General features: G+C 37.7%; 7 protein-coding genes and 1 pseudogene across 11 annotated transcripts; 4 read left to right on the top strand and 4 right to left on the bottom strand.

Annotated features, from left to right (window-relative positions):
- Positions 1-15,375: 15,375 nt before the first annotated feature.
- Positions 15,376-16,287, bottom strand: LOC149831018 (putative CCR4-associated factor 1 homolog 7). The gene has a single exon (XM_090012913.1). The coding sequence runs from the start codon at positions 16,285-16,287 to the stop codon at positions 15,376-15,378; it is 912 nt and encodes a 303-aa protein (XP_089869039.1).
- Positions 16,288-52,922: 36,635 nt separating this feature from the next.
- LOC149831017 (RAF-like serine/threonine-protein kinase 24) lies at positions 52,923-59,606 on the top strand (annotated as a pseudogene).
- Positions 59,607-114,856: 55,250 nt separating this feature from the next.
- Positions 114,857-141,381, bottom strand: LOC149831016 (putative E3 ubiquitin-protein ligase RING1a). 2 transcript variants are annotated; one of them, XM_090013610.1, is made up of 10 exons: positions 141,072-141,381; positions 140,929-140,971; positions 121,995-122,053; positions 117,643-117,724; positions 116,872-116,992; positions 116,725-116,766; positions 116,067-116,630; positions 115,775-115,882; positions 115,440-115,667; positions 114,857-115,353 (listed from the first exon to the last, which is right to left on the bottom strand). In XM_090013610.1, the coding sequence occupies exons 1-10, from the start codon at positions 141,241-141,243 to the stop codon at positions 115,306-115,308; spliced, it is 1,467 nt and encodes a 488-aa protein (XP_089869736.1). In that variant the 5' UTR covers positions 141,244-141,381; the 3' UTR covers positions 114,857-115,305. The 2 variants fall into 2 exon arrangements, with proteins under 2 accessions (XP_089869736.1, XP_089869738.1); XM_090013612.1 differs by lacking the exons at positions 114,857-115,353; positions 115,775-115,882 and having other exon boundaries at positions 115,483-115,705.
- Positions 141,382-151,382: 10,001 nt separating this feature from the next.
- LOC149831015 (uncharacterized) lies at positions 151,383-263,835 on the top strand. Its single transcript, XM_090013609.1, has 11 exons — positions 151,383-151,968; positions 152,058-152,143; positions 154,204-154,303; positions 154,463-154,585; positions 255,051-255,137; positions 255,243-255,287; positions 255,451-255,546; positions 255,684-255,785; positions 263,195-263,281; positions 263,355-263,422; positions 263,548-263,835. Exons 1-11 carry the CDS (start codon positions 151,696-151,698, stop codon positions 263,630-263,632), a joined length of 1,152 nt encoding a protein of 383 aa, XP_089869735.1. The 5' UTR covers positions 151,383-151,695; the 3' UTR covers positions 263,633-263,835.
- A 1,281-nt stretch (positions 263,836-265,116) lies between these two features.
- On the bottom strand, positions 265,117-301,857 carry LOC149831014 (eukaryotic translation initiation factor 4E-2-like). Its single transcript, XM_090012912.1, is given in 8 exon segments — positions 265,117-265,412; positions 282,464-282,529; positions 286,893-287,018; positions 287,110-287,210; positions 287,213-287,274; positions 287,693-287,943; positions 292,151-292,350; positions 301,698-301,857. Coding segments are annotated over 8 exon segments (1,017 nt in total). The 3' UTR covers positions 265,117-265,361.
- A 5,879-nt stretch (positions 301,858-307,736) lies between these two features.
- On the top strand, positions 307,737-344,247 carry LOC149831013 (mitochondrial inner membrane protein OXA1-like). 2 transcript variants are annotated; one of them, XM_090011955.1, is made up of 9 exons: positions 307,737-308,299; positions 315,905-315,995; positions 317,552-317,596; positions 317,740-317,798; positions 335,026-335,101; positions 335,370-335,501; positions 336,375-336,482; positions 343,549-343,603; positions 343,727-344,247. In XM_090011955.1, the coding sequence occupies exons 1-9, from the start codon at positions 307,827-307,829 to the stop codon at positions 343,969-343,971; spliced, it is 1,284 nt and encodes a 427-aa protein (XP_089868081.1). In that variant the 5' UTR covers positions 307,737-307,826; the 3' UTR covers positions 343,972-344,247. The 2 variants fall into 2 exon arrangements, with proteins under 2 accessions (XP_089868081.1, XP_089868082.1); XM_090011956.1 differs by lacking the exon at positions 343,549-343,603.
- A 12,746-nt stretch (positions 344,248-356,993) lies between these two features.
- LOC149831012 (phospholipid-transporting ATPase 2-like) lies at positions 356,994-517,621 on the top strand. 3 transcript variants are annotated; one of them, XM_090013608.1, is made up of 26 exons: positions 356,994-357,229; positions 361,779-362,039; positions 363,176-363,389; positions 368,599-368,715; positions 383,561-383,653; positions 383,746-383,920; positions 385,061-385,227; positions 408,829-408,933; positions 423,954-424,051; positions 424,212-424,354; positions 426,512-426,608; positions 426,712-426,821; positions 426,921-427,085; positions 455,595-455,749; positions 455,911-455,991; positions 456,118-456,238; positions 473,980-474,086; positions 489,050-489,181; positions 491,608-491,761; positions 492,405-492,522; positions 492,730-492,903; positions 493,059-493,110; positions 514,324-514,451; positions 516,291-516,441; positions 516,533-516,548; positions 517,365-517,621. In XM_090013608.1, the coding sequence occupies exons 2-26, from the start codon at positions 361,915-361,917 to the stop codon at positions 517,487-517,489; spliced, it is 3,123 nt and encodes a 1,040-aa protein (XP_089869734.1). In that variant the 5' UTR covers positions 356,994-357,229; positions 361,779-361,914; the 3' UTR covers positions 517,490-517,621. The 3 variants fall into 3 exon arrangements, with proteins under 3 accessions (XP_089869734.1, XP_089869732.1, XP_089869733.1); XM_090013606.1 differs by lacking the exon at positions 517,365-517,621 and having other exon boundaries at positions 516,533-516,943; XM_090013607.1 differs by lacking the exons at positions 489,050-489,181; positions 517,365-517,621 and having other exon boundaries at positions 516,533-516,943.
- Positions 517,622-534,556: 16,935 nt separating this feature from the next.
- On the bottom strand, positions 534,557-536,526 carry LOC149831011 (protein RICE SALT SENSITIVE 3-like). The gene is made up of 7 exons (XM_090012911.1): positions 536,405-536,526; positions 536,239-536,289; positions 535,990-536,118; positions 535,742-535,847; positions 535,591-535,632; positions 535,449-535,505; positions 534,557-535,348 (listed from the first exon to the last, which is right to left on the bottom strand). Exons 1-7 carry the CDS (start codon positions 536,524-536,526, stop codon positions 534,557-534,559), a joined length of 1,299 nt encoding a protein of 432 aa, XP_089869037.1.
- Between the last annotated feature and the right edge of the window lie 19,876 nt (positions 536,527-556,402).

Raw genomic sequence — 556,402 nt, 5'->3', positions numbered from 1 at the left:
TTTATTCATCTTTATTTATGCAGGATCCACCTTATCCGAGGAATAATTTAAAGGGATCATCATTGACTTTAAGGCATTGATCATCATATATGCACATTGTTCAAAGTGATGAAGAGATTTCTTAAAATTCCTCAGGGACTCTTCATGGGCAGCCATAAAAAATAAGGCATCATTCGCAAACAAGAGAGGTCATCGGTTTCATTCTTGTGTGAATTTTAGAGTGAAAATATGCCCTTGCTCAATATCAAACTGAAATTTTCAAGACATTCCATAGTCACAAGGAAAATATGAGGAAATAATGAGTTCTCTTGTCTTATGCGCTAACTACTATGAAAGTAATATTTTGATCCACATATCATAACTATAAAGGAGGCCAATCTCACACATAACATGACACGACTTGCCCAAATATGATGAAAGTCTAACACAAAAAGTCCTAATTCCAAAAAATCCCATTTAACTCGATCATAAGCTTTCTCTATATCCACTTTAAGATTAAAGGGTGAGCCATTATGGAATTAATCATCTAATGGGCTCACAATATACTCTCATGGATTCTTTGTCATTATAAAAAAGCCTCCTGATTGATTGATATTATGTGACTTAAAATTTCATGCATAAGATTAAGTATAACTTGAGTAATGCACTTACATAAAACATTTCATGATGCAATAGGTCTAAATTGTGTCATATAAGTAGCTCCCCCAGTCTTAGGAATAAGAACATGATGCGCTGGATTAATCTTCCTCACAAGTACCAGCGAGACCCTGCCTTGTTTAGTAGGAGCTATTAGTGCACGTCACTATGTGTTGGGACATTGCAAGTTCAAAACCCAATGATATGTTGTGTAACCGGTGTAGGTCTGCCTAACCCTAGCTTGCTTTTCAAAAAAAAAAATCTGCTTCACAAGCTTTTCTTATAAGAAGAATTCTTTTGCATGCTTACAGTCCTCTCACCCAATATTATCCTAATACTTGTGAAAAAAATATGCAAAAACCCATTCAGCTGCCTTGAGGATTTATCCCTACTGAATATGAAAGATTGTGGTCTTTATTTCATTATCACTCAGCAGAGCAATTAAAGTGTCATTTTCTTCATTAAACACCACTAGGCCCCTAGCTAACCACCTCCTCATACATGCTACATCTATTGTCCTCACTAGACAGCAACCATCTGAATTCAGGAGAAGGACTGAAGATATCTGCCCTCATGTTCCAAGTTAAGAATTGTGTTTTTTTTATTCTCCCTCTCACCATCACATGAAAATAGAAAGAATTTGAATCCCCATTATGAAGCCAAAACACCTTCGAGTTTTGTTTGCAATATGCCTCTTTATCAACTAAAACCTTATTTAAATCTCCCTCAACAAGAAATTTGTAACACCCCAAACCAAGACCTTTAAAGTCTAGGTCTGGTTGGTATTACTTCCGAGAGGGAAAGTATACAGAGTTTGACAGAGAAAACATTGCTAATTTTTTCTTTAATAGACTCAAATTCTTTAACAAGGTTCATCGTTCATAAGATACATAAATAAATATTACATGAATATTCAATGATAAGAAATAAAACTAACCAATATCTCTACTGCACAATCGAAGTAGCTAATCATGTACTACTTTCGCTCATATACCTGAAACCTACAGTTGTAATTATTCAAGAGGGTGAGTCTACAACTCAGTAAAGAATATTTATAAGCAATAAATAACTTTAACTTATAACTGTAGTGGGCTTTAAATCACTAATCTGAGTTTAGTTTTGATACACCACACAAGGTTTATATATTTTTTATTTCTCCATTAACTCTCTCAATCTAACATTTTGCTTACAATAGATTATAACACCAAATCAGTTATACCGGTCATAGTCGTCTATGGGCATAGCAACTCGTGTAGAATACCTCAATTCTATATTATTCGCTAGACTGGGAACCATATGCTTTTAGTGATTCTCAGATCATCAGGCATTGTAGTGAAACAACAAGGGAGACCCCACCTGTAGCTACTCGAGAGGTCAGGCTCAAACTCACAATGGTTCATGCTATATCGTAACCATAAATGACTTTCAACCATCTATGATTGTCTAGAGTCTGAGATATTGTGTAAATATAAAATCCTAAGTCATATTTTAAGTTCATTACCTTGAACCTTACTTTCAAACTCATGTTTCATTCATTCTCACACGAGTGCCATTATGAAAAAATCATTATGAGTCTCTTTCTGAATCTCAAAATTGTACTAGGGTTCACATTTTGTATCATACTAAGTATGCAATGAAGTAAAGTCTCCACATCATTAAATCACTAGCAACCAACTCTCCATAGTGGCAGCACTCTAGCAACGAACCAAGTAGCCCTTTTTACAAGTCATCACTTTCTAAATTTAAGTGATTAAGCATGCTAATCTCAATTTAAATTCAGATAACTTGACTAAACTCAAGAAACTCAAGGCTAATCACAATTTTCATTATCATGCATGTTATTAAAAAAGTATAACATATATATGGTGTAAGAAGACAATTGTTCTTTCTAGCATGCATAACATATCACAATTGGCATATGCATACATTCATCTCATTGCAATTAACTCTTGCATGGTCATTCTATGTATATTATGCTCACACTCAAGAGATACATTTTTAAACATACTAACATACACTAAACAATGATAATATGCAATGCAACATGATTTATTCACAACTAAGTTTACTTATAATATCCCTAACCTCGAATGTGAATGTTGCACTCTAGTCACAATCAAGTCTCAAGTTGCTATAACAATACAATATGATCATCATACGAGCATGCTCATATTAATACACAGACCTTATTTATATTCTAACCAAATTATCAAAATACTCCTGTTGTGGTAATTTGTCAGACCTCAATTTTTGTGCCCTTTGTTTGGTCATAATCATAGGACAAAAATATTTCTGTCTGTGATACAAATACAACACACCAAACCTCACTCAAATCTGAGTTTGGGGTGCGAAGTTATGCCCATTTTATTTAATTGGATATTGGGTATACAAAGGGTAATTTGGTCGATTCAACTCTATGATTTGATCTGACTCATCTTAGGTCAAAACAGGTTTGGTTTAAGTTTAGAACACAAGGTTTACTAAACCTAGTCCAAACCCAACTTTATTTGGGTTCAAACTCAATTGAATTCTCAAAAATCTATAATGGATCTGCATACTAACAGGTGCAGATCCACATCCAGTTTGGTGTAACAGGACTGAACCCAACTAGATCCAGTTATGTCTCAATTAGGGATAGACTGGATTAATTCAATTATGTCCAAGTCAGGAATAGATTGGACTAGATCCAATTCAATTTCAAACTAGATCCATAATAAATTATAAACTAAGTCTAGATTCAATTCTGATATGGATCCAAAACTGTCTAACTGGACTCAGATCCAATTCTGATCTGCATCCAAAATTGATTCATTCAGCTATGCACTGGATTCAGATCTAGTAATATACTGGATCTAAAATTGATTTGAATAGTCTCAGAATGGATCCAGATCTAATTTTGATCTAAATTCAGGATTGATCCATTCAACTCTATACTAGATCAAGACCCAGTTCTGTTTAGATCTGGTTTAACTTGGATTGGACCAAGTCAACTTGACCCAGACCCGATCTAGTCTAGTTCAAGCCAGATCCAAACATGGAACCGAGACCCTATCAGACTTGACTCGATCAGGTTTGATCGACCAAGTTAAGCTCAAGACTCGTTGACCAGACTCGATCTGGACTAATGAGGACCGAGTTGGTCTGGTTCTCTTGGCCGAGACCTTTTTTGTTTTCTTCTTAGTTGGTCTGGGTCTCACCCAGACTCTCTCCCCTTCTTTGAAATCTCTCTCTCTCTCTCTCTCCCAAAATCAATAATCAAGATGGAAGCAAGTTTTTTTTTTTGGGGGGGGGGGGGGGGGTAATAAAGATTGAAACAAGTTGAAAAATTTATGATCACTGTTCTAGAGGCAACCAAAAAGGGGCACCTCTTATTTTTATAATTGAGACAAAGATTAGCATGACCTAGTCTTGTGCTTGACCCGACACTGGACACTAGAGAACCCTTTTTCCATCTTCATGGGGCCTACATTGCGGCCAACTTTCTCAAGTTTCAAAGAGAAAAATAAAGAAAAATTAGAAAGGACAAACCATTATGGATGCAAAATTAGGTTTTCTTAGTGGGCATTTAATTGGAGGGATAAATAGTCAATGACACTTTGTAAAAGCATTCCGGTTATCACGGGCTTACTTCTTCAATAAGCCAGTGCATAGCGATGGTCCTTCTTTACCGCAACAAGCCTTCTGGTTGCTCGCTTGCCATTGTGGAAGCTTTAATCATAGAGAGTGCAAGAGAGTGAGAGAGAAGAGAGGTCCGTGACAAGTGGTATCAGAGCAAAAAGATTCATGAAGACCTTGTTGTTCATTATGTGCGACACTGAAGAGAATAATGATGGTTTATCTTGGTTATGCAAAATTATATAGCTGAATCATTATTGACCAAGAACAGAAGCAAGGTGTTGGTAGGATGGTATGAGATATCTTGACCATGGTAAGCAAGACTTTAAGGTTGATATTCAGTTGACTAAAGAAATGTAGACAAGTCAAAGAATCCTACCAACTATGCATTAGGTTCATAGGTGGAGCATGACATTTGCCATGTGCATGCAGAGAATGCACGTTGGATTCGGTTGGATGAATTTTCACCTTTGAGTTTGAGAGATTCAACTAAACTTTTGTATACTCTCCCAAGATTATGGGTTAACAGAGTGCCCATATTTATAAGGATGCTCATTGTTTTGGTCTCTTGAGTTGGTAGTTCCTCTGAGAATTGCGTATGTGAAAAAAGTTGTTCATGGCTTGTCGATTCCTACGAGAACATTTTGCTGACTCTAGATGAGAGTTACAACATGTTGGCTTTGGGAAGAGAGTTACAACGTTGAGGTAAAGTGCTCTTATGAGGATGAGTGCCCAGAAATACACTTTGAAGGACCGTATTTGGGTGATATGCAAAGAGGTGTCCCCCACTTGAGAACTAAGTTTGGACCGTTGGAAAACCGCAAGTTGGTGCTTAAGAAAATTGATATCCATGCAGCACACGTTGGTGGTCATCTTTGTCTACAAAGACCATGAAGGGCTTGAAATTGTTCTTGCTGGTGTTGAAAGGTACCTCAGCCATGAGCATGAAGATGACAAGTTTGTTGTACGGGCGATGATGACCTGCTTGTATATAGGATTACACTGAGTCCCACGAGCAAAAAATATTCAATGTTGATGGAATGAAAGACTGATGTCTAAGTGATCAGAGGAGCGTTAAAGTATGAGACTTGGCATGTTAAAGGTTACAACGATAATAAATGAAAACCAGAACAAGTTAAGTATGATGAAGAAAATAAAAAGACCAAACATAAGTGCAAAATCAAACTAGCATATCAAGTTAGACTATGTTCTTATCTTCCCCAACATTGTCGAGGATGAATAATGGTTTGGGTGGGGGAGAATGTCTCGGGCTGATCGTTTGGAATGGGGCATGCGCAGTGCAGAGCTCTACTAAGTAGAAAATACATCGAGTATGAGAACATGCAGTATGTGTCGACTTGATTGATGACGTACGGTGGTAGCATGGCACGTGATAGGTAACAATATCGTCGTTAGTACATCATTGTGTGGTGACACAGACATAGAGTGTTGTTTGGTTAAGCAGTGCCAACAGACCAGAGGATATTGCCCTTAGAGATTTGGTTAAGGACCTCTTGGCTTGCAAGATGTGCCTCGCATAGCGGTTGGTCGTACCAGGGTGCATGTGGGTTAGGGTTAATTTTCTGAGGGATCACATTAGGTGATTCCAACCAAGTATGGTGACTCGGGACTAGGTGAGAGAATGCCTATGCGTCGGTGAATGAGTCTGGGTGGTGCTCTTCGCTATAATATCCAATCATCAACCGATCTTCGGACTGGGGGTCGCAAGGTCTTGATCCTTCAGTGACAAGATTTGGTGTAGCATGTGCACGAAGTCACAATATGCTCTACGGTATGCAAGGCTAAGGCAAAGTTTGCTTTCCTTTCAGAAGTGATAGTTGGTATGAGATAGCTATGCACTAAGAGGCATGAAATACATAGAATATGCATTTGGAGACGCGCTTCGTCAACTTCCGCTAGGCAGCTGCGCACGAGGTAGTGTATAGTTCCAATGAAATGATTCAACATATTTAAAAATGTTGGTATGTGGCCTTTGGCCATTAGGCTGGGCAGCTTAGCACATCGCAGGTTTGTGAAATATTCTATGCTCGTGAGCGATTGGAAGGCTTGCGGTAGTAAGGAAGGATTGTCGTTTCGCGCTGGCTTGTTGGAGAAAATAGGCTGAAGACACTGGTTGCCACCACCTTGTAGACCTCATGATTTCGGGTATCTTTATTTGCTTTCCATTTATTGCTTTTACGACATTTTGAAGAAGTTGAAGGCCATCAATCATAGCATATTTGTATTGATCAGTGAGATGTAAAGTAAAAAAAATTGTCAGCTACAATAATAGAAAGGCTGTTAATTCCATAGGGCCTTTTATCAACGTCTCTCTCTCTCTCTCTCTCTCTCTCTCTCTCTCTCTCTCTCTCTCTCTCTATATATATATATATATATATATATATTCTGGTTTTTAAAATCATAGTATTTTAAGCTTTTTCACATCTAACACCATGTGATCTATAGGTTTTGTTTAGTGCAAACAGGTGTTTGAATCATTGGAATATGACATGTATGCACAGGTCTTCCGTTGATCCAAAATCAATGGCTATGAAGGCATCAATTTTTTCAGCTCATAAAAAAATATTTTTTCATCCAAAAATATAATCAAAGAGTCGATTTCCACTAAGTCAAGAATGCTAAACACATCTAACGGTTCTGAACTATCATAAAACACCTCAAACTATGGAGCCCAAAGGGCAAAACAAGAAAAGAGGGTGTGTGTATATATATATATATTACAACCAAGCCACTTGTTCATATTGGGATGTAGACAAGATGGGTCAAGTTTGGATGATCCTGATCAATTTTGAAAAAAACTATTTGCTTGAATGCCTTCAAAGATCGGGCGTACTTTTTTTTTTTGAGGCAGATAGAGCCTACTTCATGTTCCATAAATATTTAATAGGCTTTATCTTGTTTAAGAATTTTTTGTTTTGATTTTTTATAGGCAAGCTACCCCACCAGCTTTTACATCACACAAATGGGATTTGAACTTGCAACTTCCCAACACATGGTGACGTACGTGCACTAACATTCATTAACTCAATTCCGCAGAAAAGTCATGTGAGAAACTATTTTCAAGAAACTATTTTGTCGAAATTAGCAAAAAATTGGCAGAAACTATTTTGAAGAAATTTATTTTGTCGATTTATTTTTTTAATTAATTTTATTGGTGAATAAAACATGAGAAAAATAAAAAGTTCAATTTCTCAAAAAAAAAAAAAAAGTCTTGGCGTTATTATCCCATTCTAAGCTTTTTGTCACCATGTATACAACACACTTGGTAGGTAGTGGTGGGGCCATGCTCATGGAATCGGGTCTGACATAATGGTAAAGTGAAGCAAGAGAAAACAAGTGCAAGAAAGACAAGGAAAGCTTCTTGCGCTTTGCCTTTAAATCATGAAATTATCCGGCCAATGCTCAAAGCCCCTACATGCCATGCTGCCAGTAATACGAAATCTGCATGCTTGCAACTAATTTCAAAGAGTGGATGAGATTAGGGATGTCAATGGGTCGGATTTACCCAATGTCTGACCTGAATTCGAATCCGATTAAAAATCAGATTCGGATTTGGTATCGATTTTGCATTGAAATCCAAATCTAAAGTCAGAAACCTATTAAGTGTAAATATTGTGTTTTTGGCTAGTCGGATCCAGATTCAGTTTCATCTTTTTTTCATCCAATTCTGAATCCAATATGGTCAGATCCAATTAAGTCGGATTCGGTATAGTTTTTTCATTGAAATCCAAATCTGAATCCTACTAAAACTGAAACCGATTAAATGTAAATATTGTGTTTTAGGCTGGTAGGATCCGGATTCAGTTTTATCTATTTTTCATCGGATTCTAAATTCAATTAGATCAGATCCAATTAAGTCAGATTCAGTAATGCCTAAATCCGATCCGTTGACAACCCTAAATGAGATTTTTAGATGGGGCAAAATATAAGCAAGCAACTATGATATAAAAAAGCTCACTCAAGAGAAATGAACTAAAAGTAAGGCAAGACCCCACAATATCAAAGAGCATAGTAAAGGAAAGCCTCAAACTCAAGACAATTAAGATTTCTTTTATTCAAAGCAACCAAGACAGCTCATAAAGCAAGAATCATTCATTCAAAGAAATTGAAGACACTGTTATTGCAAATGTTGCCAACTTATGGCCCTCAAATAAGGAAATGAAAAATATGCCCAAGGCAATCCTACGTGTTCTTCATGCTGACAGAAACAAAAAAGGAAGACCTGCATATTTAAAAAAAAAAGACTAATCAAGGACTATCATCCTCCTCTCTTTGTAAATCGTTTGATTCTCATCTTGCTAAATTCAACTTATTCAGCCTGTATAAAATATGTGAGAGAACAAATAAAAAACCAATGTACACCGTGAATGTGTTAGATTTAAGCATGCGGGTCTAACCCCAAAGTTGGGGTATATGTGACAAATATCTTCATTTTTCGCTCAAAAAATTACAAAAAAAAAAGCAATCTTTACCTTATCCCAATAAAAAGGCAAAAATTGGCAGAAACTATTTTCAAGAAATTTATTTTATCAAAAAAAAATATTTTTAATTAATTTTATTGGTGAATGAAACATGAGAAAAAAAAAAAGTTGAAAAAATATTGATGTTATTATCCCATTCTAAGCTTTTGTCACCGTGGATGCAACCCACTTTAACTTCAATTTGGTAGGTCCCATGCTCTTTGACTTTTGGAAGCAGCATTGGCTTTTAGAAGAACCTGTAAAGGCAAAAAGAGCGATGGGCCAAAGTAACGTGCAAGCTGCAAACGGAAGCATATCAGGTCATGCTGAAACATGCGTCTTCTACGGGTCTGACATAATGGGTTGGATTAACCGGATGTCTGACCCGAATTCGAATCTGATAAGTCAGATTTGGTAGCCAAATCCAGATGAGATTCAATTTTGCATTGAAATCCAAATCTAAATCTTAGTAAAATCAGAAACCGATTAAGTGTAAATACAAGTCGTCATGTAGAAAGTTGTTAAGATCACATGACAAGCCACGGTCAACTTGGAGAGGACAATGTAATCGTAGTCGATTGCCTTTTGTTTTCCTTCTGGGTGATTTTATATCGTTCACCTTTTTGATGTGCTTAATTCTTCTTTCGCTAGTTTATCCAAAAAAAAAAAAAGCAGGCAGGGAAATTGAAATTGGTGTTCATATACCAGCAGACGAAGGAACCAGCAAGCACATTCAGGCTCATTACACTGTATTGACAGTAGAGGCTTACAAGAAAAAAAGATAGTGAACTTTAAGCTTTGTTTGGGAACTGCCTCTTAGAGATGAAAAAATGGATTCCGTAATACTCATGGATTTAACAAATCTTTAATGTGGTTTGGGAGCACTCTTTCAAATCCATTGAAGATTCCTCACTTCCATAGGCATGATATTTAGGATGTAGCTTTTACCTTCATAAATAAACTGAGACGGTCACCAAAAGGCCATTTAGAAGTGTCACTGGTGTAGCATTTGGTAATTACCACCTCACCCTGGTGGTAGCTATAAAATGAGGAATTGGAGCCAACAAAGGTCATGTCAGTTCCTACTTTTTCTATTTTTCCTTGCTTCCAAACAGCTTCGCAAGTGGGGATTTCACACTTACCACTCTCGCGACCTTCGATGGTGGTCGGTTTCCAAAGGAAACCTTAACTTGGTTGGCAAATACCTTCTATCTACCAACAAATTGAGAAGACTCTCATTGCAAACAAGAAACTGGAATAGGTAAATTTTGAACTTGGAGCATTTTTTTCTTTTTCTTTTTTTTTCATTTCATTTTAGAGCAATAAAATAAGGAATGCTGATCTAACACCAGATTTGAATACAACCAGCTTGACAAATACCATGTTTCTTTCAGAAGAGGAAAATGTGTTTTTTACGTTACCAATAGAAAGTCAAATATTGGCAGAAACTATTTTTACGAAATTTATTTTTTCATATAAAATAGTTCTTGTTGTTAGTTGATTTTGTTGGGGTATGAAAGGTGAAAAAAATAAAGAACTCAATTTCTCATGAGAAAAGAAAAAATTGGTGTTGCTTTCCTGCTCAAATCTTTTGTCACCGTCGTGGACACAACCCACTTCACTTCTAACTAGCACCAGTGGTGGGGGGCAGGCTTCTTGACTTTTCATGGCTGCATTAGTTTATAAAACAAAAATGGGCAAGGGAAAGACCGTGCGGGGGGGTCTGGAAAGACGTTTTCTTCTAGTCTGACGTCATAAGAAAGCGAAGCAAGAGAAAACAAAACCCAGGGAAGCTTCCTCGCGCTTTCCTTTCAATCATGAAAGAAACAAATGAATTAATAGAAGATGGTGAGAGGCTTTCTGGTTGTGTTACCTCTCGGCTATAAAGGGATGGTAGAGGTTGGACTAAACCCGGCAGATTGCAACTCCCGTTTAATAGCTTCTCTGTATCGAAGAAGAAACGACCATCGCGTAGCTTGTGTGAGCAGAAGAGGAAGTGTATGGAGGAAAAGTGCTATCAAAGCATGAGGGGTTTGAGTTTGATAGGGAAGGACACCCACAAGGGCTTCACGGGTCACCTCTACAAAGAACTGGATTGGCGTGGCATAAAAGCCTTCATAGACAGTGAGGACTTGCCAAAGGACCAAAGAATCGATGAACTGTTGATGCACATCGAGGGATCAAAGATTTTTGTGCCCATCTCCTACAAAAACTACTCAAACTCTAAGTGGTGCTTAATGGAGATAGCCAAGATGATGGAGATTAACGAAAAGGCTGAGAAAGAGAGGCCATATCATTCCCGTGTTCTTTGATGTTTATCCTACTGATGTCAAGCATCAGAGAGAGTCATTAGAAAAGCTTTTGACAACCACCAAAAGAAACAAACCATGTTACAAAAACCTAATTAGTTGTTATAATGACATGATTCAAAACAAGTTTACTATTAAACAAACCATGTTACAAAAAAGTCAGAAATAATTTTTAAAGAAAAAAGTGATTTCTACTCATTAGTTTTTGTCCTTCGTTAGTAGCAAATATATATATATATATATATATATATATATATATATATATATATATATATATATATATATATATATATATAATATGCTCTTCTTCTTTCCCATTAGGCCCATTCAAAAATCACACTTTTTAGTGTTTTTTCTCCCATCTAATACCATAGATGTGATATATAGGTTTTGTTTAGTGGGATCCTATTTTTGGATCATAGGAATTCAACTTGTATACAGGTTTTTTCTTTGATCCAAAATCAATGGCTACGAAGGCATCAATTTTCTCAGCTCCTAAAAATACATTTTTTCATCAAAAAAAAGGATCCAAGAATCAATTCCCACTAAATCAAGCATGCCAAACACATCTAATGGTTCAGATCCATTATAAAACACTTCAAACTATGTTGTGCTTAACAGGACATAATGAGAAAAAAGGCCTATATATATATATATATATATATATATATATATATATATATATATATATATATATATATATATATATATATATATATATATATATGTGTGTGTGTGTGTGTGTGTGTGTGTGTGTGAAAAAACCGACAAAATAAGGTCGGTGCTAAATGAAACATGCCATTGGATTTTTGGGGTTTTTTCAAAATGCTGAGAACAGACTTGATGATGTGATCTATATGCTTGTTTTTGTAGAAATCACTTCTTGGAACATTTGATCCCAATACATGGATAGGTTTTTATAAGGTTTGAAAAAATCAACTGCTTATAATTTTCATAAATTTTTTAGACTCTAAATACTGTTTTTTTATCCAAAATGCATGACCTAAGTGTATTTTTTAGTAAATTTTTGAGACTCTATATCCCAAAGGGGTTTGTCGTAGTGGAACGGGGCCAAGGCCACTAGGTAGGCATTCTAGGCTCAAATCTCATCAGCATCTCTCTTTGCACAAGCGAAAGCGTGGCTATTCCCTAGGGGCAAGCGGGTAAGCCCACAGAGCTTTACGCTACAAGGACAGTCACCACAAGGATGACAGGCAGAGCAAGTGCAGCTAGGTCTTTGTTCCTAAGGGTGGTTTCTTTGTGTAAATATAAAAAAATCATGCTAAACACATCCATGGGATCAGAATTTGAAACAAACACTGAAACTCCAATAACATGTTTCCTTTAGCACTGTGTCCATTTTATTGGTTTTTAATTTATTTTATTTTATTATTATTATATATATATATATATGAGATAGCATTTGCTACACTCCTAGAATCTCAGTTTTTGGAATAAAGATGTGTCTTTTTGAGGTTTGAAAATTTGATACAATGTTGGTTGTTGATCTTTCAACCTCCATAAAATCCTATATATGTCAGAAAAACATGAGACAAAGGCTAATTTTTGCTAAACTTGATATGTAGTCACATATGGAGGGCCAGATGTGCAACAAAACTAAAAAAGTAAAAAAAAAAGTTACATTTTTTTCACTTACAGTTTCCACCTATGAGGGTAGCAAACATTATCCCTATATCTCAGTATATACATATAGGGCACATCTATGGAGGTATTGTACCAGCTTATGGTGGTACACCCTTGATTTGGAGAGATCTACATGTTTAATATATTTTATTTATTATTTTTATGTATTAAAGTTGACTAAAATATGATGTTTTATATTATTTATAAACCACTTTTACTTTCATGAATTATGAGTCATTGATTTTCATGGTCTAAAAAGAGGATAGCATACACATCCAAAAACATGAAGGTGATGATATTCAGGGAACCGGTTTAGAAGAAGTTCGAAGGAAATTTTGTGATGAAGTACTTGAGTGGATAAACGGTTGATGAGGTAGACCGCAGTGTGAAAAACATCAGTCCAAAAGGCATAGGGTAGAAATGCATGGCTTAAGAGATTGAGACCCGTTTCCACAACATGCCAGTGCTTTTGCTCAATCGATCTATTTTTTCCAAGCGTGTGAGGACAGAAAAAGTGACGAAAAACACCACTGTTTTGCAGATAAGTCTCGAACTCCCTATTTGTGAACTCGCCACCATTGTCGGATTGAAAGGATTTGATGAGAAACTCAACTTGACTTTCAACAATAGATTTGAAACCTTTGAAACAGTCAAATACTTGAGATCTGGTTGTTAGTGAAAAGATCCATATTAAAATAAACTAAAATTGACAATCGTCTAGTGAGTATCAGTCGGTTGATGCATATATTGGCATACTTTGTTGACAACAAAGGCAAAGTCAGAGAGAGCAAGAGAGAGATATTGCAGAGCACCAACGATGCTAAGATAGAGTGTAGGATCCTGAAACAGGGGTGAGTTGTCTTTGGAGAGCTAGGAGGTGGAGCTCATAGCGGTAGAGACGGGATTGGCATCAGCCATGCGGGCTTGCTGAAGTAAAGTGAGAGTGCATAGCCATTGAGAAAAAGTCACACCCAAAGGAAAATAGAACACCTCAATGCCAAGAAAATAACTTAGTCGCCCAAGATTCTTGATAGAGAAGGCCACACCAAGACACGAAATAGGATGAGTGATTTTGCAGATGAGTTGCTTGTGATTGACGATGCCGTCCATATCGACTAAGATATAAATAATCAGATTGTCTTGCTAAAAAATAAAAAGTGAAGCATCTAATTAAGAGATAATAAAACCATGAGAAACCAAGTAAGAGATAAAGCGCTGGTATTAGGCCCGCAGAGCCTGCTTGATACCATAGTTAGCGCGATCAAGTTTATAAACATGATGAGCAAACGTGAGATGCACAAAGACAAACGATTGGCTCATATAGATGTTTTTATCCAAAAACCCATTAAGAAAGGCATTATTGAAATCCAGTTGATGAGTGTGACACTTGAAAGAGGCTTCAATAGATAGAACCATGCGAATGGTGGTTGGCTTAACAACAGGATTGTAGGTTTTAAAGAAATCAATACCTTCTTCCTGATTAAACTCTTTAGCGACAAGATGGACGTTATAACGAGCAATAAAGTCATCGGCATGCCTTTTGATGTGATATACTCACTTAGAGCCTACCACGTTCAATTACGGTTGTGGTGGAACAAGATGCCAGGTATGATTTTGTAAGAGAGTAACATATTCATCTTTCATGGCAGAGCGCCAGTGTGGATGCTTTATAGCTTGATTATAGGTGGTGGGCTCAGGCTCAAGAAGGTGTGCACTAAAAGCAGTGTAAGCAATAGGGTGCAAAGACACAAAGAAAGATTTGAGTTTAAGCGAACCTGTTATGAAACGAGTGACCATGAGATGAATATGAACAGTAGGACGAGCAATGGGCTGAACAGGGATTGACGGGACTGGTGCAGGAGAATTGGCCACAAGATCAAGAGAGTCGGAATCGGCTAAGTTGGAATCGGGTGATCAGGATGTAGGGGAAGAAGCGAAATTAGGCCGGTCAGGGGGTAGATGAAATAGGTACAAGATTATAAAAGGGTGAGGGATTAACTAACACCACCATGGGAGAAACGCCTATTGTGAAAGAGCAAACGTAATAGAGATAGGAGAGGAAAGACTGGGAGGAGCAAAGTGAGACTCATCAAAGAGTACATGACGAGAAATAAAAATACGAGAGGTAGAGGAATGAAAGCAAATGTATCCCTTATGATGAGGAGGGTAACCAAGAAAGATGCAGGATTTGGTTTCCAGTTGAAATACTCTAACAAATATATACTGAACCCATGAACTTATATGGGTCCGTAATTCTCAGTTGTACCAAAACCTGGATCCTGCCCCAAATTAGATTGGGTGGGAATTGCGGTTAACTTTTAGATCTGATTTGGATTCAGATCTGATAAAACCAGACTCCAAACCGACCCAGTTACACCCCTACTGTCGAGTGAATGGACTGACTCGAAGAGCTTCTCTCCTCATCCACCTTCCTTGAGCTGCCTTTGGAGATGAAGAAAAGATCTTTGATTCGTATCAAGAGTGCACGCAAGATCAACCTCCACACCGGACAACATAAACTAAATCCAAAGATAGAACATAAGTCTAAACCGTCAATCTTTGCATATGCATTCAACATATTTACAAGAAACAAGAAATGACGAAAGCTCAATTAATATATTCACGTAAAAACTAATAAAAGATTGTGCCAAGACCACCACCAGCGTCACCATCGATGCCGTCCAAGAAGTTCAAATCAAACCAGAAACAGAAGAAACACCTACAACTGAAGGGAAAGAGCCCAAGACCAATATCAAGATCAAACCGTACCAACTTGCACTACACAGATAAGAGAAAAAAGGACGCATGACGATCAAAGGTTCTCTCCTGGCTTGGTGATCATCGAGTCCAAAGAGTGTGTTGGCGTGAACGTGAGACAAGCCGGCTTTGAAGAGTTCCCGCTGCATCTTAAAGAACACGCATAAGGCCAGCAGGCTATCCGATGCCGCTTTGCAGGGCTCGTCGTCCCTCGCCACACCCACCGCCTCTGCCACTCGATCCATCGTCCCGTCCTTAGCAAGGCACAACATCTCCGCCAAGTGCATGACGTCATAGAACTTCCAAAAGTAGGGTCTCACCCAACTGAAGATGAATTCCTCGCGCTTCTGAGGGAGTTCCCTCCATCGGACCAACTTCAAGAGGCTGCCAAAATCGAGCCCGCCTTTGAACACGATCCAAGTAACTTCTTCCCTCATGAACCAGCCGGTCCACATCAGGGCGATGCTAAAATCAACGGGAATGATCCCTGTTCTCCTGTATTTCTCCGCCAGCCCCTCGATGCCAGGTTGTGGGTCGAGCATACTAAGAGAGAACACCCACATGCGGGGCTGCCACCTTTCTGGCCATCTCCACAGGTTGCCGGGATCATCTGAGAGGGTGATGGCCACCTGCAGGATCAAGAAGTTGGATAAGGTCTGCCGGAGATATTCATAATTGGCATCTGGGTCGCCCCAAGAAGCCACTGTCGGGATTCTGCCTTGGTAATCCACCAGTGTGGTGGTGACGGAGATGAATGGATGAGAGGGAATGATGCGTTCGATGATGCACATCTCCTTGTAAAAATTCTTTCGCCCTACATGAGTGACGTACACCGAGGACCTCATCTTGAAAGGTAGCCAAAAAGGCAAAGGCAAGATAGAGAGAGATGTCTGAGTATCTCAGTCACTCGGTTTCTCAATTTTTGAATTTCGTATTGTGGGTGATGGACCTTTTTATTTATTTATATATATATATATATATATATATATATATATATATATATATATATATATATATATATATATATATATAGAGAGAGAGAGAGAGAGAGAGAGAGAGAGAGAGAGAGAGAGATGGGTTCGTACTAAATCAAACATGCTAAATGGGTTTTTCTGTACTTTGGGTTTTTTTTTCATTTTCGATCCCATAAATATGTTGGGCATGATTGATTTAAGAAGAAATCACACCTTCATCTTGTGTTTTTTATGACAAAAATGATATTTTGAGCTTAAAATTTTACAAAAATTTTGGACCATTGATTTTTCAAACGTTTTGAAAACCCATCCATGTGTTCCAATAGAACGATTCAAGCGTTGATCTCTATAAAATTAAGTACATAGATCACATCTATATGGTTAAAATTTAAAAATAAAATGAAAAACACTTAAAAACTCATTTAGCATATGTACCTACTCTCTCTCTCTCTCTCTCTCTCTCTCTCTCTCTCTCTCTCTCTCTCTCTCTCTCTCTCTATATATATATATATATATATATATATATATATATATATATATATATATATATATATAGAGAGAGAGAGAGAGAGAGAGAAAGAGAGAGATTGTGATGCTTCAAGCCCGAATCATATGATATGCCAAAACACAATTTCTTTGGATTTTTTACATCTTCACCATCCAAGACATTCATCTTTACCGTTCATTTCATAAATGGTAGGGCCAACCCATGATGTCATCACCAGGATGAACGGTAGAGATTGCCAAAACATGGAGGAAATTTCCATGTGTTTTCACGGTTGAGCCTGTTCTTTACTGCTTGCATGTTTGTCTGTGCCATGAGAGCAGATAAAGTAATGTTGTGCATATTTAAAAAAAAAATATGGTTCTATATATTCCATCATCGCCACACATCTCACATTTGGAACGTAAAATCATACGATATCCCTTGATTGCTGTTATCTTCCTTGTACACATTACATTGATATACTATAGATATCTTTGATTGTTGAGATCTCAATCCCGTGTACAGTTCTCTTGTTTATCGATACCTTTGAGTGTTGATATCCCAATCCCTTGATTACGTGTAAAGTTCTCTTGTTTATCGATACAGTAAAATCTCTTGATTACCTGTATAGTAAAATATACACATAAGATGTGAATCTTTTACTCCCCCTCAATTTAGAGTGTGCGGATTGAGTACGCCCAACTTGGATTTGAGACCAGAGAAATGTTTGGTGCCAAGTGCCTTGGAGAAAAGGTCCACGTACTGGGAATGTGTGAAAATGAATCACGTTTGGATTAGACCACTTTGAATTTTCTCCCACACGATATGACAATCAATCTTGATATGTTTGTTATGCTCGTGGAACACTGGATTAGCGGCAATGTGAAGAGCTACTTGGTTATCACAATGTAGCGTCATGGGCTAGGAATGATTAATGTTGAAGTCCAATAGAAGGTACTTGATCCATATGAGTTCACAACATGCTAAGGCCATAGATCGATATTTGGCTTTGGCCGATGACCGTGACACCATAAATAGATTTATTGACTTTCAAGAAATAGGGTTGTTCCCAATCATGACGCAATAACCGAAGGTGGATCGACTGGTCATTGGAAGGGAAACTTAATCTAAATCACAGTAACCGACTATGTGATTCTTGCTGATGGATGACATTAGAATTTCTTGTCCTGAGGAACTCTTATTGTATTAAAGGACCTGCATGGCAACGTCCATATGAGGCTATCGTGACTAGCTACTGCATTGACTTAGAATATAAATCGTAAAAACGATATTGGGTTGGGTTATGGTAAGATATAACAATCGTCTCACTAGGCGCCTGTACGATCCTGAGTTCAACAAATATCCATCTTTAGTTCTGAGTTTGATATGTAGTTTCATGAAAAATTGACTTGGCTTGGCTCCAAGATAACCCATATTCTGTAGGATATCGAGAGCATACTTTTGTTGCGATAAGAAAATGCTACTTTTAGATCTTGCAACTTCAATGCCGAGAAAGTATTTTAGTCATCTAAGGTCCGTTAATCAAAATTTTTGATTGATGTAAGACTTAAGTTGCTCGATATATGTAATATCATCTCCTACAATGATAAAGTTATCCACATAAACTAGAACAAAAATGTATGTCACATTAATAGTTTTTGAAAAAAAGAACGAATAATCAGCTTTAGACTATGTGAATCCTTCTTAAAGTAGATAGTGACAGAGTTTAGCAAACTAGTTTTTGGAAGATTGTTTGAATTCATACAGAGATTTGTGAAACTTGCAAACTTTACGCTCTCATTAAACAAAAAAATCTAATGATAAGTTGATATATACTTCTTCATCAAGATCCTTGTGAAGAAAGGTATTGTTAATATCTAATTGATACATATGTCAATTCTTTATTGTTGCAATAGCTATCAAGCATCACACTATTACCAACTTAACAATAAGGCAAAAGTCTCATTATAATCTAATCTTTCAATTTAGGTATAGCCCTTGGCCACATCGAGCTTTATATCTTTTAATGAAGCCATCAGAGCGATGTTTAGTTTTATATACCCATTTGCAACCAACAGGGTGTTTGTCCATAGGTAAATTCACAATCAACTAACTATTGTTCTCTCCCAATACCCTAATATCTAAAGTCATAGCATCGTACCAACATTGAAACTTCATGGCATGGGCAAAGGTTTTGGGTTTAATTTGAGTGTTAGAAAAATGACACTTAGGAAAACATGTTCTTTGGAACAGTGATCATAACCTATGACTTTAAGTAACTCATGATCCGTGTTGTGAACCTCCTCTCTTGTGTCAGTCGATTAGAGCATGAAAGCAACCATGTAGCAGATGTAATCTTTGAGATGCGGTGGTAGTTGACGAGTTCTTTCAAACTTTCAGAGATGGACTTAAGTTGGTTCCAGGGTTCTATGATTGGGACAATCAAGATTTGGATCATGATGACAAGGGTTAGGGGTGTCATTAACTTGAATATCACGAGGTTCTTGGATCGCATAGAGTTGAGACTCGAATATGAATATGGGTAGGATATGCTCCTTCCTTTTATCTGATTGTTATGATCTTGAAAGAGAAAAATGTTTTAATAAAACTTTGCATCCCTACTAATAAAAACCTTTTTTAATTCAAAATCATATACATGATAACCGACTTGACCATATGGATACCCTATAAAAAAACCTTTGCATGAGCGATTATCAAATTTATGAGAGTGATGTATGTTGTGGGCATAACACAGACATTCAAAAACACAAAAATGATCATAAGCAGGGTTCTTCTCATTAAGTAACTCATAAGGTGTTTTGCTCATTAAATGTTTGGAAGAAATGCGATTAATGATGTATACAACTATTAAAACACATTCTCCCCAAAATTTAATGGGTAAAGAGGCTTGAAATATCAAGGCTCTCGCAACATTGAGAAGATATCTATGTTTGTGCTCGACCACGCCGTTTTATTGGGAGGTCGCAATGCAACTATGTTGGTGTTTCTTTTAAGAAATTTTCTCTGCCATTTGAGAAAAATTTAGTTTCATTGTCAGATCTGATACTCAAAATCTTGCCATTGAATTGATTTTCAATAAGTAAAAAGAAAATTTTGAACTGGACTATGGTTTCTGATTTATGCAGCATGAGATGAACCCATGTGGTTTTGAAATAACCATCCACTATAGTCAAGAAATATTGTGCTTTAGATAACGAGGTGGTTTGGTATCCTACCCATATGTCACAATGGATTAGTTAGAAAGGTTTTAACGAATAAATTGACCCACTGAAAAAAGAATGATGAGCTTGCTTGGCCATATGATAGATGTCACAATGATAGTGAGGAACACAACCATGTAATTTATTATCATTTATAAGAGTTACAATCTAGTATTTGAAATGTGTCCAAGTCTTAAGTGGCAGATATTGAAATCAATAGATGAACTACTCAAGGAAAAGTTTTTACTGATCTCAAAAACATAAAGCCCACCATGTCGCTTATCCGCTCTAATCTTGTTTGAGAGTGATGATCATAAAAAATACGATGCTCATGATAAAATAAAATGTGACACTTAAAGATCTTGGATTAATTTACTCACAGAAATAAGATTAAATCTAAATTCTGGAACAAAAAGTACATTTGAGAGAGGAAATTTTGACATCAATCGACACTACCCATGTGAGTCGCATGTGTAGATGATATGTTTGGTAATCCAATAGGGAAGGGGGGAATTGTGGGACTTGAAAGCATAAGACTTGACAAGAAATTAACAATATGGTCTGTTGTGCCAGTTTCTATGATCCAGTTTTCAGATACAAACAAAAGAAGTATCAAGATTACATGTTAGGTTGACCGCATGTACTAGTTTGGGATTACCTAAATTTATCGAGCTAGTATTTTGTCAAGTTGTTATTGGGTAAGTCGTTAGGAGCTTTGAACAAAGACTAATTTGTTACCTTTGGAAGACGTAGAGCTGGCACTAACCTGACTCCATTGATAGGCATTGGAGGGTCTACCAAATCGATTTGGAAACCTATAGAGATAAAAACATTTTGCCATCACATGACCGAGTTTTTTTGTAATGATCACATTTTGGACGAACATGATTTTGCCAATTTTTATTTGGATCTGTGCTGATCTAAGTGTTGGATCCACTTGTGATTGCCGCCACCAGCTCTTGATTAGCCGTAATCCTAAGATCATGTTGTCTTTCTTCTTGCACAAGTAGTGTGAAGACTAGATATATTCAGCAATAGTGTCATCAAGAGCAATTGGCTCCTTATGGCATTGTAGCTCTTATCCAACCCTATTAAGAATTGCGTAAGACTCTCTAGATTTTGTTGCTCATGGATGACCTTTATTGTTCTGCATGTGCATATTATGTATGTGGATAACTCATTTCATAGGCTCTTTATTTTAGTGTAATAGGCTACCACAAAGGCTTGCATCTGTTTGAGATTTATGATTTCTTGTTGAATTTGATATATGTGTGGAGCATTCAATTAAGACAATCACTCGTAGAGTTCGGCCTATACTTCAGCAATAATTTCAACATAGATAACACTCGAGGATAGATCTGGATGCAATAAGTTGAGAAGCCATGACAGGATCATATTGTTGTATCATTTCTAAGCAGCAACAAATTTTGTGGGAGAAGTCAGATTTTTTATGGATCCATCTACGAATCCAAACTTGTTTTTCATAAATAGTGTCATAATCATAGCATGACACCATTTGGTATAGTTGTTACTGGTTAATGGTTGCAATACTAGCGTCATACTAGGGTTGTCCGACTGATGAAAAAAAAATGAGCTCTCCATTTCTTCAAGATTGTGGCTTGATATGCTTTCATTTCTACTATCCATCATCTCGGGATATCACCTGAGTGCTCTGATACTATAAAAGAAAATTGAAATTGAGAATGCAGGGAGAGTAATATTTTGTTTTCTCTTAAAAAACTAACTAAAAACTAGGAGAGGACCATGCCCAATATATATATATATATATATATATATATATATATATATATATATATATATATATATATATATATATATATATATATTAGGTACTAGTACATTTACAATAACCGAAACATATTGTGATCCTTGATAGTCGATGGTAATTGATGTTATCTCCTTGATTATAGAGTTTGACCCCTTGAATATAGTAACAAGCCTAACACAATCCCTTGATTCTTGATATGTGCCTTGTATATGTTGCCTTGATTATTGATATGCTATCAATGTACCTTTGAATGTCGTTATTTTTCTTGTACACATTGTCTTGATATACTATCGATTTCCTTGATTATTGATATCTCAATCCCGTGTATAGTTCCTTTGTTTATCGATATCCTTGATTGTTGAGTTCTCAATCCCTTGATTATGAGTTCAGTTCCCTTGTTTATCGATACAGTAAATTCCCTTGATTACGTGTATAGTAAAATATACACTTGACATAAAATTTACAGTCATTAACAACAACCAACAAAACAGTTGAAACCAAAATGTTGAAGCAGAAACACCAGGAGTTGGATCAAAACATGCGAGAAGACCAACATGTAAGATGCACCAGAAATCAGGCCTTGCCATGCATAAGAGACGTGCTAAGAAAAGAGCCATTCACGGTGGTATTCCGTTGTCATCCCTCAGCTTACTGAGACCAAACAGCCTGTTGACGCCAATCTCCCTTATGCCGCCTTGAAAATTCTCCTGCTTCATCTTGCAGAACATGTGCAGTGCCAACAGGCTATCAGATGTCGTTCTATGGGAAGAAACTCATTCTAACATCAATTTGTAGTATTGTCGGGCCTTCCTACAGCAATTTGTAGTGTTTTTGGGTCTTCAACGATCCCCACAGTGATTTATAGTGTTATCAGGTCTTCTAACAGAGATTTATAGTACTGTTGGGCCTTCTTACAGCGATTTGTACTGTTTTCTGGTCTTCAACGAGCCCCACAGTGATTTATAGTGTTATCCGGTCTTTCAACAGCGATTTATAGTATTATCGGGCCTTCCTATAGCGATTTGTAGTGTTTTTGGGTCTTCAACGAGCCCCATAGCAATTTATAGTGTTATCTGGTCTTCCTACAACAATTTGTAGTATTATCGGGTCTTTTAACATCGATTTGTAGTGTTTTCGGGTCTACAACGAGCCTCACAGCAATTTATAGTGGTATCCAGTCTTCCAACAGTGATTTATAGTGTCTTTCGCAAATCACTATTGCGATTTGTAGTGCTTTTGGGTCTCCAACGAGCCCCACAGCGATTTGATGGATCTCACTATAGCCAAAACACTATAAATCGTTGTGAGGCTCGTTGAAGACCCAAAAACACTATAAATCGCTATAGTGATTTGCGAAAGATACTACAAATCGTTGTTAGAAGACTGGATAACACTATAAATCGCTGTGAGGCCCGTTGGAGACCCAAAAATACTACAAATCGTTGTAGAAAGGCCCGATAATACTACAAATCATTGTTGGAAGACCAGATAACACTATAAATTGTTGTGGGGCTCGTTGAAGACCCGAAAACACTACAAATCGCTGTAGGAAGGCTTGATAATACTACAAATTGTTGTTGGAAGACCGAATAACACTATAAATCGTTGTGGGGCTCGTTGAAGACCCGAAAATACTAGAAAGGCCTGACAATACTACAAATTATTGTTAGAAGACCGGATAACACTATAAATCGTTGTGGGGCTCATTGAAGACCCAAAAACACTACAAATCATTGTATAAAGGCCCGATAATACTAGAAATTGTTGTTGGAAGACCGGATAACACTATAAATCGTTGTAGGACTTGTTGGAGACCCGAAAACACTACAAATCGTTATAGGAAGGCTCGATAATACTACAAATTGTTGTTGGAAGACCGGATAACACCTTAAACCCTAAACCCTAAAACCCTAAACCCTAAAACCCTAAAACCCTAAACCCTAAAACCCTAAACCCTAAACTTTAAACCCTAAAACCCTATACCCTACAGCGATTTTAGTGTTTTTGGGTCTTCAACGAGCCTCATAATGATTTATAGTGTTATTCAGTCTTCCAACAGCGATTTGTAGTATCTTTCGCAAATCACTATAGCGATTTGTAGTGTTTTTGGGTCTCCAACGAGCCCCACAGCGATTTGATGGATCTCACTATAGCCAAAAGACTATAAATCGTTGTGCGGCTCGTTGGAGACCCAAAACCACTATAAATCGCTATAGTGATTTGCGGAAGACACTATAAATCATTGTTGGAAGACTGGATAACACTATAAATCGCTGTGAGGCTTGTTAGAGACCCAAAAACATTACAAATCGCTGTAGGAAGGCCCGATAATACTATAAATCGTTGTTGGAAGACCGGATAACACTATAAATCATTGTGGGGCGCGTTGAAGACCCAAAAATACTACAAATCGTTGTAAGAGGGCCCGATAATACTACAAATTACTGTTGGAAGACCGGATAACACTATAAATCGTTGTGCAGCTCGTTGAAGATCCAAAAACACTACAAATTGTTGTAAGGGGGCCCAATAATACTACAAATCGTTGTTGGAAGACCGGATAACACTATAAATCGTTGTGCAGCTCGTTGAAGACCCGAAAACACTACAAATCATTGTAGGAAGGACTGATAATACAATAAATTATTGTTGGAAGACCGAATAACACTATAAATCGCTGTGAGGCTCGTTGGAGACCCGAAAACACTACAAATTGATGTAGGAAGGCCTGATAATACTATAAATCTTTGTTGGAAGATTGGATAACACTATAAATCGCTGTGGAGCTCGTTGGAGACCCAAAAATACTACAAATCGCTGTAGGAAGGCCCGATAATACTATAAATCATTATTGGAAGACCGGATAACACTATAAATCATTGTGGGGCTCATTGGAGAAGCCAAAACTCTACAAATCATTGTAGGAAAGCCCGATAATACTATAAATTGTTGTTGGAAGACCGAATAACACTATAAATCGTTGTGGGGCTCGTTGGAGACCCGAAAACACTATAAATCGCTGTAGAAAGGCCTGATAATACTACAAATCGTTGTTGGAAGACCGGATAACACTATAAATTGCTATGGGGCTTGTTGGAGACCCAAAAATACTACAAATTGATGTAGGAAGGTACGATAATACTACAAAACGTTGTTGGAAGATCGGATAACACTATAAATCATTGTGGGGCTCGTTGGAGACCCGAAAACACTACAAATCATTGTACAAAGGCCCGATGATACTACAAATCATTGTTCGAAGGCCAGATAACACTATAAATCATTGTGGGGCTCGTTGGAGACCCGATAACACTACAAATCATTGTAGGAAGGTCCGACAATACTACAAATCATTGTTAGAAGACCAAACAACACTATAAATCGTTGTGAGGCTCGTTGAAGACCCGACAATACTAAAAATCACTTATAGGGAGTCGTTGAAAAAATCATGAGAAAGAAACAGAAAAAGAAAAATAGAAAAATAGAAAAATTGTGGGAAGGGGTGTTACGAAAACCTCAAGCAAGAAACAACTGAAGGAAACATGAGCCCCACGATTAAACAAAATGCTTTATTGTTCTTTTTCGATGGTTAGAAGAGGGAAAGAAAATAAAAAAAATTATACAAGGCCCCAAAAAAATTTGGTCCAGGGGGCGCTGTCAGCCGAGCCCCCCACCAGGGGCGGCCCCCCCTGACCCCCGCCCGCTGATCATGGAGCAGGACCCGCGCCAGGGGGAGCCCCCCAGACCCCCCTCCTGTAAGGGCAAAAACTCTAAATCAGGCTCCACAACTCATCAAGTTGAATGATGCTACCCACGCTGAGAGGATCCCCCAAACCCCCTTTTGTAAGGGCAAAAACTATGAATCAGGCTCCACAACTCATCATGTTGAACGATGCTACCCACGGTGGGAGGAGCCCCCAAACCCCCCTCCTGTAAGGGAAAAAACTCTAAATCAGGCTCCACAACTCATCAAGTTGAATGATACTATTCACGCTGGGAGGAGCCCCCAAACCCTTCTCCTGTAAGGGCAAAAACTCTAAATCAAACTCTACAACTCATCAAGTTGAATGATGCTACCCACGCTGGGAAGAGCCCTCAAACCCCCTTTCTGTAAGGGTAAAAACTTTGAATCAGGCTCCACAACTCTTCAAGTTGAAAGATGCTACCCACGTTGGGAGAAGCCCCCAGATCCTTCTCTTGTAAGGGTAAAAACTCTGAATCAGGATCAACAACTCATTTAGTTGAATGATGCTACCCACGCTGAGAGGGGGCCCCAAACCCTCCTCTTGTAAGGGTAAAAACTCTGAATCAGGCTCCACAACAGTCAATGTACAGGTCAGTCGGTGCTTGATGGAGCAATGTAGAATCTTTTGTTGGATGTGCACAGAAGCAGAAAGAGAAGGGAGAGAGAGTGAGAGGGTTGATGTTCATGGCCTCCTCCATGAGAGATTTCTTTCTCGGATAATTCTGCAGTGCAGAGACTGAGTCTTAAATAATCATCTTCGGGGCACTTAAGTCTTTACAACCACTCCTTTTCTAGAATCGTCATTTTTTTTTGCACCAATGGAGGAAAGGGTACTTAAGTCTTTGCAATCGCATCAAACTCCAACACTAATTAATGCTGACAAACATGGGGATACGAGATGCACATGTTTAAATACGTGGTGCTTTTTGGGACCCCCGAACATGAGATGTAGCTACCTGCCCTGTTCGGGGGGGGACATATAACCTGCTTCACGTTTAGACTGAGTCTCGACGTTATCGGCTGGTTGGGGATCGAGCACCCTGATATTGAACTCACACGCGTAGGGCACTCCTGTTACTTGGCATTTTGGGAGGTTTTCAGCGTCCTTCGAGAGGGAGAGGCCCACGTGAAGGATCAAGAATTTGGAGACAGTGTGCCGAAGAAGGGCGTAGTTCGGCATCTGGCGAATCCTTTTTCGGTAATCAGTGAGTTTGGTCTATTGTTGATCTGTTGTACACGATATTACCTGATATGTTCTTGTGTTGAGCGTGGTTGAGGGTCATCGACCTTTCTTGGATGATATATATATATATATATATATATATATATATATATATATATATATATATATAGATAGATAGATAGATAGAGAGAGAGAGAGATTCAGTTTTGTGCAATTACATTTTACCTTGCAATCCGAAATATTAAACTGTTTAATAACGCAGTTGTCATAATTTAGTTTTTAGGGGAAGATTGATACTGAACTTATTTAAAAAGATAAACCGAAGTAGGCCTGGTAAATACGCCGAAAGAGCCGAGCTTGGGCCGTTTGGGTTAGGCTCGTTAAGGGTATCCGAGCCAAGTCCGAGCTTATTACGAGCTGTAATTTATGAGCCAAACACAAGTTGGCTATATATATATATATATATATATATATATATATATATATATATATATATATATATAACACAAGCGTCTATGAGCCGAATCGAGATGAGCTTGCCTTATTCATGCTCTCGGCTCATTTACCTAAATGAGCTTGCTCATAGCTCAGCTTGCGAGCTCAACTTCTGAGTTGAATGATGAGTTGCTCGTCTCGTTTCTCAGCAGTAAACTGAAGACGATCATTACAAGTAGTGGCATTAACAGGTTGGGCCTTGGCCAGCCCCTGGTGGGTGTGGACCTGGATCCAACTCTGGGTGCCTGTACTGAGTCAACCAGACCTACTAAAGTCAAGATCATTCCTACGTCTCATAAGGGGAATACAAACCTGGCACAGACCAGACATGACAAAGTGCTATGTTTTTGTATATTTCTTACATGAAAAATACAGATCGTAATTGGGACTAAGGTTAGGCCTGGGTTTGCTATGAAATTTCATGAACCATAACCATCTCTGTATGTTAATCAGGCTTTATGGATCCCACTCAGATAATTAATCACAACCCTTTCTTTGTTACCAAAACCTGATCCCAATATATATATATATATATATATATATATATATATATATATATATATGTGTGTGTGTGTAAGAGCAGATTAGGTCATGTTGTATACTATTGATCCATCCTTTATATTCAATCCTCACCATACATCTCATATAACAGTTGCCTGATTGAGTATAATCTACAATATGACCTGATCTTCTCTCAAAAAATCAAACCAGGCTTTAATATGAACACACTGTTAAATTTAAATCGAATGCCCTTATCATAAGAACAAACTAATGTGTCAACCACAATTTTTATGAATTTTTTTTTCTTTCCTCTTGAATCTAACTATCCGGGTGTGATCTACATGCTTGGTGTCATAAGAACACACTCTTGAATCATTCGATTTTGATGCATAAATAAGAATTTTTTAAGGCCTTAAAATCAATGGCTCATATTCTTCATAAATATTCAAGCATTCAAAAATCATATTTTTTCATCAAAAATACATGATCCAGTGGTTGATTTCTAGTAAATATTTTTGGATCATGTTTTTTGGACAAAAAAACATATTTTTATGAGCCAGAAAAAATGGTAACTTTAAAGCCATTGATTTTGAATCACCGAAAAAACCTGTATACAAGTCAGATTCTGGCAATCCTAAAGCCGGTTCCACTAATTAAAACCTAAAGATCGCATCTTTGGTGTTAGATTTGAGAACAATTACTTAAAAATATTATTTTTGAAGGGTCCCAATGAGATCTAACGAAAAAGAGGGTTTAAGGAACACATTACTCACATATATGAGAACTGGACGTATTAGCTCCCATTTTTCCTTCTGCCTCATAGTTTTGAAATGTTTTATGATAGATCTGGACCATTAGATGTGTTTAGCAAGATCGATTTAGTAGGAATGGACTCTTGGATTATGCTTTTTCGACGAAAAAAATTAAAACATGTTTTTATGAGCTAAAAAATGGGTACCTTCATCGCCATTGATTTTGGATCACCTAAAAAAAAACAGTATACAAATCAGATTTTGGTGATCCAAAAACCGATTCCCACAAACCTACAGATTACATCTATGGTGTTAGATGTGAGAAAAAATACCAAAAACGATGAGTTTTGAGTGGCCAGAATAGGGCAGAACGAGAAGTGGGCAGGAGCGCATTACTCTCTCTCTCTCTCTCTCTCTCTCTCTCTCTCTCTCTCTCTATATATATATATATATATATATATATATAGTGTGTGTGTGTGTGTTAGCAGCACAATATCACAATCCTTAGCTGTGCAGCTACCTGCCCAACTCTGGGTGACGTCCATCATGTCTGTGATGGATGGCCACAAAAAAATGGAAAATGCACATATTTTTTGCTTTTTTTTAGAGGCGGTTTCTGACTGCTGCTGAGTCAGCTAAAGACCCCAGCGAAAACTGCCCAGTTTTCATTGTGACCTTTAGCAGTGGACGAAAACCGTAAAAGGAAAAAATGCGCAAAAATATGAATTTTTGTGTCAGTCATCCATCAAGGCCGCAATTTACGCAGTATCTGTTTGCGCTTGTAGCTGTGCATCTAACGCTTGTGTAACTACCGCAATATATATATATATATATATATATATATATATATATATATATATATATATATATATATATATATATATTGCGAGAGAGAGAGAGAGAGCACTTTGGAACTTTAAAGTGAATCTACCGGTATAATCGATTCTACCAGCAATTACCTCCAAGAGGGTGTAACCGGGTTGGGTCTAGGTTCGGGTCGAGTCTTATCATACCTGATTCTCAATCAGGTCTAAAAGCAAGACTCAAACCTGACCTAATCTAATTTGGGCTTAGGTTCGTGTTCGGGTACAATTAAAAACTATAGATCCATATGAGTTTACGTGTTTGGGTATATATTGGGTTGAGTATAAATGGGTCAGGTCTTTAATAGACCCATTTTAATTTGGGTCAAGTTCGGGTCTGGCTATGGCGGAAAAAAGTGGAACCATATAGGTTAACAGGTTTGGGTATTAATGGGTTTGGTTTCAGCTCGGTTTTTAATATGATTGTTGACCTAATTGCTTTTAAAAATATTGGAAATTAATGTAATCAACTGTTTATTAAAAAGATTATATCCTAAAAAAATAGAAGCTTGATAACTATTCTAAATACTAGAAAATTTTGAATATAAAAAAAATATCCATGCCAACCAAACATTTTAAGTTAAAAAAATTGATATATCATGTCCCAAATGTATCAAATTCTATGAGTTCTCTGGTACTATTATAGAAATCACTTCAATCCTACAATTTTCACACAAAAGGGCAATAGGAAGTATATCAAAAAATGAATTAAAGTTTAGATTACTAAAATGCAATGCATATTCATTTTAAGTTTATCAACATATTTAAATGTTTAATTGAATATATAATATTTACCAATTAGAAACTTTTAGATGGATCGGGTATGAATTGCATATTCAAGTACAGCTTAATTTAGGTATATAGTTGGGTTATAGGTATGGGTCGGTTCTTGTTTGGGTGTATAATCGATTCGGGTATAAAGTGACTTCAGGTCCGGTTCAGGACAATTCAATTTTGAAATATGGAGAACCATTTGGGTTTGAGTTCGGGTTTGGGTCTTTATTTATAATGCCTAAGACCCGACTCATTTTTACTACAGGTCAATATTTTGTACCTGACGCAAACCCAGGGGTCTATTAATAACAATTCAGGTATGGTATAATTGGTTCGAGACATTGGGTCAGGTCGGGTATACCTAACTCAGTTACATCCTTATTTGTAACTATAAAAGATTGCTGGAAGTGCACCCAGTTTTCGAAACTACCTTTGTGCAGTCACCTTAGAGCATCGAATCAAATGACCAGATGGTTAAAAAAGTACTGTGGACACAAGTTTTGGATCATGTACATGTTGATGCATAAAAAATATTAAATATTATATCTACAACAGGTCCTATAAGTCTCTTCTCTAAGATATATCTATTATTTTAAACAATATTTTTTTTGTTTCTCAAATCAATAACAATCTTATCTCAGTAACATATGATAATAAATGTATATTTAAGTTTCACCCAATGTGCTTCTACGTTGAGGATTTGAAAAATAGGGCTACACTCTTAAAGGGACAAAGTGAATGAAGATTATATCTTTGCAGCAAAGGAGAGAAGAAGCCGAGCAAAGGATTAGAAGCGTGGCTGGCGCAGAGAATTATCTTATCAGAGACCTGGCACTGTAGGTTTGGGTATCTTACTTAAGGTGTTATGAATATTTTTAGTATTAGACAGTTTTTTTATCTTCTGTTGATAATTTGTACTAAATTGATTTATGTTCTAATTGTGTGATTGGGAAGACACATAAATTACATTTTAAATTTTCTAAAACTATTTTTAGTCATCGTCAAGTCTTGTATGTTTTTTGTGAGATCTTGCACTTGTCTTCTCCAAAGAAGGGCATAGATATAATTTATTGATTGTGAATGATTTCTCAGGGTTTTCTTGTTTTTTTTTTTTTGGTTAAAAAGTCAAATGCATTGAATTGTTTGAGATATTCAAAAAAATTATTGAAAAACAAATCAAATTTTCAATTAAAGATTTTTATAGTGATGGTGGTGGAGAATTTACGAGTGTTGTTTTTTTAAATTTTTTAAATTAGCATGACATCTAGTGATGAATTTTGTGTCTTCACACTCTTCAATAGAATGAGATTGTTGAAAGAAAACATAGACAAGTTGTGGAGACTCAAATGAGTGTAATTTCTTTATGCCTCTTTCACTACAAGGCGCGCCTCAAGCCAAAGCGTATATGCCTTGAATTTTTTAATCAAATGAGGGTCAAAGTTCTCATTTGACCAAAAGTTAGGGTTTTTTTACGCAGTTTTAACTAAGCTGCTAGTAAAAAATCGGGTATGATCCATAAGAAACCAAGTCTCAAACATAGGTCCAAGAAAAAAATAGACCCGCATCGAGGGAAACCCCCAGACCCCCTCCTATAATGAAAAAAACTCTGAATCAGGCTCCACAACTCATCATGTGTCCTCTAATGGGCACAACTTTGACCGAGTCTTATTATTGTTATATATATATATATATATATATATATATATATATATATATATATATATATATTTTAAAAAATTCAGTTGGTTAATTGGTGTGACATGTCAGTTTAATTTGTGGTGTCTAAGTAAGGTGCTTCTCCATAAGCATAGGGTCTAATATACTAAGTTTAGTGTTTTATTTCTCACTATATTTTTCACTTGCAGATGTTCAATGGAAAATTCTATTTGAATTCTGAATGTAGAAAACTAACTACTATTTGATTGTTGTAAATTTCAATGAAAATTTTTGAATTGTGTTTACAGATCACATACCCACAAAAAAATGAGTTAATGGCACACAAACCAAACAAATTTAGTGAATGTTTGATTTTTATAAAGTACATCAACCACATCCACCATAGAGAAAACGCTTTGATATCGGGAGTTTAAAAGGATTGAAAATATATAAATAATAAGAAAAAAGATAAAAAAAATAGTTTTGCATGATTTTTCTTGTAAAAATAAAAGGAAACAAGTTTTAGAAGATTTTAAAATATAAAAGAAACAAAAAATATAGAAAATATATGCTTAAAATATTTAAAAAATAAGATTTTTCCATACTATGCTATTTTTTTGGATATTTTTCAGTACAGAATCCAGCCAGTAACCTACATATAACCGCTTGAGGAACAAAATTATATATGATGCAAGAACTTCACAATGAATTTATACCAGGCACTATCTTCTCCTTCTAAACACTCAAACAATACCATTTGAGAGTTTGAAAGTAACATTTCAAATCAATAGAATACTGAGATACATTGATTACTTAGACCAAGATCACATGAGAGCTGATCTGAATAGAATATGTTCCCCTTCCAAACACTCAAACAATACCATGATTACTTAGACCAAGATCACATGAGAGTTGCAAAACAAGTGATGCAGAAAATTAATATTTTACATTGACATATGTACACAAAGTTATGTCATTACAAGAAATGAATATCTCCTCCTACCACTGATTTAAAAATATCCATATTCATATCTTGTCAGAAATATTTATTCTTTTGAACATATTTTATAAGGGCTACATCTTTCAATATTTCTCAATGACAATAAGAGGTATATGATATTTGTCAACTTGGAAGCCTTATGCCTTTCCAAAGTTCTACACAATTCATCCAATCTTAGACGATGAGATTTGATCATTCACTCAAATGTGCTTGAAAAAAATTATAAGGGAAAAAAAGAAAGAGAATATCTAAAGTTTTCCTTCTTTCTTTATGTGTGTGTGTGTGCATCCATGTGCATGCACATCATATTCCAACATACCTTTTCATCTTATGTTCCATAAGCTTGTGCTAAATTTCCAACTGAAGTTTTTTCTAGTTGTAACGAAATATTCAACTTAAGTTGTTTGACTCCATTACCATCTTCATTTCCTTTTCCATTTTCTAGCTCAGACTGGGCTACCAGTTTGTCATTTGTCTGTTGCAGAATTGGAGCTTATTAGGAATCTGTACATGGAACTTTGAAATATACAGAATTTGTATTGAAGAAGAGACCAAGCATGATGAAACAGAAAGGTGACTAACCATAGTACAAAGAGAAAAAATCTTGGTTGATTACCTGAACTTCTCTTATCTTGAATAAAGTTTCATTTTGCCAACTCTATTCTTCTGCATTTCCTTCAGAAATGCCGGAATCTTTATATCTAAGATTGTCAGGAATAGATCGTGGTGATGCCAGATTATCCTCTAGTTTTCCATAAATTTCAGAATAGCTGAGATCATTAATAATAGGAATACTAACAGGACCATGCTGAAAACTGGTTTTATTGTGAGGACTTGTCTTTGAAAAGTCACAACATATTTCATTTGATAGTGAATTAAAACTATGAGTTGTCACTGGAATCTGCAGCTCATCATCTGAGATTTCTCCTTCTTCAAGCTCTATCATTTGTACAAAAATAGTAGAATCATTTAGTGGCTTGTTGGTAATCAGTTTATCCACCTTCTCTGTGCTAGAAGAAAATGGGTTTGCATCAGAAGAAACAAGTTTATTATATTTGTGATCTTAGTGTTCCCTTTCAGTGCCATCATATAGAGAGACATCTGGAAGCCGTAAATATTTATCATCATTCCTATCAACATCTTCAATCTCTTCAGCAGGTGCTAACTGATTCCTATTTGCATCTCCAGTATAAAAGTTCTCTATTTCTGTGACAGCATTCCTCCAAAGACATCACTTTGGATTTCAATAACCTTCCCTCAAATTTTGAGCATTCTTGAAAATCCTTCGTATCTATAGAACCTGCAAGAACACCTAGAGTTTTTATAGATCCACCCTGCACTCTATGTTTTAATAAAGAAGGTAGAAAGCTATCATCTTCTCAACAAGGGATCCTATAAATCCAGAAAAAATCTGAATAGACTAAAAGAAAAGAAGAGAGTGAATTACCATCTTGCAAATTTGAAAAGTCTAAGAAAAGAAAAAGGAGAGAATCAATAATATGCAGCTAACCATGCTTGTCAGCCTTCTTCTAAGAGGATAATGATCATGATCACAAAGTCTAACCAAAGAATCATTTTCTAAAGCCAATGAAAGCACTAGCAGCTTCATCAAAGACAAATCACAAGCATAAACCCTTTCATGGTTCTTCTTTCTCATAGAACAAAAACATTGTCAGAAGACTCAACACTCATCAAGCCCAAGCCAAAAGAATTCATCTATAGCAAACACCAAAAAACAACAACAAATGATGGTTTTTTACCATTACCTGCATTCTGATCTCCATTGCATGGACTCCCGTCTGTGTCCAAAGAAGCAAGACCCTTTCTGCAAATGCATCAAGGAGTCTTGGGAGGGCAAGGATGATGATTCAGAGGTGAGTTGCTCGAAGCCGAGAACAATCGGCCAGAGAAGAGATTCAAGGCTCTTGGGCATTTTACGAAAGACGTCTCGAAATTGATCGGAGCCCATTTCTAATTAAATCCATAGGTTGGAGAGTTCTCGAAGTGAAGACCACCATCATTACCGAGAGAAAGAAGGTTGGTGACATAATCAAGAAAGGGGCTTCTTAGACAAACTTCGGTTGTTGGCATTGGCTTTCCAATGCCTATGGTGGTCGACACTCTTGTTGTCAGTTTCTCACCAAAACCCACCATAAAATCAACAAAATATGTTCAACAGAAATAAATTTTGAAGTTTGATCTGAAACACTTTTACGACAGAAATAAAATTTTGCGCCTATTTTTTTATCGAAAAGTAACGACGGATTCGTGACACAAAAAAATTGTCTCAAAATCCGTCGCTAATTTAGCGACGGATTTTGAGACAATTTTTTTGTCGCTAATTAGCGATGGATTTTGAGACAATTTTTTGATTGCTAATTCTGCAGCTAATTTTAATTTTAGGGATGGATAGTCTTTAGTTAATCTGTCGCAAATTTACAACAAAAATAATCCGTCACAATTTTTTGTCGCTAATTAACATTTTTCTTGTAGTGTTTGGGTACTAGGTTTTGGGTAGATGCATTTAAGAGTGTTGTATATCTCTTAAAGAGACATCCTAATCTTACTCTCGGTAGCAAGTCTTCTTATGAGTTGCTTTAAGAAAATTTTAAACTATTTTTTTTTTAAGATTTTTTTTTAATGTACTTATTATCCTTACCTGTCATGGAGACCAAAGCTTGTGTATTTGTTGGTTATGATTATAACTATAAACATTATTTGTTCATTGATCTTGTATTGAACAAGATTTATATATCAAGGCATGTGATATTCGATGAGTCTAAATTTCTTTACTCAAGTGTAAATCCTCTTCTCTTCCGCAAATATGTATCTAATTGGTTGCAATGACAATAAGCTCTTAAAACATTTGTAGCTAGACAAGATAACCTCATAACCCCTAGGATTACACTCAACTCCCAAGTATTTCCCAAGTTCCAAACACGTGCAACCATGTCTTACCTAATTTGCCACCTAACTCACTCATATCTAGCTCACCTATTGTATTTGAATCCAAACCCACCACTCCCTTTTTCAGTGATTCGGTTGAATCTAAGACTGTGCCTTGTGCCAAACCGAGCAAATCTTTAACTGAGACTTATTTTCTCACCGGGGATAAATCTGGTGGTTGATATCACACCTCATGAGAAAGTGCAATAGCTTAGTAGAACACATCTCATGGTTACTTGATCTCAAGATTGTACTTTAAAGCTTAGGTTGTTCTTGTCCACCAAAAATTCTTTAATGTTTGCCCTCATAAGTGAGTAATACCGCCGCCTACGTGGTCGATTGGGTGGTTGTGAGGGTGTTGAGATGAAAGCGTCAGATCAAACCCCACTGTGTGTTCATAAATTTTAGAGGTGGGCCACATAAGGCCAGGTGGTCGTGGGGGCTCACCCGGAGTTTTCCTTACTTGAGCAAGGGTTCCTCGTCATTTAAAAAAAAAGATAATTTGAGAATATGATGATACTTTTACATTTTGTCAGACTTTAGAAGAAACCCGTGAACCTATATGGGTCCATAATTCCCAACTATACATTCTACGGTTGAGTAATCACTTTATAAGGTGAGCTTGAACCAGTGTTTGGGCAGAACACCTTCTAACCAGTGGGCACGTAGTGGCTGGTCCTACTATTACAAGGGAGTGACCCACTTATTAAAACGGGTCGGATCAGGTTTAATCGGAATACACAAATGCACTGTGATGTCGCACATGATCACCCTCCATCTGTTGTTGTACAACCTGCCAAAGTAGGGCCAACAACAGACCAAAGGTGATCTAGCGCTGCAGTACATTGCATTCATGCAATGCAATTGCACCTTATCTCAATTGTAGATTCATCTTGCATGCCTTGACTGGAGTCCCTCATTGATACTAATGAAAGAGTTAGTGGTTAATCAATAAAAATTAGTGGGGAAGGGGTTACGTTAATGTGAAAGGGTTCACATTTTTCTTCCGCTGTAAACAGAGGCATGGCTTCTTGATGAGTGTAGCCAAATTTCTACTCAATAGTTTCATACATTCGCTAGTAAAATATATAATTTACTTCTAGATTTTTTGAATTTTAAATGATCATTTGTTTAAATAGATTGATTCACAATGATTTGTATCAATTCGATTCTTACTGATTCTGGTTTTTCTTGTTTTTTGGAAAACCATTTGGATTCAGAAACTGATTCCGACAACATTGGCAAAAACGTTAGTTCATATTCTGTTTTCTTCTCTATGAAACCAGCCTCTATGTTTAGAATCGGTTCCTACCTATAGAGACCTCTAATTTGTCAGAAGCAGATACGTCAGCTAAAAGGCAAGACCCCAGCCACATTCCTCAATATAAATTAAAGAGAAACAAAGAAGAATAGAAAGAAAACATCGTGGGCTGGATCTTTCTTTCCCAGTAGCTTCTTAGCTCATCACTTATTAGCATGTTAATTAAGGTAATAGTCTTTAGGGATGCAGGCCCCAACCCACCCTGTTTGGACCGGGGATGGAGGTTAAAATCAAGACTCGTGCGGGATGGAGGCGGGGATGGACTTAGGCTTTTCCCTGACTCGCCTTGCCCCATCCCCAATCTCTGTTAGTAAAATGCTAAAATTCTATTTAGGGATGACAAGAAAAACAAGTCCTCGCCTCGCCCCATTTGAACCGAGGATCAAGGTTAAAATTAAAACCCGTGCAGGGATGAAAGGCAAAATTTTGAGACAGGGCGAGGGTGGAGACCTAGTCCCCTGCCCGAGTCCACTATCATCCCTAATAGTCTTTAACGATAGCTACATATTTTAGAGGTTTTGGATTTCTTGTGGTTTTGTGTGGGACACAAATGTGATACAAGGGTTAGTGCACCAATGTTGTCAGTATTGGTGTGTATTGGCCGATAAGTATCATATCGGCAGAAAATCCAAGTGATACTGACTTGAATTGGCTATTTTTTAATAAATATAAAAAATACTTAAAATAAATTTTTAATATTATTTTAATGGTTTTAACACTTGCCATATCCTGATTAACATGAAATATTTTTTAGCTGATTCAGAAGGATTCACTTGAGAATCGGTATCGGCCAATTCACCTGAATAGTTGGCCAAACTCTTCAGGGCCGATACCGATACTGACAACATTGCACTTTACTCCTGAATGTACGCAACTTTGCTTCACATTCTTCTGATAAATAGGTAGTTTTACCAAACAATGGGCTAATCTATATCTTTCCAATCCTAAAATAGTTTCACTCACAAAAATATGAGCATGACCTGACGTGCAAATTAAAAAGAAAAAGATTTGAAAAGTAGGATACAACGACATGCATTTTTAATCAATGAAAATTACTTTTTATATTATTTTTATTATAATATATTATTAAAATGTTAAAATAATGTTTATACATGTCAGAGTCGTGTCAGCATGTCATTGTGCATGCAATTCTTTTTGCAGTCGTACATTTGAAAGCAACAGATCTCAGATGATCAGATCTGTATGTTGAGTTTCCAGGATTTATGGTAATTAAATGTAAATCTAAAATCCTTTCCATGGGAATTAAAATTAGGTTATTTACACAAACATACTCGGTTCTTTTTTATATTTCAGATATGAATACCCAGAAAAAAAATACAAAGCTAGAGATGTAAACAGAACAGATATGAGTATGGTCAAGCTCAACTGGAGACTAATTAAATTCAGATTTCAAAGTAGGTTGGGTTTTACATCTAAATTTGTCATACGAGAATGCTAGATAGAAATGTGGTATGATAACTTTTGGTATTGGATCTGGCAAAAAATGAGTCAAATTATATTGATTTTCATGTGGAAAATGTAAAACAGGTTAGGTAAGACTCATTCCCAACATAGTTCGGTACATATTTATTTACCTGGTTCTAACAAGTATTCAGCTCGACCCAAGTACGTTTTGTTCCAATATGACTCAATATTTTGTAATATATTATCCGGCTCTGATAATATACTCCCACCCATTTGCATCCCTACCAATACCACGTCTCAAATCCTAGAACAAGATTGATCGTTAACAGATTCACAACACCACTTAAAGATTTGAGATAGATCCATATCTAAATCTGGATCCACTCTCTAAAAGCATGAGAGAGAGGAAGAGTGAATCATGGGCTGGTAGAGAGAGAGATTAATGAGGTAAACGGATAAAGAGAAGAGATAATAATGAGAGTAAAAGGCGATACTCGTGGGTTGTTGGTAATTAAGGGAGAGAGAGAGAGATTAATGAGGGTAAAACGGATAAAGGGAAGAGATACTAATGAGGGTAAAACGGGTACACGTTAGAATTTATTGATTATTAACTATAACTAAGGGAACATAGATAACATAGGTATTCATTTGAACAACTAAGGATAAAAGTATGTATTTGAATTATCGACCCAAGAATATGAAATATCACAAAATACTGAGGATATTTTTTCTAAATAACCGGTTTAAAATTCATATCATAAATAATATAAAAGCATAAAGAGGCGTAGTCCATTCAAAACTTTAATTTTAGATATTTTTTTAAATGACATTTCTGATGGGTGTTTTAGGAATGCAATTATAAATTTGTTTGAGCATTGCATTCAAAACTAACTCTTACTTACGTGGCATGCTTATAATTTGTAAAATCTCTCTCTCTCTCTCTCTCTCTCTCTCTCTCTCTCTCTCTCTCTCTCTCTCTCTCTCTCTCTCTCTCACACACACACACACACACATTAGTCACTTTTGGAGAGTTACCATTGAGATTAATGTATATTTGGTGCATTAATTTAATGTATTTATTCATTTTCTCGTAAAAATAAAATTTTTACTGTATCTAAAGCCCAGTTATTTTTTTGAGAGAGGAAAATCCCAGCTATATTAATGGAGTGTAAAACTTTGTTGGTTTCAGTAAAGATTCATGCATCTTTAGCCTAGGGGGAGCCCTCAGGCTACAAATGCTTGTCTCTAATACACAGGTCTCAAATCCAAGTTTAGTATTCTAGCATTCAAGCAAACCCTAACTAAGGGTTCAATCATTCTTATTCATTGACCACTAAGAATCGAGTGGAACTAAACCTACACAACATTGGACCACGTCCTCGAGGTTGCCTTTAACTGGTGGGCTCCATAAGGGCTTCGGTGTCGGTGACCCCACCCGGGGGTTTACCTCGCAGAGGGGCTAATGAACAGTTCGGTTCTCAGTGAGGGTTTCTAGTCATCAAAAAAACATCAACATAGTGTGTGTTGGCTCAAAAAGGTACCCCAATGTCATTGCAAAAGAACATCAGTTCAATAGTTTGAATCATAAAATGTGCAAATGGATCAATTCTTTTAGAGGATAAATATTATCTTATCAATTAGTATAATCTATAGTTGATTTGGAACAATAAATTAAAGTGTCCACGCTTCATTTAAAAGATACCAAATTGTTATATGTAATATTGATTGACACTTTTTATCATAAATAACATAATAGAAGTGTACGGGTCTTTTCTCGTTTTCGGTTTTTCCCTATTAAGTAATGTTGCTGAGGTAATATTTTTTGTGTATTTTGCAAACTGAATATGTCAAATTGGTACTCATAAAAAATGCTCAATTGGTGTAAGGGCAAACTTGCTTGTGGTTTGCTTGTATAGAATTCTATGCAAGTTTATTTGAAAAGAATGGCAATAATTAAGTAACTTGGACCATAACATGAAGTAGGATACAATTATGAAAAGAAAATATGTAGAAAGCAATACGAAGTGTAAATAAGAAATGATATGAATACAAATATAAAACGATATAAAACAAACATGCAAGCTTGTTGTAAAAAATTATAATTGTCTAATATGAAAAATGTAGGAAGCGAGGGGAAAGTGGCAATAAGTGAGAGGAAAACTTTAAGGAAGCAAAAGGGGATTAATTTGGGAAACAAAGAAGAAGCAGACTTCTCATAAAGAGAATCGAGTTTCCAAATAAGTGGGTTTTTCAAAGCTTTTCCTTTTTTTAAAAGAAGCGAGGAGTTTCCCACTTTTGAAGCGAGCTTTCGGGGAAACAAGCTCTCCGTGTAGCCAGAAGCTTCCGGTAAATATGATGTAGACTATGACATTGCAATTATTTTATACCTAGGTCTTAAATGCTAGAATATGAATAAAGTTTAACAAATACCATTTCATTTGGAAATAATGATGCTTTTTTTTTTCCTGCAGTAGATAGAGAGGCCAACCATACGCTAAGTCTATATTTCTTTTCTTGGCATGTCACATTTAATTTCTTAACGCATAAACAAAAAGCTTATTTGGCATGGACCCCTTACTTGAATATATCAAACTCGGTTCATAGACCCTCATAACCTTAAACACATGAATATTTAGCTGAAGAACAGGACAGAGATCCTTGTATTTGAGATCAGATCTCATATCACCTCACCTTTGAGATGAAAGGCAATAAAATAGACCATAAATTTTAAAGTACAACCAAAAACTAGGGGTGAAAATGGGCCAGATTCACATCAGATCTTTCCAATCTGAATCCAAATCACGAGCTAAGGTTGAATCTGAATCCAAAATGCATGCAGTAATATTGGATTGAAAAAAATAGAACAATAAGAAGTTATTTACATGTGAAAAATGCAATTTGTATCTTTTTTTTTATTCGGATCAACTCTAGATTCAACTCAAAATGCAGATCCTGATCTGATGCATATTTGGATTTTTACTTAAAGGATCCACATTCGGAAATAACATGTTGAACTCGTATTGAATATCAGACCATATTCAATCTGTTTGCATCCCTAGGGCACATTTGGAAGAGAGAGAAACTCTCATAGGAAAAGAAAGTTTTGCCTATGAGAGTTATTGATATGAGAAGTTTTCCAAAAGAAAGTTTTTCGCTTGTTTGTGTAGCATGAGAAAAACAAAGAGGGGAAATATGAAAAAATGAGAGAGAAGAGGAGGGTGGTGGTGACGGTGGTGAGATGGATGGATGGTGGTGGTGATGGTGAGATGGGCGGTGGGGAGTAAAAAAAAATTCTCTTGGTAGGAAACATTCTTCTACCCCCATGGAGGAATGTTTCTTATCAAAGTGTATATTTTTAGGAAAAACTCTCTCGATGAAAAAGTCACTCATTTACAAGGGCTGAAAAATCTCTAGGGATTTTCCATTTTGCATCACATTTTTCTACATCTTTCTCGCTTCCAAATGTGCTCTAATTACAACCAGCATTTAGAGGGGGCATGTGCCACATCCTAAGCACTAAAAACATGAAACATCTAAAATTGGCATACCTTGTAAGACTTGGAAAATTTCAAGAATTTTAATGAAAAGTTTTGGTAATCGGTGCAAAAAAAAAAAATTTCTCCTGTTTAATTGACTTGTGTAAATGATTGTTGTTAAATTTCTAAGTTCTGAGTTTAACTTAGGTATTGTTGATAATTAATAACTAATTAATAATTAAATTATGAAATTTAATTAATTAATAATTTAATATAGTTATTAATTTATTATGAAAAAATTAAGTTGGTGGTTAATTACTTTTCTTAAATTATAATTAACTATGCAAGTTAATTAAGCCATAGTTAGTGAAAAATTAATGTTAAGTATTGAATAAATAAAATTAATTAGACTTGGATCAGATTTTATTGGATTCGGATCAGATCTAATTGGATTTAGATCAGATCTAATTAGACTTAGATCATATCCAATTAAATGTGGATTAGACCCAATTGGATTGGATCCAATTGAGGATCCAAGGTATAGTTGACTTTGTGTGAGAGTTTTAAAAATAAATCAATATTAAAAATTTTAGTTTGGATTTTATTGGATTTGAACCAACTAGCTCACAAGGGGGTTGGGGTAATTTTTCATGAGGATGCCCCTTGAAAAACGTATGAGAGGGATGGAACCCAAGGATCCTTTTCTCATTAGGATCCCAATGTAGTTTTAGAAGGATCTCTCTCATTCTCCAAGGCTAAACAAAAAATGAAAACCATTTTAAGGCTTTTTGCAATGTTTCGAATTTGGTGAAATTTAGAAAAAGATATTTTTAGTTTTGGAGAAAGGAAGGCATCTTTGAACAAAATATTTTTTGAGATGAGGGCTTGACCTGCCATCTCCTCCTTCAATCACTCTCAACAATTCATCCCACTTTAACCCTAATTTGCTCTATAAATAATCTTAAAAAAGGTGAAGAGGAGTTATAATCTTACTTATTTTTAAAAAACAATTTCTCCCTCCCCTCCAACGATTTTCACTTTGGAGAATTGTTGCTTAGTTTGCTTTTCCACCTCTTACCATTGTAAGATACCTATAGGGACTTCACTCTACACAATTTTGAGGAAGAGGTTTCTCATTTGTTCTTGTGTTTTCTTTGTGTTGGCCCACATGGCACTCTTATATATGGTCCATGCATGCCTCAAACATAGAAAGTAAGAAGAAATTTTAAGAAATTAATGAAAAATTTGTTAAACTTCGAAAATACAATTCTTTGAACTTCTTCTAATTAAAACTTCTGGCATTTTGTCTTGCTAAAATGTTCAAAATGCCTCAATGCCGTGTCACTTGATTTTCCAAAAATGTTGGAGTCTCATTTTTTGCAGAAACAATGCTGTATCGCATAATTTCTTGACCACAAGTGCACTTCCATGTCATGTGACTATTTACAATATATGATTGCATGCATGCCATAATAAAAGGTTTCCTTTTGTGGTGTCATCCAAAAATATATTTTACAGAAAAAAGGGCTAACAGATAGCTTCGACTAACAAATCAGAAAAAGTAAAAACAACTTCCAGAGAGCCGAGTACTAGAGAACAGGGTCTGAGAAATTGGGTTCAACGGAAAAAGAGATGCCATCCAGAAAACTTCCTAGGCCTTTGAAGTGTGGGTTGCGCTTAGGATGGATTTAGACATCTTTTGTGCCCTATATCCAACAGACCTTGTCCTAATTATTCTCAATGAGAATGAAACCTTTCTTCTTCCAAGTTGTGCTCACATAACATGGTATATAGCCAAAAAAAAATGGTAGAATTGATTCTTGGTAGCTAGCCTTTTTTTTATTTCTTTTTCCATTAATTCATATGTGGAAGTATGTCCTGTGTATCTATATACTTGCTCCAGCATTATGTGTGCAACTGTTGATATTCACACTGTCAAATTCTTGCATAAAAGGTCAAAGGGAATGTAACCATCTTTCCTTAAGATGGGAAGTTGTACAAGAAGGAAGCCTAGGGCCATCATCTTTAATTATCCTGCATGCAACAAGCATTACTCAGTATCATCATCTTGTTGGCATCAGAAGGCATTCAAATGTGGCCAAAGATGGAAAAGTGTCATGTTTAGAGGATTGTTTTGTTCTATACCTATGATTGCACTATGGTGGTTGTGATATTATAGTATTTCATTTTCAAAGCCAACATAAATATACTATTTTCAATGTTATTAGGAACACAATAGGATGCAGTTTGCGGATGCTGATGCTAGCATAACTTAGATTTGGATTTACTTGGATGTTCATCTCTGTATGCATATTATGTCTCTTTTGTCTGCCGTTTTTGGGACTTGCAAGCTTAGTTTAGATAAAATGTTTCAAAATTTAAATGAGAATTATTTCTGTTTTACTTGCCAGTAAATTGTCATGAAATGGCATTGAATCTGAGACACACAAAAAGCAGATAAAAATGATAACAAATCCAAACATATTAACATGATACATTTGGCTAAATCCAACAAACTCTACATGATAAAGAAGGAAAACAAGAGGTAAATAATAAATATTTTATTAATAAAAAATATAGACATGAATGTCAAGGTAACCTTACTACAATCACTCACACACAGCTAACTGTCCATCACTCTCTCACCCTTATGCATACAGACACCCTTTTATAAAGGGACTAGCCTAACGGCTAGTATGGTCTAACGACTAGTATGTCTAAAGGCCAACGCAGTCACAAAACCAAAAATCAAATAAATGACAATTAAAGCCAAACCAAGTGCCAACACTACACTCACAAACTGATAATTTAAATTGACACAACAATGAGGTGCACACAAGTGACCTCATAAAAAGGCCAAAAGAAATGATAAATGCAATAAAAAAATAAATACTGTGACGAATTAAGCCAAAGCCAAAAAGCCTAAAGAATATCGATGCCTTGAAAAGACCATTTCTAAATCAAGATAGAAAACATGATACAAATGATTAGCAATTTTCAAATCAAGTTAATAGTTTTGAAAAGGATCTTTCAAAAACTTCAAATAGGCAAATTCATGTAGAAAATAGCCCTCAAGAGGGGAAAAGCCCACAAACCCACTAAGGGCAAACAAATAAGAGCACAAATGAGATACACACACATTTATCAAAAAGCTCAAGAAAAATAAGGCAACAAAGACCTTAACAACACACAAAGGCTTCACAAATATCAAATTATAAAAACATAACAAAGGCTTCACAAAATCCAAGGCACCCTAACATAAGCCTAAATAAAATTTATCTAAACAACGACATCACAGATATTCATTGAGCTCTCTCTCTCTCTCATTTTACTGTAAGACTCTGTTGGGAGAAGGGTATGGGAGGAGTTGGGAGGGTGTAGAAGACAGTTACATAGCGGGGCAGGGTCTAAACGGATTTGGAGTGTGTTTGGGAGAAAGGAGTGGAGGGAAGCGTAAATGTCTGTTGGGAGTTAGCCAACTCCAAATACCAAAAAAATTGAATTTCAACTCCTTTAATAAAGATGAGGTTTTTACAACTCCTTGAATCACAAATATTTTGATGAGTCAGTAAATTTCCTAGGGTTCAAATTTTTTACCCCATTTTACCGTAGTAAATCTTATATTCACTTATTTTACACCATTATTAACTGTACTAATGGTGCAGATAAGATGCTAACAACTAGAGATGGGCAATGGGCCGACCCAATCTACCTGGCCCTTTAATAGACCGGGCCATTGACCCAACCGGTCTGGTCAAAGCCTATCCCATAAATTGATGGGCTGCGCTAACAGCCTGCGTCGTGCCAGCTCATTGGGAAAACCTCAACCCATGGCTGCCCGTGAGCTTAGGGTCGGGTTGGGCCCAGCTTATTATATTATATATATATAATATATATTATATTATATATATAATATATATTATATTATATATAAAATATATATTTTATGTTATATATACATAATATATGTGTGTATATACACATAATATACATATATATTATAGCAAATATATATACATACGGGCTGAGCTTGAGCTTAATTTATAGGCCCAGACCGGTTGGGTCAATGCCCACCTCTACTCACAACTATACTCATCTACAGCTAAACATAGTTAAAAATTAAGAAAAGTTGAAAACCTGAATTCATAAAGGAATTACATGCTTTCAAACAATAAAGGGAATTCACAACTCCTTTAAAGCTCTGTTCGGAATCTAGGAACTAGGATATGAGTTAATGCATTTGGCAAAAAGTTGGTCAAACTACCACCTGGTGGTTGTTTGGAAACGGGTAGCAGGGATGGCAGTCGATGCATTTGGGATGGGAAGTGGCATTGTATTTACACCAAATCCAGGATTTGGCAGCTGGCACTTCTGAAATGTCACTTCCCATACCAGCTACTAGTTTTCAAACATGCCCTAAAATCCATTTTCCTTGAAGTCTAGTTTTTGTATTTATCCTTACTCCTTGCAAATCCCTCCACCACTGGTTCCCAAACAGGCCTAACATTTTAATGGAAATGTGAAATAGTTTCCTTTTAAAAAAATGAAAATGTGAAATAGTTCAGATTCTGTTTACTTTTTCAGTAGAACCAACCTCTACCCGTAGAATCAGTGGCGTTTCATTTGGCACAAAGCAAATAGATGGTCAACAAAGCGCACGCCCAAGGGGTCCCACATATCCTTTCTCTATCCAGATGCCTCACAGAAAAGCATCATGAGGAGGAACTTTCCTTCCTAGCTGTTTCTTAGCTCATTAATTAATTGGAAAGTATTTGCTACTGGGTAAAGGAACACCTTAGTTAGAACTCAGAGTGCCATTCTTTTGACCAATTCTAACCCCATGACTGCATTCAATGTGGTCAAAACAGTAAGAATCTACATTTGGATCATATTTTTTTAACATAAAAATATTTTTTTCGGTTGAAAATTCGGTATATTTTAAGCCATTGATTCTTTAGTCCCTTGAAAATCTGACATGTTAGAAAAACATTATATAGAGAACAATTTATAATAAACCAAATCTGTAGATCACATTTGGAGGGCTATATATATATATATATATATATATATATATATATATATATATATATATATATATATATATATATATATATATATAGAGAGAGAGAGAGAGAGAGAGAGAGAGAGAGAGAGAGAGAGAGAGAGAACAATTTATAATAAACCAAATCTGTAGATCACATTTGGAGGGCTACATATATATATATATATATATATATATATATATATATATATATATATATATATATATATATATATATATATATATATATATGGTTTTTCACTATACGGTTCATTACCCATGGTATCAAACATTACTCCCTTGCTAATTGGCATGTTAGTTAAGTGCCTTAGATGCTAGAGGCAAATGTGCACTTTGTCAAGTGCTCTTGATTTAGATAATACCAATTATCTAAATCAAGGTTATCAGCATGGGTATAGGCCATGAATCGTTTGGCCACCGATTCAGATGCATCTGATACTCGACTGAATCGTTCTGTATCGGCCCAATAATAATAATAAATTATTATGTGTCATTCATAACACGACACATGTTAAAACCATTAAAATAATTCTAAAATAATATTAAAATTTTGATTTTGGTAATTTTATATTTATTAAAAATAGCCTATTCAGGATTGCAGCGTATCAAATTTCTGCTGATACGATACCACATACAGGCCGATACACACCGATACTGATAACATTGATCTAAATAAACAGCTATGAACATCATCTAAGGTTACAGAGCTTGTTCATCAAGGTGCAAATTAAACATGGCAGGGGAAACACAAATAAGATACACCAACTGCAAAAAGGTACTTCACTCTCCAACATATTTAACTTGGCTTCCCATTCTGCTAATTAATGTGCACTTATGCCCAAACGATGGGGCTAATCCTTCCTTCTCATCCTAAAATAGTTTCAACCTATGTCACAAAGATAAATATTTTGAAAAAATAGGACATGAAGATACATATTTTTTAATGTACTAATCTTTAATAATATTTGTGTTAAACTATAACTTAAAATAATTACATTTATTTTAATATATTAAAATAATGTCCATACATGTTAGAGTCTGTAGCATGTGATATTGTGTTCAACTCTGTCACCCATGACACACTCTATGTGACGTGTTATTGTGATTTTTCAAGTTCAAACATTTGTATTTCATATTTTGTTTTTTTATTTATTACATGGAGAACTCTCGCCCGGTAGCAAGCAAGTAAAGCTCAGAGGTAAAACTCCGTGGTTAGGACCCTCTCCCCCAGGGCCTATGCTAGGAGTCAAACCCCAGCTTACACAGGAAGAGTATCGCCTGCAGGAGTCAAACCCAGTCTGCCCGTCTAACAGCCGAGGCCCTCTCCAACTGCTCTAACCCCTTTGGGGCACCCTTATGGTCATACATTTGAATGCAACATATCTCAAATTAGTATATTGAATTTGGCTTGGTTATTGGCTCCATGCCATGATTCATGGTAAATAGTGAATTTAAAACCCTTTCCTCAAAAATGGAGAACTAAAATTGATGTATCTATGACCTAATTGTAGGAGGGGAAGCAGTCAGGATACAAAGAAGTGTATCTCTAATACTCAGATCTCAAACCCGTTTAATATCCTAACATTTAAAGTAACCCTAAAGGTTCAATCTTGTTTATTCAAAGACCGGTTAATGGTTGCTATAATCTTTTGTACGTGCAAAGAACTTACCAACTTATATATATATAACCAATGGGGGCTAAGTGCGGTTGGTAAGAGCTGTCAGTGCACCAGTGAAAGTAGTAAATCTTTGATTTTTTTTCTGGCGGAAAAATTAGTATGCACTGGCGTATTTTACATGCGCCAGAAAAATAAATTTTACTGGCACATAATTGGTCGGGGAAATTGCGTGTTTTCACTGGTGCTAAATAAAATAGTGCCAGTGAAAAAACCTTTGCTGGGGCTCCAGGAATATGCGCCAGTAAAACCCCACTTGTTTTTAGTGGTGGTGCGACGTTGTAGGTTCAATCCCTAGTGATAAGTTGAATAATAATTGGTGGAAGTCTGCATAACCCCAGGTTGCTTTTAAAGTATATATTGGCCAAACTAATCCATGGATTGATCTACTTGTTTGTTTTTGCTGGAAATCGGCTTTTGAATCGCCGAATTTGACCTGTATACAGGCTTTTCCAGTGATGCGAAAAATCAATGGTTTTGATTTCACTAATTTTTTTCTGACTCAAAAATATGTGTTTCATAAAAAAAACATGATCCAAGGGTCATTTTTCCACTAATTCTATCATGATAAATACATCTACGTGGTTAGATTGGATCAAAACAACTTGCATAGTGAGAGTCCAACTAGATTGTACCTATATTGTTTCTATTAAATATAAACCCTTCAATGACCACTAAGAATCAAAGAGAAGTAACTGAGCATGCAAAAGATTGGACCGTTATCCACATAAAAGACAAGGATTGTGACTTAGGGATGTTAACAGATCGGATCTTATTTGATATTCCACTGAATCTGACTTTATTTAGTTGGACTCAGTAAGCCAAAACCATATCCTATTATAATCATATTTGGATTTAGTTTGGCATTTTTGCTACTAAATCCAAGGGGTATCCGGATTTGATGGATATATAATTTTAATTACATGTGAAAAACAAGATCCAGTATGAGTTTTCTCCATCTGAATTTGAATCTGTTTAGCCACTATCCAATTAGTCAGATCTGGTATTGACTATATCTAACCAAAACCAAATCGTTTGCATCTCTATAGTATGATTATTAAGTAGGGGTGTCAACAGGTCATGTTTGGTTCGGACTCAGGTGAAACCAGGTCTCAATTTTTGGGTATGGTATCGGGTTCAGACCCGAATCTAATTGGACCCATCATAAGAGAAACCATACCCAAACCCGATAAGAACTACATGAACCAGACCAGGACCATACCCAGTAAAATAATATATTTTTATCATTTTTACATTGAAAATTTGCAGGTCTTATTCGGGTCGGGCCGGGGTCTGGTATAAAATTTCACAAACTATACCCGAATCTATGTATTAATCGAACCTTCGGATCTAGACCCGGGTCTTAATCGGGTCTTCTTATTTATCACCATACTCGGACCTTATAGGGTTTGACAGGAGTCGGGTCTGGGTTAACTCGTTGACACACACACACACTACTTTCAAGTACAGTCTAGACTAAACTGACCATGTCAACAGCCAGACGTCACCATAGTCTGCTGACTCAAAAGGGTGCCCTATAGTATACCATTGCTGTCCTTTCTTCAACTTGAAGCCTTTTTGTATCTTTCTTCTATTTTGGTTTTTCTCGGTAAGTAATGCCTGACAAACAACCTTTTGTGTCTTTTACAAATTAAATATATCCAATCGGCACTCACCAAAAAAACTAAACGGAAAAATTTGAAAGCCAAACATGTGGTTTGCTTTCTATGCAAGTTTATTTGAAAGGGATGGCAATAAGCGACCTAGACTAGGTCCATGGCAATTTTTTATACCTAAATTGTCGATGAGTTTGACAAACACCATTTGATTTGGAAATAATAAAAATAAAGTTTTTTTTGCAGTGTATTGAGAAGCCCCAACTATACGCTACGCCTATATTGCTTTCTGTCATTTCACATACAATTTCTTAATAACTTACGAACAAGAAGCTGATGTAGCATGGATCCCACGCTAGATTATTTTTTTTGGATTTATAACCCAAAGAAACCGCACCCTGCATGAAGACCTGGTTGCGCTTACTCACCCTGCCATACCTAAGATCGTTGTGTCGGCAGCGCAAAACTTCAAGGCTTGGACCCCTGCCCTCGGGGCCTATGCTATGTGGTGGCTTGCGCAGAGGGGCGACACCCAATGGGAATCGAACCTTGACTGCCCGTCTAGCAGCCAAGGCCCCACTCCACTATGCCAACCCCCTTTGCAGCAACACGCAAGTTCCTTGGTTTTGCAAATAAATTATCTCAAACCACAAATTTATGTCCTCAAAAACATAAATAGCTGAATCTTTGGCTTTGGGGAGGCAATTAAACACACCTTAAGTTTTAAATTGCAACCAAATATAACCAACGGTTGGAGAGGCATGGGGCACATTTTATGCCCTAAAAAAGTGAACATATATATCCAAAAAAAAATGTGCCATACCTACCATGAGTAAGAAAGTTCCGTGACATAGTTTGGCAATTTCATAGGCAAGAACTAAATGTGTTGCCACCAACTTGGTGAAAATTTTTAAGACTTTTGGGTTGCTTGCACGCACCCACTTTTCCATATTAAGGGCAAAAGTTGGCTCCTAGATAAAATTTTCCCTCCAACAACACGAAAAACATACTGGATCTATTTATTTCATAACATAAATGTGCGAGCAGGTGAGACCAGAGCAAACCAAGTATCCAGTCCGCTTGGGTCAATTGGTGTCTGCAGCTTATCTTAAGGCCCACCTCGAAGTTGGGCCCCTCAACACAATAATTATCATCTTAAAAAATGGTGGCTTTAAAAATTTATATCCAGATAGAAATCAAGTTTCGCAATCTTTAAATATGTACTAACTAAACCTGAATAAACCATGGGGAGGATCAGATGAATGTGATTGCACACTTTTAGTATGCTGCTGCACAGGATAACTCATCATCTATGAGATACAGCCAATCAGTTGCTACAACCCAACAGAAGATGATGGGTGATTATATACAGCAGCATACTTAAAGTGTACTTGCACCTGATCATAATCCGATGAAACACGAAGGTCCCACACGAAGATCGGGTGATTATATACAGCAGCATACTTGAAGTGCACCATAATTCGATGAAACACGAAGGTCCCACACGAAGCTTGGGCGATTATATAGAGCAGCATACTTGAAGTGCACCATAATTCGATGAAACACGTCAACCCCACAAGAAAGTTTGGCAATTCCCATGCAACCAAGAACGTTTTCTTTATTTGGAGCCGAAAGCAACGTTTGAAGAAATGCAAGAAGAAGAAGAGGCTGTTTTGAAACTTGGGGGGCGAAGAAATGACGCGGTGAAGGCCTTCCATCTCTAGCTGTCTGGAAGTTTCTCCTCTTTCGCTGGCTAGTCAGATTGGAATCTCATATTTTAATGGTTTTCAGAGAGCTCTAGTTGGTGCTGCTTCATCTCGTCAATTCCATACGGTCGATACTTTCTCTAGTCTCACTTCTTCAACTCCAACTGCAACTCCAAGGGAGTCCCCGTTTGTTCAAAGGTGAGCTCCCCTCATTCAATCTGATTATAGAAATCGCTATCGTCAACAACTGTACACAGTTATGTCAACCCTTTTCTGATTTTGGTTGGTTCTTTTTATTTTTTACTTACTGGTTTTGTTGGTTTGATTTACAGTGATTTATATCCATTTAGCACTACCATTTTCATGACCATGAATTTTTTGTACATCTTCTTTTCCTCCTTGAATGATGCTCTTGATTCAATGTAGAGATCCCAAGAACTCATAATTCAGAATTTCTAGACTGAATCAGCAGCATTATTCACAAATTATAATTCAGGTGGAGATTGTATTTGTGTTGTCATGAAATTAAATCAGCACTACCACTTTCATGACCATGATTCTTTATACTTTGTTTTTTCTCCTGTATTTCTTGAATGGTGGTGTTGATTCATCCAAGAACTGATAATTCAAGTTGAGGCTGTATTGACTTCTGTCATTAAATCGGTTATTCTAGTAGCAATTGGAGAAAAAATGGGAGGTTTGGGCAAACTCTGTAGGGAATTTTGTTGTTTGAAGGGTGGATTGTGTGCATATTGTACATGAGGGATATGGGCTGGTTGTTTTGGGGCTAGTCTCCTTGTGTGGCTGGAAAAATGGAGAGGAAGTACGAAGGTGCGAAGGAACAGTCGAATAGCTTCTCGCTGCTCCGACACGAAGCCATAGATAGCAGGAACGAGGAGTTGACTGCTGGCTTGGTTAATTCGAATCTAAGGCAGCCTGAGTTTGCCTTGTTTGGTGCTGGAAGGCCAGCAAATATCTCTATTCAGACGGGTGAGGAATTCGCTCTGGAATTCGTACAGGAGCGCAGGATGTTACATGAACCCTTTGCACCACTGGCGTCAAACAGTCATATTGAAACCAATGTGGCTGGCACTAGCAATCCCTTTGCTCCTTATGAAGACATCATGGCTATGCTTCGTATTCCCCGCGTGGGATCTGAAAGCGGGTCTAAGGCTTCCCTGATTTCAGGTGAAGGGATGCACCGTGAGTTACGGAACAAAGGCTATCCTGGTTTCAGCAACAATGGGTATGAGGAGCCTGCAGGAAATGTGTTGTGTAGTTCCTTAGCTGAGGGCAGTGATAGCAATCAGGGCCTGATTCGTGTTGAAATTCCTTCTGGGGTTGGTGACCATGGTTATGTCTCTTCTAGCGCTTTTGATGGTTCATCTTCAGGAAAGATGAAGCTTCTGTGCAGCTATGGGGGTAAAATGTTTCCGAGGCCTAGTGATGGAAAACTTAGATATGTTGGAGGCGAGACCCGAATCATCAAGATAAAAAGGAAAATTTCGTTTCAGGAATTCATGCAGCAAATGTTGGCAGTGAATGAGCAAATCTGTCTGATCAAATATGAGTTGCCGGGCGAGGATGCCCTTGTTTCTGTCACTAGTGATGAAGATCTTCAGAACATGATGGAGGAATGGGACGATTCAGAAGGGGAAGATGACTCTCACAAACTGAAGGTTTTTCTTTTCACCCGGAGTGACCTAGAATACACTAATGGAAATGTTGGATGCTTCGAGTTTGATGGCATGTATCATTACCTAGTTTCTATTAATGGATTTGCCGATCCTGGATCTAGAAAGAGCTCAATTGGACAAGGTTTAGTTTCCACATCAGGACCCCATTTGGATGGAGTAATCAGTGTAAATGCTGGAGGTGAGAGGAGTGTCAGAGTCGAAGCACAGCATATTGCTTCTGCTACTTCTCCATTAACTGATATGCTTCTGCCTACATCAAGTGAATTCTTTCATGCCACACCTGCTGTAAGTGCTCCCATTGCTGCAAATGTTGCAACATTTTCCCGGGACATTCAATATGGTGTGTTGAATCGACACCATTCAACTGTACAATTTTATCACGAAAATTCACCTCGTTTTGGGGTTGGTGAGCTTCAACCAATCTTCTATATGGAACCTCTTGACACCAGCCACCACACAGAAAACAGAAAGACTGCACCCGTGGCACCGGTGAACAAATATGGGCAAGGTTCCTACTATGCACAGTTGGAAGAAGGTCTGCCTATCAGACCTTCTAAGAGGCTACTCCCTCCACAGGTTTCTGATTTTCCTGCAGCATCACCTGATACTGGCTTTAGATTACAACAACCACAGGTCAAGAGGAAAGATATGGAAATAAAAGGCGGACCAATTGTGGCTCAGCGGGACAATATGGATACAAGTGTTTGGGACCCAGTGAATGATACTCGCAATCTGAATCAGCGGCTTAGTGCTATTCCACTTGAAAGCTATAATGCTGAGTACATTGATCCTCACCTAAATAATCACTTGGGAGGCTTTCTTATTTCAATCTATCAAGAAGCTCGTCAAGTTACATTTGCTGCTTCTGCTCATGAAGGAGGCTCCAGTTCTCCGCCTCCAAAGTGCTCTGCAGAATACCTGAAGACTGGACCTGATTCTCGGCCACCTGGTTCACTTCATGTTGGTCGATCTAATGAAACTAACAGTGATGGTATTGATAATGATCACTGTCTCTCATATAGAGGGGTTATTCCTCCACAAGCAGATAATGAGACAGAGCATGGTTATTTCGAACAGCCTATGTTTCCAAAGCAAATATATCATTCTGGGAGGATTCCTTGTGAGCCATTTCTTGATGATTCTGTCAATTCCCATTTCTTGATGTGTTTGAAGCAGGGGATGCAGCAGCCAAACCCTATCACAGAACTCATCAATGGCATGGTGCATGGAGAAATGTTGGCTGCGCAGGCACCTCCTTCGTATTTGAGTCCTACCCTTGAAGTTGGAGTCATGCAATTTCAACAATATAAAGATTTTGCTGAGCCAATCACTCAAAAGGCAAACTTGCTTGACAATCACGAGAGGTTGGAGGCCTCCAGTTTTCCACAGCATGTTGAGGTCCCAGGTGTGAAGGAACCCATGTTCGGCGGCAACTTACATGACCATGAAGAATCTGGTATAAATCATGTTGTACAAACAGCACATGATCAAACTAAAGAAAGAGGTGATGAGAACAGGTCAGTGGTGGACTATGTTGAAAAATCCCTGCTAGGACATATGATAGTGTATGTCAGCAGTGAAAATGACCTTGTGAACAAGGAGCAAGTTCACCAAGATACTGTTACATGTGGTCAGCCAGAAATAGTGCTTAGTGATGACCATAACATTTCCAAGGAAGGAAAGCCAGGAAGGCATGAAGATAACATTTCCAATGAAGAGAAGGCTGGAAGGCATGAGGCTAGGGATCAGCCACCAGAGGTGAAGGAGAAAAGGGGTCCACCTTCTCCATATAATCTGGAAGCGTCAGAGGATGTTCAGCTTAAAGCACAGTCACCTGTCAAACAGATGGTTCAGACGTCTCATTTTATAGACGTTGGATCTGGGACTACTAATGCACCGCTGGTGGATTCTATTTCCAACTTGCCTGAGATATTGCATGGTTTGAAATGGAGAGAGAAAGAAATAGTTGCTGGATATTCGCCTGCTTTTGCATGGAAAGTGGGATCTGCTGAAGCCAGTTCTCAGGTGCAATATCCTGTTGATGATTTAAAGGAAAGGAAAGTTTATCTTATAAATATCAATGACCGGATTTCTCTAGACCTTTTGTCCGATTTATTTTCCAAGGATTCTGGAGAGGCATCAGGAATAAATCCAATGTGCAATGATGAAGTTGGACTAAGCTTGACAACGCAGAACCATGAACCACTGAGCTGGTCGTTTTTCCAAAAACTGGCACAGGATGAATTCGTCAGGCAGGATGTGTCACTTCTTGATCAGGATATTTCGGGTTATCCTTCTGCTGCCATGGGTGATAGTGAAGTGAACACCAGGCCTTACTATTTTATGCCATTTAAGGCTGATGGGCTTCCAATGGTCAATCATATTCAAAATCATGATGAGACGATCCTGAAACATTCACCTGATTCTCTGAGGAATGAGACCCCCAACTCGATTCAGGACTTCCATCCTTCTACAATTGCCTCCTCAACGGACGTCGTGGATACAGATACTGAATGTGTAATGGATGAAGATGTTACCTGCTATTCAAATGTGACAGATGGTGAGATCTTACCAAGCCTGGATTCAGAGTATGAGGTATCCCTTCCTGTTCCACAGATTTCTTTATTGCTTTTACTATAGAGATGGTGCATTGATCTTTTGTTGGTTTCAGGATGGTAGATCAGAGAAGAATGATGGTGGGCCTCTCTTCAACCGTTCTTTGGATGGCTTTGACATACCTGATTTGCAGGCAAGATGGGTTGCACTAAATTTGCAAACTCTTTTCAGTATCATTTTTAGTTTATTATCGACTTAGAGATCCATTTTATCAACTGTTTGTAAAAGCCTTTATCATTGCACACTTTTCATAAAGAAAACATATAACAGAAATTACTGAATGTCACTCTTCTGTCGTGCATTTTGGATTCTTCTTAATGTTTAAGGCAGTTAAAAAATATCAGAGAAACTGCTGTTACATTTCTCCTTCAGCAAAAAAAGAGAAAAAAAGTTGTGCTTGGGATTCTGAACTTATATAGAATTGCAGCTTAGCCCTTGAGAACACTTCAGTAATCAATCCTACAAAGCTTAGGATTTGTCCTGCTAAAAAATGACCAAAATGCCTCAATACTGTATCATTTGGTTTTCCAGACATGTTGGGAATCTCATTTTTCCAGAAACAATGCTGTATCACTTATTTTCTTGCTCGGAAGTGCTCTTTCATGTCATGTCCGTGTTTGGCTATTTGCACTGTACATTTGTATGCATGCCATAATAAAACGTTTCATTGTTTGATGTTTTAAAAAATATTTTACGTAAAACAGAGCTCATAGATAGCGTGTGAAAAGGGAATTGAGAGTAAAAACGACTTCCAGAGAGCTGAGTTCTAGAGAACAGGGTCTGATGGATTCGATTCAAGTAAAAAACATAAAAATGCCATCCAAAAAATTCCCTAGGCCTTTGATGTGTGCATCATGCTTACAAGGGATTTAGATCATTTTTGTCCCCTATATATATATATATATATATATATATATATTTTCTTCTTCTTCCAAGTTGTGCTCGTATAACATGGTATAACTGGTAAATTTTTTATAGAATTAATTTTTTCTCCACTGACTTTTTATCTCTTCTTCCATTAGCTCGTAAGTGGTAGTCTATGTCACAGGGATTCAGCTAGCAGGGTGCCGCACCCACGTCGGCGCAACGCGATGCGGGTGCGGTCAACCCCACCTTGGGTGCGATCAACGCACCCAGGGTCATTTTGGTCCAATTTTTCGGACTTAAAAAAAATCCAAGAAATTTTTTTTTGCCCTATATGTCACAGGGATTCTCCAACTAGGTGCCGCATCCTCACCCGCACCCGATGCGGTCAACCTGACCCTGGGTGCAGTCAACGCACCCAGGGTCATTTATGTCCAACTTTTGGACTTTATATATATATATATATATATATATATATATATATATATATATATATAATTTTTTATATTTTTGCCGCACTCCCGCCCACGGGTTTTTTGGAAGTGCCGCATCCCCGCACCCGCCACCCATGTGACATAGGTGGTAGTATGTCCTGTGCATCTGCATACTTGCTCCAGCTTTATGTTGGCAGCTGTTGATATTCAAACTCACATTCATGCATAAATGATCAAAGGGATTGTAACCATCTTTCCTTAAGAGGGAAAGGTGTAAAGGAAGAAAGCCTAGGGTCATCATCTTTCTATAAGACGGACAGTTAGCATGACTTTAAATTTAGTTTTCTTTGGACGTTATATCTGTATTATATTATGTTTCTCTTTTGTCTGTGTTATTGGGACTTGCAAGCTTGGGTTAGATCAAATGTTTAAAAATGAGAATGTTTATGTTCTACTTGCAAGTAAAAAACTTATTGCCATTGAACAGATTATAAAGAATGCTGACCTTGAAGAGCTGCGGGAACTGGGATCTGGCACATTCGGCACTGTTTATCATGGAAAATGGAAAGGTACTGATGTTGCCATTAAACGAATTAAGAAGAGTTATTTCACTGGGAGATCATCTCAGCAATCGCACTTGGTCAGATCTTCTTTCCAATCTGCCTCCCCTTCGTTTCTGCTTTTATTTCTTTAACCTAATTGCAAATGATGAGCTCATGTTCAGATCCATGATTTCTGGAGAGAAGCAGCAATTCTTTCAAATCTCCACCATCCAAATGTCGTGACATTTTATGGCATTGTGAAAGATGGGCCTGGGGGAACATTGGCCACAGTAACAGAGTTCATGTTGAAGGGTTCTCTTAGGAATGTTTTACAGCGTGGAGAAAGGTGACCCTGATCTGTACTTAAGTTTATGATCCTGTTCATTATCTATTCATATTGTGTAACTAAGAATATTTTACTTGGATTTTGTTGCAAGAATCCTTGATCAACGTAAAAAGCTCACGCTTGCCATGCAAGCAGCTTTTGGTATGGAGTATTTGCATTAAAAAAGTATTGTTCATTTTGATCTCAAGAGTGATAACTTGCTGGTCAACATGAGAGTTTGCAAGGTAAAAACCATTGGTTCATTTCCAGTAAAGCGTGCCAATTTCAATTCATTCTCTTCTAGTTTTGTGCTCTGCCTACTTTTTGCTTTTGATCTGTTCCAAGGAATAGGCCTTTTTTGATAAATTGATCACAGTTCGGTAGATGACCAGTTAATAGTATTATTGAAATGTTAGTGTTGTTTATAACTAGGTTGGTGACCTTGGATTGTCAAAAATAAAAGAAAATACATTGGTTTCTGGTGGTGTGACGGGAACTCTTCCATGGATGGCCCCAGAACTATTTAATGGAATCAACAGTAAGGTCTCTGAGAAGGTACTCTCCTTTTTTATTTTTCATCGACTTGCACTTTCTGAGTACAATGTGGAAAAGATATATATATTAGGTTGCATCGCTGTCTTTCATCTTGTCAGGTTGATGTATTCTCTTTTGGCATTATCATGTGGGAAATTCTAACATGTGAGGAGCCTTATGCTAATATGCACTGTGGTGCAATTATTGGTATGCTTCTTGATAAATCACTCATGGTCGAAAGAGTTCTCGTATGTTGACAGCTGCACTTTGTTGTCAATGGTGGTAAAACATCTTTATGCAATCATTTGCAGGTGGGATTGTAAATGATATGCTACGGCCACCTGTGCCAGACTCTTGTGACACCGAATGGAGAGAACTAATGGAACAGTGCTGGTCACAAGATCCTGCTGCTCGTCCATCCTTCACAGAAATTGCTAGACGTCTACGCTTGATGGGTGAAAAGACGAGGATTCAGGGCAAATAGGTTGATGGATTGAAACTTTATGCAGTTGGCTTCCATCTGTTGTCTTCTCTGACTTTCTGCAGCCCATGTCTGTGGTTGGTTATTTACTCATGTATTGTAAAATCACACGTGCATGACTGGACTTGCTCACTCCTATCCAGCCCTTATGGTAATATTGTTGATTGTGTAGTACTTAAGATTTTTTATATAATAAAGCTAGGTATTACCCCTTTCCATTGGTATAAACTCTAATGACACAATTTACTTGATTCATTGGCACACTTAGGCAGTGCATGGCATCCCCATTGACAGTGGAAACATGTAAATTTGGCATAAGTTGATATGGATTTGAATACATGATAGTGCAGTTGCCGGCAATTTTTTTGATGAATCTGCCAATATTCGAGTTAGGCCTCACTCTTCCTTCACGTGCCTCTTTCACAGCTGCACAACAGCATTTGCTGTTGGTGTGAATGCAGAAGCTCTGATCTCTCGTAGCCTCCTTGTGAAGAATATTAATTGTTCTTCAAGTGCAGGAGATTCGGGAAAAATAATGTCGATGCCTATCTTATAACCAGCATCAAGGCCATCACCCTCATCATTTCTTGTAGGAAAACAGCTCCTGCTATGTTTGACTGTAGGTGGAGCCCATGCTCGCAGAAAGAGACCACCTTACTCTATATGCTGAACATGTAGTAATCATGTTTGTCCACTTCATTTTCTTGAAGTTTTTTGTACAGTTATGACAAATCCATCTCTTAATTACATTCAAATCAACTTGCATACCTTCATAAAGAACAAAGTTCGTGAATTTAGGAAGTTCACATGACCTCACGGAAAACCATATCCCAGCAGGCTTGAACACATTTCCAACCGAAAGTTCTTGAAAACTACCACTTAAATTATTTAATGAGTGATTGATGCGGTGATCTTCAGTTATATAATGTCTGCTGATCCCCTGTTTCATTGTCCTTTTAACAATTATGCAATCTGTTGAGGATAGGGCTGGTAAACGAGCTGAACGAACAGAACTGAGGATGTTCAAGCTCAGCTCCTCCTTGTGGCAAGCGGAGCCACGCGCTGCGAGTTCAAGTAAAATAAGCTGAACTCGAGCTGGTTCGTTTATAAAAATACATTTTTCAAAATTGAAAATAATAAAGTTAGGACTCTAAACCTACTTATCGAAGCTCAAATTCACTTGTTCAGAAAATAAATACATTGTTTCAAAGCTGTAAGCAGTAAGATCTGAACATCTGAACTAAATGCTTGCAAGCCAAACACTTCAACCATGTATATTCTATGATACAAAATTTATGTAAAATATATTTGTTACTAAGGAGCCTATACGAGCTGAGCCAACCGTAGGTTGGCAGGATTGACCACCAGGGCAAGGTCGCTTAATGTGGAGATGGTTTTCTCAGGTTCCCAAGCCGAACCATGACTGGATTGTCCTGTTACAATTTACAGCTAGGAAGATAAACTACGCAGCACTAGGAACATGGCCTTGACATCAAACATTCACTCTCCATTATTCTTCTGAGTGTTGGATTTCAACCCATCTCACAGGTCCCTTATAGATAACATACTTGTTCTCTTTCCCCTTCACATTTGAATTTTCAGGAAACAGGATTAGAAATTAGAAGATTGCAGCATATTAATAGGGATGTAAACGGATAGGATTGATGTCCAACCAATCCGAAACTGTTTGGTTGGATCCGGTAGCTGAACAGAATCCAATTAATAATCGGATCTGAAGTCGCTATCTAGTTGGCATCCGAATTCAAGTCCAAATCCTACTAATATCCAAGTCTGAATACACGGATTTTAAGCAAGTCAGATCGCGATTCAGTTTTGGCTGATCTCCATCCAACTGCGAACCTGAATCCTACTAAGATCCAAGTCCGAATACATGTAAATGTTGGACATTAAGCAAATCCAATCCAGATTCAGTTTTGGCTGATCTCCATCCGTCTTTGTACCTGAATCTGGATCAGATTATGTCGGACTTGGTAATTCCCAGATCCTGCCATGTCCGACCCATTTATGTCCCCACTGCATATCAATTATCATGTATAAGTGAACTGCAAGCTTCTAGGTGTTGATACTGGCCCGTTTACTAATTGGGCTGGGTCAGGCCTGACACTTACCGGGTTTGAGGCCGCACGAGGCAGACCAAACCCGACCCCATGTCCACTACTATTTAGGGCTGTCAATGGGTCGGGTACTCGACCCATGATGTACCTTAATCCACCCATATAACAAGTGGTTGGCTTTGGGTTTTGTTGGGTCACAAAAATGAAATCTCAGACCCGGACCCACATAATTTCATGAATTTATTTGTATTAAAATACATATAAAATACTTGGGTCGGGTACCCAAAAAACATGATCCAAACCCGACCCATTGACAGCTCGCTATTCGCGCGCTTCCTTTTAAAACGGAAACCTCCAAACGAGCGCCAAAAGTCCCCCAATGGCGTTCTCGTAGAGAGAGACAGAGAGAGTTGAGCTCCATCGATCTTGATAGATCCGTTCTCCGGCCGACGGAAATGGGGATCCCCGGCCTCCTTCCGCTGTTGAAGTCGACGATGGCGCCCACCCACATCAAGGAGTTCTCCGGCCACTACATCGCCGTCGACACGTACTCCTGGCTCCACAAGGGCACGCTGGCCTGCAGCATGGAGCTCTGCAAGGGCCAGAAGGCTTCCAGGTAACGCGAATTCTGGCCCTCCTCCCCAAGACTATGATCGCAGATGGTTCCGATTGTTCTTTTCAGCACTAAATTTGTGCTTTTCTTCTGCGATTTTTAGTGAAAATATTTTCGGAGAAAGAACCCTAAAATGTACAGTATGTATAAAAGCTTCTTTCATTTCGGTTTCTTTTTTAGCTCCACAGTTTCCAAGATTTAATGAAGAAACATGAAGTAATGTACGTGGTGAATCGATGTGGTAAATTTCGTCTTGGGCATGGCAGGCCTGCAATGGAATTTGGTAGTGAATTACTCTTGTTGGTCTTCTTCTTATTGAATTTTTGTTCCTTATATTGCGACAAAGGATGTAAATCATATAATTGCATATGGTGCCCTCCCACCTTTTACTTCGAAGAGAAAATGCGAGCAAACCAAGCACAGGATCCATTGACCCATCGAATCATGAAAAGAACTCCAAGAATTTTGGAACGGGGAATCAACATTCTGTTAGAATTGATGGTGATGGCTTCAATGCTATCAAGGTTCCAAACACCTGCAGGGAAATGATTGCCTTTGTATCTCAAGTAATTCTCAGAGTCAGCCGCATCCATTCTTCTGTTGCGATGCATGTGCGTGCGTGTGTGAGCCAGTGTGTGCGTGTGTTTGGGGGGGATTGTGCATATGTAAGTGCTACCTACGTATGTAGGTAATCATACATGTACATGTACATGAATATGTGCATCCATGAAGGTATGTACCTCTACACACGTATGTTCACATTTATGTGAAGGTAAAGAATTACGGCTTGGAAGTCCATTGCAAAATCCAACATCAACTAGTATTTAGTCATGCTTGGTCATTTCTCCTTGTGACATAGATGGTTTAAAGCACATGTCCTTTCTCTGGGATTTTCCATTTTATGCTTCTTTGTACTTTAAACTCTATTCTCATGACAGTGGAAATAGTTGGATGTATGGATTTTGAATTTTAACAAGGATACATGTGATAGCTGAGCTATTGAAGTTCTTGTTTGCTTTTTAGGATTTATATTGTTTGCTCATACTCACGAACCATGACTTATCGTCATGATTGATTCGTAAATTGTAGATCTAGCTTTTTGTTCAAGCAATATTGGTGATGACATGATTATCTAGTGGAAACATCTAAAATTTATACACACACTCTTTATTATTACTTAGCTTTTATTAATTCATATAAATGCATGATTATTTATAGAAAATTTACAACTTTTCCAAAGTTTGATTCTATTATTATTCCTGTTGTTGCGCTTGCTTAGCACTTCCATGTGGTCTAGGGCATTACCTGGTGCTTTTCATCACATTAGGCTTATATTTACATCTTTGAATGGTAATGAACATATTTTATAGAACAAAGACATATTGATTCGGTCCTATTTTGTTACTGCAGGTTTTCTTCTTGGTTGTATCATTATCTTGCTAAGCTTAAGTTTTACCATCTGTTTGTACTCTCAGGCATATTGATTACTGCATGCATAGAGTTAATCTTTTGAGGCATAATGGTGTTAAACCTATTCTTGTATTTGATGGCGGTCTTCTACCAATGAAAGCTGAGCAGGAGTCCAAGCGTTTGAAGTATGGTTAGCAATACAGAATGAAATCTTTATTCTTCCTTTTTTTAATATTGTGCATGTAGTGAAGATATAACATAATTACTTGCAAATAATGTTTAAAGATTTTTCTGAAGGCCATGGTGGTTACTTTATAAGGTCTGTCCTTTAGTTCTTGAGTTTTCCTGAAAAAGACTTTTCATGATTATATAAGATTATATCCTTGCTCCACCTACATGGTGCTTTCAATACCTTTACGAAAGATTTTCTCAAGTTCTTTTTTGCTTTCTAAACCTTAACAGAAGACAACTTAGCTATACTAGTTCCTGGAGTGTTTGATTACTGGTGCTGCATCCTTGACGATATCTAACATGCCAAATATGATACCATTTTTAGATTCACTTGGATTTATGTGCAGTTTTGAAAAGTCTGATTTTCTCACCTATTTTATAGCAATTATGTGTTTTATAATTCAATACAAAATTGAGAACAATCGTCTATTTCATACCATGGTGATTTTATGAGGTTTAACTCCGCCTGTGTAGTTATACACTGCCGGTCCCAAGCCCGGATAAAGGAGGAGGGTTGCGGTAGGCCTGTGACAGCCAGCATAAAAACTTTGTCATATCCTATGAAAATGAACCAATATGAGAATTTCGTTGGGGCGTTCCCTACTGAGCGACGCGCTGTACTCTCTAGGCCCGGAGGCAGTGATAAATGTGCAAGGGTTGCTAGGTCGTCGCCCAGAAGCGACGCGTCACACCGGCGCCCGGGTGTGGTGTCAAATAGGCAAGGGTTCCCTCACTTTGTTGGACGGGTGGGGGTAAAGAAGTTAGTCCAAGACCATAAAATTAGGTTAGCCACTTGGAATATAGGGTCTTTAACTGGTAAGTTGGTAGAGTTAGTAGATGTTATGTGTAGGAGAAATATTGATATTTTATGTCTTCAAGAGACCAAATGGGTAGGTGAGAAAGCTAAAGTGATAGAACCTTGGGGATATAAGATTTGGTATACAGGAATAAATAGGAATAGGAATGGAGTAGGGATTGTTATGAGTCGTCAGTTTATAGATAATGTAGTTGAGGTCCGTAGGAAGGGTGATAGAATTTTACTTATTAAATTAGTATTAGGTACGGATATTATTAATATTATTAGTGTTTATGCACCTCAAGTAGGTTTAGATGATTCCATTAAGCATCAATTTTGGGAAGATTTAGATGAAGTAGTACAAGAGACATCTTATGGAGAAAAGCTTTTCATCGGCGGTGACCTTAATGGACATGTAGGCATTAGTAGGGATGGATTTGAGAATATCCATGGAGGCTATGGTATAGGAGAAAGAAATGAAAGTGGAGAAAGGATTTTAGATTTTTGTTTGTCCTATGATATGATCTTAGCAAACACTTGGTTTAGGAAGAGGGAGTCTCACCTAGTAACATTTAAAAGTGGGGTTAATACGAGTCAGATAGATTTTTTCCTACTTAGAAAGAGAGATAGGGGTTGTTGCATCGATTGTAAGGTTATACCAGGAGAAAGTGTAGCTACACAACATAGAGTCTTAATTTTAGATCTTAGAATTAGACAATGCCGCAAAAGGGATAGACATAGGATAGATCCTAGAATTAAGTGATGGGCACTGAAAGGAGCTAAACAAGGAATGTTTGTAGAGCAGGTAGTTAAGGAAGTTGATTGGTGTCTCGAGGAGGATTCAGAATCAATGTGGAATAAGATAGCGGGTGGTATGAGAAAAGTAGCTAAGGAGGTATTGGGTGAGTCTAAAGGCGGTGCACCACTAGGTAAGGATACATCATGGTGGAACGAGGATGTCAAATTAGCTATTAAGGTTAAAAGAGAGTGTTATAGAAATCTAAGTAAGAGTCGTGATAATGAGAATTTGGAGAAGTATATGATAGCAAAGAAGGAAGCTAAAAAAGTTGTTCGAAACGCGAGGGCTAAGGTATATAAGGAGGTTTATGACAAGTTGGATACCAAAGAAGGCGAGAAGGATATTTATAGGCTTGCAAAGATGAGAGATAGGAAATCGAAGGATTTGGGTATGGTTAGATGTATCAAAGATGAAACGCAAAGGGTTTTAGTCAAAGATGAGGAGATTAAGGAGAGATGGAAAGATTATTTTGATAAGTTATTTAATGATAGTCATGCTCAAGATCTTGGAGACTTCTCCATTCCTTTTCATGAGATAAATCGTGACTTCATGCGCAAGATTCAAAAGAAAGAAATTGCAGAGGCTTTGAAGAAAATGAAGTCAAGAAGGGCAGTTGGCCCAGATGGTATACCTATCGAGGCTTGGAAATGCTTGGGAGAGAAAGGTTTAGAATGGTTGACAAATCTTTTTAACTTGATTTGGCGAACAAATAAGATGCCTAATGAGTGGAGGAAGAGTACTTTGGTGCCTTTATATAAGAATAAGGGTGATATACAAGATTGCACAAACTATCGTGGTATAAAACTCATGAGTCATACTATGAAACTTTGGGAGAGGGTGATTGAGTCTAGGTTGAGGAAGGTTGTCATGATATCGGAGAATCAATTTGGTTTTATGCCTGGAAGATCAACTATGGAAGCTATACATCTTCTTAGACAACTTATTGAAAGATATAGAGAGAGGAACAAAGATTTGCATATGGTTTTTATTGATTTAGAGAAGGCATACGATAGAGTACCTAGGGACGTTCTCTGGTGGACAATGATGAAGAAAGGTGTTTCTCTCAAGTACATTAGTATAATTAAAGATATGTATGAAGGAGTAGTAACCAATGTCCGCACTTGTGGAGGGGTGACAACCAATTTTCCGATAACGGTTGGGTTACATCAAGGATCTGCTTTAAGCCCTTTCCTATTTGCGATAGTGATGGATGAGCTTACGAGATCAATTCAAGAAAATGTACCGTGGTGTATGTTGTTTGCTGATGATATTGTTTTGATTGATGAGTCTAGAGCTGGGGTTAATGCTAAGTTAGAATTATGGAGACAGACATTGGAAGCTAGAGGTTTTAAGTTGAGTAAGAGTAAGACTGAATATATGGAATGTCGGTTTAGTAAGCAACGAAGTAGTGATGGGAGTGTAGTGAAGCTTGGTGAGCAAGATATACCGGTGAATGATTATTTCAAATATTTGGGATCCATCATTCAAAAGTATGGAGAAATTGATGGAGATGTAAATCATAGGATAAAGGTTGGGTGGATGAAATGGAAAAGTGCTACTGGAGTGCTGTGCGATCGTAGAATGCCATTGCGGTTGAAGGGAAAGTTTTATAGGACGACTATTAGACCCGCTTTACTATATGGTACGGAATGTTGGGCTGCCAAGAGACATCATATTCAAAAAATGAGTGTAGCTGAGATGCGGATGCTTAGATGGATGTGTGGAAATACAATAAAAGATAAGATTCGGAACGAAGAGATACGTAAGAAGGTAGGTGTTGCACCCATTGAGAATAAGATGCGAGAGAATCGTTTACGGTGGTTTGGACATATTCGGCGAAGGCCTAATGATGCTCCAGTTAGAAGGTTGGAGAAATGGGAAAATATATTAGTTAAAAGAGGTAGGGGTAGGCCTAGGAAGACTTGGATGGAGATGATAGGAAAGGATATGAATGCTTTGAACCTCACCGAGGACATGGCGTTGGATAGAAATGATTGGAGGAAAAGGATTCATGTGGAAGACCCAAAATGAATTTCTTTTTTGGTTCATATCGCTGACCCCAATTGTTTTGGGATGAAGGCGTAGTTGTTGTTGTTGTTGTTGGTGATTTTATGAGGTTTATTTTTATGCCAATGGAAAGCTAAGATAAAGTGATGGATTTTTTCAAATGATTTACTAATTGCTTGTTGCCCACGCACACATACAAATATAAATGCATGTGTGTATGCATAATGTTCTTAACATCTACAACCTTTAGCAGATGTTAACGTTAAAATATTTTAGGGGCAACATAAAGGCTTGTATATGATAAATTTGCTATGAGCTGCATGCTAAAAACACTATATATGTATATATTTTATTTGTCTGTCATGCTGACCAGTATTGGTATCACGGGCTAATTTTTTGTGAGCCCGTGCAGCGCCAAATGAACCCAATCGGGCCAGCCTAAAGGCCCAAGGCTCCACACATCACCCATGTGTGACTACCGAACGATCATTGGCATTGTGCATTACCCCATGCCCAACTACCTAGACTGATGTTCAGCCCTATGCACCACCTCATGCACAACGACCTTAGCCCAAGACAGGGCTCCATGCACATTCTTATGTGCGGGACCACAATGCTTTTCAGCGAATGTACGAAAGCAGTTATCGTTTTAGTTCTGAAGAGGGGGTGACGCTCACACCCCTCCAAACCAACAACCCAATTCAACAGCAATGTTGCGCCACCAAGGCCACGATGTGGTCTCCTGAAAGTGTCACCCAAGAGAATTGCAGGTACTTTACGGTTGGCGGAAGGTCATTTTCAACCCCCGGCCTTGCGACCAATTGATAGCTATATGTCATTAGTGAGCAACGTTACTCACTGATGCCTAGGCATTCACTAGCCCAACCTCTTGTCACCATACATGGTTGAAACCACCTAATGTGATTCGTTGGGGAATTAGCCCTAACCCACACACACCCCCTTACGTATGAAATGCTACGTGTGATAATCTTGTCTGAGTTGAGAGGTACTTAACCAAATCTTTAAGGGCATCATCCTCTAGTCCGTTCGCCCAACTCAATGTAGAACAACGCACCACATCTTTGTTATCACATATCGTTGCAACGACACCAATACCATTGCGCATCTTATGGCATGCTACGATCGTACGTCACCGATAGCTCAATGCATACTGCCCGCTGCCACGCCCTATGCCATCGCACACTATCACACCAACGTTGATACTATTAGAATATGGAATATGGATTGGGTATGGATCTGATAAAGGATCCATATCCAATCATGTGTTTTACTTCCTTTGTATTCTAATGTAACATGTGTTACTAATGAGGGGCACTTTTGTCCTTGTAAAAGATTATTGCAACCCTATTAAAACTAATGTAGCATTACTGCAACAACAAGAGTTAATTGTGGCTGCTGATTTTTCTACTGTGCATCTCCCTCTCTCTTTCTTTTTCCCTCTTCCAGCTGAAATGCATTTGTGGTGTTCCACACGAATCTGATATACCTTTTCTTACATGGTATCAAAGCGGGATTAATCATGTTCGTGAAGAAGATCTGAAAGTTGGCAAATCACGTGTCTGGTCAGCGTGAACAGCAGATCCCTTTTCAGCGTGAAAATCTGAAATCCCTTTTCAGCGTGAACAGCAGATCCAGCGTGGACTTGGCAGATCACGTGCCTGCTCAGCGTGAACAACAGCCCCCTTTTTCAGCGTGAACAGGTCCCAGCGTGGACAGTTCCAGCGTGAACAGCAGATCTGAAATCTCATCTTCTGAAAGTTGGTACCTTTTCTCTTTTCCTTTCAGCGTGAAAGTTGGTACTCATCCTTCCTTTCTTTTCTGTACCTATTTCTTTCCTTCTATTATTTTTTGCAGATCTGCTATGTCATAAATCTGAAATATCTTCAGATTTAACATCGTCTCTCTCTATCTCTGTCGCAAATCTGAAAACGTACTCATCCTTCTTTTCTTTTTTGTACCTATTTCTTTCTTCTATTATTTTTGCAGATCTGCTATGTCGTAAATCTGAAATATCTTCAGATTTAACATCGTCTCTCTCTCTCCCTGTCGCAAATCTGAAAGCTGCGACAGACTTGCGACAGTTTCTTCTATTACTCGCAGATCTGAAATCCCTTCAGATCTACTATTCTGTCTTTGTCACAGCCTTTAGTGATCACTTTGTCTGTCGTAGATCTGAAAATAATTTCAGATCTACTATCAGTCTTTTTTCAGCCCTCAAATCTGTCTGACTCACCTACTTATTTTGCCTTTGTCTTAATTCTTTGTCAGTCCTTCATTTTCTGTTCCAGCCACTAGTTTCTTTCCGCTGTCAAATAGTCTATCAATGGATTCTTCAGGTAATTCAGGTCTCTCTTCTAGTTTCCTGGGGCAGTTAGTTGCAGAAAAGTTAACTATCAATAACTATTTGACTTGGAAAAGGCAAATTGTCCCTTTTATTCAAAGTCAAGATCTTTTAGGCCACTTAGATGGATCGACTCTAATGCCTCCAGAATTTATCACCACCGAAGCCAAAGAGGATGGAGGATTGTCGAATACTATTCGCAACCCTGCATTTGTTACTTGGATGAAGCGTGATCAGGCACTCGTCGCATACATCACTTTCACGTTGTCACAAGAAGTCTTGATTTTCATTCTTGATGATTGCACATCTAAAGTTTTGTGGGGTGCTTTAGCTCAGACCTATTCTCAAATATCAGAGGCTAAAGTGTTGTTTCTTAAACGCGAATTTCAGATGTTGAAAAAGGGTGCAATGAGCATTGTTGAATTCTTAAATCAAGTCAAAAGCATCACAGATCAATTTAACCATGGTTGGATGTCCAGTCTCAGATAAAGAAAAGGTGCAGCAAACACTGAATGCCATGGGATCAGAATATCATGTTCTTGTTACATCCTTATTATGCTTGCCTACGTTGCTCTCCTTTGAGGAATTATGCGCCAAACTTTTTCAGTATGAGATGGCACTGAAAAGCAAGTCTGAAGCTTCAACAGGACAATCATCTACGCATGAGGTCCTTGCCACAGGGGTGATAGTTGATCGTGCACGAGGAGGACGTGGCAGAGGCAAGGGAAGTCCAATCCAGGGTGGACGCGGGTTGCTACCTACACCAACTTCCAATGTCAGTTTTTCAAAGAATGTTCCCACATGCTATCAGTGTAACAAACGAGGTCATATCAAGGCCAACTGTTGGTTCAACCCACAAAATCGGAATAGAATGCAAAACAATAGAAATGTTGGTATATCAGGCACTTTCCACCCCATCTCACAATTTGTTTCAGAAGTTAACCATGGGGCATCTATGAAGAATTTTATTTCAGCTCTGTCTACCTCTTCTGTTCCGCTTCATCACAGTCAAGCTCTACTCGACTCCAAATGGATGTAGGCTATGCGTGATGAGATAGATGCCCTATGGTCTTGAGGCACTTGGGACTTGGTTGATCCTCCCACTGATGCAGATATTATAGGTTGCAAATGGGTATACACCATTAAATATAAATCTGATGGGTCAATTGAACGGTACAAAGCTCGGTTGGTTGCAAAAGGCTATACTCAGACTTATGGGGTTGACTTTTTTGAAACTTTTTCCCCAGTTGCTCGTCTTGGCACTATTCGTCTCGTTCTTTCTGTTGTTGTGCACCATGGATGGCCCCTGTTTCAGTTGGATGTCAAGAATGCCTTTTTGTATGGGGATTTGCATGAAACTGTCTACATGCAACAACCCCCAAGCTTCGAGGTTCAGGGGGAGTGTCAGAAGGTGTTCAAGTTGAAGAAGGCTATTTATGGCCTGAAGCAGAGCCCTCGAGCATGGTTTCACAAATTATTTGAGGTAATGTCGAAGCTTGGATTTGTCAGGTCAACTTCAGATCACTCCTTGTTTATCAAGAAAACCAATGCTGGAATTGTTGTTATGGTGGTATATGTCGATGACATCATATTAACAGGGAGCAGTGCCCAAGATATTTCTGCAACAAAGGATCATCTTCAAAAACACTTTGTTACTAAAGATCTTGGTCACTTTCGATACTTTCTGGGTATCGAGGTTGCAAGAAACAAAGAGGGCTTAGTTTTGTCGCAAAGAAAGTATGTGTTGGATTTATTAAAAGAGACTGGAATGCTAGGAGCTAAGCCAACTAACATTCCAATGGATCCCAAAACTCACATGTTCAATGAGAAGTCTGACTATGTGGATAGTACCAGCTTTAGATCCTTGGTGGGTAAGTTGTTATATGTGACTGCTACTAGACTTGACATTTCATTAGCCGTGAGTAAAATCAATCAGTTCATGGACAAACCTACCAAAGTTCACTTGGATGCAACTATGATGGTTCTCAGGTACTTAAAGTCATCTCTTGGTAAAGGTCTGTTGTTTAAACGAAATCCCTCCTTGGACGTTGTTGCTTACACTGACGCAGATTATGCGGGGTCTGTTGAAGATAGGAAGTCAACATCTGGATTTTGTGTGTTTGTGGGAGGAAATCTTGTTTCCTGCAGGAGTAAGAAACAAACCGTTGTGGCCAGGTCAAGTGCTGAATCTGAATACCGAGCGATGGCCCAAACCGTAGCTGAGATTATATGGGTAAAATCAGTTTTGACCGAGCTTCAGGTAAAAGTATCCCTATCTATGTTGATGATGTGTGACAATAGGGCTGCTACATATATTGCCAACAACACAGTGTTTCATGAAAGGACTAAACATATTGAAGTTGATTGTCACTATGTTCGCGACTTGGTTCAGGCTGGGTATACACCGATCATGTATCTTCCGAAGATCAAGTAGCTGATGTCTTTACCAAGGCTCTGGTGAGGCCGAGTTTCTCTCACTGTTGTGACAAGCTGAGCATGATTGATATCTATGCTCCAGCTTGAGGGGGAGTGTTGAGACATGCTATAAGGGCATTTTGGGTTTACGTGTTATTATATATTGTGTGAGGGTTATTTTTGTAATTTGGTGCTCTTGTTTAATCCCTATTTAAGTAGAGATTAAACCCTAATAGAATATTGACTTTCCCTCTCTCTCTCTCTCTCTCTCTCTCTCTCTCTCTGCCTCGATTCCTGCGTACTCAATCGTGGTTTCAACATTTTAGTTATTATGTAAAGTGTTTAATTAGCTATGATTTACATAAGATTCAATTTTTCAAGATGGTGAAAAATTGATGGCTTGCAATTCATGAAGATAAGAATGATTTAAAGTCAGCCCAGAGTTACTAGAAGTGCCATACAATATGGAGGAGTGTGAAACATGGCGCTTCTGAAATGTGAGAGGAAGCATCAAAAAAATTGGGAAGCGTGCTTCCCATTTAGGGGAAGCACACTTTCCATTTAAGGGAAGCTTGCTTCCCATTTAGGGGAAGCTCGCTTCCCCTTATTTTTTTATTTTTTTGTGTTTTTTTTTCTTACTTTTTTTGCTTCCCCCTCGCTTCATATGTCGCTTCTTAGGTCACTTATGGTTCGCTTCCAAGACGATTCCTGGTTCGCTTCTAAGTCGTCCCGCGTTTCCCGCTTCCTAAAATTTTGCAAGTGCCTCGCTTCCCGCATCGTTTCCTGCTCCCGCTTCCCCGACTGGCAACTCTGAGTCTGCCTAAGAAAACGTCATGTTGGCGACAACCTTACCACATGAAAATAGCGAGTAAAACATGCTGACCATGTTAGTTTTTGCTTTTGAAAGTCAGATCAAAGTGACGAGTGTATCGCCACTAGTTATGGTAGCTCACTACCATGATCATAGATCCGCTCTTGTGTGTGTGTTTGTGTGAGCACACATAAAAACTAGAAAATAATTCACTACAATGATACATGCACTTGTGTGTGTGTGTGTGCGCGCGCTTGCACGCGACTGGAGAATAGTTTGCTAGCTACCACGATATAAGTTGTTCATATGTTAACATTATGTACACACATCTTGTTCCATATGTGTTTCTTGCACATGGTAAGGTATATATGTATGGCTGGTCTATGCCATTGTGGAAATTTCTATTGAATATGTTGTTGCCTAACCTATTAAATCATGATATTATTTCTCAAAACACTATTTTATGGAACATACATTTTGTTCTTTAAAATTGTTGGAAGTATATTCACTTAGTGCCCTCATTTTTTCCCTTTACTGTGGCTAGAATGGTTCAAACTCCAAACAGAGAAAATATCTAATGGGTTTTGCTGCTTATTGTTAATATTCCATGTTTTCCTTACATCATGTTGATTTCCCTGACACCAATACTCTTTTTGAGTTTTTCTTAGATCACGTTGTTTTCCCTGACACTGATTGTTAATGCTGCATTCATGTTTTCTTACATCACGTTGATTTCCCTGGCACATTTCAGAGAGTAAACTTAAATTCAAAGCACTGGAGCCTAGAAGCATCTAGTTATCTTTCACATACTGAGGTGCTAATTCCTAGCTGAAAATTATATGATGTCAACATCCTTGTGAAGTAAGATTGGCTGAAACATCAACATATTCATCATGTCTTTGCAACTCCAATTATGTATGTTAGATTAAGAGCCATAGGATAGGTTCCTAATGTAAGGTCCATAGATTTAAGAATCCTGTTATCTGTATTCTTTGTACATCAGTGCCCACGATATGCAGGCCAAACGAAGTTTTCAACATCTCCAGATATTACTGCCTGAAAAAACACATATTTGTGTATCCTTTCATGCTTGTGCAAATCAGTAGATAGATTACCTCCATTTTTCTTTGATCCCTGATTTTGAGCAGGTGGTGAATAAAAAATCTTTAAATTATTTATTGAATGCCATTCTTTTGGTGATTGATTGACTATGATGTATATTTGAACTATACCTACTGCTAAAGAATAGCTCTTTCACTTTTTTATCCTTTACAGATTATTAAGCACTTGAGGTACAGTGCTATTTCAGTTCCGCCTCTCTATGAAGAAACCTTCAAAAAAGCAATTTGGACATTTCAACATCAACGTGTCTATGATCCTGTTTCTGAAGACATAGTACACTTGTCTGAACCACCTGCAGACCTTGATTGCGAACTGGAGTTTTTAGGATCATATCCTTGATCAGAGCTTCATATTCTTATAATGACAAATAGTTTATTGTGAAGTCTTTTATTGATGATGCTGTTTTGTTTTTGTTCTTAACTATATAAACTGTAATGCCCCAGAACATAGCCAAGGGCATAGCAAAAGGTAAACTTGATCCATTTACCAAAATGCCATTTCAGGTATTCCATCTCATGTTTTATACTCCAGTTTGTGACTTTCTTCATGTTTCAGCTGTTGGTTCATAAGTTCACGTCTTTCATGCTTTGTGAATTGGCAAGCTTCAAATGTTGTTATGACTCTCAAGGCCTGTGATTGTTAAGTACGCCATTGCATACATGATGTGTTAAGGAATGTAATATATGTATCACTGTTATGTGTGCTACCCCTCCTTGTACATATTATTGTTTATTGGGGTATTCTTGTACTTATCCAAGGGTTGATGTAAAGTCAATTCTTTTGTTCTTTTAGTGAGCCAAAGTGGTCGGCTCTCATTTATTGTTGTATCCTTCTAATAGTTCTTCAGTGAAGCCTGTGTTATATACTTCTTAGGGGCATCCAATCCAAACAGGAAAAGAGAGGTAGAAACATGAGTAAAACTGCATTTTTGTTTTTCTGTTGCCACCCAATGCTGATGTCTCTTATTATGAACTGTTCTTTGGTGGGTTGCAGATTCTTGATTCTTGCAAGTTTTTGTCAAGTTTTGGCATTCTGAAAAATAATAAAAAGTACAATATAGAAATTTTGGTTTGTTTCTGCAGTTGCAGTTTAGTTTTTGAGCATCTTATGGAATTTTCAATTGTCATGATTATCCCACAAAAGTTTTTCTTGATGACCTTCCATAATCAGTGTGATGTTGCGCTCTCTGTATTTTCCTTTGCATATTGATAGAAAAAAGTTGTAGATTCATCAATGTCTTCCACATTTTGTATGGGTTAGCAAGTACTGAATCTAAAAGGCTTCCAAGAATTGAAAACTAATATACCCTCTAATAAGTTTTTTTTAATAACCATCCAATAAGCTTGTTAAATGCATGCCTTTCATAGTCGCATACATGCCATGTTGGCAATTTGTTAGACTAATTATTGAGATATTCACACATGGCACTGATTCAGTGGTGACAGCTGTATTAAGACATGAATACTATTAAGTTGTTCACCTGTATGTTCATCCACTGCTTCTTCTATTTATGTTCATGAAAACTAATCAATATAGATTGAGAAAAAAATACAACAGAAATGAAACAAATATGCTAGAGTATTAAGACAGACAACCTGTTCTTGTAAGAAAGGTTATGGGGCTATAAACCTTCCAGCTTGTGACTTTTATACAGTAAGAGAATTTAAAGGACAATCTGTTCTTGTAAGGAGTGGTTGCTTACTCTTTTAACAACTCTACTCTGTTAGCTTCATTTTTTGACCATTTTATTATGCTATTTGTCACATTTTCCTTCTTGGTATTTTCTCTATTGATGCATCTCTCTGCTAGTGATATTGGTGGCCGCCTTTCTCCTTTATTTTCTATACTGAATTAGTACCTTGGAGGACAGTTTTTTATGAATGTCTTTAACCCAGTTGAGACACAATGTTAGCATTCCTCTAAGTTCTTTTTAACCTTTGACATTTTTTATCCCAACAAAGAATCACCACTCTCTTCCAATCATTGTCTTTTGCAATCATTTACATGGACTACTCAAAAGTTTAGATCTAGTACATCTTCCTGATATGCTAGATTATGAAATTGCATTGCTACATGTGATACATTTTTGTTCTTTTACTTAAATAGTTAAATGAATTGCCATCTTAGTGCATATATGTTCTTGCTCAACTTTTCACTTGAAAAACTAACCATCTTCTGTGTACAAATCTGGACGATTTAAATATAGAAATGACTTTTGTTGTCTTCCTTTTACCATGCTTACTTATTGGTCTGCAGGCAGAAGTGAGGCATGTCGGTGAAATGTACCAAGTTAAAGCATTTCAGCCTCAACCAAAGAAACAGATGGATTTGCCTGTGCAGAAAAATGTCATGACAAATTATTTCTGTATCCTCTGAAAATAGCTTTTCATGTTCACTGTTGTTTCCTGTACTAAGAAAGCACTTATGGATGTACATGTGATGAGATGTTTGATCTTTCTTTCAGCTGATGAGACTTTCTACTCTTGAATTATTTTGAAATTACATAGGCACAGGGTAACAACAAGGGACTTTATTCTTGGATCTGTTTAGTTGGCTTCAGGATAATGTATAAAGATGGTTGCAATATATTATGAATGCAATTCCTGTAAGTTGACGATGAGACTGATGCAAGCATAAACAATTGTTAAGAGTAGGATATAAGGTTATAGCTCAGACCACTTCAAAGGTCATCTAGTGTTGATGGTTCCCCCTTAGAGATATGCCTGTTGTTTGTTGTTACAATGTATGCATATATATATATATAGTTGTAAAATGGTATAAGGAGAGATGGAAAGATTATTTTGATAAACTATTTAATGAAAGTCATGCTCAGGATCTTGGAGACTTTTCCATTCCTTTTCATGAGATGAATCGTGACTTCATGCGCAAGATTCAAAAGAAAGAAATTGCAGAGGCTTTGAAGAAAATGAAATCAAGAAGGGCAGTTGGCCCAGATGGTATACCTATCGAGGCTTGGAAATGCTTGGGAGAGAAAGGTTTAGAATGGTTGACAAATCTTTTTAACAAGATTTGGCGGACAAATAAGATGCCTAATGAGTGGAGGAAGAGTACTTTGGTGTTTCTATATAAGAATAAGGGTGATATACAAGATTGCACAAACTATCGTGGTATAAAACTCATGAGTCATACTATGAAACTTTGGGAGAGGGTGATTGAGTCTAGGTTGAGGAAGGTTGTCATGATATCGGAGAATCAATTTGGTTTTATGCCTGGAAGATCAACTATGGAAGCTATACATCTTCTTAGACAACTTATTGAGAGAAATAGAGAGATGAGCAAAGATTTGCATATGGTTTTTATTGATTTGGAGAAGGCATACAATAGAGTACCTAGGGAAGTTCTCTGAGAAAAACCATGATGAAGAAAGGTGTTTCTCTCAAGTACATTAGTATAATTAAAGATATGTATGAAGGAGTAGTAACCAATGTCCGCACTTGTGGAGGGGTGACAACCAATTTTCCTATAACGGTTGGGTTACATCAAGGATCTGCTTTAAGCCCTTTCCTATTTGCTATAGTGATGGATGAGCTTACGTGATCAATTCAAGAAAATGTACCGTGGTGTATGTTGTTTGCTGATGATATTGTTTTGATTGATGAGTCTAGAGCTGGGGTTAATGCTAAGTTAGAATTATGGAGACAGACATTGGAAGCAAGAGGTTTTAAGTTGAGTAAGAGTAAGACAGAATACATGGAATGTCAGTTTAGTAAGCAACGAAGTAGTGATGGAAGTGTAGTGAAGCTTGGTGAAGCTTGGTGAGCAAGAAATACCGGTGGATGATTCTTTCAAATATTTGGGATCTATCATTCAAAAGTATGGAGAAATTGATGGAGATGTAAATCATAATATAAAGGTTGGGTGGATGAAATGGAAGAGTGCAACTGGAGTGTTGTGCGATCGTAGAATGCCATTGCGGTTGAAGGAAAAGTTTTATAGGACGACTATTAGGCCCGCTTTACTACATAGTACGGAATGTTGGGTTGCCAAGAGACATCATATTCAAAAAATGAGTGTAGTTGAGATGCGTATGCTGAGATGGATGTGTGGAAATACAATAAAAGATAAGATTCAGAACGAGGAGATACGTAAGAAGGTAGGTGTTGCACCCATTGAAAAAAAGATGAGAGAGAATCGTTTACGGTGGTTTGGACATATTCGACGAAGGCCTAATGATGCTCCAGTTAGATGGATGGAGAAATGGGAAAATATATTAGTTAAAAGAGGTCGGGGTAGGCCTAGGAAGACATGGATGGAGGTGATAGGAAAGGATATGAATGCTTTGAACCTCACCGAGGACATGGCATTGGATAGAAATGAATGGAGGAGAAGGATTCATGTGGAAGACCCAGAATGATTTTCTTTGTTGGTTCATATCGCCGACCCCAATTGTTTTGGGATGAAGGCGTAGTTGTTGTTGTTGTTGTTGTAAAATGGTATAACCCTCAGGGGTATTTTCATCTTTTTGTCATGTAATTAGCACAGTCCACTAGGGACTTTTTTATTTTTCTTTTCTTTATGTCTTTGACCAAGGACTTTTTTGTCCTCTTCATAGAGCTGTTGGGATCCCCCCAAATGTGACCGTTGGGGAGCTCCCCTTTGGTCCTCTTTGGTGTATAAATAGGGGACTTTGTCCCCTCTCCATTCTTATGCTTTTTAGCATTCTTTAATAATAATTGTCATTTATTGTTTTATGTTCTTTGTGCTCTTGTGCTTAAGCACTTTGTGGTTCTATGTATCTTGCCCATTAGTGGCCTTATTATTGTGTGATTAGAGATACTTGTGATCTCACATTTCATTACATTTGTTTCTCTCTTGGCTTCTCTACTTCAACAATTAGAGTTACATTTGGCCAATAAATGTTGTCAGATGAATCTCGACATTCAGAATTTTTTTTTTTTTTGGGATAGTCCAAGGGAAATAAGCCTGTGGTTGGTAAAAACCCTTGAGGTTCCCTCTGCCCACCGGGGAGTGCACCCAGCTTCGACCTTGCAGCAAGGGATACCAGGTGTAGGTTTTGAACTCGTGACGTCCTATCAACTTGGTGGCATTCACAAGTCACCCCTACCAAATGAGTGAAGCCCTTGTGGGCCTCAACATTCGAAATTACTTAATAGAAGTTGCAAGAAATTGTCATTGCAGGAGTGTAACAAGACAGCACTATCAAAATTACTTTTGTAAATTAATTCTTTAAAAAAAGGTTACCTAGTTTTTTAAATACATTGAGCTTCATAAATGGAAGCCTATTTTACATAAGATTACAGAAGTGATTTTACTAGTGCTACCAAGTCAAAGTACCACTGTAGACTTTTGAAACTTTATAGGGTTAATAAAAATTGGCGAACTTGTTAATCTCCAATAAGTCATGCATGATGTATACATTCATAACCGTGGGTTGATTGACATCTTGTTTAAACTTTAAAGACATGTACAGGTCGTGCAAATGTTAATTAGTGGTTCATAATATCTCATCACTTTGAGCCTCAAAGCATTTCTTATATAGGTTTCTGCATGAATATGAGCCTAAATTTGCTTAATTAGAAGTGTTTTTGCTTGGGTAACCTTTCATTGAGGATGAGTCCAAAGGATAAACTGTAAAATGGCTTTAGACCTAGTTCTTAAAATCTTGTTGGTAAATAACACTAGGATTATTTTTGTCACTTCTTCTATTGACTGTTCTTGTGGCTGTAATTGTTGATTAGGGCAATAACGTGTGTTCTGCTATTAATCCCTTGATTTGTATTGGTAACACATGAAGGTCATCTCTCTCTCTCTCTCTCTCTCTCTCTCTCTCTCTCTCTCTCTCTCTCTCTCTCTCTCTCTCTCTCTCTCTCTCTCTCTCTCTCTCCATGCTGCTTCTTTGTTTCTCCATTCATTCTATTCTTGGTGAATGTTGTAATCTGAACAGATATAAAGTGTTTTGCAGATGAAATTTTCTGTAGAGAGAATTTACCCCATGAATTTCCTTTGTCTGCTAGTTTTGCTACTTTGTATCATTATTTCAAGTCTGGTATGTTGCCCACATGAACTGCCATCTTGTGAACTCTGTAAATCTGTTGATGTGTTAATGAAGAGTAAGTTTGATAACTACTTGCAGTTTCTGGTAAAGAGGGCATGAAAAGGAGCTCTTGTGGTTGTGTTCTGCCCTTGTATAACTAAATCAAAGGACTCATTCTGCTGACAGATTTATGTCAAATGTATATGTGCAAGTTGCCATACTCATGTTTTGAAATGTTAACTGATGGATGTTCACATGACTGAAGCAGCTCTCTATGTTGTCTAGAGGATGCTTCAGTAACTTGTTTGCATAATTGAGCAAAGCAAAGCCAATACACAATGTTACACTGTTGAGTTTTATTGGTTTGAATTCTTTATGGAATAGGTGCAAAATATCGGGTATTGCAATAACAGGGTAAAAGAAAAAAAGTAGACCAGTTGTCCAAGTTTATTTTATTGCATTAATTCCAAACATGTTTATGTGCACTTCTTTAACTTCCCAAGGTTTAGCATCAGTTGAAGCAAAAAGGAAATTCAGGGATTCAAGCAGTCTGAGCCGCTGGAAGAATCTTCTATAAGCACTGATGATTGTGTGTCTAACACTTCTGGTCTAGCTAGGGAGTCCCCGAGCTGTGTCAGCAGTAGCTTTGAACAGTCTTTAGTTGGATCTGAAAGCATTGAAAGCGGAGGGCGCTCTAATTACTTTGTGTTTACACCAAGGGTAATAACGTAGGTTTTGTTTTGTTCTCAGCCTTGCATATTTAAGTGAAGATCCAATTGTTTCTAGTTGTTCTTATAGCCTATTATAATGCAACTGAACTCAGATAAATTTTAAAAAAGTTAATATTAATAAAAAAATTTGTATCTAGCAGATAGAAGATTCTGTTGGTGCTAGAAATGCTGAAAAATTGGATCTTCCAGGAACAGGTATGGTTGTATGAGTTTCCAAGGAACTGTACAGTGCAGCTTGAGTCTTAATGTGCCCATCTCTCCTATGCATTTCAATGTAGGGAATAAGAAAGAAGGGAACAATACGGTTGACATATTAAATAGTCCAGACTCTAATATGTCAGTGCAACCCAGTGTTGTCTGTATCGGTGCATATCAGCCGATACGTATCATATCGCCAGAAAATCGATATGATACTGACCTGAATCGGTTATTTTTTAATAAATGTAAAAAATAGTTTAAACTTATTATTATTATTATTTTAATGGCTTTGACATGTGTCACTTTCGGATTGACACAATATTTTTTAATTATTTTTTGGCCGATTCAGAATGATTCACTTGAGAATCAGTATAGGCCGATTCACCTGAATCATTGGCCTAACAATACAGGTCTGATTCCGTTACTGACAACATTGGTGCAACTGCTCCTCAAGTCAAGATTTAGTGTGCCTCCTACATCTGAAGAGGCAAACTTACCCTGTGTGTCAGATGAATTTATGGTTAAAGAAAGACCATTAAAGAGGAAAGCCATCACGAGGAGCTCTTATTTCCCCCCTAAATTATCAGACGAGAACAACTGTGACAATATGAAAACAAGGCATAATACAGATGGAGAATATGACAAGGATATGATAAAGCCTACCCATCCATACAAAATTCCGAATGTATGTCTTATTTCTGATCTTATCAAAATCAATTATCCATATCCATTTGCTTTCATCTCTGTTTTTGTGTGTAATGTTACTTATTTTCTTCCCAAGGGCATAGCAAGGGACAGATTCAGACAAACCGATTATTCTCTGAACACAGCATGTATGATCCAATATCCCTCTTTTTTCTTCAAAGCAATTTTGTCTAATTATTTGATTTCTGATATTTGAACTTATTGAATAACTGATGTAGGTTTATGTGACATTAAAATTTTCTTGTGCTAATAATCTGACAATTTCATTTTTGTTTCATAGCTAGGACTAGAGTGGAGGTGTCCAGCAGAAAGTGGAATACATGAATTTGCTTGAGACTGACCATGCAATATTGTAGATAAATGCATTTTTGTTGTTTTCCCTTTTTTAGTAAATTCTAGTGCAAGGTGGGAAACCTGTAGCATTGGAACACCTTCCCTCCACTGTTCTGTAATGAAACGAAAAAAAGAATGCAAGAGAATGCCTCTTATGGGCTAACAAGAACACAGTATCAAAGAACACCAAGGTCACTTATGGGTCAACACAAAAACACATGCACATAGGCCACTTAAGGGCCAAGAACACATTAAAAAAATAGGATTTTATATATCAAGATGCTTGAGAAAGCATTGAATTTACAAGGGGAATACCCCTATTTATACACAACCAAGGCCACATAGAGCCCTTGGCACACTCCCCAACGGCTAGAAATAGAACCATTGGGGAGGTACCAATGACTCTATGCATGAATTACATAGATGCCCTAAAAAACAAACTAAAATCCTAGTTTGTACAAAAAAGAAATAAATGACTATTGTGCCCCTAATGGGCACGCCCTATTACAAACTAGTAAAAAGACAAAAATACCCCTAATGGATATTTACCTATTACAATGATAAAGTGTATATATACATTATGTATATTATATATATTATATACATACATATATATGACATAATTTAGAGTGCTAAATCTTAACATGTTCTTTGTCCCCCAGCACTGAGATGATTCTGGAAAAGAAAAGCACTACACAATTTAGAGTGTTATGGCACTGTCCATTAGTTTTTTTATCATAAAATTGACAAATTTCAAGTTTCAGATTATCTTGGTATTCTGCACCTAAAAAAAAAATCACCGTTGTTCCCTATTTCATATGCTAATATCTCTGATTAGCTGTCCTTATGGCTCCATGCAATACTGCCCTTCTAGCTGTCGATGTAACAGGTAAAGGGACAAGAAAGACTACTAAAGATCTGCCGAGCTTGATCCCACCAGATCAAGAGCCCAGGTTGATTAATACCCAAGCCTGGATGTCATAACTGGATCCAACCATACATATATACATACATATGCATGTGTATGTGTATATCTATGAATCCACCCCTTATTTTAGTTGGACTGAGTCTATCGAATCAGAACTGACCTGGACAAGGATAAAACCATATGTTCTAGCTTAGTAGGAGTTGTAACCGAATGTGAATCTACCCAGGTCTAACCTATTTGTGGCACTGCTATATTGGAGCCATACTTCACAATCTGGCCCACATGGGTTGGTTCTGAAGCAAACCCTTCACGAGGCATCTGTAGTGGTGTGTCCACAAACCCTTCAACAAGTACGGATATATTCTGACCAAATTTAAGTTCTTGAATTGGTCAAATGTTAGAAATAAAACTGAAAAGAAGAATTTATTGTTGTTGAATATTTCTTGATTTAGTTCTATAATAATTTCTAAGCATCTCGGTGCGCTTTGGTGAAATGTTCAAGATAATTGATAATGACCAATAATTGGGTCACTCAGATTTATATTTTATCCGTTGATCCAGGTCCAAGTTCGATTTTTTTGTTTTACCACCTCACAATTTTTTGTGTCGGCCGAGCACATCTGAAAACATTATAGACCCAGCCAAACTGACCTGAGTAGCCCAGAGACTTGGCCGATGTATGAAAGCGACAGCTCATCAGAAAAGGCATGTCTACAGAAATGGTGTCAGAATCATGTGTGCCTAGGATCATGCTTTTCGTTAGTGATGTGTTTCATGTTGAAAGTTCTGAAATATAAGATACAGTAGCTACCTGCATGCACAACATACTGTAAATGCACTTCTGTAGTCAGTATAAAATTCTTCCAAAGTAGGAGTACAGGGCTGTGACATGTGCTTGGAGGAGGGTAGAGAAGCATTTCATGATGATCAAAGATATAGTAAATTTAGACGTTGGTTATGTTATATCTACAAACTGAATCAAGGGTCAACATGTTCAGGATGAAGCTGTTATGCCATTAGCAGCATTGTTAATGCAGTAACTTTCTTACTCCTTTACATTAAAATGGAAATAATGTGATGTTATTTTTCATCCATAGGTAATCGGAATCTTCATTTCGGCAATGATGTAATGGAGAGAGTTTCATGTAACACAAACCTACCATGCTATATTTCTCATTTGGATGAATATTCTAGCATAGCGACAAAATCAATGGAAAGATTTGTTTCAATTATGTCTTCCTTCATAGGCATGTCATCAGGTTCACGTGCTAGTGGCCTTCGTCCACCCCTTAAAGATGTGAAAAATGCTTGTAATTTCTAATATCAATTTCTAAGCTATCAATAGAAATTTCCATATCGATTTGTAAGATATTTTATCATCAATTTGCAGATATTGATTCCTACATTGTGGCGATCGTCTGAGCATTGGGTCTTATACGTGATGGATTTACGAAAACAACAATTATGGTGCTACAACTCATTGGACTTTCATACTGGTATAGAACGTGATATTATGTGTTTGGTAAGTTTCTATTTATAAGTGTATTGTATCTTGTACGGTGGCCTGGTATTTACTTGCTTCTGCATTAACCACAGGTGAGATTCCTCAAAAACATCTTGGATGTCGACATTAGCGAGTGAAGGTTTCACTGCGCACTCGATGCTCCTTTATAAAATAATGGCATCGATTGTGGCATATTTGTAATGAAGTATATTGAAACAATATACAATGGACAAGAACCTCATTTTGATACTGTATGTTCTACACTTAAACATGTTTATTATCTTATATTATTGGAGACTCAATTTTTATATTGGTCTCACATTACCCTTTTGTTGCAGAATGATATACCTGAATTTCGCACAGAACTATGCAAAAAATTGATGGAGTTTCTAATTGTGAGAGAGAGAGAAACTTTAGCAGATTTGCACAGAACCCTAGACATTCACTTAAATATCACGTGAATGAATGACATACTTGAATTAAAGAAAGAGGTCCACAAACAAAAAGAGATGCACAGTTATTTTGTGCATACCTGCTGACATTCACACTAAAACCTTACGAAGAAAATGCTCATAGGTATTAAAACATTATATGCACAACATCTAACATCAGCTGAAACAAGTTGTATATCTCTTAAGAGAGATGAACACTAAATATACACTGATCGACATACTCAAATTAAAGAATGAGATTATGCATGTTTGTAAAGGTTATTTACATTTACTTTGCCCGTACCTACTGACATTCACACTAGTACCTTACGAAGAAGAGTGTTGCAAGTACTAAAATATTATTTGCACAATATCTAACATCAATTGAAACAAGCTGTGAATCTCATAGGAGAGATGTGCACTAAACATATGCTGACCTCCAAACATTTGCTAGTATTCCTCGTAAAAGTGTGAATCCACTTTGCGTAGGAGATACGTAATATTATTTTACGAATATCATAGGTTTGCGCAAAAGACCTGTGAAGAGTAAAATGGTTCAAGAAAAGTCAAGAATCGGCATTTTTGGATAGGTAGAGAATTTGGTGAATTAGTAGGTATTTGAATGAACACACCGAATTTCATAGATAGTACAATCATTTTCTGTATTTTAATTTGGAGAAGACTGACCTTAAGATATATATATATTATATGCCTTAATATCCGTTATTCTATTTTAACATGAGTCCATCCCTTAATAAAAATACCATACCATCCTTATCCAATAAAAAATCTTATTCAATTCTATTTGGTTCTCCAGCTCATCTCTCTCTCGATGAAAGAAAAAGGAATGACTTCTTTCCCTTAGGTGTGTTTGTATCACATGGAAACTTATGGTTTATGTGGAAATGTGAGAAGAACAAGGTATTTTTGTGCCCCCCACCAAAGCAAGACGAATGCAGCTCCGAAAATCCCTCAAATATTCTTTGATCATACAAACACCTCAAAATTACAAGTTGGTTTAAAGGGTGACCTTTATCCAACCCAACATTGTATTATGCCAAAAAAAATGTCAAATATTTCCTCATATTTTGAATTTTTTAGTGCCCCATGCTACCTAATGTATTAGACTAGGTCATGGAGAAGATACTACAAAGTACAAGCAAATTCAACCCGATTAAAATTCATATTAATCCTAATCTAACTCAAATTTAATTCAAGTCCTTTTTCTTTCTTTCCTTTTTTGGTATGCTCACGTTGGTCTACTGAGATTAATGTATGGTTAGATATGCACGTTAGATTAAACATACTGAAGCACCCCATTTATGAGTTTCATGAAGATTTGCAGGTTCTTTTTCATTTTTCTCCATTAGTAGTTGAGCAGCAAAAAACTTCCTCTCAAATATGAGAATTTGTGAATTTCCTCCCAAATATGCAAATTTTCTCACAAATATGTGGATTTTCTCTCAAATATGAGAATATACAATTTTTTACAGAGATTCGCACATGTGTGAAGACATTCTCAAATATGGGAATATTTAGTAAAAAGAGGTCTGCACATTTTGGAGACATTTGCAAACAGCTATTAAACGTGTAGCTAAGGAGATTTGCATCTATTAATCATGGATGTGATTGTTTTCTCATAGGAGGTTAGAGAAATCATTGAATTATTCTTAATTCACACACACGTTCATAGGAGGTTAGCAGTTATTAAACACAGCTAAAGAGATGCATATCTATTAGTCTCGAATGTGATTAATTTTACATAGGAGGTTAGCATAATTATTGGATCATTATGAATTCACTTACTAGTTCATAGGTATTTAGCAACTATTAAATGTGTACTTTAGAAGATCTGCATCTATTAGTCTCGAATGTGATGGTATTTAATAGTTTAGCTCCCAAAATAAAACTTCCATTTTAATATGAATTTGAACCCCTATATCTATTACTCTCAGATGTGATGGCATGTAATCAGTTAGCTCCCAAAATGAAACTTTCATTTTAATATGAATTTGAACCTAAAATTCAAGCAATAGATTTGAATTCAGAGTCATATTCAAGGAGGTGGTTATATTGAATCTAGAAAAAAATGAGAACAAAAGAAGCTATTTACATGTAAAAAATGCATTCAGGTCGGATATTGATTTGGACCAACCCCAAACCCCATATCCAACTTAAAATTTGAAAGTCATCTGATGAACATATCTGAATCAAACCTGAATCCACATTCGTATTTTACATAAAGAAACCATATCCAAAAAAAAAAAGTCAGACTCGGATCCGAATGCACGTTAGGATTTTAATAAAAGAAACTACATCTTAAAAGAATCCACATTTGTAGTTCTTCTTTCTTTATGTATCAGGCTAAAAAATCTAATCCTAACTATTGTTGTTCTCCCCCTTGTACCTGCGACCCTTCATGGGTGAGTATTCTTTTTTCAGATGATGGTGCAAGAACTTTGGATATTAGGCCAAATTTTGCCTATGCTAAAATAACCCTAGTGGCCATTACTTTTCCCTACAATGACCTTGGAACCATTACTTTGCCTCCAGAAATTCAATGTAAATGGTGAGTCCATATGTTATGTTTCATTTTTTTATTTGTTGATTCTTTTGATTATTTGTGCTTAGTTGAGGACCTTTATGAAATGTTCTTTGTTTTTTTTCTTTGTGTTGAATAAATGCAATAAATCATAAATCATTTGGATGAAAGGGGTCATGCAAGATTTCATAAGTGAGAGTGTCTGAGGCGTTTGTGTGGCTAGTGTAGTCCATTGATAATGGACTTTGAAAGGGTTAAAGTATATTACTGTTTCGAGAATGCGCTTGCATGGAGGTCTATAATGATACCTAAAAATAGTAAGTTTAGTGAATTTACAACAATGATGTCTTGCAAAACTAGGTACCCCAAAGAGCATATGGGCTTCCAGTATAACTATTCTGAAGATATAGGAAGTAAAAAAAAACAAGATTGACACTCATTCTGAATGATGATGATGTGGATCCCATGTATTATGGTGGAGATGTTTACTTAATTGTCTCAGTTGTGGAAAATGAGTTTCCAAGACAACGAAGATTTTAGTAATGTAGAGTTGAGAAATGTCCACAATAACGTGTAATTTCATAGTCAAACACTGTTGTAGATAATCCTCTCATACGGGAGAAGATTGTGCAATTGTCTCAATATTTTAGTGGCATAGATGTTGGGTGTAATCATGCGCAGCGCAAGAAGAACATTCATAGTACAAACTGTGATTCAGCTGAAGATACACAAAGCATGAAGTATATTTGTTTGGACCATGAGCTGAATTCTTGATCTATTAGTGCTCTTCATGTGGTTATTCACTATGATGAAAATACTAAGTGTAGCGAGAGTCTACAAGCAAACAATGAGCTAAACACTATATTTAATAATATGGTTTGGTCATCTAAATAGCCACATAATGGTAGTTGTGATTCAAAAGATAAGGATGAAAATGACAGTGACTATGTAGTTGAGGATGAACAATCTCTGAAACAACAGGACATTTAAAAGGCATGGATGATTATGTATTTGTAGTGCCAGAAGAAGATAGCTCAACACTTATAGTTGAAAATCTGGGTCCATGGTATGTTAAGGTATATGAGCAATTATGTGACATGAAACTTGACCCCTAACATTGTTTTATACATTTGTTTGCATAGGTTCTCATTCACCAACTTCTAAAATGAAGATGAGTTGAAAAACATATAAGCAAAAGCATGCAAATCATTTTTAAACAGTTGCAAACTGAACTAATTAACAACTGGAAAGCTTTTCAATGGTTAACAATACACTCTAATGATGTAGGTATCAGTGTTGGTCAAAGGATTAATGATGTCAATTATTGTCATAAATTTTTAAAAAATCACATATTCAGAAATAACTAATAGATAAAATATGTGAGGAGCAACAACCAGAGAGTGACGATTGTATGCATGAGGAAATTGAAACAGTGAGAAGGATTGCTCATGGAAGATCCATTGTACCAGGGTTCATAGATCTCCTTTTAATTAAAAATGTAAGTGATCATACTTATGGCAGTTCGTCAAGCAACCATCTAGCGGAGAACATCTCTTCTATGTGGATCTCAGGTGTCATTCATGATAGGTTGCATGATAACCCAAATATGACTCTTAGATAAATCATTAATGACAATCAATCTGAGAAAGATGTGAAGGTTATTTACAAACAAACATAGCATGGAAGGGAGTGTGCAAAGGAAACATTGTATGGTACATTCGAAGAATCCTTCACGAAGCTTCCTACTTATTTAGATCACTTGATGAGAGTGAACTATGAAACTCTACAGGTCATCGAGAGGGATAGGCAATGATCATTTAAGTACATTTTCTTATCTTTATGTTTTCTACAAGGGTGTCTCCTTATTCTTATGATAAAAAAACATTTTTTCAAGATAAATATATGAGAGTATTATTGTTTGCAATTGCTAAGGATTCAAGCGGTGAGTTGTTTCTTGTAGGCTTTACAGTGGTAGATAAAGAGTCAAGATTCATGAGAATGGTTTTTGGCTTGTGTGAAGGAAGAACTTGCCCACTTTGACTCTTTTCACACGAGAAAAGAGTTGACAATGATATCAGGCAGGCATCCAAGGTTGTTGTATATTGTTCTCACTGTGTGTCAAGGTGTGTGTCACATCGATATTGCATGAAGCACCTGACATGTAACTTTGGTAAAAAAATTGGTTCGCCTATGACCACCACTTTGGTGGAGCACAACATGAGCGATGATGAAAGAACAATGTCTATACTTTCTTGAGAAGGTAAGAGAATAAAATCAAACCGCATATGATTACATTGCCACATACATGGATCTAAAGTATTGGGCGAACTCATATTTCTCAGAAAACAAATATGGTTGCTTAACATCTAATGCAGTGAAGTCCTTCAATGCATGGATTCTACTCTTACATGACAAGCATATAATTTCTACAATAGAAAGGCTTTATCTCATGTTGATGACATTGTTTTAAAAATGAAAGGAGACCGAGCAAAAAATGGCAGGCATTGTTGTGCCTGATGTGAAAAAATGTAGATAAACTAAAAACAGACGCACAACGAATGTGTGTCAATGTCATACATTGCCTTCGTTGTTAGTACGAGGCTTGCGACCAGAATCATGGTTATAGTGCTGATCTTAAGAAGCATACATGGAGTGGCAAGTCAATGGGATTTCATGCGCGCTTGCAATTGCATGCATTAGTATGAGAGGAAGATGCCAAAAGATTTCTATGATGAATACTATAAGGTTGAATCATATAGAGTTGTGTATAATATATTATCATTTGTCGATGGCAGATAATGCTCCACACATCCTTGCAATACCTCTTTTTTCACTTCTTTCACTAAAAGTGGCATGTGAACCATGACATCCTAAGGTCAAGAGAAGAAAGACAACACCAAAAAAGTTATGCCATACAAGTGTAGCACATGTGGTGAGGTTGGACACATGCATCATAATCAAAAGTATGTATTGGTACTATTACATTGTTGATATAGAGATGGTATAAGAAAGCATTAACTTATTTTTTATGTTTTTATACAACTATGTAATTATGCATTTGGCTTTATGCAGTGAGTGAGATTTATTGTGTAAGACATAATGGGAGCAGGGCAGAAAGACACCCAAAAGACTAAATCTTCAACACAACATCAAAATAAGAAGAAACAAGTTGTGGTAAGTTGTACTTCATGGTGACAATGTTTATGCATTGGTAATGTTTCATAATAACAAGTGGAGGAAGAGAAGCCAGATGTGGATACAAATTCATCTGTATTCCCGATTAACAATGAGTCTAAGTTGATGAGTGGTGTAAGAGTTGGATTTTTTTGTTTGTTTGTTTGTAAGTTACGATGTATTAATTTAGTTCAACCTTAATGGACATGTCAATGATGAAGCATTTGAACTGCTATATGAGTAAATAGAGAGAAGAGCATAAACAGTACATAGCCTCAGGCAAACCTATGCCCAAGTGCAATTTCATCCACATATGGTTTTTAGTATGACCTTACTGTGCACTTACTCCCTTCCCACCCCTTACTGATTTCGATTGTTTGCTCTTTAGGTTTAACCACAACAAATGTTGCAATGAGACCAATATAGTTCTACTCATGGTTTCATGGAGAATAAGAACTTGCCCCACACACAACACGAGTATGACAAGGTTTGTGCCTCATGTGTAGTTGCAATTACTTATGCAATACTAACCATGCATCCATGTTTCATTGTTACATGTATTTTGAATTTTTTCATATGTTGATTTCATTCAACCGGGATAACAAACATTGGGTTCTCTATGAGATGGATATGAGGAAAAAGTTTTTTAGGTTGTATAATTTTGCCCCTTATGCAGCTCAATGTTAAAACATATGTAATAATACCATAATACCCGATAGGGGTATTATGGTCATTTCACAAAGTACCCCATAGGGGTACTTATTTTGTTTCTTTTATTTCACCATTTTTTTCTTTTTATTTTTATTTTTGTATTTTTTGGATACCGAAAAGGGGCCCCACAATGGAGTCGTTGGGGCCCCCAACGGTCACATATGTGACCGTTGGGGGCTCCCAACGACTCTATTGGGAGCCCCTTTGGTCTCCTTTTCTTATAAATAGGAGGAACCCCCCATGTATGGTGTATTGCTCTTGTGAGCTCCTCTTCAATAATAGTGATATTATTTTTCATGTGTGTAGACTTTTTATAAGGCCCTTTGTATATCCCTTAGTGGATTTTCTCTCTTGTGCTTGTTGCACTTGTCCGTGTGGGACATAGTGAATGCTTTAGCATTCTTTGTTTCTTCCGCTTATTTCATTACATGGTATCAGAGCCATAAGATCTACTAAAGGTAAAATCTTGTCTCTCTCTACTTCTTTTCTTTCTCACATCTTCATTGTGTAGCTATGGAAGTCAAGATCGATCTATCATTCAAACTCAATGGAAAAAATTACATGATGTGGGCATCCGCAATGGAGAATAATCTCAAAGGCAAGAAGCTTTGGGGTTATGTAATGGGAACCGTTCCGGAACCCCAACTTAAGCTCACAAAGATGGAAGGAGATCAAGAGAAAGCACTTGAAGGCGATGCTCGTCTCAAGGCCATTGAAGATTATAATCATCAAATGGAAGATTGGGAGAGCAACCATGCAAAAATCCTAGCATGGTTTATGAATAATGTCGAACTTAAGGTATGTGCAAATATTGCTAAATTCCGCCGGGCAAATGAAGCTTGGTTTTTTATGAAGGGTATGTTTACCCAAAAGGATCTTGCAAGAGCTTATTTCTTGCAAGAAAAAGTAAAAACCACAAAACAAGGAGACACGAGCATACAAGATTACTATAGTGCTCTAAATCCTTTGTGGGATGAATTGGCTCTTTTAGAGCCTAAATGGGTATCTATGGAGGATGTGGTTCTAAGACAAAAACAAATGGAACAAGATAGATTGTTTCAATTTTTATTTGGGCTTCGTCCCGAATTTGAACAAGTGAGATCCTCAGTTCTCCATAGATCCACGTTTCCTCCCTTAGAAGAAGCTATTGCCGAGATTACTCAAGAAGATACTAGGCATAGCATGGGTAAAAGCATAGAGGAAGTTCTTGCCGTTTCTAAACCCGACAATCATGTTAAAACATACAAACCACCTCATTTTGGTAAGCAAGGGAGTGGTGGAAGAAAAATGATTATATGTCACCATTGTTATGAGTCGGGACATATTAAACCCGTTTGCCCAAAGCTAAATGGAGCATTCAAGCCAAAGGTGGCTTCCGTTGAAGAATCCACCACCAAAGAAGATGACGGCAAGAACGGGGATCTCAAAGATACTCTTGGACAAATCTCCTTGGCTCTTCAACAAATTTTAAAGGTCACTTCTTCCACCTCCGGTGCCGCCATTGCCTCATCATCACCTCCCGGTATGTACTCTTGGATTTTAGATTCCGGAGCTTCTTTTCACATGACCCCTCATGAAAATGCATTAACCAATGTGCACACCAATTCAAAAATGTCTTGTGTCTCTACGGCCGATGGAACTTTTCTCAAAATAAATGGTGTTGGAACTCTTGATTCTAAAAATGTTCAAAATTTCCTTGTTCCAAAAGTTAGAATAGTTCCAAAATTAAATCTTAACCTCTTTTCCGTTTCTCAAATAGCCGACCATGGATGTGAAATATCTTTCTCATCCCAAGGGTGCTTTGTGCAGGATCTCCGGTCCGAGAAGCGGATTGGGCAAGGCCATAGGAAGGGAGACCTTTATTTTATGGATAATTTAATGCTTCCAAATACCTCATTTTGTACTTATGTCCAAGACAAAAATATTGAAACTTGGCATAAAAGGCTTGGACATCCAAGTTACTCTAAAATGTATCTTTTTCCTTTTGGACACAAGTTTTGTGAAGAAAAAGATATCAATTGCAAAGATTGCATTTTTGGCAAAATGAAGTCTACTCTTTTTCCTATTAGATCCTTTGTGACAACAAGACCTTTTGAATTGGTGCATTCCGATGTTTGGGGGCCATCTCCGGTTCTATCTAAAGGTGGTTATTCATATTATGTTACTTTTATTGATGATTATACTAGATATGTATGGATTTATTTTCTTAACTTTAAATCGAAAGTTTTTAACTTCTTTAAAGAGTTCCATGCAAAAATTCAAAATCAATTTCAAAGTCAAATATCCATTCTTAGATCCGATTCGGGTGGAGCTTATCAAATGATTTTCAATCATATCTAAAACAACATGGCATTTGTCATCAAAAATCTTGCCCAAGAACTCCTCAACAAAACGGTCTAGCGGAAAGAAAACATAGGCATATTTTGGAAACCACTAGATCCTTATTTCTAAAAATATTCCTAAAAATTTTTGGGCCGAAGCCGTGTTAACCTCCACCTATTTAATCAATAGGATGCCATCTTCAAAATTGAATAATATCTCTCCTTATGAAAAACTTTTTAATATGACACCCGACTACAATCGTCTTCGGATTTTTGGGTGTAAATGCTTTGTTCTTTTACATAAAAGAGATAAATTGTCACCTAAAGCAATAGAATGTGTATTTTTAGGATATGGTGAAAATCAAAAAGGCTATAGATGCTTTGATCATAAAAACAATAAGTTATTTGTCTCCAAAGATGTAACCTTTTTAGAAGATGAAAATGGATTTGACATATTGGAAAAATCAAATGAAATTGATTATATGTTTATCAATGATCTTTTAGAAGATTCAAATGATGACTCTTTGAGTCATCCGGAAATTTTGGAAAATACTCATGATTCTCATGATAATGATGTATCACCAACTAATGGTGACAATCTCCAAGTATACACTCGGCGTGAGGAAGCCCAACCTATTAGTGCTTTAGAAAAATTCTTGCGGCTTAATGAACCCCTAGAAGAAACCTCCCTTAGGCGTTCTTCTAGAGAATCCATTCCACCTAATAGGTTTGTCTCATATGAAACTCTTTCACCTAAATATAGAGCTTGTCTAATAGCCTTGCATTCTTACTATGAACCCTCCCATTATAATCAAGCAAAAAGTATACCACATTGGGTTGAAGCAATGAAAGTTGAACTAGATGCTTTAAATAAAGTTAAAACCTGGGAAATAGTTCACCTTCCTCCAAATAAGAAAGCTATAGGATGTCGATGGGTCTACAAAGTCAAAACAAAAAGTGATGGTTCCCTAGAGCGTTATAAAGCTAGATTAGTTGCTAAGGGATACTCACAAGAATATGGCATCGATTTTGAGGAAACTTTTGCTCCCGTTGCTCGCATGACAAGCGTTAGAACTTTAATTGCGGTAGCATCATCTAAGAAATGGCCTATATTCCAATTAGATGTTAAAAATGCCTTTCTTAATGGTCAGTTGAATAAAGAAGTATATATGGACCCTCCGCCGAGAATCAGTGTTAACCAAGGTCAAACCCTTTGGTTATTAAAAGCCTTATATGGTCTTAAACAAGCCCCTAAGGCTTGGTATGATAGATTTAGTGCTATCATGTTACAATTGGGATTTCGCTCCTGTTATACTGACACTGCTCTTTTTGTTAAACATGCAGGTAATAGTATCATCATCCTTCTGCTTTATGTTGATGATATGATCATCACTGGCAATGATGAAAGCGGTATTCTTAAAGTTAAAAATATGTTAAAACATAATTTTGATATGTCTGATCTGGGTTTTCTCAGGTACTTTCTTGGTATAGAAGTTGCATACTCTCCTCGAGGGTATATATTGTCACAGATGAAGCTTGCTGCAGACATATGTTCCAAATCTGGGATTTCAGATGATAAAAAGGTGGAAACTCCCGAGGTTATCAATGCTAAACTACGACTGGAGGATGCAGTTCTGCTGGATGATCCTACGCCCTACAGGCAACTCATAGGCTCCCTCACCTATCTGACTATCACCAGGCCCGATATTGCTCATGTTGTGCACTCTGCAAGCCAATTTCAGCATGCTCCTACATCTGTGCATATGAGTGCTGTGCTCCGGATCATTCGATATATTAAAAATACTTTGACTAAAGGGCTATTCCTATCCTCACTCTCTTCCTTAGATTTACTAGCTTATACTGATGCTGACTGGGGAGGAAACCCAAATGATCGAATCTCAACTACTGGCTTTTGTGTGTTCCTAGGAGATTCGCTAATTGCTTGGAGGTGCAAGAAACAGCAGAAAGTCTTATTGTCTTCTACTGAAGCAGAATACAGGGCTATGGCAACTACTACAATGGAGCTGGTGTGGCTTCGAAGTCTTCTTCAAGATATGGGAGTCGAAATTACTGGGGCTTCAAAGCTTTGTTGCGATAACAAAAGTGTCATCTACATTGCCAGCAACCACACTTTCCATGAGAGGACGAAACATATTGAAACGGACTGTCATTATGTACGTGATGAATATCTTCGTGGGACAGTAACATTGCCATATGTCACTTCAGAATATCAACTTGCCGATTTCTTCACCAAAGCCCTGCCTGCTCCTCGCTTTTTGTTCCTCCTTGGCAAACTTTCGGTCATTCCCCCGTAAAGTTTGAGGGGGGGTGTTAAAACATATGTAATAATACCATAATACCCGATAGGAGTATTATGGTCATTTCACAAAGTACCCCATAGGGGTACTTATTTTGTTTCTTTTATTTCACCATTTTTTATTTTTCTTTTTATTTTTATTTTTGTATTTTTTGGATACCGAAAAGGGGCCCCACAATGGAGTCGTTGGGGCCCCCAACGGTCACATATGTGACCGTTGGGGGCTCCCAATGACTCTATTGGGAGCCCCTTTGGTCTCCTTTTCTTATAAATAGGGGGAACCCCCCATGTATGGTGTATTGCTCTTGTGAGCTCCTCTTCAATAATAGTGATATTATTTTTCATGTGTGTAGCCTTTTTATAAGGCCCTTTGTATATCCCTTAGTGGATTTTCTCTCTTGTGCTTGTTGCACTTGTCCGTGTGGGACATAGTGAATGCTTTAGCATTCTTGGTTTCTTCCGCTTATTTCATTACACTCAAATGGACAAAGACATGGAAATCATTGAGTCATTCTAAATTCACACTCATTCATAGAAGGTTAGCAACTATTAAATGTGTAGTTGAAATGTGCATCTATTAGTCTCAGATGTGATGGTATTTAATGAGGTTATTGGATTCATTGGATCATTCTGAATTCACTCACTCATTTATAGGAGGTTAGCATATACTAAACGTATAGCTAAGGAGATAATGCATCTATTAGTCCAAATGTGATAGTATTTAATAAGAGGTTAACATAATCATTTGATCATTCTAACTTTACGCACTCATTCATAAGAGTTTAGCAGCTAAAAACACATGCATAGTTTCATGGAATCTACTTACAAATCATCATTTACATATCCAGCATTTGCATATCGAGGTTTATATATAGATTTACACACATCATAAATCAAATGGTGTCATGTCATCTATGGTATGGGACTCTTGGGGATGCTGCAACGTAGACAAGCGTGTGCAAAGTTGTTAGATTGTTTGCTCATGTTGTTGGATGATTTGCTCAAGTACATCTATGAGGCCCTTCTTAGTAGGCAAAATTTGTTCGTTCTTCATGAGTATTTTCTCTTTCACCTCTTGATCTGCTTGTAGCTCTCAACACTCTACTTTAGCTTTTTGGGTCTCTACATTAGCAACTGCTAATTGCACTTGTAACTTAATTGATGCAGCTCCCAAGTCGGTCCTCTGTTGGTCTATTTCATGTAATGTAACATGTTCAATCCAAATTTCATATAAACAAAACCACATTTTCAATGGCTTTACAAAGTGAGTAGGATGCATTATCATTTCACTCAGCATTGCCTCTTTGAAACTGACAGTGAACTATTGCTTAATAGCTTTTTATATCCTAGCACAAACTTGATTTGTTCACTGTATTCGATCTTATCTCTACCATGGCTCTAGTTCTAAAGTTCTTTCTTAAAAGCAATGAAAAAAAATACTTTGATTGGTCGTTTACATTGTAGCTACTAGCTATAGGTCTGGCTCACACAATGAGGGGGTTTGGGTGCTAACTGGCCTTTCCCCAACTACCAGATGACATGGCTCGCCATTTATCACTCAACCTCATTTATGTTATACATCCATATGTCCTTCTCGATTAGCTCTCTTATAGGATCAACCATGTCATGTTCCTCGTCTCCGTAGGGCCTCCACATGACATAAAAAATACAGTTTCAACACTTAAGACACAATATATGATCATAAACATACACTAAACCGTTTCGTACACTACATATATTCTCATTTGACCATCGGTAAGATCACGTAAGAGACCAAAGCAATGTCTTATGTCCCTTTATTGTGTCATGCCACGTCTATAAAATGTTTGATGCTTACCCTTTGGTAGTGGGATGTATCTTCCTCCACCATCCCCTCTACCTCCTCTTCTTCAGGTGACATTACCCATAATGTCATGTGTGAAAATTTATGCATTTCATCATGTTTGCATTATCTCATGATGAGAAGGTGCTCACATATTCAAACATGTTAATTCAATGAGTTGTCAACATTGGTTACCACCTACTCATAGAAGATCAATAAAAGTTTAAAGACTACATAAACAAAATAGAAACTCAGTTATAGTCACCTATCATACATGCAACACCACCAACAACCCAGTCAATTTTGTTGCCTTTAGTTTTCAATTGGAATAGACTTGCATACAATTATGCAAGCCTAGCTGCTCCCATGCATAGTCACCGACTATGTCTAGATTAACCAAAAATATGATGTATGGCACATTAATCATCTTGTCATTGATGTCGATGAACAAATAATTTTCCAAAAAATAGAGCAAGAATGCCCTTAATTCCATTTCTTCACTTACACCACTTTCAATTATTGGTTTCCTCATTGCAGTTGCACCCATCTCCACACCTCTCTGAATTCATATCTCTCCATCGATCATATCAGCTTGATCTTATTACCCTTAAATACATCGTCGGTTGTTTTCAACGTAATTCAACACGTGTTGAAAATTACCAAACCTTTATGGCTTCCCGTGACATTAATCCTACTATGTGTGTAACATCCTCTAGAGCCAGGATGAGCTCAAATCCAAAAAATCGGAAGGTGTTGATGGCCATATTCTAGAGATGTCCAATGGCATGGGTGATCCTCAATGACTGTTAAAAATGATCCAAAGTGCATGGCATCCAATCAAATTGTTTGATTCCCACTCAAATTTTGATACAAATCGTGGACACCAGTCCAGTAGAACCGATATACCAATGCTTTTGATTCCTCTCCACAAACATGCTTTCTTGAACCAGGGGGTCTTTTTCAATTCTTCTAACCTTTTATACATTTGTGTGCATTGAAGTTTCCTCATGTTGAGTATAGACACCAACTGTAACGACCCCAACTCATACCCTTTGAAAACATGGAATTTTTTTTATAAGTACGGAAACAATCCCAGAAATCCAAAGGCTTTACAGTTCCACTCTTAATTGGATAAAACAACAAACCACAATAGAGCTTACAATTATCATCCATGTCAAATCAAACCTTTATTGAATAATAGGTGATAAGTCTCGAGACAATTGTATAAATGAAACTCAGAGTGCATAAAAAACCAAATGTAAAACGAAAAATAAAGAAGACTGAGCCACGATGTCCTTCTGTGAACTGTCCAGCAAAAACATGACACTCGTAGCTCTACCAGAAGCTAGTCACTTCACTAGTCTTCTGCGGGTACGAAAAACCATAAATAGAGGGTGTCAGAAATCCAAAGAATTCTGTGTACGAATCTCTCTAATGAAATAATTGAGCATAAAGAACACAGATAAGATGTCATGCAATAGTTCAGAGGAATGAAATTAAGGCAACTACATAATTCAATTTAGCATTCATGCAACATGGAGCATTTATTAAGCATGAAAGAACATTAATCAATATCAGGGATCACAATTTAAGTAAGCAAGACATTTAATATACATTAGAACTTAAACATCATGCATCCACCAACATGTAATAATTAAAGAAACAAGTAAAATGCGCATGATCTAATGCATAGCAGGAATATGCATGATTTATGTACAATGCATGAACACTTTATTATCTTCCCTTAAGATTTTTCTTTGCATATGCATGCCCTATTAAATGCACATAATTTAAATTTCTTCTTTTTAATTACCATTGCCCACGGACACACCAAACGGGTAAAATCCCTGAGGTCAAGTTAGGTTCCCAGGATAACTTAGCACACAATTTGTATTTTATTACTAGGTTCCAAACATAGTCATCGACCGATATCAGGAAACAACACCATACATTAGAACATTAGAAAACATCTAATGTCGAGGACACCAGGGACATCAACATCCACAAGTGTCACTTTTCTTGGTATACCAAAACAACATCTGTGTTTACACACCACTCCCAAGTAAAGTGATGGATTCTCCCTAAAACTGTGGCCAGGAGAAAGAATCTCAATATTGGGTTCAAGGGTAAACATTAGTGCACACGGAGTCTTTTCTTTGTATCCCTGTGGTCCCCTAAAACTGAATTTCTAAGATTCTCATTCTTTCGATGAGAGATCTCATAACGTATATTATATTGTTCTTATTCATTATCTTTTTATTAAAAGTCAACTATTGAGTTTTGCAAATCAGCATACAAAAGCTCGCATCTACCCCTGCGAGAACCATCACGGGACTCCTGCCCGTAGAAATACATAGAACTGTACAAGAAAAATAAATATGATTTTTTCGATGCATTTAAAATACATAAAGAAAGAGCAAACCAAAGCTCGAAGCCCACCAAGCCCATGATGATTCATTTCGAAAATCGATGCATCGTATGCAAAAATCATAACAATATGCAATTTATGCAATGATACCAACATGATTCCAAATGCACATTCATCCATACCAACTTAACAATGTGCATGAGCTACCACAGTCATATGCATGTGTTCACCATCCATGTGAAATTGCTTTCATGTAAACACTTAACACGCATCTATTCATTCATGATTCATAAGTACATGAGAACATTTATGCAGGATTGTACATGTCAAATACACATTGATTTCATGTATGCACATGCACTTGAAACTGATTCATAAATGCACGATAATTAAACATATCCCATAAATGTAGGCATATACAACTTTTCATGCATAACATGTATTAATATCCACACACATGAACATAACCTGAATCTAGAAATTGAATTTCAGGGCTGCACACTGTTAAAATATATGTATTATCGTCATTTGTAATCTCGTATATATTTATATTCATATATATATATATATAGATACATATACATATATATATATATATATATGTATATCTATATCTATATATATATATATGAATATAAATATATATTCTTTATTCACCCAAAAGGGTATTTCTGTAAATTCCTGTTTTGCGCATATTCCACTTTGGAATATTGCTTGTAATTTTCCATTTTTATTTTTTATTTTTCTTCTTTTTTCCCTTTTTAATTTTCGGCTTTTGTGCCACATAGGGAGGCTCCCCAAAGAGTCGTTGGGGAGCCTCCAACGGTCACATATGTGACCGTTGGGGGCTCCCAACGACTCTCTTGGGAGCCCCCTTTGTGGCTCCTTTTCTTGCTTATAAATAGGGGCTCTCCCCTTTGTATTGAGTAACTTCTTGAGGGAGCTTATGCTCCATTGTAATGGGGTTTTTACCCCTTGTCCATTGTTTCTTCAATGATATGCAACTTATGACTTTATGTCATATTTTTCCCTTTTTATGGGTTTTATGGGTTAGCACATTATGTGCTTGTGTTGTTTCCCTTTAAATGGGTATATTTGCACTTCACGTGCATAAGTATGGGTTCATTATTGAACCCAATGTATTCCAACTCACTTTCTAACATGGTATCAGAGCAAGGTCACGATGGGGTTGTCCTTGGGTGCAACGGAAAGCGTGTCGCTCAAGAAATGGTGAAGTATTCATTGCTCTTCCTTTTTGTTTTGAAGTTATTCGGTATGTATCCTTTTTCTTAAAGTATTATGCATTTGAAAATATGTTTCTTGCATATAGTTTGTTCGTTTAATGGTTATGATAGTTGAATTATGTCTTTTCACATTTCGTATGCTCGTATATTTTAAAAAAAAAAAATATCTCCCTCAAATTTGGTGAACTCATTTGTTGTTCAAATATATAATTTGCGTTTATCGAACTACTCATCGCATATAATAGCAATTTATGTTTTTTAAAATTACCTTCAATTATGTGAGATTTATAATTCTTACATAAGTATCTCATGATTGACCTATAAGTTAATTTTTAAAATTACATATATGATTTCTTGCTAAAGTAACGATCTTTGCTTAAAATTTCTTAACTCTCATATGAACCCTAAATTTGATTTGAGTTCCTCTTTTTTATTATGAATTTTAGTGCATTTTTTGAAAAAAATGATATAATCCTTATATGAAAATCTCTCACCTCTAAAATCTTTATTGAATCCTAAAGTAGTTCTTGTTAATGATAACTTATAAGAACTCCTAAAAGTTTTTCAATGTTTCTTTTTTGAAAAATTGTTTATGATAAACCATTAGGAAAGATTTTTTTTAAAAAGGAATTTCTCACACTACATAGAGTGCATAGTTCATCTATTGCATCCTTTTGGTATAAATGATTTCATTTTTCATCTTTATAAACTTGTTGGTTTGTATTTTTCATAAGGTTTCGAAACCTCTTAATAATATCTTTTAAAAATGCCTACATTGGCCATAATATGGTTTTCTTTGTCCTCAATTGCAATTGTTAAAGTTTGAGAATTTCAAGCATTGCTCTTTTTATAAAGTGCATACTTGCTCACTTTTGTATATTTTTGTATTTTATGCACATTTGTTTCTCAAATATTTGCGCTTGTATGCCTTCCCTCGTTTTTATGAAATACATAGTGCATGTTTGTTTACACCTTGGTGTGTATTTGTTCAAGTTTTGTATGAGTGCCTTCGTGCACATCTTTTATAAAGCCTTTTGTGCTTACATGTGTATTGTCTCTTCGTAGACATTTTTTGCATTATGGAGCCTTTATGCACATTTCTTTTTGTGAAAAATATAATGAATTTAGATATTGAGTCCTTTTTAAATCATTGTAAGTGCTTTTAGCACTTTGTATGTTTCTGCATATCTCATCACAATCAAAGGATTTTTTAAAAATTGTTGTATGGGACTTAATCCCTAAATCTATAAATTTTCAAGTGTTTTAAATATTCTTTCCTTGAGTATTGTGTTAAAGCCTTCTTTGTGAACTATTACGGTTCTTATGATTTCTTTGATTAAAAGCTTGATTGTCTTGATGAATTCTTTATGTTGTTGTGTTTATTGCTTAATAAGTCTTTTTTGGTATAAATGACTTGTTTGAAGATTAAGCATAATTTGTGTTTATGCAAAATTGTTTATATAAAGCACATTATTGATTATTGGACCTTTTTTAATCGGTCCTCTTTTCTTTGAAAAATGATTCCTAAAGTGTTTATTGCCTTTTTGTGGCATTTATATTTGTCCATCACATGTTATTTAATGCATCATTGTTTTGGCCTTATTATTGTTTTATTAGAGATGTTTGTCGAGGTGAGTTATGGGCACCTCGTGTTATATCATTTTAGTTTGTCCACCTTCCATATTATAGATGGTTGTTGAGGTGAGTTATGGTTACCTTGGGACTCTAAAATGATTTGTTATATGATCTCTAATTATGAGTATGTCACTCATTTTGCTTCTTTTGGGGCCATTGATATTATGGATGCTTCTATGTAAAGGTGATGGACATATGGTGTTTGAAACCTTAAATGTTTTAAGGTACTTTAAAATCAAGGTGTTTTGGGATTATAGCCCAACCTTTTATTTGTTTATGAATCTTATGAGTGCATTTACACATTTTTCATTCTGTATGTTGTGCTTGTTATGCACATGTGTTTTTGTGTTTTTTCACAAGTGTTCTTGGTGTGTGTATGTTCACACATTTGTTCTAAAGAATATTATTTTATCAATTGTAGTATCTTGTTGAAGATACTCTTTACATGCATTTATTCCAAAATGTTATTATTATGAGTATTCATTTTTAAAAGGAATAGTGTTTTATTCATATGTTGTCATTACAAGTTTTATTACTTCAAAAGTCTTTTTCCTTTTATGCCCATTATCTAAGTGTCATCATATGTAGACAAGAATTTTATTACACCTTCGTGTGTTTTTAGCTCTTTGTTGGCTTTTGCTCTCTTGGTCTAGTAGCTGAACACACTTGACTTGAGTGTTTTTATATGTAGACAAGGCACGTTGATTCACACCATGGTGTGTGATTTTTTAGCCTATGTTGGCGTTTGTGTCCTTGTTCTAGTTGCTTAGATGTATGCCCATGGTTGGCTTATTTCACTCATTTCAAGTGACATCTTATGTAGACAAGATATGCATTGTGTTTTAGCCCATGGTTGGCTTATTACTCTTGTTCTAGTAGCTAAACATACTTGGTTTTAAGTGTATTTTTTACTTAGACAAGAGATACTTTTTAGTCCATGGTTGGCTTATTACTCTTGTTCTTGTCGTAGATGCACTTATTTCAAGTATTATTATATGTAGACAAGAGGTTCTTTTACACACCTTTGAGTGTGTCTTTGGCCTTTAATGGCTTTATATTCTTGATCTAGTAGCTTATACACTTGATTTATGGGTTTTGGAGGACTAATGAGGAAGTTGTTTGTAATGGATAAACTATTGTTGAAATTTGCAAAATTTCATTCATGACTTGTGTTTTTCAAGTAACTCATATTTTTTGATATGGATATCAAGTTGATTTCTTAGCATTTAACTTATATATTAAGTGCTTATGGTTTTTGCCACCCTTATATGCAAAATGTGGATTTTGTCAATTAAGTATGACTTTCATAAATGATTTTAAAACCTTGAAAACTCTTGGGTTTATTTTGCCTATAGTATGCTTGGAGACTTCGTTTCTCTTGTTTGGGACTTCATTACATGTTTTAAGCATGATCATTAATGAGTTCTTTGAGTATTAATTCATTTAATAATAAGTATATGCATATGCTCTTTATGGCCTTTTTGGGGATCTCATTCAATAAAGCATAGGTATTTTATGCCTCTTCGTAGGCTTCTTGTGGTATCCCTTTGTGAATCATTTTGTTATTCCCCATTATGGGGTTATATTTGTCCAATGTTGGACTTTATGAATGCATTATGCATTCTTGCAATTTATTTTTGCATAATTTCTAACATAGGTCATCCATGATTATGCTAGTTAGAAATGGTCCATTTGAGTAAAAGTACAAAGATATGTTTTACTTGTTTCTTTGTTGATTCTCTACAGGATCGCTAAAGATGTGGAACATTAGATGCATCATGGATTCGATCGATGGGGAGTTGGACTTGAAGACCTAGCTCAAACTGTCATGAAGATGGAGTTTTTTCTTAAAGACTTTTGAAGAATTGGACTTCGTCTCAAGACTTCCCTTTGTTTTTCCAAACTTTCGGGTTTTTCCCCGCAAAGTTTGAGGGGGGATGTTAAAATATGTGTATTATCGTCATTTGTAATCTCGTATATATTTATATTCATATATATATAGATACATATACATATATATATATATATGTATATGTATATCTATATATATATGAATATAAATATATATTCTTTATTCACCCAAAAGGGTATTTCTATAAATTCCTGTTTTGCGCATATTCCACTTTGGAATATTGCTTGTAATTTTCCATTTTTATTTTTTATTTTTCTTCTTTTTTCCCTTTTTAATTTTCGGCTTTTGTGCCACATAGGGAGGCTCCCCAAAGAGTCGTTGGGGAGCCTCCAACGGTCACATATGTGACCGTTGGGGGCTCCCAACGACTCTCTTGGGAGCCCCCTTTGTGGCTCCTTTTCTTGCTTATAAATAGGGGCTCTCCCCTTTGTATTGAGTAACTTCTTGAGGGAGCTTATGCTCCATTGTAATGGGGTTTTTACCCCTTGTCCATTGTTTCTTCAATGATATGCAACTTATGACTTTATGTCATATTTTTCCCTTTTTATGGGTTTTATGGGTTAGCACATTATGTGCTTGTGTTGTTTCCCTTTAAATGGGTATATTTGCACTTCACGTGCATAAGTATGGGTTCATTATTGAACCCAATGTATTCCAACTCACTTTCTAACATGGTATCAGAGCAAGGTCACGATGGGGTTGTCCTTGGGTGCAACGGAAAGCGTGTCGCTCAAGAAATGGTGAAGTATTCATTGCTCTTCCTTTTTGTTTTGAAGTTATTCGGTATGTATCCTTTTTCTTAAAGTATTATGCATTTGAAAATATGTTTCTTGCATATAGTTTGTTCGTTTAATGGTTATGATAGTTGAATTATGTCTTTTCACATTTCGTATGCTCGTATATTTTAAAAAAAAAAAATATCTCCCTCAAATTTGGTGAACTCATTTGTTGTTCAAATATATAATTTGCGTTTATCGAACTACTCATCGCATATAATAGCAATTTATGTTTTTTAAAATTACCTTCAATTATGTGAGATTTATAATTCTTACATAAGTATCTCATGATTGACCTATAAGTTAATTTTTAAAATTACATATATGATTTCTTGCTAAAGTAACGATCTTTGCTTAAAATTTCTTAACTCTCATATGAACCCTAAATTTGATTTGAGTTCCTCTTTTTTATTATGAATTTTAGTGCATTTTTTGAAAAAAATGATATAATCCTTATATGAAAATCTCTCACCTCTAAAATCTTTATTGAATCCTAAAGTAGTTCTTGTTAATGATAACTTATAAGAACTCCTAAAAGTTTTTCAATGTTTCTTTTTTGAAAAATTGTTTATGATAAACCATTAGGAAAGATTTTTTTTAAAAAGGAATTTCTCACACTACATAGAGTGCATAGTTCATCTATTGCATCCTTTTGGTATAAATGATTTCATTTTTCATCTTTATAAACTTGTTGGTTTGTATTTTTCATAAGGTTTCGAAACCTCTTAATAATATCTTTTAAAAATGCCTACATTGGCCATAATATGGTTTTCTTTGTCCTCAATTGCAATTGTTAAAGTTTGAGAATTTCAAGCATTGCTCTTTTTATAAAGTGCATACTTGCTCACTTTTGTATATTTTTGTATTTTATGCACATTTGTTTCTCAAATATTTGCGCTTGTATGCCTTCCCTCGTTTTTATGAAATACATAGTGCATGTTTGTTTACACCTTGGTGTGTATTTGTTCAAGTTTTGTATGAGTGCCTTCGTGCACATCTTTTATAAAGCCTTTTGTGCTTACATGTGTATTGTCTCTTCGTAGACATTTTTTGCATTATGGAGCCTTTATGCACATTTCTTTTTGTGAAAAATATAATGAATTTAGATATTGAGTCATTTTTAAATCATTGTAAGTGCTTTTAGCACTTTGTATGTTTCTGCATATCTCATCACAATCAAAGGATTTTTTAAAAATTGTTGTATGGGACTTAATCCCTAAATCTATAAATTTTCAAGTGTTTTAAATATTCTTTCCTTGAGTATTGTGTTAAAGCCTTCTTTGTGAACTATTACGGTTCTTATGATTTCTTTGATTAAAAGCTTGATTGTCTTGATGAATTCTTTATGTTGTTGTGTTTATTGCTTAATAAGTCTTTTTTGGTATAAATGACTTGTTTGAAGATTAAGCATAATTTGTGTTTATGCAAAATTGTTTATATAAAGCACATTATTGATTATTGGACCTTTTTTAATCGGTCCTCTTTTCTTTGAAAAATGATTCCTAAAGTGTTTATTGCCTTTTTGTGGCATTTATATTTGTCCATCACATGTTATTTAATGCATCATTGTTTTGGCCTTATTATTGTTTTATTAGAGATGTTTGTCGAGGTGAGTTATGGGCACCTCGTGTTATATCATTTTAGTTTGTCCACCTTCCATATTATAGATGGTTGTTGAGGTGAGTTATGGTTACCTTGGGACTCTAAAATGATTTGTTATATGATCTCTAATTATGAGTATGTCACTCATTTTGCTTCTTTTGGGGCCATTGATATTATGGATGCTTCTATGTAAAGGTGATGGACATATGGTGTTTGAAACCTTAAATGTTTTAAGGTACTTTAAAATCAAGGTGTTTTGGGATTATAGCCCAACCTTTTATTTGTTTATGAATCTTATGAGTGCATTTACACATTTTTCATTCTGTATGTTGTGCTTGTTATGCACATGTGTTTTTGTGTTTTTTCACAAGTGTTCTTGGTGTGTGTATGTTCACACATTTGTTCTAAAGAATATTATTTTATCAATTGTAGTATCTTGTTGAAGATACTCTTTACATGCATTTATTCCAAAATGTTATTATTATGAGTATTCATTTTTAAAAGGAATAGTGTTTTATTCATATGTTGTCATTACAAGTTTTATTACTTCAAAAGTCTTTTTCCTTTTATGCCCATTATCTAAGTGTCATCATATGTAGACAAGAATTTTATTACACCTTCGTGTGTTTTTAGCTCTTTGTTGGCTTTTGCTCTCTTGGTCTAGTAGCTGAACACACTTGACTTGAGTGTTTTTATATGTAGACAAGGCACGTTGATTCACACCATGGTGTGTGATTTTTTAGCCTATGTTGGCGTTTGTGTCCTTGTTCTAGTTGCTTAGATGTATGCCCATGGTTGGCTTATTTCACTCATTTCAAGTGACATCTTATGTAGACAAGATATGCATTGTGTTTTAGCCCATGGTTGGCTTATTACTCTTGTTCTAGTAGCTAAACATACTTGGTTTTAAGTGTATTTTTTACTTAGACAAGAGATACTTTTTAGTCCATGGTTGGCTTATTACTCTTGTTCTTGTCGTAGATGCACTTATTTCAAGTATTATTATATGTAGACAAGAGGTTCTTTTACACACCTTTGAGTGTGTCTTTGGCCTTTAATGGCTTTATATTCTTGATCTAGTAGTTATACACTTGATTTATGGGTTTTGGAGGACTAATGAGGAAGTTGTTTGTAATGGATAAACTATTGTTGAAATTTGCAAAATTTCATTCATGACTTGTGTTTTTCAAGTAACTCATATTTTTTGATATGGATATCAAGTTGATTTCTTAGCATTTAACTTATATATTAAGTGCTTATGGTTTTTGCCACCCTTATATGCAAAATGTGGATTTTGTCAATTAAGTATGACTTTCATAAATGATTTTAAAACCTTGAAAACTCTTGGGTTTATTTTGCCTATAGTATGCTTGGAGACTTCGTTTCTCTTGTTTGGGACTTCATTACATGTTTTAAGCATGATCATTAATGAGTTCTTTGAGTATTAATTCATTTAATAATAAGTATATGCATATGCTCTTTATGGCCTTTTTGGGGATCTCATTCAATAAAGCATAGGTATTTTATGCCTCTTCGTAGGCTTCTTGTGGTATCCCTTTGTGAATCATTTTGTTATTCCCCATTATGGGGTTATATTTGTCCAATGTTGGACTTTATGAATGCATTATGCATTCTTGCAATTTATTTTTGCATAATTTCTAACATAGGTCATCCATGATTATGCTAGTTAGAAATGGTCCATTTGAGTAAAAGTACAAAGATATGTTTTACTTGTTTCTTTGTTGATTCTCTACAGGATCGCTAAAGATGTGGAACATTAGATGCATCATGGATTCGATCGATGGGGAGTTGGACTTGAAGACCTAGCTCAAACTGTCATGAAGATGGAGTTTTTTCTTAAAGACTTTTGAAGAATTGGACTTCGTCTCAAGACTTCCCTTTGTTTTTCCAAACTTTCGGGTTTTTCCCCGCAAAGTTTGAGGGGGGATGTTAAAATATGTGTATTATCGTCATTTGTAATCTCGTATATATTTATATTCATATATATATAGATACATATACATATATATATATATATGTATATGTATATCTATATATATATGAATATAAATATATATTCTTTATTCACCCAAAAGGGTATTTCTATAAATTCCTGTTTTGCGCATATTCCACTTTGGAATATTGCTTGTAATTTTCCATTTTTATTTTTTATTTTTTATTTTTCTTCTTTTTTCTCTTTTTAATTTTCGGCTTTTGTGCCACATAGGGAGGCTCCCCAAAGAGTCGTTGGGGAGCCTCCAACGGTCACATATGTGACCGTTGGGGGCTCCCAACGACTCTCTTGGGAGCCCCCTTTGTGGCTCCTTTTCTTGCTTATAAATAGGGGCTCTCCCCTTTGTATTGAGTAACTTCTTGAGGGAGCTTATGCTCCATTGTAATGGGGTTTTTACCCCTTGTCCATTGTTTCTTCAATGATATGCAACTTATGACTTTATGTCATATTTTTCCCTTTTTATGGGTTTTATGGGTTAGCACATTATGTGCTTGTGTTGTTTCCCTTTAAATGGGTATATTTGCACTTCACGTGCATAAGTATGGGTTCATTATTGAACCCAATGTATTCCAACTCACTTTCTAACACACACATTCATATCATATATGCACCTGTACCAAAACAAACTTTGCAATAACATGTTAACATGCATGCATTCCTATCCAACATGCTAAATTCAAACTAAAGCATAAGAAGAACTCCATTAATCAGATTAAGTCCACCATACTAAGCAAAAATTCTGAAAAATAATCACATGACTTGGCAAGCCTCCATTAAAAAAACATATAGTAAATATTTTTTGGATTATGCGTACATGTAGTTACAAATTAGGGGCTCAAATATGCAAGTTTAAATATATATTCATATTCACATATGACTGTCAACCAATCAAGTTATATGTGCATGATAAAAAATCTAACGTGAACCTTAAACCTATTTGTAGATACCTATTCAACAATGCCTATTCATCCAATGTTTTCAATAAGCATATCATTACATATATGTTTTCTAAAAAATATATGCATATAACATTATTTCCACACCTATATGCATGCATATACACAGCCCATATCAAAATCCACCATTGGAAATCGATATTTAGCATAGGGGTCCCTCATAGGACCACTCATTTCATGAATAAAAATTCTGTTATACATGGACAAAATTTTTACTTCATGAAAAGAGGTAAAAATACGCAAAAAATCCAGCCATGGAGGACGATCCATGGATCATCTTTCATGCATTCAAAGAAAAACATGCATGTATATGTTTTCCCCATAGATTTTATCCAAGATATTACATGAAATAGAACAGGCGTTCGATTTCTCACTTATTTTCAAAAGAGGAGACCTATACCTTTGATAAAAATCGAAAAATAGGGAAAAACAATGGTGAAAAAGGTGGTCGAACCGTTGGAGAAGAAGGCATTCCTTCTTCTTCTTCCTTTTTCCTCTCCTTCCCTTTCTCTCTCTCTCTTCTTTTTCCTACCTCAGGAGGTTGCATCGTCGCGCACGCGTACTACTGTAGGCGATGTAGGACACAGACTGCGGGGCACGAGTGAGATCCGTCATGCGAACTGCAAACAATAAAAAGTGCTTATTAAAATACAGAGAGCGTTGATCGAGTTAGGGTCGATCCTCCGCAGTGGAAGTTGGCGGCGGCATGTGTGGGCTCGGCAACCTGGCCAGTCCAGACCTACCCGCCTAACCCGAAGGTTGGGGTTAAGCAAACCCTTACTAGCTATACGACCATACCATTTAAGGTTCGAACTTGCAACGTCCCAACACAAGGAGACGTGCTCTAACCACTCCTGGCAAAGAAGCGGAGACCTCGTTGGCTGACAAAAGCAGGAAAAGGCAGGGGCTTCGCCCTACCTGCCTGCCGAAGAACAAACAAGCAGAGGCATCACCCCTGCCGAAAACAGGAGCGGGCTTGACCCCTTTCTTTCCAAAAGAGGGCGCCAGTGCCAAAACAGGGAGACAAGGAGGGCGGTCTAAGTCGGCAGGGTTTGACCCCTGTCGGCTCAGCAGAAGGTGCGACAGGAATAAGCCCCTAATGCTCCACGGATGGTCGAGGAGGTGGCAGGGGATTAGTCCCTGCCAACCTACCTAGACAAACAAGGAGGCGACAAGGCTCGGCCCGACCCTGTCGACTCACTCGAAAAGCCCAAGGTGGTGGCAGAGGCTTGGCCTCTACTGACCAACCAGAACACAAGAAGACAGTAGGGGTTGGCCCCTGCCCACCCATTCGAACACAGAGAGGTGGAAGGGGCTCGACCCCTGCCCACCCAATCGAGAAAAAGGAGAGGGAGACGGCGACAGGGCTTAGCCCATGTCATCGTTCCCAGACTCAGGGAGGTGGCGGGGGCTCGGCCCTTGTTGACCTGCCTGAACAAGAGGTAGGTAGGGGGGCCTTGCCACCCTGCCAACCAAGGCACAAGGGCCACCCGAGAGCCCTCCCCCAGGAGCCCTCTGCTAGACAGAGGGGGCGACGTAGGCGGCAGCTCTGTCGCCTGCCAAAAGGAAAAGGGGGAGACGACTGACCGGGGTTGAGTACCCGGTCAGCGTCGCCTGCAGTCGAAGACCGACGGCCCAACGAGAGAAGAGGGGAAGAGAGAACGAGGGGAGGTGCTCAGCACCTCCCTCCCTGGCAGACCCATAGAGAGGGGAAAGCGCGGAAGGAGGTCGTCGGCCTCCTGCCGACCTCCCATCAAACCAAAATGAGAGAGAGGATGGGCACGATGCTTACCTGCTAGATCTTCGGTGACGGCGGCTGTCGGGGAAGGCTCATGTGCAGGGGCTCATCGGAGATGCAGCAGAGAGGGGAACGAGAGAGAAAGCAAAGGAGGAGGAGAGGGGCTGCGAGGTGAGGGCCCCTCTCACCTTGCGTGTTTTTAAAACACAGGGGGGGGATGCATTTCGGGAAACCCTCAAAGGGTTTCCCTTTTTTTTAGTAAAGGGGGAGTGTAGCACACAGGTGGAGAAGAGGGTTTAAAAGAACCCTTGCCCCTCTGTGCTTTAACCCTAACGGTCGGGTCCAGGTCCAAAAAAAAAAATCTCCAAAAAATGTGGGTTTTACACCAACCAATGCTTCCTCAAGCACAAGGGCACCAAACAGTGACTCCAACCATGTCTTCAACTTCAACTCTATTATACAATTGTTCTTGTTTAGCTACTTCCCTCTTCTCATATGGTCGCTCAACATTCCCCAACACCTCAGAAGCACAACTTGTGTCTCCACTTGCTGCCATCGGAAGATGATCCTCAAGGTTCATATTCATTGAGGCCTGAACATTAAAATGCACCTTGAAAGCTTTAACTAAGCTACTATCCCTCCCCTCCCCTCCCCTCCTTGGAACCTTCCCTCACAAGAGTCGACTTCTTTGTGCTTGATCTTAGAACTCTTTGCATTTGTTTAAAGTAGCTACATTTATTGTGCAGTAGATCAGACATTCATGCTTATGGTCATGGCATAGTTGGCCTTTCAATCCACCCAGTCAATTTCATATGATTTATCAGCCAATCATTTGCAAATGAAAATTGTGTTTGCAATGCTCATGTGTTCGCTTGTTATCTCGTGAAGAACATTAAATATGAAAACAATAAAATAACAACATAATAATAACCTGGCAGATACATTAGATGGAGCAACTGGGGTTTTTGTTTAATTCTTCTTTCTCACATACATCTAAGCCTTTTTCTCGCAATTTTTTAACCAACTAAGGTTAGGAAACCTGGGTTGAAGGGCATCATTGTGGAAGAAGTGGTGCAAGAAATGATGATTCACATTCTATTCAAACAAAATCTGTTAAAAAATATGTGAACAGAAAACACTAACCAGAGTGCTGAAAGAGGGACAAATGCTGCACCGGAATGTGAACGATAGGGATTGGGAGAATCAACACTGATAAATCAAGTTGACCACTAGACATCCGTTGGTATTTCTCGTAAAAGTGTGAATCCACTTTGGGTAGGAGATACACAACATTTTGTTGTGAATGTCAGAGGTCTATGCAAAACACCTGTGAAGGGTAAAACAGTACAAGAAAGGTTGAGAATCTGTGTTTTTGGATGGGTAGAAAGTTGTGGTGAATTAGTAGGTATTTGAATGAATGCGAAATTTTTCTTATTAAAATATCATCCTTCTATCTCTATGTGTGTGTGTCACACAAGCTCATTTTTGCTTGGGGGCCTTTGGCAGCACATTACTAGTTAATAGATGTGAAGGTATATCTAAGTTGCCATTAAGCTTGCCCAAAACGGCTAAGGCAACTCTCAAGATTATTCATTTTTCGGTTCATAATCAACACTTAACAATTGATAGTATCCTGACCCAAATAGTAGAGGTGTTTTGGATCTGAATATCTCTGTTAGATAAATGGGTCTACTGATTCATTTGGATGAAGATGGAAATTCGGGTTAAAATAAAGGATTGACCAATCAACTGCAAATAAAAGGAAAAAAAGGTTATGCAGGGACAGAAATGACACATTTTCATGCTTGTCGAGTTCTTAGGGGCAAATGTGTCAATTTTTCATTTGTATCTGATTAAAAGAGTACTTTGAGAGATTCATTTTACTTTTCTTGGCTTACAGGAAGAAGATTAAGCTTCTTAGGATTCTTGCCTAAGGAGATCACCCCCTACTCATGTTTCCCTCTCACGCACCACTTTCTCTCCCTCCCCTCTCATGCATCTCCTTCCCTCCCCCTCTCCACACCGTTGCTGCCCCTGCAAGCTGTGGCCTCTAATTTGAGTGTGTAGCCCACATCATGTCTGTATCAACAATGAGTGATTTTCCTAACAAAAATTAATCACTTGCTCTTTCCGATTTTCAGTCTAATCATGTCAGGGTTTAAGGTTTTTGTCGTAGGATATGTTTTTTTCATATAATGACATGTCAAGTTTTTTTCATGCAGATGGTGAAACCAACCCAAAGTGGTGTAAACCCGGTGAACCACTCAACCCCAAGAGTCCCCAGCTTCAGCTTATGCAAGGAGGATAATGCCTCTGGGAATCGAACCCCAACTACTCATCTCAGTCGAGGCCCTCGTTCTAACTACTTGGGACTTCCCAATTGAATGATAAAAGGTATGACCAACTTCACAGGCATGAGCCCACGACTAGTGAATGCAAATCTAACTATCAAAAAATCTATCCACAGACAGGAGAGCCTCATATTACAAGAAATTGCCCACGAACCACTTGTATTCCAGCACACATAAAGTTCTAGCCACATCCAATCTCCAGCAAGATGCAATTGTAATTCATCATATCTGTTCAAGGAAAACTTGGGAACACGCTTCTTCGACTGTGGCAGATCCAACATGCAAGTTATAAATGTTCAGGGTCAATCTAAAAGCGGATGTTACCCCCACAGAATATGGATCTCTTTTACTCTTGCATGCTTATACAAGGAATCCAAAACAAATTACTTGAAAAAGTTTTCACATGTTTCTTTCTTTTCCTATGATTCCCGAATTTCATACTTTGGAACATTAGTATAGGATCGAAGTACATGCACATTTAGGGTGTTTCCCTTCAACAGAAAAAAAAACTAGTAAAAAGCTCAGTGAAGCATCCTATAGCCTTAATCAGCAACACCCTGCATTTTCCAAAATTTATCTTGTGCTGAATTCTCCTTATAGTTTAGAACCTTTCTACAAGAGTGGGCAACAACTGGAGGGCTGCATAAGATATCCTTCTTTTTGAAGGCTATGTACAAATCTGACTAATGAGTGCACTTGATCAATAGGCAAACGAACAGGTTCATCACTGCATCATGGTCTGTTATCGAGAACTGATTGTTTCTGCCGATACACCAATACCTACCAATAAGAAAAGTGGAACTATCACCATAGAGCCAATATTAAAACAAAAGGCAGATGAATAGAAAGTTTGATGAAGATTTTACCATGTCGCCCTGAGTGCTGGCATAATTAGCATAAATCCCTGCTAGAGTTTCTTGACTTCCCAAAGATTCTAGCTTGTCCTCTGAAAAGTCAAGTTTGGGTTTGAAGTGTTGATCAGTTGATGTTGATGGATCAAGTCGTGATCCCAACTGATTAATAATCTTATTTCCAGATTTACTAATCATGATCTCAAGATCTTCTGCTTGCACAGGAACCTGGAGGGCAATGAACTATACACATGCATACGACCACCTTCAGAGAAGGGCCCCTGTCATATAATCCAATAGAATAGAAAGAAGAAAACAGTAAAAAGCCTAGCATAGAATTGAACTTTCACCTGGTACAAGTGGTTCACAGACAATGTTGGTCGGCAACAAAGGTATGGTTGCTGCAAATTGGGAACGCACTCTTCATCCCATGATATGAGTAAGAAATGTATATAGAACTGCATGAGCATAAGACCCCTTTATCATGATGACAAAAGAATACATGCATGCATGTATGTCCATGGGTGTGTATGTATATACAAGCATGAGAGAGAGAGAGCATCAATGTGGAGAGAGAGAGCATCAATGTGTCATTTTCCATAAATCAAAGCTTCATAAGTAGCTTCAAGTGCATATATATACCTCATCATCATTTTCCTCTGAGCTTTTGTTGAGAAGGTAATCTACAAGTTTTGACATGCGACTGCATCTGGAAAACTTGCCATTTGATCCACTCACACTACCATATCGAGTATGACTTCTGATACCACCCCCTCCCCAGACAAGAACTTCTGGATTCCCACCTAATCCAGGAGAAGCACCAGTGCTTTCTCTGCTCACTTCTAACTCGTCATTTTCATCACCTGCAGCATCTGCATTACCAGTTCTAGCAGGTGAAGAACGAGACTGTGAGGTCCACCGCTTGAACCTTTTTTGCCTGAAATCAGGAGAGGGATCATCTGCAGAGGATGAATCTTTAGCACCTTCATTCCCATTTGCATCATCGTCATCATCATCGTCAGAGGCTGCTGCATTCCCAGTTTCACGGTTACTCCTGCCCTTCCCTCTCAAGTAGCTGTTTTGACCACTGCGATAATTTCCATGAGCTTTCCTTGCAAAAGCTGCTGCTGTCGCTTTTGCTGTATTACGTCTTCTAACAAGCGCCTCTGATTGTCGACGAAGTGTCTGAGCAATAGATGCTTGAATCTGCCCAAAAGAAACAATATTGAGTGCGCAATGTTCCATAATATTTTGAATGAGTCACCTGATGTTGCCACAATCGTGCTACCCATTATACAACCTGCTTATTACGGCTCTTTTCCTCTTCATGGAAGGCTAGTTCCTGCAATTATTATCATCATAGGGTTTCCATGAATAAAAAAAAGAGTTAAAGTCAAATGAAAAGAAAAACAAAAGCTAACACTGATTAATCCATGGACTTAAGTACCTCCTCCTCATACTTATCAATATCTGGATATATGGCTGCTATAAGGGCATCATAATTTGGATCATCTCTCAAAGAACGACGACTTGCACAATGTGTACGGCATGCAGGACACTCATTATTTCTGCGGCAATTTTCATGTTTCAATCAATGTCCCATTCAAGGTTGCCAGACTGGGAAGCGAAAACGGAAAACGATACGGAAAGCAGAAGAGAGAAGTGATGTATTTTAAAATGTACATGAAGTAGAAAGCGAGGAATAAAAAAACAATATATGAATTGAATGGGAATCTAAATGGAACACAAATAAAAACTAAAATAAAAGAGACTTCTTAAATTTCATGATTTTTTAGTGTAAGAATTAAATTTTTAACAAAATCTAAAAATGCTGACTGCCAATTTAGAGAAAGCACATGGAAGTGAGTGATGCATGAGAGAACACATAAAAAACATGAAAAGTATAGTGAGAGAACATATAAGACGAATAGATGAAGTGTGTGGAAAGCATATGAGAAGCGTTGTAGAATCGAGATTCTCATCAAGTTTCAGATGTGAGAAGTATCGCACTTCCGAAGCGAGCTTCCGAGAAGCGGGCTTCCCACCTATCTAAGAAGTTCTGGTAACTCTGGTCCCACTTAACCATGTAAGCAAAATACAAAATATTCACATATCTTACTATTCAATAGTGTAACTGGAATGCCTAATTACGAAAAGCAAATCAGAGAGGCACATCAAAATAAATCCAATACTCAAAAATATTAGTACATGAGCATACCCAAGTCTCATTGATTTGTCAATGCATTCCCTGCAAAAGCGATGCAGGCACTCCATTACAGTTCTTGTCTTCCTTATGATCCCTGGGAGAGAAAAGGTCATTATACTACAAGTTTCTTGTATCTGGCACTAACTCTCAAGAAAGAAAATAAATCTCATGACAGATAGAATAGATAAGAAAAAGCAGTAGCAGGCATCAGAACCGCCGGATTTACTCAGAATTTCTTAAAGTTGATTCCCCAAGCAATGAGCTGCTTCTTTTCTATCTGACTAACACAAATAAGTTGAAATCCAGTTACCATGAGGAATGGAATAAGGTACATCCACATCTGATGTAATGCAGGTGAGGCCAAAAAGAAGCGAAAACAAAAACCACATTTTCATATGCTGGTATATCATGCATATCTTGACTGCTTCATTAAGGTTAGTGGAATCCCGATGAATGAAGCTTATACTGGGGAACATCATAAAACATTTAATACATCTCAGCAACTTTCACAGAGGGCATAAAGTTTAATCCACGTTGCAGCAGCACTCCCACCACTGGAGACTGAGCAACTACTCCAGAATCTTTGCAAAACCTTATTGGAAAAGAAGTTTAACATTGAATACCAGAATTTTCTCAAAGTTATAGGAATTCTTGGTCATGGTGAATTTTATTTACAAGAAACAGCAATGTAGTGTTCATTGTGAGAACTGCAGACGTTAAAGGATCATTCAACATTCATCTGAAATCATGTCCTTTTTATTTGTGTGATTCGATAAAATAACTTGTGATATTTTAAAGTTACTAAAATACATTGTTCGGTATCAGCACATAATATTGAAATAGTAGAAGACAGTACACTTATCAGTCACTGGTATTACTCATAATCCTGATGTGGCTGGCAATGTGTCAGACCAGAGCAACCCTAGTCCAAACCAACAAACTGTAGTAGGGTTTGGTTTCACGTATTAAATAGGGTCAATTGTGTCAATAAATCGATAAGTTGACTTAAATACTGAAAGAAAACAACTTCCAAAGTAAGACTCACATAGACACCCTACCTCCTCAGTATTACTGATCAATCATGGGAGAGGATTGGATACTCCATTATCATAAGTTTCCTGTACATGTCTACAAATCTGAGGGTGATAGGAAAGTCTTCAAAAGTTACATCAAGATGGAAAGAATGAAAATGTTCCAACAAAGTACGTCTTCAAACAGGAATACATATTAGAAACAATATCATATATATAGCATATGTAATGAAGGTTCAAACAGTAAGCAAGTTCGACATCACACCAAAATATAACATATTCAACACTTGCATGATTAAAACATGCTGGAGTAACATGAATTAATTATCAAAGTTTCGGTTATAATGATTACAAAAATTATCAAAGCACCATCAGTATATTCCAGTTTTATACCAAAAAAAACATAGCAAGAAAGTGCAATATAGTGGTTTTAAAGTTAAACAGTGAGCTATATCCAACAGACACTTCACTTGTCGACATGACACGACTCTATACACACCAGGACACTTCATGGACATAGTCAAACCTGCATCAGACATGGTCAACATCATGTCCCTAACTTCATCCATTTCTTTTTATGATCTTAATCTATATCACACGGACTCGCCAAAGAGCCTGCCTGCGGGTGCGGTCAATAAACCCTGGGTTTGGTCCACTGTTTCTTAAATGGGGGGGGGGGGGGGGGGGGGGGGGGGGTTACTCCTCCTCTTCCGACGGTGGCGGCGACAGCAGCGACGATGGCGGCAACAACGACGACAGTAAGTCTCTCTCTCTCTTCTTCTTCTTCTTCTTCTTCCTTCTCCTCCTCTTCCTTTCTTCTTCTTCCTTCTCCTCCTTCCATAGCCTCCTCTCTTTCTTTTTTCTTCTTTCTTCTTTCTTCTTTCTTCTTCCTTCTCCTCCTCCTCCCGTCTTTCTTCTTCCTTCTCCTCCTCCTCTCTTTCTTCTTCCTTCTCTTTCCCTCCTCCCCTCGTTGGTGCAAGGACCGAACTTAGCAGGCCTAGGTTTGGTTTTGTTGAACCCAAGTCTGTTGGGTTCAATTCTAGTGAACCTAGGCCTGTTAAGTTCAATTTTGGTGAACCCAGGACTAGGTCGGTTCTGTTGAACCCAAGCCTGGGTTCAGCAGAACCCAACCCAACCTTGGGTTGGGTTCTAAGTTTGGCCAGTTTTTTTATGAATTTTATTTTTTTGGTTTTAAGAACAAAAATTGTGAATTTATGCATGATGAATGGTAGATTGTTAATTTGATTTATTGCATGAATTTATGCAATACTGAATTGATGATATGATAATTGTTTTTATTTTATTAGTGTTAACTTGAAACTGTTCAAAATTATTTGTATACCTTTCCCGCACCCAAATTTTTTTAAAGTGTCGCATCGTCGCACTGTATTTGCACCCGCATCCGTACCGGCACCTATGTGACATAGATCTTAATTATTTAATTTATATTTATTTTCATGTTTTTTATTTTAATTTTTGTCAAATTAAATTACATTTTGAATTTCAACTTTTATTTATTATTTAATGTTTATAATCAAAGTGATTTGGTATTTTGTTTAATAATTTGCACTTCCGGAAGCTATTCATGATGTATTGCTTTAGACTAAGAACTTTGCAAGTGTGTGGGGTGGGGGGGAATATATTCACTACAATTGTTTGTATATTAGGATTTCATGATGCAAGTCATTTTCACACAATTTGACATAGTAGACATGTTCAGAATGGTTGATTTGTTAGGAATGAAACCTTGGATCATGTTTTTCTGAAAAAAAAAAATTTTTTTGAGTCGAGAAATTTTAAAGCGTTTATTGCTGTCATTTTTTGAATTTGGAATCCGGTGATCGAAATGTCGATTCTCACAAAACAGATCATGTAGATCATATACACGGGTCGGATTGGCACAAAAAAAAGGGATTTGCTAACTGTTTGTGCATACAAAAGATTGTAGCAAATCTTTTCATTTATATATATACACTCACTAGAATATGAGAACTAGAAATATGGGCATTTCCAACGCTTCTTTTGCAAATCCAACCATGTAGATGTGTTCAGCAGCATGGTAAATTTGCTAGGAATCAACTGTTGGATCCTGTATTTTTTAATAAAAAAATGTGATTTTTTAATGCTTGAATATTTATGAAGATTATGAGCCATTGATTTTAAAGCCTTGGAAAAATATCGTTTATGCATCATAATTGGATGATTCAAGAGCTGGTCCTTATAAAACAAATCATGCAGATCACATCCATACAGTTAGATTTACGAGAAAAGAACAAAAAATCCATGAAATTTGTGGTGCATACGGTAGTTCTCATATTCAAGTGACTATATATATATATATATATATCGAGAGAGAGAGAGAGAGAGAGTGTGTGTGTGTGTGTGCACCTACACCTACCTAGAAGAAACCATAATTTTTTATTTTTTTTAAGCCTTTGTTGGAATATGTATGAGAATGTAGGAGGGAGAACTGAAAAGCCTTAGGGCAATTAAGGGCACAGCACCCTCTTTTGTGAGTCCTTGCAGTTTATACTCCTCTTAACAACAGTTACAATCTGCAAAAACTACAAGTATTCCACTGTCTCATAGAGGTAGAACATAAATGACAGAATTAGCCTTTATGTCACAAATAAGCACAAACAACAAAACAAATATGTGACATCTTCACTCTATAAAATAAAACAATGACAGCAACTCATTCTAACAATACAATCTAGATACATTTCTTAGTAGAAAACAAGATTTGGATCATGTTCTCCTGATGTGCACGTATGTTTTTAAAATCCTCAAAAACGAATGGCCCACAATTAGGGATGCCAATGGGTCGGGTTTGACCCATACCAAACCCTATAGGGTCAGAGTTTGATGATAAAGAAAGAAGTCTGATTAAAAACAGGGTCGGACCAAAAGGGTCCGATTAGTATATGGAGCCGGGTATGGTTTGTGAAATTTCATGCCAGACCCGAGTCCAACCGGAGTTTCAGTTAAGACCCATGATTTTTCAGTATAAAAAAAATAAAATATATTATTTTACCGGGTATGGACCAGGTCTGGTTCATGTAATCCTTATAGAAACTGGGTATGGTTTTTCTTACTGTGGACCCCAGAGGAGCTAGGTCTGGACCTGTTACTAGCACTTCAAAGTCAGATCCATGTTTGGAATCAATGTACCAAAATTTCATTGACTTGAAAATTTGTATTGTCCAAAAAACATGATCCAAGCCTACATTTGTGATTTCTAGCTAGGTGGTGGATGTAGGCCTACCCAAATTTAGTATATTCTGCCTAAAAAACAAGTAAAAAAGAAAAGTTCTTTTGCTAATTTATTTGTACCTAGACAAATGGGGCATTGCACTTCCTTCCGTATGTCTGACAACTTTACAAGGACAAATCTGCATGAAAGCACAAAATAACAAACAAAAATAAATTCAAAATACGTATAAAATAAAAAATTTAATAGTTGAGCACAGAGATTAAACATAAAAGTGAAAATGAACAGATCCAACTATGAACTTTGTTTCAGGATTATTAATTCAAGAGAATAGTTCAATGAGAATTCACATGTAGGCATACACAAAAGGCAACACAAACTTAAACTTGTTTTTTCCCATTTCTTCAAGAAAAAAAAACATAAACTTGCTTTAAGAAATGTTAAATATTTGTCCACCAAAACCAGTGGGAGGATACTGAAACAAATGAAAATGAGGAAAATATTACAACTGAATAAGGTATGACAGTCGCTTCATGAAATGGAATGAGTACAAGGTGCAAATTTACATTCATAAATCAAAGGAGTCAACATTAACTACCACTAACAAATTATGTAAATGTCATAATGTCAAAAACAATAGAAAGAATTCTATCCAAACTCAACATATGTAGATTTTGTTCCCAACTCCAACAACCCTAAATCTCATAGTCAATGAGGAGAAAAAGCTGAAAACAAGATTGTGATAAGAAATGGCGTGACAGTCTATCTCGACGTGCTTTTTGTCACCAGGAAACTCCAGCAGCTAGATGCACCAAAAATTAGCCACAGCATAAAGGTGTAGGATCAGTCAAAAAAAGTGTCAGTGCATAAAAACCAGAAGTTGCACGACCACAATGGTTGCATGAAGCATGAAACAATAAACAAGATAAGAAAGTCCACCAATATGTAATAGAACCTGGTAATCAAATATCCTATGTAGTTAAAAAAACTAGGCAATGCGCAAGACTAGTCGGACTAGTCTGTACCCCAATTAAAATATAAAAAAGTATACAAAATATACATAAAAATATGTTTCAATTCTTTTATTAATAAGATGTTTTCATCACACAAGTACAAAATTACACATTCTTTCACAAAATATATTAGCATACATAGCCATAATATACATATATATAACTGTACACACACACACACACACACACACACACACACACACACACACACACACACATATATATATATATATATATATATATATATATATATATATATATATATATGTATGTATATATATATATATACATATATTCAATTATTCATAACATATTCAGTATAATCAACAAAATGTGATTTCAGCCTTTCACAAAAGCACAATGACACATACATATATAAAAAACATATTATATAACCCATAATACTAAACATGCTTTCAGGATTTTATGCAAAAAATCATTAGAAACAAAGTAACATACACATATATAAAAAAATAATCAATTAAAATTAACTGTGCATGCTTTCATTGTTTTATAGAAAAATCCCAAAAACAAGGGAATATATATATATTCCCATATATATATATATATATATTCCCATATATATATATATATATATATATATATATATATATATATATATCACAGTCACAAATATCAGTATTGGCTATATCTCGGCAAGGCTATTTCTTGCAACATTATAGGTTTGGTGATAAATATCGGGAAAATATCAGGGCTTAAAAAATATAAAAAATAACAAAAATAAGTAAAACATATCATGTTTAGACAAAAATACATAAATAATAAAAAATAAGTACAAAATGCAAAAGAAATAAGAAAACATATTTGAAATGTAAAACATAAATAAAAACAGTAAAACTAATTGATAATATCACGAGAATATCGTGATATTCTCATGATAATATCATGATATTATCAAATTGGTGATATTTTACCTATATTATTGTTTGCTGATTTTACAGGTTTAAAATTGCAATATTTTGAAAACATGGCCGATATCTGTGACTATATATATATAACATAATCAATATATATAATTAACTAAGCATATTTTCATCATTTCACAAAACAAATCATACACACAACAACAACAACAACAACAACAACTACGCCTTCATCCCAAAACAATTGGGGTCAGCGATATGAACCAAAAAAGAAATTCATTTTGGGTCTTCCACATGAATCCTTTTCCTCCAATCATTTCTATCCAACGCCATGTCCTCGGTGAGGTTCAAAGCATTCATATCCTTTCCTATCATCTCCATCCAAGTCTTCCTAGGCCTACCCCGACCTCTTTTAACTAATATATTTTCCCATTTCTCCAACCTTCTAACTGGAGCATCATTAGGCCTTCGCCGAATATGTCCAAACCACCGTAAACGATTCTCTCGCATCTTATTTTCAATGGGTGCAACACCTACCTTCTTACGTATCTCTTCGTTCTGAATCTTATCTTTTATTGTATTTCCACACATCCATCTAAGCATCCGCATCTCAGCTACACTCATTTTTTGAATATGATGTCTCTTGGCAGCCCAACATTCCGTACCATATAGTAAAGCGGGTCTAATAGTCGTCCTATAAAACTTTCCCTTCAACCGCAATGGCATTCTACGATCGCACAGCACTCCAGTAGCACTTTTCCATTTCATCCACCCAACCTTTATCCTATGATTTACATCTCCATCAATTTCTCCATACTTTTGAATGATGGATCCCAAATATTTGAAATAATCATTCACCGGTATATCTTGCTCACCAAGCTTCACTACACTCCCATCACTACTTCGTTGCTTACTAAACCGACATTCCATATATTCAGTCTTACTCTTACTCAACTTAAAACCTCTAGCTTCCAATGTCTGTCTCCATAATTCTAACTTAGCATTAACCCCAGCTCTAGACTCATCAATCAAAACAATATCATCAGCAAACAACATACACCACGGTACATTTTCTTGAATTGATCTCGTAAGCTCATCCATCACTATCGCAAATAGGAAAGGGCTTAAAGCAGATCCTTGATGTAACCCAACCGTTATCGGAAAATTGGTTGTCACCCCTCCACATATGTATATAATTATATATACAAAAAAATAACATAATATATGTAATAATAAATGACTAAATTTCCCTTGTGCCAAGGCGGGGGCAGCTTAGAGTCCGACTAGGCGCTCTAGCCAGTGCCTAGTTGGCAAAATTGGTACCTTTTAAGGTACTCACCTAGAAATTGCAAAGGCTAAAAGTTTTACCTACACCTAGGCCAACTAAGCGGACTAGTCGGCGCTTTTGACTACACATCAAATATCTTTACACCATATCACTAGTCCTATCACCATTATTACGTGCATGTGATCTTGAATCAAAGCTAGAAAGTTAGAATAATACTTCATAAATGGAGCCTTAGCTTATAGAAAATAATATGATCATGCTGTCAAAGAAGGAGATTTGGGTGCAAGTAAAAATGACTTGAGATGTTTACTATACAAATAGTATGTCGTTAAGAAAAAGAAATAAGATGGCCAACCAACTGAACATAACAAGGCTTAAGGATTCAGCAAGTCATGACTTGGGTTGCCGACCTTCTGGGTTGGTCCTAAACTTGGCTAGACTAGCCCAAGCGCAAGCCATTATGTGGTGCAATTGACAAATAAACAAAAACCTATCTTTTTCATATTAGGTCTTTAACTTTAAGAGAAAGAGGGAAATGAATTTCTTAGGGTTTCCCTCTCATACTCTCTCATCTCAATGCACTTCATTACTGACCACATTTTCAGTGAAGATATTTTATATCCCTTCACCCTCCCTCTCTCCACAACCCAACTTCTAGATGAGCTTCCAAATGAGTGATGGGTCCCTTTCATTCTACACACCCCAAATTCCCAATGAGTTTGGGTATGGACTGAGTCTATTCAATTTTGCCCCCATCTTGGCTGAACCCTAGAACCATCATGAAACCAAAGCATTGAGCTGCCCTTTTTAACAGATTTTTGAGACTCAAAACATTATTCCACAGCATTAAAAAAGAAATGCTGCTTCATCATTTCTTTACTTAGTTTCTTTGTCTTTTTATGGTAAATCATCAAATGCACTTGATTATTGATTAATTTAATATTAATTACTGATATCATAGACATCAGGTGCTATTGTTATACATAATTTTCTACTTATATGACATCACATTGTTTTATATAGAATAAAAGTTAACGATACTCATCGAATAACTGAGTTGACTCACCTGAATCTTCATTAGAGAATAAACAAAATTGAGTCATGAATCACTGAATTTCATACCTTGTATTATAAGGCATACGATCATCCTAAACACTCATAATATTACCTATTATTTCACACTGTCCTGACAAGAGAGACCAGCTGCCACAGCCCCCGAGTCGGGCTAATCCAATAATTTATACAATAAAAAAAGTTGCCTTAATTGTGGATTCTGGCTATCCCATTTTCATGGAAGAGGTCGACCTGCCCACCATTCTTTGCTGAATGATGGCATTAGGATTTCTCCTGTCTAAGAAATTGTTCTTATCTGAGATCAAAAATTGGTTGAATCTTGTTGAAGGGCCTACGTGATGGAGTCTTGAAGCTCCAGAGAAAGCAAAATTGGTAAACATGCAATTGGAAAGAAACCAAAAGTCCCCCCATCCTGATCCATTTGGGTGCTCTCTGAATACTCACTTGAAACTAGAAAGGGGAATCTACTAACTGTGATTTCTCAATTATTGGTCTTTATTGTCCAATTTTTCCTTGATTATCCTCAAATATTGCTTGTCATTTCTAAAGTTCGAGAGTGGTACTCATTCATGAGCCTTCATCCACTATGTTACAAGCTCTTTAAATTACTTTGGATGCAAATTGTCATGTAACAAGCGGAAGTACAAAACAAGAGCCACTAAGGGCATACAATAGCACAAACACAAAGTGCACAAGCACGAGTCCACTATGGGACAATACAAAGAGCCAACAATGGCTAATACAAGAGAGAGCACAAATAAAAAATATAAGTATTTATTGATAAAATGCTTGGGAAAAGCATTAGAATAAATGGGGACAAATAGTCCCTATATATACACAAAAATGCAAAGGCATAAAGCCATTGGTAGCTCCCATAGAGTCGTTGTCATTGCTCCCAATGACTATGGTTATTGACCATAGAGTCCCCATAAAAAAGACAAAAATGTAAAAAACCAAAATAAAAGACAAAATTGTTCTTATTGGATAGACTCTATGTCACATGGGTGTGGGTGCGGGTGTGGGTGTGGGTGCGGTTGCGGGTGCGACGCATTTTCAAAAATTTTGGACACGGGGACTCGGCTATATATATGTATATATATTTTTAAATATATATATGTATATATATTTTTAAATATATATATAACAATAATAAGACTCGGTCAAAGTTGTGCTCATTAGGGGACACGGCTATATATATATATATATATATATATATATATATATATATATATATATATATATATATATATATATATACATAAGACGCAGCTATATATATTTTAAAAAATATATATATAAAATTATTTTTTTGTTTTGTTTTTGCCCTAAAAAATAGACTCTGTCAAAGTTGACCGCATCCAAAATGAGGACGGACTCGGCCCCGATGCATTGACCGAGTCTGACACTTGGTTGACCGTGTCCGAAGCCGCACCCGTGTCAGAGCGTGTCAACGTGGGTGCGTCAACCCCCTAGCCGAGTCTGTGTGACATAGGATAGACCTAATCACAAATATAAAAAGACAAAAATGCTCTTGATGGGCATTACCCATTACAATGTGTTAATATATATATATATATATATATATATATATATATATATATATATATATATATATATATATATATACTTTAACACCCCTCCTCAAACTTACGATGCAATCACCAAAAGTATGTTAAGGCGAAAGATAAACTGAAGTGCAGAAAGAGCTTTAGTGAATAAATCTACAAGTTGATACTACGATGTAACATACGGCAACTCGATAGTTCATCTCAGATATTCGTTACGTACATAATGACAATTCATCTCAATGTGTTCTGTTAGCTCATGGAAGGTATGGTTGCTCGCAATGTAAATTGTACCCATATTATTGCAACACATCTTCGAAGGTTTTGAGATGACCGCTCCCATGTCTTTGAGAAGATTCTTTAGCCACATAAGTTCTACTATTGTCGTAGTCATCGCACAATATTCAGCTTCAGTGAAAGACAATGATACTTTTTTTGCTTCTTGCATCTCTAAGAAATTAAAAAATCTCCTAAAAATACACAAAAATCAGTTTTTTAGATTCTATCATTGGGATTTTCTCCCCAATCAGCATCAGTATAAGCAAGTAAATCTAAAAAGGAAGATGAGGATAAGAAAATCCCTTTAGTGGGTAGATTCTTAATGTATCTGGCAATCCTCAACATTGCACTCGTGTAAAGTAGTTGGGGTATGTTGAAATTGACCGGCAGCATAAACCACATGGGCTATATCAAGTGTGGTGATGGACAATTAGGTAAGGGATTTGATTAACTGTCGATATGGTACAGAATCTTCAAGTAATGTTCCATCTTCGAGTCTCAATCTTGCATTGAGAACCTCAGGAGTTTCCACCTTTTCATCTGAAATCCCAGACTTGACACAAATATCAGCAATAAGTTTCATTTGTGACAGAACATTGTGAAGAGCCTAACATGCAATGAAGTTTCCAACTAACTTGATACTCCAGACATTCATAAGCATATGATAGCACAAAGTAGCATTCAAGTATTCACATCACACACGTGAACAAAGTGCTTTAAATGCACTATTTTATTAACGAATATAAGGGAGTAAAAACCCTTTTCACAAGTGGAGTTTAAAATGGGCTGAAGCCCTTATTTATAGAGGAAGCCAATAGAGAGGTAGTCGTTGAGTACAGTCCCAATGACTAAAATTCATTAGTAGACTGTGCAGCTGACAGACTAACGTCTCTAATGCTTCAGCAGACTGTGCAGCTGCACAGTCTGTCTTTAGCAGACTGTCAGTTTATCATGACAGAAAATACAAAGTAAAACAAAAAAGAAAAAAATAAAGTAAAAAAGAAAAAAGATTACAAATATATACGTATTGATATATGTACTATTTTCTAACACTCTCCTTCAAACTTATGGTGAAATCACTGAAAGTTTGTCAAGTAAAAAGTTGAATCTTGGTGAGCACAGTGCCTTGGTGAAGAAATCCGCAAGTTGATATTTTGATGTTACATAAGGAAGATCAATAGTCTTCTTTAAATATTCTTCACGAACAAAATGACAATCTATCTCTATATGCTTAGTTCTTTCATGAAATGTATGGTTTTGAGCAATGTATATGGAGCTCTTGTTATCACAGCATAATCTTGTAGGATTCTGAAGGTGAATTCCCATATCTGAAATTAGTTGTTTGAGCCACACGATTTCCATAGTAGTAGTTGTCATTGCTCTATATTTCGCTTTTGTAGATGATAGTGATACCTTTTGTTGTTTCTTGCATCTCCATGAAATCAATTATTCACCTAGAAACACACAAAAACCAGTTGTTGAGCGTCTATTATTTGGATCTCCTCCCCAATCAGCATCAGAGTATACAATAAGATCTGAGGAAGAAGAAGATAGAAAAACACCCTTATTTATTGTACTTCTGACATATTTAATGATTCTCATGACTGCACTCATATGAGCTGATGTTGGAGCATGTTGAAATTGGCTGGCTATATATACAGCATGAGCTATGTCAAGTCTTGTAATACTTAGATACATAAGAGATCCCACGAGTTGTCTGAAGGGAGTTGGGTTGTCCAAGGGAACTCCATCATCGGCTCGTATCTTCATTCCAACAGTCTCTGGGGTGTCAACAACTTTATCATCTGATAGTCCTGACCTGTCAATAATATCTGAAGCAAACTTTGTTTGTGACAATATGTATCCTCTGTTAGAGTAAGATACTTTTATACCAAGAAAGTATGTTAGAAACCCAAGATCTATCATTTCAAAGGATTTTTTCAAAAGTGTTTTACTTTCTTATTTCTTCTTTATCACTACCTGTAATCAACATATCATCAACATACAAAAGTAAAATTATAATCCCTACAGGGAAATTCTTAGTAAATAAAGTGGTATCAGTATAGCATGGTTTAAAACCATATCTTGTAATAACATTGTTAAAAGTATCAAACCAAGATTTAGGTGCTTGTTTGAGACTATACAGTGCCTTTTTAAATTTAAACACTTTTCCTGAAGGAATTATCAATCATGGTGGAACATCCATGTATACTTCCTCATTAAGATTTTCATTCAAAAAGCGTTTTTAACATCCATTTAAAATATATTCCAATTTTTAATAGTTGAAATAGCTACAAGCATTCGAACTGTGGTCATCCTGGTAATAAGAGCAAAAGTTTATTCGTAATCAACTCTGTATTCTTGAGAATATCCTTTGGCAACTAGTCTGGCTTTATGTCTTTCCAATGATCTATCACTTTTGGTTTTTACCTTAAAAACCCATCTATAACTTATGGTCTTCTTTCTCATGGGTAAATTTAGAATTTCCCAAGTATTAGCTTCTTTAAGAGCATCCAATTTTATAGAGGAAGCCAATAGAGAGGTAGTCGTTGGGTACAGTCCCAACGGATCAAATTCATTAGTAGACTGTGCAGTTGCACAGTCTGTCATTAACTGACAGAAAATACAAAGTAAAAAGAAACAAAAAAATAAAGTAAGTAAAAAATAAATAAAAAAGAAAAAGGATTACAAATATATATGTATGTACTTTAAATACGTATTTATATATATACATATATGTACTATTTTTTAACAAACATACCCTCTGGGTGAGTAGGCCACTTCAATACCTAGAAAATACCTCAAGAAACCCAAATCAGACATATCAAAATTTCTCTTTAAAATATTTTTTATTACATTCTCTCTTTTTGTCATTTTTGGTGGTTATCATATCATCTACATATAGCAAAAATATAACATTAGTACATGTATTCTTGACAAAAAGAATAGTGTCAATATAACAAGAACGAAAGTTCAAACTAATCATAACAGTGATAAATCTATCATAACAAGCCTTAGGGGTTTGTTTAAGACCAATATGAAGTCTTTCTTAGTTTTAAAGTTTAATTTTTTTCAATATCAAATCTAGGCGGGGGATCCAATGTAGACTTCTTCACAAAGTTCTTCATTCATGAAAGTATTTTTGACATCTAGTTGATAAAAGGGTCATTTTTTATGGAGGCAATAGCTATTAAGGTTCGAACCAGAGTTACCGGAAGCGCCTAAGTAAAGGGGGAAGTGCGCTTCCCCGAAGCGCGCTTCGGAAGCTCGAAACATCGTGCTTCCGAAGCGTGAGGGGAAGCGTCCCCTTTTTTTGAGAAGCACGCTTCCCTTTTATGGGAAGCACGCTTCCCTTTTATGGGAAGCGCGCTTCCCCCACTCTTCCCTTCGTTTTCCCATTTTTTCATTTTTTTTGCTTCCCCCTAGATTCCGGTTCGCTTCCTAGGTCACTTTCGAGACGGCTCAGAATTTTCTTCTCAGTGGTCCCACGCTTCCCCGCTTCCTAAATTTTTGAAAGTGCCTCGCTTCCCGCTCCCGCTTCCCGTATCGCTTCCCGCTCCCGCTTCCTCGATTGGTAACTCTGGTTCTAACACTAGTCATCTTAGCTATGGGCGCAAAGGTCTCATAATCAATCACATACTCCTGAGAGTATACTTTAGCAGCTAACCTAGATCTATACCTTTCTAGCAGTTTTCATGATATGTCTAAGCTTTCCTTTCACAAACCCATTTTTGTTTAGTTCTAGGACAAGATCTTTGGAGACAAATTTTATTTTGTTTTAAATAATTTTAAAAATTATTTGACATATACTCTCCCACCCAAATGGGACCTAAGTATGAAAATATTACTTTGGAATTGATTTTTAACCATCATGTGAAATTCTTTAAAAAATGAGAAAACATCTAATTTAAAGTTAAGGAAGTAGACCCATGCATATCCAAAGTCATCAATGAACATAATATAAAATAGCCACCTTTTGGTATGACTAGAGAAGGACCCCATATATCTGAATGCACCAACTCAAACGGTCTTTTTAAAAGAAAAGATCTATGTAAAAAGAAAATAGATTTCGTTTTTCCAAGAATACAATCTTTACAAGCAATATTTTTTTCATTCTAAAAAGTTTTCACAAAAGGGAAAAGATACATCTCTGAGAAACTTGGATGTTCATGTCTTTTATGCCAAGTTTTAATGTTTTGTCTTGAACAAAATTACAAAAAATATTGAGATGGAAGAGACAAAAAAAAACATGTAGTAAAGATCTCTCCTTCTATGGCCTTACCCAATCAGCTTTCTGGACCGAAGATCATGCGTGAAGCAACCCTTAGATAAGAAGGAAATCAATTTGGAAAACTAACAAAAGATTTAGGTTTAATTTAGGGATTACTCTAATTTTTTAAACTAAAAATTTTGAAAGTTTTGAGAATCTGAAGTTCCAATACTTTTGATTTTTAAAGAGGTCCCATCAGCGGTTGAAACATAGGATAAATTTAAGTTGGTGCATACATTAGAAAGAGTATTCTCATGTGGAGTCATATGAAAAAAAACTCCTGAGTCAAGAATCCAAGAGCACGTACCTGGAGAAGAGGAAGAAGCAATGGTGACACCCGATGTAGAAGATGATGATTTGAGAATTTGTTGAATGTCTCTGTTAGTTGAAAAATGGAGTGTTTAAGATCTCCATCTTTGCTTTCACCTTCCTTTTTAGGTGTGGATTCTCCAACGGAAGCCACCTTGTATTTAAGCTTTGGACATGCCAGTTTAATGTGACCTGATTCGTTGCAAAAGTAGCAAATAATCTTCCTTGACCCTCTATAGTAGAGGCAATAGAGAAGATCTATGGAGTGATGATTTAATTTGTTCATATTCCGAGCTTAGACCATGCAAGAATTGGAAAAAGTGCTCTTTCATTTGTTCACGCCAAAGTTCCACAGCCTCCATGGCAAACCACTTAGGTTCAAGAAGTGTTAACTTATCCCATAGAAGGGATAAGGCACTAAAGTAATTCAGGACACTCATATCCCTTTGCTTAGTAGTTTTATCTTATCTTGCAAAAAGTATTGTTTTACAATATCTTTTTTAGTATACATGTCCTTCATAAACAACCATGCATCATTTGTCTTTTCTAAATTTGGCAATGTTATCACATATTTTGATATCAACATTGTTCATAAACCATGCAAGAATCAAGAATCTTAACATGATTACTCTCTCAATCTTTAACTTTTGATTGATGCTCAATGGTGGCTTTTGTTCGATCATCTCCTTCAAAAGTTTTTTCTTTGCCTTCTTGAAGTTTGATGAGCTTTAGTTGAGGTTCGAGAATAGTGTCCATCACATATCCCCAAAGCTTCTTTCCCTTGAGGTTGTTTTTCATTCTAAAGGCCCGCATCGTGTAGTTGGTACCATTGAGTTTGAAGGAGAGATCTATCTTAGCTTCATGCTCCATATTGAAGTAGAGTAAATGAGAGAGAGAAGATAGAGAGAAAGATAGATAAGGTGGTCAAAAACACGTCCACCACAATCATTATCAGCACACAGTCCCTTGATCATCGCGAACAAGTTGCTCCAAGGTTTGTCGGCTCTGATACCACGTAATGAAACAAGTGGAAGTACAAAATAAGAGCCTTAGACAAACACAGTGTCCAAGCACAAGTCAAATATGGGACAATACAAAGAGCCAACAATGGCTAATACAAGAGAGAGCACAAATAAAAAATATAAATCTTTATTGATAAAATGCTTGGAAAAAGCATTAGAATAAATGGGGATAAATAGTGATATATATACACAAAAATGCAAAGGCATAAAGCCATTGGGAGATCCCATAGAGTCGTTGGGAGCTCCCAATGGCTAGAATTATAGCCGTTGGGATTACTCCCAACGACTCTACTGTTATTGACCATAAAGTCCCTATTAAAAAGAGAAAAATATAGAAATGTGAAAAACAAAATAAAAGACAAAACTGTCCTACAAATATAAAAAGACAAAAATGCCCCTGATGGGTATTGCCTATTACAATGTGTTAATATATATATATATATATATATATATATATATATATATATATATATACACTTTAACACAAATCTGTCCAGAGACTTTTAGAAGTTTGTTTTCTCCAGAAAATGTCAGGAGAACACATGAATAATTAGGAAAAATGAGAAAGAAAATATGCAAAAAAATTAACTTAAATTGTGTATATCCTATGTCTATCAATTTTATTATTGTGATATTACAGTCATCATATCAAGATAGTTGGGGGACATCCTTGATTTGGAAACTCATAAAAAATTGTAGAACAGGTTGATTCAATTCCATGCTCAAAAGTTTATACCAAATTGACTTCACCACAAGGCCGGGCAAAAGGGTGACAAAAGGGTAGTAGTTAAATGTCCTTGTCGCAATCTGGATCCACTCTATGTTACAACTCATAATTTCTTAAAAACACTTTGGAAGCAGACATATCAAGAGGCTTTTAGAAAGTTCGTTTTTCTCAAAACAAAAATCAGGAAATCTCACAAAAAATTAGGAAAAAACAAAAATAAGAAAAAAATTTAATTTGATGTTTTGTGTTTACTAGTTATATTGTATTGATAACATCAGAATAACTTTGGGACATCCTTGTTTAAAACATGTGAAAACATCATGACGTTTTCAACACACAAGAGATATTTGTAACCAAAATCACACATGCAATAAGAGCAAAAGGGGTGGCTTATACTCCGAAGTCCACAGGCAAGCTCCACAAGACTAATTGCATCAACCATGCTAAACTACTTCCCATTTTCCATGTAACAAGCAACCAAAACTTCAAAGGTTTTACCAACTGGAGGCCTGCCAATCAGCTCAGTGATGGGGGCATTTACCTTGGCCTAGGGAAAAAAAGAAGCTAAAAACTGAACTAAATCAGTCCCATCATCAGGCACAGCTAATAGTCAAATCACGTTGCCAAAGCAGCAGCACACAGCATAATTTGTTGGACATTGAATGTCCATAGCTTTGCAAGTTTCCAAATGAAAGGGTTTCACACAAGAAACTTGACATGGAAAAACTGATTGTGTCAAGCTTTTAGCTCTCAGCTTCAACCTGTCAACCTCGCTTTCTTTATTCCTTTCTAGAACTAATGACAACGTACATATATATATATAGGGAAAGTGATAGCTGCCTACCACTTTTCAGGCCTACCGCGAGTGAATGGGTGTTTTCGAGTTGTTTTTCACAAATCTGACCCTGCAAATGTGTTCAACACAGTCTATTTGCTAGGAAACGACAATTGGATACTATGTTTTAATAAAAAAATATGATTTTTTAAGCCTTGAATATTTATGAAAATCTTCGAACGTCGATTTTTAGACCTTATAAAAACCTAGTTGTGCAGCAGAATCGGACGATCCAAGTGTCAATTCCTATAAAATTAAGCATGCTGAACATATTTGTATGGTCAGATTTAAGGCAAACAGAGAAAAAACCATCAAAAGCTTGGTAGGCTGGCGGTAGGCTAGAAAAGGGGTAGGTAGCTACTACCTAATATATATATATATATATGGGAGTGGAGAGTAGGTGCCTACCAAAGTTAGGAGCCTACCATGAGCAAACAGGAATTTTTAGGGTGTTTTCGCAAATATGAACCCACAAATGTGTTTGGCATGGTCGATTTGCTAGAAAACGATACTCCAATCATGTTTTTTCGGTGAAAAAATGTGAAATTTTCAGCTTGAATATTTGTGAAAATTGTAGGCATCGATTTTTTAACCTCATAAAAACCTACCCACATGTCAGAATCGGATGATCTAAGAGTTCATTCCGATAAAATCAAGCATGTGGAACACATTTGTAGGTCAGATTTGAAAGGGAAAAAAAACGAAACAGAGTAGGCTGCTACCACACACACACACACACACACACACACACACACACACATATATATATATATATATATATATATATGTGTGTGTGTGTGTGCGTGTGTGTGTGTGTATGTTTCACCTCCTTTAAGGCTACTAGGTACAAAAAATTAGCAATAAGAACTACATGGGAACGATTGCTGTACACATGGTTAAAGTTGGATAACTTCAAGGATATACCAACAATTGACATCACAACCACAAATGTCATAGGCATATTGAACTTTTCATTTTCATGACTCATATAACAATACAATACCCTGAAAGAACAAAAAGATAGATTCAATTTATCACCGTTAACCTATTTATCACAATGTTATAACATCACTACTTTGCAACAAAAAATTTTAAAAGTTATCCTAGCCTTTTAGCCCCAATCAGGTTTGCTCCAACCAAATTAAAAGAAGTAAATACACATTAAAAGTAGTGTCCACTTCGCATTGGCATTACCAACAAGCTATTGATGATGCGAAAAGAGAGGGGGAAGCCACTTATAGTTGACAAAGTGATCCTTCTCTCCTTGATATGGGATTATTCCCCCTCATTCATTATACACAAAAGAAGATCTCTCTCTCTCTCTCTCAATTAGAGACAAACTAGATTTTATATTTCTTAATTTAATCAGATGTTTATTGAGATTTTTTCAACAAAAACATGTGATATCCTGAGATGTTCCCTTGATAAGAACGCCCCAAGAATGATATTTGTGAATCTGATAGTCATTTGCAATCGTTTTAGATAAGGTAACTGCTGCTACACAGGAGAAGATCTAAAAACACATACATTTGCCTAATAGAAAGTTAAATATAGAGATTTGAGGCTAGTAGCACAAAACAAAATATACAAAAAGCAATTTCCAAATGTGAATGCATTTGGAAATTATGGATGAATTAGAACTCACAGGTCTGTAGTACATAGGCTCCAGTATTTCAGCTATACTATGAACCAAGATGGTGAGTTTTATTATGCAACAGGTGCAATATGATTATGGCAACTGTTATCACATTGTATAAAATGGAATAAAGGGCAATAAAGAGGCACTGAACGTGGCTAAGATATGTGGTGCAAAAGTAGATGTGCAAATTGAAATAAATTAGTAAATGAATAGAAATTTTAATAGCCCAAATTACGTGAGAAAATCAAGCACTATTACCTAAGATGGCACAAGAATGCCCTATAGAGACCCAAAATAGCCATGATGATTTGGTATGAGGATCAGAAAGCTTTGGAGGGAGGCACTGAGAAATGACACAATGGGATTTTACATTAGTGATGATTCAACCTTTGAAATGAATCTAGAAGTAGGACTTTCCAATCCCTGATTATTTAGATGTGCAATGGGCATGGCAGCATCATGATGAAAAGGACTATATGTGTCCATGTGTGAGTCTCCTCATATATATAATATATTTATATATGGTTGGTGGGCATCAAGCTAGGTTGCCCCTAAACCAGCCTGTATGGTTCACTTTTTGTCCAATATTTTGAAGCCCAGAGGCATAGACCAAGCTTAGGCCTGCTGTTAAAAGCCAGGGCCACTAAATCCTGCACAGTAATAGATCAGCCCAGATCACGGACCAGTGACCACCCTCCTCCAATAAAGCAGTCAGCTTGCAGGCCATGCCCCCTTCAATATGACAAGTTTGACCGAACTGTGGCCAGATTATGGTCCGGTAGGCCTGTACACAAGCTGCATTGAGCCAGCCCATTGCCAGCCTTAATATTTACCAAGTTTTGATCAAGAAGCAAATAATAGGAAGTATACACCTAGACTCACGATATTGCATAGCACAAAAGGAGGATCATGGAATCACAATCATTAGCCAGAGTAGGAAACCACCACGAAGCACCTTGGTGATAACAACATTTAGAAAATGAAATCTCAAAGACATGCAATTACACAGATACTCAACTATTTCATACTTAAAACTCTCTTCAGTGGGAATGGTTTGAACCATAGTCGCCTATATCGTTCAAGGTAATATCTCAGCGGTGGTTTTTCTCAGAGACAACAACAACAACTACGCCTTCATCCCAAAACAATTGGGGTCGGTGATATGAACCAAAAAAGAAAATCATTCTGGGTCTTCCACATGAATCCTTCTCCTCCAATCATTTCTACCCAATGCCATGTCCTCGGTGAGGATCAAAGCATTCATATCCTTTCCTATCACCTCCATCCATGTCTTCCTAGGCCTACCCCGACCTCTTTTAACTAATATATTTTCCCATTTCTCCATCCTTCTAACTGGAGCATCATTAGGCCTTCGCCGAATATGTCCAAACCACCGTAAACGATTCTCTCTCATCTTATTTTCAATGGGTGCAATGCCTACCTTCTTACGTATCTCCTCGTTCTGAATCTTATCTTTTATTGCATTTCCACACATCCATCTCAGCATACGCATCTCAGCTACACTCATTTTTTGAACATGATGTCACTTGGCAGCCCAACATTCCGTACCATATAGTAAAGCGGGCCTAATAGTCGTCCTATAAAACTTTCCCTTCAACCGCAATGGCATTCTACGATCACACAACACTCCAGTTGCACTTTTCTATTTCATCCACCCAACCTTTATCCTATGATTTACATCTCCATCAATTTCTCCATACTTTTGAATGATAGATCCCAAATATTTGAAACAATCATCCACCGGTATTTCTTGCTCATCAAGCTTCACTACACTCCCATCACTACTTCGTTGCTTACTAAACTGACATTCCATGTATTCTATCTTACTCTTACTCAACTTAAAACCTCTTGCTTCCAATGTTTGTCTCCATAATTCTAACTTAGCATTAACCCCAGCTCTAGACTCATCAATCAAAACAATATCATCAGCAACCAACATACACCACGGCACATTTTCTTGAATTGATCTCGTAAGCTCATCCATCACTATAGCAAATAGGAAAGGGCTTAAAGCAGATCCTTGATGTAACCCAACCGTTATAGGAAAATTGGTTGTCACCCCTCCACAAGTGCGGACATTGGTTACTACTCCTTCATACATATCTTTAATTATACTAATGTACTTGAGAGAAACACCTTTCTTCATCATGGTTTTTCTCAGAGAGATTTTCAAAAACTGGTTTTTCTTGGGTAAATCTTGAGAGTTTTAGAAATTAAAAAATAATAAGAAAGATAAGAAAATAAAAGATTTTGTATCAATTTTTTTCTTACAAAATATAAGAAAATAAGTTTGAAAAGTATTTAAAATACAAAAGAAACAAAAAATACAAACAGTGGCTTAAAATATATAAAATAAGAAAAAAACATAAATATCATTATATTATCACGATAATTTCATTTTGGCGATATTTTGAAAATATATCCAATATCGGTGACTATGGTTTGATTGAACACTTAGATGTTAGCTCTTCAAATGCGTAAATAGATGATAGTAACACTAAATTATAATAAAGAAACTAGACCAGATGATGGCCATAAAACAAGAAATAAAATGGAAGAAGATATGAAGCAAGTATGCAACAAATTCCAATCAAAGAATTCAGCCACTAGGCATTCAAGTTTCAAAAAGGGTTCTGATATAAATATTAAAAAAAAACTTCTGATATAAAGCAAATATCGCCATGAAACACATTGAAAATCTCCACTCATACAACAAAAAGCACCAAACCACCTTTTCATTGGGAATGCATCCAACACTTCAAAGAACAAACAAGGCTTATCAAAGTTAGATTCTAAAAAGTATTAGCAGCAGCAAAACATACACACACCACCATTACCAAGCATAGTTGATTCCGAATAATTGATGTAGGAAGCATATAAACAGCAAACACTTGCAGCAAACGAAACTAAACTTTAAGATCTTTAAAAAAAAAAAACAGGAAGGCCTTCAAAGATAGCAAGGTACCCACATGCTAGGGAGGTCAGAGAACAGTTTAAAAGCCAGAATTTAACCTATTAAAAGGAACATCTGCATTATATAAGAATGCACCTTGAAATGCCTAAACACCATGGGTATTTCATATAGCAGTCATAGTAAACTTAGGAGTACATGCCACAAGGATTATCATTAGAAGAAGAAAAAGGAGAAAGTAACCACAAGCAGCAGTGCTTGTGAAATCATGGAATACCATACATCAGACTTGACATGAAAAAAAAATAGTTGTATGATAAATGACGTTGGCAACAGCATATGACGCATGATAGTAATCTTATATAAATAAAAGAAGGTATGTATCTGAGGTGCAGGCACCAATATGAGGTGCAGGCACCGATCTGAGGGATCAGCATCCGAAGTGCAGGATCTGACTTAGCGAAGAGAACCTAGCTCGTACATGGGTATTAAAGACGACCATGTCACTGTAGCTCCATCCCATCACATTCATTCATCACTAAGTACACTGCATGCCAAAAGCCTGACCACTCCTTTCTCATGCCTTAAATTACTCCTTTTATTCCCTATAAAAAAACATGGACAAGGCACAGCATAGTGCCAATTTAAGAAAGGAAGATCAAAGAGTACCAAATCAGGAAAGGTGACTCTTCTTGATACGAGAAGCTGCAAATCCACCGCAAAGTTCTCCAACTCAAAACCTAGCAATCCTTCTAAGAAGACGCATACCCACATTGCTACAACAACAAAAACATGCCAAACAGTTCGCTATATGGTGACCATCCAGCTCAGAACCAACGACCACACGGTAAAATTAAAATGTTGGGTGTTGTTCCCGATCAATGAAGCAGATCCCAGCAACTTCGATGATCCAATGCATCACCACCAGAGAAGCATCAAATTCACGAGAGACCAACAACACAGAGAAAAACACCACGAGCACGACCATAAACACAAAGCACTACAACTCAAAGGCAGGACTCCGACGACGATACGTTGAAAGAAGGGTGAGAAAAAAAACTTGCTACCCAATTCAAGATTCGAAGTACCCATCTAAAAAATACAACGTAGAATGTCAATGCATAACATAAACCAGTAACAAGGCAGACGGGCAAGAGAAAGAAAGCGAGGACTCAGGAGAGGAAGAAGAAGGAGGAGGAGGGGGAAGAGAAGAACGTACTCATCCTTCTCGCCGCTGCTGGATGAAGGGCTACCTTCCGAATCTGATGCACCAACAAAGGAGAAAGAGATGAAGGTGGCAGCATGGTCAATAAAGGGTGGCTTTAGACAGAAAAATCAAATGGTTGGTAGCGTGGGGGTTACCGTGGCGCTCTGCTTCTTTATCTTCTGCTTCTTCCTCCGGCTCTGCCTCTGCGCCTGCTTCTGCTTCCGGCTCTCCTCCTTCTGCTGCTCCTTCTTCATCTTCTTCTTCCTTTACGGAAGGAGAGGCAGGAGGGGAGTCGTCTTCGTCTGAAGCGCGCTTCTGAGCAGGCATCTCTCTCTCTCTCTACGATACGAATTGGGTGTCGAGAAATGGCTCCGGACGACGCTCTCTCTCTCAAAGCTCTATTTTGCGTGTGCTGTCTATGATAGTTCGGCTGCTTCGGCAATGAGACCGACGACGACTCGGCACGGATTGCTCCCTCTCTCTCTCTCTTACATAAATAAAAGTACATAAAGTTGTAAATTAGTACAGACGATTTTTTTATTATCGTTGACTTCATGTTCATTTTGAAAAATAAGCTCCGTGTTATGTGTTGCCATGTGTAACGTGATAGCAGTTTTTTTACCAAAATGCCCTATTATTTTTATTGATCCCAGTGGTGCCATTGATCTTGTTCAACTGGGAGCACACAACCGAGTTTGCTTTCATGGCGAGCCTCAAAGGCGTTAGATTTTTATCCATTTTTTAGCCCAGCCCTGACTGCAGCTAATAGTTTGATTTGTCCATATGAAATAGATTTTTATTAATAATTGTAGTCATTTTTATTTTATCACGTCACCTTGTGTTGGGACGTTGCAAGTTCAAATCCCAATGGTATGATGTATAACTGGTGGGGGTCTGCAAGCTTTCTACTAGTAGAACATTAGCCAGGTCACGTGCAGCTCATCTCATTTCCCGCCTGAGTAACTGACTCCGGGCTGAAACAAAATGAACCTGGGTCCAGGATCCATTTATAGATCAATTTTGCTGTTTTTCTTTTTCTTTTTTTGGATTTCAGTTAGGATTTCTATCTACCTTAGATCCATATTAGATTAAAGTTTTGGCTTTCGCCTGTATATTGATGTAAAGGCTTTTATTTTCATAAATAGATTAATGATTACATGAGTATTTTCTTTAATTTTTGCATATTTTTCATTAGATCTTTAACTTCCCCTAGCGTAATGTAGGAGTAATTTCGTAAATCGTAGAGTTCTTTGTGATCATTATGATGGATTTGCATCAGTATCCCATTAGACCCAAGAGATCACCAACATAGTTTAGGGCCTGTGGATAGCGAGGTCTTCCCTCGAGTTCAAGTTCCTGTGTGGACTCCTCTTCTACAATGCAAGACTCCTTAGAATTGAAGGGGGATGCCCACAATGTTTTATGCGGCGAGGATGGCAACTGTGGGTATAGCAGGGTAAGACCGGCATGGCTAGATCTTTGATCTAGGGTGCGTTTTTTTGTGCAATAAATAAATAAATAGAGCAATTATAGATAAATTTGTGTCTTGTATGATTTTTTTCCAAAGATAAAAGTGAATATACAATCCCTTAAGGAAATAACTTATAATAAGATATTATATTTTTTATTATCTAGATTTTTAAAAAATGTAATATATGATACACAAGTGATGTTCTCAGTACTTCACAATGTTCCATGGTTTTTAGCGCTTATGCATATCTTGTAGTACTATCACAAGATGTTCATTGACATCTATTGCATACATCTTAGTTTTCGCAGATGGGTCCAATGGGTGGTTTAGGGGTGTCAACAGGTCGGTTTTACATGGACCAAACCCTATAGGGTCTGGGTATTGTGACAAATAAGAAAACCTGATTAAGACTCAGGTCCAGACCCAAAGGTCCTATTAATATATGGACCCATGTATAGTTTGTGAAAATTTATACCAAACCTGGGCCTTACCCAAGTTTCGATGAAGACCCACAATTTTCAATGTAAAATGATAAAAATATTATTTTACTAGGTCTGGTTCGTGTAGTTCTTATTGGGTCCAGGTATGGTTTCTCTTGTAGTAGACCTGAGTTTGGACCCAATACCATACCTGGAAATCTGGTCCAAGTTTGGTTCCACCTAGGTTCGATCCAAACCCGACCCGTTGACACCCCTAGGTGGTTTCAATATTTGTGTGAGCTACTAGCAAGGGTTCTAAATTTTTTATCAAATTGGAAATAAAGCTTAATCTAGCTTAACATGACCTAGAATGAATCCAAAATTGATAGAGTATGTGCATGTTTTCCTTTAAAAAATTATATAGGATGCACACGTTTGTGTATGTGAGTGTAGTGGATAAGAACTTTAAAAGTGTTTGCTAACGAGTTTTAGCTGGTGAAATAGTTTTAAGAAGGGGCTGACCAACTTAGAGATTTTGTTTTTAAACTTAATATGTTACATTCTTACCATTTTTGTTGTTGACTTCTATCCTCTCTTTTTTTCAATTGGTATTGATAAAATTTTAAATAATTATTTTATCTTGAGAATCAGCTTTTTATTTCTTATTCTTCTTCTCTCCCAATTTCATTATTATAATCATGGCTTGTTTCAAATAAGATACTTAAACATACTATGTAAAAGTGGTTGGGGAAATTAGAAAATTCATTCTCTTTGTTTGGAAGTATCCAGTAGTTCCAACAAAACCGGGTTTTGACTCACTGAATGGTTATGAGATTTCAATATTTGTTTGGGATAATTCATTAATTTCAACAATGATCCTAGTTATTGATTCTTTAAATGGTTAATTAGGATTTTTGTTAAGGATAATATATTGTTAAATGTGATTTAGGTTCAAATACTTGTCATGAATAAAAAAGCACTTGTTGAGTCTAATCAAATTAAACTTTTTCTCTAATATTTTGCTTATAGCAAATCTTATATATTAATCAACTTAATTATGATCCAAGATTTGGATGAGATTTTAGGAACATTAATGACTTCTTCTTATAGTTATGAAAATATAGCAATACAACATTTGTATATAGACCATTTATAATATTATAAATCTTAAGTAATTAAATATAGCTCGACCAAATTTAGGTTCCAAATGCATTTGAGCATAAGTGGGAGAGTCTTTTATAGACCTAAGACTAGTGTATTTATTTTTGTATTTTGATGTGTGAATATGTACGCTAGTATGAATCACATTGTGGTACATCATAAAATGTAATATGTTGAGAAGAAACAAAAAATCGAATAGAGATTGCAAAAGTATGTAGGGTTGGAATGCCAAGTGTATCATCTGGTTATAAAAATATGAAGATAATGTAAGACAAGTTAAGAACTAAATATAAGTGTAACTGTAAGTGTAAGTATTTAAATGTTTATATGTATTAATAATATGTAAAAATAATTCTAATCTAAGTTGAGATCTTAAGAAAAAAAAATTGGTTATTTCATTATCTGATTTTTTTAAAAGAATGAACATATTTAACTTCAAAATGACATATATAAATATTATTATACTACATTAATAGCATTTAAACATGAAATTTAAATGAAAACTCAGTTTATTATGTATTTTCACATATATAAAAGCCCTATAATGGTGTATCTCATTCTTACTACTCCTTAACAATGGATAAAAGACACCGATGCACATATTTATAAGGCTTTTATAAAATTTTCTATATGACACCAAATGTAGTAGTGCCTTATGTCATATTTCAATTTGTTTACAAAGGCAAAAAAAATTATTGTCATCTCTCACAAAGAACAACATAAAATTTTAGAATATTATCTTTGTAAATTGAAATTGTTGCCCTCCATCTATTTTTGTGTAAGTGGCTTGCACAACCTTTATTTGATTGTTGTCACAACATAGTTTCTCTTTAGGAACTAAAGATGAATAAAGTATGAGTGGTCAATGTTAGATTGATACAATGGTAGGATGTCTTCTATGGCCGGCTCAAGTATTTGCTGTTGTGTTTTAAAAGTTTTTTTAGATGGCCTAAATGCTATAGAATTAGAAAATACATCAAACAATGTAGTAAATTAGAGAACCGGATTGAAGGAGGTTGTATGCAATGAACATAACATCGATCCAATATAAAAGTGCTTATATGAGCACTTACATTCTTGTTTAATTTGTTATTTGATTCTTTTATTTATATTTGAGTATGTTTGTGCAATTATTTGTTTGTAGAATATTTTTACTTTTGCTTGGTCAATCAAAGAATAAGGAGGAAGGTCATAGAAAAAAGAAAAAAGGATGAAAAAAGTCTTGTTTTTGTGAGAAAGATGATGTGTTGTTTTATCTTTCAAATTCATTATAACAAAATAACAAAGCAAACATGTTTTACTTCATGTTTAGGAATAATAATGAGAAGAGTTTCACTTACTAAATTGTTTTCTTATTAACTTCATGCGCATAATCCATTTTTTCATTCAATATATTCAGTATGTAGAACCTATAAGCTATTTGTTTAACATTTTATTTTATATACGTGAATGCTTATTGTGAATTTGCAAACAATCTTAAGGTTATATGCATTAACATAGAACATAATCGTTTATGACTCTAAAGATAATGATTTATATTCTAAAATATGGTTTGAGGCTGGTATTATTTTACTATCAAAAGTGGTGTGATATTGTTTTATTGCCAAATTTTTGTTTAGCTCGTTCACAACAAAAACTAATGTATATTTTGCTTTTGTTACTTATCCACCCATGAGATCCTATGAAAACATTTTTCACCTTTGAATTATACAACTTTGTGGTATAGTATTTAAGTAATATTTTGTTGTTGCATGGGTATCCATATCAGGTGCATGGGATTATGCATAAGTGAAGTATTTCACTTTGTCATATGTGTATGGGCATTATCTATGGCAAAAAAATTTGTTAGTATAAAAAATATAAAAAAAACAGATATAATTGTGCATATTAATATAAGACACAATAATCTCATATGTTTCCTTATTATAAATATATGTTTTGTTTATTGATCTAGCCAACCATACAAAACTCATTATGAACCTCTACGAAAATATTAGTAGTTATTGTTAATGTATTTGTAACTTCGCACCAACAAAATTTAGCATGCTTCAATTATCTTTAATGTTAACATCTACGTTAAATATAATTAGCTCAAATCATTTTTAGACTAAAAATTAATTTACAAAAGGTCAAATATATTCATATCCCTTATCTTGGCAAAATTAATTGGTTATTGGCATTTAAGCCTATTTGTATACATGACCTATGCTTTATAGACTTGTAGTACAACTTAAAATTTATAAGTAAAGGGGACAGAACAATGACCAATTTTTATTCATATTGGGAAAATAAAATAGGATAGAAGATCCAATTCGAAAAACCAAAACTTGTAAAAAAGAGAAGATAAGGAATGCAAATATCCAAGACATTGATGAACTTCTTCGAATGAGAGCTTCATCAAAATATGCTTAAGTACTCACTATCCTCAATAGAACAACCCTACTTTACATGTGGAATATCTATATGTTACATCAGTTGTTGACAATAACTACAAGAGTTACACTGGTGGATATTATCGTTTTTATATTATAAATAAGTTAAATATTGCTTAACCATTTTATAATAAAGTATAGAGTTTTGTTATAAACAATGCATATTGATTTTCTTACCATGTTACTTTTATTTATTTTAAAATCAATTATAAAGCATATACATAATGGTGAAAGATTTTTGACATATGTTGATTGGATTTATAAAAAATGATTACCCTTAATCTTATATTTAAATTGATCATGGAGATCATACATTGTAGTTGCTTAGTATATAAAGTAATGATTGATCAATCCAATTGTTTCATAAAAAATGGCAATGAACATTTTTTCTTCTAATGGTTAGTCATCAATTAGTAAAGAATATGCCAAGTTTCAATAGACACAAAAGGTTTAGTAATTTAACTTTATTGGGGGTTATATCCTAAAATTGTTTGTATTATTATTATAGTGTGCATGTATTTGGTGACAAACAGTTGATTGAATGATATTTTTACCATTAATGTTTTAATTTTGGATTTTGAAGTTCCCTTCTCTATTTATTATGGTTAATAGTATTATTATTATTTTTTTACAAGAGCATTTACCAAATTAATAAATGTTTATTTTCTTCTTTTATATGTAGGTGTATGCATCCATGTATATTAACCTCTCATTTTTTCCATCATCAAGGATTAAACCATCTTCTAATAACTTTTTTTTATATATTTACATAGAAAAAGCACCCCCAAGAATAGAGACCTAGTTGTGCTAGCTTTACCTGTTCGTACGACCATTGTCCTGACAGCACAAAACTTTCTGGCTTACCCCTTGCCCCTAGAGAGTCACCACACTTGGTCTTGTGAAAGGGGTGATGTCTATGGTATTTGGACCTAGATCGTCTACCTAACGATCCAGGTCCCATCCCACTACACCAAGCCCCTTTGGGGCATCTTTTAATAACTTGTAATATTTATATATAAACTTAGAGAAATGATCTCCATTTTCCAGTAAATAGCCATGCCAAACATGTAAATTTTGATACTTATATTTATAATAATGAGAGATTTTGAAAACACACTTAATGTTTGAGCAATAATAAATGATCAACTTAACTTTTGAAGATTGTTAAAAACATGAATATCTATTTGCACTATTATTTGGAGTCAAATTTGCATTCTATTAGCATGGGTTATCACTAATCCACATTAACTTGTCGAGTCAAATGTATGCATTTACCTTTGAAGTTTTTTTTTCTTTTTTTTTGTTATCACCTCACAATCTTTTTTTCTTCTCTCACCCATACAATACACAACAAAAGATCCTAAGTTTATTTGTGAATCAATATAGCTTATGCCAAATTAGTTGTAGTCAAGTTTTGTAAATATGTTATAAATGTCTTGTATATAAACATAAACATCTTCTTAACCATTTTTTATCTAGATACTTATCCATATTGTCAAACTCATGTTGTCAAGTCACCCTAAAAGTAGTTGAATTGGTTCAAGTCAACGTTTGATATAATCTTGTTTTTACATTTATAGAACTTTTAACCCAAAAATTAAGGTTTTAGTTATTGAACTTGAAAGACATATTAAAGTTCAAGAGTTATGCAAAGATGATATTTAAAATGAAAACTAACGAGCTTCATAAGTTAAAATGTCAAAACAAGTTCATATTGTGACTAAGTTTGATACCCAAAAAATTGAAATTCCACAAATATATCTTAATTAAATCACAAAAGGCTTAATACATTCATTTTCCTTTTCTATATGGCTATGACCCATCTTGACAATTGTATTTTTATCAAAAATCAATTTAACGAGGGAGATGAAAATTAATAGAAACTCATAATTATATTCATAAATAGGCATCCCAATGAAATCTATAAATAGGGATGCTCCATAACAATTAAATCCACTTAAGATTATCTAAAGGAATTATTCATGAGAACTCATTGTGACAATGTGTTATCCTTACATGAAATTTCCATTTTATTTAATAATCAATAGTTGATCTTACATAAAAGCAGTGTCAAGAGCATACTGGATTGCCTATCTCATAAAAAAGGTTATATCCAGCTAAAACAAATAGACAAAAGAACTAAGAAGAAGACTATATAGTAAGTTCAAAAATGGTGCTTCTCGAGTTTGATAATAATTTATTTAGGTTTTTTCCTAATTCATTAATTATTGTGGGCTCTTTAACATGTATATATTATACTTTTAATGTTTTCCCTACATAAAATACTTGGTTTCTTTAGAGTTCTACTTCGTTAATCTATATTTCACTTAGAGTATATCCTAATTTGAAGAAACAAAACTTGTTTCATATTTACATGTTAAAGGATAATGGTTCAAGTTCATATTGTATCCCACGTCTTTTTATTTAAAAAATATTTTTTTGCAAATAAATGATTATTATATTTTTTTGCAATAACTAAAAAAATAGTTATTGATCTTTTGTATGTTGTAAGATACAATAAATTTACATTGCCTATTCATAGTATTTGTCAAACAAAAGCTGAAGTTCTCCTGACCATAAATGAGCACATCTAATTTTGGTCTTGTATAAACAGGTGCACACTTTGAGTTTTGAATCTTATGCTCATGCTGCTCCTTCAACTTGGGATGTTGTAACCCACCCCCTTAGCCGGATGAGTGGAGCCTCTCATGGGCCATCTTATAAAAAATATTGGTATATAATTAAGATGTAAATGGGGCATCTAACGCCACTTTCATTTGAACCAGCAAACTAGACCTATAGTCGAACCACGAAGTCACTTAAGTTTGATTCTTTTGAATAAACCATTTATTTATATCCCAATAGGGTCATTGGATTTGAGTATACATCCATATATAAGATGGTCACAAATTATCCCAATATATATAAGTACATAGGTCACAAATTAGATTGAGTTCAACGTATAATTGGGTTCTGCTAATAAAATTCACACAAAGAACTATTTCATGCATATTAAGATCACGCATATGTTGTCTATAAATAATTTGCATTCAGTTATCTAAATAAAACATATTAAGATCACGCCTAATCAGGACATGTCATTTGACTTGTCCTCGTGTCATATCCCTTAAACACATGACTCTATATTGCATGTTCCTATGACATATGGGTCAAGTGACCCCCCAAAGTTATAATCGTTCAAAAACACATTGTGTTTGTGAATGAAAATTAGGATTCAATCTTGTCTGCGTTTAATTTTCTTGTGTACTTGACCTGGTTGTACACAAATGTAAAATGTATACTATTCGAACTTCTACCGGTCTAGGAAAGGTAGGCTTATATATGTTTGTATACATATCCTTGTGAAAAAACGTAATGCATGAGTCTATCAAAATTGAATCAAGCTCAATCAGGTCAATTCCTAAGTGAAGTCTAATTACATGGATTCTAAATCCCTCCTAAGTATGTAAAAAACATAGTCTAATTTACATATTTAACACAAACCTAAACTGTATGCAACCTTTTGCCCTTTTTTTCTCCTCACTAATATACTGTGTCTAGCCAAGGGGACGACTTATCCACAATATGAACTGATTCGACTTTTTTTATATTACCAATAAAGTAGTATTGAAAATTTGAAAGCTAAGATAGTCGAGTTTGGCATGCTAAATTTCTAATAAGAGAAAATATAAATGAAATAATTCGAATAACCCCTTTAGAAGCACATGTTTGTTTCTTAAAAGTAGCTAAGACCATTGTTGTTAGCTGTTTGCATATTCATTGGACTAGATTTTACTATCTAAAAGCTCACATACTATGTATTTGTCTATAAAAAAAACACTAGATCAAACGGAAAGTAATAAATTATCATATAGAAAGAAGGACAAAATTCAATTGTAAATCTCTTATTCTTTTAGAAAATTAGACACAAACTCACAATGGTGAGTTAAGGAAATTTTACATGACAAAAAACTCATCCAGGAGTAGGGGTTGTGTACAGTTTTTAGAAACCAAGTTTTAGATTAGGTATTTGAAGGCCCAAGCTTTTATAAAAACTAGGTTAGCTACTTAGCTTAGCTAAGAACTATGTAAATTGAAGCAAGAATACTTCAATTAGTCACTAAAATATGGGGACTATAGTGTGAATTGAGCATTTTTTACACTTTTTTCGCAAATCCAACAATGTAGATGCATTCCATATGGTGACTTTGCTAAGAACAAATTGTTGGATAATGTATTTTTGATAAAAAAAATATAATTTTTGGATGCTTGTATATTTTATAAAAATCATGGACCCTTGATTTTAAAGCCTTAAAAAATATTGTTTATGAATCATAATTGGATGATTGAAAATTTGATACTTATAAAACCAAACTTATAGATTGCATCCGTACCCTTAGATTTAAGATAAAATGATGAAAAATTATGAAAATCATGGTCACTTGGTAGCTCTCATATTTCCAGTTCTCATTACAGTGACTCCAATTTATGCCCAAGTGTTCTTACCCTCTGTTTGGGAACTTGTGTTGGAGGGAGTTGCAAGGAGTGGGAGAGAGTAGAACTAGGAAATTCAAGAAAAATAGATTTCAGAGGAGTTTTGGACTCTCTTGTTTGGAAGCATAACAACTCCTTCAAGGATTCGAGCTTGTAATTGCTCTTGATTCCTCACCATGTTTGGGAACCCATAGCATGGTATTTGGGCTGGGCTCAGTCTTATAAATTAAGTCTTAGCTTGACTTATATATATATGAATGAATAAAAAATTTATTGAGGTAAATATGATAAAAATCTTGAACCATCAGAAATTTAGGAACCCACCGGAAATTCTTGTGATTTAAAAAGTTTCAAATACCTCCTCTTAAAATCTTTTGAAGAGGAGTTCAAATGGGAATTTTGAACCGGCTGATTCTCAAACTAAAATATAGACTCCCTCCGACTCCTCCTTCCAGTCGGCAGCCAAATCCATGCGATAAGTGCCACCGGCCGATGAGAAAAACCGGCTGGCCATGATTCAGCCCATAGTGTGGTGGAGGAGGGACCCACTGTTTGAGAAAGAGAGCGGCCGCCTACGCTACTACCAGCCCCAGCCAAGCGCTTGCCGGGAAACCCTAACATTTCTCTATTTGGCAGCTAGCACTCCTGGTCTTGGGCTTTATCTTCCTTCTTCCTTCTCTCATTCCTCCCCTCGCTCTTTTTCCTTTCCTCATTCCTCCCCTCGCTCTTTCTCCGAGTGTGTGAGCAAGCAAGCGGTAGAACCTGAAGTCGTTCAAGCCCAACCGATCTGAATCGCCACAGGATGTCGACGTCCTTACGCCCTCTCCCTCCCGCGATCTCCTCTCCCCACTCGGCCGCCCTCAGGAGGGCCGCTGGATTCTTCCTGCCAGCGGCGGCGAGGAGGAGCGTGGTGAGGATGGGGCTCAGGGAGGACGGCCCTTCTCTGGCGGTCGTCGGCGTCACCGGCGCTGTCGGCCAGGAGTTCCTCCAGGTCCTCTCCGACAGGGACTTCCCCTACCGATCCGTCTCCATGCTCGCCAGCAAGCGATCAGCCGGAAAGAAGATCCCTTTCGAGGTTTGTCGTCGCGATCGTTGATCGTTTCCTCCAATGCCGCCTTTCGTTTTGCTGATTCTTTGGTTTGTTTTGTTGGGTTTGGGTTTTAGGGAAGGGAGTACGTCGTCGAGGAGCTCACTGAGGATAGCTTTAAGGGAGTCGACATTGCTCTGTTCAGCGCCGGTGGATCCATAAGGTCGGTCTCCTTCGCCCTCTACTCCCTTCGTTCTTCTCTTTCGTTTTTGTCCCATCATTTCCTCTTCTTTGTGATTGTGATTGCCTTTTTTTCATATGGGATGGAGTTTGAGGTTGGATCTTTGGTTTTTTGGATTTTGAAAAGAGAAATGAGATTGAATCTGATTGTTTGGGGAAGAATGTTTGTGGTTTTCTGGTTTTCGATTAACATGATGAAATTTCGTTCCTTTTGGATGAGAATGGCGGGGACCTAGTAAACTGCGTTAAAAACGGGTATATAACGTTGTTTTTGTTGGTTTTCTAATTCTAAGCCTCTGTTCGTTGAAGCAAAAGAATCGCGCTATGGAAATTTTACGTCGGGAAGAAAATAGAGTTGATTTTCACTTTCCCCTCTTTATTCAACAGAAGAGGTGTGTGTTTTCCGAGGTGATGCTTGACGAGGCATTTTCACCAAAGACTAAAAAGTGCAGTGGCCGGTCGGAGTATGGTTTGGGTCGGTTCGTGTCAGGATCGAGATCCAACTTAGATGACCCATACTGGGTCCAATTTGAAGTTCTGAACCCATTCAGGTCCAGACTTGAATCCAACTAGGAATCATGGGTGGGTTTCATCCTGCTTACTTGGAACCAGTTCATATCCAAAAACCATGTAGGGCCTAGCACGAATCCAACCTTGAACCGAATTAGGTCCTAGTCCAGGTACGATTGGACCCAGCTTAGGTTGGACCAGTCCATGTCTAATTTGCATGCGCAAATCCAACCCTTATTTTTTGAAATGAGATTCGTATGATAGTGATGGATATTAATGAGGTCTCAGTAGAAGCCTGTTTGGGTCAATTTGAATCCAGGCCAATTAACTTGTCACGTTTATGTGGATCCGAGCCCAATTAGGTTTGCATCAGATTGTGCTCGGGGTGGGCAACAGTGAACAGGCCAGCCTGGCCTGCCCTGTCAACGGGTCGTGGCCCATCCATTTGGACGGGCCAGACCGGGGCTTAACAACTTAACTGGTTTTTGGGGATCCATCCTCGCCCATCAATGGGTTGGGCAACCCAGTCCAAAATGGACCATAGGTCAGGTTAGCCCGCCCTTTGCAAAAAGGCTTGTCGGTCCACAGACCACCTTTGGTATGGAGGGCTGTCAACGGGTCGGGTTTGTATCCGGTACCCGACCTGATAGGAACCCAAATTCATGGTTATCCGATCAATATTCCGCCCAGGTTTGGGTCATGGTTTTTGCTGGGTACTCGACCCGACCCGTTTTTTGCTGGGTACCCGACCCGACCCGTTTTTTGCCGGGTACTTGACCCCACCCAAGTATTTTATATGTATTTTTCATAAAAAAAATTATGAAATTATGCAAGATCTGGCTCTGGGATTCCATTTCCGTGACCCGAGAAAACCCGAAACCGAACCCGGAGTGGGTTCAGATATACCCTAATGGGTTGGGTACCCGACCTGTTGACAGCCCTGTAACGGCCCAGATGAGCCAGAAATCCTGTTGCTAAAACATGATCTACACTTGGATGAGCTCAAACAGAAGCAGTAAACCATGCTACCCAATTAACTATATGAATGATTCATGCCCCATCAACAACCTCTTAAATCCATTACTTTGTTTCTTAAGCTCATGATGGACTATAGCTAGTTCCATGCACCTGCAATGTGAATTGAATTTGTTCATATAGTCTTTTGGATGTAGAATGAATACGTGCCAATAGCTTTTAGATAAGAAGTGTCAAGGTATAACAAAAGCATATAATTGTTCATTAACATAGTAACAGCCATTTAGATTATAGGGTGAAGGATACTTTTCCTTCAGAAAATTCCGACTGAAGAGAGCTGCTGTAGTATTGTTCTGCATTGATGTGAAATAAGAGTTTTTTTTTCTTTTGCAATTGTGCATGTCAAGCTGTTATTTCCTAGTTTGGGCATCATAGGAGTTAAATATTGGTTTCTTTGTGTAATTTAGAATTGCTTGGTTGGTAAATTTTGCACCAACAAGGTTTGCTGTTAGCCTTTTTTTTTTTCACCTTCTAAGAGCTTTCAACTGGTTTTTGTAGTAAAAAGTTTGGGCCTATAGCTGTCTCTCAAGGATCAATTGTAGTTGATAATAGCTCTGCTTTCCGAATGGATGAGGGAGTTCCACTTGTCATCCCTGAGGTGCTTGTTTCTTTTATCTGTATATCTTATTGGCAAGTTTGTTCAAGTTTCATTTGTTTGTTTCACGTATGACATGCATGATCACTTTTTTGGTCTTGTGAATTTAAACTGAGGTTGCTTATTGTTTTCTAAATTATGTTTTTCCCTTGTATTATCTAGGTTAACCCAGAAGCAATGGCTCATATAAAGCTTTCTTCAGGAAAAGGTGCACTTATTTCAAATCCTAATTGTTCAACAATAATATGCTTGATGGCCGCAACTCCTCTTCATCGGCATTCTAAGGTTACAAACTTTCTTTAGTTGCTTTCTGCTTCAATTTTGAAGTACCAATATTTATAGCCTGTTACTTTCAAATGCTTTTCGCCTTGCCTTTCCAGATTTTCTGTTTTCAGATTAGTGCTCTTTAAGTTTCGATTCGTCATGAAATATGGATGATCAGTTGGATCTTTTTTATGTCTAAAAAATTATTACTAAAGAATACTAGTCCTCAGTTTTAACCTTCTTTTGGAGTGCCTGCTGCGCATAAAAAACCTGTTTTTTTACTTAGAGTTTTTACTTTTTACCCTTTAGCAGAACAGGCTAAATGAATTCTATTGGAAAACATCCCTTTACAAAATGCATTTTTATGTGTTATGCATACTTTGGTTACTTGTAGAAAAGAAGGCATTTATTTGAGTTGTTGCAATTGTTGGGTATGAATTTGAATTATGGCCAAAATCTGGGTATGTTTCTCCAAATAACCCTTTCCCATAATGTTACAGTTCATTATGATACTGATTGCCCATTGTCGTTGGAGTTATCATGAGTTTTGAACTTGTGACTGTTGAAGATTTGCTTCAATCATTGATTATGTGCTACCTAATCTCCTTACTATCATTCAACAAAAAAAAACTATGTGCTGCATATTGTTTGTCATACTGGTAGGTAGTTATAAACTTTGATTTGCTTTAATTCTACTAATAGTTCATTCTTGCAAATATGTGCATGTTTTTATGTGCTTAATTGCTTATTAATTATTTTAGTTTTTAGGTTTAAAACCATCAAATATATTATCATAAATCTTATGGCATGGCATGACATGGTCCATCAAATCTGTACCTTGAACTTTCCTATATACATGTTACAATATACCTTTTGCAGCACTGCTTAATATGTCTTCTAAATGTGTAAGTTTTGACAGTTTAACAAATAATGACAAGTAAACAAATAATTGTGAACATCCAATCAAAATACAATTGGATGAAAAAATTGAAATCTTTATAAAGTTACAAAATTTTGTATAATAATTTCGGAAACATTAAATTTGCCTCTTGCTTTTAATAAGAAACAATGTGTCCAACATTGTGGAATTATTGCTTAGTAAATTAAGAACTTTTTAATCAATTCCACAATTCTGAGCCAATAAATTATCTGGGGTCAACTTAACCTTAGTTTTTGGAAAGTTTATGTTTCTGAATTCCATGATAGTCAAGTTTTGTCATTGAGAAATAAGCATGCTTTAGCAAATCTCAATTGCTCTGAGAGTATTAAGGTCCAGTTGAAGACTGTACTAAAACTGGTCTCTGATGCCAATCTGAGAAAAATATGAAGATCCAGTTAAAGGCTTTTTGACTTCATAACAAATCCATGGTCCCAAATTACCCTTATCCAATTAGATTTTTCAGCACTATAATGGTTCCAAATTCTCCAGATCTAATAAAGACTTTTCAGTATTATTATGGACCTAAACTATCCAAATGGATAGATCTGGTTAAAGGCTTTGCAGCACTATAACCAGTCTATGTTAGAGTTATTCTAGATCTGGTACAATCATTGAGATCCAATGTAAATCAAATAAAGGAGGGTTCTATCTGTTGAAAAACAGCTGCAAGTATGATACTGCCACAAGCAATATGACCAGAATAAGTCTAAATAATGTCTGTAGGTGTTGGAAGGGTCTAACATCTGATGTTGGAGAGAAGATGTGATGCAGGGAGAAAGAAGGAAGGAGGAAGGAAGAAAAGGAAAAGCAAGGAAAGAAAAGAAAAAAGATAGGGGAGAAAGGAAGGAAGAAAAGAAGGGAGGAAAGAAAAGAGCAAGAAGAAAAGATAGCAAGGTAGTCATAATCCCTCCGGGACAGGTCGGATTGGGTTCGACTCGGGCCCATATCTAGAAACATTTTCTTTTAAGTTCCAACTTTTGACTTGGTCAAACTATCAAGGGATGGGACCCTGCCCTAACTAAAACCACAAGAACAAACCCCTGCCCCTCCTAGTGATGAGCCAATGACCATGGCCACTGCTAGAAGAAGAAAAATAAAAAGAATAAGAAAGAAGTAGGAGGATGGAGGAGGACAAGTGTAAGAAGGTAGGAGCAGGGAAAAGAAAGTGGCAGAAGAAGATGTGAGAGAGAGAGAGCTTCATTTCATTCCCCCGCTTCCTTTACACACTCTTTCTTTATTTAATGAAAAATTATTAAGCTTACTATTTCTAAAAAAAAATTTCTTTCTTTTTGCCCCTTCTAGTCTTCTAAATATTGTTCTTGCCCCCCCTTTTATTAAGAATAACATATGTGGATCTTAACCTGATCCAACCCCATGAAATAAATAAATAAATGCATATATATAGCCATACCCGCATACCTGCATTTAAAAAAAGTTGTCATCATATCCTCCATACCCGTTTCTATGTGACATAGCCCTCCATCTCATGGTGAAAGGGGAACACCTTGAATCTCATCCATTTATAGTGATAACCTATTAGTATTTTTGACAAATGTCCATACATTTGATATTAACTACAAACACACCATTAGGGGTTGTTGCAAAATTCTATGTAATTTAATATTACTGATACATATATATCCAAATACTGAAGGAATCAGTTAGATATTGTAATACCCATAAAAATTCGATGGGTAGTTTTATCCATATTGGACCCGGGATCCGTTACCCGGATCCAAAAAGGGAATATATATATATATATATAATTATATATGTGTGTAATAACAATATTTAATAAATAAATAAAAGTACTTTTAAGAGAATAAAATTAGTATAATTTTTTTTAATTATTTGGGGTTGGATCCATGGTTGGACCTAAATGGATCCAACATATGGATCCAGAATCCGTTACGGATCCACATTCATTGTGGATCTAGCACTAAAGGGGCTAACCTGGATCCACGCTAAACGTGGATCCAGCATAGCGGGTCGCGTGGCTCAGACCCAAACCCGACACCTTTTTTTTTCGTTTAAAGGGGACTCGATTTCAGGAATCGTGCCTAGGGCACGATTCTCGCAGGAGCTCAAGAAGGGAAGGGGAGGAGGTTACAGAGGAGAGAGGAGGGATTCACCTCTCGTTAAAAGGTGGGGGAAACACAGATCTCTCCCCTCTCCGCTCTCTTCCTCTCGGATTTCATCTCCCCCACACTCTCTGTCTCCTCTCTCACTTTCTTGCTCTCCCTCTCCTCTGCCCCTCATCACCCTCTCGACCGGCATCGCGGCTGTGGAAACAACAGGCCGACCATCAACAACAGCCTCCCGATCGCGCCCCTTCACGCCGGCAGGAGCTCCGTCGTCGGCAAGCCTCCCGGCCACCTGTTGCCGCCATCACCTGCCACCAGAATCGCCGACGACCTTCTTGCAGAAGCGTCAGCCACCTCCTCCTCCAATCGCCAGGAACAGGTAGGTTTTCTGTGCTTTTAGTTGTTGGTATTGATTGTTATCGGTATATGTTGGGTCGGTCGAGCAAGAAAACCGCTTTCTTTTGCAAATCCGGTGGTTCCGGATGGGGGTTTCGTGGCTACCGGAAAACCCTCGTCCATGAAATTGGCATTTCCTGTAATCACGGCAGTCGAGCGTGAGATCCATGGATAGATTTCTTACCTGGTTGATAATGGGTCGAGCATATGGGGGATGGTCCGAAAAAAACCCCAAATCAATTGATTTGGGGATATCGGTTGCCAGAGTAGAAAGACTAAATCCAGCTAGGGAATATGGGGTTTATCTGTTGATCTTTACATTAAAGAGGGTAGGAAAAGTTGTGTTCTCACTGTATATCCATGTTGTTCCAATTATTTTTTTGTATTTGATTAAGGCATGGGGTTTCTTTTTCAATTCGTATGAGAAGTATTATGTATAAACTAATTTAAGCATGAATATAGATGGGGAGGAAATAGAAATCCGATTTCAAAAGCTATATAAATACCTACACTTATTATTCATGAGTATTAATTTCCCTGTCGTCATCCAATCCGATTACCTATTACTTTGTTCTTTGAACTGTAAACAAATTTGATTTCTATGAGATGTGTTCTGTCATCAAACCAGGGTTTTCATTATTATGATGACTATATGTCAGTGTACTGACTATATCAAATCTGTTCCTATGCTGGTTTATTAAATGATATCAAGTCTGATTACATGTGATCATGTATTGTCTTACACAGTTGTATATCATTAAAGCATGAATACTTTAAGAATAATTTCCTGGTAATCACATGAATGATCAAGGTCTGAAACCTTAAGGTGTTCGGTAGACACTGGATTTGGGTTTCCCATGAGTAGTTGGTTTTGGAATTGTAATGGAATCATTCGAGGATTGATGCATGTTTAGTTTTCTGTGTATGCGTTCATTCTTATTGCGTCAGATCAGCCTGATGAATAGGTTGTGATGTATCATAAACTGTTCAGCAACATCTACTCTTATTGTTAGCATTGATTGAACTGCAATATATTACTTACTGATCAACAAGAGTTGGTTTAGAGACAGATTAAGCTTTCATTGTGTTGTGCATAAAATTGATACTGGTATAAACCAGTTATAACACCATTGGGATTATATGGTATGATTTCAAGTGAACCATTTGGGTTTTTACCTAACACATAAGTACCAATGGGGGTACTTGAGTCCGATGATTTGTAGACAATGGAAATTGGGTATGTCAAGAAAACTTAAACTAAAGAGAGGTGTGCTTAACTGCTTTTTGAAGGTATGTTTTGAATTGCTTGTATGCAACATGTTAACTGTGTTTGAGGAATTGGGTTATATTGGTTCCAAACATATGATGGTGTACTTAGTGACACATGGACATGTGCCTTCCCGCGAGGCAGGCACTTGGAAAAACCTTGCCTAATGAGCTATATTGGATTGAATACCCGACGAAGGTACTTGGGTGGTTAACTTGTGCGCAATAGCAATAAAACTGATAGAAAACTTAAACTTAAATGTTGTATGCCTGACTGGTTTAAAGGTGTTAGGGCATCAATGTTTGTGTTGTAGAGTTGGTAACACGTGAGAATATTTGATTTTTGTTAATATGTTATTGCTTTGGTATAGGTGCATACACGATATGAATGTGTGCAGCCTTGAACATTTAATTTTTATGTCCAGGTAATGTTCATGTGTGTGGCTGTGAATACATGAAAAGTTTCATGTACCTACATTTATGAGACATGTTTAATTATCATGCATTTATGAATTGGTTTCAAGTGCATGTGCATACATGAAATCAATGTGTGTTTGACATGTACAATCATGTATACATGTTCTCATGTACTTGTGAATTATGGATGAATGCATGTGTGTTAAGTGATTTCATGAAAGCACTTGCACATGGACAGTGAACACATGCATATGATTGTGGTAACTCATGCACATTGTTAAATTGATTTGAATGGATGTGCATTTGGAGGCATGCTGACTTCATTGCATAAATTGCAAGTTGTTATGATTTTTGCAAATGATGCATTGATGGTCTAAATGAATCATCACAAGCCTGGAGATGCTTGAGCTTGAATTTTCTCTTTCTTTAATTGTTTAAATGCATCACAATAATCATATTTACATGATGGTTTTAATTGTGTTGTTCTATGGTTGCCACGGGTGGTAGGCCGTGAAGAGCTACGCTTTGGTGATTTGTGAGCTTATGTTTGCATGTTGATTTGCAAGTCTATGATTAACTTTGCATGTTGATTTGCAAACGTGATTCTGTTGTTCTATATTGCACTGTTCGATGTGTTTTCACGGGCTGGAGTCTCGTGATGGTTCTCACAGGGGTAGATGCGAGCTTTTGCCTTGTTTTTGCATGCCGAATTGCAAAACTCAATAATTGGCTTTTAATAAAAAGATAATGAATAAGAACAGTGTAATATACGTTCTGGGATATCTCATCTTGAGTATGAGAATCTTAGAGAACCGGTCTTGGGGAGACTGTGAGGATACAAAAACTCCGTGTGATGAAATCTTGTCCTCTGAACTCGATATTGAGGTTCCTTCTCCTGGCTACGGTTTTAGGAAGAGTCCGCCACTTTACTCGGGAGTGGTGTGTTGGTCACAACTGTGAGTTTGTTTTGGTATCAAGGAAGTGACATTTGTGGGCGTCAGGTGTCCCTTGTGTCCCCGACATTAGATGTGGAGGTCTAATGTTCCGATGGTAATTCGGTCGAGGGCTAAATTGAAACCCAGTAATAAAATACAAATTATGTGTTAAGCTACTCTGGGAACCTACTTGACCTCGGAGATTATACCCGTTTGGTGTATCCGCGGGCAACGGTAATTAAAAAGAGAAACTTAAATTGTATGCATTTAATAGGGGCATGCATATGGAAAAGGAAACTTAGGGAAAGATAATAAGAGGATTCATGCATTACACATAAGTCATATATTTTTTCTGCTATGCATTAGAACATGCATATGTTATATGTTTTCTTAATTGTTATATATTTGGTGGATGCGTGATGTTTAACTTTCAATGTATGTTAAATGTCTTATTGTACTAAAAATTGTGCATCATGGTATGGTTTAATGTTTCTTTATGCATAATGGATGTACCTTGTGTTATGAATGCGTACTTGAATTATGAATTGTCATAATTGCATTTCTTTGAAAAATTATGGGTATTCATATTGTGGTTGTGTGATATATAAATGCTGCTATTAATGTTACCTGCCAGTTAACTTCTGATAAATTGTTGACGGTCATAACATAGATCTTTACTTATTCTTGTATATGCTAAAAATCATACATGACACCCATATCACATACTGGATTCATGATGTACCATATTAAAAGTTACAGATTTTCTACTTAGACAGTTGTAGTCTAATTCCTATAATTTTTCAGGTGAAGAGTTGGAGTTAGGAGCGGGTGCGGGATGAGGCTTTGATCAAGATTTTGGATTTACTGTTCCAGGGATAATGTGAGAAACTCTGATCTTAATTTTCATTGATATTGAAATGAAAAGAATGTTTTGGTCTTGCTACACCTGTAATGTTTCAGAATGCTTAGCCCTATGGTATGACTGGTTTCTGCTGTATAAAAAAAATTTCCTCAAAAATTCGGGTTAAGATTTCAGGGCGTTACAGATATGATGCAAAATAAACCTTGTTCTATCATTGATCAAAGATTTCTATATGTAAAATACGAATTAGGGTTTGATAAACGGGAAGGAGAAAAGTAAATAGATAAAATAGAGGAGAGAGAAGCTTGCTAGGGTTTTTTGCCCTGGGGATTCATGTCGGTTGATGTTCGTGAGATTGTTGGCCTTTGGTTGAACGGTCTGATTCTGACTTTGTTGGATCCTCTTAGATCGTCCCTCTCCCACCCGGGTACTGGTGTGTCCAACAAGGTGGTGCGAGGTCTCATGGCTCGTCGATTTTCTGTTCTTCTTGCAACTAGCTTCGCTAGGGGTGGTTGAGGTACGAAATCAACTGTCACCTAGGTACGAGTATAGAGGGTAAGACAACAATTTCAAAAAAATAAGTGGACAGGGTCACGACTATATATATATATATATATATATATATAGAGAGAGAGAGAGAGAGAGAGAGAGAGAGAGAGAGAGAAAGAGAGAGAGAGAGAGAGAGAGAGAGAGAGAGAGAGAGAGAGAAAGAGAGAGAGAGAGAGAGGACCTAGATCTGGACCCAAACTCCCCTTTTCTCTCTTATTAACCCCGCCCCACTGCCTCTCTCTCTCTCTTCCTGTAACGCCTCGAAATCTTAACCCAAATTTTGAAGAATTTTTTTTCTTTCTTTTTGAAACAACGAAAACAAGTACTACCATAAGGTTAAGCATTCTTGAACATTACAGGGGAGCAAGACCAAAACATTCATTTCATTATCAGTGAAAATTAACATCTGAGTTTCTCAAACTATCCCTGGAACAGTAAGTCTAAAATCTCGATCCGATGCCTCATCCCGCAACCGCTCATGTACTTTATTCATTACATGAAAAATGGTAAAATTATAGGAATTAGACTACAACTGTCTAAGTAGGAATTAATGTAACTTTTAATGCATATATATCATGAATCTAGTATGTGATGTGGGTGTCAAGTATTATTTTCAGCATATATGAGAATAAGTAATGATCTACGCTACGACAGTCAACAATTTATCAAAAGCTAACTGACAGGTAACACCAATAACAACATTTAAAATATCTCATAACCACATATACGAATTCATGTAACAATTCAGAGGAATGCAATTATGACAATTACGTAATTCAGGTAAGCATTCATACAACATGGTGCATCTATTAGACACCAAAGAACATTAATCACTACCACGAATTACAGTTCAAGTAGAATTGGACATTTAACATGCATTAGAAGTTAAACATTACGCATCCACGAAACATATAACAATTAAGAGAACCGATAACATATGCATGTTCTAATGCATAGCATGAATATGCATAATTTATGTGTAATGCATGAACATTTTATTATCTTTCATTAAAATTTTCCTTTCCATATGTATGCCCTATTAAATGCATACAATTTAAGTTCATCTTTTTAATTACCATCGCCCGCGGATACACCAAACGGGTATAATCCCCGATGTCAAGTTAGGTTCCCAAGGTAGCTTAACACACAATTTGTAATTTATTACTAGGTTCCAAACTTAGCCCTCGATCGAATCACTTTCGGAATATTAGACATCCACATTTAATGTCGGGGACACAAGGGACATCCAACGCCCACAAGTGCCACTTTCTTGGTACCAAAACAATCACAGTTGTGACAAACCCACCACTTCCAGGTAAAGTGACAGACTCTTCCTTAAACCGTGGTAAGGATAATGAACCTCAATATCGGGTTTAGGGAACCAAATTTCAGCACACAGAGTTTTTGTATCCTCACAGTCTCCCCAAGACCGGATCTCTAAGATCCCCATTCTCTAGATGGGAGATCACAGAACGTATATTACACTGTTCTTAATTATTATATTTTATTAAAAATCAATTCTTTATGTTTTGTAACACCATATGCAAAAGTAAAGGTACAAGCTCCAATCCAGCCCTACGAGGACCCTTACGGGACTCCAACCCGCGGAAACACAGAACAATGCAATATAGTGCAATAAAATAAATGTGATTTTTGCGATGCATTTAAACAATTAAAGAAAGAGCAAATCAAAGCTCAAGGCTCTTCAGGCCTGTGATGATTCATATAGACCATCGATGCATTGTATGCAAAAATCATAATAATATGCAATTTATGCAATGATACCAACATAATTTCAAATGCACATTCATTCATGCCAATTTAACAATGTGCATGAGCTACCACATTAATATGCATGTGTTCACCATCCATGTGCAAGTGCTTTCTTGTAATCACTTAGCACACATGCGTTCATCCAAAATTCATAAGTACATAAGGACATTTATGTATGATTGTACATGCTAAACACACATCGATTTCATGTATGCAGATGCACTTGAAACCAATCCATAAATGCACGATAAATAAACATGTCCTATAAATGTAGGCACATGAAACTTTTCATTCATAACATGTATTAACATCCACACACATGAACATAACTCGGATCTAGAAATTGAATTTCAAGGCTGCACACATTCATATCATGTATGCACCTGCACCAAAACAAACTTTGCAATAACATGTTAACAGACATGCATTCTTATCCATCAGATTAAATCCAAACTAAAGCATCAGGAGAACTACATCCCTCAGATTAAGTCCACCATCATGTGTTTGAAACCTATATAACAACCTCATTCCTCAAACATGATTAACATGTTGCATACAAGCAAGTCAAATCATACATTTTCTAACAAAAAGCAGTTAAGCACATATTCCTTTAGTTTAAGTTTTCTTGACATACATAATTTCCATTGTCCACAAGTCATCGGACTCAAGTACCCCCATCGGTACTTATGTGTTAGGTAAAAACCCAAATGGTTCACTTGGAATCAGACCATATAATCCCAATGGTGTTATAACTGGTTTATACCCGTGTCAGTTTTATACACAACATACAAAATAAATTCAATGAAAGCTTAATCTGTCTCTAAACCAAGTGTTGTTGATCAGTAAGTAATATATTGCAGCCTAATCAATGCTAACAGTAACAGTAGATGTTGCTGAGCAGTTTATGATACATTGCAGCCTATTCATCAAGCTGATCTGACACTGTAAATGTATCTTCAACAAGATACTTTAGTCGATAACACAACAACCTTAAGAATAAATGTGTGAACATACACACCCAAGAATACTTGTGCACAACAAACACAACACACCGAATCACAAATGTGCACTTGCACCCATAAGTTTCATAAACACTAGAGAGGTTGGGCTATAATCCCAAAACCCTTAAAGAAATACAAGAGGAGCTGCCCATATATATAGGGCTTTGGAGGAGGCCTTGGGAGGGGCGCCACATAGTCGTTGGAGCCCTTCCAACGGTCACAAATGTGACCGTTGGAGGGGTCCAACGACTAGTGGGTTGGGCCCCTCCCAATGCATGTACAATGCATTAAATGAAAAAGCAAAAATAAATAAAGAAAAAAGAAAAAAGGAAAATACAAAAAAACATATTCTTGAAAAAGAATATGTGCAAAATTCCTAAACTACCCTTACTATGACTATATATATTTTATATATATAATTGGTAAATACATATACATATATTATATATATGTATATGTATTACCTTATATATATAAAATATATATACGAAATTACAAGTTTGATTACATAATTTAACACCCCACTCAAACTTAGGGCAAGATGACCGATAGTTTGCCAAGAAGGAAGTTGAACCGCGGAGCGCACAAGGCTTTAGTAAAGAAATCTGCCAACTGATATTCGGACGTGACATACGGAAGATCGATAACTCCTCGGAGATATGCTTCACGAACATAGTGACAGTCCATTTCGATGTGTTTTGTCCGTTCATGAAAGGTGTGGTTCTTTGCAATGTAGATTGCACTTTTGTTGTCGCAGCATAGCTTGGTGGGTCCTTCAATTTTGATCCCCATGTCTTCTAGCAGTTGGTGAATCCAAACAATCTCCATAGTAGTAGTGGCCATGGCACGATATTCAGCTTCAGTTGAGGAGAGCGACACCTTTTGTTGCTTCTTGCATCTCCACGAAATTAGTGAGTCTCCTAAGAACACACAAAAACCAGTGGTGGAGTGACGGTTATTTGGATCACCTCCCCAATCAGAGTCAGTATAAGCAATCAATTTTAAGTCAGAGGAAGAGGACAGAAAAACTCTCTTATTTAGAGTACCCTTTATGTATCTTACGACCCGTAAGATGGCACTCATGTGAACGGATGTAGGCGCATGCTGAAACTGACTTGCAGTATGGACTGCATGGGATATATCTGGTCTGGTAATACTCAGATACATCAGAGATCCTACAAGCTGTCTGTAGGGTGTAGGATCCAACAGGGGAATTCCATCATCAATTTTCATCTTTGCTCCTACAACCGCAGGAGTTTCACACAGCTTCTCATCTGTAATACCTGACCTGTCAATGATCTCAGAAGCAAGCTTAGTTTGAGATAAGAAATATCCTCTAAGAGAGTATGCCACTTCAATTCCCAAAAAATAAGTTAAAAAACCCAAGTCAGACATTTCAAATTTATCTTTTAAGATAGATTTTATACTTTTAACCCCGTTAGAATCACCCCCAGTGATGAGCATGTCATCAACATACAGAAGTAGAATTACAATCCCTGCATTGGATTTTCTAACAAATAGAGCAGTGTCAGTAAAACAAGAGGAAAAACCATTCTCAATCATAACAGAGTTAAATCTGTCATACCAAGCCTTGGGAGCTTGTTTTAGGCCATAGAGTGCTTTCTGAAGATGAAGCACCTTTCCCTTAGGAGTCTCCATTCCAGGAGGAGCATCCATGTAGACTTCTTCGCTTAAATCGCCATTTAAAAAGGCATTTTTCACATCCATTTGATAGATGTTCCATTTGTTGATAGAGGCAACGATTATAAGACATCGAACAGTGACCATACGAGCTACAGGAGCAAAAGTTTCTTCATAGTCAATACCATATTCTTGACTATATCCTTTTGCAACCAAGCGAGCTTTATACCTTTCAAGGGATCCATCACTTTTAGTTTTTACTTTGAAAACCCATCTGCACCCTATTGTTTTCTTGCCTTTAGGAAGATTTTGGAATTCCCAGGTTTTGGCTCTTCTCAGAGCCTCAAGTTCATTGTTCATGGCATTAATCCATTCAGGGCATTTACGTGCTTCTTCAAAATTTCTAGGTTCTATATAAGAGTGGATGGCACTAAGGCAGGCTCTATATCTTGGGGAGAAAGAGTCATAGGAAATGAACCTAGAAGGAGGCCTTCTACTTCTCTCAGTTCTACGAGAGATCACTTCATTCTGAGAGGCACTGGGACTGGCATCATTATATCTGTCAAGAGCACTCCTAAAGTTGTTTTGATCTCTATGAGAGTAGGTGATAGGGTCTCTAGGTAATTCAATAGGTTGATGTGACGAAGGAGACAAGGAGATGTTTTCCTCGGTTTCAAGTTCATTTGGGTTACTTTGATCTGACTCATTATCACTAGTATCATCGTCTTTATTCAATAAATCAAATAAAAAAGAATAATCCATATTTTCATTATGGGGGTCACAACGTTCAAATCCACTAACATTTTCCAAAAAACTCACGTTCCTGGAAACATACAATTTATCACTTTTGATATCATAACAACGAAACCCCTTTTGGGTTTCAGAATAGCCAAGAAAGGCACAAGGAATGGCTTTTGGAGAAAGTTTGTCATTCTTATCAGTAAGAACAAAACACTTACACCCAAAGACCCTTAACCTGCTATAATCAGGTTCCTTATCATACAGTTTTTCAAAGGGAGAAATTTTGTTTAAATTTTTTGATGGAAGTCGGTTTATAAGATAGACAGAGGTAAGGGCTGCCTCAGCCCAAAGATTTTTTGGAATGTTTTGAGAAATGAGCAAAGTCCTAGTTGTTTCAATGATGTGCCAGTGTTTTCGTTCGGCTAACCCATTTTGTTGAGGGGTTTTCGGACATGATTTTTGGTGAAGAATTCCAAAATTTTCAAGATAACTCTTAAATTCATTTGAGAGATATTCTCCTCCAGAGTCAGACCTAAAGATTTTTAAACATCCATTGAATTGATTTGAAATCATCATGTGAAAACTTTTAAAGGTTGAAAAAACTTCATGTTTATGTTTAAGGAAATAGATCCAACAAAACCTAGTATAGTCATCCACAAAGATCACATAATATGAAAAACCTCCTTTTGACATTATCGGAGCTGGTCCCCATACATCGGAATGGACAATTTCAAATGGTTTTGTCGTAAACATGGATCTTTGAGGAAAAGGCAAACATTTCATTTTCCCAAGAATGCATTCATTACACAAAAAGTCACTTTTACAAAGATGTTTAACAAAAGGCAAATACGAGATTTTAACAATATTGGGATGACCCAATCTCTTATGCCATACATGAATGTCTTTGTTTTGGACGACGTTGCAAAATTGACTCTTGGGAACTTGAAGAAAATCTACGTAGTAGAGGTCTCCTCTTCTAGAGCCTTCCCTAATCAATCTCCCGGACTGGCGATCCTGTATCCAACATTTATTAGAAGAAAATTTTATATCGCAACCATGGTCCGAGAGTTGGGAAACTGAAAGAAGATTTAGGTTAAGGTTTGGGATAAAACGAATTTTTGGAACAAAGAAGTCTTGTTTTTCAAAATTACCTATTCCTTTAATCTCAAGAGATGTACCGTCCGCGGTTGATACAAAGGATGAAAAAGCACTTTTAGAAAAATTGGAAAGAGTGCAATAACTAGGGGTCATGTGAAAGGATGCCCCGGAATCTAAAAGCCAAGATGTCTTACCGGGGGAAGAGGATGACATAGCGGCTCCGGAAGTACCTCCCTTGAGAAGAGGTTGTAGGGCTTCCACGATTTGTTGAAGAGAAAGAGACTCACTTGATAAAGAGGGTCGTTCTTCAACTTGAGATGCCATAGCCGTTGCAATCAATTTCTTCCATTTAGGACACAAGGATTTGATATGTTCGGGTTCTTTACAATGATAGCAAGTTACTTTGCTATAGTCTCTTTTGCCATACCGATCATTTCCTCCTTGACCTTGATTCTTGAAATGAGGAGGTCTATAGGTCCTCATGTTATTTCCCGGTCTTGACACGGCTTTAGCCATTTCACCATCTTTTTGAGTAGAAGAAGTAATAAGAATGCTAGGGTTATTTTTGCCAATCCCCATACGGGTTTCTTCACCACTTAGCTTGGTGATAACATCTTCGAGTGAGGGGGATGTGAAGGCGGAGAGAAGAGAGGACCGAACTTGTTCAAATTCGGGTCTGAGGCCATTTAAAAAATTGAAGAACCGGTCTTCTTCAAGTTGTTTGTGCCTTAATTCGATAGCCTCACCACTCCATTTAGGTTCAAGGATTGCGAGCTCGTCCCAAATAGAGGATAATTCGGCAAAGTACTCCCGAATGGTCATGTCATTTTGTTGGAGAGTCAAAGCCCTCTTTTGGAGAAAGTACTTGTGGGATAGATCTCTTGAGGTGTACATTTTCTCAAGATATACCCAAGCTTCGGAAGCCCTTTTAAATTTGATGATATTGGCGTTTATCTTGGTCTCAACGGATGAAAAAATCCAAGATAAGATCTTGAAGTTCTTCATTTCCCAATCATCATGTTTCTTAGAATACTCTTCAAGGGCCTTTTGTCTTTCATCTCCTTCAAGGATCTTAATATCCCCTCCTTCAATAATTGTAATTTTGGGTTCCGGTTCCGGTATGGATCCATGAACGTAACCCCAAAGCCCCTTTCCTTTAATATGGGCTTCCATATTACCGGCCCAAACATGATAGTTTGAGCCATTAAGCTTAAACCCAAGAGAGAAATGAGAGTCTTTTTCGCCCATTAGAGAGGAAAGAATGCAAGAGATAGTATGTACCTTAATTACTTTTTGCGTCTTTCTTGACAAAAAGAGCTCCTAAAATATTGCTCGAAGAAGATGATCCTCTTTGATTTCAAAAAACTTGAAGGCACGCTTCCCGAGGAATGCAAAAGAAGGCGAGTCGCAATTCTTCTTCTTCAACGAGGCTTTGATACCATGTAAAGGTATCTTCAACAAGATACTTTAGTCGATAACACAACAACCTTAAGAATAAATGTGTGAACATACACACCCAAGAACACTTGTGCACAACAAACACAACACACCGAATCACAAATGTGCACTTGCACCCATAAGTTTCATAAACACTAAAGAGGTTGGGATATAATCCCAAAACCCTTAAAGAAATACAAGAGGAGCTGCCCATATATATAGGGCTTTGGAGGAGGCCTTGGGAGGGGCTCCACATAGTCGTTGGAGCCCCTCCAACGGTCACAAATGTGACCGTTGGAGGGGTCCAACGACTAGTGGGTTGGGCCCCTCCCAATGCATGTACAATGCATTAAATGAAAAAGCAAAAATAAATAAAGAAAAAAGAAAAAAAGGAAAATACAAAAAAACATATTCTTGAAAAAGAATATGTGCAAAATTCCTAAACTACCCTTACTATGACTATATATATTTTATATATATAATTGGTAAATACATATACATATATTATATATATGTATATGTATTACCTTATATATATAAAATATATATACGAAATTACAAGTTTGATTACATAATTTAACAGACACAATAAAAAGAAATGCATACACAGAAAATTAAACATGCATCAGTCCTCAAATGATTCTGTTACAGTTTCAAACAACTACTCATGGGAAACCCAAATTTTAGTGTATACCGAACACCCTGACGGTTCAGACATTGATAATTCATATGATTATCAAGAAATTATACTTAAAGTATTAATGCTTTAATCAATGATATACAACTACGAAGATTTCACAGAATGGTATCATGAGATTTCAGGGACTACCCAAATTCTGAATCATAAACCTTAAAGAATATACACGGAAATCAGTCACAATATTCAGGACCAATAATATATATGAATTCAGTATTTGCGAAGCCAATCCTTAGTGTTAACCACCTTGCATTCATTTACGAAGGAACAAGAATATACAGGTGTCATTTACCCCTTCTGTAACATAACCCTATACTTGATGTAACTAGAGAAACAAAACCATAGGAAATCAGCAAACCCCCCTCTGTAGTTAACTCCAAATCAGAATCCAAGTTAAGAAACCTTCCCAATTCTGTGAATATTGGGGATTTCCTTTCAGTCGAATTCACAGGTTTCAGGCCATCTGAAAAATCATTCAGTACAAATGAGATTTCCGACAGTCATGATAGAACAATAACACCATACATGTAAACAATATGTCAATATACCAATTGAACTCAGATCAAGAAAACGCAAGTTCAATATATCAATTCTAACAAAAACCACAAACTTTATTTATATTTGTTTCAGTAGAGATTCGGGTTTAAGGCCTATCAAAATCAAATCAACGAAATGGGTACATGAATAAGCACATAATCAGTTTTGTATATACAATTCTCAAACACCTATCCAAAAACATCGATTCACATGGAACCAACAATGCATGTGAATCATCACAAATCGATCGATGACTAGCATGAACCAACAAATATGTCACCCAACACCAAGAATCAGATTCCCCTCTTCAAAAATCTGGGTTTATCGGCTCCTAAATAGGAAACCCCCAAATCGGGGGTTATCAAATCTAAGAAATCGAAACCCCACGGCTGGGCTAACCAATGCTTCAACCGAAATCCCAAATCGGTTTGATTTGGGATTTTCCAAGTTAGGGTTAAGCAATAAAACCCTCAAATCGAAAATCACGACTACCGAAAACCCCAACTCACAGACCTGCATTTTTTGGTAGCCAAGAATCTCATCAGAACACTCGGAAAATGAGAAAGATCAGGTTCCCTGCCCTTGACAGACCCAATCACACATCGATGTCAGTCGATACCTACAAAAGAGGCACAGAATCCTGCCTGTCCGACGTTCTGAAGGTGGCTGTCGCGATTTGGATGCAGTCGCGCACCCTTTGTCACTGCGAGAGGAGGCCGACATCGTCAGTGCCGCCGCACGCAGAGGAGAGGTTGAAGAGGAGGAGACAAAGGATGTACCAGAGAGAGTGTGAGTTGATGCGGCGCTGGCGCAGTCGCACGCAGGGAGGGCAGAGCCGAGAGGGAGCCGAGAGAGGTGGAACAAGAGAAAGAGAGCGTGGGAGGGGACTAAATAGGGAGGGTGGCCCCGAAACGAAAGGACCCCCCCCGGCGTCTGCTCATCCCTCCTCCTCCAACCTCCTCTCTCATCGCGTTAGGGTTCAGAAATGAACCCTTACGCTTGTTTTATCGGGTGTGAGGGATTTTGTTGTTTTTTTCTTCATGACTTCATTTTAACGTACCAACGGGTACGGGTTTGGTTTGACCGAACCCGTGACCCATTTCGGTTTGGGTCCATTCTTAGCCTATCCGGATCCATGGATGGATCCGGATCTTCTTTTAGATTTTTAGGGTGTTAATATTTATAATTTTGAATAGGGATCCAAATTGAATTACTATGGGTCCAATTAAGCAAATCCGGATCCACCCCAGGATCCGAAACATTATAAAATTTATGGTACGATTTCGAATAGAGTACCATGGATCCAAAAGTAAATATTTACTTGGGCATTATGGTTTCCAATGTGCCATCTCCATTAAAATTTCAAAATATCCAGTCCGAGATCCAATTAGAATTTTAATTGGGCCCTTACCATAATTAAATCTCTAAAGTCCAGGATCCAAACGAAGTAGTGTGGATCCAAACATCGCATAGGCTAATACGGATCCCTATAAGGTGTTATAGGTCCGATATAGAAGTTTTCTTATTAAGAATCTGATTAAAACTTCTTTGATCCGCTCCATTCATTTTGGGTCCAATATCAAATTTGATCGTGATAATGAGGATCCAATAGCACAAATCCAATTCATTTGACCAAAATTTATTATTAAATATTCAAATTAAGGTTCGTGATCCGATATCCAAATCCAAAAGGGAATATAAAAAATCCAAACATGATATTATGAATCCGATGTTGAAGATCCAAACAACATATCCAATATCCGAATACAAATAACACCTACAACAAATAAAAATATTCTTGTACCAATTCAAGGACATAAATTTAAAGTTTATTTATCGGATAAAATTCATGGGTCTTACACTTCCTAACCCCCACTCCACCGCCTCTCTTCCTAACCTCCACTCCACATCTCTCTCTCTCTCTCTAACCCTCACCCACCGCCCCTCTTCTCTCTCTCTCTCTAACCCTCACCCCTCACTCCACATCTCTCTCTCTCACCTATGGGGAGGAGGCTTCTGGTTTATTGTTGGGTTCGGGAAAGAAACCCGACTCTCACGCTGATGCAAGAAGTGTTGTGGCTTTCCTTCTTGCAGCAAGTCTAGTCTTAGAAAGTTTGAAGACACAACTTGTGATGTCTTCTTCTGTTGGGTGCTCTTCAATGGCGTTGGGCCTGTTACCTAAAGGATTGTTCTTCCTTCTAGATTGTGATGCGATGATCAACAGAACAGACAACTGTTCTTGGTGATCTTGGGGTGCAGTTAGGAGAAATTGAGATGATGCCATGCAAGAACGCATGTTGCCAAGATTGGAAGCAGCACCGCACTTACATAAGGCGAGCAAAGGTTGGAAGCAGCACCGCACGGGTTCGAGCGTCCCGGGCCCAGCAGCAACAAGATGTCTCGGGTCCAGGACCGGACCGGAAACCCGGACCCAGTTGACGTCTTTATAAACCCTATTCTAGGGTTGCGTGCAGCAGAGAATATTGAAGATGGCAGCAGCCTTTTGTTTCTGAATTGTTTTCTTCCAGCAGATTTTTTCCCTTTGCTCTTTTCTCCTTTCTATTGCTTGTTCCTGTTTATTTGAAGTTTATTCCATTGTTCGGTTGAAGACTATATTGAAAATTATAAACAAGTGCCATCATTTCGGTGGTCGTTCTTATTATTACTGTGCATCACACGACCGTGAGGGTCGTGCCCTCATCTGCCGAAGCTAAGAACGTGAACATCGGTTCCTCCTTACTGCATCAGAAATTCCAAAGCTTTAGGCAAGGTGATCCTATTTCTCTGTATTTGTTTTTTATTGTAATGTAACGATTGTCTAAGAGAATGAATTTGAGCCTCTTTCAAATCAGTTAGAAGCTATTAAGTTCCCTCATTATGGAAACCATATTTCCCATCTTTTCTTCAATGACGATGTTCTCTTTTGTTAGCCAGGTGATGGCCAACTTCATGTCATTAAGCATGTGTTGAAGGAATTTGAAAATGCAGCTGGTATGAAAATAAATGATAAAAAATCAGTCATGATCCCATTCAATATAGATTAGTCACATGCTTCTCGGTTATCTCATCTTGTGGATTGGAGCATTCATGATCTTCATATTAAGTATCTAGGCCTTCCTTCATGTGTTGGTAAGTTGTTTGTTAATTTATGTCAACATGTGCTGACTAAAGTACAGCATGCCGAAAGCTGGAACACTAAATTTTTATCTTGTGCGGGGTGTATGTTATTGATTCATAATACGTTATCTAGCATCCTTATCTTCTGGTTGCTCTCTTTCAAGGTACCTAAAAAATTTATTAACCAGTTAGAAACGATGTTTAAGAATTTTTTATGGCATGACTGACTCTGGGAGACATCCTCACCTTGTGTCATGGGATGTATTATGTAAACCTTAGAGAGAAGTTGGTGTTGGCTTTAAAAGAATTAAGGAATTGAATGTTGCCTATCTCACTAAGCTTGCCATTGATGTTTACTTCAGAGATTCCTTGTAGGCTGATTTTTTTAGAGTGAAATACCTATGGAACAAAAGTTATTGGGGGATAAATACACATTGCGTGTAACATCGCGTATTTTTATACTTAGTTAAATTTGATTTTTGTCGAAAATTTGGCAAAGTCTGGAAGAAAAATCGTTTGACGCTCGATTTTTAGACTGAAGTCTTTGAGTCTAGGCTTGATCCAGGTCTCATCGACAAGGTCAAGGCGAGCCAAACGAAGCGTGAGAAAGAGTTTTATTTTTTACTTTTAATATCAAGCGAAATTCAGGTTATTTTTGGGCGAAGTTTGGAATTTGATATTTGTGTAATATATCGTTGGATGTGTCTCACAATTTTGAGTGCAACGGTGTTTTACCTTTCTCAATTCGGGTCCGGGTTTGCCTGAAAATTTAGCAGTTTGGCGTACTGGTCCGAAACTGGATCGGATTGGATCCAAGGCATATGATCCGAATTATTATGAATTTGGATCTTATTTAAGACCTACTTTAATCTGGGTTAATCCAGATTTTGATCCAATTTAGTTTTGGATATGGATTTGGATTTTTAGATCCGTATCTGGATCCAAATCTATGTCAAAAAACAATTTAGCTTTAAATTCAATTTAAAACTTTAAAATAAAGTTAGTTAGTTTTTTTTAAAAAAAGACTCCTAGAGTAATTAAACTAACTTTGAAAATTCAAAATTTATTTATTTAATTATTAATTGATTATTAAATTAATTTTATTAATTCCGAAAATATAGTTTAGGGCTGAGTAGGACCCCTTATTCTTACTTAAGAGAGGTTATGAGAGTTTTAAAAGAATTGGTAAATTAAAAATAAATAAATATACCAAATATGAAAAAAAGTCAACATGTGAAGTTTCTAAAAATTTGGAAACTAGGGCAGAGCTCATATTGAGAACTCTCCAGCCCTTTTAGAAAGGGCTGGAGAAGGGAGAACGTCACCCCCCTCTCCCTCACTTTGTAAAAGAGAAAAAAGGCGGAAAGGGAAGTAGAAAGAGAGGAAATAAAGAAAAGAGAGAGAGAGAAGAAAGAGGTAGAGAGAGAGGAGAGAAAAGAAGAGAGAAAGAGAGGAGGAAGAAGAAGGAGATCTCCTCATCTCCAGCTGTCCGGTGCTTGCAACCATCCTTTTTCGTCTTTCTTTCGGTCTTCGGTTAAGGTACGGGTTCCTCTTTTTATCTCGAATGAGAAAAGGAGTACATATTCGTTTTTATGCAATAGTTTAGTGAATCCAGTGGGAAGAGGGTAAATTTTAATAGTCACCCTAATGATCCATGATTGAAATTAACATTTTTTTTAACACTTTTTCAAAATAAAACCGCATATGGGTGTAATTGCATCCCTGTTCCCTATGTTCTGGAAAGATTTCAATGTTGTGATTAATGTACCACATCGTCTTGACTCCAAATTCTGAAAAAGGAAAACTAGATAAAGAAGCTTTCATATTCTCATATTTTCTTGTGTCTCAAATCTTGAGTTGATATATCCTGTGTGAATCATCTGAACACATGTATTCAACTTATTAATCTTCCAAATACGTGTAAGTTTCAAGGAATAAAAGATATAGGCCTCTGTTAAATTCTTATATTTTTATTATGTTCTTGTATGAACTTTATGTCATTTGCATTAAAACTATCAGGCATGGCACCGATATAATATATATTGCTAAGGTGCTGTTTTTGAATAACAGCAAGGACAAGAAGATCATTTTGTCAATCCGATGATACTTGGAAAAGTTCGCTGGAACATGGGGGCTGCCATTACTTTTAACATGGTTGGGGCATGTAAGGCTGGGTGGGTTTGTCTTTGGGTTTTCACAGTTCTTGCCGTTTGCTTGTAATGCACTGCTCCTGTGGTATGCAGCTTTATCTGTAAGACGTGGTCATGTTGGTCTGATGACTGTTATGAAGGAATACATGCTTTTCTTCTTTGCAAATAAAAAAAAACAGCAGGCTTATGTAGCCTGGCTGGGGTCTGCAAACCCCCAGCCAGCTACCAGCTTTTGGATGGACAGCTGGGCGCTGCACCCTGCTGAGCACAGCGGATGCAGCCTGCCCTGTTAAGTAGGATGGGCAGCAGCTGCTGCACCTGTTTAGGTGCAGCAGGCTGGGTTCAACCGAACCAGCGTGCATGCCAAAGGCATTCTGGGTACTGTTTGGGTTTAGCCCCAGCCGCCTGGGTCATAGTTGTTATATATATATATATATATATATATATATATAAGTGCATTCAGTCGTGTTTTTTTAATTTCCAGACTTAGCGTGCTAATTTAGTTGACTGCTAGATGCAAAGGAATGATACTCTACAAGCCTGCACTTAGTTACACATGTACATGGGTAATAGTATGCACAGGCCAGACATGTTATGTTATGCTTGAACAACGTAATCTTTCATAATTGTCTCATTGTACAGGTGCCTACTTAAGTCAATTTGGGTACAATGCTCTTATAAAAAAAAGAGAGAGAGAGAGAGGGCGCAGTAGGCCTGGGCAGCTTTGATAGGCCGCAGGCCCAGCTGAATCCATTCAGCTGATCCCGGTCTGTCATACCGGTGGTGCCCAGCCGAGTGGCTCGGCTGGACAACGAAAAAAAAGAAATTTGTTATATATTTAATACTGGGTGTTGTGTGAATCAGAAATTTTCCTTAAATTTGTATGAAGGTTTCCAGATTTTGTTAAGAGCATGAGTTTTGATTCTAATATATGTGATGAGTAGAATTTTTCCCACATACCATGATTTGATATGACATACTTGAGTAATAGGTTGTTTTGAGGTTGTTTCAAGTACACTTGCATACTTAAACGGAGTGTGAGCATGCAATGACATTGCATAGGTAGTTATGTATACACTATGAACTTTTATATATATATATATATATATATATATATATATATATATATAAAGAAACATGCATTGACAGGGTATGTACACTTAAGAAAGTTATGCTTTGATGTGAGTATGCGTCGGCTTGTATTTGTCATTAGCATATGAAAAGAATTAAAACATGCTTATGAATATTTTGGAATGTGCATTGGGAAGGCATGTAATTTGTGTCATAAGTGGCATATTTGCTTTGGCTTTTGCTTATGGTGCATCGATGATACAAGTGGATCATCGCAGGCGTAGAGAGCCTTGAGCTCTAGATGCTTCTTTATTTATTATTAAATGCATCACAAAAACTGTATTTATTTTCATTGCATTGTATTGCACTGTTCTATGTGTTTCCACGGGCGGGAGTCTCTTGATGGCTCTCGAGGGGTAGATGCGAGTTGTTGCTTTTGTTTGCATGCTGAATTATAAATTAAAGAAATAAGATAATAATAATCTAATAAAAATAAAAGAATAGTATAATGTACTTTCTAAAATGTCTCGCCGAGAGTACGAGACTCTTGGAGTTGCGGTTTTGGGGAAACTAAAAGGATACAAAACTTTGTGTGCATTGTTGTTGCCTCTGAACCCGGTATTGAGGTTCTTTCTTCTGACCACAGTTTTAGGGAGTGTCTGCCACTTTGTCTGGAGGTGGTATGTAAACACAACTGTTATTTTGGTATACCAAGAAAGTTGCGCTAGTGGATGTTGATTTTCATGGTGTCTTTGATATTGGATGCTGATTTCCAATGTTTCGATGGATGGTGTTGGTTCCTAATATTGATCAAGGGCTAAGTTTGAAACCCTATAATAAAATACAAATTGTGTGCTAAGGTACCCTGCGAACCTAACTTGATCTCGGAGTTTTTACCCGTTTGGTGTATTTACGGGCAACAATAATTAAAAAAGAGGAACTTAAATTGTGTGTATTTAATAGGGCATGTATATGAAAAAAAAACTTTAAGGAAAAATAATAAAGTGCTCATGCATTGCAAATAAATCATGCATATTCCTATTATGCATTAGATCATGCATGTTTACCTGTTCTCTTAATTGTTAAGTGTTGGTAAATGCATAATATTGTTTCCTAAAATATATTAAATGATTGTATTGCTAAATTTGTGATCCATGATTTTTATTAAATGTTCCTTCAATACATAATAATTGTTCTCTATTGCATGAATGCTTAATTGAATTATGAATTTGTCATAATTGTATTCCTCTAAATTATTGCATGAATTCTTATTTGTATTCTTTATATTCATTTATTTCATTAGAGAGATTCGTACGTAGAATTCTTCGGATTTCTGACACCCTTTATTTGTGTTTTTTGTAGCTGCATGAGACCAGTGAAGCGACTAACTTTTGGGAGAGCTTCGGGTGTCACGTTTTGCTAGACAGTTCACAAGGAGACAACGTGACTCAGTTTTCTTTATTTTTCTTTTATATTTGGTTGTCTATGCACTCTGAATTTCATTTATGCAATTGTCTCGAGGCTTATAACTTATTTTTCAATAAATGTTTGGTTTGGTTTGATATGGATGATAATTGTAAGATCCCTTGTGGTTGGTTGGGTTATCCAATGGTGAGTGGAACTGTAAAGGCCCCACATTTTTAAGGAGTATGAGTTGGGGTCGTTACATTGCGGTTCATGTGCATGAAAGAGTATTCTATGAGGTTGTTTATAACGACCCCAACTCATACCCTTAAAAAGTGCGGATTTTTTTTAAACCAATTGCGAAAATATTTTAAGAGACCCGGGGCCTTTACAATTTCACTCACCATTGGATAACTCAACCAACCACAAGTGATCTTACGCTTATCATCCAAACCATAACAAACAAAATTTTATTAATTAAGAAATAGTAATTTCGAAACAATTGCATAAAAAGAATCAGAGTGCATGAACAATTAAATGTAAATAAAAAGTAAGGAAAAGTAGAGCCGTGCTGTCTATCTGTAAAGTTGTCTAACAAACGTGTAACACTCGTAGTTCTCCCAGAAGCGAGTCGCTTAACTGATCCGCTGATGTTGTAAAAAACAACAAAAGTAGGGTATCAGAAATTCAATGAATTTTGCGTACAAATTCATCTAATGAACCAAATGAGTATAAAGAATACATATAAGAATTCATGCAATAAATTAGATGAAATGTAATTACTACAAATGCATAATGCAATTAAGTATTCATGCAATAGAGACAATTGTTAAGCATGAGAGAACATTTAATAAATAACAGAGATCACAATTTAAGCAATACAACCACTTAACATACATTTAAGAACAACATTATGCAATCATCAACATTTAGCTGTTAAGGGAACATGTAAACACGCATGATGTAGTGCATAACAGGAATATGCATGACTTCAATGCAATGCATGAGTAAATTATTACCTATTATTAGAAAAAAAAATTATATGCATGTCCCCTATTAAATGCTAAGAATTTAAGTTTCTCATTTTAATTATCGTTGCTCGCGGATACACCAAACGGGTAAAATCCCCGAGGTTAAGTTAGGTTCCCAAGGTAGCTTATCACACAATTTGTATTTTATTACTGGGTTACAAACTTAACCCTCGATCGAATCACCTTCGGAACATTAAACTTCTACATCTAATGTCGGGACACTAAGGACCTCCACATCCAATAATGTCACTTTCTTCATATACCAAAACAACAACTGTGTCTAACACCACCCCAAGCCAAGTGACAGACTCTCCCTAAAACTGTGACTAGGAGAAAAAACCTCAATATCGGTTTCAAGGGTAATCAATAAAGCACACGGAATTTTTGTATCCTCGTGGTTTTCCCCAAAACCGAAATCTAAGATTCTCATTCTTCCGATAGGAGATCTCAGAACGTATATTAACTGTTCTTTTCATTGTCTTTTTATTAAAAGCAATTACTAAGTTTTGTAATTCAACATGCAAAATCAAAGGCAAAAGCTTGCATCTTCCCCTTCGAGAACCATCACAGGACTCTTGCCTGTTGAAACACATAGAAAAGTGCAATACATTGCAATAAAAATAACTATGATTTTTGCGATGCATTTAAAAGTAAATAAAGAAGGAGCATCCAGTGCTCGAGGCTTTTCAGGCCTGCGATGATTCACTTGGATCGTTCATGCTTAATCACGAGTAACATGTCACTATACATACATCTTAAATGCTTCTCGATGTATATTTATTTATGCCAACTTAAAGATATACATGAACAACAATAATACTCATATGCATGCACATGAATTCATATATTCATGTTAAGTACACGCTTTTATTCAAGTCATATGTTCATATCAAATGCATGCTTTCATTCTTGAATCACTTAGCTTAAAACATTTGAATGTTTATACAATTATAGCATGCAAAACATATCTTTTTCATGTATACACACACATAGGAAACAACCATGTATTACCACTTTAACTCAACATAGACTATGCAGTTTAAACATGAAAATAGCTTATACGACGGCAACCAAGAACGATTACATGTTTAGCTAAATCATCATATCACTCGTAACATTTCTGTCATGTTGATTACATTGATGCATGCCTTACAACTTTACATGACATGTGCATTTTGATCACATTGTAAATAGGCATGACAGGATGCATAAACGATGATATGTATGCAGCTAAAAAAAAATCAACATATATGAAATCAATTAAACACTTAAACATGAGTATATATATGTATAGAAATTTTCTTCTTTTTTCAGAAAATAATATTTGAAAGCAACCTGCTGCCCAACAGGTTTGCCGACAGCAGGCCACAGTCTGGCCTAAGCTGGCCAGACTACTGGTTATTACAAAAACAAGGTTTCCTCTTTTTTTTTGTAAAGCATGGTCAGCACCCAGCCAATCGGCTGGGGCTCGGCTCCCGCCCAGGCTCTGACTAGGCTCCCACGCACTTGTACTAACATAATCAGCAAAATGTTGGCTAACAGTCTGTCAGACCACAGACAGAACAGGCTGAAAGCAAAAATCAACTTAACCAACTCAGAGTACCGTGCACATAAACCCAATGCTTCTTTTCATAATTTAACCTAGCACATCACATGAGGTGGAATCCCATTAAATTTGCCCTTGTTGAATGGCTTCCACATGTAATTAACGTGATGATACATCACACAATGTAACTTCTATTCACATACAATGATTACTTCAGTAGGATAGAATGACCAAATCACCCTTATACACTTGCTTTAGATTTAGGATCATACACTATAAGATGAAATACAATTACATTTCCTAACACATGAATATTGTATGCTAGGCACTGGAAGTGATTAGTTCCCACAAAAATTGTACATGGAAAATGACAAGCTTGGAAACTCTTTAAGACAAGCTTGTTAACTTGGAAACTCTTTAAAATACTGTATTAGTGAGGATATATATGTGCTCGGCCTGCCATCAGTATAATATAAAATGCATTCTCAAAAGAAAAGTAAATACGATAGGGAATGAATCAGCCTGTAATGTTTGACATAAAAAAACAAATCCAACATAATGACAATTAAACCAGAGTATGCTTAAAAGGAACAAAATTCCACTGTGAGAAAAAGGCTTATCGACTGATAATACAAAATCTGACAAAACTTTCAATCTGTTTCATAAAAAGAACAGAACGAGTATACACAACAATTAAATTGCAAAGGTACAAGAAACTATCCATTCTCGCACCCCCATTACGAAAAATATACCCAAATCAGGAAGAGGTTCTCGGTGCTGATACATCGGGTGTATCAGCACCTGTCCGAAGAAGCCATTTCATGTACTGACGTTCATCAAGTGGATCGTCAATTCATTCAGCCCGATAGCTACCAAGACTTGCGAAGAAGCAATCTTCGCTTCATTCATATTGGCTTGGCACAAGTACGGCTTCAAATTCTGCATCGGATGGATGAGGGCACACAAGCCCTAATTGTATTCAGAGATACAAGGTGGCAGAATGATCAATCGATCTTTGCCACAATGGAAGTGGATCTTTCCAGAGGTCGCCAAATTTTTTTATTGTGCCAGACACAATAATGACCTTGCGGGATTTTTACCAGCACTTCCAAATCTCTGTCAGAACCAGGGGTTATCAAAACTGGCGGAATGGTGAGGCCAACCTCATCATCACTCGCGGTCTAATTGGGAGATTGTCAAACACTCCTAACATGGCGTTCGCTTATCAGATCAGTCATGTGACTGACTATTTAAACAGCCACGGAGTCACTGCTCTTCCCGGCCGAAGGCTCACGAATCAAAATTCACAAAGCCTTGATTGGATCATTGCTGATTCAACGGTACTGCCGCCACCTTCTACCCCCAATGAAGCATCGACATCTAATTTAATAGATGGTCGAGTATCAGTCAGGTTTGGGGATTACTCTCAGGAACCTGAAAATGATGAAACAGAGCATGTACTGGCGTTCTTCTCGGAAGAAGATGATGATGACTTCGAAAGTTATCACAACTATCTAGCAGCTCAGTGCAATGTTCAGGAAAGCGAAGGGCCAAAGTGGGACTCATACGGCGACGAAGATGATTTTATCAATCCTTTTGCCGGTGAGAAAACGTTTGCCCTCGAAGAGGAGATGGACTACCCGTCCTTCTCTCATTTAAGAAAGGCTGTAGCCGCAGCCACCATAACCGAAGGTTCGTCCGCATATGATCCTGCTATGCAGGATTCAATTATTAACCAACCTGGTTATACCCCTGCTACCGGTCAGACTCCTCCTATCATTCCCCATTTCGAAGGAGCCTCAAGTAGCAAGACGAAGTTCAAGAGGGGATCAAACAATGAGATGTGGGATTTGCCCTCCGCCAAACAAACCCAAGGTGCCATCTTTGTGATTCCACAACAGATAGGCATGTTCCATGACGTATTCTCCAGATGGGAGTCTATCACCAGAAACCTCGTTGCTGATAAAGGTTTCACAGACGCCCGAGACAAAGCAGATTTCATTGAGAATCTGCTCGGAGAAATTGAAAAGTTGATATGGGTACAGTGGCGAATGAAATATCAAACGGAGTATGAACATCTCATCACGACTGCGGATGGAAGGGAAGGGACCAATAATATATTGGCCCAGATGAGACTTGTCTTTACGCTTGAAGACCCTTCACAGGGTACAACGGGGATTCAAGATCAAGCGTATAGAGATTTAGAGAAACTCTCTTGCAACAATATCAAATTCATCGTTCAGTACATGAACGATTATCTTCATTTAGCTGCAAAAACAGGTAGAGTTTGGATCTCTGATGAAATTTCAGAGAAGTTCTGGATGAAGATGCCGGGTGATCTAGGAAGCCGCATCAAAAGAGGATTTGATGAGCGATATCCGACTGTTAAAATCGGATTAGTTCCTAGAATACTATATGCATATCAATATTTGGAACAGGAATGCAAGGATGCTGCATTCAAGAGATCGTTGAAGAATTTATCCTTCTGTTCGCAAATTCCAATCCCGGGATACTACAAAGAATCCAGAGAGAAGAAGAAATACGGGTACAGGAAGTCTTCCACATATAAAGGGAAGCCTCATCCTACCCACGCCAGAATAGAGAAGAAAAAGCATTTGCTGCGTACCAGAAGATGCAAATGCTATCTTTGTGGCGAAGAGGGGCATTTCGCAAGGGAATGCCAAATGAGAAAAGAAACATCAGGAGAACAGCAATCTTTGAAGGATTGGAACTCCCTGATGATTATGAGATTGTATCAGTAGATGAAGGCGAAGCTGTTAGTGATGCCATATTTTCCGTATCGGAAAATGAAGACAACGATGAATCGTTGGAGCATCAGCTTCAGACTCTCAGTCTGAACATGATCCGACGTCTTGGTGAAGACAAGGTGGACAGCTACAGGCCTAGTATACTGCTCAAGCCAGAGCAGATGCACTGCAACCATGACTGGCAACATAACAAGGTAGTAGAAAATCCAATTTGTTGCTGTTGCAGGATTAAAACAATGAAGAGAGCAAGAATCAATTGCTCTAATTGTGGAATTGTAGCCTGCGGACTATGCGGTCCGCACTACTTCAACAGAAACGTGCCGGTTGAACCTATTCAACAAACGCCGGAGGAACCCACAAAGTTCCGAAATATTATCAAGGCACAGGTGGAGTATATCCAATGGCTGGAAACTGAAAACCAGCGGCTACAAAAAGAAGTACAGTATCTGAAGGATCAGCTACTTATCCAAGACCTGGAAAAAGATTTCAAAGAACTTGGTCTGCAGGATAAAGGAAAAGAAATAGCTGAAGCTGAAGATTCAGATGATGTGTTTGTTCTTTCTACAGAACACACATTCGCAGCGGAGTGTGGTGGATTCAAGCCAGGCGGTAAAACAGTTCGAAACCGTCTCTATAATTTGAGTGTTAGCTTTGAAATCCTGGGCACTCCAGTTTTTACTGTCAAGGCGATCCTTGACACAGGCGCTACTACATGTTGTATAGATGAAAAATCTATACCAGCTTCAGCCTTGGAAGACAATACTTTTACTGTGCAGTTTACAGGTGTCAATTCCAAGCAGAGCGCCAACAAGAAGTTGAAATATGGGAAAATGATCATCGGAGACAATAGTTTCCGAATCCCATATACATATGCATTCCCCATGCAGCTTGGTGGGGAAATTCAAATGATAATTGGGTGCAACTTCATCAGAGCCATGCAAGGTGGCTTGAGGATAGAAGGTGATATAATCACTTTCTACAGAAATGTCACGACTATACAGACGCAACAAACTGCCCAGATCTCTGCGTTTGTTCAAGAAGTGGATGAAGTTGAGTACATTCAACTGCAGGAGGCAGTCATGTACAATTCAGGACCAACACCAGAGAACTTTCAGAAAAAGTTCTCTCCAATTATACAAAAACTAACGGATGCTGGTTTTATAGGTGAAGATCCGTTAAAACATTGGTCCAGGAATCAGATTACCTGCAAAATCATTCTGAAGAATCCTGACTTCTTAATTGAAGACAGGCCATTAAAGCAGGTCACCCCGCAAATGAAGGAATCATTTGCAAAGCATGTAGCAGCTCTTCTACAGCTTGGAGTCATTCGGCCTTCCCAAAGCCAACATAGAACAACAGCTATCATTGTACATTCGGGAACTACTCAGGACCCGAAAACAGGCGTTGTTAAGAAGGGAAAGGAGCGCATGGTATTCAACTACAAGCGCCTGAATGACAATACTGAAAATGATCAGTATTCGCTGCCTGGGATTAACTCCATCATTAAAAAGGTTGCAGGCAGCAAAATATATTCAAAATTTGACCTGAAGAGTGGTTTTCATCAAGTGATGATGGATTCATCATCAATCCCATTAACCGCTTTCTGGGTACCACAGGGACTGTATGAATGGCTGGTAATGCCATTCGGTTTAAAGAACGCACCTGCCGTCTTTCAAAGAAAGATGGATAATTGCTTCAAAGGTACTGAGGAATTCATTGCTGTCTACATTGACGACATTTTGGTGTTTTCACACTCTGAAGACGCCCATGCTAAACACCTCAGAATCCTTCTGGAGAGATGCCAGCAGCACGGATTAGTTCTTAGTCCAACCAAAATGACGATTGGACAAAAGAAAATGGAGTTCTTAGGCGCAATCATCGGAGAAGGTGATATCTTTCTACCGCCTAATATCATTAAAAAGATTCTTGAAAAAACAGATGAAGAACTCACAACAAAAGCTGGTATGCGTTCATGGTTGGGAATTCTGAACTATGCCCGGAATTTTATTCCCAACCTGGGTAAATTGTTGTCTCCCCTGTACGGCAAAACAAGCCCTACAGGAGAAAGAAGAATGAACGAACAAGACTGGGCTCTTGTTCGAAAAATCAAGCAGCAGGTTCAGAACAAAGTGGGTCGTTTTCGCCTGCGTGCGAATATTTTACTTTTTGTCGTATTCGCATTATTGCGAATAACTTTGTCGGCCGCATTATTGCGGACCCACTTTGTCGTCGAGCTGCATTATTGTCCTGCTGCTTGATTTTTCGAACAAGAGCCCAGTCTTGTTCGTTCATTCTTCTTTCTCCTGTAGGGCTTGTTTTGCCGTACAGGGGAGACAACAATTTACCCAGGTTGGGAATAAAATTCCGGGCATAGTTCAGAATTCCCAACCATGAACGCATACCAGCTTTTGTTGTGACTTCTTCATCTGTTTTTTCAAGAATCTTTTTGATGATGTTAGGCTGTAGAAAGATATCACCTTCTCCGATGATTGCGCCTAAAAACTCCATTTTCTTTTGTCCAATCGTCATTTTGGTTGGACTAAGAACTAATCCGTGCTGCTGGCATCTCTCCAGAAGGATTCTGAGGTGTTTAGCATGGGCGTCTTCAGACTGTGAAAACACCAAAATGTCGTCAATGTAGACAGCAATGAATTCCTCAGTACCTTTGAAGCAATTATCCATCTTTCTTTGAAAGACGGCAGGTGCGTTCTTTAAACCGAATGGCATTACCAGCCATTCATACAGTCCCTGTGGTACCCAGAAAGCGGTTAATGGGATTGATGATGAATCCATCATCACTTGATGAAAACCACTCTTCAGGTCAAATTTTGAATATATTTTGCTGCCTGCAACCTTTTTAATGATGGAGTTAATCCCAGGCAGCGAATACTGATCCTTTTCAGTATTGTCATTCAGGCGCTTGTAGTTGAATACCATGCGCTCCTTTCCCTTCTTAACAACGCCTGTTTTCGGGTCCTGAGTAGTTCCCGAATGTACAATGATAGCTGTTGTTCTATGTTGGCTTTGGGAAGGCCGAATGACTCCAAGCTGTAGCAGAGCTGCTACATGCTTTGCAAATGACTCCTTCATTTGCGGGGTGACCTGCTTTAATGGCCTGTCTTCAATTAAGAAGTCAGGATTCTTCAGAATGATTTTGCAGGTAATCTGATTCCTGGACCAATGTTTTAACGGATCTTCACCTATAAAACCAGCATCCGTTAGTTTTTGTATAATTGGAGAGAACTTTTTCTGAAAGTTCTCTGGTGTTGGTCCTGAATTGTACATGACTGCCTCCTGCAGTTGAATGTACTCAACTTCATCCACTTCTTGAACAAACGCAGAGATCTGGGCAGTTTGTTGCGTCTGTATAGTCGTGACATTTCTGTAGAAAGTGATTATATCACCTTCTATCCTCAAGCCACCTTGCATGGCTCTGATGAAGTTGCACCCAATTATCATTTGAATTTCCCCACCAAGCTGCATGGGGAATGCATATGTATATGGGATTCGGAAACTATTGTCTCCGATGATCATTTTCCCATATTTCAACTTCTTGTTGGCGCTCTGCTTGGAATTGACACCTGTAAACTGCACAGTAAAAGTATTGTCTTCCAAGGCTGAAGCTGGTATAGATTTTTCATCTATACAACATGTAGTAGCGCCTGTGTCAAGGATCGCCTTGACAGTAAAAACTGGAGTGCCCAGGATTTCAAAGCTAACACTCAAATTATAGAGACGGTTTCGAACTGTTTTACCGCCTGGCTTGAATCCACCACACTCCGCTGCGAATGTGTGTTCTGTAGAAAGAACAAACACATCATCTGAATCTTCAGCTTTAGCTATTTCTTTTCCTTTATCCTGCAGACCAAGTTCTTTGAAATCTTTTTCCAGGTCTTGGATAAGTAGCTGATCCTTCAGATACTGTACTTCTTTTTGTAGCCGCTGGTTTTCAGTTTCCAGCCATTGGATATACTCCACCTGTGCCTTGATAATATTTCGGAACTTTGTGGGTTCCTCCGGCGTTTGTTGAATAGGTTCAACCGGCACGTTTCTGTTGAAGTAGTGCGGACCGCATAGTCCGCAGGCTACAATTCCACAATTAGAGCAATTGATTCTTGCTCTCTTCATTGTTTTAATCCTGCAACAGCAACAAATTGGATTTTCTACTACCTTGTTATGTTGCCAGTCATGGTTGCAGTGCATCTGCTCTGGCTTGAGCAGTATACTAGGCCTGTAGCTGTCCACCTTGTCTTCACCAAGACGTCGGATCATGTTCAGACTGAGAGTCTGAAGCTGATGCTCCAACGATTCATCGTTGTCTTTATTTTCCGATACGGAAAATATGGCATCACTAACAGCTTCGCCTTCATCTACTGATACAATCTCATAATCATCAGGGAGTTCCAATCCTTCAAAGATTGCTGTTCTCCTGATGTTTCTTTTCTCATTTGGGCATTCCCTTGCGAAATGCCCCTCTTCGCCACAAAAATAGCATTTGCATCTTCTGGTACGCAGCAAATGCTTTTTCTTCTCTATTCTGGCGTGGGTAGGATGAGGCTTCCCTTTATATGTGGAAGACTTCCTGTACCCGTATTTCTTCTTCTTTCTGGATTCTTTGTAGTATCCCGGGATTGGAATTTGAGAACAGAAGGATAAATTCTTCAACGATCTCTTGAATGCAGCATCCTTGCATTCCTGTTCCAAATATTGATATGCATATAGTATTCTAGGAACTAATCCGATTTTAACAGTCGGATATCGCTCATCAAATCCTCTTTTGATGCGGCTTCCTAGATCACCCGGCATCTTCATCCAGAACTTCTCTGAAATTTCATCAGAGATCCAAACTCTACCTGTTTTTGCAGCTAAATGAAGATAATCGTTCATGTACTGAACGATGAATTTGATATTGCTGCAAGAGAGTTTCTCTAAATCTCTATACGCTTGATCTTGAATCCCCGTTGTACCCTGTGAAGGGTCTTCAAGCGTAAAGACAAGTCTCATCTGGGCCAATATATTATTGGTCCCTTCCCTTCCATCCGCAGTCGTGATGAGATGTTCATACTCCGTTTGATATTTCATTCGCCACTGTACCCATATCAACTTTTCAATTTCTCCGAGCAGATTCTCAATGAAATCTGCTTTGTCTCGGGCGTCTGTGAAACCTTTATCAGCAACGAGGTTTCTGGTGATAGACTCCCATCTGGAGAATACGTCATGGAACATGCCTATCTGTTGTGGAATCACAAAGATGGCACCTTGGGTTTGTTTGGCGGAGGGCAAATCCCACATCTCATTGTTTGATCCGCTCTTGAACTTCGTCTTGCTACTTGAGGCTCCTTCGAAATGGGGAATGATAGGAGGAGTCTGACCGGTAGCAGGGGTATAACCAGGTTGGTTAATAATTGAATCCTGCATAGCAGGATCATATGCGGACGAACCTTCGGTTATGGTGGCTGCGGCTACAGCCTTTCTTAAATGTGAGAAGGACGGGTAGTCCATCTCCTTTTCGAGGGCAAACGTTTTCTCACCGGCAAAAGGATTGATAAAATCATCTTCGTCGCCGTATGAGTCCCACTTTGGCCCTTCGCTTTCCTGAACATTGCACTGAGCTGCTAGATAGTTGTGATAACTTTCGAAGTCATCATCATCTTCTTCCGAGAAGAACGCCAGTACATGCTCTGTTTCATCATTTTCAGGTTCCTGAGAGTAATCCCCAAACCTGACTGATACTCGACCATCTATTAAATTAGATGTCGATGCTTCATTGGGGGTAGAAGGTGGCGGCAGTACCGTTGAATCAGCAATGATCCAATCAAGGCTTTGTGAATTTTGATTCGTGAGCCTTCGGCCGGGAAGAGCAGTGACTCCGTGGCTGTTTAAATAGTCAGTCACATGACTGATCTGATAAGCGAACGCCATGTTAGGAGTGTTTGACAATCTCCCAATTAGACCGCGAGTGATGTTGAGGTTGGCCTCACCATTCCGCCAGTTTTGATAACCCCTGGTTCTGACAGAGATTTGGAAGTGCTGGTAAAAATCCCGCAAGGTCATTATTGTGTCTGGCACAATAAAAACAATTTGGCGACCTCTGGAAAGATCCACTTCCATTGTGGCAAAGATCGATTGATCATTCTGCCACCTTGTATCTCTGAATACAATTAGGGCTTGTGTGCCCTCATCCATCCGATGCAGAATTTGAAGCCTTACTTGTGCCAAGCCAATATGAATGAAGCGAAGATTGCTTCTTCGCAACTCTTGGTAGCTATCGGGCTGAATGAATTGACGATCCACTTGATGACCGTCAGTACATGAAATGGCTTCTTCGGACAGGTGCTGATACACCCGATGTTGGGTTGTATCCTGTCGGGAGTTGTACAGTACCTCTGCAGGTACCATATTAGCACGTTCACGTAATGAACGATGCAACTGCTGCTCCGGTTGGAGTTGAGACTCCAGAATTTCTAAATGAGGCCGGCGATGCAGTATTCGGTTAACTCCCCTCTGAAGATTATGTAACCTTCTTTGACCAGTTCTGTAATCTCGAATCTGGTCTTCAAACTCAGTTGTTGTTGAAGTAGAAGTTGATGGAGCGTTAGAGATGGCAGCAGGCCTTCGGTCCATCACGGCTTTACTTTCTTTACTTCGTCACTGAGGATTGTATACGGATCTTTGAACACCTTGAACTTTCCTTTCTTTTCAGAAATAGAAAGCCCTTTGAACTTTTCCGAAAGTTCCTTGATGATCACGTCTTCCTTAGACTCTGCTTGAGTACTAAGTGCTTTCAACTCAGCAACTGAGGATGCTAATACGACTTGATTAGCGATCACTTGAGTTAACAACTGGATGATCGAGTTTCCTTGCTTTGCAAGGGATACGAGAGCGGTTCCTGTATCTTTCAATCCGCTAGGAGGGATATAGGCTACAGCAGGGGGGTCTATAACACTAGTTTCAGATACTGCTTTCTTAATAGCAGGGTTATCAGACAGACTAGAAGGTATAGAACTTGACGAATTACCGCTCATTAAAGGAGCAGAGCAACTAGAACAACCTTTCGGTAAGAGGATAGTCTCAGAAATTACAGACTGGAGACACTAACAGCACCGGCTTCACGAGACTCCTTTCTCTACGCCTTAGCTTCTGGAATCCAATAGGTAATTTCTTAACTCTCAATACCGGACGGGTCGTACTACTCGCTCTGATACCCCAAAAAAAAGGAAACGGAACCGAAAAGTTCGGAAACCGGGCGGTAGACGGACGGAAGCAAACTTAAAAACAGAGAACAGAGCACACACATAAAACTTGAAATTTATTTCCCATAAGGTTGTAAACTTACACGGACTGAAGACTGACTGACGAAGAACTGGACGAAGGACTGGAAGACTTGGAAGATCAGGAAGAGGTTCTCGGTCTGAGCTCTCTCGATGATTGCGCCTAAGAACTCCATTTTCTTTTGTCCAATCGTCATTTTGGTTGGACTAAGAACTAATCCGTGCTGCTGGCATCTCTCCAGAAGGATTCTGAGGTGTTTAGCATGGGCGTCTTCAGACTGTGAAAACACCAAAATGTCGTCAATGTAGACAGCAATGAATTCCTCAGTACCTTTGAAGCAATTATCCATCTTTCTTTGAAAGACGGCAGGTGCGTTCTTTAAACCGAATGGCATTACCAGCCATTCATACAGTCCCTGTGGTACCCAGAAAGCGGTTAATGGGATTGATGATGAATCCATCATCACTTGATGAAAACCACTCTTCAGGTCAAATTTTGAATATATTTTGCTGCCTGCAACCTTTTTAATGATGGAGTTAATCCCAGGCAGCGAATACTGATCCTTTTCAGTATTGTCATTCAGGCGCTTGTAGTTGAATACCATGCGCTCCTTTCCCTTCTTAACAACGCCTGTTTTCGGGTCCTGAGTAGTTCCCGAATGTACAATGATAGCTGTTGTTCTATGTTGGCTTTGGGAAGGCCGAATGACTCCAAGCTGTAGCAGAGCTGCTACATGCTTTGCAAATGACTCCTTCATTTGCGGGGTGACCTGCTTTAATGGCCTGTCTTCAATTAAGAAGTCAGGATTCTTCAGAATGATTTTGCAGGTAATCTGATTCCTGGACCAATGTTTTAACGGATCTTCACCTATAAAACCAGCATCCGTTAGTTTTTGTATAATTGGAGAGAACTTTTTCTGAAAGTTCTCTGGTGTTGGTCCTGAATTGTACATGACTGCCTCCTGCAGTTGAATGTACTCAACTTCATCCACTTCTTGAACAAACGCAGAGATCTGGGCAGTTTGTTGCGTCTGTATAGTCGTGACATTTCTGTAGAAAGTGATTATATCACCTTCTATCCTCAAGCCACCTTGCATGGCTCTGATGAAGTTGCACCCAATTATCATTTGAATTTCCCCACCAAGCTGCATGGGGAATGCATATGTATATGGGATTCGGAAACTATTGTCTCCGATGATCATTTTCCCATATTTCAACTTCTTGTTGGCGCTCTGCTTGGAATTGACACCTGTAAACTGCACAGTAAAAGTATTGTCTTCCAAGGCTGAAGCTGGTATAGATTTTTCATCTATACAACATGTAGTAGCGCCTGTGTCAAGGATCGCCTTGACAGTAAAAACTGGAGTGCCCAGGATTTCAAAGCTAACACTCAAATTATAGAGACGGTTTCGAACTGTTTTACCGCCTGGCTTGAATCCACCACACTCCGCTGCGAATGTGTGTTCTGTAGAAAGAACAAACACATCATCTGAATCTTCAGCTTCAGCTATTTCTTTTCCTTTATTCTGCAGACCAAGTTCTTTGAAATCTTTTTCCAGGTCTTGGATAAGTAGCTGATCCTTCAGATACTGTACTTCTTTTTGTAGCCGCTGGTTTTCAGTTTCCAGCCATTGGATATACTCCACCTGTGCCTTGATAATATTTCGGAACTTTGTGGGTTCCTCCGGCGTTTGTTGAATAGGTTCAACCGGCACGTTTCTGTTGAAGTAGTGCGGACCGCATAGTCCGCAGGCTACAATTCCACAATTAGAGCAATTGATTCTTGCTCTCTTCATTGTTTTAATCCTGCAACAGCAACAAATTGGATTTTCTACTACCTTGTTATGTTGCCAGTCATGGTTGCAGTGCATCTGCTCTGGCTTGAGCAGTATACTAGGCCTGTAGCTGTCCACCTTGTCTTCACCAAGACGTCGGATCATGTTCAGACTGAGAGTCTGAAGCTGATGCTCCAACGATTCATCGTTGTCTTCATTTTCCGATACGGAAAATATGGCATCACTAACAGCTTCGCCTTCATCTACTGATACAATCTCATAATCATCAGGGAGTTCCAATCCTTCAAAGATTGCTGTTCTCCTGATGTTTCTTTTCTCATTTGGGCATTCCCTTGCGAAATGCCCGTCTTCGCCACAAAGATAGCATTTGCATCTTCTGGTACGCAGCAAATGCTTTTTCTTCTCTATTCTGGCGTGGGTAGGATGAGGCTTCCCTTTATATGTGGAAGACTTCCTGTACCCGTATTTCTTCTTCTTTCTGGATTCTTTGTAGTATCCCGGGATTGGAATTTGAGAACAGAAGGATAAATTCTTCAACGATCTCTTGAATGCAGCATCCTTGCATTCCTGTTCCAAATATTGATATGCATATAGTATTCTAGGAACTAATCCGATTTTAACTGTCGGATATCGCTCATCAAATCCTCTTTTGATGCGGCTTCCTAGATCACCCGGCATCTTCATCCAGAACTTCTCTGAAATTTCATCAGAGATCCAAACTCTACCTGTTTTTGCAGCTAAATGAAGATAATCGTTCATGTACTGAACAATGAATTTGATATTGCTGCAAGAGAGTTTCTCTAAATCTCTATACGCTTGATCTTGAATCCCCGTTGTACCTTGTGAAGGGTCTTCAAGCGTAAAGACAAGTCTCATCTGGGCCAATATATTATTGGTCCCTTCCCTTCCATCCGCAGTCGTGATGAGATGTTCATACTCCGTTTGATATTTCATTCGCCACTGTACCCATATCAACTTTTCAATTTCTCCGAGCAGATTCTCAATGAAATCTGCTTTGTCTCGGGCGTCTGTGAAACCTTTATCAGCAACGAGGTTTCTGGTGATAGACTCCCATCTGGAGAATACGTCATGGAACATGCCTATCTGTTGTGGAATCACAAAGATGGCACCTTGGGTTTGTTTGGCGGAGGGCAAATCCCACATCTCATTGTTTGATCCCCTCTTGAACTTCGTCTTGCTACTTGAGGCTCCTTCGAAATGGGGAATGATAGGAGGAGTCTGACCGGTAGCAGGGGTATAACCAGGTTGGTTAATAATTGAATCCTGCATAGCAGGATCATATGCGGACGAACCTTCGGTTATGGTGACTGCGGCTACAGCCTTTCTTAAATGAGAGAAGGACGGGTAGTCCATCTCCTCTTCGAGGGCAAACGTTTTCTCACCGGCAAAAGGATTGATAAAATCATCTTCGTCGCCGTATGAGTCCCACTTTGGCCCTTCGCTTTCCTGAACATTGCACTGAGCTGCTAGATAGTTGTGATAACTTTCGAAGTCATCATCATCTTCTTCCGAGAAGAACGCCAGTACATGCTCTGTTTCATCATTTTCAGGTTCCTGAGAGTAATCCCCGAACCTGACTGATACTCGACCATCTATTAAATTAGATGTCGATGCTTCATTGGGGGTAGAAGGTGGCGGCAGTACCGTTGAATCAGCAATGATCCAATCAAGGCTTTGTGAATTTTGATTCGTGAGCCTTCGGCCGGGAAGAGCAGTGACTCCGTGGCTGTTTAAATAGTCAGTCACATGACTGATCTGATAAGCGAACGCCATGTTAGGAGTGTTTGACAATCTCCCAATTAGACCGCGAGTGATGATGAGGTTGGCCTCACCATTCCGCCAGTTTTGATAACCCCTGGTTCTGACAGAGATTTGGAAGTGCTGGTAAAAATCCCGCAAGGTCATTATTGTGTCTGGCACAATAAAAACAATTTGGCGACCTCTGGAAAGATCCACTTCCATTGTGGCAAATATCGATTGATCATTCTGCCACCTTGTATCTCTGAATACAATTAGGGCTTGTGTGCCCTCAACCATCCGATGCAGAATTTGAAGCCGTACTTGTGCCAAGCCAATATGAATGAAGCGAAGATTGCTTCTTCGCAACTCTTGGTAGCTATTGGGCTGAATGAATTGACGATCCACTTGATGACCGTCAGTACATGAAATGGCTTCTTCGGACAGGTGCTGATACACCCGATATTGGGTTGTATCCTGTCGGGAGTTGTACAGTACCTCTGCAGGTACCATATTAGCACGTTCACGTAATGAACGCTGCAACTGCTGCTCCGGTTGGAGTTGAGACTCCAGAATTTCTAAATGAGGCCGGCGATGCAGTATTCGGTTAACTCCCCTCTGAAGGTTATGTAACCTTCTTTGACCAGTTCTGTAATCTCGAATCTGGTCTTCAAACTCAGTTGTTGTTGGAGTAGAAGTTGATGGAGCGTTAGAGATGGCAGCAGGCCTTCGGTCCATCACGGCTTTACTTTCTTTACTTCGTCACTGAGGATTGTATACGGATCTTTGAACACCTTGAACTTTTCTTTCTTTTCAGAAATAGAAAGCCCTTTGAACTTTTCCGAAAGTTCCTTGATGATCACGTCTTCCTTAGACTCTGCTTGAGTACTAAGTGCTTTCAACTCAGCAACTGAGGATGCTAATACGACTTGATTAGCGATCACTTGAGTTAACAACTGGATGATCGAGTTTCCTTGCTTTGCAAGGGATACGAGAGCGGTTCCTGTATCTTTCAATCCGCTAGGAGGGATATAGGCTACAGCAGGGGGGTCTATAACACTAGTTTCAGATACTGCTTTCTTAATAGCAGGGTTATCAGACAGACTAGAAGGTATAGAACTTGACGAATTACCGCTCATTAAAGGAGCAGAGCAACTAGAACAACCATTCGGTAACTGATACCAAAAAGGAAACGGAACCGAAAAGATCGGAAACCGGGAGGTAGACGGACGGAAGCAAACTTAAAAACAGAGAACAGAGCACACACATAAAACTTGAAATTTATTTCCCATAAGGTTGTAAACTTACACGGACTGAAGACTGACTGACGAAGAACTGGACGAAGGACTGGAAGACTTGGAAAATCAGGAAGAGGTTCTCGGTCTGAGCTCTCTCGATGATTTTCTAAGGCAGACTGAGGAGGTATTTATAACCTCTAGAGGCCTGCAATAATGCGAGGGAATCGCAATAATGCAGTGCCTTTACAGCTGGCTGCAATAATGCGAGGGAATCGCAATAATGCAGCTGCCTTTACAGCTGGCTGCAATAATGCAGCTCGACGACAAAGTGGGTCTGCAATAATGCGGCCGACAAAGTTATTCGCAATAATGCGAATACGACAAAAAGTAAAATATTCGCACGCAGGCGAAAAACGACAAAAACTAAAAAGATTCGCACGCAGGCGAATTATTACAAGACGACAATCATAAAACGACAAACTGAAAAAGCAGATTCGCTCGCAGGCGAATTATTACAAGACGACAACTACAATACGACAAAATAAAAGTTTTGCCCGTAGGTAGTGGCCCCCAACAGTTTTTATATCATGACTTTTTCATTTCTTGCGAGAATTTTTAGTAAAGTCAAGGTTATTTCTTTTACTTTTGATAATGACTGCTGAATTATTTCTCTGATGTCGCCCCAGTAATTATCTCTTGTTGAACTGTTAATACAGGTTTGTAATTTTATTTCCTGTATTTCAATTATAGTCCTTAGGGCTTCTTCAGCATGTTTATGGGCGATATTTTCTAAGTCGCGTAGAATACCGCTGAGTCGACTGCACTCCTCCATGGATTGTCCTTCATTGAAGATTCCGAACCGGAAAGGAGGGTGAAGTCTTTCAATTGTGGCCTTGTATTCTGCAACAAGGTCACTACCTGAGCGCCCAGCAATTGGGCCTCCTTCTGCATTTGCTGAGATGGAGATGCTTTGGATCTCCATTCCTGCGAAAAATCATAAAATTTGTTAATAATTGACAATTTTTCATTAGGAAAATTCCCCTTTTCTTGGATGATTACTGTAATCATCCTGGATAACGTGTCAGCTAACACGTTCTCTTTTCCCTCAATGTGCTCGAAGATGATGTTGATGCCCAATCCTGTGATGAAATCCACAAATGCAATCCATCGAACCCTTGATGGCTTGTTTACATTTGTTTTGTTGAAGAAGCTTATAATCGCCTGGCAGTCTGTTCTGATCAACAATTCCTTCTGCTCAAGATAATATAGCTTCAAACTTTCCAAACTGTTCATCACCGCATGTATTTCAGCATCGATTGATGATTTTGGGGGATTGAACTTGCCACTTGCATAAGCGCAAGGTTTCTCCATAGTTTTAGGGTCATATTTTCGAGGCTTCCATTTTATGACCCCTCCCCAGCCTTCCATACACCCGTCCACTTCTAGAACCAAGTATGCATCTTGTGGGGGTATGGATAATGGTGGCAGGTTCTGAACCTGCTGCTTGATTTTTCGAACAAGTGCCCAGTCTTGTTCGTTCATTCTTCTTTCTCCTGTAGGGCTTGTTTTGCCGTACAGGGGAGACACCAATTTACCCAGGTTGGGAATAAAATTCCGGGCATAGTTCAGAATTCCCAAACATGAACGCATACCAGCTTTTGTTGTGAGTTCTTCATCTGTTTTTTCAAGAATCTTTTTGATGATGTTAGGCTGTAGAAAGATATCACCTTCTCCGATGATTGCGCCTAAGAACTCCATTTTCTTTTGTCCAATCGTCATTTTGGTTGGACTAAGAAGTAATCCGTGCTGCTGGCATCTCTCCAGAAGGATTCTGAGGTGTTTAGCATGGGCGTCTTCAGACTGTGAAAACACCAAAATGTCGTCAATGTAGACAGCAATGAATGCCTCAGTACCTTTGAAGCAATTATCCATCTTTCTTTGAAAGACGGCATGTGCGTTCTTTAAACCGAATGGCATTACCAGCCATTCATACAGTCCCTGTGGTACCCAGAACGCGGTTAATGGGATTGATGATGAATCCATCATCACTTGATGAAAACCACTCTTCAGGTCAAATTTTGAATATATTTTGCTGCCTGCAACCTTTTTAATGATGGAGTTAATCCCAGGCAGCGAATACTGATCCTTTTCAGTATTGTCATTCAGGCGCTTGTAGTTGAATACCATGCGCTCCTTTCCCTTCTTAACAACGCCTGTTTTCGGGTCCTGAGTAGTTCCCGAATGTACAATGATAGCTGTTGTTCTATGTTGGCTTTGGGAAGGCCGAATGACTCCAAGCTGTAGCAGAGCTGCTACATGCTTTGCAAATGATTCCTTCATTTGCGGGGTGACCTGCTTTAATGGCCTGTCTTCAATTAAGAAGTCAGGATTCTTCAGAATGATTTTGCAGGTAATCTGATTCCTGGACCAATGTTTTAACGGATCTTCACCTATAAAACCAGCATCCGTTAGTTTTTGTATAATTGGAGAGAACTTTTTCTGAAAGTTCTCTGGTGTTGGTCCTGAATTGTACATGACTGCCTCCTGCAGTTGAATGTACTCAACTTCATCCACTTCTTGAACAAACGCAGAGATCTGGGCAGTTTGTTGCGTCTGTATAGTCGTGACATTTCTGTAGAAAGTGATTATATCACCTTCTATCCTCAAGCCACCTTGCATGGCTCTGATGAAGTTGCACCCAATTATCATTTGAATTTCCCCACCAAGCTGCATGGGGAATGCATATGTATATGGGATTCGGAAACTATTGTCTCCGATGATCATTTTCCCATATTTCAACTTCTTGTTGGCGCTCTGCTTGGAATTGACACCTGTAAACTGCACAGTAAAAGTATTGTCTTCCAAGGCTGAAGCTGGTATAGATTTTTCATCTATACAACATGTAGTAGCGCCTGTGTCAAGGATCGCCTTGACAGTAAAAACTGGAGTGCCCAGGATTTTAAAGCTAACACTCAAATTATAGAGACGGTTTCGAACTGTTTTACCGCCTGGCTTGAATCCACCACACTCCGCTGCGAATGTGTGTTCTGTAGAAAGAATAAACACATCATCTGAATCTTCAGCTTCAGCTATACCAAAAAGGAAACGGAACCGAAAAGATCGGAAACCGGGAGGTAGACGGACGGAAGCAAACTTAAAAACAGAGAACAGAGCACACATATAAAACTTGAAATTTATTTCCCATAAGGTTGTAAACTTACACGGACTGAAGACTGACTGACGAAGAACTGGACGAAGGACTGGAAGACTTGGAAAATCAGGAAGAGGTTCTCGGTCTGAGCTCTCTCGATCAACTGAGTTTGAAGACCAGATTCGAGATTACAGAACTGGTCAAAGAAGGTTACATAACCTTCAGAGGGGAGTTAACCGAATACTGCATCGCCGGCCTCATTTAGAAATTCTGGAGTCTCAACTCCAACCGGAGCAGCAGTTGCAGCGTTCATTACGTGAACGTGCTAATATGGTACCTGCAGAGGTACTATACAACTCCCGACAGGATACAACCCAACATCGGGTGTATCAGCACCTGTCCGAAGAAGCCATTTCATGTACTGACGGTCATCAAGTGGATCGTCAATTCATTCAGCCCGATAGCTACCAAGAGTTGCGAAGAAGCAATCTTCGCTTCATTCATATTGGCTTGGCACAAGTAAGGCTTCAAATTCTGCATCGGATGGATGAGGGCACACAAGCCCTAATTGTATTCAGAGATACAAGGTGGCAGAATGATCAATCGATCTTTGCCACAATGGAAGTGGATCTTTCCAGAGGTCGCCAAATTGTTTTTATTGTGCCAGACACAATAATGACCTTGCGGGATTTTTACCAGCACTTCCAAATCTCTGTCAGAACCAGGGGTTATCAAAACTGGCGGAATGGTGAGGCCAACCTCATCATCACTCGCGGTCTAATTGGGAGATTGTCAAACACTCCTAACATGGCGTTCGCTTATCAGATCAGTCATGTGACTGACTATTTAAACAGCCACGGAGTCACTGCTCTTCCCGGCCGAAGGCTCACGAATCAAAATTCACAAAGCCTTGATTGGATCATTGCTGATTCAACGGTACTGCCGCCACCTTCTACCCCCAATGAAGCATTGACATCTAATTTAATAGATGGTCGAGTATCAGTCAGGTTTGGGGATTACTCTCAGGAACCTGAAAATGATGAAACAGAGCATGTACTGGCGTTCTTCTCGGAAGAAGATGATAATGACTTCGAAAGTTATCACAACTATCTAGCAGCTCAGTGCAATGTTCAGGAAAGCGAAGGGCCAAAGTGGGACTCATACGGCGACGAAGATGATTTTATCAATCCTTTTGCCGGTGAGAAAACGTTTGCCCTCGAAGAGGAGATGGACTACCCGTCCTTCTCTCATTTAAGAAAGGCTGTAGCCGCAGCCACCATAACCGAAGGTTCGTCCGCATATGATCCTGCTATGCAGGATTCAATTATTAACCAACCTGGTTATACCCCTGCTACCGGTCAGACTCCTCCTATCATTCCTCATTTCGAAGGAGCCTCAAGTAGCAAGACGAAGTTCAAGAGGGGATCAAACAATGAGATGTGGGATTTGCCCTCCGCCAAACAAACCCAAGGTGCCATCTTTGTGATTCCACAACAGATAGGCATGTTCCATGACGTATTCTCCAGATGGGAGTCTATCACCAGAAACCTCGTTGCTGATAAAGGTTTCACAGACGCCCGAGACAAAGCAGATTTCATTGAGAATCTGCTCGGAGAAATTGAAAAGTTGATATGGGTACAGTGGCGAATGAAATATCAAACGGAGTATGAACATCTCATCACGACTGCGGATGGAAGGGAAGGGACCAATAATATATTGGCCCAGATGAGACTTGTCTTTACGCTTGAAGACCCTTCACAGGGTACAACGGGGATTCAAGATCAAGCGTATACAGATTTAGAGAAACTCTCTTGCAGCAATATCAAATTCATCGTTCAGTACATGAACGATTATCTTCATTTAGCTGCAAAAACAGGTAGAGTTTGGATCTCTTATGAAATTTCAGAGAAGTTCTGGATGAAGATGCCGGGTGATCTAGGAAGCCGCATCAAAAGAGGATTTGATGAGCGATATCCGACTGTTAAAATCGGATTAGTTCCTAGAATACTATATGCATATCAATATTTGGAACAGGAATGCAAGGATGCTGCATTCAAGAGATCGTTGAAGAATTTATCCTTCTGTTCTCAAATTCCAATCCCGGGATACTACAAAGAATCCAGAGAGAAGAAGAAATACGGGTACAGGAAGTCTTCCACAAATAAAGGGAAGCCTCATCCTACCCACGCCAGAATAGAGAAGAAAAAGCATTTGCTGCGTACCAGAAGATGCAAATGCTATCTTTGTGGCGAAGAGGGGCATTTCGCAAGGGAATGCCCAAATGAGAAAAGAAACATCAGGAGAACAACAATCTTTGAAGGATTGGAACTCCCTGATGATTATGAGATTGTATCAGTAGATGAAGGCGAAGCTGTTAGTGATGCCATATTTTCCGTATCGGAAAATGAAGACAACGATGAATCGTTGGAGCATCAGCTTCAGACTCTCAGTCTGAACATGATCCGACGTCTTGGTGAAGACAAGGTGGACAGCTACAGGCCTAGTATACTGCTCAAGCCAGAGCAGATGCACTGCAACCATGACTGGCAACATAACAAGGTAGTAGAAAATCCAATTTGTTGCTGTTGCAGGATTAAAACAATGAAGAGAGCAAGAATCAATTGCTCTAATTGTGGAATTGTAGCCTGCGGACTATGCGGTCCGCACTACTTCAACAGAAACGTGCCTGTTGAACCTATTCAACAAACGCCGGAGGAACCCACAAAGTTCCGAAATATTATCAAGGCACAGGTGGAGTATATCCAATGGCTGGAAACTGAAAACCAGCGGCTACAAAAAGAAGTACAGTATCTGAAGGATCAGCTACTTATCCAAGACCTGGAAAAAGATTTCAAAGAACTTGGTCTGCAGGATAAAGGAAAAGAAATAGCTGAAGCTGAAGATTCAGATGATGTGTTTGTTCTTTCTACAGAACACACATTCGCAGCGGAGTGTGGTGGATTCAAGCCAGGCGGTAAAACAGTTCGAAACCGTCTCTATAATTTGAGTGTTAGCTTTGAAATCCTGGGCACTCCAGTTTTTACTGTCAAGGCGATCCTTGACACAGGCGCTACTACATGTTGTATAGATGAAAAATCTATACCAGCTTCAGCCTTGGAAGACAATACTTTTACTGTGCAGTTTACAGGTGTCAATTCCAAGCAGAGCGCCAACAAGAAGTTGAAATATGGGAAAATGATCATCGGAGACAATAGTTTCCGAATCCCATATACATATGCATTCCCCATGCAGCTTGGTGGGGAAATTCAAATGATAATTGGGTGCAACTTCATCAGAGCCATGCAAGGTGGCTTGAGGATAGAAGGTGATATAATCACTTTCTACAGAAATGTCACGACTATACAGACGCAACAAACTGCCCAGATCTCTGCGTTTGTTCAAGAAGTGGATGAAGTTGAGTACATTCAACTGCAGGAGGCAGTCATGTACAATTCAGGACCAACACCAGAGAACTTTCAGAAAAAGTTCTCTCCAATTATACAAAAACTAACGGATGCTGGTTTTATAGGTGAAGATCCGTTAAAACATTGGTCCAGGAATCAGATTACCTGCAAAATCATTCTGAAGAATCCTGACTTCTTAATTGAAGACAGGCCATTAAAGCAGGTCACCCCGCAAATGAAGGAGTCATTTGCAAAGCATGTAGCAGCTCTGCTACAGCTTGGAGTCATTCGGCCTTCCCAAAGCCAACATAGAACAACAGCTATCATTGTACATTCGGGAACTACTCAGGACCCGAAAACAGGCGTTGTTAAGAAGGGAAAGGAGCGCATGGTATTCAACTACAAGCGCCTGAATGACAATACTGAAAAGGATCAGTATTCGCTGCCTGGGATTAACTCCATCATTAAAAAGGTTGCAGGCAGCAAAATATATTCAAAATTTGACCTGAAGAGTGGTTTTCATCAAGTGATGATGGATTCATCATCAATCCCATTAACCGCTTTCTGGGTACCACAGGGACTGTATGAATGGCTGGTAATGCCATTCGGTTTAAAGAACGCACCTGCCGTCTTTCAAAGAAAGATGGATAATTGCTTCAAAGGTACTGAGGAATTCATTGCTGTCTACATTGACGACATTTTGGTGTTTTCACAGTCTGAAGACGCCCATGCTAAACACCTCAGAATCCTTCTGGAGAGATGCCAGCAGCACGGATTAGTTCTTAGTCCAACCAAAATGACGATTGGACAAAAGAAAATGGAGTTCTTAGGCGCAATCATCGAGAGAGCTCAGACCGAGAACCTCTTCCTGATCTTCCAAGTCTTCCAGTCCTTCGTCCAGTTCTTCGTCAGTCAGTCTTCAGTCCGTGTAAGTTTACAACCTTATGGGAAATAAATTTCAAGTTTTATGTGTGTGCTCTGTTCTCTGTTTTTAAGTTTGCTTCCGTCCGTCTACCTCCCGGTTTCCGAACTTTTCGGTTCCGTTTCCTTTTTTTTGGGGTATCAGAGCGAGTAGTACGACCCGTCCGGTATTGAGAGTTAAGAAATTACCTATTGGATTCCAGAAGCTAAGGCGTAGAGAAAGGAGTCTCGTGAAGCCGGTGCTGTTAGTGTCTCCAGTCTGTAATTTCTGAGACTATCCTCTTACCGAATGGTTGTTCTAGTTGCTCTGCTCCTTTAATGAGCGGTAATTCGTCAAGTTCTATACCTTCTAGTCTGTCTGATAACCCTGCTATTAAGAAAGCAGTATCTGAAACTAGTGTTATAGACCCCCCTGCTGTAGCCTATATCCCTCCTAGCGGATTGAAAGATACAGGAACCGCTCTCGTATCCCTTGCAAAGCAAGGAAACTCGATCATCCAGTTGTTAACTCAAGTGATCGCTAATCAAGTCGTATTAGCATCCTCAGTTGCTGAGTTGAAAGCACTTAGTACTCAAGCAGAGTCTAAGGAAGACGTGATCATCAAGGAACTTTCGGAAAAGTTCAAAGGGCTTTCTATTTCTGAAAAGAAAGGAAAGTTCAAGGTGTTCAAAGATCCGTATACAATCCTCAGTGACGAAGTAAAGAAAGTAAAGCCGTGATGGACCGAAGGCCTGCTGCCATCTCTAACGCTCCATCAACTTCTACTTCAACAACAACTGAGTTTGAAGACCAGATTCGAGATTACAGAACTGGTCAAAGAAGGTTACATAATCTTCAGAGGGGAGTTAACCGAATACTGCATCGCCGGCCTCATTTAGAAATTCTGGAGTCTCAACTCCAACCGGAGCAGCAGTTGCATCGTTCATTACGTGAACGTGCTAATATGGTACCTGCAGAGGTACTGTACAACTCCCGACAGGATACAACCCAACATCGGGTGTATCAGCACCTGTCCGAAGAAGCCATTTCATGTACTGACGGTCATCAAGTGGATCGTCAATTCATTCAGCCCGATAGCTACCAAGAGTTGCGAAGAAGCAATCTTCGCTTCATTCATATTGGCTTGGCACAAGTAAGGCTTCAAATTCTGCATCGGATGGATGAGGGCACACAAGCCCTAATTGTATTCAGAGATACAAGGTGGCAGAATGATCAATCGATCTTTGCCACAATGGAAGTGGATCTTTCCAGAGGTCGCCAAATTGTTTTTATTGTGCCAGACACAATAATGACCTTGCGGGATTTTTACCAGCACTTCCAAATCTCTGTCAGAACCAGGGGTTATCAAAACTGGCGGAATGGTGAGGCCAACCTCATCATCACTCGCGGTCTAATTGGGAGATTGTCAAACACTCCTAACATGGCGTTCGCTTATCAGATCAGTCATGTGACTGACTATTTAAACAGCCACGGAGTCACTGCTCTTCCCGGCCGAAGGCTCACGAATCAAAATTCACAAAGTCTTGATTGGATCATTGCTGATTCAACGGTACTGCCGCCACCTTCTACCCCCAATGAAGCATCGACATCTAATTTAATAGATGGTCGAGTATCAGTCAGGTTTGGGGATTACTCTCAGGAACCTGAAAATGATGAAACAGAGCATGTACTGGCGTTCTTCTCGGAAGAAGATGATGATGACTTCGAAAGTTATCACAACTATCTAGCAGCTCAGTGCAATGTTCAGGAAAGCGAAGGGCCAAAGTGGGACTCATACGGCGACGAAGATGATTTTATCAATCCTTTTGCCGGTGAGAAAACGTTTGCCCTCGAAAAGGAGATGGACTACCCGTCCTTCTCACATTTAAGAAAGGCTGTAGCCGCAGCCACCATAACCGAAGGTTCGTCCGCATATGATCCTGCTATGCAGGATTCAATTATTAACCAACCTGGTTATACCCCTGCTACCGGTCAGACTCCTCCTATCATTCCCCATTTCGAAGGAGCCTCAAGTAGCAAGACGAAGTTCAAGAGCGGATCAAACAATGAGATGTGGGATTTGCCCTCCGCCAAACAAACCCAAGGTGCCATCTTTGTGATTCCACAACAGATAGGCATGTTCCATGACGTATTCTCCAGATGGGAGTCTATCACCAGAAACCTCGTTGCTGATAAAGGTTTCACAGACGCCCGAGACAAAGCAGATTTCATTGAGAATCTGCTCGGAGAAATTGAAAAGTTGATATGGGTACAGTGGCGAATGAAATATCAAACGGAGTATGAACATCTCATCACGACTGCGGATGGAAGGGAAGGGACCAATAATATATTGGCCCAGATGAGACTTGTCTTTACGCTTGAAGACCCTTCACAGGGTACAACGGGGATTCAAGATCAAGCGTATAGAGATTTAGAGAAACTCTCTTGCAGCAATATCAAATTCATCGTTCAGTACATGAATGATTATCTTCATTTAGCTGCAAAAACAGGTAGAGTTTGGATCTCTGATGAAATTTCAGAGAAGTTCTGGATGAAGATGCCGGGTGATCTAGGAAGCCGCATCAAAAGAGGATTTGATGAGCGATATCCGACTGTTAAAATCGGATTAGTTCCTAGAATACTATATGCATATCAATATTTGGAACAGGAATGCAAGGATGCTGCATTCAAGAGATCGTTGAAGAATTTATCCTTCTGTTCTCAAATTCCAATCCCGGGATACTACAAAGAATCCAGAGAGAAGAAGAAATACGGGTACAGGAAGTCTTCCACATATAAAGGGAAGCCTCATCCTACCCACGCCAGAATAGAGAAGAAAAAGCATTTGCTGCGTACCAGAAGATGCAAATGCTATCTTTGTGGCGAAGAGGGGCATTTCGCAAGGGAATGCCCAAATGAGAAAAGAAACATCAGGAGAACAGCAATCTTTGAAGGATTGGAACTCCCTGATGATTATGAGATTGTATCAGTAGATGAAGGCGAAGCTGTTAGTGATGCCATATTTTCCGTATCGGAAAATGAAGACAACGATGAATCGTTGCAGCATCAGCTTCAGACTCTCAGTCTGAACATGATCCGACGTCTTGGTGAAGACAAGGTGGACAGCTACAGGCCTAGTATACTGCTCAAGCCAGAGCAGATGCACTGCAACCATGACTGGCAACATAACAAAGTAGTAGAAAATCCAATTTGTTGCTGTAGCAGGATTAAAAAAAGGAAACGGAACCGAAAAGATCGGAAACCGGGAGGTAGACGGACGGAAGCAAACTTAAAAACAGAGAACAGAGCACAAACATAAAACTTGAAATTTATTTCCCATAAGGTTGTAAACTTACACGGACTGAAGACTGACTGACGAAGAACTGGACGAAGGACTGGAAGACCTGGAAAATCAGGAAGAGGTTCTCGGTCTGAGCTCTCTCGATGATTTTCTAAGGCAGACTGAGGAGGTATTTATAACCTCCAGAGGCCTGCAATAATGCGAGGGAATCGCAATAATGCAGTGCCTTTACAGCTGGCTGCAATAATGCGAGGGAATCGCAATAATGCAGCTGCCTTTACAGCTGGCTGCAATAATGCAGCTCGACGATAATGCGGCCGACAAAGTTATTCGCAATAATGCGAATACGACAAAAAGTAAAATATTCGCACGCAGGCGAAAAATGACAAAAACTAAAAAGATTCGCACGCAGGCGAATTATTACAAGACGACAATCACAAAACGACAAACTGAAAAAGCAGATTCGCTCGCAGGCGAATTATTACAAGACGACAAATACGACAAAATAAAAGTTTTGCCCCCCCAGCAGTTTTTATATCATGACTTTTACATTTCTTGCGAGAATTTTTAGTAAAGTCAAGGTTATTTCTTTTACTTTGGATAATGACTGCTGAATTATTGCTCTGATGTCGCCCCAGTAATTATCTCTTGTTGAACTGTTAATACAGGTTTGTAATTTTATTTCCTGTATTTCAATTATAGTCCTTAGGGCTTCTTCAGCATGTTTATGGGCGATATTTTCTAAGTCGCGTAGAATACCGCTGAGTCGACTGCACTCCATGGATTGTCCTTCATTGAAGATTCCGAACCGGAAAGGAGGGTGAAGTCTTTCAATTGTGGCCCTGTATTCTGCAACAAGGTCACTACCTGAGCGCCCAGCAATTGGTCCTCCTTCTGCATTTGCTGAGATGGGGATGCTTTGGATCTCCATTCCTGCGAAAAATCATAAAATTTGTTAATAATTGACAATTTTTCATCAGGAAAATTCCCCTTTTCTTGGATGATTACTGTAATCATCCTGGATAACGTGTCAGCTAACACGTTCTCTTTTCCCTCAATGTGCTCGAAAATGATGTTGATGCCCAATCCTGTGATGAAATCCACAAATGCAATCCATCGAACCCTTGATGGCTTGTTTACATTTGTTTTGTTGAAGAAGCTTATAATCGCCTGGCAGTCTGTTCTGATCAACAATTCCTTCTGCTCAAGATAATATAGCTTCAAACTTTCCAAACTGTTCATCACCGCATGTATTTCAGCATCGATTGATGATTTTGGGGGATTGAACTTGCCACTTGCATAAGCGCAAGGTTTCTCCATAGTTTTAGGGTCATATTTTCGAGGCTTCCATTTTATGACTCCTCCCCAGCCTTCCATACACCCGTCCACTTCTAGAACCAAGTATGCATCTTGTGGGGGTATGGATAATGGTGGCAGGTTCTGAACCTGCTGCTTGATTTTTCGAACAAGAGCCCAGTCTTGTTCGTTCATTCTTCTTTCTCCTGTAGGGCTTGTTTTGCCGTACAGGGGAGACAACAATTTACCCAGGTTGGGAATAAAATTCCGGGCATAGTTCAGAATTCCCAACCATGAACGCATACCAGCTTTTGTTGTGAGTTCTTCATCTGTTTTTTCAAGAATCTTTTTGATGATGTTAGGCTGTAGAAAGATATCACCTTCTTCGATGATTGCGCCTAAGAACTCCATTTTCTTTTGTCCAATCGTCATTTTGGTTGGACTAAGAACTAATCCGTGCTGCTGGCATCTCTCCAGAAGGATTCTGAGGTGTTTAGCATGGGCGTCTTCAGACTGTGAAAACACCAAAATGTCGTCAATGTAGACAGCAATGAATTCCTCAGTACCTTTGAAGCAATTATCCATCTTTCTTTGAAAGACGGCAGGTGCGTTCTTTAAACCGAATGGCATTACCAGCCATTCATACAGTCCCTGTGGTACCTAGAAAGCGGTTAATGGGATTGATGATGAATCCATCATCACTTGATGAAAACCACTCTTCAGGTCAAATTTTGAATATATTTTGCTGCCTGCAACCTTTTTAATGATGGAGTTAATCCCAGGCAGCGAATACTGATCCTTTTCAGTATTGTCATTCAGGCGCTTGTAGTTGAATACCATGCGCTCCTTTCCCTTCTTAACAACGCCTGTTTTCGGGTCCTGAGTAGTTCCCGAATGTACAATGATAGCTGTTGTTCTATGTTGGCTTTGGGAAGGCCGAATGACTCCAAGCTGTAGCAGAGCTGCTACATGCTTTGCAAATGACTCCTTCATTTGCGGGGTGACCTGCTTTAATGGCCTGTCTTCAATTAAGAAGTCAGGATTCTTCAGAATGATTTTGCAGGTAATCTGATTCCTGGACCAATGTTTTAACGGATCTTCACCTATAAAACCAGCATCCGTTAGTTTTTGTATAATTGGAGAGAACTTTTTCTGAAAGTTCTCTGGTGTTGGTCCTGAATTGTACATGACTGCCTCCTGCAGTTGAATGTACTCAACTTCATCCACTTCTTGAACAAACGCAGAGATCTGGGCAGTTTGTTGCGTCTGTATAGTCGTGACATTTCTGTAGAAAGTGATTATATCACCTTCTATCCTCAAGCCACCTTGCATGGCTCTGATGAAGTTGCACCCAATTATCATTTGAATTTCCCCACCAAGCTGCATGGGGAATGCATATGTATATGGGATTCGGAAACTATTGTCTCCGATGATCATTTTCCCATATTTCAACTTCTTGTTGGCGCTCTGCTTGGAATTGACACCTGTAAACTGCACAGTAAAAGTATTGTCTTCCAAGGCTGAAGCTGGTATAGATTTTTCATCTATACAACATGTAGTAGCGCCTGTGTCAAGGATCGCCTTGACAGTAAAAACTGGAGTGCCCAGGATTTCAAAGCTAACACTCAAATTATAGAGACGGTTTCGAACTGTTTTACCGCCTGGCTTGAATCCACCACACTCCGCTGCGAATGTGTGTTCTGTAGAAAGAACAAACACATCATCTGAATCTTCAGCTTCAGCTATTTCTTTTCCTTTATCCTGCAGACCAAGTTCTTTGAAATCTTTTTCCAGGTCTTGGATAAGTAGCTGATCCTTCAGATACTGTACTTCTTTTTGTAGCCGCTGGTTTTCAGTTTCCAGCCATTGGATATACTCCACCTGTGCCTTGATAATATTTCGGAACTTTGTGGGTTCCTCCGGCGTTTGTTGAATAGGTTCAACAGGCACGTTTCTGTTGAAGTAGTGCGGACCGCATAGTCCGCAGGCTACAATTCCACAATTAGAGCAATTGATTCTTGCTCTCTTCATTGTTTTAATCTATACAACATGTAGTAGCGCCTGTGTCAAGGATCGCCTTGACAGTAAAAACTGGAGTGCCCAGGATTTCAAAGCTAACACTCAAATTATAGAGACGGTTTCGAACTGTTTTACCGCCTGGCTTGAATCCACCACACTCCGCTGCGAATGTGTGTTCTGTAGAAAGAACAAACACATCATCTGAATCTTCAGCTTTAGCTATTTCTTTTCCTTTATCCTGCAGACCAAGTTCTATACCTTCTAGTCTGTCTGATAACCCTGCTATTAAGAAAGCAGTATCTGAAACTAGTGTTATAGACCCCCCTGCTGTAGCCTATATCCCTCCTAGCGGATTGAAAGATACAGGAACCGCTCTCGTATCCCTTGCAAAGCAAGGAAACTCGATCATCCAGTTGTTAACTCAAGTGATCGCTAATCAAGTCGTATTAGCATCCTCAGTTGCTGAGTTGAAAGCACTTAGTACTCAAGCAGAGTCTAAGGAAGACGTGATCATCAAGGAACTTTCGGAAAAGTTCAAAGGGCTTTCTATTTCTGAAAAGAAAGGAAAGTTCAAGGTGTTCAAAGATCCGTATACAATCCTCAGTGACGAAGTAAAGAAAGTAAAGCCGTGATGGACCGAAGGCCTGCTGCCATCTCTAACGCTCCATCAACTTCTACTCCAACAACAACTGAGTTTGAAGACCAGATTCGAGATTACAGAACTGGTCAAAGAAGGTTACATAACCTTCAGAGGGGAGTTAACCGAATACTGCATCGCCGGCCTCATTTAGAAATTCTGGAGTCTCAACTCCAACCGGAGCAGCAGTTGCAGCGTTCATTACGTGAACGTGCTAATATGGTACCTGCAGAGGTAGTATACAACTCCCGACAGGATACAACCCAACATCGGGTGTATCAGCACCTGTCCGAAGAAGCCATTTCATGTACTGACGGTCATCAAGTGGATCGTCAATTCATTCAGCCCGATAGCTACCAAGAGTTGCGAAGAAGCAATCTTCGCTTCATTCATATTGGCCTGGCACAAGTACGGCTTCAAATTCTGCATCGGATGGATGAGGGCACACAAGCCCTAATTGTATTCAGAGATACAAGGTGGCAGAATGATCAATCGATCTTTGCCACAATGGAAGTGGATCTTTCCAGAGGTCGCCAAATTGTTTTTATTGTGCCAGACACAATAATGACCTTGCGGGATTTTTACCAGCACTTCCAAATCTCTGTCAGAACCAGGGGTTATCAAAACTGGCGGAATGGTGAGGCCAACCTCATCATCACTCGCGGTCTAATTGGGAGATTGTCAAACACTCCTAACATGGCGTTCGCTTATCAGATCAGTCATGTGACTGACTATTTAAACAGCCACGGAGTCACTGCTCTTCCCGGCCGAAGGCTCACGAATCAAAATTCACAAAGCCTTGATTGGATCATTGCTGATTCAACGGTACTGCCGCCACCTTCTACCCCCAATGAAGCATCGACATCTAATTTAATAGATGGTCGAGTATCAGTCAGGTTCGGGGATTACTCTCAGGAACCTGAAAATGATGAAACAGAGCATGTACTGGCATTCTTCTCGGAAGAAGATGATGATGACTTCGAAAGTTATCACAACTATCTAGCAGCTCAGTGCAATGTTCAGGAAAGCGAAGGGCCAAAGTGGGACTCATACGGCGACGAAGATGATTTTATCAATCCTTTTGCCGGTGAGAAAACGTTTGCCCTCGAAGAGGAGATGGACTACCCGTCCTTCTCTCATTTAAGAAAGGCTGTAGCCGCAGCCACCATAACCGAAGGTTCGTCCGCATATGATCCTGCTATGCAGGATTCAATTATTAACCAACCTGGTTATACCCCTGCTACCGGTCAGACTCCTCCTATCATTCCCCATTTCGAAGGAGCCTCAAGTAGCAAGACGAAGTTCAAGAGGGGATCAAACAATGAGATGTGGGATTTGCCCTCCGCCAAACAAACCCAAGGTGCCATCTTTGTGATTCCACAACAGATAGGCATGTTCCATGACGTATTCTCCAGATGGGAGTCTATCACCAGAAACCTCGTTGCTGATAAAGGTTTCACAGACGCCCGAGACAAAGCAGATTTCATTGAGAATCTGCTCGGAGAAATTGAAAAGTTGATATGGGTACAGTGGCGAATGAAATATCAAACGGAGTATGAACATCTCATCACGACTGCGGATGGAAGGGAAGGGACCAATAATATATTGGCCCAGATGAGACTTGTCTTTACGCTTGAAGACCCTTCACAGGGTACAACGGGGATTCAAGATCAAGCGTATAGAGATTTAGAGAAACTCTCTTGCAGCAATATCAAATTCATCGTTCAGTACATGAACGATTATCTTCATTTAGCTGCAAAAACAGGTAGAGTTTGGATCTCTGATGAAATTTCAGAGAAGTTCTGGATGAAGATGCCGGGTGATCTAGGAAGCCGCATCAAAAGAGGATTTGATGAGCGATATCCGACTGTTAAAATCGGATTAGTTCCTAGAATACTATATGCATATCAATATTTGGAACAGGAATGCAAGGATGCTGCATTCAAGAGATCGTTGAAGAATTTATCCTTCTGTTCTCAAATTCCAATCCCGGGATACTACAAAGAATCCAGAGAGAAGAAGAAATACGGGTACAGGAAGTCTTCCACATATAAAGGGAAGCCTCATCCTACCCACGCCAGAATAGAGAAGAAAAAGCATTTGCTGCGTACCAGAAGATGCAAATGCTATCTTTGTGGCGAAGAGGGGCATTTCGCAAGGGAATGCCAAATGAGAAAAGAAACATCAGGAGAACAGCAATCTTTGAAGGATTGGAACTCCCTGATGATTATGAGATTGTATCAGTAGATGAAGGCGAAGCTGTTAGTGATGCCATATTTTCCGTATCGGAAAATGAAGACAACGATGAATCGTTGGAGCATCAGCTTCAGACTCTCAGTCTGAACATGATCCGACGTCTTGGTGAAGACAAGGTGGACAGCTACAGGCCTAGTATACTGCTCAAGCCAGAGCAGATGCACTGCAACCATGACTGGCAACATAACAAGGTAGTAGAAAATCCAATTTGTTGCTGTTGCAGGATTAAAACAATGAAGAGAGCAAGAATCAATTGCTCTAATTGTGGAATTGTAGCCTGCGGACTATGCGGTCCGCACTACTTCAACAGAAACGTGCCGGTTGAACCTATTCAACAAACGCCGGAGGAACCCACAAAGTTCCGAAATATTATCAAGGCACAGGTGGAGTATATCCAATGGCTGGAAACTGAAAACCAGCGGCTACAAAAAGAAGTACAGTATCTGAAGGATCAGCTACTTATCCAAGACCTGGAAAAAGATTTCAAAGAACTTGGTCTGCAGGATAAAGGAAAAGAAATAGCTGAAGCTGAAGATTCAGATGATGTGTTTGTTCTTTCTACAGAACACACATTCGCAGCGGAGTGTGGTGGATTCAAGCCAGGCGGTAAAACAGTTCGAAACCGTCTCTATAATTTGAGTGTTAGCTTTGAAATCCTGGGCACTCCAGTTTTTACTGTCAAGGCGATCCTTGACACAGGCGCTACTACATGTTGTATAGATGAAAAATCTATACCAGCTTCAGCCTTGGAAGACAATACTTTTACTGTGCAGTTTACAGGTGTCAATTCCAAGCAGAGCGCCAACAAGAAGTTGAAATATGGGAAAATGATCATCGGAGACAATAGTTTCCGAATCCCATATACATATGCATTCCCCATGCAGCTTGGTGGGGAAATTCAAATGATAATTGGGTGCAACTTCATCAGAGCCATGCAAGGTGGCTTGAGGATAGAAGGTGATATAATCACTTTCTACAGAAATGTCACGACTATACAGACGCAACAAACTGCCCAGATCTCTGCGTTTGTTCAAGAAGTGGATGAAGTTGAGTACATTCAACTGCAGGAGGCAGTCATGTACAATTCAGGACCAACACCAGAGAACTTTCAGAAAAAGTTCTCTCCAATTATACAAAAACTAACGGATGCTGGTTTTATAGGTGAAGATCCGTTAAAACATTGGTCCAGGAATCAGATTACCTGCAAAATCATTCTGAAGAATCCTGACTTCTTAATTGAAGACAGGCCATTAAAGCAGGTCACCCCGCAAATGAAGGAGTCATTTGCAAAGCATGTAGCAGCTCTGCTACAGCTTGGAGTCATTCGGCCTTCCCAAAGCCAACATAGAACAACAGCTATCATTGTACATTCGGGAACTACTCAGGACCCGAAAACAGGCGTTGTTAAGAAGGGAAAGGAGCGCATGGTATTCAACTACAAGCGCCTGAATGACAATACTGAAAAGGATCAGTATTCGCTGCCTGGGATTAACTCCATCATTAAAAAGGTTGCAGGCAGCAAAATATATTCAAAATTTGACCTGAAGAGTGGTTTTCATCAAGTGATGATGGATTCATCATCAATCCCATTAACCGCTTTCTAGGTACCACAGGGACTGTATGAATGGCTGGTAATGCCATTCGGTTTAAAGAACGCACCTGCCGTCTTTCAAAGAAAGATGGATAATTGCTTCAAAGGTACTGAGGAATTCATTGCTGTCTACATTGACGACATTTTGGTGTTTTCACAGTCTGAAGACGCCCATGCTAAACACCTCAGAATCCTTCTGGAGAGATGCCAGCAGCACGGATTAGTTCTTAGTCCAACCAAAATGACGATTGGACAAAAGAAAATGGAGTTCTTAGGCGCAATCATCGGAGAAGGTGATATCTTTCTACAGCCTAACATCATCAAAAAGATTCTTGAAAAAACAGATGAAGAACTCACAACAAAAGCTGGTATGCGTTCATGGTTGGGAATTCTGAACTATGCCCGGAATTTTATTCCCAACCTGGGTAAATTGTTGTCTCCCCTGTACGGCAAAACAAGCCCTACAGGAGAAAGAAGAATGAACGAACAAGACTGGGCTCTTGTTCGAAAAATCAAGCAGCAGGTTCAGAACCTGCCACCATTATCCATACCCCCACAAGATGCATACTTGGTTCTAGAAGTGGACGGGTGTATGGAAGGCTGGGGAGGGGTCATAAAATGGAAGCCTCGAAAATATGACCCTAAAACTATGGAGAAACCTTGCGCTTATGCAAGTGGCAAGTTCAATCCCCCAAAATCATCAATCGATGCTGAAATACATGCGGTGATGAACAGTTTGGAAAGTTTGAAGCTATATTATCTTGAGCAGAAGGAATTGTTGATCAGAACAGACTGCCAGGCGATTATAAGCTTCTTCAACAAAACAAATGTAAACAAGCCATCAAGGGTTCGATGGATTGCATTTGTGGATTTCATCACAGGATTGGGCATCAACATCATTTTCGAGCACATTGAGGGAAAAGAGAACGTGTTAGCTGACACGTTATCCAGGATGATTACAGTAATCATCCAAGAAAAGGGGAATTTTCCTGATGAAAAATTGTCAATTATTAACAAATTTTATGATTTTTCGCAGGAATGGAGATCCAAAGCATCCCCATCTCAGCAAATGCAGAAGGTGGCCCAATTGCTGGGCGCTCAGGTAGTGACCTTGTTGCAGAATACAAGGCCACAATTGAAAGACTTCACCCTCCTTTCCGGTTCGGAATCTTCAATGAAGGACAATCCATGGAGGAGTGCAGTCGACTCAGCGGTATTCTACGCGACTTAGAAAATATCGCCCATAAACATGCTGAAGAAGCCCTAAGGACTATAATTGAAATACAGGAAATAAAATTACAAACCTGTATTAACAGTTCAACAAGAGATAATTACTGGGGCGACATCAGAGCAATAATTCAGCAGTCATTATCAAAAGTAAAAGAAATAACCTTGACTTTACTAAAAATTCTCGCAAGAAATGAAAAAGTCATGATATAAAAACTGCTGGGGGGGCAAAACTTTTATTTTGTCGTATTTGTCGTCTTGTAATAATTCGCCTGCGAGCGAATCTGCTTTTTCAGTTTGTCGTTTTGTGATTGTCGTCTTGTAATAATTCGCCTGCGTGCGAATCTTTTTAGTTTTTGTCGTTTTTCGCCTGCGTGCGAATATTTTACTTTTTGTCGTATTCGCATTATTGCGAATAACTTTGTCGGCCGCATTATCGTCGAGCTGCATTATTGCAGCCAGCTGTAAAGGCAGCTGCATTATTGCGATTCCCTCGCATTATTGCAGCCAGCTGTAAAGGCACTGCATTATTGTGATTCCCTCGCATTATTGCAGGCCTCTGGAGGTTATAAATACCTCCTCAGTCTGCCTTAGAAAATCATCGAGAGAGCTCAGACCGAGAACCTCTTCCTGATTTTCCAAGTCTTCCAGTCCTTCGTCCAGTTCTTCGTCAGTTAGTCTTCAGTCCGTGTAAGTTTACAACCTTATGGGAAATAAATTTCAAGTTTTATGTGTGTGCTCTGTTCTCTGTTTTTAAGTTTGCTTCCGTCCGTCTACCTCCCGGTTTCCGATCTTTTCGGTTCCGTTTCCTTTTTGGGTCCCTGTGGTACCCAGAAAGCGGTTAATGGGATTGATGATGAATCCATCATCACTGTTAGTGATGCCATATTTTCCGTATCGGAAAATGAAGACAACGATGAATCGTTGGAGCATCAGCTTCAGACTCTCAGTCTGAACATGATCCGACGTCTTGGAATCCAATAGGCGAATTATAGGATATAGGCTACAGCAGGGGGGTTAACCGAATACTGCATCGCCGGCCTCATTTAGAAATTCTGGAGTCTCAACTCCAACCGGAGCAGCAGTTGCAGCGTTCATTACGTGAACGTGCTAATATGGTACCTGCAGAGGTAGTATACAACTCCCGACAGGATACAACCCAACATCGGGTGTATCAGCACCTGTCCGAAGAAGCCATTTCATGTACTGACGGTCATCAAGTGGATCGTCAATTCATTCAGCCCGATAGCTACCAAGAGTTGCGAAGAAGCAATCTTCGCTTCATTCATATTGGCCTGGCACAAGTACGGCTTCAAATTCTGCATCGGATGGATGAGGGCACACAAGCCCTAATTGTATTCAGAGATACAAGGTGGCAGAATGATCAATCGATCTTTGCCACAATGGAAGTGGATCTTTCCAGAGGTCGCCAAATTGTTTTTATTGTGCCAGACACAATAATGACCTTGCGGGATTTTTACCAGCACTTCCAAATCTCTGTCAGAACCAGGGGTTATCAAAACTGGCGGAATGGTGAGGCCAACCTCATCATCACTCGCGGTCTAATTGGGAGATTGTCAAACACTCCTAACATGGCGTTCGCTTATCAGATCAGTCATGTGACTGACTATTTAAACAGCCACGGAGTCACTGCTCTTCCCGGCCGAAGGCTCACGAATCAAAATTCACAAAGCCTTGATTGGATCATTGCTGATTCAACGGTACTGCCGCCACCTTCTACCCCCAATGAAGCATCGACATCTAATTTAATAGATGGTCGAGTATCAGTCAGGTTCGGGGATTACTCTCAGGAACCTGAAAATGATGAAACAGAGCATGTACTGGCATTCTTCTCGGAAGAAGATGATGATGACTTCGAAAGTTATCACAACTATCTAGCAGCTCAGTGCAATGTTCAGGAAAGCGAAGGGCCAAAGTGGGACTCATACGGCGACGAAGATGATTTTATCAATCCTTTTGCCGGTGAGAAAACGTTTGCCCTCGAAGAGGAGATGGACTACCCGTCCTTCTCTCATTTAAGAAAGGCTGTAGCCGCAGCCACCATAACCGAAGGTTCGTCCGCATATGATCCTGCTATGCAGGATTCAATTATTAACCAACCTGGTTATACCCCTGCTACCGGTCAGACTCCTCCTATCATTCCCCATTTCGAAGGAGCCTCAAGTAGCAAGACGAAGTTCAAGAGGGGATCAAACAATGAGATGTGGGATTTGCCCTCCGCCAAACAAACCCAAGGTGCCATCTTTGTGATTCCACAACAGATAGGCATGTTCCATGACGTATTCTCCAGATGGGAGTCTATCACCAGAAACCTCGTTGCTGATAAAGGTTTCACAGACGCCCGAGACAAAGCAGATTTCATTGAGAATCTGCTCGGAGAAATTGAAAAGTTGATATGGGTACAGTGGCGAATGAAATATCAAACGGAGTATGAACATCTCATCACGACTGCGGATGGAAGGGAAGGGACCAATAATATATTGGCCCAGATGAGACTTGTCTTTACGCTTGAAGACCCTTCACAGGGTACAACGGGGATTCAAGATCAAGCGTATAGAGATTTAGAGAAACTCTCTTGCAGCAATATCAAATTCATCGTTCAGTACATGAACGATTATCTTCATTTAGCTGCAAAAACAGGTAGAGTTTGGATCTCTGATGAAATTTCAGAGAAGTTCTGGATGAAGATGCCGGGTGATCTAGGAAGCCGCATCAAAAGAGGATTTGATGAGCGATATCCGACTGTTAAAATCGGATTAGTTCCTAGAATACTATATGCATATCAATATTTGGAACAGGAATGCAAGGATGCTGCATTCAAGAGATCGTTGAAGAATTTATCCTTCTGTTCTCAAATTCCAATCCCGGGATACTACAAAGAATCCAGAGAGAAGAAGAAATACGGGTACAGGAAGTCTTCCACATATAAAGGGAAGCCTCATCCTACCCACGCCAGAATAGAGAAGAAAAAGCATTTGCTGCGTACCAGAAGATGCAAATGCTATCTTTGTGGCGAAGAGGGGCATTTCGCAAGGGAATGCCAAATGAGAAAAGAAACATCAGGAGAACAGCAATCTTTGAAGGATTGGAACTCCCTGATGATTATGAGATTGTATCAGTAGATGAAGGCGAAGCTGTTAGTGATGCCATATTTTCCGTATCGGAAAATGAAGACAACGATGAATCGTTGGAGCATCAGCTTCAGACTCTCAGTCTGAACATGATCCGACGTCTTGGTGAAGACAAGGTGGACAGCTACAGGCCTAGTATACTGCTCAAGCCAGAGCAGATGCACTGCAACCATGACTGGCAACATAACAAGGTAGTAGAAAATCCAATTTGTTGCTGTTGCAGGATTAAAACAATGAAGAGAGCAAGAATCAATTGCTCTAATTGTGGAATTGTAGCCTGCGGACTATGCGGTCCGCACTACTTCAACAGAAACGTGCCGGTTGAACCTATTCAACAAACGCCGGAGGAACCCACAAAGTTCCGAAATATTATCAAGGCACAGGTGGAGTATATCCAATGGCTGGAAACTGAAAACCAGCGGCTACAAAAAGAAGTACAGTATCTGAAGGATCAGCTACTTATCCAAGACCTGGAAAAAGATTTCAAAGAACTTGGTCTGCAGGATAAAGGAAAAGAAATAGCTGAAGCTGAAGATTCAGATGATGTGTTTGTTCTTTCTACAGAACACACATTCGCAGCGGAGTGTGGTGGATTCAAGCCAGGCGGTAAAACAGTTCGAAACCGTCTCTATAATTTGAGTGTTAGCTTTGAAATCCTGGGCACTCCAGTTTTTACTGTCAAGGCGATCCTTGACACAGGCGCTACTACATGTTGTATAGATGAAAAATCTATACCAGCTTCAGCCTTGGAAGACAATACTTTTACTGTGCAGTTTACAGGTGTCAATTCCAAGCAGAGCGCCAACAAGAAGTTGAAATATGGGAAAATGATCATCGGAGACAATAGTTTCCGAATCCCATATACATATGCATTCCCCATGCAGCTTGGTGGGGAAATTCAAATGATAATTGGGTGCAACTTCATCAGAGCCATGCAAGGTGGCTTGAGGATAGAAGGTGATATAATCACTTTCTACAGAAATGTCACGACTATACAGACGCAACAAACTGCCCAGATCTCTGCGTTTGTTCAAGAAGTGGATGAAGTTGAGTACATTCAACTGCAGGAGGCAGTCATGTACAATTCAGGACCAACACCAGAGAACTTTCAGAAAAAGTTCTCTCCAATTATACAAAAACTAACGGATGCTGGTTTTATAGGTGAAGATCCGTTAAAACATTGGTCCAGGAATCAGATTACCTGCAAAATCATTCTGAAGAATCCTGACTTCTTAATTGAAGACAGGCCATTAAAGCAGGTCACCCCGCAAATGAAGGAGTCATTTGCAAAGCATGTAGCAGCTCTGCTACAGCTTGGAGTCATTCGGCCTTCCCAAAGCCAACATAGAACAACAGCTATCATTGTACATTCGGGAACTACTCAGGACCCGAAAACAGGCGTTGTTAAGAAGGGAAAGGAGCGCATGGTATTCAACTACAAGCGCCTGAATGACAATACTGAAAAGGATCAGTATTCGCTGCCTGGGATTAACTCCATCATTAAAAAGGTTGCAGGCAGCAAAATATATTCAAAATTTGACCTGAAGAGTGGTTTTCATCAAGTGATGATGGATTCATCATCAATCCCATTAACCGCTTTCTGGGTACCACAGGGACTGTATGAATGGCTGGTAATGCCATTCGGTTTAAAGAACGCACCTGCCGTCTTTCAAAGAAAGATGGATAATTGCTTCAAAGGTACTGAGGAATTCATTGCTGTCTACATTGACGACATTTTGGTGTTTTCACAGTCTGAAGACGCCCATGCTAAACACCTCAGAATCCTTCTGGAGAGATGCCAGCAGCACGGATTAGTTCTTAGTCCAACCAAAATGACGATTGGACAAAAGAAAATGGAGTTCTTAGGCGCAATCATCGGAGAAGGTGATATCTTTCTACAGCCTAACATCATCAAAAAGATTCTTGAAAAAACAGATGAAGAACTCACAACAAAAGCTGGTATGCGTTCATGGTTGGGAATTCTGAACTATGCCCGGAATTTTATTCCCAACCTGGGTAAATTGTTGTCTCCCCTGTACGGCAAAACAAGCCCTACAGGAGAAAGAAGAATGAACGAACAAGACTGGGCTCTTGTTCGAAAAATCAAGCAGCAGGTTCAGAACCTGCCACCATTATCCATACCCCCACAAGATGCATACTTGGTTCTAGAAGTGGACGGGTGTATGGAAGGCTGGGGAGGGGTCATAAAATGGAAGCCTCGAAAATATGACCCTAAAACTATGGAGAAACCTTGCGCTTATGCAAGTGGCAAGTTCAATCCCCCAAAATCATCAATCGATGCTGAAATACATGCGGTGATGAACAGTTTGGAAAGTTTGAAGCTATATTATCTTGAGCAGAAGGAATTGTTGATCAGAACAGACTGCCAGGCGATTATAAGCTTCTTCAACAAAACAAATGTAAACAAGCCATCAAGGGTTCGATGGATTGCATTTGTGGATTTCATCACAGGATTGGGCATCAACATCATTTTCGAGCACATTGAGGGAAAAGAGAACGTGTTAGCTGACACGTTATCCAGGATGATTACAGTAATCATCCAAGAAAAGGGGAATTTTCCTGATGAAAAATTGTCAATTATTAACAAATTTTATGATTTTTCGCAGGAATGGAGATCCAAAGCATCCCCATCTCAGCAAATGCAGAAGGTGGCCCAATTGCTGGGCGCTCAGGTAGTGACCTTGTTGCAGAATACAAGGCCACAATTGAAAGACTTCACCCTCCTTTCCGGTTCGGAATCTTCAATGAAGGACAATCCATGGAGGAGTGCAGTCGACTCAGCGGTATTCTACGCGACTTAGAAAATATCGCCCATAAACATGCTGAAGAAGCCCTAAGGACTATAATTGAAATACAGGAAATAAAATTACAAACCTGTATTAACAGTTCAACAAGAGATAATTACTGGGGCGACATCAGAGCAATAATTCAGCAGTCATTATCAAAAGTAAAAGAAATAACCTTGACTTTACTAAAAATTCTCGCAAGAAATGAAAAAGTCATGATATAAAAACTGCTGGGGGGGCAAAACTTTTATTTTGTCGTATTTGTCGTCTTGTAATAATTCGCCTGCGAGCGAATCTGCTTTTTCAGTTTGTCGTTTTGTGATTGTCGTCTTGTAATAATTCGCCTGCGTGCGAATCTTTTTAGTTTTTGTCGTTTTTCGCCTGCGTGCGAATATTTTACTTTTTGTCGTATTCGCATTATTGCGAATAACTTTGTCGGCCGCATTATCGTCGAGCTGCATTATTGCAGCCAGCTGTAAAGGCAGCTGCATTATTGCGATTCCCTCGCATTATTGCAGCCAGCTGTAAAGGCACTGCATTATTGTGATTCCCTCGCATTATTGCAGGCCTCTGGAGGTTATAAATACCTCCTCAGTCTGCCTTAGAAAATCATCGAGAGAGCTCAGACCGAGAACCTCTTCCTGATTTTCCAAGTCTTCCAGTCCTTCGTCCAGTTCTTCGTCAGTTAGTCTTCAGTCCGTGTAAGTTTACAACCTTATGGGAAATAAATTTCAAGTTTTATGTGTGTGCTCTGTTCTCTGTTTTTAAGTTTGCTTCCGTCCGTCTACCTCCCGGTTTCCGATCTTTTCGGTTCCGTTTCCTTTTTGGGTCCCTGTGGTACCCAGAAAGCGGTTAATGGGATTGATGATGAATCCATCATCACTGTTAGTGATGCCATATTTTCCGTATCGGAAAATGAAGACAACGATGAATCGTTGGAGCATCAGCTTCAGACTCTCAGTCTGAACATGATCCGACGTCTTGGAATCCAATAGGCGAATTATAGGATATAGGCTACAGCAGGGGGGTTAACCGAATACTGCATCGCCGGCCTCATTTAGAAATTCTGGAGTCTCAACTCCAACCGGAGCAGCAGTTGCAGCGTTCATTACGTGAACGTGCTAATATGGTACCTGCAGAGGTAGTATACAACTCCCGACAGGATACAACCCAACATCGGGTGTATCAGCACCTGTCCGAAGAAGCCATTTCATGTACTGACGGTCATCAAGTGGATCGTCAATTCATTCAGCCCGATAGCTACCAAGAGTTGCGAAGAAGCAATCTTCGCTTCATTCATATTGGCCTGGCACAAGTACGGCTTCAAATTCTGCATCGGATGGATGAGGGCACACAAGCCCTAATTGTATTCAGAGATACAAGGTGGCAGAATGATCAATCGATCTTTGCCACAATGGAAGTGGATCTTTCCAGAGGTCGCCAAATTGTTTTTATTGTGCCAGACACAATAATGACCTTGCGGGATTTTTACCAGCACTTCCAAATCTCTGTCAGAACCAGGGGTTATCAAAACTGGCGGAATGGTGAGGCCAACCTCATCATCACTCGCGGTCTAATTGGGAGATTGTCAAACACTCCTAACATGGCGTTCGCTTATCAGATCAGTCATGTGACTGACTATTTAAACAGCCACGGAGTCACTGCTCTTCCCGGCCGAAGGCTCACGAATCAAAATTCACAAAGCCTTGATTGGATCATTGCTGATTCAACGGTACTGCCGCCACCTTCTACCCCCAATGAAGCATCGACATCTAATTTAATAGATGGTCGAGTATCAGTCAGGTTCGGGGATTACTCTCAGGAACCTGAAAATGATGAAACAGAGCATGTACTGGCATTCTTCTCGGAAGAAGATGATGATGACTTCGAAAGTTATCACAACTATCTAGCAGCTCAGTGCAATGTTCAGGAAAGCGAAGGGCCAAAGTGGGACTCATACGGCGACGAAGATGATTTTATCAATCCTTTTGCCGGTGAGAAAACGTTTGCCCTCGAAGAGGAGATGGACTACCCGTCCTTCTCTCATTTAAGAAAGGCTGTAGCCGCAGCCACCATAACCGAAGGTTCGTCCGCATATGATCCTGCTATGCAGGATTCAATTATTAACCAACCTGGTTATACCCCTGCTACCGGTCAGACTCCTCCTATCATTCCCCATTTCGAAGGAGCCTCAAGTAGCAAGACGAAGTTCAAGAGGGGATCAAACAATGAGATGTGGGATTTGCCCTCCGCCAAACAAACCCAAGGTGCCATCTTTGTGATTCCACAACAGATAGGCATGTTCCATGACGTATTCTCCAGATGGGAGTCTATCACCAGAAACCTCGTTGCTGATAAAGGTTTCACAGACGCCCGAGACAAAGCAGATTTCATTGAGAATCTGCTCGGAGAAATTGAAAAGTTGATATGGGTACAGTGGCGAATGAAATATCAAACGGAGTATGAACATCTCATCACGACTGCGGATGGAAGGGAAGGGACCAATAATATATTGGCCCAGATGAGACTTGTCTTTACGCTTGAAGACCCTTCACAGGGTACAACGGGGATTCAAGATCAAGCGTATAGAGATTTAGAGAAACTCTCTTGCAGCAATATCAAATTCATCGTTCAGTACATGAACGATTATCTTCATTTAGCTGCAAAAACAGGTAGAGTTTGGATCTCTGATGAAATTTCAGAGAAGTTCTGGATGAAGATGCCGGGTGATCTAGGAAGCCGCATCAAAAGAGGATTTGATGAGCGATATCCGACTGTTAAAATCGGATTAGTTCCTAGAATACTATATGCATATCAATATTTGGAACAGGAATGCAAGGATGCTGCATTCAAGAGATCGTTGAAGAATTTATCCTTCTGTTCTCAAATTCCAATCCCGGGATACTACAAAGAATCCAGAGAGAAGAAGAAATACGGGTACAGGAAGTCTTCCACATATAAAGGGAAGCCTCATCCTACCCACGCCAGAATAGAGAAGAAAAAGCATTTGCTGCGTACCAGAAGATGCAAATGCTATCTTTGTGGCGAAGAGGGGCATTTCGCAAGGGAATGCCAAATGAGAAAAGAAACATCAGGAGAACAGCAATCTTTGAAGGATTGGAACTCCCTGATGATTATGAGATTGTATCAGTAGATGAAGGCGAAGCTGTTAGTGATGCCATATTTTCCGTATCGGAAAATGAAGACAACGATGAATCGTTGGAGCATCAGCTTCAGACTCTCAGTCTGAACATGATCCGACGTCTTGGTGAAGACAAGGTGGACAGCTACAGGCCTAGTATACTGCTCAAGCCAGAGCAGATGCACTGCAACCATGACTGGCAACATAACAAGGTAGTAGAAAATCCAATTTGTTGCTGTTGCAGGATTAAAACAATGAAGAGAGCAAGAATCAATTGCTCTAATTGTGGAATTGTAGCCTGCGGACTATGCGGTCCGCACTACTTCAACAGAAACGTGCCGGTTGAACCTATTCAACAAACGCCGGAGGAACCCATAAAGTTCCGAAATATTATCAAGGCACAGGTGGAGTATATCCAATGGCTGGAAACTGAAAACCAGCGGCTACAAAAAGAAGTACAGTATCTGAAGGATCAGCTACTTATCCAAGACCTGGAAAAAGATTTCAAAGAACTTGGTCTGCAGGATAAAGGAAAAGAAATAGCTGAAGCTGAAGATTCAGATGATGTGTTTGTTCTTTCTACAGAACACACATTCGCAGCGGAGTGTGGTGGATTCAAGCCAGGCGGTAAAACAGTTCGAAACCGTCTCTATAATTTGAGTGTTAGCTTTGAAATCCTGGGCACTCCAGTTTTTACTGTCAAGGCGATCCTTGACACAGGCGCTACTACATGTTGTATAGATGAAAAATTTATACCAGCTTCAGCCTTGGAAGACAATACTTTTACTGTGCAGTTTACAGGTGTCAATTCCAAGCAGAGCGCCAACAAGAAGTTGAAATATGGGAAAATGATCATCGGAGACAATAGTTTCCGAATCCCATATACATATGCATTCCCCATGCAGCTTGGTGGGGAAATTCAAATGATAATTGGGTGCAACTTCATCAGAGCCATGCAAGGTGGCTTGAGGATAGAAGGTGATATAATCACTTTCTACAGAAATGTCACGACTATACAGACGCAACAAACTGCCCAGATCTCTGCGTTTGTTCAAGAAGTGGATGAAGTTGAGTACATTCAACTGCAGGAGGCAGTCATGTACAATTCAGGACCAACACCAGAGAACTTTCAGAAAAAGTTCTCTCCAATTATACAAAAACTAACGGATGCTGGTTTTATAGGTGAAGATCCGTTAAAACATTGGTCCAGGAATCAGATTACCTGCAAAATCATTCTGAAGAATCCTGACTTCTTAATTGAAGACAGGCCATTAAAGCAGGTCACCCCGCAAATGAAGGAGTCATTTGCAAAGCATGTAGCAGCTCTGCTACAGCTTGGAGTCATTCGGCCTTCCCAAAGCCAACATAGAACAACAGCTATCATTGTACATTCGGGAACTACTCAGGACCCGAAAACAGGCGTTGTTAAGAAGGGAAAGGAGCGCATGGTATTCAACTACAAGCGCCTGAATGACAATACTGAAAAGGATCAGTATTCGCTGCCTGGGATTAACTCCATCATTAAAAAGGTTGCAGGCAGCAAAATATATTCAAAATTTGACCTGAAGAGTGGTTTTCATCAAGTGATGATGGATTCATCATCAATCCCATTAACCGCTTTCTGGGTACCACAGGGACTGTATGAATGGCTGGTAATGCCATTCGGTTTAAAGAACGCACCTGCCGTCTTTCAAAGAAAGATGGATAATTGCTTCAAAGGTACTGAGGAATTCATTGCTGTCTACATTGACGACATTTTGGTGTTTTTACAGTCTGAAGACGCCCATGCTAAACACCTCAGAATCCTTCTGGAGAGATGCCAGCAGCACGGATTAGTTCTTAGTCCAACCAAAATGACGATTGGACAAAAGAAAATGGAGTTCTTAGGCGCAATCATCGGAGAAGGTGATATCTTTCTACAGCCTAACATCATCAAAAAGATTCTTGAAAAAACAGATGAAGAACTCACAACAAAAGCTGGTATGCGTTCATGGTTGGGAATTCTGAACTATGCCCGGAATTTTATTCCCAACCTGGGTAAATTGTTGTCTCCCCTGTACGGCAAAACAAGCCCTACAGGAGAAAGAAGAATGAACGAACAAGACTGGGCTCTTGTTCGAAAAATCAAGCAGCAGGTTCAGAACCTGCCACCATTATCCATACCCCCACAAGATGCATACTTGGTTCTAGAAGTGGACGGGTGTATGGAAGGCTGGGGAGGGGTCATAAAATGGAAGCCTCGAAAATATGACCCTAAAACTATGGAGAAACCTTGCGCTTATGCAAGTGGCAAGTTCAATCCCCCAAAATCATCAATCGATGCTGAAATACATGCGGTGATGAACAGTTTGGAAAGTTTGAAGCTATATTATCTTGAGCAGAAGGAATTGTTGATCAGAACAGACTGCCAGGCGATTATAAGCTTCTTCAACAAAACAAATGTAAACAAGCCATCAAGGGTTCGATGGATTGCATTTGTGGATTTCATCACAGGATTAGGCATCAACATCATTTTCGAGCACATTGAGGGAAAAGAGAACGTGTTAGCTGACACGTTATCCAGGATGATTACAGTAATCATCCAAGAAAAGGGGAATTTTCCTGATGAAAAATTGTCAATTATTAACAAATTTTATGATTTTTCGCAGGAATGGAGATCCAAAGCATCCCCATCTCAGCAAATGCAGAAGGAGGCCCAATTGCTGGGCGCTCAGGTAGTGACCTTGTTGCAGAATACAAGGCCACAATTGAAAGACTTCACCCTCCTTTCCGGTTCGGAATCTTCAATGAAGGACAATCCATGGAGGAGTGCAGTCGACTCAGCGGTATTCTACGCGACTTAGAAAATATCGCCCATAAACATGCTGAAGAAGCCCTAAGGACTATAATTGAAATACAGGAAATAAAATTACAAACCTGTATTAACAGTTCAACAAGAGATAATTACTGGGGCGACATCAGAGCAATAATTCAGCAGTCATTATCAAAAGTAAAAGAAATAACCTTGACTTTACTAAAAATTCTCGCAAGAAATGAAAAAGTCATGATATAAAAACTGCTGGGGGCCACTACCTACGGGCAAAACTTTTATTTTGTCGTATTGTAGTTGTCGTCTTGTAATAATTCGCCTGCGAGCGAATCTGCTTTTTCAGTTTGTCGTTTTGTGATTGTCGTTTTGTAATAATTCGCCTGCGTGCGAATCTTTTTAGTTTTTGTCGTTTTTCGCCTGCGTGCGAATATTTTACTTTTTGTCGTATTCGCATTATTGCGAATAACTTTGTCGGCCGCATTATTGCGGACCCACTTTGTCGTCGAGCTGCATTATTGCAGCCAGCTGTAAAGGCAGCTGCATTATTGCGATTCCCTCGCATTATTGCAACCAGCTGTAAAGGCACTGCATTATTGCGATTCCCTCGCATTATTGCAGGCCTCTGGAGGGTATAAATACCTCCTCAGTCTGCCTTAGAAAATCATCGAGAGAGCTCAGACCGAGAACCTCTTCCTGATCTTCCAAGTCTTCCAGTCCTTCGTCTAGTTCTTCGTCAGTCAGTCTTCAGTCCGTGTAAGTTTACAACCTTATGGGAAATAAATTTCAAGTTTTATGTGTGTGCTCTGTTCTCTGTTTTTAAGTTTGCTTCCGTCCGTCTACCTCCCGGTTTCCGATCTTTTCGGTTCCGTTTCCTTTTTTTGGGGGTATCAGAGCGAGTAGTACGACCCGTCCGGTATTGAGAGTTAAGAAATTACCTATTGGATTCCAGAAGCTAAGGCGTAGAGAAAGGAGTCTCGTGAAGCCGGTGCTGTTAGTGTCTTCAGTCTGTAATTTCTGAGACTATCCTCTTACCGAATGGTTGTTCTAGTTGCTCTGCTCCTTTAATGAGCGGTAATTCGTCAAGTTCTATACCTTCTAGTCTGTCTGATAACCCTGCTATTAAGAAAGCAGTATCTGAAACTAGTGTTATAGACCCCCCTGCTGTAGCCTATATCCCTCCTAGCGGATTGAAAGATACAGGAACCGCTCTCGTATCCCTTGCAAAGCAAGGAAACTCGATCATCCAGTTGTTAACTCAAGTGATCGCTAATCAAGTCGTATTAGCATCCTCAGTTGCTGAGTTGAAAGCACTTAGTACTCAAGCAGAGTCTAAGGAAGACGTGATCATCAAGGAACTTTCGGAAAAGTTCAAAGGGCTTTCTATTTCTGAAAAGAAAGGAAAGTTCAAGGTGTTCAAAGATCCGTATACAATCCTCAGTGACGAAGTAAAGAAAGTAAAGCCGTGATGGACCGAAGGCCTGCTGCCATCTCTAACGCTCCATCAACTTCTACTTCAACAACAACTGAGTTTGAAGACCAGATTCGAGATTACAGAACTGGTCAAAGAAGGTTACATAACCTTCAGAGGGGAGTTAACCGAATACTGCATCGCCGGCCTCATTTAGAAATTCTGGAGTCTCAACTCCAACCGGAGCAGCAGTTGCAGCGCTCATTACGTGAACGTGCTAATATGGTACCTGCAGAGGTACTGTACAACTCCCGACAGGATACAACCCAACATCGGGTGTATCAGCACCTGTCCGAAGAAGCCATTTCATGTACTGACGGTCATCAAGTGGATCGTCAATTCATTCAGCCCAATAGCTACCAAGAGTTGCGAAGAAGCAATCTTCGCTTCATTCATATTGGCTTGGCACAAGTACGGCTTCAAATTCTGCATCGGATGGATGAGGGCACACAAGCCCTAATTGTATTCAGAGATACAAGGTGGCAGAATGATCAATCGATATTTGCCACAATGGAAGTGGATCTTTCCAGAGGTCGCCAAATTGTTTTTATTGTGCCAGACACAATAATGACCTTGCGGGATTTTTACCAGCACTTCCAAATCTCTGTCAGAACCAGGGGTTATCAAAACTGGCGGAATGGTGAGGCCAACCTCATCATCACTCGCGGTCTAATTGGGAGATTGTCAAACACTCCTAACATGGCGTTCGCTTATCAGATCAGTCATGTGACTGACTATTTAAATAGCCACGGAGTCACTGCTCTTCCCGGCCGAAGGCTCACGAATCAAAATTCACAAAGCCTTGATTGGATCATTGCTGATTCAACGGTACTGCCGCCACCTTCTACCCCCAATGAAGCATCGACATCTAATTTAATAGATGGTCGAGTATCAGTCAGGTTCGGGGATTACTCTCAGGAACCTGAAAATGATGAAACAGAGCATGTACTGGCGTTCTTCTCGGAAGAAGATGATGATGACTTCGAAAGTTATCACAACTATCTAGCAGCTCAGTGCAATGTTCAGGAAAGCGAAGGGCCAAAGTGGGACTCATACGGCGACGAAGATGATTTTATCAATCCTTTTGCCGGTGAGAAAACGTTTGCCCTCGAAAAGGAGATGGACTACCCGTCCTTCTCTCATTTAAGAAAGGCTGTTGCCGCAGCCACCATAACCGAAGGTTCGTCCGCATATGATCCTGCTATGCAGGATTCAATTATTAACCAGCCTGGTTATACCCCTGCTACCGGTCAGACTCCTCCTATCATTCCCCATTTCGAAGGAGCCTCAAGTAGCAAGACGAAGTTCAAGAGGGGATCAAACAATGAGATGTGGGATTTGCCCTCCGCTAAACAAACCCAAGGTGCCATCTTTGTGATTCCACAACAGATAGGCATGTTCCATGACGTATTCTCCAGATGGGAGTCTATCACCAGAAACCTCGTTGCTGATAAAGGTTTCACAGACGCCCGAGACAAAGCAGATTTCATTGAGAATCTGCTCGGAGAAATTGAAAAGTTGATATGGGTACAGTGGCGAATGAAATATCAAACGGAGTATGAACATCTCATCACGACTGCGGATGGAAGGGAAGGGACCAATAATATATTGGCCCAGATGAGACTTGTCTTTACGCTTGAAGACCCTTCACAGGGTACAACGGGGATTCAAGATCAAGCGTATAGAGATTTAGAGAAACTCTCTTGCAGCAATATCAAATTCATTGTTCAGTACATGAACGATTATCTTCATTTAGCTGCAAAAACAGGTAGAGTTTGGATCTCTGATGAAATTTCAGAGAAGTTCTGGATGAAGATGCCGGGTGATCTAGGAAGCCGCATCAAAAGAGGATTTGATGAGCGATATCCGACTGTTAAAATCGGATTAGTTCCTAGAATACTATATGCATATCAATATTTGGAACAGGAATGCAAGGATGCTGCATTCAAGAGATCGTTGAAGAATTTATCCTTCTGTTCTCAAATTCCAATCCCGGGATACTACAAAGAATCCAGAGAGAAGAAGAAATACGGGTACAGGAAGTCTTCCACATATAAAGGGAAGCCTCATCCTACCCACGCCAGAATAGAGAAGAAAAAGCATTTGCTGCGTACCAGAAGATGCAAATGCTATTTTTGTGGCGAAGAGGGGCATTTCGCAAGGGAATGCCCAAATGAGAAAAGAAACATCAGGAGAACAGCAATCTTTGAAGGATTGGAACTCCCTGATGATTATGAGATTGTATCAGTAGATGAAGGCGAAGCTGTTAGTGATGCCATATTTTCCGTATCGGAAAATAAAGACAACGATGAATCGTTGGAGCATCAGCTTCAGACTCTCAGTCTGAACATGATCCGACGTCTTGGTGAAGACAAGGTGGACAGCTACAGGCCTAGTATACTGCTCAAGCCAGAGCAGATGCACTGCAACCATGACTGGCAACATAACAAGGTAGTAGAAAATCCAATTTGTTGCTGTTGCAGGATTAAAACAATGAAGAGAGCAAGAATCAATTGCTCTAATTGTGGAATTGTAGCCTGCGGACTATGCGGTCCGCACTACTTCAACAGAAACGTGCCGGTTGAACCTATTCAACAAACGCCGGAGGAACCCACAAAGTTCTGAAATATTATCAAGGCACAGGTGGAGTATATCCAATGGCTGGAAACTGAAAACCAGCGGCTACAAAAAGAAGTACAGTATCTGAAGGATCAGCTACTTATCCAAGACCTGGAAAAAGATTTCAAAGAACTTGGTCTGCAGGATAAAGGAAAAGAAATAGCTGAAGCTGAAGATTCAGATGATGTGTTTGTTCTTTCTACAGAACACACATTCGCAGCGGAGTGTGGTGGATTCAAGCCAGGCGGTAAAACAGTTCGAAACCGTCTCTATAATTTGAGTGTTAGCTTTGAAATCCTGGGCACTCCAGTTTTTACTGTCAAGGCGATCCTTGACACAGGCGCTACTACATGTTGTATAGATGAAAAATCTATACCAGCTTCAGCCTTGGAAGACAATACTTTTACTGTGCAGTTTACAGGTGTCAATTCCAAGCAGAGCGCCAACAAGAAGTTGAAATATGGGAAAATGATCATCGGAGACAATAGTTTCCGAATCTCATATACATATGCATTCCCCATGCAGCTTGGTGGGGAAATTCAAATGATAATTGGGTGCAACTTCATCAGAGCCATGCAAGGTGGCTTGAGGATAGAAGGTGATATAATCACTTTCTACAGAAATGTCACGACTATACAGACGCAACAAACTGCCCAGATCTCTGCGTTTGTTCAAGAAGTGGATGAAGTTGAGTACATTCAACTGCAGGAGGCAGTCATGTACAATTCAGGACCAACACCAGAGAACTTTCAGAAAAAGTTCTCTCCAATTATACAAAAACTAACGGATGCTGGTTTTATAGGTGAAGATCCGTTAAAACATTGGTCCAGGAATCAGATTACCTGCAAAATCATTCTGAAGAATCCTGACTTCTTAATTGAAGACAGGCCATTAAAGCAGGTCACCCCGCAAATGAAGGAGTCATTTGCAAAGCATGTAGCAGCTCTGCTACAGCTTGGTGTCATTCGGCCTTCCCAAAGCCAACATAGAACAACAGCTATCATTGTACATTCGGGAACTACTCAGGACCCGAAAACAGGCGTTGTTAAGAAGGGAAAGGAGCGCATGGTATTCAACTACAAGCGCCTGAATGACAATACTGAAAAGGATCAGTATTCGCTGCCTGGGATTAACTCCATCATTAAAAAGGTTGCAGGCAGCAAAATATATTCAAAATTTGACCTGAAGAGTGGTTTTCATCAAGTGATGATGGATGCATCATCAATCCCATTAACCGCTTTCTGGGTACCACAGGGACTGTATGAATGGCTGGTAATGCCATTCGGTTTAAAGAACGCACCTGCCGTCTTTCAAAGAAAGATGGATAATTGCTTCAAAGGTACTGAGGAATTCATTGCTGTCTACATTGACGACATTTTTGTGTTTTCACAGTCTGAAGACGCCCATGCTAAACACCTCAGAATCCTTCTGGAGAGATGCCAGCAGCACGGATTAGTTCTTAGTCCAACCAAAATGACGATTGGACAAAAGAAAATGGAGTTCTTAGGCGCAATCATCGGAGAAGGTGATATCTTTCTACAGCCTAACATCATCAAAAAGATTCTTGAAAAAACAGATGAAGAACTCACAACAAAAGCTGGTATGCGTTCATGGTTGGGAATTCTGAACTATGCCCGGAATTTTATTCCCAACCTGGGTAAATTGTTGTCTCCCCTGTACGGCAAAACAAGCCCTACAGGAGAAAGAAGAATGAACGAACAAGACTGGGCTCTTGTTCGAAAAATCAAGCAGCAGGTTCAGAACCTGCCACCATTATCCATACCCCCACAAGATGCATACTTGGTTCTAGAAGTGGACGGGTGTATGGAAGGCTGGGGAGGGGTCATAAAATGGAAGCCTCGAAAATATGACCCTAAAACTATGGAGAAACCTTGCGCTTATGCAAGTGGCAAGTTCAATCCCCCAAAATCATCAATCGATGCTGAAATACATGCGGTGATGAACAGTTTGGAAAGTTTGAAGCTATATTATCTTGAGCAGAAGGAATTGTTGATCAGAACAGACTGCCAGGCGATTATAAGCTTCTTCAACAAAACAAATGTAAACAAGCCATCAAGGGTTCGATGGATTGCATTTGTGGATTTCATCACAGGATTGGGCATCAACATCATCTTCGAGCACATTGAGGGAAAAGAGAACGTGTTAGCTGACACGTTATCCAGGATGATTACAGTAATCATCCAAGAAAAGGGGAATTTTCCTAATGAAAAATTGTCAATTATTAACAAATTTTATGATTTTTCACAGGAATGGAGATCCAAAGCATCCCCATCTCAGCAAATGCAGAAGGAGGCCCAATTGCTGGGCGCTCAGGTAGTGACCTTGTTGCAGAATACAAGGCCACAATTGAAAGACTTCACCCTCCTTTCCGGTTCGGAATCTTCAATGAAGGACAATCCATGGAGGAGTGCAGTCGACTCAGCGGTATTCTACGCGACTTAGAAAATATCGCCCATAAACATGCTGAAGAAGCCCTAAGGACTATAATTGAAATACAGGAAATAAAATTACAAACCTGTATTAACAGTTCAACAAGAGATAATTACTGGGGCGACATCAGAGCAATAATTCAGCAGTCATTATCAAAAGTAAAAGAAATAACCTTGACTTTACTAAAAATTCTCGCAAGAAATGAAAAAGTCATGATATAAAAACTGCTGGGGGCCACTACCTACGGGCAAAACTTTTATTTTGTCGTATTGTAGTTGTCGTCTTGTAATAATTCGCCTGCGAGCGAATCTGCTTTTTCAGTTTGTCGTTTTGTGATTGTCGTCTTGTAATAATTCGCCTGCGTGCGAATCTTTTTAGTTTTTGTCGTTTTTCGCCTGCGTGCGAATATTTTACTTTTTGTCGTATTCGCATTATTGCGAATAACTTTGTCGGCCGCATTATTGCGGACCCACTTTGTCGTCGAGCTGCATTATTGCAGCCAGCTGTAAAGGCAGCTGCATTATTGCGATTCCCTCGCATTATTGCAGTCAGCTGTAAAGGCACTGCATTATTGCGATTCCCTCGCATTATTGCAGGCCTCTGGAGGTTATAAATACCTCCTCAGTCTGCCTTAGAAAATCATCGAGAGAGCTCAGACCGAGAACCTCTTCCTGATTTTCCAAGTCTTCCAGTCCTTCGTCCAGTTCTTCGTCAGTCAGTCTTCAGTCCGTGTAAGTTTACAACCTTATGGGAAATAAATTTCAAGTTTTATGTGTGCGCTCTGTTCTCTGTTTTTAAGTTTGCTTCCGTCCGTCTACCTCCCGGTTTTCGATCTTTTCGGTTCCGTTTCCTTTTTTGGGGAAATAAATTTCAAGTTTTATGTGTGTGCTCTGTTCTCTGTTTTTAAGTTTGCTTCCGTCCGTCTACCTCCCGGTTTCCGATCTTTTCGGTTCCGTTTCCTTTTTGGTATCAGAGCGAGTAGTACGACCCGTCCGGTATTGAGAGTTAAGAAATTACCTATTGGATTCCAGAAGCTAAGGCGTAGAGAAAGGAGTCTCGTGAAGCCGGTGCTGTTAGTGTCTCCAGTCTGTACTTTCTGAGACTATCCTCTTACCGAATGGTTGTTCTAGTTGCTCTGCTCCTTTAATGAGCGGTAATTCGTCAAGTTCTATACCTTCTAGTCTGTCTGATAACCCTGCTATTAAGAAAGCAGTATCTGAAACTAGTGTTATAGACCCCCCTGCTGTAACCTATATCTCTCCTAGCGGATTGAAAGATACAGGAACCGCTCTCGTATCCCTTGCAAAGCAAGGAAACTCGATCATCCAGTTGTTAACTCAAGTGATCGCTAATCAAGTCGTATTAGCATCCTCAGTTGCTGAGTTGAAAGCACTTAGTACTCAAGCAGAGTCTAAGGAAGACGTGATCATCAAGGAACTTTCGGAAAAGTTCAAAGGGCTTTCTATTTCTGAAAAGAAAGGAAAGTTCAAGGTGTTCAAAGATCCGTATACAATCCTCAGTGACGAAGTAAAGAAAGTAAAGCCGTGATGGACCGAAGGCCTGCTGCCATCTCTAACGCTCCATCAACTTCTACTTCAACAACAACTGAGTTTGAAGACCAGATTCGAGATTACAGAACTGGTCAAAGAAGGTTACATAACCTTCAGAGGGGAGTTAACCGAATACTGCATCGCCGGCCTCATTTAGAAATTCTGGAGTCTCAACTCCAACCGGAGCAGCAGTTGCAGCGCTCATTACGTGAACGTGCTAATATGGTACCTGCAGAGGTACTGTACAACTCCCGACAGGATACAACCCAACATCGGGTGTATCAGCACCTGTCCGAAGAAGCCATTTCATGTACTGACGGTCATCAAGTGGATCGTCAATTCATTCAGCCCAATAGCTACCAAGAGTTGCGAAGAAGCAATCTTCGCTTCATTCATATTGGCTTGGCACAAGTACGGCTTCAAATTCTGCATCGGATGGATGAGGGCACACAAGCCCTAATTGTATTCAGAGATACAAGGTGGCAGAATGATCAATCGATATTTGCCACAATGGAAGTGGATCTTTCCAGAGGTCGCCAAATTGTTTTTATTGTGCCAGACACAATAATGACCTTGCGGGATTTTTACCAGCACTTCCAAATCTCTGTCAGAACCAGGGGTTATCAAAACTGGCGGAATGGTGAGGCCAACCTCATCATCACTCGCGGTCTAATTGGGAGATTGTCAAACACTCCTAACATGGCGTTCGCTTATCAGATCAGTCATGTGACTGACTATTGAAATAGCCACGGAGTCACTGCTCTTCCCGGCCGAAGGCTCACGAATCAAAATTCACAAAGCCTTGATTGGATCATTGCTGATTCAACGGTACTGCCGCCACCTTCTACCCCCAATGAAGCATCGACATCTAATTTAATAGATGGTCGAGTATCAGTCAGGTTCGGGGATTACTCTCAGGAACCTGAAAATGATGAAACAGAGCATGTACTGGCGTTCTTCTCGGAAGAAGATGATGATGACTTCGAAAGTTATCACAACTATCTAGCAGCTCAGTGCAATGTTCAGGAAAGCGAAGGGCCAAAGTGGGACTCATACGGCGACGAAGATGATTTTATCAATCCTTTTGCCGGTGAGAAAACGTTTGCCCTCGAAAAGGAGATGGACTACCCGTCCTTCTCTCATTTAAGAAAGGCTGTTGCCGCAGCCACCATAACCGAAGGTTCGTCCGCATATGATCCTGCTATGCAGGATTCAATTATTAACCAGCCTGGTTATACCCCTGCTACCGGTCAGACTCCTCCTATCATTCCCCATTTCGAAGGAGCCTCAAGTAGCAAGACGAAGTTCAAGAGGGGATCAAACAATGAGATGTGGGATTTGCCCTCCGCTAAACAAACCCAAGGTGCCATCTTTGTGATTCCACAACAGATAGGCATGTTCCATGACGTATTCTCCAGATGGGAGTCTATCACCAGAAACCTCGTTGCTGATAAAGGTTTCACAGACGCCCGAGACAAAGCAGATTTCATTGAGAATCTGCTCGGAGAAATTGAAAAGTTGATATGGGTACAGTGGCGAATGAAATATCAAACGGAGTATGAACATCTCATCACGACTGCGGATGGAAGGGAAGGGACCAATAATATATTGGCCCAGATGAGACTTGTCTTTACGCTTGAAGACCCTTCACAGGGTACAACGGGGATTCAAGATCAAGCGTATAGAGATTTAGAGAAACTCTCTTGCAGCAATATCAAATTCATTGTTCAGTACATGAACGATTATCTTCATTTAGCTGCAAAAACAGGTAGAGTTTGGATCTCTGATGAAATTTCAGAGAAGTTCTGGATGAAGATGCCGGGTGATCTAGGAAGCCGCATCAAAAGAGGATTTGATGAGCGATATCCGACTGTTAAAATCGGATTAGTTCCTAGAATACTATATGCATATCAATATTTGGAACAGGAATGCAAGGATGCTGCATTCAAGAGATCGTTGAAGAATTTATCCTTCTGTTCTCAAATTCCAATCCCGGGATACTACAAAGAATCCAGAGAGAAGAAGAAATACGGGTACAGGAAGTCTTCCACATATAAAGGGAAGCCTCATCCTACCCACGCCAGAATAGAGAAGAAAAAGCATTTGCTGCGTACCAGAAGATGCAAATGCTATTTTTGTGGCGAAGAGGGGCATTTCGCAAGGGAATGCCCAAATGAGAAAAGAAACATCAGGAGAACAGCAATCTTTGAAGGATTGGAACTCCCTGATGATTATGAGATTGTATCAGTAGATGAAGGCGAAGCTGTTAGTGATGCCATATTTTCCGTATCGGAAAATAAAGACAACGATGAATCGTTGGAGCATCAGCTTCAGACTCTCAGTCTGAACATGATCCGACGTCTTGGTGAAGACAAGGTGGACAGCTACAGGCCTAGTATACTGCTCAAGCCAGAGCAGATGCACTGCAACCATGACTGGCAACATAACAAGGTAGTAGAAAATCCAATTTGTTGCTGTTGCAGGATTAAAACAATGAAGAGAGCAAGAATCAATTGCTCTAATTGTGGAATTGTAGCCTGCGGACTATGCGGTCCGCACTACTTCAACAGAAACGTGCCGGTTGAACCTATTCAACAAACGCCGGAGGAACCCACAAAGTTCCGAAATATTATCAAGGCACAGGTGGAGTATATCCAATGGCTGGAAACTGAAAACCAGCGGCTACAAAAAGAAGTACAGTATCTGAAGGATCAGCTACTTATCCAAGACCTGGAAAAAGATTTCAAAGAACTTGGTCTGCAGGATAAAGGAAAAGAAATAGCTAAAGCTGAAGATTCAGATGATGTGTTTGTTCTTTCTACAGAACACACATTCGCAGCGGAGTGTGGTGGATTCAAGCCAGGCGGTAAAACAGTTCGAAACCGTCTCTATAATTTGAGTGTTAGCTTTGAAATCCTGGGCACTCCAGTTTTTACTGTCAAGGCGATCCTTGACACAGGCGCTACTACATGTTGTATAGATGAAAAATCTATACCAGCTTCAGCCTTGGAAGACAATACTTTTACTGTGCAGTTTACAGGTGTCAATTCCAAGCAGAGCGCCAACAAGAAGTTGAAATATGGGAAAATGATCATCGGAGACAATAGTTTCCGAATCCCATATACATATGCATTCCCCATGCAGCTTGGTGGGGAAATTCAAATGATAATTGGGTGCAACTTCATCAGAGCCATGCAAGGTGGCTTGAGGATAGAAGGTGATATAATCACTTTCTACAGAAATGTCACGACTATACAGACGCAACAAACTGCCCAGATCTCTGCGTTTGTTCAAGAAGTGGATGAAGTTGAGTACATTCAACTGCAGGAGGCAGTCATGTACAATTCAGGACCAACACCAGAGAACTTTCAGAAAAAGTTCTCTCCAATTATACAAAAACTAACGGATGCTGGTTTTATAGGTGAAGATCCGTTAAAACATTGGTCCAGGAATCAGATTACCTGCAAAATCATTCTGAAGAATCCTGACTTCTTAATTGAAGACAGGCCATTAAAGCAGGTCACCCCGCAAATGAAGGAGTCATTTGCAAAGCATGTAGCAGCTCTGCTACAGCTTGGAGTCATTCGGCCTTCCCAAAGCCAACATAGAACAACAGCTATCATTGTACATTCGGGAACTACTCAGGACCCGAAAACAGGCGTTGTTAAGAAGGGAAAGGAGCGCATGGTATTCAACTACAAGCGCCTGAATGACAATACTGAAAAGGATCAGTATTCGCTGCCTGGGATTAACTCCATCATTAAAAAGGTTGCAGGCAGCAAAATATATTCAAAATTTGACCTGAAGAGTGGTTTTCATCAAGTGATGATGGATTCATCATCAATCCCATTAACCGCTTTCTGGGTACCACAGGGACTGTATGAATGGCTGGTAATGCCATTCGGTTTAAAGAACGCACCTGCCGTCTTTCAAAGAAAGATGGATAATTGCTTCAAAGGTACTGAGGAATTCATTGCTGTCTACATTGACGACATTTTGGTGTTTTCACAGTCTGAAGACGCCCATGCTAAACACCTCAGAATCCTTCTGGAGAGATGCCAGCAGCACGGATTAGTTCTTAGTCCAACCAAAATGACGATTGGACAAAAGAAAATGGAGTTCTTAGGCGCAATCATCGGAGAAGGTGATATCTTTCTACAGCCTAACATCATCAAAAAGATTCTTGAAAAAACAGATGAAGAACTCACAACAAAAGCTGGTATGCGTTCATGGTTGGGAATTCTGAACTATGCCCGGAATTTTATTCCCAACCTGGGTAAATTGTTGTCTCCCCTGTACGGCAAAACAAGCCCTACAGGAGAAAGAAGAATGAACGAACAAGACTGGGCTCTTGTTCGAAAAATCAAGCAGCAGGTTCAGAACCTGCCACCATTATCCATACCCCCACAAGATGCATACTTGGTTCTAGAAGTGGACGGGTGTATGGAAGGCTGGGGAGGGGTCATAAAATGGAAGCCTCGAAAATATGACCCTAAAACTATGGAGAAACCTTGCGCTTATGCAAGTGGCAAGTTCAATCCCCCAAAATCATCAATCGATGCTGAAATACATGCGGTGATGAACAGTTTGGAAAGTTTGAAGCTATATTATCTTGAGCAGAAGGAATTGTTGATCAGAACAGACTGTCAGGCGATTATAAGCTTCTTCAACAAAACAAATGTAAACAAGCCATCAAGGGTTCGATGGATTGCATTTGTGGATTTCATCACAGGATTAGGCATCAACATCATTTTCGAGCACATTGAGGGAAAAGAGAACGTGTTAGCTGACACGTTATCCAGGATGATTACAGTAATCATCCAAGAAAAGGGGAATTTTCCTGATGAAAAATTGTCAATTATTAACAAATTTTATGATTTTTCGCAGGAATGGAGATCCAAAGCATCCCCATCTCAGCAAATGCAGAAAGAGGCCCAATTGCTGGGCGCTCAGGTAGTGACCTTGTTGCAGAATACAAGGCCACAATTGAAAGACTTCACCCTCCTTTCCGGTTCGGAATCTTCAATGAAGGACAATCCATGGAGGAGTGCAGTCGACTCAGCGGTATTATACGCGACTTAGAAAATATCGCCCATAAACATGCTGAAGAAGCCCTAAGGACTATAATTGAAATACAGGAAATAAAATTACAAACCTGTATTAACAGTTCAACAAGAGATAATTACTGGGGCGACATCAGAGCAATAATTCAGCAGTCATTATCAAAAGTAAAAGAAATAACCTTGACTTTACTAAAAATTCTCGCAAGAAATGAAAAAGTCATGATATAAAAACTGCTGGGGGGGCAAAACTTTTATTTTGTCGTATTTGTCGTCTTGTAATAATTCGCCTGCGAGCGAATCTGCTTTTTCAGTTTGTCGTTTTGTGATTGTCGTCTTGTAATAATTCGCCTGCGTGCGAATCTTTTTAGTTTTTGTCGTTTTTCGCCTGCGTGCGAATATTTTACTTTTTGTCATCAATCCCATTAACCGCTTTCTGGGTACCACAGGGACTGTATGAATGGCTGGTAATGCCATTCGGTTTAAAGAACGCACCTGCCGTCTTTCAAAGAAAGATGGATAATTGCTTCAAAGGTACTGAGGAATTCATTGCTGTCTACATTGACGACATTTTGGTGTTTTCACAGTCTGAAGACGCCCATGCTAAACACCTCAGAATCCTTCTGGAGAGATGCCAGCAGCACGGATTAGTTCTTAGTCCAACCAAAATGACGATTGGACAAAAGAAAATGGAGTTCTTAGGCGCAATCATCGGAGAAGGTGATATCTTTCTACAGCCTAACATCATCAAAAAGATTCTTGAAAAAACAGATGAAGAACTCACAACAAAAGCTGGTATGCGTTCATGGTTGGGAATTCTGAACTATGCCCGGAATTTTATTCCCAACCTGGGTAAATTGTTGTCTCCCCTGTACGGCAAAACAAGCCCTACAGGAGAAAGAAGAATGAACGAACAAGACTGGGCTCTTGTTCGAAAAATCAAGCAGCAGGTTCAGAACCTGCCACCATTATCCATACCCCCACAAGATGCATACTTGGTTCTAGAAGTGGACGGGTGTATGGAAGGCTGGGGAGGGGTCATAAAATGGAAGCCTCGAAAATATGACCCTAAAACTATGGAGAAACCTTGCGCTTATGCAAGTGGCAAGTTCAATCCCCCAAAATCATCAATCGATGCTGAAATACATGCGGTGATGAACAGTTTGGAAAGTTTGAAGCTATATTATCTTGAGCAGAAGGAATTGTTGATCAGAACAGACTGCCAGGCGATTATAAGCTTCTTCAACAAAACAAATGTAAACAAGCCATCAAGGGTTCGATGGATTGCATTTGTGGATTTCATCACAGGATTGGGCATCAACATCATCTTCGAGCACATTGAGGGAAAAGAGAACGTGTTAGCTGACACGTTATCCAGGATGATTACAGTAATCATCCAAGAAAAGGGGAATTTTCCTAATGAAAAATTGTCAATTATTAACAAATTTTATGATTTTTCACAGGAATGGAGATCCAAAGCATCCCCATCTCAGCAAATGCAGAAGGAGGCCCAATTGCTGGGCGCTCAGGTAGTGACCTTGTTGCAGAATACAAGGCCACAATTGAAAGACTTCACCCTCCTTTCCGGTTCGGAATCTTCAATGAAGGACAATCCATGGAGGAGTGCAGTCGACTCAGCGGTATTCTACGCGACTTAGAAAATATCGCCCATAAACATGCTGAAGAAGCCCTAAGGACTATAATTGAAATACAGGAAATAAAATTACAAACCTGTATTAACAGTTCAACAAGAGATAATTACTGGGGCGACATCAGAGCAATAATTCAGCAGTCATTATCAAAAGTAAAAGAAATAACCTTGACTTTACTAAAAATTCTCGCAAGAAATGAAAAAGTCATGATATAAAAACTGCTGGGGGGGCAAAACTTTTATTTTGTCGTATTTGTCGTCTTGTAATAATTCGCCTGCGAGCGAATCTGCTTTTTCAGTTTGTCGTTTTGTGATTGTCGTCTTGTAATAATTCGCCTGCGTGCGAATCTTTTTAGTTTTTGTCGTTTTTCGCCTGCGTGCGAATATTTTACTTTTTGTCGTATTCGCATTATTGCGAATAACTTTGTCGGCCGCATTATTGCGGACCCACTTTGTCGTCGAGCTGCATTATTGCAGCCAGCTGTAAAGGCAGCTGCATTATTGCGATTCCCTCGCATTATTGCAGTCAGCTGTAAAGGCACTGCATTATTGCGATTCCCTCGCATTATTGCAGGCCTCTGGAGGTTATAAATACCTCCTCAGTCTGCCTTAGAAAATCATCGAGAGAGCTCAGACCGAGAACCTCTTCCTGATTTTCCAAGTCTTCCAGTCCTTCGTCCAGTTCTTCGTCAGTCAGTCTTCAGTCCGTGTAAGTTTACAACCTTATGGGAAATAAATTTCAAGTTTTATGTGTGCGCTCTGTTCTCTGTTTTTAAGTTTGCTTCCGTCCGTCTACCTCCCGGTTTTCGATCTTTTCGGTTCCGTTTCCTTTTTTGGGGAAATAAATTTCAAGTTTTATGTGTGTGCTCTGTTCTCTGTTTTTAAGTTTGCTTCCGTCCGTCTACCTCCCGGTTTCCGATCTTTTCGGTTCCGTTTCCTTTTTGGTATCAGAGCGAGTAGTACGACCCGTCCGGTATTGAGAGTTAAGAAATTACCTATTGGATTCCAGAAGCTAAGGCGTAGAGAAAGGAGTCTCGTGAAGCCGGTGCTGTTAGTGTCTCCAGTCTGTACTTTCTGAGACTATCCTCTTACCGAATGGTTGTTCTAGTTGCTCTGCTCCTTTAATGAGCGGTAATTCGTCAAGTTCTATACCTTCTAGTCTGTCTGATAACCCTGCTATTAAGAAAGCAGTATCTGAAACTAGTGTTATAGACCCCCCTGCTGTAACCTATATCCCTCCTAGCGGATTGAAAGATACAGGAACCGCTCTCGTATCCCTTGCAAAGCAAGGAAACTCGATCATCCAGTTGTTAACTCAAGTGATCGCTAATCAAGTCGTATTAGCATCCTCAGTTGCTGAGTTGAAAGCACTTAGTACTCAAGCAGAGTCTAAGGAAGACGTGATCATCAAGGAACTTTCGGAAAAGTTCAAAGGGCTTTCTATTTCTGAAAAGAAAGGAAAGTTCAAGGTGTTCAAAGATCCGTATACAATCCTCAGTGACGAAGTAAAGAAAGTAAAGCCGTGATGGACCGAAGGCCTGCTGCCATCTCTAACGCTCCATCAACTTCTACTTCAACAACAACTGAGTTTGAAGACCAGATTCGAGATTACAGAACTGGTCAAAGAAGGTTACATAACCTTCAGAGGGGAGTTAACCGAATACTGCATCGCCGGCCTCATTTAGAAATTCTGGAGTCTCAACTCCAACCGGAGCAGCAGTTGCAGCGCTCATTACGTGAACGTGCTAATATGGTACCTGCAGAGGTACTGTACAACTCCCGACAGGATACAACCCAACATCGGGTGTATCAGCACCTGTCCGAAGAAGCCATTTCATGTACTGACGGTCATCAAGTGGATCGTCAATTCATTCAGCCCAATAGCTACCAAGAGTTGCGAAGAAGCAATCTTCGCTTCATTCATATTGGCTTGGCACAAGTACGGCTTCAAATTCTGCATCGGATGGATGAGGGCACACAAGCCCTAATTGTATTCAGAGATACAAGGTGGCAGAATGATCAATCGATATTTGCCACAATGGAAGTGGATCTTTCCAGAGGTCGCCAAATTGTTTTTATTGTGCCAGACACAATAATGACCTTGCGGGATTTTTACCAGCACTTCCAAATCTCTGTCAGAACCAGGGGTTATCAAAACTGGCGGAATGGTGAGGCCAACCTCATCATCACTCGCGGTCTAATTGGGAGATTGTCAAACACTCCTAACATGGCGTTCGCTTATCAGATCAGTCATGTGACTGACTATTGAAATAGCCACGGAGTCACTGCTCTTCCCGGCCGAAGGCTCACGAATCAAAATTCACAAAGCCTTGATTGGATCATTGCTGATTCAACGGTACTGCCGCCACCTTCTACCCCCAATGAAGCATCGACATCTAATTTAATAGATGGTCGAGTATCAGTCAGGTTCGGGGATTACTCTCAGGAACCTGAAAATGATGAAACAGAGCATGTACTGGCGTTCTTCTCGGAAGAAGATGATGATGACTTTGAAAGTTATCACAACTATCTAGCAGCTCAGTGCAATGTTCAGGAAAGCGAAGGGCCAAAGTGGGACTCATACGGCGACGAAGATGATTTTATCAATCCTTTTGCCGGTGAGAAAACGTTTGCCCTCGAAAAGGAGATGGACTACCCGTCCTTCTCTCATTTAAGAAAGGCTGTTGCCGCAGCCACCATAACCGAAGGTTCGTCCGCATATGATCCTGCTATGCAGGATTCAATTATTAACCAGCCTGGTTATACCCCTGCTACCGGTCAGACTCCTCCTATCATTCCCCATTTCGAAGGAGCCTCAAGTAGCAAGACGAAGTTCAAGAGGGGATCAAACAATGAGATGTGGGATTTGCCCTCCGCTAAACAAACCCAAGGTGCCATCTTTGTGATTCCACAACAGATAGGCATGTTCCATGACGTATTCTCCAGATGGGAGTCTATCACCAGAAACCTCGTTGCTGATAAAGGTTTCACAGACGCCCGAGACAAAGCAGATTTCATTGAGAATCTGCTCGGAGAAATTGAAAAGTTGATATGGGTACAGTGGCGAATGAAATATCAAACGGAGTATGAACATCTCATCACGACTGCGGATGGAAGGGAAGGGACCAATAATATATTGGCCCAGATGAGACTTGTCTTTACGCTTGAAGACCCTTCACAGGGTACAACGGGGATTCAAGATCAAGCGTATAGAGATTTAGAGAAACTCTCTTGCAGCAATATCAAATTCATTGTTCAGTACATGAACGATTATCTTCATTTAGCTGCAAAAACAGGTAGAGTTTGGATCTCTGATGAAATTTCAGAGAAGTTCTGGATGAAGATGCCGGGTGATCTAGGAAGCCGCATCAAAAGAGGATTTGATGAGCGATATCCGACTGTTAAAATCGGATTAGTTCCTAGAATACTATATGCATATCAATATTTGGAACAGGAATGCAAGGATGCTGCATTCAAGAGATCGTTGAAGAATTTATCCTTCTGTTCTCAAATTCCAATCCCGGGATACTACAAAGAATCCAGAGAGAAGAAGAAATACGGGTACAGGAAGTCTTCCACATATAAAGGGAAGCCTCATCCTACCCACGCCAGAATAGAGAAGAAAAAGCATTTGCTGCGTACCAGAAGATGCAAATGCTATTTTTGTGGCGAAGAGGGGCATTTCGCAAGGGAATGCCCAAATGAGAAAAGAAACATCAGGAGAACAGCAATCTTTGAAGGATTGGAACTCCCTGATGATTATGAGATTGTATCAGTAGATGAAGGCGAAGCTGTTAGTGATGCCATATTTTCCGTATCGGAAAATAAAGACAACGATGAATCGTTGGAGCATCAGCTTCAGACTCTCAGTCTGAACATGATCCGACGTCTTGGTGAAGACAAGGTGGACAGCTACAGGCCTAGTATACTGCTCAAGCCAGAGCAGATGCACTGCAACCATGACTGGCAACATAACAAGGTAGTAGAAAATCCAATTTGTTGCTGTTGCAGGATTAAAACAATGAAGAGAGCAAGAATCAATTGCTCTAATTGTGGAATTGTAGCCTGCGGACTATGCGGTCCGCACTACTTCAACAGAAACGTGCCGGTTGAACCTATTCAACAAACGCCGGAGGAACCCACAAAGTTCCGAAATATTATCAAGGCACAGGTGGAGTATATCCAATGGCTGGAAACTGAAAACCAGCGGCTACAAAAAGAAGTACAGTATCTGAAGGATCAGCTACTTATCCAAGACCTGGAAAAAGATTTCAAAGAACTTGGTCTGCAGGATAAAGGAAAAGAAATAGCTAAAGCTGAAGATTCAGATGATGTGTTTGTTCTTTCTACAGAACACACATTCGCAGCGGAGTGTGGTGGATTCAAGCCAGGCGGTAAAACAGTTCGAAACCGTCTCTATAATTTGAGTGTTAGCTTTGAAATCCTGGGCACTCCAGTTTTTACTGTCAAGGCGATCCTTGACACAGGCGCTACTACATGTTGTATAGATGAAAAATCTATACCAGCTTCAGCCTTGGAAGACAATACTTTTACTGTGCAGTTTACAGGTGTCAATTCCAAGCAGAGCGCCAACAAGAAGTTGAAATATGGGAAAATGATCATCGGAGACAATAGTTTCCGAATCCCATATACATATGCATTCCCCATGCAGCTTGGTGGGGAAATTCAAATGATAATTGGGTGCAACTTCATCAGAGCCATGCAAGGTGGCTTGAGGATAGAAGGTGATATAATCACTTTCTACAGAAATGTCACGACTATACAGACGCAACAAACTGCCCAGATCTCTGCGTTTGTTCAAGAAGTGGATGAAGTTGAGTACATTCAACTGCAGGAGGCAGTCATGTACAATTCAGGACCAACACCAGAGAACTTTCAGAAAAAGTTCTCTCCAATTATACAAAAACTAACGGATGCTGGTTTTATAGGTGAAGATCCGTTAAAACATTGGTCCAGGAATCAGATTACCTGCAAAATCATTCTGAAGAATCCTGACTTCTTAATTGAAGACAGGCCATTAAAGCAGGTCACCCCGCAAATGAAGGAGTCATTTGCAAAGCATGTAGCAGCTCTGCTACAGCTTGGAGTCATTCGGCCTTCCCAAAGCCAACATAGAACAACAGCTATCATTGTACATTCGGGAACTACTCAGGACCCGAAAACAGGCGTTGTTAAGAAGGGAAAGGAGCGCATGGTATTCAACTACAAGCGCCTGAATGACAATACTGAAAAGGATCAGTATTCGCTGCCTGGGATTAACTCCATCATTAAAAAGGTTGCAGGCAGCAAAATATATTCAAAATTTGACCTGAAGAGTGGTTTTCATCAAGTGATGATGGATTCATCATCAATCCCATTAACCGCTTTCTGGGTACCACAGGGACTGTATGAATGGCTGGTAATGCCATTCGGTTTAAAGAACGCACCTGCCGTCTTTCAAAGAAAGATGGATAATTGCTTCAAAGGTACTGAGGAATTCATTGCTGTCTACATTGACGACATTTTGGTGTTTTCACAGTCTGAAGACGCCCATGCTAAACACCTCAGAATCCTTCTGGAGAGATGCCAGCAGCACGGATTAGTTCTTAGTCCAACCAAAATGACGATTGGACAAAAGAAAATGGAGTTCTTAGGCGCAATCATCGGAGAAGGTGATATCTTTCTACAGCCTAACATCATCAAAAAGATTCTTGAAAAAACAGATGAAGAACTCACAACAAAAGCTGGTATGCGTTCATGGTTGGGAATTCTGAACTATGCCCGGAATTTTATTCCCAACCTGGGTAAATTGTTGTCTCCCCTGTACGGCAAAACAAGCCCTACAGGAGAAAGAAGAATGAACGAACAAGACTGGGCTCTTGTTCGAAAAATCAAGCAGCAGGTTCAGAACCTGCCACCATTATCCATACCCCCACAAGATGCATACTTGGTTCTAGAAGTGGACGGGTGTATGGAAGGCTGGGGAGGGGTCATAAAATGGAAGCCTCGAAAATATGACCCTAAAACTATGGAGAAACCTTGCGCTTATGCAAGTGGCAAGTTCAATCCCCCAAAATCATCAATCGATGCTGAAATACATGCGGTGATGAACAGTTTGGAAAGTTTGAAGCTATATTATCTTGAGCAGAAGGAATTGTTGATCAGAACAGACTGTCAGGCGATTATAAGCTTCTTCAACAAAACAAATGTAAACAAGCCATCAAGGGTTCGATGGATTGCATTTGTGGATTTCATCACAGGATTAGGCATCAACATCATTTTCGAGCACATTGAGGGAAAAGAGAACGTGTTAGCTGACACGTTATCCAGGATGATTACAGTAATCATCCAAGAAAAGGGGAATTTTCCTGATGAAAAATTGTCAATTATTAACAAATTTTATGATTTTTCGCAGGAATGGAGATCCAAAGCATCCCCATCTCAGCAAATGCAGAAAGAGGCCCAATTGCTGGGCGCTCAGGTAGTGACCTTGTTGCAGAATACAAGGCCACAATTGAAAGACTTCACCCTCCTTTCCGGTTCGGAATCTTCAATGAAGGACAATCCATGGAGGAGTGCAGTCGACTCAGCGGTATTATACGCGACTTAGAAAATATCGCCCATAAACATGCTGAAGAAGCCCTAAGGACTATAATTGAAATACAGGAAATAAAATTACAAACCTGTATTAACAGTTCAACAAGAGATAATTACTGGGGCGACATCAGAGCAATAATTCAGCAGTCATTATCAAAAGTAAAAGAAATAACCTTGACTTTACTAAAAATTCTCGCAAGAAATGAAAAAGTCATGATATAAAAACTGCTGGGGGGGCAAAACTTTTATTTTGTCGTATTTGTCGTCTTGTAATAATTCGCCTGCGAGCGAATCTGCTTTTTCAGTTTGTCGTTTTGTGATTGTCGTCTTGTAATAATTCGCCTGCGTGCGAATCTTTTTAGTTTTTGTCGTTTTTCGCCTGCGTGCGAATATTTTACTTTTTGTCATCAATCCCATTAACCGCTTTCTGGGTACCACAGGGACTGTATGAATGGCTGGTAATGCCATTCGGTTTAAAGAACGCACCTGCCGTCTTTCAAAGAAAGATGGATAATTGCTTCAAAGGTACTGAGGAATTCATTGCTGTCTACATTGACGACATTTTGGTGTTTTCACAGTCTGAAGACGCCCATGCTAAACACCTCAGAATCCTTCTGGAGAGATGCCAGCAGCACGGATTAGTTCTTAGTCCAACCAAAATGACGATTGGACAAAAGAAAATGGAGTTCTTAGGCGCAATCATCGGAGAAGGTGATATCTTTCTACAGCCTAACATCATCAAAAAGATTCTTGAAAAAACAGATGAAGAACTCACAACAAAAGCTGGTATGCGTTCATGGTTGGGAATTCTGAACTATGCCCGGAATTTTATTCCCAACCTGGGTAAATTGTTGTCTCCCCTGTACGGCAAAACAAGCCCTACAGGAGAAAGAAGAATGAACGAACAAGACTGGGCTCTTGTTCGAAAAATCAAGCAGCAGGTTCAGAACCTGCCACCATTATCCATACCCCCACAAGATGCATACTTGGTTCTAGAAGTGGACGGGTGTATGGAAGGCTGGGGAGGGGTCATAAAATGGAAGCCTCGAAAATATGACCCTAAAACTATGGAGAAACCTTGCGCTTATGCAAGTGGCAAGTTCAATCCCCCAAAATCATCAATCGATGCTGAAATACATGCGGTGATGAACAGTTTGGAAAGTTTGAAGCTATATTATCTTGAGCAGAAGGAATTGTTGATCAGAACAGACTGCCAGGCGATTATAAGCTTCTTCAACAAAACAAATGTAAACAAGCCATCAAGGGTTCGATGGATTGCATTTGTGGATTTCATCACAGGATTGGGCATCAACATCATCTTCGAGCACATTGAGGGAAAAGAGAACGTGTTAGCTGACACGTTATCCAGGATGATTACAGTAATCATCCAAGAAAAGGGGAATTTTCCTAATGAAAAATTGTCAATTATTAACAAATTTTATGATTTTTCACAGGAATGGAGATCCAAAGCATCCCCATCTCAGCAAATGCAGAAGGAGGCCCAATTGCTGGGCGCTCAGGTAGTGACCTTGTTGCAGAATACAAGGCCACAATTGAAAGACTTCACCCTCCTTTCCGGTTCGGAATCTTCAATGAAGGACAATCCATGGAGGAGTGCAGTCGACTCAGCGGTATTCTACGCGACTTAGAAAATATCGCCCATAAACATGCTGAAGAAGCCCTAAGGACTATAATTGAAATACAGGAAATAAAATTACAAACCTGTATTAACAGTTCAACAAGAGATAATTACTGGGGCGACATCAGAGCAATAATTCAGCAGTCATTATCAAAAGTAAAAGAAATAACCTTGACTTTACTAAAAATTCTCGCAAGAAATGAAAAAGTCATGATATAAAAACTGCTGGGGGGGCAAAACTTTTATTTTGTCGTATTTGTCGTCTTGTAATAATTCGCCTGCGAGCGAATCTGCTTTTTCAGTTTGTCGTTTTGTGATTGTCGTCTTGTAATAATTCGCCTGCGTGCGAATCTTTTTAGTTTTTGTCGTTTTTCGCCTGCGTGCGAATATTTTACTTTTTGTCGTATTCGCATTATTGCACTAGAACAACCATTCGGTAAGAGGATAGTCTCAGAAAGTACAGACTGGAGACACTAACAGCACCGGCTTCACGAGACTCCTTTCTCTACGCCTTAGCTTCTGGAATCCAATAGGTAATTTCTTAACTCTCAATACCGGACGGGTCGTACTACTCGCTCTGATACCAAAAAGGAAACGGAACCGAAAAGATCGGAAACCGGGAGGTAGACGGACGGAAGCAAACTTAAAAACAGAGAACAGAGCACACACATAAAACTTGAAATTTATTTCCCCAAAAAAGGAAACGGAACCGAAAAGATCGGAAACCGGGAGGTAGACGGACGGAAGCAAACTTAAAAACAGAGAACAGAGCGCACACATAAAACTTGAAATTTATTTCCCATAAGGTTGTAAACTTACACGGACTGAAGACTGACTGACGAAGAACTGGACGAAGGACTGGAAGACTTGGAAAATCAGGAAGAGGTTCTCGGTCTGAGCTCTCTCGATGATTTTCTAAGGCAGACTGAGGAGGTATTTATAACCTCCAGAGGCCTGCAATAATGCGAGGGAATCGCAATAATGCAGTGCCTTTACAGCTGGCTGCAATAATGCGAGGGAATCGTAATAATGCAGCTGCATTTACAGCTGGCCGCAATAATGCAGCTCGACGACAAAGTGGGTCCGCAATAATGCGGCCGACAAAGTTATTCGCAATAATGCGAATACGACAAAAAGTAAAATATTCGCACGCAGGCGAAAAACGACAAAAACTAAAAAGATTCGCACGCAGGCGAATTATTACAAGACGACAATCACAAAACGACAAACTGAAAAAGCAGATTCGCTCGCAGGCGAATTATTACAAGACGACAACTACAATACGACAAAATAAAAGTTTTGCCCGTAGGTAGTGGCCCCCAGCAGTTTTTATATCATGACTTTTTCATTTCTTGCGAGAATTTTTAGTAAAGTCAAGGTTATTTCTTTTACTTTATATCGTACTACTCGCTCTGATACCAAAAAGGAAACGGAACCGAAAAGATCGGAAACCGGGAGGTAGACGGACGGAAGCAAACTTAAAAACAGAGAACAGAGCACACACATAAAACTTGAAATTTATTTCCCATAAGGTTGTAAACTTACACGGTATTAAACCTGGATCAGATTTGCGCATGTCCTAAACATAGCAAATCTGTCTAGTTTTGGGGATCCACAATCATGATTACGTAAATATATCTTTTCCCATGAATAAACTCCAAAAAAAAAATGGGAATCAAACTCTTATTAGGGTAAATCTCTTGATTTACTCTTTTCCCCATGTATTTTTTTTTACCAAATCATAGCATGGAATACAAATCCATGCCTTTGTTCTCATTCACAACAAAAGAAAAATCCGTACATTGTAGGAATAGAGGAAAACCCCTTAATGGATGGTTGGATCGTCCTCTTCTTCTACTTCCTTCTTCCCTCTTTCTTTCTCTTTTCCTTTCCCTTTCTTTCTTTCTTCTCTCTTTTTTTTTCTTTTGTTTAAGCAAGAGGGGGTGATGCCCCCCCCCTTCTCCGGCCCTCTTTAGATGGGATGGGGAGGGTGGGTTTCCCTCTTGGACCCTCTCCTTTCTTGCCCTTTTTTAAAAACTTTTTTGAAAATTTCTATATATATATATATATATATATATATATATATATATATTTTCAAACCTCCTTAAAAGCTCTATGAGGGACCATTTTTAAAAGCCCTAATCAGCCCCCGTTACCAACTCGGAATTAATAAAAAATAAGTAATTATTAAATATTTAATTAATTATTAATTGTTTAAAAGCTTCCAAAAATAGTCAAATTGACTAGGAAGACTTTTTATACTTAATTAACTCTAATTTAAAGTTGTAAATATGTTGGGCATGGATTTGGATTTAGATCCGGATCCAAGATCCAAATCTAACTCCACAAATCCAAGTGGATTTCGGATTAGACCAAATCCAGATTAATATGGGTCTTGGATAGAGTCCATATCCATATTAATTTGGGTCAAACCCACCAGGTCCGATCCGATCCAAATCCGGATCCAGTTTAACAAACTGTTCATTTTTTGTAAAAACGCAATTTTCGGGCCAACCGGAACTCGAATTCAGCAAAGTAACATATCGTTGCGCTCGGCATTTAGAGATGAATCCAACAGCATATTACACTACTATCAAATTTCGAACATTACCCAAAAATAACCTGAATTTCGCTCGAATTTAAAACTCTTTCTTACGCTTCGATTGGCTCGTTTCGACCTTGTAAATGGGACTTGAGCCAGGCTTAGACTCAAAAACATCGGTCTAAATAACGGGGTCCAATCGATTTTTCTCTCAGACTTGGCTAAGTGTGAAAAATCATAATTTGGCTAAGTGTGAAAAAGCGCGATATTACATTTTTTATTGAAGATCGAACATTTTATGTCTTTTATGGTGCAAGATGGAGCGACAGCGAAATTCTGGACGGATCTTTGGAATGGGCCACCCCTTCTTTCGTTAATTTCAGAAACTGATCAGGTTTCTCTTTCTTATATTAAGAATTTAAGAGCACTTCAGTGAAAAATGGCATGTTTGTCTTTGGAAGCTGTGTCTACCCACCTTTTCCGAGCCTTGATCAGGTATGGCACTGTTTTTTTTTTCATTTCAGCTTTCGCAAGGTAGGGACCAGATTTGGTGGAAGGGTACTTGTAGCACGGAGATGCTTTCTAGGAAAGAAATTTGAGATGCTTTTCGATCGGAAAGACCTCATCATCCATGTGATTCTCTGGTTTGGATTAAGGTCTCTCTGAGGGCAATTTGGGTTGTGTATCTAGCGTGCCAAAACAAGCTTCGCACGCAGGACAGGTTGAAAGGCTTTGGTGTGGCAATTCCAAATAGATGCCCAGTTTGCTGTAGAGTTGAGGAGAATCATCGTTACCTGTTTTTCTCATGTTCGTTTGCTCAAAAAATATGAGAAAATATTTGTAGTAAATTTCAGGTTCGAAGATTACCGCATTCGAATGTAATCCATGATGGTGGAGGTCGGTCCAGTTTTCTACATGGCTGAAAAAATGTTGGGATATTGTTTTTCACATTGTGTTGTGGAGGATCTGGTGCTTGAGAAATGAGGCTTATCATGAAGGTATTATACCTGGAAGCGATGCTGCTGCTGAGTCTTTGGTTAACATGCTCGGAGCACTTTCACTCGTTGGATTGGAAGGAGCATGAGGTTCAGCGTGTTCAGGCATTTGCTCGTTTAGGCATCATTTCAGATTCCTTTGGATCGGGGAATCTAATCTTCTTACTTTCAGATTTGCATCGGTTCAGTTCTGGGGTATGGATTTAATTTCCTTTGCAGCATATGATGAAGAAAAATTTTATGTTATAGGAGATTTCCGTAGACAGCATGACAGGCTGTTGGTGGAGGCCTGTTGCTGTGATTATTTCTTGAGTTTTCCAGGTTGTTGCCAATGATGTTAGCTGGCACAGGATTCTCGTGGCTGCTTGTGAAGGGCGGGTTTCTTCTTCTGCAGCTATCGTTTTCTCGAAACATTTTGATATTGAAAAATGTATTTTCAAGGGTCCTTTATTGGCCATGGACTCTATTCTTCTATTTCTGGGTTCATGTGACAATTTATTTTGGAAGGATAAGACAGATCAGATGTAATTGCTTTTATATTTAATATATCCTCGGGGTAACTCCCCCCAGCGTTCTCTCAAAAAAAAAAAGGGAAGGAGAAGGAATCCTTGACCTGCAACAGATAGAGGAGGATGAGAATTTATCCAATTACATAGTTTGGGCTACTATATCATTGTAAATTAACATGTTATTTCAGGTAATACGGATGGTGGTGAGCACATATCAAGCAGCCAGTGGTGCAGGAGCAGCAGCCATGGAAGAGCTTGAACTACAAACTCGTGAGGTTTTACTCTCACCATTTTTATTTGAGCGATAGTTGTGATGGCGTTCTTACAGTATAAAATTTCTTGGAATATTGAACTAATTTATCTGTGCCCTACTCCAATAGGTCCTGGAAGGGAAGAGACCAACTTGCAAAATTTTCAAGCAACAGGTTTGTTCTGTCATAACTCGATCAGATGTACTTATGCTACAGTAAACATTTTTTACAGGAGATTTTTTCCTCAGAATAGCATAGTTTGCTTGTTGTGTTAATTGAATAATATATATTCCTCCATTGATTGTAAAATGCACTCGTATCTCATTCTGATATGCAGTATGCTTTCAATCTTTTCTCTCACAATGCCCCAATTCTATCAAATGGTTATAATGAAGAAGAAATGAAATTGGTAAAGGAGACAAGAAAAATTTGGGTATGTTTCTTTTGTCTTCTAGTTATCTGAATTTGCATTTTTTGAAGTTTACTTTCATTTTTACTTTTTAAATTCATAATTAGCATTGCAATCCATATGACTTGCTCACGGACTTTGCCTTTTAATTGCTCTTGCAGAATGATCCAAATGTGAAGGTAACCGCCACATGTATTCGAGTTCCCGTAATGCGCGCACATGCTGAGAGTGTGAATCTGCAATTTGAGAAGTCGCTTGATGAGGTAATCTGGATAAGTTTAACCACCTAGCATTTGTGCTGCTCGTATGTGTTACATGGAATGTGATTCATGTTCATCTTTTCATTGCTTCTTCAACCTTTTGCTATATGCTAAATATTCAGTGGCTGTAGTAGGGTAGTTATTCTTGCTCCTAGTGTTTCAATGAAAAAAACTCTATAATAGCTATCTCTTTTGAAATCTAACAGATAAATTTGGAAAAACAATAAAAAAGGAAAAAGCGAAATCAAGAACCCAAAACCAAAAGTTAAACATGCTGTTTTTAAGGATGCTTTTGCCAATGATTGGTCCATGAACAATGGGAATGCCATTTTTCCAGGATATGCTTTACGTGTGATAGTGTGGTCAAATCTACAGGGTGTCTTTCTTTTGGGAAAAAAAAAACTATAAGGCAGCTATTCTTCACAGATGGCCTTATGGGTAGGGGTGGCAATTTCTGACACGACCCGCCAACCCGACCCGCCAACCCGCCTCTTAGGCGGGTTCGGGTTGGGCTTAAGCCAACCCGTTTAATAAACGGGTCGACTCGCGTAACCCGTTTATTAAACAGGTCGGGTTCGGGTTGGGGGTATGCCAACCCGCCAACCCGGCTGACCCGTTTAATAAACGGGTTAGGCGGGTGGGTCAACCCGCCAACCCGTCTGCCCGACCCGTCAACCCGCCAACCCGACCCGTCAACCCGACCCGCCAACCTGCCTACCTGCCAACCTGATCCATCAACTGCCAACCCGACCCGCCAACCCGGCCCGCCAATCTGACCCGCGAACCTGAAAACTCGTTTACCCGACCCAACCCATTTATTAAATGGGTTGGCGGGTCGTGTCGGGTTACCCGTTTATTAAACGGGTCGGGTTCGTGTTTGCCACAGCTGACCCGTTTAATAAACGGGTCGGGTTCGGGTTGAGGTATGCTGACACGCCAACCCGCCAACCCGACCCGATTGCCACCCCTACTTATGGGTGCCTCTGAGTGGTGAATACCTATGTGAAGCGGGGAGTAAAGCTTCATGCATCAGAAAGAGGTATGTCTAGGTGTCCAAAACTGTAGGATTGTAAAAGTAAATAATCATTGTTCATGAAGTGCTCAACCCATTGCTGTTGGCACTGAGATGTGTGATATTAGTACGGTTGGTTTGTAGGAGGTAAAATAGGCTGGCATCTAACTCGAAGATGGTCACTACATCTATTCCGTTGTCATTCTGACATGCCCATGTTTGGAGTATTCTGAATCTTCTTTTGTATACTGTGAAAGCTACATTTCAAAGATGATCATGTTGGCATTAAGAGAGTGGAGGTGCAGAAAAGTTGGATTTTATTGATCTCGTAGAATGGGGAGAATGGAATAATATATGCCTGGTTTCATGACTTCCTGCTGTATTGCTGTTTGCTGGGGTTATGGGTTTTGACAATGCTACTTTAAAGAGGCCCTTCTGGCCCGAACCTAGAAACCTAAGAATTAAGATCCTTTGCAAACTTGCTGCCGTTGTTGCCCTAACGCAGGGTAATGCATGAATGACCTTTCTTACATGCTGAATGTGCTGCTACATCTGGTTCCATCCTCATGCATTGATAATGCACACGTCTAACATGCCCCCCATTCATTTTCTTATGAAAAGATGATATAACCAGTCTCTCAATTGAAAAGGTACTAAACAGGATGGTGCATAAGGGCATTTTGGTTGTGGATTGTGCTTGATTGCTCAGGGTCTAGGTCGATTCTATGTGTGTGCACACCCCGCGCACGTTCACACACACACACACACACACACACCTGTGCACACACAGTGACAGACACACACATATGCACATACATTTCAAACTGATCATATACACTCGAGTGTATTGGCAGCCTATATGCCTTAATTGTTTCTAAACATGGTGATTTTGAAGATGCTATGATGTCGTTTCCATTCAAGTTCTTTGTGTGTGTGTGCGCATGCATGCGTAAATATATATATATATATATATATGGTGGTTCTGTACCATGATAGCTTATTGTAACGACCCCAACTCATACTCATGAAAAAATGATAAATTTTTTTTAGTTTTTAAACAAGTGCGAAAACATTCCCAGAGACCTGGGGCCTTTCAGTTAAAATACAACCACCACCACAAGGGATCTTATACTCATCTTTCATACCAAACCAAACCAAACTTTATTTATTCAAATGCATATAGTTTGAAACATAAGTAAATAAAGCAAAAAGAAGAGTTACGCTATCCAAAAGAATCTGCCAAGCAACCGTGTAGTCCCTTCATAGCTTCTCTCAGAAGCAAGTCACTCTACTAGGCATCTGAGGCTGCGAAAAACAAAAAAAATAGGGGTATCAGAATCCAAAGAATTCTGTGTACGAATTCCTCTAATGAAACAAACAAGTAAAAAGAAAATAAATAAGATTCATGCAATATTTTAGAGGGATGTAATTATGACAATTTTATAATTCAATTAATCATTCATGCAATAGAGAACAATTTTTAAGCATGAGGAAACAATTAATAAACAACAGAGATCACAAATTAAGCAATACAAAGATCTAGCATGCATTAGAGAACAAATATCATGCATTCATCATTATATCAAAATTCAGGAAACAAGTAAATATGCATGATCTAATGCATAGTAAGAATATGCATGATTTCAATGCAATGCATGAACAAATTATTATCTTTAATCAAGTCCTTTTTTACATGCATGTCTCTATTAAATGCACACAATTTAAGTTTCACTCTTTTATTTTCATTACTCACAGATACTCAAAACAGGTAAGAATTTTCGAGGTTAAATAGGGTTCTTAGGGTAACTTAGCATACAAGTTGTATTTTATTATTGGGTTTCAAACTTAGCCCTCGATTGATATCAAGAAACATCATCCATCGAAACAATAGAAATCAACATCTAATATCGAGACACCAGGGACATTAGCATCCATAAGTGTTACTTTTTTGGTATACCAAAACAACAGTTGTCTTTACACACCACCCTAGGCAAAGTAGTGGACTCTCCCTAAAACCGTGGTCAGAAGAAAGAACCTCAGTATCGGGTTTCAGAGTAATCAATAATGCACACAGAGTTTTTGTATCCTCGTGTTTCTCCAAAACCGAAACTTTAAGATTTTCACTCTAACGATGAGAGATCTCAAAACGTATATTACAATGCTCTTTTATCTTTACTTGTTTATTAATAATCAATTCTTTAATTTGCAATTCAGCATGCAAACAAAGACACAAACTCGCATATTTTCCTGCGAGAACCATCACAGGACCACCGTCCGCAGAAATGCATAGAACAATGTAAAACAGTGCAACATTAATGTGAATTTTGCGATGCATTTGAAAATAAGTAAAAAAAGAGAAAACCAAAGCTCGAGGCTCAACAGGCCTACGATGATTCATTTTGATCACCGAAGCACCATATGCAAAAACCATAATAATATGGCATATATGAAATAAATCACATGCTTTCTAAATGCACCTTCATATATGGAAAATATAACTATGCGCGTGAAACTAGGATATTTATAAGCATGCTTTTATTCAATTCATATGGCAGTGACATTTAATGCTCATATTCAAGTCAATTGCATGCTTTCATTCATTACGCATAATCATGTCAATTGCATACTTTCATTAAGTACACGTATTAACATCAATGCACGATTTCTTTGAGTGTACATATATATGTCAATGAATGTTTTCTTTTGAGTGTGCATATTCATGTCAACTGTATGCTCTCATTTAGCAAGCATGAGAACTCACTCCCACATAAGCACACACTGTCTGCATTCCAAAATTGAAGTTTTATGTATGCATGTGATAACCAATCTGCATTTAAAGCCAAAGCAAGCAAGTTGTGTCAACTGCGCATGTGAAATATTCCATTATTAGCATGCATAAGGGTCAAACTGGAAGGTTGATCCAGTATAAATCAGCTTGTTTCTCAAGCAAAGATATGGACATTTAATGACATCACAGGTGTTACCATCTTACCAAGAATCTGGAAATTTAACATGCATACCTAATATAAAATTTCCAGGTTTGCATAACACCAAGTGTTGAAAGACGAAATTTTTAAAGTTGGCTTATCAAACCTAGTCTACTTCTGGGGTTTAGCCCGACTCAGCTGAACCCAAACAGGCTACCCACCTATCCCATAACTAAATTCTTGTTTTAGCAACCTTTGCTTCAATATATATATATATATATATATATATATATATATATATATATATATATATATATATATATATATATATATATATATATATATATATATATATAATTTTTTGTGAAAACAGACCGGCATTGAGCTTGGCTTCAACCCAGCCGAGTTGAGTCGGCTGAGTGGCCTGGACAGGCCCTCCTACCAGTCCAGCTACTCGGCTGGACTGGTCCTGGCAGGACCCAACCTGCCCTAGTCCACTCGAGTGGCTGGACTGGGCCTGACAGGCCCAGTCAAGCACACAGGGCTGTCAAGCCAGCCTCGGCTTGACAACCCATGCACAAGCCTCTAGCCCGGGCCTGCGTGGGAAGTCTTATCAGGGCCTGGCAGTCAGGCTGCCAATCCAAGCTGACGAAACCAGCCCAGCGAAACCCAGTTGGTTGACTGAGTTGCTAAAACTCCAACAGACCACATTTTTTTTTCTCTTAAAGCACCCAACATGGCTATATATATATATATATATATATATATATATATGTTTATAATTTTTTTTTGAAACAGAAAATAAACATAATATACATATATGTAGCATGCAAAACACATATTATTAGATTCAATGGAGCATGCCTATACACGCTCAACTTAGGTTGCACGTATGTGGAATTTCCTCACTCAAGTATGCATATAAATACATGATTCCACTGGGTTTTGCATGCTTGTACTGATTCGTAAATCAAATATGCAAGAGTATGCCTATATTTAATCTGTTATGCATGATTCACAGCCATCAAACACGATTTTACAGATTTTTCAGGTTAGGCATGCATCCATTAACAAATCAAATCACAAGAACACATGTAACTATTTATTCTTGCATCCCGTTACAAAAAGTATGCATGCACCAAACCTGAACCAGATTTGTGCATGTTATAAACATGGCAAATCTGTCTAATTTGGGGATCCACAAATATAAGTACGTGAATATAGATTTTTCCCTTAAATAGACTTCGAAAAAGATAAAAAATGAAACTCGCATTGGAGTAAATACCTAGATTTACTTTTTTCCTATGTATTTTTACCAAAACATTGCATGGAATACAAATCCGTGCTCTTTTTCTCATTCGAAACAAGAGAGAAACCCGTACCTTTACCATATATCGAAAAAAAAATAATGGTGGAAAACGATGGATGATCGAAGAAGAAGCCTTCTTCTTTCTCTCTTCTTTCCTTTCTCTTTCTCTCTTTTTTCTTTCTCTCTTTTTCTTTCTTCCTTTTATTATCTATTTATAGAGCTCTAAATAAGTTGGAGAAGAGAGTGCAGCCTCAGTTGAAACTCTCTTATCTATTAGAGTTTCAAAAATTTTGAAACTCTCTAAGTGTTGACTTTTCAAATTTGAGTATTTTTTTAAAAAAAAAACTTTCTTAAAGCTTTTAAGGCATGAACAAGGGCTCTATAAAGAGTCTTAAACTCTCTAAAAACAAATCTCATAATTACTTAAAATTATTTATTTATTTATTATTAATAAATAAATGCCTAAAAGCTTTCAAAAATCATATTATTGAAGTAGAACACTTCTAAAGTGATTTTATATGGGTTTAAGGGCTCTACGTAGAGTCCTAAACAATTGTCAAATTAAATTTTCAGAAATACATTAATTAATTTTTTATTTTTATTATTATTATTATTATTAAATAATAAATAAATTTTCAGAAGCTTCCAAAAATTATCAAATTAACTTGGGAGGCTTCTTAACATTAATTAACTCCAATTTTAAGGTTTCTAATGAATTTAAAGTGAAAAAAATCGTTAGGCATGTATTTAGATCTGGATCTAAGATCCAAATCCATCTTAAAAATTCAAATGGGTCTTGGATAGAGTCCAAATCCATATTAATTTAGATCAAATTCATCAGATTGATCTGATCCAAGTCCAGATCTGATTCGACAAACTGCACAATTTTTGAAAAAATGTGTTTTTCGAGCCCATCGTAGCCCGAATCAAATAAAATAAAATATCGTTGCGCTTAGAATTCTTAGACCCATCCAACGACATATTACACGAAAATCATATTTCGAATTTTGCTTGAATTTAAAGGTCAAAAATAAAACTCTTCCTTACGCTTCGATTGACTCATCTCGACTTAATCGATGAGATCGGGGCCAAGCCCAAACTCAAAAACATAAGTCAAAAATCGAGTTTCAAACGATTTTTCTCTCAAACTTTGCCAAATTTTCGAAAATCTCAAATTTAACTAAGTGTGAAAATACTTGACATTACACTTATGGTGGTACACACTCTTGTTTGTATGGATTTAGCTAACAAATGGTAAATATATCCGTACAGCTGTGTTTAATATGGTTGATTTAACATGTTAGAAGGTTTTATCATGTCTAATACACCATGAGATCCATTTTTTAGATGGTGAAAAATATGATTTAACTTTGAAACCTTTATATTGACAGTTGCTGAGAGCTCTAAATATTGGCATCTTAACCAAAATTTATGAGAACTAAGGTACCATACCTTACAAAAGTTTCTTATTGAATCCAGGAGCTTTCAATCAATGAAATACCCAGAATAATCTAGATAGCTCTAGAAATGAAGACTTTCAGTCTTAATTGGTAGAACAAGAAAACGGGTCTTTATTCATGCTTCTATGTTAAGGCTACTCATGCATGTAGCTCTTAATGCGTGTGAACATGCATGTGCATGCAACTGGATGAAGTAACTCTAAACATGACACATAAATGGATGCTCCAATTCAAGATCCAAACCATATTCCAATTTAGGAACTAACTTTAATTGTGAGCCAATGCCTTATAATTCAAGATTGGCATTTTCATTGGCTTTTCATCATCTAGGTTTTAAGTGAAATTGTCTTTTTCATTGTGGAATAAATATTGCAATGCTCTCATATTCATAGGATCACTGAATGCGTGCATGTGAGCTGAATTTGATGTTTTGATGGTGAAGTGTGCACCCTGGGCTATGCCCCTGTTTTTTGATTGCCGACGAACATGTGAATACATGTTTGATTTCTATAAACAATGTAGAAGTTATTATTAGTATAGCTTCTAATGTGAATGACCAGCATTTGCTTGGTTAAGATATATCAGCTGGTTTTTACCTAGACTGGCCTCTTTAGCTAGTCATGCGTTGTTTAAAGTTTTAGAGACTAAACCTTCAGACTTCCCTACTTTCTTGATGTTGATCATGTCTTTGGCTGATTATTCAGAACACAGCAAGGGACATTCTTAGTAGAGCTGCTGGTGTTGTGGTGATTGATGATCGGGCTTCCAATTACTTCCCTACTCCGCTAGAGGTCTCTCTCTCTCCCTCTCCCTCTCTCTCTTTATGTGAATTTTGACATTGTTGTTTATTATGATGATTTCAAGGTGTCAAGCAAAGATGATGTTGCAGTTGGTCGGATTCGTCATGATGTATCCCAGGATGGTGATTATGGGTAAGCCTGCTAAGGCACACACACTCACTCGTGTGTGTGTGTGTGAGAGAGAGAGAGAGATTGTGGATGTGCATGCTCGAATTGGTTGGTCTATCACTAAGGTTTATCTCTGGTATTGTTGACAGGCTGGATATTTTTGTCTGTGGCGATCAGATTCGGAAGGGAGCTGCCCTTAATGCGGTTCAAATTGCGGAGAAGTTACTTAGCTAGCTGAATTCCTTAATCAACAGAGTGAAATGGGTCCAGTTTTGTTTCTCACCAAATAGAGCAGCATTAGATATTAGAATATTTATGTTGAAACCTAGTCCAGTTTTGACTGCTTGATGCATGTTTGTCTGTGTGGATTCTGAGCTCAGACCATATACAGATTATCCTGCCTTTACAAAGGTTTTGCTCTTTGCTTTTCATCTAAAGCTGCAAGGATAACTCAACTGAATGTTAGGCTATATATTTTCCAAGTTGGTGATAATTTTTTTTTCATCCCAACTGCGAATTCAGATATGGTTAGAATTGAGATGTTAATCAAAGACATCTTTACGTCCAAACTCCAAATTACGTGCAAAATAAAATAGCCCATTGTTTCTGCAAAATAGAAGTTACAAACATCAAAATCACAAACAAATAATGATATTTTCATTAAAACTGTATTATTGCAATATTTTGGCAGTTAAATTTGGTGAGAAAATATCTCCTTTTTCCCTGTAATATTTTCAAAATATAAACCAAATCTTTCTCTATGGATTGAAGAGGTATACAAGGATACGAGGTGAAAAAATGGCCAAAGACCATCAACTCCCAGTCATCTCAACAATCATGGGAAAATTGGTCAGGTTCAACATAAAGATTATGAAAATTGAAATTCATATTAATCAAAGTCAAATCATCAGCTGGCATATCACCAGGATTCAGGCAGAATGAAAATATCTCCTTTTTCCCTGTAATATTTTCAAAATATAAACCAAATCTTTCTCTATGGATTGAAGAGGTATACAAGGATACGAGGTGAAAAAATGGTCAAAGACCATCAACTCCCAGACATCTCAACAATCATGGGAAAATTGGCCAGGTTCGACATAAAAATTATGAAAATTGAAAATCATATTAATCAAAGTCAAATCATCAGTTGGCATATCACCAGGATTCAGTACAATCATCTAGCGATATTTTAGAACTTGGAACTACTAAAATCTATGTTCTTGTTTTGGTCTGGCTATGACTTGACAGAGAACGGCAAATTAAGCACCTCCTTGCAGCTTTTCACAATATAAAAGCTGTACCAAAATCCTGTTCTGGGTTGAAACACACTAATCAAGCATTTGGTAGATTGCCTGATTCACACCCATGCATATACAGACTAGTCTACTGTGCCAGAAAAGTGCAGGGATCTTAAATCTGTAGGTTTCCCACTTTCTATCTAGTAAGATGCTACATGGATGTGCTACTCCTTGGAGAGGAAATGTCGGGCGGAACAGCAACCAACAATTTAGCTAACAAGCAACTCTACGAATGTATCAATAACTACACAAAGAACTGCAAAGTAATGGGCCCTACTTAACATCATTTGCTAACTTCACCAGCCAACAAGTGCAATGCTAAATATACAAGCAACCATAAGATTCAGTCTGGACAGACTTTATATACTGGTAGACCCAATGAATGCAAGTTCCAACAAGGATCAAAGACCAAATCATGTAATCCAAAGATGCAATCAATAAATAAACAAAAAATTGCAATTCTTCTACAACATTTAGTGGCACAAATCTGCCTCTAGAAATTGTGAGTTGCTCAATGAACAACAGCAACATTCCCACATTACATGTTCATTAACTGTTTTGACGAGTCTCACATTGTGAAGTTAAACTAAGGCTCTACTGCAGCACATCCACAATATTAGGAGTTAAACTTTTACATCACGTCTGGACCACATAGCAGCTCAAAATTATATGCGGTAACGGTTCTTCGCCATTCTGTCAAGTCTCTTTGCATCCTCCTGAAATCAACAGTAAGCAATTGCAGAAGATTCAAGGTATTAAGATATTTCAGATGTTATCCTTGTTTTCTGTTAGGGAAGCTGGGTTGAGTAACTAGAAAAGCATCCTATTGAGATTGGGTATTGTTTCCTTACGGGTCTGGGATCCGACCCATATCATGTATATGTTCCATCTTATGGTATTTGGGTCTGATGTAGCATACCAGATCCGACCCACACTGTACATTAGGTATTATATATTGAGGCTATAGGGCATAACGTGAAGAGCAGAACAGATTTATCTATCGGCGCCCTCTTTCACAACGATTCTTCTCTCTCCACTGCAGCAACATATTCTGGTATGATTTCTCACATGGTATCAGAGCAAGATCTTATCTAATCTCTATTCAAGGGCGTGAAGCTGATCCCAGAAGGTGCGTTTTGAGAGATCAATCTTCGAATCTCAGGTTATCGTGATTCTGTCCCTCCTCCACTTTAATCAGCATCCTCTCGAATCTAATCAACATATTCTAAACAATGAATTCTCTTCCAGTATTAATCTATTGATTCTCGGTTTCTGATTCTATTCAAGGGCGTAATCTGTTTTTTAATAAGCGTCTTTTCTTCAAGACTCACTGATTCTCAGTTTTAGATCTCATTCATTGTTCAAATCTGATTTTATATATACTTTTTTGCCATTGTCTCCTGATCTAAACATCTCTTCTTTGATCGTTCCTTTCAGATCAGATCAGTCCACAGATCTGCGTCTGTCGACTCTTCAGGATCTGATTAGCTTATCAGATCTGTCCTCGATACAATTTTTTTACGTCAGAATCAAAACAAAATACATTCATTTTAACCCAAATCCATTTTTTTTCCTCTTTTGGCATCTTCTCAGACACGTCAAATCCAGTCTTTTCTTCAGTTAGTTTTATTTGCTTTTGATCTGTGCTGTCGCCTTTGAAGTTGGAGGCAGATTTGATTACATCCTGTGCAACCCACCTAACAGCGTGAGAACTAATATAGCCGGACGTCTTTCATTCAGCGTCTAAGTGGCATCCTTTCTTCATCGCGACTGGTTCTCAAAAAAAAAAAGACATACTGCTGCATCTTTCAATACTTGTCTCCATCAGATTATTCCACTTCCTCTATCTATGGATTCTCCTTCTCTCCCATCGAGTTTTCTTGGCCAACTTATTTCTGAAAAAACTCAAACAAATTTTGCCCTTCATTAGAAGTTTGGATCTCTCTAGACACCTTGATGGTCCGTTCATGTCCCGCTAGAATTTGTTCTACAAGAAGAGTGAGATGATAAAGGGGAGGTCTCTACCAAGTTGGTTCAGAATCCAGAATTTGTGGCATGGAGAAGAAAAGATCAGGCAGTTGTCACCTACATTACCTCTACTCTCTCCCAGGAGGTATTGGTGGACATTCCCGATGAATGTTCGACTATGGAGCTCTGGCAAAAATTGGCACGGACGTACTCCCAGATCTCAGAGGCCAGAATTTTGCACTTGAAAAGAGAGTTTCAGCTTTTGAGAAAGGACTCTCTATACGTCATAGAGTATATGAATAAAATCAAGAGCATTACAAACCAATTAGCTATGGTGGGTTGCGAGGTTTCTGACAGAGACAAAGTTCAACAGGCATTAAATGGACTTGGCTATGAATATCTGATGCAACGAGGGAACCGCAACCGTCTCATTAATGGGCTGACGATGGCTGCTCCTTCCAACGCCTGATCGTACAGCACGTAATAATGCAATGGCAACGTTGAACCCCAAAGAAATGGCTCAGATCAATGGATCCGAGCACAATTTATTTAATACTGATAATGCTTACAATTGAAAGAAAGGGAAAACAAATAATCTAACAGTAAAACATAAGCAAAACGTGATTGGAATGCAAGAGGGGAAAAAAAACAGTAGCAAGGAACGTGCGGCTGAATGAAAAATAGAAAAAGAAACTTTTGAAAATTCCCATCGTCTGTACTGCACGCAACCCTAAGATGGGTATTTAACGTGTGCAGCTGGATCCGGGTCTCGGGTCCGGCCCTGGACCCGAGTCGACTCTTGTTTGCCGCTGGATCTGGGACGTTTGTGCTCTGCATCATTCTCCCCTGGTTGGGAAGAAAGTCGGCTCTGACGACTTATTGTCACCACGGTATGCGTATAGACCAGACACATTGAAGATAGGCGAAATGTGCCAATCCTGCATATCTGATGTGAACTTGAGGACGAGCTCAAGAACGGCACATGGAATGCTGAAGTTCAGGTGAGGAAGTATAGTCCCACCACTATGCCTTGCATTGCTGGTCACAAGCCCAATCAGATGTCCTTTAGAATTCAAAACACCGCCACCACTTCCACCTGGATGCTCTGCAGCCGCCATTTCAAGCATTGCAGCTATACATTTCCCCTCTATATCAGCACTCATAGTTTCAGAAGCCTTAAGAGGACCCTGGGTCTTAACAACTCTTGAGACCACACCAGAACTAACTGATGGACAAAGGTTTGATTGACGTCCCAAAAGACCATGTCCAATCACAAATGCTTTAGACCCAGGTTGTGGACAAGCAACGCCTGGATTGATGGGGCAAATACTATTTGGAACAGGATCTATTTGCAGCAGGGCAATATCCAATGGGCCTCTCGAAATATATACTGATCTTGCATCACGCCATATCTTTTGGTTGATACGATCCAACCTAACACGTATTCTTCCATAACCCTGGTAAATAGGATCTTGCACAGATGCCATTACATCATCCCCAGAGTTATGCACTTTGGCAGACACAGGCAGCAAATTTTGTTTGTTCATGATGCCATAACTTGTTGGGCCCCCATGACTCTTCAATAGCAAAGGACGTTTTTCTTCATGACCAGCTTGATATAAATGATTGACTGGTGGATAGAAATACACATATGCCTTTTGGTCAGGGACCTCAGTAGGGAACTCTATAATCTCTGGTGTGCTTAGGCATGCTTTGTATTCTGAACTAGGATTGAAGGATGACCACGCTGTAGAAAAGTCAACAACTTTGGAACAATTTTCATTTAAAGTCACTTTGCCTACTGATAATGGCAAAGTGGAAGAGGCACCCTCTATGCACAAGTACCTGCCCTTTGCAATAACAGTTCTGATGTCTGTGAATGGGATATCCAAAAAACTGAGAGAGCCCTGAATAATATCCAGCAGGCCAAAATACGATCTTCCCCTCTGCCTGTAACTGCAAGCCAGATAAGTATTCTCTCCATTTTTCTTCACCAAATCATAAGATTTGATGCCAAAAATCCATAATGGACTTGTGAACTCTGCATCCAATGCATAGACTGCTTGCACCTCATTGTTGGATTCTATCTCTTTTGTTCCAGTAAGGATGGGAAATGTCCATTGTTTGTTTGAAGCCGGTCCACTAGCTTGAGGTACTTCTCTAAACCTCCACGGCTCTAAAAGGTGAGCATTTGTAAGTATCAGACCCTCAGAGTTGAGAACAATACCAGAAGCCCAAGTTCTATCTCCAACCGTCACAAGCGCGACAGACGCCACAGCCTTCTGGAGTTGAAATAAAGGGGAATTGGCTGCAACAGAAACATCTGGGGATAACATTAAGGAATCGTTGGTAATAGTTGTTGGGTGTTCACTATGTGAAACGATATTCCTGGACGACTCCAAATTAAAGCATGTAGATTGGTTTCAAAGTTGACCACCTATACCATCTGCTATGGCATCCCATGGAAGCACAAGCTGAATTTCTATCCCTCCAGCACGTGGTCTTAGGGGTCTGGCTAGAATACCAACAAGACAAGCATGCTTACCAAAAACTGGACCACCTTCTCTGGCTCGCTGGTGGGTTGTGATCGAGCCCCCACGAGCGGTTTTCAGGGGGGAAAACAAGTTTGTCATGTCTCCTGTCATTGGCACATTGCTCGCAGCTCGACCCACCGTCAGGTTTGGGTCCCGCAGGCCATTTCTGGCCTGCGAAACCTTTACCGCAGGTTGTGGCCAAGGCTGCATGCTCGAGCCTACGTTGGGAAACCTCTCGACGACCCTCCGGGGCGGTGGGTAGGCACCACAGATCTGGTTCGTTGCAGCTACCGAGACAGAGTTCAAAAACGGTACCGTCTGTTGGTTGGTCGCGCGACCGGCATCCCTGAGCAAGCCCGCTTCAATGCCATCCAGTTGCACGACAGCTTGTTGGACGTTCAGTTGGACTGGTTCGATCGTCATCGCACCCGCGAGACCAACAACATTGACACCCAATCCACCACTCGTTTTCAGCATGGGAGTTGTGTGCGTCTCCACCGATGACTCGAGGACCACGATCCGATCTTCGAGTCCATCCAGTCGTTTCGATATGCCAGCGACATCCTCGCTTAAGCATAGCATGTCTTCTTGCATTTTGGTCACCATCTCCATCATACGCAACATCGGATCTTCGTTGCCGGTTTTCGATCCCTCTTGCTCCTTTCCGCTCGTAGGATCGTTCCTCGCTTCTTGTGCCATATTGTTGACCAAGGAGGAGGGCTGGTGCTCTGATACCATTTTGATGCAGCGAGGGAATCGCAACCGTCTCATTAATGGGTTGACGATGGCTGCTCCCTCCAATGCCTGATTGTACAGCACGTAATAACGCAATGGCAACATTGAACCCCAAAGAAATGACTCAGATCAATGGATCCGAGCACAAATTATTTAATAATGATAATGCTTACAATTGAAAGAAAGGGAAAACATATAATCTAACAGTAAAACATAAACAAAACGTGATTAGAATGCAAGAGAAAAAAAAAACAGTAGCAAGGAACGTGCGGCTGAATGAAAAATAGAAAAAGAAACTTTTGAAAATTCCCAACGTCTGTACTGCACGCAACCCTAAGATGGGTATTTAACGTGTGCAGCTGGATCCAGGTCTCGGGTCCGGCCCTGTGTAAATTTTTCTCTCGGTTCCTATATTGAGAAGGAGAAGAGAAATAGAGAAGGAGAGAAAAGGGAGAGAGCGACTTCGGCTGTCACGATTTCAATCTCAAATCGTGACCTAAACTTAGGTATTTAAGTTACATTAAGGTATGGGTCCGGGTCTGGTGTATCCAAACCCGATAAATGAAAAACAAAAAAATTACATTACATGTTACATAGAAAAGGTACATGGATCGGATCCATGGATCGGATCCTATGCACCTTTTTCACCCCCCCTCAAGTTGATCATGGTTTTGGACCATGAACAACTTGCTTTTAAGCATCCAAAAGCGATCCTTGGTTAACCCTTTTGTAAATATGTCTGCAACCTGTCTTTCAGTACTGACAAACTCAGGTTCAATCTCTTTTTCTTCAACCTTCTGTCTCACAAAGTGTTGGTTGATCTCAATGTGTTTGGCACGACTGTGATGTACTGGATTGAATGACATACTGATAGCACTTTGATTGTCGCAGAACAAGGCAGTGTGGGAGATCTTTTCTCCTACTTCAGTTAGAAGATGCCTGATCCATGTGACTTCGGCAGTGGCAGCAGCCATGGATCTATATTCAACCTCAGTGCTTGATCTAGCGATAGTTTTTTGTTTTCTACTGCTCCAAGAGACTAAATTTCTTCCAATGAAGGCACAATATCCTGATGTAGATCTTCTTTCGTCGGGATCTCCTGCCCAATCTGCATCACAATATACAGCAATTTCGTGCTCGTTTTGGCCATGGGACTGTGGTAAATATATCAATCCATCCCCAATAGTACCTTTCAGATATCTAAGGATCCTCTTGACCGCTTCCATATGTCCAGTACGTGGCGCATGCATAAATTGAGACACTTGATTGACTGAATAAACAATATCAGGTCTAGTGAATGTGAGGTATTGTAACATTCCTATTATGCTGCGATACCTGGTGGGGTCATCACACAGATCTCCATCATGAGCGCTAAGTTTTTGATGAAGTACACTCGGAGTTCCTAGAGGTTTGCAGTCTTTCATGCCTGTCTTGCTGAGAACATCTACGGTGTACTTGTGCTGAGTGAGTGTCAATCCATGAGCCTGGTTGTCAACTTCTACACCAAGGAAATAGCGTAGAACTCCAAGGTCTTTCATTTTGAACCTTTGACCTAATAAGTCTTTTATTTCTTGAATGTAGTCTGCAGAGTTTCCTGTGATGATAATATCATCGACATAAATTAATAATAGAGTGGTCACAGACTGGCTTTTAAAAATAAATAATGAGTAGTCCAGCATGGAACGTGAAAATCCATGTTTCTGAATTTCAGATGAGAAGCTATCAAACCAAGAGCGAGAGGCTTGCTTCAGGCCGTAGATGGCTCTTTTTAACCTACATACATGGGTTTTACAATTTTGTTCTTGATATCCAGGGGGTTGTTCCATGTATACCTCCTCCTTCAAATCCCCATGTAAGAATGCATTTTTTACATCAAGCTGGCTCAACTTCCATCCATGTTCAACAGCAAGGGAAATGATAATTCGAATCGTTCCCATTCTTACAACCGGACTAAAAGTCTCATCATAATCTTGCCCTGCTTCTTGAGTGAATCCTTTTGCTACAAGCCTTGCTTTATATCGTTCAATAGTTCCATCTGGCTTGTACTTGATTTTGTAGACCCATTTGCATCCGACAACATTTTTGTCGAGTGGTCTGGGAACAACTTCCCACGTTCCACATTCATGCAAGGCTTGCATTTCATCATTCATGGCTTCTACCCATTTCATAGAAGTTGCTGCCTGATAATACATGATGGGCTCTTCATCCTTATTGATCACAGTTAAAAACAATTGAAGGTCTAAGGAGAAGTTGTTATAGCTAACCCACCTGTCAATAGGATGCCGTATGCGGTTTGATTTTCTGACTGCGAGGGTATGAGAAGGAGTAGGATTGGCGGCTTAGACCTGATCTAAAAGACTTGATGTTGTCGGTCTCTGTCTGGAATAGACAATTCCTTTGTATCTGCCCGGTACTTCTTCTGCATTCTGTGACCCCGACGTCCCAGTGTTCTCAAAAACCTCTTCTTCTTGTCGCACGCAATCTGAGGAACATGTTTCATTGGAGCCAGCAAAAAGTTCTGAGCTTAGCCAAGGATGGTAAACTTCAGTTGGCATACTCGTTGTGTTAGCTCCGTGATCAAAATTTTGTTCATCAAAGACAACATTTCTTGAGGTTCTGATACGTTTGTTGTTGGGATCATAACACCTATACCCTTTGTAGTCATCTGCATATCCTACAAATCTGCACTTTTGGGCTTTGTCTTGAAACTTGTTTCTCAGGGACTGATCGATATGCACATAGCAAACACATCCAAAAACACGCAGATCATAATAACTGGGATAAGTTCCAAAAAGACAGTGATAAGGAGACTTATTTTCCAGAATAACCATAGGCAGTCTGTTTATCACATGCACAGCAGAATGGAAGGCTTCTGTCCATAAGTTGATGGGAAGATTGCTGTCATGAAGCATACTCATGGCACTTTCAACGATATGCCTGTGTTTTCGTTCAGCAATTCCATTTTGTTGAGGGGTGTGAGGACAGGACACCCTTCTTCCTATTCCATTACTTTGAAGAAAAAAAATAAAATCACGGGATGAGAATTCCCCACCTCCATCACATTGGAAAAATTGAATGGACTCAGAAAATTGATTTTTGACAAGTGAAAGAAAATTTTGAAACAAAGAAAAGACTTCCGACTTATTTTTTATGAAATATATCTAAGTGTATCGAGTATAGCTATCAACAAAGATTAGATAGTATTTGCTCCCAGATCCAGAAACAACTGGGACTGGTCCCTATATATCAGAACAGATGATCTCAAAAGGTTTTGAAGCTCTCTTATTAATGGAATGAAAAGGCAATACATGACTCTTGCAGGAAAGACAACTGGAACATTTGTGACTGTTTTCATCCCTATTTAGACTTTCTTTTGGAATGAGATTATTAGATACAAGTTTCTCAATGAAATGACTCCCACAATGTCCTAATCGACTATGCCATAAGAATGGCTTATTACATTCAGAAATACTAAAAACATTAGCAGAAGAAGATGAACACGACTCTAATGAAGGCTCTGAATTCAGGTGGACAGGGCGGACAGCATGACAAGGAGCTTCTTCAAAGACATACATATTGCCTCGTCTCTTTCCTTCAGCGAATGTTTCCCTCGTGCGAAGGTCCTTGACCTGCACAGAGAAGGGAGTGAATTCAACTGAAGCATTATTATCATCAATAAGTTTGGAGACAGAGACAATATTTTTCTTAATGTCAGGAGCATGAAGAACGTCAGAAAGAGTAAGAGTGGAATGTGACATGGGAATGACAGTTTTTCCAACATGAGAAACAGGATGGTGGGACCCATCTCCAGTGACAATCTTACTTTTTCCAAAATAAGGAATGGGATTAGAAATCTTACCTGCATCACCTGTTACATGAGTCGCTGCCCCTGAGTCGACAAACCAGGTGCCTTCATCGCTCTGCTTCAATTTCAACTCTGACAAGGCAGATATCAACAAATCTTTAATCTCTCCACTGCTTGAGAACTTCCTCTTGTTTTCTATCTGTGGACCCTTTCCTTTATTCTCTGGATTATGCCAACAATTTGCCTTGATATGCCCATTTTTATTACAAAGGAAGCAGGTAGGAATGGATCTTGGCCCCTGCGCATGAGCTAACATATTTGGAGTGGGAAGTAAACCACGCCCTCCGTGTCCACTTTGCCCTTGTCCTCCTCGTCCGCGTCCTCTACCATAAGACACCCCTGTGGCAAAAACTTCTTGAGAATTTGTGTGAACGTGAGATTCCTCAGAGAACCCTTTCAGAGTCATCTCATACTGAATTAATTTTGCTCGCAACTCATCAAAGGTAGGTAGAGCAGGGAGACATAATAAGGAAGTGACGATCATGTTGTAGTCGGATCCCAAACCACTCAAAGTCTGTTGTACCATATCGCTGTCATTCACCGCGCAACCTATAACTGCAAGTTGATCTGTGATAGTCTTCATCTTGTTCAGATATTCCATGATGGTCATGGAATCTTTTCTCAACATCTGGAATTCCCTCTTAAGAAAAACCATTCTCGCTTGCGAAACTTGTGAATATGTTTGAACCAATTTTTCCCAAAGTTGCAGAGCAGTACAATTGTCGGGGATGGCAACAAGGACCTCTTGGGACAAGGTGGAAGTGATGTAAGCAACCACTGATTGATCTTTCCTTTCCCAGTTGAGGTACTCAACATTCTTGACATACACAATTGAACTTACTCCTTTGTCGTCTTTTCTTCTCTCGTAACAAATTCGAGTGGGACGGGAGTGGTTCCATCAAGGTGACCTAAGAGACCTTGACTCCTTATAAAAGGAATAATTTGCCTCTTCCAAATCAAAAAGTTTGAGGTAGTTAACTTTTCAGAAACGAGTTGAGTGAGAAAACTTGAGGAAAGGTTGGATGAAGAGGAATGAAGATCCATGAAAAGGGTTTTAACAAGAAGGATAACCGCCTTTTTTTTTTGAGTTTTTGAGTATTGACAGATTACTCAATCTGCAGTCAGAGTGGTTTGCTGATGGCCTTTTTTTTTTTTTCGGCTGTAGTAACTCAAGGATAGACCGATCAGAAACTGTCAGAAGAAAGCACTGAGTTTTCAATGTGAATCCCACTTGTAACAATCAAAACAAGAATGATACGAAAAAAATTAAGGCAAAGGAATGAAACAGATTTTCTGTCCCACAGCAGGCTGAACAACAAAAATTTTGTTGGATCCTGCGTGAACAGATTAGGGATTCACGTGAGATGTGAATCCACTAAATGAAGTAATCGTAGAAATGAAGTACACGTGAAATTAGGGATTCACGTGTGATTCACTGCGTGAAAAAAATTGGGAAAACGAAAAAGGGAAAACGAGAGGTTGATATTGAAACCGTGATAAAGGAATCAAGATTCACGTGAGATGTGAAACGATTAGGGATTCACTGCGTGAAAAAATGAGAAAACAGAAAGGATAAAAGAAAACCAAGATTCACGTGAGATGTGAACAGATTAGGGATTCACGTGAATCCTGTGTGACGTGAACTGATTAGGGATTCACGTGGAATGTGAATCCACTAAAAGAAGAGATCGTGGAAATGAAATCCACGTGATATTAGAGATTCACAGCAAGAAAAAGGTGGGAAAACAGAAAGAGAAAGGAGAAGTGGAGATTGGAATCGTGGTGGGTAAAAAAAACTGAAGAAGATGAAGAAAGGAGTAGGCGAAACCTCAAACCTTATTTTCGGCACCTTCGGAATCCACTTCCACCCTTAGTTGGATCTTGGCTTTGATACCATGTAAATTTTTCTCTCGGTTCCTGTATTGAGAAGGAGAAGAGAAATAGAGAAGGAGAGAAAAGGGAGAGAGCGACTTCGGCTGTCACGATTTCAATCTCAAATCGTGACCTAAACTTAGGTATTTAAGTTACATTAAGGTATGGGTCCGGGTCTGGTGTATCCAGACCCGATAAATGAAAAACAAAAAAATTACATTACATGTTACATAGAAAAGGTACATGGATCGGATCCATGGATCGGATCCTATGCACCTTTTTCACCCTGGACCCGAGTCGACTCCTGTTTGCCGCTGGATCTGGGACGTTTGTGCTCTGCATCAATATCACATGTTAGTCACATCTCTCCTGTGTCTACCTTCATTGCCTAGTTTTGAAAATCTACGTGCCAAGTTGTTACAGTATGAAGTCACTATCAGAGGCGAGGAAATGACCTTGACCTCGAACAATCATGATGTGCTTGTCACAGGGATGGCGTCAGGAAGGGGACGTGGAGGTTTCTGAGGCGAGCATGGGCAAGGAAGAAATGGTCAAGGGGGTCGAGGACTACTCCCAACTCCTCACATGATCCCCAATGCTTTCTCCGTGAACCAGAACTCCAGGATTGTACCAACATGTTTTCAATGCAACAAAAGAGGGCACATTAAGCGAATTGTTGGTTTAATCCACAAAATAAAAGCAAATTTAATAGTGTTGGGACTTCGGCCAGAGGAAAATAAGGAGAAGGATTTAAAGATGACGAAAATGACAATGTGAAGAATCTCCTAATATCTGTCCTTTCAAGCTTGAGCTTTAAATAGAGTGAGCAGGGGACTTGGTACATTGACTCTGGGGCTGTTGCACGTGTGACAGGTGATGTTGGTAAGATTTCGAGACATGTTCCTTATCATGGAAAATATAGTATTAAAACTGGAGATGGTACTCTTCACTCCATATCTCATGTTGGAAATACTCTTCTTCCATTATCTAATTCTTCCCTACATTTATCTGAAGTCTATTATTCTCCTAGCATAGTTAAAAATACTGTTTTTGTTTCTAAACTTGTTGATGACACTAATTCTTCTGTCGAATTTACTCTTGTATGTGTCAAGGATCTTTTCACGAAGAAGACGCTCATTGAAGGAGAACGACAGGAAACTATGTATGTCCTCAAGGAGTCTTCTTCAGTTCGTGATACTTCCTCAAACCTACAGAGCTCTCAGTCCATTATGGAATTATCGGCTAAAGATATTTTTAGTCTCTCTCAGTGTAATAAGTCACTATGTTACATGGGTGCGGGTGCGGGTGCGACACGGGTGCGGCGCAATTTCAAAAATTTTGAACACGAGGACACGGCTATATATATGTATATATATTTAAAATATATATATATAATATCCGGTGTGTGCATATATGTAGATATTGTCCTCTAAAGTTTGGCACCAGCATGAGTGCTTTTACAAACTTTGCAAACTGTACTTTTGCCCTTGCAGAAAGCGGGGTTCGGGGGCTCCCACCGGAAAAAAAAAATTCTCGGGCTTATGTTTGAGACTCATGCTATATATATATATATATAAAGATCATTTTTTACCCTAAAATAGACATTTTTTGACTCAGTCAACGTTGACCGACCCCAAAATGAGGACGGCCTCTACACGTTGACCGAGTCTGACTCGTCGTTGACCGAGTCTGACCCGTGTCCGAAGCCGCACCCGTGTCGGGGCGTGTCGACTCGGGTGCGGCGCCTCCCTAGCCGAGTCCGTGTGACTTAGGTCAGAAGTCTGGCACCGTCGTTTAGCTCATTGTAGTCGTTCTTTCATTGAAAAACTTGTGTCAAGCGGACTTGTTCCACAGTTCAGTTTGAGTCTTGAGTCAGTTGTTTCACTTTGTTCTAGTTGTCAATTATGTAAGAGTCATGTTTCATTTAATTCAATAAATCAAAGAGCTTTTGTTCCTTTTGAAATTATTTATTCTGATGTTTGGGGACCTGTCCCTCAATCCTCTTTAGTTATTATGTTATCTTCATCGATAGTTATTCCAGATATACCTGGATTTACTTTATGAAATATAAGTCTAAAGCAGTGTTATTAAAAACGTGCCTCGCCTCAAGGTGAGGGCCTTTGTGCCTTGAGGCACAGGTATAAAATGCAATACCCATGAGGTGTGCGCCTCATAGGCCTTGAGACGCGCCTTGGACTGAGGCGTACACGCCTCAATTTATTTGGTCACCAAAAAATTAGGGCTTAAACAAAGCCCTACCGACCCCTTTATGTGTTTTTATTTTTTCTCACCCCCTATCTCTGTTTTTTTCTCATAGCCTTCTCTCCCTCACGGCTCTCACAGGCTCACAACATTCTCTCTCGCGTGGTGGAGCCCCGAAACAGGTATGGATTTTTTTTGCTCTCTTGTTCTCCTCTTCTTCTTCTTGTCTCAGATTTTGTCTCTCTTTTTGTTGTAGTTCATGCGCAGCAAATGCATTCAACTATTCTAATTTATTCTTTTTGTTTTTAGTTAATGTGTTAAACCATAAGCCCCTTAGTAAAGGTGCTGCATCGCGCAAATTTATACCCTCCCGCAACCACGCACCCCAATTTTTTAAAGTGCCACAACCACGCACCCACACCTATGTGACATAGATGATCAACATGGGAACCTGTGGAATTTCTGTTTAGGTCTGTCGACATGGGCTAGGTGACATGTTAACAGGCCTAAAAGAATGAGATAGCTGGATTGTAAAGTACCACTATCACAACAAAGAGTCTCATGTTCAAGACCTGAGAGGCTAACCCCAGCCTGCATATCATAAAAAAAAAGGAAAATTAAAAAGAATGGGCTGGCTGACATTTTGCCTTCCTTCAATGACTTTTGGATTATCAGCTTTTAACAGTGTGAAGGACTTTGTTCATTTTAGAGCCTCTGCTACTTGAGGGCATAGTCACCAATCAGTCATGATGATGATTGTGGAGTGCCACAGCTCTTCTGCTTCTTCTGATGAGCCTTTTGACATGATTGACTGCAGTCACCTTGGTTGAGGTGCTATTGTTGATCTTGTAGCATGTTTATGCTAAACTTTAACATTTAAGTTGAGGGGATACATAACCTACTGACTAAGATATAATTTTTGAGCTAGTCATGATATCACTATCAATGTTCAGTGAGTCAATTAGATGAGATAACTCAAGCACACCTATTTTCCATGAGAAAAGCTTAGCAATTGTGGATAGAGAGAAAAAATGGAAAAGTCAGGAAACAGAATAGAAATAGGCTGTCTTTCATGCCAAACTATGGAAAATAGAAAAAAGACAATAGATAGAAATAATATGAAATTGAGAAAAAGATGTTAAATCAGAGATCTAGGAAGGGGAAATATCACAATGTTTCATGATAATATCATTGCAAGATTCAAATTTTCATTATTTTGAAAAAATGATGACAAAATACTTTAATAATGTTTCATGAAAATACTGCTAAAACATTGTGATAGTTTGAAAATACTGGAGATATGTGTGTTGTATTTTCAAGCTTATGAAGAAAAATCCTAAAGCTTAAAGTTTTATTTTTGATGAACTCACTATTCTTGTTTGGGCTTAAATATTGGAGATATGTGTGTTGTATTTTCAAGCTTATGAAGAAAAATCCTAAGGCTTAAAGTTTTATTTTTGATGAACTCACTCACTATTATTTTTTATGAACTCACTATTTTTTGAGATTTTTTATTTCCTGTTGGTTGATGCTTCATCAATAAGATTTTTTATTTATTTATAATTTTAGATATTTTTTATAGTTTTTTTAAGTTTTAAAAAAAAAAACTTTGAGGCTTACGCTTTACGCCTCGAGGCTTACGCCTCGCCTCAGATTTTGGTAGAGCGCCTCGCTACGCCTCAACGCTTTTCACAACACTGGTCCGAAGTGTTTAAGCTTTTTCGTTTATTTTATGCTCTAGTTTGTAACCAATTTTCATCTAAAATCCAACATTTCCAATATGATGGTGGGGGAGAGTATTTATCAAAGGAATTTATCGAATTCTTTCAAGATAATGGAATAAGTCATCGTATATCTTGCCCACATACACCATAACAAAATGGTGTAGCAAAAAGAAAACATCGCCATATTGTGAAAAGTGCATTGAACATGTTACATGATACGCACATTCCTCTCAGTTTGTGGACAGAAGCCTTCCGTATTGTTGTACATGTTATAAATCGCCTGCCAATGAAACTTCTAGAAAGTCAATCTCCTTATTTTACATTATTGGGAGTTTACCCTAATTACAATGAATTACGGGTTTTTGGTTGTGTGTTATATTCACATTGACAGTTTTCAGCGCAACAAGTTTCAAAACAAAGCCTCTAGATGCAAATTTGTGGGATATGTTGATCATTACAAAGGATATTGTTGCTATGACCCCGTCACTAACCGCACCAGGGTCTTGAGGAACATTGTTTTCGATGAGACTAATTTTGAAGTCTCAATGAGTGCAGACAGACACAACACAGATGTTGAAGGATACCAGTCATGGCTTGCTGCTGAACTATTTGATCATCTAGAAACACAAGGTACTTCGCCACATCTTATACAACCAGGTAGACAGAATGAGACAGATGCATCGTGTCAAAGAGAAGACCCGCCAGCTAAACAGATTAGTTCAGGGCCCATTTCAGTTGTCACAAGATTTCAAGGAGTTGTCTATACACGACAAAACAGGACCAATGATCAACAACTTGATGTTCTACTCAGGAAGTCTGCGCGGACCCGTCATCCCATTGAAAGGTGGGTTAGTTATGATAACTTCTCCACAGAATTACAGATATTCATTTCCCAAGTTGCACAGCTGGACGAACCTGTCACCTTTTCACAAGCATCTAAATCAATCAAATGGGTGGAGGCTATGAATGAGGAGATGGAGGCCTTACATGAGTGTGAAACTTGAGAAGTTGTTCCTAGACCTTCAAATACCAATGTCGTAGGATCTAAATGGGTTTATAAAATAAAGTATAAACCTGATGGATCTATCGAACGTTACAAGGCCAGGCTAGTAGCCAAGGGCTTCACACAAGAATACGGACAAGACTACGAAGAAACCTTTAGCCCTGTGGTCAAAATGGAAACCATTGGACTAATCTTGTCTTTGTCAGTTAACTATAGGTAGCCCCTCAGTCAACTAGATGTCAAAAATGTCTTTCTGCATGGTAAACTGAAAGAAGAGGTGTATATGGAGCAGCCCCCTGGTTATGCAGAAAACAACCCCAACACACATGTCTGCAAACTACAAAGGTCAATTTATAGCTTAAAACAGGCCTCTCGCTCATGGTTCGACAGTTTCTCTCTTGCAATTCAAAAGCATGGATTTCTTCAATCTCACCTGGATCATTCCCTATTTTTCTTTCGAGATCATCAGGTAACCACTCTACTTATATATGTGGGCGCATTGTCATTACTGGGAATTCGAAGGACCATATAGAAGTCACTAAAGCTTTATTGAGCCAAAAATTCAAGATGAAAGATTTGGGTAATTTACGGTATTTCTTGGGTATCGAAGATGATAGACAAGGTGAACGACTCTTTCTAACTCAGCATAAGTACACCTTGGATCTATTGTATAAAGTAGGAATGAAATACTGCAAACCCCTTTCTACCCCTAGTGTGCTCAATCATAAGCTTAGTTCTCAGGATGGAGAACCATATGCAGATCCCACACAATACCGCAGCATTGTAAGTATGCTTCAATACCTTACATTCACAAGACCAGACATTGTATATGTTGTAAATCAAGTGTCTCAGTTTATGCAAAAACCACACACAGAGCATATGAATGCCACTAAGCAGATTCTTCGATACTTGAAGGAACTCTTGGGGATGGCCTAGTTTATCATCAATCTAAAACTAAAGGTGGAGAACACCAACTTGTTGTATACACTGATGCAAATTGGGCTGGAGACCCTGATGACAGGAGGTCGGTATCAGGGTACTGCATTTTCATTGATGGGAACCTAATAGCCTAGAGTAGCAAAAAATAGTATGTTGTTGCACGGTCTAGCACTGAGGCTGAATATTAATCTATGGCAGCAACCCCAGCAGAGGCTACGTGGTTGAGACATCTTCTAACTGAATTAGGCGAGAATGTTCTGCCCACCACTCTCTTGTGTGACAACCAGAGTGTCATACAAATAGCCTTCAATCTCATTCATCACAGTCGCACGAAGCATATAAAAATTGATCAACACTTCATTCGGCAGAAAATTGAAGACAAAGAGGTTGAACCTGCTTACATCCCGACCGCAGATCAAGTAGCTGATTTGTTCACCAAAGGTCTTACAAGTGTAAAATTTTGGTTCTTAAAAGGCAAGTTGTCCATGGTGCAACACCATGCACAACTTGAGAGAGGGTATTGAGATTGGGTATTGTTTCCTTACGGGTCTGGGATCCGACCCATATCATGTATATGTTCCTTGGGTCTTGTGGTATTTGGGTCTGATGTAGCATACCAGATCCGACCCACATTCTACATTAGGTATTATATATTGAGGCTATAGGGCACAACGTCAAGAGCAGAACAGATTTATCTATCGGCGCCCCCCTTTCACAACGATTCTTCTCTCTCCACTGCAGCAACATATTCTGGTATGATTCCTCACACATCCATGAAAAATGAAAAAAAAAAGATATGTGGAACACGTTAATGATGGGATACCCAGGCAGAAAAGATACACTGAGCTTAGTGAACAGATAGGAAGGGCAGAGGGTGGGTGGAGCATAAAAGGCAAGCAATTGAGAGATAAATGAATTAACTTACATGAAACATGAAACCAATCGTGTCATTATAATCTAGAAACTCCTTCCATTGCTTCCAAATGCTAAGCTGCAGCACAATTAGATGACGTTCAAAAGATCAACCATATGTCTAAGTTTGATGTGATTACTAAGACATCTAATTCTTCAAACTAGTCTTATACTATTAACGGTATAAGGAAAAAGTACATCAGGATATCAACTTCACCGATTAAAGAGAAAAAAAACCTTCTCATCTAAAAATAAAAGGAAGAGTCAAAGTGAAAAGAGTAGTAGTAACACAATGGTCATGCAGCAGGTAGAAGTTGCCTTTACTTTCAACCTGTCTAAATTGTGATGCATGAAACAATAAAATAAAGAACTATATTTAGTAACTAGAGGCCCATCAGAGTAGCATAACTGTGCAAACTTAAGAAGAGATAAAACAACACAAGTCGATATGAATCACAGTATTTGTCGGAACTGACAAACATTAGGACATCAGACACCATCTGATTAAGGGAACAGAATGGTTCACACCACCAATGGACGCATCTCTATGTATATTTTATATTTATCTTTTTTGTTTCTCACCACAATGAAGCTTAAGGAGACAGCCCCCAGCAGAATTTGGACCCAAGACTCTTGATTGAAGAATGTTGTATCATTGTCCTGATGGAGTCGTGAAGATCACGAAGCAGGAGCCACGGGACATATTGTAGGTTTAAGGATCCAATAGTTTGTAGTCAACGAACAATTAATGAACCCAGATGTGTTGAACCCATTGTGTCACACAACATGAAGCATATACAGGAGAATATTGAGCAATGTTGTTAAAAGAGCACCTCAAGGTGCAAAAAGTGCACCTCGCCATAAAGCGAGAGCCCTTTCGCCTTGAGACGCACTAAAGAGCACAAAATCCAATAAAGTGCATGTCTCATGGCGAGGCGTGCCTCAGCCTGAGGGCATGTGGTTTATTGGATTCGGGTCAAATCCTCCATTTGACCCAAAAAAGGGAGGGACCGATTCATTAGGACACTTCCCCTATTGACTCTCCCTCTTGTTGTTTCCCTCTCTCTTTACCGAAATAAGGAAGGAGAAGAAGAAGGTATCTCTCTCTCTCTCTCTCTCTCTCTCTCTCTCTCTCTCTCTCTCTCTCTCTCTCTCTCTCTCTCTCTCTCTCTCGTCTCTTGCCGTCTCCCTCTCTCTGTCTCATCTCTCGTTGTCTCCCTCTAACATTGAATTCTTTTTTGCATAGCAGTTTTTTTGCAGTTTTACTTCGAACATTAAACTCTTTTTGTTTTTAAGTTCTTATTAGATAAAATTGCACATATATATATATATATGCATTTGTATTTTATCTCTTCCTATTCACATTACTTGTTTTGCGGTGAGATTATGTTGTGAAACTTGTATGCATGCAAACAATGATTGCAGTTTTACTTGGAATGTTGAATTCTTTTTGTTTTTATGTTCTTATTAAATGAAATTGCATGTCACTTCTTATTTTTCGGTATTTATTTGAGATTTTTTATTTTTTATTGGTTGTTGTTTCATCAATAACTTTGGGAGAGGGTGATTGAGTATAGATTGAGGAAGGTTGTCATGATATCGGAGAATCAATTTGGTTTTAGGCCTGGAAGATCAACTAATGAAGCTATACATCTTCTTAGACAACTTATTGAGAGATATAGAGAGAGGAACAAAGATTTCGATATGGTTTTTATTGATTTGGAGAAGGCATACGATAGAGTACCTAGGGATGTTCTCTGGTGGACAATGATGAAGAAAGGTGTTTCTCTCAAGTACATTAGTATAATTAAAGATATGTACGAAGGAGTAGTAACCAATGTTCGCACGTGGAGGGGTGACAACCAATTTTCCTATAATGGTTGGGTTACATCAAGGATCTGCATTAAGCCCTTTCCTATTTGCTATAGTGATGGATGAGCTTACGAGACCAATTCAAGAAAATGTACCGTGGTGTATGCTGTTTGCTGATGATATTGTTTTGATTGATGAGTCTAGAGTTGGGGTTAATGCTAAGTTAGATTTATGGAGACAGACATTGGAAGCAAGAGGTTTTAAGTTGCGTAAGAGTAAGACAAAATATATGGAATGTCGGTTTAGTAAGCAACGAAGTAGTGATGGGAGTGTAGTGAAGCTTGGTGAGCAAGAAATACCGATGAATGATTGTTTCAAATATTTGGGATCTATCATTCAAAAGTATGGAGAAATTGATGGAAATGTAAATCATAGAATAAAGGTTCGGTGGATGAAATGAAAAAGTGCAACTGGAGTGTTGTGCGATCGGAGAATGCCATTGCGTTGAAGAAAAAGTTTTATAGCACGACAATTAAGCCCGCTTTACTATATGGTACGGAATGTTGGGCTGCCAAGAGACATCATATTCAAAAAATGAGTGTAGCTGAGATGTGTATGCTTAGATGGATGTGTGGAAATACAATAAAAGATAAGATTTGGAACAAGGAGACACGTAATAAGGTAGGCGTAGCATCCATTGAAAATAAGATGAGAGAATCGTTTACGGTGGTTTGGACATATTCGGCGAAGGCCTAATGATGCTTCAGTTAGAAGGATGGAGAAATGGGAAAATATATTGATTAAAAAAGGTCGGGGTAGGCCTAGGAAGACTTGGATGGAGATGATAGGAAAGGATATGAATGCTTTGAACCTCACCGAGGACATGGCATTGGATAGAAATGATTGGAGGAGAAGGATTCATGTGGAATACCCAGAATGATTTTCTTTTTTGGTTCATATCATCGACCCCAATTGTTTTGGGATGAAGGCGTAGTTGTTGTTGTTGTTGTTGTTGTTGTTTCATCAATAAAAATTTTATTTTAATTATTTGTATTTTTAGATATTTTTTAAAGTTTTTTTTTAAGTTTAAAAAAATTTTGAGGCTTGCGCTTTACACCTCGCTTCAGTTTTTGGTGGAGCGCTTTGCTACTCCTCAACGCTACCTGTGCTAAAGGAATTGGATATAAAGATATAAAAAATTTCAAAATGCTTCAGTGATAATGATGGTGCAGACATGCAGATTTGCTAGAGAATATGTACATTATATGGAATGCCTAAACCTGGAGCTTATATCTCGACGTAACATGATACTCCAGGTGCATAAACCAGAGGAATGTTGAGAATGAGAAAGATTAAGCTACCAGTTTCCAGCTTCACCATGCATGAGTAAGAAGTACTTCCATTCGCTAGAGCACATCATGTTATATCAAATGCCTTGTATGGAGCTCATATCTTAATGAAACGTGGTATTTTTGGTATATAAACCACAAGAGGAATGTTGAGGAAGAGAAAATATTATGGTAGTGCCAACTTCACCATATATGACCAAACAAAAAGTATACTTTTGCAGTCAATAAAGAAGGAATGGTAAAGAAAATGAAAGGACGCGATTTTAGGGCATCTAACCATAGACAATGTGGCTAGACATCAGCTTATATAACAAGTAAACGAGCATGTATGTTTGTGCGCACATGCATCTGTGTCATTTTGGCCCGTATTCTACTGCACCCAGTACAAAAGTCCATGTTAAGAATTGCGATTAAATGTATATTCTATTTTATCATTTTTTGTGAAATAAGTGAACTTAAATTCCATTTATATATTAGCTTAAGACCACATAGAATCCTTTCTATTTGAATATTAATAAAGAAAAGGAGATTAGCATGAGAACAAGAAGCTGAACGACTTTATTTGGGCATTAAAGTTGTTGCTACAAGAGAAATCCATAGGAAATGGTATATACTAACATAAACAAAAATTTCTATGTGCTACGGACATCAAAAATAGCAAGGGAAAATTAGCCAGCATTACTTATTAGATACCCTGTCACTTACAATAGGTTGAACCCAACATTACCAGGAAATTCATTTTTCTGTGCACCATACTGGACTTGTATCATCTCACACAGAACACAGGATACTCATTAGACTTTTGCCACATAAGTTTCCTAACAGCTTTCAAACAAATAATCTCAATAGCTAAAGATGTAGACTGAAAGAATGCTTGATTAAACCCATAAAATGGAGCCAATATTCAATCTAAAGGTATTTTTACGTGTTTAAAATGTCATTATGTGTATGTGCATGTGTATACGGTTGCACACTGCATCTTATCTCTTTTGTTTTTCAAATCTAAAATGTTTCCTGTTCATGTCAAATTGCACTTACAACTTACAAACCAAGGATCAGACTAAGGGCTTTTATTCCTTTGAAAACAAGAGTCTTCAAACTATATCTCCAAATCAAATTCAAAGTGGAAGCATACAAAATACAATTTGAACCCTTAAAGAATCAAAAGAGACAGGATTCAAGCATTCAGCATTCTTCAAAAGAGCGACTAAAGCTATCACTATAAGACAAGGAAGCAAATATGAACTAGCATTATACATTATTTTTCGACAACAAAAGTACCTGAACAGCTTCATTGGCAGCATTCTTTGTCCATAAAGCTATTTTATCTTGCTTTGAACGAACATTAACAACAGCCCCACAAATTTCATCACCATGTACAAATTGCTCTCCAATCATCGCCAGCAACTATGGCCAATTACAAGAGCAAGTGAATAACATTTTAACAAGATTTATAATTATTAACGTTTCTACATGTTTTAGAAAGCTGGAAACTTACAGTGTACAGCCACCATGTATCAGCTTTCCCTCTAGCACTGCTGATGGTCCACTTCCCTCCATTGGCACAAACTGGGTCCTCCTACTTTGGCTCAATCTTGTACTAAAGCAATGAAGGTCCGCACCAGCAGCCAACTTGCTTGGATGAAGCATGTTATTGTAGAAACTGAGAAAAAAATGGGATTAGTCGAAAAATATAAAAAAAATAACATAAACTAAAGCAAACAAACACACATTATAACTTCAGGAAGACAGCAGCAAACAATGAGATGAGCTAGATAGGCGAACTATCTATGAGAATCCATTGATCAACCTTTGCTAATGTTAAAAAAACAAACTGATCACGATTAACTGGATCCGCGGCGCCTAACGGAAGAGAAAACGAATAATTGACAGAAGATCAATTTGGGGTCAACTTACATGCCCAAGATTCATGTATTATAACACGATTATCACAATCTGATGATGGGTGTAGCGTGATGCTCTTGCATGTTTCCGAAATTGGGTTCGTATGGTTTTAATTAGAGGGAAATCATACGAGGGAAATAGTAGAGAGAAGGTGAAATGGGGAAGGAGGGGGGTACCACCAGAACTCTTCGACCGTGGAGAAGGTGTGCCTGAAGCGGATGGAGCTGCCCCAGGTGGCCTGCATGCTCTTGCCGGATGGGTTGTCGAACCAGAAGGTCCGGGAGTGCTCCAGCGGGTGAGCGCCCTCGATGGGCCTCTCCACCGCCGGCGACGGGTCGATTATTTCGCCCTCCTCCGCCTCCGTGTTCTCCACCGCCGCCGACGCCGCCGGTGCCTCCTCTCTCTCTCTCTCTCTCTCTCTCTCTCTCTCTCAATGTACAGCTTTGTCAATGTAAGTTTGAGCCTACAGTCAAAGATGTCCCAAATTGGGGTGTCAACGAGTCGGGTTTGGGTCAAACCCAGGTGGGATCAAACCGAGAACTGATTTGAGATGATGGTACTGGATCGGAACTCAGTTCAATGGGACCTACCATAAGAGAAACCATACCGGCATCGTTTAAGGATTACATGAATCACCTGTGCCCAAATAAAATGATATTTTTTATCCCTTTTATATTGAAAACTTGTGGATCTTAGTTGGAGCTCGGTCGAGCCTTGGTCTGGTATGAAATTTCACAAATCATACCCAGCCTTTGAGTTTGACTCGGATTCTAATCTATCCTTCTTCTTTATCACCAATCCTTGACCGGTACGAGTCAAATTTGAGTCAAACCTAACCCATTGACACCCTAGCACAATCAGTGAGGTTGGATATTACTCACTAAGAGCTCACTCAAACTCCTAAGATAGGCTAAACAGGCTTCAATAACAATATTTACTCAATTAGGCTCAACTCATATTACGTGTAAAATATATAAATAAAGTATTTGATATTTACAAAATAGGTTTAGTGGTCAAATCTTATTACTTTTTATTGTGAAATAATGCATGTTCTTGTAAACTTATTTCTTCCAGCTTTAAAACATTTTTTTGTAAACAACAAGCTCAAACTCGATTCATTTAACTCACGTTTATTATGAGCTCGAACTCAATTTGGCTCGCCGCAAAACACGACAAGCATGAAGTAGTTCACTTGACTCATTTACCAGCCCTACCAATTACCCTCATAGTCCCATGCCACTAGTAAGGTTGGTAAATGGAGTCAACCAAACGTGAGGTGTTCAAGTTCAACTCATTTTTAGCTTGAGCTCATGGAGAGCTCGACGAGTTGAGTTCCATTTGATTCTTTTAGGAAAAAAATAATTTCAAAGTTGGAATAATATGGTTTTAACTCAAGATCAATTAAATTAAGCTCTACTTGAATTGTTTATAAAAAAAACATTGTTTCAATGTTGAAAGCAAAAGAATTTGAACTCTATACCTATTTGCAAGCCAAAATACACCGACAGATAACTTGTCACTTTTCATAAAAGAATACAACAAATTATATCTCCAGGAAAGCACAAGCCTCAATTTGTCGATCGAGTTTGCTAATCATTTGTTGTGAACAATAAAATTAAGTAGTAAGTTTCTTTGACTCGGGAGAAAAATAGAATATCGCTTTCGGATCTCATTGAGAACCACGAGTTAAATGGTCTTCGGTATTTCCTTTTTCGCTTTCGTAAGTCAAATTTTTTATGAACTTTTACAAATGCTATATAAACAACATTTGTGATACATTCATGTTAGATTTAAATCAATGTATAAAAACAAACAAATATGCAAACCTAACACTTACATCACTAGTTGACATTGTCTTCATGCTAAATACATACTCGTGCTTCGATTGTTCTGTCTACTAGGCTGGTTGGTTCGCATCCATATGTTTTTATGGAAAATTACAATTGAATATAGACATGATATATGTGCTACAAATAAATGTATAACACACAACTTCTTTTCTTATACATCTTATCAAAATTGGTTATATGCTTATAAGCGATTGTTTGTCAACAATACTCTTTCTGACATGTTTTCCTTTGTGTGCATTATTTATGTTTTGTCAACTCAATATCTCCTATCGCAAAAGACCTAAGATATACATATAATACATATGAGCAATAAATTCATCAGCTCTCAATAAAGACATTAGAGTAGTTCATTAAAAAACTCACAATAAATAAAATAGAAGCAATTTATTCAATAATTATTTACAAATACACAAAGAAACATGCACATTTCACATCAAAAGTACTCAGACATACAATTATACATGCTTTCGTCTATTGTGTCAATTTCACCACATATATTGCACTTGTATGATACAACAATATTTGGTGTTATTTTTCATTTTTTCACCTAATGTCGCCTTGATCGGTGTACGGATTAGAATAAGAGTCAATAGAGGGTCATGTGAAATATTATTTACCATTTAAACGAATGTAAATGTATGATGTGCAACTTTATACAAATCAATTTTAAAGTATTTGTTACAGTAATCTCCTAGTAGCTTGACTTCATAAATAATGCATGCAATTGCATGTTCACATGGAATCTCACTCACGTGCAACTCCTCACAAGAGCATTCCCTCTTTTCAAGATTAACACGACAACCGTGACATTGGTCATGTGCCTCATATCGATGTCAGTGACAATGTATGATAACCATATAAAGTTGTTATTTTTTTTTGTGTCTCTATCTTTTCTTTTACCTCGAGCAAAACAATGTCTAACATTTTTCACTCAATATTCTTTCTTTTCTTAAATACTGTCATTAACATGATACAAAGTCTCTCAAGAAGAAACACAAAACTTTATATGGAGAGAATCTGCGAATTAAAGTTCTCTCATATATTAGATGTCAAACACCCATATTATTTTCTTGAAAAATAAGATGTAGCCCAAAACTTTGGTTTCACGTAGTAATTTTGCTATATAATCATATACGTCTTGATTTTGCTCGTGTTTTTTCTAAGAAAAATATATGCATTGTTTTATCGTGCTACGCTCCACCAAAGTGCATTGAGTAGTGAACCAGTTTTTTTTTTGCAAAGTTCTTTGTCAAGTGCTTTATACAATATCCATTATGATGATTACGTCATATGTGGGTGACAATATACAAAAGTCATGTATGTCTATCTTAGATAACTGTCAATTAATTTTTCTCTTCAAACTCATTGTAGTGTTTGAGTTCTTGCTTCAAACCCTCCATAAACCATGCCCATATATGACTTTTGAAATCCTTATATATAATTGCAAATACTACAGAGACTATCTCACTAGAATGATCAATATTATGCACCAGCAACAATATATCCATACATTTTTTTTAGGAATGTACTATCTACCATAAGAACTAGATGACACCCTTTTAAAAAGTCATCAATGCATAGACAAAATAAGAAAACATACTTAAATCAGTATCAACGACCCCTAGAATTCTTGGGCTTGTCTTCATCAAATGATCCAAACAGTTAAGAATTATTTGAAGGACTCTTGAAATGTATAATATAGCACTTTCTTTGTGTGTTATCGTCCACACCATACTTGTTTGTAACTAATCTTTACATCTTTCACATGATTGATATTATTCATAATTTCTCTTAAAATCATCTTTTGGGTTATCATGCAGGCGACTGCAAATAACAACTAAAATATATGAGGAAGACACATTTTTCACTCGAAGGTGGCCCAATAAAACACTACATATATGTTCTATTTCATACATTTTCACTTTAAATAACATTAGTCGCACACTTTTGTGAATTGGATCTTTCAGGAGCAATCAACTATAGTTTGTGGGTTCTTTCTCGTGTATACAATAATTACTCTATTATTGTATCTCTTCAAGAATTATGTTTTATAGTTATACTTAATCACGTGATTTTTTAAAAATTTGTGACAATGTGTTGTATTATTAAACCTTTGGCCTATAACGATGTCTTTATCATCTAAATATGTTGCTAACCACTGAAAAGATTCTCAATCATTACGTTTTTCATTTTGCAACTCATCTATTATTTTAGATGACTTTGCTTCAAAGATTTTCAATTGTTCTTAATTGTATAAGAATCTACTGAATGAAAACCGATTCAACCATGTCTCATTAGTAGAAAAAATCAACTCTAATTCTCAATAAATGCTCATATAAACTTACACAACATACTAAGGGTTTGACTTTTCAATTATCATTTCTATATCATTTGCATCCGCCATTAATTATCCCATGTTATTTGTGACTTAATTATCTCTTATCGTTTGAGAGTCACCCTTATCTGACACACTATAGTCATCATTATTATCGTGCTCTCTGTTGTCTATATAAATCACTGATACCACAAATTGACTGTTTGGATGCACAAACTAAATCACCAACCATCATACTTATCTATTCATTTGCTTGCATAGATGCATAATTTCAACATTTTCAAATTTCATGATTAAGCATAAAAACAACATATATATCTCAATTCTAGATTCTATAGTCCAACAAATTATACCTCATTATTTATGAATCCATAGCTAAATCATTGATTGCCTTCAAAGGATGAATGTTATCTGCATGATTGCACTGAACATCAATAAAGCTTACGTACCTGCACATTCTTTGCACACATCATTTGATCATGTGCAATATTAATTCTTTTTGCAAGTTGAACATTATATGCATATACGACATTCATATCCTTAATTGTTTGGTACAATTGCACGCCCTCTGCATGAAAGTTACAAACATCTATATTGCCAATTGTTTGGGAGAGTTGGATGTTCACTGCATGATTGCCATCAACAGAGACTACAAATTGTTTGAGATAAATGCATATTCTCCACATGAATCTCATAATCGTTTGAAGCACTAGTTCTTTGGTGACTACTTTATTCATTAATTGTTTCATGAAATCACTTCCAACTTCTTCTTGCATAACTTTATTATATAGTACAATAAAAACAATTAACTTCAACACTTTATAACATAAAATCTACATCATCATCCCAAATAAGTATCAATTTTTTTTACTTTCAATGTCTGCAAAATATCAATATTGAAAGCTCAAATAATCTTTCGATATATATAATTTTATGAGACACCAAAGACATAAATTCATAAAAGCTACTATTTTTTAACACCATTATAGATATCCAAGGAGAGTAATCAATAAGACGGTAGTGTGCTTTGACTTTTTCTCAAACCATCATAAACAGCATACACCAACCACACAATATAACATGTATCCAAGGAAAATAACATCTAACAAAACCCCATATATATAGCCTTCATACATTTAATTAATATAACTGGCTACACCAACCACAATTATTTTCTCACAATGAAAATTAGTCATTTTAACCCTAACCCCATTACCCCAATTGAATATTTGTGCACAATCAACCCTAACCTCATCACTCCAAAACAAACAAAATCATAAACGTATAATCCAATGCTAAATGTTAAATAAAACATAAGCAAACAAACATAAATCCTCTACGACAATAACCAAACACCAAGATTGTAAGGCTAATATATATATATATATATATATATATATATATATATATATATATATATATATATAACTTAAAACTTTGAGAATGAAAGACAACATATGAAACTCATATTTTATCATAAGTTTTGAAGCCCAAAATACAAGAAAGATTGACTAAAAAGTTGTTGCAACCTCGTTGGAGTGCGGAAGATGAAATGCCCATAAATCACTGCAAGAAGAGGAAAAATGGTTAGGGTTATAGAGATAAAAAAAAATGAAAAATGAATTGCCAAAAAAGAATGACTTTATATGAATTAGAATTGATATCAAGGTAATGTCATTCGCAAAATGCCATTCATAAGTTAAAATTATGACATTGACATGTTAAAATAGATTGACATTATATTAACAAGAGGTTCATATGCAATAATTATGAAAATCATGCCAAACATTTGCGGACATCCTAACTTCATCCAATTTTTAGTTAACGGAGGTTCACATGGTATTTACGTAAAGGTCTGGATGTCCCTAAATGTATGATTTGAACATGCTGAATTGATGCAGGAGCGGGAGAGAGTCATCAATGGGTCTACAGAGTAGATTTGTTTTTTTTTGTATCTATTTAGTTTGATCTTAGTTTAGGATTGTATTTTGGATCTTCTTGAGTTTCAGACCTATCCTAGATCCGTATTAGGTTTAGGGTTTCTAGGGTTTTTCCTCTCATTATAAAGAGGCAGGAGAACTTAAATCAATGAATTTTGGGATATTTTTGGTGATTTGTATTCAATTTTATGTCAATTTATTGTTTTTTATAGTTTCCTAATTTTTGTAGTTGTGCTAGGGTGCCTATTCTTGCACGGTTCAAGAGTGATTCACTTCACCACTACATTAATTTGGTATTGGAGCTTCAGTTACTCTTGTAATGCATGTAATTTTTTATAATTATTTAATAATTAAAGATGAATTTTTGTCTCAAATTTGGGATGAATTTTATTTTGGGATTTAATTTCAACTTAGAGTTGAATTTGAGGTTTAATTTGAATTTGCACTTGACTTATAATGTGCATTTAAATTGAATGCAAATTTGAATTTGAGATTTAATTGAAATTGAATTTAAAATATAATTTGTATTGAATTTTAATTTGGATTTAACTAGGATAAAGGTTTAATTTAGTTTAGAATTAGTTTGAATGAATTAGGTAAGTTGAACCATAGGGTGTGATGCCCCCTTGTATGGGCTCCTCCTAATTACCTAGAAGTCTTACTTTACCAAAAGTCAAACCATATTAGTTTCCTATTTTCATTAAGAGTCCTATTTAACTAATGTTTCAAAGTTTCATAATTTTCTTGAAATTTTGAATTTCCAAAATACATGGAATGAAAAATAAAATTTTAATGGAATTTAAATTATCTAAGAGTGTTAGAGGTTTTTTATATAATATAAAACCCCCGTATATAAGCTATGAAAGGAATCTTTTAATTCATTCCTCTCACACGACCCCTTGAGCTTCTCTCTCTATTCCTCTCTATCTAACTATAATATTAAAAAAAATAGCAAATGTTTTAATGAATAAAGTGGGATTATTCTGGCATATTTAGCATAATTAATTATCATTTTCTAACAAATTAATTATTAATTAATTGTTGATTATTTGTCAATTAAGTATCAATAATATTATGCCATTTAAATTATTGATTTTAGTTAAATAATGACTTTTAGTCAATTATTTATCAATAAATATTTGACAATTTAATTATACATTTTTATTAGATTATATATTATTAAGGGTATTTAACAAAGTTTAAAAGCATTATTTGGGTTTGGATCTTGATGGGGGATCCAAGAGGATTAACCCACACAAACTTGAGTTTAAAATATCAATTTGGAACACAGGATCCACGAGATCTTAAAACTATTCGAGTTTAGATCCAGGGGAAATCCAAATTGATCAAAACCCACATGAGTGGGATTTAGATCTATTTAATGGATCCAATCCAAATTAGAATTTAATTTCAGTTTGAATCTTGGAGGAGATCCAAATTGGTCATTCCATGTAATTAGGATTGGATCCAGTTGGTGGACCCAATCCGGATTAGAACTATTGAGTTTGGACCTAGGAGGGGATTCAAACTCAAATGGATACATCATGGTTCTTTTTTAGACTTTAGACCACGTCCGTTTTGATCTCCGAATGTTTCGGGTCAAATAGATCAACCCGAATGGATTTGGATAGTGTTGGATCCATATTGGAAATTGATGGGGTTTGGGATTTAAACCTAGATTTGGACCTAGATCCATTGATACCCAAATGGGCCTTATTTAATGGATACCTAAATCCACAGACCCAAACCAAACCCTCCCTCATATCCATGTGGGTCCAAGTGGATCCAACCCAATGTTGGACCCACCCAACCCGTTCACATCAACTACTGTGCCTCCCTCTTTCCCACCTTTCACGCATGAAATCATACATGAAACCCCATATTTCATGCATGTCTTCATGCATGAAATTATATAAATACCCCTCCCTCACTCATTTTTCTCTCATCTCTCGTAAACCTCTCTCTCTCATCTCTCGTAAACCTCTCTCTCTCTCTCCCCCCATCTTTTTCCTCCTCTGTCTTTCGATGATCTGGGACCCTGGCTGAAGGCAATACCAATCTGCACTGCCATCGACAACACCAATCAGTGCCACCACCCTGCCCCCCATTTTCATCCTTCTCTCTGCCTTATTCTTTGTGAAAATGCAATGGTTGCACGACCACTGCCACCCCGCTCTAGAGGGAGGCCACCTTCGTGCTTCTTATTTCTTTTTTTACTTTCGTCAAACAGGAGGCAAAACCACCACTTTGCCTTCTTCCTCTTCTTCATTGTGTTTCGCTCAGATAAGAGGCAAAATGTCACCTCCCTCACTACCCTCGCCTTCTTTTTTTGGAGCTCATTCGAACGAGTGGCAACAGGCCTTGACCCTGTCACCTCCCTCCTTATTCTTCCTTTCTTTTGTTTTTCACCAGACAGACAAGTTAGAGGTCGATCTCCCTTGTTGTCTCCTCGACCCGGTCAAGCATTGTCCTCATCTGGTTCCTCTGCCATCGTCGTCATCAAATATGAGGTAGGAGAAAATATTACATGACTTACAAGGTAGGTGAAAAAATGACACTCGTATAGTTGTACGATATTATTTCATGCTTGTCAACTTATAGCTAAAATCTTTTTATACAAGTTATGGCAGAATTTCTATTGATTGATAAAATTTTATGCGTATAGTTCTGAATTGAAAACTTGAGATTTCATGCATGTCATGGTTCTTTAAGTGAACTAGATAGATATAGCTTAGTTCCATAGGTGAACCGGATGGATACACAATCTATTAGTATAATATATGTGTGACTAGTGAGGTTGTATGGTTGTGCCATCACTTGTAAATATATTTTGCTTTTTATGCTTTAATTTTGTACTATAATGCTAAAATGAGTTACATGATGCCATGATATGCTTCCATGATGTTATGATATGCATGCAAAATGTTTTGATATGCAATATGTTGTTATGATATGCGTAGATACAAATGACATGGAATATGTGAAACATGATAATATGCTTATGTGTATTTGATGGGATACATATGTGTATGTGACATGAATGCATGATTGAATACATGTTTTCATGTATACACGTGGTGACTTACATGTTGATGCTAATTTTGAACTATTGCATGTGTAAGAAATTACTATTTGGCTTGTCAAAGCGTGGGAATGCATGTGTGAATTACATTTTTTGAGAATCCGATTAGACTGAATTAACAGTTGAATGTTGCTTAATTAAATTTGTGCATGCTTGTGCTCGGAATGTGGCTATGCTTGTATTTGATTTTGGTGGCTATTAACACTTGAATGATTAACTATGATTAGGCATAAATGATAAGAAAAATGATTAAATAAAAATAAAATATGCATTAATTCTCTTTAGGCTTGCCAAGAGAGGGTAAGCAACACTCCTGACTCTGTAAGATTTGTTTTATAGCGGGGAATGTTAACCACAAAGATAAAAGACTGGGCTACCATTGTAGTCGTAGGGTAGTATGCAGTATTTCTGTTAAAGGAATTATGATATATATCATGTTGGAGGGTTGGGGACTCTCTCAACAAAGGTCGCCTCACACCCCAAGACAAGTGAAAATGTGGAAGACTAGGTTAATAAGTTACAAATTGTTTGAAAATAGGCATGTGTTGTTGCTTTTGATCGAGTGAGGACTGTGTAGTACACAAAGAGGTTTGTGATAGAGAAACAATCTTATATTATGCATACAGTTAAAACATTATATGCATTATCCAAGTAAGAAAGATAACAATAATAAATATAAAAAGCTACCCATGCATAAAAGAATTGTTTCAATTGCTTTGATAGGTCATGCATAAATGTGTGAATTGTTAAATGTTATGTAAATGATGTTCTTTAGATGTACCTGTGTTAATGGTCAGAATTATATCTAGTTCTTATTTTTGCATGTTGTAGTTAAATTACTAAGCATCTCGAATTACTTTATAATATTTATGTCTGTGTGGATTTTTTCATACTTTGAATACATTGTTCTCATCCTAAATAATTTTAACATTTTAGGTGAGGAGTCTTGATCGAGTTATTTATTTTTGAACTTGAATGATTGGTCAGTGGTTGGACCTTGTTTTAGAGTGCTATGGGGTTTAACATTGGACTCTCATATTTGACTCATTGGTTTCAAAACTACCAATTATGAATATTTTTATTTAATTGAGGGTGATGGATGATTTTTATTGAATTGATGAAATTTATTTGAATAATTACTAGCTTGATATTATGGTTGTTGCATTATCGATTACACATTTCTGCTGATGGTTTCAAAAACAAAAAAAGTTGACAAAGGGATCTTATATTTGGTGTCTCTTTCGCGAACTTATTCCTAGTAGGCTAATAAAGGATGGCATTTGCGCACAACTGACCCCCTGAAGTTTAGTCCAGTTGGAACATGACCATAGATTAGTTCTAGCATCATTCACTTTCTTTAAAAACAATTACTCTAAAAATCAAGTTATAAATTAGGGACATTACAGTTCTTCTCAATCAACGTCTTATTGTGAAGTTCGAGAGAAGATCTTGTTGGGAAAAGGGACGATTCACCTTGATTCATTCTATCATATGATTTGAGGGAACAATTCCCTCATATTCAGTAGGGGTGGCAATCGGGTCGGGTTGGCGGGTTGTGTCGGCGGGTCAGCATACTTCAACACGAACCTGACCCGTTTATTAAGTGGGTCAACTGTGTGATGCCCCAAACCCCAACCTTATAAAAACCTTTGGTTTTTTAGCATTTTTTTTTTGAAAGATATTTAGTTTGAAAACAACCAGCGGAAGTATAGAAGGGAAAACAAGGGTAAAAACAAAGGCCACAAGTTTGAGCGAGCCACAGTAAGAAAGTCAAACCATGAGTCAAAACAAAGTACATTTCATTACCACAATGTTTACAATATTACAAAATGAGACTGAGTACATCAAAACAAAACAATCTCTCAAAAAGAGAGGAAAACCCCCTCAGACCCCAAAACCAGAAGAAACCAGGATCCACTGCCAAGTGTGAGTCTCAAGCCTCCTGTTGTGTGCCGTCGCATCGCGCTGCGCCTACTTGTCACCTGTATCCCCATAAATTAGGGTCAGTACTCTTGCGAGTTGGTGAGACAAACCATCCATACATCATCATTTTTATGAAAAAGCATAGGGTAAGTAGCAACCAACAAATATGCTAAGTAACAGACTATATCTAGCATGATGGAACAATTAGAAACATTTAAATTAAAAGTACAAGTGTGTGTCAGGTAGGTGCATGTGCTACAAGACTGTAAAACAACAGAGTAACAAGTGCAACAACTTCAGTAACCAAACAAATACGAAACAACCACGTAGAGCAACTAAACAGAAGTAGGAGCAGTGCTAAAGTAACCAAGTAAACCAGTAAACAACTACAGTATGTCAGTATGTTTGGTTAGTACTTATGTTCTTCTGATTACTCCTTCGGGTACACGAAGGAAACCTCACATTCTATAAGACATGCACCCGTCGTCCGTTATTCAATTTCTAATGTGATAACCGGAGATGCTACAGACCGAGTCAACCACCTGCGAGCAACACACGACTAAGAGAAACCTTTCGCAGGAATAAAAGATTGCAATCCTTACTACTATAGTAGCAGAGGTCCCTGAAGAGGGTAACATCAACCCTCCTAACTCTGAGTGACTGGAGGTCAGAGGGCGCTGCAGCTCCTCAAAATAATGAGTTATAGTAACGACGTGTCACTCAGGGTTGTACCATTCACCCTCTCTGTGGGTGACCATCTTGTGAATGGGGTGCGACAGGTTTATCTTATTTAGGCTCATTCTTCAAGTCATACCTCCTCCCTCCCAACACAAGGTGAGCTTCCTTCTATACTTCTCTCATTTTTATTGAAATATTTTTCGGTTTGGGCATGAGCACCCAAACTGAATTTGCACACACCTTGGTTTCCTCCTTTTCCTTCCTTCCATTTTTGCTTCACATATGTATAACATGACTTATTTCCTTTTTTTTTCATGTAATGCCTTGTATGTTTTTTTTTTGTTGGAACGCCCTTAGTGGGGGTTGTGCTTGAGGCAGCTCGGTTGGGCTCCTTCGCAGCCAACCCAGACTTGTTTTTGGTTCCGTTTGGGGCCTCATAGCCCCACTTGGGGGCTGCTGCAACCTCTGCAGCAGGCTCCCGGACTGACCCGGGCCCCCTACAGTGTGCCTTGTGCAAATTTTAGTCGTGACTGCAGCAGCCCCAGCTGGGCTGCTGCAGCCTATGTGGTTTGGTTGTGTGGTTTGGGCCACCACGAATCCAGACCTATCCTGGTGGACCCACTCACGGAGTGGGGCCACCATTGGGGGCCAACCCCCACCCATTTTGCCCTTTGGCAACCAGAACCGGGTGCTCATAGCACCCGGGTTCACACCTTGGGCGCACCCACCATGTGGGGTGCTGGGCCCCGTTTGGGTCGGGTCGAGACCCATGGCTGGGTCAGACCAGGTGGGTACAGACCTTTCTCAAGCCCCTTTTCCTTGTCGGGAGTTGTCTTGAGGCAACTGGAAACCGGGTGCACCTAGCACCCGGATTCCCTTTTTTTTTGGTGCACCCAACTTGTGGGGTGTCGGCGTGGTCTGGAGCCATTTTGGGGTCAGACGAGGGGGTACAGACCCCCAACCTGTAGCCCCCTCCCCCTTGACTTAGCAGGGTCTGGACCCATTGGGTCCAGACCGTGCTGCTCTGACTGCCTCACCGATGCTGGGTGTTAGGTCGCCCCATGGGCGCACCTATGGGAGGGTGCAGGCTGTGGCCTGCAGCTTTGGTCAGGACCCTCCATGGGTCCGACCAGGGGCACATGCCTAGCACACCCACCCCTGGGTGCTGCCCTGCCCCATTAAGACCCAGCAGGGTCTGGACCCACAAGGTCCAGACCGTGCTGGTTTGTGACCCACCGATTAGGGGTTTGGGTTAGCCGCTCCCCTTTTGGGGAGTTGGCTGGGCGTGCTACCCTGGTCTGAATCCCCTGGGTTCAGACCAGGGTCACGTTTTGTGACCCAACTGGGTCTGGTCACTGTTGGACCAGACCCTGCTAAGTGGTCTTGGCCTAGCCCTTTGGGCATCTAGCCCAACCGAGCCCTCTTTTTGGGGCTCTAGACCTAGCCGGGTGCTAGTGCACCCGGGTGAACTAGGTACTGGCGAACCCAACCCATTTACTAAATGGGTAATCCATTGGCGAACCCGACCCATTTATTAAACGGTAACCCGTTTAATAAACGGGTTGGGTCAGGTTCGGGTAAACAGGTTGACCCGCCCGCCTAACCCGTTTATTAAACGGGTCAGCCGAGTTGGCGGGTTGGCATACCCCTAACACGAACCCGACCCGTTTAATAAACGGGTTAGGTGGGTCGACCCATTTATTAAACGGGTTAGTTTAAGCCAAACCCGAACCCGCCTAAGAGGCGTGTTGGCGGGTCGTGTCAGGTTTTGCCACCGCTAATATTCAGTAGTCATCAAGTATCCAACTCAGGAACTCGCAAGGTTCTCAACGACATCAATATGTTGCAGCTTTAGAAGATTATCATTATCCATCGTATCTTATGATGAAGGCTTGTAACCATCGTCTCTGAGTTACCATTCCTTTTTGTTACCAGAAGCGCAAACAACTTGTCTTTGGCTCATCTTCTAGTTGAAACAGGGTTGGAGATCCTTTGAAATCAAGTTGCCCATCAGAGCTGGAATCTGGGTTTGGCCACGATGTTGCTAGCGACTCCTTACAAGTGCTGACAAACCAAAGTCACCCTCACCCACCAAAAAACACAACAATAGTCAATGGGGTTTTAGTCCCACTGTTGGCTTCCCTTATTCATGGATAGCAGATCTAACCATTGGCATTCTCATCACCGATGGGGACCAGATTGGAAAAGACTGGCATGGTGTCCCCGACCTCTGTGATTGCATCAATAGGGAATGATCACTGCCTTCTACGTTTTGCAGCAAGAAGAACCTGTCATCGACAGAGCCCTAGCAATTTAATCACAAACCATCCACCATCCATTTTCATCCTTTCCCCGAGGTATTGCCACTGTCACCAGCCAGTCGACCACTGTGGTGGGTCAGGGCACACCCTGGCCATCTGAAAAATAGAGAAGAAACAGTCGATGGTGGAGGCCGAACCACCACCGGCTTCCCCCATATCCACGAGAGTGGCACGGCGGCCAGGCAGTTGGCTGCTGATGGGACGCCATCCATCTACGGGATACCGCCCGCCAACTAGTGATGATAGGCAGGAGGCCCGCCCACCACAAACCCCCGAACCCTAACAGGTCCAGGCTGGGAGTACCGAGCATACCCGAGAGCGGGTGGGGTACTCCCACCCAAGTCATTGGGCGGGTGGTCAAACCGGTTCATTCACAAATCTGTTCAATTCCCCACGGCCTCTGAAGGGCGGTTCCTAGGTTCTAGACCTGATTCAAACGAGTCTAAGCTAGGTTCATACCCATTTTGAACTCCTTTGATGTGGGGTCTGGTCCAGTTTTATCATCCAAATCAGACCCAAATCCAATATTTTGGTCTTGTACATGGTGATCCGACCCAAACTTGGCCTAATCAGGCTTGAATGGAGCTCCAGCATAGTACCCAATGAAAACGATACCCAATCACTTTATGGACCTGGATCGGGTCTAGATGAGACCTATTATCCCTCAAACCCGATCTAGGCTCTGTCCTACCCTAATCCTAGTCTAATGACTCATAATGTACCCAATCTGGTCATGATCCAACCAAATCCTAACTAAATCTATTATCCAAACCACCAAACTAATAACCCAATCAACGATCCATATCTAAACCAGACTTTCTTATACCAAGCTCAACATATTTTCACTACAAATGACCAACCTAAGCCTACCTAGCCTAAACTCAGTTTTTTTTGTTGAACCTTCTCAGGATAGGAATAACCCACAAGCCCCAAGACCCCAATCAACTAAGATCGAACACAAACATACCAATACATACAAGCTCAAAGTGGAGTTTCTAAAGTTTCATGTTTTCTTGGATGCAAAGATATTCTTTGATTGGTTCTAGTGACATGATGTTTCAAAACATTGCAGGGTATCATTGGCGGTGACACAACTTTGACGTTTAGCCAAAATGTGGTGGGATGGGTTGCAGAAAGATCGTGAGAGCAAGGTTTGTGATAAGTTCATACATGGGAGGGGATTCGACGTTTGATGCAAACCAAGTTCGTTCCTAAAACTTCTACCCATACCCAAGTGGGTGAAAACAATTTAGAATCTAGTTCGAACATTTTTATGTTAGAACATGTCCATGACTTACCCAAAGTTTCATATCCAAGTAAAAAATATTTGGATCTAGAATATCATAATGAATCCAAACTCATTTTATTGGATCTCCCAAAGCCTATTATAGAATCCATTAACCCATTTGTAGATAAACCCAATTTGAACCTGAACCAAAGACTACCAAGCCCAATCCCACATGATTTTTTCCATATCCATTCCCAATTATGTCATACTCAAACCCAATTGGATCTAGTTCAAATCAAGCCACCTCAAGCCATGCCTAGCATCCAAATTGAACCTCTCCAAAACCCATATATGCCCAAAATTAGTCAAGAACAAAAATGAATCATTGTTAGTGTTTTTCATATTTAGGGTTTTCCTTTTACATTATAAATATTCGTTGTAGATATGTAGAAGAACAAAAATGAATGAATTTTGAGTTACTTTTAGTGATTTTCCTTCAATTTTATGTTAATTTCTTGTTTTTCATAGTTTCTTAATTTTCGTAGCTGTACCAGGGTGGCTATTCTTGTAGGGTTCAAGAGAGATTCTCCTGGCCATTGCATCATGAACTCAAATCAGAAAACATGCATGGGTAAGGACATTCACAACATTCATTTGTGATGTCACAATATATATTTGCAAATATCCTTGTTTTATGTGAGTTTTTAGTTAAAGGAGGTTCACATGTCGTCTGCATGAAGGTCAGGACGTCCACAAATCTATAGCACGAATATGCTGAGCTTGAGCTTTTAAATTCTATAAGGTTCACACCATGCTTACAAGTATTAGAAGATTAGCACATTTCATATGCGAATTTTCTATGTTAGGATTCAAGTTAGCGATGATTATAATTTTTTATGCAAAATTTATCAACTCTTCAAAAATTTTATGTAAATCTCCTTGTTATTGAGTTGTTGCGACCATTATATGACATACATATCTATCACATGAACATCAACAAGTTCGCTCGTGCGAAGGGTAAACATATTCTAAAAAAGTCAAGAATCAACAATTTTGGGCATGGGGAGGATTTCGGCAAATTAGTAGACATTTCTAAAAAATCCACTACTTTTAAAGGACAATACAATCATTTTTTATAATATGAATATTGATGAGTCAAAAAGAAACACCCATTATTTGTGTTCAACCTTTTTTTTTTTTGAAAGGCAAGCTGGGGTTAGGCAAACCCCACTAGTTACACAACATACCATTGGGTTTTGAACTTAGAACGTCCCAACACACTGTGACGTGAACTCCTTTTTTTTTTTAAGGCAAGCTGGGTTTAGGTCTACTCCTACCAGTTATACAACTATACCATTGGGTTTTGAACCAACACAAGGTGATGTGTACTAACAACTCCTACCAAACAAGCAAAGCCTTATTTCACAAGTTCCAATGAGTTTTTACGAGCTGAACCTCAGGCAACCCATCTCATTTCTTAATCCTGCACGTCAGTTGTCAATGAGCTGATTATGAGCCAGACCCTCACCAGATGTTCTAGGTAATTTGGTAATAAAGAAAGAGGTAGAGTTAGATAAGGACCGATGAGCAAAAGGATCCAGACATGATAGACATGGATCAGACCTGAGTCTTGATTAAAATCAACAATTTTCTCTATAATGTTTGGTCCGGATCTGCTTTATATGATTCTCATAGAACCTAGGTATGGTTTTGTCACTAGTAGCTCTCATCAAACATAGGGCCCAGGTATGGTTGTCACTAGTAGCTCTGATCAAACCCGAATCCAATTTCATGATTTTTAAAAAAATTTATTAGAAAATCTAAGGAAAAAAGACCTCATCACATATCGCACATTAATGCTGGTCCCCCCTTGGTAAAACCCTTGAGGCCCCTGACCATTAAAGAGTACACACAACTTCAACCTTGTGGCTAGGAACACCACCCATGGATTTCTAAGTTGTAACATCCCATCAACTTGGTGACATCAACAAGTCTCCCTTACCAGACAAACATAACCCTTGTGGTTTATATAATCAAAAGCATTGTTTTGCCTTTAATAGGTTTTATAATGGTTTGGATGCAACTAGATACTTGACCTAGATTAGAGTTTATTAAGAGGGTTTTGTAGCAAATTTTGGACCTAAATAATATTCAGATATGAGTTTGGTATTAAGTTTTTCATTTAAACCCGAACCCAAATTTGACTAAAAACCAAACCGAATTAAGTGTAAATATCGAGTATTAAGCTAGTTAGATTTGAGTTTGGGTTTATCTTTTTATCCGAAACCATATTATAACATTCTTAAAAAATTCAACCTTTTAAAACTTTTCCAAACCCAAATTTTGAGAAACATTTAAAACTTTTTATTTATATAAATAATTCATATGATTTTCGAAAGTAATATGTCAACACGCTCATTTATGACTACATCCCAACTATTCCAAATACTATATGGACTATCTGAGCACAAGTGCGAGTGTATATTAGCCTCCCAGTATCAGATCTAGTACAAAATCATTCATAAACACAACTTGATTAAATTTATAACTCTAAGGATTCTCACATGTAAAAAAGAAAATACGAAAGATAAAATGTATCAAGATTTAAGATAATTGAGGAGTTACATAAAGATTTAAAGTTCTAAACCATATGCAAGAACATAACAGAATTGAAATGATATAATTTAAAAATGTTCTCATTCCAAAATATTATACTTCTTTAAATGTAAGGACTTAGACAAAAAGTAAAATTTACACACGTTTTTAGCTATCTCAGACATTTGCTTGATCCCTCAAGGAATCGTAGTAGGTAAGACTGGAGCCTTCATACGTGCAACAACCCTAGATATCCACAACTACATGCGGTGTGTACGCATAACTTGTATTTGTGATTCGGTGAATTTTTTAGCACAACAACATCACACTTACACAATTAGTGTTTAAACATGATCTCTACAAGTTCATTGCAATTGATATGGTGCGTAAGATAATCTGCTTTTGTATAATATAATTTAAATGTCACGTGATATAAAATTATGAATGCATGCAATAAATGTTTGAGTTCAATGGTGAACTATGGTTCATGAAACCTTATTGATTAAATGTGTGAATTTATGATTTAAGTGACATATGAAGTGGTATATAATGTGATGCATATTGATTGTATACATGCTTGTGCCCGTGTTGATGGTTATCGACCCTGAGAGTGGTCAATTGTATTGATGCATATATCATAATAGTTTTCAATGAATATGGTGCATGTTGAAGAATTATTCTCAAAGGATCCTCTCTGAGGGTGTGCATAACTAGATCAGGTAATCCGGCTAGAGCGGTAAGTCTCTGTGAGGAAGTGCATTGTCCAAGACTAGGCAGACCATCCGTCTAGGGCAGTAACTCCTTATGACGTTGTATATTTTCTAGATCATGAGAACCAGCGTGAATCTTATAAATATTTATATGATTAAATAAATTGTTATGAAGAATTGTGATGATCTTCTGAGTTGATTGAGATAACCAGTCATGAATCTATAAATTTGGTTTTTTTGTTGTAGCATGATTATATACTGAACTCAGATATAAGAATCAGATCCTTATTGATTTTAGATCTTGACATGAGGTTATGTTTGTGACGCTTATGTTAGCGTATAGGTGAATGACACATCACACTTACAAATAACTAGTTTTGACTTATTAGGTAAATGATACTTCACACCTAAATAGTTTCATTGCAAATGATTACATTACGATTGTTTGAGTAAATATATCACACTTATGTATTATGAATATCTAACTAAATTACTTAAAAGGTATGTGTGTGTATTTCATGCTGGAATGATCAATTGTGTTTTGACTTATTATTTATAACAATTATGAATGCATATAAAAATGATGAAATAATCTAAATGTCTTAAATACATATATATTTATGCGATGACTTGTTTGTCTTTAATGCATATATATTATATTTTATTATGTGAGTTAAGGTTGAATAGAATTTTAAGTAATGAAATGCTTTTAAATGATTTATTTTTTAATGCTTAAAATAAATGACTCATATGACGTTCCCTTGTCTATCACTTAACAATTTATGAATAATATATCATGTCTTTACCTTTAAATGCTTGGTATATTTTCTTTAAGTTTGAGTTGAGTTGCTTTACTAGATTTTAGTGAGTCATACCCCATTTTATGGGGGACAGGTAATGCAGGTAAAGTATGATGAGTAGTTTGAGCGAAGGACTAGTTGAACTGCATTCTCGATGATCCACTCTTACCTTGCGATCTTGGTAGACATGATCTTTTCGTTTTAAGTACTTGATCGTGTAAAGATTGAACTATTATTTTTATACTTTGATTTAAAATAAAATTAAAACTCTTCATATTTCAATTTTATACTTTACGCGGTTTGAAATGTATATATCCCGTATATTTTGATTTGATTGTTATCTTTAGTGTAACCCCACCCAAAGTTTTAACCATTTTAAAATAATTTTTGCATTATAAGATTTGATTTACTTATACTTATTAAAAAAATAAACTGCTCTCGAAATTTCAATATTTGAACAATAATTAAAGTTAAATTTTTGTGGGTGTTACAAAACTTGAACTCAAATCCGACTAAAAGCCCAACCTAATTAAGTGTAAATATTGAGTATTAAGCTAGTCTGAGTTTGGGTTTATCTTTTAATCCAAATCCGAATTCGATTACGCCAAACCCGATTAAGTCGGACTTAATAATGCTTAGATCCGACCCGAATCCGAACCGTTTACATCCCGGGAACCGGCAGCCGGCCGACTTGGTTTAGTCGTGGATTTGGTGCTAGACCTGAACCATCGTTTTCCTTTTACGAGTCCATCAAGCAAAGGCAGCAAACCGGCTTCTTCGCTAGAGAAGGTTTCACACTTCACACAAACGAGCGAACCCCTTCCCTTCCGCCTGCACCGGCGGCGGCCATGGCTTCCTCTGCTGCCACCGGCGGCGGGCGGCGCATCTCCTCCCAACTCTCCCTCCTCATCCGCACCCACCACCTCTCCGCCTCTTCTTGCTCTTCCCTTCCCCACCACCACCACGACAACCACCCAACTACCTCTTCTCCTTCGCCTCCGCCACTTCTCCCGTCTGGTTCTTTTTGCTACCTCCTCTCCGGTTCCGCTCCGTCTCGGTCGAGGCACCCGTACAGGATCCTTCTCCCTTTCGGCGTCGTATCATCTACGAGGCACTACTCGAGCAGCACGATCGAGGAAGAGCCCGATAATATCGAGTACATGAGCGACGTCTCCGGAGTGTTCGCAGAGACGGCCGCCGAGACCGTTGCGCAGGCACCCGGCACGAGCGAAGTCGCGATCGCGGCTGCGGACTCGTTCTTCCCCGTCGCCGCCTTGCAGTACTTCATCGATGCTGTTCACTCTTTTACTGGGTTGAATTGGTAGGGAAATATCTCTATCATGCAATTTAGTGAATTAGGAAGCTCTAAAATTTTGTTTTTGATGTGATTAAAGGAGAGAAATTGCCATTTTGTTCGATTATGCGGACGCTTTGGTGCCTTCTTAGGTTGTGATTTGATATGTTTGAGTATATATGTTACGGATTGGAAACTCTGCTAGTGATAGTTCAAGTTTTTATATTTCCAACATCAAGTTTGATGAGAAAAAATTATGATGCTCGCTTGGTAACATGAATGGTGGAGTGGAGAAAAGAAACCGAGAGAAAGTGTCGTGTTATTTGGATTGGGAAAACCATATTGTAATCGGTTGGCTTATCCAATCTATGGACTTGTTCGTTGGAGAAACATTCATGAGTACGGAAACTGACAAGTATGAGTCCCCGTGTTGAATGCATATTTAAGAAAGACAAATGCAGCCAAGGGGTGTGATATTCTTTAGAGTAATTGCTATAACGAGCTTAGGGAGCAGTGAGAAGACATAGGCCATTACAACCGAGTTAAACATGCGCATTGTGCAAATGAAAGAAGACATTTTTGACTTCTTTTGGGGATTTCATAGTGAGTATGTGCGTCTCAAGCCTAACATTATGAGTGCAAAGAGTTGCCTATACTTGGAACATACATGCCTTTCTACAAAGAGGAGAAGATATAAGGAATTTGATTGCATCAAATGAATTAAGTCTAGTGAGAGTTGACCTCATAAACGGTACCACCTCTCACAAGTCAAGTTATGAGAAAGGTAAGAGGAGAAGTAACTTATAGAAGACAAGTTAGAAGGTATTGATGAGGAGGAGAAGTTTTGGTGTTTTTTTTGTGTGAAAGGTGGGCAAACCTGAGTCCGCTGCTGGGATCTAGTGGGAAGCCAAATGCTAGAAACAATCACACATACCAAGTTATGTCACATAGATACGGTTGAAAATATGGGGATACAACCATTTTTATGAAGTTTTCAATGTAACTAGTATACAAGGGGATACAAAACGACGGTAAAATTGGGTTATCCGTGTGACATAGGCACCAAGGTTGCCCTAGTCTTATTCATACTCCACACTTGAAGAGACATCGGATTGCAGAGACTTGTTTTTAAAACTAATATATGAATCACAAAGCATGCAATTTATGGTGATGACCTTGCTCTTAAGATTTAAAAAAGGACTTTTGTACCACTTACCTCTTATGTAATTTCATGCTTATGAATGTCAGTGTCCTGCAAGGCATTTATTGGCAATTGCAACTCTGTACTTATTCTCAAGAATGTTGATGAAGCTATGAGAGTTCTCCAATAGAGAGATACAATCACTAGTAATATGGAGGCTCGAGAGAAGAACTGGACATATGAACACATTGCCTCATTACCAAGGAAGAAGTTGTAAGGTGAAAATGGTTGTATAACTTGAAGTTTGAGCCAAACGATTCATAGAGCTGTACAAGGCTAGATTGGTCGCCAAAGAGATACACACAAATTTGTTGTATATTCTGCCCAAAAAACTTTTGTATTGGTGGTTAAGTTGAATTCTATTAAAAGTAATCCTCATTGTACTTGCCATAAGCTATGATACCACGACACAACAATTCGGCTGCTGTATCTGTGTTGACACGCGTTGACACGGGTATGAGTATCAAGCGTAGTGTGGGTATGCCACGGGTTGGGTCCCACACTGTGCCGAGTCGGGTCAAGTCTAATGCAGACCCAAACTTCAGAAAAAAGCAAAATCCTCCCTCTCCTGAAACCCTCTACTCTCTTTGGTCTCACTCTTTCCCCCCTATGGCTCTCGTCTTCCCATGTCTCTTTTCTGTCTCTCTCTCTCTTTCTCGGCGATTGCAAGGTCACTTGAGAGAGAGAGGTAAACCAAAGGGGTTGGGGGAGGGGGGAACAAGGGAGAGAGAGGGATACACCAGAGGGGTTGGGGGAGGGGGAAACGAGAGAGTGGGGGGTGGGGTTAAACCAAAGGGGTTGGAGAGAGAGAGAGAGAGAGAGAGAGAGAGAGAGAGAGAGAGAGAGAGAGAGAGAGAGAGAGAGAGAGAGAGAGAGAGGAATGGCCCGTACCTACTGCAGCCTCCTCCTCCATGTTTTGTTCATCTTCATTTTGGAGTGAGAGAGATGAGAGAGGGAGTCGATGCCCCTTCCCACCCCCTTTTTTCTGCTTAATGAAATTGAAAATTTCATCGAGGCCCCTACCAATCTTCATATTCTTAAAAAAAATTCCTTTTACTCCTTTTTGTATTCATAGTATCATCTTCTTCCTCTTTTATGTAAAAATAACCAAAAGATTCCCTTTTATATTTTTTCAAGCACATATTTTTAAAATACCCTCTTATTTTAAAAGAAATTCATTTTACTCCTTCCTATTTTACATTTAAAATGTTATATTTTTTATTCAAATAAGTAAATATATATAGTTGTGTCTCCGTATCCACATTTTTTGAACTTGTCGTGTTGTACCCTCTGTACCCGTATCGCACCCATACCCAGGTGAGATAGACCATAAGGCTTGGCCATCATACCCAGGTGTGAAGAATACAATGGCAAGTGGTGTGCAAGCTGGAATTGGGTGTCTATGTGCAAAAGCAATCTCTACAAGCATAGTTTAAATGATGAAGAAAGGTGTTTCTCTCAAGTACATTAGTATAATTAAAGATATGTATGAAGGAGTAGTAACCAATGTCCGCACGTGTGGAGGGGTGACAACCTATTTTCCTATAACGGTTGGGTTACATCAAGGATCTGCATTAAGCCCTTTCCTATTTGCTATAGTGATGGATGAGCTTACGAGATCAATTCAAGAAAATATGCCGTGGTGTATGTTGTTTGCTGATGATATTGTTTTGATTGATGAGTCTAGAGCTGGGGTTAATGCTGAGTTAGAATTATGGAGACAGACATGTTAAGCAAGAGGTTTTAAGTTGAGTAAGAGTAAGACAAAATATATGGAATGTCGGTTTAGTAAGCAACGAAGTAGTGATGGGAGTGTAGTGAAGCTTGGTGAGCAAGAAATACCGGTGGATGATTGTTTCAAATATTTGGTATCTATCATTCAAAAGTATGGAGAAATTGATGGAGATGTAAATCATAGGATAAAGGTTGGGTGGATGAAATGGAAAAGTGCAACTGGAGTGTTGTGCGATCGTAGAATGCCATTGCGGTTGAAGAGAAAGTTTTATAAGACGACAATTAAGCCCGCTTTACTATATGGTACAGAATGTTGGGCTGCCAAGAGACATCATATTCAAAAAATGAGTGTAGCTGAGATGCATATGCTTAGATGGATGTGTGAAAATACAATAAAAGCTAAGATTCGGAACGAGGAGATACGTAAGTAGGTAGGCATTGCATCCATTGAAAATAAGACAAGAGAGAATCGTTTACGGTGGTTTGGACATATTCGGCGAAGGCCTAATGATGCTCCAGTTAGAAGGATGGAGAAATGGGAAAATATATTAGTTAAAAGAGGTCGGGGTAGGCCTAAGAAGACTTGGATGGAGATGATAGGAAAGAATATGAATGCTTTGAATCTCACCGAGGACATGGCATTGGATAAAAATGATTGAAGGAGAAGGATTCATGTGGAAGACCCAGAATGATTTTCTTTTTTGGTTCATATCGCCGATCCCATTTGTTTTGGGATGAAGGCGTAGTTGTTGTTGTTGTTGTATTAGATCTTACATAGAAATCAGATTCCAAAGGACTAGATTTAATCATACACTCTTCTTACAAACAGGCGTGCATATCACTATTCTCCCTATATATGTGAATGATAATTGTGGCAGGAGACGCGGCAAAAAACTAGATTGCAAGGCTAAAACAATACTTGTATCAAGTATATGACATGAAAGATTTGGAATTCTTGGGATACTTTTTTGGGATTCGGGTGTTGTGTTCTCTCAAGGGCATAATGGTATGCTAAAGAAAGTTGATAGGATGCAAATCTATTGATACACTATGTAGTAAAGTAGCATTGTGATGTTTTAATGATATGCTGTAGAAATGTGTTAGGATGCAAATCTATTGATACTCTATGTAGTAAAATAACATTGTGATGTTTTCAAAATATCAATGATATTTGTGATAATGAGACATTATAGAAATAAAATAAAAAAAACATGATAGGCTATGTCACACAGACTCTTCTAACAGGGCACCGCACCAGCGTCACAGGCGGGTGCGACACTTGGACACAATTTCCTTTGTGTTAAGTGAAGTCCACCACATTGAGGTCCATTTCTATCCAAAAGTAGATTTAGTTAATCCTAATCAAGTCCATTTATATATATATATATATATATATATTCCCTGCACCCCCGCACCCAAGTTTTTTTTAAAGTACCGCAACTGCACCCGTACCTGCACCCGCATCCGCACCTGCACCTATGTGACGTAGATGATAGGAAGAAAATTTGTTGATGTCATAGTTACCACATTGTGAATCACAATCAGAAAGTAGTACAAGAATCAGAATCAGGAAAGTCATTTCAAAATTTTAAACGATTTGGGAAGCAGAAAGTGAGTAGGAAGAGGTATGGAGAATGTTTAGGAAACAATATGTAAAGTTTTGTGAGCATAATAAGCAGGATTCTTAAGGAAATCATGATTTTTAAACATAGGAATTGGATTCTTGAGGGAATCGGGATTTCCATCTCATGAGAATTGGGATTCCTGAAGGAATCAAGATTCTCAGTCATGGGAATCAGGATTCCCATAACTGAGAATCGAGATTCCCATGTCATGGGAATCGAGATTCCCATAACTGAGAATCGTGATTCCCATTACTCGGAGTCATGATTCTTGACCGATTCTGATTCCGCTTCATGGGAATCATGATTCTCATGTATCATAAGTGCTTCCAGTAAGTACCATTGATACCATAGTTGGCAAACCCGGCGAGTCAACTCGGGAATCACCCGAGTCGATCCAGATCGGACCCCAACTGGGTCACGATTCAGGACTGTCGATCCAACCTATTAAATAAATTGTTTTATCATGTATTTTATTATTTTAATGCATAATTCTTATATAAAGTCACTTGTTATGAAGAATCTAATATTGTTCAATGAAAAAAGTTAATAATCATGCATAATTATATGTTTTTGTAACTTAGCTATTGACATATTAGCTTGAGGTTTAGTTATTTCCATGTCTTATTCATGTGCTAAACTATAAAATATAGAGTCCTGACTCATCCGAGTCACCGAGTCAACCCACTGACTCGGTGACCCAGTAGGAGTTCGATCTGAGCCCGAGTCACAAGTTTGCCAACTATGGTTGATACACACTACGGAGTACATGATGGAAGCATAAAAACAACATTATATGGTTGACGCAAGAGAGGAACAATAATTTATTTGGTACGTTTGCCATAATTTGATCCTGGGGTAAATTATCCTGATCCCCTTCTGTCCCAGTTGGGAACCAGATCCCTCTCTATGAGTTAGATTTTGCTCTTGTGGCTTAAAGAATCTTACACTGGAGGAGAAAAATATCATGAAGGGATATCAAAAGGTTAGTAATTGTCTGGTGTTTGACACTAAGAAAGAAATGTTAACCATCTCTTCCTTTTTCTGAGTATAGTTGAAAAACACAAGTTTGTCTTTGTACTGGTCATGTCCCCAAGAATCTTAAGGATTCAAGCTTTAAATTATAGTCTGTTCTTTCAGATTCAAGTAGTTGGAGTGTTGGTCATCTATAGTTGAATACTCGTGGGGCATGTAGGTTAGGAAGACCTTTAGGAAGATCTCTCTTATTTGATGGTGTGTGCAGATTATTATTTGCAGAAATTAATGTCACATTTCCGCTAGATTCATATTAAACATTTTTGGGTCAAATAGCAATGAAATACACGATTTATTTGCAGAAATTGTAGGCATATCTTTTATAAATTGTTTCTGCAATTGCTTCATCAAAGAGAATTGTTTTACATGGAATGGGGGGATGCTCAATGAAGGGGATGGGAACAGTAAGATGATACTTGTGGGGGCTGCTGCTCAGGCTTCATCTCCTACCCCTGAACTCCCAAAGGATCCAACTGCGGGGAAGACCTAGAGCACCAATTAGAAACCCGAAGACGCAACTCTGTGGAATAGAAACCAGTCGAGGGAACAAGGCATGGGAGTGGAGTTCCGAGGCTCCAGAATCGGGATGGGTCTTGCGTTCCAGAGAGAGATAGCTAAAGACACTCTTGGACCACGTGAAACCCTTCTTTTTGTTCGTTCTTTATCTATGACAAAAGAACAGATCTTTCCTTTGTACCCAAAAAGCACTTGCAAAGTGAAGCGTTAGGGCATTATTGAAATGGTTCAAAACTTTCCAAAAGGACTTCCCCTTCTCTATGGTAAAGGATGGGGATCGAGGGGAAGTTCCAAGTTGTATATGCTGAAGAGAGACAAAAAGTCACTAGGAATTGAAGAGTTTGGACCAGTCAACCATGAAAGGGTAGGGTAAAAACGATAGAAGCTCTGATTATGAATGCATTTGATGTGCAAATTTCAAAAAAAGTATCTAATACTGGAGGATGCCAAGGTTGAGATCGTACACTTTCCCTTTTCTCTTTTCTAATTGAAGAATAATTTCATCAAATTTGAAGTACTAGAGGTGATTGGTTTCTTTTCAGTACATAGTGGCAAGGGAAGATGTTATAATCATGTATAAGACCTCAGATGCTTCTGGTTAGTGGTGTAAATGATATAATTTAATGTAGCACCCTAACTATCATAACATAGCCTCTGTCATTTCCATTTTCTTTTGTAAGTATCTTGATGTCATTCTGAATATGATGTGTGGATCAAGAACATGTTCTCTATTTCATTACTAGAAATTATGCTCTTTCCTTCTAACCATAGATGTCATGAAAGACCACAAATGATAAAACATCAATCTTGATTCAGTTACGAGCTTTTGTTGGATTTAGCTTAGAAAGCGAGTAAGACTCCTCACCATTTTTATAGTGATCAAGAATTGGACCCATGATTGAGTTAGAATTACTAGGAAAGGTTGATTGTCAATTATGTGAAAGTTTAGGTTTCAGATCTCTTTATGCAGCAATGATCAATAGACAATTGCCAAGCTTCTGTTCTACTAGTTATCTGGTGATGGTTGATCCTTTGTCTGATAAGCCTATTGCCAATCACCTCGCGTTGATGCTCTTGCCTACATCCTTTCATGATAAGCAGTTAAAATTAGATACTTGATTTTATATGAGGCATCGTTAAGTGAGTGCAATAAATAGCTCTTTCAACAATATAGTAAATACTTAGTTGCTTTAAATTGAATTGAGCAACCTTTATTTAGTCATCAAGTGTCTAATTTTTTTGGTCTCTAATGGGTAACCACCATATTTTTACCAATCTTATGGTTTGGTTAATCACTGACTTCAAATGTTGCCGGGGTATGCTTATCAAGGACAAATAAATCTCACTGGTAATGTGTAGAGTGGGTGATATTAGTACTTTCACAGATTTTGGTGTACATCATGCTGATTGCTTTTCAGATTGATGAGAAATTGTTTATATCAACTTGATGTATGTACTTATATAATACACGTATTTTGTATCTTTTATGCTTATCTATGTTTTTTTTTCTTTTCCTTATTTTAGGTGGGCTGCTATTGCTGTAACAACTGTTTTGATTCGTGGGGCAACTATTCCTCTCCTAATAAATCAGCTCAAAGCTACTTCAAAACTCACAGTATGTTGTGGTTTCAATTCTGTCTGTGTATCTGTTGCTTTATATATTCTGTTACTTTATCTTAGTTGATTGGTATTATTGTCTAAATCTGTGGTATTGTTGCTTGAGTCTGAAAAAGACTTTAGCATACCTTCACAAAAAGAAATGTCTCATATTTTTTGTATTTCTTGCTACTTGCTGATGTATTTTTTCATAACTAAACTGGTAATCTTTTATGTTATTTTTATTCTTGCATCATATAGACCTTAGTTGTCATAGGCGCTAGGCGGAGCCTAGGCAGTCAGCCCCTAAAAAGGCCTAGGCAGTACCCCAAATAAAAAAAATTGAAAAAACATAAAAAACATGTATACAATATAAAATCAATCAACAATAAGCAATAGACAAATAATATGTCGTTGAACACTGTAAAGCAATTATATTACATAACTTTAACCTGCTCAAACAAATTAAGAATAAATTTACAATTGAATAAACAAACCATATAACTAACAATGTGAATGAACAATACACAAAAAATAAAATCATGTATACAAAAAAATTAACAACAATAGACATGACAAATAATGTCTTCTTCTTCTCAACAATAGACATAATACAAGCAATAGACAAATAATTTATCTTCTTCTTCTCAACAATAGACATAATACAATCAATAGACAAATAACATGTCTTATCCTTCTTCTTCTCTTCCTCCTCGAAGAAGAAAACAAATGATATGACTTAAAAAAAAACTTAAAGAAAAGCCTAGGTAGTCGTAGCCTAAGCGGTAATATAAGGCCCCACCACCCAAACCTGGTAGCCCAGGCAGTGGGACTGCACCTAGGCGGCACCTAGGTGCCACCTTTGACAACTAAGCTATAGACTATAAAACTAAGAAATTATGTTTTTGTTAGATTGAGATGGTGATATGCTATGCATATTCTCAACTTTGGAACTTAGTGTCCAACTTTTGAAAAGACCATAGTATGTCACTTGGACATGCTGAAAACTAAAACTGCTGCTACAAGAGTAACAATTAGGTCTCAGTGAGGTAGATTGACCTTCCTTTTGTGGCCAATCAATATCCTTTACCTGCTTGACTTAAGCAACAAGTAGATCATCCTACTTCAGGAAATCTGATTTCTTTACATCATTCTGGGTTCTTTAACAGTGAAAGCAGAGCAGACCAAGAGATAGTAGTCCACGGCTCGGGACCTAATGTTGGATGACTTCATTTTATTCTGAACTTGGTTTACAAGTTATTGGTGACAGGTCCTTGAACATGGGCCTTGGTTCTTATTCTTCATGTTAGCAATGAATTACCACATAATAACTGTTCACTATAGTTTTCTTTCACTCCAAAGTAACATAACAAAAATTTTCTCTTGCAAACTTTGGTGCACCCACCTTGTCTTTATCCCATCCTTGTTCTCACTAACTGATTAGGTTAACCTTTTGAATTGTTATATCTGCCAACCTTGCTTTGTCTCTTCACTTTTCATTTTGTTCTGGGTATTTATTTTAATATCTTCAGCAGGTCTTTTAACTTAAATGTTCTCTTTGGAATGTTTATGCAGCTGATGCGGCCACATTTAGAGAAAATCAGTAAACAGATGCGTGAAGTATGTCTTGCACTCCCAGTTTCCTTGTTTTCTGCTTCATGCCTTAAATTGAATTATTACCATAAAAGAAGCTGTTGTGATATGATCTGATCGTTGAACTTGCTGGTTCATTTTCACCAAGAATAAAAATGCATTCATTGCAGGCCACAGATGTGGAGACCCTGCAAGAGAGCAGGCAAAGAGTGAAGAAACTGTATAAAGAGTATTAATCTTTTGCCTTTTGTTCTGTATTTTGCATAAGAATCGATCATCTAAAAGAGTCTGGAATGTTCTTTAAAAATTTCAATGTACATCATGTTGTGATTTTGAGTTGCTTCTTGTATTTCATTTAATTAAATATATACTTAATTTATGTAATTTTGCATTTTAAGCTATAGTATTTCAAGTATCTATTCATGTGAAGAATCTATGGTAAACTTAGTTGTCAAAAGCAGTGCCTAGGCTGCCTAGATGGGCTAGGTGTAGGGCCACCGCTTAGGCTTATGGGTCTTGGCGGTAGGTCCCTGTTTTTCTGTCTAGGTTGTCCTCGCCCAGGCCATGGGGACAAGGTTGTTCTTTTTTTTCTCCTTATTTCCTTTTTCTTCTTTCTCTCGCCACAAGCCCTTTCCTTTTTCTTCTTCTTCTTTCTTTTTTTCCTTATTTTTTCCCTTTCCCTTTTTTCCTTATTTTTCTTCTTCTTTTTTCTCTCTTTTCCTTTTTTTTTCTTTATGTTTTTCTTATTTTCTTCTTCCTCCTCTCACCTCTACTCTCTTTTTTTCTTCTTCTTTTTCTTCTTTTTTCTTCATTTTTTCATTCTTTTTCTTCCTTTCCCTTTTGTTTTATTTGTGCTTTTTACATGTATGTCTGTGTTTTCCACACACACACACACACACACACACACACATATATATATATATATATATATAATGTTCAATGCTATGCAATTTTATAAACTTTACGATTACACTGAATTACACACTTTTACTTCATTCATAGTTACAATCATATGTTTGTTATCAAATTTAACTCTTCATTGTAATATTTTTACTTTTCTTCATGTTTTATTTTTTGGGTCCCGCCTAGTCCTGACTAGTCTTTTTAGGGGTCTTTTGCGACTAGCGCTTTTGACCACTAAGATGGTAAAAAATCAATCAAATTGAATGCTCAAAGGTTGCATGTATGCATCTTTAATGTTATGGTCGAAGAGTGCAGGTTAAGTAGATACAAGTGCTTAATTGAGATAGAACATGTTACCTGGATTTGGATTACTAAAATTTTTACTAAGATGTGTATTGTTATGTTGGAGTCACTTGGGTCTACTATGCAACTATCTACTAATAAGGTTAAAGCAATGTTGTTAAAAACACACCTCAAGGCGCAAAAAGCGTGCCTCGCCTCAAGGCGAGACCCTTTTTGCCTTGAGGTGCATGCAAATAGTGCAAAATCCCTAAGGGACATGCCTCATGGGCAGAGTTACTGAAAGCTTCTTAGGTAGGTGGGAAACACACTTTCAGAAAACTCGCATTGGAAGCGTGATACTCCTCGCTTTCGAAACTTCATGGGAATCTCGTTTCCCCCACTCTTCTTCTATGCTTCCCACACACATGGTCTATGCTTCCTATATGCTTTTCTCGCATTTCTTTTCATGTTTTCATGTATTTTCTCTCACGCTTCCACTCACTTCCCATGTACTTTCTCTAAATTGGTTACCATCATTGTTAGATTTTAGTAAAAATTTAACTCTTTTACTGAAAAATCATGAAATATAAGAATAATCAATTTTTATTTGCTTCTTGTTTGATTCCTATTCAGTTACCATATTGCTTCCTTTTTTGTTCATATTTCACTTTCAAATTGATACTTCGCTTCTCGAATCCTATAAATTTTAAAATGCCTTGCTTCTTGCTTCTGCTTCCCGTGTTGTTTCCCGCTTCCACTTTCTAGTTTGGTAACCTTGCTCATGGATCATGAGTCATGCGCCTTAGTGCGACGCATGCCTTACTCAACACCGGTCAAATGGGGGTCAAATCTCCCATTTGACCAAAATTTAGGGCTGAGCCCGACCCTAAATAGGGTCAGGCCTCTCACCTCTCCCTCATTTTTTGCCTCTCGACTAACTCTCCCTCTATCTTGACTCTTCCTCTTCTCTCTCGCCTGTTAACTCCCCCTCTCTCTATCGCCTCCCCCTCTTCTTTCTCGCCTCTCTTCTCTGCCTGCGTCTTGCCTCTCTCTCTTTCTCGCCTCTTGACTCACTCTCTATCTCTCTCTCGCCAGTCGTCTATCCCTCTCTCTTGGGTCTCGTCTTTAAGAAGAAAAAGATCTCAAGCTCGACTCTCTCTCTGCCAACAAATGCTTTTTTTGTGTATTGATGATTTTTTTGTAATTGTATCATTTTTTCTGTATTGATGATTTTTTTCAATGTTGTTGTCTATTGCAATCTGAATCATGCTTTTTTCTGTATTGATAATTTTTTGGTAATTATATCATTTTTTCTGTAATAATGATTTTTTTCAATGTTGTTGCTGCTGTTTATTGCAATCTGAATCATGCATTTTTTTGTAATTATATAATTTTTTTCTGTATTGATGATTTTTTTTCAATGTTGCTGCTGTTGCTGTCTATCTAAAAGAGCAGATGGGCCTTTGATGCAATCTGAATCATGCTTTTTTTCTGTATTGATGACTTTTTTCTGAATCTTGTAATTACATCATTTTTTTTCTCTATTAATGATTTGCATCATTCTTTTTTTTGTATTGTGATTTTTATTCTGAATCTTGTAATTTTATCAAGACAAAAAAGAAAGCAAAATACCCAAAACAAGTCATTTGCTTATTTTCTATTTCTTATTGGTTGTTGCTTCATCAATAAAGCATTTTATTTATTTATTTGTATTTGTAGATATTTTTAAAGGTTTATTTTATTTTATTTTTAAATTTTGGGGCTTACGCTTTACGCCTCGAGTCTTATGCCTCACTTTAGTTTTTGGTGGAGTGCTATGCTATGCGGCTACGCCTCAACACTTTTCACAACATTGGCTTGCAGTCTTCCTGTGCACCCTAACAATAACTGCAACAGCTTGCCATTTGGAAGCCTTACTCATGCCATTGAGGGTGATTAACCGTGCAAACATTCGGCACAAGTGTTAACATGGTGCCCAAATTGTTCTACTTGAGAACTCTTCATTCCTAGCCGGTATAAGTAAAAAGTAACAAGATGCAACTGAAAACTAACCTGTGCATGAGCACTCAGATAAGCCTGTCGGAACCACCTCTTGGTCTTGCACATCACAGCCACTTCATCAAAATCCCTGCAAGCTCCCTGTAATTAGGTTGTCTCTTACATAGAATCTCCCTGCCACTTTAAGTAGACCAGCATTCCAATACTTTTTTATCTTTAAGTTTTGCAATCCCTTTGTATGGCTATATATATATAGGAAAACCCGTATCTTCGGACGAGTTTTTCCTTCAAATGTGCGACATAATGCCGTGCGTTTTTTTTAAAGATTATTTTGAAAAAGTGTGAAAGTGTGTTTAGGGTCTGGATATCATATCAAACCCGAGTCATATAAGGCTTGAGTCCTTTTAATGTATAGTTTTTATTTCATTCCGGATCTGGATATTATACCAGACCCGGACCCATACTGTACAAACATATTAATACATTGTTTAGGTCACGATTTCGGTAATGGAAATGGTGACAGCTGCAACCCCTTCTTCTATTCTCTTTCTCTCAATACAGGTTCCAGAGGATTCTAACATGGTATCAAAGCCAGGTTCATCTAGGGGTTGAAGAGGCTTCCAAAGGGTGTGACTGACCAGAGGTTTGAGGATTTCTTCGTCTCTTGTCTTCTTCTCTTCTTCAGTTTTTTTTCTTTCTTTCTTCCTCTCGTTTCTTCATTTCTTCTCTAACTCTTGGTGGATTCACGTCTCACGTGAATCCCTAAATTCACGTGAGGAGTTCACGTGAATCCTTGTTCACGTGAATCCCGTGCGTCATATAAAAAAAAGGGAAAATCTGTTTCACGTGAATCACTGTGTATTCCTCACGACCCACCCTCTCCTTCGTCTGCTTTTTCAGATCTGTACTCACTGCGTGTTCCCCTTTTTGCTGTCCATATTTGCTGTGTGACAGTAAATATTCAATTTGATTCTTATTCTTTCCAGCGATTCCATCTTCAATCTGTTTCTTCTTGCTGTCACAACTGATATCCACATACCAGTTGTCTGTCCACACCATATTCATCTGTGTTTTGTCTGAAAACACAATCAGTTAAAAATTTTCTGTTCAACAAAAAATTTTCTTATTGCATCAATCACAAACCAAAAAAAGAGAGGGGAAAATCCAGACCTAATTCCCTTTTGAATTTGACAGTCTCTGATCGTTAGCCTCTCGAAGGTTGCACAACCGCAACAAAAAAAAGGCGACCAACACACTTCTTGGGCAGTAGACTTAGCACTTCGTGAACACCCTTAATTTTTCTTTCTCCATGGATTCTCATTCTTCTCAATCGAGTCTTTCTTCGAGTTTTCTCAATCAGCTTGTTTCCGAAAAGTTAACCACCTCAAATTTCTTGATTTGGAAGAGACAAATCATTTCTTTTATAAGGAGCCAAGGTTTCTTAGGTCACCTGGATGGAACCACTCCAATCTCGCTAGAATTTGTTACGAGAGAAGAGAAAGATGATAAAGGAGCAAGTTCAATTGTGTATGTCAAAAATGCAGAATACCTCAACTGGGAAAGGAAAGATCAATCAGTAGTTGCATACATCATTTCTGTTTTGTCTCAAGAGGTTCTTGTTGCAATCCTCGACAATCGTACAACCCTGCAACTTTGGGAGAGATTGGTTCAGACGTATTCACAAGTTTCACAGGCGAGGATGGTTTTTTTCAAGATGGAATTTCAGCTGCTGAGAAAAGATTCCATGACCATCATAGAATATCTAAACAAAATGAAGACTATCACAGACCAACTTGCAGTTATAGGATGTGCGGTGAGTGACAGTGATACTGTGCAACAAACTCTAAGTGGATTGGGACCCGACTATAATATGATTGTCACTTCACTACTGTGTCTGCCTGCCCTTCCTACTTTTGATGAGTTGCGAGCTAAATTAATTCAGTATAAAATGACTCTGAAGGGATTTTCTGAAGAAACCCATGCTCATACAAATTTTCAAGAAGTTTTTGCCACAGAAGTGACTTATGGTCGAGGACGGGGGCGAGGGGGACAAGGGTGAAATGGACACGGAGGACGTGGATTGCTTCCCACTCCAAATATGTTGACTCATGCTCAGGGACAAAGATCTATCCCCACTTGCTTCATTTGTAACAAAAGGGGGCATATCAAGGTAAATTATTGGCACAATCCTGAAAATAAAGGAAAGACTCCACAGACAGAACCAAAAAGAAAGTCCACCAATATCAGAGACAATGGAGAGATTAAAGATCTGTTGATATCCGCCTTGTCAGAATTGAAATTAAAGCAGAATGATCAAGGCACTTGGTTCGTTGACTCAGGGGCAACAACTCATGTGACTGGTGATGTAGGTAAACTTTCTAAACCTATTCATTATTTTGGCAAAAGTAAAATTGTCACTGGAGATGAATCCTATTATCCTGTTTCTCATGTTGGAAAATCTGTCATTCCCATGTCACATTCCACTCTTGAACTTTCTGATGTTCTTCATGATCTCAATATCAAGAAATATATTCTCTGTTTCTAAACTTGTTGATGATAATCATGCTTCAGTCGAATTCACTCCCTTCTTTGTGCAGGTCAAGGACCTTTGCACGAGGGAAACATTCGTTGAATGAAAGAGACGAGGCAATATGTATGTCTTTGAAGAAGCTCCATGTCATCCCGTCCGCCCCACTCATCTGGATTCGAAGTCTTCATTAGAGTCATGTTCCTTCTCTTCAACAAATGTTTTTAGTATTTTTGAATGTAATAAGCCTTTCTTATGGTATAGTCGATTAGGACATTGTGGGAGTCATTTTATTGAGAAACTTGTTTCTAATAATCTCATTCCAAAAGAAAGTCTCAATGTGGATGAGAAAACTCAGAAGTGTTCCAGTTGTCTTTTATGCAAAAGTCATGTATTGCCTTTTCACTCTATTAATAAGAGAGTTTCAAAGCCTTTTGAGGTAATATGTTTTGATGTATGGGAACCTGCCCCAGTTGTCTCTGGACCTGGGAGCAGATACTAGCTAATTTTTGTTGATGGCTACTCTCGATACACCTGAATATACTTTATAAAAAATAAGTCAGAAGTTTTTCTTTTGTTTCAAAATTTTCTTTCCTTAGTAAAAAATCAATTCAGTGAGTCCATCCAATTCTTTCAATGTGATGGAGGTGGGGAGTTCTCATCTAGTGACTTTATTTCCTTTCTTCAAAATAATAAGATAGGTAGAAGGGTGTCCTGTCCACACATCCCTCAACAAAATGGGATTGCTGAGCGAAAACACATGCATATCGTTGAAAGTGCCATGAGTATGCTCATTGACAGTAATCTTCCCATCAATCTGTGGACAAAAACTTTTCATTCTGCCATACATGTGATAAATATTGTCTATGGTTCTGGAAAATAATTCTCTTTATTACTGTCTTTTTGGAGCTCATCCTAGTTATCATGATTTGCGTGCCTTCGGATGTGTTTGTTATGTGCACATTGATCGGTCCCTGAGAAACAAGTTTCAGGACAAGGCTCAGAAGTGTAGATTTGTGGGATATGCAGACGAGTACAAAGGATATAGGTGTTATGATCACGCCAACAGACGTATCAGAATCTCAAGAAATGTTATCTTTGATGAACACAATTTTGATCACAAAGTTGGCACGACGGATATGTCCCCTACCATCATCGAAGTTTATTATCCTTGGCTGAATTCTGAGCTTTTTGCTAGTTCTAATGAAGTTTGTTCTCCAGGTTGTAGGCGGCAGTAAGAAGAAATTTCTGAGACTATTAGCACATCGGGACCACAGAATGGGGAAGAAATATCATCCGTACCAGGCAGATACAAGGGAATTTCCTATACTAGACAAAGAACGACAACGCGAGACCTTTCAAATCACACCTCAACAGCTGCACCTACTTCCTCTCATACTCTTGAGGTCAGAAGATCCAATCGCATGCGACACCCTATTGATAGGTGGGTCAGCTATAACAATTTCTCCTTGGATTTTCAGCTCTTCTTAACTGCCCTGAATAAAGAAGATGAACCTATTATGTACTATCAGACAACCACTTCTACCAAATGGGTAGAAGCCATGAATGATGAAATGCAAGTCTTACATGAATATGAAACCTGAGAAATCGTTCTTAGACTACCTGACAAAAATGTTGTTGGATGCAAATGGGTCTACAAAATAAAGTATAAACCAGATGAAACCATTGAACGATACAAGGCAAGACTTGTGGCAAAAGGGTTCACTCAAGAAGCAGGGCAAGACTATGATGAGACCTTCAACCCAATGGTGAGAATGAGAACAATTCAAATTATTCTTTTCTTGGCTGTTGAACATGGATGGAAGCTGAGTCAGCTTGATGTAAAGAATGCATTCTTGCATGGGGATTTGAAGGAGAAAGTCTACATGGAACAACCCATGGATATTAAGAGCAAAATTGTAAAACACATGTCTGTAGGCTAAAGAGAGTTATATATGGCCTAAAACAAGCCTCTTGTTCTTGGTTTGACAACTTCTCCCTTGAGATTCAAAAGCATGGATTTTCACGTTCTCTACTGGATTACTCATTATTCATTTTTAGAAGTCAGAATGTGATCACTCTATTATTAATTTATGTTGATGATATAGTTATCACAGGAAACTCTGAAGATCATATCAAAGAAGTGAAAAACCTATTAGGTCAAAGGTTCAAAATGAAAGATCTCGGGGTCTTGCGCTATTTTCTTGGCATAGAAATCGATAGTCAGGCTCATGACTTGACTCTCACTCAACATAAGTATACGATAGATGTTCTCAGCAAGGCATGCATGAAAGACTGCAAACCTTTAGCAACTCCAAGTGTGCTCCACCAAAAATTAAGTACTCATGATGGAGACTTGTGTGAGGACCCCACCAGGTACCACAGTCTAATAGGGATGTTGCAATTTCTCACATTTACTCGACCTGATATTGTTTATTCAGTAAATCAAGTGTCTCAATTTATGCATGCACCACGTACTGGACATATGGAGGCGATTAAGAGGATACTCAGATATCTGAAAGGGACCATTGGAGATGGGTTGATATATTCTCCACAGTCGTCTGGCAAGGATGTGCATGAACTTACTATATATTGTAATGCAGACTGGGCAGGAGATCCTGATGCCGAAGGTCTACGTTAGGATATTATGTCTTTATTGAAAGAAATTTAGTCTCTTGGAGTAGTAGAAAACAAAAGGTTGTTGCTAGATCAAACACTGAAGCTGAGTATAGATCCATGACTGCCGCTATTGCCGAAGTCACATGGGTCAGGCATTTACTAACTGAAGTGGGAGAAACGATCTCTCTGTCTACCTTGCTGTGTGACAATCAAAGTGCTCTCAATATGTCATTCAATCCAGTACATCACAGTCGCGCTAAGCATATTGAGATCGACCAACATTTTGTGAAACAAAAAGTTGAAGAAGAAGAGATCGAGCCTGGGTTTGTCAATACTGAAAGACAAGTTGCGGACATTTTTACAAAGGGCTTGACAAAAGATCGCTTTTGGATGCTTAAAGGCAAGTTGTTCATGATTCAAAACCACGATCAACTTGAGGGGGGGGTGAAAAGTGTGAAAGTGTGTTTAGGGTCTGGATATCATATCAGACCCGAGTCATATCATGCTTGAGTCCTTTTAATGTATAGTTTTTATTTCATTCTGGGTCTGGATATTATACCAGACCCGAACCCATACTGTACACACAAACATATTAATACATTGTTTAGGTCACGATTTCGGTAATGAAAATCGTGACAGCCGCAACCCCTTCTTCTTCTATTCTCTTTCTCTCAATACAGGTTCCAGAGGATTCTAACACATTTATCATTGGTTTTGAACCTCCACTAAATATGCTGCACGTTCTTTTTTTTTTCCAAAAAAGAATCATTTACCAATGGTTTTGAACCTCCACTAAATGTCATTTTTTTGCCCAGAGCTTTAGTGGCAGTCAAGACCGTCGCTAAATCTCTGGAGTGCGCAAAAAAATGATGAATCGTCGTTGTTTGATCGCGCATGATCAATGGTGATGGTTCATCCAATGTAAGTGTTCGAAGATACAAGTTACTATATATATATATATATATATATATAGAGAGAGAGAGAGAGAGAGAGAGAGAGAGAGAGTATTTGGTACCCTCATGGGTAAGAACCCCTTAGCATGGTCAAAATAGTAAGAATCAACTCTTTGATTGTATTTTTTCGATGTAAAAATATGATTTTATGAGGGTTGAAAATTTGGTACATTGTAGGCCATTGATTTTTCAACCCCTGCAAAATCTTACATACACATTGCAATAACATGATCCAAGCACTGATCTCTACTAATTCGAACATATAGATCACATATGGAGATCCAGATGTGCAAAAAACATAAAAAATTTAAAATATTACAGTTTTTTACTATGAGGGTATCAAACATTAACCCTACATATATAATATAGGGTAACATTTGGTAATGGTGACATGAGGTATAAACCATGGTTTTAAAACCCAATGACTCATCACTTGGCTCGTCCTGACTCGGCAGGTCAACTCGGTGACTCGGCTTGTTAAAATGTAACATGTAAATACATATATAATATATAATATATATATTATATTTTTTATTTCTTTTTATTCTTCCTTTTTTTATTTTGTTTCTTTTTATTTTTTCTAGTTTATTTTGAACTAGATGTGTTAGATCTTGACCATGTCTATAGCCGTTGGACCTAGTCCAATGACTACAAATAGAGTCGTTGGACTTGGTCCAACGACTATAGGGAAGAGCTCCTTAAGCGCTCTTCTTCTCCTTACTCTACATTTTGTATATATAGGGGTGAACCCCTTCTTTGTAAAGCAATGCTTAGTATTTTAGTGTATGAATAAAATATTATTTATTCTCAAGTGTTCTTCCATTTATACCCTTTCAAGGGTCATGCTTGTAGTGTCTCCAATAGACACATGTTTGTGAGTTCGTGCATTTGTGGAAGACCACCATTTAATTATATGGTATCAGAGCCACGAAGGCCGTAGGTCTTGAAGTGCTTCTGCTTCGATTTTCGTGCCTCATTTGCAAAAGGTGTTTCATCATCTTATTCTTGGCTCAAGAAGATTTTTTTGAAGAAATGAGGACTTGCACTTCAAAAATTGGTTTTTTGTCCTCTCTTTTACTCTCTTATCTATTCTTTTCTCTCTATTTTCTTCTACGTATTTCTCTTACCCTTGTAAAAGATGGATGACAATGATAAGATCACCATCATGCCCATGAAGTTAAATGATTCAAATTATGTAATGTGCGCTTCGATTATAAAGCACCACATTTGCGGAAAAGGATTATGGGGTATAGGGGATGGTTCTGATTCAGAACCTAAACTATCTCTTACCAAGAAAGAGGTTCCTCTAACGAAAGAGGAGAAGAGCAAGGCATTAGCCACTTATGAAAAGAAATAAAAAAAGTGGAGAATAGGGCATGCAAAAATTATGTCATGGCTAATCAATAGCGTAAACATTAAAAAATGCTCTAGTCTTGCTAAGTTTGAGCATGCCGATAAGGCTTGGGAATACCTTAATAACATGTATTCCTTTAAAGATATTGCACATGTGTGCAATTTACAAGACAAAGTTCGGACAATGACTCAAAAAGACAAAACTATTTGAGAATATTATATTAAGTTGTCTGAACTTTGGAAAGAGTTGGTTTTTCTTGAGTCCAAATGGTATTATGCTGAAGATATCGAGCTTCGCTAAAAGCAACTCGATATGGAGTATTTCTATCAATTTGTGAATGGTCTAAGGCCGGAGTTTGAATCCACCAAATTGACCCTTTTACATCGTGGAAAAATTCCTTCTATTGTTGATACTATAGAAGAGTTCATTATGGAGAAAAATAAACTTAGAAAAAGTACTCCAAAAGTTGATGATGACTCAGTTTTATTTGTGTCTAGACCGAGAAATCATACTCACACTTACAAGTTGCCTCATTTTGGAAGGCAAAATTGTGACTTTGATAAAAGAAAAGTCATTTGTCATCATTGTCATAAACCAATGCACTATAGGGCTCAATGTCCAAAATAAAAGAAGAGAAGAAAAAAGAGTTGCATCTGTTGAATCTAAGTCAAAAGATCAAGATGCACATGTTTTTATGGCTGAATTGGTGAAAATTCTTCAACCTCTTCTCAAGGGGGTATCCTCAACTGGAACGAATGTTGCATTTTTCTTTGATCTAGGTAACTTTCCTTGACTTTTAGATTCTGGTGCTTCTTTTCACATGACCCCAAATGTCAATTGCCTATCCGAATGTCTAAAAAATAACTCAAGTGTGTCAAAGGTTTTTACAACCGATGACACATCTCTTAAAATAAAAGGAGTAAGATGTTTTGAAGATTTTAAAAAATCCATTTTTTATTCCAAAAGTTAGATATATCCTTAAGCTATGTCACACGGACTCGGCTAGGGGGTTACGCACAAGCGTCGACACTCCCCGACACGGGTGCAACTTCGGACACGATGTTAACAAAATCGATAAGATGAGGCATAGTGGTGACCGTAGTCACAAAGCTCTCATATTCCGATGACAGGCCATTAAGAGTATAATCGACTTGATCATTGTCAGACATTTTTTCATCGACGGCACACAACGAGTTTGCCAAAAATTTAATTTCATTTAAATAATGTCATCAACTTATCATTTTTTTTTATGTTTTGCAGATCTCGCTTGAGCTGCAATATATATAGGCATGAGTGTGATGCATATGAGCACTCCAAGGTGATACAAGCCTTATGAGCAGTTGGTATGCAAATGATTTGAGGAAGCACTAATTCACATACCGTTGCTTTAATCCAACTTAGGGTGAGCTGATCAGCCTGTTTCCATAGCGCATATTCAAGATGTGTTTTTATATTGTTATATATTCACATATATGGCTTGGAACTCCATGGCTCTTACTCAAACATAAGGGGCCTCTTGCTTTTTTTTTCAGAAAGGGGGCACTTACATGGGAACTCAAACTCAGGATAGGGGGGACCTCCCTATCGATGAGCCCAGACCTTGACCACAAAACTCGAATACTCTTTGAACCAGCAGGAAACCATGAAAAACACAACTAGTGCCAGTAAAAAAGGTAATACCCACCAAGATAATCCTCCTCAATGGTGTCATCACTTTACCATTAGAATAACCACAACAAATGGAGACCATTACCAACCTCTGTTATGAGTGAACATCAACAAGTTCAACAAAATTAAGTTCTTAACAATTCAAAGGATACCATGGCAGTGCCCAAGCACCAACAATGACTTGGATTTGCAAAAAGTACAAATTGCAAAGTTAGTAAAAACACTCGTGCTGCTGCCAAACTTTAGAGGACAATATCCACATATATGCACACATTGGATATATATATATATATATATATATATATATATATATATATATATATATATATATATATATATATATAGTCGTGTCTCCGTGTTCAAAAATTTTGAAATTGCGCCGCACCCGTGTCCCACCTGCACTTGCACCCGCACCCGCACCCATTTTACATAGTCCTTAAACTAAATTTGAATCTCTTATCTGTTTTACAAATATCTGACTATGGATGTGAACTCTATTTACATGAACTTTTTGGAATTACCCAATAATGCATTTTGTTATAATGTTCAAAAATTAGAATTGGATTTATGACACAAAAGACTTGGCCATCCTCACATGTCTAAAATTCAATATTTTCCAAGTTTGGAAAATTTTTGTAATTATGAAAGTTTTTCTTGTAAAGACTGCATTCTTGGCAAAATGAAAAGATTACCATTTCTTAGTAGAACTTTTGTTTCTTCAAGACCACTTGAGTTAATATATTTGGATGTTTGGGGCCCCACACCAGTTATTTCCAAAGGTGGTTATGCATATTATGTCATTTTTGTTGATGACTTTTCTAGACATACTTGGATTTATTTTCTTAAACATAAATCTAAAGTTTTTGCCAACTTTCAAATATTTCATAAAATGGTTAAAAATAAGTTTCAGAATGATATTTTTATTTTTCGCACTGATTCAGGAGAAGAGTTTATGTCCAAAGAATTCAAAATCTATCTCAATTTACATGGCATTACACATCAAAGATCATGCCTACACACTCTACAACAGAATGACCTAGCCGAACGTAAACATCGGCATAGTATGGAAACTATTAGGACCTTGCTAATTGCAAATCAAGTTCCAAAAAAGTTTTGGGCTGAGGCGGTCTTAACCGCCACCTATTTCATCAATCGGATGCCATCTTCAAAGAATATAACTCTAATAGAAAAACTTGTCAATTTAGCTCCAGATTATTCTAGATTAAGAGTCTTTTGATGCAAATGTTTTGTTTTCACCAACAAAAATGACAAACTCTCTCCTCCTGCAATCCCATGTGCCTTTTTAGGATATGCTGACAATAAGAAAGGGTACAAGTGTTTCGACTGTCAAAAAAAAAAATTATATGTGTCAAGAAATGTATCTTTTTTGAAAAAGAAAGCTTCTTTGAATTCGAAAAATCTACGGATGTCACTAAATATTCTTTTTTAATTGATCTAACTTCAAAATCCAATGAATGTGACTTTGACAATGATCAAAGTCCTATTGTTGTTGAAAATGATGATGAAATAGAGAGCAAATTCATAGGGATCTTAATTTACAATATTCAAGATGTAGAAAGCAAAATCTTTCATGTGCATTAGAAAAATACTCCGAAGTTTCACCCAGAAGGACGTCTAGAATTTCTAGACTTCTTGGAAAATTTGTGTTCTATGAATCTTTTTCACCCACATATAGGGAAGCCATTGCATTAATACAATCATATGTTGAACCATCATCCTATTCTCAAGCTAAAAATCATATAGAATGAATAGAAACCATGAAAACATAATTGGATGCATTAGAAAAGGCCAACACCTGGACTATCCAAGATATTCCTCCAAGTAAGACACCTATAGGCTGTAGATGAGTATACAAAGTCAAAACCAAAAGTGATGGAACCCTGGAAAGGTATAAGGCCCGTCTAGTAGTAAAAAGATATGCCCAAGAGTATGACTTCGATTATGAACTATGTCACATGGGTGCGGGGGTGCGACAAAAATATAAAAAAATTATATATATATATATACATATATATAAAGTCCAAAAGTTGGACATAAATGACCCTGGGTGCGTTGATTGCACCTAGGGTCAGGTTGACTGCATCGGGTGCGGGTGTGGCACCTAGTTGAAGAGTCTCTGTGACATAGATTATGAAGAAACATTCGCTCTTGTGGCTTGTATGACCATTGTAAGAACTTTAATAACCTTGGACTCTATTAGAAAATAGCATCTTTCAATTAGATGTCAAAAATGCTTTCCTGAATGGAAACCTAATTGAAAAAGTATACATGGAAGCCTCGTTTGGTATTAGTATTCCTAAGGGTAAAGCTCTTCGTCTAGAAAAAACTGTCTATGGTCTTAAACATGCTCAAAAAACTTGGTATGGCAAATTTAGTCATGTTATGCTTGATATTGGTTTTTAACTTTGTTTAACTGACATTGCTTTGTTTATTAAGAAATCTAATGCATGCATCATTATTCTCCTTCTCTATATGGATGATGTGATCATCACCGGAGGTGACAAACAGGGAGTTGCAAATATCAAATTAAAACTCATTTTGAAAATATTGACTTGGGTTTATTAAGATACTTTTTAGGCATTAAAGTTGCTTATTCCCCTCGGGGGTATTTTATATTTTAATCTAAATTTACTTTTGATATTGTTTCCAGGTTTGGATTTACAGATGAGAAGAAAGTAGACACTCTAGAAGTTATCAACGTTAAAATGAAAATTGATGATAGAGAACTCCTTGATGACCCTACTCCTTATAGATAGCTTATTGGAGCCCTTTCCTATCTTTCCATTACTAGGCCAAATATAGCACATGTTCACATTGCTAGTCAGTTTCAACATACTGTCACTTTTGTTCATATGAGAGCAATTTTGCAAATTATTAGATACTTAAAGTCCTCTTTTTCATGAGGACTTTTCTTGTCTGCTTCATCGTCTTTAAATCTAATTGCATATACTGATGCTGATTGGGGAGGTGATTCCAATAATAAAGCACTCAGCCATTGGTTTTTGTGTGTTCTTAAGTGAATTCTTGAATTCGTGGAGGTGCAAAAAGTAGTAGATGGTTTCTCTTTCTTCCACCGAAGCTGAATACAGAGTCATGACAACCACCACTATGAAAGTTGTTTGGTTCAGACGATTCTAGCGGATATGGGAACTGAAGCGACACAAGCTTCAAAAATGTGTTGTGACAACAAAAGTGCCATCTACATTGCAGGCAACTAGATGTTCCATGAGCGCACTAAACACATTGAGATGGACTCTCACCATGTCATAGAGGAATACTTACATGGAGCCATTGATCTGCCATATGTTATATCCGAATATCAATTAGCAGACTTCTTCATAAAGCCTCTCGCTTCTCCCAGATTTCACTTTCTCTTAGGCAAACTTTCGCTCATTGTACCGTAAGTTTGAGGGGCAATGTTAAAATGTAACATGTAAATACATATATAATATATATATATATTATATTTATATTTATATTTTTTATTTCTTTTTATTCTTCCTTTTTTTATTTTCTTTCTTTTTATTTTTTCTAGTTCATTTTGAACTAGATGGTCAAGATCTTGTTATATCTTGACCATGTCTATAGCCGTTGGACCTAGTCCAACGGCTACAAATAGAGTCGTTGGACTAGGTCCAATGGCTATAGGGAAGAACTCTTCCTCTCCTCACTCTACATTTTGTATATATAGGGGTGGACCCCTTAAGCATTTTAGTGTATGAATAAAATATTATTTATTCTCAAGTGTTCTTCGATTTATACCCTTTCAAGGGTCATGCTTGTAGTGTCTCCAATAGACACATGTTTGTGAGTTGTTTGCGCATTTGTGGAAGACCACCATTTCATTACATGGACGTGTCATGTTAACTTTTATTTTATATAAAAGATATAATTATATGTATATATTATGTATATTTTATGGTATTTTATCAATATATTATATATAATATGCATTATATGATGTTTTTATAATATATTTAATGTGTAATTTTGTGAATGCATGTATAACCATATTTTTATATATAATATACATAATATTTATATTATATTTCATATAATAGATGTAATTATATAAAAAATATATTATATATGTATATATATGCATGACTCTCCCATGACTCGTTTGACTCACCCATGACTCAGTCGGGTCAACTCGGTGACTCGGCCGAGTTTTGTACAAAACGAGTTTGTACTCGTTTTTGACCCAGTAACTGGGCGATCTGAGCCGAGTCAACGAGTTGACATGATGAGTTTTCAAACTATGGTACAAATACCTCTTTTTTTCACTTTTTACATTTTTTTGGTTGTTCATGATACCAACCTTATAGATGTGATTTAAGTGTTTTCTTAGTGGGAATCGGCTTTTGAGTCTCTTGATTATGACATGCAGGCATGTTTTTATAAGGCTTAAGAAATCAACGCCCTACAATGTGTGATACTAAAAAAAAACATGATTCAAATGCCGGTTCCTACTATTTGAAACATGCGGAAAACATCTATGAGGTCTGATTGGATCAAAACAACCTGCACTTATGACTTTAAGAGTCGATATGCCATCATCCTGCCATTATCAAATGTTTCCCCTATACATACATATATACATACATACATACATATACATACATATATATATATATACACATACATACATATATATATATATATAAGGTTTGCTAAATTTAAACTAGTTATTATCAATGTTAACCACATTCAACTAATTGAAATGATCAAAACACCATTAAAAACAATGGCAAAGAAAGTTACTTTCACTTTTTTAAATTCAATTTATAAGTACACCATGTTACTTTTTAAAAAATAACCTTTTGTTTTCATTTAAAACAAAAGTTCACTCTACTCTTAAAGTAACTTATTATTTTTCAAAATGCTATTGCTTTTAACGGTGTTTTGATCATTTGAATCAGTTGAATGCTTCTAAAGCAACTACTATAAAGTATATGGTAAAAATATGGTTTGAGATCAATGTGTATATTTTTGTTTACCTCTTTTGCAATTTTATTTGTATATTGGAACTAATTAAAATCCTCGCATCGGTTTGATTGGTATGAGTTCTTTTCATCTTTGGTTGATTCTTTTTGTTTTTATGTGTTTGTTTGGCAAATTGTTGTTGTAGGTATGGTGTCACTCCATTCACCCCAATGAAGGGAATTTTTATCCAAGGTCCTGTTTTCATCAGTTTTTACTTGGCAGTAAGATTCACAATTTCCTGTTTAGTGATTATTATTAGTATTTATTTCAGAAAACATTACATGCTTAATATTTGTATGTGTGTGTGTGTGCGCGCTCGTGTGTGCATGTCCTAGGTTCTTATGGTGCAAGATGGTGAGCATCTGAAAGCTCTAAGTATATAAAAACACATGGCCAGTTCTCTAAGGATTTTGATAGATTTATGTTGCTACTTGTTATGGGTTGAAGTGCAATTTATTCTTGGAACTTACACTACTATGCTGTTTTTAGATCTCCAATATGGTTGAGAAAGTCCCATCTTTCAAAGAAGGAGGTGCATTCTGGTTTGTCGATCTAACAACTCCTGACCCCTACTACATCTTCCCAGTTATGACAGCATTGTCCTTCTTGGTAACTGTTGAGGTATGCGGCTTTTCTATTCATGAACACATTTTCATTTCTACTAACTTAGGTCTATATATTTCAATGCATGGAAGATGGTTGTTTAATTTTAGTTCTCCTTGGTGTTTGTATTTTGTAGAGCTGTAGTTTCAAAGGTTTTTTCAATTGAGAATTCTTTTGAAGGGTATTGTATGATGTTAAAGTTTGAATTAGACAAATAATAGTTTTGGTGCTGTTTGAATATGCCATAAGAACTTGCTCAAATAACATATGTGAGTTCCATGCGTCATTATCAGGTAAAACAGACACCATAGACGGTGATAATCATGGTTGATTTAATCCAGAGTGTGATGTTGGATCAAGTTATTATAAAAGTCTATATTGGTGTATGTATAGAAAACCTGTTCCAGCATTGAAATTTGCTTAACCTAAAACTTCAATGGATGAATGCATCTCTTCTGTTAATTTAGTGTTCTTATTTTGTTAGCATGCATGGAAAACCGATTCAATATGCTTCTTGGGATTGAACAAGAGTAGTTAATCCCAAAAACAAAACATGTGTCATCTATAATTTTTTCAAATTAAGATAGGAGGACGACCATGATTTGGTCTGATTTGTTAATTCAATATCTTTGCTAGCCAAAAGTATGCTATCAAGATACAGCAGGTGATGCAAAGTGTACATTATTTTCCAATTTACAAGATTTCTATTTTTGGCCTTTTATTTCCTTTTCCTAGGAAGAGTGTGAGCTGCGCCATATAATTTAAGCATCATTTTAGCTGCAGAAGTTAAAATGGCATCATATCATATAGTATTGGACATAGTAGAGCATATAAAACTTCTTATTAGACTAGTAAGGCTTATTCTGATAACTGATCTCTTCAATAATTTAGTTGAACTTGCAAGAGGGCTTGGAAGGAAATCCTGTAGCTGGCACCATGAAAAATTTTTCTAGGATCTTTGCAGTTGCTACTGTACCATTTACCATGAACTTCCCAAAGGTATGCTGCAAGATACAAGTGTGTTTATTTATTCAGTCAATGATGTGGTGTGTGGTCAATGATTAAATGATTATGCCATGCTGAGATGGACACTGCTTGTTTCTCGTGGACTTTGGTAATTCACATGTCAATCCAGTTATTACTCTGAATAGTTCTTTGTAATTTGCACTTTTGCACATTTCTTCTCTTTAAACACTGTTATTTGTCTGAGCAATGAATATTCCTGGAGAACTGATGCTCTTTTTTGTAATCAAATTATGAAACCTTTCTCTATTTTATTACTTTGAACTTGTTGAATATTTCACATGATGACCAGATGAAGGAATTTTTGTAACTGAATTCTAATTATGCTCTTAGAAGTTTAGGTGTACCATGTAGTTTTGCTACATAAAATTAGTAATTAATCTTAATGTATACAGCTCATTTGCATCATTGTTTTCATGTCGGATGTTGCAACACCTAGATATGAGCTTATATCTAGGGCTTGTTCATCTGTCTCTTAGTTTAAAAATGTTTTTGGAAGTCCATCCAGCCATTACAAAGTTACCATTTTATTCTTTATGTGAACTCATGGCTAATGTTATTCATGGCACTGTCCAACAATAAGTGAGATGAGTGCAAATAAACAAAACATAAAACTTCAGATCAAGCTGATCAACATTTTACGCAACAGTCAAATTGTTTTAGTCTGCAAAGGGTCTTTTAACCGAGAGGAATATGACCTGTTGAAGTTCAATTCTTTGGTGTAATGCACATAAATGAAGTCAATCAAATGCACTAAATTAAATAAATTGCATTTGTAGGAAAAAATGGGCGGAGGTGTGTGCACCAAAAGACTGGAGAATTAATAAATCACTCACGGACAAATTAGCTTGGAAAATTTTGACATTTAAATCTCCAAGAACCAATCACGTACATACAAAATATCTTGCCAGAAAAAGCTTTTGAGATTTTGATTAATTTGAAGAAATCTTGGGCTTGAGCATAATATGGGGATGAAAATCAATCGCTTATATGGTCTCTTGGAATATAGGAATAGAATGAAGGCTAGTTTTGGACAAACCTGTGGACCGGCTCTCCAATAATCAACAGTTAATATCTTTTAGTGATGGCCCTCACATGACCATAATTGGCATATAATATGGATGATGGCATTGTTGCTGCTAATTACTCACCATCTAGGTTTATTAGAAGTTTCTGGAATTCCATAACAAATAAGAGCACCAGATAATTTGGCAGTCCAGACTCTATATACAAATCTAACAAGAAAAATGATATGAGAAGCTACAAGGAAGGATGACACAAATTTATCTAGGAAGAAAAACATGTATCAGAGCTGCATGGGTTTTATATCTTGCTTGTATTAATAAACTGGCTACAGTTGAGGAGTCTGGGCATCAATTACCTAATAAATGCTATCATGCTACCTTTGCAAATGTTGTGAGGAATCAGCTCATTGTGTATTCTTCATTTGTCTATTTGCAGTAAATGTTTGGAACAGGAAGAGAATGATGGAACTTTCTGGGAGAATTCCATGGTCTGCAGCTGTCACATAGACATGGACGTGGATATAGGACATGATACTGACGCACTTGATAGTTTGCAAACTAGGCCATGGGGAGTGTAAATTCTTGAAATAAGTCTAGAGACTCTAAATCATTATCATTAGAAACATGAATAGCAAACACAAGTTGAAAATTGAAATGTAATGTAACCAATGATATGTAATGAAAATGCCGATAACCCAAGACATTCCAAATCGTAATCCAAATGCGAAATCAAAATACATTTGAATACTAACAAGATACAAACTAATACAAGTTTTGTGAATAAATGATTTCATTCGTAATGAACAATAAAATACATAAAAAACCTCATTACAAAATGCACTCAAGAACACTAAAAAATATTTAAAACTACCATCTCTCTCTTACATTACAAAGGCACCCACCCACCCACCCACCCATATTTAGAGAGAAAAGTGGAGGAGAGAAGAACAGAAGAAGTGGAATAAAGAGGGAAAGACCTCTCTCATTAAAGAATGAGAGATGGCTCCCAATGGCTAGAATTTTAGCGGTTGGGAGCTAGTCAAACTAGATTTGACTTGACTCCCATATATATTATAATATATAAAACAATATATATATATATATTACATTAATCTTAACACCACCTCTCAAACTTATAGTGTCTCAGTGTAAGTTTGAAATTACAAAAGAAGAAACCCATGTCTTCATAGACTTCATCAAGTTCTTCCATTTGACACCTCTTCAAGGGATGTTCAATCATGTACTCTATTACATAAAGGATTTTCAATATCATCAATTCTTGATATTCTTAAAATATCTTTAGAATCATTCATACCGTCAATATTTGAAGATACGTACAAAATAATTTTATTTAACATTTTTTCAAAATCATTTAAAGCAAGAATCTTGAATAGTCAACTACACACATGATAGTCATTGAAAAACTCAACAATAATAGAATAATATTAAGAGAGATGCAAACAATGATAAAGTTATTTTATGAAAATCATGCACATATATATCTATCACAAAAGACATTAATGTATAACAATCATAGATTTTTATCATTATTAATACTATAAAGAAATAACTCAATAACAAATAATTTTTACACAATGAAAGTTATAAATAAGCATGAATTAATTAGAAGCAATATTTAAACCAACAACTAATGCATATATGAATGAACCATCCAATAATTTAGAACCAATGAAGAAGTTATATATGGACCAATAATCAATAAACAATCTTTAAAGAACACATGCTTGGAAATAAGCAAAAAAAGGGATTCCAATGAGGAGTGTCCAAGCACTCAAAGCGCAATTAAATGCACACTATAGCTACTATGGGCATACACATATGAGATTTCACTAATGAAATGCTTAGAAAAACATGTAATAAAATATGCAGAATTACAAAAACAAAGTGCAAAAGCACATACAAGTCTAAGAGTGAACAATACAAAGACACGAAGGCGTAATATAAGCACAAAAAGGGCAACACAAACAAGTAAACAATATATTCTTTAATGAATATATGCTTGAAAAGCATAAACTTATACAAATTATGTAAGACAATCAATCATTGAATAACTCAGACAACTAAAGCATAATGCAAAATGCATGAAAATATTTCAACAATCATTTCTCATAAAAGAGCAAATGAGTTTAGGAAAAATTATGAATAGATTTTAAAAATCTCATTCATGATAATGAATGAATTTTGCAAATTAAAACACTAGTTTGACTACCACAAGCAATCACCTCCTTGGCATTCAAACCTCAAATATCAAGTGTATCAACGACTAAAACAAGAACATAAACATTATGCTACTAAAGGGCCAAAGACACACATGAAGGTTTGTATAAACATCTCTTGTGTACATATAATGATACTTAAAAACAAGTATATCAACAACTAGAACAAGAACATAATGCCAACAAAGGGCTAAAATCACACACAAAGGTATGAATAAACATCTATTGTTTACATATAATGACACTAAAAAAATCAAGTGTATCAGTGACTAGATCAAGAGTATAATGTCAATAATGGGCTAAAATCACACACGAAGGTGTGAATAAACATCTATTGTCTACATATAATGATACTAAAAAATTAAGTGTATCAACGACTAGATCAAGAGTATATTACCAACAATGAGCTAAAATCACATACGAAGGTGTGAATATACATCTCTTGTCTAATGACATTAAAAAAACAAGTGTATTAGCGACTAGATCAAGAGTATAATGCCAACAATGGGCCAAAATCACACACGAAAGTATAATTAACATCTTTTGTCTACATATAATGACACTTAGATAAGAGGCATAATAAGAATAAAGGTAAGAGAGCTTGTAATGAAAAATAAACTAATGCTATCAATAAGAATAAAGATTTTAACAATCTTTCGAAACTTCATGGTTTCATAAATAGATAACCATCACAGATAAACAGAGTTACAATTATCTATAATAACAATGGCCATACAACAAATGAGTGATACAATACACTCAGATCAAGAAATAAAAAACTGTCAGTTAGAGCCAAACCATAAATTGACAATCTAAACTGACATAAAATGAGGTGCACACAACTCACCCCAACATCTCTGGATAAAAATAACAATGCCAAGAGAAATGATGTATCATATAAAATTCTGTGATAAACACAACAAATGCTATAAGAAGGCAATAAATATTCACAAAAATCATTTTCCAAATAGGTGAGCTCATAAAAGGTACTGATTTGAAAAGTCAAAGTTTCAAATAAAAAATTCAATAAAGAAGACGAAATCTTAAAACGAATGTAGTGCAATCATATGCCCAACAATATGTTCCATGACAAATTTTACAATCTTTAATAAGCAAACAAAAATCATGCTTAATATAAACAATTATTTAAAAATGAATTCATAAATCCACCAATCAAGGAATAAGTGCACTAAGTCATATCACATACAAAGGATCCAATGACTCTAAGAGAAGATAAGAACAATATATATGATCTAGAAAGAAGCCATTTAGATTTAAATCATAAGTCTATTATGAGACAATAATGACATGTAACATTAATAGAGATTCTTGAGAAACTATTTATAAACCCAAAAGCTTACATAATTATCACTAATCATGAATACTCAAAGCAATATGATAATCTAATAACTTATAGCCACATAGGCTATACAAAAGGTATTAATTTTAATACTATATACTAAATATCACTTATAATGCATCAAATATGAACCTTTTAAGGGAAAAAATACAATTTATAAGGAGAAAAACAAGGTAGTATTATGATATACAAAATGCATTCAAGTATATGTGAACAAAGCATCCAATGGAAGAGTTATTTGTAATACGAATGACAAAGAGAAATGAACACAAGTCATAAAAGTATCCAAGATCTTTCTCAAGCATAATCAATCGAGGATATTTTTCAAAGAATTAATTTAGCACAATGAGAGTACTATCTTAAATTCAATAATTGAAGCCACATAGAAATATAGGACATGAGCATGTCGATATGAGAGTATACAAGATATTCATGGTATTACCAAAGAATTAAAATTATGATGACTCAATATATACATTATCTAAATTTCTCAAAGAACACTTTTTTAACATAATATTCACATAATATATCTAATAATCATGCTTTGACACATGCTTAAGGGTACTAATGATCATTACGATAAAACAAAATACATACAACAAAAATTAGTATTTTTCAAACAACATGAAAAACATATAAGCTATAAGCATAGTATTTAAGATTTTAAAGAAAACCGCATACTCTTCTAAAATATAGTTTTCATGATGATATTTTTCAAAATATATACATATTCATAATCAAAACATATATTTCATGTAAACATGCTTAAACAAACACATATATCAAAAGACGAACAAGATACCTTTCTTTCGAAGCACAAACACGAACAAGATACCAAGACCAATGTACCTCGCTCTGATACCATGTAATGAAATAGCACAGAACCCAAGACATTCGAAATCGTAATGCAAATGCCAAATCAAAATACATTTGAATACTAACAAGATACAAACTAATACAAGTTTTGTGAATAAATGATTTCATTAATAATAAACAATAAAATACATAAAAAATAAATACCTAAAAACTTCACTACAAAATGCACTCAAGAACACTAAAAAATATCTAGAACTACCCATAACTCTCTCACATTACAAAGGCACACACTCACCCATATTTATAGAGAAAAATAGAGGAGAGAAAAAGAGATGTGGAATAAAGAGGGAAGACCTCTCTCATTAAAGAATGAGAGTTCTAGCCATTGGGAGCAAGTTAAACTAGCTTTGACTTGACTTCCATATATATTATATATACTTATAATACATTAATCTTAACATGATAAACTATAAAAGAAAAACATCCATGTAAATATGAAGGAAACAATCATGAACATAAAAAGAAATAAGTGACTAAGGATATGGTGTTGAGCGAGTCTGGCATAGGTTTGACTGTGTCCATGAAGTGTCACTATGGTCTGGTGCAGTGTCGTGTAATACAGACACGGGACATAAAGTGTCCATGTGACATAGGTCCTTTCTTCTTTGCGTGAATTGAGATGGTGATTCTCTATTCAGTTTGACAAATGAACTTTTATATTGTTTTTTGGAGACTTTGTCTGTCAAGCATAAAGCATATCATGAAAATGGGAGCATCACTATTTTCTGGGCTATTAGAAATCTAGGAGGCAGATTATCTGGCAGCAGCAGACATTAGATTTCTTTTAGAGGACACTGCCTGTGATATTTGTGGTTGTGGACAGACTTACAAAGTATGCCCATTTTCTCTCCCTACCGGCAAGCTACACCATTCAATCGGTTGTAGAAGGATTTCAAGAATGTGTGGGGATCCCAAAATCCATAGTATGTGATCGTGATTCCACATTCATAAGTAACTTCTGGAAGGAGTACTTTGCTTTGAGTGGTACTCACATGAAATATAGCATTGTGAACCACCCGCAGTCCGATGGGCAAACCGAGGTGGTGAACCCCATGCTTGAAACATTTTGAAGGTGTTTTGCTCGTGAAAAGCCCCGAATGTGGTCTAAGTATCTTTCTTGGGTGGAATATGTGAACGCTGCCCGAGCAACGCCTAATTGAGGTGCGCTCTCCTGCACACGTCGCAAACGAGCCTGTCCACGCCGACATAGTGCTCTCCTCTTTGTTCAATAGTCCCATGTGGATCTGAAATATTCATTGGATCTGGTTCAGATGCAGGTCGGAACTCTGACCTGTTTGCATCCCTAAACTTTTTATCTGTTACTTCTTTACCATTAGAATGCAAAGGCATATCGAGCATCACATTTGATAAATGTGAAAGATGAAAAAAAAAACCCCTGTTTTATGCATGTTCTCGACCTATAATGAATTAATACTATCCGGTTTCTTGTTACTAGTCCAGTATGTTTTCTTTTTTCATTGCGCTGTCAACAATTACCCTTCATATGGTTCCTCATATAGATATTCGGTTTTGTTAATTGACAGGCTATATTTTGTTACTGGGTCACCTCAAACCTGTTCTCTCTTTGTTATGGTTTCGGTATGTTTGCTTGTCAGATTATGCATGTTACACCTTTCACTTAATTAAGGTCTTTTGCATTAGGCGTTTTAGAGAATTTCTTTCCAATTGACATTGTACAATTGCTGGATCAATCTGCAACAGTGATCAAACGCCCACCAATAAAGAAGCTTCTTGGTATTCCTGAAATTGTGCCCCCTGCTGGTCCACCAACTAGCTTTTCAATGTTTGGTGAACCTAAATCCGAATCTCCAACAACTGCTTCTGTGTTGCCAGCACAACCAGAAAAAAATTCAGAGAAACGAATATCTTCATCAACTGTAATCAGTCAACGTCTTCGAAATCTTGAAAGGACAGTGAAAGGCAGAAAGAAAAATAAGAAGATTTGAAGAGCTTTACTGTGGACTGATCATACTGATCCCTGGTATGAAAATATTCTTGAAGTACAGTAGAACATGAAATCTTGTTATGACTGACAGCCACATTCTGGATCATGTTGGTAACCAGATCCAACGCAAAGACTATCTATTCGAAATTTTTGTTGTCAGAGTATTTGCTTGAGTGTTTTTCGCAGATATCTTATGTCCTTTACCGGCTGTATAAAATTTTGACTATTATTGACAGAGTAGAGAAATAAAAAGTACAATGCAGTTTTTTTCTCCCAATTGTCTTGCTAGCTGATAGCGCCCTATGTCCTTGTCATGACTATATTTCTCCAATTAACTAAAAGGTCTAATGTTTGCTACCCTCGTGGGTAAGGAACCCCGAGTGAAAACACTAATATTTTTAATATTTTTTGCACATCTGAACCTCCAGATGTGACCTACATATTTGCGTACAAGTAAAAGGTGCTTGGATCATGTTATTCCAACGTATACTTAGGATTTTTGCAAGGGTTGAAAATTCGGTAGCCTATAATGTACCAATTTTTCAGCCTTCATAAAATCACATTTTTACGTCTAAAATATACCATCCAAGATTTGATTCCTACTATTTTAACCATGTGGAACTCATCTATGTAGTTAGATTTAGTCAAAACAAAAAAGGTGCTTTATGAGCAAAATGATTGCAGTGAGATAATCTGCTACTAAAGTTCAACTAGGAGGTTAGCAACCTGCGAGGGTACCTAGTGTTTGGTGTCCTAGTCATGTCTTGGCTAGGTCGAATGGATCTGGTTTTGCAATGTTGGTCTGGTCACCAGACATTTCTATTTGCAAGCTGGAATGCATAAGGGACATTCAATTGGCTATTTCTTTCTTATGTCGAATTTCATAGGGGGACTAGAGCAGACTAGCATGATATGGGGTCTTTTGGCAGCCTCTTCCATCATGGTAAGTACGGTAGTCTGTAAAAGTCCCCCCTCCCCCTTTGCGTGGCTTTTTAGGACATTTTTACTTTCTGCATGGTTCGTGCAATATATATGTACTCTGTCGTGATCTCAAAACCTCTAACTAAAAAGTACATTCACACCATGATTTTGCGGACCTCACAAAGTTCGCATAACCAAATTTGAGAATCTCTTGCAACAGAAATATGTGCACCTTTGCAAATATAATATGGAATTCGCATATATAAATGACATTTGTGAGCTACCATGAGAATCTCCTTTAAGTAACTAACCCTCGAGAAGGTCCGCAGATGTGTGACAACATTCAATAACGTTTGTGAATGTCCTCGTCCTTCACACTCTAGTCCATCTTCGTAAATATGGTATTACCTTCACATATATAGTATGACATTTGCAAGATACTTTCACACTCATACGAAGAGCGAAAATATGGTGTTAATTCTGTAAATAATATACGACCGTTGCAAAGAGTGTTTTCAAATTTTTTGTGATGTAATTTTCTTCAATGAGATCCACAAATAAGCGATGACATGCACAATTTTTTAGCATGTAAATTTTTGTACATTTGCATGGTTGTTGAATCATACATAAAGTCTTGTTTTTTTGTTTATGAAAAGAACCATAACATATTTCCTTTAGAATCCATAACCTTTTCCCCTCCCCCTTGTGATTATTGTGAAATCTTTTTGCTCCATTCTGACCAGGTTGCGATATCCTTCTCATCAACTTTTTTAGTTAGGTTGAAAAGAGAGTTTCATACAACAATATATATGCATATTGTCTTATTTCATTCTGAACTTTGTTTTATAAATATGGGCATTTAATAGTCTTGCAGTACATGTGTTTGGTTGTTAATGTGGATGTTTTATGTATGTTTCACTATGTTTTATTTAATATTTGGCATCATATTTTCTGTTTAGGGTTTTTTCATAAATATACTTTTTTGGTGTTGTAGATGATTTATGTTTGTTTGTTTGTCCTTTATTTAATATTCGATGGTTTTGTCTTGGTGTAATGAGACTATGGTTTATTGTGCACAAGCATTCAATTAGCGTGATGTAGTTGGGGTTGATTGTACACAAACATTGAATATGAGTTAAAGGTTATTGTAGATAGTTGGTTTTCAGAGTGGTTGTCTTTTCTCTCATGTTATTTTTATTATACGAATGATATATTGTGTGCTTGGTGTAGGCTGTTAACAATGACCTCTGAAAGGGTTAAAGTACATTAATGTATCACTAATTGCTCTACTTGTAGATCTATATTGGTCTCTAAAAATAGTAGCTCTAAATAATTTATGGCTTTGATGTCTCGTAAAACCAAATATGTGAAAGAGTTATTGAGCTTTTAGTATAATTATTCTCCTAAAGTAAGTTGTCATATATGCAAATAGATGTTTTAGACAATAATGATTTAGAGTCTATGTTATTTATCAATGACGTTTACTTAGTTGCTTGCAAAGTTAAACAAGTAGTTGAAAGTGATGTACACGAAGTTATTAATGAATGAAATGACGAGAATCCTGTGAAGAATATACATCTATCTCAGGCACAATCTATTGAGCTCAATTCTTTGGCGAACATCCAACTGTCCCAAGCAGTGGGAGATATTGATGTCCCAAATATTAAGCTCAGGCATGCTATTGCCCAAACTAATTAGGGATATATATCTTTGACATACATGCAATAAAGAACTTCCATGAATAATTGATGTACATGATTAGAAGATCACTGCAGGGGACATGAAACTAAGTGGCCAAACCAGTGTTGCTGATCTTCGTCACAGTAATTTGGATGACATGCAACCTTTCAGGGAAGATAACATAACAATGTATAAGTTGTTGGACTTTGTAATGTATGCTTGAGATATATGTGTGATGATAGAGGTGTTATTTTATGTTTAATCTTGAAAGCCAAAAATGTAAGAATGTTGTATACATAGAAGCAAAAGAAGTGATAGATACAATAAATTTTGATTTAGTTTATGCAACCAAATAGTCAATTAGTGGTAGCAACGATACGTTGCCAGTGCATAATCAGATGATATTGATGATGATGACTATACCATGTCGATTGAGTCAGACTAAGACACTCATGACATGAGATAAATAATAACGGATGAAAATGATGCACAAATGACAATTAAGAAGAATTGAACTTGTGTGTTGTACAAGCTATATGAGCATTTTTGGGGAAATATAATTATTTTATGCTTTTACACTAATGAGACATGGTTGAATAGGTTCTCGTTCAATGAATTCTCATGCAATGAAAAACAATTGAAAAATATTAAAGTAGAGGTATTTCAGTTATATGACAAGTTGCATAACGAAAAGCTTAATTATTGAGAACCTTTTCAATGGCTAACAACATGATCAAACAATAAAAAAACTGCTTTCGGCCTAAGGTTTAATAATCTTCAAAACTATCATGAGTTTTTTAAAGATCATGTCATTAGAAATAATTGTAAAACAAAAATTATAAAGAGCAACAATAACAAAGTTATTGTCGTTTACACGAGAAAGAACCCACAAACTATTGTTGATTGCCCCTGAAAGATTCATTGCACAAAGGTGCGCGAAACAACGTTCTTTAAAGTGAAGAAGTATGAAAGCGAGCATATATATGGTAGATCATTGGACAACTCTCTAGTGAAAAAAATGTCTTTCAATTAGGCCATGTGTAAGGGACAACATACTTTAACCCTATATACCTATCTGAGATAACTGTCAATACTCCTCTCTCTCTTTAAACTCGTTGAAGTCTATGAGTTGTTTTTTTAGATGATTCAAAAACTACACCAATGAATTCTTCGACTCTTTGTCTATAACTGCAAATGTTACTATAAACATCTCAATATAATGATCAATACTATGGGCTGACAACAATATACCAATGTATTTTTCTTTAAGGAATATGTTATCTACCATAAGAACTGGAGGGCATCCTTTTTAAAACTCATTGATACGTAGACAAAATAATAAGGATAACTACTTAAATTGATCTATCTTATCGGTCTAAATGTACCCTAGCACTTTGGGGTTAGCCTTCATCAAATGATCAAAATAAGTGAAAAGCATCCTGAAGGACTCTTTGAATGAATTATAAGGCTCTTCCTTTGTCTCATCTCGTCCACGTCATGCTTGTTTGTAAATAAACCCGTCGCCTTTGCGCTAGTCTTCAAGTTTGGAGAAGAACATCATGGGGTAATCCTTGGTCTGATCTTTCGTGCAAAAGATATACTTTTACTAACTACACGAGAGCGATGAAATGGTTGATAAACAAGCCCAAACTACTGGACTACTTGATTGACCATTTGATGCTCAACTTCATTTATGTTGTACAACCAAATGTCTCTCCTCGTGATGTTCATGCCTTGCATAATCAAATCCTCCTCCTCCTCATCTAAGTATTCATACAAAAACCATGTTATCTATAAAACAAAGTTTCATTCACGGTTAGTCCTATATCACATTATTGATAACAACGTAGAAAATTATTTCTCATGCATGTGTAATGTGTGTTGGTTAGCCCGTGGAACCTTGCATTGCATACAACCCTTCCTATATGAGGAGTTAATGCTCTTCGATCGTCTATCTCCTCTTCGTTGCATGTCTGATTCCACATTGCAACACGTGGAAATTCAGGAACATAGTCACGTCCCAAGGGTCTTTCAATAGATATATGCTCTCATGTCCAAACCTGCAAGGATCAATATACATATTAATATATATTAATACATAGTATAACACATTAACAATATTAAATAATGTTTAAGTATAAATCAATGATTAAGGTGCAATGAAAGAATAAATATCTTCAACACCATCAACATATCAACAATAATTTTTTTCCTAGCCTCACATTACTCAAACTTGCATATAAGTATGCAAGTGATGTTCTCCATGTGTATTTATCGACGCGATCTAAGACTTGCAACAGTTGCATATACAATCTATCGATTGACTTTCCACCAGTGTTTATGAATACACATGTGCCAAAGAAGTAGAGTAAGAATGTTCTCGCCAGATTCTCTACCCTAGCACCGCCCTTCCCTTTAAAACACGGTAGCTTATTCTTCATTCTCCTTACCTTGTTAGGATCATAACGGTTCCTCAACCATGATAACTTCAACCTTTTACCTTTAAATGCATCTTCCTTCGTTCCCAAATAAACTCCACACATATTCTTGAAATCTCCTACCGATATACACTCTTTCTCCGTGATACTTAAATCTGGTAATTCATGTCATCTTTCAACATAGTCATCTCAATATCTTTGAACTGGAATGTGTTGGTTAACAAATTCCCAAACTGCACAATGGATTGTAAGAGACTATGACTAATGTTCCATAGTGTGACCTCTAAGATTTTTTTAAAATACATATAATGTAGTCAGTCCTTCGCTTCTTCCGTTAATGTTAGGAACCACTCGTGTACTTATAACCGGTAGAATAGATGCATCCAAAGGACTCTCTCTAATACTTTCTAAGGACCCTTGGCATCAATCTCCACCTCAACATCTTCAACTTCTCTATTCTCCACCATGACCTCAACCTCAAGCTTTGCATCTTCCTATTGCTGAGGTACCTCCTCTACTCTTGTACAAGTTCCTTCACCTCTATTCTCTATACTCTTCCTCTCTATTTCTCTATTGCCACTGCAAGTGGTCACGTATCTGGCTTCCTTTATTTAGGCATTGAGATTAGCAATAACCTCTGATTGAGATAATGACTCAAATTTCTTTACCACCGACTGCAGCCATGAGTCCCCCCCCCCCCCTCCTTAGATGCTTCTGGGATAGAAGACATGAATGTGACCACAAACTCTTCAACCTTTTTCAGTTTTACCTGTAGATTTGGGATACATTGAAGGTGCTAGTTGTTGTTTGTTTGTGCGCATATTTGGGTTTCAGCTTACTGAGGCTGCATTTTTTGTGAAAAATATCAGAAACCCAAAATTTTTGCCATGGGCAGGGTCCCTCTCTACCCACTTGTTAAGCCTACTTTGTACTTCATAGTAGGAAGTATCACTCAATGTTTATTTTTTTGTCTTTAGCTTTTCCTATTATGTTCCAACAATAGCACATGGTGTGAGTGTAGGCCCCTCTAAGATAGTCTCTTTAATTATCATTTTGTAATAAACAAGTTCAAAATTTTTTAGAATAACAAAATGGGAAATAAAGGTAAACAAGCAGGAAACAATAACAAAGAATAAGCTATTGAAAATGCAAAAAACAAACAAACTCAAAATGATGCAAGTGTTCCCTACTCATTTATAATGCAAAATTTGCACTAGATAAACAACCAAATTTACAAATAGAGGCATACCAATCGTTATAGAAACAAAACGATAAATATACACTCACTGGCAAATGATTAAAACAAAGTAAAAAATAAAATACACTATTGAACATGCAAAGATAACTTAAAAACCATGTAAATCTTCTATAAAATAACTTACTCATGCCAATGTTTTAGTTATTTATTGATTCATGCAGTTGTTTTAAAAAATAATTGATTCAACCGTTAAACATGTGCTTACTAGAAAAACTCAATGTCAATGATTCTAAAAAGGTTCTTGATGAAGTGCCGCTAATGAATCAATGGAAATTTTTGTCGAGAGAACAACGTTGGGGACCACAAAAACCTTATTTATGCAAAAATATCCCAAAAATGTGAACCATCACTTTTATATTGATGATCTTCACATTTATATGGACATTCACAAAAACTAGAGAAATTCTTAAGCAAGTCATTCCTCAAATTTGTGATTGTTCATGAACTCTACAAATGAGTCAAAACTTCTTCATATACAAAGCAAATTTGCAATGGCAAAATGTGAAGGTTATGGACATTCACAAAAATGATATGCATATGTCGCCACACATTTGTGAACCTCTTTGAGGATCATTTACTTAAAGGAGATTTGCATGGTATCTTGTGAATGCCATACTATATATGCAAAGGTAGTACTTTATTTGTGGAGATCAACCAGAGTGCAAAGTTTGAGGACATTCTCAAACATTAATATGTGAATTCTCCACATATTTGTTAACCTCCTTGAGGATCAGTTACTTAAAGGAGATTCACATGGTAGCTCACGAATGTCATCTATATATGCAAATTTCATACGATACTTGCAAAGGTGTATAGATTTCAATTACAAGAGGTTCATAAATTGGTTATGTGAAATCATCGTGTGGATGGACTTTTTAGTGAGAAGTTGCAAGATCGGGTCAACGTACCTATATATCAAGTAACCTCAAGAGGTTCGCTTGTGTGAAGGGTAAAAATGTCTCAAAAAATTTGGGCATTTGTGAATTTAGACATGGGGTAGATTTTGAAAATTGTAGGACATTTAAGAAAACATGTCATTTTTCTTGTACAATGCAATCATTTTTTCATTTTTTATGCCTTTTCAAATTTCTTCAATTTCCTTATATGTGATTTAATTGGGTATTGAATCTCCAAAACTATTCCATGTATGGACTCAAGTTCCCAGACAAACTTTGACCAATGACTATAGAGGCAACCCATTACTCATATAAGAAACCTTTTTTTTATATAAAACATCATTGCCTATTTGTATCTTCCTTTCTCTCATTGCCAGAGGATTGATCTCCAATTCCATTTTGTATCTTCCTTTCTCTTATCGCCTGAGGATTGATCTCCAACTCCATTCCTATCATTCTATTATTCATGAAAAGATGATCTATGGTTGGTAAACTAGGAAAGCTCAAGTTGTTAGGTTTTCATGAGACTAAACTCGAGTTTTTTACAAGCATAGTGACAAATATCGACCATTTTTTAAAAATATCATGAAAAATGCAATATATTATCTCACTAGTTTAAACTTCAAAATCATGTATTAATTTAAAATATCTTGATATGTTTATAAAATCTAAATATCATGTTTTTATTAGGATATTTATGTTTTTATTATGAGATTAAAAAAACAAGGACAATTAATTGCTTTAATTTAAAAACCTTATAATTTTTTATATTCTTCCAATATTCAAAATCACAAATATCCAACATTCGTTAGGATACTTTTACCCTTCGCAAATGCAAATTTAGGCCTTTTTGCGATAAAATTGTATTGTTTGTCGGCTATGTCCAACACCCACTTAAATTCAAAATCGTAGGTTTTTTTATGTGAATTTAGACCTTGAATTTATTTGTAAAATTTTGGTGAACTGAAACTACAAAAATTGCAAATATCATATTATTTTGCATATAATGAAAATATTTTATGAAAAACCTCTCGCATGAAGTTATTTTTGAGTGGTTTTTGGAAAATGCATAAACTTACATAAATTTATCTGTGAAACACTTACCACTAATTTTACAAAAAACTAACATTTTTCACATATTGCACGCTCTCACATGAAGTTATTTGCGAATCTCCAGATATCATAAATATTTTACTTAAAAATTTGTGAAACTAAAACAAATATGTGACATTTTTTATTTTTTATGATTTTTTTGAATCATGTATAAACCTTGTGTGGTCCCCAACCTGCTTATTTTCACATAATGTAGGACTTTTTTTTTACTTTCCTCCCCAATAAATTATCCCCAACATGCTTCCCTTCCGGCTACTAATTCCAACAACAATTTCTAACTTGTTTGTTTATATCATACTTGTTCTTATATATGTTCTAAAATCTCGTGAAGTATATTTGAAAAAAATCTTACTGATTAACAAAAATTGAACAGTTTTGTAAATTTATTTTTTCATGCATGGATAAGTCAATATGATTAATATAGAACTAAATACAGTTGGTTTGCACAAAATCAGATAACTTGAAGTTTAACAATTATAAAGTTGCATTCAATTCATGGCTTCATTACGAATGTATAGTCAAAGTTCAACTTGATCTATTCAATTGCAAATTTTAACTTGATCCATCTAATTAAACATAAGTTTAACTTCATCTTATACAAAGGTCCATAATTGTCTACAACTCAAGTAGTTCGACACTCTTTCAACACCTCTATAGCTGATGTCTTTATATTTTCATTGTGTTTCATACCTTGGAAGCCCTTTCCTTCATGTGCTTATAAACCTTGATTATATGATCCTTATATTTGTGATATTTTGTTAGAAATAATCCTTTATTAGCAAACAACTAACTATAGTAAACATCTCAAACTAGTGAACAACTGATATATAAACACATACATGCATGAAGTTCAATCTTCAACTTCTGCCCAAGTATTGCATATATTGTATGACATAAACATATAAAGTAATACTCATTCTCTTATTGAGAAATACCCTTTATCCTCTGCGTTATCGAATCTTTGTAATAGTCAGACCCAATTTGTGCAAAAAAAAAAGAACCTGCAACACATATGCACAAAAAGAAAATGACAAACATACAAAAAAGGAGATAACAAACACACACAAAAAAAAAGCATAACAAACATACACAAAAAATATATTATTGAGTAAGTTATGTTATCATACTATTTGTTTGAGGTTTTTATCTGCTAAATATGTATTCGACGTATAACTGTATAGCTTGAAGTCATTTTCATTTATGTTCATTTTTCAAAGGACTTAGTGCTCGTTGCCCTAGTTGAAAGAAATCAAGAGCTACAACATAAATTTAGATTATGCAAAAAAAAAAATTGTAAGTATGCAAAGTTGTATAAACCATACCTTGTAAACATCAAGGAAATTAAACGACAAGTCATTGCTCTCTAAGCAATCAGTTGTCCCACTTCACTACCCTTTAGTTGCGACCATTTGTTATAAACATATAAGGTTTACTTATTAGTTTTTATTAATCAATAATTAAACAATATAAACATCTCTTTTATAACTCACAGAGAAATGCAATGTAAGGTAAAATGTCTTCAGCAAGTTGCCTCTTTCCATATCTTTGTTGTGAGCCACTTGGATTCCTTATACGAATCTTGCTAGATTCTATATAGTAAATCCAATGTAGTAACAAAAGAACAAAAAAATTTATGTGCAAACGTAACAAAAAATAAACAAATTAACATACAAAACTAACACTTACATCACTTGCCAAAAGAGTTGTCAAACTCATAACATTTTGGCTCTAGAGTGTTCTCTTTTATAGATTTTTCTTTCTAATTAACATGTTCTTATCAACAAAATAAATTGTATATAATTAATATCAAATATATACACATGATTTGGGATATTTCTTATACCTCATGTACGATCAATTGTTCCTTACTCTTCGGAACTCGAGGCTCTTTGAATTCTTTTGTTTTATAAGAACGTGTACAACTATACATATTGAACTACCTAGATATACATATAAAGAAGCAATTAATTAAAAAACACCGGATATACATATAAAGAAGCAATTAATTAAAAAACACTTGATATTCATACAAAGAAGCAATTCATTAAACAAAACTGTATATATATACATACTTTTATTCATGGTGCCACCTATTGTGGCCAACCTCACAACATATGCAACATTTGTATGGCACAACATCCTTGTGTTTTATTCTCCATCTATTAACTTTAGGTCACCATTTTTTACAAACTACTTTTGGTGGATAGACAACTAAAAGAGTAGATGAAGGGACGTGTGAGACATTATCCGCCATCAGAAAGAACGAATGTTGATTATATATAGCGCAATACGATTCAACTTTGAACCACTTGTTACAGTAATCCTTTGGTAGGTTGTCTTCATGCAAATTGCACGTGATCACATGTTTGCAAGAAATACTGCTAATCTGCTACTCTTCACAAGAACACAAGCACCTCTGAAAATCAAGACGGTAAATCTGGAAATTTAACCTGCATTTTTGGTTTTGATTAGCATGAAACAATTTGCATATTGAAAACAGTTGGTTGCTGTTTAGATCATGAATAGACTAGTTTTTGTGTGCTTAAATTTACTCATACGTAGACTTGTGCATGTTTTGGACCTTTCCTATATATTGGTCTATGTCTTTGTTCTTGAACTAAGTTTCACGCTTGGTTATAATCAGAATTTGTTTGTATTGGGTTTGATTTACTTGGCCCATCCTCAATCTACGTTTTCATTTATTTGAATCTATGATGTGCATATTGCTTTGAATATTTTAAATTTTAAAAATAAATAAATATAATTATTTGTTTGTTTATGTTGACTCATAAATTTCTGTACAGATTTCTTTACTTTTATATCATTACAATCGCATTTATATATGATCAGTAAAATCTAGAAATTTCTATGCGTGTTTGGTTTTGACTGAAATGAACCAATTTATATGCCTATCATTGAATAGCATTCTCGTATAGCATTATGGTATTTGACTGTGAGATTAGACCTTAGACTTGTGACAAGAATCAACACTCATGAACAAATCTTATGTTTTGAATCTTTCCTAAAACATTGATGATATTTAACAAATGTCCTGGTCAAATAACAAACCTTGATTTTTAGTCGGGTTCAATGGTTTTTGGTATAAGTTAAACCAGAGATTTTGTTGGTCATGTTAAAACACACATATATTAAACTAAAATTGTAACTCACGTACATATTAATTCAAACATGGGGCCTGACACAGTACCATGAGTGTCAGCCTATCGGGCTTTTGGTATATATATATATATACACGTAAACACTAGTGTATGTTTATATTTGAATTGTATGTTTATATTTAAATGAATGTATCTTAAAAAAATGTTTTATTAATGTTATCTTTATACTTTTTTAGTTTTTCAACAGGAAAAGGCGAAAGCATTATCGAGCCTTCAATCGTAATGTGATTAACATAACTGTAAGTTATCAGACTGAATTCTCATAATGCTCACAAAGAAACCCTAATATTATAAAAAAATGATCCTCAAATACAAAACACAACTTTTATACATACACTAACACATTTAATGGATGTTCAGAGATTCATGCAAAGGTATTTAGAATATTTGTGAATCTAACAAGTTTGCATATTGAATATGCGAATGTTCAGTAGATCCGTAACTGAGGTTAAAAGGTCTACATATGTCAAGGAGGTTCACAAGTCGTCTATGTGAACGTGCCGAACTTAAACCAGAAAACATGCAAAAAGTAAGGACATTCATAAAATAACCTTAAGACATTCACATGTTACATAGATTTGCATTGAAACAATATTTGAGAATGTCATGCCATACATTTGCGGATCTACGCCCTGACTTAAAGGAGGTTCAGTGCGCAAAAGTTAGGACGTCTATAAATGTATGGATCCAACTTGCCAAGCTTGGACTTTGAAATTCTTAAAGGTTCACATGAGGCTTGCAAATCTTAGAAGATCTGTGCATTTAAGATGCAAATTTCTTGTGTTGTTACTCAAGTTAGCCATGTTTCCTATTTTTTTTTTAAACAAATTTTATCATATTCTCAAAATTGTCAAGCAAATCTCCTTGTAATTGAAATGTTGCGACATTCATACAATGTGCACACACAGACACATATATATATATCGCGCGATCATCAACACATTTGCTTGTGCGAAAGATAAAATTGTCCTAAAAAAGTCAGTAATCGAGAATTTTGGACGTGGGAAGGATTTCGGCAGATTGGTAGGCATTTTCGAAAATGCCCATTTTAGAAGGACAATACTATTATTTTCTGTTTCATATTTGCTAGTGAATCCAATGGATATCCAAATTTGATAAATATTCAAATCCAAATCCGTTTAGCCAACATCCTATTGGTTGAATCTAGCATTAGCAACATCAGACTCGAATCCTAACCTCGTTTATACATGGGTAAATTATGCCACTTGGGCACATTATTTTGGTGAAGTGTTCCTGGCGATACTAGCGAACATGTGGATATGGATCATGACACGTATGGGGGCAATATTTTAATATTTTTTAATGTTTTTTAGCATTATTATTTCAATAAAAAAGTATTTTATAATATTTAAAAAATTAGTTTTCTATTGACTAAAAAATTAAAAAATTCCGTGTCTTCGTGTCCTGTTAAAAAAATTGAACTTTCGAGTCGAACCCCGCATCATCTCGTGTCCACGTGTCTTTGTAACGGATTTCGTAATTGTCAATTTCCCCCACTTTAAACTTCTGTTCACTAATATGGGAATTGGGAACCACCCAAAATTCTGAGAAAATAAAGAGTTGAAGGGCCTCCACTTCCCTGACTCCAACGCGCTTTCCTCTCGTTGGCGTCGCGCACCGCCATCCCTTCCTCCCCATCGGTTTCACGCCGCCACCTCTCTCTCTCTCTCTTTGTGTGTGTGTGTGTGGAAGGGGCGCCATCATCTCCATGCCGTCGATGCCGTCGACCTATCTCTGCCATCCAAATCCCAAGGTACCAAACGAGAAATTCATCTTTCTTTGGCGGTTTTCTTCTTTGTAAGCCTGATTTTCTCTCTCTATCTCTCTCTGTGGCTCATATGGTGGGAATTTGAAGGCGGAAGATCTCCAATTTATGTATTTATTTGCAAAAAACGAGGTAAAGTCTAATATGAATCGCTCTCTTCCTCCGTCAAATCAAGAAATTGCAATACCAGTTTCAAGACTAGTTAGAAATAGATAGATACTAGCCCCTCGTGTATCCATTATTATTTATTTTTTTGGGAGTATATTTATGCACTTGCTTATTATCATTGTTTAAATAGTTCGATTTTTTATGGACCTGCCGAATATTTAGATTGTGACAATGACAATAAATATAATTAGTAAAATCCGCAGAAAATTCAGATTACGGTATTTTTCTTTTCTGAACATCGTAGCTGAGGGCGTTATCCGAATTGATGGTTTCTAGATCACCATATATAATAACGTGTCGCGTTTCAGGTTTTCCAGTTTGCTGTTTTAGTTTTCAATTAAGAAAGTTATAGTTGATGTCTTGGCAAAAACATGGGAGTCATTATCATGCTTGTGTATGATATCAAGTCCTTGATCTGAGCAAATCTCAGACCACACATAAAGTATTTTTTTTTGAAAGGCAAGCTGGGGTTAGGCAGACACCCACCAGTTATTCAACTGTACCACTGTATTTTGCACCTGCAACGTCCCACCACATGGAGGCGTGCACTGACAGCTCCTACCAAGCAAGCGGAGCCCCCGTTGGTCACACACAAAGCATTACCGTGTTCTATGTTATGTAGTATTTTCATTGGGAATCTATACTTCATTGGACCAAACCACAGAACGCATAAAAGATAGGGTCCATGATCTCCCCATGATTTAAACCAGGCATACATAAATCACTAAAAGTATTATAGTTTGTGCGGAAAAGCTTGACTTAGATGGAAACTAATATAGAATTTTTGTCCAACTTAATGTCCTTGATCTGCCCAGGACTAGAAGATGTGTGCATAAGGCAACCAAGTCTTCTAGGTTTTCCAAAATTTTCATTGGAAGGTAGTCTTTAGTGGGATCAACTCGGTCTTTGTATGAATAATTAGCATACCAGACTGAGCTTCCAAATTCTTAATTGGGTGAAAGATTTGTGGCTTGAAATGAAATGGTAGCCACATTCTATTGTTATTTATTTTGAAAATAAAGAAAAAATCAAAAAAATATTAATTATAAAAAGGTGACAAGAAGTCACCATAGAAATTCAAACAATAATAGCCAAATGTTCAATTAAGAATATTTAGAAAAAAACGTGGAAACTGGAAGCTTCTACACGTCCTTGGAAACTTAGTCTCTGGGAGATTGTTTCAGAAGCTAGAAACTAGGCAATACGATCATTATTTCCAATTTTTTGTGAAGCATGCTTCAAAGTGCACGAAATTTTTATCCACAAAAATATACTTTTATTAAAAACAAAATGTTCACACAGTTAAGCAATTGTGGTTTCTATCGGAAGGGAACTGGGGTTGATTTATTTTAGTTGAGTTGAGGAGTAATATAAATGATATATCATTTTTAAAATTTTTACATGACAAATGTTTTTTTTAAAGTCATTTTAGGTAATTCATTTAAAAAATTACATCAAGGTAAATATTCTGAAGATTTGCTACCTTTTTTCATATAACTTGAATATTTGTTATGCAAAATGTTATCCATTATTCGCTACCCATTTGCAGTTATAACATTAGCGAGTAATGATTTTTGTTTGAATTAGTATGTTTATGCTAATTTTCATCTTTATATCTAGTACACATATGATAAACTCCTATATTGCTATATCGTGAAAAGGTTTTTTGGATTATACACTTTTCTAAAGAAAAAAAGCTTAAGATGCAGTAGGACTATATGTGGTATGACAAGTAACTACTTTTACATCTGGATCCTGAAAATCTTCCTAAATTTATGTCAAACATTTCCCAGGTACTTCTTGCTTCTTGTTTCACATGGGCCTAAAATCCCTAGTTTTTAGGTTGCTTTTCTCATATTACTTCTAATTTTTGATTTGTACTTTGGCAACCTTGGAGAAACTGTTACACCATCCTATCCAAGCAGATCAGTCTCCAGCATTGTAAAAATATTTCTGGTTCTTCTCCGGCCAGCAAAACCTAGAAGACAACAATCCCCATCATTTTCACACGATCTTCAACTTTCTCCCAAAGTGCTAAACCATAATGCTAAAATGAGATCTGTTGGATTGCATGATGTTGAAACCTGTCCATAAGCTCTACCCAGCATGATTTGAATAACTATCAAAATGCAGTTATCACCAGAAAATATGATCTGATGACTCAACTCACATGAACACATGAAGTGTGTACTGGCAAGATGGTATCCTCTCTTTTGTATACTCCCTTATGAAGTGTGTACTAGCATGACAACCTCTCTTTTGTATATTCCCTCATTTGTGCCTGATCTAAAGAAGTCGGTCAAGTGGAAACCTCGGTTCTAATAGGTCCCAACTCAAAATAGCTTTCATTGGAAATGGCATAACACACAATCGAAAAGGGACCTGTGAAAAGTTTTCATAGTGAATACTAAGTTAGTACCATAGTCACAAATAGCTGTGAGAAATTGAATTTCTTGCAAAAAAATGTGAAAAATATACTTCCCGACCTTTGCCTGTTTTATACGGGATATATTTAAAATATCGCTGTCATTTAATATCTCCCGACTATATCATGCATTTTTCAATAAGTCTCGATAGAATCACGCTTTAATTTTGACACCAATGGGCTCACGACCCGGCCCGATTGGTTATTTTAGTGTGTGAAGTTTAAAACTTTTGAGGCATTTTTATAGACGTGGAGGGAGGAGTCTCCTCCACACACCATCAATATGGGACTATTCTCCAAACCTGCAAAGGATAAGCATGTGAGTAACAACTAACAACTTAATGCAAGTCACAAAAATATGCACAAAACATATCATCCCTCCTTCCCAACAGAAAACGAGCCTTCACACCCATTGCAATCAACCTCCAATTCGTGGTCTCTCTCTCTCTCTCTCCGGTATCGGGAGGGTTCTTCCTCCTCTCTCTAGGTCTCTATAGAACAGGGTAGGAAACCCACCTTAGCCAGAGGAGTACCCGCCGGAGGATGTGTTGGTGCCGGCCCGAGCCACCAGCTGAATGTGGTTCTGCACAATAGAAGGCTTGTTCAATGCGTCTTGGTGTTTCACATGCATAGTATCTTATACCCACCTTGCAGCCGCACTCTGCACAACCACCTACATCCTTCTTCATTCACTAAAATTGCCAACACAAAGCCATGTGCATGCACACCAGCTAGGACTAATGCTAAAACCCAAATTTTTCTTCTGCACAACCTGCAGTACACTCATTTTTCTTGTGCAACATTGAATCAAGTGTTAGCCATTCTCCTTCACTTTCACAGCCACAAATGGATTTTAGGAAACTCATGGATTTTCATATAAGGTTACGCTCAATCCTCAAACAGCATGACGGAAAAAAGGGAATGGGTTCACTGACCTCCCTGTTCTATTGGAAACACATTAATAAGTTGTTAATTTTTAGTTATAAATAATGTTCATTAAATTTGTCTTTTGGAAGTCTAAAATAATGTGATTTCATAATTTGTTTCAAAATCTCCAGAGATTTTTCCTTGCTGAGAAATTCCCGAGAATGGTATTTGTGACTATGGTTAGTACTTCTCCATGTATGTTTATCTTCTTGCCAATTCACCATCCAGCTAACGAAAATGTGCAGGCTATCCGTTTTATGATTTCAGGGGCTGTCTGATCTCCTTTGAAAGAGCGAGGTGCCAACCACCAAATCCTTAACTGAACATGATTTGTTATTTGTCTGTCAGAAAAGAGTATAAAACTTATCACACAGTGAATGAAAAGTACACCATCTATCCCTCCAAAAGGGAAGAGAAACAATGTTTACCATGTTTGATCGAAAACTATGTTTGAGGTTCTTCACCACCTTATCTAATGCTTGTGAATATCTGCCATTTCTCCACCTATGAGTTGCCAAACCTGGATGCTGTATTTTTCTTTAAACAAGTTTTGACCACCAGCATTTGACCTAAAAAATTAGTGAACAATATTTTGGATATTAGTGCCCTGTTATCACATCCAATGATAGATTCTTCCTGTTCTACGAAAAGGAAGAAATGTGTTTCATTGTCTTCTACTGGAAGGTGTTTGAACTGACATAGTTTCGAACATATCCCTGTAAAAACATTTTAACTAAAATTTGAAAAGATGTGACAATTCTGTTGTTGCTGAAAACAGTATGTTGGTACCATTTCATGGAAGACAAAGGGTTATCTAACCCATACTTGTATATGGTCATAGAATCTTCCTGCTATTCTTCAAATTCTGTTAGCGATGGTCCCTTGCATCTTGCTTGGTGATACTCTGATGCCCTTTTGAGTTTATAGCATTACATTGCCAATAGCAATTCTTTTTATTGCATTTGTATATAAAGAATGAACACTTATCTTGGTTTCTTGATGTAACTATTCTTGCAGGACTTCCTTTTTTTGTTTGGATGTCTCTTTGCAATACATGCCTTGTAATCAGGCATGATCTTTAACAAGTTCTGGGGACATTCACAAAAAGTAATTTCTAGCATGTTTCCATAATCGTGTGGGTTGCTGACCAAGGATGAAGCGTTATGTTTACATCAATGATAATGAACTTTCTCCTGACACTTTTTGTGACAACCGTGTCTCAAACCGCAAGTATACTGTATTTAATTTTCTTGCAAAGAATCTGTGGGAGCAATTCAGGTACTTTGAAGATCATTGCTTTTGCACTTCATGTTCCTCACATTTATGAAGATCTCATTGATGATATATTTCTAATTTTCTATGCTTACATTGTAAGCTATGTCACATGGGTGCGGGTGTGGGGATTCGGCACTTCCAAAAAACCCGGGTGCGGCAGGGGCAAAAATGTAATATATATATATATATATATATATATATATATATATATATATATATATATATATATATATATATATATATATATATATATATAAGGGGGGTCCGGGGGTTCCCCCCGACGCGGGTCCTGGGGGGGGGCCGCCCCTGGCGGGGGGTTATAGGGGGGCAGCCCCCCCCCCCCCAAAGATTTTTTTTTTAAAATTCCGCAGCCCATTTCATAGGGATTTTTAAAAACAAAAAATGGACCAAAATGACCCTGGGTGCGGTCAACGCACCCAGGGTCGGGTTGACCGCACCCGCATCGACGCGGGTGCGACACCCTGCTAGCCGAATCCCTGTGACATAGATTTTAAGGGAATTTCGAATTTGTGTGTTTCTGCCACATACATATACATATATGTATATACACACACATATACATATATTACCAAATTGACCTATTCAATTTAGTATAGAATTTTGAACAGCATCAATTTGATTTGGTACCTCCTTTATCTTTCGCTACTTTGACATCTTCAGTTAGATGCCAGAAATACTTATGTGAGCCAACTAGACCAATTAATTTAGTATAAGGTTTTGAACAATTTGAACAGTTGAACCTGTTCACTGCATGATAATGTGATGCCACTCTGTGTTGCCTTTTAACATCCTTATATTTCCAGAACGCTTATTGTACCAGATAGTGAAACACTATGGTTAGATGTATAGGAGGGGGTTGCCTTTCAATCTTTTAGTATAGTGCAGTTATCTATGAAATCGTTCATTTCATATCTTGCTAGATAATAAATATGGTCGGAAGATACATCACTTTGCTAATTTTCAGTTGATTTATTTCTAAACATTCATGTGGTTGGCCTTGATGTTTTATCAAATTGTTACCCTTTTTGGTGTAATAGAATGCAAGAATAGCTGTGTTAACGATTTATAATAATGTATTATTAGTTTTTGGCTAATTATCCTTTTGTCTGCTTTTGCAGTCGGTTCATGAACAAGTACTTCTTACTGATTGCATGCCTCCAACTCTGGCCACTTATTACCCCTGTTAATCCTGCAAGTACATGGGGACCACTTATCTTCATATTTGCAGTGTCTGCTACAAAAGAGGCCTGGGATGATTACAATCGATATCTATCTGACAAGAAAGCAAATGAGAAAGAAGTATGGGTTGTGCGTCAGGGGATCAAGAAGCATGTATGGAAATCCTTCAGTAACTTGCTGATACATGATTTGTAACAAGAGAAGCCTTAGCTTCACAGGCTTAAAATGCATGATTTTTCTATTATTTTGATTTGTTGGCATCTGATCTGCAATTTCTCTTCGAGATGATGTTTCTTGGTAAAAGTAATTTACAAGCTTATTTTCTAAGGCAACCACTCTTGGTTTTCCCTATACCAGTTTGGCTTTGTAGATTCTGCAATTTATTTCCATGCAAGTAATATAATTTGACGGAAGTGTTTAATTTCCTTTTGTTCTTCTCTTAGTTTCATGTTTAAGGTCTTCCTTTGCAACTGCTTACCATATCAGACAATGCCTTAGCTGTCATGTTTGTAAAAAGGCAAAAACACCTTCAAGAAAAGTTTACATAATTTTTTGTGTTTCTTTCTCTTTAACCTTGTTGTTTGCAGCTTTTTAGTACCATTTGTCAGCTGATGATTATTTCTTCTTTTATCGATTTTATTTTTATGCCATTTTGCTTAAATGAATTCTACAAAGGGCTTAAATAAGACATATTTTCTGCTTACTTTCGCTTCATAAACCATTAGATACTGCTTGTTTCTCAAAATATACCGAAACTCAAACTTATCAGACATATTTTCTGCTTACTTTTGCTTCATAGACCATTTGATACCGTTTGTTTCTCAAAATATACCAAAAATTCAAACTTACCATGAAAATAAACATGACATCATGGACATATCCTCAGTATTTTCTAAAGTCATGAAATAGATGAAAGTAAACAACAACAACAACAACAACAACAACAACAACAACAACAACAACAACAACAACAACAACTACGCCTTCATCCCAAAACAATTGGGGTCGGCGATATGAACCAAAAAAGAAAATCATTCTGGGTCTTCCACATGAATCCTTCTCCTCCAATCATTTCTATCCAATGCCATGTCCTCGGTGAGGCTCAAAGCATTCATATCCTTTCCTATCACCTCCATCCATGTCTTCCTAAGCCTACCCCGACCTCTTTTAACTAATATATTTTCCCATTTCTCCATCCTTCTAACTGGAGCATCATTAGGCTTTCGTCCAATATGTCCAAACCACCGTAAATGATTCTCTCTCATCTTATTTTCAATGGGTGCAACGCCTACCTTCTTACGTATCTCCTCGTCCTGAATCTTATCTTTTATTGTATTTCCACACATCCATCTCAGCATACGCATCTCAGCTACACTCATTTTTTGAATATGATGTCTCTTGGCAGCCCAACATTCCGTACCATATAGTAAAGCGGGCCTAATAGTCGTCCTATAAAACTTTCCCTTCAACCGCAATGGCATTCTACGATCGCACAACACTCCAGTTGCACTCTTCCATTAAATCCACCCAACCTTTATCCTATGATTTACATCTACATCAATTTCTCCATACTTTTGAATGATAGATCCCAAATATTTGAAAGAATCATCCAACGGTATTTCTTGCTCACCAAGCTTCACTACACTCCCGTCTCTATTTCGTTGCTTACTAAATCGACATTTCATGTATTCTGTCTTACTCTTACTCAACTTAAAACCGCTTGGTTCCAATATCTGTCTCCATAATTCTAACTTAGCATTAACCCCAGCTCTAGACTCATCAATCAAAACAATATCATCAGCAAACAACATACACCACGATACATTTTCTTGAATTGATCTCGTAAGCTCATCCATCACTATAGCAAATAGGAAAGGGCTTAAAGCAGATCCTTGATGTAACCCAACCATTATAGGAAAATTGGTTGTCACCCCTTCACAAGTGCGGACATTGGTTACTGCTCCTTCATACATATCTTTAATTATACTAATGTACTTGAGAGAAACACCATTCTTCATCATTGTCCACCAGAGAACGTCCCTAGGTACTCTATCGTATACCTTCTCCAAATCAATAAAAACCATATGCAAATCTTTGTTCCTCTCTCTATTTCTCTCAATAAGTTGTCTAAGAAGATGTATAGCTTCCATAGTAGATCTTCCAGGCATAAAACCAAATTGATTCTCCGATATCATGACAACCTTCCTCAACCTAGACTCAATCACCCTCTCCCAAAGTTTCATAGTATGACTCATGAGTTTTATACCACGATAGTTTATGCAATCTTGTATATCACCCTTATTCTTATATAAAGGCACCAAAGTACTCTTCCTCCACTCATTAGGCATCTTATTTGTCCGTCAAATCTTGTTAAAAAGATTTGTCAACCATTCAAAACCTTTCTCTCCCAAGCATTTCCAAGCCTCGATAGGTATACCATCTGAGTCAACTGCCCTTCTTGATTTCATTTTCTTCAAAGCCTCTGCAATTTCTTTCTTTTGAATCTTGCGCATGAAGTCACGATTCATCTCATGAAAAGGAATGGAAAAGTCTCCAAGATCCTGAGCATGACTTTCATTAAATAGCTTATCAAAATAATCTTTTCATCTCTCCTTAATCTCCTCATTTTTGACTAAAACCCTTTGCGTTTCATCTTTGATACATCTAACCATACCCAGATCCCTCGATTTTCTATCTCTCATTTTTGCAATCCTATAAATATCCTTCTCGCCCTCTTTGGTATCCAACTTGTCATAAACCTCCTTATATACCTTATCCCTTGCGTTCTAAACTACTTTTTTAGCTTCCTTCTTTGCTATCATATACTTCTCCAAATTGTCATTATCACGACTCTTACTTAGATTTCTATAACATTCTCTTTTAACTTTAATAGCTAATTTGACACCCTCGTTTCACCACGATGTATTCTTACCTAGCGGTGCACCGCCTTTAGACTCACCCACTACCTCCTTAGCCACCTTTCTCATGCCACCCGCTATCTTATTTCACATTGATCCTAAATCCTCCTCAAGACACCAATCAACTTCCTTAACTACCTGCTCTACAAACATTCCTTGTTTAGCTCCTTTCAGTGCCCACCACTTAATTCTAAGATCTATCCTATGTCTATCCCTTTTGTGACATTTTCTTATTCTAAGATATAAAATTAAGACTCTATGTTGTGTAGCTGCACTTTCTCCCGGTATAACCTTACAATCGATGCAACAACCCCTATCTCTCTTTCTAAGTAGAAAAAAATCTATCTGACTCGTGTTAACCCCACTTTTAAATGTTACTAGGTGAGACTCCCTCTTCCTAAACCAAGTGTTTGCTAAGATCATATCACAGGACAAACCAAAATCTAAAATCCTTTATCCACTTTCGTTTCTTTCTCCTATACCATAACCTCCATGGATACTCTCAAATCCATCCCTACTAATGCCTACATGCCCATTAAGGTCACCGCCGATGAAAAGCCTTTCTCCATAAGATATCCCTTGTACTACTCCATCTAAATCTTCCCAAAATTGACGCTTAATGGAATCATCTAAACCTACTTGAGGTGCATAAACACTAATAATATTAATAATATCCGTACCTAATACTAATTTAATAAGTAAAATCCTATCACCCTTCTTACGGACCTCAACTACATTATCTATAAACTCACGACTCATAACAATCTCTACTCCATTCCTATTCCTATTTATTCCTGTATACCAAATCTTATATCCCCAAGGTTCTATCACTTTTGCTTTCTCACCTACCCATTTGGTCTCTTGTAGACATAAAATATCAATCTTTTTCCTACACATAACATCTACTAACTCTACCAACTTACCAGTTAAAGACCCTATGTTCCAAGTGGCTAACCTAATTTTATGTTCTTGGACTAACTTCTTTACCCCCACCCGTCCAACAAAGTGAGGGAACCCTTGCTTATTTGACACCACACCCGGGCGCCGCTGTGACGCATCCCTTCCGGGCGACGACCTAGCAACCCTTGCCCATTTATCACTGCCTCTAGGCTTATAGAGTACAACGCGTAGCTCAGTAGGAAACTCCCCAACGAAATTCTCATATTGTTTCATATTAGGGTATGACTAAGTTCTTATGCTGGCTGTCACAGGCCTACCGCAACCCTCCTCCTCGGAGGCTTGGGACCGGCAGTGTATAACTAAACAGTTATACACTGGCGGAGTTAAATAGATGAAAGTAACCTATCAAAATTTCTTCTCCATATGTTTGTTACTATTTTCTCAAGTATGCATGAGTTTCCCTGCCAGAAGACTCAGAACTTTTCCCTTGCGAATAAGTTCCAAAATTTGATGTTTGTGACAGAGTATAACCACATTACAGCATATTGTCTGGTTTGCTGAAGGCTAGTTCAATGCATTGCAGTTAACTTGGGCTGTTTCATACAAATAATGAACTTCTATGATTACTTTACTATTATAATTGGGTTGGTAGACTGAAAGAATTTAGTATTTCCACCTGATAAGAGAGCTTGCACATTCATAGTAGACTTGTGGATGTTTAAGGTAAATTTAAGAGCATAGTGTAGTGGTCTTGTCTAAGGTTCTTAGACGTGCTTAAAATCTCCTGAGTATAAAATATAAATAACCATCATTTTCAATTTTTCATCAATCAGTTTTGAATGTTGAGAGCATAGCTTTCTTTCTTCTAAGAGTTCGATATTGCAGATAATTACTGTTAATGATTATAAATTGAATCCCAATATATCCCTACTATGCAACTGTTGAAAGCATAGTTTATTTATTCTAAGTGTTAAGACAGGTTAGATTTAAGCAGATCTGATTTTCAAATCCCAACAAAACAAGATGACTGGATAAAGTGTAAAGAATGCGAAGGAGCAATAGATTTAAGAAGACAAGAAAAGTCAAGATGACAAACATGAGAAAGGGGAAAACATAAAATCAAGAAAAGACCAAATTGAATATTAGAGAGTGAGAATGATCAGATGGGATTGCGTAGTATGGTACAAGATTAGTAATATACTCTTACAACTCAGTTTTACAACATAACGAATGTTACACACAAATGCAAAATGACCAATATACCCCTATTATGACCACTTCACAATGGCGCTGAACCTTCTATTAGGTGTACTGTATTGTCCTTTTTTCCCTGAGAAGTCTATTATCCTATTTTGTGTTGTTTTAACCATATTTTTAAAAATGTATTTTTTGTTTGTGTTACATAATCTAGAACCCCTAATAGTTATCAGCTTTGTAAGATTCAAGCTCAAATTATGTGCCCTGTTTTATAATGTTTGCAGCCATATTTTTCAAACTGTATCTTTAGTGGATGTTGCATAACCTATTAGTTCTTGATTTTTCAGATTCAAGCTCAAGATATTCATGTTGGCAACATTGTTTGGTTGCGTGAGAATGATGAAGTGCCATGTGATCTGGTTTTAATTGGAACTTCTGACCCACAGGGTGTATGCTATGTTGAGGTAAACATAAGATGTTTCACTTTAATGCCTATCATTTTAGTTTTGACATTACTCATTATCCAATATATTTGTTAGTGTAGTCTATTCTTAACATTTCCCGTTTTCTAATCCGTTGATCCATGGATGCTGAGCTTTGATTGTTGAAATAAAATTATTATTCTCATTGGTGAGGATGTTTTTGTTAGAATGTAATATAGTTTTCAAGTTGTCCTGTGCATAAATGTATATAGTTTAATTTATAGGGATATTTTTGTAATACTATCTTAAGTCGTTGTGAGGTCAACAAAATTTGTCATGTAGTGTAACAAAGTAGTCATTCCCTTTATATTCCCTTTATACGGCTGTATTCTCTCATTCTTGAATGGAATACGATATTCATCTTCTTCCTCTCTTTTGAGTTCCTCTTCGATATTTTCAGAGCCATAGCTCAAGAGAGGACATTGTTGCTGAGTGAAAGAAGATTGAGGGAGGTTCCATTGCTGCTGAATCCTCTCTGCATCAGAGCTTGTGAGCAGAGGTGTTGATGTTAGCAGGGTCGTGCATTGAAGTTCACGGTTTTAGGATTTGAGTTGGTGGCTCACTAAAGCTTGAATTTAGGAGATTTTAGAATCAAGAATCGACACAATCAGGGGTGTATCCAATTTTATATGATTTTTTAAAGATTATCTGGATATCGCTACTTCAGAGAACCAGTATTGAGATTGATCTTCTGGAGCATATTGGCATGCTTTAATGCTTGGGTTTGGTACCTTAGGTGTCATTATTACCTGAGGATTATGCTGGTATAAGTTTCTTGAATTTCTTTGTGTCGAGCTGCATATTCTGGAGATTATTGGTAGCTGCATTTGTATTGCTGCATAATATTAGTACTGTTGAAGTCGGCTAGGGTTTCTAGCAAAACAGAGAAAAGAAAGAGAGAGAGTGAGAGGAAGAATCGTATATGCTCATTAGGTCTAATCTCACTTAAATAGAGAGATTAGGCTGAAACACCTTATTTACACTAATGCCCTTGACCTCTTGAGTAGTTACCAAACTACCCATATGCATATACATAGGTACGGTGACTGCTTCTCAACACTCTCCCTTAAGCTGGAGCATATATATCAATAATGCTCACACAACATTTTGAAAAATTTGAACTCACTAAGGGTTTTGTGATTGAACTCACCAAGACCATAAAATTAGGTTAGCCACTTGGAATATAGGGTCTTTAACTGGTAAGTTGGTAGAGTTAGTAGATGTTATGTGTAGGAGAAAGATTGATATTTTATGTCTACAAGAGACCAAATGGGTAGGTGAGAAAGCAAAAGTGATAGAACCTTGGGGATATAAGATTTGGTATACAGGAATAAATAGGAATAGGAATGGAGTAGGGATTGTTATGAGTCGTGAGTTTATAGATAATGTAGTTGAGGTCCGTAGGAAGGGTGATAGGATTTTACTTATTAAATTAGTATTAGGTACGGATATTATTAATATTATTAGTGTTTATGCACCTCAAGTAGGTTTAGATGATTCCATTAAGCGTCAATTTTGGGAAGATTTAGATGGAGTAGTATAAGAGATATCTTATGGAGAAAGGCTTTTCATCGGCGGTGACCTTAATGGGCATGTAGGCATTAGTAGGGATGGATTTGAGAGTATCCATGGAGGTTATGGTATAGGAGAAAGAAACGAAAGTGGATAAAGGATTTTAGATTTTGGTTTGTCCTGTGATATGATCTTAGCAAACACTTGGTTTAGGAAGAGGGAGTCTCACCTAGTAACATTTAAAAGTGGGGTTAATACGAGTCAGATAGATTTTTTTCTACTTAGAAAGAGAGATAGGGGTTGTTGCATCGATTGTAAGGTTATACCGGGAGAAAGTGCAGCTACACAACATAGAGTCTTAATTTTATATCTTAGAATAAGAAAATGTCACAAAAGGGATAGACATAGGATAGATCTTAGAATTAAGTGGTGGGCACTGAAAGGAGCTAAACAAGGAATGTTTGTAGAGCAGGTAGTTAAGGAAGTTGATTGGTGTCTTGAGGAGGATTTAGGATCAATGTGAAATAAGATAGCGGGTGGCATGAGAAAGGTGGCTAAGGAGGTAGTGGGTGAGTCTAAAGGCGGTGCACCGCTAGGTAAGAATACATCGTGGTGAAACGAGGGTGTCAAATTAGCTATTAAAGTTAAAAGAGAATGTTATAGAAATCTAAGTAAGAGTCGTGATAATGACAATTTGGAGAAGTATATGATAGCAAAGAAGGAAGCTAAAAAAGTAGTTTAGAACGCAAGGGATAAGGTATATAAGGAGGTTTATGACAAGTTGGATACCAAAGAGGGCGAGAAGGATATTTATAGGATTGCAAAAATGAGAGATAGAAAATCGAGGGATCTGGGTATGGTTAGATGTATCAAAGATGAAACGCAAAGGGTTTTAGTCAAAAATGAGGAGATTAAGGAGAGATGAAAAGATTATTTTGATAAGCTATTTAATGAAAGTCATGCTCAGGATCTTGGAGACTTTTCCATTCCTTTTCATGAGATGAATCGTGACTTCATGCGCAAGATTCAAAAGAAAGAAATTGCAGAGGCTTTGAAGAAAATGAAATCAAGAAGGGCAGTTGACTCAGATGGTATACCTATCGAGGCTTGGAAATGCTTGGGAGAGAAAGGTTTTGAATGGTTGACAAATCTTTTTAACAAGATTTGACGGACAAATAAGATGCCTAATGAGTGGAGGAAGAGTACTTTGGTGCCTTTATATAAGAATAAGGGTGATATACAAGATTGCATAAACTATCGTGGTATAAAACTCATGAGTCATACTATGAAACTTTGGGAGAGGGTGATTGAGTCTAGGTTGAGGAAGGTTGTCATGATATCGGAGAATCAATTTGGTTTTATGCCTGGAAGATCTACTATGGAAGCTATACATCTTCTTAGACAACTTATTGAGAGAAATAGAGAGAGGAACAAAGATTTGCATATGGTTTTTATTGATTTGGAGAAGGTATACGATAGAGTACCTAGGGACGTTCTCTGGTGGACAATGATGAAGAATGGTGTTTCTCTCAAGTACATTAGTATAATTAAAGATATGTATGAAGGAGCAGTAACCAATGTCCGCACTTGTGAAGGGGTGACAACCAATTTTCCTATAATGGTTGGGTTACATCAAGGATCTGCTTTAAGCCCTTTCCTATTTGCTATAGTGATGGATGAGCTTACGAGATCAATTCAAGAAAATGTACCGTGGTGTATGTTGTTTGCTGATGATATTGTTTTGATTGATGAGTCTAGAGCTGGGGTTAATGCTAAGTTAGAATTATGGAGACAGACATTGGAACCAAGCGGTTTTAAGTTGAGTAAGAGTAAGACAGAATACATGAAATGTCGATTTAGTAAGCAACGAAATAGAGACGGGAGTGTAGTGAAGCTTGGTGAGCAAGAAATACCGTTGGATGATTCTTTCAAATATTTGGGATCTATCATTCAAAAGTATGGAGAAATTGATGTAGATGTAAATCATAGGATAAAGGTTGGGTGGATTTAATGGAAGAGTGCAACTGGAGTGTTGTGCGATCGTAGAATGCCATTGCGGTTGAAGGGAAAGTTTTATAGGACGACTATTAGGCCCGCTTTACTATATGGTACGGAATGTTGGGCTGCCAAGAGACATCATATTCAAAAAATGAGTGTAGCTGAGATGCGTATGCTGAGATGGATGTGTGGAAATACAATAAAAGATAAGATTCAGGACGAGGAGATACGTAAGAAGGTAGGCGTTGCACCCATTGAAAATAAGATGAGAGAGAATCATTTACGGTGGTTTGGACATATTTGACGAAAGCCTAATGATGCTCCAGTTAGAAGGATGGAGAAATGGGAAAATATATTAGTTAAAAGAGGTCGGGGTAGGCTTAGGAAGACATGGATGGAGGTGATAGGAATGGATATGAATGCTTTGAACCTCACCGAGGACATGGCATTGTATAGAAATGAATGGAGGAGAATGATTCATGTGGAAGACCCAGAATGATTTTCTTTGTTGGTTCATATCGCCGACCCCAATTGTTTTGGGATGAAGGCGGAGTTGTTGTTGTTGTTGTTGTTGTAAGTGTTTTGTGAAGACATCGGCAATTTGGTTATATGAGGATACGTGCTTGGTGCAAATGTATCCAGTCTGGACCAGGTCATTTACATAGTGACAATCCACCTCAATATGCTTTGTCCGTTCATAAATACTGGGTTATTGACAATATAAGTAGCAGCTCTATCATCACATATCATCTCCATAGGTAATGAGACTTTCACTTGGAGACCAGTCAACACAGATTTAACCCACATCATCTTAGTAGTAGTTTGAGCCATAGCCCGATACTCTAACTCAGTGCTAGACTTGGCAGCAACAGTTTGTTTCTTACTTCTCCAAGTAACCAGATTCCCTCCAACAAACACACAGAATCCAGTTGTGGACTTTTTATCAACAACCGACCCTGCATAATCTGCATCTGAATAGGTAGTAACATCTAAGGAATGGTTTTGTTTAAACCATAGTCCTTTACCAGGGGAGAACTTTAGATATTTGAGAATCATCATTGCAGCATCCCAGTGAGTCTTTGTAGGTTTGTCCATAAATTTACTTATCTTGCTCACGACTAAAGATATGTCAAGCCTGGTCACAGTCACATATAATAGCATGCCAACCATGGAGCGATGACGGCTACCGTCTGCATATTCGGATTTTTCATCAAACAGATGAGACTTGGGATCCATAGGAATCCTTGCAGGTTTGGCACCTAACATCCCTGTCTCCTTCAGCAGGTCCAAGACATATTTCCGCTGTGACAGAACCAATCATTTCTTACTCCTTGCAACCTCTATGCCTAAGAAATATATGAGTGGTCCCAGATCCTTAGTCATAAAGTGTTTCTGAAGATGGGACTTTGTGTCAGAAATGTCTTTTTCACTGCTTCCTGTGACTATAATGTCATCAACATATACTATCATGACTACAATCCTTGTGCAAGTTTTTTTAATAAAAAGAGAGTGATCTGAGGCAGATCAGATAAACCCAAATGCTGACATGACCTCAGCCAGCTTGGAGAACCACACACGGGGACTCTGTTTGAGGCCATAGATTGCCTTGTTCAACTTGCATACCTTCTGACACTCCCCTGGAATTTCAAACCCCAGAGGTTGCTGCATGTAAATTGTCTCCTCCAAGTCTCCATATAAAAAGACATTTTTCACATCAAGCTGACATAGAGACCAACCATGGTGCAATGCGACTGATAAAACAAGACGAATAGTCCCAAGACGAGCAACATGAGAGAATGTTTCAAAGAAGTCCACCTCATAAGTTTGAGTATAGCCTTTCGCAACCAGGCGAGCTTTAAACCTTTCAATCGATCTATCTGAGTTATACTTAATGGTATAGACCCATTTACAACCAACAATATCAGCCTCGGATGAAGGATCAATTAAGTCCCATGTGTTGCGAGAAAGCAGTGCATCCATTTCATCTTGCACGACCTTCGCCCATTGGGGGTCCAGAAGAGCTTGATGATGATTGAGAGGAACTGATACAACAGATAATGTTAATACAAAATTCTTCATATTTTCACGAAGTCTTGCCTCGGAAACAAACTGAGAAATAGGATGAAGTGTACATTGCCTTTTGCCCTTTCGAAGAGCAATAGATAAATCACCATCAACAAGAGGATCGTCAATAGGGTCAGGAACACTCACCTCTAGAGAAGCTGATGGCAAAGGCATAGAGTTAGGTGGAGCTCGATGTGTGTACACCATAGGAGGATTTTTGTAACGAGACAGAGTCGGACTGGGAACAAGCGGCTCAAGACTGACATACTCTAATGGAAAAGGAGGAACATGAAGAGGAAAGGAATCACCTTGACTAACATGTATCCTTGGAGAAGTACTTTTGGAGAAGTACTTGAAAAATATGGGATAGACTCAAAAAAGGAAACATCCGCACTGACATACTCTCTCTGGGATATGAGATCATAACACCGATATCCTTTTTGATGCTTGGGATACCCAACAAAAACACATTTTATAGATTGGGATGATAATTTATCTCGGTTGGGACCAAGTTTATGAACAAAGCACACACAACCAAACACCTTTAGAGAGATAGGAAAAAAAGGAGCTTCAGGTCTGAGAATTTGAATGAGAATACAATCCCCCACAGAGGTTGAAGGCATACGGTTTATTAGGTATCCCGCAATTAGAACCGCGTCTCTCCAGGCATATTAGACTGGATCATAAGGCAACGAGCAACATTTAGAATATGTTTATGTCTGCGCTCCGCTACTCGATTCTGTTGCGAGGTATGAGGACAAGACGTCTGAGGTTGGATCTCAAGATTTTTGTAAAATTGTAATAATTCAGAGGATTTGAATTCAAGAGCATTGTCAGTGCGAACTACTTTGACACAAGAATTAAATTGAGTTTTTATTTTAATAATCAAGGATTTGAGAATAATGGGGCTTCAACCCTATCTTTCAACAGGAATACCCAAGATAATATGAAAAAATCATGTATAATGACTAAATAATAACGACACTTAGAACGATTAGGAATTCTACTTGGACCCCAAGCATCAACATGAAGATGATCAAACAAATTTTGACTTGAAGGACTCTGACTAGACGGAAATGAACTCCAATGATGCTTCCCAAGCTGACATGCTTCACACAACAAAGTAGTGGACGACGAGATATAATGAATAACTCTACGCAATTTAAGCAACGGAAGATGACCAAGACGATCATGCCAAAACATCGGACTAGTAGAGGACTCAACTCCCGAGTGAACAAAGCCAACTGGTTGGTGTAGATAATAGACTCCACCTTCCTCATAGCCTCCACCAATCGTCTTCCCCGTCAGCAAGTCCTGAAAAGTGCAACAGGCAAGATCAAATACTACTCGACAATTCAATTCCTTTGCAACACGACTAACAACTAACAAATTTTGAGGGAATGGAGGGGCATGGAGAACATTTGATAACTGAAGAGTAGGGGAGATGGAGATATTTCCCTGGCCAACAATGGGAGAGAAACTCCCATTAGCAAGAACAACCTTTTTATGATTAGCAACACTATTCAAATTTGAAAAATCACATTTATTTTCACACAAATGGCTAGATGCCCCTGAATCAATAATTCACCTACTACCTTGGCAATATAATTCATCACCTGCAGAGCATGCAATATCAGCCACGGGGGAATTAGATGGAAGATGTGCCAACAGATCATCATACTCAGTACGAGTGAGTGTAACCGAATTACTAGGAGGAACAATGGGGAACTCGGGTTTGGCCACTTGTGTTGAAGGAACAACTTTAGCTGAAGATGTGGGGGGTCGACCATTCTTATCAAACATCTATCTTCTAAATGCCCAAATCTCCCACAGTAGGTACACTGGAGCTTGCCTCGTCCTCCCGTGCCTCGACCACGTCCACGACCTCGAGAATTAGGAAGAAAACCTCTGCCTCGGCCATAGGAGACAGACATAGTAAAGGTTTGTGATTTCGATTGAGATGAAGGAAGGGACATGACAAGCCTGCTCAGTCGATTATATGCCTCAGCAAGAGTGGGAACATCTGAGCCTATCAACATCTGAACTTTGACAACCGAGAATTCAGTTGACAAGCCAGTCAGGAACCGTGCAACCATGGTATGCTCCTGGTGTAGTTTTTGTTTGTCACAACATAATGGTCTATGAACATTTAGTCTCTCAAAAGCTGCCTTCATGGAGGCATAATACTGGGCTAGAGTCGCTCTCCTTGCTGCAATTTATAGATCTCCTGTTCTACTTGAAGAATACAACTAACATTACTTTCTTGAGAATAATTGTCTTGCAAATTATCCTACATTTGTTTTGCAGAGGTGTAATAAATAAGCTCGTCGACTATGTGAGGTTGCACACTATTCATAATCCAAGACATAACAATATCATTGTCCTTTTCCCATGTAGCATACTTTCCAGTTTTGCCCTTAGGCTCATTTTCCAACAAAATATGTTTTCTACGATGTCTTGAATCAGACATCATGAACGTACGCGACCATCTAGCATAGTTAGTCTCATTCAACTTTACAGATGATCCATATGAAAATGGGTTTGCAAAGGCTTTATAATCATACACAATTTCGGTCTCCATGTCTGACTTCTGCATTTCAGCCATGGAAATACAACCACACACAACTACCAACTGCTTAAAACTTGGATCTGACGTGCACACTAACTACCAACTCAGACGCCAACTCTACCAGATTTTAATCATATTGATAAAATCTGATATGAAAAAAAAAAACTGTAATATGCAGTTCAGATTCAAAACTAACGTGCACACCAACTACCAATTGGGAAGCCGACTCTACCAGATTTTAATCACCATGATAAAATATGAACTATTCATCTTAAAAAAGCTGCGACAAGATGCATACCACGACCGCCATTTTTTTTCTGACAACTTGCATACCATGACTGCATCATGATGGAGACTGCGGACCTTTTCGTCATCCACACAACTGTCATCAGCCACTATCGACACGGTCGGGGTCTCCCTACTGCTACGCACCCATACCTGCTCCTACATGCACAACACACGGTCGGGGGTCTCTCTGCTACTACACACACTTCAGATCGCTGTTTACGCTGGCACACAACGCCCCCCGATCATGTTCCTGCTGTCTGGAGAGGTTCCAGATCGCTGTACACTCTGCACACAGCGATCGCTGTAGTCACTGCACACAGCACCACCCGATCTGCGTTCCTACTGGAGAGGCTTCAGATCGCTCTTCACGATGTACACAGCGCCACTCGATCAGCGTGTGGATCGATCAAGTTAGACGCCCAGAGCTACGTCCCGCTCTAATACCATGTTGAAGTCGGCTAGGGTTTCTAGCAAAACAGAGAAAAGTAAGAGAGAGAGAGAGAGAGAGAGAGAGAGAGAGAGAGAGAGAGAGAGTCATATATGCTCATTAGGTCTAATCTCACTTAAATAGAGAGATTAGGCTGAAACACCTTATTTACACTAATGCCCCTGACCTCTTGAGTAGTTACCAAACTACCCATATGCATATGCATAGGTACAATGACTGCTTCTCAACAAGTGCTATTGTGGTTTCTTGGGCATGTGAAGCATCACTTTGGGGTTCTTGTTCATATCGATTTGCTGACTGTGTGCTACAATAGCAGTCTGTGTGTGCAGCTTGTTTCTTGAGCATATATTTTGCTGTAGGATCTATTGGGTTCTAGTTTTTTCTGTTGTGGACTTGTTTTGTGTGCAGGCTGAATTGTAATTTGGGGGGTTGAGGTGGAATGGAGAAGAAAGATTTATTGCATATTATTCCTATCAAGTTGGATGGATCCAACAATGCATATTGGGCAGAGTATGTAAGAACTGTTGTTAAGGGGCTCGAGTATGGCGGATACCTAGATGGCTAAAAAAGAAAACCCAAAGTTGATCATGAAGACTATGATAAGGTCTTCGATGAGTGGGATAGGGACAGTGCCAAGGTTAAGTCGTTCCTTCTAAGCTCAGTTGAGCAAAACATCACACTGAATATTGTGAAGTTTGAAGAAGCAAAGGAATGTTGGGAGTATTTGAAACAAGTGTATGCGCAGTCAAATTGGGCTCGCATATACCAATTGTCTTAAGATCTTAAAACCTTGAGGCAAGAAGTTGAATCAATTCAGAATTGTGCCAAGTTTCAACAACTCTGGGATGCTCTTACTCCTATGCCCCTAAATGTGAAGTGCGAAGGATGCAAGAAGTGTTGCGAGTGTAGGAAGCTTGAAGTAGAGGCCAAGGATCAACAAGTCATAGATTTACTGATGGGTCTGCACTTTGAATTTGATAGTGTGAGGAATGGAGTTCTCTTTCTACTCTGATTAAGACCATAGGGGAGTTGATGGCAGAAGCGACAAAGAATAAGTCCCTTGGATCACATTCCACAGAAGATATTGCACTTGTGATGGCCAGGCAACAAAGTGGTAGCGGAGGAGGCAAAAGTGGTGGTAGATCTGAAGGTTCGAGAGGAGACATGAGTTTGATTAGATGCCACTATTGCAGGGAGCTTGAACATATGAAGCACACATGTCCAACCCTTAAGAAGAAGGCAATCACCTTTGTTGCTTCCTTTGAAGAAGACAATGTGAAACCAAAAGAAGTGAAGATAGCTAGTGATTCTCAATCCTCTTCATCTGGCGTGAGCTGGGCTTCCCAAGTCCTATCCGGTGGTTAGACACATGCTCTTGAGCACATTCAGAAAGAGATTTAGCATATTTTGGCTCAGTCAGTCATTGTTTCTCACTCCTCAGCCCCTTCCTCCTTGAGAGGTATCCTTGATGGTTCCTTTGATTGGCTAGTAGCTTCAGGGGCATCATGTCATATGACATCCTATAAATCTATTTTAGCCAAGTGTGTTCCTTGCAATGGTTCCATTCTCACGGTGGATGGTTCTTTTAGACCAATTTAAAAAATTGAGTCCATTACTCCCTCTTTTTGTCCTGGGAGTAGGTTAAGCATCTGTCAAGTTCGTTATGTACCATCCCTTGCTATGAATCTCATTTCAGTTGGCCAATTAACTAAACTATACTATAATGTTACTTTCTCTTCTTGGTTGTGTTATACATGATCAACTGTCGGGGACAAAGATTGAGATTGGCCATAGAAAAAGAGACCTCTACTACCTGGATTGCTTGGACATGGGGTTGCAGAGAAGATCAAAAGTGATTCTATGCTTTGGCATCTGTGACTTGGTCATATATCTAGTTCTAGACTTTAATTTCTTGTGTTTTCAAATAGTTTAAAATGGTCCAGTGTTTGTTTCTGAGCATGTCAAAAATTATGAAAGTTGTAACTTGGCTAAGAGTCATGCTCTACCTTTTGGGTCTAGGATAATAGAGTCAGAGCATGCTTTTGATTGTGTCTACTTTGATGTATGGGGTTCATCTTTAGTGTTGTCAAAAGGGTACTCTACTTACTTTATTACTTTCATTGATGATTGTACTAGATTCCCTTGGATCTATTTTATGACAAATAGAAGTGTGCTTTTTGATATTTTCAAAACATTTTATGTGATGATTGAAACTCAGTTTTCTTCAAGAGTTAAGATTCTTCACTCAAATTCAGGTGGAGAATACATTAGTTGTATATTTGAAAATTTCCCTTATGTAAAAGGCATAGTACACTAAAAATCATGTTCATACACTCCAGAGCAGAATGGTGTTGCTGTGAGAAAAAACAAACATATACTTGAAACTACCAGAGCTCTTTTATTTGCTAGTTGTATACCTATTGGGCATTGGGCGGATGCCACATGTATGTGTAAAAATATCCTCAATACTGGAGCTATGTGCACAAAGGCACTAGATTCACAATGGATCAGTATGTGCACAAAGGCAAAATGAACACTCACAAAGGAGCATACATGCACAAAGGCATGAAAAAATAATGAATCTCTTTATTGATGAATGAGAGAACCTCTTACAAAAAAGGTGATTTTACAAGGGGGAAGACCCCATTATTTATAGGCAAAAGGAGACCCAAGGAGGGGCTCCATATAGTCGTTGGAGCCCTCCAACGCCTATATGGTGGGTCCCTCCAACCTTAAAATACATAAAAGAAAAAAAAGAAGAAAAAGAAGAAACAAAAGGAAGAAAAGAAATGCATATTTCAAATATGTGTGAAACAGGGAAATGACCATTTTACCCCTAGAGGGTATTTACAAAAGGAATATATATATATATATATATATATATATATTTCTCCCTCTCTATGTATAAATATATATATATATATATATATATATATATATATATATATATAAGATACATTTTAACAGTATGGTGGTATATCAAATAAATCGTTTGCTCTCAGGGGTACTAAAACGCATATCTCTCTGTGAGAAGTTGTATGTAGTTACTCCTAACTATGATATGCTGAAAATCTTTGGTTGTACATGTTTTGTAATGCTATCTGATAGATATAGAGAAGCTTTTTCCTTGGGCAGTGAAATGTTTCTTTGGATTTTCCGAGGAACAAAAAGAATAAAAGTGTTATGATCCTGTTGGCAAGAGAATTTGGATTTTTCGACATGTCGAGTTTTTAAAACATGTTCCATATTTTGAGGTAGTTGATACTTAAGATAATGATGAGCAAGGACTACCTAACAGATTTGAACAAGTTTATAAAAAACAGTCAAACTGTGTTACTCAAGGTTGCCAGACTAGGAAGCGGAAGCGGGAAACGATACGGGAAGCGAAAGCGAGAAGCGATGCATTTAAAAATATATAGGAAGCGGGAAGCGAGGAATAAAAAAAAAGAAATATAAGAATTGAATGAGAATAAAAATAAAACACAAATAAAAAATAAAATAAAAGTGACTAATATTAAATTTCATGATTTTTTAGTGTAAGAATTAAATTTTTAACAAAATCTAAAAATGATGACTACCAATTTAGCGCAAGCACATGGAAGTGAGTGAGAAGAGTTAGAGAAAACACATAAAAAACCTGAAAAGTTGAGTAAGAGAACATATAATAAGAATAAATGAAGCTTGTGGAAAGCATAAGAGAAGCGGTGGGGGAATCTAGGTTCTCATCAAGTTTCGAAAGCGAGGAGTATCGCGCTTCCAAAGCGACTTTCCAGGAAGCGAGCTTCCCACCTATCTAAGAAGCTTCCTGTAACTCTGGTGTTACTTGACCAAAAACAGAGCTACTGCTCAAAGTAGATCTCCAAAACACCTTAGAACTTACCCAAAACACCAAAGCTAGCAGCCAAATCTCAACCAAAAGACTCCCTACTCAAAAAATGACCACATTACATGCATTTGGTTGCATCTAAAACCACCTATTAGATCAGAATTGAGCAAAATCCGCCAATCTGTGGAGCACGATATTTAGAAAATGTTGCAAAATCTACAAAAAGTTCAAATCTCAGATCACCACAATTCTTGATTCATACAACTCCTAAAATCAAAATCTACGATAATCCTACCTCAATTGACAGCAACTCCACCTGTCATACTGCCAATGCCGATGTCAGAAAAACTAGGCATGAACTTCAAGGCAGTTTTCCAGCAGGCCAAGAATGAAGTCTTTTGCTTCCCAAATTACTTCCCCTCGGTCCTCTTTCGGCTCAGATATGGCTCTGATACCATATGAAAGCAAGAGAGGAAGATGAGCAATAGAGAGTATAAGAGAAACACTCTAAAGGAAATCTTCATAGGAATAAAAGAAGTTAAAACAATATAAAGGTCGAGCCTCCTTTTTTATACGTGAAATTTAGTTCCAAGATCGGTTTCTCAGATGCTTTATTAAGTTCTTGGATGCCTCTAATGATATGATATTAAAAGTTCACTCTAGACTGAAGATTTTCATGTAGCATATGGGAACTGTGTTAAGATGTATCTCTATATATATCAAATATATGTATGTATATATCATATCATATATATATATATATATGTATGTATATATCATATATATATATGTATGTACAAATACTATATGTATGCATATATGTACTAGGTATATGTATATGTATATGTATATGTATATGTATACAAAAATGTAAATTTTCTTTCTTTCTTTTTATTTTATTTTTGTATTTTTAATGCCTTTTGAAAGACATTTTTGTCATTCAGTTCGGCTAGCCAACTTGCTGTTAGAGCTACCTAACGCCTAGTTATTCTAGCTGTTAGGATGCTCTAATGGCTAGCTCTCCTTTCCCTCTTGTATATAAATGGGGCTAAGTCCCTTGTATATTAATGCATTCTTTGTGCATTTGTGTATTAATAAAATATTATTTTTAAGAGTGTTTGTGTGTGCTCTCTTTGGCCCTTAGTGGCTTTTGTGCTTGTGCCCATAGTGACTTGTGTTTATGTGCATTCTTTGTGCATTTGTGTATTAATAAAATATTATTTTTAAGAGTGTTTGTGTGTGCTCCTATGTCACATGGGTGCGGGTGCGGGCGCGGGTGCGGGTGCTGGGATTTGGCACTTCAAAAAAACCCGGGTGCGGGGGTGCGGCAGGGGCAAAAATGTATATATATATATATATATATATATATATATATATATATATATATATATATATATATATATATATATATATATATATATATATATATAGGGGGTCGGGGGTTCCCCGACGCTGTTTTTTCTGCTGACAGCTGCTGTCAGCAGCTGACAGACAACTGCTGTCAGCAGAATTTTTTAAAAAAAAAAATCGCAGCCCTGACAGACAGTTGCTGTCAGCAGCTGACAGACAGCTGTGTCAGCAGAAACTTTTTTAAAAAAATTTTCGCAGCCCTGACAGACAGCTGCTGTCAGCAGAAATTTTTTTAAAAAAAATTTCGCAGCCCTGACAGACAGCTGCTGTCAGCAGAATTTTTTTTAAAAAAATTTCGCAGCCCATTCCATAGGGCAATTTTTTTTTTAAAAAAAAAAAAAAAAAAAAGTGGACCTAAATCATCCTGGGTGCGGTCAACGCACCCAGGATCGGGTTGACCGCACCCGGTGCCGCACCCGCTCCCGCACCCGCTTCGAGTCGCGTCGACGCGGGTGCGGCACCCTGCTAGCCGAATCCCTGTGACATAGGTGTGCTCTCTTTTGCCCTTAGTGGCTCTTGTGCTTGTGCCCATAGTGGCTTGTGTTTATGTCTCTTGTGAGGTGTGTGGGCCCTTTCCCTATTTCATTACAGACTGGACCTTAGTTCATGTTCTGTGCTTTGGGACGTGTTGACTAATGTGCTTTTCTGTTTTTCACTTTGTCTCTGAGCACTTGGCCCTGCTACAATTAACTAATAGGTGTATCTTTTACAGACTGCAGCACTTGATGGTGAAACGGATCTAAAGACAAGGGTCATACCTTCTGCATGTTCTGGGATTGATTCTGACCTTTTGCACAAAATCAAGGCAAGTTGCCAATGCATCTTATTTATTTGTTTATTAAATGTCTTATAACTTATGTATTTTTTTGATGCCTATTTTTTTCCGTTTCCTTTTAGGGTGTCATTGAGTGTCCTCCGCCTGACAGGGACATCATAAGATTTGATGCCAATTTGAGGTTGTTTCCTCCATTTATTGATAATGACTTGTGCTCCTTAACAATCAACAATACTTTGCTGCAGTCGTGTTATTTGAGAAATACAGAATGGGCCTGTGGAGTAGCTGTATACACAGGCAAGTTTTATGATCCACAGCATTTCTTTTAACTTCATACCCTTCAATGTTATTTCAAGTATATTGCTAGCGTAATCAGCTTTCTAGGAATGCCAGATTTTACCACCTATCTTTTCTTTCGAGTTACTTTTGCTGATTTCTGCTTCAGTTTGGCATATTGATCTGTCATCTACTTTGCTCAAATTGCTAAACATGGCAGTGTTGTTCTTGATAAACAATGACTTTATAATCCTGTTTCCCTATTTTTGATTTTTTTTATCATGTGGCTTTGCATTTGACCCTTGTTGAATATTTTATTAACCGAGTGAACTCTGGCAATTTTCAAGGGAAATAATAAAATTTTTGGGTCCATTTCTTCTTGATTTAAGTGCCAAGTTGTCATCAGCTAGCCTAATTTTCTTTTGCAACACATAAAAGGAGACATCATCAAGGAATTATCTCATCGTTTCCTTATAGATGTTGCTTCTTCCGCTATGGAGTTGATCTTGGAATGTTCTAGGCTAGCAAGTTTCTCTTTTGGCAGTTTTCCATAGGCTAGCAAGTTTCTCTTTTGGCAGTTTTCCAAAACTATTTGTCTGGGAAATTCTTTTCTAATATCAAAAGAATAAAAAAATTGAAAATGGGAAAAACATTGCATGGAGCAAAGATTTGCAAAACAAAAATATAATGAAAGTAGTTAACATTCAAAGATTGAGGACAAACTAAAGTTTATATCTTTTTAACTCTGATATAACAAAAATGAAAATTTAATAAGAAAAAATAACAGGCAATAAATATAAAGAACTAGTGATGTCCAACAAGTCAATTACAATTTTTAATTAACAGATTTTAAATTCATTACAATTTATATATTGCAATATGAAGCAACGCCTGTAAGCAGGTCGAACATTCATGTGATTTGGATTGCTTTTTAAGTGCTTGCGGTAGCCGCTTTCTGCTTCAAGTAGGTTCAGTGATTCTCTCTTTGCCATAATATTTGTTTAAAGATGGTGTCAACTACATTTAACTTGGGAATACCTTTTTATCATTCATTGCATGGGTCTGTGCTGGACAAGTGCCTTAATAGTGTAATATGAAAAATTGAGTTGGATTCCATCTTAAACGGTTTCCTAACTGACTATTTTCTGATGCTTTTTGAAGGCAATGAAACCAAGTTGGGAATGAGCAGAGGTGTCCCCGAACCAAAGCTGACAGCTGTTGATGCAATGATTGACAAGTTGACGGGTGCAATATTTCTGTTTCAGTTGGTGGTGGTTCTTGTTCTTGGAACAGCTGGTAATGTTTGGAAGGATACTGAAGCTCGTAAGGTTAGACTCATCATCCATATTCCTATGGAAGGATCAGTTTTCCATACATCAACATTTAAATTCATACTTGGTTCCCTGTTGCCAATTTTAAACCTTAATATACCTAGGTTAATAGCTCAGTTTTGTTAAGATGATCCACAGAATTCCTTTTAACAAATTAAGCTATATGACTATTTGTGCATTTACAAATTATTTGAACCTGCATGCTTGTATTGTTTAGTTTCTGAATTGATTATGGCACTCTGCTTACAACTATGCTAGTGGATAGTTCTACCATCTAGTTGAGGGAATAAGTGTTGCGATGGTGTTCATGTAAGATTTTAGTTCTGTTTCTTCAATTTGTAGGTGTTTGAATTGTGTTGAGCATTATAGAAATCAGAAAGCACAATATGTGAGAATGAACTTTATAATAAATTTGCCGTTACTTTAGGTTATACCGTGCCCAATATTTTATTAAGCAGAGTTCTAATAATTTCTGCTGAGACAACATTTTGTAAACAAACCTTAGATTTTGTACAGAAAAATTTCGTGGTTAAATAATGGGAGTAAATCTCCTGTGGCTAGTTTCTGTCAGATAATATTAGGGAATAGCTTCTAATTCTTAGTAGGTTGCTTCCATGACAATCAGGAAAAAATTTGTTGGCAAGTATTTGGCTAGCTGAGGTTAAAATTTGTAGGGGGCATAGACATAAATTTGTTGTTTGTTATTTGTTATTTGCGTGATTGCAATTTTGTCATGAGTAGGCATTTTTTCCTTTTTTTCTTATTCATCTCATTTTAACCCTACATTCTTATATATTTCATTGCATTACTGAATGAGATTAACACAATTACCCCTGAATAGACTTTGTTCTTCGCTTCCTTTCTCTCTCACCTAGTCATTTTTGAGATGGTATCAGAGCTAGGCAGAGGATAGAAAAGCTTGAATTTGTGTCAAAGAAGGTTAAACAACTGATTGAAGGGGCTAAAAATTGATTGGAGAAGAAGCATTTTAGCTAAAAGTGAGGCTGATGTCACCTCCTACTTGGACGACCTGAGGTATTCTGAACTTCTTTCAACCTTGGGTGATTTCCATTAGCTAGAACACAAGAAACTAGGATTTTATGATCAAATCTCAGGTGACTTGGACTCATATTGAGGAAGTTTTGAATTATTCAAGGAATTTCTCCTTGCTTTTCAGTAAAATAGAACCTGATTTGGTTTTTTGAGATTCTGAGGCCATTTTGGTGTTGTTGGTGCCTGAGATTGGACTGATTAAGACCATTTTTGTCTGAGACACTTATTGCAAGCGTATTTTTTGCAAGATACATGCTTATTTGCGACTATCAAGGAAATGACCCATTTTTCTGCAGGTTTTATATGAAGTTAGGTATAATTAGTAGTATTATTGTTTGTTTTGGACTAATATCATATGCTGCAATAGAAATGGACAATAGTGTCTCCATTCAGTTGATTTTTGTGATGTTGGACAGGGAGAATTACATATTTTGGATTAAGTTTATGAAGAATGTAGTTGAAGAAAAAGACTTTTAAGGATTTCTAGATAGAATCAAACCTTATGTAGTTAAAAGTGATAGTTGGCACCTAATCAGTTGACCTGTAGGCGGGACTAATCAAGTCAAGTGGGGACAAGAAAAAAAGTTAACTGGAATTTACAATATATATATATATATATATATATATATATATATATAGGGCCACTAGAATATGTTAACCGGAAATATGTGAACTGGCGCATCAACCAAGATTTTCATGGGTTTTTATATTTTTTTTCTTAAATTTCACCGTACGGATGTGATCTAGATGTTTGGTTTTATAGAAACAGACTCTTGCATTGTCCAATTACGATGCATAAAAAAGATCATTTAAGGCTTGAAAATCAATGACTCTGAAATTTTGTAAATATTCAAGCATCTAAAAGCCCGGGTGTGGTGTCAAATAGGCAAGGGTTCCCTCACTTTGTTGGACGGGTGGGGGTAAAGAAGTTAGTCCAAGACCATAAAATTAGGTTAGCCACTTGGAATATAGGGTCTTTAACTGGTAAGTTGGTAGAGTTAGTAGATGTTATGTGTAGGAGAAATATTGATATTTTATGTCTTCAAGAGACCAAATGGGTAGGTGAGAAAGCTAAAGTGATAGAACCTTGGGGATATAAGATTTGGTATACAGGAATAAATAGGAATAGGAATGGAGTAGGGATTGTTATGAGTCGTCAGTTTATAGATAATGTAGTTGAGGTCCGTAGGAAGGGTGATAGAATTTTACTTATTAAATTAGTATTAGGTACGGATATTATTAATATTATTAGTGTTTATGCACCTCAAGTAGGTTTAGATGATTCCATTAAGCATCAATTTTGGGAAGATTTAGATGGAGTAGTACAAGAGACATCTTATGGAGAAAAGCTTTTCATCGGCGGTGACCTTAATGGACATGTAGGCATTAGTAGGGATGGATTTGAGAATATCCATGGAGGCTATGGTATAGGAGAAAGAAATGAAAGTGGAGAAAGGATTTTAGATTTTTGTTTGTCCTATGATATGATCTTAGCAAACACTTGGTTTAGGAAGAGGGAGTCTCACCTAGTAACATTTAAAAGTGGGGTTAATACGAGTCAGATAGATTTTTTCCTACTTAGAAAGAGAGATAGGGGTTGTTGCATCGATTGTAAGGTTATACCAGGAGAAAGTGTAGCTACACAACATAGAGTCTTAATTTTAGATCTTAGAATTAGACAATGCCGCAAAAGGGATAGACATAGGATAGATCCTAGAATTAAGTGGTGGGCACTGAAAGGAGCTAAACAAGGAATGTTTGTAGAGCAGGTAGTTAAGGAAGTTGATTGGTGTCTCGAGGAGGATTCAGAATCAATGTGGAATAAGATAGCGGGTGGTATGAGAAAAGTAGCTAAGGAGGTATTGGGTGAGTCTAAAGGCGGTGCACCACTAGGTAAGGATACATCATGGTGGAACGAGGATGTCAAATTAGCTATTAAGGTTAAAAGAGAGTGTTATAGAAATCTAAGTAAGAGTCGTGATAATGAGAATTTGGAGAAGTATATGATAGCAAAGAAGGAAGCTAAAAAAGTTGTTCGAAACGCGAGGGCTAAGGTATATAAGGAGGTTTATGACAAGTTGGATACCAAAGAAGGCGAGAAGGATATTTATAGGCTTGCAAAGATGAGAGATAGGAAATCGAAGGATTTGGGTATGGTTAGATGTATCAAAGATGAAACGCAAAGGGTTTTAGTCAAAGATGAGGAGATTAAGGAGAGATGGAAAGATTATTTTGATAAGCTATTTAATGATAGTCATGCTCAAGATCTTGGAGACTTCTCCATTCCTTTTCATGAGATAAATCGTGACTTCATTCGCAAGATTCAAAAGAAAGAAATTGCAGAGGCTTTGAAGAAAATGAAGTCAAGAAGGGCAGTTGACCCAGATGGTATACCTATCGAGGCTTGGAAATGCTTGGGAGAGAAAGGTTTAGAATGGTTGACAAATCTTTTTAACTTGATTTGGCGAACAAATAAGATGCCTAATGAGTGGAGGAAGAGTACTTTGGTGCCTTTATATAAGAATAAGGGTGATATACAAGATTGCACAAACTATCGTGGTATAAAACTCATGAGTCATACTATGAAACTTTGGGAGAGGGTGATTGAGTCTAGGTTGAGGAAGGTTGTCATGATATCGGAGAATCAATTTGGTTTTATGCCTGGAAGATCAACTATGGAAGCTATACATCTTCTTAGACAACTTATTGAAAGATATAGAGAGAGGAACAAAGATTTGCATATGGTTTTTATTGATTTAGAGAAGGCATACGATAGAGTACCTAGGGACGTTCTCTGGTGGACAATGATGAAGAAAGGTGTTTCTTTCAAGTACATTAGTATAATTAAAGATATGTACGAAGGAGTAGTAACCAATGTCCGCACTTGTGGAGGGGTGACAACCAATTTTCCGATAACGGTTGGGTTACATCAAGGATCTGCTTTAAGCCCTTTCCTATTTGCGGTAGTGATGGATGAGCTTACGAGATCAATTCAAGAAAATGTACCGTGGTGTATGTTGTTTGCTGATGATATTGTTTTGATTGATGAGTCTAGAGCTGGGGTTAATGCTAAGTTAGAATTATGGAGACAGACATTGGAAGCTAGAGGTTTTAAGTTGAGTAAGAGTAAGACTGAATATATGGAATGTCGGTTTAGTAAGCAACGAAGTAGTGATGGGAGTGTAGTGAAGCTTGGTGAGCAAGATATACCGGTGAATGATTATTTCAAATATTTGGGATCCATCATTCAAAAGTATGGAGAAATTGATGGAGATGTAAATCATAGGATAAAGGTTGGGTGGATGAAATGGAAAAGTGCTACTGGAGTGCTGTGCGATCGTAGAATGCCATTGCGGTTGAAGGGAAAGTTTTATAGGACGACTATTAGACCCGCTTTACTATATGGTACGGAATGTTGGGCTGCCAAGAGACATCATATTCAAAAAATGAGTGTAGCTGAGATGCGGATGCTTAGATGGATGTGTGGAAATACAATAAAAGATAAGATTCGGAACGAAGAGATACGTAAGAAGGTAGGTGTTGCACCCATTGAGAATAAGATGCGAGAGAATCGTTTACGGTGGTTTGGACATATTCGGCGAAGGCCTAATGATGCTCCAGTTAGAAGGTTGGAGAAATGGGAAAATATATTAGTTAAAAGAGGTAGGGGTAGGCCTAGGAAGACTTGGATGGAGATGATAGGAAAGGATATGAATGCTTTGAACCTCACCGAGGACATGGCGTTGGATAGAAATGATTGGAGGAAAAGGATTCATGTGGAAGACCCAAAATGAATTTCTTTTTTGGTTCATATCGCTGACCCCAATTGTTTTGGGATGAAGGCGTAGTTGTTGTTGTTTGTTGTATTCAAGCATCTAAAATCCCATTTTTCATCGAAAATACATGATTCAACAGTCTATTCCTAGCAAATGGACCATGCCAAATGCATCTGCAGGGTTGAATTTGCAAAAAAAATGCGTCAGAAATGCCTAGTTTATGCTCCTGTTCACATATTTCCAGTTGACATATTCTGGTGACCCTATATATATATATTGTTACAGTCATTTGTACATGCAGTCTAGCAGGAAACTCTATTTTCCACATTTTTCCCACTATTATAGATCTAACCTTTATAAATGTGATCTACATAGTTTCTTTAGTTGAAAACAGGTTTTTGAACATGTTTTTGTATCATGTAAGTTGGTTTTCCAAGGGCTTCAAAAATCAAAGGCCCACAATGTACCAAAACTTTGACTCAAAAAATCATATATTAACATAAAAAAAGATGATGTAAAAGTGCGATCCCTAGCAAAAAAACCATGCTGAACACATTTATGAGGATAGGTTGAGTGGATGCAACTTGCAACTATGATTATCCAACAATATTGTACATACAGTAGACATTAGCAAATATATATCCAAAGAATGGAGTTCCAATAAAGAATATATACACACCCCATCCCAAAACAAATGGGATCGGCGATATGAACCAAAAAAGAAAATCATTCTGGGTCTTCCACATGAATCCTTCTCCTTCAATCATTTTTATCCAATGCCATGTCCTCGGTGAGATTCAAAGCATTCATATTCTTTCCTATCATCTCCATCCAAGTCTTCTTAGGCCTATCCCGACCTCTTTTAACTAATATATTTTCCCATTTCTCCATTCTTCTAACTGGAGCATCATTAGGCCTTCGCCGAATATGTCCAAACCACCGTAAACGATTCTCTCTCGTCTTATTTTCAATGGATGCAACGCCTACCTACTTACGTATCTCCTCGTTCCGAATCTTATCTTTTATTGTATTTTCACACATCCATCTAAGCATATGCATCTCAGCTACACTCATTTTTTGAATATGATGTCTCTTGGCAGCCCAACATTCCGTACCATATAGTAAAGCGGGCCTAATTGTCGTCTTATAAATCTTTCTCTTCAACCGCAATGACATTCTATGATCACACAACACTCCAGTTGTACTCTTCCATTTCATCCTATGATTTACATCTCCATCAATTTCTCCATACTTTTGAATGATAGATCCCAAATATTTGAAACAATCATCCATCGATATTTCTTGCTCACCAAGCTTCACTACACTCCCATCACTACTTCGTTGCTTACTAAACCGATATTCCATGTATTCTGTCTTACTCTTACTCAACTGAAAACCTCTTGCTTCCAATGTCTGTCTCCATAAATCTAACTTAGCATTAACCCCAACTCTAGACTCATCAATCAAAACAATATCATCAGCAAACAGCATACACCACGGTACATTTTCTTGAATTGATCTCGTAAGCTCATCCATCACTATAGCAAATAGGAAAGGGCTTAAAGCAGATCCTTGATGTAACCCAACCGTTATAGGAAAATTGGTTGTCACCCATCCACAAGTGCGGACATTGGTTACTACTCCTTCATACATATCTTTAATTATACTAATGTACTTGAGAGAAACACCTTTCTTCATTATTGTCTACCAGAGAACGTCCCTAGGTACTCTATCGTAAGTCTTCCCCAAATCAATAAAAACCATATGCAAATCTTTGTTCCTCTCTCTATTTCTCTCAATAAGTTGTCTAAGAAGATGTATAGCTTCCATAGTAGATCTTCCAGGCATAAAACCAAATTGATTCTCCGATATCATGACAACCTTCCTCAACCTAGACTCAATCACCCTCTCTCAAAGTTTCATAGTATGACTCATGAGTTTTATACCACGATAGTTTGTGCAATCTTGTATATCACCCTTATTCTTATATAGAGGCACCAAAGTACTCTTCCTCCACTCATTAGGCATCTTATTTGTCCGCCAAATCTTGTTAAAAAGATTTGTCAACCATTCTAAACCTTTCTCTCCCAAGCATTTCCAAGCCTCGATAGGTATACTATCTGGGCCAACTGCCCTTCTTGATTTCATTTTCTTTAAAGCCTCTGCAATTTCTTTCTTTTGAATCTTGCGCATGAAGTCACAATTCATCTCATGAAAAGGAATGGAGAAGTCTCCAAGATCCTGAGCATGACTTTCATTAAATAGCTTATCGAAATAATGTTTTCATCTCTCTTTAATCTCCTCATCTTTGTCTAAAACCCTTTGCGTTTCATCTTTGATACATCTAACCATACCCAGATCCCTCGATTTCCTATCTCTCATCTTTGCAAGCCTATAAATATCCTTCTTGCCCTCTTTGGTATCCAACTTGTCATAAACCTCCTTATATACCTTATCCCTCGCGTTCCGAACTACTTTTTTAGCTTCCTTCTTTGCTATCATATACTTCTCCAAATTCTCATTATCACGACTCTTAGATTTCTATAACATTCTCTTTTAACTTTAATATCTAATTTGACACCCTCGTTCCACCACGATGTATCCTTACCTAGCGGTGCACCGCCTTTAGACTCACCCACTACCTCCTTAGCCACCTTTCTCATGCCACCCGCTATCTTATTCCACATTGATTCTGAATCCTCCTCAAGACACCAATCAACTTCCTTAACTACCTTCTCTACAAACATTCCTTGTTTAGCTCATTTCAGTGCCCACCACTTAATTCTAAGATCTATCCTATGTCTATCCCTTTTGCGGCATTGTCTAATTCTAAGATCTAAAATGAAGACTTTATGTTGTGTAGCTTTCTCCCGGTATAACCTTACAATCGATGCAACAACCCCTATCTCTCTTTCTAAGTAGGAAAAAATCTATCTGACTCGTATTAACCCCACTTTTAAATGTTACTAGGTGAGACTCCCTCTTCCTAACCCAAGTGTTTGCTAAGATCATATCATAGGACAAACCAAAATCTAAAATCCTTTCTCCACTTTCGTTTCTTTCTCCTATACCATAGCCTCCATGGATACTCTCAAATCCATCCCTACTAATGCCTACATGTCCATTAAGGTCACCGCCGATGAAAAACTTTTCTCCATGAGATATCCCTTACTACTCCATCTAAATATTCCCAAAATTGACGCTTAATGGAATCATCTAAACCTACTTGAGGTGCATAAACACTAATAATATTAATAATATACGTACCTAATACTAATTTAATAAGTAAAATCCTATCACCCTTCCTACGGACCTCAACTACATTATCTATAAACTCACGACTCATAACAATCCCTACTCCATTCCTATTCCTATTTATTCCTGTAGACCAAATCTTATATCCCCAGGGTTCTATCACTTTTGCCTTCTCACCTACCCATTTGGTCTCTTGTAGACATAAAATATCAATCTTTCTCCTACATAACATCTACTAACTCTACCAACTTACCATTTAAAGACCCTATGTTCCAAGTGGCTAACCTAATTTTATGGTCTTGGACGAACTTCTTTACCCCCACCCGTCCAACAAAGTGAGGAAACCCTTGCCTATTTGACACTACACCCAGACGCCGGTGTGACGCGTCACTTCCGGGCGACGACCTAGCAACCCTTGCCCATTTATCACTGCCTCCGAGCCTATAGAGTACAACGCGTCGCTCAGTAGGGAACGCCCCAACGAAATTCTCATATTGGTTCATATTCATAGGGTATGACTAAGTTTTTATGCTGGCTGTCACAGGCCTACCGCAGCCCTCCTTTATCCGGGCTTGGGACCGGCAGTGTATAACTAAACAGTTATACACAGGCGAAGTTAAGAATTAGAGTATATATTTCTGAAAAAAATAGAATATATATGTAGTGCACACACATTTTAAAATGGTCAATAAAAAAAGGATCAGTATGTCCCTACCTAGGACAGACTAGTTGGTGATTAGTCAGCTTAGGCATGGATTAGTCGCTAGGAACCTACTCTGTCAACTAGGTACCTAGGGATAGGTGCAAAAATGCTTGCGACGAGGCTGCTTAGGTGCCTAGTCGGACGATTAAGCACACTTTTAACTACATAAACCAAACGTCGGCCTAAAGTTGAAGATTTCAGATTTGAAGATTGGGAGGTGAACAATGCTTTAGACCAATGTTGTCTGTATCATATCGATGCAAGGGCACAATACAATACACACCAATATCTTGATATCGGTGTGTATCGTACGATACAGGGCCGTATCATACGTATCATACAATACGATACCGGTGGACTTTAAAAACGGCAAAGACGGGGTTTCAAGTTTTTGGGTTTTAAAGGCCTTTTGAGGGATGAAACCCTCATTCATATAGAACATACTAGAGAGCTTATCATACACCCTACTAGCCGTAAGACCGTTTTGGGGTCCGATCTTTGCATTGGGGAGAGGGCTTTCGTGATTTTGTCAAGTAAGAGTGCATTTCTACCATTTTTTCCACCCAAAGAAGTGGGTTAAGGTAAAAAAACCTTATTTTTTGCTTTTATTTGTAATGAAATGGATCAAAACCAAAATACATCACTTATGGACTTGCAAGAACATACTTCAATCAAGTATAACACTTTTGAATAAGCCACAACACCCAAACAAGGGTCAAATATATTTGTTATTGAATAAAAATCCTCTCTTGAGAGAGCTACAACAATACAAGGCCTTTGGGCGTATTTATAAAGAATGGACCACTAAGGAGCAACCCAAAGTGGCTGTTGAGCTGCTCCCAACGGTCATATTTATGATCGTTGGGAGCAGCTCCAACAACTACTTTGGAGCTGCCCCAAAAACACAAAAAATAAAATATTAAAAATACAAAAAAATAAATGAAAGAGAAAAGGTTGTCAGTCCCTAATGGGCTGACGCCTATTACAGTAAAAAGACCGAAATCCCCCTGATGGGTATTTCAGTTTACAATATATATATATATATACACACACCCCCTCAAACTCATGGTAGAACAACCGAGAGTTTGCCAAGTAGGAAGTGAAATCTTGGGGACGAGAGCGCTTTGGTGAAGAAGTCTGCTAGTTTATACTCAGATGGAACATAGGGCAATGTGATAGTCTTCTTCAGGAATTCCTTACGAATGTAGTGACAATCAATTTCAATATGTTTTGTTCTCTTATAAAATATTTGATTACCTACAATATATATAACGCTCTTGTTGTCACAGCATAATCTTGAAGGTTCCACAATATGAACTCCCAAGTTTTCTAGAAGTTGTTTCTGTTAAAATATGGTATGCGTATGGATCTGGATCCAGATCCATATGCATGCTATGTTTTAACTTTTAACACATGCTCAATGCCATTTCATTAATGGTATGTCTGTAATTTTTTCAGCTATTGTATCTTTACCTATTTATAATGTTTAGGGCTGGGAGGTTGGGTTAACGTGCGCCGCCCCCAGCCATTGTGAATCTCCCTCTTCTCTCTCTCTTTTCTTAGTTTCTGCAGTGAAGGCTGAGCCCCACACAGAATCTTTTATGGTATCAGAGCTCAGTTGCGGAACCCTACCAGACGTGTGTTCAACGAGTCCTGGTAACTTCTGAAGGAACAGTTTTTGATACACCTCTTCGTCCATTCCTCCTTCAATTCTTCCTCCTTCATGGTAACTTCTGCACTCGTTTTTTTTTTCTTCTGATTCTTGTTCATCGGTAACTTCCTGGTAACTTCTGGAATCAATCAATTTTTTTTTTTTTAAATTTTTTTGTCTCTTCTTCATTGTACTGCAACATCAACGTTTGCAGTTTTCACATCAACGACTGCAGTTTTCCCTCTTTAACTGCAGTTTCCTCTCTTTGATTGTAATCTATTTGTTTGCAATCCCTTTGATTCGTGTTTTCCCTCTTTGATTGCAGTCTCCTTTTGATTGCAATCAAATCTACTGCAGTTATTGAGTTTTTTTTTATTTATTTCCTCTTCTGATTACAGAAGTTTCCTTTTCTATTACTGTTTAATGATTTATGTGCAACGCCTATAGGCAGGTTATAACCGTCTATAATCTCGACCCTAAAAAAAAGAAAAAAAAAGAGGGGTTTTACGTCTATTAATATCACGGGTGCATCCCTTTTTAAAGTTCTATTGATTGATTAAGTGATCTTCAGTTCTCTTCTCTTTCTCTTCATTCGTCTTGTTCGTTTATTCGTTGTCCCATTGATATGGATTACTCTTCGTCATCTACCTTGTCCTTCGGTCCCTCTGCAAATTTCTTGAGTCAGCTTGTTACAGAAAAACTTACTCTAATTTTTTGACCTGGAAGAGACAAATACTTCCTTTTATACGGAGTCAGGATCTCGATGAACATCTGGATGATTTGGTTCCTATACCACCACAGTTTATTTTGCAGGAAACCACCAATGAGAAGGGTGACACAATTACTATTTCCTTTAAGAATCCAGAGTATACAGCCTGGAGGAAGCGGGATCAGTCTTTGGTTGCTTATATTACGTTAACACTATCTCAAGAAGTGTTGGTTACTCTTTCAGATGATTGCACTGCGGCAGATCTGTGGAGTAAGTTGTCTCAGACATACTCTCAGATATCAGAAGCTCGAGTTATGTACTTAAAAAATGAGTTTCAAAGTTTGAAGAAAGGCTCCATGCCAGTCATGGAATACATAGGCCGCTTGAAGAGTATTACTGACCAATTGACAATTATTGGAAGTGCTATTTCAGATAAAGATAAAGTTCAACAACTCCTCAATGGATTGGGCCTTGATTTTGACATGTTTACCACAACTTTGTCATGCCTTCCTCACTTGCCTACTTTTGACGATCTTCAAGCGAAACTTCTCCAGCATGAGATGATTATGAAACAAAGAGCAGAAGGAAATGAATCAGTTCGTTCTCATTCAGTTTTGGCCATGGACACTTCTGTCGGTTTTGGACGAGGAAATGGAGGGCATCAAGGAGGCAGAGGCCGCAGACGTTTTGGGCAGGGAGGTCTTGGTATCTTGCCTACACCTAATATTTCTGGTGTTTTTAATACAGGGAATCAGAGGAGAGTGCCCACCTGTTTCTTATGTAACAAAAGAGGACATGTGAACGCTGATTGTTGGTTTAATCTACAAAATAGAGGAAAGATAAACAAAATTGAAAATAAGTCAGCTACTACTGTGGACACGAAAGCGCCATCTACAGATATGCAACAACTTTTGTTATCAGCACTGTCACAGATGACGATCAAGCAAAATGAACAAGGCGAGTGGTATGTTGATTCCGGCGCTGCCACTCATGTTACAGGTAATGTCGGTAAGTTATCTCACTTATTGCCTTATTCTGAAAAAGGTAGTATAGTTACGGGAGATGGAACTTGTCACTCCATTAGTCATACTGGCAGTGCACATATCCCTATGTCAGAGTCCGCACTTCACTTGTCCAATGTTCTCCTTGCTCCTAATATTAAAAAGAACATTGTTTCTGTAGCTAAACTTGTTGACGATATGAATTCTTCCGTCGAATTTACTCTCTCTTCTGTTTATGTTAAGGATCTACGAACGAAGGAGACATTCGCTAAAGGGGAGCGACAAGGAAACATGTACGCCTTCAAGGAGATTCCCTTAATGTCTTCACCTTCAGCCCCAGTCCTCCAGTTGAAGTCATCCAAGCATTCTTCAGTGTCTTCGCCTTCAGAGTCTTTGTTTTTCCCTTCGTTGAAAGTTTTTAATTCATCTCATTGTAATAAGCCAGATATTTGGCACAGTCGTTTGGGCCATTGTAGTCGGGGCTTCGTTGAAAGTCTTGTATCTGATGGTCTTCTTCCAGAGTCTAGTTTATGTTCATTTTTAGACAATAATAAATGTTCCTCATGCGAACTCTGCAAAAGCCATGTTCTTTCGTTTCATATTATTAATAAAAGGGCTTCAAAGCCATTTGAGATTATTTGTTCCGATGTTTGGGGACCCGCACCTATTCCTTCTCTTTCCGGTAGTCGTTACTATGTTATTTTATTGATTCTTATTCCCGTTATACTTGGATATATTTCTTGAAACATAAGCATGAAGTTTTTCAAGTATTTCGGGAATTCCATTCGATGGTCAAAACAAAGTTTTCCTGTGATATTGTGCATTTACAATGTGATGGTGAGGGCGAGTATTCATCAAACGAGTTTATTGCCTTTCTTCGGGATAAAGGAATAAGTCGACAGGTTTCTTGCCCTCATACACCTCAACAAAATGGGGTTGCAGAAAGGAAACACAGGCATATTGTCGAGAGTGCGATGAGCATGTTACATGATAGCAATGTGCTCGTTAGTCTCTGGACAAAAGTTTTTCATACATTTGTTCATGTCATAAATCGTCTTCCTATGACACTTCTGGATCAACACTCTCCATATTATACTTTATTTGGGCAACATCCTTCTTATGATGAGTTGCGTGTTTTTGGTTGTGTATGTTATGTATATATTGAACTCTGCGAAATAAGTTTCAGGACAAGGCCGTTAAGTGCAGATTCGTTGGGTATGCGGATGAATATAAAGGCTATCGATGCTATGATCCTACTACAAAACATATTAGGACCTCTAGGAATGTTGTTTTTGATGAACAAAATTTTCAGGTAAATGACTCTGAAGCGTTGCCATCTCGAGAAGTAGAGGTATATGATTCATGGATGAGCGCAGATCTTTTTGCTAATACAAAAGAAACATGTCAGGCGAATTGTACTTCCTTTGGCTTGAGCCGGGGCTTGGATGACTCACAGATGCGTGTTGAACCAACCCCAGTAGAACGCTTTTCTGGACAGATATACACTAGACGGGACAAAAATATAAAGCAGAGGAATGTGGAAAGCATCGCTAATGATCCGGCTCAAAGGCCGTCACGCATTAGGCATCCTATTCAACGATGGGTGAGTTATGAGACATTTTCTCTTGATTTCCAATTGTTTATGTCTCAGCTCACAAAACATGATGAACCCACTTGCTTTAATCAAGCTCTTCAATCTTGTCATTGGACTGAAGCTATGAATGAAGAAATGGAAGCACTTCATGAGTGCTAGACTTGGGAAATAGTACCTCGGCCAAAAGGAAAGAATGTAGTTGGCTCAAAATGGGTTTATAAAACAAAGTATAAGCCTGAAGGAAGTATTGACAGATATAAAGCGCAACTTGTTGCTCGGGGATTCACACAACAATATGGTGAAGATTACGATGAAACTTTTAGTCCAGTAGTCAAAATGAGTACAATTCGTGTCATCATATCCCTAGCAGTCAACCGAGGATGGAGGCTTAGCCAGATGGATGTTAAAAATGCATTCTTGCATGGAACTTTAAAGGAAGAAGTGTATATGGAGCAACCTCCTGGTTATGCCGAAAAGGATCCTACTGCCTGGGTGTGCAAACTAAGGAAATCTCTGTATGGGTTGAAACATGCGTCCCGTTCTTGGTTTGAAAGTTTCTCTATGCAAATTCAAAGCTATGGTTTTAGAAGATGCTCTCTGGACCACTCGCTCTTTATTTACTGAAAGACAGGCATCGTTATACTTCTTCTTATATATGTTGATGACATTGTGATCACTGGGAGCTCAGATAATCATGTGCAAGACGTGAAGCATTTTTTAATGAAAACTTTCAAGATGAAAGATTTAGGGGAGTTGAGGTACTTCCTTGGTGTGGAAGTTGATAGGCAACAAGACACATTGACACTCATGCAACAAAAATACACTTTTGATCTTCTAGAAAAAGCCGGGATGACGAATTGCAAACCAGTCAGCACTCCGAGTGTATTACATCAAAGGCTGAGCTCTGAAGATGGCCATCTTTGTGTCAACCCAACAACGTATAAAAGCCTTGTGGGGATGCTGCAATACTTGACTTTTACCAGACCTGATATAGTTTATGCTGTCAATCAGGTATCCCAGTTTATGCATGCTCCAACGGAAGGTCATATGGAAGTTGTGAAGCGCATTTTACGATATTTAAAAGGAACTATAGGAGATGGACTTGTTTATCGCAAGAACGATAACTTGCATAGAGGGCATGAACTCATCACTTATACAGACACAGATTGGGCAGGGGATCCAGATGAGAGACGATCTGTCTCTGGATATTGTGTATATATTAGACACAATTTAGTGTCCTGGAGCAGCAGAAAACAAAAGGCAGTGGCACGGTCAAGTACAAAGGCTGAATACAGGTCGATGGCTGCAGGCACGACAGACGCTACATGGATTAGACACTTATTGAGTGATCTTGGAGAGACAATTATTCGATCATTTCTTCTATGTGACAATCAAAGCGCAATAAACATTGCATGTAATCCTATTCAACATAGCAGAACGAAGCACATTGAGATTGATCAACATTTTATACGACAGAAAGTCGAGATGAAGGAGATAGAATTACGTCATGTTCGAACAGAAGATTAAGTGACAGACTTGTTTACCAAGGGGTTAACAGGACATCAATTTTGGTATTTGAAGAGCAAGTTGTACATGCTCCAAGACCACGTACAACTTGAGGGAGGGTGTTAAAATCCAGATCCATACGCACATTATGTTTTAACTTTTAACACATGCTCAATGCCATTTCATTCTGTAATTTTTCCAGCTATTGTATCTTTACCTATTTATAATGTTTAGGGCTGGGAGGTTGGGTTAACGTGCGCCGCCCCCAGCCATTGTGAATCTCCCTCTTCTCTCTCTCTTTTCTTAGTTTCTGCAGTGAAGGCTGAGCCCCACATAGAATCTTTTAGTTTCAATCACACCAACTCAAACGTAGTTATTGTCATGACACGATACTCAGCTTCAGTGGAGGAGAGAGACACCTTCTGCTGCTTTTTGCATCGCCATAAAATTAAAGAATCACCTAAAAAAATACAAGAACCAGTGGTTGAGCGTCTATCATTTACATCCCCTCCCTATAGAGTATGCAATGACTACTAATGAGAAAGTGGATGATAGAAATAATCCATAATTAATAGAATTTTAATATATCTAATAATTCTCATTACAACACTCATATGTACTGTAGTGGGAGCATGCTGAAACTAACTAACATAATGAATAGCATGAGAATTATCAGGACGAGTAATGAAGTGATAAGACAAGACGCCAATCATTTGTCTATATGGAGTTAGATCTTTCAGAGGTTCTCCATCATCTATCTTCATTTTTGCATTGATGACCTTTGGAGTATCAACTCGTTTGTCATCTGAAAGTCCTGATCATTCTATGATTTCTGCTGCTTTGTACAAAAAATAACCACGAGATGAGTAAGCCATTTATATTCCAAGAAAGTAACGTAAAAAACCAATATCTGTCATTTTAAAGTTGTCTTTAAGGACATTTTTGATTTGATTTACTCACTGCTTGTCACCTCTTGTGATAATCATGTCATCTACGTAGAGTAGTAATATCATCATTCCTACATTGGAAGACTTAACAAACAATGCAATGTCAGTATAACAAGATTTAAAATGAAGTGTCATCACACTACTGAATTTATCATACAGACTTTGGGGGCTTGTTTCGAACCATACAAGGCTTTGCGTAGCCGAAGGATTTTTCCATGTGCTAAACTTAAACCTGGTGGATGATCCATGTACACCTCCTCATCCAGAATACCATTTAAAAAGACATTTTTTACATTCATTTAAAAGATTGGCCATTTTTTAATTGAGGCTATAGAAATCAGGGTTCTAACACTGGTCATTCATTAGGGTGACGGGAGAAAATGTCTCATCATAATCTATCTCATCTTATTGATTGTATACCTTGGCTAATAGCCTAACTTTATATCTTTCTAATGTTCCATCCCATTTAGTTTTAACCTTGTATACCCATCTACATCCTATAGTTTTCCTACCTTTAGGTAATGTTTGGATTTCTCAAGTTTTTTCTTTTTCTAATGCTTCTAATTCATTATTCATTGCCTTAATCCACTCTTGATGATTTCTGGCTTCGTAGTAGGATTTGATTCTATATATGAATGTATGGCTATAAGACATGATCTATACCTTGGCTCAAAAGAATCATATGATACAAATCTACTAAGAGCTTTTGAAATTCTTATGGATCTTTTAATACTAGAATAATCCATATCTTGATTTTGTGAATATCTTTCCAAAGCACATGGTGGATGGTCTTCTGAACGTCGAATATAGGTTTGTATATTATCATGATATATATCTTCATTACTAAGACCTTCCTTTATATTTCCATTTGCATTATGAGTGTTTTTATTTTTACTCTCATGCACATCGTGAATACATGTTTAATGTTCATTGATAAGGTAAAAAAGAAATGAATAATCACAACTCTCTTGGATTTTTTTTGTTAAAACCATTTTCATTTTCAAGAAACATAAAATTTCGTGAAACATATAATTTTTTTCTTTTAATGTCATAACATTTATATCCTTTTTGGTTTTCGATATTGCCTAAAAAGACATAAGGGATAGATTTTTGGGAAAAATTTGTCATTTTTATTAGTAAGGACGAAACATTTATATCCAAAGACTCTTAACCTATTATAATCGGGTGTTGTTTTAAGAAAATTTTCAATCATAGAGACATTTTCCATGTTTTTTGAAGACATTTTATTTATCAGATAAACTCCCATAAGGGCGGTTTTGACCCAAAATCTTTTAGGAACATTTCTTAAAATAAAGTGTTCTAATTGTATCAATGATATGTCTATGCTTCCTTTCGGCTAGTCTATTTTGTTGAGAAGTGTATTGACAAGATTTTTGATAAATAATCCCATGTAGGCCAAAGTAATTTTCAAACTCTTTTGACACAAATTCTCCTCCGAAATCAGTTCTAAAAATTTGAATATTGGTTTTAAATTGAGTCTTTGTATAGTGATGGGATTTTTTAAAACAATCAAACACTTCTGATTTTTGTTTAAGAAAAAATATCCAAGAGTGTCTAACTATAGTCATCCACAAATACAACATAATAAGATACACCTCCTTTGCATACAACTGGAGCCGGTCCCCATACGTCTGAATGTACTAACTCAAATGGATTTTTAGATATAAAATGTCTTGGTTCAAATGGTAAGGATTTCATTTTACCAAGAATGCATTCTTCAAACACAAAATCTTTTCCTTTATAACTTGTAAGAAATGAAAACAATTGTAGTTTGGACTCACTAGGATGTCCTAGTTGTTTCTGCCAATTTTCTTTGTCTTTCTTTTCCATAAAATTACAAAAACTATGTTTTGATAGCTCAAGATTGTCCATTTTATATAGATCTCCTCTTCTATGGCCTCGCTCAATCGGCTTCCCGGATTGGAGATTCTGTATTAAACAATCATTAGATGAAAATATGACTTTGCATCCATGATCCGTAATTTGAGAAATGGATAAAAGATTTAAATTCATTTTTGGTACCACTCGAATATTTGGTATGTGAAAAATTGGTTGTTTTTTAAATACTCTAAGACTTTTGATTTTCAAAGATGTTTCATCGGCGGTTGAAACATAAGAATCATTTGAGTTAGTATGACATTTGGATAATATAGACTCATTTGGAGTCATGTGAAAAGAGGCACCAGAGTCAAATATCCAAGAAGTCTTACCTGGGTTCCCATTTGTAGATACGATCGCTCTCGAGAAGGAAGAAGTTTGACCTTTGAGCATCGCTTTTGTGCCTCCATTAGTTGAGCCAAAGATAACAAGCCGATACACTTGAAGTCATCTACATCATGGCTTTCAACCGAAGCAACTCTCTTATTATCTCTATGATCTTCTTTCTTTCTTTTGGGACAAAATGACTTGATGTATTCCGGTTCATAAGAGTGATAACAAATAATTTTTCTGCCCTTTTTGTATTCATGGTCACCCCTTTTTTCATTTCTTTCATAATTGTTGGGGTTTCTTCCTTTCTCATTTTTTACAAAATGAAGAGATTTATAACTTCTAGTATGATTATCGAGCTTTGACATAGCAAACACTGATTCATCTTTTGAAGCAGAAGGTTTCTTCAATCTATTTTCTTCCATAGTCAATTCTTGAAGAGTTTCTACTATGGATGATACACCTCCTTTACGAAAGAGAGCCGACTTGGTTCCTTCAAATTCGGGCCTAAGCCCATTAATAAATTGGTAGAAGTGCTCCGTTTTAATTTGGCTTTCATGGAGTTCTACATCTTGTAGGCAATGCTATTTTGACTCAAGAAGATCCAATTCATCACAAAGAAGAGAGAGTGCATTCTAGTATTCCTTAATGTTCATCTCTCCTTGAGTCATGGTTATTACTTTGTTTGAACATTACATATGTGAGCAATATCTTTAAGACTATACATGTTTTTAAGATATTTTCACACATCACTAGCGAAATCAAATTTCGCCAAACTAGAACACTTATGGATGTCCACACTATTGATTAGCCATCCAATTAATCTTGGAATGACCCATCATCCATTCTTTCCATCTTTTTTCATAATAAAAAACGACTTTAGCCATTTCCTTTCCTTGAAAAGCAACTTCTTTCCCATTGTCAATTTTTGTAAGAATGAGTTTAGGCTCTTTTTCGATAACGTCCACCAAACCCCATAGTCCCTTTTCCCATATTTTGTGTTTTACTATGGATGTTACATCACATAATTTGTATTATTTAGGCGTATGAGAATGAAGACTATTACTTCCCTCTCATTCTCCATTTCTTTACAATGTGAAGAGAAGAGATAGAGAGAGAGAGTGAGTAAAGAGAAGAAGAGGAAGAGAAAGAGAATGCAATACAAGATTTACTTGAGAGATGGTGCGCTTCTTGATGCAACACTCTATGATTCATTGTATTCGCCAAGCTCATGATCCTCTTGATGCTTTCACGATCTTTCCTCTAAAAATTGATTTTAGAGCACCAAAGCTCTGATACCATGTAATGAAATGGATCAAAACCAAAATACGCCACTTATGGACTTGCAAGAACACACTTCAATCAAGTATAACACTTGATTGAATAAGCCACAACACCCACACAAGGGTCAAATATATTTGTTATTGAATAAAAATCCTCTCTTGAGAGAGCTACAACAATAAGGCCTTTGGGCCTATTTATAAAGAATGAGACCACTAGGTAGAAGCCCAAAGCGGTTGTTGGGTTGCTCCCAATGGTCATATTTATGACCGTTGGGAGCAGCTCCAACAACTACTTTAGAGCTGCCCCAAAGACACAAAAACCTAAAATATTAAAAATACAAAACATAAAAGAAAAAGAAAAAGAAAAAGAAAAAGGTTGTCAGCCCCTAATGGGCTGACCCCTATTACAATGAAAAGACCGAAATACCCTTGATGGGTATTTCGGTTTACAATGTATGTATATATATATATATATAAGTATATATCTTAACATTATTGAGCTATTTTAGAGGACTATGGCTTCAAATGATCCCTCATGACAATGGGGCACTTGTGTAATGAGTCAAGGTAAATGCTTCACATGTGATTTTACGGTTGCATTTTGTGCATTTCATCATTGTTTTGTGTGTTATGATTTTTTTTAAAATTTTTGATATTTTTTCTGATTTTTGCGTTTTTTTAGATTTTTTTTCAAATTTTATGATTTTTTACGATATGATACAATACATATCTTATTTTTGGCACGATCGATAAGGGTTACAATACAATACGTACAACCTTGCTTGAGACAAGTCTTGGCTACTTGGGTCCATTGATCAATGAATAATCATCCACTTAGCAAAGTTTAAAGATGTAATGGATGCTTGAAACTTTCTTCAACAAGGTAGAAACATACCAATTAGGCTAGAAAGTTCAAGCTGGTTCAGGAGCTAAAGTTATTGGAGCAAGAAAACAAGTCTATCCAAGCTTTCTACATGGAAATTCAGTAGTTGTGGTATGTAATAACAAATATGGAGAGGCACCAAGTGTGAAAATACAAAGAAATAAAAAATTTGCTTGGATGAAGAGAATAAGGTGTAACGACCCCAACTTATCCTCGTGAAAAGTGGAATTTTTTTTCTTAAAACAATTGCAGAAACTGAACTCAAGGATTCAGGGTCTCACAAATATAATAAATACCAAACCACGAGAGATAGTACATTGAATTAACGAAGGAATAACCAACTTTATCAACCAATAAAATGAATGTCATAGAAACAAAAATAAATAAATAGTATGTAACATTGAGCCACTCTGTCAAGAATATCAAAACATGTCACGCAAACTCGCAGGCTCTATGTAGCAGCCACAAAAGTATCTCAAAGTGATTTATGCATCTTTTTACAAAATTTCAGTGAACATGCAATGCACTTGTTTCACTACATATCCACAATGCACATTCAATCACACAACATGAATGCATATAAAGCCAATTGCACGGTTTTTATCAATTTTATTAAATACTTAGTCAAAAATTCAAAATTTTTAAATCTAAAAATCATGAAAACACATACGTTATGATAAGAGGAGCAAGAGGGAGAGGTATCGGGCCCTCCCTCTAGCCGCCCTTCTTGAAAAAGCAACAGTCTCTGGCTGCTGTTGATCTTGCCAACATCGTACAAGAGAGGTTGCTTGGCACCCTCTCTCCTGTCGAGCTAGAGCCACCACTATTGGTGGCTCTGGTTTGTCGACGAAAAACAAGAAAGGAGGGAGGGAGAGAGAGAGAGAGAGAGGAACGAGGGATTGAGAGAGGGAGACTTATAGGGGAGAGAGAGGCTCCTGGCGAGGAGGTCCCGATGAGGTGTTTTGGTGAGGAGGCCCCGGCGAGGGGTTCCGGGGAGGGGAGTACGTGAGAGGATAAGCTGAGAGAGAGAGAGAGAGTACTCAGAGTGAGAGAGAGAGTGAGAGGCGAGGTTGTGGGATTTTAACAAAGAGAGAGGCAGAGATACGAGGGAGGTTGCAGGTTTTAAAAACAAAAAAAACTTCATACGGGGTTTAAATGGACTGTAACCGGTGGGGGGGGGGATGTCGACATCCTAACCTGGTAACACTAAAGGCCCCTACGAAAGATGAAAAAGGTGCACATTGAAATAAGAAAGGTTCACAAACGAAAATGCTTCGTGTCTGTAGGTGCGCTCCGCCTAGCACGTCTGAGTCAACTTTGATGACTCAAGTTCACATAGGGAAAGAAGAGCATGGCCAGAACCGGTGCTTCGCAGACTTCATTTGGCAGTGTCTGGAACACATTCTCTTGATCCTCTCCCCATCAAAACGTGTGTTTCTTTTCTGGGCCTTGAGTAAGATCAACCAAAGAATATGAAATGGAAGTAGTTCTTTATTCATTTTTAGTGTGGAGTTGGTCATGATGAGGAAACTTGAGACCCAACTACATGAGAGGGTGTTGTGTGTTCTCCCCCAAACACGCACTGTAGCTACACGCATTGTAGCTACAGTGCGTGTTCGGGGGTCCCGACTGAGCACCGCATGGCGCTCAGTCGGGTGTACGGGGGCACCGTACACCACCGTACAACCCGTAGACTAGTGTACGACACCCCCGCACACCCGACTGAGCGCCGCGTGGCGCTCAGTCGAGACCCCCCGAACGCGCACTGTAGCTATAGTGCGTGTTCGGGGGGTGCACATATAACCTGCCCCCAACTCCATCTCTCTCTCTCTCTCTCTCTCTATATATATATATATATATATATATATATATATATGGAGTGTGGTTTGGATCTGAATGGATCCAAAATCCTTATTTTCTTATGTGAGATTATCTTAGGTCTTGTTTGGATCTCGGATCCAACCACAAGCATTTATGTATATATACATATATAATAAGGTTTTCACATGTTTTGAGAATTGATTTATCTTTCTGAATCGAATTCTTAATTTATGATGTTTATTGATAATGATCTATATTTGGATCCAAATTGTTTTCTGGGATTGGATCTTTATTTTTTTAATGGATACAATCTCATGCCTTAAAGGTTTTGAGTGTTTTGGATCTCTTTAGAGATCCGTCTCTGAATTATTCTGAACCCGAACCGGATCCACTAAATAGATCTGAGTCCTTGTTATAAGCTTGGATCCATACTGGATCCGAACATCGTAAACCCAGAAATTTAGTGAATCTCGCGAATGTCAAAAGTACCCTCAAAACTGGATTTCATGGATGCCGATCTGTGTGAATCTTCTACCGAGATCTAGATCCAAAAGTGTCTAAAAAGCTCGTATAAGATAAATAACTTGATAATGTTCAAAAGTTCCTCGATTAATAAATATCAATGAATTTATTATAAAAAATACCGAGAATAATCCCTTAGTTTTTTTCTGAAAAATCCAGAAAACTCGCGGACTTTACTACAACTGTTTTCGTCCAGTTTCTAAACATTGTGGGCCGTGGCTTTCTAGACATGTAGTGTTGGTGGAACATGTTTCTTATCTTGTTTCAAGTTCTAAGAAAAATCAAGTGAATCAGACTCCTTTTTTTATTCCATAATCCATACTCATTGGAGGAAATGGTAGTACTCGACCATCTGTACCTCCATCTAGCCAGTTGTTTCTTACTATTCGTTTTTTATTCAACATCAATTTTTTCTTGCAACTATTTCCAGGTTAGGTTTGATTAGCAAAAGTTTTCATTCATTAATGAATATGTGGTTCCTGTTGTGCATGTGGGATTTATTATTACTACTCGTTGATTCTTTTGTGGCCATTTCATGGGGTAACTGTTTCTTTGCCTCCAAAAATTACACTAAGCACTTTTTCTTCTCTTTAATTTTGTTGGAAATAAATTGATAATAGTATCAGCATTTACAAAATGGTGAAGCCTTTGTTTCTTTGATGTAGAAATGGTATGTTCGGTATCCAAGGGATGCACCCTGGTACGAGTTTGTTGTCATACCATTGCGCTTTGAGCTCTTGTGTTCAATTATGATTCCAATATCTATAAAGGTATCTCTTCCCTTTCATGCCATCCATTCTTATTATGTACTTATAATATGTTTTAACATTCTTCCTGCATGCTTCTTTGCTGACATTCTTTCAAAGTTTCAAACAGAGACCTGATCTGAGTGTGCAAATAATGTGGTTTGCTGTTTTTAGCCAAAGCTTGAACCATTGCAGCAAGATTGCTTATCATGAGGATTGGGTGTGTTGTGGTTATTGGTGCAATTTTTCTGCATGGCATTGATCATCATTTTCCATTTAAGTAGTTGCTGTAACTATCAACATGTACCACTACGGCAACGGATTTAATATTTCAAAATGTGCATGTGTTCATAAAATTGGTGCTGATGCTTTCTTGTTTTTATATGGGTTCATGTGCTGCGTAAAAGATATTCTGCAAGTCAGCTTTGTCGTTTTTCTCAAGCTATGCATTGTATACTTGCTTGAGAATTATTTATCCTGTACTTTCCCTGAAATGCCACCACCAGTCAGCAGTTGAACTCTGGTGCATGCAGTAACTGTTTTAGAAGATGAAATTCTGTGGAATTTGTAGGCTTTTTTATTCGGAACAAATGAGAGAATAACTGGAAACATATAAAATTATGATTATTATTATTATCATTATTATTTAGTGCTGAAATGCTTTGATTATACAACACTACTAGCTGTTACAAGATGGATGCTGCAGTGAGCATATCTTTTCGAGCAAATCTTAGGATTTCAGAGATAGAAGTTGGAGAGAAAACATTAAAAAAGATTGTTTGTAACATACATGGTGAAATCTATTTGTTCGCACATACATGGTGAAATCTATTTGTTAGCTACAACTATAGAGGATTTGTCTATTCTCAATAGAAATTTCCAGTTGGTTGGGATTGCTGGGAACTCCTGTGTTTACTTAATCAGTAGCAAATGAAACCTTGAGAATATTTTATTCATACTCTCGATGAACAGAAAGAGAAAATAATGAACCTGATCTCATTAATTGAAATTTGAGTTATACTCCTGTTGTGTAATGAAAGAAATATTGAAATTCTAAGAGGCTGGAAGAAAATAATGAAATGGGCCTGAAGAGTGCCTTCTGTGTATGTGCCCTAGCCTATACTTGAATGGTATATGACATTCTCACCTTCTTCCTTCCTCACTCCAAAGCAACCCTAGTGAACAGTACACTGCATTATCTTGTTAGCCATGCCATAATTGCAAATATGAGGCTTACGAAGTTAATCAGCTGATGCATTGGAGGCCTAGTTGTGACTTGCGTGGAAGATTGTGATAGAGTTGATTGCATAGATACACACAAGGAGTTCTCCGTCAGCATAGTTGTGTGTCTACTCTCTAACAATAGTTGAACGAAAACATAGGAACTTGCTAGAAGTAACAAGGGCACTAATGTTCCAATCCAACTTACTGTTCAAGTTTTGGAAAGTACATAAGTATATATTGTCATTTTATATAGATAACACTAATATCATCACATTTTTTAGTTTCCTGAGCTTTTATTCAAGAAGATCTGATTCCTGGCAAGAAATTGTTTCTCCATTTGTTGCAAATATATTACGAGAAAAGGAGAACAAGGTATTTGAAGAGCATAAATTCTTGGGTTGAAAAGGAAAACACTTTTTCCATTTGGTGATACAAAGTGACCATAATTAAGTACTTTTATGATCATTATATGTCTAATGCTTTTATTAGAGGGTCTATGGAAAATAATTTGAATGAATTCATACTATTGGTATTTCATGGAGGTAGCAAGGAAAGAAAGAAGATAAGAGAGAAGAAAGAAGGAAAGACAAAGGGAAATGATGGAAGAAGAAAGTGCTGGGGGAAGAATGAAGAGAAAAAAGAGAACAGGGGGGGGGGGATGTATTAAAAAGAGTAAGGAAGTGAAGAAAATCAAGGAGGGAAAACATAGGAAGAAGAGGAAGAAACAAGGGAGGCAAAACAAAAAGAGAAAGGAGGTATAAGAATACCTAGATCAGTGTTAATTCTTGAATCACCAGGATCTGTTGCAGTGAATAGAGGAAGACACGATGGGAAGGGATGATATCAACTATATACCCACAACAGCAATCATAGGCTGCAGATCTGATTTCATTAACATATATTTGTGTTTACAATAATTTAGGGTACTAAACTACCCTGCAACAGAAAATAGAAATTACAACAAAGCCATTATTAAGTGGCTGGCGCATAACACACACATGTCTGGATCTGGCTCCAATAAAATCCAGTCCAATAAACGATTCTGTTTTTCACCCCCCTTCAAGTTGTGCATGGTCTTGTACCATGAACAACTTGTTTTTGAGCATCCAAAACCTGTCTTTAGTTAATCCTTTAGTGAACAGGTCTGCTACTTGATCTTCGGTTCTCACAAATTCAGGTTCAATCTCCTTCTCTTCAACCTTCTACCACATGAAATGTTGATCTATCTCAATATGCTTGGCTCGACTGTGGTGGATTGGATTAAAAGACATGTTGATAGCACTTTGATTATCACATAGAAAAGATGATCGTGAAATTTCTTTCTACTTCTGTCAATATGTGCCTGACCCATGTAACTTCTGTAGTGGCAACAACCATAGATCAGTACTTCGCCTCAGTGCTTGATCTAGCTGCAACTTTCTGTTTCTTACTACTCCAAGAGACCAAATTTTGTCAAATGAAAACACAATACCCCGAGACAGATCGTCGGTCATCTGGATCCCAGGCCCAATCCGCATCACTGTAGACAACAATTTTATGTGTGCTTTGTCCTGTCGGCCTTTGCCTGTAGAGAAGTCCTTCACCAACTGTCCCCTTTAAATATCTAAGGATTCTTTTGACCGCCTTCATGTGTCTAGTGCGTGGTTCATGCATGAATTGAGATACCTGGTTGACTGAGAAGACAATGTCAGGTCGGGTGAACGTAAGATACTGTAACATCCCAATTAGGCTTCGATATCTGGTAGGGTCTTTGTATAAATCCCCATCTTGGATGCTCAAATTTTGATGAAGAATGCTCGTAGTGGCTAAAGGCTTACATTCCTTCATACCTTCAGGACATCCACTGTGTATTTGTGCTGGGTGAGTGCCAACCCATCTTCTCTTCTATCAACTTTCACCCCAATAAAATATCGTAAGTCTCCAAGGTCTTTCATTTTAAATCCCTGACTTAACAGTTGTTTCACCTTTGCAATGTGATCCTCTGAGTTACCTGTAATAACAATATCATCCACATATATAACCAGTAAAGTAACTACATCTTCACTTTTGAATATAAACAGGGAATGGTCTAGAAGAGATCAACGAAAACCATGTTTCTGTATCTCAGACGAAAAACTGTCAAACCAGGAGCGGGACGCCTGTTTCAGCCCATAGAAGGCTCTCCTCAATCTGCAGACATAGTTCCTAGGATCCCCTTTTGCATATCCAGGAGGTTGTTCCATGTAGACCTCCTTCTTTAAGGCGTCATGCAGGAAGACATTTTTTATGTCGAGCTGGCTGAGCTTCCATCCATGTTCAACTGCTAGGAAAATAATAATTCTAATGGTCCCCCATTCTGACAACTGGGCTGAAGGTCTCGTTATACCTTTCAATGCTTCCGTCTGGCTTGTACTTTATTTTATACACCCACTTGCATCCTACTACATTCCCGTTGGACGGTTTGGGGACAATCTACCATGTTCCACACTCACTGTTTATGGCTTCCACCTCACCGTTTATGGCTTCCACCCATTTTTTAGAATTATTTGCTTGATAGAATGTGACAGGTTCATCCTCTTTTTGTAGAGCCGTCAGGAACAACTGAAAGTCCATAGACAAATTGTCATAACTAACCCATCTTTCAATTGGGAGATGAACACGAGTGGACCTCCTGTCATCAAGAGTATGCGAGGAAGTGGATGATTGTTCAGTCTCTTGTCTCGAAATAGGTGGATTCTCCCCATTTCGTCGGGTGTAAATGATGCCCTTATACCTGTCTGGTCCAAGCGGTAATGTCATTTCTCTTGAAGACAGTGTCTCATCCTCTGTGCCAGTATATTCTTGTGACTGCATACAACTCGAAGGACAATTATCAACTCTACTAAAAAGTTCTGAGCTGAGCCAAGGATGATAAATTTCACCTGGTGGGGAATCTGTAGGAGTCATGTTGGTTTGAAGATCAAAGTTCAACTCATCAAAGATAACATTCCTCGATATCTTGATGCATTTGCTTATGAGATCATAACATCTGTATCCTTTGTAGTCGTTTGTATACCCTACAAACCTGCACTTTAATGCCTTGTCCTAAAATTTGTGCCTCAAGGACCCATCAATATGAACATAGCAAACACAACAAAAAACATGTAAGTCATGGTAGTTGGGATGAACACCAAAAAGGGAGAAATAAGGTGACTTATTCTCCAAAATAGTCATAGGTAATCTATTTATCACATGCACAACAGAATGAAAGGCTTCCGTCCACAAAGAAATAGGGAGATTGCTGTCATGCTTTATACTCATTGCACTCTCAACAATGTGTCTATGCTTTCGTTCAGCTGTCCCATTTTGTTGTGGCGTATGTGGTCAAGATACTCTTTTTCCTATCCCATTAATTTGAAGAAAATGTATGAAGTCACTGGAGGAAAATTCACTGCCTCCATCAGATTGAAAATGTTGAATAGATTCAAAAAACTGGTTTTTGACTAGAGAATGGAAGTTTTGGAACAAAGAAAAAACTTTAGATTTACTTTTCATAAAGTATATCCAAGTATAACAGGAGTAGTTATCGACAAAAATTATGTAGTATCTGCTTTTAGAACTAGAAGTAATAGGAGCAGGCCCTTACACGTCAGAACAAATAATCTCAAAAGGCTTTGAAGCTCTTTTATTAACAAAATTAAAAGGCAATACATGACTCTTGCATAGACGACAACTGAAACACATTTGATCAGTCATCCTTGTATTCAAACTATCCTTAGGAATGAGATTATTGGAGACAAGCTTTTCAACAAAATTACTCCAACAATGACCCAACCGACTATGCCAAAGATGTGGCTTATTACATTCAAAGACATTCATAACACACTTAGTCGACGCTGAAGATAACACAGGTGAATTCTTCGGGATGAAACAAGCAGGAAGAGCAGAATCCAAGATATGTTCTTGGAAGACGTACATGTTTTCTTGTCTTTTTCTCTCAGCGTTTCCCTCGTGCGAAGGTCCTTTACCTGCACAGAAAAGGGAGTGAATTCAACTGAGGCATGATTATCATCGACAAGCTTAGAAACATAAACAATGTTTTTCTTAATGTTGGGAGCATGAAGAACATTAGACAACTTAAGAGTAGAGGTTGACATAGGAACAATAGAGTTTCCAATATGAGAGACAAGGTGATGAGTTCCGTCTCCATTGACGATGCTACTTTTACCAAAATAAGGGATAGGATTAAGAATCTTACCAGCATCACTAGTCACATGGGTTTCCGCATCGGAGTTAACGTACCAAGTCCCCTGATCACTCTGCTTCAGATTCAATCTTGCCAATGCAAATAACAGTAACTCTCTGATTTCATCATTAGTCTTGGCACTACCAGACTCTCTCTTGACATCTTCTAGTGGAGACTTTCCTTTATTATGAGGATTAAACCAACAATTTGCCTTAATATGTCCTCTTTTATTACAAAGATAACAAGTGGGTACTCTCTTTTGCCATTGCGCATTTGGCAACGTATTTGGTGTAGGCAGCAGTCCACGTCCACCTTGTCCTCTTCTTCCACGAAACCCAAAACCTCCTGGTCCTCACCCATATGACATTTCTGTAGCAAGGACCTCCCGAGTATTTGTATGAGACTGTGACTCCTCAGAAAAACCCTTCAGAGTCATTTCTTACTGTATCGACTTGGCACGTAACTCTTCAAAAGTAAGGAGGACAGACAAGCACAGTAGAGAAGTAATCAGGCCCTAGCCCACTCAGAGTCTGCTGGACCATATCTGTGTCACTTACGTTGCACCCCATAATGGCAAGCTGGTCTATGATAGTCTTCATCTTGTTCAAATATTCCATGATGGTCATATTGTCCTTTCTGAGCAACTGAAACTCTCGCTTCGGAAAAACCATTCTCGCCTGCGAGACCTGAGAATATGTCTGAAATAATCTATTCCAAAGCTGGCTGGTTGAACAATCATCAGGTATGGCTATGAGCACCTCCTGCGACAGAGTTGAAGTGATGTAGGCCTTTTCCCAAGTCTCAAACTCTGGATTTTTGACATACACAGTTGAGATCGCCTCTTTGTCATCCTTTCTTTCACGTGCAACAAATTCTGGCGAGAATGGAGTAGTTCTATCCAGATGACCAAGGAGACCTTGACTCCTTATAAAAGAAATAATCTGTCTCTTTCAAGTCAAGAAATTTGAGGTGTTTAATTTTTCGCAAACAAGTTGATTAAGAAAGCTTGAGAAAAGATCCAAATGAGATGGGAAGAACGAAAATGAATCCATAACACAAGAATAAAGAAACTGCAAGACACACACAATTCAAGGCTGAGGCGTGAATAAGATCAATCACGAGGTGTAAGCCGTGCCTTCCTTCACCCTCTTTTTTTTTTTTGACAGGCTAGGATCTAGGGTCAACAAGTGTCAAGAGGATCAGATCTGAAACCAACTGCCAACAGTCATGTTCAGACCCTACAGTCAACCAATATTTTTTTTTGCAAAGAACAAATTTCCTCCTAATATAGATATATACTTCAGCCTTGAATAGCGTGCAAAACAGATATAGAAATGCAGTACACAGTAGAAAAGAAATTTCGCCAAAAACTCAAGCACGTGTATGGGGAATACTAGGCTGAAATCGGCTGATACTTTGAAAAGGAGAGGGAGATGAGATATTCAGATCCGTTACTTACAGATCTGATCCACAAGAGATGAACGACACCAACGATAGATTTGAGAGAGAGGAGAACGTTAACTCTTAAAAAAAAATAGAGAGACAATATTCAGTTTTAATGTTCAGCAGAGAAAGACAAAAGCGCAATAACTAGAAGTCGATGATCTGATTTTACCATATCACAGACGTGTTATAAAAAAAAAACTGATTTCACGCAGAAATAAATCTCAGCAGAAGAAGAAGGCGATTCAGATTCGAAGAGTGGAACAGATTTTGTTTAGAGACTGATTCGGTAAAAGAGAAAATGAATCTTGACTTGGAGATCAAAAGTCTCTGATACCATGTTAATTCTTGAATCACCAGGATCTGTTGCAGTGAATAGAGGAAGCCACGATGGGAAGGGCTGATATCAACTGTATACCCACAGCAGCAATCGTAGGCTGCAGATCTGATTTCATTAACATATATTTGTGTTTACAATAATTTAGGGTACTAAACCACCCTGCAACAGAAAATAGAAATTACAACAAAGACATTATTAAGTGGCTGGCGCATAACACACACGGGTCTGGATCTGGCTCCAATAAAATCCAGTCCAAAAACCGATTCTGTTTTTCAATCAGAAGATGGGAATGGCTGCTTAGGAAATATTCTAGTTTAGATGGTGAAGGGAAGTTAGTTTCTTTATCTTCTCAAACATGTATTATGGAAGGACATCAAGATAGGTAGTTGTAATCTACATCATGTGAAAGAGGAGGAATTCAGTAAGCTATGAGCTAGATAAGTTCTCCCAAAAGTGAAATGAAAAGCATACCTTTCTAGCAAAGCAAGTGGGCAAGGGAGTAGATATTCTTCATCAAGTTCATGTAATATGCCAGGCAACAAGATAACTAACGGGTTCTTGAAATATTTAGGAAGCAAGGAAGATAATCTTAATTTTCTCCTTTTTGATGCTATTAAATAATTTGCTATTTGACTTGATTAAATCTTTGGTGTTTCAAAATCCCCCCTTTTCAAATTGTAGCTGTTTGTGTGTCACATGCATCACATGGTCAAATATCATGAAGAAATAAAACCAATGTGGCCTTTTACACCATGCCACTATGTCCATGTGAGACCAAAAGTTAGGTCAAATGTAATGAGACCAACAAAATCTCAAAAAAATGCCATCAAGGCTACAATGAGATACCAATACAATAGTGGCCACCTATGGACCCAAAAAATTCTCACAATAGAGATATACACCAACAACTCACAAAGAGAGTTTCAAGTAAAAATATAAGAGATCTTTCATTAACAAATGCTTATAAAAGCATTAAGATATACAATAGGGAAATCCCTATTTATAAGCACAACAAAGGGCAAAGGGGCAGCCCAACTAGTAGTTGGGCTAGCCCCTAACGGTCATAAATATGACTCTTGGGACTAGCTCAACGACTAGTTGGGCTGTCCCAATCAGTCACATGATTCAAATACCAATAAAAGTAAAAATAAAAATAATGATATTACAATTCAGCCCCTAGTGGGCTGATCCTTATTACAAAAGGAAATGACTGAAATACCCCTGATGGGTATTCCAATTATATATATATATATATATATATATATATATATATATATATATATATATATATATATATATATATATATATATATATATATATATATTGGGGTACAATATTTTAGCACCCCCCTCAAACTCACGGTGCAAAAATCGAAAACTTGTCGAGGAAGTGAAATCTGGGTGACGAGAGCGCTTTGGTAAAGAAATTCGCCAATTGATACTCAGATGGTACATATGACAACATGATGGTCTTCTTCAAAAATTCTCCATGAATGTAGTGGCAATCCATTTCAATGTGCTTGGTTGATTCATGGAATGTATGATTATTCGCTATGTATACTGTGCTCATTTTGTCACAACACAATCTTGAGGGTTCTGCAATATGAACTCCTAAGTCTTTTAATAATTGTCTTAACCATACTAATTCAGAAGTAGTTGTTATTATGAAACATGACTCTGCTTTTGTGGAAGAAAGACACACTTTCTGCTGTTTCTTGCATCTCCATGAAATCAAAGAATCACCTAAAAAAACATAAGAACCAGTGGTTGGTTATCTATCATTCACATCTCTCCCCCAATCAGAATCTGAATATGCAATAACTTCTAACGAGAAAGTAGATGAAAGAAACAAACCATAATTTATAGAGTTTCTAATAATATCTAATAATCCTCATTACAACACTCATATATACTATGGTAGGAGTATGCTAAAATTAACTAACAGAATAAATAACATGAGCAATATCAGGACAAGTAATAGAGAAATAAGATAGAGTTTCACTCATTTGTCTACATGGAGTTGGGTCTTTAAGAGGTTCTTCATCATCTTTCTTCAACTTTGCATTGATGACCTCTGGAGTATCAACTTTTTTTCTCATCAAAGAGCCTGTATCACTTTATTATTTCGACAATGTACTTAGTCTGAGACAAAAAATAACCACGAGGGGAATATGCAACTTCAATACCATGTAAAAAATCAAGATCTGCCATATTAAAGTTAGATTTGAAAACATCTTTGATATGGTTAACTCCCTTTTTGTCACCTTCTGTGATAATCATGTCATCTACATAGAACAACAAAATAACTATACCTGCATTAGAAGACTTAATCAATAATAGTGTCAATATAACAAGACTTAAAGCCTAGTTGAATTATCACAATGTTGAATCGATCATACCAAGCCTTAGGGGCTTGTTTTAGGCCATATAAGGCTTTCCTTAAACGAATATTTGTTCCATGTGCCAATTCTAAACCTAAAGGTGATTCCATATAAACTTCCTCATTTAAGTTATCATTTAAAAAGACATTTCTAACATTCATTTGAAAAATAAGCTATTTGTTAATTGAAGCTATAAAGATGAGAGTTCTAACAGTAGTCATTATGAGCAGCGGGAGCAAAGGTTTCTTCATAGTCTATACCGTACTCTTGACTATATCCTTTAGCTACAAGTCTAGCTTTATATCTTTCTAAGGTTCCATCACTCTTGGTTTTAACTTTGTAGACCCACTTACATCCTATGACTTTCTTTCCTTTGGTTTTAACTTTGTAGACCCACCTAAGTCCAAATGTATTAACTCAAATGGTTCTTTAGAAACAAAATGACTAGGTCCAAAAGGTAAATATTTCATTTCTACTTGAATTCAATCTTCAAGAAAGGGAAATACATATAATTTTGACATGCTTGGATGTCTTAATCTGCTATTCCACTTTTCAATGTTTTTCTTTTCAACAAAATTGCAAAAAGCTTGATTGAAAAGTTCTAAGTTTTTTACGTAGTAGAGGTGACCTCTTCTATGGCCTCGCCCGATCGGCTTCTCTGACCAGAGATCCTGCACTACGCAACTACTAGCTGAGAAAGTGACTACATCCATGGTCGGTGATTTGAGAAACCGATAAAATATTTAGATTTAGTTTAGGTACTACTTTAATGTTTGAAACATAATTTTTTTGGCTATTTTTAAAAGAATTTTTAAAAGTACCAAAGCTTTGGATTTTTAAATAGGTTCCATCAGTGGTTGAAACATAAGAATCATTAGAGTTAATGTAACATTTAGATAGTATGAACTCATTAGGAGTCATATGAAAAGAACCATCGAAATGAAGAACCCAAGAAGTCTTATCGGGGTCCATGCATGTAGAGATAGCTACACCGGAAAGAGAAGAGGCATGAGCCTTGAGTAGTGGTTGAAGGATTTCCATGGATTGAGAAAGTGACACATTTTTGGAGCTTTCATGTATACCACCCTTTTCGCTAGATGACCCCGTAAAGGCAACTTTCTTTTTTATCTCTTTGATCTTCTCTTCTTCTCTTTGGGCAATATGACTTAATGTGACCCGGCTCATTGCAAATGTGGCATATTAATTTACTGCTCTTCTTGTATTCATAGTCATTTGAATTCATTACATAGTCATTTGAGCTTCTTCTATAGTCATTCGAGCTTCTTCGAAAGTGAGGAGGTTTATAAGTTCTTGTGTGATTTTCGGGCCTTGACACATCAAACAACGATTCATCATCTTTGGTAGAAGAGAGTTTCTTCAATCTATTCTCTTTCATAGTTAATTCTTCTCGAGTTTCAGCTATGGTGGGAACACCTCCTTTATGATGGAGTGCTCATTTGTTCCCTTCAAATTTGGGTATAAGCCCATTAACAAATTGGTAGAAATGCTCTGTTTTGAGTTAATTTTCATGGAGTTCTATGTTTTGAGGGCAATGCCACTTAGGCTCTAAAGGAGTCAATTCATCCCCAAAAAGAGAAAAAAACATTATAATATTCTCTAATGCTCATTTCTCCTTGGGTCATAGTTCTAACTTTAGTTTACACATTACATACATGCGCTGTCTTTTAGACGATACATATCCTTAAGATACTTCCATGCATTACTAGTAAAATCATATTTTGCCAACCTTGAGCGCTTCTTGATGTCAACACTATTGATGACACATCCAATAATCTTGGAATGACCCATCCTCCATTCTTTCTATCTTCTTTTATATTCAACATCAACTTTAGACATTTCTTTTCCTTGAAGTGCTACTTTACCATTTTCGATCTTGGTAAGCATTGAAAGATTTGCAATGCTCGAATTCTTCCACGCGTGAAAGCAGAGAGAGAGAGAAAGAGAGAGAGAGAGAGAGAGAGAGAGAGAGAGAGAGAGAGAGAGAGAGAGAGAGAGAGAGAGAAACCGATGCCCAAAATTGTGTGGGTCGGCTGCTATTCTAATCCCTTTATAATAACATACTAATACAAAGATTAGGGTACTAAAATACCCTTATTACAAGAGAATAAATTACACAGTGCCATTAATGAAATGGCAATGATCACGAGTCTGGATCTCCTGACCCGTGACCCGTAACAATAGATACACTTCTTTTCACCCTCCCTCAAGTTGTGCATGGTCTTGAACTATGAACAACTTGCCTTTTAACATCCAAAATCTATCTTTTGTCAGTTCTTTTGTAAATATATCCGCCACTTGCTCTGTAGTTCGTACAAATTCGGGCTCAATCTCTTTCTCTTCTACATTTTGTCTCACAAAATGCTGATCTATTTCAATATGTTTGGCACGACTGTGATGGATTGGATTAAAAGACATACTACTGGCACTCTGGTTGTCACACAAAAGAAGTGATCGAGAGATCGATTCTCCTACGTCTGTCAGTAAATGTCTAATCCAAGTAGCTTCAGTAGTGGCGGCTGCCATTGACCTGTATTCAGCCTCTGTACTGGATCTGGCAACAACCTTTTGTTTCTTACTACTCCAAGAAACCAAATTCATCCCAACAAACACACAATAGCTGGATACTGATCTGCGTTCATCTGGATCTCCCGCCCAGTTCGCATAAGAATAAACAATGATCTCATGTGCATTTTGCCCATTGGTCTTTCTCTTATATAAAAGGCCATCCTCAACCGTTCCCTTCAGATATCGAAGTATCCGTTTAACCGCTTCCATATGCCCTTCTCATGGTGCATGCATAAACTGAGATACTTGATTCATAGAGTAAACTATCAGGGCGAGTAAAAGTGAGGTATTATAACATACCCACTATGCTACGATACTGTGTGGGATTTTCATAATATTAGGTTCTCTTTCGGTGCCATCAAACAAACCCCATAGACCCTTTTTTCATATTTTGTGTTTTACTATGGATGACTACATCACATAGTTTCTATCATTGAGTCTCATGGGAATGAAGATGACAACTTTTCAATCATCCTTCATTTTTACAAACAAGAGACAGAAAGAGAGAAAATAAAAAAAGGAAATAGAATGAAAGTAAAGTACTCTTTGAACACCACGAGCCCATGATCACACGATACACACTTTCACGTCTTCCTTAACCGATGACTGATACCAGACTGACAAAATCTCAAGAGTACCACGAAGGCTTCAATGAGATGCCAATACAATAGTGGTCACTTATGGACCAGGGCTGTCCCTATCAGTCACATGATACAAATACCAATAAAAGCAAAAATAACAATAGAAATAAAGATATTACAAATCAGCCCCTAGTGGGCTGATCCCTATTACAAATGAAATTGACTGAAATACCCATCAGTTTATATATATATATATATTAGGTACAATATGTTAACATCAATAACACCCTATTAGGGAGATAGCTGAAGGGTGCTGTGTTTGCAAACCTAAAACAGGTGCAATTTAGTCTAGTTCTTGTTTTTTGATAGAGGAAATTGGACTGTGAAATGTTGTCGAGATTATAAGGGACAGTAAGATCGCCTATGTGACAGCTAAGGGAGTTTGAGAGTAGGAAAGTGAATATCTTTTTGGTGTCATGTGTTCCTCACAACATTGAACTCCTAAGGATATTGACAAGTGTTTGTCTATTTCAAATATGACGAGGAAAGCTGGGAGGTTAATAAATGTTTATGCAAGCAAACAATTTGTGGAATGTAGCAGTATGATACATCCCATTATTAGTATAATTGTTGTGCAATACATCCATTATCAACTACTCCCTTTTATCAGAACTAGGGGTGTAATTGGGTCGGGTATACCTGACCCGACCCGATGTCCCGAACTGATTATACCTGACCTGAACCGATATTGGTGGACCAGTGGGTTTGGGTTGGGTCCAAAATATAGACCTGTAGTGAAAACAGGTCGGGTCTTAGGTATTGTAAATGAAGACCCAAACCCGAACGGACCTACCTGATTATGTACCCAAACCCAAATCATTCTCCATTTTTTAAAATTGAACCGACCTGATTATGTAACCGAACCTGCTTTGTACCCGTACCGATTATACCCGAACCCGAACCCGAACCTGAACCTGAACCCGAACCCGAACCCGAACCCGAACCCGAACCTGAGCCCGAACCTGAGCCCGAACTGACCATACCCGACTTGACCACATTACCTGATCCATCTGAAAGTTTGTAATTGGTAAATATTATATATTCAAGTAAACATTTAAAGATGTAGATAAACTTATAATTAATATGCATTGCATTTTAGTAATCTAAACCTTAATTCATTTTTGCATATACTTCCTATTTCCCTTTTGTCATGGAAATTGTGAGATTGAAATGAATCCTAGAATGATACTCAAGAACTCCTCATTGAATGTGTTACATTTTGAATATGATATATCATTGGTTTTTTTGTTTCAACTTAAATTTTTTGGTTGGCATCGATATATTCTTTTTATATTCAGATTTTGACATTATTTAGAATGGTTATGATGCTTTTATTTTGTCAGCATATAATTTTCTTAATAAACAGTTGATTCCATTAATTTGCATATTTTTTATAGGCGGGTAATTAGGTCTAGAACACCGATCATATCAAGACCTGAATTGAAACCCGACCCATTATGACCCGAACCCATTAACCTATATGGGTCTACATTTTTCAGCCATACCCAAACCCGACCTGAATCAAAATGGGTCTACTGAAGACCCGACCCGGTTATACCCGACCGGATGTACACCCGAACCCATTAACCCATGTGGGTCAACAGTTTTTTTCTGTAACCAAACCTGAACCCGAATGAGATCGGGTCTGGTTTGGGTCTTACTTTCAAACCAGATTCGAACCCGACCTGGTTACACCCCTAATCAGAACAGTGTTTTTCAAGTACTGCAATATACCCAGATCATGTCAGATCTTATGTAGAGTTGACATGCAATCATAATTAAATAATTAACTGCATAAACAAGTTCCTGTGTCCTACTTTTCACAAAAGTATCCGGTTCATGTTTCTTGTCATATCTTATGCCTGTGTCTATGTCCATTTGACATTGGTTATAAAGTTGCAGTCTATATATTTATAAGGCTGAACCTTGTCCCAGTAAGCATCATGCTGGAAGACAAATGTTTGTATGCTTTGGTATGTGATTTTAAACATGATGTGTGCGGCAGTGATATGGGCCTATAGGGATTATTACTTTCTTTGATGCGTTGCTTCACTATTCACTATTGTTTGCATCTTAATCTTTACTGCCATATTTCTAGTTCGTATTATGTTTACCAGGATTCACATGATCTTTTCATCAGACATCTCTCATGCTTCTGTCATGTCAAATTCAATTAGATTGTACATTTGTACCTTACTGAAGTCTCACATTTTGCTGTCCTGAAGGTTTCACTAGATCTTGTAAAGAGTTTATATGCCAAGTTCATTGACTGGGATGAGGAGATGTATGATCATGAAACCGATACTCCTGCTCATGCAACAAAGTAAGTTAATAAAATGTTATCAACTTCGGTTAAGTTAATCAAATGCTATGAGTTTATGATTTTTTGCACTTGTATTTTTTCATGTTCAGGTAAGTGCTTTTCCTTTTTCCTGTCCCTTTGAAGATAAGTTCTTGAGATTGATTCTGATTGCTATATGTAGTACAGGGATAAGTGAGGATTTGGGACAAGTTGAATACATTTTGACGGACAAAACTGGGACTCTAACAGAAAATAAAATGGTGTTTAGAAGATGTTGCATAGATGGTGTCTTTTATGGAAATGGAAATGGAGATGCCTTGAAAGGTAGAATCCTCTTGTTTTCACTTTTCTTGTTTTTCCAAGCATATGCATGATTGAGAATATTAGTTTGTACATGCAGATTTGCATCAGTTTGTTATGGGTGTCCGGTGCATGCCTGGTTAAGATCTATGTCACATAGGTGCAGGTGCAGGTGCGGATGCAGCAACGGACGCTTTAAAAAAACTTGGGTGCGGGGAGGCTATATATATAATTTTTAACAGTTTTAAGTTAACATTACATGTATTTGTGTGCATTTATGTATTTATATATATAATATAGATAAAAATGGACTTGATCAGGGTTAACTGAATCTACTTTTGGATAGAAATGGACCTCAGTGTGGTTGAGTTCACCTAACACAAAGGAAGCTGTGTCCAAGTGTTGCACCCGCTCGGGTGCGGGTGCGGGTGCGACGCGGGTGCGGTGCCATGTTAGAAAAGTCGGTGCAACATAGGTTAAGATTTAATAATTGATGAATTCTGAACAATGGAAGAGATTACTTTATGGGTCACCTATCATATAAATAGTAATTCAGCATAAATTCCAGCTAGATTCAGAGAGAAGAGAATACTGTTTCTGCCTTTTTTGGTGTTGGTACTTGAAAACGATAACATTGTTTGTATGGTCTAACAAGAAATACTTTGGTCTAACTTTGTAATTGTTCATGTCACCTGTTTTTCTCCATTAGCAATCATTCCTATTTTCATAGTTCTGTAAGGTCATTTATCAGTTTATGGCCAAAAGGTCCTTAGTAGGCGCATGCAATAAATGCATGCATTGCACTTCCCCACTAATCACATTTTTTTTGTCTCTCTGAGTAAAAAATCAATTTCCAAGAATTGAGGATGAGAAACAAGATCCATTAAATATGGTCAAATTTATACTGCATCATTTGAGTGGTAAAAGGAAAAAAATTCAATCCAACAAATGAAATTGTCAAGTTTTCACAAACCATAAAGTCATACTTTGTGTCAAAATACAAAGTCTAATGCAAATTAATTTGTAACAATGATCATGAAAACTAAGTTGTCCAGTTTCTGAATCATTGGTTTCATCATCAAAATCTTCTTCACGATAGGTGTAATCTGAGGGCTTAGAATGATAAACCATTGTGTTTATTACCAATAAATGGTTGAGAAGGCAAAAAATCACTATAATCATGCTTTGAGGGATGTACGAGGGTCAGGGGGGATTGGTCAACCCAATTGGTAGACTGATAGACCAAGGGTTTCTAACAAGCAGGTGGTGTGCAGTCTTGCAGTTAGCAACAGTACCAGTATTCAACAAGAACTTGCACTTGAATGTGCAGTAACTGAGTTATTCCTGATTATGCCTTTTCAGCTTTAAAGAAAAAATGGAGCTGCTGGTTTTGTAGGGTATCTGGTCATGCAAAGAATATTTTCGGCCATCAATTATACAACTAATCATTTGGTTATGCAAGAAATAGACGTGTTCTATGTTCTTGTCTCCACCCGGGACTTTTGGATCCTAAGTTTATAATTACCCTCATATGTTATACTTTCTCAAAAAGAATAAAAAATTTAGATTTTATAGCGTGGTCCTCGACTTCCAGCTGTTAATTAACCACTAATCCAGCTCTGGCTCCATAATTGTTTCAACATCATAGGATGTTGGGAGGAGCCTTCCTGATGATGGTAATGGTAATTTTTTCTCTATTTGTAGAATAAAGAAATACATATATTAGTTCTTCATCCAGTCCATGGGAATGGTTTATCTAGTGAAGATGAATCAGGGGTCTTCATTTTTATAATACAAAACAAGGATTCTTACCAGGGTTGATCAACGTGTATTTGAGCATAACATTGAAGTGGCATCCACGAAATCCATGAAATGGCTTCACAACATTCTTGCTCATGCTAAACAATTTTATTTTCCAATTTCACAGCATCAAAATATCAATTACTAATCAGATACTTTGGTTTTAGACTTTTAGTAGTACCGTTTATCTTTTTGTTGTGTTTCTTTCATTTTTCCATCTTGAAGTGATGTTTGAAACCTAGTTTTGCTTTTGTGCTTGAAACACGTGTTCAGTTTTACCTCCTGTTTCCTTTTTTGTTTTCACATTATAAATTGATGACTATCATTGTATTCTATTTTATTGCTATTATTACTGTTAAAAGTGTTGTTTCTTTTTGTCAGATGTTGAGCTGTTGCATGCCATTGATAGCAATAATCCCGATGTTATCAGATTCCTTCTGGTTATGACTGCATGTAATACTGTTATACCTCTCAAAAGGTGCTTGCATAAGCTTCTTGGCTTATTGACGTTTCTGATGGTTGGAGCTATTAATTATCCAAATGGCTTTTTGTTCTCATTGAACTCATTTGAATGATTTCAGCAATGATGGATCTGTGTCTTACAAGGCCCAATCACAGGATGAGGAGGCTCTTGTTCATGCTGCTGCTCAGTTGCAAATGGTTCTCTTCAGTAGAACTGGAAATATGCTCCGTATGAATTAACACCTGGGTGACATTGATTGCATTATTTTTCTTGTTTCTGAGGATTTGGCTGATAATTACTTGTTGCTGCTGGGTGCCTGGCCTGCAGAGATCAATTTCAATGCTTCAGTTATTCAATATGAGATATTGGACACTCTTGAGTTTACTTCCGATAGGAAAAGAATGTCAGTAGTGGCCAAGGATTGTCAGAGTGGGAAGATAGTGCTTTTGTCGAAAGGGGCAGATGAAGCAATTCTTCCATATGCACATTCCGGTATACTCCATTACACACATTGGTGTTAGTAATCTTTAAATTGCAATTGCTAAGAAATGAAATTATGCTTATTTCCTGTATTTAACTACTTAAGGCAGTCCTACCATTGATTTGGATATATTATGAATGTTCAGAATTTTGTTGTAGCAAACCATGTCCACTGCTGGCCCATGTTCTTGTTTTGTCTGACTTGTATTGAACCAGGTTGAATGCTTCTAGTCTTATGTTGGGCTTACCAAAAAGCTAGCAGATGCTCTTATTTGTTACTGGACATTGCGGTCTTGCATATTTACTTCACTTTTATATATGTGAAGAGCTTCTGTAAATCAACTTTCTTGGTATGCTGCTTCTGCCGTATTGACATGCTATGTTCTATTTATTGAATGCACACAAATATCCATGTTGTGTATAGACAATGACACTACTCTGTGTCCGATTCATGCAATAATGGAAAAGAAGGAAACCATTCAAATCATACCCCTCAAGTTTGATGGGACAAATTTTGCATACCAGGCTGAATTCATGACGATTGTGGTTAAAGTTTTGGTTATATTGGGTATCTTGGTAGTACCAAATTCCAGCCCAAAAAGGAATATGCTAACCCTTATACTGACATTGTAGAGTAGAAGGATAATGCAAAGGTGAAATCATGACTCCTAGGCTCAGTAGAACAAAATATTGCAGTTAATATTTATTAAGTATGAGGTAACCAAGGATGCTTGGAGTACTTGAGATAAGTTTATGAGCAATCAAACTGGGCTAGAAGGTGTTAGTGAGAGTAAGAACTAAAAGCATTGAGGCAAGGACATTATTCTATTCAAGTGTTATACTCTTGATTTCAGCAGTTGACAGATACTTTAGCATGCGGCACTTTAAAAAAACTTGGGTGCGGGAGGGAAAAAATATAAAAAATTCTATATAAAAAAATGAATTATATGTTTTGCAAAATGGCTGCTTAAAGCAGCAAATTTTTTTGACAGACCCCCATACAGGCCATACAATTGCAACGTCCCAACAAACATATTAATATAATATATCTATGTATAAACAGTATAATGTTTATATTACATAGTTTTTACATGTAAAAACTATGTAATAGATAGATTTTTAAGAAAACGAGCCAGCCGAACTGAGTTTTTCCTAAAATGGGTATTTTTTTTTCAAAAATGGGTTTGTTTAGCCGAGATTGAGAGAGACTGAGGTACACAGTAAGGGGGAAAAGATTGACTACAAAGAGAGAGAGGCACACAGTATGAAAATGGGGAAAAAAATAGAGAGAGAGAGAGGTAGCCGAGAGATTGAGACGAGTGGAGAGAGAGAGATTGAGAGAGAGAGAGAGGGATTGAGAGATAGATTGAAGGAGAGAATGAGAGAGAATAACGTACCTTGGAGATGGAGACTGAGTTCGCGCTCGCCGGATGGTAGCAAGCGTTGCCGGCGTCGGGGTTTCGCAGTTCAGCAGCGTTAGAACTCGGAAGACATGAAAGAGGGCAAAACAGTTTTGCCCTAATCCTTAGGCTCAAGCCCATGTAATCAGGCAATATATATATATTTTAAAGTCTAAAATTTGGACAAATATGACCCTAGGTGCATTGACCGCACCTAGGGTCAGGTTGACCACACTGGGTGCCGCACCCGCACCCGCATCGCGTCGATGCGGGTGTGGCACCTGGTTGGCCGAATCCCTGTGACATAGTCAAGTGCACAGTGTGTGATGAGTGCATAGAATTCAAAGATCGAGATGGTGAGGCTAAGGACCTGCAGCAGATCATTGACTTTTTGATGGCGCTTCGTCTCGAGTTTGATAGTGTTTGCAGCAGTATCCTTCACAGCCCTTTCCTCCCTATGCTAGATCAGACATTGGTAGAGTTGTTAGCTGAAGAAACCAAGATTCTGTTAGTGTTCAGTCCCCTTATGAGATAGTAGTTGTTGCTTCAGTTAAATTGTACATATATATTTGTGTATATGGTATAGTATCACACTACATGTATATCTATTTTGTAATATATATTATATATGTTTATCATATATAAATATATTTAATATATAATTGGGGATAAGTCAAGCATATTTGACCTTGAGGCGTCTCTCCCACTTGTTATGCTCTCTCTCTCTCTCTCCCTATTGTGTATAAATAGGGGTATTCTCCTCTTTGTAAAGCAATGCTTTTGCACACTTGTTTCATTGAATAAAATATATATTTTATATTATGTGCCGTATTGTGTGTATCCCCTATGTAGGATTTGTGAGTGTGTTCCTTAGGGAACGCTTTTGTGGTTTCCTTTGTGGGATTTGTGTTTTCCTTTGTGGGATTTGTGTTTTCCTTAGAGAACACTTTTGTGGTTATCTTAGTTGTTTAAAGCGATGCCTAGGCGAAGTGTAAACTCCATAAAATTTTAAGGGGTTTCCAAAAAAAGAAAGGTTTCGATCCGATCGGATCCAACCCGAATTTGGGTGGAATGTTGACATACTAGTCGGAATTCCACCTCTCCATTAGCTTATTTAAACCCCACGGGGGGGGGGGTCTTTTTAACAAAACCCGAGCCCCCGACCCCCTACCTCTCTCTCTCTCTCTGCGTAAGCCTCCCTCGACCCCAACTCTCACTTTCTCGCCTTTACGTATCTCTCTCTCCTCCATGTCACTCTCTCTATCCCACGCCGAAGCCTCCTCTCACCGGTATCTCTCCTCGTCGAAGCCTCCCTCGCCGGGATATCTCTGTTAAATTGTAATTCATAAGACAATGTATTTTCTATATATATTTTATATACATAAAAGAAGATACATATACATATATATATATATATGTACATGTATCCATCTACTTATATACATAAAATATATATTTCTTTCTTGTATTAGTTGTAGGGGTATTTTAGTCATTTCTACATTTTACGCATATTCACGTTTTTTAATATGATTGTAGTTCCTCCTTTTTAATTTTTCTTATTTTTGTTCTTTTTATGTAATATTTCTGTACACAGTTAGTTGACTGTGTATAGTGTACAACAGTCAGCCACTGACTGTTGTACACAATTTAAAAGGAGAGTCGTTGGGCTGATGCCCAACGTCTCTAATAAGAGCCGTTGGAAATAGCTCAACGACTCTTTGAGTGTTGGTAAGCCTTATAAATAAGGGCTATGTGAGCCCATTGAAAACATGTATTACAGTAAGGAGTTTTGTCTCCTTAAGCTTATAAATACTGTGCATTTATTGCACTTCTTTGTGGTGTAAAGCTTATAAACACTGCGCATTTATTTTGTGTCTTGAGTATTTGAAGTATCAAGTTATTTGAAAACTTGATTGTCTGCAAGGATTCTTCACATGATATTAGACCCGTTGGGAATTATTGAAGAAGGTGATTATTGAAGAAGATCATGTGCCTTGAACAACGTGCACCTACCTTTCTCTTGATCCTCGGCGTGGAGACTACTTGCAATATATATTGAAAGAATTATACCACATCAAGTAAGCTCTAAAGACTCGCTTGTGGTAGGATCTTCTTCACTCTATATTCTCTTCTCAAAATGGGAGAAAAAGACTCACTTCTCTCTTGGGTTCAAACTCAATGGCTCAAATTATCATATTTAGGCCGGTAATATGTAAGTACATATCAAGGGTAAAGGGCTTTGGAGATATGTCCAAGGCTCAATACCGGTACCAGAACCAATGATTACTTTGGTAGAAAGAGGAGAAATAAAGATTCTTGAAGGTGAAGAGAGAATCAAAGCGCTTGAAGACTACAGTAAGAAACATGAGGAATGACAAATGAGAGATTTTAAAATCCTATCATGGATCTTCTTATTTGTTGAAATAAGAATCAATGCCAACATTATCAAATTCAAAAAAGCCTCTCAAGCATGGCGATATCTTGAAAAAATGTACACTTCAAGAGACTTGTCCCACAAGTACTATCTTCAAAAAAGGGCCTTGACTCTTCAACAAGGCGAAATGACTATTAGAGAGTATTTCACGGGGTTGTTCTCTATTTGGGATGAGCTTGCCATGCTTGAGCCCAAATGGAGTGGTGAAGCCATTGAGCTTAGGTATAAAAAATTAGAAGATGATCGCTCTTTCAACTTTCTAAATGGGCTTAGACCCGAATTTGAACAAATACGATCCTCCCTTCTATTTGCCTTTACTTACCATTCTCTTGAAGATGCAATTACTAAATTAAGTGGGGAAGAAACTCGTATAGGTATAAGCAAAAATAACCCGTGTTCTTGTTACACCTTCCAACCAAGAAGAAGGTGAAGGTGTTAATGTCGTTTCAAGACCGGGAAACAATTTGAGAACCTACAAACCTCTCCACTTCAAAAATCAAAATCAAGGAGCAAGGAAAAATAGTGGGCAAGGCGGAAACAGAGATTATAGCAAAATTGTGTGCACTTTTGTAAGGAACCGAGACACATCAAACCGATTTGTCCAAAATGGAAGAAGTTGCTAGCCATTACTACCACATCCCAACCCCAAAAGGAACAAAGTTCATCTTCCAATTGAGCTCTTTCTTTACCTCAAATTGTGGAAGCGCTTCAACCTCTTCTCAAGGGGGTAATTGTAACGCCCCAAAATTTCGAACTTGTATACCTTTTGAAAATGGTTTAAAAGGCCAGAAAATCCTTTTTGTTTCAGAGTTTATTTATAAAATCAGCGGAAGCATTTCTTTAAAAGAAAAGAGGGCAAGTCGACAATCTTGGGCACGTTAGCTAAAAGAGCAAAAAGACAAAGGCATAACTTGCAAATATCTAGATGAAAACATTCGTATTATAAATAGTTTTTAAGTTGTACAAAATTTGGATTTCCTTAAGAAATCCGTAACAAAAACCCAAAACGATCAGGACAAGAGCTGCGAGTGGTAACAGTGGATCTTGAAGACATCTCGCAATCGTGCTATCACCTGCTAAGCATCTAATCATCACCTGTACCCATAAAATGGGTTAGTTTCGTGAAAAACTAATAGGTGCACAAGTAGACAGAAAAGTCTGAAAGAAGCACAAATAATTAACTATGTGTGACGAGTAACTAACAGTTACTGAACTAACATGAGCAATTTATTAGCATAAGTAAAAGTCTAATTAGCACATGCTGCATGATGTAACAAAACATTTAATAATGAATTGAAATCACTGAGCATAAAACACAATTCTATGATTCATCAAGTGAGTTTACAAGTTACTTTATGTTCCATGATTAACTGGACTGCGGGTACGCGCAGACGCGACTCGTAGAAACTGTGAGAAATCAGATGTGGGAGTCACCTTACTATCGTAGCAAGAGATAGAGAGAGAGGTAAGAGGGAAGAGAGAAAAAAAATATTGGGCGGCAATGATGTCTTCTCCCCTTTTCATTGATATTTATATGTTGTACGAGTGGTACAATACAGTACAATAGTACAATACAGTACAGTATGCTGTACAATACAGTACAATACAGTACAATAGTACAATACAGTACAGTATGCTGTACAATACAGTACAATACAGTACAGTAGTACAATACAGTACAATATGCTGTACAAGTGGTACAATACAGTACAGAAATATATTCATTTACATATACATATTTAACAGCCTCCCTCAAGTTGAGGATGATCTTCAATCATGCTCAACTTGCCCTTAAGTAACCAAAATTGATGACTAACCAATCCTTTGGTGAAGATGTCTGCTACTTGGTCTTCTGATCTGACATACGAAGCCTCAATTTCTTCTGTTTCAATCTTTTGTCTAACAAAATGCTGATCAATCTCAATGTGCTTCGTGCGACAATGATGAATAGGGTTAAAAGAAATATTAATGGCACTTTGATTATCACATAAAAGCAGAGAGGAAGAGATAGGTTCATTCAACTCTTGAAGAAGATGTCGTACCCAAGTGACATCAGCTGTCCCTGCTGCCATTGCCCTGTACTCTGCCTCAGTGCTGGATTTAGCAATGGCCTTTTGTTTCTTACTACTCCAAGTGACAATATTTGGGCCAATAAAAACACAATATCCTGAAACCGACCTACGCTCATCAGGGTCCCCACCCCAATCTGCATCACAATATGTAAGTAAACGGTGTCCTGTAGTGAAGCTTTCATCTTTGTGATAGAGCAATCCATCTCCAATAGTCCCTTTCAGATATCTGAGAATACGCTTAATACATTCCATATGACAATCAGTGGGAGCATGCATAAACTGAGATGCTTGATTTACAGCATAAGCAATGTCAGGTCTTGTAAATGTAAGATATTGCAACATACCAACAATGCGGCGATATAAAGTGGAATCATGATATAATTGGCCTTCTTTTGCACTAAACTTATGATTTAAGACAGATGGGGTGCTGAGAGGTTTACAATTAATCATACCAGTGGTGTGAAGAATGTCAAGAGTATACTTGTGTTGACTTAGAGTGAGTCGATCATCTTGTCTATCGACTTCAACTCCCAAGAAGTATCGCAATGGGCCTAAGTCCTTCATCTTGAATTTGGCCATGAGTAAAGACTTGACCAAGGCAATATGTGCATCATCACTCCCAGTGATAATGATGTCATCAACATATATAAGAACCCAAGTAGTAACATGATCATTCTTATACATAAATAAAGAATGATCAAGTATACTCTTAGAAAAGCCATGCTGCTGAATTTCCATGGAGAAACTCTCAAACCAAGACCGAGATGCCTGTTTTAAACCATAAAGAGACCTTCTCAATTTACAAACCCATGTAGCCGCATCATGTTCACTATATCCAGGAGGTTGCTCCATATACACCTCTTCCTTCAAGTCCCCATGTAGGAACGCATTCTTGACATCCAACTGGCTAAGAGACCAACCATGCTGAAGTGCCAAAGTGAGGATCACACGAATGGTGCCAATTTTGACAACAGGGCTAAAAGTTTCCTCATAATCTTGCCCATATTGTTGTGTGAATCCGCGTGCAACAAGGCGAGCTTTATATCTTTCAATGCTACCATCTGGTTTACGCTTGATCTTGTAAACCCATTTGGAACCAACAACATTTCTATCAACAGGTCGAGGAACAATATCCCATGTATGACATTCATGAAGTGCTGCCATTTCTTCGTTCATAGCTTCAACCCAAGCTCGAGAATGGGCTGCCTGATGGAAAGTAGACGGCTCTTTCTCTTTGGCCACATTGGTTAGAAACAACTGAAAGTCAAGAGAAAAATTGTTGTAACTAACCCAACGATGGATAGGATGCCTTTCACGTGTGGATCGTCGAAGAGGGGGAGCCTCGTGAGATGGAGTTGAAGGGGCTCCTCGACGGGCATAAACCAAACCTGAAAACCGTGAAGGTGCATCCTGTATGATGGAGTTGTCTGCTTCAAACTGAATTGGTTCATCAACAACAGGATCTCTGATAGTCATATAGCAAAGTATCACAAAGCCATGGATCATAAGTAGTTTGCTCATATACCTGAGAAGTATCACAAGTGCTGAAATGGTCATCATCAAAAACAACATTTATAGACACCTTAATCTTACCCAAAATAGGATCATAACATCTATATCCTTTATACCCATCGGCATATCCCAGAAATCTGCACTGAACTGCTCTGTCCTGAAACTTGTTACGTAAAGAATGATCCACATGGACATAACAAATGCATCCGAAAACATGCAAATCATCATAAGAAGGGTGAGAACCGTGAAGCAAATAATGAGACTGATCTCCTAATAATTCCATAGGCAACCTGTTAATGATATGCACTGCAGTGTGAAAGGCCTCAGTCCAAAGAGAGAAAGAAATATCAATATTGTGCATCATACTTAACGCGGTTTCAACAATATGCCGATGCTTACGTTCTGCTACTCCATTCTGTTGTGGAGTGTAAGGACAAGAGGAGTTACGTGTGATGCCATGGTCCTTTAAATATTCACTAAAATCATGAGATATGTATTCTCCACCACCATCACACTGGAAATAAGTGATATTTGAATTGAAAAGGTTCTGAACAAGAGCATGGAATTGTTTGAAAAGTTTGAACACTTCAGATTTAGATTTCATAAAGTAAATCCAAGTGTAACGAGTGAAAGAGTCAAGAAATAACACATAATAACGAGAGCCAGATAGAGATGAAACAGGAGCTGGGCCCCAAACATCAGAGTGAATAATTTCAAATGGCTTGGAAGCTCTTTTATTGATACTTTGAAAGGGAAGTACATGACTCTTGCAGACATTACAACTAGGACACTTATGATCTAATTTGACTTTGGGAATAAAACCCTGAGAAGACAATTTGTCAAGGAACCCTTGACTACAATGACCTAACCGACGATGCCAAGAAACTGGCTTATTACATTGCATAACAGAAAAAGACTGACTCAAATAAGCAGGAAAAGATGGAGACACGGTAGATGACGTCTTCAAAGTCCCGGGGGCTGCTTCGAAGACGTACATGTTTCCGCGTCGTTCACCCTTAGCGAGCATCTTCTTGGTTCGAAGGTCCTTAAGACAAACAGAAGACGGAGTAAATTCCATGGATGAATTTGTTTCATCAACCAATTTAGAAACAGATAAAATGTTTTTCTCAATGGCAGGAGTGAGTAAGACATTTTTCAATGGTAGTGTAGATTGTGACAAAGAGAGAGATGCATTTCCAGTATGAGAAATAGGGTGGTGGGAACCATCTCCCGTGACAATAGTGCCAGTGCCAATATAAGGAACCATGTTGGAAAGTTTACCTGCATCAAAAGTAACATGTGCGGCTGCTCCAGAATCAATATACCAAACTCCATCATCATTCTGACGCAAATTCATGTTGTTAAATGCAGTCATCAGAATTTGTTGCACATCATGTGACAACCCTGCACTCTGTCCCTGATCAGTACCCTGATGTGCTCAAAAATTTCCCTGCGGCTGCCCCTGAAACTGTCTAACATTCATCTGTCCAGCTCTTGGTCCTGGCCTCCCTGCCTTGTTGCGATTCTGTGGGTTGTGCCAACAATCTGCTTTCACATGGCCACGCTTGTTGCAATGGAAGCAAGTAGGGACACGGGTACCTCTAGTGGCAGGTGGAGCAGTAGGAGTAGGAAGGAGTCCTCCACGGCCCATATGAGCAGCAGGTGGACGAAATGAGGTAGACGCAGATGTAAACATGACAGGATGAGGATCATCAATAAGATGATCTTGAGTCAAACTTACTTCATACTGTAGGAGTTTGGCCTGTAAATCCTCAAAGCATGGAAGTGTAGAGGCAACCTGTAATGCAGTGCAAAACATACGATATTGGGGCCCAAGGCTTCCCAATACCTGCTGAACAACATCTCTGTCAGAAATAGGATATCCAATAGCGGCCAACTGATCAATGATAATTTTGATATCCCCTAGAAATTCAGTAATGGTCTTAGTTCCCTTTCGCATAGATTGGAACTGCCATTTCAGTTGAAGTGTACGTGATTCAGAAACCTGTGAATAAGAGTGAGCAAGATGTCTCCATAGTTCTGCAGCAGTAAAATGGTCAGAGATAGTTTGTAATATACAATCAGATAACGTGGCAGTCAAATAGGCAACCACAGATTGGTCCTTCTGAAACCAAACATCATACACAGGATTTGGAATAGCAATGCAACTCACCTTCCCATCATTACCAGTTACCTCTTGCGTAATAGTCATAGGTGGGGCGGGTGATCCCCCATCCAGATGCCCGGAAAGACCATGACTTCGGATAAACGGCAGAATTTGGCGTTTCCAAAGTAAGTAGTTATCATGAGTTAATTTGTGAGAAACAAGTTGAGAAAGAAATCCGGGGCTGATTTTAGAATCCATAAGGAAGAAGATCAAAGATGAATCAAACAGCACGACAGAAATTCGTAGGTTGTACGGACAGAACCGTACGGACAGAAATTTTTGAGTTTTGGAAATCACGATTTTTTAGTTAATCGTGCAGAATGTACGATTTATCAACTATATTGCAAGAAATAGATAAGAAATCACAAGAAGTTTGAGAAAAGAGGCACTTTTGAGAAATGAGGGTTCCCAAATTTGGGGAAAACAGAAATTAGGGTTGATAAAATTGGGGATAACAGAATATGTAAGAAGGAAAAGATGCACGATATGAGGAAATGAAGAAACGACGTCGAAATATAGTGATTCAACGGAGAAACAACAGAGAAACAACAGAGAAAAGATGAAAAAAAAAACACTTTCCTTGAGAACGCCCAAAAACGCACGTCAAGGTCCTTAGGGGCCTTCCAGATGATCGTGATTACCACGCCCTTGGCTCTGATACCATGTGAGAAATCAGATGTGGGAGTCACCTTACTATCGTAGCAAGAGATAGAGAGAGAGGTAAGAGGGAAGAGAGAAAAAAAATGTTGGGCGGCAATGATGTCTTCTCCCCTTTCCATTGATATTTATATGTTGTACGAGTGGTACAATACAGTACAATAGTACAATACAGTACAGTATGCTGTACAATACAGTACAATACAGTACAATACAGTACAGTATGCTGTACAATACAGTACAATACAGTACAGTAGTACAATACAGTACAATATGCTGTACAAGTGGTACAATACAGTACAGAAATATATTCTTTTACATATACATATTTAACAGAAACAACTGAGACTAGTTCGGGCGTCTATTATTTTATGTATTTTGAATAACCCGAATAGCTAGTTGAGTCCGTTCCTAAGGGGACGACCGTTAGCCGAGAGAGGATTCCCCAAAGGCGTTCGTGGCTACGGATGCATCCTATTTCTGTGGAAGCCCAAAAGATCTACCACCTAGGATAATATCTGGTAGTCTCATCCCCTAACTCCGATGACTGGGGACACCGAGTCTTTTCTCGTAGAATGGTTGTTAACAACCTGTCCATCGAAGTGTGTGTACCAATCCATCCTCTCCCTTGACAGACAACAAGAAAACGAATGGGTGTGTCAGGGTTACTTAACCAACGACCCATTCTACATGCTCTGGTCTTTTGACCCAATCGAGCATCTTACCTGTGAAGGCGATAATAAATCAATCTGTAATGTGGTTTACCAATGTGCTCATAGCACTGGTCGGGTCGAATGACCGTCTCAACATCCATCGTATTACTCGCATGCCATGCATGTCTATGAGCACGTTACGAGGAAAGGTTCTAGGTCCTTAATAGGAGCCTCAACAACATAATTTGCAAAGATATAATGTCATCGTTCTAAACTTCTTGAAATGCCCAATATCATGTGCCAACTTATGGCATGTGATTTTCTCGAATCTCACATTCGTTATCGTAGTGTCAACATGCAACACCAATTTTGACATTGATAACGATAAACGGTAAATGCGAATTTCGCATGAGAAAATTACGCTCACAAGCTTGCTCGAGTCTCGGATGTTGGGTAATCTCGAGCTATAACAGAAAAGTGAACTAGAGTAGAGGAAATACTCCTTTTGAATGCTTGATTTAGGATGACCTGCTGTGATGCTTCAAAACCAACATTGTTTGCAAAACCGTATGTTTGATATAAAAGGACTCTTTTCATCCATCGAGGTTGCAAATTTTAAAGACAGAAAGTAGCAAATGCGAAAGCAAAAGCCTGGGCGCAAAGCGCGACGGCAAACATAGAACAAGTAATGCGAAAGCAAAGGACAAGGATCGCGAAATCTCGTCCTTGAGCTAAAGACAGAAAGCAAGAAATACGAAAGTAATAGCCTGGGCGCAAAGCGCGGCGGCAAATTAAAGACAGAAAGCAGGAAAATGCGTAAATAAAAGCCTGGGCGCAAAGTGCGGCGGCAAATTAAACACAGAAAGCAGGAAAGTGCGTAAATAAAGGACAAGGATCGCGGAACAGCGTCCTTGAGCTAAAAGCATACTTATATACTTATACGTATATAAATATATATATTTTTGTTCTTTCGGCCTTAATTATTTAAGCTAGCTTCAGTTATTTAAGTCCTTGTGCAATTTCCCCTACCTCGGGGTATTGCGAGAAAGAGGTCGTCTACGAGCGTAGGTAATCGCCGGTTCAGTTCGCGGGGCGCGAACGGGCTCCGTTGCGTAAGCTGCAAAGGTACGTTATAAGTATGCATTTAAGTGAATGAGGAAAACAACAACAAAGGACTGGGGTTTCGGCTTTTCTGCAAAACAAGGCAGGGATCAACGGTCCCTGCTGACTTGAAACAGAACGGGGTAGGGTCCAATGACCCATGTCGAAAAAGGAAACAAGGCTTCCCATACAAGGCCTCGTAAGGTGCCATCCCGATGCTAGCGTGATAACTGTTGTTGTACGCGAATTCTACCAGACTGGTATGAGAATCCCATTCTCCTTTCCAATCCAACATGCATGCACGTAACATGTCTTCCAAAGTCTGAATCATGCGTTCAGACTGCCCGTCGGTCTGAGGGTGGAAAGCGGTGCTAAACTTCAATTTTGTACCCAAGGCTGATTGCAATTGTCCCCAAAATCTTGAGGTCAACCTAGGGTCGCGATCGAAGATGATGGACACTGGAACACCGTGCAATCTTACAATCTCCCGAACATAGAGGTCCGCCAGACTGTCGAGTGACTGACTGAGGCGAATTGGAAGAAAATGTGCTGATTTGGTAAGTCGATCGACGATCATCCAAATCACATCATGTTTTCTCCGAGTCTTCGGCAAACCAACGATAAAGTCCATAGTGATGTCTTCCCATTTTCATTGTGGGATTTCAATCTGCTGCATTACTTCGCTAGGTCGTTGATGCTCGATCTTAATCTGTTGACAAGTCAAACACTTGGCGATATACTCGGCCACGTCTCGCTTCATTCCGCTCCACCAATAACCTCGCTGTAGGTCTTTGAACATTTTCATGCCTCCTGGGTGGATCGTGTATCTGGACTTGTGAGTTTCCGCGAGAACCTCGTCTCTCAAAACAGGATCATTTGGGACCCATAGGCGATTCTTACGCCATAAACTTCCTTCTTCCTTTAGACAAAAGGGGGTATCAGGCTGCTGTGCTTGAGCCTTCAGCTTTGCGTATTGTGCATCAATCCTTTGCGCAACAAAAATCTTTGCTAAAAGATCAGGTTGGGCCACTAGACTGGAAAGTCTGATAGAATGCTGCGTGACCGCAAATGGTTTCCAAGAAACCAGATCCTCAAAAAGCTTCCAATCAGCGTATAATAGATTGAAAGAAACACCGGAAGCCTTGCGGCTGAGAGCGTCAGCCACGACATTTGCCTTCCCTGGATGGTAGGAAAGGGTGAAATCGTAATCCTTTAAGAATTCTAACCAACGTCGTTGCCTCATGTTCAGCTCTTTCTGCGAGAATAAGTACTTAAGGCTCTTGTGATCCGTAAAAGCCTCAAACTGTTCCCCGTATAAATAGTGTCGCCATATCTTCAAAGCGAAGACCACGACTGCTAACTCCAAATCATGGGTCGGGTAATTCTTCTCATGGATTTTGAGTTGGCGCGAGGCGTAGGCGATTACTTTCCCATTTTGCATCAGGACACATCCCAAGCCTGTTCCTGAAGCGTCCGTATAGGTCACGAAGCCGCCTTGTCCTGAAGGCAAGGCCAAGATAGGAGCGGTAGTAAGTCGCTCCTTCAGCATCCGAAAACTGTTTTCGCACGTATCGTCCCACACGAATTTAGGCTCCTTCTTTAGCAGTTTTGTCATAGGTAGAGAGATTTTGGAAAAGTCTTGGATAAATCTTCGATTATATCCAGCTAATCCAAGGAAACTCCTGATGTCACGAACATTCCTCGGTTGTCGCTAATTTAGTACGGCCTCCACCTTGGTAGGATCTATGGATACTCCTTCCTCGGATATAACATGACCCAAAAACATAACTTCCTTGAGCCAAAACTTGCTTTTGGAGAACTTAGCGAACAAACACTCCTTCCGCAGGGTCTCCAAGATTATGATCAGGTGTTCACGATGTTGATCCCAGGTCTCCGAGTACACCAGGATGTCATCGATGAACACGATTACGAAGGTGTCTAAAAAGGGTTTGAACACACGGTTCATGAGGTCCATGAAGGCTGCAGGAGCGTTGGTGAGTCCGAAAGGCATGACAGTAAACTCGTAATGCCCATACCTGGTTCGAAAAACTGTTTTGGAGATATCATCTCCCTTAATTCTGAGTTGATGGTACCCAGATCTAAGGTCGATTTTAGAGAATACCCTAGCCTTCCTTAGTTGATCGAAAAGATCCTCGATGCGAGGCAACGAATACTTATTCTTTATTGTGGCCTGATTGAGCATTCGATAATCAATGCACAATCGCAAAGATCCATCCTTCTTTTTAACAAATAGGACAGGTGCTCCCCAGGGCGAGACACTGGGGCGAATGAAACCCAAATCCATCAACTCCTGCAATTGCTTCTTGAGTTCCTCGAGCTCAGCTGGGGCCATTCGGTATGGTGCTTTAGAAATCGGCGCGGTACCCGGTAGCAACTCGATGTTGAATTCCACTTCACGAGGCGGGGAAAATCCTGACAACTCCTCTGGGAAGACGTCTGGAAAATCACGAACAACCTCCAAATCTCTGACCGAAACTTGCGATGACTCAGACTGGACGACACTGACTAAAAAGGCAATGCATCCCTTTCTTAGGTAGTTTTGCGCTTTTAGCGAAGAAACTATCTTGCTAGCTCGAACCGGTCTCACGATCTTGAATTCCACCTTAGGCATCCCTGGTGGAGACAAGACAATTCTACTATGCTGACAAAAGATTTTGGCATGGTACTTGTGCAACCAATCCATGCATAGGATGACGTCGAATTCTGTCATCTCAAGCAGGATAGCACGAGCGGGCAAGTGCCGATCGGCTAAGACTACGTCCAAAGCTGGTACGTAGGTCGCACAAACTGTGTTCTTCCCAATTGGATTATACATGTTGAGAACATTGTTCAAAGGACTAACAGGTAAGTGCAAGTGTTCAACAAACTTTACGGAAATAAAGGAATACGTGGCTCCACAGTCAAAGAGTACGAAAGCTGCTTGGTTAGCGACCAGAATGGTACCTTGCACGAGCTCGCCCTTGGTCAACTGCTCGACCGTGGCGGTGTAGATGTGTCCTGGCGTCTTCTTTTTACCGCTGGATTGCGGCTGTTGTGGTTGTTGCGGTGGTCGAGAAAACAGAGGTGCTCTGTTGTTTCGCCTGAAATCATCGATCGCCTTCTTGCGGCATTCCCGGATGTAGTGGCCCATCTTGCCACAATATAAGTATCCACCGGTCTCACGAGGGCATGCCTGTCCAGGATGGGGTCGCGAGCACAGGGGGCAAGCATCACTAGCTTGCTGCCTAACTGGAGGGTTACCCTGAGGGCGCTGACGCTTGTGAGGAGGAGCCTGCCTCCTTCCTCCTTTCCTTTTTACAAAAAAGGGCGGCCGCTTGGCTTCGCCGCCGGGAGGGGTCTTCTTTTGCTCTCCACCTGCGACAGGTGACTTCTTGGCCTGGGTGCTCTTAGAGCGCTCCCAGTCTTCGCTCAGGAGGGTGGCAGCCGCAACTGCCGTGGAGAAGGTTGAGGGCATGCTGGTGAGGACCCTAGGTCGGAGTCCTTCCCTCAATCCTCGAACGAACTTGCCGGCCCGTTCGCATTCACCGTCGAACATGCCCGGGCAGTAACGTTTCAGCCTTTGAAAATTGGCGATATAGTCTGCCAATTTGGAGGTTCCCTGGCAGAGTTCCAAAAATTCGACCTTCTTCTTCTCTCGTGCATGAGAAGGAAATTTTTTTTTCAAAAACACCTTTTTGAAGGCTTCCCAAGGAATCACAGACGACTCTGGGAACAGAATATCTTGGGTCGTGTCCCACCAATTGCGGGCGTCATCCTTTAATCGGAAGGTTCCAAACAAAGTCTTCTTGTCGTCTGAGACATTCAGCACTCTGAAAACTCGGTCCACCTCTTTAATCCAGTTTTCTGCCAAGTCTGGATCAGTTTTGCCAACGAAAATGGGCGGATCAAGTTTCAGAATTTTCTCATATGAGACCGTCGTATGATGGCTCGGCTCGGAGGAGGGTGCAGGAGCGCGCATTTGGCCTCGAATTGCATCTGCCAAAGCGTTGAGAGAATCCATGACAAATCCTCGTTGATCTGACCAATCATCAGACGAACCTTCATTCGTACCTTGCACCATTCTTAATATAAAAAGACACGTAAGTTAGGATTCAAGGAAACATAGTGAAGAACCCAAAATATCGTAGTATTTCTAAGTGTCAAAGTTACAAAAACCCAGCAGTGCTGGTACAAAAAGACACTTTACAAAAAGCAACAGAGTACACAAACTCTGGTACAAAAAGTTACTTGTTAAACAAAAGGACAAGCCGATAATAAAACGAGTCCTATATCCTTTAGGGTCGACGAGAGTACTTCTTCAAGTACTCTCTTGCAATACCCGTATGCCTGATCCCTTGCGGAGGGGAAAAACGATGCAATTCTTCATTCGGGACTCCTTGACCGTAAGGAGGGGTCGTGGGGGTGTAATGCGGTGAAGCATTTGGCACATAAGGTGGCGAGGCCGGAGTGTATTTCAGAGAATCGGCTGAGTATTAAGATGAGTAGGAGGCAAGTGAGTATATTGGCGAGTTGGACGAGGGTCTATAAGCGGGCGAACGATTGCCCTGGGCACCCTGGATTGAGGAAGCTGTGTCTTCCAAATCTTGGGCTGCTGACACCCTCTTGTCGTATGCTTCTCTAAGTTGGCAATTAGTCATTGTGTGCCCGTCTTCGCCACAGAAAACACATTCCATCAGGGCCCGCCAGGAAGATTCCGCTTTTGATGATTCCAAAGTGGTATGATGGTTAAGCAAAACGTGTCTTGGTACGTGACCATTTAAGGGAACCCGCATTTCGAGAGGCACTGGCTCATCGGGATGGTTAGCATAAACGTGCCATGGGACGTGACCCCTATTTTGATAGTGCACTGATGCCCAAGTAGCGACAAGTGGTGCACGGTAAGCATTTGGTAGCGCAAAGCCCGAAGGATTCACAAAAGTAGGGGGGTTCGACCTTCTTGTCCAAAACTTAGCTCGGGACCCTTCACGGTCGTGACGAAAAGTCGTAGGGTTCCTTCCCCTTCTTGAACGGCAACGCATCCGTCGTGCGCCTCTGCCTGGTACGTACTCCGCACCGTCCGAAGGATTCATATTCTTTAAGAGATCCCAATTACCCATGTAAAGTATGCTAAAATTTAATAGTAAAAACATAAAAAGAGATTACTTACAGCGCGATGCGGATGCTAGATGTCCAAGAATCACTGTATAACCTTCGGCTCTGATACCAAAAGTTGTAACGCCCCAAAATTTCGAACTTGTATACCTTTTGAAAATGGTTTAAAAGGCCAGAAAATCCTTTTTATTTCAGAGTTTATTTATAAAATCAGCGGAAGCATTTCTTTAAAAGAAAAGAGGGCAAGTCGACAATCTTGGGCACGTTAGCTAAAAGAGCAAAAAGACAAAGGCATAACTTGCAAATATCTAGATGAAAACATTCGTATTATAAATAGTTTTTAAGTTGTACAAAATTTGGATTTCCTTAAGAAATCCGTAACAAAAACCCAAAACGATCAGGACAAGAGCTGCGAGTGGTAACAGTGGATCCTGAAGACATCTCGCAATCACGCTATCACCTGCTAAGCATCTAATCATCACCTGTACCCATAAAATGTGTTAGTTTCGTGAAAAACTAATAGGTGCACAAGTAGACAGAAAAGTCTGAAAGAAGCACAAATAATTAACTATGTGTGACGAGTAACTAACAGTTACTGAACTAACATGAGCTAACAAAACATTTAATAATGAATTGAAATCACTGAGCATAAAACACAATTCTATGATTCATCAAGTGAGTTTACAAGTTACTTTATGTTCCATGATTAACTGGACTGCGGGTACGCGCAGACGCGACTCGTAGAAACAACTGAGACTAGTTCGGACGTCTATTATTCTATGTATTTTGAATAACCTGAATAGCTAGTTGAGTCCGTTCCTAAGGGGACGACCGTTAGCCGAGAGAGGATTCCCCAAAGGCGTTCGTGGCTACGGATGCATCCTACTTCTGCAGAAGTCCAAAAGATCTACCACCTAGGATAATATCTGGTAGTCTCATCCCCTAACTCCGATGACTGGGGACACCGAGTCTTTTCTCGTAGAATGGTTGTTAACAACCTGTCCATCGAAGTGTGTGTACCAATCCATCCTCTCCCTTGACAGACAACAAGAAAATGAATGGGTGTGTCAGGGGTTACTTAACCAACGGCCCATTTTACATGCTCTGGTCTTTTGACCCAATCGAGCATCTTACCTGTGAAGGCGATAATCAATCAATCTGTAATGTGGTTTACCAATGTGCTCATAGCACTGGTCGAGGTCGAATGACCGTCTCAACATCCGTCGTATTACTCGCATGCCATGCATGTCTATGAGCACGTTACGAGGAAAGGTTCTAGGTCCTTAATAGGAGCCTCAACAACATAATTTGCAAGGATATAATGTCATCATTCTAAACTTCTTGAAATGACCAATATCATGTGCCAACTTATGGCATGTGATTTTCTCGATTCTGACACTGATAACGATAAACGGTAAATGCGAATTTCGCATGAGAAAATTACGCTCACAAGCTTGCTCGAGTCCCATATGTTGGGTAATCTCGAGCTATAACAGAAAAGCGAACTAGAGTAGAGGAAATACTCCTTCTGAATGCTTGATTTAGGATGACCTGCTGTGATGCTTCAAAACCAACATTGTTTGCAAAACCGTATGTTTGATATAAAATGACTCCTTTCATCCATCGAGGTGTAATGAAATGGTGGTCTTCAACAAATGCACGAATAACTCACAAACAAGTGTCTATTAGAGACACTACAAGCATGACCCTTGAAAGGGTATAAAAGGAAGAATACTTGAAAAATAAATAATACTTTATTCATAAACAAAATGCTTAAGAAGCATAGTAATTTACATTGAAGGGGTTCACCCCTATATATGCAAAAAAGTGGAAGAGAGAGGAGAGCTCATTTTGAGCTCTCCAAAAGAGACGTTGGACTGTAGTCCAACGTCTCTTATTATAGTTGTTGGACTACAGTCCAACAACATTTATTATAGCTGTTGGACTACAGTCCAACAGCTATTTGCACAGTCAAGTTCCAACAGGAACTTGACTGGATCAAATATCTAGTTTCTATTGAACTAGATGCTAAAAAAGAAAATAAAGAAAAATAGAAAAAGAAAATAATAAAAGAAAATATAATAATATTAAATAATATATATATATATATATATATATATATATATATATTACAATTTACATTTTAACACTCCCCCTCAAACTTACGGTACAATGAGCGAAAGTTTGTCTAAGAGGAAGTGAAATCTGGGAGCAGCGAGAGGCTTGGTGAAGAAGTTTGCTAATTGATATTCTAATGTAACATATGACAGATCAATGGTTCCATGTAAGTATTCCTCTCTGACATAGTGACAGTCCATCTCAATGTGTTTCGTGCGCTCATGGAATGTCCGGTTGCTTGCAATGTAGATCGCACTTTTGTTGTCACAGCACATCTTTGAACCTTGCGTTGCTTTAGCTCCCATATCCGCTAGCAATCGTCTGAGCCAAACAACCTCCATAGTGGTGGTTGCCATGACTCTGTATTCAGCTTCGGTGGAGGAAAGAGAGACTTTCTGCTGCTTCTTGCACCTCCACGAAATTAAGGCTTCACCTAGGAACACACAAAAACCAGTAGTTGAATGTCTATTATTGGGATCACCTCTCCAGTCAGCATCAGTATATGCAAATAAATTTAATGAAGATGAAGCAGACAAGAAGAGTTCTCGTGAAAGAGAGGATTTTAAGTATCTAATAATACGCAAAATTGCTCCCATATGCACAGAAGTGGGAGCATGCTGAAACTGACTGGCTGTATGAACCGCATGAGTTATATCTGGCCTAGTAATGGAAAGATAAGAAAGAGCTCCAACAAGCTGTCTATGAGAAGTAGGATCATCAAGAAGTTCTCCATCATCAATTTTCATTTTAACATTGACAACTTTTGGAGTGTCTACTTTCTTATCATTTGTAATTCCAGACCTGGAAACGATATCAAGAGCAAATTTAGATTGAGATATCAAATACCCCCGAGGGGAATAAGCAACTTCAATGCCTAAAAAATATCTTAATAAACCTAAGTCAGTCATTTCAAAGTGAGTTTTAAGAAGAGATTTGATATTTGCAACTCCCTGTTTGTCGCCTCCGGTGATGATCATATCGTCCACATAGAGAAGAATAATAATGATGCATGCATCAGATTTCTTAACAAACAAAGCAGTGTCAGTTAAACAAGGTTGAAAACCAATATCAAGCATAACATGACTAAATCGGTCATAACAGGCTTTTGGAGCCTGTTTAAGACCATAAAGAGCTTTTTCTAGACAAAGAGCTTTACCCTTAGGGATACTAATACCAGGTGGGGCTTCCATGTATACTTTTTCAACGAGATTCTCATTCAGGAAAACATTTTTGACATCTAATTGAAAGATAGGCCATGTTCTAATGGAGGCCAAGGCTATTAAAGTTCTAACAGTGGTCATACGTGCCACAGGAGTAAATGTTTCTTCATAATCGATGCCATTCTCTTGGGCATATCCTTTTGCTACTAAACGGGCCTTATATCTTTCCAGGGTCCCATCACTTTTGGTTTTGACTTTGTATACCCACCTACAACCTATAGGTTTCTTACCTGGAGGGATATCTTGGATCGTCCAAGTATTGGCCTTTTCTAGTGCATCGAATTCTATTTTCATGGCTTCTATCCATTCTATATGATTTTTGGCTTGAGAATAGGATGATGGTTCAACATATGATTATATTAATGTAATGGCGGCCCTATACGTGGGTGAAAAAGATTCATAAGACACAAATTTTTCTGGAGGTTTAGAGATTCTAGACGTTCTTCTAGGTGAGACTTCAGAGTATTTTTGTAATGCACATGGAAGATTTTGCTCTCTACGTCTTGAATATTGTAGACTAACATATGGATTTGCTCTTCATTATCATTATTTTCAACAACAATAGGACTTTGATCATTGTCAAGGTCACATCCAACATCACATTCATTGGATTTTAAAGTTGGATCAATTAAAAACGAGTATTCAGTGACATCCTTGGATTTTTCAAATTCAAAGAAGCTTTCTTTTTCCAAAAAAGATACATTTCTTGACACATAATTTGTCATTTTGAAAATCGAAACACCTGTAGCCTTTTTGATTATCAGCATATCCTAAAAAGGCACATGGGATTTTGCACGAGTAGAGAGTTTGTCATTTCTGTTGGTGAAAACAAAACATTTGCATCCAAAGACTCTTAATCTAGAATAATCTGGAGTTAAATTAACAAGCTTTTTTATTGGAGTTGTATTCTTTAATGAGGAAGATGGCATCCTATTAATGAGGTATGTGGCAGTTAGGACCGCTTCAGCCCAAAAACTTTTTGGAACTTGATTTGCAATTAGCAATGTCCTAGTAGTTTCCAAAATGTGTCGATGTTTGCGTTCGGCTAGGCCATTCTGTTGTGGAGTGTGTGGACATGATCTTTGATGTGTAATACCATGTAAATTGAGATAGTCTTTGAATTCGTTGGACATAAATTCTCTCCCTTAATCAGTGCGAAAAACAAAAATTTTATTTTGAAACTTATTTTTAACCATTTTATGAAATATTTGGAAGTTAGCAAAGACATCAGATTTATGTTTAAGAAAATAAATCCAAGTATGTCTAGAAAAGTCATCAACAAAAATGACATAATATGTATAACCACCTTTGGAAATAACTGGTGCGGGGCCCCAAACATCCGAATGTATTAACTCAAGTGGTCGTGTAAGAAATGGTAACCTTTTCATTTTGACAAGAATGCAGTCTTTACAAGAAAAAATTTCAGAATTACAAAATTTTTCCAAACTTGGAAAATATTGAATTTTAGACATATGAGGATGGCCAAGCCTTTTGTGCCATAAATCCAATTCTAATTTCTGAATATTATAACAAAATGCATTCTTGGTCCAAAAAGTCCATGTAATAGAGTCCTTTTTTATGGCCTTCCCCAATCAGCTTCCCTGACTGGCGATCCTGTACCCAACAAGCATGAGAAGAGAATGATATATTACATCCATAATCAGATATTTGCGAGACAGATAAGAGATTCAAATTAAGTTTAGGGATATATCTAACTTCTGGGATAATTTTTTTTTTTTGATTTTTGAAGATTTTCAAAACATCCTATTCCTTTTACTTCAAGAGATGTGCCATCGGGTGTAAAAATCTTTGACACACTTGAGTTATTTTTAAGACATTCGGATAGACTATTAACATTTGGGGTCATGTGAAAAGAAGCACTAGAATCTAAAAGCCAAGGAAAGTTACCTGGACCGGAGAAAGATGCAACTCCCGCTCCAGTTGAAGCTTCGGTTGAGGAGGATACCCCTTTGAGAAGAGGTTGAAGGATTTCCATCAGTTGAGCCATAGACACAGGTGCATCTTGATCTTTTGACTCGGATTCAACAAATGCAACTCTTTTTTCTTCTCTTCTTTTTAACTTTGGACATTGAGGCCTATAGTGCCCCGGTTCATGACAATGATGACAAATAACTTTTCTTTTATCAAAGTCGCCGTTTTGCCTTCCAAAATGTGGCGGCTTGTAAGTACGAGTATGATTCCGTGGTCTGGATACAGCTAAAACTGAGTCATCATCAACTTTTGGAGTACTTTTTCTAAGTCTATTTTCTTCCATAGTGAGCGCTTCTATAGTATCAACAATAGAAGGAATTTTCCATGATGTAATAGGGCTGATTTGGTGGATTCAAACTCCGGCCTTAGACCATTCACAAATTGATAGAAATGTTCCATATCGAGTTGCTTTTGGCGAAGCTCGATATCTTCGGCACAATGCCATTTGGGCTCAAGAAGAGCCAACTCTTCCCAAAGTTCGAACAACTCATTATAATATTCTCGAATAGTTTTATCTTTTTGAGTCATTGTCCGAACTTTGTCTTGTAAATTGCATACATGTGCAATATCTTTAAGGGAATACATGTTTTTGAGGTATTCCCAAGCCTTATCGGCATGCTCAAACTTAGCTAGACTAGAGCATTTTTTAATGTCTATGCTATTGATCAGCCATGACATAATTTTTGCATGCCCTATCCTCCACTCTTTCCATTTCTTTTCATAAGTGGCTAACGCCTTACTCTTCTCTTCTTCCGTTAGAGGAACCTCTTTATCACCCTCTTTCTTGGTAAGAGATAGTTTAGGTTCCAAATCGGAACCATCCACTATACCCCATAAACCTTTTCCCTAAATGTGGTGCTTCATAATCGATGCCCACATTACATAGTTAGTATCATTTAGCTTCATAGGAATGATGGTGATCTTATTATTGTCATCCATCTTTTACAAGTGTAAGAGAGGAATAAATAGGAGGAGAGAGAGAGAAAAAAAAAGAGTAGACAAGGGAATAAGAGAGGATAAAAAACCAAATTTTTTTGTAGCACAAGTTCGTCTTTCTTTAAACAAATCTTCTTGAGCCAAGAACAAGGTGATGAAACACCTTTTGTAAATGTGGCACGGAAATCGAGGCAGAAACACTTCAAGATCTAAGGATTTCGTAGCTTGGTACCATGTAATGAAATGGTGGTCTTCAACAAATGCATGAATAACTCACAAACAAGTGTCTATTGGAGACACTACAAGCATGACCCTTGAAAGGGTATAAAAGGAAGATCACTTGAAAAATAAATAATATTTTATTCATGAACAAAATGCTTAAGAAGCATAGTAATTTACATTGAAGGGGTTCACCCCTATATATACAAAAAAGTGGAAGAGAGAGGAGAGCTCATTTTGAGCTCTCCAAAAGAGACGTTGGACTGTAGTCCAACGTCTCTTATTATAACTGTTGGACTACAGTCCAACAACATTTATTATAGCTGTTGGACTACAATCCAACAACTATTTGCACATTCAAGTTCCAACAGGCACTTGACTGGATCAAATATCTAGTTTCTATTGAACTAGATGCTAAAAAAGAAAATAAAGAAAAATAGAAAAAGAAAATAATAAAAGAAAATATAATAATATTAAATAATATATATATATATATATATATATATATATATATATATTACAGTTTACATTTTAACACGAGGTTGTAAATTTTAAAGACAGAAAGCAGCAAATGCGAAAGCAAAAGCCTGGGCGCAAAGCGCAATGACAAACATAGAACAAGTAATGCGAAAGCAAAGGACAAGGATCGCGAAACCGCGTCCATGAGCTAAAGACAAAAAGCAGGAAATACGAAAGTAATAGCCTGGGCGCAAAGCGTGGCGGCAAATTAAAGACAGAAGCGGCCCCTGCCGGGTTTATAAAAAGAGGGGCAGGGGCCTTCGGCCCCTGCCAGGCAAATAAGAGAGGGGGCAGGGTCAGGGGCCATTTGCCCCTGCTGGGTTTTCGAAAAGGGAGGCAGGAGCCGAAGGCTCCTGCTTAGTTTTTAAGGGCAGGGGCCATCGACCCCTACCAGAAAGAGAAAGGGCAGGGGCCATCGGCCCCTGCCGGAAAAATGAGCAGAGAGAGGGAGCGCAGGGGCCAAAGGCCCCCTGCGGCTTTCCAAAAGAGGAGGCAGGGGCCAAATGTCCCCTGCCGAGCTTTGCTCGACAAAACACGGGACAGGGGCCAGAGGCCCCTGTCGGTCTAGAGAGGGGCAGGGGCCATCGGCCCCTGCTGTGTTTCCAAGAAACGAGGCAGGAGCCGAAGGCTCTTGCTTCCTTTCTTAAGGGAAGGGCAGGATCCATCGGCCCCTACTCGAAAGAGAAGGGCAGGGGCCATGGCCCCTATCGGAACAGTAAAAAGGACAGGGGGCGGAGCCCCCTGCCTGCTAAAGGAGATGAAGGCAAGGGGGGCGGAGCCCCCTTGCTTGTTGGAAAAGCGAAGAGGAAGGCACGACAGGGTGCCGGCCTTCCGGCGAACCCAGAGGAAGAAAGGGTGGAAAAAGAGAGGAGAAGGGGGGGGGGGGGGGGTTACCTGGGCTGCCGGAGGGAGAGAGGTCGCCTGGGGAGGTGGGAGGTCGCCGGGCTGCCTCGACGGAGAGTGCTTGCCGACGTCGGTTCAGCAACGATAGAGAGAGAGAGAGAGATGGAGTCGGGGAGGGAGAGCAGAGACAGAGGGGAGAGAGATGAGAGACGAGAGAGAGAGAGTTGGGGGAGAGGCTCGAACGCCTCTCCTCCCCCTCTCTCGCTCCTTTTGTTGAGGGCGCAGGGGGTGGGCGGCTCCCTGTATGCCGCTCCTTGCCAGCCCCTGAAAGCCCGTTCGACGGGCTGGGGCTGGCTCGGGTATGGATCCGGATCGGGTCCAGAGCCGACCCGGGTCAGATTTTTTTTTTAACACTGGGTTTTACAATAAATTTTGGAGCCGTCATGTCAACTTTATCTTCTCTCGATAAGACTTCTGGTGCCTCCTTTCATGTCTCCAAGTATTTGTTCGTTTTCGAATATTCAAAAAAATTTTCTCCATCCTTTGTTTCAACCGTAGATGGAACTTCTTTTGAAATAAAAGGAATTGAGAATTTTGAAAAACAAGGTTTTTTTATCCTAAAAATTAGATTTATACCAAAATTAAACTTAAATTTGCTTTCGGTCTCTTAACTCTCGGACCATGAATGTGATATAAAATTCTCTTCTGATAAATGTTGGATACAGAATCGCCAGTCCAGGAGGTTGATTGGGGAATGCTCTAGGAAGGGAGATCTATACTATGTCGACTTCCTTCGATTTTCCAAAACCTTTTTTATAATGTTGTCTAACATAAAGATATTAATGTATGGCTTAAAAGGCTTGGACATCCCAATATTATTAAAATTTCTTATTTACCTTTTGTTAAACATCTTTGTAAAAGTGATTTCACTTGTAATGATTGTACTCTTGAAAAGATGAGAAGTTTATCTTTTAATCAAAGATCTATGTTTACAACAAGACCATTTGAAATTGTCCATTCAGACATATAGGGACTGACACCTGTTTTATCAAAATGGGGGTTTTCGTATTATGTGATTTTTGTTGACGATTACACTAGATATTGTTGGATATGTTTTCTTAAGCACAAACAAGAGGTATTTACGGCATTCAAAACATATCATATGATTAAAAACCAATTTAATGGTGACTTGAAAATTCTTAGAACTGACTCCGGAGGAGAATACCTATCAAATGAATTCAAAAGATATCTTGAGAGTTATGGTATTCTCCATAAAAAATCTTGTCCGAAAACACCTCAACAAAATGGATTAGTCGAAAGAAAACATAGTTGAAACTACTCGAACCCTTCTCATTTTACAAAACATACCAATTTTTTTTGGACCGAGGCAACTCTCACATCTGTCTATCTTATAAATCGGCTTCCATCTAAAAACTTAAATAAAATTTTGCCCTTTGAAATGTTGTACACAAAAGAACCTGATTATAATAGGTTAAGAATTTTTGGATGCAAACGTTTTGTTCTAACGGACAAGAATGACAAGCTTTCACCAAAAGCTATCACATGTGCTTTTCTTGGTTACTCAGAAACTCAAAAGGGGTTTCGATGTTACGATATTAAAAACGACAAATTATATATGTCCATAAATGTAAGTTTTCTGGAAAATGTTAGTGGTTTTGAAAGATGTGAGCTTCATGAAGAAAATATGGATTATTCCTTTTTATTTTAGTTATTATGTAGAAATGATGATGCTAGTGATGATGTGTTCCCACATAATGACTCTAGTGATAATGAAGTTGAGGAAATAACTCTTTATTATACTCACCTACCTATCAACATATTGATGAACATCTAGAGATCCTATCACATATTCTCATAGAGATAAAAATAGTTTTAGAAGTGCAATAGAAAAATATAACGAATCTAGTGGAACTACCTCTTCAAATGAGGAAAATCCACGAAGAACTGAGAGAAATGGAAAAGTCCCTTTTAGGTTCATTTCTTATGATTCATTCACACCTAAACATAGAGTTTGCCTTAGTGCCATTCACTCATATGTGGAACCCAAAAACTTTGAAGAAACCAAAAAAATATTGAATGAATAGAAACTATGGATAATGAACTTAGAACTCTCAGAAAAGCGAAGATCTGAGAATTTGAAGATCTTCTTAAGGGTAAGAAAACCATAGGGTGTAGATGGGTGTTTAAGGTCAAAACCAAGACTGATTGATCGCTTGAAAGATATAAAGCTCATCTAGTAGCCAAATGATATAGTCAAGAATACATGATTGACTATGAAGAAACATTTGCCCCTGTTGCACGATTGGTTACTGTCTTAGCCAACAATATGCTATTGATAATTTGCTTAGACTAATTTAAGGGAAAATGTTATAAAAAAATGTTATTACAAAAGGTAACATTTTGGAATTCAAATTTATTTGAACTAATGTGTTGTTTGATGTTCAATAACATATATTGCACATACAAATATTTAAATTTAAATATATTTTCTTGCATATTTTTGATCCTAGTTTGTTCTTTGTTAATTATGGCCTTTTTCCTCTTCTACGATGCAAGAAACAATATTTCTAAAAATGAATCTGTTAGTATATGGATAACATTAATGAAATGATAAAAAAAGCACTTTACTTTTTTAATCTTTTATAATCAGCTTAAAATTTCTTGTTTTTTTCTTTCTGCCTTGCCATTTAAGATATTTAGTTCCAAAGTAAATTATCTTCTATTGATGGAAAGTTCTTGAATATCCAATTACAAACAGAAGCACATTTTATAAAAGAAAAATGCAGTTATATTCAATTTTTTTCTTGTATGAATGCACTCCACTTAGATTCTATTGAAGTTGAGAGAGAGAGAGAGAGAGGTAAAAGTGGGGCAGATAAGACAAGAAGGGTATGCGTTCTATAACTAATTTATTAGAATGGGAGAAGAAAGGCAATAAGTAATGCGGAAAAGATGTGGAGAGAAAATAGGGAGTCCAATTTTTGTAAGAGTACCAAAGAGGGTGCAGGTATTTACCATGGGGAAAGCGGGGTTTTACTTGTTAACGAAAAAAGGGCTGGCAAAGTTTCAGTTCCCCTGTACCATTAGGCTTGAATGTTGATTGGTTTATTCATTGCTATTTTGCACAGATTTAGATTATTTTCGGTTCATTGATTGTGTGAAATTCTATAAGGTATTTGAGAATCAAAAGGAGATCCTCCATTTTCTTGCAAGTTTTTATTTTCCTTGTTTATACCTCTGCTTCTCTATCAAAGTCGTAAGATCGTATAAATGGCTTGTCCATACTCTGCATCAATATTCCTGCCATTCATTGTTTTCCATGGTTTCCTCCTCCATGAAAAAGAAAAGAAACGGATTAATCATATATAATGTAAAGGAACTTGAAGGGCCTGTTATTGTATCTTCATTTCTATCTTACCATATATGTCTTGTTGTGCGTGGTACTAAGGGTGTATTTTCCATGCTCTATAGTACATTAGGATGGCAGCATGATATTTTAGACTATCAAATGTTTAAGTTAATACCAACTGAAAACATTCTTTCAGGGCAACAAGTAAGGGCTTATGTTGAAGCAGTGGAGTGTTATGCACAATTAGGGTTGCGAACACTCTGCTTGGCATGGCGAGAATTGTCAGAAGATGAATATAGAGAATGGTCCTTGATGTTTAACGAGGCTAACACTGCCCTAGTTGATAGGGAGGTAAGATTCTCAGCTTTCCTTTTCTCATTTTCTTTCTTCTTTGCCTTTTGGTTTTAGGACAAGTGACTTATTGTTCATCAAATTTTGGCTTCTGTGAAGTGTTTTGAGCTGTATGATGTTATTATATATTTTGTCAATGAATCTAAAATAATTGCTTTCAGTGGCGACTTGCTGAAGTTTGCCAACGTTTGGAGCACAGTCTGGAGGTTCTTGGTGTTGCTGCAATAGAAGATCATTTACAGGTGATTTCATTTTCCTTCACTGTTTCATTACTACTGAAATCCACTGTCTTGCATGTTCATGCAAGAGCTTGGTTTGCAGCTCCATTTAAGTAGCTCACCTTTCTTTTCTTTTGGGTTTCATCGCAGGAAGGGGTTCCGGAAACAATCAATTTACTTCGGAAGGCTGGAATCAACTTTTGGATGCTGACTGGTGATAAACAAAATACTGCCATTCAGATTGCACTCTCGTGCAACTTAATTTCTCCTGGTTAGACATATTTCTTTAATTTTTTCATGAGCTCTGTTAAATAATTTTGGACCTAATGAGGGGCAGATGGTGCCCACAAAGGCCTTGAACATCTGGGTAGGTTGGTTGGCTTAAGGCGTTCAAATTGGACATTGCTAGTTTCATACCCAGGGTGTGTGCCCCTTACCACAAGCACAAAGTTAACAGGAAACTATTCCCAGTGGGGCTGGGGGGAGTACTCATGGAGTTTTACACCAAACGCTGAAACAGTAGATGTGTCCTTGATCTTTGTTGCCTGTGATTGCATTCTGTTTTGGTGCATTCTTGGCTCTTGTTTATTGCAATTATTGTTTTGTGCAGGTTTGTGAGTGTAATTTGGGGGTTGTTGCATACTTGGGAGGAGGAATTTGAAGGTGTTGTGTGCAGAATACTCGATACAGTTCAGAGTTTGTGAGTTGTGGAGAAAAAAGTTAATGTTCAAATTATTCCCATTAAGTTGGATGCGGACAATTATTCATATTGGGCCAAGTATGCGAGGACTGTTGTCAAGGGTTTTGGATATGGTGGATACCTAGATGGTTCTAAATAGAAGCTAAAAAGTTATGATGAAATCATGATGCGACTTTTGAAGAGTGGAATGAAAGATAGTGCAAAGGTCTAGTCATGGCTACTGGATTCAGTTTTGGAGATGGTTTGGTGTATGAGAAAAGAAGACAAAACCAAGATATGCTAATGTTGATGGTGTATGCAGATGCAGATTGGGCTGGAGATCCCAATGAAAGAAGATCAGTGACTGGTTATTTTGTGTTTCTTGGGAGAAACTTAGTCTTGTGTAGTAGTAAAAAGCAAAGGGCTGTTGTGAGGTCAAGCACAAAAGCTAAATATCATGCGATGACTTCCGTCACTTCAAAGTTGACGTGGATTAGGCATCTTTTGATTGAGCTAGGAGAAATTTTACCAAAATCAATTTTGTTATGTGACAATCAAAGTGCGATAAAGATCTCAGTGAATCCTATACATCATGGAAGAACAAAACATATTGAGATAGATCAACATTTTATTAGGGAAAAGATTGAAGATCAAGAACTAGAAGCGAGGTATATTGGAACAAAAAATCAAATTGGAGATTTGTTCACCAAAGGGCTGACAATAAGGAGATTTTGGCTCCTTAAAGGCAAGATGAACATGATTCAAATACATGCTCATCTTGAGGGAGGTTGTTAAGACGTAGTCTTTTACTTTATGTTTCGGGTTTGGATCGGATTTGGATCCAATATCCAAACACGATGTGTAATTAAGTTGTATTATTGAAGATGTTTAGTCCTTTGTATTACAACCCTAATCAGACTAGAACATAAAAAGGAGTAATACATGTAAGGGAAAGAGAGGCAATGATAGCCTCTAGTCGATTTCTCTTTGGGCTCTGCGTCTCGGGTTCTCTCACAATAACGTGCTACTGCATATCAACGTTTTAGCGACAAACCACTGCTAATCAAGTACTATTTCACGTTTTTACGCGGGCTACAGTCTTCTGCTTTCTATTGGCCCATAATACTAGATGAAAGCCTAAGTAAACTCTATAACCAATAACAAAACACCTTGTAGAAGAATCATGAGCCCAATCGACACCTGAGTATGTAACCACCTTAATGTAAACTTGATTTTGATATAAACAAAACCATATGAAAGTGTACCTTTGATATAGTGGAGGATCCTCTTCACTACTTTCATATGCTTCACTTGAGGTTTATGCATGTATTGTGATACCTGGTTTACTGAAAAAGCTAAGTCGGGGTGAGTAAAGGTCAAGTACTACAGAGATCCAACAATACTGCAATATTTTTCTAGATCTGTCAAATAATGATCATAAGTTGAAACATCACTTATGTAACGACCCCAACTCATACCCCTTGAAAATGCGTTTTTTTTAGTTGTAAAAATCTTCCCAGAGACCTGGGGTCCTTATAGTTCCAATCTCAGCTAGATAACCACACACCACAAACGAACTTACATTTATCATCCATAACCAAACAAACTAAGTTGTTTATTAATGAATCAATAAGAGTCTCGTACTCAAGTCAAGAGTGAAGTAACAACTGCAGAAAATAAAAAGAACTAAAAGAAACAAAAAGTAGAGTCACTCTATTCATAAGTGAAGCAGTCTGAAGCAAATGTGACCGCTGTATACTCTAAAAAATTAGTCGACTTCATTGATCATTTGCGGTTACGAAAAAACCATAGAAGTAAGGTGTCAGAACCAAAATCCTGAGCACGTATACTTCTAATGAAACAAGTGAACTAAAAAATACAAATAAGATTTCATGCAATAATTTAGAGGAATGCAATGATGATAATTACATAATTCAATTTAAGCATTCATGCAACAATGAACAATTTCTAAGCATGAAGAATCATTTAAGAAATAGTAGAGATCACAATTTAAGTAAGCAAGACATTAGAGATTAAACATCATGCATCCACCAACATGTAACAATTATGGGAACAGATAACATATGCATGTTCTAATGCATAGCAGGAATATGCATGATTTATGTGCCATGTATGAACATTTCATTATCTTTCATTAAAGTTTCTTTTCCATATGTATGCCATTTTAAATGCATACAATTTAAGTTATTTTTTTTAATTACCGTTGCCTGGAGATACACCAAACGGGTAAAATCCCTGAGGTCAACTTAGGTTTCCAAGGTAGCTTAACACACAATTTGTATTTTATTACTAGGTTTCAAACTTAGCCCTCGACCGATATCAGGAAACAACACCATCCATCGGAACATTAGAAAACATCTAATGTCGGGGACACCTGAAACATCAGCATCTACAAATGCCACTTTTCTTGGTATACCAAAACAATAACAATTGTGTCTACACACCACCTCCAGGCAAAGTGATGGACTCTTCCTAAAACCGTGGCCAGGAGAAGAACCTCAATATCGGGTTCAGGGACAACAACAACGCACACAAAGTTTTTGTATCCTCACGGTTTTCTCAAAACCGCAATATCCAAGATTCCCACACTAAAGAAGGGACATCAAGGAAACATAAATTACACTATTCTTTACTTTCTTTTTATCTTGTTATTAATTCATCTCTTTTACATTTGCAAATCAACATACAAAATTAATAACATAAGGTTGCAAATCAACATGTAACCATAAGCTCGCAAATCAACATGTTCAGCTCTTCACGGTCTAACACCCATGGAAACAATAGAATAACATAATTAAAACCATACTATAAATGTGATTTTTGCGATGCATTTAAACAATTAAAGAATGAGCAACTAAAACTCAAGGCTCTCTAGGCTTGCGATGATTCATTTAGACCATCGATGCATCATACGCAAAAACCATAGCAACTTGCAATGTATGCAATGAGGTCAACATGCTTTAAAATGCATATTTATATATGTCAATTCAACCATGTGCATGATATGTCACATTTATATGCATGTGCCTTTACGAAATCATTCTACATGCATTCACTCATGAATCATCTCAATTGGGACAAGTTAACAACTCATGCATTTATGTACCTGCGAAACACACATCAATGCATGTATGCATATGTATTTGAAACAAACTTCATACAGTATGATGCTTAAGCACGTCACATCAAGTCAAAGCATATAAATAATTTCAAATCTTGACATGTCTCGAGAATCAAAATACATGCACGCCACACATTCTGGGAAGTTATATGCACATTCAAAAACACAAACATGTATCATGTGCATTCCACAAAAATACTCATAAGCATGTCTTTGTTCAATTCATATGCATACTCAAGTCAAATACATACTTTTATTCATAAACCAGTTCAAATTAAAATATGTGAACACGCACGCCATGATGTACGTGCCAAGAACACATCAATTCTATGTATGCACATGCATATGCAAGCAACCTTGCACTAATGTCTTAATCAAGCATAACATGCTGATTCTAAGCACAAGAGAAATATCATTCTTTTCTTGATTCACCTCTAGCAAAACATGCATACAAGTATATAAGCATGCTAGTGCAATAACAATAAACTTTCATGATCCATGTTTTCAATACATGCATATGTCCATATATTCACATGCGTAGAAAGAAAATCTAAATCTTTAAAAATGTAAACTAGGGAATAACATGAACACTTTCCATATGAGAATCTGTATATAGCCATATGCAATTTGCTGAGTCAATGATCTTGAAAACAATTTTGCAAACCTAATCACCACCTGAGTATTGATCTTAACTGTGCCTAAAAAAAATCAGTTTTATAAGCATCGATCAAGTCATTCAAACTATATCCAGCATGAACTCAATTCAAGAACAGAAAACACAGATTAAGGTATATATATACAAGCATAAATTTTGATCATAACAAACAGAAATAAATCTCGATCATAACCCAATATGAGTCCGTTTTTGTATAAAAAACCCATACATAAAATTTTTATGTGTAAAGAATAAAAAACACCCATATAAGAGAGGATCTATGGATCCTCATCCATGTAATCTAGAGTGAACATATAGAATTACTCTTTAACCATGGATTTACACTAAATATTGCATGGAAATCGAATCGGTGTTCGATTTCTCACATGATTCAAAAGAAAGAACCCGTACCTCAAAATCGATGCTTTGGACGCGGGGTATGAGCGGGATCCGTCGTGTGAACTTAGGGTTTTGAACTTGCAACATCCCAACACACGGTGACGTGCACTAATAGCTCCTACCAACAAGCGAAGTCCCCGTTGGTGGTTCTACCGAAGAGGGGAAAAGTCAATACTTAAACAATTAAATATGCAAATCATGGTACAAGCAACTCATGTTCAACTGGCTTTTATCATAGGCAACATGGAACATTCCTTGAATAGGATGGGCAGACCTTGGTCAAAACAAGGGAGTCTGCCTAGAAAGGTCTAGACAGACTTGTTCGCACCCCTAGAGCAAAGCATGTGAAAGGGCTGAGGTGCATAAACTCATCACACCCCTCCCAATAAGCAGTCTGTGACCCCCACAACAATAGTATTTTAGCCAACTGGGTGAGGCCTAACAACATACAATGTATATTAAATAAATTACACAGGACATGCTCATGATACAAAGGCAATTACTGCAACAGAATTATAAATCTCATTCAATCAAAGTTACAGACTAAAATATACATGTAACATATAGCCTATGTCACACGGACTCGGCTAGGGAGGCACCACACCCGAGTTGACACGCCCCAACATGGGTGCGGCTTCGGACACGGCCCAAACTCGGTCAATGCCGAGTCAGACTCGGTCAACGAGTCGAGGCCGAGTCCGTCCTTGTTTGGGACTTGGTCAATGTTGACTAAGTCCAAAAATATCCATTTTTAGGGCAAAAAACAAAAAAAAAATATTTTTTATATATCTTTTTTTTTAAAATATATAACCAGACTGTACAGACTGTGCACAGTCATAGACTGTGCAACTGCACAGTCACTGCATTGCACAGTCTGTGACTGTGCACAATCAAATACTGCATTGCATAGACTGCATTGCACAGTCTGTGCAATTGTTAACGTATAAAGTTTAAACATTTGAATGTCAAAACTGAACAGATCACAAAGATGTGAATGCTATAGTAAAGGGGTCATTTAAAAAATTGGACCGGTACAGATTATGGATCATTTCACAAGGTCATAGTTTCAAGTTTTTTTTCCTTTAACCATGGCCCATAGATGTGTTTACCTTAATTGTTTACAAGAATTATTTTCAATGAAAAAAATGTTTTTTTATGCACATTTTTGCTGCAATATGGATTGTTGTGTTTTAGATTCTTTTAAGACCTGTATAAACATAAAAAGCTTTCCCAATTTAATAGATATTTCTAACTCACATTTGTGGAGTCTGATTTACAAAACATGTAGTAAAATAAAGGCTAATATGGTCCATAACAGGACACATGCAAATATACACAAACCAATTACTTTATACATACATACAATACTATTTGGTACTCACTTGGAATGTTATCAACATCAAGACGCATGATCTTAGTCGTGTCCCCTAATGGGCTATAGTTGACTTATTATATATATATATATATATATATATATATATATATATATATATATATATATATATATATATATATATATATATATATATATATATCTGAGTCCCCGTGTCCAAAATTTTTGAAATTGCGCCGCACCCGTGTCGCACCTGCACCCGCACCCATGTGACAACATACAACCACTACCAAATTACAGGTTTATATTCGAGCCTACACAAAATTTGATGTATTGAGGTGAGACACTCATAAATATGTGTGTGCCAGTGTGAACTTTCAAGAGAATAAACAAAATACAGATTCAGGCTTTTAGCAATTCTGGTGTAACGAGGCAGTAGAAGAATGTAACGTGTACACTCGAGGTTTCTTAGTAAAGTGTGACTGATTACGAGTTGAAATCTAAAAGCATTCACGTATACGAAATTCAAAATTTTTTCTTTATATATAGATATATGCACACATATATTTATATATATATACATATATCGTGGAAGTCGTGAATCTGAAACCAAACCCCTTACAAAACCCCCAAATCAACGATTTGGGGTTTCGGTTTAGGGGTTCACCGTTAAATCCTGAGTCCAAGGACTTGGGATTTCTGGCACTGACACCCTATACTCTATCCATTGAGTATTTTTTTTTTTGAAACAGAAACAACCAACAAACATTTGCATAGCCGAAATCAACTCTCCCCATGCTATTCGAGATAGGGCTTCCCTACGACCCACCTCAACATACTCGAACACCGTGAATACCCAAAAGAAAATACAGAGATCCTACCTGTTCCGGCGAAGAGGAGGAGACACTGCTGCAGTTGGGGAGGTCGCCTGTTGCTCCTGCTGTCGCACGCAAAAACGAGAGAGAGAGATGGGAGACAAAGAGATTGCAGAAACGAGAAGGAGAAGAGAGGCAGAGACGGGGAGGAGAGGAGAGTGGGAGGAACGAGAGAAAGAGAGCGTGGGAGGAAAAAGGGGTGTGGGAGGAGAAGGGGTTCGGGAGAGCCCCCTATATAGGAGGGTGCCCGAAAAGGGAGGAGGTTTACTCCCCCTCCGGGTGGCTGCACATACCTCCCCTCCCTTTTTACGATTTTGCAAGTGTTAGGGTTCTGAACCCTAACATGCCCCTTTTATCAGGCAGCCCCTTATCAGACTTCTCTCCTTTTTTTTCTATAACACTTATCAGTAACGGGGTGCGGCCCGGGTCCGGGTCCCAGCCTTAGCGTGGATCCGCAGTTTGGATCCATAGGTCTCGCAGTGTGGATCCGCAGGTTGGATCCAAATGGATCCACTTGCGGGTTCGTGTATTACCAGGTTATATATATGTATATATTATGTTTAATATTATTTGTATTATCCTTAGTTATTTTTCTTATATATATATATATATGGATTCTGGATCCGAAATGCACATCCCATGCCCAAATTTAGAAAAATACCTATTATTTTCAGATAAATTTAAATAATTAATGTAAAAAATCGAGGTTATTACAACTTAATTCTGTGTGAAGAGCCATATGAGTATTAACATAATCTTTCATGTGAAATTCGCCACGCAGTATGGATTTCAATTGATTGATTCTAGCATAACTGTTTCCTGTAATAATAATATTATCCACATAAATCAAAATAATAGTAATATCGGACTTGACATTGCACAAATAAAGAATAATCACATTGACTTTGTTCAAAGCCAAGTGACCGCACCACTGTACTAAAGGTATCAAACCAGGCTCGAGAAACTTGCTTAAGGCTGGCTATATATAGCTTTCTTTAACTTAAGCACGTTGGACTGTGTATCTTCTTCAGGATAGCCTGGTGAGTGCTTTATATACACTTCTTTATACAAATCCCATGCAAGAAAGCGTTTTTAACATCCAATTGGAACAAATCCCATCCATGTGAAACAACCAAGGTTAAGACAATTCTGATGGTTCCCATTCAAACAACTGGACTAAAGGTTTCATCGAAATCTACCCCATACTTCTGAGTGTGGCCCTTAACACTAACCTTGCTTTAAAACGTTCAATTCTACCATCAGATTTTCGTTTAACCTTATACACCCAACCACATTTTTATCAATAGGTCTGAAAACTATTTTTCACGTATGGCACTCATGAAAGTTGCAATTTCATCATTCATAGCTTCTATCCGGCGAGAATTCTGGCTATCCTCAATAAAGGATTTTGGTTCTTAAACACTATCAAGAGTTGCAACATATATTTGAAAATCCAACAAAAATAATTCATAACTAACCCCTCTTTCAAGAGGATGTCTAGCTCAGTTGGAAATACGAGTAGAGAATCCTTGGGATTGAACCGGACCATCATTGGCTAAACTAGCTGGTGGCTGAACTGCATCATGACTAGTAGCTGCATTGGGCTGAACAACACTATTTGAAGCATGAGCACCGTGATCAACAATAGGTTGAGTTTGCTGCCGGTGAGAATCATTATTAAGGACTGCGGGCTGTTGTACCTGTTAAAATGTAAAATTGTACATATATGTATATATAATAATATTATATTATTATATATATATATATAAATACATTTTTTATTTCTTTCTTTTCTGTAATTTTTTCCCTTTATTTTTATTTTTTGTCTTTATGTCATCTAGTTCAGTTTGAACTAGAATGACTGTTGCTAGTCAAGTCCTGTCCAGACTTGACTAGCAATAGAGCTGTTGGGCACAGTCCAACAGCTCTATTTAGAGCTGAGTCCTCTTTCAGCTGTGTATATAAAGGGGTGCAGCTCATCTTGTATTTTATTCCAATGCTTCTTAAGCAATTGGTTTTTCATATCAATAAAGAAACATTTTTATTTTTATTTTGTTTCCAGTTATACCCTTTTTAAGGGTTATGCTTTAGTGTCATTCTTGACACTTGCCCTTGTTAATCTAAGCTCGTGTTTCGAAGATCCCCATTTCATTTCATGGTATCAAAGCCGCGGAAGTACTAAATCTTGAGGAAAAGCTGCCTCGGTTTCCGTGCCCGTTTGCAAAAGTGTTCGCCACTTGAAGAGAAGTGTTTTATCACTTCATTGGAGAAGATTTCACATCTTGTTGTATTGTTTTTTTTTTTTCTTTTCTTTCTTTTTCATTTTCCTTCTTGTTTCTCTTCTATCCCTATTCTTTCTCTCCTTGTAATCGATGGATGACAATGATAAAGTCACCATCATGCCTATGAAACTAAGCGATACGAACTATGTAACATGGGCTTCAATCATGAAGCACCATATATGGGGAAAAGGCTTATGGAGGATTGTGGATGGTTCCGATTCGGAACCTAAGCTATCTCTTACTAAAAAGGAGGGAGATAAAGAGGTCCCTCTATCGGAAGAAGAGAAAATCAAGGCTATTGCCTCATACGAGAAGAAATGGAAAGAATGGAGAATATCTCATGCGAAGATAATGTCATGGCTTATCAATAGCGTTGACATTAAAAAATGCTCAAGTCTTGCCAAATTTGATCATGCCGATAAGGCATGGGAATACCTTAAGAATATGTATTCCCTTAAAGATATTGCACACGTGTGCAACCTCCAAGAAAAAGTTTGAATGATGACACAAGGAGACAAAACTATTCGTGAATATTACAATGGGTTGTCCGAACTTTGGGAAGAACTTTCCCTTTTAGAACCAAAGTGACATTGTGCCGAAGACATCGAGCTTCGTCAGAAACAACTCGATGTTGAACATTTTTACCAGTTTATCACTGGATTAAGGCCAGAATTTGAAACCACTAAATCGGCCCTACTTCACCGGGGAAAAATTCCTTCTATTGTTGAAACTATTGAAGAGTTAACAATGGAAGAAAATCGTCTCCGGAAAGGTTTTTTAAAAATTGAAGATGATTCCGTTTTAGCCGTGTCTAGACAAGGGAATCATGTTCGATCATATAGGCCTCCTCACTTTAACCGACAAAATGGTGACTATGATAAGAAGAAAGTTATTTGTCATCACTGTCATGAACCGGGACACTACAGGCCACAATGTCCCAAACTTAAGGAGCTGAGAGAAAAAAGAGCTGCAATTGCTGGATCGGAGCCTAAAGATCAGGATGCACCAGTTTCCTTGGCCCAACTAATGGAGATTCTTCAGCCTCTCATCAAAGGTGCCTCTTCCTCATCTGAAGCTTCAACCGGCGCAGCAGCCTCATCTTTTTCTGATCTAGGTAACATTTCTTGGCTTCTTGACTCTGGTGCATCTTTTCATATGACCCCAAATAATCAAAGTCTATCCAAATGTGTTAAAAATAAAACAAGTGTGTCAAAGGTCTTTACTGCTGATGGGACTTCTCTTGAAATAGAAGGAATAGGAAATTTTGAAAAAATTTATAAAACAAATTTTTTTTTATTCCAGAAATTAGACATGTTCCCAAATTAAATTTAAATCTTTTATCTGTATCTCAAATTTCTGATTATGGGTGTAATATTTCTTTTTCTTCTCATGGTTGTTGGGTACAGGATCGCCAGTCAGGCAAGCTGATTGGGGAAGACCATAGAGAAGGAGGACTCTATTACATGGATTTTTTGGAAATGCCGAAGAAAGCTTTTTGTTATAATATTCAAAAAATAGAGTTGGAACTGTGGCATAAGAGACTTGGTCACCCACATATAGCCAAAATCCAACATTTTCCAAATCTAGGGAAATTTTGTAACTCTGAATCTTTTGATTGTAAAGATTGTATTCTCGGCAAAATGAAAAGATTACCATTTCAGAACAGAACCTTTTTCTCTTCAAGACCACTTGAATTAATACACTCGGATGTTTGGGGTCCTGCACCAGTAATTTCTAAAGGAGGATTTGTTTACTATGTTATTTTTGTCGATGATTTCTCCCGACATACGTGAATGTACTTTCTCAAACATAAGTCTGAAGTATTTTCATACTTTCAAACTTTTCATAATATGGTTAAAAACAAATTTCAAAATGATATTACTATTTTTTCGCACAGATTCAGGGGGAGAGTTTTTATCCACAGATTTTCAAAATTATCTTAAATTGCATGGCATCACACATCAAAGATCTTGTCCTTGTACACCTCAACAAAATGGATTGGCAGAACGAAAACATCGCCATATTATAGAAACCACTAGGACTTTATTAATAGCAAATCAAGTCCCGAAAGTCTTTTGGGCAGAAGCTGCCTTAACTGCCACCTATCTCATTAATAGGATGCCATCTTCTTCGTTACAAAATATCACTCCCATTGAAAAACTTATGAACATTTCTCCAGACTACTCTAGACTAAGAATATTTGGGTGCAAATGTTTCATATTTACTGACAAAAATGATAAACTTTCCCCTCGTGCGATTCCCTGTGCCTTTTTAGGATATGCTGAAAACCAGAAAGGTTATAGATGTTTTGACTTCAAAAATAATAAACTATATGTGTCTAGAAATGTTTCCTTTCTTGAAAAGGAGAGCTTCTTTGATTTTAGAAAATTAAAAGACGTCACTGAGTACTCCTTTTTGCTAGATCTAACATCAACATCTGATGAATATGACCTTGACTGTAACTTTGATGATGATCAAAGAATTATTGATCTTAATGTTGAAAATGAAGAAGTTCATAGAGATACTAGTATTCAATATTCCAGGCGACAAGAGTCTAATCCTCCATGTGCACTTGAGAAATATTCTAACATTCCAACTAGACAATCATCCCGAATCTCGAGGCCTCTAGGAAAGTTTGTATCATACGAGTCTTTCTCACCCACATATAGGGCAGTTATTGCATTAATTCACTCATATGAAGAACCATCCACATATTTTCAAGCAAAAAATGATATTAAATGGATAGAAGCCATGAAAGCTGAATTAGATGCACTTGAAAAGGCTTCTACATGGAATATTCAAGATCTTCCTCCAGGGAAGAAAACTATAGGATGTCGATGTGTTTATAAAATTAAAACCAAGAGTGATGGTACTCTTGAAAGATATAAAGCCCGTTTAGTAGCCAAAGGTTATGCCCAAGAATATGAGATTGATTATGAAGAAACCTTTGCTCCGGTGGCTCGTATGACTACTGTCCGAACCTTAATTGCCTTAGCTTCTATCAAAAAATGGTCTATTTTTCAAATGGATGTCAAAAATGCTTTTTTAAATGGAAAGCTAGTTGAATAAGTATATATGGAACCTCCTCCTAGTCTAAGTATTCCTAAGGGTAAAGTCCTTCGCTTAGAAAAAGCTCTTTATGGACTTAAACAAGCACCAAAAGCTTGGTATGATAGGTTTAGTCGTGTTATGATTGATATTGGTTTTCAATTCTGTTTAACTGACACTGCTTTGTTTATTAAGAATTCTGATGCAGAGATCATTGTGCTTCTTCTCTATGTGGATGATATGATCATCACTGGAAGCGATAAACAGAGAGTTGAAACAATCAAAACACTTCTTAAATCTCATTTTGAAATGACTGATTTGGGCTTGTTGAGATATTTTTTAGGCATTGAAGTTGCTTATTCTCCTAGAGGATATTTATTATCTTAGACTAAATTTGCTTTTGATATTGTTTTCAGGTCTGGTATTACTGATGATAAGAAAGTTGACACTCCAGAAGTTGTTAATGTTAAAATGAAGATTGATGATGGAGAACTTCTTGTTGACCCTACTCCTTACAGACAACTTGTCGGGGCACTTTCCTATCTATCCATTACCAGACCAGATATAGCACATGCTGTTCATACAACAAGTCAATTTCAACATGCTCCTACTTCTGTTCATATGTGAGCAGTCATGCGTATTATCAGATACATCAAGTCCTCTCTTTCACGAGGACTTTTCTTATTTTCCTCCTCTTCTCTTGATTTAATTGCATATACTGATGCTGATTGGGGAGGTGATCCCAATAACAGACACTCAACCACTGGCTTTTGTGTCTTTTTAGGGGAATCATTAATCTCGTGGAGGTGTAAAAAGCAGCAGAAGGTATCTCTCTCATCCACCGAAGCTGAATACAGAGCCATGACAACCACGACCATGGAAGTAGTTTGGCTCCGACGACTGCTTGCTGATATGGGAGCTGCAGCAACAAAGGCTTCACAAATGTGTTGTGACAACAAAAGTGCGATCTACATTGCCAGTAACAGAACATTCCACGAACGCACCAAACACATCGAAATGGATTGTCACTACGTCAGAGAGGAATATCTACACGGGATAATTGATCTGCCATATGTCACTTCAGAATATCAGTTAGCAGACTTCTTTACAAAGCCTCTCGCTACTCCCCGATTTCACTTTCTCTTAGACAAACTTTCGCTCATTGTACCGTAAGTTTGAGGGGGAGTGTTAAAATGTAAAATTGTACATATATGTATATATAATAATATTATATTATTATTATATATATATAAATACATTTTTTATTTCTTTCTTTTCTGTAATTTTTTCCTTTATTTTTATTTTTTGTCTTTATGTCATCTAGTTTAGTTTGAACTAGAATGACTGTTGCTAGTCAAGTCCTGTCCAGACTTGACTAGCAATAGAGCTGTTGGACTGACACAGTCCAACAGCTCTTAATAGAGCTGTTGGACTGTGCCCAACAGCTCTATTGAGTCCTCTTTCAGCTCTGTTTATAAAGGGGTGCAGCCCCTCTTGTATTTTATTCCAATGCTTCTTAAGCAATTGGTTTTTCATATCAATAAAGAAACATTTTTATTTTTATTTTGTTTCCAGTTATACCCTTTTTAAGGGTTATGCTTTAGTGTCATTCTTGACACTTGCCCTTGTTAATCTAAGCTCGTGTTTCGAAGATCCCCATTTCATTTCAGTACCAATATACTAGTTGCTGGTTCACTATTGACTATTGATTGCATATTTTTTCTTCTAGTATACATGTGCTCGAGGCTGTATGGAAAGCCTTTGACCATAACCCAGTTTTTAAATTTGCATCATACATCATTGTTAGGGCTGTTTCTACATAACAGTGTTTGCATTCAACAAGTATATTTTGTTGGGAAGTCTTAGGACAACTCAAATCACGCCGAATACCATTATCATGTAAAAACGTGTGAATTCATTTGATATGTATTCACCACCACCATCACTTCGTAGGGCTAAAAAATTGAGTTTCGACATATGACTTGAATCTACAAAAAATTGAAAAGACTTGGTACTTGGATTTCAAGAAGTATATCCAAGTGAAACGATTATAATCATCTGCAAAAATAAATAATATTTAGATTTTGACAAAGACATAACAAGAGAAGGATCCCTTACATCCAAATGAATAGGTTCAAATGAAAATGAAGCCCTTTTATTAGATATGAAAAATGAAAGTTCATGACTCTTACAAATTCGACAACTAACAAAAGAAGAACTTCTCTTAAGATTAATCAAACCTTTATTATATAAATTTTTAAGAAAACTGGAATTGCATTGTCCTAATCTGCGATCCCAAACATCAACTTCTGGACTGACTCCCGGACTTGACAAAGCAAACAACGTGTGACTAGCTAAGGATAAAGACAAATCTAGGGCTTCATTGAGGACATACATGTTTCTGCATCTCCTTCCCTCAATGAGTGTTTGATTTGTGTGAATTTCCTTCACAGAAACAAAAGACGTATAAAATTAGACACATAAATTAGTATCATGACAAAGTTTGTGAGACTGAAATAAGTTTTTTCTGAAGGTTAGAAACAAGAAAAATGTTGGACAAAGAAAGATAACCTTTACTAGCCGGAATGATAGTAGTGCCTACATGAGTGATATGGTGGTGTTTCCTATCTCTATTAATCACACGCCCATTTTTACAATAGGTTTCAGAATGAGAGAGTTTACATGAATCCTCGGTGACGTGATTTGCTGCCTCGGAGTCTACAAACTGGCCTTGATGATTTTATGATATATGAGGCATTCCCATTGAAGAAGAAGAATGCATACTTGCAGCCCATGGATTTTCAGTAGGATTACAACTTGTCTGAAAATTGATTTGCCCAAAACTCACATTAAGAGCCTCTAAGTCATGAGAACCAGCCATTGAGCCACTGCAGAAGAGGATACGTTGGTGGGAGCCTGAATAAAATTAGCTGGAACATGTGGATGAGACCCAACCAGTGGTGTAGCAGCAACTTTCAGTGCCCAAAAATAAGGTGGTATTGTCATCGTGGGTGACCAATACGTTGAAACATATCACCAATAACAATTAGAGCACGTGTGACCCTTCTTTCCACACATTTGACATATAATATTGGGTTGATTATTCGGAGGTGTAAGTAAAATATCTGTCTCGCCCACCAAAACTGCGTCCACGACTACGTCCTCTTCTTTTGGAAGAAGTAAAACCTGTGTACTCTTGGGCAACAACTATAACCTCGTGATTCACCTCATCTTTCTGAACTCTGGACGATAAACCAAACATGGCCTCATGTTCCAGTAACATAGTCTTCAACTGATCAAAAGGTGGATACAATATTGTGCTAGTGTAGACTGTAATAAACATATTATATTATGCTCCAAGCCCTCTAATAGTTTTTGTGCATATATCTTCATTCGACAAAGGAGATCCTATGGTAGAAAAATTGGTCCACAATGATTTTAATCTAATTGAGGTATTCCACAACAAAAGAATCACCCCTCTTTAGTTCAACAAAATCAGCCTTTAGTTGATAGATTTTTGTGGTAGAGATTTCTTCGTACCACTGGTGTAAAATGTCTCACAACTCCTTTGCGAGAACTTCATGGAACATGCAAAAGTACCTCACGGGAAATGGTTGTTGTAATGAAGGCCATAGCTGTTTGATTTTTTTTTCAAGCAATAAATTCTGGGTTTCTGATCGCAGTCTTCAAGACCTTCTCTGTACTTCCATCCTACGCTAAAGATGATTGAGAAACAAATTCTAAAGGCACAGGAATCGACCCATCAAGGTGTCCCATAAAATCATGGTTGCATAGGAAAGGTATGTTCAGTTTCTTCTAGGTGATGAAATTGAAAAAATCAAGTTTTCGGTAACAAGATGACTAAGAAATGAAACATTAATTGCAGCCATTGAAAGGAATAAGGAAAAATCCAAGGAAAAGGATGAGATATACAGAGGAAGAATCACACACTGGACAGAAAAAGGAGATCATTCCTCTTTTTTTTGGGAATGATCAGGAAAATGTAAAAAGTCTAGGCAATATATGAATATTCATTCCTTTTTTTTAAAGAAATATGAAACATCAGATTTGATTTTGATCAACACAAAAGCATTGTCAGATCTGATCTGACACGAAGGAAAACAGAAAATCCATACTATATTTGTATTTTCCACCTTTGTTTTAGGAGAATGAATAATAGAGAAAAGAAATCGTTAGATCTTATCTGACGTGAAATCAGATTTAGGCTAACGAGATTAGTTCTAGAAGTAGATCTGATCAAAGAGAAAGAAAATGGATCTTGCAGGATTGAAATATCAGATCTGGTTGAGATATCGAAGCTCTGATACCATGTGAAGATGCCCTCTGGGATATGTTTCCTGCATAACTTGCAGACATGATAGGAAGAAAAAGGGGAGAGAGATTTGGAAAACTGAAGGGACATCTTACCTTGCCTTGGGTGACGTCTAGGCTTTTGTATTATAAAATATGCAAAATTACTGTATTGTCCTTAAGCACAATAAGTAAATACTGCTGTACATACATTAACAGAGTTACCGGAAGTGTCATATGGAGTGGAGAAGCACGCTTTCCCGAAGCGTGAAAAATTTTTGGGAAGCGCACTTCTCAATTTAGGAGAAGCTCGCTTCCCCCTTTTTTTATTTTATTTTTCTCTTTTTTCGCTTCCCTCTCGCTTCTAGGTTGCTTCCGGGTCGCTTCCGAGATGATTCCTGGTTCGCTTCTAAGTTGTCCCACGCTTTTCGCTTCCTAAAACTTTGAAAGTGCCTCGTTTTCCGCTTCGACTTCCCGCTCTTGCTTCCTTGGCGGATAACTCTGTACATTAAACACATACAATACTGGATCTGATTCAGATCTAACCCAGATCCAACTTGAATGATGTTCTTAACAGTGGAATCATATGGGATGGCTTTCATAAGAAAACATGTGGGTTATGTTTGTTTCATATTGAGTGAAAAGCCATAGAGTTAGTGCCCCCCCCCCCCTGAATAATGTGGGCCTTGTACTTATTAAGGGCCTGTGGTGAGAAAGCATTCACTAGGAGGAAGGGTGTGATCCCACTTCCATACAAAACTGTTAGTCAAAGAGAAAGTCAATTTTCTTTACTCAGGCACCATGATTTTCTTCAGTTTGTTTCACTGAGAGAAAATGGGCCACTTTCGTACGAATGGCCCATTTCTCACCAAAGTGGTGTGATGGATTAACCCTTAATGCATAATAATTCTTTTTGACTGAAATGAGCCGTGTTTATTTGGTGTGAATAATCAAAGATGTACACATAGCAAACACTTCCTTTTTGCTTCAATTGCATTGTCTAGCACTCTATATTTTATATTATCCATTATACATTTATTACTATAAAGATGTACACTATAGATTTGATGTATAATATAATATAGTTCCATAACTGCTGACTAGTGTCCAGGTCTGGTAGTAGAGGTACCTGTACCTGATTTTGGCGGCTATTATTTTGCAGGTGTGTTTTTGTTGTGCCTGAGATTTCCTAGGTCTCATACAATCTGTTAGGAGTATTAGGAGGTACATAATCTATTAATCTGTACTTGATCACTGCTTAATTTTATGTTATAACTTTATTGTGCAGAGCCAAAAGGACAACTTCTATTGATTAATGGAAGGACAGAAGATGAAGTTTCTAGAAGTTTGGAAAGAGTGTTGCTTACAATGCGAATAACTACCTCAGAACCTAAGGTACATGATTTGCCACTCTTTACCTATCAAGTAGGCTTGTAAACCATTTTTGTCTTGCATTACCAAAATCAATGGATGCTAAGGGGCAATATCAATTAACTGGTTCTATGATGCCAGAATAAGGGATGCTTTGACAGACATTACATATGGATGTCAACAAGTTCACCAACTTTTATTACCCATTACAGTTTAGATTTCAGAATTAAATAGTATATTTTTTGTAGATAGCACTGTAATGAAATCAAGAGTTATACAAAAGAGCCACCAGGGTTCTACAATGATCAAAAGAGAGTGCACAAGCACAAGTCCACAAAGGGACAATACATAAGCCAATCAATGGCAAACACATAATATCACAAGAGCCACCAATGGGCATACACAAAAGAACACAAAAATAAAAAAATAATTGATCTTTATTGGGTTAGAATGCTTAGAAACACATTAACAAAAATAGTTTCAAGAGGTCCCTTTATATACATTTCAAAAGGGACAACGATTATAGATATAGCCATTGGGAAGCTCCCTGTGACTATAGGATCTTTTGACTAAAAGTCCCTCAATCCTAATTTAAATGACAAAAAAGGAAAAAAAAAGGCCTGCCCCCTACTAGGCAATACCTATTACATATCTACAGAATTACAAAAATACTCCTAAAGGATATTACCTATTGCAAAAGAGAAACACACACACACACACACACACACACACACACACACACACACACACACATATATATATATAAATGTATGTATATGCATATATATATGTACAACATACTTTAACACTCCCACTCAAACTTACAATGCGTAATCGAAAGTTTGTATATACAAGAAAGACAAAGGATTGGATTTAAGTCTTCAAATGAATTTATTGGTAATCTTCACCAAATGCCTTCATCGGCTATCTCCATCTTTATAATATGATGCATCAAAAATTACTTTTTCAACCCATATCATATTTAAGAATCTGCGGAGAGAACAAAACAAAGGTTCCAACTACACAGAGGAAAATATCCTAACTGAATAGTTTTTAGATAAAAATGAAAAAGGTTTTAATGCAAAAGTTAAAAACATAGTTATAAATTATATTATATAGTTTCAAAGCAAATATATTTTGAACAAGAACAACACAAAGTAAAGTAGATATGTAATATATATATATATGTGTGTGTGTGTGTGTGTTTCTTCCAGAGTTACCGGAAGTGCCTATCTAGTAGGGGAAGCGCACTTCCCCGATATGCGTTTCGGAAGCGCAAAACATCGCACTTCCGAAACGCGTGGGGAAGCGTCCCTTTTTTTTTGGGAAGTACGCTTCCCATAAATGGGAAGCGCACTTCCCTTTTATGGGAAGTGCGCTTCCCCTCACTTCTCTCTTTTTTTTCCGCTTCCCCTCGCTTCCTAGGTCGCTTCCGAGACGGTTCGTGATTCGCTTCTAAGTCGTCCCACGCTTCCCGCTTCCTAAACTTTTGAAAGTGCCTCGCTTCCCGCTCCTGCTTTTCGTATCGCTTCCCGCTCCCGCTTTCTCGACTGACAACCATGGTTTCTTCTCTTGTAATAAGTAATACCCTCTAGGGGTATTTTTGTAATATGCATGTGTAATAGGTCCTGCCCATTAGGGGCAGATTTGATATTTTTATTTTGTTTATTTTTTCTTTTTTGTCTTTCCTTTTTTATGTAAGGGCATTATGGTCTTTAGGCCATATATCTGTCGGATCGCCACAACAACTATATTTCTTAATATAACAAAATTATATATTTTTTATGTCTCTGTGTTATGCCCATTAGTGGCTTGTGAGCTCTTGAGTATTTGTTCTAGCCCTTAGTGGCTTGTGCACCATCCAATAGTGGATTTGTGTGTGCAACTCTCTCTTTCTATTTCATTACAAAAGGTTCCATATATAGAAAATAAACTAAACAATTTTAAAAATGAGTATCAATAAAATATAATTTTAAAATTTTAGAAAAATTTAACAACAATTCAAGGTATAATAGACATTAAGATAGACACAAGAAATATCCTTCAAAAACAGTTTTTAAGAATTCTCGTTTAGACAATCATAATCATAAAAACAACATATTTTTCAAGAAAACATAAATAGTGATCATAGTAGAATTTTGACCACTAAAGTCCAAAAAACAAACACATATTAGACATAAAATATCTAGAGATATAAACAATTACTGATAAATAACACCCCAAAGGCGTAGGTAAACATTTCAAATAATGGTACAAGTCATTAATTATACCAAGCAAAATACGACAACATGCATATTAAATGTAAGAGCTCAAAGGAGCTCACAACAAAAGAAGAATTAATTAAATTCAGATAACCAACATGCTATGTAGTCAAAAGCGCTAAGCGGAGCCTAGACCCTTTAAAAGACTAGTCGTGGACTAGTCGCTACCCCAATTAAAATATAAAAAAGTATACAAAATATACATAAAATATATGTAATTCTTTTACTAATAAGATGTTTTCATTACACAAGTACAAAATTACACATGCTTTCACAAAATATTAATATACATAACCATAATATACATATATATGATTGTACACACACACATACACACACACACACACACACATATATATATATATATTTCAAATATTCATAACATATTCAGTATAATCAACAAAATATGCTTTCAACCATTTACAAAAACACAATAACACATACATATAAAAATAATGTATTACATAATTCATAATACTAAACATACTTTTAGGATTTTATAGAAAAAATCATCAGAAACAAATACAAACATATAGAAAAAACATAATAAGTTCAAATTAATTGTGGATGCTTTCAATGTTTCACAGAAAAAATCCCAAAAGCAAAGTAGCACACACACATATATAAATATAATAACTAAGCATGTTTTCATGATTTCAGAGAACAAATCACACAAACACATACAAGTATATATAATTATATATATACAAAAAATAACAATATATATATATATATATATATAAGAATAATAAATGGCTAAACTGCCCTCGTGCCTAGGCGGAGGTAGCTTAGTCGCCGACTAGGTGCCTTAGTCGGTGCCTAGTTAGCAAAATTGGTACGTGTTAAGGTACCCACCTAAGAATTGCAAAGCTTAGGCATTTTACTTACGTCTGACCGACTAGGTAGACTAGTCGGTGCCTAGTTGGGGCTTTTGACTACATAGCCAACATAGAACAAATCTAAACACCTTGAACATATATATCCAACATGCAATTAAAGCATATTTAATGCACATAATTGTTAATATTAACCCTCTAATATATATATATATATATATATATATATATATATATATATATATATATATATATATATATATATATATATATATATAAACTGGAATACCCATCAAGGGCATTCCACTCTTTTCACCTTGTAATGGGTGTCAGCCCATTTGGGGCAGACTATGTCCTTTTTAATTTCTTTTAATTTTTTGTTTTTTGTATAAAGGTGTGATGTGGGCAGCTCCGACTAATTGTTGGAGCTTCTCTCAGTGGTCACAAATGTGACCATTGGGAGTAGCCCAACGACTAGTTGGTTTGCTCCCTTTTTGTCTCTTATGCTTTATAAATAGGGCTTTTCACCCATGTATACTTCAATGCTTTTTAGATCATTTCATTCAATACAAGAATATTTGTTTGACCCTTGTGTGGTTAGTGTGGCTTGATCAAGTATTCTTTTTTATTGTTTGTATTCTAGCAAGTCCGTAAGTGACATTTATTTCTTTTTGTGTTATTTCATTACATGGTATCAATGCTTTGGTGCTTTTGAGTTGTTATTTAATTCAAAAAAGTCAAGAGGAGGATCGTAAAATTGGAGGAGCATCAGTTCGTGGGATCATTGCATCGAGAAACACACTATGAAAGCGCTCCTCAATAAATCTTTGGTTATTTTCCTTTCTCTCTTATCATTGTAAAACATGGAGAATGAAAGGGAAGTGATTGTCTCTATTTCCGTGCGACTCAATGATACTAACTATGTGATGTGGGCAACCATAATGAAACACAAAATATGAGAAAATGATTTGGTTGATGGTACCGAAAAAGCACCTAAACTTATACTTACCAAGAATGAAAATGGAAAAGAAGTGGCTCTTCAAGGAGAAGAAATGTCTAAGGTTGTCACCGAATATGAGAAAAAATAGAAAGAGTGGAGGACGAGTCATTTCAGGATAATTGAATGGCTCATCAATAGTGTTGACATCAACAAGTGCTCTAGCTTAGCAAAATTTGACTTTGCTAGTGATGCATGAAATTATCTTAAAGATATATATAGTCTCAAGGATATTACTTACATATGCAATGTACAAAATAAAGTGAGAATTATAACCCAAGGAGAGATGAGAATTAGGGAATATTACAATGCTCTCTCTTTTCTTTGGGATGAATTGACTCTTCTAGAGCCAAAATGACATTGCCCCCCAAGATATAGAACTTCGTGAAAAACAAATTAGAACAAAACATTTTTATCAATTTGTTAATAGGCTTATACCCAAATTTGAAGGGACCAAGTCGACCCTTCTTTATAGAGGTGTACGTACCATAGTTGAAACTCTTGAAGAGTTAACTATGGAGGAAAATAGGTTGAAAAAACCATCCACTTTAAAGGATGAAGAATCCGTGCTTGCTATTTCAAAGCCCAAAAATCACAATAGGAGTTATAAATCTCCTCACTTTGTAAAAAATAATGAGAATGAAAGAAATTCCAATGACTATGGAAGAAGTCAAAGTGATAAAAGAAGTGATCATGAATACAAGAAGAGTAACAAAATAATATGTTACTATTGCTATGAACCAGGACACATCAAGGCTTTTTGTCCCAAAGGAAGGAAAAAAGATCAAAGAGATAATAAAAGAGTGGCTTCAGTGGGACCATCATTTGAAAAAAATGGTGTAGACGACTCCAAAAGCATCGGCTCATTATCTTTGGTGCAACTCATGGAGTCACTACAACCAATGTTAAAAAATCAAGCTTCTTCCTGCTAGGGGGCGGTCGTGTCCACAAGTGGTGTCTCTGGTAAGACTTCTTGGATCTTTGAAACCGATACTTATTTCCATATGACTCCAAATGAGTCCATATTATCCGAATGTCATACTAACCCAAATAATTCTTATGTTTCAACCGCCGATGAAACTTCCTTAAAAATTAAAAGTGTTGGGGTTTTAAAAAAATAACACTTTCTTTATACCAAATATTAGAGTAATATCAAAATTGAATTTATACCTCTTACCTGTTTCTCAAATTATGGATCATGGATATAAAATATTTTTTTCATCTAATGATTGTTTAATATAGGATCTCCAGTCCAGGAAGCCGATTGGGCAAGGGCATAGAAGAGATCTCTATGATACGAACAATCTACAATTATCAAAATGTACTTTATGTAATTTTGTGGAAATGAAAGATATAGAAAATTGGCACAAAAGACTGGGACATCCTAGTATGACGAAATTACATTTGTTTCCATTTCTTGCAAACTATAAAGAAAAAGATTTTGTTTGTGAAGATTGCATTCTTGGTAAAATAAAATATTTAACCTTTGGGCCTAGAGATTTTATATCTAAAAATCCATTTGAGTTGGTACATTCGGATGTATGGGGATCGACTTCGATTGTGTCTAAAGGAGTATCTTATTATGTTTTGTTTATGGATGATTATAGTAGACACTCTTGGATATATTTTCTCAAACACAAATTCGAAGTATTTGGTTGTTTTAAAAATTTTCATGGGTATACAAAGTCTCAATTTAAAACCAATATTAAAATCTTTAGAACCGATTTCGGTAGAGAATTTGTGTCAAAAGAGTTCAAAAATTATCTTGATTTAAATGAAATTATTTATCAAACATTTTGTCTTTATACTCATCAACAAGACGGACTAGCCGAAAGGAATCTTAGACATATTGTTGAGACTACTAAACCACTTCTTATATGAAGAAATGTTCCGAAAATATTTTGCACCGAAGCCGCTTTTATTGCTCTTTATTTGATAAATATAATGCCTTCAAAACACATTGAAAACATTTCTCCTATTGAAAAATTATTTAAAACATCTCCCGATTATAAAAGGTTGAGAGTCTTTGGTTGTAAATGTTTTGTCCTTACCAACGAAAATGACACTTTTCCCAAAAGCAATTCCTTGTATTTTTCTAGGCTGTGCCAAAAATCAAAATGGATATAGATGTTATGACACTAAAATGAACAAATTATATGTTTCAAAAAATGTTACTTTTCTTGAAAATGAAAATAGGTTTGGTAAAAAGAAAATCCAAGAGCATTGTGACTATTCATTTCTTTTCAACCTTGTCAATAAACATGAAAGATGTGATAACACATTCATGATGTGCATGAGAGTGACAACGTGGACACTCATGATGTAACGCCCCAAATTTCAAACTTGCGAACCTTTTCAAAAAAACAGGCAAGAGACTGGAAATATCTCTTTCCTTCAAAGTTTGTTTATGAAATCAGCGAAAGGTTTTTCTTTTGTTAAATCAGAAGGCAAGCTGACAACTTTGGGCACGTTAACTAAAAGAACCAAAACTCACAAAATTAGGGTATCTTAAGGAAAATTCGTTACAAACCCAAAGCGTCCAGGACGTGAGCTAAGAGCAGGAAGAAGTCTTGAAGCCATCTTGCAATCACGCCATCGCCCGTAGTGTACCTAATCATCACCTGTACCCATAAAATGAGTTAGTTTCGCGAAAAACTACTAGGTGCACAAGAGAGACTACAAGAAACTGAATTAAGTACATTTAATTCAGTATGTTGAGCAGTTTAAAGTAGATATGCAGTTAAACAGGTAAGCAGTACAACAAGGTAAGTAGTGCAAACAGGTAAGTAGTGCAAGCGAGAAAGCAGTGCAAACGCGTAAGTAGTGCAAACGAGTAAGCAGTGCAAACACGTAAGCAGCGCAAACGCGTAAGCAGCGCAAACGGGTAAGTAGTGCAAGCGAGTAAGCAGTGTAAACACGTAAGTAGTGCAAACGGATAAGTAGTGCAAGCGAGTAAGCAGTGCAACTGTCAAAACACAACATACGATTCAATTGATCGTAGGTTGTGAACCACCACGCAACAAACTTGTTCTCGTTCTAGGAACGAGGTCTCCGCATCTAATCATCATCAAGTCATCGTTTGTCGCTCTTACTACTAACAAACGCTTTGTCCTGAACAACTTTTATCTATTCCCATATCTCCAGGCCTTACACGGCCAACCGTCACCTGTTATGACTCACCTAAGGCGTCATACTTCTCAGAAAAGCCCACCCTTCCGTAGAAGGTCCAAAACATGATCATGATCTAAAATCGCTAAAGATCTGATTCTCACATCAGGGATCAACATGTAATCATGCTAAAGCAGAAAACCAAAACTATAGATTCCTAAGTGGCTATCCCAAACAATCTCGGAAGATCATCACAACTCACCATAACTTTTTATGATTAGCAAAAACACAAGATCCACGTCGGATCGCTCGGTCCGGGAAATATACGACCTGACAAGGAATTACCGTCCTAGAGGGTATACCTGGTCTTATACCATACACTTCCTTATAGGAGTTCACCGTCTTTGCGGTTACCCGTTCGTGGACAGTGTATATCCTCACAGAGATTCTACCGCTCTAGCCGGATTACCCGATCTGGGAAATGTAGAACCTCACAAGGAATTACCGCCCTAGATGGTATACCTGGTCTTGGACCATACACTTCCGCATAGGAGTTCACCATCTTTGCGGCTACCCGTTCGTGGACAATGTACATCCTCATAGAGAATCTACCACTCTAGCCGGGTCACCTGGTCTTTATCATACATACCCACACAACGAAACCTTTGGGAAGCCGGTCCCCAACAAATGCCATATCCAATGAAAATCATTGCGATACACGCATCAAGACAAATGACCGCTCTTAGGGTCGATAGCCACTATTACAATCAACAAGAACAACGTCGGATCATCTGGTGTGGGAAATATATAACTTCACAAGGAATTCCGCCCTAGATGGTATACCTGGTCTTGGACCATACACTTCCTCACAGGAGTTCACCGTCTTTGCGGCTACCTGTTCGTGGACAGTGTATATCCTCATAGAGAATCTACCACTCTAGTCGGTTACCTGATCTTGATCATACACGCCCTCGCAGATAATCCTTTGGAGATCAGGTCCTCAATAGACACCCTACTCAGTGATACATGCATCAATACAGTCGATTCTCCAAACAATTGACCGCTCTTGGGTCAGTAGCCACCCATATGGGCACAAGCATGAATATCAACAATATGTAGCGTATCACTGCACATAGTAAAACAAAACACACGAGAACATGCATATATGACAATCCAGCTGATTCTATAGGCGAAGAGTAACTAACTCTATCCGACAGCCAAACAAAACAACTGAGTAAGACAAACACTCATAACAATGCTCGTAATACATACAATTTTCATTAAATGCCTCAGTCCATCAACAAGTAATTCAATTAATCGTAAGGCATAAATCATTGCATCACAAGCCATTCATAAGCAATCATACGACAACAGTTATATCACAATATGTAAGCAGCTTGTAAGACAAGCGGCCACATCAATTCTAGTTGCCACCAGTTCGTAGATTATGAGTTGTATGCAATCACATCAATCCTAAGATATACAAGCCAACAAGTACTACGCTACAATAAGCACCAAACAGTTCGACCAAGGGGTAAAGCAAATCACATGTTAATATGTAGCAACTTGCATAATGCTATTATTTTAAGCATTTAACTAGTATGAGAAGCTAGATGTTACTTAGCAAAGAACTGCGTAAGCAATTTAACAACTAGCGTAACGCCTCGACAGGCGGGTATAGCTCAACGAGTAACATACTGAACTACCAAGCAAGCAAGCAATCTACCAGTGTGAACAAACTTTATGTTTCAATATTGCTGGCCTGCGGGTATGCGCAGGCAAAACGTAGAAACAACTGAGACTAGTTTAGGCGTTTGTTATTCTATGTATTTTTCAATAACTCGAATAGCTAGTTGAGTCCGCTCCAAAGGGACAGCTTTAGCCGAGAGAGGATTCTCCAAAGGAGGCAGTGCCACAGATGCATCCAACTTCTGCAGAAGTGTTGAGCTAACTATTGTAGCCCCTTTCCCCTTAACTCTAATGACTGGGGAGGCCGGATCATTGCCCGTAGGGTGGTTGTTAACAACCTGTCCATTGGAGTTTTGTACCGCTCTGTCCTCTCCCTTGACAGAACAACCAGAAGCAAATGGGTGCGTTAGGAGTTGCTTAACTAACGACCCATCCTATACTGTGGTCTTTAAACCACTCGAGCAGCTTGCCTGTGAAGGCGAATGTGAGGCCATTTATGTGATTACAACATTGTGCATTTAACACTATTCGAGGTCGCACGACCGTCTCATCAGATCATCGCAGTACTAGATGTGTCGTGCACGACTACAAGTACTCTATGACGAAGGGGGTATAGCTCCTCAATAGAAGCCTCAATAGGAGTGTTTTACAAAGATGTAATGCTTCTCAAACTATACTTTGACATTCTTTATCTTTTGAAACATCAGTACTTTGTGCTAACATTTGGCATGTGATTATCTCGAATCTCATCTGCTATCGAGGTATCTACATGCCTCGCATGACTCGATACCGGCCTCGATAGACAGGATACGGGTTTCTCAACAGAACCCTTGCTAAGAAGTTCGCTCGAATCCCAATTCGTCTGCAGGACTGCGTACTCGAAGAACATGGATCCCTGCTAGGGATTCCTCTCTTTCGATGATGATGAATCACTAAGCTCCTGACTAAACTCTTGTCGCAAGAGGGAGAGTGGTAGATGTCTCTTGCATCCTCCATGAGGATGCCTCAAACGTGTATGCAATGAGCAAAAACCTGAGCGTCATCTGCAATAGCAAAGCAGTAACAACACATATACAAAAGCAAGAGCCTGGGCACAAAGCACGACGACAAAGTAAAGACTGTAGGCAGGAGTGCAACGCAGAACCTTTGCACGATGCGCGACGACAAAGTAAATGACTGTAAGCAGGAGTGCAACACAAAACCTTTGCGCGATGCGCGACGACAAAGTAAAGGACAAGGATCGCGAAACCACGTCCTTTAGTTAAATGCGTACTCGTAAAAAAATATATGATATATTTATGCATATATATTTATTTAATTATCCTTTTTAGTTAATTGAACTCAATTCAATTGTCCAAGTCTTCTGTGCAATCTTCCCCTACCTTGAGAGGTGACGGTCCTCGTATGCCAGCGACGTAGGTAAGAACGAGCTCAAGCCATGAAGGGCGAGCAGGATCCACCGTTCAACCTCTGAAGACGGCAACAAAGCGAGAGGGTGATGGGGTCGCACACCAACAGAGGGTGCCGAGGCAGGGAGGAGAACAACAACGATGCTATCGCCGGCGGTCGTCGGAGGTCACCGCTCACAGCAAAAGAGGGAGAAGGTGGCCGATGGCGGGTCGCCGACGCTAGCTCGGAGGGGGAGATGGCCGACGATGGGAGGCAGAGCAGAGGTCGCTGACAGGAGGTCACCGGCGATCGATGGCCGCTGGTGTCAGGCGATCGTCGACACGATCGCCGGTGGTTGCAGAGAAAGGGGAGGAAACAGTGGGGGTTGCCGGAGCTCGAAGGTCACCGACGACAAGAGAAGGGGGAGAAGGTGGTGGCAACGGTCGCCGGCAGTCGAAGATCGCTGACGGCTACGATCGTTGACGTCTGCAGCACCCGGGGCAAAGGCGGTGGCTGGCGGCGAGTCGTCGGCGTCGGTGGCCGCAGGGAGGGACGAGAGGAGAAAGGGAGTCGGTCGGGGAAGAGAGACCGAGAGACAAGAGGGGGAAGGAGGCTTCGAGAACCTCCCCCCTTCGTCGCTGCGTGCTTTTAAAAGCACGCAGCCGACTTATTCACTCGGGTCGGATCCGGCCCAGATCCAAACATGTTTTTTACTCGGGTTATTACACATGATTCACATGTGAATGTGAATGAGGGTTTTGATGGTATAAACCTATGTCATAATGAAATTCAAACCTATACTCGACGTACCGAAGACCATCAACCGTGTGTTTTAGAAAGATATTCTCAAAATCAAGATATAGATTCTCCTATTGTTAGAAAACCCATGATAATTTCAAAGGCTCCTAATAGATTCATATCCTATGTTTCTTTTGAACCTAGATATAGATCTTGTTTAATGGCTATATACCCATATGTAGAACCAACATCTTACCGTGATGTTAAAAATCATCAAGAATGCATTAAGGCAATGAATGATGAATTAGAAGCTTTAGAAAAGGCAAACACTTGAAAAATTCAAACATTACCTAAATAAAGAAAAACTATAGGATGTAGATGGGTCTATAAGATAAAAACTAAAAGTGATGGGACATTAGAAAGATATAAAGCTAGGTTAGTAACCAAATGATACAATAAATAATATGGAATAAACTATGACGAGACATTTGTTCTAGTCGCTCGAATGACTATTGTTAGAACCCTTATTTCTATAGCATCAATTAAAAGATGGTCAATATTTCAAATAGATGTAAAAAATATTTTTTTAAATAGTAATCTTAATGAAAACGTTTACATGGATCCTCCTCCAGGTTTAAGTTTAGCGTGTGAAAAAAAAAATTCGGTTACAAAAAACATTGTATGGTTTAAAGCAAGCCCCCAAGGCTTGATATGATCGGTTCAGTACTGTGATGACACAACTTCACTTTAAATCTTGTTATATTGACACTGCATTGTTTGTCAAGTCTTTTAATGCAGGAATGATAATATTACTCCTTTACGTTGATGATATGACTAAGTATGCAACAGAGATCATAAAACGATTAGGACTCTTAGATAAACAACGAGTTGATACTCCAGAGGTCATAATTGCAAAAATGAAGAAAGATGATGGAGAACCTCTGAAGGATCCAACTCCATATAGACAATTGTAGCTTTGTCTTATCTCTCTATTACTCCTGATATTTCTCATGCTATTTATTATGTTAGTTAATTTCAGCATGCTCCTACTACAATACATATGAGTGTTGTAATGAGAATTATTAGATATTATTAAAAAATCTATTAATTATGAGTTATTTCTTTTATCTTCTTCATCGTTAGAAGTTATTGCATAATCTGATTCTGACTGGGGGAGAACGTGAATGATAGACACTCAACCATTGGTTCTTATGTTTTTGTAGGTGATTTTCTAATTTCATGGCGATGCACGAAGCAACAGAAGGTGTCCCTCTCTTCCACTGAAGTAGAGTATCGTGCTATGACAAACTACGTCTAAGTTAGTATGGTTGAGACAATTATTAGAGGATTTGGGAGTTCACATTGCAAAACCCTCAAGATTATGTTGTGACAATAAGAACGCGATATACATTGCAAGCAATCATACATTCCATGAAAGGACCAAGCACATTGAAATGGATTACCACCACGTTCGTGAAGAAATTCTGAAGAAGACCATCATATTGCCTTATGTTCCATCTGAGTATCAACTGACAAATTTCTTCACTAAAGCGCTCCCGTCACTTAGGTTTCACTTCCTACTTGGCCAACTCTCGGTTGTTACACCATGAGTTTGAGAGGGGGTGTTAAAATTAACCGTCTAATATACATATTTGTATGTAAATCAAAATACCAATTAAGGTCATTTTGGTGTTTTCATATTGTAATAGGCGTCAGCCTATTAGGGGCTGACTGTGTCCTTTTTTATTTCTTTTTATTTTTTGTTTTTTGTATAAAGATATGATGTGGGCAGCTCCAACTAGCTATTGGAGCTGCTCCCAACGGTCACAACAACCCAACAGCTAGTTGAGCTGCTCCCTTTTTGTCTCTTATGTTTTATAAACAGGGCTTTAAGCTCATGTACACTTCAATGCTTTTTAGAGCATTTCATTCAATACAAGAATATTTGTTTGACCCTTGTGTGGCTTGATCAAGTATTCTTTTTGATTGTTTGTGTTCTTGTAAGTTCTTAAGTGACATTTATTTCCTTTTGTGTTATTCCATTACAATAATAATGCATGAAAATTTTCAAAGGAATAACCATTTTCCATACAAGGGCAAATATGCAATAGAAAAGATTAGAAAATACATGGAGAGATTTAAAAAATCTCACAAGGAGAAATGATATTTGCAAATCTCAACAATAGTGTGCTTACCGCAAGCAATCACCTCATTGACCTCCAACTCAACATCCTCAAAATTCAAGTGTATCAACGCATAGGACAAAAGATAAAAACAAATATCATCAATAACCATACCAGTGACCATGCACCCGCAATCAGGCTATCTAAACTAACAATAATCACCTGCTACAACCACAAGAGGTGCACACACCTCACCTCACAAATGGTAACACAATCAGCTACAACTGGTGCATATAACTCACCACACACATGGTTGTAAAACTGATAAACAAGATCTCTTGTCTAAAGAAGTCACTCAAATAAGAGGAAAAAGTGAAAAAAAACAAAGATTTTAGAACAATATTCAAATAAAAACGAAAGAAATAAATTTTGCAATATTATGAAATTTAATCCATAAAGAACAATATGGTGACAAACAAATAATAGTTGAGCCATCACTAATAAAGATCAATACGAGTATCCAATAAACAACAAGGGCCAAATAAGCAATTGAGTGATGCAACTCACTTATATAACTGGAGATCAAACAATCGCCAATCAGAGCCAAAATAACTGCAAATACTGCACTTTTAAACTGGCAATCTAAACTAACAAAATACCGTGGTGCACACAACTTACCCTAACATCTCTAGCTCCACAATACTGAGGTGCACACAACTCCTCGAAAAGGCCAAACAAAATAATGAATGCATAGAATAAAAAAGTGATGGACTAAGCCAAAACAAAGAGGCAATAGGAAAACCTTGAAAATCTCTTTCCAAGATTGAAGGAAACAAGAACCGATTTGACAATAAAAGTTTTAAATCAAGTCGACAACAATAATTTGAATCCTCAAATAAATTTAGTAAATCCATGCAATAAATGCAATCATATGACAAGATACAAGCAAATGTCCACCAAAGAATCCAAAGTGGACAAGCACAAAGGGCACACTCACAAATTTCACTAAGGACACACACCAAAGAAGACACACACAATATACAAATAATATTTTATTATGATTACGATACACTAAGCATGTAGGGCACAAATCATCCAAGTGCAATAAGTGTACTCACAAAACTACTTAGGTCATAAACACCTCCCAAGAGGCAAAAACACAACCATAAATGGGCACAATCACAAGGGCCAACAAGAGAGTACACAATAAAATAAATATTTTTAGTAATATTTAAAATGCATTCATAAATTTCATAGAAGAGTTCAACATAAATTCCACATGGATGAGTGCATAATTCCCATAAAGAGCAAGTAGTGCATGAAGAAAACATGCTTAAAACCTTACCTATTACAAAAGAAACACACACACACACACGTGTATATATATATATATATGTAGTGCATGAAGAAAACATGCTTAAAACCTTACCTATTACAAAAGAAACACACACACACACACACACGAATATATATATATATATATATATATATATATATATATATATATATATATATATATATATATATATATATATATATATATAGAACATACTTTAACAAGCACCATTTATGATGTTTCAGTAAACTTGTAACCATGTAATTACTTTGTTAAGTAGATTAGATAGTCTTCAAAAGTCACAACTCTTTAGAAACACACCCATAATTTTGCAAATATACCCTTTTTGGTGCCGTTCAAGATAAAACACTCTCCTGTTTGTGCCCTGAGATTTCATGCACATGAAGCACATCAAATTTGCATACAATTTGTAGCCAGTTAAGTGTGCCAGTTCATGGTTTTGCAGGTTTCTTATGATTACCATTTAGTCTTGATATTTTCTCCTAGCAGGATGCTGCTTTTGTTATTGATGGTTGGGCCCTTGAGATCGCACTTAAGCATAAACGTGCAGCTTTTGCTGAATTAGCTGTGTTGTCAAGAACTGCTGTTTGTTGCCGTGTTACACCATCACAAAAGGCTCAGGTAAACTAGTCCGGTCATTTATCTAAGTTCTGCCCATTTTCTCACAGTGCTTCCTCTTGTTTTTGCATCTATTGGTACACAGGTTGGCCTTTCCGGGATTAAAATCATGACATTATCTTAAACTCTGAAGTAGGGATATTCTTGTTCAGAATGAAAATAATTATGTGAACCAAAAAGTTCAGCACAAAATTTCTGATTGAACACTAACCTATTTTTATTCACGTCATCCCTCCATCCATATGGTCAACACCTTCCTCCTCTATTTTCAGGCTCTAAGCCATAACATCCAAGGTTTCAAAGGGGGTCTCCTTTTGCAGAAGATGATGTGATTTTCTCCTTTCTTTATATGATTTAGTTAATGGCATTGGGGTGCATAATGATTAAACAACAATTCAAGCTCATTTTCTTCAAAACTCCAGATTTATGTCAATTCATATTATGAACAAGATTCCAAATTTTTACAAAATCATGCAACAACTCAGTTCTAACTAGTAAAATCCCTATTTAAGACCATACTTAATAAAAGTTTCAATTTAATCATTTGTATCAGAAGCACGGTCTAACCGTGTGGTCCAGGGACTATCATTAAGTTTTATTCATATGCATGCATAACTCCGCTCTCGGCATCTACGACCTTTCACGAGGGCTTCACCTCTTTTGGGTGGACAACGAACTCGAGCACTCCAGTCCTTATGAGTCTAGTTGTACACCAGTGTTTCACATGAGCATATATGTACTACGATCACATCATATCGATTGCTCGGCGTATATAGCCGCAACAAACACTTGGCCTATTCAAGGCGCAACAACTTCTCTGGTGCACTAGCCCTTACGAGTAGGGTGGCCTTACAAGCAAAGGTGGAGCAAGCCATTCCGGCAACAAGGGCATCATCGTGCCATTCAAACTAGTTCATACTATCAAAACATTCAAGACTTCTCGGAGAAAATCTTGAGATGCGTGAATCAAAGAGTTTGGAATCAAGAATAAGACATTTTTTTTATCACTGGAGATCAGATTTATCAAAATAAGAAAAAAACTGAATTTTGTTTAAGCTGATAGTTAACCAAAAATGCAGACAACATGCCTGATTCTTACAATACATCAAGCAGACATGCATAGGGCATGACACACCACAAAAATAAAAAAAAAGTTGTACTTAATCAGATACTAATGCAGCATCAAAAGCATGGTAAAAACCTGTGTAATGTCCAATCATATCAAGGATTAATCTAAATAAAAAAGAAGGCAAATTTTCAAGAAAATCTAAACTTGAACGTGGTCAAACTGTGCATATAATTATTTATCAAAATCGACATATGCTAAACATAGTTTCTGAACACAAGATAAAGTGTGTATGGAAAAGTTCAGAACACTTTAATCTGAACCTAAAAAGAGGCTAGAACATGCGATGATTCAAGGAGTTGCATTCCAATGGTTTCAATCTTATACATAAATCCCAATGCGAATCTGATTCTTGGGCAGATTCTTTGTGCTTAAATTAAGAACCCAACAAGAAGTCTAATCGCACGCTATAAGAAAGGAAATCAAACATAGTCCGCATGTGGAAAACATTCAGCCAAACAAAGTCTATGCATGCGATTAAAAATCACATGTTTCCACCCTAAACCCATTGGTTCTAATGAAAAGAAATCCAGAAATAAGCAAATCTAAATTTGCTTCTATTTTATTCTTTGATTTCCTTAAACCCATGCATAATTGACCCATGTTCCCCTCCTTTCTATTGAGTTAAGAGAGAGACCCGTACCTTGTATGCTGCGATTCAAACTACGAAGAAGAAGATAATGTTGAAGAGGAACCTGTTGCACCCTCCTCTCTCTCACTCGATTCTCTCTCTCTCTCTCTCAATGTCGTGACTTGAGAGAGAGAGGTCACGCCTCTTATAAAGAAAATAAGAGTCCCCACTAAGGAGGGGGCGTCCTTTCTCTGAAATAGAAATACTTCTATTTCATTAAGGAAGGAACATCCCTTCCTATCTAAACTCTATTATATTATATATATTTTGTTTTATTATTATTGTTATAATTATTATAATTCATTTTCTTTTACTTATTTATCTTGACATAGATGGACCATGGATCTCGGTCAATGAGTCCATGATCCATATTTGCGTCAGGCCCTAATAACCTATATATATATATATTATTTTAAACCAAGGCAGCAAAAATATATTTATTTAAGTAAAAATCATATTTATTAAATTTTAAAAACCTACATTTTTTACAAGATATTACATATAGTTTCATTACAAGCTGATGATATTTTTTGTGTAAAAAGTTCTGTTTCATCATCTCAGATTAATTCCTTATGTTAATACGTAGATGCTTAATAATTTTTGACATTTCACGTTGACATCTTTCTCTAGAATGTTTGAATAAAAGCATTTTTATGCTGTAAACGTTTGCAGCTTGTGGAAATATTGAAGTCATGTGACTATAGGACACTTGCAATTGGTGATGGTGGAAATGATGTAAGGATGATACAGCAGGCCGATGTAGGTGTAGGTATAAGTGGGAGGGAGGGGCTGCAAGCCGCAAGGGCAGCTGATTATAGCATTGGAAGTAAGTTTTTCTCTTTTTTCTTTAATAACAATTGAATTGTGAAATTTTCTTGGTATTTGCCTCTGGATTTAGCTTAAAAATTAAAATGACACTATATTAGCATACTTCCCATGCATGTGGATCTATGAACAAAATGCCTTCTCCCTTCTCAACAACCAGTTGGGAAGAAAGTGGAAGAAAAGTTTCTTTCCAGATCACTCTCAGATGTATGGTGCATGCATCCAGCCTCACGTACTTGCTGATTGAATGGACAGTGGTAATGTGTTCTGCTTTATCGTGCAATTGACTTACTGGTGGATGGCTCAGTGGTGCTGAGGAATAGTTTAATTTATGGGCTGTGCATGCTTGCATCAGGGCTTACACCTTTCTCTTCTGTTGTTTTCATAATAATAGAGTTTAGTCAAAGAAGAGAAAATTTGAGAAATGACATTTTAAGGAAGCTTTGTTGGATATTCAACTGCACATCCGTTATTCTTTTCTCTGACTTCAGCTTATTTGATTTGAAATTAGGATTACACATATATTGCAAGTGTCTTTTGATGTTTTGTTGGCTCACTATGTGCTTAACTCATATTTTGGACATGCTGGGTTCATGGTCATTTGATAATGTAGTGACCGGTCTATGTTTGTTATGAACTTGCAGAATTCAGGTTCCTTAAAAGATTGATACTTGTACATGGAAGATATTCGTATAACCGTACATCATTTCTGTCGCAGTATTCATTTTACAAGTCACTATTGATCTGTTTTATCCAGATCTTGTAAGTTTTATGGACTTTTAACCTGTTCTTTTCTCTGTTTATATATTTCCATAAACTAATTTCCTTGATATGTTCATTTCCTCTGGCAAATAGATCCATTGTGGATTGACTTATATCACTGGATTTCACCTAGGAGATGTAGATGTCAGTTTCTTTATGTAGTCTTCAGTTGGACTTTTCTGTGTGCTAACTTGGCAATATGTGCAGTTTTTCTTTCATTTCAGGTGTTTCAGGGACTAGTCTGTTTAATTCTGTCAGTCTAATGGCTTACAACGTCTTCTACACTAGTGTTCCTGTAATGGTGAATGTCTTGGACAAGGATCTTAGTGAAAAAACTGTGATGCAACACCCTCAAATTTTGTTTTACTGCCAAGCTGGAAGGTAGGAACTTTAATTGGATAATCCTTTTTTAATTTGTTTGTCATGCCACTTTCTCCAGACAAGAGATTAACATTACTCTACAAATATAGTTCATACTAAATTTGTTTCATAACTGATATGGTTGGGATTTAATTTCTTTTTTCTTACAAAACCAGGCTTTTGAACCCAAGCACATTTGCTGGTTGGTTTGGAAGATCCTTGTTCCATGTAAGTACATTTTTTTTATATTATTCACCTATTAACCATAGGAATTCCATATATAATTCTGAGTAGTTTGAGTATATCAATACATTCCTTTGTGTTTCAATTAATATCAATTGTTGGCCTAATCCAGAACCCCACCTTAGTTTTCATTGGATTGTCGAGTATCCTTGTTGTCTAGTCTCTGTTTGTAGGCTGTTCAGATGACTATTATACCCTTGATTTCGCTGTACTCTTTAACATGTAATTTTTTTCTCTTTTATCCCATTTCAACTCTAAACTCATTGAGTGAATCTTCAAAATTTTGCCCTTCAACGTTTGCTCACTGAACTGCTCCTTTAAAGGATAGAATTGTTCGTGTGCTTGTTAGCCCAACTTGGTCTTAGTAAGTATCAAACTATCACATTAACATGAGAGAGAGAGCGAGAGAACTTCATTCGTGAGCAAAATGAGAGACACACATTTTAAGGGGACATCTCCTCTTGGTTATACTACATGTCAAAAAACTGTTGACTCATAACACTAACTACTTGCTAAAGTACAGAAATGCTCCTCATAAAATAATCTACGTACATAATGAGAGTGGGAAGCACAAAAACAGTAATACATATGATACAAAGCATATTACACTTCTCAACACCCCTTCAAACTTGAGATAATGCTAAGGGAATCATCCCAAGTTTGGAAAGAAAGGGCTAAAAGTGTGAAGGAGGTAAACTCTTGGTAAACACATCAGCCACTTGTTCCTTTAATCTCACTTGTTCTAACGAAATGATTCCATGTTCATATGACTTTCTTTTAAAGTGACAATCAATTTCATTGTGCTTTGTCATCTCATGATATTCAAGATTTTTAGCAATATGAATGACACTCATATTGTCACAATACAAGGAAGTTCTTGCACAAACTTCCACACCAAGATCTTTAAGAAGCCATCTTATCCAAATGATTTTCGCAGAAACTCGTGCTATGGCTCTGTACTCCGCCTCAAATGTGGACAAAGCAACACATTGTTGCTTCTTGTTCTTCCAAGATATCAAGGAACTGCCAAGAAAAACACAAAATCCCGTAGTGAAAAGACAATCTCTAGTCGATCATCTAAAGTCCGAACCACAATATGCTATAATGTTTGTGGAGGACGAGGCCAAAAAGAACATGCCAAAGCACATAGTGTCTCACATATCAAATTATTTTGAGCACTGGTGCAAGATCAACAGAAGTAGGAGTACTCATAAATTGACTGACTACATGAACTGCATATGTGATGTCAGGTCTATTAATAGTTAGATATATCAAACGACCCACAAGTTGTCTATAAAGCACAAGATCCTCAAGTTTCGCTCCATCTGGCGCTCTCAACTTGACATTTGCTTCCATAGGGGTTGCAACTCTCCTATAGTCATATGCTAACCTTGCCTTCTTCACTAGATCCATTGCATACTTATGTTAAGACATATAAAGTCCTCTCCTTGAGTATGCCACTTCCAAACCTAAGAAATACTTCACAAATTTCTTAAATCCTTAATCTCAAATATTGCAGCTAAACTTTTCTTGGTGTCTACAAATTTTCGCACATCATCACCAATAATGATCATGTCATCAACATATAGGAGCAGTATACATTTCCCATGCTTAGAAGATGATACAAACAAAGAAGCGTCATGCTAACTCTACTCAAAACCAATGGATTTTATTGCATTACTAAACTTCTCAAACCATGCATGTGGTGCTTGCTTGAGCCTATACAAAACTCTCCTCAATTTGCATACTCGTCCTTGAAATCTGAATACCCTTGAGGCAACTCCATATAAACCTCCTCCAATTCTCCATTCAGAAAAACATTTTTCACATCAAGTAAAGTCTTTATAATTGTCATGTGGGCTATTGGTGTAAAGGTTTTAGCAAAATCAATGCCAAGCTGTTTGCTATAGCCTTTAGCCACAAGTCTTGCATTATACTTCTCAATTGATCTAGCTGCCTTAGTCTTGATTTTGTATACTCACTTGGTCTCTATTGTTAAATTATGTAAATCCAACTAGTAATTTAGTATATATATTTTATATATATAAGGTTATACATATACATATATTATATATATGTATATGTATCTACCTATTATATATATATAAAAAATATATATATATTTCTATCTTTAGTCTTAGGGGTAGTTTAGGCATTTTACACATTTTTTTTCGTGAATATGTTTGTATTTTTATTTTGCTCTTTTAATTTCTTTTTCTTTTAATAAAGTGTTGGTGTACTTGCCTTGGGAGGGGCCCAACCCACTAGTCGTTGGACCCCTCCAACGGTCACATTTGTGACCGTTGGAGGGGCTCCAACGACTATGTGGAGCCCCTTTCAAGGCCTCCCAATGCCCTATAAATATGGGCACTATTTCTTGTATTCTCTTAAGGGTTTTGGGACTATTGCCCAGCCTTTCGTTGTTTATGAATCTTATGAGTGCATTTGCACATTTGTGAGTTCGTGTTTTGTGCTTTTGTGCACAAGTGTTTCAAGTGTTCTTGTTGTGCGTATGTGCACGTATTTATTTTCAAGGATATTGTTCTATTGATTGGAGTATTTTGTTGAAGGTACTTTTACATGGTATCAGAGCCTCATTGAAGAAGAAGAATTGCGAGTCTCCTCCGTTTAAGTATCTCGAAAAGCGTGCCTTCAAGCTTTTGAAGTTTGAAGTGGATCATCTTCTTCGGGCAATATTTTAGAAGTCTCTTTTATTAAGAAAGACGCGAAAAATAATTGAGGTACGTATTATTTCTTGTCTTCTTTCCTCTCTAATGGGCGAAAAAGACTCCCATTTCTCTCTTGGGTTTAAACTTAATGGCTCAAACTATCATGTTTGGGCCGGTAATATGGAAGCCCATATTAAAGGAAAGGAGCTTTGGGGTTATGTTCATGGTTCAATACCGGAACCGGAACCCAAAATCACCATCATTGAAAAAGGGGATATTAAGATCCTTGAAGGGGAAGAAAGACAAAAGGCTCTTGAAGAATATTCTAAAAGGCATGATGATTGGGAGATGAAGAACTTCAAGATCTTATCTTGGATTTTTTCATCCGTTGAGACCAAGATAAACGCCAATATCATCAAGTTTGAAAAAGCTTCCGAAGCTTGGTTGTATCTTGAGAAAATGTATACTTCAAGAGACTTATCTCACAAGTACTATCTCCAAAAGAGTGCTTTGACCCTTCAACAAAATGAGATGTCCATTCGGGAGTACTTTGCCAAATTATACTTTATTGGGACGAGCTTGCCATCCTTGAACCAAAATGGAGTGGAGAAGCTATCGAATTAAGGCACAAACAACTTGAGGAAGACCGGTTCTTCAACTTTCTAAATGGTCTTAGATCCGAATTTGAACAAGTTCGGTCCTCTCTTCTCTCTGCCTTCACATCTCCCTCACTTAAATATGTAATCACTAAGCGAAGTGGTGAAGAAACCCGTATGGGGATTAGCAAGAGTAATCCTAGCATTCATGTTGCCTCTTCTACTCAAGAAGATTGTGAAGTGGTTAATGCCGTGTCAAGACCGGGGAATAATGTGAAGACCTATAGACCTCCTCATTTCAAGAACCAAGGAGGAAATGATCGATATGGAAAAAGAGACTATAGCAAATTGAATTGCCATTTTTGTAAAGAACCAGGACATATCAAACCCATATGCCCTAAATGGAAGAAATTAATTGCAACGGCTATGGCATCCCAATCGGAGGAACGACCTCCATCATCAAGTGAGCCTCTTTCTCTTCAACAAATCGTAGAAGCATTGCAACCTCTTCTCAAGGGAGGTATTTTCGGAGCCGCTATGTCATCTTCTTCTCCCCCCCCCCCGGTAGGACATCTTAGCTTTTAGATTCCGGGGCATCTTTTCACATGACCCCAAGTACTTGCTCTCTTTCAAAATTTTCTAAAAATTCTCTTCCATCCTTTGTCTCAACCGCGGATGGAACACCTCTTGAAATTAAAGGAATAGACAATTTTGAAAAACAAGATTTCTTTGTTCCAAAAATTCGTCTTATCCCAAAACTAAATTTAAATCTTCTTTCCGTCTCCCAACTCTCGGGCCATGGTTGCGATATAAAATTCTCTTCTAATAAATGTTGGATACAGGATCGCCAGTCCGGGAGATTGATTGGGAAAGGCTCTAGAAGAGGAGACCTCTACTACGTTGATTTTCTTCAAGTTCCCAAGAGTCAATTTTGTAATGTTGTTCAAAACAAAGATATTCATGTATGGCATAAGAGATTGGGTCATCCCAATATTGTTAAAATCTCCTATTTGCCTTTTATTAAACATCTTTGTAAAAGTGATTTTTTATGTAATGAATGTATTCTTGGGAAGATGAAGTGTTTACCTTTTTCTCGAAGATCCATGTTTACGATAAAACCTTTTGAAATTGTCCATTCCGATGTATGGGGTTCGGCTTCTGTGATATCTAAGGGAGAATTTTTATACTATGTGATTTTTGTGGATGACTACACTAGGTTTTGTTGGATTTATTTTCTTAAACATAAACATGAAGTTTTTTCAACATTTTAAAATTTTCATATGATGATTTTAAATCAATTCAATGGAAGCCTAAAAATCCTTAGGTCCGACTCGGGGGGAGAATACCTCTCAAATGAATTCAAGAGTTATCTTGAAAGTTTTGGTATTCTTCACCAAAAATCTTGTCCGAAAACCCCTCAACAAAATGGGTTAGCCGAACGAAAGCATAGGCATATCATTGAAACAACTAGGACTTTGCTCATTTCACAAAACATTCCAAAAAATCTCTGGGCTGAGGCAGCCCTTACCTCTGTCTATCTCATAAACAGACTTCCATCAAAAAATGTAAGCAAAATTTCTCCCTTTGAAAAATTGTACGAAAAGGAACCTGATTATAGCATGTTAAGGGTCTTTGGGTGTAAATGTTTTGTTCTTACTGATAAAAATGACAAACTTTCTCCAAAGGCCATTCCTTGTGCATTTCTTGACTATTTTGAAACTCAAAAGGATTTTTGTTGTTATGATGTCAAACATGATAAACTGTATGTTTTCAGAAATGTGAGTTTTTTGTAAAATCTTAGTGGCTTCGAACATTGTGAATCTCATGATGAGAATGTAGATTATTCTTTTCTATTTGATCTACTAGATAAAAACGATGATACTAGTGATGATGAGTCAGATCAAAATGACTTAAGTGATATTGAAACTGAGGAAAACATTCCCTTGCTCTCTTCATCTCATCAATATATTGATGAAGGATTACCTAGAGATCCTATCACCTATATTCATAGAGACCGAAACACCTTTAGGAGTGCTCTTGAAAGATATGATAATGCTAGTCCAAGTGCTCCTCAGAGTAAAGTGATCCCCTGTAGAATCGAAAGAAGTAGAAAAGCTCCTTCTAGGTTCATTTCCTATAACTCTTTTTCACCTAAATATAGAGTCTGTCTTAGTGTCGTTCATTCTTATTTAGAACCTAGAAACTTTGAAGAAGCACGTAAGTGCCCTGAATGGATTACAACAATGGATAATGAACTTGGAGCTCTGAGAAAAGCCAAAACTTGGGAGTTTCAAAATCTTCTTAAAGGTAAGAAAACAATAGGGTGTAGATGGGTTTTCAAAGTAAAGACTAAAAGTGATGGATCCATTGAAAGATATAAAGCTCGATTGGTTGCAAAATGATATAGTCAAGAGTATGGTATTGACTATGAGGAAACTTTTGCTCCTGTAGCTCGTATGGTCACTGTCCGATGTCTTATAATTGTTGCCTCTATCAACAAGTGGAACATCTATCAAATGAATGTTAAAAATGTTTTTTTAAATGGTGATTTAAATGAAGAAGTTTATATGGATGCTCTACCTGAAATGGAGATTCCCAAGAGAAAAGTACGTCGTCTTCAAAAAGCACTTTATGGTCTAAAACAAGCCCCCAAGGCTTGGTATGATAGGTTTAATTCTTTAATGATTGAAAATGGTTTTTCTTCTTGCTTTACTGACACCGCTCTATTTGTTAGAAAATCCAATGCAGGGATTGTGATTTTATTATTACATGTGGATGACATGCTCATCACTGGGAGTGATTCTAACAGGGTTAAAAGCAAGGTTGCCAGACTAGGAAGCGAAAGCGGGAAACGATACGCGAAGCGGAAGCGATGTATTTTAAAATGTATGGGAAGCGGGAAGCGAGGAATATTAAAAAATAAATATAAGAATTGAATGAGAATAAAAATGAAACACAAATAAAAACTAAAATAAAGTGACTAATATTAAATTTCATGATTTTTTTAGTGTTAGAATTAAAATTTTAACAAAATCTAAAAATGATGACTACCAATTTAGAGAAAACACATGAAAGTGAGTGAGAAGAGTGAGAGAAAACATATAAAAAAAATGAAAAATTGAGTAGAACATATAAGAAGAATAGATGAACATGTGGAAAGCATAGGAGAAGCGTGGGGGAATCGAGGTTCTCATCAAGTTTCAGAAGCGTAGAGTATCGTGCTTTCGAAGCGAGTTTTCGGGAAGCGAGCTTCCCACCTATCTAAGAAGCTTCCGGTAACTCTGGTTAAAAGTATAAAATCTATTTTGAAAGATAAATTTGAAATGTCTGATTTGGGTTTTCTAACTTACTTTTTGGGGATTGAAGTAGCATACTCCTTTTGAGATCATTGACAGGTAAGGTATTACAGATGAGAAGGTTTGTGAAACTCTTGCTGTAGTAGGGGCAAAGATGAAAATTGATGATGGTGTTCCTCTTTCGGATCCTACACCCTATAGACAACTTATAGGATCATTGATGTATCTGAGTATTACCAGACCGGATATATCTAATGCAGTCCATACTGCAAGCCAGTTTCAGTATGCGCCTACATCAGTTCACATGAGTGTCATCTTGCGAGTCGTAAGATACATAAAGGGTACTCTAAATAAGGGAGTTTTTCTGTCCTCTTCTTCTGATTTAAAATTAATTGCTTATACTGACTCTGATTGGGGAGGTGACCTAAATAACCGTCACTCCACCACTGGTTTTTGTGTATTCTTAGGAGACTCACTAATTTCGTGGAGATGCAAGAAGCAACAAAAAATGTCTCTGTAACGACCCCAAATTATACCCTTTGAAAATGCGGAATATTTTTTTTTCAATGCGGAAACCTTCCCAGAGATCCAAGGTCCTCAGTTCCAATTTCCATTGGATAGCCCAAACACCACAAACGAACTTGCAACCATCATCCATAAGAACCAAAACAATTTCTTTATTTATGAATATGAGTAAATTTTAGAGACAATGTTTTTATTCGACTGAAAATAAAGCAGCAATTGAAAAAGCTAGAAGAACTGAACAAAAGAAAGAGTCACTCTGTCCCCTGCTGAAGCTGACAAGCCCAAATATGACTCTCATCCATCCCCAGTAGATAGTCCAACCTCACTGTTCACCATATCTTGTGAAAAACCAACAAAGTAGGGTATCAGAACCGAAATTCTGAGCACAGCTACTTCTAAAGAAACCAGGTGAAACAAAGCATATGGATAAGATTTCATGTAATGATTTGAGTGAGTGCAGATATAAAAATATGCAGAATCTAAATAACCATTCATGCAACCAGTTACATATATTAAGCATGAAGAAACAGTAAGGCATGAGCATAGACAAGAACTAAGTAATAAGATCTTTCAGTATGCTCCTTAGGAAGTAAATAACATACACTCACCATTCTACCATGAATTAGAGAACAATTTAATTATGCATGATCTAGTGCATAGCAGGAAAATACATGATTATGTGCAATGCATGATTCCTTTTTATTATCTTTCATTTAAATTCCATATGCATGCCCTATTAAATGCATGCAACTTTAAGTTTCTCTTTTTAATTACCGTTGCCCGCGGATACACCAAACGGGTACAATCCCCGAGGTTAAGTAGGTTCCCAGGGTAGCTTTACACACAATTTGTATTTTATTACTGGGTTTCAACTTAGCCCTCGACCGAATCACCTTCGGAACATTAGATCTCTACATCTAATGTCGGGGACACAAGGGACACCCCACGCCCACAAGTGCCACTTCTTTGGTACCATAAGCAATATTCTTAATGAAAAATTGAACAACAATGGCATGCCATGTGACCTTTTTGTTGTCCATGTGACCATATATAAATGTACATCTTTGACAAATGAACAAAGGTCATTAAAAGCAACTAATGCTGTAGCAAAAAACTCTAGGATATCCCGCTAAATAGCCTTCAAATTTCTTTTTTAGACAAAGGACTATGGAGTAAGTTGAAGAATAACTATGGTGTCAGTTGAAAAATATGAAATTAAGTGGCATGACAAAAATTCTTGAAAGAGATGCAACATATAAAATCCTGGTTGTTCACTCCCAAACAGAGCTAAAACTCTTTTCCCTACGAATACTGGCTCCTAATGTTGTTTCTTATGAATTAGCGGGATTTTTGTATTTTGATGGTTTTGTTCATTGTCAAGCAATCAAGAACTTATGTGAAGCTCTGTTGACATTTGTCTTATTGGTAGAAATTTATGAAAACGTTACGAATCCTCTCTTGAGTGACTTCTAGCTACTGGCTACCACAAGGCCAATTACCAGTTTCCAACATACACTTAGTTCCTTAATTTTATGCTTCTGATAATACATGATGAATATTATAGTTGATTATGCTATGATAGTGATACTTAGTACCTGTTACGAAGTTAACACACACACACAGGAAAGATCCAAGAGCACACATACCACAAATCCAATGAGCACATAAGTCCACCAAATCAGCCAACACAAGGACTATTAAGGACACACTCACAAGAGACCCTAAGGGTCTGTCTGATTGCTTGTCCAAGATTGGACAGACCCTTAGAACATAACAGACAAAACATATGTTCTGTCTGTAACAACCGTACTTCGTCCCATGTTTGTTTAACTCAAATAAAAAATCAAATTTCAAACATCCCAGAACTCGCCCGAGTCAGGCCGAGTCAAGGGCGAGTCTTGTCAGACCGAGTTTGCCTTGCCGGGTTGACTCGTTGGAGGGCCGAGCCGAGCCGAGTCAACGAGTTGACTCAACGAGTTTTAAAACCATGAATAAAACAAAGAAAGTGCACCCAAAGACTGTCATTATGCTATAATTAGGCACAAATCCATATAACCATTGAAATAGACATAACTCTAAGCCCACTTGATGGCATACAATTGATCTGGTATACTGCCATACAAACTGCTTCTGCCTAATATTCTTTAGGCACCCTTCCATAAAAAAGTAATGCCCTAGTAGTCTCTAAAATATGTCTTTCTTCCTCTCTGCCACACTATTTTACTCAGGTGTGTAGAGACAAGTCCTTTGATGTTCAATTCATTTTTTTGCAAAAAACTCTCAAATATGCCATTAGTATACTCTCCACCAAGATCAATACAAATAGCTTTAATTACAATAGATAATTGATTTTTAATCATTGTACAAAACTTCTTGAAAATGTCAAAGAGTTCATTTTTATTTATCATAATGTAAATTCAAGTAAACCTGGTATAATCATCTATAAAACTAATAAAATATGATAATCTAGCCTGGAAATAGATAGGTACATTAATGATCTGATACTGGATGCTGAAACTGACTTGCAGTATGTAATGCATGCGCAATGTCTAGCCTGGTAATACATAGGTACATTAATGATCCGATAAGTTGCCTTATAAGGAGTTGGATCATCTAATAAAACTCTGTCTTCAGCTCTCATTTTAGCATTTATCATTTTAGGAGTATCGACATATTTTGTGTTTGTGATTCCTAAACGCACAACAATATCAAACTGCAAACTTGATTTGAGACAAAATGTACTCTCTTGGCGAGTATGCTACTTCAATTACTAAAAAATATCTCAAAACACCAAGGGCAGTCATATCAAAATATTTTTTAAGCATAATTTTGATTTATTCAATTTTCCTCTAATCATTCTCAGTGATGATGATATCATCAACATATAAAGGCAGAATAATAAGTGAGGTGCCTGTAGATCTTACAAAAAGAGCAGTGTCAGTATAACAAGATTTAAATCCAAGATTCAACACAGTTTCACTAAATCGATCATATCATGCTTTGAGAGCTTGTTTAAGCCCATATAAAACTTTTTGAAGACGAAAAACCATTCCATTTTCAATAGTCCGACCATGGAGATGATCCATATACACTTCTTCATTTAAAATTTCATTTAAGAAAGCATCATTAACGTCTAACTGATATATAGGTTATTTTCTAATGGATGCTATTGCAACTAGAACTTTAACTGTGGTCATGCGAGCTACTGGAGCAAATGTTTTCTCATAATCTTATTCTATATTCCTAAGAATATCCTTTTGCAACTAATCTTACTTTATATCTTTTAGGGACTCGTCACTCTTTGTTTTGACTTTAAATACCCATCTACATCCTATTGTCTTCTTTTCCTTGGGAAGAGGTTAGATGCTCAAGTATGAGTTTTGTGTAATGCATCTAATTCTATTTTCATAGCGTTTACCAATTCTTTCATGTTTTTAGTTTCTTTATAGTTAGATGGTTCATGATATGAATGAATTGCTAGAAGGCAAGCCCTGCAGTTTGGAGAAAATGATTCATAGGAGACAAACTTATTTGAAGGCCTATGTGTCCGTTAAGATCTCCTAACACTTGATTCTTCAACATTTGTTGGTTGATTATACCTTTTAAAAGCACATGGATGCTCTTCATTATCTCGTCTAGAATATTGTAAGAGGTTATGAGTTGGTTCTCTTTCTTCACTTGGTCCATTAATAAACTCAAAATTATCAATAATTTCATTATTTGATTTAGGTAACAAATCAAATAAGAAGGCATACTCGGATCCTTCCTTAGGTTTTTCAAGATCAAATCCATTTTTATTTTCAAGAGATGTTACATTTCTAAAAACATAAAGTTTATCATTTGTTGGATCATAGCATCGATAATTGTTTTGATTTTCGGCATATCCAAGAAAAACACATTTTATACTATGTCACATGGGTGCGGGTGCGGCACTTTCAAAAAACTTGGGTGCGGGGGTGTGACAAAAATATAAAAAATTCTATATATATATATATATATATATATATATATATAAAGTCCAAAAGTTGGACATAAATGACCTTGGGTACGTTAACTGCACCCAGGGTCAGGTTGACCGCATCGGGTATGGGTGCGACGCGGGTGCGACACCTAGTTGAAGAGTCCCTGTGACATAGATTTTATAGCTTTAGGAGCGAGTTTGTTATATTTTTCAAGAAGTATAAAACATTTACATCAAAAGACCCTTAGTCTTTTCAAATCGGGAGAGATTTTAAAAAGCTTTTCGACAGGTGATTTGTTTTCCAAAGTTTGAGAAAACATTCTATTTATTAGATATACCATGGTGAAAGCATCTTCGGCTCAATTTTTTTTTGGAATTTCTTTTGAAATGAGTAGGGTCCTCGTAGTTTCAATAATATGGCGATGCTTTCTTTCGAAAATACCATTTTGTTGGGGGGTCTTAGGACAAGATCTTTTGTGTAAAATACCATGAGTTTTTAGATATAATTGAAATTCATTTGAAAGAAACTCTCCCCCTGAGTCATAGCAGAAGACTTTAATTATTTATTTTAATTTGATTTTTAACTAGATTATGAAAAATTTTAAAACACGAAAAAACTTCGGATTTGAGTTTGAGGAAGTAGATCCAAGTATGTCTACTAAAATCATCTATGAATGTAGCATAATATGAATAACCACCTTTTGACATAAAATGAGTGTGATCCTATATATCCGAATGCACTAATTCAAAGATTTTATTAGTCAGGAAAGTTCTAGATCCGAAATGTAGCATTTGCATTTTTCCAAGTATATAATCTTCACATACAAATTCTTTATCCTTACAATTTTTTTCCAAAAATGGAAAATGAGATAATTTGGATATACTTGAGTGTTCTAATCTTTTATGCAAAAAATCTAAATTAATCTTTTTGATATGATTATAAAAAAAGTTTTTGGGTAAACATAAGGAATCCATATAGTAAAGCTTTCTTCTTCTATGGCCTTGTCCAATCAACTTTCCTGACTAGAGATCCTACACCCAACAAGCCTTAGATGAGAAGAATACTTTATACCCATAATCGAAAATTTGAGATACCGAAAAAAGGTTTAAATCTAATTTTGAAATAACCCTCACATTTGGAACAAATTTTTTTTTTGAGATATTGTTGAGGTTTCTTATACTTTTAACTTTCAAAGAAGTACCATCGACGGTTGATATACATGAAAAATATGAATTAGTGCAATTGGATAATATAGACTCATTATGAATCATGTGAAAAGAGGCTCTCGAATCCAAAATCCAAAAAGACTTACCCGGAGGAGATGACAGTGCCGAATGTAGAAGGAATGACTTTAAGAATTTGTGAGACAACTTTCGTTATTTGGGCAATTGTTAAATCATTGAAGTTGCCCTCTTTCTTTGATTCTTGAGGTTCTTCACTTACGACAGCTACTTTCTTGAGCTTGGGACAATCTGGTCTTATATGTCTCGGTTCTTTAGAATGATGACAAGTAATTTTACCCTTGTATCCTCCCCCATTATGTCCTCCATTGAATTTTCTTTCAAAGCTAGGTTGTTTTCGGGTCTTGATATAGCAAGAACCTCATCATTAGACTTGTATATTTCAAGTCTTGTTTCTTCTTGGCAAATTTGAGCAAGAGCCTCACTTATAGGAGTCAAAGTTTTATGAAGCAAGGATGACCTATCTTGCTCAAATTCTGGTCGAAGAACATAAAGAAAAGAGAAAAGGTTTTCTTTTTCAACTTGTAATTTCCTCATTTCAATAGTTGAACCTTCCCATTTTTGTTCTAACATAGCTAGTTCATCCCAAATAGGAGATAAAATACCATTACACTTTTATCTCCTTGTTTGGTATTATGTACCTTGTCTTAAGATAATATACCCTAGCTATCTTTTTGAATGAAGGTGTTTTTTTAGGAAAATTCATGCATCATGATGATGTTGGTGGCGATCTTGAACTCCATAGTATTCATGAACCATGAAAGAATTGAGCATTGTTAACTTTCCAATCCTCTAACTTGTTTTTGTATTCTTGTAAAGCTTTCTCTTTTTCTTCTTCGGATAGGGCTTTGACTTGATCTCCTTTTCTTGTCAATTTAAGTTGAGGTTCATTAGTGGTTCCACTAACAAACTCCCAAAGTTTTTTACCTTTGATGTAATTTTCCATAGCGGTTGCTCACATCAAATAATTGTTTTCGTTGAGCTTGTAAGAGATAATAGAGGCGGAATCTCTTTCTCCCATAATAAAGAATACTTGTGTTTGAGGACTAAAAGTTGAAGAGTACCGCCACAAAGAGAGCAATCCTAAAATAGCTTTCATCACTTCAAGAGCCTCTTATACCATGTAATTAAACAAGAGTGCACAATTACAATGCCAACGAAAGGCTACACAAGTGCACAAATATACTATTGTCTCTAATGGACCAATGACAATCTTATAAAAAAGATATAAAAAAATACGAATTTCACAAGGGCATAAAGAGAAAAAAATCCAGAAGAGCACAATATAGAAATAGATTTTGTATTAACACACAAAATGCTTTAGAAAAAACATATATTACATAGAGGGTTGAGGCTCTATTTATAAAGCCTCACATGTATTGAAGGGACTGCCTCCCCAACAGTCCATTGAATATACATAATAAAAAACAAAAAAATAAAGAAAACTAAAAAGACTTTACAGTTTCTATTGGACTGTACTAAATTACATATTGTTAAATGACCAAAATACCCCTAATATATGTATATTGTATAAATATACGTATATCAGTTAGGTATAAATATATACACACTATTTTAACAATAACGGCCACAATGACCGTTAGACTAGTCCTAATTGCTAGCTGGCAACAGCTATAAGAAATAAAAAATGAAAACTAATTACAGCAAAATAAAAAGAAAAAGATAAAATGAAATACAAGAAAAACCCTATTTACATTCTAATAACAAAAGAAATTATATTATATTATATTATATATATATATATATATATATATATATTAACAAGGGGGCATATGTATAAGGGAGTGTAAGGGAGCTTGCGAGAGAGTAATTTGAGGCTTATAGGTGGAACACACTACCAACAATGATCACAATTAGTGTGCCTATGCTTCCCATACATCTGACTTATTGACATTTGCTAGTTTGGGATGAGGTGTAGGCAAGAGTCCATGAATACATCTTGAATAGTTTTTGTAAAGAAACGGCTTTGAATACATTAGGTTCAATAATGAACCAATACACATGCACATGAAGTGCGGGTATACCCACTAAAGGGGAAAACACAAGCACATAATGTGCTAACACATAAACCCACGAAATGGGCAAAAATGCCTATAAGGCATAAGTTGATATTATTGAAGAGAAGAAGGGTGTAACACCCATTACAATGGAGCAAAAGCTTCTTCAAGAGATATAAAATACAAGGGGGAGACTCCTATTTATAACCCTTTGGAAGAGCCACATAGGGGGCTCCCAAAGGAGTCGTTGGGAGCCCTGTGACCGTTGGGGGCTCCTCAACGACTCTTTTGGGGAGCCTCCCTAGGTGGCGCAAACCACAAAAAGAATAAAATAAAAAATAAAAAGAAAAAGAAAATTACAATCACATTCCAAATGATGGAATATGCGTAAAAATAGGGAAATGACTAAACTACCCCTATGACTAAAAATAGAGAAATATATATTTTATATATATAATTAGGAAGATACATATACATATATACCATATATGTATATGTATCATCCTTTATATATATAAAATATATATATGATTACAATGATTGAATAATACATTTTAACACCCCCCCTCAAACTTTGTGTGGGGGAACGAAAAGATTGAAGAATACAAGAAGAAGAATCCCAAGGCTTCAAGAGTCTTTAGTACGAATGCCATTGAAATTTGCAAATGTCTTCTTCCAAAGTCTTTAATGGTGAGCACCTTTCATAATCTATCAAAGGTACTTCTTTTTTTCACATTCTTCAAGATCCTGTGGAATAAACCAAGAAAAGGTCCAAGTAAAAGATATCTTTGCACTTTAATCAAGTGAAATATTTCAAACAAGATGACAACAACTACGCCTTCATCCCAAAACAATTGGGGTCAGCGATATGAACCAAAAAAAGAAATTCATTTTGGGTCTTCCACATGAATCCTTTTCCTCCAATCATTTCTATCCAATGCCATGTCCTCGGTGAGGTTCAAAGCATTCAAACAAGATGAATTAACCAAAAATCATATCATATGATTTATCCAAAAGTAATGGTGCAAAAAGATATTCTATGCATAGTAAAAACACAATTATTTTATTTGAAGCACATGATTTGATAGAACAAGATAATTACTTATGTATGCAAAATGATTTTAGAAAACCATTTTTCATAATCATATACCATGTTAAAGAGTGAGCGAAAACAAATTAGAAGAATGCATAATGCATTCATAAGGTCCAACATTGGACAAACATAACCTCATAACGAGGAATAACATAATGGTCCACTAAGGGACACCACAAAAAGCCTACGAAAAGGCATAAGTTGCACATAATTTATTGAATGAGGGCCTAAAGACCATAATGAGCATATGCATATAATATCATGAAATGAATCAACACTCAAAAGAGTCATTAATGAACATGCTCCAATCATACTTTAGTCAAGTAATATTACTTGAGCTTACAAGATAGAAAGACAAGTGTTATTGATTTTAGCAATTCTTTTGAAAGCGATTTCAAGAAAGAAATGCTCAAGAGTATAAAAGGAGTGTATAAAACACAAGAGTTTCAAAAGGTTTTAAGTCCACTTAAGAGGCAAAATAATGAGTGTTATTTGAGTAGAGAACCTTATACATTTAGGAACATCTCACTCAAATGATTGCAATTACAAAAACGCATTTTGCATATCAAATATAAAAGGTGACCAAAAAAATCAATTTGATTTTAAAATATGCATATTAATGATATGATTCACTTGTATTAAAAAACAAAATATGAATGGAATTTCAACAATAATTCATCCACCACAAGCAACTACCTCATTAGTCCTCCAAAACCCATAAATCAAGTGTATAAGCTACTAGATCAAGAATCATAAATATAAAGTCATTTAAAGGCCAAAGACACACACAAAGGTGTGCAAATGAACCTCTTGTTTACATGTAATAATACTTGAAATGAGTGTATCAACGACAAGAACAAGAGAATACATGCCAACATGGACCAAAAGCATCTTTTGTCTACGTAAAAATGCACTCAAAACCAAGTATGTTCAGCTACTAGAACAAGAGTATCAAGCCAACCATGGGAAAAAACACAATACATCTCTTGTCTACATAAGATGGCACTTGAAAGGAGTGAAAGAAGTCAATCATGGGCATACATCTCAGCGACTAGAACAAGGACACAAATGCCAACATGGACTAAAATCGCACACCATGGTGTAAATCAACGTGCCTTGTCTACATATAATAACACTCAAGACAAGTGTGTTCAGCTACTAGACCAAGAGAATAAAGCCAACAAAGGGCTACCAATACACAAAGGTGTAATAAAATTCTTGTCTACATATGATGACACTTAGATAAGAGTTATAAAAGGAGAAGACTTTTGAGACAATAAAACTTGTAATGACAAACATATAAATAAAACCTTGAATCAATAGAACAATATTCTTTAAAAAGAATACCCATAACAATAACATTTTGGAGAAATATATATCTGAACATAATACGCACACCAAGAACACTTGGAACACTTGTGCTCAAAGCACAAAAACACGAAATCACAAATGTGCAAGTGCACTCATAAGATTCATAAACAATAAAAGGTTGGGCAATAATCCCGAAAACCTTGATTTTAATATACCTTAAAACATTTAAGGTTTCAAACACCATATATCCATCACATTTTATATATAAATAAGAGCATCTATAAAACCAATGGCTAAAAAAGGAAAAACAAGTGACACACTCATAATTAGAGATCATATAACAAATCATTTTAGAGTCCCAAGGTGCCCTTAACTCACCTCAACAACCATCTTTAATATGGCAAGTGGACAATCTAAAATGACATAACACAAGGTGCCCATAACTCACCTCAACAACCATCTCTAATATAACAATAAGGCCATACAAAAAAGGATTGATACATCATATAACTTGTGATGAATAAAAATAAATGCCATAAAAAGGCGATGAACACTTAGGGAAATTATTTTCCAAATATGTGATTTTACAAAGAGGGACGATTCAAGGGTCCAACATAATTAATCACAACAATATGCCTTATAACCATAAGTTTGCATAAACATGAAATTATGTTCAATCATGATTAATTCCTTAAAAAGAAGTCATTATCAAAAGACTTAATAAACACAACATGAAATATTTAAGCAATGTCATGTGTGAGAAAGGATTTGGAATAATCCAAGAAACAAATCAAGCCTTTATAATTTGCAATTATATGCATACCAAGATGTAAAATAACAATAATCTTAAATGTGCAAATTTAGGACAACATGTACCAAGATATTGCGGAAGCACTTACAATGATAAAAGAAACAATCTTACAAGTCCACTAAGGGACAAAAACAAACACAAGCCCTAAAGAAGGCAATATAAACAACTCTTACTGAAAAGAGAGAGAGAGAGCTCTCAAGCATTCATAAAGAGGTGATATTTAAAATATCTCATAAAAATCAATATTGTTATTTTAAGAAGAAGCTTATAACAATCATGGAATCTTCTCAAAGAACATATACTCATAAGAAGATTCACAAGGATAAAAAGGCCTCTCAAAGAGAGATCCAACAAAAACAAATCCCCAAAAGAGGGTACATATGAAAGGAATAGGGAAAACTTCATTAAAGTGGAGAAAATTCCAATAAAAAAGGAATAATAGGATTGCGTTATGGCATAAATCTATAAACACAAATTCATAATATTATTAAAAACATATGACTTAATAGATTATAACCGACTTCTAATGTAATAAGTATGCAACAACATTGATGAAGACCGTAAATTTTATAATAAAACACATTCTTGAAATTGATTTGAAGAATGTAAAGTAAATAACCATATTTCATGAGATCATTTTAAAACTTAATATAAAATGCCTTCTTAATCAAATATTGCTCATATGAAAAGAAGTCATTAGGTAAGAAAATAAAACATTAATAAGGAATTTTTCATAGTTAATATATGTCAATCACACGATATTATGAAAAGCCTCATATAGGACATTTTTAGAGGATAAACACATACCTTTAATAAGAACCCACAATTATGATGAGAGTATGTGAGCAAAGCTACATATCTCACAAATATTTTTCTTTTAACATAATTTTCTTAAAAGACTTATTTTTCATATAGATGGTATTCTTACATCCAAAATTGGGTATAGATTCAAAAATTTCAATGGTCATATCCAAAAAATTCAAAAATTATCGACCCATTAGACCATGTTTTGAGCAATCACATATTTAATTATTCGAAAAACAAGTTCACCGGTTTTAGAATTTATCAATAAAAGACTTTCAAGAAAAGACATACAAAAAAGAATAATATACGAAAAAAGGTTCAATGAAATGTTAAGAACACAAAATCATAATGACAAAAGAGAACACATATGCAAAACATATCTTTAAGAAAGTTCAATGAAATGTTAAGAACCCAAAAACATAATGCACAATACTTAAAGAAATACAATGCATACCAAATCATTTTAAGAAACAAAAGAGCGAGATGAGGACTTCACCATTTTTCTTTAAACTTTCTTGAATAGCACGCTTCTCAATGCAACAAAGAGCAACTCGATCCCAACCTTGCTCTGATACCATGTAAAGAAACGGCTTTGAATACATTAGGTTCAATAATGAACCAATACACATGCACATGAAGTGCGGATATACCCACTAAAGGGGAAAACACAAGCACATAATGTGCTAACACAAACCCACGAAATGGGCAAAAATGCCTATAAGGCATAAGTTGATATTATTGAAGAGAAGAAGGGTGTAACACCCATTACAATGGAGCAAAAGCTTCTTCAAGAGATATAAAATACAAGGGGGAGACCCCTATTTATAACCGTTTGGAAGAGCCACATAGGGGGCTCCCAAAGGAGTCGTTGGGGGCTCCTCAACGACTCTTTTGGGGAGCCTCCCTAGGTGGCGCAAACCACAAAAAGAATAAAAGAAAAAATAAAAAGAAAAAGAAAATTACAATCACATTCCAAATGATGGAATATGCGTAAAAATAGGGAAATGACTAAACTACTCCTATGACTAAAAATAGAGAAATATATATTTTATATATATAATTAGGAAGATACATATACATATATACCATATATGTATATGTATCATCCTTTATATATATAAAATATATATATATGATTACAATGATTGAATAATACATTTTAACAGTTTTTGTGACCTCTTTTTCTACCACCATTATTGTTGTGAGGGCACAGTTGTAGAACTGCCAGAACTTCATGCTGACTGGTTATCTTCTTCTTTGGTTTATGGTCAGGTATTAGACCTTGCCTTACTACAATTCAGCAAAAATTGGTTGATGCACATATCCAGCATAAATTGTTGCAAACATATTGTTCTATCCCTTAATCCCTTACTCTTTTCATGCAAATATACCATCAAATATATGACAATAATTTGTTGTTAGCTAGCCAATGACGGACTTCAAACAACTAAGAACATCCAAACATTTGAATTGCCTTGCCAATTCCAGCTTAGGATGGTAAAACTTATGTATGGTTGTATGCTCAAACTAGCTTACTCAAAGTGACATATTCAGGATTTTTTACTATAGGCCTTTAGTTTGTCTCATCTTCATTGTATCCTTAAGGGACATACTCTTCAGGTAAGGGTACAAATTTGTTGAGTTTTCCCATCAAACCATCACTGCTGATAAGGGGATGATTTGTTTCTTCTAGGTTATAGATTTCAAAGTGTGAAGCTTCTAAAGTCACGGATTGACTAAGAAAAGAAAAATTGATATCAAAAGTAGATGCCATGATAATTAAGAGAAAAGTAAGGGAAGGAATTTCATATGGATTATGAAAAGCAGACCTTGCTGATGCTGTTTTACTTTTTAAGGTTGGTGAAGAAAAACAAAGAAATGAGACAGAAAGCAGTCAAAGAATGAACAGACCTATTCCTGATTTCGGGTCTTATGGGTTTAGGCCTGTTGTGGAATGCTGATGACCTCAGCCTTTTTTTTCCTGAAAAAATAAGATCAGATCTGGTTGCTTGTATGGCCTGACATCAAATTGAATGGTAGTGACTCTTTTTTGTATCTTCTATTGAAACTTCTATTTTTTTCTACTGGGTGACAGGGCCAATTGTTAGAGGAATTTTATAGATAAAAGTGTATTAGACAAAATGATAAAAGGAGAGAAAGAAAAGGCAAAGGGCTAAAAATACATATATCAAAAGAAAAGACAGGAAAAAAGGGAACAATAATCAGACAAGGAAAATATCAAAGAAAAGAAATAAGAAAGGAGGTGGTAAAGCGGAAATTTAAGCTTTGACTTGATCTGAGTCTTGCCTCTTGTCTGCTTTGATACCATCTAAAATATTGCTTTTGTATTCAAGCCCATTGGTTACAGGAGAAACCTCAAAGAGAAAAAGGGATAAAGAGTGCTGTCAAAGGATCATCCAATTGATTAGGGATGAATGTCCCACATTTTATTAACCTAGATTAAATCATACAGTTAGAAATGTGCCTTAAACATATTATGCATTTGATTTCATTAGCTTTGTAAGAATGCTTAAAAATTAATTATATTCAGAAGAAAAAAAAACTATCCTGATCTTATTCAAGTAAATAATGCAGATGCCTAACAATTGGAAAAGTAAAAACTGTCCCTATCTATATGTGGTAATACAGCAAAGCATGTCGATCCTTCTTTCCAATGTTTTTTTTTGTTAAATATTCAAGTGTCTTTTTTCATGTCTAGTTCTTTGAAGTTGATGTTTGGTTTCAGGTTTAGATAGTTATTTGTTACTCTGTTTTCTGGAGCAGCACACTTAGTGCTAGAAAAATTTGGTTTTCTCGTCTTACATAGAGTCCACATTACATTTGGATAATATTAGCTTATAATTTTTTATAGGCACTTGTCGTATTTATTATTAGCATACATGTATATGCTGATGATAAAAGTGAAATGGAAGAGCTGTCGATGGTCGCACTTTCTGGATGCATTTGGTTGCAGGCTTTTGTTGTTACCTTGGAGACCAAGTAAGCTTCTGTACTTGTAAATTCTTAGCACTATAGCAACGGCTATTCTATACGACTAGGTCCACTACTATTGTTGCTACTATACTGTTGCTGTATACTTTTCTTACTGTTCTTTTCCTCTTCTACTTTCATTTCTCTATTTTTCCATTAAGCCTCTTTGATGGGCTTAGCAATTATGGAATCTATTAAACCCATGCTAAATCAATTTGATGTAATTTAAAGTTGGTTTGCTTCCAATTAACTTGTGGTCTCCCTTGCACAGTAGATGTATAGCATGTAGGCCCTACGACTTTCAGGTTACATCCATCTGCGAAGATTAGAGGAATAAAACAACATTGATGTGGGGACACATTTCACCTACTTTTTCTCTACGACTTTGGAGTTAAATAACTCCATTTTCTATAGAAAATCACCTGTGCACGATGTAAAGTTGCAGTTTAGAAACTCCAGCACTAAGAATGATTTTCACGGCTTTTAGCAACAATGGGCTGAATGTCTGTGATCACTCATTTTCTAGCCTGCTGGTGTTGCCAATCACCTGGGTGAAGGGCATATCTCTTTAAATTAGGTGCTCAGATGAGCACCTAATATAGTTTTCTCCTAGTGATGGCGATAGAACTTGTAATGCATCAATACTACTTAATGATGTGGTGTCATATTGTGATCTCTGTTAAGTTTACTTTATGAAATTTTAAGAATTTTGGGACAAAAATACCCCTGAAGGTTTAATCTTGTTAAAATATTTGGTTTTTTATGGTTCAAGAAAAAATATGTTGAAAGATCTCTTTTCATTATATATTTCATGAGAACTATTTTAGTCATATGCGGTTAGCTATCATGGTACCCATTCATTCCACATCTTCTAATCAGTTAAATTGATGGAAACATTCATCATCCAATACATCATAGCCTGGTGCTATGTAAACATGCTCATCTCCTTGGTGAGGCAATATGCACATCCAGAAGGGAGATATCCATCTTCTTTGGCTTTGCCTGCTTATGTAAAAGACCTACAATGCAAACATTGTGTGCGTGGTTAATGTCATGACTATCAATAATCATTGATAGGCTGCACGCCAAGCTGAGATCTTCGCCAAAAACTCGACTTGCTTGTTTGCATAAATGAAGTGGATCTGAGCTGTGTTTGGGTTCCATTAAGGCTTGTTTAAGCTCATTTTCAAATATAAAAATTGTAGATTTATGTTATATAATTTATAACATCAAAATATGTTGTGTGGTGGTTTAGTTGTTTCCTTCTTACCTTAGAGGTGATGGTTTTCAGATCCTCTACCTTCATCTTTTAAAAAACAATAATATGTTTTATGTTTTTTATATTTACCCCTCAGCTTGAGCCAAACAAGTGGAGACAAGCTCAACCTAAATCAAGTTTGACCAGAACCGGGTTTGGCTTAAGCCTAGTAAGCTTGAGTTTGGCTGGTGTGCAACCTTAGTCATTAACAAGTTCTTGGGATTGGCGATAACAATCATTGCAGTGTGTTGTATAAATGTGTTTCATCATGAATAAAAATTAAATTCACTGTATAGCAAAATTTAACTTTGCACGGTGAGAATCTAAGAAGTATTTCTGGAAGGATCACTTACTGTTTTAACTATAATGATATTCTTCATGGTACCAATCCATCCATGTTGTACACGTGGTATGCAAGAAGATGTCAAGGGAAAAAGAACTTAGCAAGCCATTCTATCACACACACACACACACACACACAACATGCATGCACACACATGCATGCATGCGTACAATTGCACACAATTTCTTTCTCTCCCTCTGTCTCTCTTTTATGGTTCTCTGATTTCATTATCTGTATTTGCATGCAGTTCGTTCACGTTATTTCAGCATATTGCTATATGGCTGAACCTTGCTGCTTTTTACATCATTAATTTTGTTGTGAGTGCCTTACCATGGGCTGGCATGTACACCGTAATGTTCCGAGTCTGCAAGCAGCCATCCTACTGGTTCACAATGCTGGTGGGTTCCATCTCCAATAGTTACTAATGAGAATATGGGTGCCATTTCACTGCTCACCAGTTACTGAATTTTGCATGAAATTTTGTTGTAGCTTATTGTGGTTTCAGGTATGGGCCCAGTGCTAGCTCTCAAGTACTTCCGTTATACATACAGATCAAGTGCCATCAATGTGCTTCAACAGGCAGAGCGCTCAGGATCGTATATGACCTCTCTTGTAAACGTTGAGCATCAATTAAGGGTCATGGAGAAAGAAGTTTCTCCACTGTCTATAAGTCAACCTAAAAATCGAAATCCTGTCCACGAACCTCTTCTCCACGATTCTCCGTCTACAGCTAGGAGATCTTTTGGATCAAGTACACCATTTGAATTTTTTCAGTCTCCGTCCAGACTTTCATCAAATTATTCAAGAAATTGCAAGGATAATTGATGCAAAGTAATTCACAAAAGTTTTAGAAGTGTGTAGAATCTTTATATGGCAATAGTTCAATTTTTTCTCCCCCAATTTTCCAAGTTATATTTGTCAGTGAAGGTTGTATAATTTGTTGATGCGTCCCATAGCATCCAGTACTTTGTGGATCTTTAACCTCCATTTATAGCTGTTAGAAGTTAACAAAAAAATCACTGCTTAATGCTGCATTGCATTACTGAGTTAATAAAAAATATGAAAATGAATGCAATATGTGGTCGTAATTTAGAGCAATTGGCATGTTTGAAGGCAATCCTTTTTTGTCGATTTTTTTAATCATTGGTGATGATATTAATATTGCCATTCCTACTAGTGATTCTGCTGTGTATGAACCTGTTACTAAAAGAACAGGGTGTATGTCCTTTTTGTAATTTTGTTGTTTGTTGTATTACTGGTACTTTTTTGTATCTTGGTAAGTACAAATTTGTGGCACTTAAGAACAGTTTTTATACTTCAGGTCATCTTCCCCAATATTCAGCCCTTGTATGTCACATGGCAATACTCGGTGCATGCGAAGAGACGTCGTGTGCAGTGGTCATTGCAAGGCATCATCGTTGGCTCAACCTATCATGCAGGTGGTAAATGGTACTCAACGTTCAGCTAGGTGACGGGAACATTTGGTAGATGTGTGTGCATTGTGGCAAGGGCAGTGTGAAACACTATTGAGTGGAAAATGCATAAGGGGTAATAGAGGACAATATGAATTGGGCTATTGATGCCGGGAGGTGGTAGCATAGCATGCAATGAGCAATGGTATTGGTATTGGTGCAATGATATATGGCGGCACAAACAAGGTGTATTGGCTGCATTGTGTTGGGCTAGCAGACTGGAGGATGTTTTAAGAGATTTGGTTAAATATCTATTAATTCAAAATAAGAGTATCTCATGCATAGCGTTTGGTACGCAAGGGAGGGCGTGTGGGTTAGAGCTTATTCCCTTGAGGTTTGCATTAGGTGATCTCGACTGTGCATGGTGGCATGAGGCCAAGCGAGTGTCTCAACATCATTGAGTGATTTGGGTAGTGTTGCTTGCTAAAACATATAGCTATCAACTGGTTGTATGGTTGAGGGTCGACAATGACCTTTTCTTATTTGTAAAGTACTTGCATGTCTCTTGGGTGACACTTTCAAGAGGCCATGTCACAGCCTGGGTGACACGATGTTGTTTGTTCGGAAGGGCAGAGTGTCACCCTCTTTTCAAAGCTCAAATAATAATGGCCTTCGCACATTCATGAAGAGTACTGTGGCATCGTGCATAAGGTGGTGCGCGAAACCTTGACTTTAGGCTAGGTTGCTGGACATGAGGTGGTGCATAGGGCGTAACATCCAGGCAGCTGCACATAAGGTGATGTGCAGTGCCAATGATTGTTTTGGTAGTCATACATGGGGTGATGTGCAGGGCTTAGGGTTGTTAGGCTGTTAGGCTGTTAGGCTGTTCAGGTTGGGTTCGCCTAGTCACTGCATGGCTCCCAAAAAATATTCCCTGATTATTTATTTAAATTTGTTTGTGTTATACATGTTGACATGCCATTTAGAGTGTGTTGTAACATCCCCCTCTCTCATGTCCAAGGGCATCATAAACATGCCAAACCCCTGAACTAAGTGACGTGGACAATACTTGGGGCCACCTCAGAACATTAAGAAATCTCTCTCTCTCTCTCTCTCTCTCTCTCTCTCTCTCTCTCTCTCTCTCTCTCTCTCTCTCCTTTTTATTTTGATAAGCAAGCTAAGAAATAACTCATATGGTACTCGAACAGTACTGGTTATAATAGTATGACTCAGCCATCTAGCTATCTCATTCGACCCCGAAACTCAACTTCAAACTGTATCAATCATCCTTCAAGCTACCGTACACAATCCATATACTATAAAGAATTCACCATTGATGCAATATCCAACGCATAGTGGCAAAACCCTTTTTCGATAAATACGAGAGCCAAATTGTCTTGATATTTTATTTTTCTCATGTTTTTAGAAAAAAGGTGAAGGCTAACAAAAAAAGCCTAATTTTTATGAAGAAAAAAGTTAAAAATTAAGAACAAATGAATTAACTTCTAGCTGATATTGGCATTTTTATCAATTGTGCAATATCATGCACTTTTTCTTTTTTAAAATGCCATATTTGCCGCACTGATCCAAAAGAAGCCCAAAAAAGTTAACGTTTGAGTGGAGATAACGAATGATCTTATCCAACATCTTTTTCATTTCAGAGAGAGAGAGGTTCTTATCTTATCTTTCTTAATCTTAAATATTAAATGTTAAAATGCATAAGCAAGTGTCATAGTTGCACAATTTTTTTATAACTTTCTTCAGTTGACATTAATGCGACGTGAGGACAATGTAACTGAAAATTTATATAGGCATTTGCATAGAGATTTGGTAAAAAAAAAAGTATTACTTACGTGACACATTATAATTTTTTCAAAAATTAGTTACTATTTTAACTATTTATAACTGTTCTCTCTTTCTAAAACGTTTCTCCCTTGTTTTTAATCCTCACAACATGAGAAAGCTTTCTCTCTCTCTTTCTTTCCAAAATCTCTCTTAATATTATAGCCATAAATTGAGGAAACTCTCTCTCTCTCTCTCTCTCTCTCTCTCTCATTGTTCATAAGAAAAAACATTTATACAAGGAATGCGCGTAGGAACGCGCGGTGTGCATTGGCTTGATCAATGACGTGCAGTGATAGCATGACACATAATAGGCAATGGTATCGTCGATAATGCATTGTTGTATGATAGCACAGACATGGAGCATTGTTTGGTTAAGCAGTGCCAGCGGATCAGAAGATGTTGCCTTTGAAGATTTGGTTAAGGACCTCTTGGCTTGCAAGATGTCTCACGTGTAGCAGATAGATGCACGGGTGTGTGTGTGGGTTAGGGCTATTTTTTTCATGGATCATATTAGGTGATTTCAACTGAGTATGGTGACTCGGGGCTAGGCGATTAAATGCCTGGGCACCGACAAATGAGTCTGGGTGGTGTTCTTCACTATGGTGTTTAATCATCAACTGGTCTTTGGACTGGGGGTCACAAGGTCTTGTTTCTTCAGTGGTTGAGTTTTGTTGTAGCGTGTACATGGAGTTGTAATACGCTCCATGTCACGCGAGGCTAAGGCAAGTTTGTATCCCTTTTGAAAGTGATAGCTATTATGTGATGACTATGCATTAAGTGACATGAACTAGATGAAATTCACATTTGAAAATACGTTTGATCAGCTTTCGCTAAGCAGCTGCATACGGGGTGGTGCGCAGGGCCAATAAAAATGATCCAGCACATAAAAAGTATTGGTGCACGACCTTTGACCGTTAGACTAACGAGACTGGGCAGTCTAACACCATTGCGAGTTTGCGATAAATTCTATGCTCTCGACAGAGCAATAGGAAGGCATGTGACGGTAAGAAATGATCATCGCATCACACTGACTTGTTGAAAAGTTAAGTCTGTGATAAATTGGTATCAAAGTAGAAAGATTCATGATGACTTTGTTGTTCATGAAGTGAGACACTTAAGAGGACAGTGATGGTTTATTTTGGTTACACAAATTTGCACAACTAAAGTATTGTTGACCGAGCACAGAAGCAAGATGTTGGCAGAATGGTATATGATATCTTGACCATGGTAAGCAGAAGTGTAAGGTTGTTGTTCAGTTGGCTAAGTGAATATAAATAAGCCAAAGATTTCTACTAGTTGTGTGTTAGGCTCACAGGTGAAGTGTGTCGTTTGCCTTATGCATGCAGAAAATGCACATTGGATTCGATTGGATGAATTTGCACCTTTGGGTATGAGAGACTTAACTAAACTTCTATATTCTCTCCTAAGATTGTGGGTTAGCGGAATACCCATCTTGAGCAGAATGCACATTATTTTGGTTCTTTGACTTGGTAGTTCCTTTATGAATTGTATGTGCAGAAAAAGTTATTTGTGGCTCGTTGGTTTAGTTCTTACGGGAACATTTTGCTGACTTCGAGAGAGAGTTTAAGTGTGTTGGCTCTAGATGAGAGTTACAACATTGAAAAAAGTGCCTTTGTGAGGATGAGTGCCCAGGAAGATACTTTGAATGATCACTTTAGGATAATACACAAGTAGGTGTCCCTCACTTAAAGACTAGTTTGGATCGTTGAAAAACTGAAAGTTGGTGCCTTAAAGGAGTTGATATCCCTACGGCACGCATTGGTGGTTGTCTTTCTTTGCGAAGACCACTAAAGACTTGGAATTACCCTTGCTCGGGTTAGAAGGCACCCCAGCCACGAGCATGAAGATGACAAGTTTGTCGTGCGGGCGAGGATGACATGCTTGTGTATGAGACTACACTAGGGTCTCATAAGCAAAGAATGCTCGATGTTGATAGAGCAGAAGACCATTGTCTAAGTGATCGAAGGCGCGTTAAAGAATGTGCCTTGGTGTATTAAAGGTTGTGATGATGGTGGATGAAAACCAAAACAAGTTGAGTATGCTGAAGAAAAAGAGTAAACCAAAGATCAGTGCAAAGAAAAACTGGCATATCTGTGAAGACTGTGTTCTTACCTATACCGACATTGTTGAGGACAACAATGGTTTGGGTGGGGGAGAATATCCTGAACCAATCCTTTAGGATGGAGCAGTTGCAGTGCAGAGCTCTACTGAGTGGAAAATGCATTGATTATAGGAGCATGCAATGTGTGTTGGCTTGATCGGTGATGTGCGGTGGTAGCATGGCATGCGATAGGCAACAATATCATCATTAGTGTATCGTTGTATGACAGCACAGACACAAAATATTGTTTGGTTATGCAATAAAAGCATATCAGAAGATGTTGCCTTTGGAGATTTGGTTAAGGACATATTGGCTTGCAAGATGTCCCACATGTAGCAGTTGGATGCACAGGGGTGCATATGGGTTAGGACTAATTTTCCCATGGATCATATTAGGTGATTCCAACTGAGTATGGTGACTCAAGGCTAGGCGATTGAATGCCTAGGCACTGGCAAATGAGTCTGGGTGGTGCACTTCGCTATGATGTTCAATCATCAACTGGTCTTTGAACTGTGGGTCATGAGGCCTTGTTCTTTTACTGTTCAGGTTTTGTTGTAGCGTGCATATGGAGTTGCAATACACTACATGTCACATGAGGCTAAGACATGCTTGTGTCCCTTTCAGAAGTGATAGCTGGTGTGGGATGACTATACACTAAGTGGCATGGACTAGATGAAATTCTAATTTAAAAATGTGCTTGATCAGCTTTTGCTAGGCAGTTGCACACGAGGTGGTGCGCGGGGCCAATGAAAATGATTCAGCACATGAAAAGTGTTGGCGCATAGTCTTTGGCCATTAGACTGGCGAGACTGGGCAGTCTGGCGCCATCGTAGGTTTGTGAGAAATTCTATGTCCGTGACAGAGCGATAGGAAGGCTTGTGGTGGTAAGAAAGGACCATCACACCACACTGGCTTATTGAAAAAGTAAGCCCGTGACATGGCCATTCCTATGCATAATTGTCAAGGCTTTGACTATTTAGCATCATTCAAAGAGAGAAGTCGCTTTCAACCATAGGTAGAGAGACATGTTCACGAGATGAGAATTACTTATCAAGTTGTATGATTGCTTATCGACCAATGATCCACTATTTTGCCTTCAATCATCACTCTTGGTAGTTTTATTTTTCTCTTGCCTACTGAGAATTTTTATACTCGATACTTCACTATGTTAATCCTCCTATATGTTTTAGTTGTTGTTGGATGTTGTTGATACATGAATCTTCTTCAATTTACACCAAGCATTTTAAAGGGAGGAGTTGTGAATTGTTCATTATTTACTTTACATTTATTAAAGATATAAAAAAAACTCTCACTACAAGGATCAAAGTTAATAGTGGCAACGTTTCTCACCGCTATTGGCCTATTTATCGTTGCTATAGGTCTATAACAACAACAAATAAAGTAACTTATTTTTTACCTTAGTTGAGTAATAATAACGACATTTATAGGTTGCATTTAATGTGTGACCCAACACAGACGACGAATCTCGTTGGAATTGAAAAGACCACTAGTGGTGACCCACTCTATAAGGGCGACATTTTTGTGTCTCTATTTTAGGTTGTAATGGAGAGAATTAACTCGTCAATATGGTTTATAATGATGAGAAGTAAGTTATCGTTTTAGGTTATGATGGCAACAATTATGTCGCCATTATAGGTTATAACAGAGACATAGTGTTAATGCCTATAACGACAACATAGAAATGTCATTGTTATAAGCCTTAAACCTGTAAAAAATATTTATACTAGTTTAAATTTTTTGTATATTACATTAAATAAAACAAGAAATACAATTCAAATATACACTTTAAATATCCTCAAACATATATTCATTCAAATATAAACATATACTTCTCCAATCTCCTCAAACATTCAACTTCATACATACATTCATATGTAAACATATATTTCAAAAAACAAATATGCTTTTTCAACATCCTCAAACATTAACTTCAAATATACATTCAAATATAAACATACACTTTAAAAAACAAACACACTTCTTCAACCTCCTCAAACATTCATCCTCTCGAACTACCTTAAACATTCAACTTCAAAAATACATTCAAATATAAACATACACTTCAAAAAACACACATCTACAACCTCCTCAAACATTCATCATCTCCAACCCTCTCAAACATACATTCAAATATAAACATACACTTCAAAAAACAAACACACGTCTCCAACCTCCTCAAACATTCATCCTCTCCAACCTCCTCAAACATACATTCAAATATAACATACATTTCAAACAACAAACATACATTTTATTCAAATCTCTCCCTTAGGTCCTCTCCAAACCTACAACAGACACACTTCAAGAATGACTAGAATCTGACCATTCAATTATGACAATGTTAATGATAATGATAGCAGTATAAGAATTCAATATGATAACTTACAAATATTTTAATCACATTATGATTGAATGTTTGATAATGTTTTCTCTTTTTTTGGTACTTACATGAGAATTTAAAAAAGCATAAAGATAATATTAACGAAATATTTTTTTCACATTCAAGATAATATTAACTTCAATTCAATATATATATATATATATATATATATATATATATATATATATATATATATAGTTTCACACTAACTATAATAGAAAAAGAGCCAAACAAAAAAAAACTATAAACAAAAATGTGTCCTTAGAACTATATGAAAGTCTGCATTTGCTCTCATAACTTTCTATTTTCTTATCTTTCTCACTCTCGGTATTCTTTCTTTTGCTCTAGTTGTTCTCTTAATTGTTAGAGTTCTTACTGTGTCGCTTCCAGCTAAGAAGATAACCCTAAAACATATGTTTTGTCTTTCATTGGAATGACAAATGTATTCAACCCTCTCACATGTCCCGACCTCTCATCGAGGACTTTGGCAAAGATGTCTCATTGCGAAATCGACATGCCTCCTTGTGAAGAACATGTTTCATCACTTTAATCTCTACAGAGTGAAACTTGTTCTAATGATAATGTACAAAATATAATAAATGAATGTAGATTATGTTTTGTTGCTACAAAGTGCGAGTTACTTACAAATGTATCTTCTGCTTTGCTGCAGTTGAATGTCGTGTGATCTAAATTAGTGTACATCTCTTTGTAAAATGCACTCATCATTGGTTTCTCTCATCTATTTTAATCTGTAAATAATAAATTTAGAATGCATTAAATCAAACATATTTAACACTATACTACTATATAAAAAAATCGAGTTAGAGAATAAGAAACTTACCCTTATATGAAACCTATGAATGTACAAAGATGATTTATTGGTATGTTGGACCGTCTATTTTGGTCTATTTGTGGAATTTTTCTCTAATGTTTATTGTTAACCAAAGTTAGATCAATTAGTTCACGAAAATCTAAACATTTTAAAATTTATTTACTTACAAATATATATTCAATATTTATTGTCAAATAGTATTTGGTGAAAAAGTTGTAAAACTCTTTCCACACATCAAAGTTGACTCCCTTCAATGGATGTTTTGCAGCTTCATCGGGGTTTTCAAACCTCTTGTAATGATTGTAAAAACCTTCTCACGCCCTCAAGTATGATAGTTGAAGTTGCTTATCTATAGTAGCATGATGTTCAGTTATATCTTTCTCTAACTCAAAGTTTGGCTGCACCAAATTATCATAATATAGTTAGTAACACTTTGTTTATAGATTAATCTATTTATCAAAATATAGTTAGGCAATATATTTATATAAACTGTCTCAAACAACATCATATTCTCGTCCTCTGTGACCTTTATCCATGACTTGTGAGTCATGTTAGCCCCCTATCTGACAATGCATGAAAGCCTTGTAGAGAATACAAAGACACCCTTGCCCATGACTCATTGTATCCTAAGCTTGATACTTACTGAAGCCTTTTGTTGCTTTATTTGCTTATGGTGGGCTATACATTTGTTCTTATTATATTTACACTGAGAAGAATCTATAGTTACTAATTTGTTGTAAGAAACAAATATATATCAATAGGAATAACAATAATAAATTGTTAATTATACAAAAAAAACATTGGATTAATATTTACCTGAGGTTGTCATGGACGGTTCTGAAGCTGCAGTGACCTTGGTGTTTGGGGTGCATCTCTTCTTCCCTTAAAGTATTACCCCTATGTGATATGAAGTAGATCTGGTCTAAGCGTCCACTTTGGCTGGTGGGTGATAAACCATTCCACGGGGAAGAAGAATGTGCATTTCCTCATTGTGAATGACTATATATCATCATCTGTTAATTTCATGCAAATAATATTAGATCAAAATACATTATACAAAATTGAATCATACAAGAATATCAAACAATATTAGATCAAACTATACTGTACAAAATTGAATCATACAAGAATATCAAAGATATATCATACTACACTATATAAAACAATATTAGATAGAGCAATAATATATACACTTACAATACACTTTCTTTATGACCTTATATGCTTTGTCAATGTTTCAATAAGTAGATGTTCAACTGCATTTATATCAAATTTTGGGTCTAACCATAAGTCCACCAACCAATTATGACTTCTTGACAACAGTGCAATAACTTAAGTCACAAGTTCTATAAGAGATATGGCGCTATTAATATTTCTCATTTCAAAAGAAGTAACAAGTGTTATAATCTTATAGACGAGGAAATTTTTTATATGAATGACATTTTTTTCAAGTACACCATACTATGTCAAAGATGGAAGCAATGAGGAGCCATTGGATGAACTGTCCAGTACCATATTTATGGAGAGTTCCTCTTGAATGTTTTCCTACTAGCAATCACTTTTCTAAGTTTGAAACTGCTAGAATATGTTGTAGAGGTGAAAAAATTATCTTCATGCTATCAATATGCATGAATGAAGAGATATCTAATCGTAGAAACCTATAGGAAGTATCAGCTGAAGAACTTTTTTTTTTATCAAGACATTGACCTAAACCTTCTAAAAGCTATCCAAAAAGGAAAGAGACATTTTGCTACTTACCCTTTGTATGACTTTGTTTCTCATCCGTTCATTTCCTCATCCTACAAGATAATTGTTCCTAATTACGATTTAATTCTTCCAAAGAATATAAAGGAAACTTTAAAGTTCCTTAGTAGAGGAACACCATGATCACTAAAATGGAGGCTCTAAAAAGGAATCAAACTTGGGACCTTGTTTCTTTATCCAAGGAGAGAAGGTTATAGGGTGAAAGTGGGTACACATATTGAAATTCAAGTCAAATGACCTGTAGAGATAAAAGGCTAGATTGGTGAAAAAAGGATATAAATAAGATAAAAGCATAAATTATGTAAAACAATTGTCATGTGGCAAAATTGAACTCTATTTAGGTTATCCTTGCTCCAATGATTCATAGATATGTGAAGAGTGCCTTATTGCATAGAAACGTGAACTTTGTTACTAATATTTTAATTGCAATGAGAAAAGTATATTTTTTTCTCTTTCAAACTCTGCCCCAACTATGAAAACAAATAAACTTTGTCAAAATGCACCAACTCGCACACATATATTTAGAAGTTATATGTACTTGTACCCATGTGACATAACGAATATGATAGTTGCTACTTAGGTAAGAGAATCAAAGGGAGCAATCCAGTGAACCCAAGGATTTGGTGAAATATCATGTGAAATAGTAAAAAAAAAATAAGTCAATAAATATGTCGGGGCTGGGTTCGATAGAGTAGAACCCAATGTCGGGGTTGTGTTCGACACTTGCGGCAACAAGGGGAGAAGAGGAAGAGAATAGAAGCAGGAGGAAGAGAGAAAGAGATACCTTCAAGGAGGTCGAGGTTTGACGGCGTCACCTGAGCAGAAAGGAGGGAGGCTGAGGAGAGAGAAAAAAAAATCAAAATGGCCCATTGGGCCCTTACTCTATAACAATGACATAAATGTCATCGTTATAGAGTCTATAAGTATACCATATAACAATGATATATAAGGTTGTCGTTATTGAGTAAAACCTTATAATGATGACATTTATATATTGCCATTATTCATCTTTAACGAAAAGATTATTGACCATTAAATATTTTCATTAAAGTGTTTTTAGTGATAATATTTAACAACCAAATAATATCATCGTTATAGACGTATCTTTAACGGGATATATAAAGTCATTGTTATAAATATGTTTATAAGGGCGACAAGTATGCCGTAGTTGATCAATCACGATGACTTTTATTATCATCATTATTGACCCTCATCCTCGTAGTGGCTATATAATGTTGCCGTTATAAACATACCTCTAATGACAATAACTAAGGTCGTCGGTATAGGTATGTTTATAACAGTGACATAGTTAACGATAATATAACGTCGCTGCTATAAACATACTTATAGCAACGATATCTTAAAGCACCGTTATAGATATGTTCATAATGACGATATTTGTTAGGGCCCAAGGTATTCAAGGGGATATCTAAAGTTAATAGTGGCAACTTTTTATGTCGCCACTATTGACCCTTATCCTTGTAGTGTATTTTGTAATGTTTTAAATTATTAATATATTTATGATTCACATTAATTTTAAATCTTGATAAATGCATTTGCTGTCAAGTTTTATTACCATTTGAGTTGTCTTATAAGGCCCAACCATACAGTTGGGCTGATTATCAAGTAAGTTACAGTTGCAATCAAATTCAATAGGTTTCACATCACTTGGTATGGAGGAAAGTGACAGGATAACTTGTCCTCCAGAAAATGTTCAAATTTAACTTAGTGTACAAAAGGATGGCAACATTTTTTACAAAGTGAGCTTAAATACTTTCAATAGGCATAAAAGATAGGATTCCTTTTGTCTTTGAGTGATTATTGACAGCTGTTGTAACTATAATTGTCAAGTCAAGCCTCATCGGGTTTAACTTTCTTGGGATTAAAATAAACCAATCCATCTGATTCTTTTGACCTGTCCAACTTGTCTAAAAAGGCCCGTCTTTCTTTATGGGTAAACCCCATCTTTTTTACTCTGATTTACTTTTTCCTTTTCTTTTTATGTTCTGTAGAGTAAGCATCACTGCCAAAATACACCACGTCGTAGACAAGAAAAGTGTTAAAAAAAAGTAGCACAAAAGAGTGGGTCATCAGAAAAGTCAAGGCCAGCCTTATGCTTTGTTTTTTGGAATCCAATGTTCATTCATCCTAGCCGAATTAAGGAAGAGGAGTAGAATTTTTTTCCCAAAGTAATCACATCCAAACTAGGGTTTAACTTGATTGCTAGGGAGGAGGCCTATGCAAGTTCATTTTCAAGGTTTATGTGGAAAATTCAACCATGACATCCCTTAAGGTGTGTTTGGATGCAACCCAAGCTCAGCAGACATGCAGATTAAAGTCAGATTTGATATGGGATATGCAACCTTCCTCCAACTGGGAGATCTCAAATCCTCATATCTGAGATCTCAAAAAATAACTGAAAACCTTGGATTTCTGGTCCTATGGGGAGGGTGGGGGTTGGACCAGAAATCCACTAATTTGAGATTTTAGGGTCTCACCCATTGCGCAAGCCGAAGCATGGTGACTCCTTGTAGGCAGGGGGTAAGCCTACAAAATTTTATGCTACCAGGACAACGACTTAAGTACGGTTAGGTCTCTGATCCTGTGGGCGGTTTCTCTATGTAAATATGAAAAAAATTAGATTATTATTATTATTATATATTATAACTCATTGAATGAGGTGATTAGGCTTATTATAGAGACAATTGTTGTGTGGTACTTAAAAAAGACGTGAAATATGGACTTGTATATGTGTTTCTCATTACTTATATTTAAGAAAGGGTTGACATTTTGGTGCGATTGAAGGCGGTGACTATTGAGTATGAATTACCTTCTTTTCATTTTTTTTTACCTTGGACCTTATGGGTGTATTCTACAAAGTTAGTTTTGTAAAAAATAAGTTTTGAATCTTGTAATTGTAACATGTAAGTAGGTTTTCTAGGAGCTTCATAAATCAATAGCCCATAATGTACTAAAATGTTTTTTTTCTCAAAAAATCATATTTTTAGATCGAAATAACGTGATTCCAAGTTTTAATTCTTACCAAACAAACTATGCTGAATATACCTATGTGGTTAGGTTGAGTAGATAAATCTTGAACCTATGATTTTCAGCTCAATAGTTTTGTGCCTTCAATAGCACAAAATATTAACTCCTTACTAAAAAACCATGCTTTGGATCGAACGAAGTTAACCAAAAAGAGTACCTTTATGCATATAGTGAGAGGGAAACTGTGCTGATTCAGCAACTTATTATTAATATGACATTTTCACCACCCATCTTCCATTGAAGTTTGAACATTTCCGTTTGTTACACCAGCAGAAATGAGTGATGTCTTTCATATGAAAGGCGCCTTCTTTGATAAACCATTGGGCATCTATGGCTCCATGTTTTCTCGTGCGAAGCTTTGGAGAAGGGTTTTCATATGGAAAGCTCACAGCATTGGGGGAAACTTGGGGCCCACACGAGCTCATATTTTTCCCATGGGCTGTGTTTGTTTCATGTCCATGGGAAAGGCAACCATTTATATATGGCGACGGCTAGCTTTCCTATATATGAAACAAATGGTCAAGGGGGTTTTAGTTAGACTCTCATCCAAAGGAAGCCTTTTTTTTATAAAGGCCACTTTGGAGAGAAAGTGGTTTCTCTTGGGGGGAGGTATGGACATATTTTAATAGAAAAACTGTTTTTTTACATTTATTATGTGGGACTTACTACATATTTTTTATGGACATGCTTGTTCCACCCTTTCTATAAAAGAGGTCCTATTTTCTATTAAAGAGAGTCTCTTTCATAGGAAAGGGCATGAAACAAATGCTTTCCAAGGATATCACACCAGAGATTTCCTTAAGTCAACTATATATATAGGAAAACCTGTATCTTTGTATGGATTTTCCTTCAAACTCGTTCCGACACACAGTGTAAGGGTTCACATCTTTAAAAAAGAAAATGATTTGGTGGCGGTTTTTGAACCGCCGCTAAATGTGTGTTTTTCTGCCCAGACTTTTAGTGGTAGTCAAGACCGCTAAAAGTCTGTAGCGCAAAAAAAAATACCAAACAATCTTCAAACACTTGTGTTTGAAGATATATGTTACCTTCTTTTGCTTGAAAGATCTTCCTATATATATATATATATATATAAAGCCTTTTCATGGTACCTACGTGTATTTAGGGCTGGTAAACAAGCCGAATGAACCGAACAAGGGTTGTTCGCATTCTAGTTTACAGCAAGTCACTGCTCAGCTCGGCTCATCTGGCTCGTGAGAACTGAGCTGAGTATGAACTTGTATGAGCCTGAACCAAATGAGCCGAGTCACAAGCCGGCTTGTTAGATAAAAAGATCATTTTCTTATAGCGCCCATAGTGAAAATGGAAACCTAACCTCTCTGTTGCCTACTTAACCAATTAAACCAATTGAGCTTCCATATGTTTTTTCACATGTACCATACATTAATCTTATATAAGCTCATCTAAACAAGCCTAAACGAGCGAAGCCAAGATGAACGCCCATTGTTCATGCTTGGCTCAGTTACTTGTGGCTCGTGCACCGACCCAACATGACAATCACGAACGAGCTTCAGGCAAGCCGAATTGAGCTGAGCCACAAGCTGCTGGGTTGGTTTATCAGCCTTACCTGTATACGAGACATTGCTAACAAAAAGGATTCCATCCAGTCTATGGACTTTTGGAAGATTGCAGAGTAGCAGCCCTATTTGGACTTATAGGCATGCCTCTTGAAAGCCAACTATAGACAATAGTTGTAAGAATGGCTGCTTATACATAAAAGCATTGAGATATTTGATAAATTGACTGGACAAGACATGATGTACCTCCCTCCTTGGGGATCCAATCTGTATGTAGATACCAATCTTTTGACTGGCACAACTAGTAGCATCCCATGTGCCCATGTGAGACAGTACTAAACCCCGCAATTTCCTCCCTGTTTGCAGTTTGTGCATGCAATAATGATTAGGGGCAACTTAATAGATGCTATCAGATGGATCCCGCAGAACTCCAAAGTTAAAAGCATGCTTAGACAGGATAGTACTAGTGCTATTATATGTCACAGGGATACTTCATTTTGAACTTATTTCCGTATCCGCTTGTAAGCAAATCATAATGAAAAGTTCATAAAAATGGCCGTATCCCGGTATCCTTAGCCGTATCCATGTGACATAGTGTCTGATCCCCATGGTGGACCTAATTTCCATCAACACTTTTTCAAAGGCAAAAAGATATAATAAACATGAGAGTATAACCTGGGAAAAAAGACATTTTTCTTTCAAGGGAAGAAACACAAAGTCATGCTCACCTCATGCAGTGAGAAGTCTGCATCATTCTTCGAGAAACCATTGCCCCCCTATGGCCCCATGTTTTCTCGTGGGAAGGTTTGGAAATATGGAAAGCTCACAGCCTTGGGGAAAACATGGGGCTCACGCAAGCTCATATGTTTTCTATGGGCTGTGTTTGTTTCATGCCCATGTGAAAGGTAGCTATTTTCATATGAAAATGGCTACCGTTCCTATGAAACAAATGGGCTTTAAGAGGGTGTTTGTTACACTCACCCAAAGAAAGCCTCTTTCTTCACAAGACAGCGTTTCATGTGGGGCCTGCACTCTGTAGCTGTGAGCCCAATACAATGCTGTCATGTGATTGGCGATGACACTTAACATCTCCTTTGATCTCAACTTGATATAGAGCATGGATCTAGGGAGCGGCTAAGTGCCACATGTGATTAGCGATGACACTTAACAGCTCCTTTGATCTCAACTTGATATGGAGCAGGGATCTAGGGAGCGGCTAAGTGCCATGACAGCATTTCATGTAGGGCCTGCACTATTTAGCTGTGGGCCCTATGCAATGCTGTCATGTGATGACTATGGTACTTAGCCATGGCAATTAACCGCTCCTTTGATGTAAACTCTTCGACCACTTTGGAGAGAAAGTTCTTTCTCACGGGGAGGTATGAACCTATTTTAACAGAAAAACTACTTTTTCATTTATTATGTGGGTCTCACCACATTTCTCACGTACATGCTTTTATCACCTTTTTAATACAGAAGTCCTATTTCAAATGAAAGGGCATGAAAGAAACGCCCCCTAAAGATATCATACCAGGGATATCCTCAAGTCTCTCTCTCTCTCTCTCTCTCTCTCTATATATATATATATATATAAAGTCTTTTCGAGTATATAATATAGGGCTGGTATACTAGTCGAACGAACAGAACAGAGGTTGTTCGGGCTCTGCTCGTTTACAGCAAGCCACTGCTTAGCTCGGCTCATGCAAGCCGAGCTAAGCATGAGCTTGTATGAGCCTGAACCAAATGAGCCGAGTTACCAGCTGGCTCGTTAGATAAAAAGATAATTTTCTTATAGTGCCCATCGTGAAAACAAAAGCCCTGACCTCTTGGTTGCCTAAAAACCCAATTAAACCAATTGAGCTTCCATAGGCTTTTTCACATGTATCATACATAAATCCTATATAATCTCATCTAAACTAGCCTAAGCGAGCCAAGCCGAGAAGGACATCCATTGTTCATGCTTTTCTCAGTTACACTATACAAGCAGCTGGTGGCTCGTCTTGCCAAGCCAACCTGACAATCCCGAGCGAGCTTCAGGCAAGCTGAACTGAGCTGAGCCATAAGCTGCTCGGTTCATTTACCAGCCTTTACCTGTATGTGTATATGGGACTTATTGCTAACGAAAAAGATTCCATATGGTCTGTGGACCTTTGGAAGATTGTAGATTAAGAGCCATTTGGACTTATACGCATGCCTCTTGAAAGCCAACTATTGACAATGGTTGTAAGTAAGAGTGTCAACGGGTCAGATTTGGTTCGGACCCAGGTGAACTAGACTTGGTCCAGATATTCAGGTATGGTATCGGGTTTGAACCCAGTTTAATCGGGTCCACTGTAAGAAAAATCATATCCAGACCCGATAAAAACTACATGAACCAAACCCGGACCATACCCGATAAAACCATATTTTTTATCATTTTTACATTGAAAATTTTCTGGTCTTAATCAGAACTCGGGTCGGGTTGGGTCCAGGTCTGGAATAAAATTTCACAAACTATACCCGGGTCCATGTATTAATTGGACTTTCAGGTCCAGACCTGGGTGTTAATTGAGTCTTCTTCTTTAACACCATATAACCCGGACCCTATACGGATTGCTTCGGTCGGGTCCGGATAATTAAACCAGGCCCGTTGACACCCCTAGTATTAAAAATGGCTGCTTATGCATAAAGCATTGAAATATTTAACAATTTGACAGGATACGAGATGATGTACATGTACGTAGATACCAATCTTTTGACTGTCACAACCAGTAGCATCCCATGTACACATATTAGAGGGTACTCAACCCCATAATTTCCGAGCAGGGATCCAGGGAGCGGCTATGTGCCATGGCTAAGTGTCATAGCCAATCACGTGACAGCATTTTATGTGGGGCCTGCTCTTTGAAACTGTGGGCCCCATGCAATGCTGGCATGCCATCGGCTATGGCACTTAGCCATGGCACTCAACCGCTCCTTTGATCTCAACTCCAAACACAATTTACTCCCTGATTGCAGTTTGCGCATGCAATAATGATTAAGGGTAACTTGGTAGATGCTATCAGATGGATCTCACAAGAACTCCCAAGTAAAAAGCATGCTTGGGCAGGATAGTACTATTTATATGTCACAGAAATACTCTATTTTGACTCCCATTCGGTATTCCCTTGCAAGTCATTATAGCAAACTTCACAAAAAATGGCCGAATTCCCGTATCTTCAGCCGTATCCATGTGAGATACTGACTGCTCCCTACAGTGGACCTAATTTCCACCAACACTTTTTCAAAGACAAAAGATATAAACATGAGAGTACAACTTGGGAAAAAAAGGCTGATATATTTTCCTTGAAGGAAAGAAGCACATTGTCATGCTAAAACCTGAAGATGAACCAGGGTTGCAGAGCCACATGATGGCAGCTCATGCAGTGAGAAGTCTCATTGAGTACCAGTAATGGAGAATAAAGGAGAATGAAACACACTTTTTTTATCCTACTTATATACACAACCTTTCCCTCCATTATAAGCAAGAAAAGTACAAAAACACTAAGTGGTGACTGAAAAGGCTAATCAGCTATTCATTCTACAAATGTGTCCATAACATCTGAGTACATTCCAGCTTCTGAGCCTCTATAGTCCACAGCCTGCTGCTGCTGCTGATGATGATGATTGTTCTCTACCATTTTTGTAGGCAAAGTTAAACTCCTCTTGAACTTGTTTTCCATCTTATTGAACCTGTCACTACTGTCACCACCATGACTATCCAAGCTCAAATACTCGCCCACACTTGCATTTTCAGCGCCATTCCCGGTTGATCCTTCCGAGATCGCCTTCGAATCATCCATGTTGCTGTCGATGCTCATATTCGTATTTGAGTTCGAATTCAAGCTCTTGCCAACTACAAACTGTTGCAGTGGTTTAATCCTTCTTTGAGAAGAGACTCCAAATTCACCCAGTTCACCAGTAGTGTCTGCACCAAACAGAAGCTTACTGTCTTCTGCTCTACCAGTAAGCAGGTTGAAGAATGATAGACCGTTCGGCCATTTGATATCATTGTCATGATCGCTGATCACGTCTTCCATGTGTGATCCGGGTGCGTGAGGGAGAAGAAAGAGATGGGGTTCATCAGCTGTTGGCATGCCTGCCCTTAAAGCAGTGGCACTGGTAGATATAGTAGCAGAATGGAGAGGCCTTTGGTTCCAATTGAAGATGGAAGGGGGACGATTCATAATGGTTGGTTTGGCCATGTTGGCGGATGGTGGGCCATTTCTGTTGGCAGAGAAGAGTTGGGATAGGTAGAACCCGGATTGGTATCCAAGAGACTCAAAAGTTTGCCTCATTCTCAACACAAAGTGCAGATCTTCAGGTATCTGAATATTCAATTAGATTCAGCAAATAGATACCACACAAAAAGCATCTCATATTGAAGCTATAGTGAGCTTATTAATAAAACTTCATGACAACACTCACAATCTTGCATGACCCAAGTTGCAGAAGCCCATGTCCAGCTTGAATCGCAGCAATGGTCTAGTAAAAGGCTCAACAGAATCAAGGGTCTAAGCAAAAGGATGGAAGTTTAAATGCAGAATTTTAGCAAGGGTTGAGTTGGTACCTGAATGCCAGAAGCAAATTGGTCTGTCCATTCAGGAGGGAGCTGAAGGAAAATAGTAGAAATAGAAACAAATATAATTTTCTTTTCTTGCTAAAAAAGCAGAAAATATTTCTGGTTTTGAATTTAATTTTTTATTTTTTTTAGTTCTTACAGCATCAAAGGAGCTTTGCCAGTAGTTGGAGACGTTGGGTTCGCATTCGGAAGGTTCCTTGAAAACCCATTTGTGGCATTTATCTGATGCAACCTTACCCATCAAACTGTTCATGATAAAATCATCAATCATTCATTCTAGGGAAAAAATTACATTGAAGAAAACTAAAAAAAAAAGTAAAAGTATTGTGTTTTTATTAATATATTATTCATTCATGTATTTCTTTAAAACACCTACCCAGTACCCACCCTTCTCCATAATTATACAACTGAATGGACATCTTGCCGAAGGCCTTTCTAACAGGATCTTCCCCATCAAGGTCTTCTAGACATTCTGCTGCTCTTGGTCTACAAAACCCATCTTCCCACATCAGCATCCTGCAATAAAATCAAATGAAAGGAACCCCTATCTTTTCATTTCACACTTGACAGCCAAATTTTATTTTGAACTTTTCTTTTTAGAAAATGAAAAGTGATTTTTTCTCTAACAGAACTTACAAGCTACCATTGTCATCTCCAACTTTACATCCATTACCACCTCTAGACCTCCTGCATACACAAAGGAAAAGCAAAAAGAAGAAGAAAAAAAACAGTGTAAGAAGAGGTGGTTTCACCAAAACACTCCCTCTTGCACGAAGACAAGAGAGAGAGAGAGAGAGATTACGGTCGAGGTCTGATGGTCCAGAAGACAGAGTAAGTCCAATCAGAATTCATGCAGACATTTCTGAGAGCTTCATGGAGTGCCATCATCCCAACTGCCTCCTTGCTTCTATCTGAACCCACCATTTTCCTTTCCTTTTCTTCTGGTATATCCTCTCAGGCAAGAAAGCAAGAGGATGGTATTTAACTCTGCAACTAAAACTCCCTAGAATTACTGGGTTGCAATCCTGGTGTACAGTAACCTCTCTCACACACACACACACAGAGAGATTTATTATTCAAGAGTGGGGAGAGGGGAACGAGCTTTATCTTCTCTGTCCTAAAGAAGAGAGCCCCACTTGGTAAAGCCAAGGGAAATTTTAGACCTCAGGCATTTCGCAAATTACATGCACTACCAAAAATTGGTATGAAGTTTGATTTAAAACGTTGGCTAAGGAATGAAAACCCAAAATATGGACTGTGCCCCACATAGCCGAGCAAGGCCCCTGCTGTTCCAAAATGACAATGTTCAAAACATAATGAAACGCCATCACTAATACTTTGTCTGCTTGATAAGAGTATTTAGTGACAGTATGGGACATATATATGCCAACACTATGCTCTTTGTCTCGATGGTAGAATTTGCTCATCTTTTTCTAAAGACAACCCTTTGCATCTCTCTCTCTCTCTCTCTCTCTCTCTCTCTCTCTCTCTCTCTCTCTCTCTCTCTCTCTCATATGGCACCACTAAGTGGTAAAATAAGTAATTGGTAATGCAAAAGAAGGCTTGGTATTGTAGAGCAGAATACCAAAATTCTTTCATGAGAGGAAGAGAACAAGCCCGTTAAAGCACAACAGTATTGAAAAGGAAGTTCAAGCTTCGTGAAAAGTAGATGCTGTTCTTTTCATAAATGAAAACCTATCTATTTCATTTCTTTATAGACTAGGATGTCTCCAATCTTAGACCAAGAATCTAGGTATCCCTTTTCATGATACAACCAAGAAAATTTTGTATGCAGTTGAAAGAAAAAAGGGAAAAGGGGTGCCTTTCCTCACCTAATGGAACTCTAAGTTCTAACCATACTATGGAAAAACAAACCCCTAGTTATCACTTTCTGTTTTTAATCATCAAGGGAAAACACTGGTTCAAGCAGTGGGGTTCGCCATAGATTGACGCTCTATCATGTGGTCCACCCTCAAGCAGTTAAAAGCCCCTTAGCGGGTCCCCTTCTCACAAGTGAGCTCATCACTTCATCCTCAAGGCAAGAGAAGAATATCTCATGTATCGAACTCCTTCAACTTCAATGCCTTAAGCTGACCTATATAACTAGGTGTTGCAGAGCTCTTTTGGGCTTAGGGAAAAAAAAGCATCTCAATTAATTAATAATTACAAGCTCCACTAACATAATTATCACAGCCAAAAGACACTTTTTTGGCTTTTTAAGCTCATTCAATCAACTTGTCATTTTGAAGTATCCCACTAGTTGGAGGTCATAATCAAAATACAAAGCAGATCAGGTCATAGTCTACATAATAGATCATTTGTATTTATTCAATGTCCTTTGAATATCACTTGGTTGATGAGTTGTGGAGCCTGATTCACTGTTTTTGCCCTTGCAGAAAGGGGGTCCGGCGCGGGTCTCACTGCGCAGTCAGCATGCGGGGGTCGGGGGGCCGCCCCTGGCTGGGGGTTATAGGCCAGAAAATTTTTTTTGGGACTTATGTTTGGGACCCGGTTTTTAGTGGATCCGACCCGATTTGGTTAGGGTTAGGGTTAGGGCTGTCACCCTTGCCTTGTTCATATTCTCGCTTTTCTTTCTCCAGCTTGTAACTGTCTGTTAAGAGTAATAATATTTCTCTCTGGATTTGAGGAGAGGTTTTTCCACGTAAATCTGTGTTCTTCTTGTGTTTTGTTAGATCATTCTTGTTCTTTGTTTCCTTTTGATTGTCTATTGCTCGTGGTTTTTCCTAACATTGGGAACAGTGACTCTCACTTTGAAACTGTGAGAACGGGGGCTCACATACATCTCCATCAAGTGAGATGTGTGGTTCCGATTGAATATAACCAATGAATTGGTTATAAACAATAAGACTATAGATTTGCTCTCTTCAAAACATGCAAGTGCTGGGAAGATCTCTAAAATATATGATTATTTATTTTTCGGTTAATTTTGACATTAGAGGATAAGATGTGGATTCATACTGTAAGTAGTACCTTTTTGCCTTTCAAAAAAAGAGTTCTAGATAAAAAAAAAAACTATTGAATGGTCTAATATCAAGCAAAGTTATTATATAAGGAGGTTGGGGGGTTGAGGAAAAAATCGTAGTCTTTAAAATGGGAAATAGCTAAAATTCATTAAAGAATGAATACATTATTAAAATTGTTTCGTGTTCGACCAAACAGATAAAAAGGCAAGAAAATTAAGGTTATGAAACATTGGTAAATAATACACACAAGTTTAGTTACGGTGTAACTTTAAATTGAGGTATAAAACAACACACACACGCGCACACGCACACACGCATATATATATAGAGATATAGATATAGATATATATATGATTTTGAAAACCTTCTTAATGAAAAATCCTCCCAAACCTCCCAAATGAACATTTTATTGGATTTTTTTATTTTTTTTTAAATTCTGATAGGAATCAGTTCTTGGAGCATTTGATTCCGGTGCATGGTTAGGTTTTTATAAGTTTCAAAAATCAATAACCTACAATTTTCATACATTTTCAAGGTTCCAAATACCATCCAAAATTCATGATCCAAGTATTTATTTTAGTAAATCAATCATAATGAACACATCTGTACGGTCAAATTTTTGAAAAAAAAAACACTATTTTTGTCAAATGAGACCGTTTTCATCCCCCCCCACCACACACACACACATATATATATATATATATATATATATATATATATATATATATATATATATATATAATGTGAAAATCAAGTTTGGGTATAGGAATCATAGAATCTGAATGCAAGACTCAAACATGATTTGAACTCCAAGATTCGATAAATTTAAATTCACTTTTTCTTTCAAAGATTTATTAAAAATATATATGTTTTAAACTCAGGTTTGTTAATTACAGAAAAATATAAAATCAAGCATGATAAGACGCAAAATAATCATAAAAAAAAGAGAGTGCAAAAACAAAATAAAAACATTGATATTGCTATCACAGGGAACCGCCGTTGTTGACACGACCCGATGCACTCAGACATGATGATACTGACACCAACACGTGCAAACATTATCTTAATAAAATTTTAATAATATTTTTCACTAACATGCATTTTGATGTATTATAATAATAATAAATCCATGCTTTTGTCCCTTTTAAAAAGGTTTATGTATTTGCATCTGGTACTCGAGTCACGCGTCCAACCATGCCTGCATCTTTGTAAACATTGTCTGAATGGTAGGCACATGGTGGCATATAGGTAATTATAGAGCATAGTGGGAGGTCATGATCGTAAAATGGTTGTGAGAGATGAGTGGGGGAGGTGATGGGAGCCACGTGCGCACGTGCCTTAGCAGGGTCGGTGCCTCGTGGGGCATAAATAAAGGACGAGAGAGAGAGAGAGGTATTGTTTGTTGTAATAAAAGAAGGGGGAGTGGTTCTCGGGCAGGTGTCCCCTGTTCCAAGGACACATCCTCCCCCTAAACAAAATCTCCCTCCGCATTGACCGCCCCTCTCCAAGGTCCTGCCCTTGCCCGACCGTACCTTTATGTGGACAACTCCATCAATGAACCCAAACCCTCATTACAACCCTAGTCCTAGGGGGGTTAATGGGTCGGGTTGGACTCGGACCCGATCCATATAAGGTTAGGGTTTGGAGATAAACAAAGAGGTCCAACAGAATCTGGGTCAGAATCAAAGGGTGGTTTGTGAAATTTCATACAGACCCAGGCCCGACCCAAGTTCCCACTAAGATCCCAATTCTTCATTGTAGAAAAGATAAAAAATATTATTTTACTGGGTATGGTTCGGGTATGGTTCATGTAATCTTCATAGAAGTCAGGTAAGGTCTCTCTCATGGTGGATCCGATTGACTTAGATCCTGACCCTATACCAGAATCTCAAATCATATCTGGGTTTGGTCTCACCTGGGTCTGATCCAAACCCGACCCTTGACACCCCTACCTAGATCTCTCCCTTATTATTGTTATTATTATAGGGATGCAAATGTGTCGGACACGGTTCTGATCTAGGTATTACCGAGCTTCACCTAATTGGATTTAGCATAACCAGATTCAGATTAGGCTTTGAAGTTAGATCAAGATTTGGATCCAATTACTAATTGAATTCAGTTAAATGAGTTCAGGTTTGGTTGGATGTCTGATATGAATCTGAACCATTTACATCCCTAGTTGGATATGAGCTCGGTATCGAGTTTCGCATTCGAACCCAAATCTGAGTTTGAATAAAACCTGAATATATATGTATACATGTAGGTATTGGTTTTTAAGATAGTTGGATTTGGATTTAGTTTTAGTTGACCTTTATCTGAATCAGAATCTGAATCCAGATCTGATTATGCTAGATCCAATTAGGTGATATGCCTAGAACCAGGCCAAGCCCAACAAATTTACATCCCAAGATCCAACTTTCGCTACCAGATTCAACTAAATAGAATCAGATTTGGTCGGATATCTGACCTGAATCCGAACCATTTACATCCCCACTTCTTACACCACCCAAACTTCCCCGCCCCTGTTAATTACTCGGCTAGAATTAAGTGAACATCTAATACGCCTACGTACCAAAGATTCACTTGAAATTGATGAATAGGTAATGAATGTAGTAATTGCTTTCCTCAACCTAGATGGAGTCAATGTTCACATTGACCAACTTTCTTAATGTTTTTTAAAAAGAAAAAATGAAATCTCATTACTTCTATAGCAATAGTGAATTTTGTAAATAATTAATTTTATTCATAACGAAACTACTTGATACTGAAATCATAAATGTCATTGTCTTTACTCTTTATCTCTCTTTTCCTTTTTTTTTAAATTTAAACAGTATTATTTATTGAACTTAGATACACTCAATTCAATGTAGGTCTAGTAAAGTATGCTTTAAATAAGGCGTACATCAGCTACCTGAACCACTTATGCGAGGGAACGTGAAGGTTACCCTCATGGGTTTCAAATCCTTAATGAAAACTTTAACATTTTCTTTTATTTATTATTTTGTGCACATCTGATATGTGATCTACATGTTTGATTTAGTAGCAACCAGCTCTTCTATCATGTTTTTTGGTGATTGAAAAATCAACAGCCTCCAACAGAACAATTTTTCAACTCTTTACATAAAAAAAATATATAATTCAAGGGTCAATTCTTACTATTTTCACCATATGAATGCATTCATGAGGTTAAATTTGGTCAAAATGACTTTCCTCTATGAGTTTCAACTAGGGGTTGGAGCCTACGAGGGTAGCCAATATTTTACCTTGATTTTCTTTTTTCGATGAGAACCATAGAAAACCACCCTTGACCCCTGGAGTAAGAGACCTAGCCGCGCTAGTCAACCCTACCAGCCTATGGTTGCTTACCCGGCAGTGTACGAGGTGCACCCCAGAGATTCGCCGGGGCGTGATGACCATGAGAATGGAACCCTGATCACCTGTCTAATGGCCAAGGCCCCACCCCACTGCACCAACCCCCTTGGGGCTGTAGCCACCTGAATTTAAAGGCAAGATTTTCAAGAGATAATTAAGAATGTTAGTGATGAAGTTCATTTTGTAAGTCCATGACAGCCTGGTTGTGTAGTAGCATTGATTTATTAGCGAGAAGCTACAGCACTATTTAACAAAAGGTAAATAGGGAAGGTCACACTTATGCCACATTAATAACCTATTGCCACTAGGAGGCTTAATGCATGATCTCCATACATGAACTACTAAACATCTTTTGATACATCCTCATCAATTGGGAAAGCTTTCAAATTTAAACAGGATTATAGAAAACAAATGTACTGGGTTAATCAAAACCAAGAAATTTGTGGAATAAGTGTCTAAAATCTACACATTGCAGAAAATGACTTGAAGATTTTTTTTCAAACTCCTAACCATGCTAGGGATTATTTTCCGAGTTTTTGTTTGATTGCATCGAATCTCCGATTGAAGACAATCACCTATCCGGGGGTCTCAGATCCTCCGATCTTTGGCCCCGATCCGTGGTAATCAAACGCGTTTTGAATGATTATTGGATCCGATATAACTTAGCCTGCGTGCATCAAAATCCAATCAACCACATCTTTAAATGCATTGGTTTGGATCTGACACCTAATTCCTGAGTGAGATGAAGGGTCTCTAGATCCATTGACAGAGCTCTGATAAAGGGTCAATTATGGTTTGGTTACAGATCTTAAATACAAACACTAGTGGAGTTGCTTATGGAGTCATGCTTTGAATGTCTTCATGAAAACCACCTTTTTTATTTTTTATTTTTAAGTACAAACACTAGTGGAGTTGCATTGAATATCTAATGTTGATGTTGAACAAGGCTATGAAATGTTACCCATGACTTAATATCACCAGTTCACTGGTTAGAAAACTACAATCTGTGGTGGTGGGTGTACCTGTGCATGCTTGCATGCACACAAATGCGCACGTGCATACTCAACTATGCACTCTAACTCTAACTAGGGGTGGCAATCGGGTTGGTGGGTCGGGTCGGCGGGTCAACATACCTCAACAAGAATTCGACCTGTTTATTAAACGGGTCGGCTGTGGCAAATACGAACCCGACCCATTTATTAAACGGGTAACCCGACAGGACACGGTTAACCCATTTAATAAACGGGTCGGGTCATGTAAACGGGTTGGCAGGTCAGTTCAGGTAAATGGGTTGGCGGTCGGGTAAACGGGTTGGCGGGTTGGGTTCGGGTAAACGGGTCCGCCTAACCTGTTTATTAAACGGGTCAGATGGGTTGGCATACCCCTAACACGAACCCGACCCGTTTAATAAACGGGTTAGGCGGGTCGACCCATTTACAACACGAACCCGTTTAAGCCAAACCGGAACCAGGCTAAGACGCGGGTTGGCGGGTCGTGTCAGATTTTGCCACCCCTAACTCTAACCATACGAGAGAGAGAGTGTGTGGGTGCTGAGATCGATGAAGGTACGAGATCAAACTTTGCTGGTTTATGGTGTGTCCTTAGCTTTCAGAGGTGAGCCACATATGGCAGGGTGGTCGTGGGGCTCCACAGAGGGTTTTTCTCGCTTCAGTGAGGGTTCCTCTCGCAAGAGGGTGTTATACAGGGAGATGGAGTGGCACCTGTTTTTCTTGTAATCACATTGCACCTGATCCGAGCGGGGGAGGAATCAATTGATCAGGACAATCATCTCGACCACTTTATTTAACCAAACGAATCAATAAAATGTTTGGCTTCAATGTCACTGTAGTGCTTTAGAAGGGTTGCGGAGTTGATTAAGATGCTGCAAATGATTCGAGAGCAGGAAAACCAAACCTTCTTCTCCAAATTACAGAGAGAAGCTAGGGGATGGGCTATTGGTAGCTGCTTCTCTAAATTCCAGTTGATTTGAGACAGCAAAAGGATAAACCATTAAAATTGCAGCTTTTTCATATGCAACTTCAATGAATCTCCAATACCCTGTGAAAAATTCTCTTTTCAGACTCACAAAGGTTCCCATCAAACGGTAGGGGTAACTTGTAAACATCACCAAGTTGACAGGACATCACGAGTTCAAAACCCATGAAAGCATCACTTGCTGCAAGGTCGAAACCGGGTGTACTCTCTGATGGGAAGGAGGGCCCTCAAAAGTTTTACCAACCAGAGACCTGCCAATGTAAAGTGGGTGATTAGGGGGCTTTCCTCTCAACAGTTTGTAGGTGACGGTGACAGACTTCCGAGTGATTAGAGAGTAGTTAAGGTGATAGAGTGTCGAGTAGGAAACTTTTTATGGTCCAAAAGGTGACAGAATGAATTTTCACTGTTTTGAAGTACAAAATGTTCAAAACTCTAAGGTTTTTTTTACATTGCCAGTTTTCTACTTAATCAGATTCAGATGAAAAAAGAAAAAATGAGTTGCTTAAAACCCGATATTTACACTTAATCGGGTTCGGGTTTTAGTTATATTGGGATTTTAATCTTATTTGGGTTGGGTTTCAGTGAAAAACTCAATACCGAACAGGAATCTGATTTTCAATCAGATCCGGATTTAGCTAACGAATCCGACTAATCCAATTCCTATTCAGGTCAAATGTCGGGTTACCTTCGACCCGTGGACATCCCTACTCAAGTCATTAGCATTTCAGATCGATTGGTGGGGTAATTACTCAATTGTTTCTAGTACACATCAGGTAAAAACTGATTTTTTTTTCTTAAAAGTTGGGTGTTGAACTTTTTGTTTTTCTCATTAAAAAAAACTGGAGAACATATATATATATATATATATATGTATATAAAAGCATAAAAATATTTAAAAGAATAATAAAAATTATCACGTTAATATTCCATACAAAAACAATATTTTGAAAATAACATAAATACGTTTTTGTCTTATCTCTTTCTTTGAAAGTATCATGATACTTTTAAAGTCTAAGTGATACATGTGACACAAGCGCTGCAACAAAATGGAGTCAATAGAAGAAACTCTCATTAAATTAATTGGTTGAATAGGTGATCCAATGGTCGCTCCAATCATATGTTGTATTACCTTCATCATCAATTTCGGAGCAACGTTGGAGTTTTTCAATTCTTCCAAATCAAATGCCCTTGAGAAATCTTAGATTGTTTCCCTTCACTTATTTGAAATATAAAACGCTCGTTAGAATGAATTCCCTGTCAACGGGGCCTTTAACTCTTTAGTACCCCTGATGTTTTTTTAGGGTTCATAGTTAAATCTTGGGTTTTGGACTCAGGTTGCATGTTAGTTCTCATAATCTTGTCTTGGATCAAATGAACTTAGGTTCTTAAGAGGATCTGAGTTCTCGTAACCTTGTCCTGGATTAAATGAACTTACCTTTTTAAGAGGATCTGAATTTCCATCATTTTTCTGAGCCATGATATGAGATTTATAGAAAAACAAGTAGCAGATCAAATTTTTAAAAAATCAGACTTCATGGATTTCTTTGAATGCACCATGAATATGTGAGACCACTTCAATGGGTTCTAATAGGTTAAGGGTTCTTCTTATCAAATATTTAGCCATATACCTGAGTTATGACACCCGGTACCTATATAAGCAGGTTTTTGATCTCTTTGATTCACCATTGATATTTTCAAGATGATGGCTTCTGGTACTAGCGGGAAGATCCAAATATCCAAAATATAAGACAATACGAGGGTTTAAAAAAAATTCAAGCAGAAAAATAGAAGCTTTACAATCAAAGTCCTAAAATAATAAAGATAAATCAAAAGAGAACAAACATGATGCAAAAAAGGTCTCACACGAAATATGGGCTTAACTTGTTGGAAGTTAACAATTTTTTTAAGAAAGTCTATGTGTCAAGATATTTTTCAAAAAATATTTCTAATTATATTTCCTAAAACTAAAGCATGTAAACACCAAGTTCTACCTAATGTATCTACTTATAAAGCAAGAAATAAACACCCAAAGCACTATACTTTTTTTGTAAAAGGATTTCAAGGAAAAGCTGAAAGTGGCTTTCACGGGAAACTAACTTCTTAATTGGATCGAATATTGGATAAAAAAAAATCGCCTAAAGATTTCTCTGAGTCCATACACAACATATAAGAAATCAATAATAGAAAAGGAACTATAGGTGATGGAACCATTGAATTCTACTACCCAAAAACCCAAATATGATCCAAAACTAGAGCTTTATTAGAATTTTCTAAAATCTAATATCTGTATCAAAAATTGACTTTGATTTTGGACTAGAAAAATGAAGGCAAGGACATTTGCATCTTAATTATATTTGTTTTGCATTAAAAGAAGTCCTATATATATTGCTTGTGGATGTGAAACTTTTGCGAATGTCTTGACTTTTGTGAATATACGTCCTAGCGTTATGTGATTTTAGCTAAAGGAGGTTCACTTGTTTTATGCGCAAAGATCATGACATCCACAAATGTGTGATGTGAACCAGCCGAGCTTGAATTAGACATGAGAAGGTTCACAACACATGTTGGCAAAAGTTAGGACACACATTTGCAACATCGATTTTAGTTAAGGGAGGTTTGTATATTGTGTGTACGAAGGTCGTGACATTCGTAAATGGGTGACACAAACTTGCTAAGCTCGAATAAAAAACCTGTGAAGTTAAGGAACATTTGCAACACAGATTTGTGAAGGTTGAATATATATTTGTGAATGTACGTCTTAACTTTAAGCAAGTTTTTAGTTAAAAGAGTTTCGCATAACATGCACAAATGCCAAGACTGCTAAATGTATAGAGTGAACCTATCAAGCTAGAACTTTTCAATTTTAGAAGATTCACATAGGGCTTGCGAACCAAAGACATTTTGTGTAGTTGATATGTGAAACTCTTTTGTTGGAATTCAACTTAGACAGGTTTGTAAATTATTTTATGTGAATTTCATCAAGGCTGCAAAATATTCATATAAAATTTCTTTTTATTGAGATGTTGCAACCTTTCGATGACTTGTATCTATTGTGTGAACATCAGCATGACTGCGAAAGGTAAAAAAAGTCTAAAATCAAAATTTTGGTCATGGGGAGGATTTTGGCAAATAGTGATGCATTTGAGTGATTGTGCCACTTTACAAGGATTGTACAATCATTTTCCAAATATTCTTTATATGGTGTTTTGTACTAGATTGTACATATGTATAAATGACTCTAGCAATGTGTGTGTATATATATATATATATATATATATATATATATATATATATAGAGAGAGAGAGAGAGAGAGAGAGAGAGAGGGGGGGGGGAGAGGGTGGTAGCTACTAAATACTTTTTTAGCTAATCATTCGAAGAGTTTTTCATGTTTTTCTTAAATCTGAATATACATATGTGTTCTACATGCCTATTCTTATAAGAATAACTCTTGGATCATCCAATTCCAATATGCATATAGGTTTTTATAAAGTTTAAAAATTGATGGTCTAAGATTTTCTTAAATATTCAAGGTTTAAAAAATTCATGTTCTTCATAAAAAAATATGATCCAAGAGACCTTTACTAGTAAATAATCAGTGTCAAACACATATGTTAGATTTAAGTAATACATGGATAAAACTCTTCAAAAGCCTGGTTAGCATAACAGTTAGCTATAAAGGTGGTTAGCAGCTACCACCTGCTATATATATATATATATATATATATATATATATATATATATATATATATATATATATATATATATATATATATATATATATATATATAATCCCATATCAACGTTAACTCAATTTATAAAGAACAAGTAGACATTAACAGTAATCTCATGCCAGAAAAAGCTGTGGAGGGCATTCAGGTGTTCAGAATCTAATCACATCAGTGACACGCAGCAGCATGGGTATCACTTTATCCACTCTACTTTTTAAGACATCTAATACATAAAGATGTCTCATCTCGTCTTTGACAAAGCAGAGCTCAGTCACAAATAATGTAAATGTTTTGAAAGTATAGCTTGATTTAATTTATGACACTATTTTTAAAACTATAAATTCTAAATATTTTTAAAATGTTTCAAAAACCATTATAGTCCAAAAGAATTTGTTATGTTACAAAATAATGTTTATTTTTAAAAACTATTGCAATTTTATCATGTTATTTATCCTTTTAATGTCTATATTTCTTGCTTCTTTTTATATTTTTTTATTTCTTAATCTTCTCTTTTTTGCTTTGCAAATTCTGGTGGTTGACCCTCGCTACTCAAACACTACAAGGATGCAGGTCAATAGTGGTGATATATGTCACCGCTATTGCTCTATTTCTCACAGCTATAGGCCTATAACGGCACAAAAATTTGTCGGCAAGTCATAAAAAAAAGCCTTTGTTGAGTAATAACGATGACATTTATAGCTCACCGTTAAAGGGTGAATCAACACCAGCGATAAATCTTGCTGAAACTAGGAACACCAATAGCTGCATGACAATCTTTAACGGTGATGTTTTAACGATGAGATAGAATATAACAGCGAGATCTCTGGCTCACTGCTATAACGACGATATCCCTATCTCTCTTATAGGGTATAATGGGGAGAATTGACTCGCCATTATAGGCTATAACGGCGAAACAAGGATCTCACCTATCACGACGAGACAATAAACCTACAAAAAAAATAAAAGAAATAATTGTGCAACTAATTACAACCAATGGATCCTATAAAATATTGAGAGAGAGACAGATAACGCTTGAAACCAGCCTTTTATCGCTCTACGCTGATTTTCATCCATCAAACCAAACCTAAATCTCCACTAAGAGCCAAATTGGGTTTCAATCTCACTTGCAAACATGTGATTTTCATGAAACCACAAAAGTGATCTCGAATTTGATCCCTCCACTCGTCACACAGTTGAAAAATCCAACTTCTACTCTTAAACACACAAACCCACATCCGAAAATCTTCACACCCCACAATCCCACCCTTCATCACCACTCCCCACACCCTCACAAACCCAAAGCTCAACATCAAAAAACGGACAAAAAACCCAAAAACCCCAAAAAAATCCAAACACCCAAAAAAGCCAACAACCTTCATCAAGATCCAAAAGTAAACAATCCACCGGCAAACAAAGAAACCAGATTCTTTCACACCCAGAGGTAGAGAACATAAACACTCCTAATCCCATCATACCCATCAATGAAAGGGGTAAAGAAACAAACAACACTTGCAAGATAACAAAGCAAGGCGAAAAACACAAACCCTAGAAACACCGCAAAAATGTAAAAACAAAAAATCGATACGCAAACCCTAAAATGATGGTTTCATTATCAATCCAGAGAAAAGCACAAACATAAGCAAATATCGCAAAAAGGATGAAAACAAAAAGCTAGGGTTTAGCTCTTTATAAAAATGCACACTCGCCCTCTCTTACCTCAAGAGAACTCTATAGAAGCAATGTGAGCGAGACTCAGAGAAGTCAAAGAAACGTTAAACTCACCCTCTTTTGCTCCCTTTTATACTCAGACAATAGAGAAAGAGAGATCACAGAGAGATCGCCGAGAAAGAGAGAAATATAAAAAGTTGTCACTATATAACAATGACATAATTATCATCGTTATAGAATAAAACCCTATAACGGCGAAAGCCAGATCTCACCGTTATTGATTTATAATGGTGACATAACCATCATCATTATAGAGTAAAACCCTATAATGAAGATAGCCAGATCCTATCATTATTGATCTATAACTGCAAGATTCTCTGACCATTAAATATTGACATTAAAGATCAATAACGTCGAGATTCTCTGGCCATTAAATATTGACATTAAAGATCAATAACGTCGAGATTCTCTGGCCATTAGATATTGACGTTAAAGATCAATAACAATGAGATATGGGCTCTTGCCTCAATGCGATGCATGTTTTTTGAGTCTTGAGGTATGTTTTTAACAACACTTACTCTATAAGGGCAACATAATTGTCACAATGGTGACACCGTTATAGAGTCAAACCCTGTCATGATGATTAAATATAGTCATTGAAGTATTTTAACGATAATATCTAATGACCAGAGAATCTCACTGTTATACATATGTTTTTATCGACGAGATGTGTGCAGGGCAAGGCATTCTAAGGGATATCCAACTTGTTCTTATTGACAAAGCTAATAGCGACAAGATTCATGGTCGTAGTAGAGTAATAGCATCGAGATTCATAGTTTACCGTTATTGATGAAGTTAATAGCGGGACAAAAATCTCACCGTTATTGCTTTATCAATAGCAGCAAGATTTTTTCTCGCTAGAAAAGAGTCATCACTATTGACCCTCATCCTTGTAGTGAAAGAAAAACTATTATGGGCTCGGTTCTTCCTATCATAAATAAAATTTTTATAATTCTTCAAAGAAAAAATGTTTGTATATTTTTTGTATTTGTAAATTTCATATATTTTGGTATTTTCTCAGAAATTTCCTCAAAAACCAAATTTATTGCAGGGTTTTCCCTCATTGAAAAAACCCATGACTGAGCTTTGACACTTTTTGCATGTGCATTTGGATGGACCATACTTAAAGAAAAAGAAGGAATGAAATGAAACAAAGAAAAGCACCGAGTGAGAAGTGAGGGTCATCTTGCGCATGTGTATTGTATCTAACCAACTTAGACATAAGCACTGACAAGGGCTCCCACTTGCCATAGTGACAAAAGTTTAAAACACATTTTGTTCGGTAAAAAATCACGAGAATTTGATTTTTTTTTAAAACTCACATTTTTTGGCAAAATCTTGGCAATAAAAAACAAAAAAACTTTTTATAAGAAAATATAAATAAATCATATTTAAAAATAAAAACCACATGATGTTTTCATGATAAATAACCATTTAAAGCATAAATATCGCGTTTAAATCATGATATTTATGTTTTGCCGAAAAAACATGATATTTTGATAATATCACCAGAAATTGTTGTTTTTAACTTTCAGGTAATTAAGTTCTCATGCTATTATCGCAGTATTTAAATAAATCTTGCGATATTTGTCACTATGTCACGTGTCTAGTGGGGGCATTACAAGTTTGAAACCAACAGATGCATATCCTTACCAACGAGGGCTCTGCATTGTCTGGTAGGAGCAGTTAGTGCACATTACCTTGTGTTGAGACATTGCAAGTTGGAATCCCAATGGTATATGGTTGTATAACTGGTCAGGATCTTCCTATCCCTAGCTTCTTCTGTCAAAAAAAAAAAGACGCTTATCCTTGGCTATGAGGACGAAGCAGGGTGTACTTTCTGGTGAGCATTGGGGAACCAATATCTTCACGATTGCGAAGTTTGCAGAATCACCTGGTAAACTCTTAGGACATGTTTGCTTTGGTCACAAGTTGAGATGAACAATCACAACTGAGAAAGTATAAGATGTGATTGTTAATCCCAAGGTCAATCTTGTGGCCAACTTTCATATGATTAAAGGCAAAAACAATCACAGCTGGCGACCACAATCTCAAGTTTCATTAATCTTGAGAAAATGTAATGTAATTAGATTTACAATCATAGGATCTTGAGAAAATCCAAGAATCACAGGGCGTTGCAAACATGCCCTCGGAGTTTAGGGCTCTCAAGCTTTTGACAGTGGTAATATTTGTAATGCAAGACGGTGAAGGTTGATAATAGTTAGATTAAAATGCAGTAGTTATTGCAAGTACAAATTAGACTTTATAACAAATTATTAATAGAAGTTTTAAGATAATTTCAACACTTTTGAACAACATCGATGGAGTTGAATTTCTTGGCTTTTCACAATGTTTGTGTCTTCGTGATGGCATTTTTTGAACTGTATTCAAGTTGTATTTTTTGCACGCATCATTTACTCTGCCAAATAAATTTAAGGATATGTTTGGAAAGTAGTAATATTAGAGAAATGACACCAAATTGAAATGGTTGACGTGAACTGTCATCTAACTTGTTTGAGAAAGTGAAACTAGTAGACAATTGAATATAGGGAGCAAGCCCAGATCTGCCATTTCTTCCTTTTTCTCTTTCCTTCATAGAGACGTTTGCCAAATCTTTCTCTCTTGAGGATTCTTGCTGGGATTGCCTCACTAATTTGCTTTACTTTATTGTGTGTATATATATAAGAATTGGAAATATGAGATCTAATGTAAACCACGATTTTCATAGATTTTTTGTTCTTTTCTCTTGAATCTAACCGTAGAGATGTGATCTACATGCTTGATTTTATAATAACCTGCCCTTGAATCATCTGAATTTCATGCATAAACAAGAATTTTTTAAGGCTTTAAAATCAATGGCTCATAATCTTCATAAATATTCAAGCATTCAAAATTCACATTTTTTTCATCGAAAATACATGATCCAATGGTTGATTCCAAGCAAATTCACCATGCCAAGCATATCCACGTGGTTGGATCTGCAAAAAAAATGTTGGAAGTGCCCATCTTTCTAGTTCTTATATTCTAGTGACCATATATAGGGTTAATATTGACTACTAATGAAGGTACAATACTAATGAGCTAGAAATCATCGGTGCAAGTTGTATCGACTCAATCTAACCACATAGATGTGTTCAATATGATTTGTTTGCTAAGGATCAAGCCTTGGATCATGTTTTTCTGATGTAAAAATGTGATCTTTTAATTTATGAAATTTTGGTACATTGTGGGCCATTGATTTTTTGACCTCTTTAAAAACTTAATTACTTGTCATAATTGCATGATTCAAAATAAGTTTTTTACTAAACAAACCACGTAGATCACATCTATGTGGTTAGATTGAGTTGATACAATTTGCACATATGATTTCTAGCTCATTAGTATCGTACTTTTATTAGTAGCCAATGTTAACCTCCCCAATGGAAACCCTCCCAAACCTCCTGAATGACATTTTTTTAGCATTTTTTTTTTCAAAATTATGACCATACATATGTGTCCAGCATGATTGATTTACTATAAATCGATACTTGGATCATGAATTTTGGATAGAAAAAATGGTATTTGTAGCCTCAATTTTTTTTTGAAAATTGTACACCATTTATTTTGAAATTTCTTTATATATATATATATATATATATATATATATATTCTTTATCTTATTCTAAATGAACAAGAGATGTGAGATGTGTCCAAACATATACAAAATCAAAGAGAATTTTCCTTGCAAGAATTAAAGGTGTCAAATCAGATGGATTCCTCATTCTTTCAAATCCATTTCTCTTAATTTCCTTCTAACTTGTTTTCATCAAATTCGCCCAATTACCATCTTCCAACCAGAGCCTAATTAAATGTCTTAAAAGGTAATATTTGAGAGGAACTGGTGAAAATGATTTGGAGAGAAATAGAAGTAATTCTTTTATTGGTAGCACCTTGCCAAATGTTTCCCAAAGAAGTTCGACGGGTTACAATATAAACATTTGGCAATTACCTCATTTTGAGAATGAATACAAACTATTAATGACTTAAAAGGATATGTCATGTGCTGGCTCACTTAATGTTTTCATAATTCTTCCAATTCCTTTGTTTCAAACAAACCAAATGAAGAAACAAAAAATGGTCATATTATCCTTGCAAATTGGTGTGCTCCCCGAAATGCATACCAATTTGATGAAATCTTCGACATGTTTAAAATTTTGATTCTTAACTTTTTAAAAATATTTTGCCCTTTTCTCAAATATAGCATGATATTTGCAACTCATTGTTTCGAATGTCCTCAAAATGTGTGAATCTTTTTTTACTAAAAAAATGCATAAGAATACTAAAAGGAGGTCATCCGCAAATATAACACTATGTTCTTCGCTCATTGTTATGAATGTTCATAAAATGTACAAACTTTCTTTTACTAAAAAAACACATAAAGAACTCAGGCCAGAGGACATTTAAAAATATGATACAACTTTCACAACTCATAGTTGTGAATGTCCCCAAAATGTGTGAACTTCTTTTTACTAAAATCTCATAAAGATCACAGGCAGGAGGACGTTCACAAATGTGTGAAGACATTCACATGCAAAAGTCGGGATGTTCACAAATGTGAGAGTATTTAGTTAAAAGAGATTCACGCATTTTTGTGACATTCCCAACACATAGTTGTGAAGGTCTCCAAAATATTCAAACCTCTTTTTTTTACTAAATTCGCATAAGGGGAACAAACAAGAAGATGTTTGCAAATGTATGAGAATATTCACATGCAAAGGTTAGGACATTGGAAATTTTATAGTATTTAATTAAGAGGTTCACACATTTTTTAGAATATTTGCAACAATGAGTTGTGAATGTCATGCTATATTTGTGGAAGTCCTCCTCCTTGAATCCCTTATGCATTTTTTAATAAAAAAAAATGCACACACTTTGGGCACATTTGCAACATTGAGTTGCGAACATTGTGCTATATTTGTGGAGGAGAGAGAAAATGTCCTTAAAAGGTCAATAAATGAAATTTTGGACAAAAGATTTTGCCAAATTGGTAGGCATTTCAAAAGGTGTTCTATTTTGCAAGGATCCAATAAAGAAATTGCTTTGAGTTCCCTCCTTTTTTCCCCTCCAATTCTAACTTCCCAAACAATGCCTAGTTTTAGAAGTCAATGGCTTCTCAGCTTATAGCAATCTAGTGGGGGCTCCAGTGAATCCAAAGGATAGTGCATATCCTACATATTCAAACAAACAATAGGACAACGGATGATGTACTATGCTTGAATGCTCATGAGGTCCAGCTATCAAGTTAAAAAGAAATCCTTCATAACTAACATATATCAAGAGCACTACTAAGATGACACAAAACCATGAAGATATAAAAAGCTGCTTTGTCAAGGAAGAATTCTATTTCAGGATTTTCTATGAAGCTATCAGTATACTTTTGGTTGAGTGTAGTTGGGTCGCACAGTCATAATTGATGAGTCTGGCGTTTGAAGCTCTCAGGGGTTATCCCTCAGCTTGTCATACTGTACTTTCTTTTCTTAGCTAAATACTGTTTAGGATACTCTTTCTCTTTACACTACAAGAAAATTGTTAATTAGCGACAGATTTTTTCCGTCGCAAATTAGCGACAAATTAGCTAGAGAAAACTTTTTTCATGAATCTGTCGCTAATTAGCGACGGATTAGCGATGAAGGTTGTTTCATCGCTAATCCATCGCTAATTAGCGATAGATTAACGACAACAATTTTTCGTCGCTAATTCTCAATACAAGAAAACCATTTTAGCGAGGGATTTAGCGACGGAATTTTTCCGTCGCTAATTAGCGACAGAAAAATTCCCTTGCTAAATCCCTCGCTAATTTTCGATTTAAACCGAGCGCGAAATTTTCCCTCTCTCCTCGTTCGAAATTTAAATCGACCGCGCGATTTAAACCGCTCTCTCCCCGTTGAAGAGCGCGCTGGAGAGCATAACGGCGATGAGGCAGATTGTTGGAGGACGGCGACGCCGGCGGACGACGACGACGGAGGACGGCGACGCCGGAGGACGACGACGACGGAGGACGGCGACGATGGAGGACGACGCCGACTTCGAAGGACACAGTTTCATGGAGGACGGCGACGCCGGAGGACGGCGATGACTTCGGAGAACACCGTTTCACGGAGGACGGCGACACCAGAGGACGGTGACGACGTCGGAGGACGGCGACGGTGACGACGTCGGAGGACGGCAACGGTGACGACGGAGGACGGCGACGAGTTCGGAGGACGCCATTTCACGGTGGATGGCGACGAGGCTGAGCGATTGTTGGAGGAAGGCGACGTCGGTTCACGGAGGACGGCGATGCCGGAGAGCACCGGTTCACGGAGGACGATACAAGTCTGTGAAATCCCTGTCGGGTGCGGTATAAGTCCGGCTTATTGCTGCCGGAATACCGCCCGACAGGGATCAATTTTTTTTTATTTTTTTAAAAAATTTAGCGACAGACATTGTCTGTCGCTAATCAGTCGCAAATTTGCGACGAAATTAACGACAAATAAGGTTTTTCGCCAATTAGCGAGCAAAAATTCGCGATGGCCTCTATCCATCGCTAATCCGTCGTTACGCCGTCGCTAAACTGTTTAGCGACGGCTTAGCAACGGATTTAGGTCGTCGCTAATCCACAGGTTTCTTGTAGTGTTACCAATGTCAGGAATCTCGTTCTCATATTAGTGAAGGAAAATCTCTTGATACTTAGACATTTTCTAGTTTTTCTCGAGAATCTTGAGAACATATGAAGACACAAAGAGAAGTATAAACCAATAAACATATTTATCTTATTAATGTCTACAACAAAAAGCGATATAATTTAAAAATAGTATGTTTTTTTGTGAGTTATATCAGTTTTTAAAAATGTAACAATGTCCTCAAGACAACAGTGATACTTGTAACATTGTTACTGTACATTAGAAGGCCTCCTGCAGTAAAACATCTTCCCCTTTCCCACAAAGGATGGTAGTGGACCAGGGTGGGGGACA

Source organism: Nuphar pumila, chromosome 7, assembly GCF_984573655.1.
Source record: "Nuphar pumila chromosome 7, dmNupPumi1.hap1.1, whole genome shotgun sequence".
In the NCBI taxonomy this organism is placed as follows: Eukaryota; Viridiplantae; Streptophyta; class Magnoliopsida; order Nymphaeales; family Nymphaeaceae; genus Nuphar; species Nuphar pumila.
This window is presented reverse-complemented; position numbering and strand designations above follow the sequence as displayed.

What these genes read in the sequence shown, in the direction of transcription:
- LOC149831018 (XM_090012913.1), bottom strand. Translation starts at nt 16,287, where the DNA reads ATGAGGTCCTCGGTGTACGTCACTCATGTAGGGCGAAAGAATTTTTAC.
- LOC149831013 (XM_090011955.1), top strand. Translation starts at nt 307,827, where the DNA reads ATGGCTTCCTCTGCTGCCACCGGCGGCGGGCGGCGCATCTCCTCCCAA. An exon ending in GTGAAGAAACTGTATAAAGA is followed by an intron (nt 317,799 to 335,025) that starts GTATTAATCTTT and finishes TTGTTGTTGTAG; the next exon opens with GTATGGTGTCACTCCATTCA. An exon ending in CTCTCTTTGTTATGGTTTCG is followed by an intron (nt 343,604 to 343,726) that starts GTATGTTTGCTT and finishes AATCTGCAACAG; the next exon opens with TGATCAAACGCCCACCAATA.
- LOC149831012 (XM_090013606.1), top strand. Translation starts at nt 361,915, where the DNA reads ATGAAGCGTTATGTTTACATCAATGATAATGAACTTTCTCCTGACACT. An exon ending in TGGAGTAGCTGTATACACAG is followed by an intron (nt 383,921 to 385,060) that starts GCAAGTTTTATG and finishes TGCTTTTTGAAG; the next exon opens with GCAATGAAACCAAGTTGGGA. An exon ending in CAATAGAAGATCATTTACAG is followed by an intron (nt 455,992 to 456,117) that starts GTGATTTCATTT and finishes GTTTCATCGCAG; the next exon opens with GAAGGGGTTCCGGAAACAAT.
- LOC149831011 (XM_090012911.1), bottom strand. Translation starts at nt 536,526, where the DNA reads ATGGTGGGTTCAGATAGAAGCAAGGAGGCAGTTGGGATGATGGCACTC. An exon ending in AATTTGCTTCTGGCATTCAG is followed by an intron (nt 535,506 to 535,590) that starts GTACCAACTCAA and finishes GCCTTTTACTAG; the next exon opens with ACCATTGCTGCGATTCAAGC. An exon ending in AACTTGGGTCATGCAAGATT is followed by an intron (nt 535,349 to 535,448) that starts GTGAGTGTTGTC and finishes TTGAATATTCAG; the next exon opens with ATACCTGAAGATCTGCACTT.
- LOC149831015 (XM_090013609.1), top strand. Translation starts at nt 151,696, where the DNA reads ATGTCGACGTCCTTACGCCCTCTCCCTCCCGCGATCTCCTCTCCCCAC. An exon ending in GAAAGAAGATCCCTTTCGAG is followed by an intron (nt 151,969 to 152,057) that starts GTTTGTCGTCGC and finishes TTTGGGTTTTAG; the next exon opens with GGAAGGGAGTACGTCGTCGA. An exon ending in TTGAGAAGTCGCTTGATGAG is followed by an intron (nt 255,786 to 263,194) that starts GTAATCTGGATA and finishes CTGATTATTCAG; the next exon opens with AACACAGCAAGGGACATTCT.
- LOC149831016 (XM_090013610.1), bottom strand. Translation starts at nt 141,243, where the DNA reads ATGCCTGCTCAGAAGCGCGCTTCAGACGAAGACGACTCCCCTCCTGCC. An exon ending in GACAAATCAATGAGACTTGG is followed by an intron (nt 116,993 to 117,642) that starts GTATGCTCATGT and finishes AAATTGCCGCAG; the next exon opens with AAATAATGAGTGTCCTGCAT. An exon ending in TTGATAAGTATGAGGAGGAG is followed by an intron (nt 116,767 to 116,871) that starts GTACTTAAGTCC and finishes TAATAATTGCAG; the next exon opens with GAACTAGCCTTCCATGAAGA.